Raw genomic sequence first — 495,217 nt, 5'->3', positions numbered from 1 at the left:
AGTCTGGAGGGATCTAAACAGCAAAACAACTCTGCGTTCCTCTCAAGTTCCTGGAAGTCCTCTTGCCCAATGTTTGTTTTCTTTACAGCTGCATTAAATGAGAGCTGACTTACAGCAACCCTCTGATACGTGACACCGGGCTGTGTGCTTTTCCTCAGTTGTTGCGAAACATAAAAGGGAGCGGGGGAAAGTCAGAGATGGGGGTCACTTGCATGTCTAAATCTGTGCCAAATATTAACACAGACCCTGGCGGGGGCTGATACTCTTCTTACTCCCTTCCTTGCCTCCCCCCTATTGAGAACAGCCAATAGGCCACTTTGCTCCTCTGCTAGGGGTCAAGCCTGTTATCATAAAATATTATTCCAGATGATCCTATAAATGTAAGTATGTGTGGGTTTCTGTGTGTGGATGAGTGTATCTTAAGGGTTAGTTGACAGGAAACCTGAAAGATTTTAAGGACTCTTCAGACTGCAGCATTTTATGGGAACATTAATATCTTTTTATCACAAAAACACCTTCACAATAATGCATTACTGTGGCTGATTGTTAACTTTGAGTAATTCTATAATTTTTCATCGGTTATCTTTAAATAATGTTACTTAATCAGCAGGAGAGCTATCATTTAGAACACTGATGTCATGTTGTGGTTTTGTTCCTAGGGATTTTTACAACATAAGAAGGAGTTAATCTCCTTCAATTACAGACAAACTACCAGTGGCGGGCCGTGTATTTTACGCCTAGGCCTTCAGTACTGCCCTACAGCAATTAAACCACCTTAGAATAACCTCAACATGACACTAGGACAGCAACTCAGAACATGATGCTAGCTAGTTTTGCTTCTCGGCCACCGTATACTAAATGGTCCGAAAAGTACCGACGTAGGTGGCTGAGCCAGCTAGAAGGCTCTGTCCTGTCAAAGAATATGCCCAAAAGGGAAAACTCGAAATTTGATAGGCTAAAGTATATGACAATCAACAACGTTGTCCCTATTTGCTTAAACAGCAGAGGGATCAAAATTCTAAAGGCCTCAGAGTAGATTTTTCACCCGGTGACAGCAAAGAGGGGAAATCTGATGAAAACTCTAATTTATGAAACGCACTGGAAGCCACACAAAACGAGGGAGAGAGTAGCAATTCAATTATGGTAATATACCCGTGGGAACGGACTTTGTAAAATACATATGCAATTAATAAATATGAATATTTTTGAAATATATATATAATTATATAAAATATGATTTTCTGATTCTGACAACCTCTTGGCCAGCAGAGAAGGCCTTGCTGGCCCTGACGGCCCACCTCTGCAAACTGCAGAGGTGGGCCGAGGTGGCTGAAACTGATCTACCTTATCGTTAATGTCTTTAAATGTGACTCTTTAAATGCAAACAAAATAGGTTAGAATTTCTCCACCAGAATTATATTCCTGGCCATGTAGAGAATTGTTTGAAATATAGCAATTAGACCATCGGGTAGGAGTGCTTCATAGGCATACTTGTCATTATAACCTGTTACGGAAATAAGAAATGTGCTGAAAATATATCTGAACAGTTAAATGAAAAAACAACAACAACAACATGAAAAACATTCCAATGTAGAGGGTTTTTGGTGTCCAGTCAGTCTGGTTATTTCAGGGGTTGCACTGGGGGAATTTGGTTTAACCAGTATTTCTAAAATCTTGCCTACAGGACTGCTAGCTAAATAATTTTTACTTCACAAACCTTCACACAATACGTGGCACAGTTAGCTCAGTTGGTAGGATGGGTGTACATATGTAGAGATTTATTCCTTGACACAGAAGGTCCAGGGTTCAAGTCTGACCTGTGACAGTTTCCTGCATACCTTCCCCCTCTCTCTCTCAGCATTCCTATCCATTAAAGGTGGAAATGCCCCAAAACATCATCTTAAATAAAAACATCACACAATATTATAAATGTTGACACCAAAGTGGCAAAAATACATTAACATATTTAAAAGTTTAATTAGAGCCTGCCACCACCCAATGCTCCATATTATGTACATACAGTTACAGACCACTTCTTCAAAGTACTGTATATTCACAGCACTTCAGTATTTTTTAGAGTAAAAACCAGCCTGAATGATTTATGAAACCCAAGCTGTGTCGTCATATACAGTAAGGCACATTCATAACAACACTGTTTGTCATTGTTGCCAAACCCAGGACATTGATCAGGTACTTCAGGTCTACCAATGTGGCCCTTTCATTTTGTACTCAAATATACAAAAGAACCTCAAACAAACAAAAGTCCTTTCAGTTTGCTTGGTATCTTCACGCATTCTTTCATGAAGACGAGACGTTTTAGAAAGGATAAAATAATTGGGAAGAAAATCCACTGCTCTTCCAAACAGACATTGCCAAAGCTCAGGGTTGACTACAAACTCCAAAATACTCAAACATGCTTTATGACGGAGAGAGCAGGACTCACCGCAACTACAAATACCAAACCCACATTTCAATAGCAGTTCCCAGTCAGCTGGTGGCCTGACTGACTGCATGCCTGGCATGGCTGCAGTTACACCAGTCCATACAAGGTCAATGAGGTTACTGGATGGCTGGAAACTCTACTGAACTCGTCTGTTTTTTCGACTAATTGTACAGCAACTATATCCAGATTCAAGATTCAATGATTTTGAGCCTTACCCTAGCATAATGATGGGCATTATTTGTAGCTTTAAATTGACAGGAAACTAAGGTGGCTTTCAAATTTTCACTTTGAATTTACATTTTGTATAGTTAGAGCATTCCAAAGCTATCTACTCATGTCACTTTACGCACAGCAACATAAGCACCAAGTCTGTTTCTCATTTCTGCTGGTTGTCTCGCAAGCTGGTTTCAGGCCATGTCATAACTGACTGACTGAGTCTATTTGTTTGCCTTCAGTCTTCATCTCCAACCACATTTTGGGGTTTTATTCGCCTTGCTCCATGTCAGTGGGCTTCTATGTTGTAATTGTCATCTTTGTTTAAATACAGGAAAGAACTAACCTGTGTACTCAGTCATTCACTGTAGTCATGGCTGATTCAACTGAGTTGTGTTTTCATCGTGATGAACAAATGACTGGGTGTACAGTGTACACCCAGTCATTAGCACCTTATGTCTTCCAGAGAGGACAAATTAGCTGTTAAAAAGCTAATGTCGTGGCCGGGCTGGCTCAGCGATAGAGCAGGCGCACACATACTGAGAGGTTTGTGCCTCGACGCATAGGTCCATGGTTCAAATCTGACCTGTGACAATTGTTTTTTTTTTAAATAGCTAATGTTATCTATGTATTAGCAAGCTAAGGCACTCGCAAGCATAATGCTGCATAGCTTTCTGATTTATCCACATTCCACTATAATACAAGTTGCATACTTTCAAAATAATTTAGCATACTTACAAAAATATAGTTAGCCTAAAACTTTGGACATTTGGCTTAGTAACAAAATGTTTGCTGCACTTGTAAAGTTAATAATAATAATATATTTTATTTACTTTTACTTTCTCGGCACTCAAGGACACCATACAGGGATACATAAGACATTTAAAAACAGCAAAAAATAAAAAATACAACAACAATAACAACAACAGAAAGAGGCAGAGCAATTGACATCAAGTGGAATAGGCAGTTTTAAAACAGAGGTGTTTTGAGTTGCAATTTGAAATGGGGGAATGAATCGATGTTTCTAAGTTGTGGTGGTAATGAATTCCAGAGACGGGGAGCAGAGCGGCTGAATGCTCTGTTCCCCATGGTGGTGAGACGGGCGGAGGGGACAGGCAGGTGTATGGAGGAAGAGGATCTGAAGGAGCGGGACGCTGGAGGAGATCAGACAAATATGGGGGAGGCAAGGTTGTGGATGGCCTTGAATGTAAACAGGAGGACTTTGAATTGGATACGGAACTGGACCGGAAGCCAGTGGAGCTGCTGGAAGACAGGAGTGATGTGGTGGATGGAGTGGGGTTCGAGTTATGACGCGGGCAGCTGAATTCTGGACCAGTTGAAGTTTATGGAGGGATTTGTGAGGGAGGCCGAAGAGGAGAGAGTTACAGTAATCCATATGGGAAGTGACGAGACTGTGGACAAGGATGTTGGCAGTGTGGGGGGTAAGGGAGGGGCGGAGGCGATTGATGTTTGGTAGGTGGAAGTGGGCAGACTGGGTAATGTTATTGAAAGGATAGTGTGCTGTTAAGGATGACACCTAGACTTTTAGTTAGTTAAGTTAGGCATTTACCTGCGAGTAAGCAGACTCTCAGTGTCAGATTGGGATGTAATTATACCTAAAAGGGAGGGGTGTGAGTGCCATATGAGTCTTCCCATACACACTTGTGTCTTTGTGTTTATTTATTGTTCATAGCGTGCAGTGTGTAGTATCAGTAGTCAGCACTCCATGTAACATGCCTGCAGCTGACTCACACTAAAAGCCTTGAAACCATGAAGCAAGGACACTAGTATGCTTCTGTGGGCATTCAATACATGATGTTGTTTTGGTCAAACATGTAATGCTATGAACCATATCATATACTGTAGCCTATAAAGTGAATTAGAATTTATTGTCTTTTATGTGTTGCTTCATTTGATTTAACTGAAGAAGCAATCTCCTATGCTGATAATAAGCCTTTATTAATTCATGATGTCCCCATTGTTAACCCTGCCTGCTAACCTCTAATTAGTCAGTTGTTTCTCTAACTTGTAACCTATTTGACTCTCTGAGCAAACCTGAGATATAGGGCAGTGATTCAGAGGTCTGGAATCAGGCTAACAATGTCCTGCGCTGTAGCTTGCCAGGTGGTGTATTATATAATGTCATCCAGGACTGTGAGTCATAGTTTCATCCATTGTGACAGCTACAAGGCCACAGAAGAAGACGTGCTATCACCTGACAAGAGAAGTCACAGTATACAGCAGTTGGGATAATAATACTGCTTTTATGAAACTTTGACACGGTTAGTGCATTGCTTTACATAGAAAATAGTATATATCGGCTGATTATGCAGAAATCCATATTATGGTATATGTCAGCCGATGAGTAACAATTGCAGTACAGTACAGTTTATGAGTTATTGGATTTTTTTTAAACTCTCAAATATTGATATTGGTGTCAGCCTTTAGTAAATCAAGTATTGATTGGTTCTAGTCAGCAGATGGCATTGGCTTGTTTGGAACTTTTTGTGTCACTCGATCGAGTAAAATTGTTTCCGCATTTACTAGCTGTGTGCACCATTTCTTTGTCAGCTTCATCATAGAATAGAATCTGGCAGTTTATTAAAATATGCACATGCAGCGCAATAAAAAGAAAAAAACAGATGAAAATGTGATCTCTTAGCTATTGTACCACCATATTAAGCATTATAATATCATGTTATATGGCTAACTCTAATACTCTCTCAAACCTCATGACCTATGACTAAATTTGGTCTTCTAATCCCAGTCCATTCACTGATGGACCGCATCTTTGAGTTTAGCCCTTTATAATAGGTTATGACCAACCTGAGAGCAAACTTTGTTTGAACCATAACAAAAAGCTTTGGGCATTAATAACTTTGTAATTTGAACAAACAAAAAAACAGACTGGACCAGACTGGAGGGTTAGAGAAGTCATGGTGGCTTCTCGTTTCTAGTGTTATTAGTCATAATGACAGGTTGGCAGAAAAGTTGGTCCTGACATGAAAATAAAACAGCTAAATACAGAGTAATAATAAGTGACATGCAGGATGTGTGTGCACTCATGCCAGGCGTTCACACCACCCTGTCAGTCCGTCTGCCTGTCTACTGCTTGTTAATCTCTATCTTTTCTCCCCACATACACATACAGTGTGCAAACAAAGACACACGATGCCATGCACAAATGCACTAACTGGCTAATGAGAAGTGAGTCATCAATGTGTGGTGTGGGATTCAAAGTGTAAACAAGATGGAGATGTGATGGATCTGTTGAGATATGGCCATTAGTGGGCTTCTCATCCTCCTGCACTGACACTGCCCTGTGGATGGATCTGGTAGGGCTTCTGTTAATCTCAATAGCTCGCCTGATCTCTATACCTTATCTGAACCCCCTGCTCTGCACACACACACACGCACAAACATGCACAAACACACATGCTAATTGCTGCTGGCCACAAAAGGACGTATCCAAGACGGGGGGGGGGGAGACCTGAGAACTGAGCAGTCGTAAATGATACTTCTGTGTGTGTGTGTGTGTGTGTGTGTGTGTGTGTGTGTGTGTGTGTGTGTGTGTGTGTGTGTGTGTGTGTGCGTGCGCGCATGCTAAGTGCTGCAGTGGAATGATGTCATCTCTGTAATGGCACACCAGTACAGAGCGGTTGAGCATTGTCCCGCAGCACCTCCATTCACAGGCTGTGATCAGCGTCATCACAGCAGATTATAGCTCAGACTCACAGCCTGTGGTATTGGAGTGACAGATCGCTTCACACTGTACAGACCTTTTGTAATCACACACACACACACACACACACACGCACGCCTTTCAATTCCTTCTCTTCCTTTTGAGATTCACAGTATGTGCATCCATATGGGCTCATCACAAGTACTAACGTGTGAGTATGTGATGCACACTGTCGGTGTAATAAGTGATAGGCAGAGGTGCAATAAAATGACTGAAATAGAGAGGAAGTGAGAAGAAATGGTTGGATTAGTAGAAAGAAGAGAAAGAGTCAGAGGTGCCAAAAGTGCTGTAGTAAAGTATATACAACAACTGAGCTTTGTCTCCTATGTCTGCATCAGAGCCCTTCAGTTGCTCCAAACAACAAAATACTAGAGCCAGGTAGCTCTTACAAGGACAACAGCATCACCTTGGTCTGTGGCATACTTCCCCTCCTTTTCTTTTATCTTCACTGACCTCTATGATTCTCTTACATTTACATGTGATCTCCCTTCATTGCTTCTCTAGCTGTCCATACCAAAAGTCTTTTTCATTCTTTTGATTGTTTCTGTGGATGTTTTTATAGGGCTTGTATACTATTTGCTAGGTTAATTATGTGTTCTTGTTGGTTCACTATGTTTTGTGTTCGGAAATTAAAACTATTCAGGTTAACTAACTTTCTGAACATTTCTGAACAATAGAGCTGATTTTGACAATTATTTTAAACGATAAATAGCCACATGTTGTAGCAAATTGAACAAATTGAGAATATTAATGTAGCAGGTTAAAGTCTCAGAAAGACGGACATGTATTTACAAAAAAGGTTTTACTTTTATAAATTATTTTCATAAAAGGAAGCAATATTTTAAGTGTAGGTGTTCTTTTATGTCTCTTTATGGAATGTAACACCAAAGACAGAAAAGGTTTTTCAAGCCTGTGTAAGTGGATGACGTCACTACTGCAATACAATACACTACTCTCCACATCTCACTCTCTTTGCTTTATCTTGTTTTGTTGAATCACTCGCTGATCTCTTTGGATTCCCAAACGGATATATGAAGGTGAAGTGGAAAAAAAAAAAAACTTTCACTTCGTAGACTTGTTTTGAGGAAAAATGTGAAGGGAAAAGTGTGAATGAAACTCGTAGGATGTGGATGAGGAAAAGACAATAAGATAATAAAAACAAGGAACAGCAGTAGAGGCTGATGGATCTTCCCGCTCTTTCTTGTTATCTACGTTAGTGAAGCATCGCCACGGATTGTAAATGATTTTGTTCTTTCTGTCTCAATCGATGGGGGCTTTGCCCATTGATGGGATTGAACTGGATAACCTCACGCACCAGCAGTGCAGGAGTGACCTGTTAAGAGGGGAAATGATTGATGCTTTTCATTTGTCACATTGATTTGTTTTGAACTTGTGAGGGGATTGAGTATGTGATGTAATCTTGAGTCATACATGATAAACCTATTTTGTTTTATTGTATCTGTTGATTTATTCAGTAATATAAGCAAATAGAAAATGAAAGCATGTATACGACACGATAAAATCTGATTAAAACCTCAATCTGTCATTTCCTCAGCTTCTGCTCCCCCTCCTGCACTTTTTTCTCACCTTCCCTTCATTCATTCTCACACTTCTTTCCTATATTATTCTCATATTTTTTTTCTCCTCTTATTTCTGTCAACCCCACTTTTCCTCAATAACAGCCCCACACAGAGAAAGAGAGGATGATGCTGGGCTGAGTGCAGGGAGGGAGATGAGGTGGAATAATCATGCAGGAAACCGAAAAGCTGCCTGTCTCACCTTCATCTCCACCTCCTTATCAAGCCAGTAGATGTAGAGTTCATCACACAAACACACCCCACACACCCACACAGGCTATGTTATTTCCCCATGTGAGGGGGCATCATGCTTAGCTTACTCTCAATCCCGTTGCCATATAAACCCACTAACCCCCATTGTGTTCCCATCCCCCACCACCCTCTGGGTTGAGAGCATTTCCTCCCACTGTAGCATGTGGCTGCATGTGACTGCATTACATGTGTGTGCACTAGGTCATAGGGCACAATATACTGCACTGTGCTCTACCCTGTTGCCTTTTTATGGTGGAGGATTCTTCATGAGAAGTCACTCTATGGAACAGCTGAAGATGAAGACAGTGAGAAATGTCTATGTATCATACTGTATCGGTGTGTGAACATGTCTTGCACCATCCACCACTGATCTACATGGAAACTCTACATGGAAACTATCTTGCAGATTGTGTGCTCATTACTCTAGATTATTAACTAACCCATGTTGTTCCTGTGAGTTTTTGTGTAGCTGAAACTTCTTTTCCTTGTTGGTTAGCCTCCGACTACAATGCCAGAATTGCTGTCCTCAATATGAGCGTCATTGTGAGCTTCATGACTTTCTGCAACCGAGACAGACAGAAGACTGCATATAGCATATTTAGACGGTGTTGACGTTGATTAGGTGTGATTTATGTGGTAGACACTAAGTGACACAATGGTTTATCTTTTGGTAATGATGTCCTTAAATGTGTAGAATTGTTGTGGGATTATGGCATTTAACAAATAATCTTATTTTTTAATTTCAGAATAACAATCCCAGTGAAAACTGCCACATTGCTGTCAACTGCAATGTCTTGCACCACTAGGGGTCGCCAAAGTTAGACATTTTTAAAACCTACGCACGAGGCAAGCCAATCGAGCTAAGCGGGCAAATGCTCAAGGGGTCCAAAAAACCTCAGGTTTACTGTGTGTAAAATTTCAAAATTGCATCCAAATTTGCACCACTAAAATATGATAGCAGCTGGGTCTTAGTAGCATTAGCAATCTTTTAGGAGGTCCCTGTGTCAAAATCTAAAATCTTAATTATATTCAGATTACAACAAAATAATGGACATACAGAAAAACTAGGGCTAGGTAGTATGAAGCAGTGGTTGGGCTAGTCTGCCGTGTGCACTGTACTTGGCCTCAGCAGGTGCCCGACAGCAAATTTTGCCCCAGGGCTCCCAAAACGGTTAATCCGGCCATGCACACATTATGTATTGTTTTCAAAATTAAGCATGTTAAACTGAACTGAATGTATCTGAATTGAAGTCAATTTGAGAATACAGATGTTTCATTCTGTATTTAAGACCTCGAAGGTTGTTATGACAAATTACTTAAAAAACAGTTACACTTAAACAAAATAACACAATCATATAAATCGCCTAATTTATCAAATGGTAGATATTTAAAGATGCTAAATATCAGTTAAATAAAATTGCTGTGGCATGCAAGTGACTGTATTCATTTCATGTTTTGTTGTTGATTTATTTTGAAAATTGATGTACTGGTGCACCATTATAATGATTCATAGATGGGTGTATTGGTGCACAGTCAGTGTAGACCCTCACCACCCCCATCTCTCACACACACACACACACACACACACACACACACACACACACACAGTCAAGGTCACTGTTTCACACATCCATATATCTTTCTCTGCACTGGCCTAAATGGAGAGTAGGACACACACAAAGACACAAAGAGAGAGTCGAAAGTATTGCTTTGGGCGTCTGTGCATGTGCACACATGTGTATGTGTGCATTCATTTGTGCCTGCATGTGTGTGCGTTGAGGTGAATTATGGCCTGCACTCACCATTAAAACCACCAGGGATAGCACATACATAGCTTCATTACTCCCTTTCTCCATCTTTACCTCACTCCCTTCAACTGTCCTGTTTTGTGTTAAGTAACAGTGGTGATGGTGTGCTGGCTGGCGTGACAAAGAGGAGCTAATCTACCGTAAAGAATGAGCCGATAGGGAAGAGAAAATTCTTTTGTGTCATTGTTTTTCCCCAAATGTTTCCAAAATGTCCAATAAGCAATGCTCCTACATGAAAAGGAATATGCACCCACATGGCTAAAGCTAACATACCACATGTGACCAGTGACCACTTCATAGACCAGACTCTGCCTGGCTCTAATCAGTCTGGTTAAATGTGGAAAAATTGTCTTTAATGACTCTAATTTGCATCCTGTGTCTTTTTTATCTTGCGTCCCTATGTCTCTTTGTCCTCATCATATGTTAGACTGCATGCACACACACGTGTTTACGTGTGCTATGCTTATGTGTTCTGGCTTTGATGTGTACATCTGTGTGTTTATATGTTTGTGTGTGCATGAGTCCATGTACAGTAAAACTTGCGGCTTGAGTCTCTGACTTTGTTTATTAAAACTGCAGAACCCCTTGCATGAGAGCAAACCGGCACATGGACACATGATGATCACCTCCATGCATTGTTGTTTCTGTGCGTATTTATACTTGTGAATAAATAAAGTTGTTTTTCATTAAGAGATGTTAACAAATTGTTAGCTGATTAAATGTTTGATTCTTTGTTTGTGCTTGTGTGTGCATGTGCGTGTAAGATCCAGACACAGAAAAGCCCATCACCATTAATCACGGGGAGATCATGGCAGGATTTAGGAAAGAGAAAAACAGCAGGAAGAAACCCGAGGGAGAGAAAGAAATGCTAGAAGGACAGTTATTACCGTGTGGTCGTTTACTGGCATATATCAACCAAGAGGAATGGATGGATCCTCACTGTGGAACAAAGGCGATCAGGTCCGGGGGAGGGGGAGGGCTGGACAAGAAGACCTCACCGATGATGGTGATATGGAGCTCCGTGAAATGATCTGCAGAATGTCCTGCTATGGAGACACAGGAGGTCATCCAAGTGCATGTGGGTTCAGTCACTTCAGTCGGTTAGATATTTTTACCATTTTAGAATTTGTTGACAGTGTTTGCTGGATGTTAAAAAATATGGTTTGGGCTCGAGTCGACACGTGCTCTTGATGGAAATGCTCAGTATGAGCATAAGTGTCCTGTATTCTTTGTTTTGTGTTCCACTTGGCTCAGCCTTTCTGTGTGTGTCTGCAAGTACAGCAGGGGTCAAAGGGGATGTTTTCCCATGTGATAAGCAGAGAAACGATGTGACACCCTCCTGTCAGCATGCACCAGTACACTTTTAAAGGCAACTCTATATTGGCATTTGTCTCATTTGTTGCCCTAAGGCTTGTATGCACCTATGTACCTAATGTTTTTCTATTATATTCCACAATTCCAGCAACAGCGACCAAGCACACACAGTGCAGCTCACAGGCCAATTTCCACATTGTGTAATCATAACAGTTTCAGTCTAAGCGTATGTTGCTCTTAAAATGCATAGTTTCCAAATTGAAATCCTATATATATATATATATAAATATATCTATATATATAAATATATATATATATATATATATATATATATATATATATATATATATATATAGATATATTTATATATATAAAAACAAGTTTTAGAGAGATGTCTAAAAGACCAAACAAATGGCTTGTGAATAAAAGATTCTCCAGGTGAATCAAAGACTACGTTCACACCGCAAGTCTTAATGCTTAATTCAGATTTTTTGCTAAAATCCGATTTTATGTTTGGCTTTCCCATTACCTTTTAAAATGTGGCCTATATTAGATTCCAGTGTGAACGGTTTGCGGTTTCGAACTGACGCGCATGCGCAAAAGAACAATAACAATGACATCAGACGCAGCACGCTGTTGCACTAAAGTTAGAGAGTTTATGGAGGAAGTAAGCATTTTCGCTTTTATTTCTAAATATTTGTGTAATGGCAGCTGTAACATTAATGAGCAGGTGCTGAGGAGGATTTTTTTTAAAACGGTGCGGTTACCAGTGTTGCCACAGTGACTTTGAAAAAGTAACTTAGTTACTTTACAGATTACTTGATTTTAAAAGTAATTTAGTTACTTTACAGATTACTTGATTTTAAAAGTAATGAAGTTAGATTACAAATTACTTTAATAGTTACATTCCGCAACTGCCGACAACACCCCCACAACCGGTTTACTGTGAGGCAGCTCGGCATTGCCACTAGTAGGGATCTTCTTTATTATGGCACAAAAGAGAGCGAGTCAACCATGTTTAAGGGCAGCATTTCCTCAACCACATACTGCCCTATCTACTTCAGCTCTCCCCCACTTACTGGTTTTGCACCGAAGTCCAGCTTTTGTTGTTTGGGTGGTGGGGGACCTCCTGCTCTCTGCTTCGCACCACCTGGTGGGACTTGCTCTGTAAGTTTGACCATGCAGTGCTGCGACTCCAAATGTTTCTTCAAATTTGTCGTAGTGTTTTTTATAGCTAGATAGCACTTTGTCGCCACCACCACCAGATTGTACAACAAACCTTAATATTGCCGTCTTTAGCTGACACAAACTCAAAATAGTGACTGTATTTCCAGCTAGAAAACGCGCATCTCTCTCCTCCCTCCATTGCTGTTTATATTTGTGTCGCTGCGTGGTACACATGAACTGTCCACATGCTGAAAACGTGACTTGTCGCATATGTGACTTCACTCCCCGAGACGCAAGAAGAAAGCAAAAATATATATTTTTACTAAGGAAAATGACAAAAATAGTAACGCACGGTGACTTGGATAAGTAACTTTAATCTGACTACTGGTTTGGAAATAGCAAAGCGTTAGATTACTCGTTACTGAAAAAAGTGGTCAGATTAGAGTAATGAGTAACCTTTTAAACCGTTACCGGCATCACTGGCGGTTACGGTATGATCTTTCTAGTTTTGATTCAATTTAAGTATCTCACCATACACTAATTAGGTCTAACACCTCACTCTCCCTCCATTGACTTGCTCCATCACTGTTCTCCATTTTGTAAGCCTAGTCAAGTTTGTAATTTTACTGTCTGTGTCTAGGGCTAACTCCTGCCGGAGCATACGTAATTGTGACAAATGTTGATGTAGACTGACATAAAAGTCGCATCAAATCCGCCTTGGTTGTTCACACTGCGGCCACATTGAAATATATATATATATATATATATACACACACACACACGCACACACACACACACACACTACCGGTCAAAAGTTTTAGAACACCCCAATTTTAAAAGTTCAAGTCCAATGAATAGCTTGAAATGGTATAAAAGGTAATTGGTGAACTGCCTGAGGTTAAAAAAAAAAAGTAAGGTTACCCAAAACTGAAAAATAATGTACATTTCAGTATTTTACAAAAAGGCCTTTTTCAGGGAACAAGAAATGGGTTAACAATGTAAAGCTGTTCTGCAGCAATGGAGGTTGATCAAGCTTTGAAAGTTGGTGCTACCAATTCCCACAGGTGTTCCAACTTGTCTGGATTACTTACAACCCCCTCTGTTTGTATAAAAGTATTGTTGGAACACACTGTGGTACCATACCCTCGTGAGCATTATTTGAACAGTATTGTACTGCAGAAAGTAGTGTGTTGCTATAAAAATGGTGGGAAAAAGGCAATTAACAATGGAAGAGAGACAGACCATCATAACACCTAAGAATGTTGGTCTTTCCTACAGAGAAATTGCAAAGAAAGTCAAGATGTCAGTGAGTACAGTATTCTTCACCATCAAAAGGCCCTTAGAAACTGGGGAAACTGACAGGAAGAGGACTGGCAGACCCAAAGCCACAACAGAATCAGAAGACAAGTTTCTGAGAGTCAACAGCTTGCGTGATAGGCGGCTCACAGGACAACAGCTTCAAGCAAAGTTTAATAGTGGTCGTAATAAGCAAGTCTCAGTTTCAACTGTAAAGAGAAGACTTCCAGCTGCAGGTTTGATAGGTCGAGTTGCAGCAAGAAAGCCATTGCTAAGACGTCGGAATAAGAAAAAGAGGCTTGCCAGGGCCAAGAAACATCGTCAATGGATTACTGAAGACTGGAAGAAGGTGTTATGGACTGATGAATCAAAATTTGAAATCTTCGGTTCATCACGCAGGATTTTTGTACGCCGTCAAGTAGGCGAAAGGATGGTTCCTCAGTGTGTGACATCAACTGTCAAACATGGAGGAGGAAGCGTGATGGTCTGGGGCTGTTTTGCTGGATCCATGGTCAGTGATTTGTACAGAGTGAAAGGCACCCTGAACCAAAACGGCTACCACAGCATTTTGCAGCGCCATGCAGTACCCTCTGGTATGTGCCTAGTTGGTCAGGGGTTCATCCTACAGCAAGATAATGACCCAAAACATAAGTCCAAGCTATGCCAGAACTACCTCAGCAAAAAAAGAACAAGATGGTAAGCTTAAAAACATGGAGTGGCCAGCAGTCACCAGACTTAAAACCCATTGAGCTGGTTTGGGATGAACTGGACAGAAAAGTGAAAGCAAAGCAACCTACAAGTGCCACACATTTATGGAACTTCTGCAACAGAGTTGGGAAGAACTTTCTGAAGAATATTTGATTTCCATTGTAGAAAGAATGCCACCAGTGTGTTCAGCTGTTATATCTGCCAAAGGGGGCTACTTTGATGAGTCAAAAATGTAGAATACATTTTGGTTTATAAATTGATTCCATGATTTCTTTTTTAACTTAAATTGTTCATTTGTTCTATTTTTTCATTTCAGAGTACAATAAGACATTGAACTGCATGAATTTAAAAAAAAAAAACTGGAAAAATTGGGGTGTTCTAAAACTTTTGACCGGGATGGACCGGGATGGACCGGGATGGACCGGGATGGACCGGGATGGCACGGTTCCGGCGCGTTGCCCTCTCTACTGGACCCAATTCAGTACACAGATCCAAGAGCACAGGTTTAGGGAATTTAAATCGGCATATTAGCCAGTCATCGTCATGGTCCCTGAAGTCTCTTTTTCTCCTGATTCTTCAATTGGGGGTTAGTCCTCCTGCAGGGCCAGCAGTGCCATCATGTAGCATTACGCACGGGGGTCACCGCAGTATTTATATGTTTACAACAATTAGAGTGATTGATAACACCTTGCCAAAATCCCAGCATTAACTAGTGGTATCCCCCATCCTGAGATACAATTTGAAGATGAAAGTGTAATAGACAAACACACTTTTCTTCATGCAGGTTTTGTCACAGACAGTATGAAAGTTCAGACCGATAACAAGGACATTAAGTGTAACAATTGCGCAAGAGCTTAACGGCTGTATTTCCAGACTTTGACATTTGATAATATATGCACAGTATTAAAGACAGATATTTAGTTATTTAGGCTACACTGTGTTCTGCCGTTATCTAATGCTAGGGTATTTAATGTTATCCTGTATTCCATGCAGTTAGGCCATCTCCTCCTCCTGTGCTCCTAGCGGACAATGTGACGATGAGACAGCGCTGATTAAATATTAAGTAGGAATTTTTATTTAAGATTTGAGTTGGAGGTGTTTATGGAACAATTATCAGACAGTACAAGTGCAAATAACACTGCTGGATTTAATCTTCATGATAATGTGGATGATATGGAGTGAAAAAATGTGCGTGAGACATCAATACTTGAAAATATTAAGAATAATCGTTATTCCCACATTTAATTTCTGCAGTCTGACTTCAGTTCACCACCTCACCATCTGCATCGCCAATTCCCATTGTCTCCTAAATGTGCGTACACAGGGTCAAAGTTTGCGTGGAGGACCGCACATTTTCCTTTCAGGTTTGTTTTTTATAAATCACAACCTTTGTGTGGGAAGTGGCGTACGCACATTTTCAGCCCTGTTTTGTGCGTACGTCACGTTTATAAATGAGACCCCCCAAAAAAAATCTGATTTGGGCCACTTTTGCCTGCAGTCTGAATGTAGCCAAAGGCAACTGGGCAGCAAATTCAGTTGTTGTTTAACTCTTTCAAGCAAAAAGCAGCAGTTTAAAACTAAAATAGCAAATCCAGTAGCCTTTGACCACTACATCTATACAAAATTAACATTTGTTTAGTTGAAATTTGCTTTACTTCCTCATTGTTAAGCGTCCCATAGACCCCACTGCTTACACCCCAGAGAAGCCTATCTCCCTCTGATGAGCAATCTGTTTTTTTGTGTTTGAGACGCCAAACAAAAGTAAAGCGTAATTCTTCTTTCATAAACTTCTGAAACATGTCATCATTTGAAATTCATGTCTATATGAAATTATTTCTCATTAAAGTAGGAAGAGTACTAACGTATCAAGGGGCCAGTTGTTCAAAGGTAAATTGATCGGATTTTGGTTATCGGATTGGATCAAATCTTGAAAATGGGTTGTTCAAAAGGGAAAGAAGGAATCTGAAATCAGATTAGATCACGGAATCCAATCCTAGTTTTAATCTGGATCAAACCTTCAGTTTGTGTTGTTCAAAACTTGTCAGTAGTATTTGGATAACTTTGATCCAAAAAAACAGGATTATCCTGATCCCAAGGATTTCAAGGTGGTTTCCAGGAAGAAAATGTAGTAAAACTTTAAAATTGGTCAAATAATACATTTGTATCATTTAGTGTATACTTTTATTTATATTTTGCACTTGACTTGTGTAACCGTTGTAACAGTGATAAAGTAGATGAAGTAGACATAGGCTACCAATTAAGCTATTCAGTAAAGTAAAAATAAAATTAAAATTAAAATGATCTTGTCCCCATGTCTAAACGAGAAACTGAAAGAGCAGAAGCACAGATCGTCCTGGCAGAGGAACAAATCAAGCTGACCAAACTGCAGCAAACCAAAGCCAAACTTCAGCTCCGCCTCCTAAAAGCAGGGCTTGGAAATGCTGGTCTCTCCTCCTCAGATGAAGAAGAACCCTGAACATTCTTTATTTTGTTAACTATTGGACATTTAGCCTTTTCTTTTGTTTTTTTAAGACGTTTTCAAAATATCCACAATGTATTTGTTAATGTATATTTATTTTTATTTGTTGTGGCTCAGATGAGGGTTAATAAAAGAAATTATGAATGGAAGTGGATGTTTATATTATTTTTGTGTTTTGTCTCAAAATAAGTGACCCCATGTTGGCTGTCCTACCTGTTCTTTGCATAGCTGGTAGCCCACATTGTGATATGTTGTCCCATTTAGAGCACTGGTAATCCGGATTTGATAATCTTGAAAACTGTGTATCTGGATCAGGGTGATCTAGTCCAATGTTGCTTTGAAAAACCGGCATAAAAGTAAGACAGATTACCTGATCCTGAATAGCAAAAAATGGGATTTCCAAATCCGGATCATTTTGATCCAGATTAAATGTTTTGAACAACTGGCCCAAGGTGATAAAACAATATTAAGTAGGATTATGAAAGCTAACAAACCATTTCTTATTTTGAGTGTATCTGCACTATTGGTTGTGCAAAATAAATGAGCAAAAGTCATTCAAGTAAAAGGAGAAGGTTAGTTATTGTCTTGCATGTACAAAAAGACATTCAAATGCACTTAAAGCCTAAAAAAGAACAGAATCTGTAAAAGAGCACCGATGGCCTTCACCAACCCGGTGTGTGCTTGTTGAGAAAAGGCCATTGTGAGAGCGCCGAACACAGACCTTGATGCTCACTTTTCAAACTGAATTTTTTTTTTCAGGCCTAACAACATGAAGAGGGAGCAAACTCACTCGGCATTAGCATTTCAGCATCTGTAAATGCTTCACAAAGAGATTAATACCTATGATTAATACTGAATGTGTGAAACTGCCATGTTGTCCTTGGTGAAAAATGCTGTGAGGACCAATGCAGGCGAGGAACGCAGTGAAACACACACAGACAGGTCAGCACCCACACACCCGCATATCTATTCATAGAAACAGACATAAGCTCCATCAAGATAGGGCTGAGTAGCCTACATTTTGATTAGCATACAAAATGAGATGGACATGCCTCACTGGGATCTGTCAGGGTGATGTCAATCTCAGAGGGAAACAAAGACCAGTTCCTATCTGGCCCTATATCAAAATTGTACTCCTCACAAAGAGGGTTTTAATGAATATCTTAAAATAAATAGTTCTACATTTTGGAAAATATGCTCATTTGCTTTCTTGCCAAGAGTTAGATGAGAAGATTGGTACCACTCTCTCTACTTGTAGAATAAATGTGAGCCAGTTAGCTTAGTTTAGCATTAACATTCACAGGGTGAAACAGCTGGCCTGGCTCTGTAAAAAAAATAAAAATAAATAAAAGGTCTGTCACACAACCACCTGGTTAAACTAACTGGCTACTAACTACCTTCTTCTAGGTTAATACTCCACTCAGGATTTTTCCTGTGAAAAAGAATCCCTTCCATAGTTAAATGAAAAAAAAAAGTTTAATGGTTTGATAAATTATTACTTGTTGATATGCATTAGAGAGTACTTTTATAATAGAATAAAATGTCTTTATATGTTTATCTCATAGTGTCTTGTGCTGTACTGTGCACCTGCATGCCCATATGTTCAAGTGTTTGTGTATCTTCTTCATGCCTGAATAAGGCACTTCAAAAGCTCATCTGTGCGTAACATTAACGTGTGCGTGTGAGATATTTTATTTTCCATGGACACAATGAGAGATGAGTGATAAGACAGCGACTGTCTGCCTGGCATGTCTGCTTTATTTGAATGTCTGTGTACAGTGTCAGTTCACTCTGCGTCCTAACAGTCAGCAGGAGACTCTGGCTTTCTGCCCACCTCTGACTAAACAGTGTGGAAAGACACTTCAATCTCATGATATGAATGTGGACAGCCTGACATTTACAACAACATCAAAATACTGCTAAGGGAAATGATTGCATGGATACAATGTACTGACTGTACAAGATTAAGTGATTCCTATTTTTTTTGTGCCTTTTCCTCCCTAATAAAACTGACAGTCAGCACTGATCAAGTGAAAAAAGTGCGTGTTGTCAAGTTAGAGAAGTTACTGTAGCATCTTTTTATCTCCACAAAATACGCACTGTTCTGCCCTGTCCTTCCTGTATGAGACAGCGCTCATTATTACTGACTTCCCTTGAAGTACCTAATTCATCTTACATTTTCTGACTAAGCACAAAACCTGAATATGTAATATTGCACAAGCAACAGTACTGAAAAGTCAGGAGTTAGATTTTTCGTGCAAGAGCACACAAACCACTCTGTCAGAAATGAGCAAGCTGCTGAATGACTCACTGCTCATTTCTGTCATGTTCTAACGTCAACCTGCTGGCTCATTAAAACTTTACTCAGGTGGTTACTTACTTACTTACTCAAAAAGACTAAATGTTAAAAAGAGAGAGATAAGAAAAGATCTGGGGTAAAACAGAATGACCTCTGTCCCATCAGGAGTGAAACAGCCTTATGAGTTAACGGACAAAACAGGAACCATAAGTGAGCACTTTAAAAAGAAATGTCACGTATGCCTATATGAAAGGGAAAACTCACCATATCAAAGTAACTGTTTCCATTTCTAAACAGCAGCTTTTCAATGGGTAGAATCTGTATGTATTGCCATGGAGATCTTGAAAATAAGTGGACTTTGAAGTTCAGATGTGTCAAACTGCCATTTCCTTTCCAAGGTGATACTCAACATATCAAATGCTTAAGAATTAAGTATACTGTTTGTCATATTTTGAAATTAAAGTCTTAATGCCTGTTGAAAATGTGCCTGTTTGGAACGGGCCGATTGCTTGGCCTGTGGTATTGCTGCTTGTAGAATTCATCAAAACCACTTACAGAAGGAACCCAAACCCCTTCAAATGCAACTCCCCTGTATACTACTAACTTAGTGATTTACCTGACAGAGAATGTTGCAGATTTAGAATGTAATCACAAAATATCACAATGTAAATGTGGAGTAATCAGACATTAGTGAGGGTGAGTCTGATGAAAAGTGTTGTGTCTGCCCGGTTCAGCTCTGAGATTTTCTAGCATTGCACAGCGCTGTGAAGGAATAATCTCCAAGATAACTTTATATTCTGCCTCTGGTTAAAAGTGGGGAATGTAGGCTACAACTCACAGCAACTTAATACTATATGGTGTCTCGCTTTTTTAGTGTTGGCAAATGGCTTTTTGCTGAGTTTCCTTGTAGCAAAAAAATAGACACGGAAAAGCGTAGCGCCTTTTTTTTGCCAACCTTATTCCACACAACAGTCGCGCTGTTCCTTTCAGCTGTCCACTCGTGCTCCAGGAAAGTGAAGAAAAGTTAGTTTGGTATATCCAGCAATCATGTAGCTAACATTGGAAGCAGGAAAAGAGTCAAAGGCGGTAACAACCCCTCCCCCACCCCCCCGATATATATTTAACGTTATCTTTTGCATTTCTAATCCAAACAACGTCAAACTTGGCACTGCACTTACTCGTGCCCGTAGCAAGACACCTGTCAAGTTTGAATCGGACTAACAGTTTGAGAGATATGCGCATAACACCCAGACAGACAGACGTTCCTGCAATTTATAGATAAATATATATATATATATATATATATATATATGGGAGGATTCTACAGTGTTGTGAAGATAAATCACAATAACAATTTTAGACTGACCTGACAGCAAAGATATATACAGGTAATTCAATTTCCAAGCAAAAATGCCAAAATTCAAGTTTTACAAGTTTCAGCTTCCCATATGCTAGGATTTGCTACTGTTTTCGGGAAAATAAATATCTCTGGACTGACAACAGCAACAACAACGTATGATATTTTAAAGACCTAATAATGAATCACCTAATCAAGAAAATAATTAGTAGATTAATGGATAATGTAAATAATATACAATTGCTTCTCTAGTACAAACAGATATATGGAGGGGGGTTTTGGGAGGGATGAAGGATAAAAAAAACACAAAACAAAAACAAGTCAAAGGAAAGGAAGCATACAGAGGGGCAGATGGAGAGAAGAAGAGATATCGCTCGTCAGGGGTCAAACCAGGACTGAATGGCGATCGAGGGACAGTAAAGAAGACCCTGCCCCGTGATTTGAGTGCTCTCTGTCAGTCTAAGCTCCTGGCCAGAGATGGAGCTGGTTGCCACGGAGACACACCACCTTCAAGCAGGACGTGGCTCTCACAAATCAACGCATTCGTTCCTGTGACGTGAGCAGCACCGATAACAGTGACATGAGTGTACTATGGGCTTGTGTGCATGGGACTGTGTATCTCCTGGTGAGAGGAGCTTCATCTTTAGACCCGCCTCATGCTTTTCTCTCCATGACAACGCTCTTAATCTAGCTCCACAGGTTATCTCAGAAATATAGACCCTGACTATAATATAGTCTGTTTAGCATGTTAGTGCCAGCTGTCCTGGCAGTATGTTTCCCCCTCCCTTAGTGACAATGAAATCACTGAGACCATCTTCCTCCTCCCATTGGCTGGTAAGCTCCATGGTGATGCCCTGTGATTGGGCATGCCCAGCACGCACTCTCGGCCAATCAGGTTCACTGTATCCAAGAGACTGAAGCATGTAAGGCTATTTAAATCCAACCAGAGACTCACAAGATTGTTCAGATGTATATTTCACAGTGCAAAAAGCTAAAAAGCTAGGGGGAAAAGGTTTACGAGTGGACGAATGTGCAAATCCAGACCGACCTGATTGGTGTTTACAGTGGTTGGCCCATCTACACTGGTTAAAGAGACCCAGAGCGAAGCGTGAGTTGAATGAATGAACTTCTGCATCATGTACTCTTCCTGAACCTTGAGTTTATCTATAAGAATCAATCAAATTCTACTTCTTCTCTGCACTGATGCTTGAGTTGCAGTTCATAAAGCCTGACGAGAGCGGGGATGGCACGGTTAAAACCAAATGGACAGAGGAAGTAAAAGCTGGAGGTCTTTTCTCCTGTACAGCTGTGTGTCAGGGGGGGCAGCCAGTTATTGGTCTTTCATGGTGCACCCGGAGCAGGACTGTTGCATCAAAGACCAACTTGCAGTGGACCACAATTAGAGTGTGAAACTCTTGCTGACGAACACAGCGTAAGTCTGCGGCCATTTTGTGTCCACTCATTTTTGAAACGTCATACTTTCTGTGACGACAAAATGGTGGGCAAATCCGACTGTCGGACTGGCAAAGCAAAATCATTTTTCAAACAAAATTTTTGCTGAAAGTTAATATTTCATTTCATTTTGTAGTAGATTATAATTTTGTGTATACTGTTAATATAAGAGAGTGTAATTTATTAAAAACTTTTCTCCGTAGCTTTTGTTAAATTACATTTCTCTTAGGTAAATAATTATGTAACTCATAGTACAGCTGAAATGAAGGCTACTTGTCTTTCACACACGGTAGATTGCTTTTATTTACCTTACAATCATTTTCCCATACATGTCGTTCTGTGTCACAGAGAATGGATCTATCAATAGAACAAGCTATCTGGCTTACAGGATTAGAGAATGACTTGTGTGTCTTTCACATGAATAAGAGGAGAGGTGAAAGTAGGTTACAGCTACGACCGCTGCTCCCAACTACAGTAAGACCATGATAACAACAGAACTACACTGGACTGTATCTGAAGGGTGTCGGAAGTGTTAGAAAAAGAAACGTATTTTGTGAACTTTTAAAACCTCCAAAATATTCAAGATATACAGTATTTGCTTCATAGCTCAAGCTCAAGCAATCTTAATTTGCTTGAAGTTTGTAATCTTTGTGCTTCGATGTGTGGAAGATTTTTTTAGAGAGCAAAACAGATGACACATGACCGTTACATTCGCTTTGAAGTTGCTACTGAATTTTTGTTTAACGCTTAACTGATATTGTCAACTTATCAAATGATAAAGCCAATTTTTTTTATTGTTTTTATTTGAGTGGAGCTGTTTCATATATGCTTTATCAAATTATGACTATAGTGTTTATTACATATATCCATTTGCTAGTCTATAATATAACACTGCTGTCGTGGTTACTGTAACCAGTGAAAGTTTGTCTTAGAAACATTTAAAATGTGTGATAGCATATTGCTGAAATAAGAAATAAAACATATTCCCCGTTTCTCAGAACTTTTTCTTTCTTTCCAACAAGATTATGTTAGAGAATGTGTTATATATATTTTACCATCTTTTCTTGAAATGACAAGAAAGTTTCTCAGTATAGCAAGATAAATGCTTCACATAAAAGGAAACATACCCAGTCAAAGCTTAAGTAAAGACACTGGGGTCTACATACATGATACAGTCTATAGTGTGCCTCACTGATCAGTATTTGTTGTATTGATGGCTTTTTGTACATTTTCACGAGTTTTTTTGATGCGTGTAGGAGGCACATTATGATGCACAATTCAAAATTTTTGTCACTTCAGTTAAGTGGAAATAACCAATTGTACTTTTTCCAACATTATTTGAGTTTTTCAGTGTAGTCATGGACTTTCTGTTTTTTATTGCCCATTTTTTTATTAATCCAGAATAAATTGAAGAGTCTTTTCATTAAGACGGTCAATTTATGTTTTATGGGAAACTTGGAAGTAAAGCTTACCATTGCAGTTAAATGTGTACATCATTTTTTAATCACATCAATTTTATTTTTTGTTTGTTTGACTTGGATGATTTTACTGCATGCATATTTATTTCATTTAAGGACCACAATGTAGACTTCATTATGTCATCGTGGGCATATTTAGATTGTGGCCTTTAGCTTATCAAGTCAAGGACCTCCACAACATACTTTACATACACCTGTCAAATCATAAGTTTCCTCTAAGTTAGTTGTCCGTCAAAACATGGTCTATATTTATCAGGACTATTAGTCCGCGTTTTGAAATCAACACATTTCCTATTAAAGAAATCATTAAACTTACAATCTTTCGAGCGGAGCGTACGTCTGCATCAACCTGCACAACGACTAATCGCGTCACCGAGTCGCGCGAGCCTGCCAATAAGTCTAGCTCGTGCACGTGTCTTCCTCGGGCTGCCTTGCTGAAACTAAATGGAAGACTTGACAGTTTTCAACCAGTTTTAGGTGTTGTGATTGTTTTGTTTTGTGTTGTCTCTGGGATGATAACTGTCCCGACTATCACACCCACAGAGGATTTCACAGGGGTTAATGGTAAGTTTTCTAGCTTTCTTTACTAACGTTTTCCGTTTAACGTTAACTTTAGTGGCTATAACGTTAGACTTTCATTCAAACAACGGTTTCTTCAAACGCTTACTGTTCACCACCACTTTATCTGGTCATGTAAAAGTTGGGTACACTAGCTACTACAGAAGAGACATTTTCAACTGTTCTGACGGGGAATAATTAACAATGTAGCTAGCTCGGTTTCTTGAATGCTAAGGTTATTTTGCTTCTGGGTTTGTTGTCCAAGCTACCACAGCAGCATTTGGTCACCCTGGAGACGCAGCGTGAACGCGCAGGGGGGGACTTCTCATTCACTCAGACATAAAGCCATCAAATCCAAAAACGACCAAGTCCACCAGATTTAATGAGTAGAGGTTGTACGTTGGACTTATTCTTTGCGTAAACAAACTGATAACATTATTACTTGAATTTGATTGCATTTTTAACCACAGTTGCATCAGAAATCAGACATATGCTGGACAATTTTTGCACTCTAATCTAACCACAAAACCATTTTTTGTTCTTTGCAGTCCTAGAAAATTATATTTGGACTGTCACACAGGCGGAACTATTATAGGTACACTGAGGTACTTGTGTTTGAGTACTTACATTTTTACTAATTTATACATTTACTTCACCGAATTTTAGAGGGAAATGTTGTACCCACTACATCCATCTGACAGTGATAGTTACTAGTTACTTTGCAGAGTAGGATTTACATAAAACACGTTTTGATGTCCAATAGTATGCATTGTTATAGGTTAAACTACTCAACAATATAGAACGTAGTTAAAATAGGCTCCTCCTCTATTAACTATGACATTAAAATGCTGTTTACATGTTCATGCCGAGGCAACTATTTTGATAATTGATTAACCATTTTATTTTTAGTTTAGTTTTAGTCATATTAATTGATAATGAAAATAATTTGCAGCTCTAAATGCAGTCATGTATTATATATTATAAAACACTGGTATGGGCTATTCTGCTGCATAATGAGTACTTTTGATACTTTGTTGATAATACACTTTCATACTTTTACTTAAGTACGATTGAATGCAGGACTTTCTTTTTAACATAGCCATTTTACATTGTAGCATCGCAACTTGTACTTACGAATGATCTGGATACTTCTTTGATCACAGCTTGCCGTGCTTTAAATGTAATTTATTGCCACGTCAGACGCATTTTACACCTTCTGTTCATTTTCTATTCTGGCATTATCCTATTTTTTTTAATGTTTCCAAATGTTTCCCATCAGCGAGACACCCTGTAACAACTTGCATAATGAAATAAAACCACTGAAGTCATTTGCAGTCTGTCTTTGCAAATGTCTCATAGGCCTAAATTTAGCCTCTATGGAGAGAAAACATGAGATTTGCAGCCCATTCATTCCACGGCGCAACCCTGCGAGGAAAACAAGTGCAGAAATAATCAGTGAAGCCAGACAGTCCCTTCGAGTCCAGTCTACCCAGCGACCGTTTACTCCCAGAGATGGACACAGGCAACTTTTTGGAAAGAGCTCTGTTCGTGCAGACCGTGACAACAGACCTCCATCTACCTTTAGGTTAGTCAAAAACTCTACTTAAATCTCCTTCATGTTTTCAAGTTCTGATATCAACTGTGGGTCACATGCAACTTGTAGAAGTAATGAGCCATTTTTTTTTTCACTTTTCAGTCTTAATGCTCAAAATTTTGATGCTCCTGACTCCAGGCCAGGTTCAGGGACTCGCCTCTCCCCTCTGGACCATGTAAGTTCACTCACACGCTCAAAAAAACGGCGCACACACACACACACACACAGAGTAGTTAAAATAGTATTTGCAGTGGCGGGCCATGTATTTTACACTTAGGCTTTTAGTACTGTCCTACAGCAATTAAACCACCTTAGAATAACATCAACATGACACTAGGACATTATTGTGTGGAATAAAGTGATTTAACACAAGGTTCAAAACCTAGAGAGTGTCAATGCACTATTGCAGAGACATAAATACATGCTGACTGAAGCCATCACTTTTACGCAGTATGGCAGGATGCTGCATCACATATAGTCCAAATTAATGCAATTACCAAAGAAACAAACCCACAACAACAGGTCATATTTACTGAGAAGCAATCATAAACACAAATAGCACAATTACGAATCAACAGGCCTCCCCACAAATTCCAGCTAAGCTGCTGGGGCTCAACAACACACATGCTACCACGCACACACAGAGGTACAGCGGCCACTGACACTGCTCAAATATTTAATACCTGCAGCAACAACCTAGCTAAAGCAAGCAGTAATAGCTAGCAAAATCATGTAACTAAAATGCAAAAACATCCATTGAACTTACCAAAAGCTGCTCATCATTTTCTTTCATTAACTTTACATCTAAAACTCTAAACAAAACTTGAACTAACGTCACTGCTACGGTTATGTGATGCTAGCTAGTTTTGCTTTTCGGCCACCGTATACTAACCATTGACATATATAAAACTAACTGGTATACAAAAATAAAAAAATACCGACGTAGGTGGTTTAGCCAACTAGAAGGCTCTGTCCTGTCAAAGAATATGCCCAACAGGGCACCTCGAAATTTGAGTGGCTAAAGTATATGACAACAGCAAAGGGATCCAAATTCTGAAGGCCTCAGAGTAGATTTTTCACCCGGAGACAGCAAAGAGGGGGAATCTGATTGGATATAAGCTCTAATTTATGAAATCCACTGAAAGCCGCAAAACCGAGGGAGAGAGTAGCAATTCAATTACGGTAATAGACTCGTGGGAACGGACTTCGTAAAAAATATACAGTCGTGACAAAATTAGGACACCCATGCTAAAGTTGACTAAAAAGAGGAATACAAAAATAATCTTTTGGAAATTGATCTTAATGCCTTAATTAAAAAAATGAGGAAAAATCCAATCTTTAAGGACACCAATTTTGTTTGTGAATGAATAATGTATCATAAATAAATAAATGTTCTTTAAAGTACAGGGGCAAAAGTCAGTACACCCCTATGTTAAATTCCCATAGAGGCAGGCAGATTTTTATTTTTAAAGGCCAGTTTCATGGATCCAGGATACTATGCATCCTGATAAAGTTCCCTTGGCCTTTGGAATTAAAATAGCCCCACATCATCACATACCCTTCACCATAACTAGAGATTGGCATGGTTTTATTTCAGTTAGCCTAATAGCAGGTATGATTTGCATTGAGAGATGATTTTATGGAAAGTACCCCATGCCAATCTCTAGGTATGGTGAAGGGTCTGTGATGATGTGGAGGGGCTATTTTAATTCCAAAGGCCAAGGGAACTTTATCAGGATGCATAGTATCCTGGATCCATGAAATAACTGGCCTTTAAAAATAAAAATCTGCCTGCCTCTATGGGAATTTAACATAGGGGTGTACTGACTTATGCCCCCTGTATTTTAAGAAAGAAAATTTATTTATTTACAATACATTATTCATTCACAAACTAAATTGGTGTCCTTACAGGTTGGATTTTTCCTCATTTTTTTAATTAAGGCATTAAGATCAATTTGCAAAAGATTATTTTTTGTATTCCTCTTTTTAGTCAACTTTAGCATGGGTGTCCTAATTTTTTCACATGACTGTATATATTTTAGAAATTAATATATAGGCTATATATATATATATATATTATTTATTAAATTAATATTATTATTAAATTAATATTTAATATTTATTTAAATTATTAAAATATAATTTTCTGATTTTGACAATCTCTTAGCCAGCAGAGAAGGCTTTGCTGGCCCTGATGGCCCACCTGTGGATTTGTTGTAAACTCAGGGACATATTTGCATCTGAATATTATAAGTATTACCATGCACGCCAACATGAAAGCTTGTCCGGTTTTAATGAATGGGATTATAATGTTAATATATGAAATAAAAAAATGGAAATTGGTAACCAAAATAACAGGATCTCTTTGTGGACATAAGTAATTTCATTAGTCAATTCAAGTTCTAGCTCATTGTTCACACCATCATATTCCACCAATATGTTTTTGTGGTACCAGAAGCCAAAATTTCCAGTCCCCTGTGATGCTGAGGATCCATTCAAGGCCTTACCCAAACCCCCCACTGACCCACTGGAAGTTAAGAGGAGACTGCCAGGAGGGCGGGCACGTCTCCTCCGGTCTGGATCTCTCACCACGTTGTCTCCTGTAGAGGGACACATACATGGTAAGGAAGGAAAAAATACTGGATCAAGTGAGAAAAGATGGTATATAAAAGTAAAGTAATTATTTATTATAATTTAGGCAATCATCAATGTTGTGCTTACAATAAAATCATAATAGAATGTATACAATGGTGCATTTCTTAAACAGGTAAAAAATGAAAAAAGAAAACACCCAATTTATTTCACCTATTGCGTGATCCCTGTATATCTTCTGTGCCGACACTAGAGCAAGAGCAGTTTTCTTAAATGGAAATGAATGGAGCCATTCACATGCTGACATTATACCTGATTTACATTCTCTGTGGGCTGGGGAAAAAACATGATTTACTGCTGCTGTTTTGAGTGGGAAATGAGTGTGTTTTTTTTTTCTCTTCTCTCTCTCTCTTTTTTTTTTTTTTTTTTTTTTTATCTATCTATCTATCTATCTATCTATCTATCTATCTATCTATCTATCTCTTTTTTATCTATCTATCTATCTATCTATCTATCTATCTATCTCTCTCTCTCTCCCTCAAACCTTGTCTCACTATTTGTAGCAATAAAAAATATGATGTTCAAAAGCATTAACTGAATTTGGAAATCTTTGACCTGAATACATATGTGCATATACTTGCTAGAAGTAGAAATGTTACTGCACCATATAGCAGCACTCTGTAACTAACTTTTTGCCACATCCTTTGTATGTGTTTAGTGAAAGAGCAATTCAATCCAGGCCTGGGACAAAAGCCGCTGTCAGCTAAACGACTCCCCAGCACTGACCACACTGAGGTTCGCAGTGGTCCCCTTAAAACTGGCCGATACAGAACAGCAAGTGAAAGGTATGCTTTTTATCCCTCTGTTTGACTTGCAAGATCTGTCCTTCTCTCTTGTCTGCCCCCAACCCTCTCCTGCTCCCCCTTTTTGACCAACGTGACAGTATGACAATGACTTAAAGATTTATAGGCACACAAAGGTTGCAGTGGTAGCCATTACAAGATAGAGTTGATTGTGCCTACCATTATTATCTTTTATCAAATCATGATCCTCCTCCTCGCTTTCTTGCCTCTCTCTTTGTATTGCCCTAGTTTGTTAAATTCACAGAGTTTCTAATATCTTTTTGTGTTCCTGTTTTAGTCCATAACTTATCCAGACCCCCAAATTTGTAACAGGAAATACCTTAGTAAGGCTGATATTATTATAAGTGCTTGTTTTATGCGCTATGTCTAACCCATGATCCAAATGTTAACAAAAATTAAAACCCAGGCCTGACAACTGCTATTGCTCTCTAATTGATTGGCATGTGTTGTATATTGTACAGGGACTTGAGATCAGACAAAATTAAATCCAGGGTAAATTACTAGTGTTTTCAGCTACTTTCATTCAGCTACTATCCGTGACAACTGAAGTCAGTTAGACCAGCAGTGGTGTCACTAACTAATAGATAGACAAATTCTTCAACTTATGTCACTCCACCCCATTTTAAACCCTCATATACTGTACTTTACTGTACACTATTTCTTGGTCACAGTGAATTACAGCTTAATTCCCAATAGAACTGCATATATCTGTCATTACTATCATGTGTCAGCTTTTACAACTTAACACTGCAGAAAGGCTAAAAGCTCTGCTTTTTTCTGCCGAGTTCATCAGCTGTGTGTCAGCACGAGGGGCATAATTCTGAGCGTGAGGTTGGGGGCTGTCGTTACAATCCATCTGCCTATCGATTGGGTGGGGCAGCTGGGGCTGTAGAGTGGGGACCGACCATAAAACACTTTTACAGGAAATCTGGGCTATCGCCCGCAGCACAACCTCCTCACCTCCTCCCTTACAAGCCAAGTTAGTATGCAATGTTTGTGTAACTTGTTGCTGACAAAGAGAAGTCCCATGGGATGAGACTGTGATTGATCTAAGATTCAAGAGGATAGGATTAAAGACTTCTTGATTGATGTTAGGTCAGAGTTTTTAAAGCTATGTCCTTCAGTGTTGCAATGAACTACATAAAAGGTGCATTAGACGGAGACAAACAAAGTGAAAATCACAGAGATAGTCAAGCCAGGAGTATACTGACTGCAAGTGGAAATAGACACAGCATGACATATTAATATGAGTTAGATGAGATATAAAGATAGGGGAGATTAGACATCCACTAGGTTCTTTTTCTCCAATAAGCCAGAGCTTTATAGCTCCAAATGGCTCTCTATTAGATTTGGGTGCCCATCTGGGCAAGGCTGGCAGCAGCGTGTGTTGTGACTGCAGTGCACTGGCCAGGCCTAAGACAGGGATGAGGTCATGTCTCAGAGAATGCAGTATCACACAAAGAGGCCTTATTATCAGGCTCTTAATCCTATCATACAGAGCCAAAGCCCCCTCTCTTACATTCACAACATGCCTTCTTATGCCCTGTGTGCCAGTTTTTACCAAACACTAAAATCTCCATCAAAGTGAAAGTGCACTCTTTAGTCACACCCGCATACTGTATATTAATGCTAATGTTATCAAGCAACGTCATTTGGTGATGCTCCAGTGGAATGAAAAGGAGACATATTTACAATAGCTAAAGACATTTTCTGTCTCATACCTGTCAGCAAGACCGTGAAATAAGGCTCACTTAAGTATATAAGCTCAACAAGCTGAGAGTCAGCCTTTACTACTGTACTAATGTGACTGCAGAAGCTTCAGATTCCTGATAACATAATAATATGTCTTTGATAGGAATGATTACACCTTTTTATATTATGTTGTGTTTCTGTAAAGTGATTCACTCTTTTGTGTGGGATTTATTATGGAAACCTTGCAGTGATTTGGATGACTCGCCATGCTGCCTGTGTTTATCTCTATTTATTAAGTTATTTTATCAGTTGGTCACATAGTAAGTAGTGATAAGACACACTGCCTTCACAATTTATTGTAGCATGGAGTCATTCTCTTTGTGTGTGAGTGGAGTGCAGACTTGACGGTGACATGCAGAGGGCAAGCCACAACACATAGCATAGCATGACAAGAGGGGTGTGTTTTTGGGATCACTTTACAGTTACTGCACAGAGGCGGTAAGTCTGTGGAGACAGCTCATAGTGACAAAGCATGAACAGCTTTAACCAGACTGCCCACAAAACTAAGCTCTTAGTTCCTGTCTGTTGGGGATTGCAGCGATGCACAACGGCACACTCTCCTGCACGGGCAAAAAGATTCACACACACAAACTTACAAGCAGTAACGCACAAACAGATGGACAGACACACACACATGTATGTGTACTGTATGTGTGCAAATGTACATAGACACACACACACACACACACACACACACACACACTACAAATAGCAGCATATGCACACAAGTCTCAACCTCTGCTGCAACAAGGACACCTAGTGGAACTTGATGAAAATACACCTGTAGCAGAGTTGACGGAATATAAAGTCAGCAACTTTTCATGGAGATGTATTCTTTGACACTATTCATCCTTTAAATATTTTTTTTTCTATTAGTTTAATGTCTAAATGAGCCAAAACTTCCAATGTCAATTAAATGAAACTTAACAAGTCAGTAGTCACAAATGTCTCATCTCCAAAATTTGATGTAACTAGACTTTTTGTATTTTTGTGTTTTGTTTGTGTGCCAACAGTAGACTAATGCAGCCTGGTGTTGACTCAGGCGTTAGACTCACAGAGGAAAGAGCAGAACGGAAAACAGGTTTGTCCAGATATACGAAATTAACCTCTTTTAAACTTTTTTTCATATTTAACATGGATTGTACATTTTGTACAGCATGTAAAATAGCAATGTAGTGGCAACTTTTCCTAACATACTACTCAACTATTCAGTGATTTTATTTTAAAGGTAACATATTTGTTCATCATATTTGTTCATCAAACATCTTTTGAAATCAACCCAAGTATGCCTAAATATAATATAAATATAATACGACTTGAGACCAGATATGTTGTTTCACTAGCAACAAAGACACACCCCTATTTAAGTGTCAAACTTTGATTGGGGTGTTGTTGCTAAGGGCCTAATTTCCACCATAAGAGGCAGCCAGCCAATAGCTGAGAGATCTGTTGGTTTGGGCAACCGCAGTTTCCTGCATCACACCAAGCAAGGGGGTATGCAAATGTTCAGCAAAAAAGGTGCATGGTGTGTGAGAGACTGCAGACATTTGCGTGCACAAACACGCATGCACATGTGTTTCCATCACAAATGCACACAATCAAATGCCCACACACAGTCTATTTTAGCACAGAAACAGAAATCAGAGGAAGCGTAACTGTGGATGGTGACCTTTCATCTTCACACATTAAACTTCCTGCTGTTTTATTTTAAGACAGTGAACTTGTGAACCATGCTTGCTGCTGATGTTCACTGTCTGTGTTTCGATGTGGTAATTGGCTAACTGCAATTCTCTCCGCACATTTCAGAGCTTGGGAATGGAGACAACACCAAGAGCACAAAGGAGGATGCAGAGTCATTGGTGTGGAATAACATGATTGCTCCTCTTCTCCAACAACTAGAGAGCATGGCTGCAGGTAGTGTGGGTAATGCAATAAGGAAACACTAACAAAGTGCAAACATGGGACATGCATTAGTCTTAATCAGATCAATTCATTCTACTATAAGAATATAGTTTCTGTCACCAAATTCACTCACAATATCACTTTTCAATATTAAGTTTTTTCCTTTTGGGTTGAAGAATGTCTCTAAAGCTAATCTAAAATGTAACGCAGGTGCAGTGATTCTGGTCTTTTTTTCTCTCAGTAATGATTTATTTCCTTATTACATTTAATTTTCAACCAGCAGGTTTTTAGCAGATAGTCATCCATTAAGTCTTGCAAAATGAAAAAGCACTGTCATTTCAACCACTGAAGAAAGGCAAACAAAATAGTGTTATGTTTGGCATCAATGCAGAATTTTCTTAGCCTGAAACTGCAGTCTGGCAGCCATGAAATGAAATATATAGATGTAAATATTTTAACACTCTACAAATTTAATGGAAAATTCATTTGAAAGATAAATATGAAATATTTATTGTACCAAGTGCCTTCCGGCTCATGCATAAAACACCTTTCAGATTCAGTGGGACATCGCAGTGAAGTGTGGAGTGTGAGACTGCAGCCAACCTTTTTTAGAAATGGCCAAACCCTTTTATTTATGCAGGGAAAACATTTATTTTACCTCAAAAACAAGGAAAGACTCCACCCTTTCTCTTCCTCTGCGCCAAGATTGTAGCTGCCTGTTGCAGAATTGTTCCCCTGCATTTAACCATTGAAACTCAAAGCTGCTTCTAAGAGAAGGAAAGGGAATGTTATTGTACTGCTGATCAATGCATTATTGATGTAGAGGATGTGACCTCAAGTTCTAAATGCAAATAATAAATGTACACCATGAAGTAGAGCCCAGGCATATTGCACATACACACCACAATATACACAAAACATAACTAATCTGTATTTATATGGATACACACTTGCCAACACACACAAGTGGGTGTTTTGATTTTGGGATGTTTGCTTTCTCTGTGGTTATTTGACATGCTGCCCCAGAATTTGACATAATTTCTTTTGCAATATCTGTTTTCCTGTGATGCCAGGCAGCTCTGAGGGCTCACTGGACAGTCTGTGTGATTTGTGTGACGGTCTCTATGGCACCTTAGCAGAAGCAGACATGCTCGGCCGACGCTGTAAGAGGAGGTCAGGGATACTTCGAACACTGTTCCGCCTCATTGACCTCAACTCTGCCCAGCTCAACCTGCACATCGCCAAGCTCTGCCTTGCTGTGAGTCGTGTGTGTCTATGCGGGTGTGTGGATGTCAGCATGTCTGCCACTAAGTCATTATCACAAGGGCATCCAGGGCACCTGGGCATTTAACTGTATTAAAAAAGTTTTTTGCATTTTTCTCTCCAGCTGTGTGTCAGTGGAAACAACCTGCTTAACATCTGTAAACTCATCTTCCAAATTAGCCACAGTGAAAGCAACGACATCCTCTTTCAGAACAACTCTATCATAGGTGAACACTATTCTAAAAATGTTTATGTTTATGTCTGGTGTATGAGCTGCTCCAAGAGCATAATGTTCTCTGCTGCCCTGGAGTGATTTTTAATCTGTCTGGAAACACTCAGTTTGCACAATTTGGATGTTAACGCTCAATTTTTCTTGTGTCTAGGCCCTGTTCTGGGTGTTTTAAGCAACGAGGATGTGTCCTCATCTGGGGAAGCTCTGCTCTACTGTGTTGGGACTTTGAAATTTCTCTCAGGAAACAGTGCACTCCTCAGACTTCTGCTGGACAAGAACTGTGTTGGTGTGGCTCAGAAACTCATTCAGAGACTCTGCACGGCAGAAGACACCAACTTCACTATAGCAGGGCACATCCTTGTTCAGGTGTGTCAGAAATTTTTAAATGTTTTGAATAAATCATTATATATTTGATGTACACCAATCATTTTAAACCAATAGCTTTTGTATCACAACTCAGGTGGAAACTTGAAGCATCCACTCCTGCTTACAAAACAATACACGTACTTTCTCAACAGTTTTGCTATGTCAGTTAAACATTTTTACTAAGTCAATATAAAGTAACACAATGTTAAATATTCTCCTATGTGTTTGTTGGCTGATATACCAGACATAAACAAAAATGTTTTTGTTAATGTCTGGTATAGAAGCTGCTCCCAGAGCATAATGTTCTCTGCTCAGTCTAAAACACACCCTGCTTTACTCTTCTGAAAATGATTGCTGCTAACCGCATAAGTTGGCCCTAGCAAACATCTTGAGCCAGCGCTTCATTTGACATCCAACACAAATTATTATGCTGTTCGAGGAGGGAAATCAGTAGACGATGACTTTCCAGAATTTCCAATGCTGCCATGTGTTGGAAATTACTGTTTCCTTCTTGTGATAGAATGATTTATGTCCATTCTGAATAGTTTCCTGTCGCTCTGCTGTATGGCGTCCTGTACAGGCCAGCAGCCAGCTGTGGTCATGAGCATATGACCAACATTGTGTGCAAGCCATAATGGCAGAACACTGACATGCAATACTGGCCTAAATATAAAGTCCCTAATTAAGCTTAGCGTTTGTTCATGCAGGACACGGAAGTCATACACCCGCTGATTGAATTATCATTCCTATCAGACACACACCAATCAAAGCCATTCTCACATCAAGGCAACCCTTTTATTTTTATTTTTTTTAAGATTATTTTTTGGGCATTTTTAGGCCTTTATTGACAGGACAGCTGAAGACATGAAAAGAAAGAGAGAGGGGGGAATGACATGCAGCAAAGGGCCGCAAGTCTGAGTCGAACCCCGGGCCGCTGCGTCGAGGAGCAAACCTCTATATATATGGGCGCCCGCTCTACCAACTGAGCTAACCGGGCACCCAAGGTGGTCCTTTTAAATGTGACTCCATCCTCACTGATCCCTGCTACACTGACGCTGCTTCACTCACTGCTGCTGCTGGCAACGTTTTGCCTCCACCCCCCCCCCCCAGCTTCCACCTTCCTAGTTCAGAGTCCTAACATGACTCAAAGTTTAAAATGGTTTTCAGTGTCTTTCTTTTGGCTCACTCTTTTTTTTACCCAGGGGGGTTTCTGCATGGTGCTCCCTGTTTCAGCTTAGCATGCTGCTTGGCACCAAGCATAACTGTTTTTCCAATTGTTGCTATAAATGGTTAAATATATAACAAGAATGTTCCTGACTGAAGATACAGTAGGTACATTTGTATAATTTTTTTCTTGCTAAACAATCTCTCTTTCTCTCTGTCTGACCTCTGGCCTCTGCAGCTGACAGCGACTTTGAGGAACCTTGCAGATCACCCAGATTCCCGTCCACTCTTCATCTCCTTCTCTATGCTGTCAGAACTCTGTCTGGTGCTTCGTCATCACTGCAAAGACCCAGACATCTGCACCAACATTTCCAGAATATACAGGTATTGCACACACACTTCTATAAGAATAATTTCTTCCTTATTTCTTCCTACTCCTCTCCCCAGCTTTCTAACATAAACCATCATAACCTGTCGTGAGCTAAATGCAAACAGGACATGATTCAGCTCTCACACTCTGTTCTCTGTTTTCCATTCTAACTGCAGCAGTCACTCTCCTTCTCAATTCCCTAATTTTTTTTTTCCTCTAACATGGAGTCTGTGTTTGTAGTTGGGTCTCACAAAACAAAGAGTCTCCAGAGACACATAGCATTTGTCAAAGGGAATGTGATTATACATCTGTTTTTGTCTATATAGCCTTGCAAAAATATTCAAGGTAGTGACACAACTGATTTCTGTTTTATCAGTTGCTGTATTGAGTAGTTCTTAGCCTTATCAGTATAGAGATATGACTGCACAAATGAGTTTACATGTGAAGGCCTACATGGGAGAAAGATTCAATGTAAAAACCAGACACAGTGCTTGGGGCACCAAAGTCACCGGAGTCTGGAATCTTCTCGGTGACCCCACTCTGACAGCAGGCCACTTACTACAGGCTCAGTAACATCTGATCTCAATACCTCCACCAAACAATGACTCGAATGATGCTCTGAGGCCCTATCTTCAGTTTTTTGCTCCAGGTCTCTCATCAGCACAAAATAAAACATTTAGCGCTTTAGTGTGTAATAAAAGTGTTTTTCCAATACATCCCAAGATGAATGAAAACATGAAAAGGTAGATCCCAGCCCCGAGCTGCTTATTTATTAGCAGTGTTGATTTTATATCTCCATATTTAGTCAACATAGCAGAGCAGTCAGTGAGTGGAATAGTCGGTGTCAGTGGTATTTGTTGTCCCGTCTCTCCTTCAGTAAACTCTCCTCTTACTCGGAGTGCCGCCTCGCTCTGGCCCAGACCCCCGACTGCTACCAACTATTTTTAGAACTGCTGAGCAAACATCACCAAAAACAGGTGAGTCCACAAGCCTTGTGTGTGTGTGTGTGCGTGTGTGTGTGTGTGTGTGTGTGTGTGTGTGTGTGTGTGTGTGTGTGTGTGTGTGTGTGTGTGTGTGCGCGCACTTGAGTCTGTGTGTATTAGAGAGAAGGGAAGACAAGCTTTTGAAGTGTTCATGATGTAATCCTCTCAGCATGTTTACCCTCATAGCAAGTTGTTTATGTAACTCAAGTCCAAGCACATTTGCAGGACATTGTGTTCATCTGTACATAGCGTTCGTCTCTCTTCCTTGTGTGTGTTTGGACATTTCAATCATCCCAGGAGGGGCTGAGTGAATCAAGGAAAGGGGCAGAGGTAGGGAGGGAGGGAGGGAGGGAGGGAGGGAGGAGGAAAAGGAAAAAGAATTAATGAGGTGAGCTTGAGTAGATACTACAGTAGAGGTGATACAGAGGTGAAAGGGAGTGATAGACAAGAGGAGTAGGAGATAAAGAAAAGGGTGGTACTTTGGCAATCAGACATGACTGACATGTGTTTTTAATCTCACTGGGAATAAACACACCCACACCTACAAATACACACAGACACACACTGGACAGTAATACATGTAATGAGCTCCTAGTGCTGGGACAGCCCGTCCTGTCTTCATACCAATGTCACTCCATGTTTCTAGGAGAAAATAGTGTGTTCTTAGCACACCTGCTCTTCATGGTATTTACTAAGTAGAGTCGGGATACAAGGGTGACGCACAGGTTGTAATTTGTCACCTTTTTTCATGGTAAGAGTGTGATAACTCATTAAAAAAATAGGGCGTAGTTATACTCAAACGTGTCTCAGCTATGAACTCTCCAGGGGAAATGAATGACACTAACAACAGAGCTACTTGACAGGACAGGCTCATGGACTGTGCTGCAGGTGAAGTGGCTGTTGATCTTGAATTTGTAAATAAAATTTCATAGGATCTGATGTTGACTGTTTTTAATTTTCTCGTCAGAAACAATATCTTTCTCTTCGGGGAGATCTTTTTTTTCATTCAAATATACTGTAAATATACTATATGTATATTTACTACATAATCATTAAGTAAAACATTCTAAACATATGCTGTATCATTGTAAATTGAATATCTTTGGGTTTTGGTCTGTTGATCAGACAAAACAAGACATTTGTAGTGTCGTCAACTGTGGGAAATTGTACTGGGCATTATTTGCTATTTTCTGACATCTAACAGATCAAATAATATATTGATTAATTTAAGAAAATAATCTGCAGATTAATAGATAGTTTCCTTCCTAAAATCTACAGTACAGGCCAAAAGTTTGGACACACCTTCTCATTCAATGTGTTTCTTTATTTTCATGACTATTTACATTGTAGATTCTCACTGAAGGTATCACAACTATGAATGAACACATATGGAATTATGTACTTAACAAAAAAGTGTGAAATAACTGAAAACATGTCTTATATTTTAGATTCCTCAAAGTAGCCACCCTTTGCTTTTTTTTGATAGCGCTGCAAACCCTTGGTGTTCTCTCAATGAGCTTCATGAGGTAGTTACCTGAAATGGTTTTCACTTCACAGGTGTGCTTTGTCAGGGTTAATTAGTGGAATTTTTTTTCCCTTATTAATAAAAAAGCAAAGGGTGGCTACTTTGAAGAATCTAAAATATAAGACATATTTTCAGTTATTTCACTCTTTCTTTGTTAAGTACATAATTCCATATGTGTTCATTCATAGTTTTGATGCCTTCAGTGAGAATCTACAATCTACAATTCTCAGTCATGAAAATAAAAAGGAAACACATTGAATGAGAAGGTGTGTCCAAACTTTTGGCCTGTACTGTACATTAATGTGATAAATATGAACTCAGGAACTACTACAAACATACATGTCCTATACTATCTGTATACTATGTATCTCTAGCACTGAATACATTAAAATGCTGTAAGAGAAAAAGTGGATCAGTTAATGTTTGAAGCCATTAAGTAACTTTTCCCAACACAGTCTTGCCTTTCAGACACATTTGCAATAGAGTGAAACATGCAGATTGACTACTACAGTGCTCTCCTCCGCTCTCCCACAGGACCTTGTCGTGCGCCTTCTTTTCACCCTTGGGAACCTCACAGCCAAAAGCGAAGAGGCTCGGCGGCAGCTCTTTCAGTGCGAGGCCTGCATGGACACACTCCTGCAGCTGTACGACACCTACCAGCGCAGAGACAACTCACCACACACACCCCCACAGAAAGGCCCGCTTTCCCCCAGCGAGCCTCAGGCCCCTCCGGGGAGCGTGCAGGAGGATGAGGACGTGCTGGTGAAGCTGGTCAGGGTGCTGGCGAACATGTGCATCCATCCAACTGTAGGTCCAGCTCTGGCAAACAACACAATCTGCATTCAGCTGCTGATGGAGACAATTGGTGAGCAGAAGGAAATCACTCTGTGTTTTAACAAAATCACTTAAGTTAAAACATATATAAGATACAGTCAGTAGAAGGTTTACGGCTGTAGCATTTCTAGATTTGTCCTTTTTGCCCATGTTGCATCTCCGTCATACAAAGGGAGCAGTGTGTAAAAATCTGGAGTTCTGGTAAGTTTAAAAATAGCTGTTTTGTGCATTGTAAGTACAGTATCTGCTAAGCACCCCAACCACTTCCCTTGTGCTGGGAACAAGACATGACTTTGGTCGAAAACACTCCTCGTTTGTCTGTTCATTCCTCGCTCGCTTTCCTCTCTGTACTTTCTGTTCAATACGCAGCACATCCTCTTTTGGTTTACCTGTTGTTTTTTTAAGTCTGACAGAGCGAAGCTTCACTGCATGAGCAGGATGTTCTGTCACGTCTCACAGCCCACTTGGTTTGTGTGTGTGAAATTCTCCCATGTGGTTAGATTGTTTCAGGACAGGTTGAACTGATACACAGATGGGTGTGAAACTCTCGATTTCTCTGCTGCCTGCCTCCTACACACTTGAAATAAAAAATAATGAAAATGAAATAAACACAGCGACGGTCGAAATAGTGAAAAAATGTCAGATTTCTAAATATAAAGGGGTGTGTGATTGATGCCAGAGAGTTAGATGGTAAGTAAATTAAGTATCTGAAGACAGAAACATAAAATGAACGAATGAAGGAGAATATGGGGAGTTGGTGTGACAGCTGGAAACAGAAAACAAATCTAAGTAGAGGATGAAAGAGCAGGCAGTGCTGCTTTACATTACAGAGCTTTGAGGAGGGGCACAACAAAGCAGCATTTCCAGTCAGAAACAGAAACAAAATTCAGTGTGACACCGCCGCCAGTTGACACCGACCGCAATATCCGCGATTTATGACCGAGCACCCGACATCTGCTGCTATATCAGGAGCAGAAACTGTTTCCAAGCCACTCACGGTGTCATGGCTGGTTGCATTGGGTCACGTTGACCTTTGTATGCCAGCTCATGAGCAAACCGACTATATCAAGCCGAAACCACAGACAACAGCTACTTTTATGATAATGTCACAGTGCCACACCAGTGTGGCTGAGCTGTAATATGCAAAAAGAGTGTTGGCTGTATTTCTGCAGGTATTTATCATATTTAAATTATTCTATAATGGTTCTATTTATCTGTAAATGACTAATTAACTAGTAATCTATTTCCATTTGCATTGCATTTGACAAACCAACATCTTCATGCTGGGTGCAACCCAGTTTACACAATCCATGTTGCAGTTGCTTTATTGATTAATAATCTACCTTTACTTTATATTCTCAACATAAAAGGAAACACCTGAATTCACTTGGTTAGTCATTAAAAGGGAAAGATCAGTTAGTTTTGAGTTCTTGGTGAATGTTCTTTACAAGGCAATGAAAATTTGCAATTATAATTTCTCACATTATGTTGAGACTAGTGGGCAGTAATATGTCAGGAGCATGAAAGCCTGTTCCTGTTAACCGTGCAGTGCGGATGCTCCCTCTGTTGGTTGCATCTTATAAAGGAGGGTTTTTAAAGAAAAATCAGAAACATCTACAAGATCTGTATTAGAAATTATGTTAATTCAAGGTTACTCTTTTTTCTTTTCCGTGTGTGTGTGTGTGTGTGTGTGTGTGTGTGTGTGTGTGTGTGTGTGTGTGTGTGTGTGTGTGTGTGACAGAGCTGAGGTCTGTGCAGGAAAGCGAGGAACTGTTGGTGAATGTGGCTGCCACCATCAACAACCTGTCTTTCTACCAGGAGGAAAGCTCTGTACTCAGACGCAGTCAACTCACCATTGCAAAGTGTAAGACTGAAAGACTGACAGATCTTAATGTCGAAATATAATACAAACAAAGGGAGTGGAGCTATTTGTTTATTTTGCTGAGTTTTATACCCCCATTTTCCTGCTTTTGTTCAATGTCCCTTCCCCTTTTACTCCCCCATTTCTCGCTTTTTCCTTTTTACTTCAGTGATGTTGAAGTTGGTGCTCAGCTCGAGTAGGGACGCCATGCTTGAAGCCACCCGTGTATATGGAAATTTGTCACAGTCCAAGCATGTGCGGGACTTTATTATGCAAAACAAAGGTATGTGATGGACACAAACGCCAACAGAAAGGTTAGCAAATGATCTGTCTTTAAAGCCTATCAATACGCAGAAATAAATACATAAAAAGGCTTATGTAAATATGCATAAATCGAATCTTCCTAGCACAGAACTTTACAGAATACTGAGTACCTTGACACAGAATGCCAAGTACTGTAAGCATCTCTGCATTCTGTTGTGTCATGTTTAGGCTGGACCTATCTGCAAGGCCAGCTACAGTCAGCATAAACATGCCTGCTGAATCTGGTGATAGCAGCCGTCTTATCTTTGACCTGCTTTCTCTTCGTGCACTCCCACACATCATCATCTTTCTCCGCTCCCTCTTCCTCAGTGCACCAGTTTGTAGTGACGCTGCTCGACTCAAAAAGCACTGAGATGTGTTTTTCAGCCTGCGGGGTCCTCACCAACCTGGCTCTGGACCCTGCCAACAGGGACAGTCTTTCAGTGGAGGGGGCTGCTTCCAAGTAAGGACTAATGACTTAGAGATTATATGTGTGTCTATGTGTATACAGTACATGCTCATATTCACATTTTATTTGACAGACCGTTGACAGACTTTTCACTAAATATAGTAAAGCTAATGAAAAAAGCAGATCTACTGTGCCTGGATAAATTCAATTGAAATCAAAATATGATGATGACTTAAAATAGACAATATAGTTAAGAGCATCTTGGGGCTTATAACCAGCAGCATATGACCATAAAAAATCAATACATAACCGATACAACCCGGTGACAGTTAACTTGGTTTAGCTTAGCTTGGTTTAGTTTATTTAATCTCAGCTAAAAGACTGGAAACCAGAGGAAACAGCTAACCTGGCTCTGTCTAAAGGTTTCATTTTGACAAACATAAGCACAGCTCCACTGACATGAACAAGGTGCTACTAATCATTTCAAACTTAATTTTATTTATTTAGAGTAGGTATACCAGTAAGTATAACTACAAATCAAGTTATAATTCCTGATTTGTCAATTTAGATTTGTACATTTTTAACACATGGCAACTTAAAGTGGAACAAATTCTGTGAAATGATCTTCTAGTGCAGGCCTCTCATGTATTGTTTGAACATTTGAGTTCTTACTTCCCCTTTACACACACACACACACACACACACACACACACACACACACACACACACACACACACACACACACACACGTCCTGTTTCAGATGTCCAGTGAAGTGGAGCTAATGCCCACAAAACCTGACGGTCATGTGAATCCCTCTCCCTCAAGTCACGATGTGTGTGTGTGTGTGTGTGTGTGTGTGTGTGTGTGTGTGTGTGTGTGTGTGTGTGTGTGTGTGTGTGTGTGTGTGTGTGTGTGTGTGTGTGTGTGTGTGTGTGTGTGTGTGTGTGTCAGGCTTGTGGACTGTCTGAGAGACTTCGGACCAGGTGATTGGCAGCTGGCAGGCCAAGTTTGTCAGGCGCTGTGGAACATGATCGTCTGTGGCTCAGAGAAGCTGCTGGACACACAGGAGAGAGAGTCACTGCTGGAGTTCCTCACTACATGCTTAGGTTAGTTCACAGTGTTTGTTATTATTATAAATCCTTACATAACAAGGGAGGTAGACATGCTGGAGAGAACATGCTCTTGTTCACATCAGTGGCCCTCAGGGGGAAGGGAGAGACACACATTCCCATTTTCACGAACATAATACACCTCCATGGTTACATCTGAACACAAAACCTGTCACTGAAAAGTATTCAAAATAAACCTGAAACCCCTAACTATGCTCTCTCATCCTCTGTCCACTCTTTTCAATATGTTCCCTAGATGAACAGGAGGCTTTGAAGTGGATAGAAAATGAAGATATAAGGGATTTCCACAGGGCATGCTGGGAGTTAGAGTTCCTACCTGTAGCTCAAAAACTGATGAAGACGCTCCGGCCTCCGGACCTAACAGCCTGACAGAGTTTGAGTTTCATGTTGTCATAGAAATCTTAGTATTGTTTTAAACTTTTAAATACTTAACCCAGAGTCCACATTCTAACTATTAAACACTTCCCTCCAGTGGGTTTTAGAGGTGACTGTGAAGGTTTGTAGTGAGAAGCAGGTGAGGTCAGCTTGAAGTCATGTCAGTTACAGTGAATTCCATCGCTGGTTTTAAAAAACATCTTTAAAAATGTTTCAAACCGGGTGCCCAGATAGCTCTGTTGGTAGAGCAGGCGCCCATATATAGAGGTTTAGTCCTCAGTGCAGCGGGCCTGGGTTTGACTCCGACCTGTGGCCCTTTGCTGCATGTCATTCCCCCTCTCTCCCCTTTCATGTCTTCTGCTGTCCTATCAAAATAAAGGCTGAAAATGCCCCAAAAAAATCTTAATCTTAAAAAAAATAAATTAAACTACAAACCTTTTACAGCCAGCTTTTAGGCCTACAGATGGTCAGTGTGCCATATTCAAAACAATAGATTTTAGGTGGCTGATGAAGGAAATTATGCAAAAGATAAGAAGCAGGGCGACTCTGTTAAAATGTGTGTAGATGTTTAAATTACCAGAATACTTTCTCAATTCTGTATACTTTATACACAAGGTCTTCATTTATTTATTTTCTTAGCCTTTTCAATTTTTTAAATTAAAAAATTTAATTTTAAAAAGTTGTAGCCTTTTTTGCACTTCAATTTTCATAAAGCAGAAGCCTTGATTTTCGGTTATCTTCACACGTACAGGGATAATTTAACTCAAGCTCTTTGCACATTTATACAACAGACGTGAACCGTTTTGTAAGCTCACTGTGTTGTAAAGGTTCTTTTATGATAATGTAGTCATGAAAACCGATAACTGACCTGGAATTTACCATAGGTAAATCTTTTATTTTCTGTGGATTGTGTGACATTGTAACATGTACATAATAAAGCACAAGAAAGTGGAAAAACAGGTTTGCTTCTCAAAGCCTTTATTATTACACAGATATGGGGCCAGGCAGTGCTTGCAAGTTACACCAAGTAGCCTAAAGTACAGGATTTCAAAATCACATAATTATTACATCAAAACAAATCAGAAATGGCACTTAATGTGAAAATCCCCGTTTTCACACAATAGCGACCTTAAAACAACCACAAGACAAGCAGATGTTTAAAAAAAAAAAAAAAAACACCATTCATTAGCCAGAGCTAATAACAAACATTGTTCTCTACATTGAATTTCTCAGGTTGATATGAAAGACAGTTGGCTGGCTGATATCAAGGCTGCTCAATGTTCCATATGTTGTCTGGGGAAGCCACCGAAATGTGAAGGCAGTTTAGTCAGTGGGCATAATACTGAGTTTCTCCTGGTGATTGTGAATTGACAGACAGGCCTTGATGGGAAACACCCTGAACTTCAGACAACCTCATAGGGAAAGTGAAGGATTTTTCCCAGTGAGGTGTGACGTAGAGGTTAACTCTAGAGGTAAGAGCAACTTTGTCCTTGACCGCACCACAAGAACAGGGACCTTTACCCTGTTTCCAGGGAGTCATACAGTTCTCCAGTGTGCACAGTAAAATGACATTCACATGAAAGTCCCTGGATTGTACTGATGGCAAACTGAGTTCAGCTTACTGTTGATGAAGTCAGCTTTATTAGCAAAGAGCTGAGTGTACTTCGAAACATAAGGTGATAGAATGAAACTCCATGAGTCATCTCACCATGGGCTATTTCATTTACCAATACTTCCCACACAGTGGAAGGGAGCGGATGTTGACACCGATTGTGCTATGACTGTTTGATTACAGAATTGCGTAGGCCTCTCCACATCTAATATGTCGTTGACGAAGCAGTGAAATCTGATTTGTTTAGGAGAAAACTACAAATGATACACAACAATTCAATTTCAGAGTTTATTTTTTTCCATATTTTTCATATGTTTTCATATAAAAAAAGTGTCAGTAACTGACATCAGTCAGAAGTTTGAAAAAAAAAAAGCTCCACTTCCTCTCAAAACACTTCCAAATGTACCATTCCTTTATCATCATCACCCTCCTCCTTCTCAACATCACTCATTCATCGGTCTGATTCTCTCATTCCACCCTCAGAAGAATGCAGTACTTTACTGGTTTTAGTAAACAAAAAAACAGCAGAGGTTTCTCACCTCTGTTCAAAATTTATAATAAAAAAAAAAAGCTGCTTTTGCACTTGTTAGACTTCCCCAGCAGGGAAATAAGCACAGCTACAACCTTATGCATTCAACAGCTAATCGACCGCAGTCGGCCATGTGTGAGCCTACCGGGTTCCCGACAAATGGGAACAGCCCGGAAAGAGTCTCTGCTCACCAAAGAGCACTTATATGTTTTATAGAGAAAAACAGAAGAGGTATTCATTTACTGGTAAATTCACAATCCAAAGCTTCAAAAGTGTGTTAGGGTGACCAGGCAGCAGAGATAAGCGGAAGACAGATAAGGTGTGGTTAGGGCAACCGGAAGCAAATCCCTCCTGGAAAACCTGGTTTCTAACTTTCTTTTTGTTAGCTTTTCTTTTTTTTTTTTTTCCCAAAAAAAAAAAAAACGACAACAACAACAAATGATACACAGTTACTCACAATAACAGAGCTACAGCAGAAGCAAGAAGTCTTTCCTTCAAAGTGCCTCGCTTTTTCCTTTCTTTTTTGACACATGAAATTCAAAGACAAACTTTTTTTTTTTTCTCTGTCATTTTTGTGAAACACACACGCACACAAACATCAACTCCTCAATCACCATGAACACAGAACTCATCCACACATGTACAGTCAAACTCAAAAAAAAAAAAAAAAAGGGCTCAGACAGTGTTCTTTGAGTTTCTTTCCAAACCGCTCTGGTTTTCACACACTCCTTGGATTAGCTTACATTGACATTTGAGATTGGGGTAGAGGACAAGAGGGAAGGGGGGGTAATGCAATGGATGTCTAATGGATAGGGGCTTAGGGAACATAATGGGGTTAGGGGGTGATTTGGGGATCAATATGACCCCGCTGAATACAACATGGGAGCAGCAGCAGCATCAGCACGTATGCACACTGTGCTGGATAGTTCAGGCACACGTAAAAAAAACAAAAGGAACGCCCAAAAGTTAATGCTCTCCAGTTACCACTAACGGCAACCACATCGATAACAACATCCACTTCCCTTAATACAAAATGAAATAAAAAGTTATTAAAGATACTTAACAACACAACAGTGACAACAGAATCAAAGTGCAGGCTGGTTCTGGCTGCACAGCTTTCTGGGGATTTTTTGTGGGTCTTCACTCTACCAGGAGACAGAAGAGATTGGCAACAAAATGGGTTGCATGCTGGAATACTGAAACATTGTCCTGGATGCCTCCGGTGTCAGTGGTCAGGCACAAACTCCCCAGCAGAGCAGGCGTTTGCTCCAGGCTGCCCTCTCATGGTCAGTTTTGCCACTGCAGGCAACACAAACCGTTTATGTATCCACTTGTAGCTTGAGATGACTTCAACAGTTCCTTTTTTTTTTTTTCTTCCTTGCTTTCATTTGTTCTGTTCCTCTTCTCAAAATCCATCCAATAAGCACTGTCACAACCCAGGGCTTCTCACTTCGCTTCCACATTTTTGTTGAATTCACCCCCCCCCCTTTGATTTTCTTTTTTTTTTTTTCTTAAAGTGTCCCATAATGAGCAATGACAGACAGTAAAAAGACAACGATAAAAACGCCAAAAGCACTTCATGTCATATAGCGGGTAATCGCTCTCAGAGCGTATAACAGTTCCGCCTGCATTCGCGCTTCCATAAGAAGCAGATTAACGTGGACCTGCAGGAGAAAAGAGATTTCAAGTTATTAAATGTAAAATGTACGTTCAATTAAAATAGCTGCTACAGAGGAGGCCAGGGTGGATCAGGATCTTACCTTCTCGGAGTGCTGAAACTGCCTCCAGAAGCTCTCATACATTCGTTTGGTGGTCTTCTCAGGACTACACACCATAGTCTTAATATAGATCTTAAAGCTACGGTCCAGAAGCTGGTTTATCTCGCCATAATCATAGTCGTCATACCTGAGGAACACAGAGAAACAGTGTTGGCAACAGTGCTGCAAACATGACAAAATAAAGGTTGCATCGTAAACGTTTTCTAAGCTTGCCGAGTATCCAGCGACTGACCTGATGCCGAACATGCAGTGGATGTAGTTCCAGATGGCCCTGCGCAGCATACTGGTGTCAACATCCTTGTGTGTTGCCATGGTGTTGTAGGTCAGATTGTAGGCCATCTGGAACTTCTCGTCCAGCATCTGACCAACATCAGGGTACAGTCTGTTGACCAGGGAGAAACCGTGGTCCTCCCAGCTGTAGTCCTGGACCAAAGAGAAATTAGAAGTAAAGAACGGTCGTATGGACCATCTTTTTAGTGTACCGCCCTCCCATCTACAGACTGGATTTGATCTCTACCTGCACTCTGAATGTGGGCACATGCTCCCCCCTTCTGGAAAAGTCCTTGTAGCCATAGCTGGGGTCCTCAAAGTGTCGGGAGATGTCTCTGGAGGGGACACACTCCTCGTCCTCCGCTGTGGCCACCAGCATGCTCTCCGTCTTCTCCCTCTCAAAGCGAGTTGCCATCTCCTCCTGGCTGGCCTCCTCGTCGTCGCGGCACTCCTGCAGCTGCTTCATGCGCTCCATCAGCACCTCCACCTCACCACACATCTCCTTTGGAAACAAAGAGCAAGGGAGCACGCCTACGGTTAGGAAGGAGTCCTACAAGAAGCATCTTCACTCAGCACGCACTTCACAGCCAGGATGTACAGGGCAGGGATTACACCTGCCGCCTTGACTTGACTTTCCCCACACCAGTAGGAAAACCTGAAACACGCTCTAGCTCACTGAACAAACGCCATCCTTGACCGCTCACCTGGTTGCCAAGCGGATCGTCGTGGTGATTAGCATGTCCGTTGCCATTGGCAATGTCACAGACGCAGTACTGGCTGAGGGAGGGGGGTCTGAAAGTGTGTCCGCCGTCGCAGTGGATCTCGGGCGTGATGCCGCAGCCGAAGGTGAACGAGGCGAGGGAGTGGTAGTGTGTGAGGAGGACCACGGCGTGGATCAGCTCTGCGAGGGACCAGCTGTGCTCCTCTGCCTTCAGAAGGCACTGGGAAAAAAAATTAAAAAGGAAAAATAAAGTGAGTCTCGGTAACCGGAGCCAAATAATGACTTCAATATCACTGACCTTTTCGGAAGTGGGAAAATATGTTTTCACCCTTCCTAACCAATTTATTGTCTCTTCGTTTTCCAGCCTCGCCCCCCTCCACCCCCACAATCCCTCTGTCGCTACACCTCTACTGCGATGACTCCCAAATCCTTCCAAGTTATACAACTGCAGCTATACTCTAGCCTCCACCCATGATCTCAGCCGGTGACGCAAGACTTTTCATGTCCACGTCCACCCTCCAGACCGTGCCCGTCCTCTCACCTCGATGTGTTCCTTGGTGAGAAGCCAAGGTCGGTGGGCCAGGATTTTGTTGAGCTCCCCGAGCTGCTGCAACTTCTGCGGCGCTTCATCCAGGCCGTTCAGCCACTTGGGATCACCCCCGACCTGGAGGAAGTCGTTCACGTGGAGGTTGACCAAGTAGGAACACTGGTGTCTAGCTGCTGCCTGCAGGATCAGAGGAGGAGAGGTTAACCACAATACATTGAACAGCTTGACACATTAACGGTTGAACGAGGCGTGGATTAGATATCAGAGGATAAACAGGAGTGTACCATGATGCCGATGTAGTGTCGGTAGTGCAAAGACAGAGGTCCATCCATCTGCAGCAGGTAGTGCTGCGTCCGGAGAAAACTCCCCAGGTACTGCGGGTGGAAGCCCATCACCAGAGAAATGTTGTCAAGGCGACCGAGGGCTGCAAACGCATCCTCAAATATCGACTGTGTCCTGGCGTCCACTTTACTGATTTGAAGAATCTGAACAGGAAAAAAAAAAAAAAAAGTAGTCATAAAGTCATAAGTTACCTAAATAGGTTCATGTTTGCAAGTGAGTTAAGTCTCTGGAGAAATCTCTGGTGGTCTTTTACCTCTTTTTCAGGGATAAATCTGCTTGGTCCGTTTCCTAAGGGTCTTGGGATCCTTACTCCCAAGTCCTGTACGACAAAAAATAAAAAAGCAGAAGAGAAAAACATGCACTTTAAATACGACAGGAAAGCAGAGGGGAAGCTCCATGCAAAGTTTGTCTGCCATCATCACTTCTTATTTCCACGGTCACGGTATTCCTTCACCAGTGTGAGAAATCAGATTTGACTTTGTTAGTCGGACACCAGTGGACGTGTCTGATCTCTCTGGTTTACTGAGAAAATTACAATAGAAATGCGATTTAAGGTTTTCTCCATTGTGGAAGCAACATGCAACTCATAGCAGTCACAATAAACTGAAAAGCAGGATTAAACTCTGACGTTTCATAATTCATGAGAAATCCAAACAAACACACACTTTGCCTTCATACAAAATCAAAAACACAATAGAAACCTTTGCTTGCATAGCCTCTATCATGTCCTGTAACTTTCCGCTGCTTGTCGAGACATGTCTGCTAGCGGACACCGTCCCGCAGCGCACAATGAAGATAAAAGTGGATGAATGAATGACCAACGAAATGTAGCCTATACACTATCCAGAAATGACACTGGATTCAAAACATGTATTTAAACGTGTCATTTATGAGTCTACATATTTGACATTTAAAATCAACGAAGAAAATAAACTCAGAAATACATTTCTTGACCAATGACCACACACACACACTTTACTCGTAAACAAGCCTGCACAAAAGACTGCACTGCAGCTTGTTTGTTCAAAGGAATAACGTCGGCTAAAAACATCAATAATGTAACACACTTTTCTAAATCCCAAAGTCAGGTTGCAGCTTTAAAATCGGTGCGTTATGAAATAGTGTTATTTTTTTTCCTGAAGCCCTTTCCTTTCTCTTACCTTTTTGCTTAGCCGTTCACAATGGGTACATATCTTTAACTGGTCTGTCACTGCAAAATAATTATTTTCCACGTTTTCTGCCGGGGCGACCGCGTGCCTCATCGCGTGTCCTCGCTGCACTTTTGATTATTTGAAGGGAATAAAAAAAATCTTTAAAAAAGTATTCTGAATGGCTGTTTCCTTCTCTCTTTGTTCCTTGAGGCACTGGGTAAAGTGCTCGGCAGTCAGCTGTTGCAGCCCTACAGCAGAATACCGTCCTCTCTCGCTCATACATTCGGTAAATAAGTCGAGGCTCGTGTGATCGACGTGCTCAGCGGCCAATCAGGCGGCGAAAACAGCCTCCTAGCCGCCAATGGCGCCGGGAGGAGTACGTGTGGGCGGTGCTAAGCGTGAGGAGAAAGACGGGTGGTGGTGGGGGGGTCCTAAACGTGAGCAGAGAAAACAATCCCCCCTCTAAGAACATCATCACTTCTTTCTCCTTCTTTTGTTCCCTGCTGCCATGATCATGATTTAATTTACTGTAATGCATTGCAATCTGTATGCTAAATATGGGCAGCAATCACTTCAAGGTGATTGCTTTATTGATTTCCTCCTCCAATCACAATCAATTCTTAAATCAATTATCATGGTATGGAGAAACCAAGCTGCAGGATTACTATAACTAGTTTTCTGTGAAACTGCCAAATCTTGCTGAAAAAAAAGAGGCATGTTTGGTATGTGTGTGTTCATCTGTGTAATCTGCATTCAATGAAAACAACAACAACCACCCAAAACCAGCTCTAGCATGCAGCAGCAAGTTCCCCTATTGGCCTCTTGCTGCACTGGGGGCATCTGTGCTTGTTGAGCAGAAGAAGGTAAAGGTCTGCTGTGGAAAGATCAGCATCAGCACACAGCGAGATGAATAGCTGCAGGACCTGCTGCAACAACAACAGCCCTTCAGTTAGTGGCTTTGCACCGCAGCCTATCAGACCTCAGATAATGTGATCCACCTATCAGCCCCAGCTGAAGGAGTCCTTTAGAAGCTAAGAGGAAGCAGAGTCAAGGAAAGCCATTCTTATGGCTTTGTTTATCCCAGCTTAGCAATAACATGTTCATTGGAACAGTGCATAACTGGTTTATCACAGCGCAGTGGTTAAAAAGTCAATCATTCTTTAGAATGATTTCAGATGAGATGTACTGAAAACAACACTGTGTACCTCACATTTTATATTATAGTATAAAAGCCACCTTTTTCCACACAGACAGGTCTGTTGTCAAAATAACTTGTACCAGAAGTGGTATAATTGTCTTTGAAATTCCTGGTAAAAAACAGATAAACATTTGTAATTTAATGTAACAGCACGTGAGTCAAGTGTTTTTTCCTCTGAGGATTGCCAGCAACCACATTACAAAAGCATCCCCATATTGGCCAGAGTGTGCACACACACCACGTTTCTGTATGAGATTTCAAAGTAACATGTTTCCTAAGCAAAACAAAAACCTTATTTTTTAGTGATTTCACAAAGATACATTTTATGGGAAGAAAACTCCACAATAGTTTTGATTATTTGGAAAAGCTGTACATTTTGTGAGATACTATGTTTCAGTTCATCCTTACTGCAACAACTCAGTCTACGTAAAAGGTTTAGATGAACGGCGAAGGGTACTCAAGAGAAAAAAAGAAGTTACATTTGGCAACAATGAGGAGATGGTGAGTGGAAGCCAAGTAAAAAGGCAAATCTGCCCCTGTGCACTCCAATCGAAAGCCTGCCCGGCAAGTTTGGCGACCGACTGCAAGTCCCCAGGACTGATAGATAGCACAGTATTCAGCAGGTTTATTTTGTGGATCAAGCCAACAGCCCCCCAACAGCGCCCCCCTCCCCCTCCCTGGTCCCTCTCCTGATGCCACAGGGTGGGGTGCAGGGCAGCGGTAAACACGTTCCCAGGGCTGGAGTCAGCACTCCCAGGGCTGCTGGGAGCCCCATGGCTCAGCAAAGCTACAGAAGAGGCTGGTCAGCGTTAGGGCTTACGACACACCAAACCTTTTCACATAAAAGCGCTTAGGCTTGGGGGGGGCTGGCCTCGCGGACAGGGCCAAACACTATTGTCAGAGTGCACGCACTGACTACTCAGTAGGCTTTACTGTACTCACATCAGGAGTATCTCTGTGTGTGCAGTGATCCAGGCATATCTGCTCCTTCCTACATCAAGGCTGTGATTACACCTTCAGTTCACAGTCTTTGGTCCAAATTATAAAAAGTTGCATGATTGTAGTTGGTACTCTGAGCTGAATTATGCAAAAGCAAACCAGAGCTTGTAAACAAGTTACATGGAATTATAGAAGTTTGTTTGGAACTTTTTATCAAAACACTAAACATCCATATAATATTATATATGGTCTGAAGGATTCGGAAAGCTCCAGAAAAAGCTTGTAAATGACCCTTTAGTGTTTTTGTCCAACTATACATACAATTCCAATCCCTGTAGTCTATATCCTTGACGTTCTTCTTACGGGACTGCTCGGTTGCAGACGAAAAATCCACCGGATTTCACTCACAGGCCGGATAGCCGTTGGCTTGGGCTTCCTATGTGTTGTCATTTTAAACTCCAGTCGATTTATGAGGACTATGGTTAACTGCGCTTCAGATCTCTGCAGGGTAAATGCTAGCTAGCTAGACTATCTGTCCAATCTCAGTTTTCTGTTGCACGACTAAAACAACTTTTAAAACGTACACGTTCCACCAAAACAAGTTCCTTCCGAGCAGATTTTGCAGCAGCACCGCAGCTTTTTTCCGGTGCTTAGCACCGCACAAGACGATTGTGATTGGTTTAAAGAAATGCCAATAAACCAGAGCACGTTTTCCTCCCATCCCGGAATGCTATATGCTATACTATGTATATCTTTAGATAAAGGTGTTGGATTGCACACTTGGACTAGGTCTCTGTTGATGACACAATTAAGGTAAACATGACAAAATATTTAACCTCAGATTTCAATACGTTATGCCTTGCTTATAAGACTTTGTGGTGTCTTCTGGAGCTGGTTCAGAACACGGTGTGACATATAAAAACCACACTGCAGGTGTCTCGCAGGAGTCTGAAGACCTACATCTTTTATGTCACACAATGTTGTTCTTAAAAGGCTAAATAGCTGTAACTAAGTAAGTAGGGGATAAACCAGTGACTGTGACAGAGTGATGTGTGTGTGATGGGTGTTTGGAGTACAGGGGTTAGGACAACATTGGGAAGAGAAGTTATGATGGAGGTTAGGCTTTTGGAAACAGGAATCATCTCAGATTTGTATGAACAGTGTACCTATTTTCAGATCTGTTGGAGGAAAGGCCTGAACAATGGACACATTTCCACTAGTCTTACACTAATACGAATTATAAAACATTATTCCCATTAAGAGTAATATTGGTCAAACAGATCAAACGTTTTTTATTTTTCTACATAGACACTTACATGCCCATTACAAGAAGCTGGTTTCTGCTCATTCATGGCTACTTAAAACACCATTTTCAACCAATTTAAGCTTCTTAAAAGTGTAACTATGAAAGAAGAAATAACACAATCTTCCCTTTACAAAATCAAAGTTGATTTAATAAGAAATAACCCACAGTTCCTTAACTGTGTGACTCTTCTCTGCTTGTGCTACTTTAACGATACATTTTAGCATTCACCACTATCCCATAATTCCTTCTTGTGGCCATAGAGGCTGGTGTTCAGAAAAGGTTACATACTGTATAGATTCCCTTTAGTGCATGAACCAGTGGCCATAGAAACATAATGCCTACTTTGCACATGAGAGCATCAGCTTATACACATTTTATGGAGGAAGAAGCAGGAGCTGACATTTTAGAAACCGTGTATGCGGCTATATTTTGGTGAAAAATGTCAGTTTATTGTGCTGCATGAGTGGTTTAAGAGGTTTCTGTAGACATTTTGACTCTTATTGGAATTTAGGAATCCTTTTTGTCCATCTTACATCCAAGCTTAGCAACGTCTCTGTGTGCTTCATGAATGTGCAAACTACAAACAACAGCCTTCAAACCTACAGAGAGAGCGTTTCACACATTCAAAAAATAGCATCAGTCAACAAAGCGTGAAATATATACCAGAGAAAAGAGTGAACCCATGTTCAATAAGTGACAATGAGGAATTTCAGGTTTAGTGAAGTACACCAGTAAACAGACAGTTGGCATGTTGTTATAACATTTTACAGAGAATTAGAGATTTGAGGATTAGTGTAGAAAGTGGTACGAAAAGGGATCTAAATCTGGAACAACCAATTAATACTTTTTAAAGCAAAGTAGCCATTTCATTAAGATCCAACAATCTACGGTTAAGAATTAGTTAACTAAACTTTTTATAAGTAAGAAAGTATGGCAGCTACTTTCTGAAATGCTCACAAAAGCAGTTGTTTTTCCTTTTATGAGTGTTGAGCAGAATTAACAACAGGCTTAAAGCAATAAAGAGGATGATAAAACTTAATAAGATTAAAAAAAAACAGAGAGAGGAAGCCATGCCAGACGTAAACTCTGCACATGTGTCTCAGTGCTGCGGCTGCTGTGTTTTCTCATGCAGTTAGACGCGAGGGAACCGCAAAAACTGTGGGGATGTTCAACAAGTGGCAGGAGTCCACCAGACCAGTACAAACCTAACCTATCAGTGCACAGAGGAGAGGAAGCAGAAAACTCTCGAACACTGACATAAGCCTAGCAACAGGCTTCCACCAATCACAGGGCAGAACAACAGTTAGAGGAACCAATCTTCTCTGGTCTCTCTCTCTCTGCCTCTCGAGTTTCTCTGAAAAAAAAAAAAAAAAAAAAAAAAAGGAAAACTGAAAAAAAAGTTTTGCCGAGGTATAAAGTTCACTGAACAAACTACTCTGGTTTGTTTCATAGAAAGTAGTTTAGTTTACTGATTATTTGCCCAGTTTTAATTTTTGTCTGAGTTGTTTTTTTTAAAGTGGCAAAACAAATGTCTCCTAACTTCACAGCAAACACAAAACCACATGGTTCAACTTGGCCCAGAGGCTCACAACAGCAGCGCTCATCTGTGGAAAACAACTAGAGACTTTTTCTCCATGTAAACAGATACACTCTGAAACATGCAGTGACTGTTTTTAACAGTAAAGGAGTAAATCAATAAATTTGAATACTACAGATACAAGGATAGTTTTAAATGTGTGCACAAAGAGTGAAAACTGCAGACTACAGGGTATCCCCCACCCCACTCTTCAAACACAGCTCATTGTTGAGCCTGTTCACCTATCACAGAGCATTTAACTGAGCAGACTGGAGGGTTAACCCTTACCTGTCCAGCAGCCTGCAACCTGCAGACTTCTCTCATCTCACAGAGCAGTAACCAGCCTTTAAAAAAATGGTGCTAAGTTGTCAAAACCTGTTGCTCATAAGCTTCATTGTGAGGGTTTCATGTGGTGACATTTTAACCTTCATTTTCATTTGATGTCAAGACTTATGAGCCAAAGTTGAATCAATGTGGGAATTAACTTGACCAGAGTTGCCTTTTGGCCCATTTTGAGCAACTCTTGGTCCCTTTTCTTCTCCTTTTTTTCCCCCCAGTCGCCTCTTTTATGATCTGTGTGTTTTCTGGCAGGCTATCAGAGTGGAGCGGTCTCACCAAGCGCCAGCTTTCCTGAGAGGAGAGGTGTGCCCCCCCCCCCCAGACCAGCGGGTCCTGGACCAGCGCACACCAACACTGGGAGGAAGCAGCGTTCTTTGGATTCCATGAAACGCAAAAGGAACTGTGGAGACCTCAGGACGCACATGGAAAAAAGAAAAGAAAAAAAACTATAGATTGAGGTATCTGGGACCAAAGATAACCTTGCTTTTATGAATTTACACTGCCAGGCGTAAAACCTGCATATACATAAATCTCTAAGTCAATCTATATGCACAGTGGGCTACAATACAGGAGAAAAGGCGTAGGCCTGTAACCCATGTGCACGTGAGGAAGAGTGAGTTCCCGGGGATGTTATTCTAACAGGGAGAGGGCAGCTGTCACAATACAACAGGCTTCAAAAGAAAAAGAGCCCACAGAAAAACGGAAAATAACAAAGCCTTCATCTGCTATCTTTAGATTGATATGACAGCCACCACAAATCAATGAAAAACTACATTTTTCTTCGCCTGTATTCTTTTCTCTATATATTCTCTCTATTTATCTAATAACAACCCCTGCTGTCCTTTGACTCCCCCTCTTCATAAAGATTCCTGACGGGAAACACAGGCGATAACACTGCGGGGTGAGTCCAGAGGTGCTGCCAAAAGACAAAACTCAGAGTCTTGCAAAGTATCGTAGCAAATGTTTTTATATACTGAAGACATGCAGAGTGAAATCATAGGGAAAGCTACCATTATCCAAAAACATGGCACTAACAAAGCTGACCTTAAACCAGCATTGGGACTCTAAGAGCCCCAAAGAAAACAGTCCCTCTGGTTAGACGCTGCTGTGTGCCTCCTGGCATGCACAGCTGTTTTTTTCTCTCTCTCTGACAAGACCTCAGCTCTGCTGACTGAGCAAAAAATGACTCATCTCACTGGGAAGCTGGCCAAAAAGTTGTTGATCATCACCCTGTAATTCTTAATGGGCACTGTAAACCCAGCACAAAAGAACCAAGCCTTCAGCTGTCTCAGTGAGAATACAGAACTGAGGTGATTCATTCCCAAAAATACCAATAAACAAGTTCACAACAGCAGACAGTGCTCCAGCTAGTAATCAAAGGCAATAAAAGCTCGATGTACCATTGAGTCTTAGTTTCAGCATTTGAAGACAGCGAGTCAATGAACACTTTTTATTCACCAGAAGAAGAATAAGCTTTGACAGACCTGAGAGCAGCGATCCAGTGGGAGCTATACCAGATTAGACAGCAGACAAAAAACCCTGATAGAGTGTGATGGAATACATCACGGAGGCTACAGCAAAGACTAAAAACTTTGCACTCTGTTTGAGAATGCTGGTTTCACTTCTCTTTTTCCACTATGCTCAATCTGTAACCTTGGATGTATTTTGATTGAAAAGTTGAGAGTGGAGGTGATCCTGCTGTACTTCAGGAGGAGAGGAAGTGATATGGCCTAATCGCTGCCCTCAGAACCATTTTGGCCGTGTCCTATTACTTCATTAATAGGCAATGAGTCCCCTTACTGAATGGCAGCACAAAATAGTCACGGCGACTGCCCCATTAATGTTTAATCATTTATGAAATGTCTGTTTGATTAGGTGGAAACTTAATCACCTTGGTCGCTGTCCTCTTCACCCATCACTGACTCAGCCTTTTCGATCATTTTAGAGATCATTTTAAGACTTTGAAGACATCGGACAGGGGAGACAGAAGAAGAATGTCAGAATGAAGGTGGGAATCCTAATATAAATTCACACAAGTAAAAAATTGAATTAATTTAAAATTTCCACTGCCTTTGTAAATATTTAAATATCACTAATTACCATTTCTCCATAGTGACTTAAATCTCCCCACATTCAACATATTAAGATAAAGGGTTTAAGTCGGTTTTCTTAAGTTGGCAGCATTGCACTTATGTAGTTAACGATGTGGTAATGGTGTCAGATATCATACTCAAAATTCAAAGTCATTTTTCTTTAAACAATGGCTCCTTGACTTTAGACAGCAGTAGACAAAAGCAGACTTCTCTTTTCTAGTTGACAACTACTGCTTTATCGGATTTAAAATCAGCTGTAGCTAGCTAATTAAGCTAAAGTTAGCTCCATGAGTTGGTTTAAAATGCAGTCTCTGGCGGTCTTTTTAATGCTTCAAACTGACTCGTTCTACAATGAGAATACTAAAGTAAACAGCTCTTAAATATGCACTTGATGGCTACATACATAAATAAAAGGCTTATAGACTGAGGCTAAAGCTTCATGTCCCTGGTAAACAAAATCAACATCCTTACCAGTTGATCCATGTAGAAGACATGGATATAAAAGGAGCAACATTGTTCTTTTATTGCAGAGTCGTGCACTAGTAAGCACTAGTAGTATCATTTGGGATGAGGAAAAATGTAAGATTTGACTGTTATTTTGTTCTTACATAACCCTGTCTGAATGCTAAGCTTACACACCCTGACAAGCAGGACAGAGGTTGTGAGTTATGCTTTACTGTTCTTATTTATTTTTAACTTAACAGGGGAAAAACCAAGTGTGTTTGACAAACCGAATACTGCTATCTTGATAACAAGTTTGACTGGAGTTGCTGGAGTGTAAACATCCCCAAATCCAATTAAGAGCAGGACAAACCTGCTAACGCTACTGTAACCTCTGATATAGCATCAAGGACCCGCTTTTAGTAGGGAAATACAACAGTGGATGTGCTATAATGAACAGGTTCTTGTTTTACGCCACCCGTGAACCCAGAGTATGAAATGCTCCTTTGCTTTTGAGGTAAACTAGATAGACATACTAACGATTGCATCTTACAGTAGATCAGATAAACACACAGATTAATCAATTCCTTACACTTTTATTCTTGTTGTTTTTAAGAAAACGTAAGAAAAAGGACACTGACTTCCAAACTCTCTAAATGCAAAGTTTTGAGGCAACATGGTTTTCCCTCTATGCTCCACCTGTTTAATATTTTTCTTACTCTCCTGGGTGAACTCTGAATCTACCAGGCCAGTAAAAGGTCAATGGGAGGCGTCCGAATAACCATACAGTATATGTACCTTCTAATAAACTGAAGTAAACAGATCTGTGAGCTATGGACTACCACAAGTTTAACTTCGAAAAAGAGGTCTAAGATGACATACAGAAAATATACAGTGAAGCCAGCATACTCATACACAAGAAGGACAAGTACAACACACACAAACAGGACATGTACATGCATGTTGTCCTCCTGGGACTATACCCAGTAAGTTCCTCAAACAAAAGCACATGACATGAGATCATGAGTTTGCACTGTCTAAGAAAACACTGGAAAAATTTTGAAAATGCTTACTGAGTCACATTATCTTATGGGCCTAAAATATGTCAATACATCCTACCGGTTACGCAAACAGTGCTTGCAAACAGTCACTCACGTGTCTCACAGTAAATTCAAGTCAAATGAAATTATAATAACTATAAACAACAACAAAATCATTCTAATAACTAAATCACCTGTTGTAGACATTTTACGGAGAAAATAGCCATTTTTTATTAGCACGATATACAGTCTACATTTACAAATATTGTATATTGTACACGTTTGCTTGTTTCATGCTTCCATGCCGCCTTTGCTTGATGTAAACAAAAGCTACAGGGTGAGAATTTGTTTCCCTCTAATGCAATTGTTATCTAAAACTCTATTTAAAGAAACATTTTCTCACAATATCTGTGCTTTTGGGGTGTTTATTTGAACAATTGATGTAGCTTCAACTTTTTTAACTTTCCCTTTAAAAAAAAAAAAAAAAAGTACTAGGTTAATGTGTAGGGCTTGTGTGCATGTCTTCATCTTTATAAAACTCTCCATGGACCTCATAACCCTGACAGCAGTGTGTGTGTGTGTGTGTGTGTGTGTGTGTGTGTGTGTGTGTGTGTGTGTGTGTGTGTGTGTGTGTGTGTGTGTGTGTGTGTGTGGTCCTCCAGGTAGTGTTGGACATATTTGCGCTGTGGTTAATCAATTACAGGCCTGTGGGACCAAGAAAAGAACAAACCCGACGGCCAAAACTCTTCTGAATTGGACTCAAGTCCGGTTCAAATATCTCACTAACTTTGAAGTGTCAGATTAAATTAGGAGATCAGTCCAGTGTAGCATTCATTGATTATATTACTGTGGGGACCAATAACATCAGTTTCTCAATTCATGCAGCAAGTAAATGCTTGTTAAAAAAATCTGAAAGTTGTTACTTTTATGTTGTTGTTTTCAAAGTTGAATTCCTCATACATTTTGGTACTTAGTGTTACAAACAGATTACCTGTTGGGAGCTGATGTGCAATAAATGGTCTTACATAACTTATATGCAGACACCTTTGTATTAAATGGCAATGTTCCTATTGGTGTCATGTCTGATAAAAAGTAATTAATCTATGGGGAAGTTGATAAGTAGTTATAATATGCAGTTGGGCTAACCCAGCTAAATTGGCAATGTGGCTTGACTGAGTCATTTGCGTCGGAAAGATGTGAGTGTCCACATTATTTTTTTAAAAGAGGAAGCAAAAGGACAAGAGCATCATGACTAAGTTAACACCTAAGAGTGAAGAAAAGTAAAGCGATCCAACAGGTTTGTGATAAAAGATAAGGCCTTTTAGACTACACAGAGATGGAAAACACTATCAAAAACTGTAGAGCTTTAATGCTGCTGATTTTGTTTTAATAATCAAACGTCAAATTGTATACTTTTTGACTAAATAAATGGGAAAATGTGTCAAACATAAAAATGCATATATTTTTAACTTAATAGCAAAGAAGACATTTGTAGGGATCATATTTGACACTGTAACCATACTCCTATAGATCACCAATCTAGCCAAATTTTTAGAAGTGACATCCCTCATCAGTGATTATGTCACACATAATGGATGTGGGGGTTACAGAGGGCATTCACAATGAATGAAAAGATGGAGAGTGGAAAGAGTGATGAGAGAAGAGTGATAAAAGGTAAGAGGACAGAGGGGGAGAGGATTATTTGACCAGTGTGCAGAGAGAAAGCGCCTCGTACCTTATCATGGATAAGCAAACACCCCACACCATCTAGAGTGACATCATTGTCCCTGAGAATCAATAACCAGCCACTTCCTGTGCGGCAGGAAAATCGATGACTCTGTACACTAGATTACCTATCTGTGCCCACTCACCTGAGAAGACACACACACACTACACACAAACTAAGGCACACACTGTAATGCAGAGCACATACACAGGGAGCATTAACAGAAACAAACCCACTGTCAGAGTTATCACCAAGGGGAACAGTATTTGTGCAGCTTCAGTGCAGAGTCAGCCCATTATGGGATTAGTGGCAGCCAGAGCGCGGTGTAGGCATACTGTTGAAGTCTGAAGGGGATAATGGCTCTGCCAAATCAGATTTCTGTCAGGTTTTCCACACAAACACACACCTAAATATCAAAGCAGCATGGCTCAGCCACAGTCCGCAAATCTCCCAGATCCCCCTGCTTTCCTCCGGAGCATTTGTCAACCTCTATTCTCAATCTACAGTATATTAATATGCAATAAAGGCTGAGTTTAGCATTCAAAAGGTAAGAAAAATAATAATAAGTAGGGCCCAACAACATTGGGAAGCACACATGCATTTAGCATTGCTCAAAGAGCTCCTGTTGTCACTCGTTAACGAGCGTCTGTGTGGTATGAGCTTTAAGCACCATTGCCAAAACTGTAGCTGCTCACAAGATTCTTTCAACTAAGCAAGAAATGCGTGACTCTGGGCTTGTTTTCCTCACTAAATGTCTAGGAGGAAAAGTTCAGTGTCATGACTACCCCTCTCAGATTGCTGCTGTTCTCCTGCAAAGGCAAGCAGTGGAAGAGCAGGCAGCTAACTGACAGGACTGGATGGGGGATAATGAGTAACTGAGCTAAGTACAGTCCACATCACCTGAGTGAGAGAGAGACTGAGCATGCAACAGGAAAGAGAGAATAGGAGACAGATGGAAATGGAAACAAGAGGGTGAGAAAAGTATCAAACAACACTTTCAAATCGCACAAACTAAATACAGCCTGAGAAAGTAAAAAAAAAAAAAAAAAAAAGACTTGATCTCAAACGCAGCAAAGAGAAAATAACTAAGCACAGTGTGTTAACTTCCTGAGGGGACAAAGATAAAGATGTATTTGCTGAGTGGGTGTATTTTTTTTTTTCGACACAGATCGGATCGGGTTTCATTGTCAAATCAAGTACTGTATAATTCTCTTGTTGGGTTAGCCACAGCAGATCTTTCAGTATTGGTTTTGGGCGTGTAAACCGAAACATGAACAGTGAGCTAATGTAACCAACGTCCTCTCGTTTTCAGTGTGCGCTCACCTACGGCGCCATCTGTCTGCCGTCTGTCTCTCTGTTCACGTCCTGCAGAGACTCCAAATGCCACAGAGAAAGCCCTATGTTATACCAGCATGGCCAAGATGGGATTATGAGTAAAGATGGTCACTAATCAGTTTACAGATATTTACTTTGAATGAAGGGACTACTGTTTTTTTTTTTTATGACTGGCTGCAACACAAACACACCTCCTTGCTCATAAATTAGCAACTGCTTTCATGCTACATCACATAAACTGCAGCTTCCTAAATTACCAGATTTTTCTTTTACTGGTCACATGAATGATGTAGAAATTGAAACATCTCTGAATAAAAATATGACGCACCATCCGTTTGTTTTTCCTTTGACACTTTCAGACTTGACCTTACCCCACCTTCTACACACTAGTTTTCCGAAGTGTTCATGAAGGCTAACGATGAAATCCATAACAATAGTGTGCATGTGTGTGCGTGTGTGCGCACACGTCTGGAGAGGAAATCTTTTCTCTTGATACACCGGAGCAAAGTTTTGGCCAATAGCCTTATAAATCACTGACCCTCCACTAACCCAACTGTAAGGCCGAGTCAGCTCGCACCGTGCAGAGGACTGTCCTGCTGGGTGAGGGTGCGTTCTCGATGGGACTCCCACAGGAAAGCTTAACACATCCTCCCCCACACACACACACACACACACACACACACACACACACACACACACACACACACACACACACACACACACACACACACACACACACACACACACACACACACACACACACACACACACACACACACACACACACACACACACACACACACACACACACAACTGTGCCATAAGGAAAGGCTGTTGTCCAGTCACTGGGCAACTGGGGCAGCAGATGGTCATCTTCCCTTCCACTAACACCAGTCAGGAGGGTGGGGAGGGGGGTGAGGCTCAGCAGAGTGGTCTCCGTCTCCGAGTGAACACCTTTCACCAAGTACATGGGAATGACTCAGCCATAACCCATAGCAAATGAGCAGGACATTTATTATCTGCAAATCTGCACAGAGTAACAGCAAAGAAATGGAAGGTTTACTAGACCCAGAGTGAAACCCAAAAGACGGTATTTCTTTCAGTCGTGCTTGAAATGAAGGCCACAGGCTGAAAAAGTCAACCAAACAAACTTGGGTAAACCAAAACCATGGCAAGAGTGAGCTTCAGTGCAGAAAAGGCAGACAAAAGTAGGGGAAAGGTCAATTTTTTGAAAGTTTGATTGAATAGAATGCGTTTTTGTGTGTATGCAGAAGTATGTGTATGCAGAAGTAAGTGTGTGTGTGTGTGTGTGTGTGTGTGTGTGTGAGACTCTTGCCTCTGTCAATGGAGGAAAAAACAGCCCTGCATTTTCTCCCTTTTCTAATTTCTGTAGCGTGTCAGGAGGCATGTTTTGGGGTAGCTAAACCCATAACAAGACTCACATAAATAAAGGATTGTCTGCTGCGGACTGGCAGATGCGGAAGAGACATGTGAGTGTCCTCATGTAAAAAGATGTAAAGCACAGATAAAACAACTTTGAATGAAAGAAGCCTCTGTGTGCGCGGCCTTTTTCAAGAATACATGTTTGTATGAAACAGTTACATTGCAGTGGATGCACAAGAGAAGGAAGAGTCAGAGAGAGAAAGAGAGGGAGAGCAGGAGAGAGGTCAAAGAAAACCAAGGGGAAGAGAAAGTGACAGAGCAAACAGGGAAAGTGGAACAAGATAGAAAAAGAGCAAAGAGAAAAAGAGAAAGGGGACTGTTGGTTTAAGTGGGTAAAATATTGTACATGAATGTTTACATGCATGGATTATATATGCAACATCCTGTTTACCTGACACAGTAGTTTCTGTCATGCGGTTTACTTCTGTCCTGTCAATCAATTTTTCTCTCTTTTTTCTTTTAAAGATTTTTTGGGGCTTTTCCGCCTTTAATTTTGACAGGACAGCTAGGTGATAAAGGGGAGAGAGAGGGGAAAGACAGGTCAGATTCGAACCCTGGACCTCTGCATCGAGGCATAAACCTCTCAGTTTGCCTGCTCTACCCACTGAGCCAACCCGGCCACAATTTTTGCCTTTCTCCACTGCTATTCTTCAGCCACCCAGCTTCCCCTGTTCCTCCACTCCTTTGTTAATTTCTTTCCCTGTTGCTTTCCATCACCTTGAAGCTATTCCCTCCGATCGTTGTTTTGTCAATGGGACAGTTAAGAACAGTGGCCAAAGCAGGATTCACAGCACGCCTGAGGTTAACGCAGGGCTGGACTGGCCATCTGGCATACCGGGCATTTTCCCGGTGGGCCGACGCACTTTTGGGCCGAATCGCCGACGCACTATTGGGCCGAACTGCCGATATAATAGGCCTTTTTTAAATTTGTGTGATCTATAAAATCAGTGTTGATACAAGCATCAGTGTTCCTTGAATGGCTTAATTAGCTTCTCTTGTATTGGTGCTCTTTTCCAGGGCATATACTGTACTACTCTCAGCTTTATTGTTTTTTTTGGGAAGGGTTATGGACACTTATGTCCAAAGCGACAAAATATGAATCTTACAATAGTTAAAATTAACAGTAAAGAGTTTTTAAAGTTGCTAAGCCAATATTAATCAAAATAGTAATAGCAATAATGGCAATACAATATCAAATATCAATAATAAAAACTTGTAAAAATACCATAAATATACAAATCATAACTAAGAATTAATTAATTATTTAAGTGTAAGATCAACAGATAAGTCTTGAGACCTCTCGAAGGATCCAAAACGATCACATGAACGCTGAACACTAGGCAACTCATATCATAGAATGCACGCATATTTTAAGAGGACTGTCTGCAGGGAATGTGTCTGACCAATCACGGTGGGTGTGGGCCGCCTGGGCCAAAAATGCCAGGGCTGATTTTTGTCCCAGTCCAGCCCTGGGCTAACGCATGTTGTCTCAGTGAGAGCAGCTCGGGCCTGTGTGTTTGTGTGAGAATGTATGCAAGTAGAAACTGTTTAAAAAGGTGAGCAGTGACTGTAATAAGTGCCTGACATGACATGTCTCCATTTGCAAGTGATCGTCTGTGGCTTTAAATGACACAAAAACAAATGCAAACGTTTTTTTATTGCTTCAAAGTGCCTGGGATAAAACCAAACCTTCAAGTTTTTTTTCTTTCTAAGAACACACTGGTGGATTCCTGAAAAGCCGCAGGCCAATCTGCACTTCAGTACTCAACTATTTCAACAGCGTTTTTAAAAACAACATTGGGTGCCAAGTGCCTGTAGAAGTTGTTGTTTTCATAGATTTAACTATAACACTATAGAGAGTTATTGGAAATACTGTAAGTCACAAACTATATTCCTTTTTTCCCCTCCTCAACCCCCTCCCTCTTTAAGTACAGCCCCCACCCCCCATTCCCCCTGCTAGTTATTCCCTTCGCACAAACACAGCTCTGAATAACATGTCTTAAAAAAAAAAAAAAAAAAAAAAAAAAAAAAAAAAAAAGAGAGAGAGAGAGAGAGAGAGAGAGAGAGAGAGAGAGAGAGAGAGAGAGGTCAACCTATATAGTAAGCCATGTTTCTTTGCCTTTGGGCTCCCAGCAGACTCTGCTTCAGTTTGATAAATAGCAGGCCCCCTCAAAGCAACAGATGCTACAGCTTAAACCCCAGCAAATTCATCAGCTCTGTGAAGAAAAAAAAAAGAAAAGAAAAAAAAAACAGAAAGCCCTGAGCCAAGGCCCTCCACGACTGTTCCACATACTGGCAGCCTGCCTGAAGAGAAACACTATGAGTATGAACAGCACACATGGAAAACAGGGCCCCCTCCATACCACTCTGCAGCCCCCTGCTGAAAGACAACCCAGTTATAGTAGGCCCCTAACATGCAAGTCCCCAGACTTCGCAGGGGAGGCACTTCAAAAACAGTGACTCCTTGCCCAGATCAGTAAGGTTGCTGCACTCCCTGCTTTTTGGTTTCAAGGCTTTTTGCACCATTTTCTTTTGCTCATGTCTGTGGTTTGACACCGAAATCATTGCTACTTTTCTTTATCGGCTCGTCCTAGTTACAATCATTCCCCATGATGTCAAGGCATCTCCCCCACATTGACACTCCTACAGCTGAACTGATTATACAGCAGGGAAACAATTGTGGAAGGACGAGGCAAATGCGTTTTCCACGTCGTTTTCGGTGAAAGCTGAAAAACACTGGCTTCTTGAAAAGTGCTCTTCTCTCTGAAGACAGATTGTGTTTTCTCTTCAAAGCCAGACAGAGGCCTTTCTTTGGGGGATTGTTTAGGGTTTTGTGGGCTGCGTAGGAGAACGTTTGCTCTAAAGTGGGGTTGTGCAAGTTGTTTTGTTTGAAAGAAAACAAACAAGTAGTGGTTGAGATATTTAGGGTCAAAGTTTGGGTTGCGAGGTGCAAATGGGGTGTTTGATTAGGAGCGTTGATGCAATCAGCACTTTTTTTGTGCGATATTTGAGGAAAGCTTCTGGTTGCAGGGACCTACAGTATCATCTACAAATCTGTCTGAAAGTCACACTGTCTGTGGGACTCGACTGACACAGCCATGGAAAGAATGTTATTTAAAACTTACAGGTATATTAAAATACCTGCAGCGTCCAATGGTGGCATAGTTTGTCTGCATCTTACAGGGCACATGACAGTTGTGTTTCTGTTTTTGTCTACTGGTTGCTTTCCCAGGATCTGCTTTTAGAAATGCTCCGGAATTCTTCCTTTTTTGTTTTCGCCTCTGTCTGGTTTTTATGCATTGGATTGCGTGCGTGCATGTGTGTGTTAAAGTGCATATTTCCCAAAGTATTTCACAAAAGCTCAGGAGTGGATTCTACCACAGGGCGAGATAGGGAACAGGTCGGTTTCTATGGCAGCTACATACAGACATGGAAACAGTCTCATGACATCAGACAGGCCAGAGATGCTTCCAGAGGGTCAAGATACAGTGACACTGACCAGAGCTTTAAAAATGTGAGCCCGATCCTGTTTGTCCATACACTACACCTCAAAAAACGTCCACCCTCAGATACTGTTACAGTGACATTTATCATCGATCTGATGTCCAGCCCTCAGGTAAAACCACTGCAGTGTTGGATGTACTACTCCTTAAATCGGCAATTAAAAGGGAGTATACTGTCATATAAATAAGAGGTAAGCTAATGCTGATATTACACAGTGGCCACATGCTCGGTTCACATTGACTATGTACTTTTGAATAAACAGTAATCAGGGGATCACAGCAATGCATTTTATTTTCTACAATATGATTTTAGACTTTGTTTTCTGTGTGTTCAGTCTCATTTAATCCATTTCCTCCAGAAAGCCTGCAAGTTACACAGAATAACTTATCTTTTGCAGGAGCAGCAGTTTTTAAATGTTGCTTGACACCATGATCTTTGCCACTTTTCTTTATCATATTGTTTCAGTTACAAACATTCCCCTTGTAATGTCAAGGATACTCCTACAGCTGAAATGATTATACAGCATGGAAACCTATCTTTATCGTGTTATTTCTGAATCCTATTATTAACGTGTTTTCCAAATACCTAACTTATCAAGGTGATTCTTTGAAATTGCCCATGTCAAGGAAAAGCATGTAGTTTGTATGATTAATCATTTAATGATCACAATGTAACCAATAACATTTTTTAAAGTTTGCATCCCTAAACCTTACTCTTAAACGATGCAGTTCATAACATTATTGGATCACATCCAGTGAACAGGAATTATCTCTTTTTCCAGGTTACAAAACAGCTAAATAAGCTGTAACTTGTGTAATACCAGCACAAAAAGCAGCAAATACTGTAAGCTCTGCAAGGGCCAAAACAACAGCACCCAGACAGGAAGCAGAAACATTCCTCTGTGTTGCAAGAACATTGCAGTTTCATCAATAATGGAGAAGTTCTAACCACATAAACAAGAGCCAAGATTTCCTTTTTGTTTGCTTTTTTGTGTTGCCATGTCTGTGAGAATCTGAGCCAGCAGCGTTGACCTTGTAACCTCTCGGCAGGTATCGGTGACGCAGGACAAAGTCTGGTCAGGTGGGACTTAAAAAGATAAAAATTCAAAGTAACCCGAGTCAGACTAGTTTGTGACAAGATTTTCACAAGAGGTGACATCACTGTGTGGGAAAATTACTTTGTGTCTTTTCTTATCGGTCTCTGACCTCAGAGGTGTGAGGCGATGTTTGCGCACACAGAGCGAGGGTCACATCAAAACACAGCAGAGAAGCCCTGTGTCCCATTTTCCATGTGCACCCCCATTAACACCTGCAGGTGTTTCATGCAGAACTGTGTACAGAGACACACGCCAACATACACATTCATACACAGTCGATTTCATAAAAGTTGGAAGACACGAAGGAAGCCTGACCAAGATTGTGGCAGCACAGGAAGGAAGTGGAACACACCCCTGGATCTGAACAGAAAGCAGCAAGGAAAAGAGGGCTCGGACAGGACACACACACTACGAGAGTTAGAGCTCCATGGTCATGAGCTTGAACAATGACTGACATCAATTTTAGAAGTGCCTTGACAGAGGCAGCTGCGTTCTTCATTAGCTTTCCGATTCATCATTCCTGTTGGCTTGTCATTTAAGATTAGCAAGGCAAAAATAATATCAGCCAAGTCTGAAAAATTAGTTGATCTAGTAATTGAGGGTGAGATGAGAGAAAGTTTTAGCAAGACCTGACACCTCGCATGCTTTTGGGCCGTTCATCAACAATAAGTATTAACAAAGTATGGTATTTTATAGTCTTTTTCTAGAAATTATGTTTGCAAATGCAGGGGTGGTATCATATTCAAGTATTAGAAAATTATGTATTTACAACATCAGACATTTTCTTTAAATGGAGTGAATACTGGTGTAACACTGGCTGCTCAGAGTGTGTTGCATTATGGTACAGCACAAATAGTCTGGAAGATGAATAAATGCAATAGATGACTATTTTAGAATAAATGAAAATCTGACAAAAGTGTATTTATGTTTTTGTGTTTTATGTACTGTATGAAAAACACACCCCCACGCAAAAAAAAACACACACAGACACGAAAATGAGCAGAGTCAGAGAAGGGTTGCCAGCGTTCTAGGTGGGGTACCGTTTCCCACAGGCATGTTAATGGACATGTCACCATGCTCCCACTATTCCTCCACTGTCAAAACATGGTGTCCCCTCAGGACAAGGCCCTGGTCTGTGTGTATGTGTGTGACATTTAACTGTCCCATTGTGCTACACAGTCGGTAATGATGGGCTAGTTTCATCCAGCACAAACAATGAACAGTGAACAGCTAACACTAAAGGAAGACCAAATCATAATGAGGGCATTTGTATTGCGAGACAACTGTAAAACGTTTCCACTGAGGTCGGTTTACTTCTAAATAACTTTAATTACATCATCAAATTGTGACAGCAGGAGCCTCCTAGCTTCTAATTAATGAGATTGATTTAAATCAGTTTGCGAAAACCACTTTGAGAACACAGAAGACAAAAACAAGCAGCCACTGCACTGCCAAAAAGATAAGAGGTCTTTAAAATGACATGCATGCGTGCGCGTGTGTGTGTGTGTGTGTGTGTGTGTGTGTGTGTGTGTGTGTGTGTGTGTGTGTCTCTAACATTTTCATGATCTTTGCCTTTTCATGATCTTTGCTTTTGCTGGGCCCCTTTTCTAGAGCAGCTGCATGGGCTATCTGCCAAAAATAACCACTCCCACTATATCCTCTGTAGTTCTGTCTTTTCATTGTCTATTCAGCATCTCCAAATGTGCATGTTTGTTTTTTTTCCTCTCTAATTCCCAGCATTATCTCACCTTAGTCATCTCCCAAACTCCCTGTCTGCCCATTCTTCATCTTTGCCTCAGACGGTCTCTTCCTCTCTACCTCTTCGCTTCCATGGAGACTACAGAGAGCGGAGCCACTGAAATTGATAAGGAAAAAACCTACAACAAAGCTGACCCATCAGCTTATATAAAGTCGAGAAGTGCTTCTCCTGGGCGGTTCCAGTCTTAGTTTTGGTTTCTGGTCCTTCCATTTTCCTTTTCTCCATGTTTTTTGGCTGTTCCCATTGTGATATCAGTGTCCAGTGTGTTTTTATAACTCTAGATTCTTAACTGTACATGTGTGTAATTTTCTGCTCCTGATGTGTTAAGAAGAAATCCAAAAACATAAACTAGAGGACGTATCAGTTTGGGCCTGTGCAGAATGTCACACCGGCGCGTCAGAGTACAGAAATAAACCCCCTGCAGCAGTCACTCTTACCTCAGGGTTACATAGCACTGAGGGGCTGAGGTGCTGGTGGGGGGAGGCTCACATGACTCAGCAGGTTGCACCTTGGGTCGTTTACCCTGGGAATACAGCTTATCCAATGTCTGCTGGCATCTGTACCTTTAGAGAGGTGAAGTCCCTCCCCTTCCGGTGGACCACTATAGGACCTTATTTCCAAGGGGATAAGCGAGCATCCGGAAAGCGTACCTCCTATGGGGAGACTCTTAGGCTAACAAGCCATCACCTGCCGTTAGCATTCCATTGACTGCCATTCATTTTGGCGTCACTTTGACAGCGAATAACTTTACATCTGAAGCTTTTAAAAGACTCTATTTGTCCATTGTTTATTTCTAAAGAAACACGTCTCACGTTATGGCCCCGTAGCAGACGTTTTTGTAAAAATAGACGATTGTGTCATAACCACGCAACTTGCTGTCACACAGTAAAGAAATTACCGTATAGTCAGGAGAAGCTCACAACATTACTAATGTTAACTAGCATTTTAGTTAGCAATAATTAGCCTGTGCCTAGGTTATCTCCTTACATATACCTAGGCTCTCCGTCTCTGCAAGATTGGGAATGATTGAGATTTTTCTTGGCACAGCTACCAGAAGACTTTTCAGACAGGTTGCTCACGTCACATCTACGTCGTCAAGCTCAGTTTGAGGCTGCGCAGTACGCTCAGCCATCACCAGAAAAGTGCTTCCAATTCACTTCACTGGTCTCCGTCGAAGTCTAAGACGTCACTGTGTCCATTATTTTACTGTCTTTGCTTATTTCAGCAAAAGAAATATGTAATGTAGTAAAGCCATGAACTACACGTTTGTCAATTTAAAAAAATATTTTTCAAGTCAAAACAAGTCTCAGTTTGTCATAAAACTGTCGAAGTATTAGAAGAAGACTGTGAAAATACGTAATTAGAAAAACTACTCACCCCAAAGTCCCATAAGTGACGTCTTGCTGAAGTTACGATGCCTGTGTGTTTCGTACCGGGAAGTAACATGCATGTTCATTCTTTCACTTCCCGGCTGATAAAAAGATGCTTAATAATAAAACACATCAGGTAAGATAACGGTACATGTGTTGTGGCACATAGCTAAGCTAGTTAGCTAGCGAGCAAGCATAGCAGCAAGCAAGGTGACTTATATTGTGCGAGACAAGAGATGCAGTTCACTGAGTGATTTCCCACAAAACTAAGTGGTACTACGACAAACTGACTTTTTTCACTTGCAAAATTATCTTTTAAATTGACCAACATATGAGTAATTCATGGCTCAATTTAAACTGGATCAAAAAATTATTTGTCTCTTCCTGTTAACTACCATACATATAGTTTATTAAATAAGGTCCCATGGGGCCCACCAGAACGGGGACAGTCTCATTGCCAAGATTTTGCAAAATGTCAGAAACAACCACAAGACATATTTAGCAAAAGCCAATTTTTTTTAAATATCTTAAAAATCTTCAAATATGTTTTATGCAAGCTTAAATCACAATACAGAATTATTTAACATTTGCTTTAATTGAGTTTTTCAGGATATATAGTCTTCAGCCCCTATTAACAAGGGAGGAAAAAAAAAAAAAATGATATTTGTAGGTGAGCAGTGTCAACTCTCTGGTGGAGCAGGTCAAGGTTGGCTTTCATGCTGTAAAATAGCTCCCAGCAAGCGTGTATTTAAGTGTTCATGCATGTGTCTTTGTGCGTGGGTGTTCATCCAAACTCCAGCCATATCAGCCATTCAGGGTGAGAGAGGAAGAACTTGTTGGCCTTCGCCCCTCTCCCATGCCCAGTTTCCTGCTCCACCCCCCCGGCCGGCCCGAGGATTAGCTGGTGGTCACCCCACTCTGCCCATTCTCTCTCCTCTGTGTTTCTCTCCCTGTCCCTCACAGCTCTGTCACCTCAGCGTTTGGGCTGTTTAGACAGGAAAGCCCTCCACCAGCTGCCTGCAACAACAGGCCGACCTTAGTCACTGTCAGTGAGTGAGTCAGTGAGTGAGTGAGTGTCTCAAAGTGTATATATCTAAAAGAAAATAAAGTATCTGTGGGGGAGAGGAAGAGCTGGGTGTGAAAAAGATGAAGAGTGAAAGTAATACAGTAAGAACATAAGACTGTCTGAAATTAAATATTAAAATATCCAAGATCCGAGAGGGAGAAACTGAGACCTATGGAGAGAGAATTATTGTACATATCCCTGTAGATTTACATAAGCATGACATATTTTGCCATCATATTTTTAGTGTTCATAGAAGTAAAAAACGGTGATGAAATAACTAACTAAAACTAAATAACATCATACAGCTGTTTTCACAGGCAAACGAGTAAGGCCTCAGGATGCTTCAGAAAAAATGTGTGTTTGACTGTCTGAAACCAGACAGTTTTTGGAGAGAGAGAGAGAGAGATCAGGGAGGCAGTGTGAAACAACCAGAAGAGGCTAAGGTTGGCAGACTTTTTGCCCGTTATTAAAGTATTGCCATTCAGAAGGGGTATAAAAACTTCTGCACTTCGGACATGATTGGAAGACACAAAGGACCAAGTTTTTTTTTTAAGCATACGTGAAGTCTGCACTCTACGTGGCTAGTAAATTTAATTTGGCATAAATCGGTGGAATGCCCCTTTAACATTAAGGAGCATTGTTCGGACAAACCAGAGTAGATGCTCCAAGGCTTGTGTAACTATATACTGAGGCACTGACATTGGTGTATGTACTGTTGATCTGTGAATCAAGTTTTGGCATTCAGCTCAATGCCTAACATGTAAATGTAGGCTACAGTAGATATCGCCCACAGATGTTGAAACCTTGGAGAAATTTCCCCCTGTGGGCTTAGAAGACCTCTTACCCACTCTTTGTACTTCCTGTGTAGGGTAGCACACTCTGAGCCTCACTTCCTGTGAAAGACACAAAAACTTTCTCTTGCAGCTTTTTAGCATCAATCTTCCTCTTTTCATCAATGTACCTTCTTATTCCCTCCTTGTCATATCTGTTTGTGTGGTTTTCTAACCACTTGTTCACAGACCTGTTTTCTCCCCCTGTCTTGTCCTGTGTGAAGCAGTGAGTAGTTTGGCACCAAACTGGTTTGTGCAAATCTGCCCAAACACAGCACCTCAACTCATCAACCACCACCACCCTTCATGCAGAGCAAAACCTCTCTGTTATTACAAGTGGCTTTGTGTGCGAGGCCACAGCCACATACCCTACAATGACAGATAAACTAGTTTGGACCAGTAAGGACAGTGGGCTCCAGCCAATAGACACCACACAGGCACAGGCCTCATACAGTACACACAAATCCCCTCACACATGCACACAAACACCCAAATATAATGCCTATCACGCACCTCACGTTGTACACACTGAGGCATGATTGCTGTTGCTGTGATTTAAATAGCTATTTTTCCATCGCGGAGTCAGTTGCACGTTCACAGACACACATATGGGAGCGATTTGGCGGTACAACATTTTACACAAGTTTGCTGCTTCAGGAATGGCCTTCCAGTTAACCTCTACAAGTGTACAGCAAAGTGTCCATTTGTGTCTGTGGCAGCGATGTATGCACTATTCTGTTAACTGCTGTTATCTCTGAGTAAACGGACCAAGAGGCAGTAAGAACATCCAGTACAGGGAAGAGGAATGTTCATGTACTTTCTGTACCCACATAAAAACTGAGACTGTATGTGCATGCAGATGATTGATGTTTTATGAATAAGCATCTGAAGGTACATGGTGACTGTATAACTAGCTTTATGGAAGACAGAGATAAGCTCCTAAATCCTGATTTGAGGGTGATCCCTCGCACACGAGGAAACAATACATCTATTGGCTCTTGTTGTTTGAATTTGTTGCCAATAGAATGTGTCCAGACAGGAAAATAAGACCCATTGAGCTATATGATATCTTGACCCACATGCCTGAAAATATAACTCTCAGCAAAACAGTCTTCAGCTGTCTGCTGCAGGGGGTGACGAGCAGTCAAATGAAGCTAAGTCCGATTTGCTTACATTCTGTACAGTATGTATCATTTATCCATCCATGCAGTTGGCATGAATCAACATTGGAAATACACTGAGAAACGGTTGGTCAGATTATTATTGTAAGAGGGTCGCACTGCAAGTGGAAATAGTTTTATGGATTGATCTGATGAGAAGATAGATTACCTAAACATCTTAAAATTGGCTTCCACAGTACACCCCACTACTAAATGTATCCTTACTTTTTAAAGATTATTTTTTCCCTGTATTAGACAGTGTGACAGTGGATAGACAGGAAAGCGGGAGAGAGATGGGGGATGACACGCAGCCAAGGGCAGCGGGTTGGATTTGAACCAGCCCCGCTGCAAAGGACTCCGCCTACATGGGGCGCACGCTCTTACTGGGTGAGCTAGAGGCCACCCCTCCTTACTTTTTAGGTATCATAACAGACATACAGTATACATTTAAGGGAATAGTTCGTTATTTATTTCAGGGGCCACCGGAGAAGTTTTGGGATCTTTAGTCAAAATAGACCTGACCCTCCCTTCACCAGCAATACAGTTTAGATGACCCTCCAAAATGATGTGGAAAAAAAGGGATGACCCTCCCCAACAATTTATTGATGCCTTCTGTACTGGTTTGCGCTTGGCAAAGATGTACAGATGCCCATTGTTTTTTACAGCCATGACATACATGACTAAACCTCTGCTTTCTCATCTTACACATCACACTCCTCTGTTATGGTGTGGTGGCCATTTCAGCAGATTTACTCACTAACGTTGTTGTGGAAAAACAATAAGCATGGAAACTAAATGCACACTTCCTGCATTACTTCAAATACTAAAGGTACTCCTCTCGTAAACTAGTATTCACATGAAATAAAATAATAAAACATTGAGACCATACAACAAAGCACACTGGGTAATAACAAATTTAACACTGGGTTGCTATGGACTCGTCACTAGGCTTCCTCATGTATATTTTAGCATAGGTAAAGTTGCCAAAGCTGAACATTATCCAAAACTCCATTCCTCAGACGAGCTTGCATGCTACCACTCCTTCCTTCTCAAATGCCTTGAAAAGGTCTGTCTGTCTGTCTGTCTGTCTGTCTGTCTGTCTGTCTGTCTATTTGAGTCGGGTATGGCTGCAGCCTGCAAACCTCATGTCTCATGCCCTCCCGGCTTGGTGCTGTCCGCGAGCTTCGACTTTTCAAAATAAAAGCTTGTGTGTGGTCCGCTATCTTTGCGTACGTTGTTTTGGATGTTTTTGAACTAAACAGTACAGCAATCATGCTAATGAATAAAATTATTTTTTCAAATGATCTTAGTTACAACATGATGGAGCTAGCAAAGCAGTTTTGTGTTTATATGTGCGAGCGGGATTTATTCAGTTTGGGAAATCCCACGGTCTCTAAAGCTACAGCTCAAATTGTCTGGCTGACTAAACAAGGAGGGACCCATCTGCTAGCGATAGGGGCAGAGACTGAGAGAGCTTCATGGAGCTACATAGATAAATATGCACCAAACAAGCCACTTTGAAATTTTGCTGTCCGCCCCCCTAGACTAAAAAAAAAAAATTGGATGACCCTCCCATCAACAAAGAATAAAAAGACATGGTCATGGCAGCATTACAAGTAATCAGTGTTGTACTCAACCCTGCTTAAAGCCCAGAAAACGCACTCTTGCTTTGTTTGTGCAGAGAGCAGGTGATCAAGGAGAGCTCTGTTCTGGCAGCCTGGACATCAACAAGAGAGTAGTGATAGAAATACATCAACCTGAAGGGTAAAGACAAAGAAATGTGATATAAGGAAAGGGGTGTGGTGGGATAAAAGGGAGGTCTGGTGATGCAACAATATGCATGTTATTAGTGATGACACATACGTGAATGTACTCAAGTAACCCTAACCTTTTCCTCAGGCTTGCCCAGGGCGCGCGCACACACACACACACACACACACACACACACGAGTGAGAGAGACTATTTTCCCATGGTGATATCACCCTAATTCGAGCCATTGAGTACAAAAAAAATAAATTCAATTATTACTTCTTTTAACTTTTCACTTTGTTCTTACAGAAGGAACACAAACTGTGGTGTCAGTGACATAAAACAAGATATTTTTATACGAAGCATTTACATGTGGCCTTGGGATGGGTTTGTAAGCAGTACACTTTTTCCAAAACTAGATTGTTAAATTCTCAGAACACATGTGAGCCAATTAATATCACTGCCCTGGAGTAGGGGGATCCATTTCGCACCATTTCCTTTAACAAGAAATCGGCCCTTCGGACCTGTCACCTCCAGAAAATGTACAGAACATTATGTACATGTAAACTGAGACAAAGATTGTAAGCTCCTCCTACATCCTTGGCATCTGTGATAAAAAAAAAAAAAAAAAAAAAAAAACACAGACACAGAGCCACCTAGTGAAACAGTCTGGTTTGCTCTAACTTCAGAGAGCGATACCCTCCCCACTGTCTCTGCGTTGCACACAGTAGGTCACATGTGATGAATGACATGTATGCTTCACCCATGAGACAGCACTCATGTATGTCAAATATGAAAAACACAATTGACTTAGCTGCTGTTGATAAACTTGCTCTATTTGGAGCATGCAAGGGCAGGCCTAACTACAGAAACATGTTGATGTGATTACCAGAGATAAAGATGTTGATTTGCCTCTATCACAAACAAATGTTTTAACTTTCTGGGAAGGGCTGATAGCTCATAAATGGTGCTGACTAAATTAGGTTTGCCTGGTTGTGATTTTCAGGGGGCTACACACACACACACAAAAACACACACACAGAAAAGCAAACAAACATCCTAGTTTCCTAGAAGGTTCTGAACAAGATCCAATGGAAGTTTTCCAGAAAGTACATGTAACTCCCCTTCCTCCCAAATCTATTCCCTTCTGTTTTTGCATTATCGCAATCACACCCCAACCCCAATGTGCTCTTCCTCCAACCAGCCCCCCTTTCTTTTTGGCTGCACATAAACAGATTCTAGAGGTGTGACTCCTCTCAGCCAATAGTAGTCCTCTCAAGCAGTGCATCTAGGCCAATCACAGTGGCCGGTGGGAGCAGCTGTCATTCCTTCGGTTAACGGCAGTTGTTGTTTTGCTGCTCTCTCTGTGCGTTTTCTGCATTTAGAGTGATGGATGGAGGGAATAAAGAGGAGGTCATGTCAGGCATTAATAGGCTTTGAGTGTTTACGCACAATTAGATGGGGGACACACACACACACACACACACACACACACACACACACACACACACACACACACACACACACACACACACCCCCACACACACACACACACACACACACACACACACACACACACACACACACACACACACACACACACACACACACACACACACACACACACACACACACACACACACACACACACACACACACACACACACAAACACACACACACACACACACACACACACACACACACACACACACACACACACACACACACACACACACACAAGTCAGCAACAAACCGATAATTCTGTACTTCCCAAATAAACACCAGCACAAAATAGATGTTAAAAATAAATAGATTTTTATATAGAATATTTGCAAACACTTTCAGTATATCAGAATTACAAGTAGTTTAAGAAACTGCAATTTGAGTTTTCAAACAGCACAGGAGATTTAAAAATACAAAAACTTCATGTTTTATGCAGTATGTCACAAACAAAATGAAGGAAAACATTCATGACTTGTTTTTTTACTCTTCCTCCTTCTCTTATTTATGCAATAGAGTTGTGTTGCATAATGAAGCAAGTTATCTGCAAGTCCTGAAACGTCTCAAAGAAAAGTCTTGAGCAAACACGGCCTTATCAAGAGAAGTGTAACCGCTCAGAACTCCTGCCATATCGGCAGGTGATAAAAAGTGTGACTGGTTAACCAAAAGTATCATTGTGAGGTGACTGCAAAGGACCAAATCTAATCACTTGTTAAAACGAGCTTGTGAGCTTTATTTGGAATGGACGCTCCACTATCTTTTTTTCCCCTTTTTCTCACTTGTATGAGGAGGGAAAACTATTGAGAGTGATGACAGCATGTTTAAACAAACGTCCCGGCTGGATGGTCACCGTCACACACCTACGTTCAGAAACAAGCAGCGACACGTGGTATTTCACAGAGGTTCCTTGGTTCAACAACTGATCTTTTTCCCCCTCTTCATCCATATATAACTGCGCCTTCTGTGTGAGGAAAGACAGGCCAAGTCACTGTTACAACGCGCCACAGAAAACAAGTTTTGAACCACAGAAGACGAACAAAAGATTATCTATACACAGTATATATAAATATTTGAGACAAAAAATGTGTTAATGCTATACAGGCTGATATTTATTATATGGATCAGTTTAATTTGGTTATGCAAGAATTGAGACCAGGATATATGCTGAGTGGGACGTTTTACAGTCGAAAAATAACTAAACAAGTGACAAAACCTGTCACTGTTCACTAAGTTCTTGCTACATTTATTATAGCTAGGTGGATCTGAAATAGTTGGCAATAGTTCAGTCAAGAACACTCTCGTCATAGATTTAACCGTTTATTGCAACAAATGAAAATACAGTTATGCTTGGTGCTGATGGCTCCGCTCTTCCTAATGCTCACTGGACCAGCCAAGCAGCATGCTAAGCTGAAACAGGGAGCACCATGCAGAAACAACCCTGAGTAAAAAAAAAGAGTGAGCCTAAAGAAAGACACTGAAAACCATTTTATACTTTGAGTCATGTTAGGACTCTGAACTAGGAAGGTGGAGGCTGGAGGGGGGTGGAGGCAAAACAATGCCAGCAGCAGTGAGTGAAGCAGCATCAGTGTAGCAGGGATCAGTGAGGAGGGAGTCACATTTAAAAAGGACCGCCTTGATGTGAGAATGGCTGGGATTGGTGTGTGTCTGATAGGAGTGATAATTCAAATCAGCAGGCGTATGACTTCCATGTCCTGCATGAACTAACACTAAGCTTAATTTATCAAAATTAGAAAAAAGTGGCACACCGTCAAAACAATTCAATGTCTGTGCAGCTCCATACGCCTTTTCAGCAGAAGCCTTCCTAATGGCATGAGAAGTGTTTAACAACAAAATCAGAAACGGTACCTATCAATAAACATTACAACTGTGCATGAGTGGACAAGAAAATACGTTGCATTTGCAGCACTGCATGCTCCATCAAATCAGAAGCAGACAACACACACAAGCTGGCAGGCAGTTAAACAAACAGAATGGCACGGATGTCGGTGCAAGGCAACCTGCAAAGAAAAATAAGCAAAGCGTCCAAAGATAAGCGAATACACAGAACTGACAAAGAAAATGAGAGCTGGGCAATGCAGCTACTGAGGGAGGAACGCTGTTTTTGTGTTGACATTATTGATTACTTGCACAGTACACTAAACAATGTGTATGGGAAGAATAGGGTCATCTACACACTAACCTATCTACACCTACCTATCTGTCTACTCTAAATCTACTTATTTATGAAGGCTGATTTAGACAGACTGCATCAGAGATCAGCTGCAGCATTTAATCTCAATAAATCAGATAAATAAAAGACTAACGTGACAATGCCTTGCTAACTGACTAGACATAAAGAAAATGTGTTACATGAGTGACCTAACATCATTTGGTTGCTTTCACTCCTGACATCACATCATGCCCTGTGCTGTGTAAAATGAATTACAAGGGGTCCTTACAGAGTTCCCTCCTTCTTTCCTGAAGAAAAGTGACGAGAATTGAGCCAATGGGCCACTGACAATCCCTTGAAACAAGCCAATAAAACAACTGCGAGCATGTTGCTGATTAATGTCCTGAGGGGAGCTCTCGTCCGAATAAGCTCATTTGGGTCATGAGGGGATCTGTTCTTACAGCAGATATGGACTCCTTCTCTCCATTCCTGAGATTAAAGTTTGATGTTGGGGAAAGCTGATATAAGTTCAGGGCTTAGAGATATTTACCAGGATGTTATCCTCAGCAGTAAAAAAGGAGGGAGTGAGAAAAAAATAAAAAATAAATAAAAAATAAAAACTGAGTGACTCAAGGGTTTGTGTATATTTTGTGTTGGTTGGTTGGTTGCCAACCTTTAGATGACCTGGTTTTTCTACTGTAAGGGCCTCCGAGTGTTTACTGCAACATGAATAGAAATCGACAGAGGAACGAACAAGGTTATCTGCCAGCATAGACTATTCAGGAACCAGATGGAGAAGTTGTTTTTGTCTCGCTCACAATCGATCTCCCTATGGCCTCAAGACACTTCTGTTCTCTCAAGAGTTGAGCTCAGTTTGGCCTCTACTATTCTTGTACTTCTAAGCTCCCTAAAAGTCAGTCAAAATCTGGGCTTTTCTTCCCTACATTCCCCTCTACTAGAGCCTGATGTGTAAGCTATTGCTGTGTCAGGATTCTTTTTCGCAGCCCGACATACATCTTCTTTTTGCAACTTTCTTTGCAAGTTTCCCTCCACCTCATTCCTTTCCCCAGTTTACGTTTTCTTCTCAGCATTCTTTTTGTTATACCTCACTGTACCCGCTCATTCACCCCTAGTCCAACCTCTCATTTTCTCTATCCTGCTCATTAAACAATGGATTGCATTGTTTCCAAATATTTCTACTTGTTAAGAACTCTCTCTAATGTGCTCTTTGGCCTCAGAGAATATACTTGGTACTTTCAAAGAGGGGCTCATTCTTACTTTCTAATCACCATGGCATTGGCAGAAACCTACTGCACGCTTACACACCCTTGTTAAAAATGCTCTGGTGAGGGCTTTGTGCATGGTTATGCATTATCTGATGTATTAGAACCTGCAAGGCCACACAAATGAATAATGATAAAGAACCTCTATATTTTTGTTAGCTGGGCCTCCAAATAAATAGACTTACACAGACCCTTATAAGTGAAATATTAATCTTCAGAAAAGTCCACAATGTCCATTTTCCCTGTTGACCTTCGAGTCCAGGAGTTAATTGTAATCATCCTATAATTGGGCTGTATGAAAACACTGATATGAACTTCATCTTCACTAAACAAAAACAGTAAACAAATAGAACAGAAAAACTAGCCCTGATTTCCATAAATAAGACTAAATGCATAAAACATTATATAGCGCATAACATGTATTAACATTATAGATCAATAAAAGGAAATAGCATTAAATAAATCATGTCAAAAACAGAATGAAGAAGAATAGAAGCCAGACAAAATATTATTATTAAAAACAGCCACTAACTAAAAGCAAAGTTAACACATTTTTCCGAATGCATGAAAATATTCATGAAGGCCTGATGAAAAGTCTTAGGGGTTAAAAGGAGCTTATTCACACCATATGGTTCATGGTTTAAGGAAACCGACTGCAAAATACAAAACAAAAAAAAGTCTGCAAAACAAAGCTTTATTAGTCTAGCCAGCTAATTTTCCAGATTTTCTGAGTCATCCAGAGGGAGAGAAACAACCTGACTTTTGCAATGTTCTTCAGGCGGTAAAATGTATTTATAAGTTGCATTTCATGTGTGTGATTTAAAAGTTAAAATCTCAATCAAACATCCACATTTCTTCACTGAGAATGAACAATTTGTGAAAATGCAGTTACATATAACCTATAAAGCCTGCTTCTTTATGCCGATTACTTAAACTAACTTATCTCAGCTCAGCAGGAAGAATGAGGCATCCACTTCATTTCATTTAACTGAAATCTATGTTGTATGTCAAGGTGGCTAAAGCCAACATCTGGAATAATTCAAAAGGAGGGGATAACCTCAATTATTGGTGCACACAACACCAGTATTTTCCTACAAGGCTCATGGGTCAGAAAGGCTCAGCTTACAAAGGCCACAGTTACATGATGCGTTCAGGGACTAGCTTCCAGCTTATATCCAACCTGATTTCAAAAGTGTGGAGTTGTTAGGTAATGCGCTATCAGAACATTCCAGTGTGCTTAGTGTAGGGTATGTGTGTGCGCAAGCATGTGTGTGTATCGGGGGACTGATGAACCCTCAAGATGTGATGGATGACATCATGATGTAATGGTATCTCTTTGAATTACTATGTTGGGACATGTAGTACAAGCGTGTAAGCGTTAAGAGGGTAAACAACTTTGCACTTGACCTTTAAAACCGTTAAAGCAAAAAAAAGGGAACAAAAGCGCACACACACACACACACACACACACACACACACACACACACACACACACACACACACACACACACACACACACACACACACACACACAACACACACACACACACACACACACACACACACACACACACACACAACACAACACACACACACACACACACACACACACACACACACACACACACACACACACACACACACACACACACACACACACACACACACACACACACACACACACACACACCTCTATTTTTGGTCTCTGCCTACTTCTGAGGGAAATATCTGGCTCCCTAGCTGCTAAATACAACACTATATTCGCAAGCAAGTCGCTAACATTATCTGCTGTTTGGTGCTGAGCAGGTAGTGTACAGTGGGAGAACGGTGAGAGCGAACCAAAACAATAAAGTTGTGGGTCGGGCAGCTAAACAATGAGCTGAATGTACTGTAAAAGCTCCGTAAAGCCAGAGGGAGCTGCAGATTCAGGTGATAATTCACTGTAGCTTTCATCAATACAAGTGATACATTGTAATTACAAGAGTATTAATTATAGCAGCTTTAAGTGACTTGTTTTTGCCTATTTAACTTTTAAAGGAACGCGCCGACTTATTGGGAATTTAGCTTATTCACCGTAACCCCCAGAGTAAGACAAGTCGATACATACCCTTCTCATCTCCGTGCGTGCTATAAAGCTGTCTGACGGCTCCAGCGGCATCAGCCCATAACAGAACAGGCAGGTGAATGGTTCCAGTAATCCTACTGCTCCGAATAAGTGACAAAATAACGCCAACACGTTCCTATTTACAGGTTGTGATTTGTAGAGTCACAGCGTGTACAAAAAACAACGTAACATGAGACACAGCCATCTTCTAACCGTAAACAAACCGGGAACTATATTCTCAGACAGGCTTGCTGTGTAGACTATGTAAGAAAGTGCTACGAGTCTTAAATTGCTCATTCGATGTAGATATAAATGCATTCAAATTAACGCTAAGAGTTGGAACCTCACAATCATTGTTTAATTTTAATCCTACACTATATACACGTTTTCATAAAAATGTACAGTATGCGTGTGATAAGACACCAAATAACCTCCAACATGAAAGTGCGTGTCCAGATTTAGGGTAGACACACTGGTCAATGTGAGGGAGTGTTTTCCTACCCTAAGTAAACACTAAAGTACTTTTTACAAACATTGCATGTCAATCACACACATCGACACACCCTCCCTCCGTGTCTCTACCCCACACAAACACTCAAACTTTGGCCTGGTTTTGGAGCAAAAGAGCTAAGGTCAGAGGTGAACGACTGTGGGAACGTGGAGGTCCCGTAGCGTGAAACTGTCACCGTCCTGACAAACTGGCCTGTAACATAAACAAGCACACACTCAGCTCGGGACAATACCCCCGAGAAGAGAGCACAATGCCACTCCACCACTCCACACTGGCCCTGGAACATACACGCTGAAACAACATCATAGCCGGGCCTCGGCTAAGCCAACATGGCACTGGGTGAACTGAAGCAACACTATTCGGTGAGCAGCACCACACAATGCCTGCAAATGGGAAACAATCCATCATGTGCTGACCACAGCTAAATTCATGTCTCAAAGTGTGAGGTCTTTACAAGATTGGATGAGGTTGACAAGCCCTTGTGAGCACTGTGTGTGTACTGTTGCAGGTCCAGTTTTCCTTCAAGACTGAAGGCCGTTAGGGGCCTTTAAACTCACAGAGAAGCCTACACATTTAGGTATACTGGAATGGCACAGGAAAAAAGCATTGGCGTAAAAATTAAATAAGTCTTGATTTTTACATTTTGCCACATTATTTCTGCCGTACACATTCATTATGGCAGAACTCTCAAAACCTTAAACCTGTGTTGTTTAGGTGTACAACAATCTAATCCGTTAACATTTTTTTTCAATAAATCAATACACCATTTGGTCTTCAAGGTGAGGCCTTCAAATTGTTTTGTCCAATCAATGGTCCAAAACCAAAAGTTAAGTCGATAAAGAATTGCAGCTTATAAACTAAATTTCAGTGGTTACACAATATTTCCTGATCAGAACAGGGCCGAGTGTCCCTAATATTTTGTTTGTGTATTCCAACTGGTTATGCCTGGTGTTGAGCCTGTGTGGTTTGTATTCTAATAGGGGCTACCTCAGACAGAGGCCTGGACCGCAGCCACTGGGCTATTCATGCTTTGTGACCTGATTCGCAGATGCCTCTAAATCCTGCATGCTCACTGCTATAAATCTCTCAAGACTTGTAAACACACACAACACACATTCACACTCAAAAGGCAGAAAGACCAACAAACACAGACAATAGCACATAGAAACACACACACACACACACACACACACACACACACACACACACACACACACACACACACACACACACACACACACACACACACACACACACAACAAAACACAAACACACACACACACACACACACACACACACACACACACACACACACACACACACACACACACACACACACACACACACACACACACACGATGAATGCCCAGTGACTAGGGCAGACGGAAACAATTAAAATCATGTGCAGCATTGCATGCATTCAGCCCAATACATGGAAAATTCCCATCCAGCATCTTGAGGACAGGGAAAAGCAGACTACAGACTGGTACAGAGCGCCATCCGGTGGCCACATAGGTGAACTGAAGCTGCTTCAGTCCCTGTATGCTGTGTGAATGATGAAATTCAATTGGCGATTCTTTTTCATCAAGTAAAAAGCCGAGCATTAAAGAGTAAGAGAGTGGAGGATAAAAGGCATATATTGATTTTTTCGAATACTGCTTCCACTGGACAATAAGCTTCATCATTCATTTATGAATTTGATCAAATTAATCCTGAACAGATGGCATGCAATTCGATAGATGAAAGTGTACAAGACCACGGGCCAAGTGTATGAGGCAAGCGGGATGATATGCAGCCACTTCTATAATCAACAAGATTTATTTTGTTGGATTGTGTGTGTGTGTGTGTGTGTGTGTGTGTGTGTGTGTGTGTGTGTGTGTGTGTGTGTGTGTGTGTGTGTGTGTGTGTGTGTACTCCCTCATGATATCATAAAGCCTACAGAAATATGCAAAGGCTTTGGTTTGGTTTCAGACATAGGAGGGGCACAATAAAGTCAGCTTCTCTCTACCAAAATATATTTACACATGTATAAGTAATATTGCACTAACTCCACAAAACCCTACTGTTTAGTTTACTTGATAGAGACTTCATATTTTATAATAAATAATCTTATAATTTAATATTGTGTTGGGTGAGGGGTTTTCAGACATTTCACAGGTCCATCTGAAGGATTATACTGGTACCTTGAAGCTTATTTCTGTGAGCGCATAATGATAATTGAAGCCAATCAACTCCTCTCTTCTCTCAACTACATTATGGAAGATGGATGGTAAGGACAATGTTCTCAAAGATTTAACAAATCAAACTGAAAATATAAAAGGTTTCATTCCAAGCCCAATAGAAACTACAGCTTTCAAAATATACATGGCATTTGGAACCCATGCTCGTGTGAATATTAAATTAGATAAAAAGGCTCCATTCCATTAGTGTCCAAGTAAACCATGTCAGTAAGCCAACATGCACACTACCAGTCATCATCACTACTACTACTACTACTACTACTACGCTTTTCATGCTATAAGAAGTCTTAATGTCTGTTGCGGGAGGGAACAAAAAAAAAACGTTAAAGTTGCCCCCGTGGATAAACCTGTTTAGGCTAGGTGTTACACTTCATGTGTGCTACAGTTACACATGCTTCAGTTTCTACTGGGCTGGCAATATTAAACCAACAAAAAGAAGAGTTGAACACAATATTGTTAGAGACGTGCTGGGTAAAGAAATGATAAGAGCCAACGAAGCAAGCACAAGCCTTAACTTAAATAATTAGTAGTAATTAGAATTTTAATTCCATATGCAAGTTTTTAAATATCACATTATGGCAATGAAAGAGAGAATGAGGCTTGTTCGTTCCACAGCACCATGTGATCACCCTATCTCTATCCTTGAATCTCTTGATAGGAGCAACACAGCAAATCCTGCTCTACCTGAGGTTGAAACATGCATGCAGAGCAGACACATGGCTATTATTATTTTCACGCACTGAACCTGGCCTGGGAACGCCTCGGCATCCCCCAGTCAGAGCTGGTTTACTGTATGTGGCTCGGGAAAGGGAAGTTTGGGGTCCCCTGCCAGAGCTGCTGCCCCGCGTCGTCGGATAAATGGACAAAGATGGATGGACCAAACCGATAGCCTGGGCCTACAACTCTTCTATTCATGTTCATTTTCTGTGTGCATTTCTCTCCTTCAAAAATAGTTTGTTATTCCTTTCCCACCTCCTGATGCAGCACTTTGTTACTGTTGTCCACAGCCTTTCCTGCTCTCTCCTCCCCCTCATCCTCCTTCCACAGTCTAGGGGTATGTGGGTGAGACAAAACTACATGATCTATTCAACCGCTGTTACTCCACTCCCCCCCCCCACCATCTGTTGTTCCACCTTCAGTGCGTAGATATGTTTTGCAACATTTTCCCTTTCTTTGGACAGAGCAGCTCCCCCAACCCTTAATGGTGTCAACCAACCCACCCGATCATTGCACCTCATGCCACTGGTACCATGACGACTGCTTAGGTTCTGCTAAAGCCCAGACCCACTAGGCCATCCCTCCCTCAGTGCCCGGATAATACAGCTTTTACATGTTTTTAGTGGAACAGCCGTTCCATTGAATACGGAGGATTCTTTACAGGGAACAAATTAGCAGATTCTTCGTTTTCTTTTTACAGGAAAATGTTTACGATTTTTTTGCATAGGTTATAATGGCTAAAAACAGAAAATTGTGCTTTTTTATCATTTACTCAACAGGATTGACAGTGACCTAGTTGCACACTTCCCTCATGCCCCCTCCTCGCTAGTCTTCCCGGGTCTACAGCAGCCAGCAGCATGCAGCACTGGCTGGAAGGTGGGGGTCTGTCTGTGTTGTAGGATCAAAGTGGGGGCTTGAGTGTTGGGCATGCTTTCCCAGCATGTTAGAAATGGTCTCTAATACCCTGGCTAAACAGGCATTTGGTGCTGGAAAGAGAGTTTGTATAAATCCTCAGTTTCTTTCACAGTTTATTTTCCCATGCAGTAAACGGGACACACTTAATAAATGAAGGCTTATCTATAGATTGTATTCATTATTGGGTGGTTTTAAATTTGTACATTGAGAAAGCCGCTCACTGTGTTTTTAGTCACAGACATTTGTGCCATAAGGATATGGTTCAACACAGTTCCCAAGATAAAAATGCCTGCGGCCAAGAGTCCCACACCCAAAGATATTCAGTTCTCCTCACAGTGGAGAAGCTGGAGAAAATGGCTGAAATGATTAACCAATTATCACAACTGTTGTTGATAGATTTTCTGATGATCGAATCATTAATTATTCGATTATTTCAGCTCTAAAATTGCCCCAAAACTTTGAAAAGCAACAGAAAAGAAGCTAAAATGTATCAAAGAAGAGGAGCTACATCATTGTGCCACTATCATCTCCAGTATCAGCCTCACCAGGGCCAAAACAATCATATTACAAGAGGCTTGAAGGAGTGTAGAAAAGCCTTAAGTGGCCACAATATGATTGCAACATAAAGCTTCATGTAGTTTAGCTAGATTAAACATCCCACAGATTGTACACAGTGCACACCCACCCACCCCAGCTCCTATCAACACTGTCCCATCACTCTGTCCAGCTGGCTGGCAGCTGTAATTCCACAGCTTTATTTCTCCAACACATCCTCCATATCCATGTAGCACTGTACAGTTACTGTGCCAAAGGTCATTGCCTGCTGCTGCTGCTTTCTCTCCCCCCTCAACATGCAATTTGTCTGACCTGGTTTGAAGCTGAGATCGCCCATAATCCAGCAGATCTGTCCAGACCACAAGTCTCTATATCCATGGTTCCTCACTCTATTTATAGAGGAAGCAGAAGTAGCTGAGAGAGGACTGGAGGCATGCACACAAACACGCTGACATATACCGTACAGTTACAAAGACACAAGCAGGTACATTTACCCGCACACATTCATGCACAAAAGCATTTAAAAAAAAAAGGTGATGTAAGCAAAAAAACTTTAATAACTCCGAACTAATGTTGCGGTCTACAAGTGGACTTTGATTCTGCCTTCTCTGAAGAGCAATGTTGCATCTGTCAACACACTCCTGTCTGTCAAGGTTGACAAGTTTATTTATATAGTCTTACCAGCATGGCACCTTTGAGACAGAAAATAAGCGTTCCAAGACCAAACCGGATCTACAATCAATAACCAATAATGCAACAATATCTCAAAGGATTAAACCACTGCACAAGCAACCACGCAACACCAACCTCAAAACAAAATAATAATGGATGACATTTGAGGGCCAATGCAAACGAGGACTTTTTACCCTAAGTGTCCATTCATATATTTCAGTTGACATAGATTTAAAAAGCAGTGCACACCCTTTACAACCTGTATAACAGAGACCTTATGCACCTCCCATGAATAAATCCTGAAAAGGCAATGTGATCTATATCTGGTGTCATCACCTGGAGACACTCCCAAGCTTTCCATGTGGAGACAGAAATGGGTTTGGGTTATTCTGGGAGGATGCCAGATCCAGGAAGCCATTTCACTTAATTAATCACACATATGTGTTTATTACAGGGGCTGCAGAGTCATCCTTAATGTCCATAATTAGCCAAGTAAGTAAGTGTAAAAAATTAGGAGCAGCATAAAACATCCACAGCCCTTTGCCTTCCTCAGAGAAAAACAAGTTAGCTTAAAAAGGTGCTCTAAGTGATGTTGGGAGATGTTATTCTTGTTGACGTTCAAAGTATTTTCAAACAAAACGAGACTGGCTAGCCCCTCCCTCCTCCTCCTCATCCCGTCCCCTCCCCCTCCCTTCCGTGCTTCAGCAAACTAACCCCCCCAACCCCCACCCCAAATCCTTCTTGTCTGTTATTGGCTGAACGCTGGAACACGGTTTTTATGCTTTTGTGGTCCAGGTTGGCCACTTTGTTTTTGTTGGCATTTGTGGAGCCTGGGCTGTCTACAGAGACCGCGTTTTTTTTTTTTTTATACACAGTGTGTTCAGGGGACCGGCAGCTCACGGATAGTGAGGAGAGGTTTGCTGTATGTGACAAAAAATGTTGTAGCCTAAAAAAAAATGCTTAGAGTACCTTTAAGTTTCTTAACTACAAAAAGTTTCTCTCATTTTTTTTTAAAAGCAGTCAAAACTGCACAATCTGGATCAAAAAATATTCTGTCTGCTGCACACTGAAAAAGATATTTAATCCATTTCCCAAGTTGCAATTCCACTTCATAAACCAAAACGAGATGGTTGCTCATTTTGTAGAATGAGAGGCTGGAAAAATAAAAATGCAGTATTATGTATGAAAATACAAAATTTTCTTAGAAAATAACATTAACTAATAGATAGTCTATATCCTCAATGTTCCACTTCTGGGATTGCTCAGGTGCCGCAGGAAATTCCGCCGAATGCATGCATTTTTGCCGATGTCCGTTTTCTTACACTTTCTTTGTATTGGAATTTTAAAGCAACACTATGTAACTTTTCCCACTTCGGTCCCCCTAGAGGTTGTCTCATTGGAACTACAGCTGCAGCTAAAAGTTACAAAGTGTTGCTTTAAACTATAACTAGACTATGGTTAACGGAGCCTCAGATCGCTGCATGGTAAATAGAGACAGCTAGCTAGACTATCTGTCCAATCGCAGTTCTCTGGCAGGACAATAACAACTTTTGAATGTACACATTCCACCAAAACAAGTTCCTTTCTGAGGCTATTTTGCAGCGGCTCCATGCAGAGCTTAGCGCCGCCCGTGACTATTGTGATTGGTTTAAAGAAATGCCAATAAACCAGAGCACCTTTTTCTCCCATCCTGGAATGCTGTGTGGACTAGCCAGACCCTCATCCGCAGCATGTGGAGGATGGTCTGGCAAAGAGAGACTACCTAATAGATAACTAAACCTGATAATTAAACATATTGAACAAATCACTTACCATCTCTGTTTACATTTAGAAAAACAGAGTCACAATTTGGAAAATGGGTTTAAAAAAATTTTAAAAAAAAATAAAATCTTTACTGCACAGCAAACCAAATATTTATTTTAATCCTCATGGACAAAGAGTTTTTGAGGATTCAGGAAATGCCTTGAAATATGCAGTTAATGTTAAAAAATAAAATAAAAAAATCCATTTGACATTTACTGTACATTCTTTACTACATCATTTCATCCCTGTAGGCTGTAGATGTGGACAAAATCTCTGGAATCTGAGCAGCAACAGCCTGCATCACAAGAAAATGTTAATCTTTTGAGAGTAACTCTTAATTCAAGTTAGGGTAGAGGGCTAACACAATGGACTTATTACATAACACAAAGAAATCCCTCTCTGTCTCTGTCCAGCCTCCCAAGACTGTGCTCCTTTCATCCAGTGAGGGAACATGGTGGGGAAAAAGAGAGAGAGAGAGAGAGAGAGAGAGAGAGAGAGAGAGAGAGAGAGAGAGAGAGAGAGAGAGAGAGAGAGAGAGAACTATGGAGTCTGCCCACCTCTTTATCTCTCGGTTTGCGTGCATGTGTGTGCATTTGCAGAGTTTTCCCTACCATTATAAGGCTTAGGCGCAGCACCCAAACAGTTTTTGGTAGAACCTAAGCAAAATGAATGTAAATCTTGTGAGCATCAAAACTAACTAAATGACTTAATTAAATGAATCCGATTGAATGATTGTAGTGGTCCCCAATGGACTTCTTTAGCTTAAGTTTTGTCTTTAATTATCTGCTCCAGCTTTTCCAAAGTTTTAGACGTCAATATTGTAATATGTTTTTTTTTTTTTTTTTTTGGAAGGACCGCTTTACTCCCCACAAAATACATGCACTTATGTCTTTCACAAACCTAGGGAAAACCATTATGGGAGCCCAACCCCTCCCTCCAGACATAGAACCTTATTTTCAGCCGTGACCCCATAACCTCAGAAATACTGGGGCAACATAACACAGTTAAACATTCAAGCCCACTCCTTTAACTGTGACCACAGCTTGACCTGCATATTCAGGGTGCCTTGAAAAACAAGGCTCGACTCAGATTGCATTTAAAAATGAAAAAAAAGAAAGACAAATGAGGTAACTGCTAGGGACATAAAGGGTTCTGTGGCCTGAGAGATGCACATAAATCCCCAGTTAAACCAGAATGTGTGTTTTCTAAAAGGATTAAACAAACAAATTAAGAAACATGTTCATTTGTGAGCTTTAGAGGTGTTGGTAGGTTGACAGCTGGTAACTGGTAGTTCTAGGGAAGAAGCGTTTTTCCCAGAATGTCAAAGTATAGCTTTAAGTGTGTGTGCCAATAGGCATTAGCATTTTTTATTTTTTTTTTATGTACTAGCACATACTATTAAAAGGCTTTTTATTTTCAACCATCTACTGTATATAAGTGTCTGGGATTAGATTGTTTCATGCCACACAATGGACGAGGTTATTCATCCTTTTTAAAAATTATTGGATTTACTTTCACGTAAAATAAAGTGTACAAAAAATATACTGTGGGAGCAAAAGACTGTTCAAGGGAAACATTTTGCAAGCCCTGAGGGTACTGAGAGACGTTATTCTCACCAAGCAGGAGGCCTTCCTCTTCTAGAGGAGGGGGTGGCAATGAGGAAAGCACTGTCTGTGCTTTCCAAGATTTTGTCTTAAATCAGCGGATCGGTTGGAATTAGAGTTCTGTCTGAGCCCAAGCCCCCCTCCCTTACCCCCTTCCATCCCTGACGTGAGAAAGGTGTGTGTATGTACAGTATGTGTGTGTTGATCAGAGGGGGTCTTCAACCGTGGTACCAGAACGAAAGGAGCTGCCACACTGGGCTCATAAACACACCCTTTGGCAAGTCCACTGCAAATTCAGCTTAGCATAATTCAAAAATACCAGGCAGTGTGTACTGTGGTATACTGCTAAACCTGCAAAGAAGCTTTCTCCCTCTCTCATCTCTCTCTGCCCCTCTCCTCCATCTTCCAAAAACACTTCACACAAACAGGAATTTATGAAACTGCTAAACAGTCCATTTCCTCAGAATAATAAGGCAGGTCATCAAAAGTTGTTGAGCTCAGTTGTTTTGTTTATTAGGAGGACTCATTAAGTTAACAGGCCACAGCTAACACCACACTAAAAAAAACAATATTTTGTTCACTGCAAATAAATTAGGACAACTTGAACTGACAAAATATAATTAATCCAAAATACCTAAACACCGAGATTAATCCTCAAAATATATTAACCATAAAATTGATCTAAAAAAAAAAAAAAAAAATGAATTGACAATAACATGAATACAGAATCAAATTGAGCTACATGCTGTGACCTGAATCCAAATTATACCGCACCACATCTGCAATAACAACAAAAACTGCATGGCATACTGATAGTGCTGACATTGATTTTAGCTAATATAAGAAGATGATGTTTAGGTCAGCAGATGGTTGTGACAGACCACTGGTCGGTGTTATGTCTTCCCTTTAGCCAGCCCCATTCCTTGTGATATTCCTATGGTGATGTTACTAAATGGTTTATACAAATTCTTGACTTGCTCTTCTCTGTGCATGTATGCATGTGCTTGAAGGGCTGGATTGGTGAATACTTGGCTCTTGTTATGTTTAAGTGTTAATGAGTTCATGGGGTTTCATTGTGCCATTAAATGTAATCCACTTGATTAAACATGCATTGGATCTTGATGACATTCTGACTCAACCACAATGTTTGCAATGTTTATGAAGAGGTGAAGAGAGGAGCAGATGGCAGTAGAACAATACCATAAGCATTAGTATGGGAGGACATATGACAGCACGCAGCTCAACGCAGCATAGAACAAGAAGCTCACGGAGGTCTCATAAGCTGTATGAATGTCCTACCTGGACTCCCTGTAAAAGCCGAACACATCGCTCCTTCACGTCGTCATAGGGACACCGTTTGGACAGCATGAGGAGGTGAGCCAGGATGTCATTTAGGTCACTCTTGGGAGGGCTTCCTGAGGCTGGGGGTGACAGGGCCAATGATGGTATGGGCCTGATGGCCTCCACTTGCCTCATGACGTCCTGGCAGATGTTCTCCATGGCTTTAGCTCTGGAGATAGCATCCCGGCTGCCCAGCCGGTCCCATCTTCCCAGAGACTCCTGGTCCTGCACTTCCATCTTTTGATGTAGGACTAACGTTTGTGCTGTCTTACAACAGGCTATGCAACAAATAACACATGAAACAGTCTATGTTTTACATCACAGCATAAAAAACAAGCTTTAACAATGTTTTTAATGTTATTCTAATGGGGAACTGGGTAAATATTTCTTGAAATCACATGTGAAACGGTTTACAGATAAAAACGACAGGAGGGTCTGTTTTTAAGTAATCCAGCAAATTAAACACCCAATAAATCAATGTGTTTCATCACAAGGATGCAAAAGGTAATATAAAAATTCAATATTGCTTCAAAGATTTATTGATTTGAAACACTGCCCACAATGGCCTAACGTTAACACACGGATATCACATTGATATTAAAGGCATAGGTATAAATGGTATGGAGAAAAAATGATATGCTGTAAAAATATGCTGTATATTGTCACAGGGTATTGAATATCGACCGACCCTATAACCTATACTAAATTTAAAAAAAGTAAGGGATTTTTATCAATTGTTAGGAGTTTATGTAAAGACTAAAACAAATATCAGCCGATATATCGGTTATTGGATTTCTAAACTCTCAAATATCAATCTCAGTATTGGCCTCAAAAAGCCAGTATCCATCGGGCTGTGGCAGGCATACAGGGATTTAAACACAGATCATGCTGTTAACAATACTGATTATTGGTCCGTTACAAACTTCCAAGAAAAAAACCTGGTTAACGTACTGAGAATAGTAGCCTACTGATGTCTCAAACCACCATAATCTGCCAAATGAAGTGCCATAGCTTTTGCAAACGATAACGAACCCACGTTGGTTTATGGTTAATTACTTTATAATCTAAATTTTAGACATATCATGACTGAAATGTACACCCAAGTGGTCAGTATATGAGTCCCTCAATCTTCTTTCGTGTCAAGGCTTTCAAGCTGCCCGTTAACAAAGACACCAGTAAAGTACAACAGAACCACGGTCAAAACAACATTCTTACACACAAACCTATCACTGTGGACCAAAAACAAAGAGTGTCATTCTGAAATACTCACTTTATCCACATTCTTTGGTGCAGGTATTCTGCCACGGAAAGCCTTACCACAGCACTGACCAGTAACGTCAGTCCCAGAGTAGAAAAGATAGGAGGCAACAATTTGATGGTAAACATTTGATTGGCAGAAGGAGCCGGCCAATGAGAGGAGTCCCTGGGCATTCTCGGGCGGTGCCGTGTAGATTCTGACCAATTTTAGTTGTCATGCTCGCGGGGGAAGGTTTTATGGGAGTTGAATTCTCTTCGTTCGTTGTGTGCTCTTGGAGGGTAGCTCTTAAGAACTACAACTCCCATGATGCACTCCGTGAGCAAGCACCCCCCCCCTTCTTCTCTTGTTTATCAGAAATAGCTAAGACTGGCCGAGGAGAGAGGAAGATGTACATTTCCATTTGATTCGCTTTAAACCTCATTTGTATTAACTACATTGCCAATATCAGTTAAACGATATAGCACACTATCAACTATCAATGTCAACATGTCAAATTGAAAGAAGTTAAAATCGGATTCTGGCGTGCTATGTAATGCAAGTCTGTTTTGGGGACAAGGTGTTTTTGCTAAATGAGAAAAAAAACTACATCTGCAGAAGAAACACAAATACCAATGCAGGTTTTACAGAAAATAGCCTGTTTACTTTCTTTCAGTGCAGCACACCTGCCACACTGTAGGTATGTTGCCTTTAGCTGCAGCAGGCTATTTGCATACTGCTGTGCAAATGTTTACAGGCTGATTGATTGATTTACTGGCTAAAGACACTTTACTAACCCCTAAGTGATCAAAAAAATGGCATCATCTGTGTTTTGTTGTTGTTGAAAGTGGGCATATCACAGCATAATATATACTCCAACTTCCCATGTTGCAGAACAAGTGGTTCTTTCTTTAATCACATCAAGTCACGTCAAGGCTAGCTACTACTGATGTTTTATATATATATATATATATATGGAGATGTGTGTGGTTAATTCAAGAAAAGTGGTCACAGGGTGTATAATTCTTTTGTAATCTGGATGTTATTAATTTACAATATTTCAACATTTTAATTTTATCTTGCTAAAATGTGTGTGTAGGCCTAGATTGTTTTTGGCTACTATTCTGATCAATTTCGCTTTTTCCTTCTATCTAAAGTATATAAAAGCATATATATTGAGCATACATTATTAATACATTGGTAAGTCTGGAACAATATGGAGGGGGAGGAGGAAACAGTGCGCAGGCGGAACCACTGTGATGAGAGCGGCGATGGCGAAGAGGAGGGAAATTTAAAAAGGCCGGACTGGTAACAGGCTTGAAGAAATCAGTTAGCTGTGCTGACGTTATCTTAAAACACAAGCAGCCTCAGAATATTACATACAAACATATGATTCGTTTCGAAACGAGTATCAACCTCAGCATCACAAATGGAGACTTATTACGATCAGGTAATGTTCGCAAATCAGCCGTTAGTTACGAATGTACAACACGTAGCTAAGCTTTAGCAATGTTTACTTTCGCTAAATTGTCGTTAGCTGCTAACTAGCTAGGTTATCTGCAGCTGCTTTTCTACTGGTTTTGTTACGCCCGTTTATCTACAGTAACTTACGCGAGGACGGTTGCAAAAGGCGTTACTACTTTATGCTAAGATAACTAATTACGTCAACGTTATTTGTAACGTTAAACAAAACGGGTTGTTTTCGATTGCGTAACGTTAGCCATTTTTAAATTACTAAAGCTTTAAGGAGCAAAACGGTGGGCTTGTTTGGAAAACAGCCTTTTTGATGCAGAAAGCTGGTGTAACGTTACAGTAGTTGATCGTCAGATATTTTACCAATAGCAATGTTGATCAGTTACCGTTAGTAATTTAGCGTTAAGTCTTTTACACAGGAAACCTACTGAACTTGTCTGCTAACGTTACCAGCTCCACAAATGTAGCTAAGAATTGTAAATTGAATATATTTATTATATTGGTATTGGGCTAGTCAAACAAAACAACCCAACCAAGACCTCACCATGGGCTGTGGGGACGTTTTTCTTATTAATATATTTTTTTAACTGTATCGACTAAACAATTAATCGATAATACTCATGAGTTGCAACCTTACAGTGTCTAAAAACAAAATTCAATTAAAGCAACCATCTCTTTTTGTCGGTAGACTTTAGACTCACCCTCCAAAAACAGCTACATTGGGAGCTATTACCAGCCTCCAGACCGGATAGCAATAGCAAGACAGCTGGAGTTCTCTGCTCACTCATACATCAGCATGGAGCCGCGGATGACCAGCCCTCGGGCGTCTCAAACCAAACTTAATATTGACAGCACAGGTATGCACCCATGATGTCCAGCTTCTTGTCTTACATAATGTTTTTTATGGCCACCTTCTGCTGGAATTATTAGGTATGCCTTTCTGTTCTTTTAACTCCTCTTCAGCTGTTGTTGATGCACTGAAGACCCTCCAGGAGAAAATCAGACGATTGGAGCTGGAAAGGAAGCAAGCAGAGAAGAGCTATAGTCAGTTTTCCCATGATGCTCAGAGGCATCAACAGGTCACCGCATCTTACACGGTGCCCAGTCAACCAGCTGCCAGCCTGCCTGAGACAGATAAGCCTAGCAGGAAAGGTATGTGATGAAGTGTCCAAAGGGAGAAGCCAATGCAAAAGTCTTTTCTGTAGATGTCTTTTTGATTGTTGTATCTGTGTTTATGATAACAGAGCTGGACTCAAAGCTGCAGTCTGCAGAGTCTCGCTGTAAGGTTCTTGAGAAGCAGCTGGACTACATGAGGAAGATGGTTGAAAATGCTAAGAAGGAGAGGAAAGCCCTCATGGAGAATCAGGTAGTCCAAAAGGCTACAAACTGAAAGAAACTAAATTCATTTAGACTATAGGCCTAATATGATATAGAGAAATTATTTTCTGGGAAACATTCCATTACTTCCTAGTTTTGGAGGTACTGTAAGTGGCATACATGCATGTTACTAAACTGCAATATAATCTCTGTTTACCTCCCCACTAGGCTTCACTACAGAAACAGCAGCCAAGTAGCTCTAACACCCAACCTCAGCAGGAGAAGCTGGAGAAACTTGAATCAGAGTGTCTCAAATTGAGTAGGACTCAAACTCTGGCAGAGGTAATTTACTATAAATTAATTTAACTTAAGTCTAAACACTAATCATCTTCACAAGCTGAATGATAAGATTATTTCAAATGCAATTTTGCTTTCAGACAAAACTTGCCATTCTGGAGCAAAAACTACTGAAAGAAGAGCATGAGCGTAAACTTGTGCAGGAGAAAGCAGAAGAGGTCAGTCCATACACACTTCACTGTTTTGGATCAGCTCAACAATGACACAATAATCCATATTTTCACTTTGTATTTAATCAAAATAAAAAATAGGTTACATAAAACTCAATGTCTAATTATGGTAAAATGCCAAAAAAGACAGACTTTAACCATGCTATTATTGCCATGTCCACAGCTGCAGAAGGAGTTGGAAATCAACTTTCAATTGTCGGGGCCAACTACTGAAGAAACAAAGCCAAAGAAGAAAACTAAAAAGACCACCAAGGTGTTTTTCTTACTGATTAAGCTAATTAACTGCCTGTGGTTAGTGGATGAGTGATGATGAGTTGATAACTGCATCTTCTACCTCAGAAAACCTCCAGACAGAATGAGGTGGCATCACCAAGCGGCCCAAGGCACACAAAAATGCCCTTTGTTGCAGGAACGGTAAGTCAGCACTAACTCTCAAAACATGTATTATTAACTCTTTCCCCTTTTGTTGATTCCTTTTGATTTTCCCTACCTGTCACAGTCGACAAGCCCGAGCCATTCGGTCCACGCTAACATACAAGGTATACTTCACATGATGAAGCACCATCAGCCCCAGCTGTGTGAACGAGTGAGCGCTCTGCACAGGTCTGGTTGTGCAGCCAAGAAAAGCCTCCAAAAGGACTTTTCTCCATCTTCCACCACTTTTCACAACCCTGACAGGGAGCCCGACCGAGCAGATCAGTCACTGGGCTCGCTGTCGGACCTGCTCTTGGCTCTGCAGGATGAGCTAGGACAAATGAGCTTGTGAGTAAGCTTTTTCTATTGTTTTGTATGACTTTTGTTTTACACATTTAGTAATCTGTGTGTGTGTGTGTATTTTTTTTCAGTGAACATCAAGAGTTGGCGCATCAGATAGATGCAACCCAACATCTCGAGCAGAGGCGGGATCTGCAGAGAGAACTGAAGAGGTTGGTCGCCAGGATGGAGGAGAAGGGAGCTCAGATCACTAAGCTCCGCAAACACCAGCAGACGGTATGTGAACCATCGCTCAGTACAATGCAGAGGCAGGCTTTGTAGATGTGTGAAAGTGTTGTATGTCAACAGAAATGTAAGTATGTCCAGTGTCTGTTTGTAGTGTCAGTTAATCTCCATCCCTAATTGTATAGGTAGGTGTCTTATGTTTTCTGTCTTCGGCTCTTGCACAGGTCCATAAATGGACCCAGAGTCAGCCGTGTGCTGAGGAACACACAGCCAAGAAGTTGAGCGGGATCGAGCCACCTGTTCCCTCTCTTGTTAAGGCTAAGAAGAAAGGAAAGAAAGGTGGGATTACTCACAACAACCTGCAGCTTCTTAGAGAGACCCAGAAATTCAGAAACAGCCTAAAACAGGACGACCTCTCCTGGGAAACATGAGGTACTCTGAAAGACCTTTCTGTGTGCAGGCTTTGATGCTACAGCTGGTTGAACCACAAGACTCCTCTTGCTTCCTGGCAGCCTGTTTTTTCCTTCTCTTCAAATGGCCTCTGGGACATTTTCAGTAACAATTATAAAGAGGGAATAAAGTGTTTTTGTGTTTCACACAGGACTTGATTATGTGTTACTCATAAAACCTCTTAAGCAATGGGTGATTGACTTTAAATCTTGCACATAGAGGGTTATTATAGGTAGAGGGTGTATAGTGTATGAATCGTGACCTTAACCTGTCTCGTCTGAAATTTAAGCTGGAGTAATCTATTTTTAATATTTTTTTATTTTTAATAAAGCTTATTTTCATTACATATTGTAAATACATTTTTTTCTTCACATTTTACTTCTGCCAACACAAATGTTTTTCTCTGTCATTGACTCCATACTGAGAACCACTAGGTGGCAGTGCTCATCCTATGTCTATTTTACAAATGTGAAGGCTTTTACCCCACACACCATACAGTTGCATGTATAATAATAGGACATAACTTTATAATGTTGCATGCAGCATCAAGCTCCTACTGTCTGTCTGTATTAGAGATGGTCCAAATGCTTTGTGAACTCTGTTACAGCAGCTGGCTGGACAGCTGAGTAAATGTAGCCCTGACCACAGGACAAACGGATGTGGTTTTCATCGCTGTGCATAAGTAGGAGGAACGGCTTTTTGCCAAAGCACTTTGCTATTTTACACTGCCAAAAGACCTCAATTCTCTTTAAATTCAACTATGATAGCTATTACTCTTCTTCATTTTAGGCGGGTCAGATGACAGGACACATTTCTCGCATGGATGAGGCTTTTTATTTTTTTTGCTCTTTTTTTTATTCCAGTCAGCCACCTTTTTATGGGATGAATAACCATATGTGAAACTGCCTCATAACATTCTTGCATTATCGGGTCTCAGTTAACATTTTTATTGTCTCATTAGGTCACATTTTTGATGCACAAGAAGCATTTTTGACCTTAAAAGCTAATCTCAGTCACTCCCTATAGCACCAACTCTACAGTGATTGTTTGCACAGAAATGGTTGCGATTAAAAACTAAAATTAAAACTGCAACATCCCAAACTGCCCTGTTCTGGGTCATGGGAGTCGAAAACAGCTGATTGTTATCCGCCCTCTGCATTCAGCCTTTCCAGTCTATTATCTAGCTAAAATTGCTTGGTCCTGGTATTCTTGGCATGACTCTGAGTTCACGACATGGTTGAATGGATTGAGGTGGCATATGAGAGAGAGAGAGAGAGAGAAACTAAACCTATTGCATTGTTTCTATGTGCTCCCATATTAGATTACGGAGCATGACTGGACACGGCAATCAGGTTAACTGAGGCAAGTCAAGACTCCTCCATGCCCACATACAACATCTCTCCTGACCCTGCAGCTCTGATACCTTGTGACAGCACACCCACCTTTTTGCCTGGTGTTGAATAGCAGCGGTGTGTTCGGAGAACAGTGTACGTAGGAGGGGTGGGGAAATGTGAGTCTGTGTAAAGGGTTTTGTTGTGGATGTGTGAAAGGATTGCCTATAAAGAGCTATCATCATATAACTATAACGATATGTCGACACATTCATTTGCCCACAGTAATTCTTTGAGGTGTTTACATGAAGAAAAATAGAAAAGTAACATTCTCAGTGTGAATACAAGTTTATTGGTTATTAAAATGTTGGCTGACTGAAGGATTTTCCACCTTAGTGAAAGACCCCATAAGAGATGTTCTTGATAGAGCAGCACAAGCTTTTCTCTCTCTGTCCATTAACAGCAGATACTGTGAACTAGGGTTGCAGATTGTTTTTAATGAACACATGAGAGAAATAATGGTGTGGTTGTCCAAAAAAGCATTCTCTCCGGAAACTCTCTTTGGTTCTAGGAAACTGGGCCACTGGAAGCTTAGCACAAACATACTGTATTGTACTGAACTATACGGACCTATTAGTTTGTGTATGGCCAAAGGGAGGCACTCATGTCACCATCTTCCCTCTATATTTTCAGGTAGAGCAGCACAACCTTTTTGGGCTTGTGACCCCTTAAAATGAAGCAATGTCTACTTGTCACCCTTCATCACAAGTTATGGCGTTGTGTGAGGGATTTGTAGAGCCCTAAAGCGGTGAAAGGCATATTTATTATATATTTGCATATCTAACAAATACAGTTTTTCTGTCTTATCCCTTCAGTCATCTAGTGACCCCTCAGATTTATTTTGGGGGCCCATGGAGTGTCACAAACCCACGGTTGCGAACCACTACACTAGATCATCAGATGGAGATGGTGGGTATTGATGGATTTGGGGTGGATACAGCATGTACATCAGAAATATATGTCAAAAACAATCTGATGGGCACCTGGGTAGCTCACCTGGTAGAGCACATGCCCATATATAGAGGTTTACTCCTCGACACAGTGGCCGCAGGTTTGACTCCAACCTGCGGCCCTTTGCTGCACGTCATTCCCTCTCTCTGTCCCCTTTCATGTCTAAGCGGTGCTATAAAAATAAAAGCCTAAAATGCCCAAAAATAATCTTATAAAGAAAAAGAATCAGATAATACCTGTAAATTATATTTGCGTTTCCAATAGACCTCAAGCATATTGAACAAACACACTCAGGCAGAGGAGCAGGTGAAGCAGAAAATGGGGTGAAACCATATAAAATAGAATGAGTGTAGAACAGAAATTGAACTATTTGCCATGGTCATTTGACTAGTTTAAATGAAAATGGCACTTATCACTGTGTATTGACCCTAGAAAACAAATGAGTTCACCTGCTGGTTGAGGTTAGGCACTGACCTGGAGTGGTTAGGGTTAGGATAGCCCACTGGTCAGGGGATAGGACCTGAACATGTGAGCATGGACGCCTGGCCAATCCTAGCGCTTGAGTGCTATGCAGGGCTTGTCTTGCCAAGTAAAGCAGTGGGATTCATAATAACGAGGCAACAGTACATATAAAGATGCCCGGCACTCTGACCATCCTGCTTTGTTGATTTGAATGGGAATGTCTGTTCTCTCATTTCATTTATATGGGTGAAACAAAGTCCCTTAGCCAGCTCAAGATATTAAAAGAATAAATGGTCAGTTTATAAATAGTTTGACATTTTGGTAAATAGGCTCATTTGCTTTCTTGCCAGAGTTAAATGAGATACCACTCTGTATGCTAAATATGAAGCTACCAGCAGCCATTTAACTTAGCCTAGCATAACGAATGGAAACACCTAGCTGGCGGTGTATATATCTATGGCTGGCGGTAAGCCTGGTCCTGTCCAAAAGTAACTAAATACACCTAGAAATGTATTTACTGCCAAATCCAGATTACATGGCTAAATGCTGAATTTGGAGAAAATGTTTAGATACTGTAAATATGATTTGATGAAATGGTTTTGTTCAGCTCTGCTTTTCTTCTGTAACAAGAGAACTTGTAGCGTTAGCCACACACACACACACACACACACACACACACACACACACACACACACACACACACACACACGGCAAGACAAAGCAAAGCCTGAACTTGATACCTTTTGTTGTCTAGGCAACTAGCTGTTCAATTGTAACCATGGCAATGGAGCCCGAGAGCTGAGATCTGGCTGTGTGTATCATCGTCCCACTTGTGATTTGTCATGTAAATTACCAGCTCCAAGAAACGTCAGCACTGCTGCCCAATGAAAGGTAAATACAGTGATTTGTTTAACAATATTCAAACTTTATTGGCTTTACACCGTGAAACTAAAGGCAACACTAGAAAACAAGGCACAAAATAAAAAGGTTTGAGAGAGAAAAATAAGCACAAAACATTTCAGGAGGCTTTGTGGCACCTGCAAGTGTCTAAGTACGTACGTACGTGTACGTGTGTGTGTGTGTGTGTGTGTGTGTGTGTGTGTGTGTGTGTGTGTGTGTGTGTCAGAGCTGAGGTCTGTGCTGGAAAGCGAGGAACTGTTGGTGAATGTGGCTGCCACCATCAACAACCTGTCTTTCTACCAGGAGGAAAGCTCTGTACTCAGACAACTCACCATCGCAAGTGTGTCAAAGTGGGGTGGCAGCAAAGCCAGAAAAAAAATATCGTACCTACGAGCCTGATGGCCTCTAACACAAAAGGTTAAAAAAATATGGCACTACAACATAGAAATAATGCTGGGGAAAAGGAGGGAATCAAAAAGGTTTTTACTCTTGGAAATGAACACTGCAAGGCTGAAAACTAACAAGAGTCCTCCATGCAAATTTAAAATCCTATTGGACAGAAAACAAGTCATTCAATGCAACACTGCAAAATTACAACCAAAGTGGACTTAAAGTCATCCAATAACTGTTTACATTATGGAGGAAATGTTGCAGTAAAGAACACTAGGGATATGTGGCTGTGGTTACAACATAACTGGTAAGTTATTCTATTACAATGTGATGGTGAGAAGTTGTCCAGGCTACATCCAGTTGAAAACTGTGCCATTCATTTGCTGGTTATAGCCATTTCACCAGCATTTAAACCACTATAATTCTATTGTGTGATTGGTTGAAATGTAGGCACTTAAATGCTAATGAAATGTACAACATAGCATCTAACAAACACAATTTTCAAACAAAAGCAGGTTAATATTTGCCTGGACAGCTTGTCACTAGCAAATGCTCTGTGGGTTTGATCAAGAAGTTAAGGCTGAGAATGACAAAAAAAAAAGACATTAAAAGTAGAATACCATACAGAAAACCACTTTGCAGGGGTCTGAAAGTGCTGAGTCACATTGAAATTGAATAGGTGTGGCATATCGTTGCATAAACTACAACTATATATGGATTAACTGAATAAGGCACTTTTCCTTAAGAGGTGCACGGACTGAGTAAGTAACTTGTAGGAGAAGCTGCAGAGAGGCAACACAATGGGCATCTATTGGTATCAACACCACGATGTCAACACGGGATGCTGTGTTCTTAAGGAATGCAGCTAACATGACGAAAGCAGAGAGCACTCTGACTGGATTCAATGGTTACACAGCATGCCACTCAACAGCTGTGAATAAAACTCAAATATTTCTCAAAATTTGGGCGAAGGCTCTCCGCATGCAGAGAATGCACAAATGAATGCAGCTAAGGCAAAACTCTGGAGCCTTCTCGCCATAGTTGGGTCTTTGGGTTGTAGCCTAATGCCACCAGGTGACTAGGTTAAAAGGCGTGTTTATGGTAAGCAGCAGGAAATGTGTAATCCTAAATTATGAAAGCCAAAGCAAAAAGAAGAAAAAACCTCTGCACTCATGAATTTCTTACTGTTCGTGGTCATAAAAACAAGATTATTCATCCATTATCTAGTAAATATTCAAGACTGAGTATTTATACAAGCATCAGATTATTATTTTTTTTGGCTGAACCATGAAAACATTTACAAAGACAAAAGTTACAAAACAAAGCTTGTCAATGCAATGCTCAATTTCCATGCCAAAACTGAGGACTTTGGCTCAATGCACACAGTTTCAAGGCATTCTTTCAACTGGCATATGGGCTAATTACAAATAATCAAGTGGTTTTTAAGTGTCTAAATCCTTAGCATATGCAATGGGAGGAAAAATCACAACTCCAAGCATCCAGCATGCAATAAGAAAAAAAAGGCATTTAACAAAACATCGTTGACACCGAACAAGCCGCTACAAGCAAAACGTACTGATAAACACTCCTTCATTTAGCCTTTCGTCAAGTCAAAACCTAGAAGATGAAGAAAACCGGATATGGCTATGTACAGGAAGGACAAAATGGAAAAAGAAATAACATCACACAGTTAGCAGCAAGCTAATTAGAGAACTTGACGTGAGCTCTAGCACAGCCGCTTCGTTGTTGCAGTTCCACACTTCATTCACAATCCTCTCATTTACACGTCAGTCAGAAATCAGAGGAGCAATGCTCATTTGACCAAACCAGCACTCAAACAGTCCTAACATTTTTAACTCAATGCACTCTCCCCAATACTCAGTTTTTAAATTAAGCCCAATATTTTGCCATTTTTTTTTAAAGTTACATTCCCTGATTTATAGCACCTAAAAGCAGTCCAAAATGTCCTGCCAGCTCATTGTTTTTATAATTCAACACAATTTACAACTGAGTTCTGAAACATAAATAGTGAGGTGAGAGGAAATTTTGGGGGTTGTGTTGGGCGCTACAAAAGGGAGAGCCACTTTAAATTATTCCTTTTATACAAAGTTACCAGTGAGAAGACCTCTACTTATAGGGAAAACTTCAATATTGACTGATCAAGGCCCAACTATCTACTGTATTTTTCACAATAAAAGGCTATTCAGTCCAGCTGGGATACTACGGTTCTCACCAATATCAGCACTGCGATACCGTTACTTTCTTACAAACAAACTAATGATAACACTTGGGCCTCAACTAGGAAGAAAAAGACTCATCCTCTTCCGTTTCACCATTCTCTCTTTAAGTCAAACTGGACATTAAAGGCACTTCACTGCTATCACTGTCCACATCAAGAAAGTGCATGTCATTTTCTTTTCTATCCCCCCACATTCTCTATATTATACATTATTAAAACAATTGAATTATTAATATTTTTGAAATATTCTACAATCTTTCATTTTCACCCACAGGCCTTTTTTTGACTTCCTCAGATAAATGGGTGGCAAATGGCCAGCTGATCAAATGAACTTGATACTGTATTTTATTTATTGCATTTAGCTGCTCTAATAGGAGTTTATTTTTTACAACTAGTATCGATTAAAGGATTTCCCCAGGGAAGTCAACAGCAGAAATCGCACCGCACTGCCAAGGGAGACACCAAAAATGGCTTCTTTTTTTTTCAAGTCTGACATCAGATGATTGGGCATTGCTTTTATTCCCTCGTAAGTAACCCCACCACTTTTACATAATCTATGAACACATATACATGGTACAGCTGCATGGGGGAAGAGGGAACCTGCCCACGATTGAACAGGCTAAAAGCAATACTGAATCATCAGCCATCATGTTTAAGAATAGCTTTGAACTCAAACAGTGTTTCCAAATCAAAACAATGATGTAAATGCTACCAGTTTGCAGCTGTACTACTCCCAAGTAACAACAGGAACGCTACTTTGTGTACATGACTAATTCCTAAACTCTCATGTGGTGTATTTAATTGAGCAAGCCACGAGGAGAGGGGCTGTAAATAACACGTTCCACCTCAATTCGCAGCGTTTTTTTGCAAAATGACTATGATGGAGGTGGGAGTAGCTTCCAGATGATTTAATACATATGCTCAAGGCTTAAAATGCCATATTACAGGAGATCTGCTTAGTTGTTCTAGTGGAATTATCATGCACAACAGGCGTGTGTGCCTAATACAGACTTCAACTGCAGGGCTAATGCAGGTCTAAACCACAAGTGGCACAAACATCAAAGATCTAGAAAACCTGCATGAAAACAGTGTTTGAGTCCGTCGTGATGAGTGTGTGCCGAGTGGGGAGTCCTCTCTGGAAGGTTCTAGTTGGTGGGGATAGGTTGAGTGATGTGGATCAAAAAGTTTGGCTGCTTCAAAGGGTGTGGTAGTTGCGGTCCTTGGACTTGCAGAACTTGTAGAGGAAGAAGATCACGGCCTGCAGGCCCAAGACCAGCACTATTCCACCAATGAAGCTTGCAGCGTCGAAGGTGTTCTTCTGAGGGGCAGGAGAAGGGGAAGTTGGTGTGGTACTTGTGCTGTTTCCAGCTGTGACAAAAGGCAGAGGAAAAGGAAAATGGAGATACATTATTCTTGTTTATGTACATGGCAGGGCAGATTAAAAATGTTCTTGCTCCATCACAATGTCAGGTTTACAGTACCTGAAGTAGAGGATGGAGCCGTAGAGACGGAGCTGTTTCCACTAGGAGTGGGGACAGCGGTGGGAATAATAGTTGAATTGCCTGTAGTAGGGTCACAGTAGGAACACGTCGATTAGCCTTTACACTGGTTAACTTGTAATCCCTATGTTGTGTTCACACCGTCTGCACAAATTTGTTTCATGTCGCATTACTTGCACAAGTTTTATTGCTTGAGTTAAAATATTTTAACTCACGCGGATTGAGAATGACCAAAATTTTGCATGTTCGTGTAGCGCCATTTGCATAATTTGCTTCGCCCACCTTAAATTTGCTTCATCTTCATCTATTCGTGCTTTTGCATTGTATTTGTATGTTATTGCAGCACACAATTCGCACAAAACGCGGACTGCGTGAACACACTTTCAAGATTTCAGTCCTGGTTGATTTGCAGACCCCTGCACTTAATCATGGCATCAGTGGCCACAAGTGTGGTTTAATACTAAAGCAAACATTCCTTGAGCAGATACTTTGTCAGGAATACAGATACTGGTGTGTCAGTTTACAGTACAGCCAAAGAAACAGGTTTTAATAAAGAAGTCGGTTTGAGGTGTGCAGCCTGTTGCCTGTCTTCATCTAAAAGCTCACTGTGGCTGCTCCCTCTTGTTTCATTAGTCCCTTGCCAAAAGAAAAAAAAATATCCACCTGCTTTACAATAAAAGCCTCCCTGTGTTTGAGGTATTTTAATGTGAAGCAGCAGCAGCAGTAGAAAGTGTTGGGTTTGCATTAACAGTAACTGAACAGTAAACAGTGAGGCTGTTTCAGTGAGTTGAAATTAAAACATTAACGCTGGATTACATGCTGCATCGGTTCCTGTGAATCCCTCGGAGACTCCGCTACTAACAATGAAAACTATATGGAGAGGTAATTACTGAATGGCTCCTGCTGAAAAACAAATACTGTAGTGTCAAAAACAGGGTTTGATATCATGAAATTCTTAAAGATTACAACTTTAAAAAGGTCCAGTGTGTAACGTTTGTATTTGTTCATTATTAAAATCTGTATTGCCCTTCACAAACTTGTCCTTTTTCATGAATATTTACCACCACCATCAATTCCAAGTATTCCTATTTGCTTGAAATTTTACATTTGCGCTCGCATGAACTGGGGTAGACGCTCCATATTCATGCACCATCTTGAAATCCGTTAGCCGGTAAGGGACATACAGGCTATACTGCTCTGCCTTTCGCGTTTTCGACTCACAGCTGCTGCTAATGGGTATCGTCGCTTCCTGGCCTGAGCAAGTTTGAAGAAGGAAACATGGAGGACCACACATATTCAAAATCCAGATTTCAGGAACAGGAGTCTTCTTCTTTGCCCAGAATAAGAAAACCAATATTGAAAAGAGCAAGAGACTGGTGTCATCAGAAAAAAAAAAAGAATGAACATTGGAGCTGCTTTGGACGCACACACCAAATCCCAACTAGTTAATTATCCTCCGGACCGCTGCAGCCTCCTTTTCTTTCTCTCTCCTTTCCGTCGGGTTGCGTGCGTGCCGGCTCGTGGTGTGAAGCGCGCGTCCGCGCTACTCTCCGTCATGCACTCCAACAACCACGGCTGATAGACGGCCTTTTGTACACCTTAGCTTTTTGAAGCGTGAAGGCTACCCTAGCTGCAGTACGTACTTTGAACTGCGTGGCGAGAGAGAGTTGATTGCGATATGTGATCTCGCTAGATGGGAGAAATTCCTACACATTGGACCTTTAAGAGATCTCATTGAAACTATTAACTGTTGTCCGCAAGGCCAGATGAAAACTCAAAAACGAAGAAATATCAGAATCCATGTCATTTCTTGCTTAACAACATATATAGCGTTGTCAGTATTAACAAGATAACCATATAATCACCTAGATAGATGTGTTTTGAAAAGCAAACTATATCATTGCTTAGAGTGTGTGTTGAAACCCCCCCCCCAAAAAATAACATATCTTGCTTATATATTAAATCTGTCTTTTGCTTACATACTGATCTGTTTTTGCATTTTAGGACAGAAAGAGCTTTCTTTAAGAAACTGTAAGGTGTAGGAAAGTACCTAGACAGATAAGAAGGGCACAGGCAGGAGCTGCGGCCTTGATGGGTGCATGCATCTGTGTGTGTGCGTCCTGAAGGCACATGTGTGGCCATACACAGCACACGAGCTGTAGAGTTCATTAAGTTCATTACTGTGCGTTTTTTGTGAAGTGTTTCCTATATTACCTTACTAGGACAAGGAAGTACATAAAGTACATCCCTTTGGATAACTTTGGGAGGAGTAAAATGTTTTTTGTGTATAAATATGAGTGTTTTTGCTAAAAAGGTCTCTTCTCTCTTAGTTTTTACCCAGACGCTCTCTTCGTTGCGTTGTGGGGAAGATTTATTTACCCTCTTCGACATCGAAGAAGGAGATTACCTGCTCGTTTATGAGTGTGGGAGAGACAGGGCCAGGAGGAAAAGAGAAGCAGCCTTAAATACCTCTGTTAGAGCGGAGGTTTTATCTTTATTCTTAGTTTTAGTTTTATTTTGTAGAGGACCACTTGCTTTTAATTTCTGCTTTTGTCACAAAATAATAAAAATCACCTGAGTCTGATTTTAGACTAGGGGAGCCAATCTTTGCCAGTTCTTTATTTTCTCTGGGATCGTACCGCCCGCTGTCAAGCGGGTGGGGTTTCCTACACGGGGTTAAGCGACTCCTCTTTACCCCCCGTCGCATAGAGTTGCCTCCGGCGGGATCGACATTGGACACGCAGACCTCCTGTTATCTCCTAGTGGGAGTGCATTTCCCTATCCGCGCGGCCTGGTCAGAGCCTCTGAGCATCCCCCTCTCTCAGTCCGGCGACCAAGAAGGGCAAGGCGGGCGTCCTTGAGAAGGAAGGGACCTCCGTGACCCTGGGAGGACGGCTGACAGACCGCAAGTACTAAAGAAAAATCATTGGTTTTAAAGATCCCCTCGGGCAGTGCTTGTCATATACAGGGGGATAAGAGCCCGTGTTTCTGGGGACGTCTGGTGTAGTGTGTATCTAACCTCTTGTCTCGCCTTCGGGTTCCCTGATCCGGGCGAGGGCTTCTCAGACGGAGGGGCGTGTGTGTCTCTATAAACTAAATTAATCAGGGAAGCGCCAAAAGCAACTCCTTTTTAGTATAGGTCAAAACATCCGCCCCGCTGACGGGCAACTGGCGTTCGTCCGTACGGCAAAAGAGGGCACTAGTAGGACCGGGGGTTTGCTGAGGGGAAGGCAATAAAAAGGGGTTGGCTCGGCCGCAGCGAGCGACGCGACGCCTCAGCGAACTGCCACACCGGTCGACATAACAAGACCACTTCAAACCTTATATGCTGGACAACACAGACTAAGCAGTAGCTGAGGTTTTTCAGGACTGGTTACCTGGGGTGGGTTGAAGGCTGCTGCCGTTAGTGGAGGTGCTGGGGACAACAGTGGTAGGGGAGACTGTAGAGGGAAGGGGTGGAGCTGTGGGAACGACAGGGAACGAACATCAAGACAGGGCGAAAGGGGGAAAGCAGAAGAGAGACAACGCAAACAACAATGGCCACACACAACACTCTCTCATCATATCTCTTGGGCAGGTGAGATTGAGGTTTTATACCTAGCCAAGTCTTTTGGACGGAAACAAAGGCGACAGAGACAAAGTGCTGAGACTGATCATTAACTGACACCTCAGCTAGAGCATAGCTAAACCCAAACAGAATCTGCAGATTATTTCATGTGTTTCTTTGTATACAAATATGGAGTCTAATGGTCTAAAAGAACATGTCAATATAAAATGTTAATTCCCGGCCTGATATTTAGAACCACTAGGCTGTTTGACTTACCTGTGCAGCTTGCATTGGTGCAGGTCTCATTTTCTGCCAGAGAGTAGTTGCGACAGCCAAAAGTTGCTGAAAGAGACAGGAGCATCATTCATTAAATGCCTGGTTTGTCCTTTATATGAATGAAGTTTGACCAAGCAGTCAGAGTAGATTTTAGTGTCTTATGTTGGCAAGAGCAAAAAGCACTTCAATCCTGAGCATGTTATTTTTGAGGTGAGAATGGCAATAATTATTTATCGCTCACTGAAGTCTCATAACAGCCTCATTATCCAGCTCACAAAGAAGAATAATCACCAATGTTACTGCATGTTTCCAGAACATAATGGCCTACAGTCTCTCAAGTTTTTTTTTTTTTTTCCATAGAGCACACGCTGAATCTGATGATCTATCTCACACTTGTTCTGCGCATACAAATAGTTAAGCAACATGATCTGCAGTGGGGGAATTCTCTTATCTCGTCTTTTACACAGCAAGGTCAGAGCATTTGCTCACACAGGCCCACATCCTGCTGTCCCCATCATACCACTTGATTATTTCACGTTGGGTATGTCTGAAACCTGTTCTGTATGCATTCGTTTTTCATTTTTACCACACCAGCAGTCTATCTGGCAATATAAGATTATGACTCAGCGCATCATTTATTTATAACTAAAATAGTCACCAATAAGAAAAAAAAAGTAACTTAAAATCAGTATTTAGATCACGTACTAAAGTAAAAATAGCAATACAACAATGTAAAAATACTCCATTACAAGTAAAAGCATGCATTACCAGCAAAATATACTTAAAGCATCAAAAGTAAAAGTATTTAATATGCAACAGAAGAGCCCATGTCAGATTTATATTACTATAGGAATCTAATTAAATATGTTTTTTATAAAGTGTTTATCTGCCAAGTAACTAATAAATAAAAATGTCAAATAAATGTATTTTCTGTCTGTAATATATATATATATATATATATATATGTACTTTATAATAATTGTTTTTGCGTACAAAACGTAAGTAAAAAAAAAACATTTTTTTGGGCATTTTAGAACTTTATTTGGGTAGGACAGCTTAGCCTTGAAAGGGGAATGACGTGCAGCAAAGGGCCGCAGGTCGGAGTCGAACCCGCGGCCGCTGCATCGAGAAGTGAACCTCTATATATGGGCGCCTGCTCTACCAGGTGAGCTAACCAGGCACCCAACTTAAGTAAGTAAATTTTTTTAAAGTTTCATTCCATCACTGTTTAAGACTGAAGACATTTGTATTTGTTTTTGTTTGCTGACTCATAGTTTGATCATCTAGGTGTATTCGCTTATATTGGAAAATCAGATTACTAATTAACCAGGACAGAAAGGGACTCTGACCTGCCATGAAGTCTTGCCTGTCCAAAATACTTTACAAGAAGTCAAGATAGAAATGTAGCATTGATTTAGTGATTTACCTAAGAAACTAAATTTTACTAATTTACAGACATGATTAACTAAAGCAATATCAAATTCCATAAATTAAACAACCATCACAGACATTTCTATCAATTTATGCTAGTTTCCTTTAATGGTACAACTCGGCCGGTGCCACAGTGAGGAAACCATGAGTCACGACGGACGACACCTTGTGACTATAGATTCTTTTCACACCCAGTTCTACTTTATGGTGTTCACTTTACTGCTACTGTACAAGCTAAACACGTCAGAAACTATTTTGAGAAATTAGTTTTTTCAAGCAAAATGCCCCAGAAAAATGTGGTTCTAGCTTCTCAATGTTATGAGTAGATGCTTTTCTTTGTCCTACATGATACTAAATTAAATATGTTTTGGGCTGTTTTGAATTTTTTTTGTATCTGACAGTCCCCTTGTGATTTGTCTGTTTGAAATTGGAATATGTATTTTCACTGTTATAAACTAAAAACCATAATTTAAAAACCTTACTTATGGGCACCTGGGTAGCTCACCTGGTAGAGCAGGTGCCCATATATAGAGGTTTACTCCTCGACGCAGTGGCCGCCGGTTCGACTCTGTCACGCCCCCTTTCGTGTCTTCTATAAATAAAGGCTTAAAAATGCCCAACAACTTACTTATTCCATTAGATACTAGCTGCTAAACAATGCTTTGATTTTTAGGATCCAACCTACTGGACATGGATACAGTAACAGTGTACAATTATCCAGCATGGCCGCACTTTGCCTTCACTTGTCCCAGTCCTCTCTGAAATGCCATTTTAAAACTAATTGTCTCAAGTGATACAGAAGTTGAAAACATGTTTCCCATAAAGCTTTAATAATGGTTTAATATAGGGATGGGGGAGGCTATTAAAAAGGCATTTAACCTTGTCTTTGTGTTGATATATAAACAAATGCTCTTGAATTTCTTTATATGAGCATATGGGGGCATTATTGTCCTGAAATACAGGAACATCATAAAGGGAACTGTGTCTACTCAATGTTTTACACCTGGTGCTGTAAAACGCCTTCCTACACCTTCCTAGCTTGTAATACTATAATCCACAGCAACCAAACCTAACGACTCCCAACAGATGGCTGCCCATAAATTACAGATAAAGCAACAGCTTTAACAGTAAGGCTGCAGCCATTGTTGAAAGCATCTTTTGGCTTTCTCCAAATAGGGTCAAAAATGACTCACCACCCTGTCTTACATACTCCACAGCTCACAAGGCTACATTTTGTATCAGGTTATGGATCCCTGTACACTGGCCTTGGAGACAAGCAACTACCAAATGGCCCTTCCTGTTGTAATTATTAGTTTGTGCGTCGATCTCTTGAAGATAATAGCAGGGCCGGCATGTGTGCGCGCGTGGGAAGTGTGTGGTAGAGCGAGTGCGAGAGGGACAGCGATTAGCTTCAGAGCGAATACTGACAGAGTCATAGTGGGAGAAACAAAGTGTCAAGTAATTTCATGTTGGCTGCATTATTTTTGTATGTGTGATCTGACACTGTGATCCATGTATGTCAAAGCATGGGGAAGGAATTTGATTTTTGTTCACTCTCCATTAGGAGAGGTCTGAGGGCTGTTATCTCGCAGGCAGCTGTGAAAGGTAGGACTGACTCTCACCCCTTTTTCAAAATGGTGACATCATCATCACCACGAGGTACATCCACAGCTTACTCAAGCTAGAGTTGCGAGTGAAAGCCTCACATCTTACCACAGAAAACTCTTGGTTAGAAGCACTCGACAAGCTTTGTCACAGACTACGGCCTGTACTTAGAGGCGCTACCGAGCTTGCGTGTACACGTGTAAAGTTTTTAAGCGTTTAAACACTGGGCTGCAGGGAAATGCGGCTCTGACGCCAAAGGCTTGTTTACACAAATTCCCTTAACCAAAGATAAATCTAGCAATGAGAATGTGGTAGGTTTTAGCCTGCTGCAGTAGTGTGGTTATGCTGTGGGTCAGCAAAGCCATCTTGACTGGCCAGAGCTGACTTTCTGTTTTTTTTGCTGAGTTCATATGAAATGCATAATCCATTTTTGGGATTTATCTATAAAGATTTGACTTGCTTGTATCCTGTGTAGTAGGCTGGTGTGAGTGGACAATGACTACAGACTCAATATAAGGAGCAGATCTCGATGTCTGTGGGTGGTGGGTTTGTTATTTCCTCATGAGTCATGTGTATGTAGTAATACAACAAGCTTAACTAGCCTGTCTCCCTTGGCTCTGAGAAGACGTACATAACTGTCATCTCACCTGTCCTGTTTAAACCACTTAAGGAATCATTAAGAAATGTATCATTAGGAGGAACATTTAACAGAGACAAAGCAGAAAGAGGGTGTGGATCACCAAATCTCTATACACTCTTTTCTGGAAAGAATCAAAGCTCCTCATTGGGAAAGTTGTTAAACAGGTTAACTCCCATGACACCTAAAATACCTTGTGCTTGTCCTACTTACGTTAACTATTGTAGGAGCTTGGCTTAATGGTTTTGTAATACACTAGAATATATAATGTATACAAAAGTCTGTATTAAAACTATATATTTTTGTTCTCGCTTAAAATTGTAGGCAGGCTACTTAGTAGGCCAAACCTCCGGGACCTCTTGACCTCGGACCCTTACTGTCATCAGGTCATCTGCTAGCTGCTATCATCCTCGTCTTTCCTGCCGCCACGGCATCACTATTTTATGAATAAAACATGGCGGAGAAACGTAAAAGTGCTGATAACTCCTCTGTATACAAAAAGAAAGTAAGGCTCTATTTTGAGAGTTACCTCAACTTTGGTTTTGGGTGGGGGCGCTCAGCTTTTCTTAGACATGAGTAGGGGGGGCGCCAAGGAAAAACGGTTGGGAACCACTGTGCTAGACCAACTAATAATACAGTTGAGATTACACAAGTTATCTTCCATTCTTTGCGCCTAATGACAACTGAAATGTACGACGAGATCATGGTACACCCTGTTCTGAAAGCATAAATTATGAGAACAAAAAGGCGCATGAAACTGATCTTTTATCCTATCTGCACACTCTTTCCTCTAACTCGTGCCGTTATCCTCTCCTTCCTTCTGTTCCCCAGCGTGAGGATATTGCAGATTTCCTGCCACACATCCCCTCGCTTCCTCTCCTGTTCATCTTCTTCACAATCACTAGAGACCTGCGTGTGTCTGTCTGACTACACACACAGAACTCCCGCCAACATTGGAGTACGGCCCTCGAGGGCGATATGGTCAATAATGAGAAATACTCAAGAGGAATTTTTTTCACCCACAAGGTTCAGGTTTTAGCCAGAGGTCTACTGTAGCATTTACCTTACAATAAACTTAGCCAGAATTGTGCTTTCAAGCCAGTAAGCACAAGGGTTTATCACATAATCGTATTCATATCTGCGGAATGAAAAAGTGCGAGAAACCTACAATTTTAAAATACTTTTGACACTTTACCGATAAAACCTGCAACCTCATTTCCTGACACTGATAACAACAAGCTCCTCTTCTCTCCTACTTAAACCACAAACCGTACAGGGAGCACATAGCGAGCGGAAAGCCGTTGGTTGACTCAGGAAACAATCTCTCATGCAGTTTTGTTATGGCAACTCCTTTTTACTGAGTGATGCATATTTCTAAAATGCAACCAGTGGACTTCCTAATTAGGTTGAATAATACCACTGCAGCATTTTTTTCCGCATCCTCCACTCTACAGTGCAGAAGTCAGAGAGTTCTCATACTCGGAGCCCTCATGTTTAGACAGACATTACCATTAACATAATGAAATTACAGGATGGCAAAAAAGAGATGTAGTCAAAGGGCAGCAAAACCACAATCAGTAAACGTCAGTCAATAAAATGTCCAAAAGACAATGTCCTCTCAATTCTCTATGATGAATTTATTGTGGTAAAAAAATAGGGAGTCTATGCAATCACCAAGATAGAGCAGTGTGCCAGATCCATAGCCTTTCCTGGTGTTGCCAGATGATTACGATACAGCTCAGGCTTTAGGGAAATTGGAATGACATCACCTAAAAGTCAGCATCCACTGCCATACATTCTCTCCATACCATAGGAATCATGTGTCCAATCAGTTCAGCTGTCTGGACAATTTATGACACACAAAGACGAACCTGTGCCTCTGGATCCACAACCTGCCACACATTTAGGACAGATACTCACATTCTGTGCAGTTAACCCACAGGCAGCCGCTAGTGGTTTCACATGAAGCACAGGACAGAGAGGAACAATTATCTGCAAAGAAGTCATAAATCAGATTTAGTTGTGGTAGTTTTCAAGAAAGGTAACGTCCTGCAAGTGATAGAAAATGAAACGGGTCTAACTTACAATTACAATGTCAAATATTTTAGCACAAACAAAGCAGGGTATTACAATGTTATGAATTGTATTACAATGTTATGAATTGTATTACAATGTTATGAATTGTATTACAATGTTATGAATTGTATTACAATGTTATGAATTGTATTACAATGTTATGAATTGTAAAATGTGACACAGCGAGGCAAAGTGTAAGTGGTTACATAACAAGCTGATCTGGTTCCTGATCAACTGGATGTACAATTAGAATTACACCAGGCTCCATGATTCAGCCTTTTGCCCTCTGATAATCGACATTATGAGAGGTATATTGCAGTTACACCATTTAAATTTAATTTCAGGTCACATATCTTTCCAGCAGGCTAAAGCGTTAGCTGGTCCTGACAACTTCAGCGTGGAAATAAAACCGACAAGTTGTCAAAAGGATATTTTGTATATATATTTTTGTAAATAAAAAAGGGATGAGTGACAACTGTCAAACTAAGAAGCTATGTGTCTAATGGACGCTGTATTGACCAAAAATGGAGGCATAGAGGTAGACTAAAATCAGTTTACTGGTAGATGTCTTCACCGAGCTAAGGAGGGACAAGGCTGGTTGTAGCTAGCCGCTAGCTCAGCAGTGAGAGGTTGCAAACTTACCTGAGTCTGTTGCGGCAGATGCGCCAATCAGAGCCAGAACTACAGTGAAAAACACCACCTTCAAGTACATGACTGCGGCCAACTTATTGCTCTTTCTGTTCCGACAGGGAAAACGTATCTGCTGAGAAACGTCGAGAATAAGACTTCAGAGATTTCACAGCTTCCTCCCCGTTTTGCGTCTGGTCGCTGCTATGCTGCTGTTGTTGCTCGCTAGCTCGCTACTTCCTACTAGACAGGTCATGTGGCACTTTTTACTGGGAGGAGAAGTGTACGCGAACTGTTACCACGTCAAAGGCAAGGAGAGGCGTTCCTTCATGTTATCATTAAACAAACTGCGAGGTGTCGCTTCTGTTTGGCTAAGGGAGATGTCGCTCAAAAATACCTGATAAAAAATACACCTGTGACGCAAAACATTGAATATTATTACGCTAAAAATAACCTCTCACAGTCACATCCATGGCATGGTTGACTAAATATAGGGCCCTGGGGCACAAATGCACCGTGGCCCCCTGGCACCTACTGCCCACCACCCAAAGTACACTTTTAGGGAACATTTTTAGGGAATACAATTTACACAGTATCAAGTGAAATAATGTCAGGAGTGTCCTATGTTAGCCTGCTTAGCACACCTGAATAGTCTCCAATTGGTTTTTATAGAATAAATGAAGTGAAACAAAATAGCAATTCAATCTGATATCCTATCTCTAGAGCCCCTTTGCCACTGGACAAAAAAACCCGCTAACATCTTGCTTTTGTCTGCAGTGGAAAGGTTCAAATCTGTAAAATCTCTGCAAAAAAACAAGAACAAACTCTGCAGTATCACAGGTATTTAACAATAAAAGGAAGAAGCCTGAAGAGGATTTGAAGATTGCTCCATTGACTTTTGACTTTTGATATTTCAATGTTTTTTGTAGCTAAATGTATGCAGAAGTTAGAGGCAACCAAAGAAAGTTGAAGAATAAAGAATCGGATAACAATACTGTAAATGCTGCTGAATCAGCATTCACACAAAAATATATGTTGAAGAAAAGGAAATGTAAATTGTATGTTACATGTATTCCAGGTTTATTTGATTATATGAAAAACATTGGGGGAAAAATGTAAACACTAAGCTTAAAACTTAAAAACTCCACAATCCTTAACTTTACATTCATACTTGGGTCTTTCATTGCAAGTCAGAGCTCCTTCTAATCTCTTGAGGACGTCGACACCCTCAACCACACGGCTAGAAGGGGGGAAAAAAAGACATTAGGCTTGAGCAAAACTGTATAAGAGATCTGAGAAATTAAATAGGTGTGATACAAACCCAAAGGCAACATAGGTCCTGTCCATCCAGGGTGTGGGCTGCAGGGTGATGTAGAACTGCGATCCGTTGCTGTGGGGACCCTTATTGCCCATTCCTAGAGTGCCCCGTCTAATGTGGGACACGGCAAAGCTCTCATCTAAAACACATGTTCAGGTGTTTTTACAGACAGTACAATTACATCTACAAATATACAAGCATGCACAGTGGGTTCTCATTGTAATACTGTAGATGTCTTGCACTGTTTATATGTTTTTTTTACCTTCAAAAGTTGGTCCATAGATGGACTCCCCTCCATCACCTCTTCTCTCTGGAGAAATATCTGCAAATTTGATTGATATAGCTACTGTTACTACTGTGTTTTTATAATCCAAACAATGGTTGAGCTGTAATGAGTAATGCAGATAGGAAGTTAGAGGAGCTCAATGCATATTTCACTTATTTTAAATAAAATCAGATATGTTGTAACTAGTTTCAAATTCCAGCGCTGATATCATTTATTGATATATTCCCAAGTGCAATGTATGCATCCCAGATGTATATCAAATTAACTGCACTGATGCTAAAGTTGGATGGGAGATTATGTAATTCTACTCTAATTGTATTTAATTTATATGTGAAAACCAACTAAATATGATCAACATTGCTACAGGACTTGTGTGAACCATACTGTACCTCCTCCTTGCACCCAGCCATTGGGCACCACACGATGAAACACAGAGCCCTTGTAGGAAAGTGGGAAGCCACTCTGTGACAGACCACGTTCTCCTGTGCACAGAGCCTTGAAGTTCTCTGATGTCTTTGGACAAACATCTGAGAACAGCTGAGGGGAGGGAGGACAATGTGGATTTTAACATGGAGCTACTCTGTAATGGCCATCTAGTTTCTTATATCAGCAATTTTAACAATATCTAGCTAAAATTTGACTATAAGCTTACATGGAGTTGAGATAACAAAGATGGCATCTGCAAGCAATGTGAAACTACATGGATTTGTGCCTTACCTCAAACAATAACCTCCCTACTGCCTCTCCTGCTATCTCAATATCCATGAAGACAAACTGATGCTATAATGAAAGGACACAGATATGTATTCTTTTAATTCAGATTTTTCATGGTCAAACAAATATAATAAATATTTCATAAAATACATTTTTACAGAGCAATATTCATCTAGAAAAGCCACTGATGATGACTGTAAGTATGACTGGAGCCTGATAGTTTGAAAACCTTCCTATCATGTACAGATGTCAATGACCTGCTTCCTGATACACACCACAAACAGAAAATAACTTTCCATCTACATTTTTTTGTATACCTATATTTGTTACTTATGTGACTGTGGTGTTGACTTGCCCCAGTGTTCCGCAGGTGTTTGGTGTAGTAGTCCTCAGTGAGAGCCATATAGAAAGCCTGTGGCCGAGTGAAAGAGAAACTCCACTGATTCTTAGCCCAGCTGGCGAGATCCTTCTCATTACCAAGGAGAAGGCTGTTCAGAAAGCACATCAGGCTGCTGGAGTACTGCCACGCTTCACCACGCAGCTCCTTTAATCACAAGTGTTGAACAACAGATGTGTTGTGATTGAGCCTTTCAGAATAACCATAACGTCAAACTACAGCAGTGTAGGTGTGTTAAGCTGTATAGTAGAGCATCGCAAACCTCAGCTCGTACAATCTAGAGCATTGGTGAAAAGTAACAAGAATATTTCCTCAAGGACTGTACAATTTTGATGTACTTGTACTTTCCAATACTGTACTGTATTTCAGAGGCAAGCATTGTTTGTCACTCTTTACTCTGCTTTGTTCATTTGCAAGCTTAGAAGTTACTTTGCAGATCATAATACATACAAGAGCTATGATCATTTATAAAATACAATTCCCAGCATTATACAGTTTAGGATAAATGAGCTGCAATTCAACCAGTTACAGCATTTTAATGTCTACACAGTCATTCACCACTAATGATAATAATATAATGTATTAATAATAATAATAATAATATAACAACAACAACAACAACAACCAAGTAGTAGTAATGTAACACTGGCATGGGCCAAAATTCTTGTACTTGATACTTTAAGGCTTTATTTTACTTCTAATACTACTTTTACTTAAAGCCTCTACACCTCCATGGTACACACAGTTGTTTGTTTTTTAACTTATTTGGCCTGATTAAGCCTGTCTGTTTAATTGACATATGTGTAACTTCCCTAATAGTGTTGTTGAACTAAGTTGTTAGGGTGGGACAACACAACTTACATCTTTATCATTCTTATAAGTAACGTTACATAATGAGTGGTGGTATCGTGTGTTTCCCAGCATAGGTCAGAACTTTAACCTGAGCAGTGGTCTATTCAGCAAATTGTTGTGAAGGCCTTTAAATCTGACTGCCTGAGTTGTACTTCAAATAGTTTTTTTTTTTTTTTTTTTTTTTTTTTTTTTTTTTTACTGACATTGCTACTTTCACCTAAGTAAAATATCTGAATACTTCTTCCACCACTGATGTAGCTAGCTCAGCACTCCTAACAACTCTCTATCCCTGAATGGACAGCAGTTTTGCTCTTTATGAATAATTTGCTTGAGAGTTGGACTTCAAACATATACAGTATAATCAGACGACTTACCATTTTCTTGTGGCACAGATATGTGTGCCAGTCAAATTCGAGTAGTGGTTGAATTTTTGGATCCAGAAATGCGTCAGGAAACTTCTGTTTCAATCCCTGTTGTGCATAACGTTAGCTAGTCAAACGATGCAAGTATTTGTTAACGTTCAGCTGAAAACATATGAATTATGCTACATAAGACTGCAAACAAACGTTAAGAAATTAACCTCGGCAATACTTTTGGCAACATGGAAATTACGGTCATTAATTAAACCGACAATTTCTATGTGTATTTTTGAGTCCATGGTTGAAAATAAAAACGTCAAGAAAAAAAAATAGTCGTCAGTCTGTAAACACGAGCCTCGTCTCCATAGCAACAAGCATTTAGAGGCGCTTTAATATGACGTTCGTGGTAAAAAAAATCAGGCGTTGATCGATTTTGTGAGACTGCTCTTCTTTCCACCTTGTCTTTTAATAATCATGTTAATTGAAACCATAAGTGCTATATTTACCACATAGAAAGTCTAGTGATTACGTATATTCAATTAAAACGTCAAATTTACCTTCTTTTTCCACGTTGTGAGGACTACTACAGCAACAAGGCAGCGTAGTACAGAGATGTTCAACGAATTGGGACGCGGCTCAACGGCGCCACTATTTGAAAACTCCGCGTTGTTCTTCTGTTTTGTGTTGTTTATATTTCACGTTTTCTACAAACTTCCTTTTTGTTAAATCAGTTAAAAGCATTTTGGGGACGTTATGGGTGTTCACGATTTGTGGTCCATCGTCGAGCCGGTTTGTGAGTCGGTGCCGCTGTACAGTTTGAGCGGAAAGACGCTGGCAGTGGATCTGAGTTTATGGGTGTGCGAGGCCCAGCATGTCCAAGCAATGATTGGGAGAGTTACCAAGCCCCACCTGAGGTATGTGTCACGTATTGTTCTTTAATTAATTCCTCATAATGTCAGCTTCGATTCTAATATTTAAAACCGTATTGTATTTTTGTGTCCAGGAATTTATTTTTTAGAGTGTCATCCCTCACGCTTATGGGGGTAAAGCTTGTCTTCGTAATGGAGGGAGAAGCCCCTCAACTTAAAGCAGAAACCATGAGCAAGAGGACAGAAACGAGATATGGAGGATTCAAAAAGGCTTCTGGCCCCAAGTCTACAACAAACACCAGCAGAGGGCGCTTTAAAGCTGTACTTAGAGAGGTTTGTTGGTCCTCCACTCTCCTGCATCGCTAATCATAGTCTTTCATAATAAATTAATTTTGTATTTTCCTTCTCTTACCTCTGTAGTGTGCAGACATGTTGGACTCTCTGGGTGTGCCCTGGGTGACAGCTGCCGGGGAGGCTGAGGCCATGTGTGCCTACCTGGACTCACAGGGCCTGGTAGATGGCTGCATCACTAATGATGGAGACGCCTTCTTGTATGGTGCCCGGACTGTCTACAGGAACTTCAATATGAACAGTAAAGTATGTTTGTGAAAGTGCATTTCAATCATTCACAGTGTACAACATTTTGAGAAGGTTGAACTCCAATCACTGGACTGAGGTTTGATAGAACGTGCTTCACTGTTCATTCGAAAGGCTTCTTCATTTCAAACTGTTCTGGTGATTAGTACTTAATTTATGCCTGCGATCAAAACTCAGTCAAATGATTTAGACTTTCTCCAGACCACCAAAGTAACACTTGGGCACATGTCAGAGTTCTCTGTTTGTTTTCAAAAGAAAATACAATATTCCAGGGTTTTCCCTACTATTCTAAGGCTCCCAGCCGTTTTGGGCACCACCTTGACCCGAATGAATGTAAAGTCACTGTCAGCATCAAAACTAACTAAATGGCTTTTCTTAGATCAAATGATTGTAGTTGGTCCCCAGTGGACTTCTTTAGCAGTTTTATTTTTAAGCTTTTGAAGTGTTATTTATTATCTGCTCCAGCTTTTACAACGTTTTAGACACAGATATGGTAATAATAATGGTCCAAAATGATGTGAAATTGCATTTATTTATTTATTGAAAAACATCATATTTTCCCCCACCATGCTAAATACGTGTACCTTAGTCTTCCACAAACCTAGGGAAAAACACTCAATGTTTTTGCTCCTAATAGTATCACTAAAACTCAAGTAAGCAATAGGGGTGCAGTAGTTATACATACTGTTATATACTGTTTTTACTTTTTTACTTTAAATACTTCATTTATTTTAAGGAGAACACTTTTAGTTTAGCCTGGTCATAGTTTTAGACTAAATTTTCATTTATAGAGCAAAATCATTAATCATTCATCATTAGTAGTAATTAATGCAGTTCAATTTTGTATTGTAGTATTTATCAAGTAAATGCAAACCGGAAATGTTAGTGGAACGTTGCTTTCTCATCCTTTTGGCTGTTGTCAAAACCAAAAAAGGAAACTTTAAGGCACATGTTATGGTTACTTCTAAGGAACATTTAACATTTATTTAGTCAATTACACAATCAAAAATCATACATTCAATTCTGCCTATTATTCTACCGATGCCTTGATTGTTAAAAAAAAAAAAAAAAACATCAAATCTGCATAATGTTGTTTCTCACTTTTCCCTCCAGGACCCTCAGGTGGACTGTTACAGGACCTCCAGGGTACAAACCGAGTTACAACTCTCCAGAGAGAATCTAGTTGGTCTGGCCATCCTCCTTGGCTGTGATTATATTCCTAAGGTAGGGAGGGCATCTGACATTTTTATCCTCAAAATCATTAATATGAATGACTTAATGTTAACTGTACATTGTAATATTTCCATAAGGGCATACCAGGTGTTGGTAAAGAACAAGCACTAAGGCTTATCCAGATGCTGAAGGGACAAACTCTTTTGCAGAGGTATGAAACTCTCTCTCTGTGGATTATGTTCTTGCCTTTTTAATTGCAGATAAGCAGTATTTTTCTTTCTGTATACTTCTTCCTCGCACAAAGAGCGTTTATAATGTTGTGTTTGTGCACTTGTGACCTTTCTCTGGTCACCTCAGGTTCATCCAGTGGAAGGAGGAGAATGCAGATGTGTCTAAGGGAGTTATAAAGAAGGTTTCTCACTGCAACGTATGTCGACATCCTGGTGAGTGGTACCCTGCTTTGAACTTTGACCCCTGATCCTGAGAGGACATGGCTGATTTAAAGCCATTTAGTCAGTTTTAAAGTCATGTTAAAACATACACATATGCTTTACACCCAAAAGTGTTTGTGATTTTCAAGTTGTTTGTCTTGACTTCTCCTGTTTTATCAAATATTGATTTTGATTCCTCTCCTTCCTTTTTCAGGCTCAGCAAAAGCACATGAACGTGGCGGCTGTGTGCTTTGCAACAGTAAACATTTCTGTCAACCCCAGGACTTTGACTACCAGTGTCCCTGTGACTGGCACCGCTATGAACAGACCCACCAGGCCTTGTCTTTTGAGGCAAATATCAGAAAGTGTGTGACTTTCTGTAAAATAATAAACAAAACAAAAAAAACTAAATGTAGTAAATGCAGAAGATGAAAAAGTGGAATGGCAAGCAGGAAAATGAAGGCAACATATTAAAAAGGAGATCAAGACTAGTTGATACTATACTTTTATCAATGATCATCCTCACTCAGTCTGAGGAGGTGAAATAGCTGATAATGCTACTTAAGCACTTGAATTATTACTTGATTAATTGATTAGATAATTATCATAGCTTTTGCTATTTTTTTATTTATTAATCAAAAACTCAAATGTGAATATTTTCTGTTTTGTATGATGGTAAACCTGATATCTTTCAGTTTTCGACTATTGGTCGGACAAAACGAGAGTTAAAGACACGAGACAAAGAACTCGTAATGGGTGTAATGATTTTAAAGGATGGTTTGCTTTTCATTTCTTTTTTTTTAGGAAAACACTGGCAAGTCAACAGTTCCCCTTTACAGAGGTACATCTCTTTTCATCTGCTTTGATTTATATTGTTTTTAATAAGTGGTATAATAATCTACAGTATCTGTTTGGGTTTTTATACTTCAATTGTATTTTGCAGATCATTCATGAGTTCCTGATTTCCAAGGATAAACCAGTGTCACATTTCAAGAGGAGACAGCCAAATATGCTGTTGATGCAGGTAATGGGGTTATTTTAATTACTTGTTCAGTTAATTATCTCTTTAAATTCATTTCATGTTAAAATGGGTTTTTTCCAGAAATTTGCCTATGACAAGATGGAATGGCCAAAGCACTACACCAGTGAAAAGGTTTTAGTCTTGATGACCTACACGGAGTTGATGAACAGAAAATATGGAAGAGAAATGTCCTCCCAAATCAAGCCCCTCAGGTAGTTCTAAAAGTTAAATAAACCCCACCCAAAAAATAAGTCTCTTTAGTGGCATTGTTGTTATAAATAATAATAATAAATAATTTCAGTACATGCATAATGAACAACACTTTTTTTCTTACAAAAGAATATTGAAACCAAGGGTGAGGAATGCTGTTGCTTGCTTTGAGATCATCTGGAGAACACCAGGTCAGTGTAAATCTCATTTTCTCATGTTAGAAGTTCAGAGGGGGGGGAAAAAAAGCGATATTTAAGAAAACCTCCTCTGTGTTGAATGAAGTGACTGCTGCATTAAGTAGAGGTTGGGGTGCGGGGTGCTCGTCACCGGGTTGTCTGTTGGTGACTTGCTGTGAGGTGGGTTCAGAGGTGACAGATCAGTCACAACAGCCACCAGGCGCTAAAACTGGCTTCCTCCCCAGGCTGGGAAATCTGTCATATCAAAGTCCACGTCACTAACAACTGAAACTCTCAATCAACTAATCCAGAATGTGGTTTCTCCAATGTCATTCATAAGAAGTATTTGTTATACATCAAAATTATTACATAATGAATTTTTAAAATGGTATATACCATAGAGATGACTGAATATTCTAAAGTAACAGTACCTGAAACCACTGATTACAAATGTATACTTACAAAATGGAAACATATTGTCTCTTGCAGTTTGATGAGTGTTACTGTGAACTGCAGTCCCCTGGTTAAATATTCCTGATCATCCTTTCTTATGTCCAAACATGCAGATATTCCTGAATGTGGATGTTGGGTGGAAATTGAGGTTTATTTGTGATACATGTAGATTTGCAAAAGCTACAGTAAATTTATCTCACTACACTCATAAATTAGGGTTGGGCATCGTTTGGATTTTAACAATTCTGATTCCAATTGCGATTCTTCCTTTCCATTCCAGTTCTTATCGATTCTTGATTCTAATTATTTGAGGGGTGGAGTTGAAACGGGTCACATGCTTATTTCACAAATAAGAGGAACGTTTTATTTTGATTCAATGCTGGGTTGCAGTTTTACCGGGCTTTTTCAACGTAAAAAATAAAGCCACACCCTAGTGCCGCTTACTGTGCTCCATGGCTGCAACACCAATAAAGAAACGATTCCACTGGAATCGTAATTTTTTTAATTTTCCAAGTAGGAATCGGTTCTCAATACCCAATCCTATCATACGTACACCTAGCCTGAATGCCAGCCGAACTTAGACCCGCCCACAAGATTCAATTTGACGTCGGGAAGTTCGACTAGAATCTAAGTATGACGACGTCAGGCTAACATACACCTGTATCTATTCCAAAATCCCTCAAAGTGTTTGAACGGTTATAATTGCATGTAAAAAGGCTAAAATGATTTAATTTATTTATTTTTGAGTTATGTATAAAATGTGCTGTATTTGCATATACTATTTTAAAACTGTTAATACTGTAGGTCAATCGATTAGTTGATAGACTAGTTAATAGAACTATTTTGATAGTTGATTAATCATTCAAGTCATTTTTCAAGCAAAAATGGCAAATGTTTTACCTTATCTAACATTATAGTTAATCAAATGTGTTGGGGATTTTGTTCTGTTGGTTTTATGAAGCAAGAAGTTTGATGATTTCATTTTTGGCTCTAGGAAATTTGTATGACATTTTTTCTTTTTTTTTTTTTTTTTTTTTTTCTTTAGTTTTCCGATGTTTATAGACCAAAACTATTAATTGAAAATATAATAGGCAGAATAATCGATAATAACAGAGTTATTTGCAGCCCTAATAAAACGTGGTGCACCACAAGTCGCAATTCTCGTCCCTGGTTTAACCTTTTTCTTTTCTTCAGTAAAGAACTACATTTTTAATCTTAAAAATATAAGGTAAACGAGAAACTTATCAAGGCCAATTTGGACCTGACCTTAATGTTTTTTTTCTGCAGAACATTACGTGTTTCCTGAGGATCGGCCTGCAGAGGATCAACATGAGGTGAGGACGGTGGAGGAGGAGTCCCTCTTCCGTGTGGCCTACCCAGAGGTGGTGAAGAGCTACCTGAGAGACAAAGCTCTGGCCGAAGAGAAAAAGACTAAGAGTAAGACAATAATATTCACTTAATTAAATACATATTGGTACATTTAAGTACCATAAAGTACCATATTATGTTTTTTTCTGTGAAGAGTTTTGTCAAATAAACCAGTTAATATAGCTACATTTTTCACAACAAAAAATGGGAGCCCCAGACTTGACAAGCTCACAGTCAGTGTGAATATTACACAGATGAGCAGTTCAAAAACTACATAAAAATGAATATATTAATAATACATTCTGATAGCAGGAGCCTTATCTCAAACCTTTCAAAAATCAAACGGCACCTAAAACAACTTGGGGGGGATTCACAGCAACTGCAACAACAGAGACTTGGCTCACAGAACATCCTGATTTGGTTAAGATTTGGTTTTTTTTATCAATAGGACTAAACCAAAGGGTGGGGGTTGCATTATATATTTGGAAAAGACATTGTGAAATGGTAAATAAAATGTATTTTGTTTTAGATACAATCATGGAATGCATCACAGTACAAATTGAAAGGGAGAAATAGAAAAAGAGGGTAGGGACCAGAAAAGTTCTTTTTAATTTCTTCCTACTCCTTTTTCGAACATGGGAATCCTTATTTGAATAATTTACAATAATGTTGGAAGATTGTGCTGAAATGTTCTTATTTATGTTATTTGTTTTAATTTATTTTTACATTTTCAAAATAAACTAAACTGGGAAATAAAAGCTTCCCACACTGTTCCAACAACGCTGTCCTGATCAAAGGCACCTGGAGCTTTGACTTGTTTTTCAAGGCTGTCTATTGCAGCAGCTCTGACACCTGGAAATGTAGAGTTTGGCAGCTCGACTGGTTCACACCAAAGGCTTTGATGCAGCCAAGAGGTGTCTGTCACTTCATGCAGGTTGTACTTTGTCCCCCGCCCCGGTCATAACCGCTGTAGAGCTTCACTTCCTTATGTGTAGGGAAACTAGCTACTGAGATTGAAATCGTTTTACAGTCAGTAGATACCAGAGTGAATATGTTTACAGTAGCCATTAACTCATGAAATCCTTGTTTGAGTTTTTGAACACTGACATCCGCTCTCAATCTTCTTTACAGAGAAAAAGCCAAAGAGTAAAAAGGACAAGCCATCAGACATCTCCGATGGTATGTCGGACCTCTTGGCTCAGATGACCCTTCAGAGTGCCTCTAACACTCAACCACAAACGCTGCTCGCTTCCATTTCAAACTCGGATGAACCAGAAGTGGTGGTTTTGGACACTCCAGTGAACCATAAACCGCATCGAAAGTCAAAGAAAGACCACAGCAGTCTTGGCGATTGCCCCAATACTCCTCTGTCTCATGCAGAATCAGAGACTGCTGCTTCACCGTCTGTCTCTGCTGTTATCGACGCTCTACACCTGAGTGATATTGACTGGGATGCTTTGTCCTTCACATCCTCTCCGATTCCACAATCGGCTACAAACCACACCACTGAGCCACCCGAGCAGAGCACAACCACAGACACTGATGTCAGGGAAACGGAGGGCGAAAACACCACACAGAAAACCTCTGGTGACGTCAAAGAAGCTGACTCCATACCTGCTCCACAGTTATGCTACACAGAGTGCCCTCTAAGGGACAGGCTGCTCATGAGGAACACAGCTAAAACTATAAACCAGAAAGAGGTAAACGACGACATGGTCTCAAAACCACTAAACTATGAGTTGACCTCTTTCAAAAACATTTCTTCTCATAACTCAAAACCAAGTGGACACATCCCCAGTAAAGGTAGCAGTGGCAGTAAATGGTCAGGAATGGAATCTGCTGTTAACAAAAAAGAACCACTCACTGAGAAAAGGCTGTGTGCCACAAATAAGGCAGAAACTGCAGCTCAAAGTAAGACAAAGGACAAATGTAATGTAAAGCCTCCTCAGAAATACAAATTTGTCCGAAAAGCCATTTCGTCATCAGCTGTCCCACCACAGAGATGCCACTCTGACCCAGGTCAAAGTGACAAGGACAGGAACGGCCCGCCGACCACCAAGAAGAGCGTGTGTATGAGCATGTGTTCATCCAGTGAGGAAAGTGATGCAGAGAACCAGCAGTCTGGACCTCAAAGAAGGGCTAAGATCAAGCCTGTGAACAATATCAAGGCCAGCTTCCTCTCAGACTTCCCCCTGAACCCAAAAACATCCAAACCAACAACAAAAACCGCTCCGACCGTTCATCTATTACGACCAATTTCTCAGAGCTACAGTGCAGACATCGAGGTAAACAGCATACATGTATTAACTAAAAGCAAATGCCAGGACGTCTCACCAGCTCATGTGGAGACTCCAGCATCACCTGTCGTGTTAGATAGTGATGATTCAGTTATTTGTAGTGAGAGTCCATTGCCACTGGCAGAGAGACTGAGACTGAAGTTCCTGAACTGAGCATCAAGATTACAGGATGATGGGCAAGAGCATGTAAGCTGTTTTATGTTGAATGTGAAAGTTAATTCTTGACCTTTTTTAGAAATGGTTGACCACAAAAACAAATCTTATCTCAAGGTCCACTTACTAGCTTTTTACAGAAGAGCAGCAACAATTAGTCGATCTGTCAACTGAAGAAAAAAAATCAGCTACTCTTGATAATCCAAGAATCCTTTTAATTTTTCAAGCAAATAAGTCAAAATTTTGATGGTTATAGCTTCTTAAAAATGAGAATGTGATGCTTCTCCTTGTCTTAACATTATAATAGCTTGAATATTTTTGTGTTTGAGACGGTTTATGATGACATTTAATGAAATTGTAAAGAATTATCAATAAAATCATGTAAAACACAGCCTGTTATTGTGATCCTTAATAGAATGGTTTCTGTAAAACAGTGGGAAAGTTTAAACACAGTTAAGTATTACATGCTGACTATTAGTGAGATGTGGTTTGAAAGCTCCAGGAAAAAGCTAATTGGACCTTGAGTCAAACCTTTTTTTTTACATTTTCTTTTTGCAATATATGTTGTCAGATTGAAAAGCTTGACTGATTCATGGCAATAAACAAAATGTTAAATTGATTAAATACATTTATTTTTGTAATTAATGTTTTGTTGCACCAAAGTTTGCCTGTTACTCTGAGTCTGAAAGGAACTGTTTATGTAAATCAGAGGAAAAGGTTGTGGATTAGCAGTTTTCTCGATGTAATACCATTTAACAGCACCACATGTGCTTATTTTCTCCCACTGCTGTTTGACAAGCTACATGTCACTTCACATAGAAGGCACTGCCGCTGAGGGGGACACAGAGGACGCTGAGCCATTGGTTTTACAACTTGCCAGTGTTGGTCCCCTTGATCATGAGTGAGGCCTTACACACCTTTTCAGACATGAAAGGTCTGGCAGGAGCTTGGTGACAGCTGCATCCTCTGCCCAAATAACAACTCAGTCCTAGTACTGGGTCTTAAATTTTATTCTTTTTCCTAAAGCAAGTGCTGAAAATGTAATGGTTTGTCAAGATAATTCAGCTGTTTTTTGGGTGTAAATCAACTTGTAAATATATTTAAGCCATTTAATTTTCTTGTGAAGAACATTTGCACTTGATGGAAACGGGAAAAACTGCATTAGAAACAAGTAGCATTACTCAAGGTGGCAAGTAGCAAAAGCTAAAACAAGATTTTAAGGTGAATTAATCATAATATAGTAATATATAATATAAAGGGTAATATTATGTTGGCCTTTAGTCAATGGTTGTTGCTCATTCTGAACCTTTAGATACTTTGCTCTCTATAAGTAAAAATAGTATTGATTTATGTTTTTTTTGAGTATATATCTTGTAGACTGAAGACACACGCAGGCCTGAGTTGCCAGAGAGGTGTGAAGATCTCAGGTGAAACAGCATCCTCTCATTCCTTCATTAGACGGATCACATCAAACTGATAATTGTCGTCGTGCAGACTTTAAAGAGTAATTTCCCACAGAAGGAATCTAATTATTTTTCTTTCTATCACATTATCCGTCTATTTAGCCTTATTCACACCACAGTGATAACGAACGACGTCCTTCGGGAAGGTCGCATTTTGGCACTTGAGGTTTTCTTTGAACTTTGTCGCCTGAGCTGTGAACCCATAAACCTCTGGAGATCTGCATCTATATAAAAACGCTTTTGGCAAAATCACCTTTTCAGAATCTGACTGTCATTCACCCCTGATGTCATCCTCGCTGCGTGAACGTCTGGACGTCTCGGGATATTTCTAACATGGACCTGGAGGTTGTTACAGCTAAAATACTGTCTGAGTGGAAGAGCCATGAGAGTACGTTTGGAGAAGATCAGGACTCGCTCCTGTCTACGTCACCGGAGTCCTCGATTGACTCCATGTGCTCTTCCCCGGAGATGTGCTACTCCAGCGGGCATCAGGAGATGAAGGACTTCTCTTTCGCTTTCGCGGGACGCAGGGCGACTCCAGCAGCACAGAGGCTGAGCAAGCCCAAGATGTCTACCAGAAGACGCATGAAGGCCAGCGAGAGGGAGAAGATGCGGATGAGGAGTCTTGCAGAGGCTCTGCACCAGCTCCGCGACTACCTGCCGCCGGACTACAGCAAGAGAGGCCAGCCCCTGACCAAGATACAAACCCTCAAATACACAATTGAATACATCAACAAGCTTTCAGACACCCTGAGCCGCGCGTAACGGACGCAAATGTACTTTTTACGCATCAGGTTTACGCTCATCTGGACATTTAATGGAGTTAGTTTTATATATGGGATGCGTTATACAACATCTTTAAGATAACTTAATCATTCGATTTCATTTAATATTTCTTTTGTTTGCCCTTCTCCTGGTGTAAATATTTTTAGCGGGCACTTGGCAATTATTTTGTATATGAGTTTGATGGAGTTATGAATTCAGTGTTTGGAACTAGAGTTTGCTGTTTGTTATGTTTCCCTCATGATACCTTAATGAGTATGAAATGCAGCTTTACTGATGAAGAATCTCTCATATATTCCATGTTTGTGTGTTAACAGAGAACTTAATGCCTTATCATGCTTGTTGTATGTTGCTGTATGTAGAGTTTAAGTAGCTGTATATTTTAAAGTGTTGTATCTGAAAGCTATTAAATAATTAGTCATTTTCATTCTATTACTATCATGGTCCTGTTGCTTTTTGTAACTGTCGAGTTGTCTATCTAATTATTCGTATATTTTTCCCCAACTGTAAAATATATCGGGCTTGTTTATCATGTTTACACTGTTAATCCATTATACACCGTGTGTCTTTATCAGGTTATATACACATGTTTTCTACTTAAACATCTACAATAAATTAGTGATGTGTTGAACTTGTGGCCCAGTTAATTAATGAACCGTCTTCAGGATGAGTGGTACAATTAGAACGCACGTCAGCAGATTCCTCCAATCAGAATACCGAGATAAAGAACGCAGACTGAATGGCTTTTATGTGTAGCCAATCAGACACCAGCATACTTTCTGGTGGGCGTAACCAAAGATCCTCTAAACCATCTCTGGCGTAACTCAGAAATTTCAAAAACCTGGGCTGTCTAGTCTGACGAAGCCGCCATTTCAAAGCGCAAAGGAGCCACAGAAGCTGTAGGGAATTTTGTAATTTATATTTTTCAAATATATATATTTATTTTTAGGAAAACTATAATACTTCTATCTCGCTAATCTACCTCGCCTGCATCACCAACTGAAGTAAGTCCCTTCTCTAACGTTGTATTTTCACCGGAGCACCAAAGCAGGAACGCCCCTTTTATACATGACTAGTTCACATTTAAATAAACACTTGTTATTAGCCTTATTTATTTCGTAATTTCAATTAGGAAAGTTCCTGTTCAAACGTTGAATGACTAACGTTACTTGAATACTATTTATAACAACTGTTTTGGACACAATAATGTGTGTGTTAACTCGGCTCTGCGATGTTTTCTCCAGGAATTAGACAGAGGCCCTCTAGCCCTTTGCATTTAGCCAGCTATGCACAACATTAGCTCCTGTATGCTAAACATTAAGGAGTATTATTAGAGACTTAAAGTGTATTTGTTGCACAGGGCCCCTCTGATGGTGCTATCTTAATATTTAAGAGCTCACACAGCTCCAACCGCCTCTCAGGATCAGGATAGAAATGTTTCCATCACGCTCGACGAGCCTGTGGCTCTGCAGGCTTATTTACTTTAAAATAACACTGTGTTATGTAATTGACCGTTCTCCATGGCAGGCTTACTGTCTTTAAAGTTTTACGTATTATTGGCATATGCATTAGAACTAGTGTATTGCAAGCAATAACACTGCTCCACAAGTTTATAGATATCTGTGAAAATTTTATATATATAGATATATATATATATATATATATATATATATATATATATTTAGTTAGTTAGTTAGTTGGATATATAGAGAGTGTACCCTCATTGGTATAATGGGATGAACAAAATATCAGAAACTGCAGAGATTAGTAGCTGCATACATTTAAACTGTGTATAAAGGTGCTGAAACTCATAGTTTACCTTATCTTTGAAGGATGGTAAATGATCCCAATTCTTAAAATGTTAGTGTTTTCAGAGTTGCATAGACCTTTTTTGTTTGCTGAAAAGACCATAATGAAGAAATAATTTTCTGAGGACTAAATAAACAGCTCATGGTGACCTCATCCTTCCTTTGCCATGTATTTTTATCATCTGTAATATTGTTTATAATATGTGTTTCCTATGCTATATGTTTATTGTATCCTTTACAGAGCTTAGAATGTCGCTTCTTTTAAGAAGGTATTTGGCCAATGTGTGCACCTCCTTAAGCTCATGGGATTTGCTCGATCTTAAGCCAAAGTATCAGACACATTGGAAGAAAAAGAAGTTACAGGAGCCTTTTTCAGGTCTTCGTCTTCTGGGGCAGTTGGTCCTTCAGGCCAAATTTTTTGAAAGTCACTACAAAAATTCCCACACTCCACTGTCATGCAGCATCCCAAATGCTGCATTTTACAGTACTGATCCGGGCTTTGTGACTATTAATAATTTCCCCGCTATCAGCTTTGACTTGCAGTTGTCCTTGCTTAACTTGCAAACTTGTCACCTGCTTTAGTGTGAGGCATGCACAATATGTCACACCCAGTGATGATGAAGCAATGCAGGGAACGCTACACTGAGGTTTCATGTTTCCAAGATCTGCTGAGTGACATTTTAACAGCCTTGTGTGTGTCCCATTGTAGAAACGCATACCTAAATGGAGTCTATTGCTGGAGAATCTACTCATCATTTTCTTTTCTTCATATCTTCGAATCTACACTTTATTTCTGCATTAAACTGTTTTTATTATTTATTTTTTCCTTTCTACATAGGTTGAATGATTTATTTTTCATGTGGAAGGAAAATGCATTTTCACATGTAGAAATCTTTTTAATGTCAAGCCAGGTGTTGCAAATGTCTTTTTATGGTTTGTGTGTATGAAACATGATAATGTTATTTTTATTAAATAATAATGTTAGAATAAGGTATTGTACTGTATATTAATATTGAGCTGCATCATTTCAGATGGATGCAGACACAGAAGAAAAGGTGACAAGAACGTCAAAGATTTCCAAGGATGAATCTCAAAAACCCTTAATAGACAACAAATCTAGGTCAGTCTGAAGGTTGTATACTGTATTTATGGTTACTGGTTTTAAACTGCATGTGAATGAGAAGCAAGGATTCTTTTTTACATGAGTGCCTCTGAAACAGCAGTCAACAAACAGTGAAAACTGGAGTTGCCCATGTTGGGTCTTTTTCCTGTCTCATCTTACCAATATCTATTTATACGAAGCAGTCGTGGAGAGGTTGGATTAGTAAACACAAGGATACTATATACAGTTCACTGTTGGGTTGAGTGAAGCTTATAATATGTGCCAGTGTTAGCCAGCTGGCTAATTTTCAACTGTACTGAACTTGGACTAGTGGCATAGAGCCAGTTTTCCACTTCTTCATCTTTTTTTTTTAATCTCCTCAGGGGTCGTGGGTTTAAAAGCCGTGGTCGAGGGGGTCGGATGAGTCGAGGTGGCATGCGTGGTGGGCGGGGCATGATGAAAGGGTTTGGTCCACCTGGATATGGGAGGGGTCAAGCGAAAGATGGAATCCTGAATGGATTTGCGCCCATGAGGTATGGACATTTTTAATATACATGGTATTAAGTATAAATAACAACGTTTCTGCTTTTATTAATTGGTTAGTATGCAGACAAATAGTGTGATTATTAATTATTAGATAAACAACCACCTTTGATGTGTGTTTTATTTAAGATTAAAATGCTTAACTTTTATGGGTAAATTGCACTTCCTGCCCTTCCCTTGCAGAGCAATGAGGAGGATGCGACCTTACCCAGACCTAAGAGGTCATCGAGGTAGGGGTGGACCAATGGGCATGGGCCCTCCTCCTCCCCCACCACCTCCCATGCACCTCAGAGGCCCCTTTCCACCCATGCCCAGGTAACCACCACACACAATCATATGCACAGCCATGGGAGCCAAATGGACTGGATACAGGTTTTTGTTTTGTTTTTTATCTAAAATTTAAGAACAATCCTCCTTAAGGCTGTTTTATGCTTCTGCGTCGAATCGACGGCGTACCCCCGCAGACCCCTCTGCGTCACCACGAACCCCTCTCCGAGCCCTCCGCCGTAGCTCGACGTGCACCTCCAAAAATGTCTAACTTTGCTTCGAGGCGACACACACCGCAAGGACTGTGATTGGTCAACTCGTCCTGTGTGTTGATAGTCGCTGTTTCAAGCAGCCTACTGTGGGGAGTAGCAACATGCTAGTTCACTGACATAAGCTTTGCAAATAAACTCGAGACATATTTCGGTTACAATGACGGGGTTATCCATTTGTAAAGTGTCTATATGTCAGTAACATTTGAAATTAGCACTTTGCCAGCAAGCAGTACCTTGTGGGCAGTTGTGCTAAAGTTTGCTTGCTAACATAACCTAAACTCGCTGGCAGACACCTAGCTAATAACCTCAGACTTATTTTCTGGTTATAGTAACTAGGTCTATGGATTTTACTGTGTCTATTTCTTGATACGAGAGTCTTTGGGGTTTGCCATTCTGAGTACCGTTTCGGTGGTGAGCGACACAGACACAGGTGACACCCCCTAGACACCCCGTAGGAGCGAAGGCGTAGCTACGGCGTGGAGTTGAAGCAGAAGCATAAAACAGCCTTTAGTTTAAAAGCTTTTGTTTGTCCTTAAAAGTAGATTGCTTTTCTGCACAGTACAGACTACCATACATTTGAGCCATACCTTTTTTATGAAGCAATGTCTTGCTTACATTTGCATCGACACTGACTGAAAATGTAGATAAGTGTATCGCTGTGACGCTTCTCCCTGTCTGTAGGCACGGCCCCCCTCCACCCCCTCCTCTAGGTCATCCTGGTTTCAGAGGGTGTCCACCACACCCTCGAGGCCGTGGCATGCTACCCCCTGGACCTCCACGCCACTTCCACCCCCGCAGTCCAAGAGGGTAAGTGCTGTTTGAATATTAATATCACGCTTAAGCTTTGCAAGTAACAATTCTCGGCGCTTCCTTGCATGCTTTTAAGATTCCTAAATAGATTTAAAATATATCCGGTGAGCATTTGAGACGTGCTTACACCAGTTATATTCCTTTAATTCTGTGATGCAGTAAACTGCGAGCCAAAAGACTGAGGGTTGTGACACAATGCACAGTCCTTTCTGTCCCTTATCTCTTATCTATAGCTCAATTTCTTTCACTTTAACAGTTTTCTGTCAAATAGAATAAATAATATAGCTTGTGGCTTACTAGAACAAATAGTGAGTCAAAAAATGTGAACTTAGTTTGTAAATAAAAACAATACTCACTGCAACTATTTGAAGCCAGACTCTTAAACAGTGCATGGAATATTAAAAAAACAAGACATTACACTGTATTTTGCCTTTTTATAGGTACACCGTAACTAAAATGGGATCACATCCCTGACTGGAATAGTTTAGATGGCTACTCTTATCAGAGTGTGCCCCCTATTGGCCATAGCCAAGAATCCAATGTGTGATTTTATCCTTTTACACAGCTACCACAATGGACCAGTCTCTCCTCCGCCTCACCCCCCACCTGGCAGAGGCCAGAGGTGGCCAGGCCCCCCTGGTGGCCGACGCTTTTAACACAGCCTGCCCTAAAAACAATAACCAAACACTTGTTAATGTAGAAGGGGCCTAAAGTGGTGGAGTAAAAGAAAAACCCCTTAATCATGTGTTACACAAAGTCTCTTAACATCTTCATGACATACTCTGTGGCCAAATGTCTGCTTATTGATATTGTCTACTGGCAAAGAAGTAATGTGGAAATTACTAATAACAACATAAAATGCCTCACAACTTTAACAATGTAAAGGCATTCTGTTATCTATGTTACAAAAATACTGTTGGTACTGTAGGAACTATTTGACATTGTTGAGAAAAAACTCTTTGAAATAGCTGTTCTCAAACGGAGGAAAATTATTGTCAAAGTTCATTAAATGTTCTGTGGTTCTTGTTACAGTCACCCTGTGAGCCTTAGGAATTGTTTCTGATCCCTGATAAAGAATAAAAAATGGGTGACACTGTATATTTGAAGGTGGGGAAAGATGGCTGAAAAATAATGAAAGAGTGCACAGTAGCTGTTGAGCACCACTGTTCGTTAACTAGCTTAGTACACCTTGGACCTCTCTAACCTTTCCTTTTGTTACATGGAAATAGTTATGTATTATAACCAAGCAGTGCAGTAAATATTGTTTAACACTTACACATTTTCAAGTGAAAAGACAATATTGTCAAGTATTGAAGTTTGAGTATTTAACTTGATATTGTTAATGTGCAACTATTTTAAGTTACCAGTATTGCTGTTTGGAACATTCATGTTTGTCTTCAGCAATCTATCTTGTAATGACAAAATGGAGAAGGCATTATAAATGAATAGTATATTGAAATATATATTTAGTAGATTTTCTAAAGCAAATTTCATTAGTATTTGCTCCAGTTAAGAACAACTCTTTACTGTGTTTAGTTTTTTTTTAAAGTGTTGTAAATACTGTAATTAACCTAACTTTTGTGAACATGTAAATGTGTTTGATGGAAACCGTCAAGACATATGACATAGTCGTGGATAAAAAAATAAAATAAAAAATAAACTTAACTTCTCTTTTTTTGTGTATTCACAAACAAGTCTGAGAGTTTCCAACATATCTGTAATATATATGGAAGAGAATGAATTGTGTCAAAACTAGTACTGTACACAGTGGCACAGTTACAGTGTTTCATATTTGAAAGTGAACATTTGATCCATGTAAAGACCACTGCAAAAATGCACATAATTATTATATATGTTTTGAATGAGTCTGAAGGACCAAGAGCCCTTAATGAACGAATATTCAGCTAGCTGACCACTGAAACTTACTGCAGATAAGAAAAGGCTTGGAAAAGTAATCCATGAATTGCACTTTTAGTAACTTGAAAGATGAACTTCACTCAATCCGCTTCACTCATTACCATTTATGGTACCGTGTCAATTTGACTGGAGGACTAAGAACCGCTCCACTTGAAAAGCATTTAAATGCTTTTGACTGAATGTCAAGTCACAGTTCAAATTCAGTGGTAGCATGTCTAAAAGGAGGACATCATCTGCAAAGGATAAACACTCTGATATGACCAATATTTCATGTTTTCACACTGCTATACTAAGATATTGTCAGAAATTTCAATCTGACTTCAACAAAAGGAATTTGAAGAATCTCACTGTTTTATGTATGTTTTTCTACTTTTATAATTCTTATAATTTAATATTCTATATTATTTCTCCCATACTCCTGTACATTTTTAAACTTAAATCTAAAAATAAAAGTTGCTATGCATGCATGTATGTATGTATGTATGTGCATATGAAGTTGCTGTGCCTTTTTATAGCAAAGAGGAGTAACAGATTATCAAATGAATGATTTACTCCAGAATCTGATTTACAGACACCATCTCATGGGACATGAATAAAGTGGACACCAATTAAAAACATTTTAGCTCTTCATTTTGTGAATGCATGTAGCTTTTTTCCATAATGTGGTGCTAATTTAGGCCTACAGACTTTATAAAGATGTAACAAAACCCTGCTGTAATGCTTATGCACAGTCCTAAGAAAAGGCATTTATTGTTAATACTGTTATGTTGTATTTACTGCTGGCACGAACAAGGATTTGGCATTATTTCTGGATGAAAGAGCATTTTGTTCTCAGGGCCACTCACGAGGTATTCATCACAGCTAATCTGTTTCATAAATTAGCCACATTAGTCTCCTCCTACTCTGTCCTTTTCCCTCTCTTTAGCACTTTCAGTACATTCTGCTGTCCCTCAGTCTCTGCAGTCCCTTCTTGTTTCTCCCGTTGGTTGATTATAACAGACTGACTGTTGTTGTCTCCTGAAGGGGGGCACACAGTACAGTTAACATCCCGGGCCCCAGGAACCCAGGCCCTCCCTTACATCTCTCCCCTCCTTCATCAGCAGCGTAAAACTGGAGGTCTGGCACTTCACTTGAAAAGGTGAGCTTCCTCTTGTATCTTAATCCCTAAACCCCTCCCTCTCTGGAGATTCTCTCTTTCAGGATGGAAGTTGGAAGGACTATGGAATCTTAGCAAACTCGGTAAGACACAGAGGACTACTGGTTAACAGGTTATAGTACTTCATCTTTTACATCTGCACTGTGAAATCTTAACAAGAACAGACCATAAGCACACATTGTGGTGATGCAAGGATTATGCAGGGAAAGACCTGTCTATAAATCAGTATTATTGCACTAATAACTGGAATGATGACATTTTGACATGTCAGTTGGGAAAGCACAGGTGTAAATAATAAAAAGAATGGTGGCTGAATTCCATTTAGCTGTTCCAGTTCCAGGGCCCCGATATTGTGCTTTCTGGCTCACTATCACGGCTTACTTAATTGTTGCATAGACTTATGAAGTCTAGTTGTATCTTACACAATAGTCATGTATGAATCTCAGATGAACTTAAAAAAATAAGAGTAAATAAACAAATGTGAATAAGCTTTATAATAACTTTGTCTAGTGGACAGAACATCTTTAGGATTTAGGTGTTCAGGCATATTTGCGTAAGTGTGGACCACAAAAGGAAGGCCGGTTTCTGCATTAAAGTTTCAAACCTGCAGTATCCAAACTAAACCAGGTGGAAATGTACTCCAAGTCAGGTTTGGAATATTGGTACAGTCGTTGCTTTCACAGTATGGTGTTATAAATACCTACGTCACCCTGGTAGGTACATGGTCAAGTACAGAGCAAAATTGATAATAATTATTGAAGAAAAAGTTTATTATATGATTTTTGAGTTACATCTCTCCAGAAAGCTTAGGTACTTTCCCCATTTTCTAGTGTAGACATTCAATCTGGCAAACTGTTTATATGATTTTTTTTTTCTTCAAATGCCTCCCCCTAGCCATCTCACAAGGCCACTCCTGGATTGACCTTGAATCTGCCTGGCTATCATTAAACTAGTCTGGACCCAGCTTCTTATGTGTTCATCCATCCCGCTTACGATTGACCCATCTCCCAGAACAAGTCTTGGGCCGAATGGAACCTGGGTCCCTGCAATCTGAAATAGGTTATCATGTATCCCGGTCCAAAATTCCTGGACCTTATCACAGGACCATAAGGCATGAAGTAATTGGCCGTCCTCTGTCTTACATTTCCAACAATTTGGTGTGTATTTCAAACAAAGTTTAACCCTTGTGTTGTCTTTTTTTCGACGCCTTTTTTTTTTTTTTTTACAGTTTGTTTTTGCTTTTTCCAACGTTTTAAATTGTTACATTTTTCTTATACACATTTTCAGCACTTATTTCTACGTCCCATATTTTCTGATATAAAACCAAAATTGAAAACTGGTCAATTGACCCGAAGTCAACACAAGGGCTAAACAATCTGGAGGGAGTCCAATAGAAGCATAATCTTGAGCTGAATGAGGCGCACCCTCCCATCGCGTGACATAGTTTTAATATTCCTACAGATTCTGTCCCACTCCTTATCCAGTGTAATACTCAGATCCCTTCCCATGTCTTCTTGAGGGCTGACCAGGCTCCATCCCCCAGGTTCTACATGAGCATAGAATAATACCCAGAAGCCTCATGACCGTTTCCATATTTCAACGACACCTTATCTAAACATTCTGGTGCTTTTGCGGCTGAAGAACTGGATCCAAAAATCCCCACCAACAAATGGCAAAGTTGCAAATATCTAAAAATTGAGACCTAGGGATTCCAAATTGCTGTACCACATCGTCAAAGGATTTCAATATGCCACTGAGGTAAAGATCCCCCAGTGTTACAATTCCCTTTTCCAACCAGTCTCTCCAAAACAGGGGAGATCCAACGATAGATGATTTTGGATTTCGCCAAATACTTGATGAAGTATTTAGATATGGATTCAGTTCAAACATGACTGCTCACTTTAATACAGGAGGAGATGGGGGGCAGTCCTCAGCAGTCTTTAAATAGAGCAATGGAGCAAAGTGTCTATGATAAATACTAGGGGTGGGTGGAAAAATTCGATACAGCATAGTATCCCGATATTTTCCATGGCAATACTATATCGATACACAGATGCTAAGTATTGATCCATTATTATATATGTGTTGGTCAGTTTTTCTGCTTGACAATCCCATTTTGTAGCAATAAAATTGAAGTGGGATGAACAAACAAATTCTTTATAGATAAAACATGTTGAAAAAAGTTTCCTTTTGGGGACATAATTTGAAATTGGGAAAAAGTTAATAAATTATTGCAGAATATTGTGGATGTGACATAAGTATCGTGATGATATCGTATTGTGAGGACTCTGGTGATTCCCACCCCTAATAAATACGGGGACTTTTACCAGAAAGTCTCCTTAAAATGACAGGAAGTATTAGCCTTCAATCACAGAATAAGTACGCCTGTTAAGCAGACGATGAATATTAAATTCAGTGATTTTTCTGTCTATGTTTTGCCCTACAGATTTTTGTACACTAATAATTCAATAAATGCCAAAAAACAAAAAAGTCTTGTGTGCTGGTCTTGTGTTCTACAGACTATACGTGTTCATCATACAGAATACCAAAACAATGTCACTGCAGATAGTAAAACAAACCTTGTCATATTAATGTATAATTAGAATCACAATTCTGTTTAACTAACTGCACAAAAATGATGACTTAGTCATTAAAATCTGAATAATATTTAATTCCACACTGTTTTGCCACAGAAAAGACAATGAAAACACACACTGATAGTAAATGAAGACTGTTACACATGGACATAATAAATGCAAGTTGTACAGCTGGCCCTTTTTTCTGTGGTGTGTTCAGCTCCATCGATGATAATGTTGAAATCTATGTGATGAGCAGTTCACGAGTCCATGACAAACATATGTTACTATTGCGGTTTTTCCATGTCTTCCCATTCACCAAACATATTCTCTAAGAAAACGCATCCAATAAGCATCTGTCGCTCATCAATGACTTCACTGGCTGGACTTGTCATCAATGGGGTGGTCCTCCCACATGGGTTCAAGGATGTGATCTGGAACCTTCTCCATGGCGGTCTGATAACATGAACAAATGAAAAAAAATAATATATATTTATATTGAGTTAGGTGGAATTGTTGCTGGTGTAGGACTGGCTCTGCAGTAACTAACCTTTGTCACCTCCATGGCTACCCCTTCAGGGAGGTTCCTCTGGATGTATTCAAGGTAAACCTGCGCTGTGCAACCTGTTATATGAGACAGCTACAAAACCAGAGAAGAGACATCTTAGGCTCCTAACTGAATCATCACAAACCATTGTGAGGCTTAAATAACAACAACTTGAATTGTTCAGGCTCATTACCTCGATGCACCGGTAGTGTGTCCTCATCTCATACTGGACCCTGTGATTTTTAAAGATGTGAACTGACTTCAGGAGTGTAAACCTCTCCATGTCCTTGGGAAGTTCATGACTGTGGCAGAGGAAAAAATATCAAAATAATGTTCGAGAAAGATTTGCTATAATGTATGGCTAACATTGCTACGGTCTTGTCTGGCAGCTTAGTACTCACACTTTGTTGATGTTGATGCCCAGCTCTTTAGCTGCCATGGTGGCAAAGAACTCATAGCTGTCCAACACGGCCCTGTCATGGCCTTTGACCAACAGTGACACCTTTTGAAACAGTGTGTCGGGCTCTTCTGTTACAGTGATCTGCAAGGAAACAAATGTAAACAGGAAACAAGATACATGCACATGAGTGGACAACTCACTTTTTTGTGTTATTGTAATATTGAGCTGTTAAAAAAAATAAAAATAAAAAAAATAAAAAAGCTCAGATGAATAAATTGTACTGATAACTTACTGATGAAGGTGTTGATAAAAACAATGTTGCTGTGTGGAAGGAAGTGCTGGACGCCAATGGGAGATGGGACCTGCAGGGACAGAACAGTGAATAAATAAATGATTCTGTAACTTTACTGTACAGGACTTGGCTTCACACTCAATCCTGTGTTAGTCCATTTAATATATCTGTTGGAAATTTAAACTTGGTGCATGCTGCATTGAGTAAATTGTTGACTAAAGCAGGACCATAACAAAAGCTCACAACACTCTTTTTACCTTCCTTTAGTTTCAGAGCAGATTTTAGGATCAGTATAGCCACATACACTCTGCTAATCAAAAGGTTAGACAGATACCTATGTTGCATCCTTTAGCACTTTTGAATGCCAAACTGGAATAATCTCCTTCATTACATACCATTCTTATTACTACTATTATATTATAATTACATATTTTGTCTTTATTTATTTTTCATTTTTAAAAGCCCTTATGAGTTTGATTTTCTTTAACTTTTACCAATAAAAGATGGACAGAGATGAAATCGATGTATGCTCTTTGTATATAAATTTACTTATTTACTTACTAATGATAAACAACATGTGCAATGCTGCTTACACAATTTGACAACCTAATTGATAATAAGTAGATTTAATTATCAAAAGGTTGTGATGAATCTGCTGCTACGTGCACTGGTGTTTACCGTTATTAATAAAATACTTAAAACGAGCGGAGAAAGAAAACTGTAGCCTACCTGATTATATTACATTTCCTGTGACTTGAACAGGCGCCCAAAGCTCTCGGTGTCTGTAAATAAACTTACATTAGTAGACATTTAGAGATGACATTTACTGTATAACCACCATGCAACAACCTGCTGTCAGTCACCAAATTGTGAGATTTCCTGATTACTTCTCAAATGTCACGTTAGTTAATTGTTCGCGGATGTCGTACAAATAAAAAAAAACATGTTAGTTACTGTACCAAATGTGAGACTCCACTGATTTTCCTTGCCAGAGAAAATAATTCTCGTCTGAGAGCCATGGGAGCAGCCATGTTTTTGGAGAGGGAAGGTGGTCTTTTATATATGTCAATGAAGGTGGTAGGACAAAAGTCAAATTAACTCGTCAGTGCTGCCCTCGTGTGTACTGGAGTGTAAACTGCTACTGTGGCAACTGGATGCTTTGGAAACCTAACGTTACAGTCTATGGTGGGAAACTGGGAACCAGATTACACAGCTGGATGAGCGAGGAGGACCACCTTCATTACTAAACAGATTTTTAAATATATCTATATTGGATATCGATATTGTAGGCTTTTATACAATTCAGGGCAAATAATTGTTTGAAGCTGGATAATGACATTTTCATATATGAAAGACTGAAATGAGTACCGGCCCATTTCAGGCACTTCTGATTTTTGTTCACATGAGTAGGCCTACCCTTCTTCTATTTGTTATAACTATTACCATTATTATTAATAGGATGATATTTATACCAACATAGGCTATATCATGAGACAACAAAAGTCCTCCAATCCATATTGGGAAAAAACAAGCAATTCTATGTAAAAATCTAATATTCAGCACCTCCATATCGAATGAAATGATAATTTGTGTCATAACCACATTTTCAGACACTGCAACATTCGACTGTGAGATTAGTAGTCAAATCAGGCTCCGCTTACTGCTTGCTTCAGACAGCACATATGAAAAATTTGAATGATACAGAGAAGATTAGCATGGTCCCTAGGACAATTCAGGCATTGGTTAAAACACTAAAAACTATTGATGTTGAAAAAAAAGTTATAGAAAGAAGAAAACAGGTAACTAAGCTATCCAATGCAAACATCAAAGCAAATAAATATTAGAAAAAGGAGAGACCAAAAAAAGTATGCTATTCTTTAGGGAGATATACAGTTTTTCATAGCCTTGCAAGTTACATTACGAATACATTGAAGTCAGTTTTGTTGCTCTAAGAATGTGTTGGTGGGGATATGGTACTTCCCAAAAATCAAAAGCAGGTTAACAATGTATAACATATACACATATCACAGTCTTTAAAAGTGTCATTCCCCATTCCAAACGGCACAAATGCAGTTATGCTTCTTCTATTAAAGAAAGTCCATCATGAGATACTGGCTCACTATTTTGAGAGGTTATCTAATTATTTTTCAGATACTAACTCATTATTTTGAGATACTAACTTACTATTTTGAGATACTAACTCATTATTTTTGAGATATTATTTTTAAGAAACGTACTCATTGTATTGACTTACGGGATCTTTTTTTGTATCACATTTGCTGATATGGGCTTAGCTTTTCCTCATTTGCGAGAAGATGAAATTATAGATAAAACACTTCAGTTATTGAACTGTGATAATTTAATTGGTCTTCACGTGCCTGTCACGTGACACTGTATCGGGCCCTGCCAGTGTACGGCAGCAAGCTGCAGGCAGAGGATCAAGCAGCAGCAGTACAGCGCAGAGGTAAGCACTTCACTGGCCATAGATGCTTCTCCGGCTTTGTTGACGACAGGTCTGATATTATTTTCCCACTTTATCCACTACGCCGCTGACCCATGAACATTATGAACAGCTACGTGCTAATATGATGGAAATAAACGTTAGAATAAACAAGGGGCTAATGTGCTAGCCATAGCCTGTTAGCGACGAGTGCCAGCGGCGAATGTACGAAGCCAGTCTCCGCTGATGATGGCTCAGGTTCAGCTAGCTGGTCTGTTAGCCGTTTAACCATCACGGGCTGCTCTTTGTGGAGGGAACAACATAGGCAGCCAACGTTAGCATCTCTGTTAGCTAGATTAGCTAGCTTTACTGCACCCCGCTGCTGACATGTTTTGATCCGTGGAGCCCACCCAGCTCTCTGTCTCGATCCAACATCCAGGATCCAGCTAGCTGTAGCACGGTGATGGGTGTTTGGCTATTTTACCATCATTTGACGGGCTTCAGCAGTATTTGAGTGTCAGTTAGTCACGTTAGTATCACTGGGTCTTTCTTTACATTAACGGTACAACAAACTGGCATATTATACTGTATTTTTTTTGTTGCTGGAGGTAACGTTAGGTTGAATGGGATGCTCTTATGCCGTCATCTGTCTATAATTTAGTCTTTGTGGAATTGATGTGGACACTATTTTTTCTCATTATGATAATTGACTTAATCCAAATGTAGATTATATTCTTGTACACCAGTTGTGCATCGGATGTCATTTTATTGTCCGATGACAGTCAACAGCATCCGTTAGTGCCCACTGGTCTTGTCTGTCTGTCTGTCTGTCTGTCTGTCGGACCTCGTTGGATTTCTTTTATAATTGTCACTGTCTAATTTTGTTTTCTACCTGGTAATTTATCACATTGGTTCTCAAAACATTTTTCTATAATCTAGGCTACTCCCTTTGAAATAATTTTTCAGCCATGTACCACTTTACCAGGGCAAAACATTTTTGGTAGAAAAAATAAAGCCTATATAAAGACATTACAGCACTGCACCATCAGTATCTGATTTATTAAACAATAACCTTGTAACTGAAAAAAAACATTTAAATGCTATTTCAAATGTTTAGAATCATTCACCAAATTAATGCATTATTATAGTATCATTATTTTAGGAATTATGCATGACTGATATTTTTAAATTAACTAAACAAATATCTCTCGTACCCTCTGCAGTACTCTAAAGTACCCATAGCAGTATGCGTACCCCTATTTGAGAAACACTTTATGACATTGTTTAGTTGTTTTCCTCTTTTACTGTTTATATAACAGTTTCGCTGTGAGAGGCTGCTTTGGTACATCAGTGTAGTAAAGCCTAATAAAACGGGAGCTAAAATTATACATGGTTCGTCTAAATAATTTAGCAGTTAGTTAAATATCCTTCCGCTGAGCAGGATAGTCCTCGAACTAAAGTGATTGCTCAGTTAGAGATAATAAGTAACAGTAAGTGTGGGGTAATTTTAGGCTTGCACATTAATATTTAAATTTCCGGCTGTGGGCGGCAGGTGAGTGCTTCCAGCACTTTTACACTGGTTGTACCCTGACACTGTCCTCGTGTCCGCTTCATAAAACGATTCAAACAAACAAATGAAAACCCATTGCACAGCTCCTCTTCAGTACATCATGCTTTATTCACCAAATGTTCTTGACTGCCTTGCCTTCATCATCATCATCATCATCATCATCATCATCATGTTTGATGTGTAAGGCATGGTGTACTGGAGAAAATATGTTTTCATTTTACGGACTTGCACTCAAACTCACACTGGTCTGCACCTCGCTGTTTGTGCGTTCTCAAAGTTAGAAATCCCCCCATACAGCTTTGTGTCTCTGACTTTACTGTAACTGTGAGATAAATATTTTTTGCATCTATCAAGATGCTTTTCACATTAGACACAGATGCAACTGGGAGAGAAATGCACATTTCCCCACTCTGACCTCTTCCCAGCACCAGTAATGAAAGTAGTAATGTCCTCTACACTTCCACTCTAGATTTAATAATCAATAAATAAATGCTTTGGGAAATGAGAAATCCATCACTCGTCTACCCTATGCATCATTTGGGGTTTCGTTTTTTTTGCAAATATATATTAATCGGTAGCGACAATTTATGTATGATAATGACATCCTCTTATTGTATTATACAGCCAGTCCTCAATGGGATCCCTAAGGCTGGTTGAAAAGGCAGATTGGCTGACGTGATGACGTTACCGGGAGAAGCAGCTCTCCTGCAGGCTGACAGCTGATGGAGTCCCTGCTCCTCCTCTCACACACACACGGCCGGGGTCGTATGAGGAGGACACGGAGCCCTGAAATGACACACTGAACTGGACAGAAATGTTACAAACCTCAACTGGAAGCACTGGGACGTGTTGAGTGGAATGGATGCATCGCCTATTGACAAGTTTACAAGATATAGCTTTCTTTTTTTTTTTGGATCAGCAGACCGGAGTCTAGAATCATCTGCCACAGTGGATTTCTAAATAATCTTCCGGTACTCTCATCTGTTGCCTTGTCATTGAAACATCATCAACAAGGCAGGTCACTGATCAAATGCATCACAATGACTTTAATGAGTGCCTTTTGTTATGTATGTAGCCCATTCGGCTCTTCAATCCAGCATCGCTAAAGTCCGCAGTTTTGTGACCCCATTTGTACTTTTGGGGAAGTGTTCACTGATCACCTTTTAATAATCAGTATTGCAAATCACAGAGATAGCCTAGGGAAAGGGCAAATACTATGCACCGTTGTCGCGGTCTCACATCCGACACCGAACCAGTAACCTCAGTGGAGGAGAGGCGCTCATAACAGTACCAACCCCTCCGAAGAACCCCCTACCTCCCTCTGGGTATTTTTTTTTTATCCACGGGGGTGTAGAGAGCTGCAGAGATGTTCGCCGCCGTAGAGCATGGCCCGGTCCTCTGCAGCGACTCCAACATCCTGTGTCTGTCCTGGAAGGGCCGGGTGCCCAAGAGCGAGAAGGAGAAGCCGGTGTGCAGAAAGCGCTACTACGAGGAGGGCTGGCTCGCTACCGGGAACGGTCGAGGAGTTGTCGGGGTCACGTTCACGTCCAGCCACTGCAGACGGGACCGGCCCACCCCACAGAGAGTAAACTTCAACCTCAGAGGACACAACAGCGAGGTAAGAGGAGTTTCGTGGATAAAACGCACATTGGGTAATTCCTACTCAATTAAAAATACTAATATTTGTGTTGATAAGTTAAAGAACAAACGACTAATCTGAGTAAAAATCATTGTAGAAGTTGCAATGTGGCATCCTGACTATTTATTGTTTATTTATTATTGGTGGAATGAGAATCAGGACGGCTGAAACCCTGCGCATCTTCCGCCGAAGGCTAAAAACACATCTATTCTGACTGCACCTCGGATAAAAAATTTTTAAATCTTATATATACCGGGTACCACTCATCTCCACTAAAAATAGGAAAATAAGGCTACAATTTGAACGAGCTCACCAAAATTGGACAGTTGAAGATTTCTGTTGAGACATTCAGATGGTAGAGTCAGAATTTGGCGTAAACAGAATGAGAACATGGATCCGTTATGCCTTGTTACCACTGGGCAGGCTGGTGGTGGTGGTGGTGGTGTAATGGTGTGATGGGGGAAGTTTTCTTGGCACACTTTAGGCCCCTTAGTACCAATTGGGCATCGTTTAAATGCCACAGCCTACCTGAGCATTGTTTCTGACCATGTCCATCCCTTTATGACCACCATGTACCCATCCTCTGATGGCTACTTCCAGCAGGTTAATGCACCATGTCACAAAGCTCGAATCATTTCAAATTGGTTTCTTGAACATGACAATGAGTTCACCGTACTAAAAGGCCCCCACAGTCACCAGATCTCAACCCAATAGAGCATCTTTGGGATGTGGTGGAACGGGAGCTTCGTGCCCTGGATGTGCATCCCACAAATCTCCATCAACTGCGAGATGCTATCCTATCAATATGGGCCAACATTTCTAAAGAATGCTTTTCTTTAAAAGCATTCTTTAAAAAATATATATATATATATATATATATATATATATATATATATATATATATATATATTATATATTGTTTACAAGAAACCTTTTTTCAAAATCATCACATTGAATATTCTCCCAAGTGTGTTATAAGTGTAGGCTACTCTATTAATCATGACTCTCCAAAAGTAGTTTAGAAATATGAATTAAGAAAAAGCAGATTTTTTTATACATTTGTTCGATTAAAGAAATAACAGTATATTTAAAAGCTTATTAATAATACAGAGGTAGAGGACTTGGTATTAATAACTAGATTATTGTTTCCCTTCAAACTGGCTGCTCAAACCTCAATTCCATACACCTGCGATGCAGGGGAATGCAAATGACTGCAAAATATTATCTTTTCATAAGTAGCACTCTGGGCTCCCATAAATATGATTTAAGAGTAGAGCAGATTTCATGTGACTTTTTTCTTTACCCAGCTGCAGGGTCAGGTGCAGAACGATGTCCTTGAAGCTGCTAGTCTTACTTATTTAGGGCAGGTTGCAAGTATATAGTTTAGCACAAAGAGGGTTCACTTTAGTTGAAGGGTGTCTGACCTTGTGCCATGGCACGCTCAGAGTTTTAGGCCTAAGTCTTTCTACAGCATGTGATTTCACTTTTTTTTTAACTAGAACGGTGGTGTAATCGGTGAAATCAACTTTTGTAGTGTTTGGATGGAAGTAAGACCTCCATACTCTCATGGTTTGACACCCCTGCATAAGAGCTCCCTGCTGCTCCTAGTCAAAACATTTCCGTGCTCCACCCTGTGGCATTGCTCTTATCTCTCACCATAGTTCTACCCTCCAAGGTTTCCCACCAGTAGTGTACTCGGGCCATTTATTTTTTCATTGGAAAGATCATGCTAGAGTATAATGATTTTTTATAAAATTTTTTTTTTTTTTTATTGTTTTATTTTTTTTTAAAAATTTTTTTAAAGGAAATTCGGGGGGGGGAGGGGGGGGGGGGGGGGGGGGGGGGGGTTTTTTTTTTGGTGGGGGGGGGTGGTGGGGGGGGGGGGGGGGGGGGGGGGGGTAAGGGGGGGGGGGGGGGGAGGGGGTTATCCTACAGAGAGTGACTGAAGAGCAACAGAAATGTCATTTAACTCTGCCCACTTGAATTCGGTCCAAATACTGACATTTCCCTTTTATTGTTTTGGTGCATGCGGTATGGAGGAGGACAAACCTACATAACTCCAACCCACTTTTTTCATTTGTGAATTTGACTTCATCCATCCGTTGGGCAGATAACAATTCATTATGACACATACATTTTATGTATTAAAGTTACCAGTATCATGGAAGTTGTATGATATTGGTGTTTGTTGCATTTTAACTAAATCCCAATTTGGTGTTGCAAATGCAACAGCTGTCCATCACAATTAAAACACATAGCACAGCTGCTCTTTAATACACCATGCTTTATTCATCAAATGTTTTTGACTGTCTTGCCTTCATTATTATCATCATCTCGTTTGATAGGTAAAGCATGGTGTACTGGAGGAGAGATGTTTTAATTTTATGGACTTGCATTGAAGCTCACACTGGTCTGCACCTTGCTGTTGGTGCGTTCTCAAAGTCAGAAATGGCACCATTCAGCTGCTTCCCTAAATCACCCCATACAGCTGTGTCTCTGACTTTACTATAATGGTGTTGAGATAAATAATGCAAATCTCCCCACTGCCCTCTGACCTCATCCCAGCACCAGTAATGAAAGTAGTAATGTCCTTTCCACGTCCACTCTAGATTTCATATAAAGCAATAAATAAATGCTTTGGGAAATACGGAATCCATCACTCGTCCACCCTATGCATAATTTTGGGTTTCTGACAGTGGTGGAAATCACACTGCCTAATGAATTGTCAAGTTATGACCGATCTGTTCACTCGCCCACATCATTTTATATCCCAGAGGAGAGAAAGCACTATACAGTCCAAAACCAAGGAAAATGACCCCCAGATCTTGGTATATAGTGTCCACTGTCCAGTCCTCTCTAGGTATTAAAATATGTTTTTAGCAAAACCTCTCCTCAAGCCAAGATTATTTCATTTTTTAAATGTAGTTTTTAAAGAGCTACGTCGATGCATTTGGGTAACCTTTCCTTGTCTTCGAAAGCTGCATGCTCAGCAGTCACGTCCCCTGACAACCCTGTCCTTTAAACGTCAGCACTGTCATTGAACACTTCTAGTCGTTGGTGACGAGTGTCCTTTCACGTAAATTAGCCCAAGTCATGTTATGAATGACTACACAAACAAAAATGCAACATGAACTCATCCTGTAGGAGTCCAGTCCTGCCAAGATCAATACTCATGCCAGCATCCTTAAGTTTGGCCATTATTCCTGTTGATGTATCAGACCCGAGTGTCCTGTGATCATTCTAATGTAAGCGAGCGTCGGAATGGATGTGTCTTTTGGACTCTGCCCAATACAGGCAATGTAGTAAAGTACTGGGCAGATCTTAAGCTGTCAGACATCTGTTAAGAAGAGGACAGACGGGTAGAGGACTGTATTCCTGTAGAGTGTTGCACTGCCTCTCTCTCTCTGGATAAAGGGTTTGATTTACACTTGAGTACACCGATGATTAAAAAAAAAAAAAAAAGATACTTTGGATAAAAGCATCTTGTGTTGTGGTGAAGCTCAGCTGTTGTTCTGCTGGAGCACTTATTTTGTAGGCTCTCATGAGCTCTTTCAGATAATGAAAATGTTTTGCAGGTCCAAGGTCTGTAGTACATCTCTGATGAAGGTTAGTTCTCCTATGTGTCTATTCCCCTTCAGCCAGGGTGAAAGATGATAACAAGGTAACCGCTTCAAAGGGAGCAAGGTGTGTGGGGCCATGCACCTTTTTGTTCTCTCCCACAGCCATCTTTTCACAGTGGGTGTCAGTAGAAAACTACTTTGTATTCAATGTTTTGTGTTTTTCATGGAGCTTGGTTGTGTAGCAGAAATGCTCAGACCCATATTAGACTGTCAAGTCAGAATGATATTGTTGTTATACTCCATATCAACTAGAAGTACACTGTCAGAAATCTCTAAACAAAATTGTGATGTGTTTTTGTGTGCATGCTTAGTACTATTATACTCCTTGTCCACCCTTAGTTCTCTTTCCTTATTATTATAGATGTGAGCCTATTAGATTTTGTATTGTTACTTGAGTTAAGAAATATTGGTCTTATCTATGGCTGTAACTAATGATTATTTTCATTTCTTCGATTTATTGCTTAGTCATTTGTTTAATCTTTGGAATGCTCGTCACAATGTCTCAGAACCCAATTCTTCAAATTGCTTTTTTTTGACCAGCAGTCCAAAACCCCCCCAATATTTAGTTTACAATAATGTAAAACAGAGAAAAGCAAATTGGTACATTGGAGTAGTTTGTGACTACCAGTGAATGTTTGGCATTTTTATTTGAAATAGTTGCTGATTAGTTTTCTGTTTATCAATTAATCGACTAATCATTTCAGCATTTCAGCACTAGTCTTGTCAATGATTTATTTACCATGGCAAATTTTTTGGTTTTTGTTTCAAAATGATTTGGTTGATTGGATTGATGTGAACTCTCTTTTGTTCTATAGGAGTTTTTCACATTATAGCTATCGCACAACTTTGTTTTACATCACAAAACAACAGTTAAAGTCTGTTTGAGTAAACTTTCTTTTTAGACTAAAAATAAATCAACCAGACAAAAACGTTGTATTGAAAGAAAATGTGGCCCTGATTGTCTTAATACTATTTTTTTTATATAATTTTCTAAACAGAGCTACTGACCTTTTAGCAGCAGGCGTGTCAGTTACACTACACTTAAAATAAAATTGAAAATAGATGAAAACTAAAAGTTTTGCGTCTTTTAATGTCACTATTCTGATGCTGCAGCGTAATTCCTCTGGGACAGGCATCGGAATAGATCAACGCCTCTTGACAATCCAGTGCTTTTTATTCCATTACAGTGCACTCAAATGCTTAACAGACTGAGCAGATAGTCACTAGGAGTCCATTCATTCTCCATGAGAGATGAACATCCGAGACAGGCTTGAAATGTTGGCCCCAAAACAGGGTTTGGGTAAATTGTCTGTCAGAATCTCATCAACTTCTAGCTTTGCTATTTGTCTTACGGTATAATTGTACATACATGCTTTACTACAGGTCCTTTCACAAATGCACTCTGAAACCTGATATTATCTAGACATTACCCGGCAGAGCTGTATGTGAGAACACAAATGTCCGAAACAGTTGGATTGGACCTCAAACAGAGTTTACCCGGCCAGCTCCCTAGTACAAAGACCGTGTAATCTCCAGTTGAGCCCATTTGTGAATAGAGGTTCTCATTGTGGGGAGTATTCACGGCGAGCAAGTGGGCGTGCTGACGTTTCTATTATGCGGCTCGTGAAACCGGAATTTACACAAAGACGGCAACGAAAATGTCTAACAGGAAAGCCAACGAGGTTCGGGAACTTCTGTCAGTAAGGACCAATGTTGAAATCTTCAAACGGATTCAAGGAACGACAAGAGACTCTGTTCTTTATGATCAAAATACAAACTGCGGTAATCCATGTCATGTCCTGTCTCCTGTATGCTTTACCCAGGCACCACACCTCGTCTAAACCAAACGGAGTATTTCCAGTAAGTGAGAACGTGTCTGACACATCTCCTGTTGTGTGCTACATGTGTGAAAGGGAAACTCCGGACAATATCCGCACCTGATTCTCCTGACGTTGTCCAGAGTGAAAATATCCGCTGCTCCAATACTGTTCCATTGTAGATTCAGTGTGCTGTAGTCCGGTGGTTTCATTCTATTAGTTTTAATAGTTTTGTTATTCTTTAACTCATTATTTAAGTTTTTATAATTATAAAATCTTAATATATTGGTGGTTATTTTGAAGATTTAAAGCCTCCTTAGTGCTGCAACATCATGGCCCATTAGGTGTATCTTTGTTACAGTAGGTAGTAGTTGTTTTCGGTTAGAAAGTAAAGTGCAACTCCAATTTCTTCAGCATGTACGCTGGGAGAGAAAGTAGAACATTAAGAGATGATCTCGAGGCAGGATGTTGCTCAAAATATGCATCCTTTTAATGTCCTTGGCACAATGTAATTGTGTTTATGTAGTGTTGTGACTAAAACCCCTTTTTAGTGATGGATTTAAAGTTTTGTGTGACTGCTGAAACAGTTGTACATACATGGTAGTTAAAAACACGTGTTCATACACACCTCGCTACCACTCCCATGAGTCTTATGGGTATAATATTGCCCAAAGACAGGAGTCCCACCTGTTGGTTTTCCCTTTGAGGCCAGATCCAGGCTCTTTACTCAGACAAAAAAGGACTAATTGTCTAAGGCGCTAATCCAAAAGAGACCGTTCATCAGCTCATGTATACCTCAGCTCATGTTTTGTTGTGCTGTTGTCCTCTGAAAATGTTTGACTTTCATACTTCATGGGGTCTGTACTCTCTTTTCCTAATACTGCTCATCATGATAGATCAGAGGGAATTAACCACTGTCTTAGCTGAACCCCACCACTAGGTTTTCCTCTCTGCCTTTCATTTTTCACTTGTGATGTTTTCATGCATTTTAAAGTTGTTTCCTGGCAAGCCTCATAAATAAATCAGTGATATCTCTGGTAGATGGCCTGTGCAAGAACCAGCACTGACCTGGGACCTTTGCAGTTCTTCTAAATGGCAGAAGAGAGGAGGAAAAGCATACTAGATGACTTCTGTGGTGCAGTACAACTAACTTGTCTGTTCAGACTTAAAGGAACACGCCTACTTATTGGGAATTTAGCTTATTCACCGTAACCCCAGAGTAAGACAAGTCAATACATACCCTTCTCATCTCCGTGCGTGCTGTAACGCTGTCTGACGGCTCCAGCATTAGCTTAGCCTAGCACAGATCCTGCAGGTAACTGGTTCCAACTAGCCTACTGCTCCGAATTGTGACAAAAGTGACAAAATAACGCCAACATGTTCCGGTTTACATGTTGTGATTTGTAGAGTCACAGCGTGTACAAAAAACAACGTAACATGAGACACAGCCATCTTCTATCCGTAAACAAACCAGGAACTATATTCTCAGACAGGCTTGCTGCGAGCATATCACTCCGCCCAAGTACTATATTCTTCCGTCTAAGAATATAGTTCCCGGTTTGTTTACGGTTAGAAGATGGCTGTGTCTCATGTTACGTTGTTTTTTGTACACGCTGTGACTCAACAAATTACAAATTATTAACAAATTATTTTGTCACTTATTCGGAGCAGTAGGATTACTGGAACCATTCACCTGCCTGTTCGGTTATGGGCTGATGCCGCTGGAGCCGTCAGACAGCTTTATAGCACGCACGGAGATGAGAAGGGTATGTATCGACTTGTCTTACTCTGGGGATTACGGTGAATAAGCTAAATTCCCAATAAGTCGGTGTGTTCCTTTAATGGGGACCATAATAATGGATTGCAAGACGGGCAGAATGCCGCATAAATGTCCCTGCTATACAAGCTGAGGAAAGTCAGAGTAAAGTCATCACTTTTATGGACTGGGCTGCATTTCTGCCTCCGATTTTTCCTTAGTGTCACTCACCTCGGCCCATCACCACCTCTGTACTGACACTTTTCCGTGTACCTTGGTCTTGTTATATTATCTAATTAGTTCCTATTTCTGCACCACAGCTCTCCATCCTCCTACCCTGTCCTGGTCACTGTCATGCCTTTACACATCTTCCTTCAGAGCACTATCTTCTGCTCTTTCCTTGTCTGGCCTTTTGACATTAAAAGCCCTGCTCGGGATTGAAGAGTACACGACCCATTCACTGCATTAAAATGGTCTCACCAAATGTGCTTATTGGAAATGGCCTTAGTGTGCTAATCCATCTTTGGAGAGGACATGTTGCATAATACTCAGGCTTGGCTGCTTCCTCAGATCCAGGTGTACTTGTATGCTCACTAGAAATCTTCCAAGAGGGATAGTGTGGTCTGTACACTGCAGGTGCTCTTTGCTATGAGCGTTGTTTGTAGTCAGGGATCAGATGGACATATCTGCAAACTTGAGTTCACTTTGTTTTAGAGTTGTGAAAATGTAAGCATCAGACTGCTCTTCTTATGTCCTTTTGTTTGCTACTTTGTTTTTTGTTTATGTTTCAGATAGGTTCCGTATTTGCCTAACACAAACTGACACATTTCTCTACTTGTCAGTTTGATTCAGCTCAACCCATTGCTTTGACATTTTTATAAATGAATACAGTCCAGAAAAACATCTCACGAATGAAAAAAACTATTAAATACAACATGGTGAACTGTAGAAAAGTTATTGTCTTGTGATGCTACGGATTTATTTATACATGTCATGTCTTATCGCACAATGTCCTATTGCATTTCATATCACAACATAAATTTAATATAAAGAGCCAATTAAGTATCAGTAACATCTTTGTGGCTACCATGTGAGCAGGGACATACAGTAAACTGAATATAATTATCATTTTATTAATCTTTTTGACATTAAGTCTGATGTAAAGTTAGTCATATCAGCCATGTACTCAACAACTGTCAAAGACCAGTGTAGGGAGGAAGTATGACCAAATGATCTGCATACATAAAATAATAAATTACAAGATTTTTTAAAAACGCTGTTGTTCAAACATTTAACTGCACAAACAAGTCAGTGTGTCTACCTTACCAACACCCAGAGTACACAGTTTGCCTGCAGCTACTTTCCTCCACCCAGTAATAAGCAATGTAAATGCTATTATCAGATATTGATATCGAAGGTTTTATCACTCGTAAACATTGCAGATTCTACGTCCCCTGAAGGTCCCGTCCCATTAACCTTTCTGTCACTCTGCAAATCACTCTGGCCCTACTTCGCCCATTCTGTCTTACTTGCTTTTATATCAACGCAGCGCTTCTCTTTAATTGAGTTTTGCGTCTGATTTAATATCCTGTCAGACCCAGAATCGGAGGAGAGGGTAAAGGCGGTTGTGGAGGGGAAGGGTAGAGTCTTTCTTTCTCGCATGCTCAAACTATCAGCTTTGACTCTCTGCCAGGTGGTCTTGACTTTCAAATGATTCTTTTTTTATAACTGCCATTACATGTTCTAATTTATATTGTTTTTTATTCTGTTTTACTGATTGATAAGTTTGTTTGATGTGTCTATTATTGCCGTGCTGCAATCCAAATTTCCCATGTGGGACAAAAAAGACTGAACTGAACTAGTTTTTTTGTATTTGTGTAACTATGGGCCCTATTTTAACGATCTGAAACGTAAGTATCAAACGTGAAACGCAAGTAGCTTTGGGGGCGGATCTCTCAAATCTAAAATGGGTTGGTCTGAAGTAGCTAGGTGTGGTTTCGGGCATAACGTGCAATAAACCAATCGGAGCGTCATCTCACATTCCCTTTAAGAGCAGGTGCGCTTGTTCCATGGCGGAATTCTATTATAACGGTGGATTTGCCTGCGCACGCCTGCGGAAGCTGTCCAGGATGCGGCAAAGTAATAAATGCCCATATTGACCGGGTGGCGATGTTGCTGCGGCCTCTCGGGCGCATCTCCTCAATTCTGGAGAGGATTGCTGTAGCCATGGAGCGTGGGCCTCCAAACGCACCACCTGCACCTGTTGGGCCCCTTCCTCCTCCCCCCACTCCATGTCCGTCTACCCGGTCCACCAGGAACGCATCGCGCATTGCCACTCCCGGACCAGATCCCGACGGAGTGTCCAATTCCGCTGTAGTTCAACATCGCGTCTCCTTAAGTCCTCTAATATTTCCTCATCTATGTCAACACATCCATGCTTCATGGAAATGTTGTGTAAAACACAACAAGCCACAAAGAATGCTGCGACTTTTTGAGGACTGTACTGTAAAGTGCCTCCTGATCTATCCAAACACCTGAAGCGCATTTTCAGTAATATTTTTCCTTGTAATTATGTATGGTTTGCAAAAATGGGAACTGCTGCGTCCGTGTAGATGAGAGAAGCAAGGTGTATGCGCGTTGTGCACACGCTACATTATGGCCAAGCATCCGCCCCTAAAATAGCATCTGAATAACGCGCTACTGACTTCAGACTAGCGCCACTGACTTTAGACCAGGTTTTTCCTGGTCAGTGGCGGAATTGTTTTCTGAAACTGCAAAATGGCACCAGGGAACATTTGCGCCTGAACACAGCTACTCTTTTCGCTGAACCGCCCCCGGGAGCGCAAATTCATTCCCTAATTTATCGACGCGCGTCTGTGGAGGGAAAAGTCTGCTGTGCGTTGGGTGCAAAATAGGAATGATACATGCGTCGGTGTACAAAGGCAATTGCGCAGAGTGCAAGATAGGGCCCATTGACTTTTTCTATCTTATTTAGGATATAAACCCTTGAAAAATGCATGTGTAGCTAACTTACATCTTGCAGTGTGTAGTGTCATTTAGGTATGTGCATGTATAGATGTGAGCAAAAAAAACAACACAATGGATTTGTAAAAATGTGACAAAACAATCTTCAGCTATACTTGAACTTGAAGACATTGAGGTCCTATTCTACCACTCCAGCCTACTCATTTGTAACCTTTTTGCAAAAAAGAAAGGAAAAGAAGGTGCCAGAGACCAGTGTTGCCATGGACCCATGTGCTCCAGACTGCACCACTGTGACACTGCACTGTCACAGTGTCCTCTCACTTCTGCTGACTCCAATGCAACCCAAAGCTGTCCCTTGATTTGATTTGGTCTCCTCAGTTAAGTTGCTAGGGTCAGCTCAGCTCCCAGTCTCTAAGTCCCAGCAAGAGGCCAGGGCTGCAATGGCAACAGCAAGGCACTGCAGGAATAAAGACAGTGCCAACTTTCCAAAGAGAAGTTGTCAATGGCCGTGCACTGGCCAAAGGGATTGTAAACCTGTAGTCTCTTCTTCTCTTGCTAAGTATTGGTTTGCCTGGCTTGACAACATCTGGCTTTAGGCTTTTTCAGTCGTGCTGCATGTTTTAAATGTCAAATTGTGTTATATTTTGTTCTAAAGTACTTTGAATGGGTATTTGAGCTCATGGGCACTAATTACCTTGTGCATAGTGATTCTTTAAGTCTGCATATGTTTGCGTTTGTGCTTGTGCCTTTTCTACCCATGATTCCTTAGGCCCCTCGCTGTCCAGTGGCTTCCCACTCTTATTCTGTCTGTCTCCATGTGACGTCTGAGCTCCCACATCGCTGCGTAACAGAGAGGTGCTCAGCTGTCCCCCTCGCAAGATGCCTGACCAGCTCACACTAATCTACACACTTAGCTAAATTTACACAGACATACACAGATTTTCTCACCTCCACAAGGCTGCAAATGCAAAACACAGTATGTGTAAACCTTATGCTAATTTCTTCTTTTTTGTTTTTAGAGAAGTAAAGTCTCATGTCTACACTGGCTGGAGCTGAATTAGGTTGTACAATACCATCCGGAAAATTCATTTTGCACACCAGAGGTTGCAGACAGTGCACAAGTGGAGTAACAAGACAGATTTGTATTCCCCCAATGAAATCCTTGAGCATGGAAATTTGTTATCTTTGACAATACTACTGCCGAAGCTTGTCAGCTTTACGTCCACTGAGCCTTGCTGCATCGGGTGACTGCTGTTGCTGAATGATCGATGGCAGGCCTTTTTTAATGGTCAGTGAATATGGTCAACTCAGTCAGAATGACATAGAGAACTTAGCTGCAGACCTGCAACAGGCCAGGTCTCATTGTGTCCTCTTTCCTGTGGTTTGGCAGCTGAGACACACCTATAGAGCAACATTAGGATTTATACCACTGGGAGTGGGAGTTAAAACATGGTAAATCTGGCTCACAGGACACCTTATTGCTGAGGGAGCAGAGCCAGGAGAGTGATGACTCCTACTGTTCACTCATTACACTGGAGGGCTGCACATGGTGGATTCATATAAACATGTTTTTGTGAGTTACTTTAAGTTCGCCTAGGGTAACCCTGTGTTTTATCACTTCAGACATTTAACAATACACAGAAAGTGACTAATAGGGAATTGTTGGGAAACCCTGCAGAATAAATGTAATTTGTAACTGGAGTTACATCGACTTTCGACAATTGCATAGAAACATCTACTGGAAAATGTTAAAATTTTCTTTATTTATAGGAGCATTACTCATGGACACTAAAAATTGCCTAGTATATAACTTACCGTAGAACTTGGACAAACGCTCCATAATCTGTTGATTGTTTTACAGCTGCTTAGAGTTTTGACTGCGAAGCGAAAGAATGATGTTATCAATCAATCAAGCACCTGCTAAGCTTAACTTGTTATTAATATAGTTACAGATGATGGTTTCAACAATCGCCTCCCTCATTAAACACTTGGCCTTCACTGGGTTATGTGTCTTCAGTGTTCATTGTCCCTGAAGCTTAAGCAGCTTAATGTTGAAGATGTTGTAGAGTATACAGCCGAAGAATTTTTGTATCTATATGACGGGAGAATGATTGCTTACTTTGGTTTTCTTTAACTTGTCTGTAACTTTCTCTTCTCAGAGGAATATACAATTGTTGTATGAACACATCGTTATTTACACCTGTTCCACTGCACCATGGATATTGGATTGGATTGTGTATTTGGTGTACGGGGTGAGGAGGGGGATGTTGTTGTTTTGGGGTGGAAAAGAACAAGACTGGCTGGGTTATCCAACTCTCAGCCACTGATCTATTGGATGTGCACTCAGAGAGTAAGCCCCACTAAAACCTGCCCTGTGTTGTGTGTTTGAACGTGTACAGCCCACGTGCTTCACTCAGCGAGAGCAGAGCTGCTCCCTGCTTAGGATTATTCCTCTGGGAATAGGCTGAGTCATGCTACAGAAGACCAGACAGATAGACGCGCAGTGAGAGGAGGAGGCTGGATGGAAATTGTAATGGGTGCCTTCGAGATGGGTGACACTGACAAAGAAAGAGATTATGAACATTTTGATCGATACTGCTCTCTGCCAGTGATCAACCCCTTATTCCTCTGCAACTCATTCCTTAGGCTTATGATGTAGGCTTATGATGATCCATGTAATAACCTGTGCATTGAAACATACGCAACATCGGCTATCCATTATTGACACTATAAAATCCCAAACAAGGAGGAACACTCATGTTTGAAGAGAAGTGTGGCATGGTTAGACAACAGTCTGATAGGAGATTCAATAATTGAATCTCATTGTCTGTAATATTCAGGATATAAGCAGCTCCTTTTGCGACTTTTTCAAAATGAGGTTAACCCACTTTGTGATATATTTTCATCTGGTTCGCTGCTAAATTTAGCTCATTGAAATGTGGGAACTTGGATTTTACTTTCTGGGTTTTAGCTGACGCCCCAATTTAGAGTGACTTGCAGTGAGTGTACAGACGAGAGCTCAGCGTTTTGATCAAGGACAGTCTGACAATGCATTGTGTTGTTGATCATGTTGTGTTGTCATCTCACATTATCTGTTGTAGTTAAGGGGGCAAAGCCGTTTCACAGAAAGGCCACTGCTAAATCCTTTGCTTGCCATACTACACACACAACACAATCTGGAATTAGCTAATTTGCATAGCTCTCTGAAAATGCTTATCTTACTAGAGAACACTGACATGGGCACAGACAATGGCCATCATAAGGACACAGGACAGTCTTTCTAATAATAGTTTTTGTCCCTTTCCTCCCCTCTTTTTCTGTGTCTTCAAGGTGGTCTTGGTGCGGTGGAATGAGCCCTTCCAGAAACTTGCTACCTGTGATACAGATGGAGGGATCTTTGTTTGGATCCAGTATGAGGGCCGCTGGTCCGTTGAGCTGGTCAATGACCGTGGAGCGCAGGTAAAATACATTACACAGAAATGGGACATAATTTAAATCCATAATTAAAACGCATATATACTTCGCACTGAGACAGAATATGGAAAGCATGTACAGAAATAAAATTAGTATTCATGAAAATGTAATGGCGTGCATATAGCAAGTATAAGCACAATATAAAATAGTAATGGGAGAAAAAGTAGGGATAAACACATTAACCAGTACGGAGAGTTAAGATAACACTTGCTTGCACATGCCCACCATGTTGTGACTGACTGAGCCATTTGCCTCCAACATTTTCCAACTGAAAAAAAAAAAAAAAACTCCCTGTCCTAGCACTTGCTGATTTTAATAATCACTGCCAAGCAATGTACGATGGGTAGGCCCGCCTGATCCATCAATCACTGTCATCTGCTATGATGAGTCTGACACATCCTGATGGCATTTTATCTTTTGTGATCAATTTAGTTAGTAGATGACAGTATAAACAATAGTCTCTCCCTTTTTAAATACATGGCCTATACAGTTTTTAATTGCGCCTCTGCTCTTTTCCCCCGGAGGTTAAGGTTTTATTTCATACAAGTGTATTAATTTATACTGATAATATATTATACCCTTTCGGTATTAACAGTCTGCAGGAGGGCTTTAATATTTTTATTTTTAAAACCATATTCTGTTGTATTCTGACAGTGCTGGTCATACTGGGAAAGACTAGTGACACATGAAAATGCCTCGCTAGTGGCTCCTAGAGGCCGTGCTCCTCTTATCATCAACCTGCTAGGGACTGCAGATGAAAATTAGCCTGCTTGGTTAAATCTGGTACATTTACATTTTTGGACTTTTTGCTCATGTTGATTAATGTGCGTTGTCCCTTTTTAAATAAAGAAATCTAAATCTCAAAGTGTTTTGAAATTCTTATCTTTGCCATTATTAGAGTCCAGCTAGTGAGAGTACTTGGGCACCTAAAACACTTGAACATTGATAATAAAGACCAGACCACCTCATTCTTGCTGGACAGATATTGCATTTTACATTGTTTACTTTCTAGAAAAAATGCCCATTATAATTCAATAGAGCACAGGAAGGCATCCTCAAATTCCTTGTTTTATCTGACCAACAGTCCAAAAATAATCAATTTACTATCATAAGACAAAGAAAGGCAGCCAATCAGTAATAATTTCACTATTGAAATTAGAGAATGTTGAATGAAAAATAGTAGGGCTGGTCCGAATACCATTTTTTGAGCTTCGAAGCTTCAGTAGTAATGAGCATCAAATATTCGAAGCTTCGGAGAGAGGGGGCTGAACATATTATTATCTCTAATAAAGGCAGGAATCTCTATGTGTCTGTCTGTTTGTTTGCATGTTGATTATTTTGAGAACCTTTCATCCAAACGACTTCACAAGGGAGTGCAGTGTCGTATTTGGTGCAATATAGATAGACAGGCCAGACGCGTTCAGAATTAATAAACTTTTAACCTCTCAAGGATCACTCTCCCGTCAACAAGACACTTTGTGACTGGGGCGTCGCTGTAACCTCGATAAAACTTCCACTCATGAGCGTTTTTATAACTTTAAAGCATTAAATCTTCAAAATATACAGCCATGTACACAACTGTTACAAAGTAAAATAAAATAAAACAACTCAGCCGTAATCTGCGCAGCCGAGAGTGCATCCATACCTGTTGTCCTGTCAGCAACAAAGTGGTATTTTGACCAAAACTTAATTTTCATAAATCCCCAAGAGTACAAGGAAATGTAATATCCAAGCTTTATATTCCAAAACGATCTCTTCGCCTCACAATGTTGAAGTTTCTGGCCGAATCACAACGGAAAAACGGGAAACAGTTTTCCATTTCCGCACTTTTTATCGCCGCTAGCCTCTCTGCCCAGCTTGCTAAATGCTCAAAGTGGGCGTCATCGTGCACCGACAGTCTCTTCTTCTTCTTCTTCTTTGTAGTTTATTGGCGGTTGGCAAACCAACTTAAATGTGCATTACCGCCACCAACTGGACTGGAGTGTGAATGAGAGATAAATGCAGAAAATAAATAAACCAAAATAAAAAACGAATATTCGAATGTCAAATTTTAAAATCGAATACCAACCCACCGAACGAATATTCGGGTCCAGCCCTAAAAATAGCTTAGAAAATGAATTGATAATCAAAGTAATGGCCAATTCCTTTTCTGCTGATCAACATATTAGTAAATCCAGTAATTCTTTCAGTTCTTCATTAGAAAATAACCGTTAAAATGACATCAGAGCAGCTGATGGTGTACACAACAGTAGCTGTATAAAAAGTTGGATTTGTTGGATAACTACTAGCTGTTTTTTTATAATCAAGCTAGCATCTTGTTCTCATCATTTCATCCTTAACTAATGTGTCTGGTGCCCTGTAGGTGAGTGACTTCACCTGGTCCCATGATGGCACCCAGGCTCTTATTTCCTACCGTGATGGCTTTGTACTGGTGGGATCAGTCAGCGGACAGAGACACTGGTCCTCCGAGATCAACCTGGAAAGCCAGATTACCTGTGGTATCTGGACCCCCGATGACCAGCAGGTAACACAAACATCCCACAGAATTGTGACGGGTACGACGCTTCCACCTACAGTAGCACTATGCCAGTCATTGAATGCTAATAGACGTAGTTTTAGGTTGTCATTTGCCACTTTTAGTATGTGGACTTGTCATTCAGATCGCAGAGACAAGCCCTGAGGGAGGTTATCTGTGAGTGACAGCAATCGTCCTCCGTCGTGTGTGTGTGTGTGTGTGTGTGTGTGTGTGTGTGTGTGTGTGTGTGTGTGTGTGTGTGTGTGTGTGTGTGTGTGTGTGTGTGTGTGTGTGTGTGTGTGTGTGTGTGTGTGTGTGTGTGTGTGTGTGTGTGTGTGTGTGTTGTGATTTTTTTTTTTGCCTTTATGCTGTTAAATTGTCAGCTCAGGTTGGACATCATCAAACTTTCAGTTTGAATGTGTCTCTGTCTTTGTTCATCACCTTCATCCCATTTATGTCTATTTCTAAGTTGTTTTGTTCGTGATATGCATTTCTCTTGGCTTTCTTTTCTGTGTATCTGTCACCTCCTTGTCTATTTTTAAGTGTGCCTCCCTTTCCATCTTTTTTCTTTGTCTTTGTGTCCAAGTTAAATGTCTGTGATTTTTTTTTTCTTTGTCTCCCTAATAACTATTCACTATTTCTCTCTAGGTGTTGTTTGGTACTGCAGATGGACAGGTGATAGTGATGGACTGCCATGGGCGCATGCTGGCCCACATTCTGCTGCATGAGTCGGATGGCATCGTCAGCATGTCCTGGAACTACCCCAGTTTCCTGGTGGAGGACAGCAGTGAGAGCGACACAGACTCGGACGACTACTCCCCACTGCAAGGTGAACTGCTCAGGGTTTGATTTGAATAAATGGAAAAATGAATGACATGAAAACATGTCCATTGTAGACATGATGTAAGAGTATAATCTGATGTAGAATTGGAGAGTAATACAGGTTTATCTAGTAAGGAGTTGTGCCTATAGGGAGTGTAGTGCAGGGGTAGAGTAGTCCATCTGTTTCTTACGTAGACACCTCTGTGTAGAAGAAAGCAGATGTGGGACCGTCTCTTAGCTTCAAACTGCTCCCACCTTTTACCTCTACCCTTTACTGCTCCATCAGTTCTTCCGCATGCTCTTAGTCCAAGGGGAAAGATTTCCACCTGGGGGCACCAGGTGGTGACACAAGTTATCGCTGGTAGGTCTGCACTACATTGTCATTAGTAGCTCAGTCCCCCTGGTATTCTGATGACTATTTTAGAATCGGGTACAGGTGGACATAAACTGCTTGGGTTCTCTGTCTAGTCATTAGATTAATATGAAAATCATATTATCTATGAATGATAAAAAATAAATCATGAAAAGCTGTGGTGATCAAAACAGTGTGGTTGTATTGCTTTTCTTTTCATGCCATTTTGCCTGTAAAAATATGTTTTATTTTGTTTGGAGTATACTTGTGGGCTGAAGTGCAAAATGTATTACCATTATTGAAGCTTATAGTTGGAAGGATAAGTCATTTGTGATGCTGATCTCACAGGGGATTCGAGCCATTTAATGAAGCTTCAGAAGTGAAAAAGTGACTATTCAACTATTTTCCACTTCTCTGCCAGTTGTGAAGACGGGAGGGAGAGGCACAATAAAACAAAAGAGTGTGACCAAACGGAAGGTGGGTGGGGGGTCTGCGGTGAAAGATGGAGGGCAGGAGATGGAGGAGGGGCATAGTGAAACAGCTCTCCTTACATTGGGCTGACGTTGCCACTGGACCTCCTGTTTGCTCTCAATGCTGCAGTAGTTGTTGTCATAACAGCAGCAGATGTCACAGTGTAAGGGTGTGCATCACTAGATTCTTCATGTGCAACACACTTACAGTATACTCAAGTGGACAATTAGATTAGAAGAAAACCTGGAAAAGCAAGTGCATTGTCTTGATTGACACAAAATAAGCATCTCTTTGAAAAAGATTAAACACTTACACTCCACTTGTAGATTCTCCTCCAACTACATTATTTTCAGATTATCATGATTCAAATATTGTTGTTAATTCTCCAATGATGCTTCCTATGCTGACAGCCTACAGATATATACAATGGTAGTAATTTAAGAACAGTCACCATTGAGCCTGAGAGCGCATCAGCTCACTGCCCAATGCAAATACCTAGATGGCCAATGTGTAATGTATCCTGTGCACTTGGACATAAGCAGTCACATAAAAGAAGAGTTGCATGTGTTTAGCTTTCCCCACCTTTTGGTTACTCTCACTATGTACACCAGTCCATGTAATAGCCTCATTTTTATTGGTTCCTGTGTCTTTTTGCCTTCTTTTTCTCCTGAGCTTAATTAGTCCCTGTTGCTAAGGCTGTACTGGTAAGGGTCTGTCCTCCTCCTGCTGTGCCCCCCCCCCCTTCACTGTGGGCCAAGTGGTAAAGCTGAAAAGTGCTTGCCTTAGCTGGAACACTGATTATGCTCTAACTCACTAATTAAACCAGTCAATAGTAATTGATTGGCCCCGATATAAATGATCTCACAAGTCGACAACCCTACTGAGACACCAGGCCGCCTCTTCCTCCGCCTGCCAGATCTCTCTATTATGATATATGATGATGACCCATTATCACTGCACTGTACTTCACAACACAAAACACTACATTTACAGCAGCATCATATATCTCATTTAATGCAAAACCCATTGCGAACTGATTACTAACCAGACATCAGAAGTACATCAGTAGTATCTACAGTATATTGGGCTGAAAGTCAAAAGCAGAGGTGTATATTTCATTTGTGTTGGTATTTGGGTCACTGCAGGACTATGTTAGAGGACAGACTCGAGGATGTTTTAATGGGAAAACCTATGGGTGTTTTTTTTAAGGTGTTTTATTTATAGCAGTATGAATGAGAATGCCACTTGTTTGCAGCTATAAATGCAGCAGTGAGATGTGCTGGGCATATGTTTGAGAAATTGTGTATTCTCATGAATAGGACACAATAGAAACTTACTGAAAACGAAATACAGCTGTCAAGGATGTAGAACTTTCCTCGCGTCTCTCATAACAACCCCCAACTACCTCTACACTAAACACAGACAGCCTCACAAATTAACACACACACACACACAAACACAAACACACACAGTATTTTTACGGCTCACTCTAAAGATGCATATTAATTATCTCATCCTCTGTAAAATGTCAGAAAAATGCTCATCATTGTCTTGTCCACCTAATGCTCCAAACCATAAGACAAGACACATTTGACAAAGAAAAGGAGAACATTTCTCATAATTGAGAAGCTGGAACTGGGCCATGTTTGGCAAATCAATTCATTGACTTATCTATTCAGCCCTTCCCTTATTTCATGTCAGGCTAGATTGGGACTATAATAAGTAATGTTACTTTTGCCGCATGAAGTTAAACTACCCGATAACGTTGATGTAGAATTATTGCATTTTATTTAGTGTACATATGTGTGCAATTTTAGCACTATTCCTCCCTTGATAGATGTTGAACGACATCCATTATACTTAAATTTAAAAACATGCAAGTTATAGTTTTATTTATTTGCAGTTGATACTGTGTCTCACACCTCATTGTGTTGCTTTCACAGTGCCTGTTTAAGATGTTTGTGTTGTCGTTTGTCTCTTTCCAGTGCACAGCCAGAAACCACTGCTGACAGTCAGCTTCACCTCTGGAGACATCAGCCTGATGAACAACTATGATGACCTCTCTCCCACCCTCATCCGCACCGGTCTGAAAGGTGTGTGGATTGTTCTAGCAACTTCATCTGTTACTTTGTTTCATTGCTTCTCTCACTAATATCCTCAAATTATGTCTCAAAGATTTTTGTGTTTCCTATCTTTTTATCAAAATTGGCTGTAAATGTTAATGTGCATAACATTATGGTTACTTTTTCTCCTTTGACTTGTGCTGTAGATGTGGTGGTCCTGTGGTGCTCGCAGGGGGACCTCCTTGCAGTGGCAGGGATGGAGAGGACCCTCCTCTCCCCCGACCCCTCCTGTCCTCCCCCCACCAGGAGCACCCTTGTTAAGTTCTACAACGTTCAGGGTGAACACATCTACACACTGGACACACCAGCACAGGTGATCAACTTTAACAGGGCCAAACCTGGCTAATGAGTAATCTGAGTCACAGTACTCAGAATTTTATGTGTTATTTCTAGGGTTGCAAAATTCTGGGAATTTCAAAGTTGGAATCTTTCCATGGGAATTAACGGGAATATACGGAAATTAATGGGAATAAACTGGATGCTTTTTAATATTGCTTGTTATAATACTGTTAGTCTATAACAGGGAACTTAAATGTAGTTGGAAAAAAAAAAAAACATCTTGCAGTATAATCTTGGTTAAAACGAGCATGGGCTTAAAATACAGGAGTTTTTTTTCCTTTTTGGGGGCGGGGCACGATACATAACCCATTGCTATTAACCTATGTGTGTTAATTGTATAGCCCACTTGTTCTTGATAGGCTGGAAACAATAGACAGCATTGATGGTTAGCTTAGCACGCATATCTTATTTTTTTATCGTATTCGCTTGCATACCTGTCCGCTTATTGTTATTCAATTAAAGGGATCTATTAAAGTTCTGCTGATGAATAACTCAACATTTGCTTAAATGGGACTTTTGGGGAGGGGGAGGAGGCATAGGGTATATGTTTATTTTATTCCACATTCATGTTTTTTTGTTGTTTAATGAAAGAATATCAAAGTTCTACTGACGAATAACTCAACATTTGTATTCACTGTATATGCCTGTCTGCTTATTACAAAACAATATATTTATGTTTGTATAAGATGGAGTTTGTATGAATTACCCAACATTTCCAGTTAATTCTTGTAAATTCCCATAATTTCCCATTAATTTCCATTAATTCCCATGAAAGTTTCCAAATTGGAAAGTTTCCAAAATTCCCCAGCTTAACTTTCCGCCCCTTTGTAACCCCAGTTATGTCCTTCCCCATGATTTGACTCTACTTAAATATGTATTGGAAGGCCTAAGATGTTACTAGCTGGAGAAAATCCTGGGAAAAATACTTAAATTAGGCTCTTTGTGAAGTAATAAACTTATATGAGTTAAAAAAAAGTGTAGCTACTAATATAAAATTTTGTTTAAAGTTAGAAACATTACTGCTGTAAACAACACTGCGCTCTATCATCTGTAAGTGTATTTAAACTTACAGATGCTTACTTCTAATGCAGAAGACTGCCGTTTTCAGAACTCTCGAAGAAATATACTTTAACAAGGATGTTATGTTCAAGAAAGACTTTTATCTCAGACAACCTTAACCCATCTTTCATGCAGGAGTCTGGACATTAACATTTTAAAAGGATGTAGTGCAGTATGTACTTCATGCGACAAAACAAGCTTACCCTCTCTAAAATGTATCTCCTGCAGCGCCCCATCACTACGCTGTGTTGGGGTCACCGGGACTCTCGTCTGTTCTTGGCATGTGGCCCGGCGCTTTACGTAGTGCGAGTGGAGCACCGCATTGCCAACCTGCAGCTACTCTGCCAGCAGGGGATCGCCACAGCAGTGAAGGAGGAAAAAGATGTTGCCAAGCTCACCATGCCTTCCCGACTCTGTTCTTACGTCACTACTGCTTTCATTCCCACCATCAAGGTAACGCAGCCATAAAGATAAATGCGAAGATCTTCCTGGAAATTTACTTGATGCATAGTATTGCTGTCGAAGATGTCAACTTCTGAGACAGCAAGTCATAATTTGACTGAGATGAACCTCCTCTACAAATAACCCCAGGCAAAGTGTAGCTAAGCATACCAAACTTTAATGGCATTACACTTTAAATAAAATTGTTTTGGTAGGAGTTTTTAAAACAACACTACAACCCCATGTTTTCTCTTTCAGCCCCCCATCCCTGATCCCAACAACATGCGTGATTTTGTGAGCTACCCAACAGCTGGAAACGAGCGTCTGCACTGTACCATGAAGCGTACAGAGGATAACCCTGAGGTGGGGGGGCCCTGCTACACTCTGTACCTGGAGTACCTAGGAGGTCTGGTGCCTATCCTCAAAGGCCGACGGATAAGTAAACTGCGTCCAGAGTTTGTCATTATGGACCCCAAGACAGATGGGAAAACAGGTAAAACGGAACTTCCTGCATATTGCCAACCTAACAAAACAAATAACAAGTTTCCTGATTTATAGTGTATGATCGAAACAGTAAGACCTGAAACATTTAAGTCAGGTGTTTAACATAAAACATTTTTATATACAGTAGGTATAAGTATAAGAAGAGTATGTGGGAATGATGGATAGTACATCCAGTGTAAGATTTCTTTCCATTTAAATAGTTCACTTCAGTTCACAACAGTAAAGTATATTACAATTTGTTACTCCCATGTCCTTCAGTAAGCTGTTACTGCCCTCCGTGAAACTGACCTGGATTCTAATGGCTGTTCATGAACCATATTTCCTTTGTTTTTTATAATACCAATTATAAGTGTGTTTTTGTTTAAGTTTTTTTTGTAATCAGTAGTTTCGTTTTTTTTGAAAAAGAAGAAAAGACAAAACATCAAATAGCTTTCAACATAAGGCTGTAAGAAAACGGAAACAAGATATCCAGAATGGAAGTTGCACATAATGTGTTTTAATCATAACATACATATATGTTGTACAGTTTGTAAACATTCAAACTGAATTGCTAAATGTATTCCTCCCAGACATATTTGCCTGCTCCAGTACTTTTCCAGTTATTTGAGTTTTTGAGTTGGCACTCAGAGTGAGTATGTTTTAGTCACATAGGGCAGACTGGACCCATGTTAATTAAAAGCTGCTTAATGGGGGCTCTGATGGCCCCTGGGTTTCTCATAAATCAACCTGCACCCTCCCCACACAGTGATAAATGAAGCCAGCCATGAAATGGTTCCAGCCCATTCACACTTTAATGTCCATCAAATAAATTAGCTTGACCTAAACTGGAGCAGCAGTGGTTCACAGACTCCATATGAATGAGGAAAAATATCTGACACACACACACACACACACACACACACACACACACACACACACACACACAGACAGTACAGTTTTAACTGGCATTTGTGGATGTAGCTACGTATTTTGGTACTTGACAAAGGTTTGCCAAAGTAGTCCTGAGCCCATGTGGTGATATCACTTATAGATGAATGACGATTCTTGATGCAGTGCCGCCTGAGGGATCGGAGATCACGGTTGTTCAGCTTAGGCTTGCGCCCTTGTCCTTTACGCACTCAAATTCCTCCACATTCCTTGAATCTTTTAATTATGTTATGCACTGTTGAAGGTGAAATAAGCAAATGTCTTCCTATCTTTCTTTGAGGAACATTGTTTTTAAACATTTCAATAATTTTCTCACGTATTTGTTGGCAAACTGGCGATCCTCAGCCCATCTTTGCTCCTAAAGGACTAGACCTTTCTTGGATGCTGCTTTTGTACCAAATCATAATTACAATCACCTGTTGACATCACCTGTTTCAAATCACATCATTATTTAACCAATATACCTGATTTCTAGCCCTAAATTGCTCCTGTCCCAACATTTTTTGTAATGTGTTGCAGGTCTGAATGACAGGAAAGGATGTATATTTACAAATGAAATTAAGTTGACCAGACAAAACATGAAATATTTTGTGTTCACATTGTCTGCAATGAAACACAAGTCAAAGTACATTTAGAAATCACTACTTTCTTTTTTTATTTGTGTTTTCCATACTTTCCCAACTTTTTCTGATTTGGGGTTGTATATGAAGGTGCCGCCTGCCTCCAGGTTGTTGAAAGTAGGTTTCCTGCAATGCCAACTTTATTGTACTAATTGCCAAAGACATCTCTTTTTGCCATTTTGTAGAGCATATTGTATTTGTACTCCTTTCTTTCCTCCCTGATTTAGTCCACACGGTAATACCGTTGAAAACAGCAAGATTATGAGCATTTTAGCCAGAATAAAATTATGATTTTTTTTATTTTAGCATCAAGGTGGTAGAGGTGTGCTGCATCATTGTAAATGAGAGAACAGAAAATGCCACATATTGTTGTATTTAGCAAAGTTTATCTTGAGATCTACACATTTACTCAAAATTGACATTTTGGGTGAAAAAAAACATTCTTTCTGTCCTCTATCTTGTTTTCTCTCCGCAGATGAGATATACGGCAACAGTCTGATATCTGCCATGATTGACAGCTGTAACTGCTCAGACTCCAGTGACATTGAGCTGAGTGATGACTGGGTTGGCAAGAAATCTCCAAAGATATCCAGGGGTAGCAAATCCCCCAAACTGCCCAGGTAACCAGACACCTGACCTGTGTGTACTGTAGCATGCCAGCGATAGTTAGACAGCAGAGAACCAAAGGATGCATTCAGATGTCTTAGATTGCTGTCACTCCATCTTCCAACAGCATGAAAACCTAACAATTAACCTTTCGATAAATGTGTATTAATAGTTTTGATTAATATGTGTGCCAAATACACTTTTATAAGATTTGTTTGTAAATCTTAACCTTCCTTCCTACACTTTACATAAACTTCTAATGAAATGTTCTACACTTGTTTGTTTTCATGGTTAACTGCATGCCTAAACCTTTTTTTATTTGCTACTTTCTCTGTAGAGACTTAGTTTGTCCCTTTACCAACAGGATCAACATTGATCCCAGAAAATCGCCCAAACTTTCTCGCGCTACACAAGAGATCTCCAGGTCACCACGGTTACCAATACGGAAACCCTCAATTGGGTCACCCAGTCTAACACGGAGGGAATTTCCTCTAGATGACATCACTCAGGTAACAGTCAAATTATTTGAGCTGAATTTGTTGTGCATAATAATAATAATAATAATAATAATAATAATAATAATAATAATAATAATTAATAATAAATACATTATACACACTTAGCAATGTTGGTTGGGAAGCCTGTGAGGGATCCATGCCCTTGCTGCTACACTGCTGTCACCTATGGATTGGTCAGGTTGCTTGTGTTTCCAGGGGTGGGAGCAGTGTTTTGTTTGATGATAAGCTCACTTCACTCATTTCACTTTTAGAAATTAAAAAAAATAAAATATTCTGTTCTGAAAATATGAAATATGATTCTCTTTGTTCCTGCCTTGCAGCAAAATTACCTAGCTCAGGTCACATCCAATATTTGGGGAACAAAGTTCAAGATTGTGGGGCTCGCCACATTCTTGCCAACTAATCTTGGTGCAGGTAACGAATAAACAACTTTGCTAGTAGCATTTAGCAGTGAATGAATTAATCAATAAAGTAAATTTAATTAGTCACAAGTTTTTTTTTTCTCATTCTTACACGGTTCCTCTGCCCTCAGTCATCTATAAGACAAGCCTCCTCCATCTGCAGCCCAGGCAGATGACCATCTACTTGCCAGAGGTGCGTAAAATCTCCATGGACTACATCAATCTGCCCGTCTTCAGCCCCAACGTCTTCAGTGAGGATGAAGATGACCTGCCTGTCACAGGCCCTGCTGGTGGCACCGATGACAACCCGCCCTGCACTGTCAACATCCCTATCGCCCCCATCCATAGTCCCGCCCAGGCTATGTCTCCTGCCCAAAGCATTGGTATGGTCCAGTCACTCCTAGCCAATCAAAATGTTCAGCTGGATGTCCTAACGAATCCCACAGCAACCACTGCTGGGGCCACTGCTGGTGGGTCAGACCAAAGCCAGGACACCATGCTGACAGCCCAGTACAACGTTCCCACCAGGTACTCCAGTCCTGGTCAGGTCATCTTTGGGGGACTAGAAATGAATCGCCTAATGGTGGGACCTCCACCTTCTCATCACCCTTCACAACAACCGCAACAACAACAACAACCACCAAGCCACTATCAACAGCAGCAGCAGCAGCAACACCAACAACAACAACAACTGCAACACCACCACCAACAAATTCAACAGCAGCAGCACCAACAACAACAAATACAACACCACCAACAGCTTCAGCAGCAACAGCAACTCCAACTCCAACAGCAGCACCAACTCCAACAGCAGCAGCAGCAGATGCTCCAGCACCAACACTTACAGCAGCAGCAGCAGCTTCAGCAACAGCACATTCAGCAGCAGCTTCAACACATGCAGCAGCAGCATCAACATCAGCTCCAGCAGCACATACAACAACAGCAACAACTACAACAGCATCATCAACAAATTCAACAGCAACTGCAGCAACAAATGCATCATCAACAGCAAACACAGCAGCCGCATCCGCTGCAACAACAGCAGCAACACCATCAACTTCAGCTCCAAATTCAAATCCCTGTTCCCTCTATGTCATCAGGACAGCCTTCAGGTGCAGCTGTACACCAGCTCCAGCCGGGGGCGCTGCAGATACAGATCCCTCATTCACCTGCCGATTTAGTGGTTGAGAGAGCAGTGGGGGGTGAACACGAGCACCTACTGAAAATCAAAACCACTCGGTCAACTCCACAGCTGGCTGAGGGTGATACAGTGGTGTTTAGTGCCCCTCTAGAGCTCAGCAAGATGAACCCCCCGCCCCCCTACCCTGGCACAGTGGCTGCCGCTGTGGCTGCTGCAGCTGCTGCTGCAGCTGCTGCTTCTGCTGCCTCCGCACAAGCCTCCAATGCGGCATCTGGAACAGGAGGGGGCATCAGTGGGACTCCTCCCCCTAGCGACCTTTGTCTGAAGAAGGGAGAGTTCTCACTTTATCCTTCAGGTCAGCAACAAGCGCAGTACCCCACACCACTGGGATATGAGAGGATAACAACATTTGACAGCAGTGGGAATGTGGAGGAAGTATGTCGTCCTCGAACGCGCCTTGTCTGCAACCAGAATGTCCACACACTCCAGGGACCTGGCAGCTCTGCCACTCTCAGGGTCACCTCCACATCATCATCCTCCTCCTCAGCTGACAAGAAGATCCAGTTGCCCTACACCTCTGCCACACTCAACAGACTCACTGCACCTCGCTATTCCATACCCAGCGGAGACCCGCCCCCATACCCTGACCCAGCCAATCAGAACAGTGCTGTTGGGAGGAACCCTGGACAGAGGCTTGACAGCAGTCTGATCCATGCCACTCTCAGGAGGAACAGCCGAGAGGCCGCTCTCAAAGTTTCCCAGATGCTGGAGCCTCCCAGACCACTGCCTCCTAAGGCTAAAAATAGCGGTGCACTAGCAGCCTCGTTCCAGCAAAGGGTGCCAACAGCCTTATATACCTGCAGTCAGTGTAGCAGTGGATCCAGTGTTGGAAGCACTGCTCCAGGGAGCACTAATGGAATAGCAGGAGGAACTATTATCAGACAGGATTTCCCTGCAGGGAATGGGGCACCACACAGCACAGTTATCGTTCACTCCAACAGCACTACTCCTCTGGCCTCCCAGTCCTCTTACAGCCTGCTGAGCTCTCTTGAAGGATCTGGGACTGCATCAGCAGGAGGAGGAAGTAACAGAGACAGGACTGATTATGTTAATTCAGCATTTACTGAGGATGAAACACTGAACCAGTCACTGAGGCATCTGGCGCTAGGAGGAAATGATGCATCAGGGCTGGTTGTCAAACGTCCACCTCCCTATCAGTGGGACCCAGCTGCCACAGAGGAGGTGTGGGTTCCTCAGGAACAGACAGCAACGCTTAATCCCACTGGTCCCCCTGGACCCCATAAACCACCCCCACTTATTCTTAGCCCAGCTCAGCACTTGGATGTGTCCAGGCTCCCTTTTGTCCTTTCTCCAAAGTCCCCCACCAGCCCCAGTGCTGCATCATTTCAAGCTGCTGCAGCAGCTGCAGGCTACCAAATCTCTCTCCAGTACCCTCCAACAACTGCCTATTCTGGAGCCCAGCTTCAGCCCATCCCAGGGTCACCACGCCCCTGCTCCTCCCCAAAGGAGATGGTGGCACCAGTACCCTTCTCACAGCAGGATGCAACCCTTGTCTTACCGCCTGGTTACCCTGCAAACCTGGCAAACCTAGCCTGCTGCCCTCTCCCACCCATGTATCCAGGAGGAAGTGCTTGTGCCGGGCTCCCCATTCCCCCCATTGCCCTTCACACTCCTTGGGGTACATATAATTCTTGTCCGCCTATGCCTAGTCCTGCAGTGCCACTACCACCCAAAGCCTCCCACATGGCAGTAGACAAAAATGTTCTCTCGCCTCCTCCTCCTCCTCCTCCACCACCCCCTCCACCACCACCAGCAGAGATGCAGAGCCATGGAGGATTACAAGAGACCATGGCAGAGTCTGGGGAAAGTTTTCAGGAGGTTCTCTCCTTGACTGAGAGCCCTGTACCACAGCGGTCTGAGAAGTTCAGCAAGAAGAACCGCAAGCGGGTGGATGGGCGCGCCGAGGAGGCTAACGTGCCACCGTTGGCTGAAGGGAGCAAGTCGAAAAAGGAGGGCAGGGCTTTGGGTGACTTTAACTCACTCATCTCCAGTCCGCGGCTGGGAGGAAGGGATAAGAAGAAGCTGAAGGGACAGAAAGAGCAGCAGTTGAAGGCTAAGAAGCTGAGTAAGGCCACTGCCAATAGTGAGTTCCAAGATAGTTCAGAAAGTGAGCCAGAATTGTTCATCAGTGGGGATGAGCTTCTCAATCAGTGCCAGAGCGGTAAGAAGGGCTGGAAGAGTAAGAGGAACTTAAGAGCTGCCAGTGAACTGGATGAGATAAAGTGTCGAAAAGCCAATGAGAAGGAGGATCGAGGGCTGGGCAGCCAGGGGTTTGTGTATGTCATGGCCAACAAGCAACCACTGTGGAATGAAGCTACGCAGGTCTACCAGCTGGACTTTGGTGGGCGTGTCACACAGGAGTCTGCCAAGAACTTTCAAATTGAATTGGAGGGCAGACAGGTAAGAGAGCTCTTGTTCAAGAAATATTACTCACTGCATGTTATCTGTACACTGAAAAGATCATTACAAGTATAAGCGTTTTTACCTTCAGGGATAGATGCTAATAATTTTTCGCACAGGTCACCAAGCCCCTAAATTTTTGGTGGCCTGAATGTAAACCTCTCTAGTTCAGTCTATCTTTTTCGCCCCCCTTCCCCTTCAGGCCTCTGCATCATACAAGCTGTTCCTTCCTTTCTTCACTTTTCTGTATTTTTTTGTTAACACTGAAATAACAATCATCTTTAAGGTTATTAAACTTCCACAGAAAGGGGGTAGATTTTTCTTTTTAAGTATCTCACACCCAGTGTGGGAAAGATTGAGTGATGAGAGAGAGGAGTCTTGACACAAGCACTATTTTGTTTTGACATGGTAAAAGGTTATATATTTAATCTGCAACTGTGTATTCAAACTCAAAATTAAAGTAACGTGCCGTTTGGTTTTGGCCAGGCAAAGCAGCCTAAATGGTTTTTTTTCATAATCGGTCCACTCTCTGCGGTCACATTACTACCTCTCTCACCAAAGTGAGGGAGCGGTACTGCAGCGTGTGGCAAGCTGACATTAGCGTTGATGTAAAAATGTATCCGTGAATGCACAGGCAATTAAGTGATACCCCAGCAGTTGTGGTCTTAAAATAAAACCAGAAGTTCTCCTTGTCTGAGACCGAGAAAACACAGTTTTAGTACAAATGCAGTCGATTGAGTCGACCTGTAGCTCACCCGGTGGAGTGTGCGCCTCATGTTGGCTGGGTCCTTGGCGGCAGCCGCAGGTTCGGGTCCGACCCCCAGTCCCTTGCTGCGTGTCCTCCCCCCTCTTCCCCTTTCCTGTTTTCAAGCTGTTCTGTCAATAAAAGCCCCCCAAAATGCGGTCGATTTCGTGACAAGACTGAATAATACAACACTGACGGGGTCTACCAACATGGCTCCGCATACCGGAAGTACTGGCAGGCGGGGTTAAGACGGTAAACAAAGACGGGGTAAGAGAGGGAGGGCTAACGTTAGGCTAAAGCTAACTCTTTACGGGCCATCACTATGCAGCATTTTCCTCGGCAATGTCTCTGGTGAACCAAACAACATCGTGATTTTTCCCAAAACAACATGGCTACAACTGCGGCGTTCCCAATAGCGCCATTAAGATTAAAGGGATGCTATATCCTCCAGTGTCATTCTTGGTGGCCACAAGGACCACAGGGCAATGCTTGATGTCAAACACTGAGCTTCTACAATCTGTATTAACTTTTTGTTTGTTTTTTCTACACAGGTGATGCAGTTTGGCAGGATTGATGGCAATGCCTACATCCTGGACTTCCAGTATCCCTTCTCTGCTGTGCAGGCCTTTGCAGTGGCTTTAGCCAATGTTACTCAACGCCTCAAATGAGATGTCCCCTCCTTTCTTACCCTGAGTTATATCTGGGATTAAAATGCAATCTGTTGAAGGGGCACCGTTGTTTCATTTGAGATTAATAAACTTAGATTTTAGAAAGAAGACTTAAATTAGCCCTGGTCATAGAGAGAGATACAATCATGCTGCACTACACAATGCTGCCACTAGAGTTGGTGTAATAAGCATTGGCTGCATTTGCCAAGGATGCCCTCAGATTTGCTCCGTTTGGCAGTCAGTGGCACCTTGTAATGCATGTAGGGCCAAAGAGCTGAGCTTTGGTAATCATCATGCAAATAAATGCTGCTGTAGCTAGAAGAAGCTTATAGACATGATAACCAATCGTTAAACTGAGAGAGGAACTGTCACGGTGCAGTTTTCAAAAGAAGCAGCAGTAATACTTGAAAACCACACTCTGGAGATCACAGTTGTTTTTTCCCAGAGCACACAGGTACTACTGGGCACTGAAATCCATTGCTGTACAAACTTCAGTGAAACAGTTACCACTTTATTATACTGCTTTTGCTTTTAGGATTTTATTAAATGACTAAACATGGTGGAGGGTAGGAGGGTCTTTTGTTTTTGCTCTCTGCCATTCCTTTTGTTACTTTCTCAACCTATCATGGCTGGAATTGAGGCTTAGATATATGCATCATTTAGGTGAACAACTAAAAGGTCACACTTGTCCCTGTAGTAAAAGGAAGGTCAAGGAGTAAATCTAGATGAGGTGAACTGCAGTCTTTTCCACATAGTTTCCTGGGACTTTGAAGGAAGAAGAAATGTTACTCTGCTACATGGATTAATTTATATGTACATTTTGTTCTTTATCTATTCAGATATGAATTTTAACATTAATGTCATTGTTTGTGATATACAATCTTCATACCCTGTCAACATGGTTTCAACTTTCCTGCTTTAATTGGGAGAAGTGGTGGCTGAATTTGAATATTGCTGTGTAGTCTGGAGTAATTCAGTTGGGAGGTTTAAACTGAATAGCTTTGACTGATATATCCTGTACTTAGTGAAATATCTTTGGTGACATGGGCGCAAAAGAAGTCTCCAAGGCCTGGATTGAACAATTTAACCTCTGGCATGAAGTGATTTGTCACCTGCTGTCACTTCTGTGAAGTGAGTGTAGTTTGATGGGGCTGTCCCTGCTCTTTAAGACCACACTAAACATGTAAGCAAGGTACAGGAAATATTTTTGTATATTTCACCTATGCCATTTCATGCTCTTTTCAGAAGTCATGTAAATACATATCAGTCATATGTAAATGTTGTTAAGAAACTTGGGTGATTTTGACAGATGTACGTATGTTTACACCTGTCTCCACTGTGTTTTTAAATGTAATTTCAGGTGTGGAGCGACTGTACTGTTTTAAACAACAACAAAAGTTAACAATTAAGCTGAAATCATTGTCACTGAAACTTTGAAGTCAGAACTCCAATGAATAATGAAGCTATTGAAATCTGTTTATCTAGCAAGCTGACACTGAAATCTGAAAAGCTGTTTTTTTGTTTTTTCAGGCAGTAAACCTTGTGTGGGCAGGAGTAAATTAATAATTAAGGTTTTATCTGTTTAAGACCGTAGCCAAAAATCAATACAAAGGGCAGTAATATTAGGTAGGTGTGATTAGGGTCACCTCTAACCTTTGTGCCAAAATATGCATTTGCTAACATTTGTAGTTGAAAAAAAAATGGGCCTAGAGAGAAGTGTAACTTAATTCTTGATGTTAAAAAACAAAACAAAGCTTTCACTTTGGTCCTGCTCTAGTGGTCCACTTTCTTTCTCTGAATTGATAAGATTATTAAATTCTTTAGTGTGATCTTTCCATATCGCAACAAGATGCATGTCTGTCAGATGGGGGTTGTTGGGATGGGGATTGAAAAAGAATGTAAAAGAAAAGTCTCTTTTGATGCTAAAGAATGAACTGAACATAAGCATGTCATAAAGAAAATATCCATCTTTTTGTTTTAGTTGTGCAATATTTTCTTAGGTGATAAAAAATCCTTTGTCATCACTTTTGACCACAGTTTGGTACCATTTATTTTAGTTCAGCATCTCAGTTTGCTGGTCTGTACATTTTATTTATGAAATTATTTCCTGAAGGAGATATAGTATCTATACATACTGTATATTGTGGAGTTTTCTGAACATTTCTTTGTGTTGATAAAAATGTGTTTCAAGTGTAGCCCAAATTGTGAGATGGGGTTAGGGGGGAGGGGGTTGGGAACATGCAGATTTTCTGTGTTTTGTGAAGTTGTCATTGGATGGAAAAGATGTGAATGAGTAAGTGCCCAGTTTAGTGTAGTTGGTAGACTAGTTATGTAGAGTGTAACTGTCAAGTCAAGGTGTGTCTGTATTCAACTGTGCAGTCTACCAATCCCATCAGTGTTAAATCTCGTATCTTTTAAACGTGTGGTCATGGCTTCTTACACACACACACACACACACACACACACACACACACACACACACACACACACACACACACACATCATCCACATAAGTTCACAAGTGTAAGCCACTGAGTTCATGTTCAGAATTGCCTATGGAGTTTAGTTAAGGATTCACTTTAAACTGATTTCATGGGATGACCTGTTGTAGATATTGTAGGATTTGGCTTTTCTTTAGAAAAGGTATGTGCTTTGTATTTGTAGATGTAGACTTAAATGACAAAAACACTTGAAAAGAATTAGAGTCTGATTTGGTGACTGAACGTTTATAGTGAATGGATAGTAAGGCATGCCATGTAAATTATTTTATAATTGTATATGTCACGCATCTTTTGAATAAAACGTCATTGTTTCCGAAAAATGTTGTCTTGTCTCCTAAATATATCCAGTATTCAATTCAGAGATGGCATCAAACCTAGCCACCTACTGGACTAGAGTTTACACAAACATAACCGCAAACATAACTTGTCATAGCAGGAAACACACATGGGTAGAACTAATACTTCAAACAATGGCCCAATTCAATTGTCCCAGTAAGGCAGGCATGTGAATGAACATGCACAATACCAGGACCCTGAAACTCTGTAATGACTTAGGCCTACTATCTCAATTATGAGATTCTTTCTCATGATTTAAAAATGGTATATTGCCAATACCGGGGTCATACTTGTGAGAAGGTTTCTTAGAGTAGGCCTATCACAATATTGACTTACTTTAGTCACATTTACACTCATTTATAAGAAAAAATACCATAATTATTAGGTATTCTCCACACCACTAAACTTGTATTCGGGTTAAGGTATTTAGAAAAAGCTTTATATGTGCTTACATTTTAATGTAAAGGTAGTCACTGATGGGTTTTTATAAGCAAAATACAGTTTGTGAGTGGAAGACTAATGTAATATATAGCCGCACATCCACGGTGATGTCTGTGGTATCCCTGCTGTCTCTGTCCGTGGTGCTGAACTCTGATTACGTGCCCCTCCTCCCGTGTGTTGCCTATGTGCTTCCGCCCCCTCTTCGTTTTTTTTTTCTTTCTTTGAACCTACACAAACAAAACAGCTTCGGCTGCATTTTCAATTAAACGACGTAACAATACAGATAGATCATTGTGCTGTATTCTATAGGCCGCGGACTGTTTCCCCATCGCCATTTTCAGCCGCCAGACGGCCCGGTGTAATAATGGACACCGACTACTCGTCCGGCTTGGAAAACCCTCTCTACAGCGAGCTGAAATACTTCTGTAGGAAGATAAAGGAGGCCTACAACGAGCTGAAGGAGGACCTGACACCTTACCGGGATGATCGCTTTTACAGGTGGGTCTCCCTGTTTATCTACTAACACAATGGCAGATTATGCGTTACAATATTATGGCTATTTTGGCGTTGTAGCCTATGCTGTGAATTATAATTTAGCAATCTGCACCTTGAGGCAGAACAGTTGTTATATATTATGAGCCTGTTGTGTTATGATGGTAGATGCAAACGAAAGGTATTATAACTTATGTGGAATTATACTCGTTTATATGTTGTTGCTTTATATTTTAGATTATGCCAGACTAAAAGGGGTAGAGCAGTCCTAAAATAGATTCATTTAAGAAAATATCAGTGGAAAGGGGAAAAAAATTGTTAATATTTTGCATTTTAAATATTATCAGTAAATGCATTTATATACACAATTTTAGTAATCTCACAATTTAATAAATAAACGAGGTAGGGGCCTCTTGATTCCTATGAAAGGCAACAAGTGCTGTCTTGTGAAACCATTGGCTAACTACATCTGCATTAAATGGTGGTGAATCACCATATGCCTACTTTAAAATGTCAATGTCGTCGTTCAAATTTAATGAAATTAACTAAAATCGTTTTTATAGCTCATTCGACTATTTTTTTTTTATCTCATTACAAATTAAAAGTTGACGTATGACGTAGTAGTGTTACGCATGCTAACCTTCTTGTAGAGGACGTTCAGCCGTTCAGATCTATAGTTCAGATAGCGGTTACCATCGAAGATTTTAAACAGTACGCCTATTTGCAAAATAAAATAAGTCTCAGCCACAAATTACATTTGAAACACGACAGCTTCATAGACTTAACAAACACGTAACGTCGTTATATAAAAAGGGGGACTTATTTAGGAGGGAAGCCCCGTTGGCGTCACGTGACCAAAGTCCCTCCCATTCGATGACGTTGCACCCCAGTTGCCGCAGACTGATGTTGATACACGGATGTGGATTCACTGCAACATTTTAACGTTTTTTCTCGGCACCGAGACTGCGAACCGAAAGAAATGGAGCTGTAAGTGTAATGTTTGGTCAGCGGATACGCCAGAGATATGTCACCGATGTTTAAATGTGTGAGGGACAGTGTTAGAACCACTGTTTAGCTCTTTTCTGCCATCTGTTACTGCTAGCATAAACTAGCATGAAGCTAGCAGTGTTGACATTAGTAGGCTAACAACATTAACCACAAAAACTTTACTCACATTCGTTTGTTTCGCTCACTTCGCACACTTGTGTGTGTCTGTGTCTGTGTCTGTGTCTGTGTGTGTGTGTGTGTGTGTGTGTGTGTGTGTGTTTGTTTGTTAACTAACGAATGTCTCCCTGTGACAGGTTGGCCCCTATGCGGCTCTACACACTGTCCAAAAGACATTTTGTCTTGGTCTTCGTGTTTTTCCTGATCTGTTTTGGCCTCACAGTCTTCATTGGGATTGCAGGTATGGCTGATAAACATTTCTGCGACACCGGCCAAGCTGGGTGTTGGTCACAAGTCATTTTAACACAGACTTTAGGTTTTAAGATAAAGAGAAAGTGAGTAAGTCATTCTGCTGACTCCATCACTTACTGTTATCAAGCACTGATAAAGAATGTTAGCTGTTTTTTTGCTACTATGCTGCTCCTTTCTGGATAGGAGTAGTTCAGTTTGTGAACAATTTATTCATTGTGTTTTCTTAATTTCTGTAGGTCCTAAGATTATTGCTGAACAGGAGCACAATGGTGATCAGTTACTTCTCAAAAACCTGTCAGTTAAGGTAAGCAGTGAACGTCAGTGATATTTAATGTCAGGGATATATGTAATGAATGCAAACCCTAAACATTTGAAAAAATGATGGGTGGGTATTGTTAAAATTGTTTTGATACCGATACCGTAAAGTCAATACTGGTTCCTGAACTATACTTTTTCAATATCAATTTTATAAAAATCCATTTTAACAAAAATAAATTACAACTTTACACATTACTGTCCTTTTTTTTCCCCCATCTCCCTACACCTATACACTGTAGTCAAGCCTCTCAAAATACACACACACGCACACGTGAACCCCGTGTTTGTGCGTAACATTGTATTTTTCTTGCATGCCTCTACGATGTGTGTTGTTAGACACGCTTATTGACTCACTGACGCTGATGAGATTTACTCCTTAGGTATCGGAATTTGGTATTGAATGACAAGGCACTTTTCAATACTCTAGAGGCAATTCGGTTGGTGCCTACAAGTATCAAAGTTCGTTACCCAGCCCTAGCAAAAATACAAGCACATTCATGATAATATTTGGTGTGATATTTGCATATTTTCCACTGTCTGTAATGCTTAAGTACGTTTTTGTTGAACTTGCTTTGAACAGATTGGTGACGGTTACTGTGAGGGACAGCTGTGTCCTTTCTGTACACAGACCTTTTAACTGGAGAGTTCTGCTTTCTGACAATTCAGAATTGTGTGTGTGTGTTTTACTATTTTATTTATTTGCTAAAATGTAATATAATTGTAATGTTAATATTTTGTTAGTATCACATTGTTCTTTACCCTGTGATTCCAACCCTTCCCTTCCACTCTTTTTTTACTGCACCGTCTTGTGTCAGGAGAATATCGTTGGGTTTTGTGTTATGATCTATTAGAGATGCCTTCTTACTGGAAAATCATCTTGTATGTTTAATGTGCATCCATTAATAAGTGTCTCATATAATGATTAGTAAATTAATTGTGTCATTCATTGTATGTTTTTCAGACTGGGCCCTTCAATCTAGTGTCTCCTCCTCTCACCACCTACAACCAGCAGCTATGGCTCACCTGTGTGATGCAGGCTGAACACAGCAATAGTAAGAGCACAGAATGAGCTACAGATAACAACTGTTTACTATGACAGTTGAATGTTGAGGGTGTATGACCCTAACCTGACAATTTTGCAAACCTGCTTTTTAATAACATGTTTTTACTGCTTTTTGTGTCAGTGGGAGACTTCCAGCAGCCTTTCGAAATCAATGTTGAACTAAAGGGAGTGATGCAGGACGCCAGCGTGATGCACATCAACAACATACACCAGAAATCACGAACACTACACTGCGGGGCTGTAAGTGTGAATCAGCAAACCCAGCCACCTTCCTCACTCATCGTATGCTGGATTGTCATTAATCATTTAGTCAGGCAGCATCAACCAGCACAGCGGTGTGAGTTTATGAAATGTCATTTAAGATATGAAATGAGGTTGCAGTATAGCGAGTGCAGAATTGAATTTGATCATTATCTATAGTAACATCCTCAGAGCAGTTTATTTATGCACAGTGCAGTTGGATTGTTTAATGAACCGACAGTGACGCAATTTTTCCTCTTGCAGAAATGTGATGAGATCATTGTGCTCCACCTTGGCTATCTAAACTACACCCAGTACCAGGTCATGGTCAGCTTCAAAGGCCTCGAAAATATCACATATGAAATCAAGATCAAGTTTGTGGTAAGTGACAAACACTGGCAGGATTTTTCTCCCAGCTCATAAAACCAACTCTGTCATTTGGTCTTTTCATTGCTACATTGGATGTATTTTATTTTTTATTTTTTTTCAAAAAAGCTTGAGCTCGCAGGTGAGCACAGCCTTTTTACTCTATTTGTTTCTTTCCATTTTGTTGTCGTTTTTAGTGGAAAACCTACAACCCCACCTTCTCGCAAGTGGAGATCTGGTTTCGTTTTGTCTTTGTGGTGTTGACCTTTATGGTGACGGTAAGAGCACAGATAACTTTTTACATTCCTTTATCTTCATTAATATCACATAACCAGTATTCCAATCTGACCAAAACCTGACAGTGAACAAAAGATAACTAGTGTAAATCATTGACTTAAAATCAATGTTTACCAAATGCAGTATTAACGTTTGTTTTTCTCTGCATGTCCAAGTGTATGTTTGCACACTCACTGAGGAAGTTTTCTATGAGGGATTGGGGCATCGAACAGAAGTGGATGTCTATCCTGCTCCCTTTGCTGCTACTCTACAATGGTGAGCTTCAGCAGTCCTATTTTACCCCTAAAACACAACGTGTACAATCTGGCATCCCCATTATAGCACCTTTTTTAACTATAACAGCTGCACCTTTTTATGTTCATAGCCAAAGAACTGTGGTTTTATGTGTCAACTGCAACTGTTCCTGTCCATTGTAAAAGAAGTTCAACTTGAAGGTCAGGTGTGTTGCTTATTGTGTTTTGTCTTTTGCTGTTCAGATCCATTTTTCCCACTGTCATTCCTGGTGAACAGCTGGTTTCCAGGCACCTTGGACACTTTCTTCCAGGCTCTGTTCCTCTGCGCCCTGCTGCTCTTCTGGCTCTGTGTTTATCATGGCATCAGGGTTCAGGTGGGTTCTTTACTACACCTACACTTTAATGGTCCTTCTTTAATTTGTAGCGTATTACGAATCTTGTTTCTTGTGTTTTGATGTTGTTTCTATAGGGTGAGAGGAAATGTCTGACGTTCTACCTGCCTAAGCTGATCATTGTAGGTCTTCTGTGGCTTTCAGCAGTTACACTGGGCATATGGCAAACGTAAGTCTGACCCCACTGGCCACTAGCAGCCTGATTCAAATTTTGAATTACAAAAGGACTGAAAATATCTACTCTCCGTTTCTGAATTCACAGGGTTAATGAACTCCAAGACCCTACATATCAGTATAAAGTCGACATAGTGAACTTTCAGGTGAGACTGTTATTTTTATGGTACAGGTTGTGTGGTAAAGGTGGTTGGACGGTATTGTTATATTTAGTATGTCAGTGTTTGTTTTCATTTGCACAGCAGTTTAATGAAGGCCTATGTTGTTTTTCCAGGGCATGAAGGTCTTCTTCCTGATTGTAGTTGCCCTCTACATCCTCTACCTGATCTTCCTGGTGGTCAGAGCTTGTTCTGAGCTCAAGAACATGCCTTACTCAGGTATCGCAGCATACCACACCTCTCTGCATTTGATTCAAGTCAAATGCTTTTACTAATATCGATGTGCTGTGTGTTTTCAATCACTAGATCTCCGGCTCCGATTTTTGACAGCGTTGACGTTTGTGGTCCTTGTTATAAGGTGTGTTCTTAACGAAAATCCAAAACTTAAAAAACTTTGTGTGTGTTTGTTTTATTTAATTTATTTAAGAGTTTGATAAGGCCCTTTGTGGTTAATTTGATCATGTCGTTCTTGTTGCTCTTTCTTCTCTAGCATGGTCATTCTCTACCTGAGGTTTGGTGCCAAGGCTCTCCAAGACAATTTTGTCGCTGAACTGTCTACTCATTACCAAAACTATATCCTTTGAAACAATATTTCTTTTTGACCATGATTTCACTTAAATATATACCATGTGAGATGGCATGTGTATGTCTTAAATAGTGAGAAATGACTCCTTAACTCTAGACATACCAGCTGAATTTTTATCCTTCTATGGCCTACTCAACTTTTACTTGTACACATTGGCATTTGTGTATTCCCCCTCCAAAAATGCACTTTATGGTAGGTGATACACTACAGTTTCAATTCAGTAGATAATTAAGATGATGAATTAAGGTATTAACCCGACTGGCTTTGTTTTATTTCTCAGACTCCCAGTTGAAGGATAATCCTGCTTTTTCCATGCTGAATGACTCCGATGATGAAGTAATATACGGGTAAGCGTTTGTTTACATAATTGCTTTTGTAAATTCTTACTCGTTGGTTTGGGAGGTAGTGTTCAGTGTGAACTTGCATAACTAACGAGCTTATGTTTTCTTTGTCTTTGTAAAGGAGTGATTATGAAGACATGCCTTTACAAAACGGACGCGCTATCAAAGCAACCACGAAGTACCAGGATGAGAGTGACAGCGACTGATGAGATCTCTGACTGGCTTGTTGGTCCTCTTTTTGTGTCCTGGTTGAAAACTATGAGAATACAATACAGCAAACTATCATGTGTATGTTTAAATAAGGAGTACCTGCATTGGCAGTAGGAAATGATATACTGTAAGTGTATATAATTATATTTTTTAAAAAAAAAGTTCAATGTCTACTGAATGTACTGTACTTTTACTGAAAGTTGGGGGATGTTGCCACTCAAACTTTTTTCTTCATTCTTTATGCTTTCAGTCTCATTGAAAACAAAAGACACAAAACTCTGATGTAAAACAATAGAATTTTTACCTGTTTGTAAACTATTTTCCTCACAACCAGTATTTCTTCACAACGTGATAGTTAGAAATGATCGGGAAAAGTGCTAATATTAATTGGGGATTTTTGTTGTGTGAAGTCAATTTTTTATTTTTAATGCTTTGTGTTGAACCACTGAAAATACAGAGAGCCTTAGCTGGAGTAGGTACCACTTCTTTCTTACCACTCCTCTTTCCAAGTCTTTCCTTGAAATGCAGCTTTGTAATTGCTCTTGTTTAAGAATTTAATTTATTTTGCTGAAAACACATTTGATACTGTATTATCTGACTACATGGATGAATGGCTTTTGATGAATTGTGTGGATTTTACACAACTTTATGTAAATATTCTACTGATTTATCATGTAACACATTTCTTATCTTCGCATATACAGTAGTTATACCATTGGCCAAATAAATTTTGCCTTATGTAGAACATGTTATTTTAAGTAATTGTTTTTTTTCTTCTGTAACTTTCCTATATTGCTTACAATGTGTGACTTGCTGTCCATTCCATTATTTTATAAAACGGGAGTTACGGACAAAAACGGAAAAAACTAATGTGTTTCCATTCTCTACAAATATCCCAATATGTATTCTAATCAAGATGGTGCCTTGTCTTTAAATTTCTTCTTAATGGGCTGCAGTCTCAAATGTATAAGTGCTTTGACATAAATTTACATTTTTGATTATTTCAGTGTGAATGTAGTTTACAATGGTTTAAGGTGTTTAAATGAGATTGATTTTTGTCGCTTCATGCAATTAAAGCTGTACATGTAGCACTCTGTCATGTCACATGTAAATAAAGCAAAGTATATAAAGCACAGTATTGTTTTAATTAATTGCACTTACTATAAAAACAATATGTATTCAAATATAGACACCATGACCAAACATAACATGCTGGTTCTGGAAAATACACAAAATCCAAAATATTGCAAACACTTCAGGTACATTGTAGTTGGTTCAGAGGGCCAGTCCAAAAACATTGACGATACAGTACATGGACTTGTTCTCCCATCTCACGGCACAGCTTCCTGTTGGGTGTAATAATACACAATAAATGTAGTATCACATCTGCGTTAAAATATTTAAAGTCGGTAACAAAATATTACCAGTTTCTGAAAGCTGACCATTCAAAAGCTCAAGAGCACACTGATAGTTGCTGACAGAAGAGAAAACATTGTATTAAATGAATGAGATTACTACTGTATTTTACCATCACTTGAGTTGTCCCAGAAGCATGTGCTGGCTGTTTGCAGACCTGCTCCATTTTTCTGCATGATGATACACGTTACTGTGGGAAAACACACTATCTTTTAATACCAACTTCATAGCCTATATGAACCCTGAAGATATTATTGTTATACTGCAGCAGCGCATGTACCAATATATTTGAAAGGCTTTCCCAGCTTGCTGAGTTGACTGAGGCACTGCTCCACTACACTGGTGCTCCACTGGTTAACTCTGCTGTGCTGGTAGGCATTTCCTCCTATGGCTGCTTCTACTGACTACAGAGACAATTGAAACAAAGTGGTATTAAACATAAACTGGTCAACACACATGTCATTCATTTAATAGCCTTACAATGATACTGTAAATACAGGTAGCATATATTACAAACCATTGACTTTGTAATCCGCATCATATAATACAACTTAACTAGCTAGCAAAATATTACATTAAATTGCTCTAAATAAGCGTTAACCAATATTGTATAAAATTCTACAAGTACACGGACAGTGCCTAGCAACCGTTACAGTGTCCTTAGCAACCAACAGGTCACCCAACATAAAGTTGCAAGCTAGCGGTAGCAATGAGCTGATAAAATCTAAACTTTGTGGATAAACCGAAAGGCATCATATCTTTTTGCTTACCTCTTTTATGATTTTGCTCACTTCTTCAACGACAAACGCAGTCTGGTGAGATACAAACAGTTCAGTTTAAGCTAGCCAGTCGACAACAAACATTAACGTTATAATACATCCATGGTCGACACGGCTGCTGGTCTTCTCGTTAACGTGAACTTATTTCCTAGCTAGCCAAACGATTATAAACCTTCAAAGGAATTCTTAGGTAGCTAATATCTGAGCGTTGTTTCTAGGTGACAAAAAAACAGCAATAACTAGTTTTCAAATATGAAACCTACCTCCTCTTCTGTCTGATACTCGTCCATTGCTACTGCCTCCCATAGATCTTAGCCTCCGATGGGAAAGTTACCCTGGAATAAGACTTCCGGTCGTTTTTCTTCAGAATAAGTGAACCGACACTTTTTTTTATTCTTCTTTGTTGTTGCAGAAACACGAAATAGTGATCTTCGGCAATGTGAAGTCATACAGCAGCCTTTTGTAAAACAGAGAAAACGTGAAATGTAGATTTAGATTTTTACCTATGATTTTTACTTGATAAATTATCAATAGATTAAGGTAAACCACTGGATCAGTGTTACACATGACTTGTAACGTTATGCTGGAAAATGGCGGCACCCCAGCCAAAAACCTGTCATCTAGGTTAACATATACATCCATGGGTTAACTGCATGTCACATTGATTGCACTACTGTACTGTAGCCACTCTAAAAACAAAACACACACAAAAACATTAATATTTGAGTTGCCAGTAAATGTCTTGATAAGAAATTTCCTAAAAATATATTACAAAAAAACGTAAGACACCGCCCCCTGCTGGTCATTTACCGAAAACATCAAAGTGAGGAATATTTTTCACTCGCTCGCTGGCCAAGGTTAGGTAATCGCTTGTTCTCGCCGTCTAGAGGACAATTTCAGGTATGTTAATGCTCTAAAAAAACTTCCTTTAACATGATTCTCACAGTTGTCTCTGGCATTAAATGTAATGTTCAGGACAGGATAACATTATAGCGTTTGCTAGTCGAGTTAATATGTTAATATTATGACGCTAACTGCTAGCTATTAGCTTCACTCGGCTGGCTTATATGCTAACGTTAGCTAAAGTTGCATGGGACAACGTTAACAGAAGGTGTGAGATGTGTATTATGAGTAGATATTTACACTCGTTATGCTAAAGTTAAGCGTTTATGCAAACTAACTAGCTAAATCAATTGCCATCTTAACCCTGAAGGAAGCGCCCACTTGTAAAGTGTCAGAATTGTCTCAGCGAACTTGGACCATGTAACGCATTTACTCCTAACATTGCCCTCTACCTTATGCTATTGCTACTAACTAGCTAACGCAAAATATTTGCTAACATAAGAAAACTTTCCTGTATTAACGTTAACGAGGTTCTCCTGAAATAACGTTACAGTGCGCATTTTAATTGTGCAGTTTAGAAGTTCGCTTTCATGTTGAAGTTCGCGTTAAAAGTCCAAATCAAAATCGGTTGTAATTTGCGTAGTTTGGCATTACATGTCTCATAATTTAAACTTGTTTTAAATCCAGAAACAATTAACTTATTAATGAATACCATTTGTGCCACCAGCTTCCAAATTGAGACTTCGATTACTGACAGTACAACTTTTATTTTGACAACAGAAAAACCGGAAGTTGAAATGGTTCTGTTGCTAGCTTGATACACTATGTCTGGTGTCCACATATCGATGGTTTCATTGTAACGTTACTAACACTGTGATATTTTGATGGATTTTACACATTTTATTAGATTCCCATGTGCTCTAAGTTGCCAATATTGAAATATGTACTTGAGTACAATGCAAAGTGTATGGCGTACTATGGGCGTACATGAGCCGCAGAAGTTTTAGACTGAGTACTTTCCGTCACCAGAGGGAGACAAAGCTTAATGTATCTTTGTGAAAGGGATAACTTTAGCTCTCGAAGGTAAACTTCTGTATTATGTTCATTTTCATCCACACACACTATCCCGTAATTAGACATATTTATACTAAATCTCAATTATATATTTAATTGAATAAACCAAAAAGTCTGGCTCCATTAAAGCCATAAAGAGGATTTTAAGGTACTCTTTCGTAGTGATAGCTTATTGGGCAGTAGCACGTCACGTGATCAGAAATAGCTTTAACCCGCATTCACTAAAATACCGTTTTGTAACAAAAGTCTGCGATGCAATATGTATTTCCTTTAGGTGCAGCCGATTATTCATTGTTTGCAATTTGTTGGTATATTTTTGTAGTTGTTGACATTATCATGTTGAACCGTGAGTGAGAGTAGCGCTGCGGCGAACTACTCCTTTACAGCCGATGCTTTTACGGTATCGCTTCTCGGCCTTTTGGCTAAGATCAAGTGTAGTATCTGTTCTTATCAGTTTAATATCTGATACGTCCCCTACCCGGGGACCATATATTAAATTGATTTTTGGAACTGGGAGATGGAATAGGGGCTTGCTCCGTCCACTCCACGCATCGACCTGGTATTGCAGTACCTCCAGGAACGGTGCACTCCTCCTCTATATGTTTAAAATTAAAAGACAATGTCAATATTTAAGATGAGGTAAATTATAGTGAAGTATTGACTTTTTTTCAGCAAAATGTCCCTCAACGTTGTTTATTATTTGAGGTTAAGTTGTCGAGTTGTTTAAAGAGTATAAACAGGCTTATAGAATACATTTATATATATATATAATTTTTTGATAAGTAGGCCTATGATTGTATAGAATAACTGTATCTTTCTTGTGAGTAATGCATACAATGTGTGTAATCAATCCTTTGGTAAATAATTTTATTATAATAATGGCAGGAGGGGCAATGTTAGTGTTCTAAAACTGGAAAGTGGCATCTGTTTAACCGGGTAAAGTGCAGTGAATGTGCTTGTGTAATTAGGAAAATGATGTGGGGAGACTTTATTTGTTTTATCAGGAACAATCGCTGCTGGATTAATAGAAATATTGTTCACACTTAAAAAAAAAGGTATTAACTGATAAAGATGTCATGGCATTAGCTGTGTTTGAAATCATTCCCTCACTCACTATTCACACTATTTTTGTAAAAATGCTGATTATGCTGATTTGACACAGATCACGACAAGCTTTTATCATCTTTTGAAGTTTAATGTGCTGGCTATGATCAATTATTATAGTCATTAAATCAACAAATAATATAATACACCTAGTTGAGCTTACCAAAATAGCTATACAGTTTCATTAAACAAATAAACAAATACAGAGGGCTATCACTTAGCAATATATCATAAGCTAATCGTTTGTAACGTTAGTGCCTTTACGACTATCAAAGTTAACGTTATTTAACTTACTCACACTCTGGCTAGCTAGCTAACGTTAACTTTGCTGTTCAATTCAAGACACAAGAATTGTTTTCAACAGTAGGGCATGCGGTCACCCTCTTCAGTAGTTTGCGCAGTCGTGAAAAGCTAGAGTCCTAGAAATGTGGTCCTTGGATTGCATTCTTGAAAGTGCAGCCTCCAGTACTGCAGCTTCATGCTACTTGCTTCGGACAAAATCAATGACGTCATTGGTCTAAAACGATACTGCCCTTTACCCAAAACTTCCAGGATTATTGGTACACGCTCCGAAGCCTCAGCACACCACGTACCACGTAACATCACAAGTGATGAAACATGTATTTTGTATTTTTTTACTGGCATGAGTCCGTGCAGAATAGTAACTGCAGTATCTATAGTCCTTGATTTGAGAATGCATATGACTGATAAAAAAGGACAAGGACATTTTAAAACGTGCCGAGTTCACTGTCCTTTCCACGTGTAAAAAAAACTAAAAACATCAATTTATTCTTAAATCCTCATACTGATTGGATTGAATCTGTTGTTAGGCGTTATTGCCATAGTTCTGCTCATTCCCCAAAAGTTTACTGTGGTTTCACAGCCTGAGAGCACTGTGTGTGTGTGTGTGTGTGTGTGTGTGTGTGTGTGTGTGTGTGTGTGTGTGTGTGTGTGTGTGTGTGTGTATATTATATATATATATATATATATATATATATATATATATATATATATATATATATATATATATATATGTGTATGTATGTATGTTTTTTGTTTGCTATTATCCATACACAGAGAAGTTTACAGTGTTTATAGATATTCAATCCGTTGCCAATTTATTAAGCCTAGCTTAAACTAATGCAGTCTAGTACAACAGTCCTATAATAAATCCTTCCTTCCTGAAGGTTATCATGTTCAGTTTGTTGTTGAATCTGAGGTGTTTATTCAACTGCATGATCATTTTGGAGGCTGCAGTTGGGTGCTGCTGTTTAATTAGATTGCGTTTGTATTTACAAAACAACCAGGGTTGTTCTCACTCCAGACCAATAGGTGGCAGTAGCAGACCAATAGGTGGCAGTAGCAGTCCTGTCCGTAGCCTACCAGTAGTAAACAAAGAAACTGGAAGTGGTTGTAATGTGAGAAACAAATGTGTGATTTGTGTTTTTATTCTTTCCCACGAATTTCAAATGTGGATCAAAGCACTTTTGATTGCAGTTTTATTTAGCTTTGTCTCATTTGAACATGCTGTTGGACTGTTACTCATTTGTGGGAGGTAAAATAGATATAACTGGTGAGCTTAGGTTGGCTTTTGATATGGAAATACAGCACTGCATGATGGGCAATATAGCCATTATAGATCAAGTAAAATGTAAGTAATCTTTGTCAGCCTTAGAACAAAAGTGTTTCTTCTATATTAAACTCCTGTAGATTATCAAACCCTTTATAGACTCTGATTTTGGTCATTTTTGGATGGTCAGCTCCATCAGTCAGCATGGGCTGTGTGTGAAAGACTCCCCTGCCCCCGAGTTGTACAACTCATACTTACCTGGCAGGGGAGATACCATGATCAACAAGGTGGTTCACCCAGGGTGAGGCTTAGCCATTGCACTCCCGGCTTGAGCTGACCTCTGCGAATTCCCCAAATGTGGGAATCTCGACTGCATAATTTATGGTAGTGGGGGACTGCGTTCGCGCTCTCCCCTGATAATATGTGAAATGAAAATACAAATTACTTTTGGTCAGTGAGATTTCTGCTAAAGCGATGATTGCAGTTGGTCCCCAATGGACTTCTTATTTAGCAGGCTTTGTCTTTAAGCTTTTTAAGTGTTACATATATATTATCCGCTCTAGCTTTTCCAACATTTTAGACAGATACAGTAGTAATAATAATGGTCCAAAATGATGTGAAATTGCATTTTCTTTATTGAAAAACATAACATTTTCTTGAGGGAGGACCCCTTAACCCCCCACCAAATACATGCACCTAAATATTTCACAAACCTAGGGAAAACACTGTAACCCTCAGACATATTTAAAGTTAATTCAGATTCAGTGAATCATACTGCTGTAAATGTGAAATCACAGTCACCACGGCTGTTGTTAATAGGACAGCCATGGACGTAAACTGTAAGCTAAGTCAGTGAAGAATCAGACAGTTCACTTTATTTTTCTGATGAACCATGTCTTGAACTAATCTGAAGGTGGACAATTTGCTGAAAAAAATCTGCGAGTGAATGCATTGTGTAGTACGAGATAACATTAGGAAAGTCCGTTCTGGCTCAAATGTTCAGTATAGGGTTGAATCATGCGGTCAGCTCTGTTCTACACTAGAGGCTACTGAAGCTCTTTAGTGGTTGTTGTGTAGCCTAGTTTGTCGCCAGACCGTAAAAAAACAAACACATTATATTCTCCCACAGAGAACTCAGTTCGGATGTCTCAGTTGCATGTTTAACATTTGCAAAAGTTTCCGATATTTGTTCTCGGTCTTTTTATGCTGCAACTTTGTTTGGCTGTAAGTTAGATCCATGTTTCTGATGATTTATATTGTCAAAACATTGCAAACCGTGTTCATCTAAAGACAAACTCTTAAACTGCCCTAAGTCCAAGAAGCAAGACTTCTTTGAAACAGTTGAGTATCATTTCTGCGTGACGGTGAATGAGTTCTGGTCCATTAACTCGCCAACTCTCTCCTGGAGGGTCTGAACCACCTCTGCCAGGATGAAGAGGTGTGTGTCGTCAAGGTCCTTGAGGATGAACTTCTTTCCCAGGGCCATTTTTTCATCCAAGTAGAGGAGGAACTGTTTCATGGCAGGATCACTGGTCCAGTGAGCAGAGGGGAGCAAGGGGAAACAACTTTAAGTTCTGCACAAATGTAAGGAATAACGTACTTAAATAGTGCATTTCATCATACGATTTTTGCGTGTAACGGCATCAGAAGCATATCATTTTCATCAGATTTCCAGTTTTCCTTACCATTCAACAAGAACACCTTTGTGTACGTTGACCATGTTGACAGGTGCAGAGAAATCAGCAGTCAATCAAATGGAAATGCTCAAAACCTGCAGCACAATAAATGATATGTTAACGTTACTTTCCTGACCGTAAACATGAGAAGCTAACGGAGCCATAGGTAAAGCCAGGACAGTAAATTCCAGTCAAGAAACATAAGCCAAAAATCACAAAGTCGGCCTGTTTTTGGTCTCGGTCTCTTTTTAATGAGACAGTTTTCTTTATATAACGTTAACTCAGAAAAAAAACAAAAATAATGGCGGTGTTTAGGAACACATCTGCTAGCGTTAGCTTTTGATTTGACTCTGGTTAGCTTGTTAGCCCAAACGTTAGTTCAAAACTACATTACCCCGGGGATATTCATATTCTGCGATTTTTAAATATAAAACAACACGCTACCATTCAAGTTTTAGATACCTAGTACATTCAAAATGAGTTAAGAAGGACGAGAGACGGACTTTCACCAAATTGATAGCTTGCTGCGGCTGTTTCCTAAACAGTTTCAAAGCATTGAGGTGGGGTGACGTTCTCTTAATACATCCATGGGTGACGTACGGTCTGCACCGAGGGACAATCTTCTGCAATCCAAACATGCGCATGTGCCATAAAACTAGTATATTAGAGTATCGTCAGAGACGGTTTAGAAACAGGATCTATCGTAAGTTATTTGTATGGTTCCCACTTGCTTGGAGAAAGCTTTGTGCTTTCATTTTAGTGCCATTTATCATAGTTACACTTTATTTATCAATGATGAAACAGGTTTATTTTGTGGTGGGTAATATGGATAAAATGTCTATCACAATTATGTAATAATTACATATCTTTGTATCGTTATATAACATTATAGAGTACATTTTCATGAGCATCCATTGTAAAGCTGTTGATAAATAAAATAACCAATTTGGGAATGCCTGCTTTTGGTCAACCCAGTGCATTAAATAATTGGCAAACAAAGGCATCATCACATTGATGCAAAAATTATATAAAAGTCCAATATTGCCATAAAGCAGTAATGCTAAATGATTTACATGTCCAACAACAGTCTAATACATACAGGGTGTAATAGTACACAATAATATAAGTGTATTATTAATTTTGTTAAAAAAAAAATGAGAGAGATGGATATGCATTGCAAAGTGGCTTTGAGATGAAAATGATGCAGCGCATAGACAAGTCCGACTCCAACTTCATACATTTATTCATTGTCAGCATTGCTAGTGGCAATTTGGACTAAAAACCCATGGATATTTAAAACCAATTGCTTGATTAGTCCCATACAAATAAATCAAGCAACCTAAACTAATATTAATACAGGTCCATTTGAGGTAAAGTTCAGGAAGGAATACGTTTTGGCAGACAATATGACTGTGATACGGTAGTTAGAATAAAATACATACATTTAAAAAATAACATTTTAAACCACTCTGGTCAAAAATACTTGAGTGGCAAAGACATGTCAGTGCATCTGTAAGTAAATATTGTATGAGCAATATGTGTCATATGTTAAACTGGTAAATCAAAGATGAAATGGAAAAAGTGACAGAAAATTAAAATCTAGAAAAACAATTCAATTATTTGAAAGTCAGAGTAGTAATTATGTTCTTTAAAAATGTGAATGATCTTTAAAAATCTGACTCACTAGAGATAGACCAATCTAGGAGGATGGCTAGGAGAACAAAACATGTTCACCATGTTCTTTTTCATCACAACGTACAGCTCTTCACAGAAATCCACCATTGAGTAAAATACAATTAATTTTCCTAATTATACTGTGATCAAATTAGTGGTGGTGTTTTTTGTGGTCACATTTTTTTATTTTCTGAAAGGAGCAAAGACATTTATGTTAATGTAAACAAGGAGAGGCAGTTATGTTTCCATTTGGTTTGGGGGGAGGGGGGAATCAGTGCTCTCCCCCATTTCAAGGGTTTTATCAGTGTGTTTGTGTTCATATATTTCAGTCAGTGGCTGATATAGCTCTGCAGTGCTTCTAGGATGAACTGCAGGCTGCGCTTGTACAGAAATGAGTCCTTCTTCTCCGGTTTGCAGATGTTAAGATGATCTACGTCTACCTCGATGAGCTCCCCGATGCCGAGATCTGAAACCAAACCAGAGCAGGCTCAAGGTAACAGCTAAAAGGACAATATTACTGTCATATCTATCTCAGATCTATGCTTTGCTAATACATTCATATTTGCTATACATCATACATGTGTCTTATTTACAATGTGCATTAATGTTACATACTTGCTGACTGTGTTGGTACCACTAGTATCTTGATCATGGGACCAATGTTTGTCGGCAGCGTCTCTGCAAAGCTCAGCACCTTGATTTCCTTTTCTTTGGCCATGTTCAGGAAGTTCTCATTCAGGTTGCGCAGTGCTGGTGAGTCTTAAAAACACATGGACAACGTCTCACAATAGATATTGAACAATTTCTAACAGTCTTTGACCTCAGAATTAATTTTATTCACTTACCTTTACAAAGTTCTCTGACTTCTACAGAGGGAAAGAGGAGATATCTGACATTGACTGAGTACTCTGCCATAAAGGTGCCATGGTGTGGAACACTATAGAACATAATGCCCTTGGTATTCTTTAACAGTCCATGCATATCTGGGTCCTCTGAGGCATCCAGCAGCATTTTCTTCACAAGCAATCCTGATGGAAAAATCAAACACAAGAGGATACAAACAGACAGTGAGCACAACTTTTTTGAGGTATGAAATAAGACTGAGCCATTTGTTTTTCATGTTGCGTTCAAGGGATTGGAGTACAAATCTAACATGCTTGTGGAAAGAAAGTTCTGACAGAATACCTCCCATGCTGTGGGCTACCCAGACCACAGGCCTCTCTCCAACTCCTGCCAGCTTTAACTTCTTTAGCAGCTCTCGACTTCTGTAGGCCAAGGACTTCCTGAAGGGACCAAAGCAAAGAATGAATCAACAGTTCATTTATTGAGAGTATGTTGGAATTGTGCATAATGAATACTGCAACATTTGAGATAATAAAACATTTAACTTGACTAAGAATTGTAGCCTAATTAGCTTTAAATAGTCATGATGTTGGATGAGCTGTGCAAAATATGAAGGTTATTACTACTGGTAAGGAACCAAAGTCACTTGCACAATCCTATAATATTTTATACCGAATCACCAGTGGACACATGAAGAAACACCCGATTCCTCACCTCTGATTCTCAGCGGGACATTTGGCCATCCAGTCACTGAGATGACTGTCATACTCCACCGATAGTACTCTCAGATTTGGACAATCAGCAGCCAACCATGACTGTCAATAAAAGGAAGACACAATAACAGAGAAGAACAACAGTTAAAGAGTATTAATATCCTCAACATTATTCAAAATCTTTGTGAGATCTCACATTTTATTGAGCAAAAACTATTGAGTCTCCCCTACAGCCAGACAGACCAATCCATAGTTGTTCCAAAGATTTCATTTAATTGTACATATAGGGGAAAAAACATGAAAAGACACTTCATGGTGATCCGTTATACTCCACATTAATTAGAGGAATTAGGTGGATTCATCACCTTTGGCCAGCACTCTGTGTAGTCGTCCCTGCTTTCTGCTTCCTTCTCTTCCTCTAACATATTGCGGTCCTTCTGCCTCCATGTCTTAAAAGCTGCCCCGAGAATCCCATGAATAAAGAGCACGTCTGCTTTGATTGGCTGGCTGGAAATTAACACATAGTCAAAGGTAAGTGTTGGTGTACATATGAAATGAGACTAATACTTTATAAAGAATAATGTAACAGTAAAATTAATCGTTTTCCTACTTGCAACGTGTTTGTGGGTGGAGGATATAGACACCGTCTTGGTATTTCTCTTTTACCGTCTCCCTATCCAGGTTGGCCAGAGCGCGGGCTGCATGAGATGCCTGCATAACATGAGGAGACTGCATCATCTCAGCCAGGACAGAAACCCAGCCTGAAGGTGTTACATAGTTAATGAAGAAAGAAAGAAAAATATTGGATGTATTATAAATCGGTTCTGTTTTGAATTAATACAATTGGGACAGAAAGTATTAAAAACAGAGAAAAAACAAACAACTGTGAACGAGTATGAATACTGTAAAGCATGTTTTGGTTGACTAACAGTTGATAGCTGTGTGGACAACATTAAAACTGTTGAGATTTGGATTACAAGTCTTTGTAATAGTGACGATGTAATCTGTAGATGAAATAACATTTTATCCACACATACATTACATCATTGTCATTAAACCCAGTCAAGATTACACATAACCAGAACCCTCTATGGAATATTGAGATGAGTTGCAGACTTACCAGACTGGGTTATGGCCTGGTGAACACCTTCATTGAGTGCCAAATTTCCTATGATACGAACAATGTTCCTCTGAATCTTCAGGGAGTCTCTACGAAGCTGATAAACCCTTTGGAGGAGCTGAAGACCCCCGTTGGCAACTATGTGGTCACAGTGGCTCTGGACCTGCAGACAGGATGTGTTTCAGTAAGTTCAGAACATTTATTCACCTTAACAATCAAAATCAACCACAGTCTCTGCAGGAGTTATTCCACTGAGATGGTTGTTCAGGTATATACCAAATTAACTGTTGAGGTAAAAGTTGTTTCTGTTCAGAAAACTATGAAATTCAACTCAGTTCAGTGTGCAGTAGACACAGTTAAAGCACTGTTCTATAAATACTTGCATGCTGCCAAGAGGGCCTCCAACCATGAAACCATGAAGAATCCACTGAATTAACTGAACTAAACAAAAGGTGGTTTGTGTTTTTATTGAGCTTGTTATTTTTTCAATGTTGGGGGAAGATGCACAATATGTGCTGTTAAATGCACTTCTGTGTTGTGTTTAACAGATAATTGGAGTTAGATCATGTTTAGATGCGCCATCATTACCTTTGAGTGCTGTACCAATGCCTGTAGGCAGAAAGATTCCACCTTCTCAGAGGGAACAGAGGTGAGGCTCTGGGCGTAAGGCAGCCCATTACCTCCAAAACACCACAGACCACCCTAAGACATAGGAAGGTGTATGCATTAGTAAAAGGATTTAAATATTTGAATTTTCAACCCTTTTTTCCCCCAAAAGACAATGTAGAAGTGCATGTGTGAGTCCATGTTTCTGTCTCAATTACCCGTTGTGCTGCCAATGACTGAGTGCTCTCTCTGAGGGCCAGTGAGGTGAAGTACTGAACACATTTGTCCACCTCAGACTGAGGCAGAGATGCCAGCAGCTGCCTCAGTCCATCCTCTGCTGACAAACCCTGTGAAGAAGTCAACACACCTAGTTATCCTCTTATATACCTGTGAGATTTAATTTAAAGCTAAGATAAAGGATCAATAGTGATGAATAGCTTATGCAGAAAATATAAATATAAAAATGTATATCCCATTAGGTTTAGTATAGAAACAAAGTCTGTGGATAAGTGTGCTTTGCAAGTAATAGAGATATTGAGGCATTCTACATAATAGACAGATCAACAGAGAAACTTACATCCTCAAGGTCACGCAGTGCAGGTGAGCGCAAGAAGAATCTAAGGTCTACCTGAGGAGTCCGGGCCAGGCCCACTGCTGTTCCTTGGTCTATAACCTGGGCTGCTGTCTGGTACTGGTAGTCTGAGTTATTGAAAACAGGTATGAACTAATCACACTTTACTTGTTGTATACTGTAAGCCTGAAGTGATGCGCAACAATTTCTATGTATTTTACCGTGCCAGTGGTGATTTTCTGCAAGTTCTTCAACAGCCTGTAGTCTGATAGCTTTGTTGGCTGACCGTGTCCTCTTTAGTAAGACCCATAATGCCACCTCATGTGGGTCTGCATCTACATGGCTGAAGTGCTCTAAGACATACAAATAGAGAGCGTACGGGCAGGCTGAACATTTCAGAGAACAAAGTGGATACATTCCTAAAAGGCACTGTGAAATTGCATTCCAACTGTATCGTGACTAACTACTAGTATCTCTACAGCACCAGATCATTACAACAGCCAGGAAGTTACAAACCTTGTTGTCTGAAACCTTGTGTCATCAACTTGGCAGCTATTTATTTTTAAAAAGTAAAAAGTTAATTTATTAGATGTCTTACATGTCTCATAGTTCAATAATGTTAAAAAAGCTGTGTATTTACAATTAGTGATTAATACAGAGCTAATATAAGGTGGACAACGTATTCATGTATAATACAGACAATTGCCAATATGCACATTAGCGCACAAACTATGAGGCATTCAAAACAGGACGTGCACGTACAAGGCAGGTGTTTCCTTTTGCCGTAATGTGCACACCCCACATAAAAATGAGTGGGCAACTGTAGTTTTCTGAGAATAAATATTTGTGCTTCTATTAGCAGCAACTTCTGCTTTCCAATCTTAGAAACATGAGGGCCAGTACTACGGTCATACACTGTGCACTTTTAGTGTGATTTTCAGGTGAACTGGTACAGTATAATGATAACCTTTGGTTTCTTACCGTCTAGTGTTTGCAGGAAAACCCTAGATGATATTTCCAGAAACCGCCTTGCTGCTTTATGAAGTTCCCTCCTTGCTTTGTGTGTGAGCCCTAGACACATAGTGTAAAAAAAAAAAAAAAAAAAGTCAACCAAGGTAACCGAAGCCATTTAGTAATGGTTGCTAGTAGGCATCTCAGTATATAGGTTGGTAGTTGATCGTTTCCATTAAATAAGAGAAACTTGACCAGTGGAAGTGAGATCACTCAACAGACTGACCCGATTATTCAAGCAGGAAAGATAGTAGAGAGAGGAAGGAAGGACAGACAGTTATGATAACAGACATCACTGGGCACCTGGACATGGCAAACTTAGTAGGACTTTGTGCTCATTCAAAAAAAAGAAGCAAAAAAAGCCACTCAGCACATGATGTCACCCAGCTGGTCTGGGAAGTCCAAAAACAAAACATCTAAACTAAAACAAAATCTCAAAATGGTCTTTAATTCTTTTCAGTTTTGTAAGGTGATTAAAAAAGGGACACATTATATTTTCCCAGTTTAGCAATAAAGTCTAGATTGATGACATCCAGTACCTGCAGTAAGGTTTTCCTTTTCATCTGAGGGAGTGGCTCTCAGATAGATGTAAGACTTGTATTTCTCCTGAAGAATGGCACTAGTGTCAATGGTCACAGCCTTGTTCAAGGCCACCACTTCATATGTGATCAAAATACAGCCTCTGTAGAAAGGGAATGGATAAGATGAGTCTTCTTTGTTTTTTTTACCATTGAAGACAAGGATTAAAATCTGTATGCAAATATTGTAACAAACTTACCCCGAGACAACGGCACCAGTTACTTTAGCAACCTTCCCTAAATGTCAGCAGAAAAGTAATCTATATTTAGATAAAATTGGATTACGTTAAGGGTTTTAAGCTGTAACTTTACTCACAGAAGCATTAAGGTTGAATCCATGTAATTAGCTAGATATCGGAGATTGCAGACAATAAGCAGTATACACGTATTCCAGTTATGTCTGATAACTTACTTAAATCCTTCCACTGAAGCACTTTCCTGACTCCAGGCGGCCCAGCTGTGCTCAGTCTCCGACAGCGGATCAAACGTAGAGCTGCACCAGACATCCTCCGCCTGCATGTCACCCGGTATGTTTAGGATATGTTAATCAGTCCACCACAGAGAATAAAACAATTTATTTCAAGTACACTAGAAACTTACATATCATAGGGCCAGACGTGAAACCAATTATACTTTTGCTAAAACTAATTTAACATAACGCACGTAGCAATATAAATAGCGGTCTAGTAGTTAATGTTACGTTACCTGATGCAAAATGACCCTGGTAATCCAGCTACAAGGCTCTAATTACCAAACAAGCAGCAGTATCAACATTAAACCAATGCGTGAACAATCTAACGTTATAATAAACTAACTAATGTAAGAAATAAAACCATTCCCAAGTCCTCTTACTAACTAATGTTCAGTTGGATTAAACTGCCACCTCAACGGTAGCTAAGTCATTCAGCTTGATGTCACACCAAAGCAAGCTGTGTGACACTCATAACGCCAACACAAACGCTGAAGTTAAACTGTAACAACGGGTCAAGCTAAGTTACCCGTTAGCTAACACTAACTAACTAAGATTAGCTTTTGGCTAACGTTTCACTTTTAGGGCTTTCCGCCAGCTTACTAACAGTTAACTACCCAGCTAGCCGATTAAGGTAACCATTTTTGTGCGGTTTCATTTTCATTATTAAACAGACATTACCTTATTTATAGAGGACTACCGTGATGTTCTTGACTGCAGCGCCGACCGACCGGTGTTCATAAACACTTGTCTCACAAATAACACGTCATCAAACGCGAGCAGATTTTTAAATAGTGACCGAAAGATACTGAACGTATGCAGTAATAATTTGTGTGTTGCGTTATTATTTAGATTTACTCAGCATGCAATAACATATCTGTGAGGATTTGTTTTTGCTGTTAGGAGGGCAGGCCATCTTTTCGTCCTGTACCAAACTTTATTGTGGCGTACCATTTCCCCCATCAGGAAATAGTAGTCAGACTGGACATCAAAATAATCAGTCAAATATCTGTCAATAAAAACACCTGCAGTCCATTACAACAATCATAAAACAAATACAAACTATTGTAAAGATTATAATGTTCAGAGAAAGATGTTAATGCCAGATGCTAGTTTATGGTGTTTTTTTTTAATAAGGTAGTTCCTTTATTGTCCCCACAAATGGACAACATCACAATGTAATATTGTACATTGACACCACAATCTCAAAATACGATCACAATTTTGTCTAGCACAGTCACCTAAAACTGAACTGGTTGACTTGGGTTGCAATATTTTACAGGTGTGCATGTTATTATGTCCATATCTTGTGTTGCCCTGCCCAGCAAACACCCTACAGACCACAGTTGTTATGCTTTTGATTCTAGCTTTTATTGCATTCATTTATGAGCAAAGTTCAGTAAATTACACTCAAATATAAAATACAAAAACTTCTGACACCTAATGCCCAACTTTCTGTGTATCTTTCTCTCAAGCTCACACATACTGTACTTGCAAACTCAGGCACACTAAATTAATTTGAATGCCACACCCCCCCACATACCACAGCTCTGTAAAAAAACGTGTGAGACAGCAATTAAAACATCAAATGAGTTAAAGGCTGTCCCCACCAGGTTTTGCATAGAAACACAATTTATTAAATACAAGTTAACTCACACACACACACACACACACACACACACACACACACACACACACACACACACACACACACACATATTTGCCTTCCTTTGGGGTACACATACACAACTATGCTCTCTTTTGCATAGTGATTATGATCAACAGGGACAAAGGAGAAATGCCCATGTCATCAGTATGTATTTGTAGATTTTTGCCTTGTCTAAACTAAACAAAGATTCCTTGCAAGCATACATTAGTGTCAATCACCACTAATTACAGACTGCTAATTTTCAAGACAAATCATTTATGTTCATAAGCAGCCACTGCCACATTGCTGAGCGTGTGAACAGACTGTTTTAAAATAGTTTTCCTCAATATTCATTAAAGGATGAAAGGCAAGTATGCTTATGTGAGCACTAGATATATATTAACAAACCAAAAGACATACAAAACTGATGGTTGTAGGACACACAATTGACCTTGATGTCTTTGCTGGCTCCACTCTGCTCCACCTGGTCACATAAAGCAGTACAGATTTAGTCCAATATCATTTGTAAATCCATTTATAACTCTATCTCATCTAGTAAGTGTCAGCATGGTGCTCTGCTCAGGTGCAGGTTTCCTGATAAGCTCTAATAATGCTCTCATAAGCTGGAGGTGGGGTCTGTGTAGCATGGAAACCCCTCAGGCCATTGTTCCCCCAAAACGACTCCGGTCTGGGTGGGGTGGCAGCTGGCTGGGCTGTTTGAGCAGATCCAGTTGACGTGGTCAGAGTTGGTGTACGGGGCAGCGTTGTCTGGCTCCCCTCCTCTGCCTCCCTTGCGATTTGGCTGCACTGGAGGAGAGGGTGGAAGGTGGAAGCCCTGAAGCTGGATTTGTGCCCCAGTGGGTCGAGGTGATCTGGGGAGGAAGTCTGGCGGTGGAAGCTGAAAGCAGCACTGACCAAACTGTTGTTGCTGCGCCGGTCATAGCTGCTGTTGCGGTTAAAGCCTGGGCGGTTGCGGGAAGACGTGCGTGATTGGCGAGGAGGGCGGCGGGTGATGCTGGCAGAGCCTGCTCTGCGTCGGGACATCCAGGTCAAAATCACGTAAACCAAGGCCCCCAAGACCAGGCCCACCGCCATGGACACACAGAAAGCAATGATCAAAGGGACTGTGAAGAGAGAAACGGATCCAAAAGGATATTTCATCATCTGTGCTTCAATGTTTTTTTGATGGATCCTAAACAAACACCCTCCATATATTTGGTTTCTACTTGCCAATTCACTTATTTACTCTTCAGGTTCACTGTGAGGGACAATAGTTTAATGATAGTTATGTACAGTACATGTAGTACAATCTAAATGCACTTTAAAAGCAGTCTTTTTTTATTATTCTCTGTGAGAATGGAATGAATTATTAATTAATTTAATTAGAATATATACGTTTATCAAGATAACAAAAAAATATCTGTTTGTCACAAATGGAGGATTGCTAACAGTGTCCTGCAAGATAATGCCCCTTTGACAAAATAATAAAAAGCTTTTCCTCTTTCATGTTTACCAGAGCAATTTCATTTCCACAAAAAAGGCACTGACTTTTTGCTCATTGCTTCTTTGCCTTGGAAGCAGCAGTAGTGCCCATATAAGCGTGCTTGAGAGAAGAAAGAGAATGCAGTGGCTAAGACAATTCACGTTGGCCTGCTGCCAGGTAAAACAACAATCAATTTCCTTTCAATACAGTTCAGCATTAAAAAGACTGAACCCACTTTGCTACTAGACCATTTTTCCACGGCAGTTTTTTTTCTCTAACTTTGGGGAAAGGAGACACTGGTCAAAAGTCATCTGGAAATCACATTTGGGAAAACTGAGGAAAGAAACACTACGAAAACATGTCCGGACCTTATAGATTTGGAGTGAGATGCGAAAGGTTTCTTTCTAATTTGTTAGATGAAATAATCTACAAAATGAATCAAGCCCACATATTGAATCTATCCCAGAGGTGATCAAAGCTTGAATTCCTGAGGGAACAGCAGTGCCAATCAGAGAGACCACATGAAAAAGACCAGCTAAAAGAGAAGGGAAGTTTAAAAAAAAACAACTCACCAGCATCAAAAGATTGAAGTATTTCCAGAAAGAGATTTGTGTTGTTCTCTGCCATGACTTTTTGGAGAAGAAGAGAGACTGATACTCAATTCAGTCTGTCTTTTACTCTCTCTTCTTCTCCTTTCTTTTCTTCTTCTGTCAATTCTTCCCTGTCTCTCTTTTCTTCTGATGGGTTTTCCTGTCTTTCTGTCTCCCCTCTTTCCTGTTTCTCACTTTCTCCCCCTCTCGTCCCTTGCTCACTTTCTCTGTCAGTATGTCTGTCTCCCTCAGAGGGAGACTCAGCCCAGAGGCACACAGGACTGGCGGCTAACTCTGGCAGTCGTCTTGTTTATGGAAGCGGAAAACTACACTGTCACGTTTCCTGCTTTCCTGCTTGAAATTAGCAACAGGAGTGGCTTATCTATCTGGGACAGAGATCCTGGAGGTGGGGAGACGGGGTGTTGCTATAATCACTTCCTCTCCCATCATTTCCTTCAGGTTGATTAATGTAAAATGGTATCACCCCAGCGCCGTAAGACTCAGTACTTCAGCTTTCACCATAGGAAAGTCCACCACATTCACCAATATGTTGGTTTCTTTCAGAAATTATAAATATTTCAATATCTCTCATATTTTTTCTTACACCACAGAGACCACAGGCGACAGTTTTGCCGTAAGCCGCACTGGCAGTTACAGGCCTGAAATGTGTGTTGAAGACAAAACCACAGCTGGAATGGATGGTGGCAATACTGTAAGTGCTTTTAATACTTGGTTGTAATGATGCAAAAACTTAAAACATACTGTAAACTGTATGATATCTGCCTTTTCTAATTTCCAGTGTATTTGTTAGTAAGCTCAGTCTTTCCACAGTGTCTGCCAGGTCAGTGGTGCCTACATTGGACGTCTGGTCTTTTTTCAGTTGGAGAGAACCAGTAAAAACATTGTAAGTTTGATAAGATAGAAAACAACACGTCTACTCTTTCAATACACCAACCTTTTTTTCTTACTTTCACAAAACAGGATACAGTGAATGAAAATGAAGCTATTCATGTTACTCGTGCTTGATCCCACAGTCAGCATTGTTTTATTCCCCTCCAAGCCAAATCTGCAAGGTCATCATTACAGTCAAAGGGAAGGATGCTAGTAGCAGTATTGGTATGCATCTAATGTAGACCAGCCTCATTTTCCCCATCAGCTTTGCAGAGTTAATAAATAAGCATCCTTTACCTTAAATTCAACCTCAACATGAATCAAGTCAAGCTGTTAATCCTGTCCAGTAAGATGAAAAATGCTTAGATTTTTACACAAAATCACTGTGTATTATACTAAGAAGTTGACAACCTTCAGCCTTCACAAATAGAGAGAGAGAGAGAGAGAGAGAGAGAGAGAGAATAGCACGACCAAAGTCTGAACTTCCTTTAATTGTTGGCTCTTCTGTAAAACCTGTCCAAAATAACCAGCAAACACCCCTGTGAAATAGTATGCGTGGCCATTGTGTTCTGTTATAGAGTAATGGGAGCATAATGGGCTCAAAGGTGGAGACATTCTTTGAGTTTTACAGCTTAAGTTCATGGCCTTTTTAAAATGTCATTGGGCAGAGCAGGGGGGGGGTGCCGCCGTCCTTAATATCTTAATAAGGAAATAAGCTTTCTGTAAGGAATTCAAGGATGTAGGCAGCACAGAAGGATATATTTAGGAGTTTCTAAATTTGTAGATTTGATTAATCAATATTTTATGATAATCTCTTAAACAGTAGCTTTTATTAATATGCCATTCCGGGACAGCACTTATATAACACTTCTAAGTGATATGTTATAGAGTGTTTGTTTATTTTCTACAATTAATACCACCCTGGTCATTCATATTTGGATGTAAAGAGGCTATCCCAACCACCAGGGAGTGGTAGTCTCCATTATGTGTTCCTTCTGTTCCCTCCTTGACCAGTAGATGGAGTAGTACTCCAGGATACTTCATCTCCTGAAAGTATCAGGGACTAAAGACGTAGACTAGCCGGTTTTATATAGTCCAAATGAAAAATCATCCAGGTTAGCTAATCAAACTGTTCTTTTCCACAGAAATAATGTAGGAGCTAAGGTAACATCTCATACACTCATCCCACATTTTTGACCTAATATACATTGTGCATTGAGGAATGGCCTGCTATGACACAAGACAGTGATTCAACATCTAGTTTTTGCAAGATTTGCAATTTTTCTCATAGAAAACAATGGAAAGGAAATTGGAAAGTTATACAAGCGCTATACACATCAGTGTAACTAATTTAACATTGTAAATTTAAAGAATGGATCCCTTTGTTTGAGGGGAAAATCAACATTATTATTATTATTATTTAAACAGATAGTTTTGCATTACGTAAAATAGAGTAACAGAACAGTATTTCTTTATTGCATTATGTTGATTTTGACATGCAGGCTTGACAACAAACTTTCTAATGAGATTTTAGAAAACTGCTGACAATGCATGAAAGAGATTACCACACTGGCGGTCTTGGTCCCAGCTCTCTGCCTGTGCAATGATTAGATAAGAAAACGGATATTAACCGGGAAGGCTCTGGCTATACTATAGGAAGATTTCCTATTGAACCCTGTCTCTGCTCTCTGCTCCCCTCTGCTGCAGCAGAGTCTGCTCTCTCTTTTGCTGAATCTCTTTGGTCCTGAGAGGCTCTGGACGGTAGAGGTCACCCCCAGCCGAGCTGCGTAAAAATGTGGGAATCAGCAGTCCGTCCCTGCCGCAGAGGAGCCGGCCAATCCAACCAAATCCCACAATTTATCACATTGGCAAGTCAAACAGCTGATTCTGACAACGTAACTATAAAATGGTTAGAGTTTTATATATATTTATTAGGATGAAGTGCTCATTTAGTTGTTACTGATTGGGTTGAGGTTAAATAACCAAGATAATTGATTTCCCCCTGGACAGTTGCTATTGGGTAGGCATTTAATTTAGATGGGTTATATTTATTTCTATCCTGTACATGGCATATTCTGGCCATAACATGTTGTCATTTTATATTGACAACAGATAAACTTGAGTATAGAATTTATTATTTAGCTTTGTCAATAATACCCTATAAACAAAGTTTGCTGCTTTTGCGAATGAGAGTTTTTCACATTCAACAATTCCTCAATCTAAATAATCATCTCCCCCCCCCCAATCATGTTTACTCAGTCACTGTAGACAGACGGTACACAGCAGAGCTTAAAAGGGGAGCCTAGACAATATAGAGATCAAGAAATCTGGATTCACAAACAAATTGGGTAGAGATGATCTGTTGTCCTGCAGATTCACGTCCATAAAACCAGCCTCATTCACCTGCTCCTAATGCCACCAGTTTATTAATAAAAGCCCATTCAGTAAATTAATTCTAGAAGCAGATTGCACTACACTGTCATCAAAGCAGATTGAATTCACCATGCACTACATTTGTGCATTTCATTCATTTGCCACAATTGAGCTGAGGATCTGCAATCAATAATAATTGATATTCTTTTACATTATTTTATCCCAGTCCTCTATCTCTCACTTTGTTGAATGAGGCTGTGGCCAGAGCAGTGTAGCTCCCCTTTCAGCTCCTCTAAGAGCTCTCCTGAGATGATGATGAAAGGACTTGTCTAATGGGATTACACATCGTGATAAGTGCTCAGAGCCTAGTGGTTCATCACACCTCCCCCCTGCATTTCAAAGAGTGGCATTGATCTGCTGTGCTGTATATCGGATATAGAGTTTTGGAGAGGTGTTTATTGGCAGGTGTGTGTTTTGATCGATTGTTTACTCCTATAACTGATTTTCTTCCCACCTGCTAAATTTGCTTGCGTCTTCATATTTTTATTTTAAAGGAAAAATCCACTCTTGTACAAAAATTGTCATTAGTTTTAGAGAAGTTGTTTCCCAGGTTTTGATTTGTCGATTGGAATAAATCCCCCTTAAACCCGAGCAGCAGTAGGACAGACAGAAATGATGAGGTCATGAGATAAATCCTGGAGCGGCTCAATAAGCAGTAAATAATGAAGAAACCCATAACAAAAGCACACATGGTTACTTCTTTAAAATACAAGGACATTTTCTGAGTTACAGCTGGAAGCCCTACATCCACATTTTATAAATTCTGTATACTTAATTACTTTATCATCATCACTTTAGTACATTAATTATGTCATGATTGGGGTCGAGACCCTAAATTCCTCATAACTGTATAGTTTCAAAAATTCAAATAATAAAAAAGGAATATAGAATAGAACAGAAAAAGTGGAAGAAAGGAAGAAAAAGCATCTTAAAGAAGCCCAGTAAACATTCACATTAACCCATCAAGATAGATATACTTTGTGTATTTTTATACATACTGTACATATTTATGCACACATGCATAGTACCTAAATGACCATACATATTTATACATGTATGTACATATATACTGTATACATCCACCAATTTACATCTACCTGTACACATTAATTGCCTCCATGATTCAAATTTACATAGCACAGCCATTTAGGGAAAAGTTTATTTTTTATTTTTTAATGGTTTATATCTTTGCATGAACTTGAAGTTAATTGTATGTGATTTTTTTCCTATCCTTTTTAATAGTCTCTACCTGGTTGTTCTCCACTATTTCTTTCCATTTGTCTATACTCAGGCCTCTCTTGTGCCTCCAACTTCTTGTCATGACTTTTCAAGCAGTTATTCTCAATATTCTAAGTAATAAAAGCTCACCCATGTGGCTGGGTTGGCTCAGTGGTAGAGCAGGAGCACATATACTGAGATGTTTATACCTCGATGCAGAGGTCCAGGGTTTGAATCTGACCTGTGACAGTTTCCTGCATGTCTTCCCTCTCTTTCTCACCTAGCTGTCCTGTCAAAAATGGCAGAAAAGCCCCAAAAATAATCTTTAAAAAGAACTCACCCATTTTTTCAGGTGGCATTACACCTAATAAAATGATTGAGGTGAGATAAGATTTTCATGTTTTGCTTCAACTACCCAGTAAAATAAAACAAATTTTTGATGTAATACTTCTAATAGCCCACAAAATCAGTCAATAATTAATTTGCAACAACCCTAGAAAGTGTCCCATGATATCATCAATTCAAGTCCTGATGCTCTGATTTAGTCGCAGGAAAGATACAATGTCAATTCTGTTTTAGGGTGGATTTTTCCTTCAACAGTTTTTTTTCAAGTAAGAAATGTGTTGTTGCCATCAGAAGCGAGGTTTTCTGCAGCAAATTCGGTCCTCTCTTCTTCCCTTGTTGTGTCTTTTACTTGCTGATGAACACTTTCTCTCCCACACTCACAAACATAACACACATCTCTTACAGTGGCACCAGTTGGCATGCGAAGAAACCTGGCATGCTATTGGTCATGATGTCTCCGTGAGAAGGAAGAGCCATCCCTTATGATTGGACAGCAGGTGGCAGTGCATGCAGACAAGGAAGCTGTCTTGTCTGTAGAAGTAAAAGGCTCAGGCATACTGTATGTGATTGCTGGCATACACATACAGTATACACTTACATCATCGTCAGGGGAGGAGCTTCTCTGAGTGTGAGGATTGCACTCTGCTACTGCAACAGGGATGACTTGAAAATAGAAACACAGCAACGTGGACACGATTCAGCCTTGATTACCTGCAGTCAGTGTGAAAACACAATATATACTACTATATATATATATATAATCTGAGTCCTGATCACAGCACGAGAGCCATGCCAGGGTGACGCACAGGAGTTGGGATCTGACTTTGGTGACCTCGGGACAGCAGCATGGCATCACCCAGGCACTATGGACACTCTGCTCGGGATATTGCCAATGTGATGCAGAAGCTGCAAGGTAGGTGCAAAATGCTTACTCACTCACACTGCTCCACCTCGGTTTGCAGCGCTTTTAGAGGTGACCTAATGCTTAGCATGACACAGCAAAACAGTATGAGCTAGAGACACTTTCTGTTACTCAAAAAATGCCTTACATCTTATCCCTTCTGCTCATGACCCTGTAAGTCTTATCTGAGGAGTGTTGTTCAAGTTCATATGGCTTATAAATGTGTGTTAAGGGATGGGCATACCTGAATTGGATATGCAATATCATAGCATGCAGTTTTCAAGTACATTGGACATTTTTAGGTTATAATCAGTTATGTTTTGTCTAACATTCCGTTGCTATCAGTTTTTCCTCATGATTGAGAATAGAGATGGAGATGCATGCAGGTGTTAGTCTGCATAGAACTATACAGTATTGCAGATTTAATGCTATAAGGCTTTTTATTTTTTTGGTGGAAAGAAACAACCAGAGCAGAGATTGTACTATTGCATTGTTCTTGTATGTATTGTATGTACTGTCTGTGTTTATGTGTGCACATGCTGGCTGCATGTTTGCTGTGTGTGTGTGTGTGTGTCTGTGTGTACATGCTTGCACGTGCGTGCATACTGTGCAGTATGTGCATGCGTTTGTCAGTATGTGTTTCTGTATGTTGATAGACTGGAAAGCAGAAAATAGGAAAGCTAATCCCCAGAGAAGCGGACAGGATGAAGTCTATTCTTTGTTGTAGACAGTTACATCCTCAGCCTACTGTACATATAGCTTACTGTGGCTTACTGTGGCAGCCATATGTTTATTCTTTTTAACCTTTGGCACATTTAAAATGAGAAATTCTGCCTTTCTTATCTCACCTCAGGTCTTACTTTTCTTTCATTTGTATACTGTATTTGCAGTAGATATCAACAACATTTATTCAGTCCTTTCCCCTTCCTAGAAGTCAAATAATATGGGTGTACCTTTTTTGTACTGTAACTATTTCACAAGCGTCCAGTGTAAAACAGTGTATCTCAGTGTGGCACACAACCCTCTGACTGACACTCGCAAAGTAGCAAGAAAATCAGGTGACACCAGAGCTGAGATCCAATATGGCTGCTCCCTGTGTGGCTTCTGAGGTGGCAGTTTCTGTGAAAGCTGAGAGAACAGCATCACCAGACACGTGGCTCCTCTGCATCACTGTGTGCAGGTGTGGGTGCACACTTTGAATCCTGATTGTACGCCGATTGATCTAATTTAAGATGTCTCTGCAGTGCAAGGACAGATTGATGTATTAATCCATATGTGGACAGAATCAGACAATTTATCACATTGCAGTGGTGGAAAGTGTTTCCATTATTTATGTATAAGGATACATTACAATCATCCCTGTTTTGGGAAGCTGCAACATATTTTATATACACTTTTATATACACAATAATTGTTTGCATTTCCAGATATCTTTGCAAACTAATTACAAGGTATAACTATAGAGAATATGTAGCCATAAGGGAGTCCACTGCTTTAGATACATTCAGGACGCTCATTTAACACTACAAGGCAGTAAATGACATGAGCTGTAAAAATGGCAGCTTTGTCCCAAGTGTGGTTTGTTCCAAAAATACTCTTCTGCCTGGGTCCTGCTGTTGGGGGTGTGTCCACATTATCTAATTACACCAAGCAGTCCCTTTAACAACAGTTGCTTTATTGTTGATGTCTTGTGGCATTTCAGATAAAACAAGTCTTATGCCGTGGTCATCCTCACAGAAGGTTGGACTGGGGGTCTGTGGGAACTATACTACCTTAACATTTTCCCTAATCACAGAGACACATAGACCGTGTTAATGGCTACTGAATTACATGGGGTATCTTTTTCTTGTAGCCTTGAGTAGAAATGAACTACAAGTCTGAAATGCTGCCTTTGGTGTGAATGGATTTGCTTGGACATCAGCTATGTTTTTTTTTTTCTTCTTTTTTCACAAATCACTCTTTATGCTATATGTTCTCCTCTGAGTACATGGTCATATTAGCTTATTTACAGGGGGCACGTGGAAACTAATTTGACGTGACATTTTCTTTGATGTGTTCTGGTTGGCATCCATCTCCTGAGAGACGAGAGCTGAACCTGTGATGATATCATCAAGACATTTTGTAAGAATCAAAGGCAAACACTTATGTTGTTATTAGTCTGAACATGAAACAGCTCACAGCATAAATAGAACATACTATGACATAAGCATGTGTTACTTATCTTTGGTATATTATGTTGTGTTTCTATAGGTACAGGTCACAAGCTTGGTCCCAAATGACAGCTCTTAATAAAATCAATGTCGCCTTTGTTCAAGGTGGCTTGCTTTTCATTTCTCAAGGTTTACGGTAATTGTGTCTCTCCAGCATGATTAAGTGTTCAGAAATTTTAGTTATGTTCACATGTTATTGGGGAAAACTTGTTATTGGGGAAAGCATTCTAATTTGTTATCACCTGAGAGTTAAATATGAAAATCTGAAACCATTTGGGTGTCTTTTAAAGCCTGATTAGATTAACATTTTCTTTTAAGACAAGACAATGTTCTCAAATTAGCCACATTCCACAAATCACCAGATACCATGAAATTAACTATACTCCCTTCAGGCTCAATTTGGAAGCTGTTAGTAACCACTCAACACTGCAACATCAAAACAATCAAAAACTTTTGCCCCAGTTTTGGGTCTGTGTTTTTCTCCTTTCAACCATCTTTTTTGGTGTACTCTCTGTCGCAGTGAAAAAACAGCAATTAGTGACACCATATGGCAGAGAATGGCGAGTCCGCTTTGAACACCTCCCAGCCTGAACTCCTCCATATGCTGTGGAATTTGCCTGTTTGTTGTCTCTCATTAAGGAGAAAAGCGATGCACTGATTTTCCTATTTCAATTTCTCACCTGTTTTCTTCGGCATGGGTGGCAGAGGCATGCATTCCCGCCCAAGCTTCTGGGTTTTACCGTCTGCTAGCCTATCAAGCAAACAAGTTTGCTAAGTCTCATTGTGTTGGGAGCACCTGGTTGAGTTTTCTGTGCGTAGGCTGTGTGTAATCCTGGACTGGCAATTTGCCTATGATCAGATAATACAGGAGATTGCCGCAGACTGAGTTTCTCAATCAGTTCAGGCTTTGCGTGTTGTATTATGTTTAACATGGTGACTACATTTAAGGAATTTCTGCAGTATGGCCCAATTTTTGTAAGCACCTAGTGTCATTTTAGTCAAGGAGGATGTTGAGCAGAAGGAAAGGTGAAGAAGAGGGTAAAGGGCAAAGGCAACAGAGTTTAGTACGTCTGGAAGACATGAGTGCCACACTGAGTGTATTAGATGGAAGAAATAGGGATGAGAGAGGCAGCGGAAAAAGCAAGAAAATGAGACTGGACACGGGGGGGAGAGAGAGCCCACACACCAGTTTTTAAGCTCTTGATTGCTGGTGGGACTGGCACAGATCCTCAGGTTGGCACAGGGCCAGGGTGACATCCTGTTGCCAGGGGCGACATTATGGTTCAGCCACAGCCAAGGAAGGACCAAGCAGACGGTCACCTTGAGCCATGCCAGCCTCCTGTTTAGTTCTGACACCACCATTTATCGTCTGCGGCTCGATACCACGGCTTCACACAAACACTCGCACAGACATCGAAACAAACATCCCCCCCCCCCCCATATCATACCACTTGGAATCAGCAGTTTAGCTGAGTGGTTAAACAGACACAGAACAAGTCTTTATATATATATATATATATATATATATATATATATATATATATATATATATATATATATTTATTTATTTTTTTTTTTATTTATTTATTATTTTTTTTTTGTATATATGTATTTTTATTGGAAGAATGAATCTTTAAGGCCACCAACATGAAGCCATTACTCTGTTGTAGCCTCAGAACTGTGGCAGGAGGGCCAGTGTGGGATAGAATGGGATAGTTGTTATATATTCTGCTGCTTCTTTTCCTTGTCCTTCCAGATTGTGTTTATGACTTGTTGCCATAGCGGCAGTCGCATGACAGCCAGCACAGTTTTTTTTGCCCTGTGGGCTTATTGGCCATGTCTTGTTCAGCTTCTGCTTTTGTAACAGGACATTATGTTGGTAAAATTGTGTGTGTGTGTGTGTGTGTGTGTGTGTGTGTGTGTGTGCGCGCGCGTGCGTGCGTGCGTGCGTGTATGTGTGTCTGTATACTAAGAAGTATTTAGTCCATGCCCGTTTCTCAGTGACAGCTTCTATTGCAGATCAGATTATAATCTATTTTAACCTGACAGTCAGTGAGGGTTTGAGTGACAGATCACAAGATTAGGTCACTGGGGGTCCCACCTATACAATATGGAGGATGGGCCTTCTTTAATTTACTCTAAACATTCTTTCAAAGATCACACCTTCATGAAGGTCAAAGTGTATTCCAACATAAGTGTCTCTTTTTGTATTTAGTTCAAACCAGGAGGGAAGAAATTGGAAGTATTCTAAGTACTCTGGAAGTATTGACAGAATTTGGCTGTTCAAGGTGCTGCTGACCCATGGGCCTGTACATTCAATGTGAATTAAAGTTACAGCTTTAAGCCACACATTACTGTAACATCTCTGATTCTGTCTGTCAGATTGAGGCATCAGATAGTTTTGATGAACGTACAGAACAATGTCCTCACAGATAAAATCCTGACACCTCAGTTTGTGACCTCAAGACACATTCAACCTCTGTCTGTAATACTTTGAGTTTCATGCATGCTCTTATCTTTCACCCACAGACACCTCTGTCCCTTTTTTTCACCTGTCACAATGTGATTGGATAGTGGAAAATTCTGCCTCTGGCTGGCGGTCCATTTAGCACTCGGAAGGTTTTTATAAAAGAGGTCAGATTGTGATGCCCTGACCTCTGAGAGGTCAGCTGGTCAGATAATGTGATTATTTCATCTTACCTGAGTTAGTAGTGAAATAAGTAATTCACAGCTTTTATTTTAATCAGCTTGGAGCACCAGATGGGTTGGGTTTATCACATCAGTAGATATTTAAAAAAAAATCTGTCTCTCACAGAAAAGACCATTGACATTCAAAATACACCTAAACTAGCCTGACCCTTTCATCACTCATTTGATTATCCTGTTTATACAGTAAAAGCCAACTTACATATGTCTGCAAAATGAGGCACTTTCTCAGCTTTTTACTTATGTAGTCATTGTTTACTCCTCCTGAATTCAATTACCATGTTCCCATGTTCCTGGTGGGAAGTTGAGATCCCTTTTCATTTACTTTCAATGGAAAACAAAGCAATGGAGGTGCTGTATCTGTGTAATGTATGTAATATATATGTAATATTGTTTCCTGTTGGTATGCTGACATCTGTCCCCTCGAGCCCTTTCTCGCTCTAAGGGTTCCTGCTGCAGACAAACACAACCTGCCACCTGACACAACAAACCCTGTTTTCCTGCTTTTAATAATTCAAGAATGTTTAGTGAGAAAAGTGAGCATTCAGGCCATTTTTAGGGAATTTGAAGGAAATGAATAATGCCTCAACAGAATGGGATTACTAACTGGACAGTTGGTTGTTGTTAGAGTAAAACAAAAGGCATACATCTGCTGGTTGCAATAAGAATTGGTTCAGGTTCACTTTCAATAAGACCCCAGCTGGATGAGAATAAATACACTCAAGTGGTTGTGTGTGCGACAGGATTTTGTAGATGATTGTGGCTCTGTTCCAGTCAGTATTTTTATTTCACAGCAAAGATGGGAGTTATAACTGAATTTACTGCTCTGGCCACAGTGATTTATTTAGTGTGCTGACGCCAGTCCTTTTACTTTACTTGTCCCTGTAATGTGTGGCAGGCCACTGAACCTGGATTAAAGAGCTTAGACTGTCTGACCAACACACAGACACACACACACACACACACACACACACACACACACACACACACACACACACACACACACACACACACACACACACATACACACATTAATAGAGAGAGCAGAAGAGAAACATCAAGCTGAAAATATTTTTTCAAAGCCAAATTGAGTCTTTATACGTAATGCTCTTAGTGCCACTAAGTGGCACTTTGATATGACCCCTGGTGCCTCCAGTGGAATAGATGCTTTGTATCGGCTGCATGTTCAGTCTGTTTGTGTATGGTGTTAAAATGTGGTTTTGTTCAAATGTGGTTTTGTTCAGCTGAATGTACTGTATTCACCTGATAAAAGAGCCACTGAAAAGTAGGAAGAAAATTGCAGCTCAAATCCAGTAAGGCACAAATGTAACACTGTTTTGCTACATAATATCATCTGACTTTCTGCAGCATTCCTGTCAGAAATTAGTAAAAATAAAAATTAAATTAAATTTTTTTTTTTTTTACCGTAGGTGTATTTCTTTCAATTTTTTAACATTCTAAATACCTTTTCCTTTTTCCCTTTAAATTATTGGCATGCTTATCTGTTTCATTGCTGTGTGTGTGTGTGTGTGTGTGTGTGTGTGTGTGTGTGTGTGTGTGTGTGTGTGTGTGTGTGTGTGTGTGTGTGTGTGTGTGTGTCAGTATCGCAGGTGCTGAAATTACTGTATCAGTGGCCTAGCTTTAATGAACACTGTGATGTTTGGACATTTTTGTTACTGACAAAGTGCCTTCTCTGCACATCTGGTGCTGAAAAGGGAGTGATGGTGCTTGAAAGAGGAAAGGGGTTGTTTTGATAATCATTTTGACTTGTTCCCCCCTTCTTACTCTCTTTAATGTGGTGTCATTAGCTACTGAAATGTAATTAGCAATGCTAATGGGCTGGCATTTGGACTTCCGTCTCAGCACTTATGTTGGGACTGGTAAAAATGTGCTGTAAATGAAGTGGGATGGCGAATAGAAAAGGCTGAATGGGCATGTGAGGGTTGAGTGGATGTGCTGAGGGTGTGATAGAGGGTGTTATTGAGTGTTAGGGCGAAAGTACTCTGGCGGAAGTGCAGAGAAGGGTTTTTTAAATTAGGAATTGTTGGGGTGAAAGAGGAGAGCTGGAATTAGGAAGTGGATAAAGAAGCTGTTGGGAAGAGTAGAAGGGCAGAAAAGCCCCCAAAACCTGTAAAATCACTTTGTGTGTCAATGCAGTGGATTACGAATGTGTGTGTGCATGTGTTGGGTGCTTGTGAATGTGTTTGCGTGTGAGTATGGAGAAATTTAAGGGTACCTTTCTAGTACACAACAAAGCCATCCATTTAGTGCACAATAGCTTTAATGTTATATTGCAGAAGAAAATGCATCATCGCTAAAGAAATCTAAAAGGCTTCCGTATAGCCACATGGTATCAACAGTGACATTGTGACTCGATCTATTCATACTTTCATGGTACCGTTCTTTGAATTGAAATGCCTACCAGCATGAATAATATTAAGATAATATAATTGAATGAATGCATTACTAAATTAATACTTGACAGCAGAGTGTGTAACCTTGTGCAGTACATGTGGAGTGCCTGTCCATGTCTGACCGACCATAATCACGGCTGGTGAGTTGTGGAGTCATTAATAGATTACCAGAGATCAGAGATGTTCAAGTGCAGAGCAGGGTCATCTGGGACGCTGCATTTTAAAAGCTGAGCTTGTGCTGAGCTTGTTCATTTTTAGTGTGTTGTCTTCTCTTCTCTTTGTACTGTACTTCTTCAGACCAGACTTTCAAAGAGAACTTCACATACTTGAAGCTTTACTTATCCACTAGGTGGGGCTGTGTCTCTATACAGTTCAAATAAGAGCTAAATAAGGCTAAATAAAAAGTCTTGGCTGCTCAGGAAGAAAACCCAAATATCCTTGGGGTGAATAGATTATGATATGAGCAGAAGCAGCATTATTCAACCCTCCAGGAGGCCGTTTGTTTTTCCTTTAATGGCTGAAAAGAGACTGTTCCTCCTCTCCTCAGGAAGCCTCACACCCCGCAGACATACCTGTGTGAGCGCCGGGCGCTGACCCAGGTCCAACCTCCACAAGTAGGGCTGCCAGGGGCGCCACTAGGGATCCAGACCAGCTGAGGTTCAGTCTGTTTTAACCCTTCAACCAACCCCCCCACCTTTCTCTCTTGGAACACTCCTGAGGTCTGATGCCTCAAGGAGTCTGTGGGTTTATTCTCGCACATACAGTAGACAAGAAGATGAGTCTGTCTTCATTCAGCTAATTTTATTGTGTTTGTGTGTGTGTGTGTGTGTGTGTGTGTGTGTGTGTGCGCACCTGCTCGCACTGCATTTCTTTCAACTCCCATGGTGAAACCTAATAAGTCCCATGAATCCTTACCATCTTGTTTTGATTTTGTCCTGGGGTTGTTTTTCTAAAAAGCTTAGCTCTCCAGGGAAGTTCAGCTCTTTCACTTTCTGCCGGACAGCTGCTAACTGGAAGAATTCTCAAAAACATACCGACAAAAACAGAAATGTTGTGTTTTAATAGACTATTTGGAGTTCCAGTATGTCAATAATTAGTCTTCATTTTCTGTTTCTTCCTTGTAGATCTACTGTATTAAACAAAATTATTGTCAGGCTAAAAGGAGTCTCATCGGTGGGTTCAGCACCTTGGATAGTTCCGTTACACTTCTAAATTGAACTGTAGCTCTTCAGGAATGATTTATCAGACACCAAAACACCTTTAACATGGTAGAGAGACTGGTATAAATAGAAACAAATTGTGCATGGGCTTATTAGTCAATATATTCTTTTCCATAATTTACATCATTGATATTGTGTGGGCTACACAAACAGCAGTACGTAAAAGAACAACAGATTTTTGTATTTTTGTCTGGCTGTAGTTTGGGTCTTGCAGTAATATTATTGAGTACAGATTGTGAGTGTGTGCAATTTGAATGTTTCATTGGATTCTGCTTTCCACTGGCGTAAAAATTATTTGTAATTTTTTTAGAGTGCTTAAGTAAAGGCACTGTATATGTAAATAACAAAAACAGGACATCATGAATATTTCTTTGAACTCTTACTCTTAGTATCTGTACGTACACACACACACACACACACTCAGGTACATACACAATAATCATACAGACATGTAAAACGGACCCTCGTTTCAAAGGCAGGTTTGTGGAATAGGCTCACAATGGCACTATGACGGCCAGTTTCACGGCTGTTAAAGGGAGGAGTGTCAGCAGTGTGATTATCAGCAGACAGATAGCGGATGACAGCTGCCATTATTATTGATGACTTTCATAATTAAAATCCCTTATGGGGAGAACCCAAAGAACAAAAGGGAAAATCATACAAATGATGAATGGTCCTTTCATCTGTAAGGCTGATATAAGACCCACCAGGCTATTCTGCACAATTATTGCTTTCCTGAAAACTCTCTGAAAATGGTTTCAAAGAACAGCCCAGTGTTTTTAATATTGCCAGAGTTTCTCTGTGTGTGTGTGTGTGTGTGTGTGTGTGTGTGTGTGTGTGTGTGTGTGTGTGTGTGTGTGTGTGTGTGTGTGTGTGTGTGTGTGTGTGTGTGTGTGTGTGTGTGTGTGTGTGTGTGTGTTAGAGAATAGGGATGGACGAAATAAGAGTTAAAATAGACCGAATAAGAGAGAGCATAGGTTAGACAGAAAGAGAGACAGAGATAGAAATCAGACAGTGAAAAGGAGAAGAGGTCAATGTACTGCAACACTAGTATTTTCTGCTAAAATTTTACTGTAGCAATGGAGGGGGTTGGGGTAATTTTGGCTCCATAACACGGGCGTGCTTCTGATCCAGTTCCTAGTATCAGTTTTAGTAACCCTTGCGGTTGGAGAGTGTCTCTTTAGATGCTGAATTCAGAGCAGTTGGATGAACAATACTACCATTGTCTGCAGTGTTGTTTGTTTTTCGTCTTGTTTAATGCTGAAGTTTTACAAGCAGTAGCACAATTTCCACTGCAATACACATTCAGTCAGAGTGAATAAAGGTTAAAACACTCTTAACATTGTTGTTCCTATTGTATTCACCTCTCTTGTGTTGAATACAGTACTCCCTCCCTGGGAGAAAACAAACAGACAGAACTACTGAATGTGCCTGTGGTTCAGATGAAAGCGGATCCCTTTTGAAGACGGTACAGTAGCAGATCAGACAGGACGACTGCCAGCGATAGTCTGCTCCCCTGCAGGCTCTATAGAGTAGAAAGCTGCAAGCCTCAGAGCACTGCATGGTATCTGTGTGGATGAGAGAGAGAGCAGGGGTATTAGAGTGCCAGTAACACATAGGGAATTCCTGCACGTCTGTCCCGATGCTGTGTTAGATAGTGTGTGTGTGTGTGTGTGTGTGTGTGTGTGTGTGTGTGTGTGTGTGTGTGGAGATGCTCGCAGAGTAGAGCTCACACTTCCACCCCTCCTAACCTGCTAAACGATCCCCTTCAACCCACCCACCACCCTCCTCACCACTCAGTTCTCCCTTTCCACATCAGTATGGGGCTGCTGTGACATCACTCATTCCCACGCACTCCGATTGGCTGGCCAGTGGAGGGAAGAGGATTGTTCCCGCAGCCTACAGTGAGAAATTAAGAGAGAGAGGGAGAAAGAACGTGGGAGGGAAAGACAGAGGTAGAGAGTGTGTGAGAGGGAACCAGAGAGAGAGAGAGGGAGAAAGGGACTAAGCAAGAAAGATTGATGCTGAGGCAAGCCGACACTGCACTGCTCTCACTCACTCACACACAAACACACCAACACACACACACACACACACACACACAAACAGTATCGCACGTACACTCACATCACACTCCAAAGCTGCTTAACAGGCAGGAAAAACACAGAGTCTGACTGAGTCGGCAGCCTGCTACTGCAGGACAGGACAGAGGACAGCAAGACGAGGAGAACAGGAAGGTGAAACATTCCTCCCTGCTTTGCTTCAGAGCAACAGTTTCACCGTTGTCATCTCGGGAGGTCCAGTGCTCCAGGGAGCTCTTTGAAGACACCTCCCCAAAAAAAATTGAGGCAGCAAGGGCAGGAGCAAGGGCAAGTGTAGCCTCTCCTGGAGGTTGCTGTGAATGTCCTCTCAACGTCCTCATGAAAACAGGCGGGAATCAAGGTGTAGTCTGGGGTACAAGATGGCACGACGAGCAGGGGGCGAAGGCTCCCCGAAAAAGAACACATCCCTCAACCTGGTGACGGGGTTCTTCCACTACCTCCGCGGTAAGTGGGACAGCGTGTGCATGAATGTGTGTTTCCTTCTGAGATGGATAGTGTGAGAAAAAGAAGGCAAGTACAAAGTGTGTGTATATTTTGCATGTGTGGTAGTGTGTGTGTGTGTGTGTGTGTGTGTGTGTGTGTGTGTGTGTGTGTGTGTGTGTGTGTGTGAGAGAGATTTAGTGTGGCACTGCAGTATGGACTGTATGTGCCTACTGTATGTGAGTCTGTGCATTTGCAGTGTAATTTTTTTTGTAAGTGTTCCCTACAGGGGAGATTTTTTGGGCTGTGGCCATGGTGTGTGTTAAGAGAAATGTGCAGAAAGGGGGCGTTTCCACTTTGGCAGCGTGTGTGTGTCTGTCTGTGTGTGTGGAGGTCGCTGAGCTCTGAGCCTACAGCAGGTAAAAGCAAGCTTACCCAGCAGACAAGTACCAGCTCACTGCATGTGTTACAGCACAGCGGGCAGACTGTCAAAAATGTTTGATTTCTTATCTCTCTGTTTGACCCTGTGGCAGTTCGCCTGTCTGCTCATCTGTATTTGGATACCATGCATTCAGCATTCTGTCTCACTGTCTGATAGATTATATTGCAAGATTACATTGCCATAATGTTTCTTTGGATTTGTGTCCTGTCACATTAGCTGTCTATCCTATGGGGAAATAAGCGAAACAGAGAATGGGTCAGAACCACAATTACAATAAGTCTATAGACACAGCCTCTGAGACAGCAAACTAGATTTTAATGATATCTCATTAAGGTCATCTTCACTGTGGGGGGTCAAAGTGGGAACTCAGGGGCTGTTGATGAGACTAATGAAGATGATACAGGCCAACACTAGGCGAGAAGGTAATCAAGTGTGTTAAAAAATGCTGCTGCGAGGCTTGGTTGCTGAGGACGGCTGTTTCCCTTTGTGATATTGAAAGAATGTGAATGTGTGTGCATGTGTGATTGTGTGTGCACCGAGTTCAAAGTCACCTCGTCCCTGAGACTGAGAGGCTGGCACCACGCTCGTGCAGACATGTTCTCCGTCACATATGTTCCTGCTCCAGGATGTGGGGGCAAAATCTTTCTTATTCTCATCCAATATTACATTCCATCAATATTTGATTACTCTTGGACCCAATCAAAAGATTAATTCATAGAATGGGGACCTGCTCAGTGGCACGTATGACTTTGCGTGAATGTATCTGCATTATGTATGAACAACTCCCCCCTCCCACCTCTCTGATGCACATACACCCCTTACTGTTCACATCTGCCCACAGTACCTAGTGACACACTAACCAACTTGAGTGTAATCAAACCGTCAGCATATTTCATTAGGTAGAGGAAAGCACTGTGTCAGACGTCCTCTCTCACTGATAACATGCTTATCTCAAGGATATTGCTCTGTGGCGTAGACGGGACAGAAAAAAATACCATCGTCACACGTGCCAGTCACTGTACATGATTAGATCCTTAGAGTCCCAGGCAGACTATACATCTGGTTTGTGTACATTATACAGGGATTCATGCAACAGCTGCACATGAATTTGTCAATTACAGATGTAACTGTCGCAGAATTCCCTATTGTTATTGCATTGGCTGCAAGCATTAATGAATTATGCTGTCAAAGGGGAATCACGAAGGAAAGATTACAGCAGTAATGTAGTTGATTCTAAAAAGCCTGCAGAACATAATCAATTCTCAAAGCTATCTCTATACTATGTTTGCCTGTGTGTGTGTGCGCTTGTGTGTGTGTGTGTGTGTGTGTGTGCATGCGTGTGTGTACCATATGTTTGCCTGTGCCCACGTGAGAGACCAGGCTTGATTTATGTCTCGTTCCTCATTTAAGTTAAGTGGCTTTTTAGGGGACATCGTCAGCAGACATCTTTGCTATTGATTGTGCCTTTGCTAAATGGGCTTTATCGCTGTAGCCATCACAAACAATGCCCTTTCTTATATGTAGGTAAATCAGAACATTTGGTGTAATGTTGGCTCTATGTGTGTGTGTGTGTGTGTGTGTGTGTGTATTCTAGCAACAGATTGCATGCTTGAACTGTGGTCAGAAATGAATAAAGCCCTCTTATAGATCAAGGCAGAGGTACATGTCATCATATAAGAAGAACCACTGCCCTTCTATCATCTAAAGGGCATTTTTGAGAGCAGGATTTTTTCTGTCCACACTAAGAGGAGTCCAGCTAGTGAAAATGTCATCCTTAAATGTCAAATGCCTTCTCTTACCACATCAGTGTAAGGTATGATGTGGTGTGACTGCGTTCAGACACATTAGACCGACAGTAATAATATCAAAGTTAATTAGAGTTGCCATACAGCTCTGCAAACCTCAACCAATTCTCAAAACAATGGACAATGAGAAGATTGTGTTTTAATCCCCTCTTTGTTTATGATTGCATGTGACTGATAGTGACGCTCTGGGCTCTGATTTACAGATGAGCAGGAGGCTGTGCAGAAAAGGACGTTCACAAAATGGATCAATTCCCACTTGGCAAAGGTAAGAGAGTCTGGTTGATTCCCACTGCTGCTGCCAGCATTGTGTGTCCTTTTACACACACACACACACACTGGTGGTGGTGAGTCTGGGTTGAAAACTTACCCATCTCATTGCTTTTCCGCTTCCAATCACTTTGCTCTTCTATTGTCCATCCTCTGTGCTCTCTGTGACATTTGCTCCATTTCCAAAAAACACACCATATGGGACTGACTGTGCCAGCTAAGACCTTGCACGCACTCGCTCATGCACGCACACACATGCACACACACACAGGCATTCTTACTTGCATGCCTTTCATATTCTTTTTTATTCCTCCAATCTCATATAGCTTGTAGCAAGGATTTACTCTCACTCTAATTATCACTTTTACATCACAGCATTTAATACACTGTATATCTTTTTTCCTGCAAGCTACTGTCAGTAATTTAAGTCTCAGTAACCTGTAAGCTCTCTGTCTCAATATGGGCCAATTTAGATTGTTCAGGATAAGAATTTTTAGTTAAAGACTGCCCTTCCTTTGCTTCTTCAATGAGCTTGGACACCAGTATATCTGTCACTTATACTAAACAATTACACTTGATGCAGCTGCATGCTGAGGGGACATCATATGCATGTAATTATTGTATTATACTGCATTAGGCTCCTCAATTTAACCCATTACTGCTTGAATAGTGTGTCAGGAATGGGTGGACAAGGCAAATATGGCACAGCGCAACACAATTAAGTGTTATTTTAATCTGCAACGCTCCTTTCAAGGTTTCCTATTTGATTACGACAGCTGTGGAGGCCTTGAACTGCGGTGACGTGGAGCAGAAAATTCATTTGAAAAGCACTCTGGAGGGAATAAACCTTGACGTAATATTAAATATCATGTCTCAGGACCGTGCCAGCAGAAAATTACATACAGCCCAATACTTAAATGCCTTGAATTTTTAATACTGTTTAGATAAGCACATAGTTTATTTATTAAGTCATTTTGACGCAATAGAGTAGAGCCTCAGTCCTATTGCTATTTCATGGTCACCGAAAATGTTTGAGTGATAAGAGAAAGACGATGAGGATTCAGAGGGATACCAAGGAAAAGGAATCCTCAAAACGTCTGGATTAAAAACTGTAAAGGAATAGTTCAACATTTTAGGAAAAGCACTTATTCACTGTCTTGCCAAGAGTTTAATGAAACGATTATTACTACTCTCTCACATCTTCACGTAAATATGTAGATGGATCTAGCAGCTTAGCTTAGCAGCTAGCTACGCTGAAAATTAAGGCTGAAAATAGCCCTCTAATGCTTACTAATTAACACATTACATCTCAAAAACCGAAGTGTAAAAACGACAGTTTGCTGTTTTACCGGAGGTTGTGTGCGAAACGTGAGCAGTGACTTCCTGGAGTCTCCTTTGGTTGCTTAGTAGCTGCTCCAAACCGAGAAATAGTCCGGCACATAACCCGCCGTAAAACCACAAATTTTACATTTTTGTACTGATGAAACAAACAAGATACAACATGCTAATTATTGAGCTTTAGAAGTGCTGGCAGGCAGATTGTGTTACCTTCAGACTGAGCCAGGCTAGGTCTCTCCCACTGTTTCTAGTGTTTGTGCTCAGCTAAGCTCACCATCTACTTGTTACAGCTTAATATTTACCATACAGACGTGAGAGTGGCATCGATCTTCTCATCTACCTCTCAGCAAGAAAGCAAAACAACATACTACAGAATGTCTAACTATTCTTTTAACTTAACTTAAAGTGCAATAACATAGTGTCATTCTGATAGACCAATAGTACTAAAGCCCAATTCTTTAGAAAAAAAAGCAATAAACAAAGACAAAGATCTGGGAAATTTAATTTGAATTCCATTTAAATTCACTTTAATTAGTCAATTCAGCTAATCAATAGATTAGTGATACTATCACACAGGTCCATCAGAGGAGATAACAGTATTTGTTCCCCACGCTTCTGTCCCTGCCTTGTTGATCAAATTAGTTGCTCTCCTCCTCCTCTACTATCATGAAACTACTTACCCTTTCACCTGATGCCTGATGTTGCCATAGGGACACTGATGGGCCTATATCTGTCTTCAAAAATGCCTTGGTCGTCATGGCAGCTTGGTAAATGTTCGGAGAAGGTTGTGATGAGTAGGGGGTAAAAGTCAATTCAGCAGGTGCGGAGCACATGTTGTAATAAGAAGGTTAATTTTTTAAAGAGGTCATTCTGTAAACTAGTAGAACTAAAATGGCATCTTATGGGCTTGTCTCACGTCTATAAATACTCAAAGAACCATTTACAGAAACAAAATGTTTGAGAGAGACAGACAGAAGGATAGAGAGAGGGAAAAAGCTTTAACAGTTGCTTTAGCTTTGGTCTCAGAAGGATAGATCATGCCCTTGGCTGTGCAGATGATTAGGCCACTCCAGTTATCACAGGTCTTTAATTCAGCACCTAAAGGTATGTGATTAATCGTTAGGTGAGTTGAGACGTGGTATGAAGGCTTCCTTTTACTATCGCTCCCCTCCCCCTTACTTTTCCACTCCACAGGTATAACAAAAGAAGTCTTATGAGCTCTGACAAAGAGTTTCTATGAGAAGACGTACTGAAGCTGGTAATTTATACGGAAGATTAATGACTCTCATTACTCAGAGTAGTTCACCAGATTAAGTCACCAGTTATAGACCAAAGGTATAAACTGTAAGAGAGCAGCAGGGCAGTACTTTTTACAGGTTGTTTCTTTCATTTAAATAGAGGGTGATGTTTTTTAGACCTCGCTATTACATATATATTATATAAGAGGATATTGTTTGAATTTTGCTCAGAATGGTAGAATTTTGATTCTCATGTAAGTATCAGGCTTGTTGTTGCACAGATGCACCCTGCACTACAGTGGAGTGACAAGGGGGGAGAATTCAGTGAGCGGCTCCCAAGTTTCCATTTTGACAAATCCTTTCTGAGGAGGTTAAAGCTTAATTACCAAGTGACCGGTGTGAGCGGCTGGGGTCTCATCGTCATCAGGCATTTTCCAGGCAAACAGTTTTAGTACAGTAATCAGTGAACCAAGTGTTCTTAGAGATTACAGCAGCGGTAAAGTAAAGCGCCCCACTCCTCTTCCCTGCTCCCCCTTCTTTCTTTAGTGGGGGAAGAGGTGGATTGAGTGGATGACATACTCCATGCACACTAAATTCAAACCCGGCACATCATGGTGCATGGTATGTGTATTTTATTGACAATTACAGTCCAGTTATCCTTTTTTGCATTTCCATTTTGCATTTCCATGTTATGACTTTCTTTGTAACAGCCAGAAGTATTTTAAAGAGACATTCATCCTGTGCTATAAGTTCATGCGTGAATTTTCCAAAGTATAATGCAACTTACTGTGATTCTAAAAGTTATTCACGTTGTTGCTTTTAAGCACATATAATGCCCTTTCAGAAGCTCGCAAATAACTTCAACTTTAAAAGATTTGGACAGTAGGTATCTGATGTCAATTGTTCCTTCAAACTGGATGCATTGCCATTTAAAATGAAACCCCTCAGTCTTCTCTTTGTTTCTGCCCCACCCTCTCTCTTTTATGCTGTTGATCTTTTGGAATCCCCTGAATCAAGTGTACCAGGGGAATAACATGAGAGCACAGACAGACCCACATCCTGAAACTCCTCTTCTCATAATCAATTATGGCCCAGACACTCATATGTAATTAGCTCATTAAGACCTTGATTTATTTTTTTAGCTCATGTGGCTGAGCATAAGAAATGGATATTACTTTCTTATTTTGTAATTAGTCAGAAACTTCCTCATTAGCTTTGGGATTATAATGAACAAATAGGTAAATTTAACTTCAATTAGCTCATGGTATAATCTACCCCTTTGAAGGGGTCTTTGTAAGTGTTTCTTCTGTCAGTTTATGATAGGGGCACAAGTGTTGTCTGAATATTCTAATATCCAAAGCCATGAAATGACATTTGAAGGGGAATTAGCGAGAAGAGCTACTGTATTTGCTAATTAATTTTGAAAGACGGGAGGGTGGTGTCCCTTCTCTTTTTGCCTTCTATAATTTTTCTCACTGCCACTCTTTCTACTCAATTATACCCCTCTTGCGTATCCACGATGTTGGGGGTTGTATATTTTTCTCTCTCTCAACACACTCCACTTGCACGTGCTAACATAGACACACTTGTGCTCACATCTCTGCTTCTGCCATTTCTCTCTTTCTCCTTCACTCTCTTTGCCACTAATCTCCCTGTGAATGGCTCGCTCGTCTGAATGCTTTCCCCCCTCTAAACCTCTCCTCAGCCCCAGCATGTGACTGTACTTTAAGAGAAATCCTTGATGTGGTGCCGGCAAAAAACAGAGATATGTGGATTTCCCAGAGTCTAGAAGTCTGTGTCAGGTCAGGAAGGAAGTCAATGAAGAGGATACAGTTTGAAATCATCAGCATATTTTAGGATTTGAAGACCCCATTCAGATCCTGCTGAGCCTCTGCTTATGGCTGACTCTAGCTGTCAGTAATACTTGGCACAGCCAAACTCTTTTGGGGGCTTCAAGTACATATTCTTTTTTTTTACGAGGATTTCCTTCATCCACGTTTCACAAGTTGAAGTTAAAGTATTACAGTATAATATATTTATTGTATTTTCGTTTATTTATGTGGCTATGCCACTAAGAGTAGGATAATATTGAGAAAAACCCCTTCTTGCCTCATAGTTTCATGTACATTGCAAGAGCTATTAAGGCTTAAATCCCAGGTTTTTGCATTCCAAGAAAACAGAGCAACCATTGTATGAGTTTATAGCATGCAACGTTCATTTAAACAGTGAATTTATGTATCTAATTATGCCAGGGCACCTACTGTATTTAGAAATGTCTCTTGCACACCAAAAAAATTGTTCATAGATAAATTGGGAAATTTTACTCATTCTCATTCCGTTTTCAATGTCAAAAGCCAAATCTTTGCATTCCAGCAGGCATTACATCATTTCTATGTGTGCTTGTTTTAACAGAAATCAAAATCAGTTTACAATAAAGTCTCTTGGGTATACTTGTTCTCTCTGTAGCGTGTTCCGCCTCTGGTGGTGACAGACCTCTTTGAGGACATCAAGGATGGCGTGATGCTGCTGGCCCTGCTGGAAATCCTCTCTGGACAAAAACTGGTAAGTCTCATGGTCATTTCTACAGCATGTGATTTGAACACAGACTTCAAACACTTCATATCCTCTGATCTTTCTGGATTAAATGTTAACTTAAATTGATATAACAAGGATCAGGCTGGTCAAATAACAGAGAGATTCAGTCATTTTTTAATTGTTGTTTATTTTTGGTTGTTTTTTCTTTACATAATAACGGTCAGTGTTTTTGACAAATCTCAAAAGAGCGTAATGCAGTCCATGTGAACTGAGCCCCAATTACATGGAAATGCTCATTGATCGGCTTTTATTAGGATGTTTGAATTGAACAGAAAAGCCCAGATTAACAAGGACAGATCATAGTTCACAAACACAGACAAAGACATTCCCACATACACAGTTTGAGGATTTTACTTGGCCAATATTGCCTTAGGTCTAAGCTGTCTATGTCCTATTGATCTGGCTGTTTATTATAAAACACAGCTCTGATTGGACCTCTTGTTCTTTCTCACTTTATCAGCAAACACAAATACAATTAAAAAGAATAAATGAGAAAATAAGTGTGCGCTCCTCCGCCGTCATTCCCACGCTTGTGCTATATACCTTTTCTTCTTTTCAATTGCACTGTTTTATTTTATCTATTTATTTCCCTCTCTATTTCTCTATTTCTTTTTTTTTCCATCTCTATTGTTCTCCTTTTTCCTTCCAGCCATGTGAGCCAGGCAAGAAGCTAAAGAGGATCCACTGGGTCACCAACATCGGTACAGCTCTCAACTTCCTTGAGGGTAGGAAGGTAAAAGTTCAGGGCCTTCTTTTTATGTTTTTCTCTGTTTTGCCCCTCCTGCTCTTCTCCCTGCTCAGCTGTTGCCTTGTGGGTGCAAACATTGAATCCTGACCTTGTGTGACCTGTATCCCCTTCGTCCTCTCCTCTTACTCTCTCCACCTTCCCACATCCCTCATTTATCCCCAAACCAGTATGCTCTGTCTTAACATGCCTGCAAAGATTTTGTTGGGTAAATAAATAGAGAAAATAAAATTCAAATACAGGCTTTATTATATTCTGCTGAAATTGGTATTGATTTATTTGTTTGGCTGCCCTATAAATTATCAGAAAAAGTGTATATATTATTATATATTATTGAACTATGACTTTACCAATTCTATCAATAAAACTGATCCACCATACTTGCTCGTCATACCACATCACTTGCACTTTATGATATTAGTACTCCAGTTTTCCTTCCTTTTCGCAGCTTCATTGACAGAATTACATCCAAAAATGCTGAAATGGATATACAAATCTAACTGCATCAACTGCCCCTTCGTGAGATTAGTAAAGCATTCTCAAAGCTTCAATCAGCTCGTCCATGGATATACATAAATAAAGCCATAAGTATGAGCTGGTGTCTGCAGGGACATTGATTTGTCTTCCTCAAGTGTGACAGGGTTAAAACCGTAAATCCTACACCAGTAATCTGCAGTCTGGAGATGAGACGTCAGTGGGCACTTTGCTGTGTCTATGACAAGTCTATGTGTGTAGAAAACTAAATGTAAATATACTCTGTGTGTAAATCGGATGTATGTCTAGACCATATTTACATCTTGCTTTAATGCCTGATGCATGTTCCTCTCTTGTGTCTGTATCATAGAAAACATTGTTGAATGTACAGTGGCATTATGATGTTTACCATTTCATCAATTATACTGGTAAACTGTTGAAAACCTTTAATACAGTATATGTATTTAACCGGGAGTTTCAAATCCATAGCTGTAATTTCAACTAGGTAAGCAACTAACAATTATTTACTTTGTCGATGAATCTGTGGATTTGTTTTGTTTTTTAAATGAATCTATTAAACCTTAAAATCTAAGGAGATAGGGAAAAAAATCCCATCACCGTCTTTAAATCACTTGCGTTGTCTGACTAATGCCCCCCAACCCAAAGATATTAACTTTATAATGATATAAAACCAAGAAAACCAGCAAATGTGCACTTTTGAGAAGCTCGAACCAGCAAATGGTTTACATTTTAGCTTTATAAATGACTTAAACAATTGATTATCAAAACTGTTTATGAATAATAATAATAATAATAATGATAATAATAATAATAATACAGTAGTTCCAATGCCACTACTACTGTATGGTGGTTACATGTGTTTTTTTATGCTGGTGTCTGTGGTCAAAACACAAAACACTTCCATTAACCATTCCAGCTTCACACCACTGCGTTGAGTTGTCAGGATGACCTGCTGTGTTTTCTAATATGAAACTGTGTATTGCATGTATTCTTATCAGCCACTATCCAACACTTACCCCACCCTGCCCTAGCCTGCCCCCAATCTCTTCCTCCATGCTTGTTCACATATACGGAGTGGCTTGTATTACCATATGATGACCTATAACAGTAATATTACCCTCTGTGTGATCATATAGAATACTTCATCATATCAGTAGATACAGCCCTCTCTTTCTCCCTTTTCTTGCCCCTCTCTCTCTCCCTGTATCACTCTCTCTCTGTCCATCTCTGCTGGATATAATCCCTGTTGCCTGTGTGTGGTGATAGATCTCTCCTCTCAGCCAACCACTCAAATTCTCTCACCTCAGTGATGCTACGGTATCTGCTATCTCACAGTCAATGAGGCGTCCTCCCCTTAATCACTTTCTCTCTCTTCCTCATTTCTTATCTGCCTTCCAGTCTGCCTACAGAGGATCTCCGGTCAGTATTCATAACGTTACTGCACTGGTTTGTTCAGGACATGCAATAGATAGGGTCAGCATTATCTGCTTCCAGTAGTGCAGAGAATTATGCTCATACTGTATATTGTTCATTTTGTGTAGACATATGTACGAGACCAGGGCTACCAGATTGAGGGAAATTGTGTGAATTTAATCCATATGAATGAGATTATAAACAAATGTAAGCAGATAAACTGGAATTGATTGCAATCTGGAATTATTAGGTCCTGTTATGAGATATTAAAATACGGAATATTATGTTTTGACACAGATCAAGCTTGTGAACATCAACTCCACAGACATTGTTGATGGACGGCCATCAATTGTATTGGGGTTGATGTGGACCATCATCCTCTATTTCCAGGTAACATTGCCTTTAGTTAATTTACATAAATGCAATGTGCATATTTCAGGATATTTTAAAATGAAAGAAACAAAGCAAAACAAGGAGAGACAAAACACGGAGAAGAAAGTTAGTGCTAAATAAGTTTCAGTGTTGTGGATGTCTAAATCAATCATGTCATCAAATCACCACAGGACTTCAAATTGATAACAACATGGCTGCCAATATGGTCCTACATATTAGTAGCACACCATTAAACCAATAAATCCAATAAGAAATATGCAAAAATCAGTTTCATGTTGTAAACTGGCAGTACTTAGTAGGAAAGCAGGATGCTTAAAATATTTATTTTATAATATATAAATATTTATTAAGCAATTTGAACAAATTAAATTTAAGAAATTTAAGATGGGAAAATCAATCTTCCAAAGCATCTCCACTGAAAACGCGCAGTTGCTACCTCAGGCATTTCAGACATGAACAGATCAACAAGAACTTGATCACAACGCTACAGTCTCTTAGCAACATCAGCACATAGAGATGTCTGCTATTCCAGCAAACATAAGGATATTAAATAAAGGAAATGTACAACAGTGGAAAATGTACTTATTATTCACTTACTGACATTTTGATGTATTTCATTTCACACTGATGTTTATGGATTTTCTGAGTTGTGAGCAGCCTCAGTTTGCTGGCAGTAGAGAGGAGAAACTGAGAACTAGATTATGTGTGCATAGCAATAAATCTTCAACCTGACCAGCTAAAATATTTTGTAATTGTTGTCCAAAGTCATACACATGTTTTTTTATTTTGTTTTCACACATGAAAGGTTCTGGGTTGGTAAATATGTCATATTTTTCAACTAAATTGCTATTCTGTACAATCATAGTTACATATTATATTCAACATTATATGGATCACCAAAAAACTAAATAAAAATAGAAGAGCATTCAGAGAGTGCAGACCTCTAAAATGTAAATTCTGTAATTTGCCTTAAGTAAAGTCAGATCTCCTCAAATCTATTAAGTTGCCCTTAAACAAGATTTCAACTCAAGTCTTCCAGTGTTAAGCTGCTCATTGGAACAACTCTTTGATAAATAAAGCTTAATCATGAGCAGTGGGAAACTGGTCTTTCAAGCAAATACATAATGATGACAAATATCTATGTATTCATAAGAGCTGTGTATCACTGAGGGATGTCAGCTGCATACAATGATAAAGCTTTTCAAAAAATTATTATTGAGTAAATGGTAAATATGTCAGTATGGTGGCCTGATTTATTTCCTGGTTTCCTGCTCTTTTCAGATTGAGGAGCTGACTTGTAGCCTACCAGCACTTCAGGCTTTGTCCAGCAGCACTTCTTCACTGGACAGCTCCACCAGCAGCACTGAAACCACCAGCCCACCTGTCAAAAGAAAACCCCTCCCACCTATGCAGGGCGGAGCCAGAAAGGCACTTCTAAGATGGGTCCAGCAGACAGCCACCAAGTATGTAGTCTCCTTTACAAATTGTATTGCTCTTCAAAGCCAAACGCAAAATGCCCCACACCATTAACAGTGAAAAAAAATTTCTTTCTGCTTTTGCTCTGTTCTTTGTAGACGTCTGGGCATTGAGGTGAAGGACTTTGGCCCCAGTTGGCGCACAGGGTTAGCATTCTTTGCAGTTATCCATGCCCTTCGGCCCAATCTTGTTGACATGGAGCATGTATGGGGGAGGCCCAACCAAGAAAATCTGCAGGAAGCCTTCTTATTGGCTGAGACAGAGCTGGGTGTTCCACAACTTCTCGACCCAGAGGGTAAATTACATTTTGTACTTTTTTGTGACTTTGTCATTATATTGATGAAAACTAAACAGAGCAACTAACCACATATCTACAACATTATGGGATCAAATTAATTCTACAGTCATTTGCCTCTGTATTACCTTTTCTTTTTCTCTTGGCTATATTATCTTTAATAGAAAACAATGTGCACTTTGTGTTACTCACTCAATTAATAAGAAATGACTTGTCTTACATATCATTTAAATCTGTAGCTTTTCATCATATAGAACAGTGTTTTCTCAAGAATACTGAAATACAATAGTGGGCATCTATCACAGCATCAGATGTGCACCTCAGTGTCACTTCCAAACACCAGCTGTGCCCCTTCATGCCTGCCCTTCAGAATGAACTCTAACAAATCAAGCTTGACATCAATATAATTGAGTTCCATTAGGCCATGAGATTCAGCATCCAAACAAAACTTGGACACTAATCTGAAGTGCTGAAGGTTGTTTTCATTTAAGGTGGTTGTCCGTTTCTGAATAGATGTCAGTCAAACATTCTTTTCAATTCCAGTTATTTTTCTGTTTGAGAGAAACTGTGGAAGAATGATCAGCTTGCCTCGACTTGATATAACTTACTTAATTATATTAATGTGGTTACCTCCTTAGATGTTGATGTAGACAAGCCAGATGAGAAATCCATTATGACATACGTAGCCCAGTTCCTGAAGCATCATCCTGAGCGAAAGCAGAGCGACTCAGACGGACAGCCAGAAGAAGAGGTAACCAGCTCAGATTTATTTCAGCCTGGATACGTCATTCATTGTCTTCTCTTATTCTGCATCCTGTGTGTTTTGTCTTTCTCTTTAGATGTCACAGTTAGTGTGTCAAACTTCAGCCATGGAATATACATAGATGGCATGTTTAGTTAGTGTTGTGTGCACAGCTGGGTCCTTCTAAACACTGTTTAAACTTGAATGCTTGTTTTAATCTATGCAAGGGCAAGGTGGGTGAGGCTTTTTTCATGGCCAAGTTCGGTACAAGTCAGAGCAATTACAGGAAGTGAATTACCATAATTTATGATTACTTAATTCTTTCTAAAATTTTCTGATGCAGTAACCACCACCAATCTGCTATACAAAGTAGATTAAAACAAACAGTAATTTTACTTGTTATGTTACTCAGGTCTGGCAGTGTGTTGCCTATTTTATGTCTTTTCTTGTTGCACATTTCTCTCCTTGTCTTTGTCTCTCTGGTGTTTTTGTGTTGTGACTGCTTTCCTGTGGTTGTTGTGCTGGCCTCTGTCCTACAGCAATGTCTTGCTCCTCGGGATATAGAGGAAATGTTGGAGGTAGGTTATAGAGTAACTTAAAGGTCCCAGGGGCAGGTTTTCCATCATTTTTCGCAGCTCAATGCAATTAGCACCCATGCACATTCATAGTTTCCATATTAATATGATTAATGCTTATTTTTCAGGCTCTACTATTGGATTAAAGTATCACTGTCTACTGTACAGTGTATGGGTGAGATTAAACATTGTTTTATCATGTCAAAATAGAGCCTATGTGCTAATATTGGCTCTTTATCTTACCTGATGTCATATTCCTGCCGCAGGGTTTCTGAGCCATGATAACAAAAGAGAAGTCCAGTATAATAAGACGTGCTATTACCATTTATTAACGTTACCTCCCGCTATGGCTTCTGGTTCCATTAGCATGACAATGAAAGCCTCTGGCATTGGCAGTGTGCATTGATACAGCGTATTTGATGGAAAGCTTGTGAATAGAGGTTGCCTGTTTTTAAGGTTAACAGTGGCAGGAACATTGATGTGCTTTAAAGCCACGCTAACCATTTGCTTTCAGTGTTGCACTGTGTTTTGTTGTCTTACAACACTGACTAGGCTTTTGGTGGTTGTTGTGTTCTTTGTTGACAGTTCTTGCTTACACGCTAATGTTTGTCCTGAACATTCTCTTTTATTGAATGAAGGTCAATTGGCCCTTGTGTTTTCACAAAAAACAACAAAAGTGTTGTTTTATAAAAATAAATAGCAACTGAAACACTGGTTGTAAAAAGATTTGCAGAAGTTGAGTACAATGTAACAGATAAAAGTCTGCTTCCATTTGGAATAAGCTTAATTTATTTTAACGCTGTCCTAAAGAATAAAGTTTGATATTCTTACAGGAGCTAATGTGAAGTGATTAAACTGAATAGACTGAGAATGAACAGCTCTCAAACTGAATAGACAATCTCACAAGCTTTTGAGCAGCATAGTATTATCGTCATGGTTACTCAAAATCCAATGAAATGTTAGTAGGGGGTCTCAGACAAAGTACCCTGTTTAAGTTGAGTGTTTTTGGCAGCTGTGGGTTTTTTGACGTTTTGTCCTACAGGGAGACACAGAGGATTAGGAGAACACATGTTTAACAGTACATGCCTCTCTTTCACCCTCTTCCTTTCATCAATCCCTCAAACATTTATTTGGTTAATCTCCTTTTCTCTCCATCTTTCTGTTTTACCCTATCACTTACATTCTTCCATCCTCTCTTTTTTTAATTTGTTTTTCATTTCCCCGTTGCTCTTTCCAATTTCCACAACCATATTTCCACCCGTTGTTCACCCCACCACCTCTCACCCATCCCGGCCTCCTAGAGAGAGCAGCGAAAGAGCCTGAGGGAGCTCAAAATGTGGCTCAACCAGCTGGAGAGAGATGCAATACAGGCTCAGGAGACTGAGGGCAATCTCACTCAACAGTACCAGGTTAGTGTGTGTGTGTGTGTGTGTGTGTGTGTGTGTGTGTGTGTGTGTGTGTGTGTGTGTGTGGTGGGGGGGCAGTTTAAACTGGGCACACTGGGCACAGGCGCTCCTATTATTAGCTTAATCAGTGGCATTACACTGTGGGGATAAGACGGCAGCCGTCATATTTTCAGTCAATCTGGCTTATTCCACCAAGCCTCAGGATACTTTCCATATTCAGCAGCATGTGGGATACCCCCATTTTATTTGCACATTATTCAGAGAGTCTGAGAATGAAAAGCCAGAAAGAGGATTCATCATTCAGAGACAGTAGGCCACAGATTTTAATGAGGTTCTGATTGGATACCAATGGGAAGAAGGTGTGACCCATGAGAGAGAGCACATCTGTGCACGTCTGTATACTGTAACTTGAATATTTTTGAGTTATGAACAGATTTCATTTCTTCTTTCTTTTTAGTTGTTCAAGAGTCTGCATGTCCAGTTGGAAATGAGGAGGAAGCAGGTGGATGTAGCTTTGCAGTCCACTCAGAAGGATGGGATGCTGACTGTGGATCAGGCTCTGGTCAAACAGGCCTGGGAAAGAGTCTCTAATATGGTGAGAGAAGCAGGCAGGACATTCAACCTCTTCAAATGTTTCCAGACAGATTTGAACCAAGGATGTCATGGTTGCATGTGTTTTTTAGAGTTCCAGGGTAACAATAACCAATCTGCTCATAGTGTTTCTCTGTCTCCTCAACTGTGTTTCTTATTTCAGCTCTTGAACTGGCATCTGCAGCTGGACAGGTCTCTGCCGGCTCCTCTGGATATGGTGGGGGCGTGGCTGCATGAGGCTGAAGGAGCCCTGCGACAAGAGATCATCGTCCATCAGGCACACGATGTGACAGCTACCACTGTGCACAGGGCTCTGGAGCAGCACAAGGTTAGCATGGAGCCGTAGACAGGAGAGGCAAAATGCTGAAACAAAGGACAACTTGGCGCTGGACAAAGCGGTGGCTTTGTTCAGTTTATATTTTAGTCAAAAGTAAATTCAGTATTAGGAGCAGTACATTGCTCCTAATACTGAATGCACAGTTTTTTTCTATTTGTTATCAAATGCTCTGATCAGAAACCTATTTTTCTTCAGTCTTTACATGTATTTCTTTGTTTTTATGTGTTCATGTGCTGTATGTATTTACATGTACACTGTGCAGGATGTGTTGAAGAGCCTGGAAAGTCACCAGCAGGTATTTCAGAGGATCCATAAAGACAGAAGTGTTGATGGAGTCCCTGTTCCCCCAGACCAGCTCCAAGACATGGCTGAGAGGTAATAAAGATACCTGCCAATCTCTCTTGGAAGTCTGATATTAACGAGCTCACTTGGCATGATTTCACATTTTGCTTTTCGGAGGAGAAACAGAATGTGAGGGTCAAGCTGTAGGTCTGATATCGTTTGTAAACTTTGTCTTTTTTAGGATGAACTTTGTCTCTACATCTTCTAGCATCCACTTGTGTAGAATGGAATTCCAGGAGAACAAACACCACATGCAGGGCTTCCTCACTCTAGCCGAGTCCAAGCTCAAATCCTGGATCATAAAATACAGCCGACAAGAGTCCGTGGAACTGATGCTCCACAACTATGTTGTAAGCTCAGGCTTTGTTTCACTCTGTAAATGATGTGCTGAAATGTTAATTGAATCTTTAGGGTTCCTATGCAGATCTTGAAACTTAAGAAAAGTATTTTACTCTATTGTTTAATTTTAGGATATTATTGGATAAAAGTCCTAAGGATTTAACAAATAATTCCTGCTACATAGTGTATGACTACTACATTTAATGCTGTATAGCCATTATTATGTTACTGTAAGCATTGTCTCCTAACGTGGTAATAGTTTCCCATTTAATTCTGTCTTCATCAGGCATTTGTGGAGAAGCAACATTTCTTTGAAAATTTCGAGGCATTGTTCCAGTCTCTGAAACTGTCTGCTGAGGCCTATGTCAATGCTGACAGCTCAGGTGAAAAATTTAAATGTATACATATATCAAATGTATGATTTGATATGTAATCTACACAATAACCTCCCTGGATCAGGTACATGATGTATGTTTTTATGTACATATGTTTTTCCTTTGGATGATGCTTTTAACTAAAATTGAGTGGCCCTAAATATCTCAACATTGTACACATATCTTAACTTTATCCTCCCTTGTCAACAGCTCAATAACCAGTGAGGCTTTCTATTCTAGCAGCTCAGTCTGCCCCTGTCTGGTTTTACAGCTTGGTAGAAGGGAAGAGTCTGCAGGCTACAGCTAAATGAGGTTCCTCCACTCCCAGCTCTCAGTGGGGAATACGACCCCATTTGCTAGTTAGGGGCTGCTCCACTTCTGCAGGTCTCTGGGCGCAAACTGAGCTAGCTTGTTGGTTTCATTAAGTTTCAGGGTTGTGCTCCTTTAGGGTATGCAGAGCGGAAAAGTGAAGTATGGTGAGAAATCAGGACATCTGAGGCTTGATTGGTCGACCCCACAAATGAAGTCATCGTCCTCAATGTGCCTTGCATGTAGTTAACACCCTCGGCTCTGATTGGCTGGATGAGAGATCATTCGGATCTTTTTAAAGGGCCATTTTGAGGTTATAACAAACTGAGGCAGGAGAGGATGATAAGGGGATTGATATGTAATGATCTGCTATTTAAAGGCATGTGATTAATGTGTATTTGAAACTGGATAATTTAATTTGGTGGAGTCATTTATCTGCCCCACACTGGCTGAGAATAGTTTGTGGTACAGGAGTTTTGAGACCTGAGCATTTGTACCAATGAAATGGAACACAAGCAAAGATAATACATCTCCCTGTAGTGAGAGTTTTTGAGGTCAGAGGATTGTCTGCAAAGGCATGTAGCTCCATCAGTCTTTATGTGCTCTTTGTCTGGTCTTTCTATAAATATGGGTACCATATGTCCTGTGCCTCAAAGCAAGGCTATGTAACTTTTCCTGAACAGCGTCAAGTGACAATTATATAATAGTATATGTAAATGCTAAAATGTAAAACTAGACTAGACTAGAGTACACAAGTCATCAAACTGATGTAATAATAACAGATACATGAAAATACCTATCTAAACATTAGCTTACATTAGCCACCATGTGCCCCCTGTGATACCAGACCAAGTAAGGCTGTGGCTGCAAAACCAAAGTGTATCAAATTGAGCAAGATTGTGTTGTTTGATAGTGCATAGTCTCACTTAAACTCCAGACAAAATCCATATAAATTGACAAGCAATTTAATCAATGTTTTAATATTGAAGATAAGTATGTTTATGAAGTCTCCTGTTTATACTGTTTTAGTGTGACTAGTATTGTTAGCAGCAACTGCAGCAACAGATATAATAATAGTAGCAGCAGTTTTAGCAGAAGTACTGGTAGTAGAAGTATTACTATTGCTGACATTGTTGATTTATTTCTGCTCCAGTGGACGAGGGTGAGATGGGAGTGCGCAGGTTCATGCGGGAGGTGGTGACACAGTGGAGGAGTTTATCCATGGAAATGCGCAGTGTGAGGAGCATGCTGGAGGAGGTGCTGTCCAACTGGGAGAGGTATAGCTCTACTGTGGCCTGCTTACAGGCCTGGCTGGAGGATGCAGAGGAAGCCCTGAGCCGGCCAGAAAACACAAAACGGGTATGAGAGTAACTTTTAATATCGTAAGAAACCCCACCATACACTCAAAGTTTCTTTTTTCTGTGCACAGATTAAAAGTTCCTTCATACATGTATTTATTTGATGGATTCAATGCCTCACAGTAGTAGCAATCAAAACCACGTCAGCCCAATTTCAAGCATTTGGTCTTCTAAGTGGAATCCTATTAGCAGTCTCCACTCGAGTATCAAATGATCTCCTTGACTTACAACAAGCCACTAAGGATATTCCGGTTGTCGCATTGCCATGGTTACCTCAGATTCACATCCCCACCAAGGATTAGACAGCTAATTACCCCAGATTTTTTATTGTCCTTTCTTTGTTTCTTTCTATGAATCCCTTTCTTTGTCTCTTTTTTCATTAGCTTTCTTTGTTTCTTTCTTTGACACTCATTCTTTGTGTTGTTCTTTGTTTCTCTTAATTTCCTTGTGTCTTTGTCTCTTTCTGTCTTTTTAATGAGTCTCTTTCTCATCCAGGAGTTTTTCAGGAATCTCAGCCACTGGATAGATCAGCATGCAGCCATGAATGACTCTGGGAATTTTCTCATTGAAACGTGTGATGAGACTGTGTCGCTTGATCTCAAGCAGCAGCTACTTCTTCTGAATGGACGATGGAGAGACCTCTTCCTCCAAGTCAAACAAGTAACAAACAAAATCATCCTAAAAATACAACTAAAATACAGTCAGATAATTTAATTAAATTCTATTTCTTAGTCAATGTATTGTTTTTAGCTGATTACTTTATTTTGAATGTTACTATTGGTACTATCTGACCCAGAACTGAGGAAGGTACATCTCTTGATAAAAATCAATCCTAATGTTTGCACTATCTTTCCTCCGTTGCAGTATGCCCATGTAGATGAGCTGGAGAAGTGGAGAAAAGACCATCTAAAGGCTGTGTCAGCCCTCAAGGAGCTGCTGGACACAGCAGAGGCCACGCTCAGTGTTCCAGTCCAGGTGTCTTTCCTCAACGTTAGAGCCTTTCTGCAGGATGTGGAGGTGAGAAAAGCAAACTGACAGTTTTTCTATCATAAATAGCACTAGAATAAATCTAAAATAATCCAAGCACTTATTACCAGAGATTCTCTTTATTTCAGCTGATACTATTACATTTTCTACAAGTGTGTTTTAGGTTGGTACCATCACAACATCAGCCCAAATTATTGTTTGTTAACAGTGATTATTGTGTACCATCTAAGTCTAGTCAGCCATTTAGTTTTCATCATCTTTCCCAGTTACGTTTAGTGAACTTGAGCTCTTAAACTTTAAAAGAAAAGTTATTTAAAGCTTTATGTCACTGCTGTTTTGAAAACAGATCTGCAGAAAACCTTGTTACACGTTTTTCTATTGCCAAACTCAGTTTAGATCAAACTGCATTCAACTTAAGGACATCTAAAATGACCCTTTGCCTCTACCTCTCATCTCAGAATACCAAGCAAAAGGTTGTTGCCATGGAGACACAATACAAGTTGGCTGCCCGCAGTGCTCAGCTCCTTGCCAAGGATGCGCCACAGGATGAGGCTGCCAGGGTCATGGCAACTATGGCAACAGCCAAAAGTCAGCTGAGTAAGGTAGGTATCATTTAAGTCAGAAACATGAGAAGTAGTACAAAATCTTCCTGAAGTCTTTCTTTGAAATCAACACAGTTATCTTATCCTCTTTGGGACTTTTTTAATATCTTCATCGCAAATTGTTTGACTTTCTGTGTCACTATTCAATGGCCCAGTTTGTTATTTGTTTCCAGGTGAGAGAGCGGTGTCCCTCCCTTGTGAGGGAGTGTCATGTCCTTCTGCCACTGTTGGAGGAGATGGAGAAACACATCACTGCTTTTTACCAAGCCCTGGAGCGGGCCAGTCGCATCACTTCTGCTGCCAGAGACCAAGACACACAGACCCAGGCCCAGCAAAAACAAAAGTGGCAGGTTAGATATGATGACAATGAACAGATTAAACTTAAATGAACCTAAACCATGTGGAAGCCTGACTGGTTAAAGAAAAAAAAAAAAGTGTTTTGTACAGCAAGGATCTTATTTTAGTAGTTTTAGTCATCATTCTGGACACAATCAGTTTTACAGTGCAATTGACATATACCATGGATATTTCATGTACATTCACATACATTTTTACTATCCAGTTAGTGGTTTAGATTAAAACCACCAGTTAGATTAAAGTCTTTCTGATCACTTATGTGACTTGTGACTGAAGTCGAGGGGTAATATGTTATTATATTCAAAACGAATGATGGCAAAATCTATAAAAATAAAAACCTACATTCAAATATAACTATATCTGCTCTCTTGTGTGTCTATTTGATCTCTACCATTGATATTATATTTATATTTTTACTATAACCGTTCTGTCGGTGGGGAAGGGAATTACTGATATATAAGAAACATTATGATATATTTGAATGTATCATTAACAACACACTTTCATATTTGTCATTTCCACAATTTCCTCAGGATTTGTTAAACCAGCAGCAAAGCTGTAAACGCTGTCTGTCAGTGATTGAGAGGAATCACAACACACTGCAGAGGGCGCTCTCCACCAGTAAGGTGCTCCGAAACTTCGACCTGTCCCTGCTGCAAAAGAGAGTGGCTGAAATACAGGGTTCAACGCAGGTTAGTGTTAAACAAACACATAACAGAATGCCACACAAACACTGCATTGCCCTCAACGCTTATTATATTAATGAGATTACAAGAACATCAAAACACCCAGGAGGCAACAGTGCAGATTAGACTTAGTCGTGTGTCTCATTATTCATTTGCTTGACATAAGACAGATAATGTAATTACACTACATTACCGAAGAGACCACGCAATCACCATTTCCTACCATCCTCTCAGGCTTTGCTGAAGGAGGTTGGGGAATGGAGAAGGCAGGAAGAGGCCAACAACTGCCTGAGGAGGAGGTTTGAGGAATCAAGACAAGAGTTGGAGAGGGTGCTGAAGAAAGCTCAGGGCTGCTTGAGAGAGACTGGAGACGCTGAGGAATTACTGAAGAAACACAGTGTAAGATCAAACCTGTAACCTTCTGATGTAAACAGAGGACGTACATGAAGGGTACGGCTAATCTGTAGAAAAGAATACTGGCTGCTAAAACTTCTCTTGACTACAAAGACAAACAGATATACTGCATAAGTATCAGTAGCAAAACAGAACTCAAAATAAACTTGTATGTTTTTCTGCACAGGATTTTTTGGGCCAACTGGACCAGCGGTTGCTGAGCGTGTTCTTGAAGGCATGTGATGAGCTGACTGACATCCTACCACAGGAGGAGCAACAGGGGCTGCAAGAAACTGTCCGCAGGCTGCACAAACACTGGAAGGTCAGGGGTCACAATGCTTTAACACTCTCACTAATTACCGTACATCTCTGGAGGCACATAGACGATACTTCATTAACTAAACCAGGAAGACCTTTGGCTTTGATATAGTTCCCTCCAGTCTGTTTCCAATTAACCTGTACTAGTTAGATTAAAATGCAACCCTCTCAGTGTTTACTCGCGGTCTCTCTGGAGGATATTTTGTCTCTGACAGTTTCGGGGATGATACAATATGAGACTGAAACTCGTGTATATTATACAGTCTATCTTATCTACCATGTCTCTTATGCTCTGTGTCTTCCCTTCTCTTTTCCACAGGACATCCAGGGCGAGGTACCGTCTCACCTGCTCCGTCTGAAAGTGGAGGTGGAGCGGAGTCGAGTGGCTGTGATCATACAAGACTGCAGAGCAGAGCTGGACAGAGAAATGCAAGCCCTGTCTGGCACATGTACCAGTGAGAGAGTGATCAAAGAGCACAGAGTGAGCCTCGAATTTAGTAGAAATGTATAGCATTTTAAACCAGGAGAGAGAGAAGGAGAAAGATAAAATCACTAAATGTAATCTTTGTCATCATTCTGGAGCATCCTAAGTTCACCATTTCCTTTTCTCTTATCTCCAGACTTTTTTCAGGGAACGCAAACCTCTGACTTTGTGTGAGAAGAGGATTAGAAACATGGAGGATCTGTGTCATAATTTGCCTGACAATGACGCGGCTCATCGAACGCTAGACTCCACCAGGATTGCTGTAGAGGAGGTTACAGAGCAAATCAAGAGCACCCACCTCCAACTGGAGCATCACTCTGACAAATGGAAAGAGTGGAACGAGAGGTAAAGCTCGAAAAAACTCAAATTCCTTACAGCATATCCAACATCTTGAAGTCTGACATTTTCATCCCTGAAGAGACTTCAGAGTAGTTGTTCCTTTCTCTAGGTTCTGTGAGCTTTCTGATTGGCTCTCCTCTCAGAAGAGGCAGGTGAGGCTTTTGCGAGAGACAGAAAGAAATTCCAGCCATCAGGAGCAAGTTGATGTTGCTGTTCAGGTGGGCTAGCACTTTATATTTGCTGCTTTAGGCACAGAGATTAGGTTATAATTCAACTCATCCTCTGTAAACATGCATTCCCTTTTTCATGCTATCACTCTTTCCAGGCACTGCAGGAAGCAGTAGATGCCCGAGAGGAGAGCCTGTTGTGGCTTAAGAGCCGTCTTATTGGGCTGTCTGAGGTTAGCTCTGAACTGGAGGTCCAGAGACAGAGAACAGCCCTAGCCAAACTCTCAACTGACCTGCGGGCACTCTTTTCTTCACTCTGTCAGGTATTCTAAGACATTCTTAATTAAAAAAAAAAAGTCTTTCTCCTGTGTTTTCTTAACATAATCGTTTTGTTTGATGCTTTGCCTCCCTCATTCACAGTGGGGTGAGGAGGGCTCTTCTATGTTCCAGTACAAGGAGCTGAGGGAGGAGGTGTGTGGTGCTCTGGAGGAGGTTCTGAGAGTGCAAAGGGAGGCTGAGGAGCAGACCAGCAGGATCCTGGATGCTGAGTGCCTGGAGGAGGCCAAACAACTTTATCTTATTCACCAGGTGTGTGTAGTGCAGAGACAGGAGAGTGGTGATGTCAACTGTGTTCAGATTTTGATTTACAGAAGCTTACACCAAAAGGATACATCTGATAACACGGAAATTATTTGATTAATACAGGCAGGCACAGACATTATACTGCGTTCAAATCAAATCATCTCTAGCCTCTTCAATTCCAGTATTCAAATGTCTTTTAAATGAATTTTATGTCCCTGTGGAAAAATACATTTTAGTTCAGATTATGTCTGGTTTAAGTGATATAGAGAAAAATAAAGACATTGATGCTTCTCACAACTTAAAGAGTAACTTAACAGCCCCTGAAAGACTTATTTTGCTGACCTCCATTGGTTTAACTTCTTACCTTACTCCAGTGATGTTCATTAGGACTCTAGGACCCTGTGACATCATGGTATGGTGTGCGTAATATTCTGGATTAGACAGGGCTGGACTGGGACAAAAAATTGGCCCTGGCATTTTTGGCCCAGGCGGCAGACAGTCCTCTTAAAATATGCGTGCATTCTATGATATGAGTTGCCTAGTGTTGAGCGTTCATGTGATCGTTTTGGATCCTTCAAGAGAGGTCTCAAGACTTATCTGTTGATCTTACACTTAAATAATTAATTAATTCTTAGAGTTATGATTTGTATATTTATGGTATTTTTATTTTTTATTATTGATATTTGATTTTATATTGCCATTATTGTTATTATTACTATTTGCTTAATATTGGCTTAGCAACTTTAAAAACAGTTTACTGTTAATTTCAACTATTGTAAGATTCATATTTTCAATAACAATAACCATAACCCTTCCCAAAAGCTACACTAAAGCTGAGAGTAGTACAGTATATGCCCTGGAAAAGAGCACCAATACAAGAGAAGCTAATTAAGCCATTCAAGGAACACTGATGCTTGTATCAACACTGATGTTATAGATCACACAGACTTTTCAGCTACCAAACAGGCCAACCGTGAGCATTTTCAATGTAAGCTTAAGCAGTTAGGTTACCTGACAGCCACTAACTTTAATGTTACAGCCAAACTGCTTGTGGTCGTTATGACACACACACACACACACACACACACACACACACACACACACACACACACACACACACACACACACACACACACACACACACACACACACACACACACACACACACACACACAGCCTCCCTCCTTTAGAGTCCCTTTTAATTTGCCTACTCCTTACCACATCGTCATCTACTCTCTCTTCCATCTTTTCCTCACTCGCTCCCATGGCCCTGTCATGGTCACTTTCGTCCTCCTTGGCTTCTTCCCTGTCATGATGCTGTTTCTGCTTCTCTGTATAGCCAAACACCTCTCCTCCTCGGCTTCAGGTAATGCTGATGTTGAAGCAGCTACTACAGCCCAAACATGTCAGAAATTTTGGCACATTTTGAGGAATCCGCCTGTAGATTCTTAATTTTTTTCTCCTGTAATTTCTCTGCACCTCCCTTGCACTTTGGTGGTCGTTTGTCCATTTTAATGTGGAAAAATGCCCGGTATGCCAGATGGCGAGTCCAGCCCTGGGATTAGAGGTGAAACAGGCTTGAAAATGTCATCCAGGGAGGGAAGGAAAACACTGCTTTTCAGGATTGTGTTCCACTTATGTTGTAATTTTTCTGCAGAAAGCAAATATGTCATCTGATTTTCTTGTCTATGTGTTTGTTACAGCACCACCTAAAGCGCCTGCATGCTAACCGGAGAGAGGCGGAGCTTCTGGTGGCCCACTGCCGCCAGCTGCAGAAAGGGGAGGGGCTCAGTCAGTCTCTACGGGAGCTGGAGGGAGCTTTCAGAGATGTTGACCACAAATCTGGGGCAAAGGAACACAACCTGCAGGTAGACCGAGCCTGTTTTTTTCTCATGTGTCAGTCAGTGTGCTAATGTTTGCATGTGTGTGTCCACACGGACCCCTGCAGTGATCATTGATTGGTCTATGTTGAACCCAGATATTGATTGTTATGTGGTATGTTAATTTTGTTTGCGTCTGTTGTCTTGGTATGTGTACTGTTATTTTAGACAGACCCTATTACACCAGTAGTAAATAATAAAATAAAGAGCGACTGATGCTAGAGGATGCTGATGCAGTGATATAAGGTGCATTTTGTTGTTCCTTGTTACAATTTACAGTAGTGGGGTAATCTAGAGTTAAATTAAAGCACTACAATACCCATCAACTCTTTGTGTACATGTAGTATTTTCCGTATAAAACTTTGACATTATTCTGCTGTTTCTTCGTCATCTCAAGGCAACTCTGAGCTCCTGGCAGAACTTTGAAGCAGAAAGAGAAACGGTTTGGAGGTTTATCAGTAATACCAACAATGAGCTGCACAAAGAACTCATTTTTAACAGCCTGGACAGCCTGAAAACTGAACTGGAGCAAAACAAGGTGTGTGTGTGTGTGTGTGTGTGTGTGTGTGTGTGTGTGTGTGTGTGTGTGTGTGTGTTGTATTTGCTCATACAATATATTTTGTTTTTTTCTTGCCTGTAGGAGCTCCTCACAAAGGTTGAGGAGTGTTCTGTGCGAGCAGATCTCCTCCTGGAGAAGGCAGCAGATATTCAGCTTGGTCCGAAAAATCTGACTCTTCTTCTACAGCAGGCCCAGTCCACCAGAGAAGCAGTCACACAACTTCAAGATCACCTCAACAAGAAGTATGTCCCATCCTCATCTCAAGTATACTGTAACTTCCTCAACCTTAAGTCATATTTTCAACGTTGATGAGGAAAAATAAAGTAAAGCGGCAATTTTAACCATTGCTAAATGGTAAACTTGTGTGCTTGTTTGTTCTCATTCCTACAGTACATCTAGATATGCACACAGTATATTTTACAAAATGGTTTCTTGTCTAATCTTGTGTTTTCCAGTTTTGTCCACCTGGAGATGATGTGTATGTGGTGGGAGCGCTTTAGCAGTGAATCAGAGGCCTTCTCTCTGTGGATCAATGAGAAAGAGAAGGAGCTGGAGGCTGTCAACTCCGCCTCCTCCTTAGATCCTCTGGACAAACACATCAGCACAGTGGATGTATGTCATGTATCACATTCTTTCTTAAAAATGTAATTCTTTATCTTGTTTTTTATCCTTAATACTGACTGCATACAGCATAGCTAAAAAAAAAAATTCACATCTTCTTTAATCATCTTCTGATATTCACAAATATATATACATTATCCACACATTTTTTTTCAGTAGCTCCCAGTAAAATTAGTCAAAATTTCTGTCTAGCCCGTAGCAGTGCCTGTACAGTATTAGTGTGGCCTGAGGGTTATTAAGATTAAGATGAAATAAGATTTTTTTTTTTAAATGTATGTAACCCCGAGGAGAAATTGGGTCAGTGCTGCAGCAAAGACGAGGATACAGGAAATAAATTGATAACATTGAAGAAAATATAATCTTGGCTTGCCATACCTCAGCCTTGTCAATCTTATGGAGGTCTAGAGCAAAAGAATGTCAAAAAACATTTGGGATAACAGGACTTAAGAAGTCCTGCGGCAGCCGTTTGATTAGTTGTGAGTTTGAAAACTGTTGCCTCCAGAAACAGTACAGTCAGTTTTATTTTTGACACAACATGTATCTATGATAGACTTAGGAATTAATATAGATAAAACACAACACTGTCTGTATCAAGCCAATAAACAGATAATTGGCAAAGTGTTATCAAGTCTTTTTCTCCTGCTGTTTTTCAGTTTGTCTTGTTTATTGTATTTTTCCCAACTCATGCCTTTTCCTGATTAGCATTCCTCTGCTGTTGCATGCCCTACAGGCTGTGGCAGAAGGTTTAGAGGAGAGAAGGGCAGCTCTGGCCCACATGGAGGCAGACTGTGAGGCCCTGTCGAGTTGTGTGACCCCTGGAGAGACTGGACGTATTCGGTCACGACTTGCACAGATGAGGCACTACTGGGAAGAGTTGAAGGGAAGAGCAGAGCAGCTGGGAGGACAGCTCAACCAGAGCGCCTCTTACTGGCAGAGATACAACGATAACCTTGAACAGGTATACAGCAACACATAATGGAATAGTTGGTGCAGAAATTGTAATTAAGACATTGTGTTAAATGCATGCAAGTGTTAAATACATTTTTGAATAAGTAAGGTTTTTGTCATTATCAGGTCAAGAAAGCAATGAGTGAACTTAAAGAGAAGTTTGACTGTCCAGTCACATACTGGTCATCATCATGTGAGACCTACAAAAGCCTGCAGGATCATGTGGTAATAAAAAACACAAAGAATGCCTTAATGTGACATCACTATAGCTATATGGAATCATTTGTTTGAAATTTAACGTTGACTGAATCCTCAGGAATCTGGAGGGTGTACCTCCAGTAAGTGTTATTTTTTTATATTGTAGTTTTGTTTTTCATACCTGAACCGTAATTTATTTTTAAATCAACCTTTTTCCTTTCAGGTTAGGCTGTAATTTCCTCTATGACACTGTATTCTGTAATTTAGCACATTGTTAGTAGGATTTATGAGAGAGTTGCAGAGCTGATCATAAGTACATTTCTGTTTCCTCTAGGAGGTCTGCCAGGCTGTTGAGCAGCTGAACCCCAGGCTGATGGCTTTGTGTGCGGCCATGAAGAGGCTTAGAGAGGGCAGCCAGCTGGAGGAAGAGGTGGCTAACCTCCACAAGCAACAGAGAGAGTTTATGGAAAAGGCAACAGAAAAGCAATCCACATTAGAGAGCCTTCTTGCACTGTGGCAAAGGTACACAGTAAACAGTTATGTGTGCCTGTTTGTGAATTGTTTTTGAAAATTTGGGCACCAGCAAAAGAAACTAGTGAAAAAAATAATACTTTAACATCATGCTTCTTGCACACCTTGTTTTTTCATTACTGTAAATACCCACATATGAGCATTCCTTTTTAGCTTTTAAGCTACTGTGATGCCTTGCTGGGCTGACTCTGTGTGTGTTTGTGTCCCTACAACACCTAGAAGATGTGTGTTTGTATATGTCAGGGATTGTCACATTGCATAAACAAATGTTTTTAGCATAAACTGCTCAAAAATAATTTTGATTACATTATTTATGTCAGCTTTGGTCCGTGGTCACAAAAATCTCTTATCGTGATTGTATAAACATGGCTATTTCCCCTTTTTATTGTGCACGTGCTCTTTATGTTGAATCCTCATCTCTATGCCAGTTTCCTCTTTTATTCCCTGAATCATTCCCTCATTTTAGTGTGATGTAGAGGAACAAGATTTTGTCTTTGACTTAATCTGTCTGTGCCCCAGTCAGCCATCGTCATTCAGTTATAATAATATGCTTTTCTTGTCTATGTCTTTGATCACATAATAGACCTGGACAATAGACTGGAGCCATTGTTTCTCACTCTTCTGTATTGGTCTCATGGTAGCTGTAGCCAGTGTATTTACTGAGGGATTACTTACAGCACTGGGGGCTCTTTCAATATGTGTTGTAAAAAGTATTTCAGTGATCAGTCTGGTTGTCAGTGATGGGTGTGGGTGGGTGTGTTTCATTGCATGTGTATACTTTCAGATCACAAGTTGCTGCTAATTTATTTTTTTGATTTTATTTGAATACATTTTTCTTATTGCCACCTTTGTATCCACAGATTTGAAAAGGAGAGTTCATCCATTAAAGGCTGGCTGAATAGGTGTGAGTCTGTTTGCTGTCCAGACACAGACCTGCTTTCTGCAGACAAAGTAAAGCTTAGGAATGAGCTACTAAACGTACAGGTAAGTAATTTTACTATTCTTCACTTGGTTTACATTTGCATTTCGATTTCTTTTCTTTTTTCTTCCCTTTTCAGTTTTATTTTTACCTCACCTATTACACAATGTGTGTTTTCTGCAATTTTTGTGTTGCATCATTTTTAAATACATATTCACCCATTCAGGAAATGCAGGGGGAGATGGCATCCTATGAGGTTCTTCTGCAGGGTCTTGTCAATCTTGCACTCTGTCTGTACCCCACGACGCCTGAAGTTCGTATCGAAGAGCTCAGCAATGATCTCGCACAACTACAGGGAAGATGCACTTCTCTGAAGAACAGCACATCACACAGGCAATTCTCTTGTTTTACATATCATACAGATTATTAACTGTTTATCTTTCCATGAATGGACTCCAGACATTGTGTGGTTCAGCTTTTGTTCTCAAGTTGTTTGTTTTGTTTAAATATACACCTGTCGAGACAATAATCACTGTCATATTCTTAATCCAAACTGCCTTCCACCGCTCTTTTAGGCTTGAGCTGCTGGAGTCACAGTTGTCACAGCTGGAGCAGTTTGATCAGGCACTGCTGACTCTGACCCAAAGGAGTGAACACTTCCTGTCTGGCTTGAGAAGTTCTTCCCAGGTTGATATTGCTGATCTTGAGGGTGCAATTAGTAGGATGAAGGTGAGAAATCAGTACTTTGCTGTCAACAATGATGTTCTTTATAGCTTTTGTATATTGGAGTAGTTACGGTAATCAAGTTTGTATTGATCGCTGTAGGAGCGAATTTTGTTGTCTAAATTGAACCATCTTGTTGCAGGAGCATGAGGTGCAACTGCAGGCACATGCATCGCTAAAAGACACACTTAAGCAAAGAGAGTCCTCCCTGCTTCGCTGCTCCACCGCAGAGGCCCAACAGCAGCTCCAGGGCTGGAAGGAGGATTGCCTACAGCCCCTTAATGAATCCCAGCGTCTCCTGCTCCTCCGTAAAGACTGCCTGACTGAGTTAAAGACTTTTCTTGAGAAGCATGGAGTGGCAGCTATGGCTGTGCGCTGCCTTCACGAGGCGGTGGAGGGCAGTGGGAGCTGGGACCGCTCCAAAGTTGAAGAGCTGCACCGTGGAATAGGGGAAGAGGCTAAAGACGTGGCCAGGCTTGAGGCTGAGGCAGTCGGGTTAGACGGGCAGCTAAGCAAGGCACACCTTAACCTGATTGGTGCAGAGTGGCGAGGCTCCAAAGACGTGAGTCATCCTCAGGGAAGAACATCTTGCAGGGGACAAGCAGTGGCCCTAACGATGGCTCTAGAGGAGGTGCAGAGAGGTTTGGGATGGAGGCAAAGTGAAGCAGACTCTTTAGGGGCATTATGGAGCTCCTTCAGGGAGAGGAAGGAGGAAGTGATGAAGAATTTGAAGAAACTGGAGGATGAAGCGAGGCAACAGGGGGCTAGAGAGAGCTCTGTACAGGCCTTTCAAACCAGGTATGTAAATGTAATCAACACACTTCAGGCCTCTAGATATATTATGAAATTATATTTAACATCAGCATAGTTTTTACCAGCTGATACTGTTTACAGGGTTATTGTTTTCTTGTACCTGCTGTTTGTTGTTCTTAAGATATATTGTTGAATATACTTTGTCACTTTCAAATGCATCCTCTGAGCTTTTCATTTAGACACCTACTGTAAGTCAAACTCCAAGAATATACTGTATATGAATAAAGCCCAAGTATAGATCCAAACAGAAAAATGTGATATCATATGTTGGAATCAGGCTAGTAATCCCCATTGTTTTCTTTCTTCTGCATGTATTTCTCCCAGGCTGCGTTTTTTCGTCCAGCTGGAGGATGAGCTCCAGTCCCTGCAGCATTCCCAGCGGTGGTTAGAGGAGAAGGGAAGCCAGCTGGCCCAGAGAGACAGTGAGCTAGCTGGGGAGGCTCTCAGAGAGGTAGCACTGGTGAAGACAGCCTGGGAGAACGTCAGGACTCTGATCAACATTGGGTAAGGAGGCTGGACGACATAGAGGGATTTTGACTTATTCATCTCATAGACATCTCATCACATTTGTTTTTAGTCCTACTGTGCAGAGGCAGGAAGATGAATGCTTTTTATTATTATTTTAATATAGAAACACAACAGTTAAACAGCAATTGAAGAGTCTGTTTTTCAATCATTTAATATCCATTGCCAGGCCTATCTCAACAGCGCCATGGAGTAAGGTCGGGCTACACCACACATACATTATAGGATAGGACAAAAAGATGTAACATGTATTATGACATGTATCAGGCTTTATCCTGAAAATGTACTTCTGTTGATCCGATTATATACCAAGTAATAGTCTTGACCTTTTTCTTCTCTTTTCTCAATACAGCCAGGAACAGAGTGGAGTTGTGGTAGATCTTCTCCGCCAGTTCAACCACCTGAAGTCAATCCTCACCACTGTTGTAGAGAATGCTCAGGCTGTTGCTCACACTCTGCCCGACCACAACCATAATGCTCAGGAAGCCAAAAGGACCTACACACGAGTCAGTTCCTTTTGTTTTTCTCTGAAAATTATTAATGGTTGACTTTTCTGCTTTTTGTTTTCAAATGATGCATATGATAAACAACATTTCTAGCTATGATTGATACATCAAAACACATGTGTGTCATAGTCCACTGAGCTATTTCAGGACAGAACATCCAATTGTCCAAATTATATTAAAGTGCTCTTATTGTGCTTTTTGGCTTTTCCCCTTTCCTTTATTGTGTTATATATCTTTTTGTGCACATTTTAGGTTTACATTTTCATTTTTAGGTGGAAAAAGCCCAAAGTCCACCCCAAAGGGACTTACCATCTTCCAGAGAAATCACTGTTCGCAAACTGCTCCAAACTGCTCTATTGTAGTCCAGCCTGTACTTCTGTGACGAACGTGCGTCACTTTGTAACATACGTTATAATGCTCACCTAGCTGCTAGCATGGCACTCCCTCATACTCTGCAACTGACAAGCTAGCTGTACTTACTGCACATGTGCGACTCCCAACAAAGATGGTACAGAAGTGAGATGTCTCACTCTGTAGCTAAAACAAAGAGCTCAACACACAGGGTGAAAAGAGGAGCTGCAGCAATGTGCAGTACAACAAACATATGGTGTTTTCTGAAAATTAAACCACATAAACCTATTCTGGTACAACCTCTGAATACAATTATGAACCTGAAAATGAGCATAATATGAGCACTTTAATATATTTCCTAATAAACCCAAGTTAAAGATTCATAGCTTTCACTGGGCGACTGGGCCATTTTCCTTTCTTAAAGTCACTGTAATGTAATTCTGCAGTTATTGATTTACAAGTATTAGACTGCAATGTGCATTATTTTCTTGCATATCAGTCAATAAACTAATCTCTAAGATATAGGATTGCATTTCAACAATAAACCCCCTCTGTCCTTCCTGTTTGTACAGTATCTCTCCCCCTAGTGGTGGTCTGTTGTCATTCCTTCTGCATTCTTCTCTGTCCCTCCAGCATGACACGGCCCAAGCCGAGCTGAGAGACAAACAAGAAGACATGGACCAGCTCATCAGCACAGTGGAGGACCTGCAGAGAGAACTGGAGAAGGTTCCCAACTCTGATGCGAGCTCCATCCAGAGAGACATGGAGACATTAAGAAACCAGTGGCTAGAGGTGAGTGGTAATTCATAACACATGTGCCATGCACTTGTTTTGGTAAAGAGGCCCTGACAGCTGAAATCACTGAGTTTGTTTTTATTTAGACAAATACATGATACAGTCACATCCTTGAACTACCTGGTCAGACATGGTGAAATTATACTTAATAATACTGAGTTTTGTAACATTAATGACTTGTCCTCATCCTGACAGCTGAAACGACTATATAGAGTATGAAGAGATTTTTTTGTGTTGTTTATGTGACTATGGGAAAAAAAATCAATTATGATTTCCACATTAAAGCTATGCCAAACACTTGGGCTGTTCCTCTTTTAATGATATTTCTGTTTTTCCCTTTTTCCATTTTCTCCTCTTGAGGGATTTAGTTGGCTGCTCAGCTGTCACAAATGAGACAGAAATATAAACAAGTCTAGACACGTTATCTGCCTTTCTCTTTCTCTCTCTCTCTGTCTCTGTTTCTCTCTCTCTCTCTCACACACACACACACACGCTTCTCATCCCCACATCTGTCAATCCAATTAAGCCTTGTTTTCCATCTCCTAGTAAAGCATACCGTCCCTTGTTACAGAGAGAGAAAACTAAACTCAAAGAGGGAAATTTCCTACCTCTCCTGTTGACTGAGATGTATTCTGTTCTATATTCAGATATACTGCTGGTCTCTGTTCCTTTAGGTCTCAGAGAGAATACAAACCAACATAGAAAGACTGGGCTACTGTGTAGCACTTTGGGACGACCTCAAGTCCATGGAGCAGGACATTAACCAGTGGGCTGCCAACTCCATCGCTGATCTCACCGACAGTGTTACCAATCTCAGTGATAAAGAGCAGACAGAGGCCCAGCTTGCCACCTTTCAGGTCAGAGCTGCTGGACAGTCTGCATAAAAGAGTGTATGAATGATGTAATATTCAGAGTGAGTTCATAGTGGGTGTGATTTAATTGAAATGTCCTTCACTTGGAACAGGCTGAGGTTGAGAAGAGGGAGCAGAGACTGGATGCCCTGCAGGAGAGAGTGACTGAGCTGAAGGAGCGAGCCAAACTGCAGGAAACCCCTTTACAAATGCAGGTGAATATGGTGGGGGAGGAAATATGGTATGGTTTTGCTGAAATTATTACAGCAAAAGAATATTTTTCCATTGTCCTTTATGCCAGGGATTTTAAATACTATTACAAAAAATAAAACCACAAAGACCTACATACATGTACTTAAAAGGTTGTTCATATGTATTATTTGTGTTTGTATAATGTTGTTTCATTTCTTTATTGAACCAGGTCCTGGAGTCAGACCTGAGGAAGAAAATGGCCCATGCGCAGGAGGTGTACAACCAGGCCAAACACACTCTGACCTACTTCAGTTTCCAGAAGCAGCGATTGGAGGACCTCATGTCCCAGATGGCCGAGCGGCTGGTGGCAGTTGAGGGTTCCTTATCTGACCTCACTGAAGCTTCTTCTCCTGAAGACATTGGTACAGTTAAGGTATGATACCTTTAATGTCATACAAAAACCCAATAATTCAAGACCTAAAATTATTATAGTGCATAGAAAAATAATACTTGCACAGAAAGTTTCTATCTAGTTCTATATTTCAATTGTTATCCCTGTTGCTTCATATTACTACCAACCATGCACTCTGTGAGGACACATAATAATACAAAATTTGATCGGTGATGCCTTAATTATTTAAATGACTGCCCTCATGAACATAACTAGGCAAGGCAACTAAAACAACTTTAAAAAGTTCATTTCTAAGCACTCACCTTGGGTATAGTCCTCTTCTTATAAAGTCATACTGAAGAAAATTTTTGCGTGACACCCTATTGTTCCCTGAAGGTGAACTTCTGTCCTCATTTGTGACCCTGTTTAGGAGGTCAGAGTTCAGACTGAGCTACATAGCAGCATCCTATAAGCTGGCAGTAATTATAGCTGTAGGACACATTTGCAAGGTGGAGACAGTACTTGTCACTGTCTCTAATCTCTCCACCACCCTGTAGACCTAATTATGAATATACATGAATTTGTATTATTTTATTTCTCACTACTTTTCATTTACAGGACCTGCAGAGCATTGTGCAGCAACAGCGGGCAGACATGGACTTGGCTAGAGATGCTCTGAGTGCCCTGTGCAGGTCTCATCCCTCTCAGGAGCTGTCATGCCTCTCCTCTGACCTCACCTCTATTGCCAAGCGAACAGAGGCTGTTGCCCAGCGCTGTGCCAAGACCAGAGGCAGCCTGCAGGATGTGCTACAGCTCCACTTCAACGGTAAAACGTGAATGTGTAGTTTGGATTTTGTGGAGTTAGATTTTAATCTGGATAGTTTCTGTTTGACAGTTAATTAAATGATCTCCTAGAGTTCTGTACCTCCGTCAAATACATCAAGTAATTTATGTTACAGTAACAGCCACTATAACTTCTTACCTTATAAGGAGAAGTATACATTTTAATGGCACTTAAATCATCATAATCACCCAATCAAACTGTGCAGCTACATGACGCAATGTCATTTGTTCATGTAAGTGGTGCAACAGATTTAGTGTTGATAATCCTACATTTTTCCCCAGAGCACACTTTATCCGCCCACTACAGCCCACACTCCATTGACACACACTGTCTGGTACACTGGTGTGCTCTCATTGCTCAGACACACACCTGTGCCTCGGAGAGTAATGGTGCTCTTGCCACATCTGCTCTCATGGGAGTCATTTTGGGCTTGTTGCCAAGGCAACCCAGCGCTGCACAGCGTGGACACGCCCACACTTCCCATCTGCCTCAACACATCGCCTCTTCTCACTCTCCTCCTTCACTTTTAAATCTTCTCTGCCTTTACTTTACCACACATCAGTTTTCCTCAAGTTTCACCATATATTTATTTTGCTATAAACTTACCTGTTTTTTTCTGTTCCTCGAAGCAGAGCTCGTCCAAGACTTCCACTCCTGGCTTACAGATCTGAAGTTGGAGCTGAAAGAATGTTCTAACCAATCAGGAGATGCTGACATCCTTAAAGCCAAGCTACAAAGGCTAAAGGTACTGTTATATTTCATACTTTTATATTGTATTTCTCATGGTGCAGTGGTCAGGGAATTGTGGTAAATATAAATATTCAGGTCTCTCAGTTTTCAGTAACTTCACTTGTTGATACCTGCATGCTATCACACTTTGACACACCAAAATGATTTTATATTTTAATGATATGGATTAAAGCAAGAAATAATTATATCATGGTACAAATTCAATTTATATATTCCACGTAATCTTCTAGAAAAAGGTCATCATGATGAAATGCTGTACGTCATCATTTTATGCTTTATTGGACCAAACTGAATCTGGGCTTGTATTTAACAAACATCTCAGAATCACTTTTATTCAGCTTCTTAGGAAGGTATAAAGAGTGTGATAAGTCTAGATCAGAGGCTTGTGGCTCTTTAAATTTGCAGAGATATCTCACTTTTTATCAGCAACATGTTCCTCCTACATCCACAGGTGTCAGTCGAGCGGACATCAAAGGGTGAGGAGCGTCTCTCTCAGGTTTTTGAGGAAGCCAAGAGGCTCCAGCTCCACCTGCCTAAAGCTGGAGCAGCACAGGTCCAAGAGCATCTCTCCTCCTGTCAGAGACAGTGGAGGAACTACCTCGACAGCTGCTCTCAGAGCCAACGAGACTTGGAAGAGAGTATTGACCTTCTGAAAAAGTAAGTCCTCACTCTTGTTGTGTCATGTGTTTATGCAAAGGAATTTAAATTAAATGGAAATATGCCTCCGCTCTCTCCAGCTTTAATGACTGTGTGGAGAATATAAGAGATTGGCTGAAGCAGATGGATCTCAGCCTCAAGAGAGAGCCTGTTCTTGGGGCAGAGTGCCAGCAGGGAGCCCCAGACACCACAGAAGAGCTGGAGAGAATGGAAAACCTCCATAAGGAACTGCTTGCAAGAAGGTGTGTATACAGTATGTGGGTGTGTGAGGCCATATGTTATAGATGCCATAGTGTGGGCTGTTAAATATTCTTAAGAATAACATATTGTCTCTTGCAAGGGACTCCATCGAGCGTCTCTGCCAGGAGGCTCAGTCTCTGTCTGAAAATGGCCGGGGGTCAGGAGGAGAGGTCAGAGTGACAGGCCAGCTCCAGACGGAGCACCAGGCCCTGCTGAAGGCAGCCAGGGAGAAGCTGCGAGGCTGCCAAGAGAGCCAGGCCTTTGGAGAGACCCTCCAAGGGGTTTGGGCCTGGCTGGAGGAGATCCAGGAGAGACTGGGGACAGTAGACAGCACCATGGGGACCAAAGAACAGTTAGAGCAGAGGCTGGAGACTGTGCAGGTGAAAAGGGGTTTTAGCCAGTAGACTATACATATCTGTAATTTCCATGAAATATTATATACGATGAAATGCATAAAGTTGTTGGAATCTTTAAGAATGTACACATTTATATTGTTATTTATCTAATCAATCTACTATAGAGCCTTTTTTTTGACATACTTCTATTACATTCTACAGTTGTTCTGGTAAACACAAGAGGGGGCTGTTTGCTTGAGAAAGTATTCATCCAAAATTCTGATGTCTAAATCCGGTTCGCTCTGACCCTGCTCTGTTTGCACAGGACATCCTGCTTTTGAAGGGGGAGGGGGAAGTCAAGCTGAATATGGCGTTGGGTAAGGGTGAGTTGGCCCTGCGCAGCTATGGAGCCGCCGGACAGGAAGTGGTCCGCTCTCAGCTACAGGAAGTGGAGGATGCATGGGCCACACTGCTTGTGACTGCCATGAGCTGCCACAGGTAGACTGCTCACCTTGTTCCATCACCTGGAATATAATTTGATGGCTTAGTCTCCATGTGTGCAATTAAAGCCATTTTCACACCGTCATTCTAAAGAAGTGGTCCTGCCTTTAACTTAATATTCTCGTAATTGTAGAATCGATTTACAGAAACTGGACAAACAGAACTGAGAACTGTTAACACATTTTCGTTAAACCATTCTTGACTTTTGCTTTTTTAATGTGCCATTTAGCCCTGTACATTTTTGAAGCCATTTACCTGTGTCTCTTGTGAATAGGTTATTTTCATCATGATAGATTGATGTCTCAATGCCATTAATTACCATTAGGTTAAATACATAATGAGAAGTATTTGTCTCATTTTGTAACTCTGATTGATGTATCTATTTATTTAGTGTACTGTTTGTGTGTGTGTGTGTGTGTGTGTGTGTGTGTGTGTGTGTGTGTGTGTGTGTGTGTGTGTGTGTGTGTGTGTGTGTGTGTGTGTGTGTGTGTGTTGAGCAATTATGGCCCCTCCTAGAAAAAATTGATCTCATTAGGGACTAAATGGTGGATGGCAAACAGTGGGTCACACATGGGGTGTGTTTGTGTTTTAAGAGGAAAGGGATAACAGGAGGCGAGGGGTAGCAGGTGAAATAGAGGTGTGTGAGAGTGTGCGGAAATTGTCGTTATTTGTACATGCAGGGGTAACAGATGGCCAGGAAAATTATGGGTGTGTATCCGTGCCCGTGTGTATTTGAGCCAGGGGATAAAGGGGATAAAGGCACTAAGCCAGTATTACAGACAATTTAGATTTCTTGGCCATATCATGGGTATGAAATATATATACTGTACCTGTAAATGGCAGTGAAAAGGTACACAGTTTTGTCTTGCATTATATGAAATTGTATGTGCCATAATGATCTAAATTTAAAATAACCAGATTACATAATCTGTATAAAATTCTTGTTGGATTACTCATAAAAGGAAATGTTATTATTACTTTTTGCTTACACTTTACACGTTAGTATACATGTGCATATATTGTATGCTTGATATCACTTACAGATCAAAGTATTCAAACTAGAAAAAGTTCCTTTAGTGTTTTACAGTTTCAAATTGAGGATTTGTATTTTTTTTATCAGGTTTAAAAAACCCTGCCCACATGTGGGATACTCTACATATTTATTCAGTTTTCTCTATTTATCCAAAATATATAATTCCAATATATGGCCAGTCATAAACTAACACAGATCTACTGTCTTCCTACTAGTCGACTAGAGTGGACCGTGTCACAGTGGGGAGGATACCTGGAGAGTGCTGCCCAGCTGCGGTGCTGGATGGAGGCTGTAGAGAGGGAAGTGTGTGCCCCTCTCACCCCCCAGCCAGGGCCCAGAGAAAAGGCCTCCCAGCTAGAGAGACTCAGAGCCCTGCTGGCTGATCTTGAAGACCACCAGGTGGCTCTGTCCAGTCTGGAAGAAAAAGCCAGAGAACTGTTCAAGAAGACTGGTGATGCCAGCTTTAATCATTGTGCCCGCACCCAGCTGCAGGTGCAGTTTGAAGACCTCACAGCCTTGGTGGAGGTACAACTTTATCTTTCAGTATATTTAGTGAAAAACCTTGAAACTCCTGAGCTTACCAAACTATTTTATTAAAGGTCCCATGGCATGAAAGTTTCACTTTATGAGGTTGTTTAACATTAATATGAGTTCCCCCAGCCTGCCTATGGTCCCCCAGTGGCTAGAAATGGCGATAGGTGTAAACCGAGCCCTGGGTATCCTGCTCTGCCTTTGAGAAAATGAAAGCTCAGATGGGCCGATCTGGAATCTTGCTCCTTATGAGGTCATAAGGAGCAAGGTTACCTCCCCTTTCTCTGCTTTGCCCGCCCAGAGAATTTGGCCCACCCATGAGAGAGAGAGACATCATGGCTTTCAAACGAGCAAAGTGGCAGTTGGTCAAGGCCACACCCCCACCCTCCACCTTGCCCCCCCTCTCTCCTCCTCAATAGCTACAGACGCAGAAATGGCACATACTAAGGAAAGGTCATTGTGGGACTGGCTCTAGTGGCTGTAATTCTGCACCAAGGCTGAATTTCGGGAAAGAGACTTCAGATACAGTATTAGGAGACCACTAAGGTCTATATAAAAGCATCCAAAGAGCACCATGTCATGGGACCTTTAATATTATGAACTACTGACGTGTGTTTATATTTAAGTGTCATTGTTGACAGTTTTTGTCCATTGTCTTTGTCTGTAGGAGAGAGTACATCTAGCACAGGCCGTGGTGTTGGAACACCAAGAATACCTGGAAGCTGTTAGGGATCTCACTGATTGGCTGATGACTGCTGGAGAGGAGCTACATCATTGGTCTGATACATCAGGAGACTCTGCCTCAATCAAAAAGAAACTGTCAGAAGTGAGGGTAAGGCAGGGTGTCAACATACAAAGAAATCCCCTTGTTGATGCCGGCTGACACTCCTTTTGTTTTCTTTGTATGCACTTTTGTCAAGAAACAAATTCCAAATGTGACAAATCCCCAAAAAAATTCTGATCAATACGTTGACAGATAATAGTGTACCACATCTGACAGGTGACAAGCCTATTGTGCTGTAGAGGTCTGCTGTTTTTTTATTACTTTGATATTATTGTCAAAGCAAAGCTAATTGTTTTATTTGAACTTAATCTATTTAAAATCAAATGTGCATCTCCATGTTAACAAAGTTTGGACCATTTGAGACAACCGTCTCTTCACAAGGTCTATTTAGCAGCTTTTCTGGAGTTTTCAATATTTCACATAATCTTTACCAGCAGATGGCGTTTGTCCAGTTGTCATGGAATTCCAATTTACATTTTTTTGTGAGCATTTCAAGGACTGAGACTCTGCTGAACTTGAAAGTTAATTTATGATTATTATGATTGATTCCTAATGTATTCTACTTTGGACCTTATGTGTAAAAATGTGATAATTGTAACATTTTTAAGCAGTCACTAATTATTTTTTTTTAACATTCTTTATTTAAAATTATGCATATAAAAACAGAGCAAAACAATACTTTAAGGGCAAAATACAAAAGAAAAAACAACAACAAAAAAACAAACAAAGAACGATTAGTGTCTCGGCAAACATACAAACCTAGTCAATATCTACTACACAATTTGACATCCCACAAAATGAAACCCCGAAGGGGGGAGAAAGTACATTCGACAGGAGACCCCCACAAAAAAAATAAAAACACAAACAGGCACAACTTCTCACAACAACCTATTACCAGTTCATCTGTCAGGCCATCCAAAGTGGGAAATGGCGGGGGCCCACAAAACCAAAAACAAGTCCATTTTCACATGAAGTTTAAGCAGTCACTAATTACATGTCCATTGAAATAGTATTACCTCTATATGCATCAGTATTCCACACCATAAGTGTACATGAGAATAATAATCCAACCCAGTGTCAGGGTACAATATCTATTCTTATTTTGAGGTACTTATCTCTGTTTCTCTGAATCAACACCACTGTCAGTTTAAGTTCTAGGCATGCCTCAAGGACATGTTGTGTGTTGGTGAAACTACACCCAGTTTATATGTTGCTAAGGTAACTGATTGCTGAATTATCTGAACCCATCTAATCGTAATGGACTCCTGCTATGAAGAAGGGCAAACTATGTGGGGAATTGGAATTGGTTCTCAGTTTGTTCCCATATCACAGCCAAATATCTCAATTTCTCTTGGCACATTTTACTGCCACTAAGTTGGTCTATTACCGTGTAAAAAAGGCAAAAGGGCGGAGCAGTGCAATTAATGCCGAAGCTTTTCCCTGTTCAGTAATTCTGCAATTACAGAGGAGAGAAATATGTGAGGAGATATTGATTTGCATTTAAATTTCACACTTGGGCCCTAATTATCACATTATAAATGTGTGTTTGTAGAGCCATGGTGTGAAGCATTTCAGTAGAAGAGAAAATATAATTTGTTGTATACACAAGCTAGTTGCACCATTTTCCTTTCCCATTTATGATCTCAAGGTTAATGTTCACATCCTTCTACTCACACAAAAATGATTAGCTGCCGTTTTCTTTTCTTTTTTCTTTCCCTCAATCAGCTCAATGCTATCACATCATCTCAAGTGTTAGCTTTTTTCACACCCTCTGCCTTTCAAGTGCTACCTTTCCCACACAGAATGAGAGATGGAGGCTGAGAGTGATGGAGGCGAAGGATGAAATTAGTAATAGTGAGAGAATACTGAGATCGCAAAATACAGGACATCAGAACTAATGTTTCAAAGATAGAATCAAAGAGATTAAGACAGAAAGTGATGGAGCAGTAGCCTGATGAAGTCTATGTACTGTAGGCAGCTTTAAATAGAATCGAAGGTTGCCGTTTCCGTAGCCACAGTTTCCGTAGCAACTTTGTCTCCTATTTACCCCCCATCTTTTCAGGAGCGTGTGGAGTGTCGGCTACTAGAGGGCCGAGATCGCCTCAGCCGGGTGCGTCGGAGCGCAGCGTCAACGGCGGAGCACACGGCAGCGGGTGGCTGCGAGGCCATGGACCGACAGCTGGGGGCGCTGTCCCAGGCTCTGGAGCAATGGGAGGGGGCTGCCCTGAGGGCCAGGGACGGCCTGGAGGGGGCCCTGGCTGCTGCTGCAGCTTCAGAAGAGGAATATGACCGTCTGACTGCCCAGCTGGAGGACGAGTTAAAAGAGCTGGATGGACGGCTAAGGGGGTGGAGCCAGGAGCTGATTAAAGCTGAAGGGCGGAGCAACGGCGAGGAAACAGTGGAGGGATGGCAGCTGGCTAAGGTATAGTAGCATCAGATTTAAATAAATAGCAGCTTAACGTCCAAATTATTGACTGTTCATCTGCTCACAATAGTTAAAAAATAAAATGACAAAAACTCTTCTGTTTGACGGAGATTTGGGTTGGCGAACTGTGATGTATAAAAAGCTGACAGTGGCTACTGTGCAGCACCATACTATGTTAATTTGAGAGAAGGTGATTAGCATTGTTTAATGAACACACACACACACACACACACACACACACACACACACACACACACACACACACACACACACACACACCCTGTGCAGACATACATCCTCTGCATTCAGCTATTCTTTCTCTGTTGGTAATTATCCATTCTATTTGTAAATCCTAAAAACAGATTAGTTTGTAAATCAGCTTTACTGGGATGACGAATGAGTGACAGCTACAGTCCCATCAGTTTCCCTTGTTTTCTTCTCATTCTGTCTTCTGTCCCCTCTACCCCTCCTCCTTTTGTTATTTTTTGCCATTATTTTCTACTATCTCTCCCTCCCAAACATTCTCCCTTTCAATTCCTTCCCCTTTCTGTAGTTTGACTTGTTTGAACCGAAGTGTACAGTGATTTCTTTCCAGACTTCAGGCTTTTTTGCTCTTGCTCTTCACCTCCCATGATGCTCTCTTAGCCTCTGGTATCCAAAAAAGTAATTGTCCTTCCAGTGCTCCGACACATACTCTGGGACAAAATAAATTATCTGTTTTTACAGAGATGTTTTACAGAGAAGTAAAACATGCTATACTGAGATGCTACATGAGACGGGTGCCTTTTTGAAGCATGAGACCACCTTCATGGCCTCCAAGCTTTCAAAGTGCTAAGTTGAATCTTTCAGACCTTTCAGTTTGAGCTCTGCAAATCTGGATAAAGCAAAAAAGTATTTCACTTTTGTTTATTGCAATAGTTACTTGTCTTAGATTGTTCAGCATTGGCTTTTAGAATAATGGTAGGTTGGAGGTCTTATGTTGCTCCTGATGTGTATCTAAATTCAAAGGCTTTTGAAAATTAGAAACTATTTTCTGTGTGTGTGTGTGTGTGTGTGTGTGTGTGTGCGTGTGCGTGTGCGTGCGTGTGTGTGCGTGGCAGAATTTGGACAACTATAGCGAAAACTACCACAGAGGAAGTTTTGAGTACTTTGCCAGGTGATAATATGTCTGCAGCCAGATAGCAAAATCACGTAGCATCACCACCGTGCAAGATGCAGATACAAAACTTTACAGGTTTGTAGTTGATTTAAGTCAAAGCCAAGTTCAAAGATGGGTATGGTCCGAAAAAGGGTACTGGCCCTATTTGGCATAGCGGCTGGTGTGATCCCGCTACGTTTCCAGGACCACATTTGTACATGATGACACACAGACTCACACGGTACAAACAATACCAGTATCGCTATCACAGAAACCTAAATTGCGATTGGCAGTCTATTCTTCTCTGTTTTTAGGTACAGCAGGCAGAGAGCAGCATTCAGTGCTACCAGTGAGCCATCAATAACTTTTGTAGGCGGGCTATCTATTAGCTTGTTATCATTAATTAATATATTCCCCTTCTCTAGAATAAAAATTACTATTGTGAGCATTTTAAAGGGAGAACAATGCTTAAAAACATCTAAATCACAAAAATTGCACTTATGTCCCTCCATCTCTGCGGTCAAAGAGCTTCCAGAAAATGTTTCACCAATTCCTCACTTACAGGGAAGTTGGAGGGCAGCTTTGAGCAATGTTGGATCATAAAGGGGTTGGCTCCACTAACCTCCACAGAATGTTTACAGTATGACAATTACTCTGTATTGTCAAGGCAATGCCAGCATCTAAACCCTCATACTCCTCCTCTGGTGTCTTCAGCCATGCCTTTCTCTGGTTTTGCTCAATTTGGGGCTGTCAAAGAACAGAGGAGGAGTCTTCCCCCTCCTCCGCTTCTCTCTCTCCTCCTCCAGCCTGTTTCCTGTGTCCAGCCTTGTTTTCGTTGCGTGCTCGTTTGTGTGCGTTTGAACCAATCCTGCATCTGTGAGGGCTGACAGCTGAATTCCACCGGGAGAGAGCGTGAGAGAGGCAGAACGAGAAAAAAATGTATGAGAGGGAATAAGTGCAATGAGTGGGAGGAGGGAGAGAGAAAGAGGAGAGAGGAGGGAAGAGAAAGTATTAGAACGATAGGAGGAGGGAAGGAGAACAGGGAGAAGAGACCAACGGTTCCAGGAGAACAGGGAGGGAGGGTTGTTTATTGGTCATACGTCAGAAAGAGAACGAGCGAGTCAGAGACAGAGAGAGAGAGAGAGCTTGTACATATTTCATGGGACAGGATTTTATGACTGTGAGGCACGCTGAGGAGAGCGGGAGAACGTTATCCGCAGCTCCTTCCTGCAACACTCCGCGAAGAACAGAAATGCTATTGTACAGGCAGCACTGTGAGTATGTGTTGGGGCGTGTGTGTGTGTGTGTTTGTGTGTTGTTGTGTTTGTGTGTGTGTGTGTGTTGTTGTGTGTGTGTGTGTGTGTGTGTGTGTGTGTGTGTGTGTGTGTGTGTGTGTGTGTGTGTGTGTGTGTGTGTGTGTGTGTGTGTGTGTGTGTGTGTGTGTGTGAGAAGAGCTAAAAAGACGAAGCCAGGGTGTGAATAGGAATGCGAGCACACTTAATGAAGGGTGTCATGCAGATCCGTTGGTTGCTTGTCTCTCCTTGACACACACACACACACACACACACACACACACACTGAGCCAGCTGGTGTCTGTTTTGTGTTGTTTAGGATATACTGGAGGGCTTGCAGAGCGCCGAGCCGATGGCAGAGAAGTTGAAAGGCCAACTGAACGACCTGGTGCGATACTCCAGAGACCTGGGCTCACAATCAGACCGGGTCACCGCGCTTATCAAACAGCACAACAGGTGAGAGGAGTCTTTCTGCTTAAGTAAACAGTGAGAAGTGGAAAATACTTTGGTGTTTGTTTTCATTATGTGGATTTGAAATGAAACTGAGATTTGTTGGCTAAGGCTGGTAACTTCATATTGTGATGGACCTTTAGCAGATTCATATCATGATATGATCTTACTATGTTTTTATTGAATAATTCAGATCAAGCTTTAATTAAAACCACTTGATCTAAACAAAATTAGTTAATACATGTTTTTATTTTAGTTTTACACAAAGACACGTTTTCTCTTTCACTTGAATGGGAAAATGGGAAAGTGTGTCCAAACTTTTGACTGGTACTGTAATGCATAACAGTAGAACATCACTGCATTTGTATAGTTTCTTGAATGAATGTTATTTATATGGTTTTGGCATATATTTGCCTTATCCTAATATCTTGGAATATATCTTTAATAACATTGTGGTAAAGATTTCAACCATTTTGCTGAGCCCTGTTATAAACCCAATGGGGAAACTGCCTTGTACATAATGAGAAAGAAACATGCAAAAAAAACAACCATGCATAACACACTCATTCATTCCAAAGCACAACACTACTTTAGAACTACAATAGGAAAACGGCAGCAGAGTTCTCCCCTCAAAACACCTCCTATGTCTGAGTGTGCACTGTTTTACAAGCTTATTTGTATTACAAGAGTGTGTGTGTGTGTGTGTGGGGGTGTGCATCATCTTGTGACATGTGTCAGCCAGACAAAGGCTAAAGGTGACAGAAAGCACCAGAACCACCAGTTGCTATGCGACATGTAACCACCCTACCTTCACCTTTGCTTGTTCACTGTCTCTGGTTTAATTTTATGCAGGACTTACATTTGGATGTTTTTTTTCCCATGCTGATACATTGCATGCCTTGGTCTATTTACTGAGCTCTAATTGCCTGCTTTTAAGCCAACAAGTGAGCCTGTGTTCATTAAGCGCTTGTTTGTGAACACACCCTGCAATAATACCTATTCAAAAGAACAGCAGTGCATGCAAAAGAACATGCGGGCATACAATCATACATACTCAACACATGAATACACAAGTATGAACGTATATAGTAGCTCAAATTATCTACTTAATTTCAATGGACGTCATATTAACTTTTTGAGATAATGCAGGGTAGTGTGACAAAGCACTGTGACTCACATTTATTGGCAGACAACCTGAGTGAGGTCAACTTGTTGGAGATGTTATTGTGGGTAATTGGCTTTGGCTGCTGATTGGCAAAAACAGCACCCTTCCTCATATCATTCAGTGTGCTTTTTAGTCTGTAATAGACTTGGCTTGTGTGCTCTTTGCACCTGTCCTGCATTAAGCACTGTGGAAAGAGGAGCAAGGAGAGAGAGAGAGAATGTGAAAAAAAGAGTCAGAGGAGAAAGAGGAGGAAAAGGCAGTTACTCCCTGTCCTCTTCAAAGCACATGCCAGATTGTCTGTCACAGCAGAAAAAAGTGCTTCTTCCGCTCCCATGCCATCCCCTTTTCATGCTCTTATCGCATCATTAAAACTCAGGGGTGTGTGTGTGTGTGTGTGTGTGTGTCTGTGTGTGTTAGAATGTGTGTGCGATAGCAGGTTGTGTGTGCTTTTGCCATGTTTTTTCATGCCTCCCTTTGGACAGGTGAAACAGCTGCGCACCTTGTTTCCCTGCTGTAATCGTTTCCATCACTTCTTCCCGTCTCCCCCCTTTAACCCCTTTAAGCATTGGATATATAACATTTTTGCCATTGAACTTAATTCCGGATTTGGTACAATCGTCCAATATCAACGTACTTGTCTGCCAATAGGGCTGCATTACTGATTCTTGACCTGTGCCTGTACCGGACATTCCTTCTGCCAGAAATCTTAGCTGTCACTTAAAGAGGAACGTCAACATTTAAATTTTCTGTTTTATTCAACAATCTGTTGAAATCCTTTTTAAACTGGATACTAAATGTTATTCACTTTGCTTTAAATACCTATTATTATCAGCTGTATTGTTGATGTGCTTTGTGGTTCCAGCTAAAGATCCTGAAGAACAGAAATAATTTTAAGCATGTGATAAATGTGATAAACCCCCTTTATAATAGGTATAATAATAAGTATTAATTAATTAATTAATTAATTAATTTCCCTTCACTGTAACATCTCCCTCATATACTGTACCCCTGTCATATCCTATCCATCTCACCCTTTTTCTTACAGCATCAACCTGTCAGCCCTCATTCTCTCCATCTTGTCACCCCTGTGAACTCTTGCCCCACTCATATGTTGCCTCTCAACCCCCTCCTACACAGTACCCCTTTACCACCATCCCCCACTCTCCCTCTTTGCCCCAACGCTCATTCCTTCCACTTCACCCACTTTACCATTTCTCCACCTGCCCATTTCTCACTCCTGCTCATCTCTTAGGCTTCCCTTTCTCTTTCTCCTTCTCTATAATTTGAGGACAGCATGTACAGTATCTGAGCATCTGCACATGTATCCTCTTTGTTTTGATGAGCACATGGGCAGTAGACAGCACTTCCCCTAGTTGTAACTCCTTTCTTTCTTTGTTCATTTTTCAAGATGGATTTCAACCTGTAAACAACATGTTCAATCAGTCCTCTCTCTTGTCTCCCAGTCTGAGTCTTCGTGCATCCAGGGAGTGTCAAAATAAGGAGCGCTTGTTGGAACAGAGATTCCGTGCAGCATTGAGAGACTTCCAGCAATGGTTGGTCAACGCCAAAATCGGCACAGCCAAATGCTTTGATGTGCCACAGAGTGTCGCCGAGGCCTCCACTGCTTTGCAGAGGATTCAAGTAAGAGATATATTTTTCTCCGCTCTTATTTAGAGTGGACATTTGTTAAATTCTTACTGTGTTCTTAAAACATAAAATTGTGGTCATGTGACACCATGGTGTGTTTGCACTGCACATTGCAGATATCGCTTGGAAATTAGCCTGTTCAGATATTACTGCTTTTAACAAGTTTTGATTCTCTTTATTGCTGCTGGAAATATAAAGTGTATCACATCCTGTGCAACAGAGAAGTTTCTACAAGACAGGCCTACCAGACACAGAACAGCAAATATACAGATTGAATCACATTTTGTTTTGTTATTCAGGGGCACAAAGTAGTAGAATTAATATTTATTTGAATGTCACTGAATATTACTTCCGATCCAGCATTTTGAGAAAGACCTACATTTTTAATAACTTGCTTTGGTTGCAGGATATGTAATAATATTTATTCACTGTCATGTCTGACTGCCACCCAGAACGGTCATATTCTTACACTATTGCCCATTAACTAGCTCCAGTGAGACTGTGATGATTTCAGAGGATGTAACTGTTGATAGTGGAGTTAGAGATGGGTAGTTTATTCATGTACATAAACCAGAATTATTCAGCCTGTTGAGGGAATGAAATCAACAATCTCCTTGTCATTAACCAACTTTGGGCTGTCACTGCTACTTGAGAAGCTCAAATCCTCATATGTTTGGGTACTCTAAATCCACTGTTACAAACACTACAAACTAATGCTAGCTTTTAATTTCTGTGCATGGACTGGGCAGGCTAAGCAAAGATTGCTACCACAACGAAAATTGCTGAATATGAAATGATGTAATAGTTAAAGAATCAATCCACTTTCATTGGGAGATTGCTCAAGGGGATTGCTGTATTGACATACCCACTGTTGAGTGTCCTCTGGTGGGCTTGTTGGAGTAGCGGGACCTGCCGTAGGCTGCGTAAGCTGAAAGTTGGTACATAGCCAAGAGGGATAAGAGAAAGCTCCACTGCAGGGTCTCTGTGCCATTCTCTTCAAAATATCAGTGTCTCTTTTTCTGAGAAGTCTCTGTGTCTTTCTCTGAGAAGCTGGCAGGTGAACAGTCTGGCAGCCTCTTTAGAGCACCCCAGGGCCCTGGCCAAGAGTCAGGTGTCAATTAAGGTAGTCCCCACATCCTTGCACCAGACGCTTAATTACCTCTCAGACACCTGACCATGTCCACTACAGGAATATCATTATTGCTTTGAGCTGAGCTTAAATAGTAAGACAATAATTCTGCACTTATAAAGTGTCAAAAGAACATAAGGTTACCTGAAGAGATCATTTTCTAAAAGCATGTCAAAGAAGGGAAGTCCTGTGCAGAAGTCTTTGTATGTGCTCCTTCAGAAGTTTCTAGTGTAGCCTTGAGGATGAGAGGGAATGTCATAGAGTATATGGCAGTGAAAGGGGAGAAGAATACAGAGGCGGAGCATCTTTTATTTATTATTGACTTGGTGAGGAATGTGGAACAATGTTTCCACATGGCTGACCTCTAGGAGGGCCAGCGTGGGAGGGGCGGGGGCATCCATTGTGTCACGCTTAATTGGTGGTATATAGTTACATTAGCAGGAGGAGAATGAAAGTAAGTGTGAGAAAAAAACTGAAAAAACAGAGAAGAGAGAGAAAATAAAGAGACACAGAGATGAAGGAAGACACAGACTTCCTATGCTTGTGTGTGGCTGTACTGTGTGTGTGTGTGTGTGTGTGTGTGTGTGTGTGTGTGTGTGTGTGTGTGTGTGTGTGTGTGTGTGTGTGTGTGTGTGTGTGTGTGTGTGTGTGTGGAGGCTGAAGCTGTAGTGTGTGTAAGTGATGTGCTGACTGCACAGATGGTGGAGTGGTCCCTGCTGTGCTACTGTCATCGACTCAGCTCCGGGTGTGTGTGTGTGTGTGTACATTTTCTATGGGTGGGTACAGAGGAGCTATGTAAAAACCAACACATTTCAGGCTCACTGTACTGTCCTTATCTGTGATTGCCTGTCTGGGTTAAGCCCCTCCTTCGGCCCAGTGCCCACGCAAATGGAATTAGTAATTCCTCGGTCTAATTACTGCTTTTGACAGTGTAAAGTGAGATCCTAGGACACTGAAAAAATCATTTGGCCTCGTAGAGAATGGCCATATTGATTTCAGTTACCCATCAGCCATTGCATCAGAAGTAAAAGATACAAAAGAATTGTGGATTGCCATTAGTCCATTTCTCTTTTTTCCTTCTTTCATTTTCACAACCTCCTTCCTTTGTGTGTGTGTTTGTGTTAAATAATCACAGTTCCTTTGTCTTCGTCTGTGTATCCCCACAGGAGTTCTTGAGTGACAGGGAGCATGGCCAGGCCAGGCTGAGTACAGTAGGAGCCAGTGGGGAGCTGCTGATGGCTGTGGTATCTAAAGACAGAGTGGAGGGAATCAAGGCCAAGGTGGCAAACGCCAGAGAAGACTGGAAGAGCCTGATGAATAACCTGCAGATGAGGGAAGATGCACTCAAGGTTGGTTAAAATTTACTTTTGTTTGGATGCTGCTTTTCTGGCTCTGAAAAAGAAAATCTGAATCTCATAGGGATATCCGGTTAAATAGAGCTTGAGAACTGTCAAGTTTGGATGTTTAAATGAATGCAGACTTAGTATTTGTATACAGTATTTCTATGTTTGTGTCTGTTTCCCTGTGGCCTACCTCTTCATTAACACTGTTTATGTACTGATGTTTTACTGTATATACACATAGAGATATTGATATGCATCTTAGATATGATGCTAGACTTTAATGAATAAATAATTACATTTTACTTCATCTAATAAACTGAGTTGTATCAGTTTGTGCAAAATCAGTTTATATCAGAACTTATCTAGTTGTATTTTAAAGTTATCCGTCACATTTCCAGAACCTGCAGTCCCAGATGACAGAGTTTGAGGCCAGTGCTGAGCCTCTGCAGGACTGGCTGAACAGCACAGAGGTCAGAGTTCAGGAGAGCAGTGCTCGGCTATATGACCTTCCAGCCAAGAAACAGGAGCTCAGCAAATTACAGGTATTGTGGAGGCCAAATGCATGCTGCTGACACAGTTACACCACCCTACTCCGACTGGGGTTCTTCAACCAGCCGATTTCTGATTCTCACATTATTCATTAACAGCTCTCTTAAAATTACGTTACTTCTTTAATATTGTGGTTATTTATGGGTCTGTTTCCTAGTATTAACAGCATTTTATAGCTACTGCTTAAGCAATATGTTTCCATAATGTAATCCATTTTCTGTTTAATTGTAATATTTCATACTGAGAGTGTGCCTTTTACAATTCTCTTCTCAGCTGCTATCACTGACACTCTCTCATTTCCTCTCTTCACTTAAGTAAACCTTGTTATTATACCATAAATTGAATATTAAGTCAATATTCCAAGGATACTAAATAGTTGTAGCTCTCTAGCAGATATGCATCCCTAAAGTACAATCCCAAATCAGATGAGAAAAGAGAAGGACCTAATTACATTTGTCGAGCACCACTGGATCAAAATAGAGCCGCGTCTTGACACAATAGTCAGAGGAAAAGTCCAGAAATCTAATTAATTCTCTTTCTGTCACAGCTAAAGCGCTACGTGGCTAAAAGGCCCTTTTCAGGATGTGATAACAGCCTCTGCCATGTCTGACAGAGACAAAAAAGGAAGAGAGGCACGGAGCGTTAAAAAGATAAAACTGACAATAGAGAAAAAATATATCAAGCCCATCTCAAAGCTCTGCCGTTATCGTTGTTGCTATTTTTGTATTTACTCTGTCGCCCACTACCACTTCTCCTCATTGCCTTTTGTCTGGCCCTGCCAGCAATTACATTTCTTCCCCCAGCACCTGAAGTACAATACAAAACATGCAGGCTTCAGTGTCTGGACCTGTGTTGGCAATATCCCCCCCCCCTGCAGTATTTTATCAGGCATGTCTCCTATCACTGCTCTGAGCTGTGGTGTCTAACCGAATAACCGCATTTCTATTTAAAAATGAACATCAAGAGAAATACTGCTGATGCTGCTTTTTTATGATGTTCTCTCCCCCTGTCTTTATCCATGTATTTTGATGTGCTGTCTGTTCTTGTGACATGTTAACCCAACCTTTTGTCCCTCTTCTGTGCCTCTCACATCTCCCTTCTCTGTCATCGCTTTCATCTTTTTTGTCGTTTCATTTTCCCCTTGACTCAAAATGTTGTTGTGCTTACACACAACCATCCTCTCCAATGTGCTCCATTTCTTCTCTCTCCCAACTGCGCTTACCCACATCCTACTGCTTTTTCATCTTTATTTCTCCATTTTCCATCTCCTCATCCTGCTTCATACTGGCCCAGTGTGTACTAGAGGAGATGGCCAGTCGGGAGGCGGAGCTGGGCAGGCTCAGGGAAAGAGCTCATTGTCTCTGGGAGGGACAAGCTGCCGGCAAGGGCTTCGTCCACCGTGTATCCCAGCTGTCAGCACAGTACCTAGCCCTCAGCAACTTAACCAAGGTAACACCCTGTCCCCCTCCTATCTTGTCCCTTTCCTGAATCTGTGCTTCTGTCTAAGAAAAGCTGCAGCATGCTGAAATGTACCTTGCTTAATTCATGTACTTGGTGAGCTAAAACCCATGGAGCCTTCTGTCCAGCCACTTACTGTTGTTATCAGTTATTTACTGTGTCATGCATTATTCCCCAGTCGCACATCAGTCACGGTTTCTGTAATCAGCTTGCCTTGGGTAAAATATTGTGCCCAAGAAAGTCTCAGTATGCACAGTAATTTACCTGAACACAATATTCTATCTTTCACCTCCAAAAGGTCCTCACAGCTGCAGCCTCATCAACATAAAAAAGGCAGAGGCTTACCACTGAAGCACTTCTAAAATGCCAGAGCTGAAATGCGTCAGTGCTTAAGAATCTGACCTTTTTTGAAGCTCTCATTAGATTGGTCCCACTCTTATGATTAATTTGATACAGCGTAGAACAAAACATTACACTGACCGTAAAGCACCATTCTTTTACCTCAGGACAATGAGAGTGCCCCAACAATGATGAATGAGATGTATTTACTTTTCCGGCTAGCTAGTGGAGCGCTATTTTTAGGTCCTCTTCCCTGCCAGGCATGGAAACAGAAATGAAATAATTTAAAATTGTCACTTGTAGATTGTTATAGTCTGCCTTTCTCCACCCTACAGTTACACAGATGTTAAAGATTTACAAGTAATGACTGCAAACAAAATACATTGTGTTGGTGCTGTCTTGTGGTGGTTGGAAAAGTCTCTGGATATGTCTGTGAGGACAAAAAATACAGTAATTTCAAATGCAAACAGAAATATATAAAGACACTGTTGAACCAATTGTGTTCTTAGTTTTCAACACAGTGCTAATCTGTTTCTCAGAACCATTGTAAGACATGTGATTTTAGTGCTGTGCTCTGATCTCTAAAGGACAAGGCTTCCAGGATTGAACGTATTGTAGGAGAGCACAGCCTCTTCTCTCAGGGCCTGAAAGAGCTCCAGGATTGGGTGTGTGAAGCCCAGAGGGTCCTCAACACCTGCATCTCCACCACCTCTGACAAGAGCGTGTTAGAGGACCGGATGTTACAGCTGGAAGTAAGGAGGGACAAGACGGGTGTGGGATCCCTTAAAGGAATACACCACAGTTTTCAGAGATTGGATTATTGGTTAATTTTAGATTCAAAAACTTCAGTGTGTCATGTGGACATTTTCATTGATTAAAGTGAGAAAATCTCACTTTTAGCAGCTTAACCTAAAAGGTAAATAGCCAAGTCTGGCAGTTTTATGTCCAATTTTACCCCTATATCAATCAAGCAATCCTACTTTTATATTATATATTATATTTTATTCATACATAAAAATGTAGCACAAAGTGCTTCATGCAACCCCCCCCACACAGACACATACACACACACAGACACACACACAAAGATATACACATAACTCAATTCCCCCCTCCTGGCCCCATTCACCCACCTACCCAACCACCCCTAAATTGCCAGAAATTATGTCATTCAAAACAGGAAAAAGCTGTATACTATATATATATATATATATATATATATATATATATATATATATATATATATATATATATATATATATATATATATATATATATATATATATAAACTATATACAAATTAAGTTAATAGGGAAATGCGGCACTACACAAGGGATGCTGTAGTTGACTACGCAAGCTATACTCAATTAAAGTAATTTTAAAATGATTAAAATGTCAGCATTCTTGCTTTGGATAATATTGCTCAACATAGTACAATAATGGTTGATTTGTGTTTCTGTGTAGTGTAACCATAGTTCAGCCATACCAGTTTAGGAGTTTTCCCTTGACACCAAAGTTGTACTGCAGCAGTATCTTGACACAGAGGAATAATTCAGTTTCAGTTTTTGGGACGGTGAACAGACAAATTATCTCCTAGGACCCATGCTGGGAATATATCCGGAAAACATGTTGCATTCCTTTAGTAGTGTGGAAACCAAAATTAAGATATTTATTTTAGACTTCAGATAGTTATTTTCTGTCTGTTCGTTCACCTCTGTCTGTAGGCCTTACTGGCTGCTCGTCAGGAGAGGGAGATCCAGCTAAAGATGCTTCTGACGCGGGGAGAAGCAGTCCAGAGGAACACTTCGGCTGAGGGGGTCCCAGTGATTCGCAAACAGATCCAGGACCTCAAAGACTCATGGGACTACTTGCTTTCTGCCTCCATTCAGTGTAAAAGGTTGTGATCATAAACAAATGAATGTGTCAGTCAGTTGATAAATGGGACTGGGAGCTGTCTAGTTTCACTTGATTGATTTCAGTTGGTTAAAAGGTTACTGGTGCAATTAGATCTAAATGAATGCGTACGTTGTCTGTGTGTGTTTTTGTGTTGCGTTATGTTTGTTCCCTGTGTGTTAACATTATTATGTTGATATAACAGCCAGCTGGAGGGCGCTTTGTCGCAATGGACCAGCTACCAGGAGGACGTGGGTCAGTTTGTGCTGTGGATGGACCGTGTTGAGGAGACACTTTGCTGCTCAGACAGACAGTACTCTGAGATGAGAGACAAGACCGCCAACCTGGGAAAGACCAAGGTATCACAGCTCGCTAATCATGGCTAGCTTTAAAATGCCATACTATATTTTGTAAACTTGTTTTTTGCATTGAGATTAAACCCTACAAAACATCCATTACATCTACAACTGTTTTTTTCTATTGCTAGAAGAATGGTAACACTTTTTTACAGAGCAGCTGCCATGTTTTTCCAATTTTTCTTTTTCTCCACAATGTAAAAATTACTTTTTTCAGTGAATGCTCTACTCTAAAATCATGCAGTTAAACACATTCATACCCAAGAGCCTCCTGGTGGATTTAGATGTACTACACTGAGTGTGTGTATGTGTTCTTATTTCATTCCAGCTTCTCTATGAAGAAGTACTGAGTCACAGCAGTCCTCTGGAGACCATTGCCACAAAGGGTTCCAATATGGCTGAACATTACACTACCCAGCAGGAGGTGCAGCAGCTGCAGTGTAGATACAACACCCTCAAAGAAAAGGCCAAGGTACTTAGGGTACACACAACAATATGGTTTAATGTTTCCTTCTGCATGTGTTTGAATAATAAATGACTTTTGAGAATATTTCTCTGAACACCCACTTTATGTTGTTTCATAAATCACTATTTTATTCTAATTATTATTATATAATATACACTCACCTAAAGGAATATTAAGAACACCCTACTAATACTGTGTTTGACCCCGTGTCGCCTTCAGAACTGCCTTAATTCTTCGTGGCATTGATTCAACAAGTTGCTGGAAGCATTCTTTAGAAATGTTGGCCCATATTGATAGGATAGCATCTTGCAGTTGATGGAGATTTGTGGGATGCACATCCAGGGCACGAAGCTCCCGTTCCACCACATCCCAAGGATGTTCTATTGGTTGAGATCTGGTGACTGTGGGGGCCATTTTAGTACGGTTAACTCATTGTCATGTTCAAGAAACCAATTTGAAATGATTCGAGCTTTGTGACATGGTGCATTATCCTGCTGGAAGTAGCCATCAGAGGATGGGTACATGGTGGTCATAAAGGGATTGACATGGTCAGAAACAATGCTCAGGTAGGCTGTGGCATTTAAACGATGCCCAATTGGTACTAAGAGGCCGAAAGTGTGCCAAGAAAACATTCCCTACACCATTACACCACCACCAGCCTGCTCAGTGGTAACAAGGCATGACGGATCCATGTTCTCATTCTGTTTACGCCAAATTCTGACTCTACCATCAGAATGTCTCAACAGAAATCGAGACTCCTCAGACCAGGCAACATTTTTCCAGTCAACTGTCCAACTTTGGTGAGCTCGTGCAAATTGTAGCCTCATTTTCCTACTTTTAGTGGAGATGAGTGGTACCCGGTGGGGTCTTCTGCTGGTGTAGCCCATCCGCCTCAAGTTGTTCATGTTGTGGCTTCACAAATGCTTTGCTGCATACCTCGGTTGTAACGATTTGTTATTTGAGTCAAAGTTGATCTTCTATCAGCTTGAATCACTCGGCCCATTCTCCTCTGACCTCTAGCATCAACAAGGCATTTTCGCCCACAGGACTGCCGCATACTGGATGTTTTTACTTTTTCAAACCATTCTTTGTAATCCCTAGAAATGGTTGTGCATGAAAATCCCAGTAACTGAGCAGATTGTGAAATACTCAAACCAGCCCGTCTGGCACCAACAACCATGCCACGCTAAAAGTAGCTTAGATCACCTTTAGTTCCCATTCTGATATTCAGTTTGGAGTTCAGGAGATTGTCTAGACCCGGACCACACCCCTAAATGCATTGAAGCAGCTGCCATGTGATTGGTTGATTAGATAATTGCATTAACGAGAAATCTTACAGGTGTTCCTAATAATCCTTTAGGTAAGTGTATATACATATTATCTATAATTATTATTCTATTGGACAGTATGACCTGTATGTTGAGCATTTTAGTAACTTCTCTAATAATCATTTTGAATTCATGTCTTTGTTTCACTTTCTTGTTTACAAATTTAAAGACAAATTATTTATAGCTTCAGAGTACATCACATACATTTTTGCTTACTGCTCAGATATACATATATATGTCCAAACTATTGTTTTGCAGAATGCAGTCAGTAAGGCCAAAGGGCTGGTGCTGGTCCATCAGGAATATCAAAGGGGGTTACATGTATTCGAGGACTGGCTGGAGCAGGAACAGGCCACTCTGGCCTCATTGTCCCATCCAGAGGGAAGCGTGGATACACTAGAGAATACACTGCAACAGCTACAGGTATTAATACTGTGGAGTTTTGTGCATAATATAATTGTCATGAACAGGGAGTGTACAAATGTAAGGGAAAGCTTCCTTGTATCAGTGTGCACACAAGGCATTAGACACCCTGGACTTTTGGTAACTAAACCACTATGAACTCTTCAATCACACTGTTTCTTTGTTCTTCCATTTTTATTTCCCTTATAGCTCCTACAGGAGCACTGCTCAAATGGCCAGGCTTTGCTTTCCTCTGTACTGACCAGCAGAGAGAGAGTAATCCCCTGGGGTATACCTCAGATCGAGGACCGAGCACTGGACACCGCTCAGCGGGAGTGGGGGGTCTACCAGGGCCGCCTGGAGGAGACACAGACTCAGCTGAGCTCCACACTGACCAGACTGAAGCAGATGGGCCAAAGGTTCCTGAGCCTGGCCCATTGGCTGGAGGAGATGGAGAAGGTCGCAAACATCAGACGTCATCGGCGGTCAGACAGAGGCACCAAGGAGACTCAGCTGAAGAAACTCAAGGTCAGGGAGAAAAGGGAAAGAGCTTTCAAATTTAATAAAATATGTGCTCTTTTTTGTGTGCAAGTGATAATGGTTGGAATCTCAATTAAAATGTGTGTTATAAATACAGTAACAGTGCAATGCACTGTTACTGTATTTATAACACACATTTTAATTCTAATTCTGAAGTATTATTTCTTTCCTCATTAATATTATCCTCTCCTGAAATATTTTCTGCACACCTTTTTCTCTTTCATTGGTATGCACTTACAGTAATAAATAGCATTAGTCAGCAATAACACCTGGTTTTACTGTAGACCACACATTTACTTTAATTTAATATTTTGGACAACAAGCAGCTCACCTTTATTCAATACTAATTTTAGGCCCTAAGTAGCTGCTAATTTACTTACTCAAAACACAGCCACAACAATATCCAAGCATATAATAAGATTTTGCCTTCCGAAATAAAAGTTATGCGGCATCCCAGGGTCTTGCACTTTAATGCATCACTTTTCCTACTTATGCATACACCACACACAACATGCGTTTGAAAGAAAATAGCAGGGGACAGAATATTTCCCTACAGGGTCACCTATCTTTGGAGCACGCTTCCTGCCAGTGTCAGGATGTCAGACAGCCTGAGTAGTTTTTCTTCCTTGTATTTAGAAGTTTTCCTTTTACCCCTGTTTGCCCTTTTATTTCATAACAAAAACATAATTTACAATTAAATCATAAATATTTTGACTGGATTCCACTAGCATGATGCTAATTATACATTTTCTATGCCCCTTTTGAACAGGGGTGTCTTGAGGCAGTGACTTCACGGCAGGGAGAAGTTGATGGCCTCTCATCTCTGGCCCAGCAGGTTCTGGAGGAAACCTACATCAGTAGTCGTGTCAGCGGTACTGCCACCCAGCTCACTGCCCGCTACCATTCCCTGCTGCTAAACATACAGGTTAGGCACTGTCTGCTGTTAAAGTGCCCATATTATGAAAAAAACACTTTTTTTCTGGGATTTGGGTGTTATTTTGTGTATCTGGTGCTTCCACATGCATACAAACTTTGAAGAACAAACATCCATGCTGTTTGGAGTGAGATACGGGTTTCTGAATGTAACCTGCTTTCAGTCTCTGGGTGAGCTGTTCAAAATCTGCAGGGCTTTCTACGTCACTAGCCGAAACGAAGGGGCTAACCGCGTAGCATGCTAGCGCTAGCATGCTAGCTCGTTCTCAATGGCAAAACACGGCTACAACACACACTAGTTCCCCATAATCTACAAAAGACCTACTTACATGTCCCTGTTCTGCAGATATTCAATGCAAAGTTGGAAGTGCGCCCTCGTTTAGAAGAAGTCTCGCGGATAATACTGCTTTGTAACTGGCCGAAGTTGTTTAAACATCTAGCTAGCTGACATGATCCTTACCTAGCTACTGCGACTGCCAACAAAGATGTTACAGCAGTGAGATGTCTCACCCAACTTTTGTATTCATGAAACAGCTAAATTTCAAAGTGGCTTGTTTGGTGCATATTTTTCCATGTAGCTCTTAGTCTCGGCCCTCCTTCGCTACCAGATGGATCTGACTAAGGCATGGATACCCGACCCGAGGCCGACGGGTCCCGACGGTATCCGACGGGTCCCGACGGTATCCGACGGGCCGGGCCGGGTTCGGACAGATATTTAGAAATTATGGTCGGGGTCGGGTCGGGCTGGGTCACATCAGCGCGATAAGGCATTTGTTGTAAAATGGTGCTGCGGCTCCTGAGAGCTCAGTGTGTGTGTGTGTGTGTGTGTGTGTGTGTGTGTGTGTGTGTGTGTGTGTGTGCTCATCTGTTGACATTTCCGAATGCCTTCCAACAGTTGCTTAACAAAAGCAGGCTTTCCACACAAACAAACGTAGCCTACATGTGTCATTAGTATGAGGAAAAAAAACGAGATTTTAACTGTGTCGGGCTCGGGTCGGGCTCGGACACAAATTTCTTATTACCTGTCGAGCTCGGGCCGGGTTAGGTCACGGCTCTGTCGGACACGGGCCGGCCTCGGACAGAAAAATTCGGCCCGATCCGGACTCTAGCTCTGACCCATGAGTTTGCTGTGGGGCAGGGGGAGCTGCCCCCCTGGTGGCTGAAACGGATAATTGCATTGTTTAAAAAATGAGTGGAATAAATACGTCTGGCATGACCAGATATTTTATAAATATCTTAAATAACACAAAGCAACTAAATGGTGGTAGGTAATACATCTGATTTCATATACTGCTTTAGTAAAAAAAAAATTTCCTGGCTGACGATGGGAGCAGAAGGACGTAAAAAACGAAAATTACTGTTGCACTATGTCTGGACATCTTACCGTGCCAAGGTTGCAATAAAGGTTTCCTAAATGCCACATTTGAAGTCAGATTACTAATTGATTGCGGGTTTTGTGTAGATTTGGATTTACGTTTATTCCGCTTTGTTTAAACGGCGAAGTGGAGGAAACCTAGTGACGAGTCCATAGCAACCAGTTTGTGTGTTGAATGTTACCCAGAGTGCCTTGCTGAATGGCCTCAATATTTTTATTGTTTTATTTCATGTGAATACTAGTTTACTAGAGGAGTAACTTAGTATTTGAAGTAATGCAGTAATGCAGGAAGTGTGCATTTAGTTTCCATGCTTATTGTGTTTCCACAACTATGTTAGTGTGTAAATCTACTGTAATGGCCACCACACAATAACAGAGGAGTGTGATGCGTCAGATGAGAAAGCAGAGGTTTACTCACATATGTCATGGCTGTAAAAAAACAATGGAAATCTGTATATATATTTGCCAAGTGCAAACCAGTGCAGAAGATATTGATAAATTGTTGGGGGAGGGTCATGCCTTTTTTTCAGATTGTTTTGGAGGGTCATAGAAAGATTTTTACTGGCGAGGGGAGGGTCATGTCAATTTTAGCTAAAGGTCCCAAAACTCCTCCAGTGCCCCCTTAAATAAATAACGAACAATTCCTAAATAGAATTATGAACCTGAAAATGAGCATAATATAGGCACTTTAAATGATTTATATAATTACTTACTGTGAAACTGAGTTTCACAGATACTTTCACTATTTTGTCAGAAAAACAAGCATTAGTTCTTCAAAAAAAATCCGTGAAAGCACTTTGGGCCCTATCTTGCACCCAGCGCAATTGCCTTTGTACACCAACGCATGTATCATTCCTATTTTGCACCCGACGCACAGCAGACTTTTCCATCCACAGACGCACGTCGATAAATTAGGGAATGAATTTGCGCTCCCGGGGGCGGTTCAGCGAAAAGAGTAGCTGTGTTCAGGCGCAAATGTTCCCTGGTTCTATTTTGCAGTTTCAGAAAACAATTCCGCCACTGACCAGGAAAAACCTGGTCTAAAGTCAGTGGCGCTAGTCTAAAGTCAGTAGCGCGTTATTCAGATGCTATTTTAGGGGTGCATCCTTGGCCATAATGTAGCGTGAAAAAGAAAAATATTACTGAAAATGCGCTTTAGGTGTTTGGATAGATCAGGAGGCACTTTATAGTATACAGTCCTCAAAAAGTTGCAGCATTCTTTGTGGCTTGTTGTGTTTTACACAACATTTCCATGAATCATGGATGTGTTGATGACATAAATGAGGAAATATTAGAGGACTTAAGGAGATGTGATGTTGAACTACGGCGGGATTGGACACTCGATGCGCTCCTGGTGGAGCGGGTGGACGGAGATGGAGAGGGGGGAGGAGGAAGGGGCACAACAGGAGCAGGTGGTGCGTTTGGAGGCCCACGCTCCATGGCTGCAGCAATCCTCTCCAGACTTGAGGAGATGCGCCCGAGAGGCCGCAGCAACATCGCCACCCGGCCAAGACGGGCATTTATTACTTTGCCGCATCCTGGACAGCTCCCGCTGGCGTGCGCCAGGGCAAATCCGCCGTTATAATAGCAATCCGCCATGGAACAAGCGCGCCTGCTCTTAAAGGGAATGTGAGATGACGCTCTGATTGCTTATTTTCACGTTACACCCAAACCACACCTAGCTACTTCAGACCAACCCATTTTAGATTTGCGTCGGGCGCAAGACTCATTTATCCCGCCGGTATAATAGCAACAGCGCCCAAGATCCACCCACAAAGCTACTTGCGTTTCACGTTTGATACTTGTGTTTCAGATCGTTAAAATAGGGCCCTTAATCATTAAGATAGTACAGGCTAAAAAGTAATTTGCCTTACAGCGTGTTAAAAATGATTCCCATATATTTTTTTTTATTTTGGTGAGATGTTAAGTCCATACTCCATATTTTCCGAGATCATTTGGCTAGTTAACAGTGTTTCCTAAGAATGTTTATTTAGAAGTTTGAGCTTCTGTAGATAACAGTGTTCTCATTATCTGTTCAGTCATTTCTTCTATGCTAACAACCCAGTTCTTCTTTAGATATTCTAAAACTACTAAAACTTAGAAAAATTAAGTTATATGACCTGCATTCTTGAAGAAGTACAGCATGTAGAAGTCACTGGGACCTCTTATACCTAACGCTTATAGTATCCATTCTGAACAATGTTATTTTGTTTTACTATGACTGTATATTAGGGTTAAAAAAATGCCCCTAGTGGTCAGGAAGTCTGGACACATACAATACCTAATTTCTTGTCCAGCAGAATATTTTCCTGGAAGATACCAATCTGTTCTTATGAGTTAAGATAAGTAAAACAAAACATAAAGCCTTAATCAGCTGGGTATAGGTTTAATTCCTTTTGTGTTATACTGTCTCCATGATAAAGATAAAATGTGTAGCTGTGTGTATTGCCATTGGGGTCTCTGCCCACAGTGGGCTTCTCACACATGGTTATCTCTCACCATGGAAGTTGCTCCAGTGAGAGTTTGTACTTTGTTTCTGTAACACCCCATTGAAGTAGCTTTGAGAGTTATGCTCTGTATACTCAGATCCAGCCTCTCTATTTGTCTGCTCCTCTGGGGGGGGGACTAAAGGAAAATCAATGGGGCTCCTCTGGTCTGGGGCTAAATCTGTAATTAAACGCTACAGAAGGCAATCTCACACTCCGCACCAGGAGTGAAAAAGCTTTGCCTGCACTGCATTGATTTTTACACCTTCAGTAACACATAGGAGTGTTTGTGTGAGTGTCTCCCCCTCATTCCCTCACGTTGTTCCTCTGTCTCTGTTATACCCACACCCCTTCCTTCCTCTCTCAAAATTGACTCAAGCATGAATCTATTTACAGTCATGCCAGTACATATGTATGCAGACACATCACTTCCCTATCATACCAAGGATGCCTGTAATTATACTCTGTGAAGTGGAGGCCACATGGGCTTGAGGTGGGAAGCTGTTACCTCTGTCTAGTCAGAAAAGGTGTGCACTCAGCACTATCTGCTAATTGGAGCTTCTCGTTGTTGCAAGTTGAGTGAATAATGTGTCAAACCTGCAAGAAACCCTCTCCATCCTCATGGTGCTATTGACTTAAAATCTCAGTCAAGTGGATAATGTGTGAAAAACATAAAAACCCTCTTCACCTTCTAGTAAAGCTATTGATATTCTGCAGATGAATGAGGAGGGGAGAAACTGATATTTTCTGTTTTGATGGTTGATAAGAGAGCTTTTGGTCCTTGGTGGCCAAGGTAAGACAGCTGAGGCACATCTCACAGCTTCAAAGAAAGCAGTACATGTTTCCTGAATTTTCCTCCCCCCAAATACAGTCTGAAGAGTCTTGCCAACAATTCTAACCTCTGAAACAAAACGGCAGCAGTAGTTGAAGTGAGGGTTATTCACCTTCACCTGTTAAATATAAACATACAATTAAATATAATGTCAATATGGTCGGGTAGCTTAAATATCTAGTTAATTGCTAAGTGAGAATACAAAAATCTCAATATATATTGACTTTCTATTAAATATCAGATATACTGTAGATGGTCAGTCTTGTGGTCTATGGACACATATGGAACACCTTAAATTTGGTGTTCTTTACATATTTTATTTACAGTCAGTCATTCAACAACAACAAAAACCTGTAAAAAACCTAAAGTGAGTATATTTGTTAAACTTTGCTTCTGACCTCTCATCCATTCATTTTTCAGGACACCATCAAGCAGCTTAAGGAGGAGCTAAAGAGCATCGAAGAGTCTGAGAACCTTTGCATGTCCTTCACTGACTGGCTCAGCTCCACTCAGAAAAGCTTCACAGCGTTAACTGACACTTCTGAACCCCTGGACCGGGTCGCCATGGAGAAGAAGATGAAAAAACTAGAGGTATTGATTTACCTCAATCTGTACTGTACTTGTGGCTTAAATGGTTTCACAGTCACAGTTCTGAACCTCCATTTATCAGTGAGGCATTTGGATGCAAGGTGCAGTGCAGAGCTTACACCTCCCTAAGCAGGTTGCAATACATCAGCACAGAAATTGAGTATTACCATAGAAAACTGATGAGTAAGCAAGATCCCTGTTCGTAGTGGAGAATTTGAGCACAAACTCATATGAGTCTAATATCCAAGCCACCAAAAATGTCCTTGTGCAATCTCATACAGTACCTGTTAGTAACATGAATTGTGAAGATTTCTTTTGGCAGCAACAATATGCTTGGCCAGTAAAATATGCATGAAGCTTTCAAAACATTCAGTGTACTTACAGTATATATTTGGATAGAGCTTTAAAAAAAAACTCACTGTCGTGGCATAATTGTAGCAGTTTTAGCTTTTTGTCAAATGGGCCTTGGAGAAAAGTAGCCTTGCTCAAAAATGCACAGAGTGCAATAAAAAGAAAACCACCACTATGGCTTGCTTGGCATAGTTCATATCGAGTGTGTAGTGTAAAGGATTGGATGAGTATGTGTGTATCGATCGGCTCATTATGAAGACAAAGCGGGTGCGGCTTTAGAGGAAGTGTGGTAGCAGGGAGAGACCTCCCACTGTGAAGTAGAGGATGAAGAAGCGCCGGTGTCAGGAGCCTGCTGGCACAGACACTGTAATTGATGCAGTGCCCTTACCGCTTCACACACACACACACACACACACACACACAAAAAAACACACACACACACACACACACACACACACAGACTTCTCTTCTCCTCTATCACTCGCTTCATATCACAAAACCAATCCAAAGTACTAACTAACAAGCTGCAGCAAACTCAAACCCATAAATCCTCTGTGATTTCACACATTCTTTCCACTGCCTTTCTTTATGTATCACTACATCTCATCTCTCTTTGTCTTCCTCACACACATATCCAGAAACGCATTTACAGACACACACATAGACATTTACAATACATCATCTGGTGTGGGCTTTGCAGTAATCCCTGTCTGGGATCAATGCTCTGTCTCTGCATAGGGACTGAAGACATGCTGTCACCACATGTCCTTCCAGCACTGCAGATAATGCGCAAGTGCTCTCCCATAGTGAGAGTTAGAGGGCTTTTCAGTGAGAGATGCGATGATTATGCATTGACACAAAGACCAGTAGTCAATAGCTTTGTCAAGGGCCATTAGTTGGATTTCGACTTCATTTGATCCTAGTTGAGTTGAGTTGTAACTGTAAAATTATGGTCATTAAGAGCTCTAAAAATGAAAGTATACTGTACCATGGTAAGAGATACACATGTTTTTTCAGAAAGGCATCGTTAGACCCCTTGAATTGGACAATGTAGATAGTTTTGTGTATTTAAATAACTAAAATCCTCACATTTTACATTTGACTCTGTCCCTATCCAGTGTATATTTTTATTTCTTTAAATAAAAAAGATAGTAGTTGTATATTTTTTGTTTTATACAGTAGTTTTCCCCTAGAGTGCTCCAAAAGCACCCTTCAATCACTGGCTCCTACAAATATTATATACAGTGCAAAAAGGAAAAAGGCTTTCTCCTTCTCCCAATTAACACCCCCTCCCCTCCCCCCCGCCACCTTCCCCTTCCATAATTTTGATTTCACTTGCATTTCATAAATGTTTAAAGTTCTTTTTCCTGTTGCTTTATGATGTACACAGTCAGGGTTTCTCTCCAAAATGTAAAAGTAAGCAGGTCCATGTTTAAATTTCTTATTTGGCATTACAAATAGCTACAAATAGCACTTGAACAAAAAATTATTATTTTACAGTTTTGGCTCACCCGTTTATGCCTGTGGGAATACAACGTGACGCTTTGGCACTGCAGTTTGCTGCAGTCCATACATTTAAAGCAGAGATACAACAACAGCAGAGCTAACTGCTGCTCACAGGTTCACCTTAGTAATGTCTTACTTGTGTTAGTCATCGACTGTAACTGATGAACATGGTTGTCAGCAACACATTAGACGTGTTACAGTTAATATAATAAGAAAATGGAGCCTGAGAACTGAGGCAGAATAAGAAAATCATCATTTACACTAAAGGCACAAGACACTTGACATGGATAATTGGGGCTGACATGGTACAAGACAGTTTACATCATAAAGGGCACACTGTGTTCAGGACCTAATATATAATGTTCACCAGACTGTAATGTCTACTACTGTACTGTATCAGTACTACTACTCAGTAGGAGCCTAAGCAGGTTTCTAGCCTTCTATCAGTGGCTAATTTCATCCAAAGACCAAACTGTATAAAACCACTGAATTATTATTTTGTCTTTGCTTGAACAATTCAAACTGAATTGAAATGTGAGCATTTTTTCATGTAAAAATAAAGATCATTCAGAGGTTTGAATGGTTCCTCAAATAGTCTTGGATCTAAAATACACAATTTGAACCAAATCAGATCCTGCAGAACAAAATCTTGTAAGTTTAATTCAACATGTGGACAACCAGTAGTGTTGCTAAGAAGGATACTCATTGTCAGGTGGGAGATGAGAGAAGATGTTTCGATATGAAGTGAAGATAATGAGTCACACAGAACTAAATCTACTGCAAATGGCAATTACCGCAGACTTCCTTGTTTTAGCTCACATGTTAACCACACAGAATTATATGGAAATGAGATGTATTGAGTGTCTCCTATTAAGGCCTAAGGCAGGGACATCGGCATTCTGACTGGAATGATGAACATGACATAAGCTCCATATTACAGCAAGCAGCAAACATGGATGTGTGTGTACAGACACAGCTCTTGTTATATTATATTATTAGCTGCAGTAGCTGGAGGTCTGGGGTTGTTGCAATGTGAAGCTACTCTGTACTTAAGCAATAATAGACTGATGATGAAAGCTAGATGGCGTCCCATCGAGTGAAGGTTTGTGTGTGTGTGTGTGGTGTGTTGTGGTTGCCCTGGAAACCCCCGCAGCTATTGTTGCCCGTTAAGGGTCCTTATAATTGGGTCCTCCTTTCATATTATTCACTGTGGTTTCTCCACAACATGACCTCCAAGTCTTCTCTACATCTCACCATGCAGGTGTCAGCTTACCTGGTGGGTTCAAAGCCTTTCAAACACACTGCCAGGCTGGTCTGGGTGACTGGGGCAGCACTGGAGGTGAAAGACAAAGAAATCAGTGATCGTGTGTTTGAATGTTAACCTCAAAGTCATGGAAACTATGATAGTATGATTCCCTTATCCTAGAGCATATACTGTATGCTACATTTTTGGTACACTAGAACAGAGAAGCTGTATTTATTCTTTAACTCAGCAGTATGTAAAGTGCCCCGGTTAAAGGTTTTTTTGTATAAAGTAATGGTAATAACACTATAGCAGCAGCCATGCTGAGTTGTATTTCTGCTCTCTCTTTCACCCAGAGTCTCCAGTCTGAGCTCCAACATGGTCACAGTTTCCTGAAATCACTGAGGGAGCGAGCAGAGCAGGCAGCAGGCTTCCTGGATGAGGCCGGAGCAGAGAGTTTAGGAGGGGAGGTAGAGGCTCGTCTTGCCCAGCTGGAGGAGCTCGCAGGTGGGCTGAGGCAGGAGCACAGCTTTCTACAGCGGGCGTTACTGCTAGCGAAGGAGTTCCAGGACAGATATAAGGCTCAGGGCCAGTGGCTGGTGGAGACCAGGGCTTTGCTCAGCTCCCCTGTGGAGCCCAAGGCTGAACTGTACCAACGGAGAGCACTGCTGGCTAAGTATAAGGTATAGCAGCAACTATGTCATTTCTCAATCAAACTGTATATAAATTGAAATCATGAGTATTATATGTACATTTGCACTGGTGGGTACAAATGGCAGCAAGACCTTGAATATTTTTAGCTATATGGACTGTGTCCTTGCATGTCTTAGCCTATTAACTCCAAAATTGAATATACTTTCCATAACTGCTGACCATTTTCCTGACTATACCATTGTTTTGTATAGTTATGTGCTTTGGAAAATGATTGACAGTATAATAGATTCTATTGGTCGTAATTTAGCTAAGAAAAGCAAATTAAACACTCCTGTAATCATTTAATATTGAGCAATGATCTAATGCAACAATAGTAAGTCCACCGAACATATTCACATTTACTAAGGATGGTCTTTACTCTATATTAGACGATATTAAAGATACATGTTGTCTTTCTGTGTCCCCAGGCTCTGTTGCAGATGGTTCAGTCCCATGATGGATCCATCAGGTCAGTGGTGGAGAAAGGAGACGCTCTGCTAGCCTCTGTCCACTACCCCTCCATCAGAGACAAAATTAACAGAATGCAAAAGGACTACACCGAACTCTGTCGTACTGCCATGGTGAGAACCTGTACTCAGCCGACATAGTAATGATATACAGAGAGGAAAAAGGAAATGCTCTTTATATGCAGGATACTTCGCAGATGAATTGAAGCAAACACAGATAAAGTGCATGTAACTCTGTTTCAGGAAGGTGGTTGTAATGGTTTGTTGCATATACTGTTTGTAATCAGTATAATGTGTGTGTGTGTGTGTGTGTGTGTGTGTGTGTGTGTGTGTGTGTGTGTGTGTGTGTGTGTGTGTGTGTTGTGTGTTTGTGTGTGTGTGTGTGTGTGTGTGTGTGTGTGTGTGTGCTCACATTTCGGAAATGATGTGGTCCAGGCCCATGTGGAGAATCTAGAAGGCCAGGTAAAGGAACAGGAAGGTTATCACAACGAGCTCCAGGAAGTTGAGCGCTGGCTGCTCCAGATGTCCAGCAGGATGGTGACTCCTGATCCCAGTGTGGGTGGCAGCCTGGAGGCAGCCACTCAACAGCTGTCCAGGCACAAGGTGACCAATTACATCTCTTAATTTGTTTGCTTTTGTTTGCAGAGTTTGTAGCATATGATAGAACTCGAGCAATGAGCCTTGATTAGAGAGCAAAAGTTCTCACTTACGCCTACTAGGAAACTTTAGCTACTTAGTATTTGCTGAACTGTCAGATTTAAAGTCTTATCTAACTGTTGGTGTTATTGTAATAAATCAACACTTCTTAGATCTAGTAAAACCTACCTTTGTTTAGGAGTGTGTGTATGTTTCCGTAACTGCATGTTGTAACAAAATTGCTGAAGATTGAACTTCTTTTTGAGATTCAACAGCTTTTGTTTTGCTTAATCAACATTAATATATGACCTTAAAGGTCCCATGACATGAAAATTTCACTTTATGAGGTTTTTTTTAACATTAATATGAGTTCCCCTAGCCTGCCTATGGTCCCCCAGTGGCTAGAAATGGCGATAGGTGTAAACCGAGCCCTGGGTATCCTGCTCTGCCTTTGAGAAAATGAAAGCTCAGATGGGCCGATCTGGAATCTTCTCTTTATGAGGTCATAAGGAGCAAGGTTACCTCCCCTTTCTCTGCTTTGCCCGCCCAGAGAATTTGGCCCACCCATGAGAGAGAGACATCATGGCTTTCAAACGAGCAAAGTGGCAGTTGGTCAAGGCCACACACCCCACTCTCCATCTTGCCACCCCTCTCTCCTCCTCAATAGCTACAGACACAGAAATGGTACATCCTAAGGAAAGCTCATTGTGGGACTGGCTCTAGTGGCTGTAATTCTGCACCAAGGCTGAATTTCGGGAAAGAGACTTCAGATACAGTATTAGGGGACCACTGAGGCCTATATAAAAGAATCCAAAGAGCACCATGTCATGGGACCTTTAAATAATACAATATGGTTGAAAGTTATTAATCATCGTTATTAGGGCTGCTGCTTACTTAAATCATGTTTTTCCATTAACTACTTGCTGTTAATGTGTGCGTACCTGATGACCAGAGTTGTAGCATAGGTTTCTAAGTTTTACATGACTGTACGCAACATGGACTAAAATGAATTACTTAATATAGTAAAAGTGTGACACAATACATTTGTAGAAAAGGTTTGTTGGGTATCCATCCATCCATCCATCTTCTTCCGCTTATCCGGTGTCGGGTCGCGGGGGGAGCAGCTCCAGCAGGGGACCCCAAACTTCCCTTTCCCGAGCCACATTAACCAGCTCTGACTGGGGGATCCCAAGGCGTTCCCAGGCCAGGTTGGAGATATAATCCCTCTACCTAGTCCTGGGTCTTCCCCGAGGCCTCCTCCCAGCTGGACGTGCCTGGAACACCTCCCTAGGGAGGTGCCCAGGGGGCATCCTTACCAGATGCCCGAAAGAGCAGCTTTGCCTTCTGGCTCAGCTCTCTTTTCGTCACAACGGTGCGATAGATTGAATGTAATACCGCACCCGCTGCGCCGATTCTCCGACCAATCTCCCGCTCCATTGTCCCCTCACTCGCGAACAAAACCCCAAGGTACTTGAACTCCTTCACTTGAGGTAAGGACTCATTCCCTACCTGGAGAAGGCATTCCATCGTTTTCCTGCTGAGAACCATGGCCTCAGATTTAGAGGTGCTGATCCTCATCCCAGCCGCTTCACACTCTGCTGCGAACCGATCCAGTGAGTGCTGAAGGTCGCAGGCCGCTGATGCCGTCAAGACCATGCCATTCCGTCGAGGCCCCTGACCTTCACTTCACTGCCACTGTGTGGGGTAACATAACAGATTTTGTAAGCAAAGTTTGATTTCAGTTGGTTCTTGTATGAGAAGCCCCATTTCATTTCTTCTGCTTTTGCGGACATCAATTTATTTGGACTGTATTGTATTAATTAATGATTAATAATGTAAATTATTTGAAAAATGTAAAAATCTTGATGATTCAGTTACAGCAAAAAAAAGAATTTTCTCAGTAGTTTCAGTCCAGATCTGTAAGAGACTTTGTTTTTAGATAACCAAAGGGGCTGAGTCCTAAATTACAAAGGTACTGTGCTTTGCAAATTCTGTTCTTCTTTCACTCATCTTTCAAAGTCATCCATCCATCAAAGCCTGTCTAAGACCATGAGACCTTCTCTGTGTGGTATTAGTCTGCTCTGACCTCCTGTGTCATTGACGAGTGGACAGACTCATTCTGTAATACGTCTCCACTGGAGACTCTTTCTAACATGATCCTACTTTGTTACTTTTTCCTCCACAGGCCATCATGGAGGAAGTAGCGGGCTTTGAAGATCGCTTGGCAGGCCTGAAGGAGCGAGGAGACCACCTGGTACAAGGCTGCAGTGACCGTGTGCAGAGCAGGCTGAGACAGCAGGTCCAGGCTCACCAGCAAGGCACCAGAGACAGCTACTCTGCCATCTGTAGCACAGCACAGAGAGTGAGTGAGGAGGAGGAGATGGAAAGCGGGAGGGAGGCGACGCAGAAGAGGAGGACGAGGGAGGGATGGGAAGCTGAGATGTATTCTGTATTTAAGTAGTAAAATGGTTCTTACGCATTTATAATGTAAGACATTGGTGCATTGGATGCATGAACATTTTCACATGCATCCATGGACGTGACCACACATGCATGCACAGACACACACGTTCTGCATATCAGTGCAGTAATATTCCAACAGCCTAGGCATTCACTTAATCCTAACCCATTCTGACACTTAAGCCTATCTCTCAAGACAGCCCTTCACTGCCAGTGTAGAGGGCACGACCAATTAAAGCTGCCAAAGTGGAGCTCAACAACCGCCATACGCAGACAGACCCCACCAGCCAAAATCACTAACTCAATCTACCCATATTAATCTCTGCATATCCCCTGTCAACTCTACTTTTTCATGCCTGAGCCAAAAATGGTCACACACCACTATTCAGTAGATCTGGCGAGCCCTCTAATCCAGGCCCACTCTGTCATTTTGGCAACCTCTACTCTGTCATCATAGCTCACCTCCCAAGACACCACCTCCACCAACACTCGCACATCCAATCTGGCATTGTGTGATCCAGTCACACTTTACCACTACACTGCTGGCTTCTCTACAACTGCGCCTCCAGTGTTACGATGGCTGCCAACTGTGTCCCAGCACAACACAGCTCTAATATCCTGCCTGCCACTTGCCACCATGCCAACCTTCTAGCCTTTGCCAAATACACTTGGCAGTTTGCCAATACATGCCCCCCTTCTTTTCCTGTTTCGGGCTCTCATATTAACACTGTCAATCAGACCTTGCTGTTTCGCTCTCCCCTGGAAGGCATGGACGCCTCCACATTCAACACCTGTCAAATACAACACTGCGTAACTGCCTACTTGTTCGGGGTTTATCCGTTAATGTTTCTCAATGATTGGCCATACTATACTGTCTTCAAAGTCGTCTAGTAGTCTTTACCTACAGCTTCACTTTATATTTGTGTTATTGCATGTGTGTGTTTTGCTGTTTTTAGAAAACATTTAGTCTTCCCTTTAGTTTCTAGTTTTGGCTTGATTTTCTGAAGGGTTTTACTATATGGAAGTTTGACTTCAGTCCAGACATATAGCACTGAAATATATCTGTCCGTGTCTTACAGGTGTATCAGAGTCTTGACCATGAATTACAGAGACATGTGAGTCTTCAAGATACACTGCTGCAGTGTCAGACATGGTTGACCTCTGTCTCAGAGGAACCTGAGCCTCCTCCACATCCTCCTCTCAGCCTGGAGGAGGCACTACAGCAGGTCAGTAAGCCAGTTCCCCCCGAAATTATGAACGCTCAGTTAATAGTAATAATATACATGGCTGTCATGTGGCAATCTCTCGGACAGTTAGCTTGATTGCATGTGTTTAGATGGGGGCCAAAATGTGGGCAAAATACATGTAGTTGCAGATTGTCCTAAAGGGATAACATGTTCAATCAATAAAACCATAGGATCAGGAACAGACTCTTTTTTTGACAGGTGAAGCAGGAGCGGGCTCACCAGGAACAGGCCAGCACTTACCTCCAGCTTGTGTGCTCAACATGTGACCTGTCTGAGCTGAGGGTCAGGGGGACCGCAGCAGCTATCCAGCAGGTCAAGCTGCAGGTCAGTCAGCTTTAACAAACCTGTGAATTAAAAACATTGAATATATTGTTTGACAAACTACTTGGTCATTGATTCATTGTGTTTTGTGTCCAGATTGAGGAGCGAATGCTGCTTTGTGAGGAGGTAGCAGACAGCTGGAGGGACATTGAGGAGCAGAAGGCAGATTTGGAGGTCCAGCTGAGAGAGACAGAGCAGCAACTTCAGAACCTCATCAGGAGACCTGCAGAGCTGGAGCCCAAGATTGCACAGAACCAGCTGGACAAGGCACAGGTCTGTGTTTGGTTTGTATGCTGATGATCAATGATTTTTTTGTTTTACAAGTTTATTCTACAACAACACTGTATGGTTGTAAAATGTGTATATGTCATTGTGTAGGCAAACTTCTAGACGAATAAAGTAATTGAACTCAAGTTCAGTGTGACTCTGAAAATCCCATTATCTTTCCTACAGGAATTCCTTCAGCAGATTAGGGACAGACAGTCTGTGGTAAACCATTTGAATGAGGCCGTTGGTAGGCTGACAGATGGACAGGTCTCTCCTGCCCTGGAGGAGATAAGGAGACTGAGGAAAAGCTGGATGGACCTGGGCCAGCGTGCAGAAGAACTGGAGTCTCAACGGGGGGAGGACATGCAGCGAAGTGGCGAGTACCAGGAGAGTGTTGTAGCTGTGGAGGAACTCTTCCACCAAGTATCAAGGGAATGGGACTACCTCGCCAGGTATCAAGCTGTTCTGTGGATGTTGTGATGTTTCATTTTTGTGTAGAATTTTAAACACCTTGTACATTATTTTAGCATATATTTATTTATTGACAAGGCTATATATACACACAGTATTTACTATATATACACAGATAATTCCTTTTGTGTTACAATCATTGCTATCTCTTTATCTCAGCCAATACAACTACTGTATCTTTATAGTTATACTACTATACTGTATAGACTGTTCCTCAACCCATCTCTGTGTACCTAGGGCTGACACAGAGAGTACAAGTGAGCATCTGGAGGCTCTGAGGAAGCTCTCCAGTGACCTAGAAGAGCAGAGAACAACTCTAGAAGACCTCAGAGACCAGAGGCAAGCTATCCTGCCTCGACTTAGCCTGCTAGACAAGGAGCTGATCAAGCAACAGGTGGAGCTCCATTCTCGTAGTTCTTCAGCTGCTTCTTACGATGGAAACTTATGATAATATAGAATATAAGTAGTGGGTCCAGTTTTATATGGTGTTCTGCCTTTCACTAGGTTGGTCATTTGGAGCAGCGCTGGACTCAGCTTGAAACCCTGATTCAACAGAAGATCCAGGATTCTGCACAGACACTAGAGGATCTTGCCCGGGTTGAAACCCAACTGAGGGATGCCCGGGAGTGGGTGGAGGAGCAGCGGCCTGCTTTTACCTCTGTGCTAAAAACCAGCCCACCCCCCGATCTGGCCCAGAGTTTCCTGTTTGATCACTTGAGTGTGTGCGTAGAACTGGAGGCCCGTCAGCAGCTGCTGGGCCAGGCAGTGAGCGAGGCCCAGGCTGTGGCTTCCAGACTGGGGCTGAGTGAGAAAAGATTCCTACAGGAGCTTGTTGAACAAGCCCAGACTGAGGTGGAGGCTCTGGGGGCTCGTGTGGCCCAAAGGAGGAAGTACCTTAGTAAGGTAAACAGCTGGATTTTTGTATTGGAAGCAAGTAGAAATTTTAATTATTTCCTAAAGGACCTAACTTTTTTCTAATCTGTTAGTCTGGTGAAAACAATAAACCAGGTGGTCCAAGAAACAAACAAACTGTAAAATGACCTCATGTTGTTACTGATTAGACTTTGTGTTGTCATATGCTACATCTTTTTCAAGCTGGTAAAACTTTTTAAATAATTCAATCTTTAATTCTTCCTGTCTAGGCCTTCACAGAGAGGACACAGTTTCTTCAAGGCCTGGGGAGAGCACTGTCTTGGGTACAGCAACAGGAGAGGAGGGCTTTGATAGATGACCACATAGCACTTCTCCCTGAGGACCTAGCCAAACAGGTTGCTGCTTGTCGGGGCGTCCAAAGTGGTTTACGAGCATACCAGAGAGAGCTGGCATCCCTCTGGGTACAAGGGCGAGAGCTAGAAAGAGATGCCACTGACAAAGAGAGAGCAGAAACCCTGGCGAGACTTGAGAAGCTGCAGGCAGTGTTTGAAACTGCCCTCCAGAGGACCACCAAGCGTCTCACAGACTTAGAGAAAGCCTTAACCTCCAGGAAATACTTCCAGGTTGACCTGGATAAGACTTGCCACTGGTTGAGACGAGCAGATGCCATCACCTTCCCTGAAATCAATTTAAGCAACATTGACGAAAGCTCAGAGTTGCAAACACAACTGTCTAACTTTCAGAATGTACTAGAACAAGCTTCAGAGTATGAGAACCTGCTTCTTATTGTCCAAAGAATAGGCCAGGAGATCCTCCCTACTCTGAACGAGATTGATCATTGCTACCTAGATGAGAGGCTGAATGCCCTGCCTCAGCAGTATAATGCCATCCTAGCTCTAGCCAAAGAGAAGAAAGACAGAGTCCAACAAATAATCTTAGAGCGAAAAGAGTTCAGCACTTTCTTTGATATCACTCGTAATGCACTGGAGGAGCTTCAGGAGCAGTTTGACAATCTGGAGAAGCAGACTATCAGTATTAGAGAAGAGGAACTTGTCTTTCGTCTAATCAATGAATACAGAAATATCAATGAAAGTTTATTCCATATTAGCCCCGCTGTGAGAGAACTTCATGGCAAAAATGAGGGGTTTCTCAGTCAGGGTCAGCAATACAGAGTTGAAGAGACACTGCAACTAGTCAGTCTGCACAAAACACTGAAAAGGATGAATGATCAGAAAATTCAACACTTAGATGATTGCTTGAAACCACTAGTTGAACACAACAGAATATCCATCAAGTTGGACTTAGAGTTTAAGTCTGTGAAAGAGGAGCTTGTCAGACTTAAGTCAGACACAGAACTAGGTGCCATGGATAAAATTACAAGTCTTTATTCGCTGCTTGAACGTCTGGATTGTGTGAGCTCTCAGGCTGAAGAATGTAAACAACAAACTAAAGGCCTTGGTCTGAAGTTAGATCCCGCTGCCTTTCAGGAAACTACACTGCAGCTTGAATCATTGCAGTCTTTACAGTGTGAAGTGAAATTTTTTGTTGATGAAAGTGAAACGAAGGTCACAAAGAGTGAAGATTTCACAAAAGAGACTGAGAAAATGTTGGAATGGCTGAGGACTATCAAGGGCAAATTGGAGGAGCCTTTGACTCTTTCAGAGGTCAGAATTGAGAGGGTTTATGAGGAAGTACGCAAACTGAAGATCGTAGAAGAGGAAGTTAAAAGTAGATATAAGATGGCAGATGCCTTAGGTAGCAGAGAGAAGCAAAAGAATCGTAGTAGGAAAAAAACGGTTCCTGCCCACATAGAAGAGAAGCTACAGGAGCTGGGAAAGCTGGGAGCTGAGGTTCAACAAGGAATTAGCAAAAAACAGGTATGTACTGTATATATATTATTCAGAAATTATAATCATAGGGACATTTTCTATCTCTTAAGTTTTTACGAAGTGATACAAATCTGATAAATTACTGCACCAGCCAAGTTCATATCCAGAACTCATCAGGAATCCGATCCATCATTTATTTTCTATTTCCTGTTCGCCTATACTATCAATATTAATAGGCTAAGGGAAGCTGACATATTTAAGACTTCAGGAGAGTTCAAGAGATTCCATGAAGTGTACTTAAGTTAATGTTAATGTATAACTGTTGTGGGGATTTAATGTGTTTGAATCTCAAAGATTCCATTATGTTGAATAATAAGTAAAAGTTATAATGGCATAGCAGAGCATTTTATAATCAGCAACGTTTTACAGAGATAACGTGTAAATATCATTCACTCCATTTCTCGCTGATGAGAGTTTTCTTGTTTTAGACCTATTTAAAAACTTGAATTCCATATTACTATAGTTAAAACTAAAAGTTAAGTAAAGCTGTGGAACAGAACATTTTTACAGATCTGCAGACATATTGTACTTTTTGCTGACAAGACCATGTTTGTTGTAATGCTTTATGGATGCATTTCTAACTTAATTTGTGTGACAAAAATCATATAAAAAGAAGCAAAAACTAAAAGTAAATGAAATCCCCTTCTGCATATTCTAGCTGGCTGTGGATCAAGCCTTTTCCCTGGTCCAGAGGCACCACTTAGCTCTGCAGTCCATGCAGAAATGTCTGGACTTTGCTGCAGCTTTCCTCCAGAGGTCCAGCTCGGGGGTGGATCTTGAGATCCAGACAGATTGTGTGTGGGACCTGGAAGACATTTCAGCCCAGGAAAGGAACTTCACAGCTGGTTTAGAGGAGCTGAGGACTTTGGACCCTCTGCTGGAGGATTTTATAGAAGCAAGAGCAATGGGTGAACTGAGAGAAAAAGTTGAGGCAATGCTGCTAAGAAATACAGAAGGCAAACAGCACCTGGTAGCTTACAGAGAGGTGCTACAGAGGTGTGTATTAGTGTTAATGGGCAGTCACGTAATATATGTACAAACAGCTGGCATGTGCAGTCCATATGATACATAATTGAATAATAAATCTCCCTCAATAGTAGTTTGTAATTGGCATAATTTTCTCAGTTGTGCAGCTCTATGGACCTCCTTCCAACATGAGAAAGAGACACTAGTTGAACAGATGAATGACGCAGAAGGCAAGATGGCCATGTTCACTACAGCTAAAGCCATAAGTATCCAGCAGGCAGAGGAAAAGTGTCAGAGATACAAGGTGGGAAACTTAATTCCACTCATAAAACAGAAATACTGTAGTAAAGATTATCTGATGTTTATAGAAACTTGGCAGCAGATGCACATTAATATTTAAACAGTGCACATATTTGTGCAATTTTTCCTTGTTCACTTGTGTGTCTGTAAAGTTGTTTCTTCTAGGATATAATGTTAGTTTCCCATAGTAGACATGCTTCAAAAGACTGCATTTATGAAATGACTTGTGTTTATGTGTTGTCATCTTTTGGCTGTAGTCTCTGGTGGCTCATGTCGACCTGCTGGAGCTGCCTCTAAATGCTTTGAAAGAGAATGCAACAGCGTTAGAACAGATCATCTCTGAGTCCAGCAAAGCTGTTACCAGCCACTCTGTGTCGTCACTGTGGCAACGGTGGACCAGACTGCGCAGTGTGGCTCGAGCCCAGGAGAGGGCACTGGAGGACACTGCGAGGGAGTGGAGGAACTTCACGGACAAGGTAAGAGAAGATACTGTACATTTGTTGGTAGTACAAACTGTACGTTGCTCCCTGTGTGGGTCTATGCTCTGCATGCTTGACTGCATACTGTATGTGTGATGAATGTGCTTCAATAATGCACATTTTCAGTGTAAAACTAACCATCAGCGGACCTACAGTACACAGAAGATGTTTATACTCAAATGGCATTTCAGTTGCCAAACACACAAGTCAGAAAATTATTCTTGCTTCTACAGATTTAGGTCAAACGCAGCAACAACTGAATACCAGTTGGTGTGCTGTGATGTAACTCCAGGCTTTAGGCCAGTTCTTACCTCTTGCCAAAACACTGTGTCATGAAGCGGTTTCCCGCTTTTCGACCTATTTCAAGTGTGAACGCTTTCAGCTCTCAAGAATTCCTACAAAGCACTGCTCCTGAAAAGGGAAATTAGGTCAAACTGTAGGGAACGTTGGTCACTTCCTTATACAGTATGTGGCCCGTTTCCTGTTGTCCACCGGTTCTCTATGGTTTCTTTGTTCAACTGGACATGATGTCATTCTCTGCACTTGAATCTCTAGACTCTTGTTTCTGCCTTTGACTGCCAAAGGGAATACTATACTGTAGATACAACTTTGAAAGATTATTTGTGAAATGAATTAATGTCACAGATGGGGTCACATGTAATTTTTTTGTTTCTAAGATTGTTTTATTTGAAGGTGAGGCCTTAAGAGGTTGAATTATTCAGTATTTCCAGTATTCAGTATCCGAAAAGAAATAATTTCTTCTTTTATCCCTTTAATCATCTTGTGGATCTTTTAGAATTCTGTGTCCCAGCCCAAAATGCTCTCCATGCCCTTTGACTTTTGACATAATAATAATAATATAATATAATAATAATTCATGAAATCTATTCTTTCAAATTAGCCCTCTAGTCCTCAGAAACAAAATGCCTGTGAACACAATATGGTAGATCACTTTAATAGATGTCTTTGACATTGACAAAATTAAAGGTGCTCTGTGGCATTTTCTAGTAAACATACAAAAGGTAAGTTTATTTTCAGTGTGTCTCACCAAACACATTTAGTATAGCATTTAGGTCTACAGATAACTAACATGTTGAATGTTTCCTTCCTCATAAAGCATTTCCAAAGCTGATTTTTTTTTGTACTTTAAATTCAATAGCGTTTACATTCATGTTTACTAGCTTGTAAACAGCTAACAGTAAATTATTAACCCTAAATCTGCTGCATCAACTGAAGCTGAATCTTTGCACATAAACTTCCCTCAGATGGAGAAGGTGCGCTCTGTGTCCCAAGACCTCCACAGTCGTGTCCCAGACAGCACAGTTGAGAAGGCTGCCACTAGGGCGGCGCTTCAGAGCCTCCTGGAGTACCATGACTCCTTCAGCCTGGAGGTGGAGCGGGAGCAGTCCATCCTCGCCCTGCTGGGGCAACACACTTGCAGCCTCAGAGGAGAGGAGGTGGAGGCAATGGAGAAAAGGTCAGAGAATGGACATGAAGAGACTCCTTGCCTACAAATGATCAGAAGCATGCAGGAGCAATATGAGAGGTGAGTGATCCATTGCTTAGGCTGCTCCATGACTTTGTAGAATCTAAGAATCTCTATTATTAGCATTTTTACAGTAAATATCAGAGAATGCTCCAAACATGTATGATTAACTTTGAAATAAATATATAGTTTTATTTGTACTCTATTTTTCATGCAAGTTACATATTTTGTAAGAGCAAGGACCAACAAATAAAATGAATATTCCATTTAGATTGATTTTTTTTTTTTTTTACTGCTGTGTCTTGTCCAGCCTGGTGTTGCGGGTACGAGCCAGCAGGGCTCAGGTACAGCAGGAGTTGAGGGAGAGAGAGGAGGTTGAGAAGGAGCTGGGCTTGGTCAAGGGCTGGATCCAAGATACTCGTGGCCTACTGCTGAGTCCCACTGCAGACCTGGATTCACTGCTGCAAGAACTAGAGGTAGGCCACCATATGTACACAAACACACAAACACACACACACACACACACACACACACACACACACACACACACACACACACACACACACACACACACACACACACACACACACACCTTACAATTAAAGACAAACTGACATGTCCTTGTCAACTAGGTACAGAACTTCTCTGGCATCTTTAGACATAAATACATTATCATGTCATAACAGAAAAGACTATGATTTGCAGTCTGTCATGTGATGTTATTTGTGTTGTAGACTGCACATGGTGAGGTCATCAGCAGACGTCAGAGTGTTGAGCGCATGACAGAGTTGCAGCAGTCCAAGTACCAGGACCTCCAGGCTGGTCTGCCCTCTGAGCTCAGTATGCAGCTGGCTGAGGTGGCTCTGGCTCTGGGCTCAGCTGAAGACCAGGTGACCTCTCTCGGCTACAGTTTATCATTTTGTTAAATGTTGTAGTTTCATTAACTTATTAGGACTGTCAAATGGGTGTTTATTGTGTTGATGACACTATTGCATGCATTTATGTTTTTACTGAACACAAAATTTAAACAGTGACCGTATGACCGTATGTACCATTGTATAGCTGGCACTCACTTGTAATAGTTCTACTGTGCGGTCTGGTGTATGACTGTATTTCTTTGCTGCAGGACTCTTAGTGTGTCCAGAGAATGCATGCTGAAATATCCATAACTATTTAGCACTGTTAAAAGGCTCGTTAGTTTTTGACAGTATAGTGAAATGTGTGTATTTCTGCCATCTGCTTTAGGTCCAGGCGAGAGAAAGGGAGGTTCAGCAGACCAGAGATGTGAAAGAGGACTTTAGCGTCAGACTCCAGGACATTGAGGCGAAGCTGAAGACCATCGCTCTGAAACTGGAAGACAAGGGTGCCGACCTGGAGGAGGCCAAAGAAGAGACCAAAGTAATCAACCAGACAGATTGACTAATTAACAAGCAATTAACCCCTGTTAAATTGGCTATTCATTTTGCAGATGTTGAGGTTAATGAGTGTTTGAGAGTTGGAATGGCATGAACTGAATTCTGCCTTTAATCGTGACCTACTTCTGAGAAGAGTATCCCAGATGGGAATGTGAACCCCTTCCCTCCTGTTCTCCTTTTTGTTGCCCCAACTTTTTTTCTTCTCTCACTCCTCTGCCCATCTGTATACCTAAGAGCCTTGGAGTGTGTGTTGTTAAAGGAATAGTTTGTCATTTCTTGAACTATTCCGCCTACCAGCACCTCTGAAGCTCACTAATTAATCACTGCTCTCTTGTAAAACTACAACTTGTCATTTATACACTTTGTTTTTTTTGTACAAATTAAACAAACAAGATATAATGTGTTAAATTAGGAAGCTTTGCTGCTGGTGTTGGTAGGCAGATTTTGTTACCTTTGGAAAAAGCCCGGCTAGCTGTTTCCCCCTGTTTCCGGTCTTTATGCTAAGGTCACCTGCTGCTGGCTGTAGATTCATATTTATCGTACAAACATAACAGTGGTATCAATCTCCTTATCTAACTCTTGGCAAGAAAGCGAATGTGCATATATACTAGAATGTGATTTTTCTTTTTGTTCAAACAGACCAAGATAGCCACCTGAGATATATACACTTAAAATTCCCTTGTTTTTTTATCTTTCTCTGCTTGACTTCACCTCCTTTCTCCTCCCTTATTGTCTCACCTTCTTACTCTCCTCTCTTTCAGGCTCTTGGTGAAGAGTGTGAATGCTGTGGTCGCTCTTTGGCAGAGTTAGGAGTAGCAGTGCAGGAGTTTGGGGAGCAGAACCCTCTGCTGTGTAAGCAGCTGGGCGATGCTGTGGCCAAACTGACAGAGGTGCAGCGGTACACCAAGCAGCAGGTCCAGGACAGAGCCAACAGACTGAAGAAGGTGAGATGTCCAGTCAGTTCAGCATGTCATGTAGTCCTCCCTAAAGACAAAGACAAGTTCCCAATATTGTTTGCATGAACGAACACCAAATATGTCAGAATTCAGTGGCCAATATCAGGTGATTCTGTTTGAGAATGCATTTTATTTCATAAATGTATTATGTCTTGGTCTTTCTCTTGTGAGCAGGCAGAGAAACAGGTAGAGGAATATCGGGGTATGAAGGCGTTCATTTTGGGCTGGACAGAGAAGGCAGAAGCTCTGGTCACTGGTAGTATCATCTGGGGCTCTGCATCCCAGCTGCAGGAGCAAATTCGAGCACATCAGGTGAGTCGTAATGAGTCACACAGCAGGGAGTGGGAATGACTTTAGGATGTCTGAAAATTGTTCCCAGATAAAATTGGGTTCTGATACATTTTATATTTATTTTCCCACAAAAATAAATATTAATATTTCCTACATTAACCTTCTAAATCTTAAGGCACCCCACAAATTAACAGCTAATTAGATTCACACACTTCACAAATGTCATGTGCTGTACAGTGTGTTGGCTGGCCTTAATTAGTATAATTGCACCACAAAAAAGGCTCCTCTTTTTGATTTGTAATTTATGTTCCTATGGTGACAGGCATTGTTGCGGGAGTGTCGGGGTCTCCATGGTGACTTGGAGGCCATGGGGGAGAGGGAGGGGCAGCTGGGGGAGGTGTTGCAGACGGAGGGGTGGATCCAGCAGGTGAAACACCTCAGCAGACGCGCAGAGGAGCTGCAGCAAACTGCCAAGACTCGCCTCCAGGGTCTGCAGGATGCAGCAAAGGTAACGACTTTCACTTCCAGGCAAGCATTACAGGAATCAGACGTCAAAAATATTTCACCTCTTAATTGTTTTATGGCACTCTGGTAAAACTATCTTCATTAAGAAATGTAGCTAATTTAATTTCTTTACTACAAACATTTTGGTGCACATCCCTTTAGAGTGAGTCAAATACACCAGAACTCCAACCCAACAGTGCCCCCTTATGGTCATTCATCGAGTATTACACCATCATAATGGAATGCACTATTTTACCCTGTGCAGCAGTAATCTGGTAAACTAATCTGTTTGCCAAACAGCTGGTACCCAGATGACAGTCTGTTGCTGATTGTTGCTAATAACATTGTGTGTTTTGAAATGTGTTTACAATTCCTCAAGTGAGTTTGGATGATTTTTGGGTCTAGAGTGTAGACATAGTACAACCTTTATTTGTAGCGACTGGTAATTCAATTTCCTTTCACATGAAATACATCTTGTTCAATTAGAAATTGCAAATGAAGAGTTTTGTTTTAAAGAGATGCCTACCTTGACTGGTGTCATTTGAATATCTATTACTGCAAGCAGGTCCACATCTGCAATAATCCAAATCCAAAAATCCATTTTTACTGTCTGTGTATAGAATCGACAATATATGTATATGATACAAACAGTATTAGCTGCTCCTATACTTGTTTTATTTGTCTGTATCTCTCCTTAGGACATGTTGCGTTTGGAGGCAGAGGTGAAGATCCTCCATGCTGCTGTAGACCAGATCCAGATCACACTTGCCTCCCCAGACCTCAACAGGCTCAGCCTCAGAGAGCAGCTCACACAGAGACAGGTGAATACACATTTAAAATGCTTTGTTTATCATCACAATTTAAACATAGAGAGAATACTGCACATACACACAGTGCATGCCGACAGATGCAATATGACATCCCCAAACAGTCTGCATCTGTCTACGTGCAGACTAACTTAAAATGAACTAGTCTCAACACAGCATTGCTTTATGATACACCCAATAATTCCTCCTTACTCTCTAACGACCATTCATTCCTTCTTAAGCGTCTGTTGGTGGAAATGGAGGGCTTCAAGCAGCAGGTAGCGGCAGTTCAGCAGTGTCAGAGCGCCCTCCGGCTACCAGAGGAGGTAGTGGCTAGCCTTCCTATCTGCCGCACAGCTCAGACTCTGCAGCAAGAAGCCAGCCAACTGCAGCACACCACCATCCAGCAGTGCAACATCCTGCAGGTAGAGGGCAGTCCTCATATTGCAAATGCTGGAGAAGTGTTTGTTTGTATAACATTTTGTTTATTGGGCCCAAAAAAAAAAACTACCAAATGATCCTGTCAAATTCTAAACTGTAGAACTTGTATAGTTGTTAGAAGAGTTATACAGTTGACTACATTGACTTGTCACTTGCTGCTTTGAATTCTGCTGCAGTGTCCCAACAGGCCTTCTCAGGAATGTCTGTGTTTTTGTTGAGCCCCCATCAGACCAGTATTATCCTCCAATCCTTTGGTTCTGGACTAATTTTTTCATTGTAGTGAAGATTAGCCCTTAGAGGAAGAAGCAAGTAACCTTCTGTGACTATCTAGAGGTCAAACAACTCAAGCATCTTAGCCCTTTTAACCAAACACGCCAAGATTTAAACAATGAATCTGTCTGTCTAATCAAAATAACCACATTATTACGAATGTTATCATGAAAAATTTGCTTAAACTGACTTTAGAAGCTCACAATGAACAGAAGAGGTGTATACCTCATTGCTCCAATATCAGCAGATCTCAGATGACTTGTTTTAGAATTTTGTATATTTTGTATACTGCATGTTTATTCCGTTCTAAATGTCACGCTGGGATATGCATGGTAACACACTCAGTGACAGATACTGTGAATATAGGAATCAATATCATGGAAGCATTGTGACATAGAGAGTGGAAGAATTTAATTCATTCAGAAGACATTTATAGGTGATACTCACCTTTGACCTCCCTGGAGGGCGAGGCAAGAGAGATGATCATTTATGTTTTTTCTCTCCCAGGAGGCTGTGGTGCAGTATGAGCAGTATGAACAGGAAGTGAAGAACCTCCAGAGATTAATAGAAGAGGCTCACCGCATCATTCAGGACCGGCCCGTCTCCACCAATAACATACAGGAACTTCAAGCTCAAATACACCACCATGAGGTCAGAGAAGACACACACTTTGTCTCTTATATGCTTATTAAAATATAAGTATGTGGACACCCCAGCATATGTAATTTTCTTAACATATTCCAAAACTATCAACATTAATTTGCTGCTGTAACAGCCTCACTCTTCTGAGATGGCTTTTTCAATAAGATTTTGGAACCTGCCTGCAGGGATTTTCTAGCATTCAGCCATGAATAGTATTAGTAAATTTGGGCACTGGTGCTGGCCGATAAGCATAGGCTCACATTCCGTGTTGCAGATCATCCCAAATGTGTTGAATGGGGTTGAGGTCAGGGCTCTCTTGTAATGTTGAAGCAGGAAAGGGCCTTCCCTAAACTGTTGCCACAAAGTTAGAAGCATACTATTGTTTTAAATATCATTGTATGCTGTAGCTTGAAGATTTCCTTTAATGGAAGCTAAGGCGTACCATTAAAAACAGCCCCATAGTGCAATTTAAGATAAGTCTTTATTTTATATTTTTAGTCTTTATATTTGCTGAAATAGTCTTATTTACGTAATGCACAGCTTATTGTTACAAGGACCTAAAGAGCTTTTAGAGTTTGACTGTAGATGAGCATCACATTATAAATCTTCAAAAATCTAACCAACCATGATAACAGAATGAGGTCCTACAACACTCTAGCTGCCACTTGCCTCAAAGGGCACTTTATTTAACATATAAAGATGATAATATGCTGATGTCTACAAATGACTTTTTGAATGAGGCCAACATCAACATCAAAGAGCGAAGATTGAGTCATTATATATTTCCTGTACTTTGTAAGTCTGTAACATCATAAAAAGAGAAGTTGAGGCAGCAGGAAATATACTGTATGTCTTAGAATAGTTGTGGGCAACTCTTACGACTGAATCAGAATTTAGTCATTGAGCCAGTATTGTATCTGAAGGCATCAAAATTATTAGTTCAACATCACTTTTCTGCAATTTATATATATTTGCTGTACTTGCTCTATGTGGGATTTTTTCCTAATGTTTTAATTTGAAATGCAAGCAACTAATTTAGCATTGTGTTATCAGAGCAATGCTTCCACATACAGCAATTCTGGGTAAATATTGTGTTGTGCCTCTACAAGCCCAACTCACGCACATTCCTCCTTTATCTGATGTAACATGGAAATATAATCTGTATAGATTCCTTTTGCATGCAGTGTAGAGGGTTTTTACCTGTGTTAGTTAAGGCCTGTACTTTTGTAACAGTTTTACTTTGCTGAGTAAGTGTATTTGATCTCCAATGCGGAGAGAGAGAGCGATCGAGGAGGGGGTGGCAGACTGAGAAAGGCATAGCCCTGCAGAGAAACGGATCAAATATCTCCAACACATTTCTTACTACATTGTAACTTTCCCTGCGTGGTCCTGGCAGATTTAATCTACTTCCAATACTCGACAGGGAATATATAACCCCGGGTGTTGGAAGATATTTTCTTGTTACTGCAATCTCTCCAGTGCTGCAGAGTGACTTGTATTGGCACTGTGTTTACGTCTGAGTTTGATCTTTAAGCTGAGCAGATAGCTGCAACTCCACTGGCCCAGTTAGTCACATGACCTGATTATCAGTGCATTGGCCATCTGTGGGACAGAGGGGGTGGAAGGAGGAGGAGGAGGAGGAGGAGGAGCTGGACCCAGCCTGCCGGCTCATACCCTAGCTGTAATTTGACACCATATCTGTCGTTCTTCCTCCCTAAACACTCCCTCTCTCCTTACGACTCTCTTTTGTTGAAAGGAATTTGTCCTGAGGATTGGTCGAGGAGGGAAGCAGCAGGCAGAGGAAGGGGGGGTGCAGGCAGTGAGATCACTTCCTGTTTTTCCTTGCCATTTGTGTATGTGTACGAGAGGGAGTGTCTGAGGGATTTTGAACTATTTCTGCGAGGGTCTCTCTCTCAACCAAACATCCTGTCTGTTGGCTTCACCGATGCTCTGAGTCACCCGCCTCTGTGCTGTTCTGATTGGTTCAGAGATATAGAAGAGAGAGAGAGAGTGAGAGTGAGGCAGTGCTATTCTCTTTCTAGCCTTACACACTGTGACGCTAAAAGCGAGAGACCGGGGAGAGAAGAGAATGCATCCACTCCACTTACTCCTCTCACACCGGCACCACATTCAACGCTGAACTCACTCAACTACCCCCTTATTTCAGGATCCTATTTAACCAGGAACTATTGATCTTCCATTGTGGACTGAACCACACTCCTGACCCTGGGGGTGGTGGTGTTTTCTGTTTGGGGGGGGAATGTTTTGACAGGAGCTAGCCCAGAAGATCCGTGGCTACCAGGAGCAGATCGCCTCGCTCCACTCCAAGTGTAAGATGCTGACAGTAAAAGCCAAACATGCCACCATGCTGCTGACGGTCAACGAGGTGGAGGGCCTTTCGGACGGCATGGACGAGCTGAGTGATGAGGAGCTGCCTAGTTCTGTGACAACCACCAACGGTGCCGCAAACAAGCAGCTTCCAGCACACCCCTCTGTCGTCATGGTGAGTTGCAAAGCCTTTTTTGGACACACACACAATCACCCAGACACTCACACATGTACATACTGCATTGCTGTATGACTGTCTGGCCCATGTTTGCATGTGTAGCTTCTATCCCTTCTCCCTTTCTGTCCAGATCACTGGTTCTCAACGTGGAAAACAGGGAACCACAGGGGTCCTGTTGGGATTTCTAGAGGGTGTTTACAGTTCATTTCACAATCATGTAATTACCTTAAAGTTATCCGAAATTAGAGGGTGTCTGCGGATGACCGTTATGATTACAGGTTTAACTCTAGTATACTCTTATTTTCCCAGTAACAGTGTACAAGTTATATCTGTGCAATTCAATTCCAAGTTAACAAAATGTGGACCCCCTTGGGATGACATTTAATCTTAAATTAGGCTGCAGCGCCTCCTGTGCATCTATATAAAAGAACTCCAGATTCAGAATAGGCTTATTTTCTCTATTATTACCCTGTTCCTCTTCTTCTATTGCTTTCTGTGTTTTGTATTGCACAAAATAACCAAAGCTTTTCCCCCTTACACCTTAAGTGTTACCGTCTGTCTCCTCTTGTGTATTACTGCACCAATATTGTGCTGTGTCACTTCACTTTGCTTTATATTAGCCTGATTCTGTCTGCCTGCTACTACAGTATGTCATCCTCAGCCTGCTCGTTCATTCTTATGTGTTCGCACATAAGAAACCGCCTCGCTAGTACCCAATCTTCCTCTGTGTGTTTCGTTCTGATTCAGATTTCTTCGCCTCCTTGCTCTGTTACTGCTGTTTGTGGTGTTTGGTCTCAGCAGGCCAGGAAACAGGATGTGTGTGTGTGTGTGTGAGCAGAGCATGATAAGTTTGTGTGTATGGACTAAATGGGTTGCTAGGACTGCTGATATCCTTGATTTGTTATGGTTCAACATATTTAGTACTGTGTCATTGTTACCACTACTGCTCAGGTTCTAACTAATCTCACTATGTAAAACCACTGAGATTCCCTTGCATGCTGATGCTCTTTGTTGCATTGCATTGCATCATAAAGCCCGGGAAAAAGTCCTCCTAATATAACAAGGTTCCGAGTCGGCCAAGTTCTGCATTAACTGCCAAAAAGCAGCCCAGTAGGGCTTGGCTCACATTTCTGCTCTGCCTCTCCACTGAAGCATGCAGACACACAGACAACTGTGCTACTTCTAGGACTGCTGTTTCTGCTGCTGTTGCTGTATTCAATAGTCCAGTCTCAGTTAACTATGCAATGCTTTAGCTATGCTTTGTTTAAGTTTGGGCCTTGATCTTCCTCTGGATTTCTCAGGAATTCTTGCTCTCTTGCTGTTTATATAGTGTTGTTTGACTTTGACGTAACTGTAATGTCATGTTTAATTGTGCTTATGCATCATACTGCATGAGTAGTTCTTTTGTAGTTCTTAAATATATTGAAATAATCCTGGTAAAAATAGCTTTAATATCTAAGAAAACATTAAAACGTACAAGTTGTGATATGGATATTGTCCGTGTGCCACCTACAAGGGAAGTGTGTCTGTAATGGAAAGGAAATCACTATGGTTCTGAAACTCCACAGTATGTATGAGTATGTGCTCAGCGTTAGCAGTGTCAGTGTGTGCTTATGTGTGTACTTACTGGATGTGTGATTTTCAACTTCCTGGTAATGGCCATTCCTTTCCCCTGATGTATCCTGTAAAAAAACTGAATGGCTCATTCATTGCCAGTAGAATCCAGTGTTTGTCCATTAGCTAGCAAAGAGCAATGCTACAGTAAATTATGTCTCTTAAATGCTGTGCTATGGCAAAAGCGTTGCAGTGTTTGATGTTTGTAGCAGTAATCTGATCTTACTGGTCTCCTCTCAGTGTTACTTGATTACTCACTGTCTAATTAATCAGCAATGTGCTCATTGCAATCTGCCTAACCTGCACTCCTTCATTAATTTTTATGCTCTCTCTTCTTCTCTCTCTTCATTTTTTCTCTCTCTGTCTACTCACTCCTTTGATCTGGGCATTTTCTTTTTGGTCTCCCTCCCGTTTCCTCCACCTGCTTCTTTTGATGTGCGTGTTTGATGTGCGGGGTGTATGTGTGGTCAGATGACTGCCGGTCGCTGCCACACACTCCTCTCCCCTGTGACGGAGGAGTCAGGGGAGGAGGGCACCAACAGCGAGGTCTCCTCTCCCCCTGCCTGCCGCTCCCCCTCCCCGGGGGCTAACGCTGATGCTCCTCTTAACCAGGTACTGCAAACCCCACCGTGGTTACCTCCAGAGCCCTCCAGCATTACCTGACCTGCCCAGCTTCCATACTACCACCGTCCGTTTTACATTTTACACCCCAAATTCTCAGTCTTACATCATAAGAAACCACCACCTTAACCTGTGCAGCAAAAAATCTCTATCTTAACGAGCACACCATCCCATCGCCACCACCTGATTCCTACCACCAAACAATTACCTCCCCATCATCACCACTGTCAAAACAATGGATGTTTGAAACAGCTGGAGTTTTGCTGTGCTGTCCCTGCTTTCCCTGTTTATCAGCATTATGTTTGCGGATTTATTTTTGCTGAAGAAAATTTGTTTGCTTCCTGCTTTTTTCTGCTGAGATGAGTAATGTGTCATTTTCAAATTTATGACTTACTGTAGAATGATGCAGCAGTGAGACAGAAGCACTTTGTTGTTCTGGGAGACACAGCTAAGGTCATAGTTGTTTTTTAGCTATTATTATAAAATGAAAATGCAGTTATGTCTGTCTTGTGATGTATCATGTGAGCCTGTTCAAAGAAGACAAACATATAAGGCAGTTGGAAAGTTAACAACGGAAAGTATCATGGGAGAGAGTTTAACTAACCTGAAATGGTTGCCCCTCTATTTACAATAAGAGAACTACAACAGATTGAAGACATTTTATTTCAACTGTCTGTATTAGTTTATATCTTAAAGTGTTACTATGTAGCACATGTGTTGTGTACTGTATGTACAGAAAATGTGGGCATATTTCCTCCAAATGTGACAGTTCAAATTCATTGTTGACAGTATGTTTGAGGACATACGGACATATCAGAACCAGCACACCCTCTTCAACGATATATTGTACATCACTCTCACACACTAGTTAGACCTGGACTCACTGTGCTGTTGTGCCACAGAATCGAGGTGCCTTAAGCCGAGCGCCCCTCCAGGAGCTGTACGACCCGTCTATGGAGACCAGTGCTGCTAACCTGGATGACCTGCAGAGATCCTGGGAAACACTCAAGAACGTGGTATGTCACATCGTCAGTTACAATAAACTTAATTAATTCACACATAAAAAAAACTATCTTCCTATATACTACAGATAAAAATGCCGTTGAACAAATCTATTTGGTATGACTTGGCCACTAAAAAACAGCTATAGAGATATATTTTAATTTAAGAAATCCTTCTGGCTTACTGTGAACTCTGCACAATTATGACAGTTATCATAAAATCAGAGAGCAGTGTATCTTTAGTAACTAATACAAAATTTAGGACTGAAATTTGAACTGCTATTTAATTAAAATCAAAATATACCTCCCACCCCCTCTGCTACAGCAAATCTTAAGACAAATGATGGAACAGTGGACTTTTCCCCCAACTTTTCCTCTCCAGTTGCCATCTTGAGTTTGCCATCATTAATTTCTTTCTTTTTCTCTCCACCCCTTCTCTGTCAATCTCACAGATCAGTGAGAAGCAGAAGAGTCTGTACGAGGCTCTGGAACGGCAGCAACACTATCAGGAGTCCCTCCAGTCCATTTCCACTAAGATGGAGTCCATCGAGGCAGCGCTCAATGAGGGCCTGGAGCCTAACAAGAGCCCAGAGAGCCAGATGGCTGCACACCAGGTGAGAGGGAGGGGGGACAGAGCGGTCTGGAGATATTGGGGAAGTCATAGAGAAAGAGAGAGGAGGAGTGAAGTGCAGTACAGAAAACATTGAAAGTAGTAGTACAGATAAGTTTAAATTTAAAGGCAGACAGAAGCCATTACTTGAGTAAAACACAAAGCTGACAAAAGACAAGCCTTCTCTGAGAAAACAGAAAATGATTAAGGAGTTCATTATCTTACTAGCCCGTCCAATAGTTGCACAGACTGCATGGCACTGTTCTACGTTGCTATGCCCACTTCACAGCGACGGCCGATCCAGCTCCTTTTTGTAATTCTACTGTCAGGCACTTTGGACAAACTTTCTTTTACTACGGTCTCACACCAGCTTCTTCCTTTCCTTCAACTTGTTCTTCTTCAAATTTCTCTTTTTTTCAGACAATTCACACTTCTTTTATCTCTGTCTGTCCAGGCTCTGATGGATGAGATCCTTATGCTGCAGGATGAGATTGGTGAGTTACAGACGTGTTTCTCCGAGGAGCTGGCAGACAGCGACAGCGATGGGGAACCTGGTGACCAACTGGCTCTCCAGTCCACTCTCACTGTGCTGGGAGAGAGGATGGCCACCATTCGAATGAAGGCTTCTGGGAAACGGCAGCTGCTGGAGGTGGGCAGATGAAATTAATTTACATTTCCCAAATTTGCATACTTTCATTCTTGTTTACACTGATCTTTAATATAGTGTCAGAACTGTCTCATCGGTGGAATCTAACCTGTCTGTCACATTGACCACTACAGGAGAAACTAAGTGAACAGCTAGAAGAGCAGCGTCAGGAACAGGCTCTGCAGCGTTACCACAGTGAGGCTGAGGAGCTTGACCATTGGTTGCTTAGCACTCGTGCAACTCTAAGCTCTGCCCTTCAGCCCAAAAATGAGGACTTGGACATGGAGGAGCAACTGATCGACTGTCAGGTGAGAAAAACCTTTCTGCTTTCATCTAGGGCTGGACTGACTGGTTGAATGAGCACTGAAAGATTCTGAGCTTGTTATTAGGATTCCCAAGGATGACAATGCTGCCCACAGTAGATGGTGTGCATCTTGCTGCTCTCTTAATATGTGCTGAACTTTTCCTCCACTGACGCAGTTGAGGAAAACTTTAGAATACCACTGCCCTAGGCACTGTATGAAAGTCTGTATGCTACTGTTTTATCAAGAGGGAGCTGTCAAAGGCTAAAGTGAAGTATCTGGCTGCATCACTGTTCCAGAAATAGTGCCTATCCTTGGCACAGTTCAGTTGATCCTTAAAAACCAAAAGAAATGTACAGATCCTAGGCTGAATATGGGACTATTTCAAAACAGAGCAGAATAGGAGCCCTCTATTGTCTAAGGTCACTTTATTGTCTAATGAAATGGCACATATTTTTAGACAATTATTTTAAGGACATTGTGATTAGCATCAGAGTCTGACCCTCTGATCAATTGATCTCAAATGTTCTTCCTCCAGCCTAAGTGTTGTTTCCCCACTCACCCTGTTTCTACGGTAACATAACCTTTATCTGTGGGGTAATTAGCATCCATGGCTAAATTGAAGCAGTGATCACTGATCCACAACCAAGTGTTTAACTTGTGCAGTGTGCTACTGCTTTTCATTGGCGTGCCTATCTTACCTTTTCTGACAGTTCTGTCACTGACAAAGGCATTTATGTGTATGTACCTTGACTGATGTTGCACCGATGTATTCATTTTAAATTGGTTAAGCTCTTACACTGCATTAAAAACAAATGTGCTGTTTTTGCAGCTTTTTGTGGAAGCATATAATTTGAACTCTTCAATACATAAACTGATGTAATTACATATTTATACATTCATCCTATCATTCACCATAATTGGCTTCTCAGCAGTAATAATGTTAGTTCTGTTGCTCAGGCAAAGGAAATCAGTGTTTAAAGTGGGTGGGTTTGTAGCAGCTGGGAGACAGTAAGCTGATTATAGCTCACATATGGCCCCTGTGGAGCTCAGGTCTAAAGGTCTGGCCCATGGGGATCCTCTTCTCCACAGGGTAAAAACTGTCTGCATTGTAGATTATTACAGTGTTGATCCAATGGAAAGGGCAAGATGTGAGAATGAGGATATGAGGTTAGAGAGATGAAGTGAGGAAAAGTGGCGAGAGAGGAAAAATTGCTGTGGAGCAACTCAGGCAAGAAGGTAGCAGTAAAAATCAAGGAGTGAAAAGAAGAGGATTTTTCAGGTTAATGCTTTAGGATAGTTACATATTTAATAGTTATTTTACACCTCAGATTTGTTTGGCTGATTTAACTTTGTCAGCTGTTGTGAATTAACACTCAACAACCACATTCTGTTCATTCAAACACTTACACACCACAAGAAAAGTACCACACTGTAAGTAGCTCAAAACCACTTAAGGTCTCACGGGTCAGTGCTTAATCAAAATACTTTGCTGAGTCTAAACTTTGTGCCACACATTTTATCGCCCTACATACCAAACTCCACCTTTTCTTGTAGCTGTTTTAGTCAAAGCAAAACATTAAAAGTTTTCCAAAAGCTATTTGATTCTACAGTAGACCAAAAGAGAGGAATTTGAGGTAGAATACCACTTTTTGTGGTAAGAAAAAATAGAGAAAAGTTCCACAGAAAAGAGTTATATGGCGACACTCTGCATTGTTCTGGAAAACAATTCTCTGTGGAGAATTATCTCCCCATCTCTGTCAAGGGCCCTTGTATTCTTGTGGGAAAGAGGGGGATTAAGGTTGTACCCCCCTGTTCTTCCATACTGTTGTACCACTTTCTACACACAGCCTGGAAATGTAAAAGAGGGTCTCTTTTTCTGTTGTTTCTCTTGTTAAGAAATGTAAGAGAGAATTGAGTGGGATATGTTGAAAAGGATTTAAAGGGAAACCGAGTAGGCTTGAAAATAATAATAATGAGAAAATAAGTTGATCTTAAAAGTGTGAGATAAGAAGAGACAGAAACACCCCTTCATTTGCTATGTATTGAGAACAGATTTATCACATGTGATGGAAGAGCCTGGGGACATGTAAACAGTGGCACTTTGCAGTACCTAAGATTACAGAAATATGTTTGTTTTATTTTTTTTTCTATATAATGGACCAGAATGGACACATTCATGGACCTGATTCCCAACCAAGATTTGGAATAACTTGAGAGGGTGGGGGTGGAGGAGTAGACATTTTTGTTCAAGACATGTAATTGTATTTCTTTGTATTTCGCGGTTATGTTGTGAAAACAATAAAAAGAATGTTGGTAAAAAAAACAAGAGACAGAAACAATGAGGGAAAGATGCTGCATGCTACGGAAAACTAAAAGTTCCAGTCATTATGTTTGATGGAAGCCTCTAAACCACTGGAATTACTGCACAATTTTACCTTATTGGGCATCTAAAAATAATATACATGAAAAACATCACATTTTGGTTTTACTGGTCGCACCTAGTGATAAGGGGTCACAAGTAAACATTGCTTTACTTCATTGGGTCACAAGCCAAAAAGGTTGAAAAGCTCTTTTATGTTAAGAAATATTTGTTTGCACAACACATTGTGTAATTACACATCTTAGTGCTGACATAATACATTTTGTTAGGCTCTCTGAATTATAGAGGCATACCAGTGGTAGATATATTTAGCACGGTATATGATGTAGGCATATTCCAAGTAACTACACAAGTACGATTTTAATTATTTTTCCACATTGGTGACTCTTTAGCCAAGTTACTGTAAACAGTAAGGAGTATGGTTACTTAACATTTTAGGTTGTAGTTCGTTATTATCAACTGTTATTCTTGCCTTTCCAGAACATGCTGTTTGAGATCGAGCAGAAGGTGTCGTATCTGTCAGAGCTGTCCGTCCACAGCGAAAGCTTGCTGTTGGAGGGTCGAGCCGAAACCAAGGGAGAGGCGGAGCAACTCACTTTCAAACTGCACTCCCTCAAAGACAGCCTGACGGAGCTGCAGCAGATGCTTCAGGACAAACAAATTGGCATACAGGTGAGATCAGAGGTCACGTGTGGTCTATGGTCCTCTCCTGTTACACGCTTTCAGTTCCCTTCCCCTCTGCATTCCCACCCATTTTTCCATTTTTTCCTTTCTCCCTACCTCTGTGTCACTTTAGTTGTACTGTGCTGCATTATGTGACACTGTGTAACAGTATCAATGGTAGTATTGTGCAAATACTAAAGGTTGTGTCATGCTCCTTCATAAAAGTCCACTGTTTTCCACTGTGGAAAAACAAGAGCCTGTCTGTCTCCCACTGGGCCTCAAACAACAAACAAAAGGATGCTACCTCATCACATGCTAACACTAAATGTACTGCATAAGGTGTGTTTCTGATGACATAACATTTTGGCTTTGTCCCCTTTGGAAAAACAACTAAATTTTCTTCCTAAATCTCTGACTTTTCACTGAAAATGATTCACCCTTGTAGCTGGCCTTTTAGTGAATACTGAAATTCATTCATTAACAAAGTCACTCTACAATACATATGAACTACAACAGCTTATTTGTCTGAGTATATTTGAAATGCTGACAGCAATATCAATTTGAATCTGATTTGATGTGTTTACATACAGTATATTTATATATACATTTGTTTTAATATAGGACTTTTTTAAATATAGGGCTTAATACAATACATTTTTAAATTATTGGTATTCTAGAAGAGTTGACATCTCAGCTAGAGATCAGTTAACTGAAATTGACTTAATGAAGTAGATGTTAAGTTTATATACTGTATGTACTGTATATGTACAGTATATAAACCTTCACTGCTATGGGAGCAGGTGCTGTATTTCAATTTCTGTTCTTCAAAAACTCACAAACCTTTTCAAACCTTTTCACCCCTTCCTTTTCTCTCATGTTAAAATATTCTGAGCATAAAATATAAAAGTGTTGAGGTCCCTCTGTCTTTTTCCCAGGGTTCATTGCAGGAGCAGGAGGACAGTGAGCCAGACTCATCTCTGTCCCAGAGTCCTAATGTCCAGGATTGGCTTTCCCTGGCCAGATCTACACGCACACAACAACACCACGACAACCTTCTTCGACAGAGGGTAAGTAGCTGAACTTTTGCATAGTTTTTATATTTAACAGGCCTGGGATAAGTCTTTTTTGACCACTCTAAGTTTGACTGCCTGGAGTGCCAAATGGCTGTCATGTTGGTGCAAATCAATTTTATTAGGTTAGTGCTATCGGGCTGAACAAGTCACATCTTGAAAAAGGGAATTGAATCCATTTCAGATAGGAAGTTGATCGTTTAGATAAATCTGATTTAACTCTTACATTTTATGGCCTAAATGCTGTATGTTGACCTCCTAGGAGCTGCAAGAGCAAGTAGCCGAACAGAGGAGGCTGCTCCAGTCTGTAGCCAGTGTTGGAGAGGAGTTACTCAGCCAACAGACCACACCCAATGGGGACAGGTACTTTTTCTCGTCTCTCTATTCTTTTCACACTTAATTAGTTATCCCATGCACAGAATGGACAAACATTTCTCTGTCACATGTTCATTCTGTAATGAGGAGCTTCTGTGATTTGAGTTTTGGTGTGATTGTATTCATTTTCATGTGTCTATTTGAAAAAAAGCTGTGTAAACATTTAATAACAATGGTAAAATAACACTCCAGGGACCAGATATATATGTCTATTTTGACGACTCACGCCTCTTCCCTCCACAGTGAGGTGTCCATCCCAGGAGGAGTGTTGCTGGAGTCTGAGACCTTGTCTCTTTTGGACCAGATTAGACAGCGCTGGGAAAACCTGAATAAAGATCAGAGCACGAAGCTGCAGCTCTCCCTCAGCTCCCTGGAACAGGACCAGCTTAGCCCGGTACACATGGCATAGATCATGGAGTGTGAAGTTTTTTTTTAATGAATGTTGTTTTGTGTTTACTTTGACCTATGTTTTGAGTTGTCTTAAGCTCATTACTTAAGACTGATTGCATTCTGTTGGTACTTTTCTTTTCTGTCATGTAATTTCACACCTTCCATTGTTACGTTTGCTGCCATTCTGACCTTCATATGTCTCTTTTGTCTCATTTGTCACACTTGTGCGCAGGTCCTCCACCGGTCCCGTCTGTCCAGCCCCAGTGTGGTGTTTAGAGGCGTGTCTGCCAGCCAGGACTCTTGCTCTCCCAGAGCTTTGTTTGAAGGCTGCAGTCAGACTCTGGAAAGAATTGCCCATGAGGTGAAGCACAGATTTTTCCCAGTGGGAATGGTTTCTGTGTCTTTAATAAAGAACAAAACCTTTGTTTCAGCTTTTAATGTACTGAGTAAATATTCTTTGTTCTTCCTCACAGACAGCGGGTGGTGACAGTAAAAAGGTAGCTTCTTTAGGAGAGACAACAGTCCAGCAGGAACTGTATGCTGCAGTTTCAGCAGCCTCCTCCTGGTTGGATGCTGCTGAGAATCAGCTGCTCTCTGGTCCTGTGCTGCTGTCTGAAGATACAGAGACACAACTTACAAATCTAGAGGTAATAAAGACACTATTGTATTGTATTGTATTGTAGCAACACTGCTAACAGATGTTGTTATAGCCACAATAAGTTGACTTAAATGGACAACACAAATAAAACTCAACTGGAATAAGTGTACTCCCTATGTTACTGACCTCAGCTCTTAATGTTCAGGGTCTGAATAAACAGCTGAAGGTGATGACCAGGGAGGTAAACCAGTGCAGAGAACTTCTAGTTGGAGGAGCGGGCCGACTGTGTGGAGGAGAGGAGCAAGCACTGATGGAGGACACACTAGAGGGCCTGCAGGAGAGGATGGGGCTGCTGGACTCCACCCTGGACCAACACTGTTACTCCATGAGGGACAGGCTGCAGGAACACTCAACCTTCCAGGTACAATGGCAAGAGTGTAAAACTACCATTCTGATTTTGATTTAAAATTGGAGTATGAAGTATCTTTTTAGGAAGCTTGCCTTACTTAGTGTGAACATTTTTTCTGATTGCCAGAATGAACTGAGGATGCTGTTCACAGCTCTGAGTGAAAATAAACACCTGTTGCTACAGAAGATGGCTGTAACTATGGATAGACCTGCATCCAAACAGATAGAGGTATGATACTTAACAAGGGCAGAAGGACAAAAGATACAAAATATAGAAATCCTACAGATTCAGTGAATTGGCAGAAGCTTCTGAGAAGACATTTTCATTAAATGAGTTGGATCTTTTGTAGACATTATCAGAGGTGGAGGACAGTCTGAGAGAGTTTGAGCAGAGAGTGACTGAGCTGAAGACCAGAGCAGAGGGACTCCAATCTGACCAGATCTCCAACCAGGAACTTCTCAAACTACAAGTAATATCAAATTCTCTCAATTTATTTTTATCTTACACTGTGTCCGAGCACTATAATATTTCATGACTGACATGTTGATGGTTTTGTGCAGGATGCATATGAGGAGCTGGTGCTGATGGTGGGCTCCAGGCGTAGCAGCCTGAACCATGGCTTGTCTCTCAAGGCTCAGTATGAAGCTGCACTTCATGACCTCACAGACCTGGTAGACACCGCCCAGGACAAGATGGCTGCCGATCAGAAGATGACTGTGGCTTCTGTCATAGAGGTCCAGATGTTACTGGACAAACACAAAGTAAGGAGGGTTATAAGAAAGGGTAGTGTTTCACTGAAATGCAGTATAATTTTTATTCATTTAGAAATTAACTTTCATCTATTTCTTCCTTAAATACAGGAGTTTTTCCAGGGTCTGGAATGCCATATGATCCTTACCCAGACATTCTACAGAAAAGTGTCTGGCCTGATTGCGCAGAGGGAAAACCAGGCCCTTGAGGAAACCATGGCCTTAGCCCACAGTGTGCTCAAACAGGCCCACAGGAGGGGTGTGGAGCTGGAGGGCATACTAGAGGTGGGAATGAGTGATTAATAGAATGATAATTAGGAACATGTAGAATACAGTAGCTTAGCCACTCTCTTCTTTCTCCCTTCTTTGACAGTCATGGAGCAGGCTTGTAGAAGACTACCAGGCTCTGTGTAGACAGCTGGAGGCTGTGGAGTGTAGCATCCCCACTGTAGGCCTGGTAGAAGAGACAGAGGAAAGACTTGTTGAAAGGATCGGCCTCTTCCAGGTAAGAAACTTTATAAAGACTGGACACATATAGATTCACAAATAAATGCATGCGGGACGTCCCCTATTCACATTGTGATGCATGCAGTATCACAATGTAATCTTACTTTCCCTAAAAGTTGTAGTCAAGCATGCTTGTTAGAATACTGAATTTGTAATTCATCAGTTCTCCATCTGTCCTTTAGCGTCTGAAGGCCAGCCTGACGGAGCATCAGCCCCAGCTCTACCAGGTCCTCGAGGAGGGCAAGAGACTTCTTCTGTCTGTTGGCTGTTCAGACTTGGAGAACCAACTCACCCAGCTGGGAGAACACTGGCTCTCCTCCACCACCAAGGTCAACAAGGAGCTGCACCGCCTCGATTCCACGCAAAAACACTGGAGCAGGTCAGGGTCTAACAATAGTCTGATTTTGTTTTGTTTGCCAGTGTGCCAAAAAATAAATCTCATATCAATTATGTAGCGGTGTGAGTCAGCCATACTGTTTGTGTTCTGAATACAGAAAGAAATATCCCTTTAATATTTTAGAAGCTGGCAGAACTAACGTATCATATTGTGTCCTGTATATACATTTCAGATACCAGAGTGAGTCAGCAGAGTTGAGCCACTGGTTACAGTCTGCTCTGGACCAGCTAGAGTTCTGGACGACCCAGTCAGTGACAGTGCCTCAGGAGCTAGAGACCGTCAGAGACCACCTCTATGCCTTCCTGGTTAGTTTGGTTATCACACGAGCAGCAAAAATATGCCAAACACCTAATAATAACATATATATTATTAATGAATACAAAATTAGATTCCAACTTTTCTCACTGTCATTTTTGTTTCTGATAGGAGTTTTCCAAAGAGGTGGATGCTAAGTCATCTTTGCGCTCATCTGTGCTGAGTACAGGCAACCAGCTTCTGCGATTGAAACGAGTAGATACAGCTGGTCTCAGGACGGCGTTGGGCCAAATCGATACTCAATGGGCTGAGCTGTTGACTCGTATTCCTGTAGTACAAGAGAAGCTACACCAGGTCTGAGAACAGCAGCTGTTACACTAGTGGTTGTCAATTCTCGCACAATTTCTCTTCTCAAGAGGTGTTGTCCTTGTTGATGATACTGTATTTTGGCTTTCTATAACATTGGAACCCCTCTGCTCTCATCCCTTAGTTGCAGATGGAGAAACTGGCATCCCGGCATGCCATCACAGAGCTGATGAGCTGGATTTCTCTCATGGAGAACATCATAAAGGAGGACCAGGACAAAATCATGGGAGCTGTAGGCTCAGAGGTGGTCCAGGACTTCTTACAGAAGTATAAGGTAGAAAACTGTTATCACCCAAAGAGTTCAATAGTTGTATCATTCTGATCAAGCTGCAAAAACATGTTATGTATGTATCTATTTTCCTCTTTCACATCATGTCTCATTTGTATTTTACAGGGTTTCCGCATAGATCTGACCTGTAAGCAGTTGACTGTGGACTTTGTAAACCAGTCAGTGCTGCAGATCAGCAGTCAGGATGTGGAGGGAAAGCGCAGTGACAAAACAGACTTTGCTGAGAAGCTGGGAGCTATGAACAGACGGTGGCAGATACTACAGGGGCTCATTGCTGAAAAGGTACTGTTTCAGTCACTGTGTAGTCAAGAATTAGACCTGAAGGTTTTCTTCTTATATTTTAGTACTGATAGTATATGTAGTCTATTGAAGAAATAAATTCCCCAGGCGTGTGCTATATTAATTGAGAAAGTGAATTCTCCTATCGCAGAGCAGTGGCAACTGTGGCTACTGTGACTACATGCACCTGGATGCGTTGTGCACGAGCGGCGACTTTGCTTAGCTTTTTTTAGTTAACAAAAAAACTCACAAAATGTAAAGAAAGGAAATATTCTTACACCTAAACAGAAAAATACAACCGTAAACCTTCTGAATTCAAGTCTCTCTGCCTGATAAAAAAAGTTTGTCTATTTCACTAAACCGAGACTAGATTAATTACCTGTTAACTCATCATAAAACACACTCCACAGTCCTATCCAAGTAAACACACGGTAATGCACATACAGCCCAGTAAGAGCTGTCATCTGCGACAGTATCCAGCGAAAACTGCCCACACTGACATTCATTGCAGTAGAATGATTCAGTTTCTGTTGGCATCAAAGGGGAATTTAAGCAAAGGCTCTCTCTCTGCAGCTCAGGTTCTGGAGGCTCCTCACTGCAGCCTTCATCTGCCACTCTCTGACTGAATATGGCTGAATATACATCAGTCAGTCAAAACATTGTAAAATGTACACTGTAAAAAGATCTTGTCCATAACATCCTCTCGCTGATGGAAACATAGCTAGTTTACAATACAAGAGAAGAGGACAAGGAAGTATGTGAACAGCAATGCGCGCCCAGCTACTAAATCTGATCTAGCACTCTATAGTTCTTCCATACACCAATGACGTCACTGGAGGACGGAAGTAGAGCAGATTTTGCAGCTGTGACTGGTTGAGACCCAGAAACATTGGAAAGAACTGCAGGCTTTTTTTCACACCATATCCCTAACCCAGATAGGTAGAGATAAGGTTGAAAATTGACAAATTATCCCTTTAAGTTTTTTCTGAATTCTGTTTGAATTTTAGATTCAGCTTTTGGAAGGACTTTTGGAAGGTTGGTTGGAGCATGAAAATGGAGTTCAGGCCTTGAAAACCTGGCTCACTCTACAGGAGGAGAAACTGAAGAAGAGACACAGGATAGAGGATGTAGCATCGGTGCAGAATGCACTTAAAGACTGTCAGGTACACATAGTGTATACTATACAGCACTGCTAAGCATGCCACACACAATTCAGTTTTTATTATGTTTATATTTATGACAATAGAAACAATGACTTGTTTGTTGCAGGAGTTGGAGGACTTAGTGAAGGAAAAAGAGAAGGATCTAGAGAAAGCAGAGGAACGAGGAAACACTCTTATCCAAGATAAGAAAGGAGCAGCCTGCTCTGTTGTCAAGGAGACCCTCAAAGGACTGAACCAATCCTGGGCTCATTTGGACCACATGGTGAGCTTCTTGGATCCTTTTATGGTCTACATTTTCCAATTGTGCTTTAAACCACTTACAAGTTTTGTCTCCCATCCTTCCTATCAGATAAGTCAGATGAAGGTAAGCCTGTGGTCGGTGCTGGAGCAGTGGACGCTGTACCGGCGAGCTTCAGAGGAAATTAATGGTTACCTGATGGAAGGGAGGTACTCTGTGTCCAGGCTGCGCCTCCTTAATGGGTCTCTAGAGGCAGTACAGCAGCAGGTGGAGAGTCTGGAGGTGAGGAATGCAGATGTGTGCAGAGTGGCACACCCCTGAAAAAAACTTAGGAAGGAACATCTACACATTGTTCAAAAGACAATCTTGAGGTAATAAATAGAATGTGTTGAGAAACAAAAAACATTGAAGATGAAATCAACTTTACTTTTGGTCTGTGTTTTTAAGAACCTGCAGGAGGAGATGGATAAACAGGAGAGCAGCCTGAGGAAGTTTGGCTCTGTAACACACCAGCTACTGACAGAGTGCCACCCATCTGTGGCTGAAACACTCAACACAGCCCTCCGGGATGTCAACATTAGGTAGGGATAACAAAAATCAGTCCCTGAGTGCCTTCAAATGAAATTGCAGCAACTTCTGAGGTGAGGTCAATGTGTAACAGTATGTTTCTCCTCCTCTGTTATAGGTGGAATAGTCTACTAGAGCAGATCTCAGAGCAGCTGAGGAGCAGTAAAGCCCTGCTGGGATTGTGGCAGCACTACAGCTCATTGTGTGGCCAGTGTGTGTCAGCAGTTCAGAAACAGGAAGAACGTGCTGATCGCCTGCTAAAGAGCGCCACCGACAGGGAGATCACAGAGGAGGAGAGCAGTGCCTGGATAATGGACTGCAATGTGGGTAGAGATGGGACAGTGTAACACAGAAATCCAATATATGACTATATGAAAGTTTTTTTCAGACAGATGTTGGAGCTTACCCTCAGCCTTCTTTATGGGATTTTGTGAATGAGCTCCGAAACGGCTTGTCAGCTCACTATGAGGATTCACAAAGCCTCTATCCCCACTGCAGAATACCAAATTGCACCCTGCCCTTTTGTCTGCTTGAATGTCGATTCACAGCACAATCTGACAAAAGCCCTTTGAAAAGGAGGCTGCAAATGGAAAGACAGGCCCCTGATTTACACTACAGGGGTCCCCCCGGTGTCGCGCTGGGCTTTTAGGGCCATGCTGGGTGATGTCTAGAGTCATACTGTCCTAATACTGTAAGCAGACCTATTTTGACTGAGGATCACTGATGCAAACTGTTGCTAGAAACTAAGTAGTTGAGAACTCTTACATGTTGTTGGTGCATGAGCTGTTCTTTCTGGAAAGCTATGTACAATAGAGCTTTACACAAAACCTTTAGCAAAAGGATCACATGGCTCTCTTTGGGTTGGAAAAATGTTTACCACTCTTTGGCAAATGGAGCCCTTTCAAAACCCACTATTAAATATAAAAACTTTTATCAGTTTCTCTTAAATTCTGAGATTTTGGATATGCCAAGGGTTACCTTGCTAAATTTTCTTTGTCTTTCATTGCCTTTAGCATTGAAAATGCAGTCCTGTCTTCCCTGTGCCATAAGTGTACATGTAAAAACCATGACTTTTTCTAACTTCTCAAAGCATTCAGTAATTCTGTTCCTAACCTCTGATGACATTACTTTTGCAGGCGTGCCTTGGCGACCAGACCTCAGTGCAGCAGTCCCTCCAGCAGCTGCAGGCTTTAGGGGACCAGCTGAAGAGCCAAGTTGCCGCCTCCTCCTTGGCAGCCCTACAGTCCGACCACCTGTCACTCACACATCGCCTAGCAACACTGGAGCACGGCCTACACAGGCAGCAGGAAGTACTGCAGGTAGGAAAGCAGGGATTGGTGGGCATGGGCTGAATGATATACACATCACTGTTTCCTATATAAAACCCCAATATATGAATACAGTAAGCCTTCACTTCTGTATATTCACTGTGTCTGTGTGACGATTTGTAGTCTGGATCTCAGGCCTGTGAGGGTTTCAGAGAGCAGTTGGACATACTGATCCGTAAGGCTGAAGAGGCTGAGGAGGTGCTGAAGGAGTCTGATCCAGTCGGCTCTCCAGAGCTCACTGTGGTCCAGACAAGTATGGAAAAACTGAAGGTATGAAAAACATTGCTGTCTCGGTTATTGTTGTATTATCTGTTTTTATGACGACCAAAAGCGTAATTATATTTATTAGATTTACTTTAATTTGATGGACAAAGCATGTTCGTTCCTTAGACTGTCCTACTGAAAACGTGTAATAATGTCTTTCCAGGTTCACCTGTTGAAGCTGAGCAGTCTGTCTCCAGACCTGGAACGTGTTAATGAGTTGGTGTACAGACTGCCAGTCAGTGACAGAGATGTTAAACGGCTGCAAAGTCTCAACAGAGCGTGGACCACTCACTCCGCTCACCTCACTGAGAGGTTCAGGTGCCTGAAACCTTAAAGTTTCACTTGTTTAAATAAATATAGGAAATAGCATTCATTCTCTTTTCTATTGTATAACTTCACAATGACATACTTTAAGAAAATGAAAGTGTAAAAAAACTATTAATTACATTAGTAGTGACAATGTGTAAAATTCTCAATATAAAGCAGCACTCATCTTCTTCTATGTTAATGTTGTTCATGTTCCAAACGACTTCCCTCTGTCCCTCTTTAGTAAACTGCAGGCAGTGTTGCTCCAGCAGCAGAGTTTCCTCCAGAAGTGTGAGGCGTGGATGGACTTTCTGTCTCAGACTGAACAGAAGCTGGCTGCTGAAATCTCAGGAAACTACCAGAGTCTGCTGGAGCAGCAGAGAGACCATGAGGTCAGAGAAGCATTAAAAGTGCATATGTACTAAGACAGCATTTTTTTTTTTTTATGTACAGTGTTGTTATTAATATATATATATTTGCTTATAGTTGTTCCAGGCAGAGATGTTCAGCAGGCAACAGATTCTCTACTCCATCATCAATGATGGCCATCATATGTTGGACCAGGGACAAGTGGATGACAGGTAAACAGACACACACAATCCTACAGTATATAACAATTTTACCTCTCTAATGAAAATTCAATTGTGAGCAGGATACATGCTATTCCCGCTCTTCTCCCCCTAACAGAGATGACTTCAGTGTAAAGCTGGCCTTGCTAAGCAATCAGTGGCAGGGTGTAGTGAGGCGGGCCCAGCAGCGAAGGGGCATAATTGATAGTTTGATCCGCCAGTGGCAGAACTACCGGGAGATGGCAGAGAAGCTGCTACAGTGGCTTCAAGAAGTGACCCGTGATCCAGATGTACATCAGCCAGGAGAACCAGTCGCCCTGCAGCAGGCCAGAAACCTGTTAGATCAGATACTGGTAGGTTTCAACACTATGGACGAGCTTTTAAGGTCCTTCACTCAGCACCTTCTTCAAATTTCTTATCTTCTTTGAAATTAGCTTATCTAAATATTTATGCTTTATTATCTCTGTAAGGCACAATTCTAATTCAAATGAATTTCAAGTGTAAATAGCAGGTGCATGAGGTTGGAGATGGGTTCAGTCACTGACACTCCCACTTCGCCCTAAACTAATTATCCTTTAAAAAGTTTGCATCATTTATGAGGACACTGGAAGAGGACTCTGAGCTCATTTAAATAATGCAGAGTTAAATCTTTTCAAAACCACTTGTTGTTGCTCTTCAAACATCATATTTTAATTTAACACTAAATTGCCGTAAGCAAATCTAAAGCTCCTACTAATAAATAATAAACACGCCCTTTTCCAACCTTAGACTCCCGTAGTAAACCTGTACCCCCTCTGCCCACTGTCCCTATCTCTGCTCCTCCAGCTGAGGGAGCGAGTGCTGCAGAGGCAGCAGGGAGGCTACATTCTGACGGTGGAGGCCGGCAGGAGCCTGCTGCAGTCAGCTGACGCCAGGGCCGAGTCCACCCTTCAGACAGAGCTGATGGACATTCAGGAGAGGTGGAGGCACGCCCACCACCGCCTGGACCAGCAGAGGAGGGAGCTGCATGGCTTGCTCAAGGTAAGACAAAAGTACACCTGGAATAATAGTGAACATGTATTCATAGTTCTTTTTTTGGTTTGTTCTTTTAGTCCTTTCTTATCCAAGCCGTAGTAAAAACATATGACAACATAACATAAAGGCAGTGTCTTTTTAATTTTACCCTCATCATTTCCTCTCATTGTTCTATGATTAGGTTCATGTACTCATTGGCATGCAACATTAGAAAAGTTGATTTTTTTTAACCTTATACATAGATGGCAGTTTTTAGAGTAAAGACTGATCAGTGCTGTATTTTGGGACATTCTGCACTATTGCAGGTATGTGAATCCTCATTTGAGCCCAGTCTGTGTTGAAGGCTAAGCTAGCTGTGTCTCTACAATTCTGCAGTGCGAAGGTGCTGTTAAGGGTGCCGAGCCCTTAATGAGCGTCCCCGATTGTACATGCAGGACACTGAAACCACATGAATTATGCAACGCTGCATCTTAAGTCCTGAAGAGAAGTACAGAGATGGAGCATACTAACTTCTGTCTTCAGATACATTTCTAAGCATCTACGCACACTCGCGCTGAAGCATTACAAAATGGCAAAAATGCACAAAGATAATGCCAGCTAGTCAGATAGTGCCAGCCCCCCCACACACACACACACACACACACACACACACACACACACACACACACGTATGAGTGTGGACGCTGTCCAGTGAGCTGTAATGATTTGAACCCTGCAAGGTAGATTTTGCAGACTGGCATAGTGCCCTGTTTTGAATGGGACTGAGTGATGCAGTTTAAAAGATGCATCTGGGAATTTCTTTTTGAACATGGTTCTCTCCTCTCTTCCTCCTAATCTTATTCTCCCATGATCTTAGTTACTCTCTCTTTCTCTCTTTCCTCCTTGGTTTGCGAGAGAGCGGCTACTGTAGCTATTCTAGTCCGATCCTGGCTGTTCTTTTACAATGACTCTTGCTTCAGGTATGCCACTTTGCTGCACTATTTCTTACCAAATATTACCCCGTTTTATCCTGAATTGGACCGTTACTCAGACTCTAAAAATAGCTGTAATCTGTGCCCTTTGGAGCAGAACCTCCTTTATGAAGCTGTGTTAATTCTCTTCTTTGGCTGTTGGATTGTTACTGTATCACTGTTTCTCATGGGGTTGCGTGCGAGGTTCGGGGCTGAGTGAACTGTCTACGGCATGACAATTGGTGTGTGCGTGTGTCTGTTTATTCTGCAGTTCACCTGTACTAATGCTGCAGGAAGAATATTTTGTGTGTGTTTATGCTCTAATTCTTACTGTGTGCGTCTTTGTGTGTACGTAGAACTGTGAGCGATGTGAGAAGGGCATAAATGCATCACTGGAGAAGCTAAGGGCCTTCAAGAGGAAGCTGTCCGTGCCACTGCCTGATCACCACGAGGAGCTGCACTCAGAGCAAATCAGATGCAAGGTGAGGAGAATCTAATACACACATTAAAAATGCTTTCTTCCTTCCAGGTTAATTTTTTTGCATCTATGTATTATACATGTACACATGCTCTGTCTCTCTTGGTCTGTCTCTCTTTTACACACACACATAGACTTCTCCTCCCTTTATCCCTTAATCTGGCTATGGGGACAAACAGATAAACAGACAGACCAGAAGCAAAAAAACAAAACAAACTATCGGTCAGCTGCTGTCTCATTGTGTGACCTTGTTTGTTCGGTTTTCAGACTGTTGGTATACATGTTGTTTATTCTCCTACAAGGGGAAAGCCTTTTAGTCTTTATCCAATTAAAAAAATAATACTTGTAGTCTTGAATATAATTTGTTTTCTGTATTTATTTTTCGAAAACTAGCCTGTCCTGATCAAGACGTTTTAATATGGCTCAGGCTGAAATGAAATTATTTTCCTTGTTTGTTCCCACAACAGTCTCACATCTAATTTTTGTGTGTTAAAATTCACATTCTGATCATTTGCAGATTGTTGTTAACCACTGGACACTGTATGCAGTCATGTTTCATGGATGACATGTCCTCAACTCCTCAGGGAGGAAAGGGCTAGAGTAGCAGCACATAGTTCGCATTAGCTGAGGAGAGAGAGGGGGTGGGGAGAGAGAGAAGGAGAGAGAGAGAGAGAGAGAGAGAGAGAGGGTGCATGCGCATGAGAGAGAGAGAGAGAGAGAGAGCATCTCTGCTTGCAGTGGGGGTGTTTTTGTATATGCGTGTGTGCTTCCTTTTGTGCCCGTCACATAATGGAGACATTCTCCAGGTCCACAAATGATTACACGGCAGCAAAACCGTCACAGTGACGGAGGAGGAGGAGAAGATGCAAGGTTTGATGTGTCTGTTACCTTATCTTGCCTTTAACCTTGACTGACAATCTTTTATTTCAATATATAAAATAATAATAATAATAAATGTAACATGTTACTGCTTTACGCTTTTTTCAGAAAATCTTAGTCATTGCATTTAGAAGAATGTGTCATGCAACATGTTTTGTTGTAATATTCATCAATCGTCATTGTCAGTTTACCGTTTGCTTTTGCTCATCACATTTCTGAGGGTGCAGCAGCTGCAGTTGAGCTTCAGTGGTTCTGCTCTGTGGTTTTCCTGCTCTGTTTGACTATGGCTGTCGGTTAGTAGGCTAGTCTAAGTGTATCTTTGCATTTAAGGTTAGGGTCACCTCTCTGTGTGTTGTAAATCATCTCTTATCATGTCATCTGGATACAGGAGTTGGAGAGCAGTGTGGAGGGCTGGACCGATGACCTCACTTCCTTGTTCCTGCTGAGGGACTCCTTGGAGGGTGTGGTCAGTGCAGATGACATCACAGTCCTACAGGAACGCCTCCAACTGCTACAGCGCCAGTGGGGGGAGGTCTGCCACCAGGTACATTCACACAGTACACTTGACCATGATTCTTTTTCTTGAGGGTTTTAAAAGGCTGATGTTATTTTATTTCCCAATAAGTACTCAAAGTGCTTTGTCTGTGTAATCTCAGCCAACAGTGTTATTGTGAGATGTGTGTTACTGTGAAGGAGTGTTTTGTTAAGATTGAGAGAGGTTTAAAAGAATTAACAGGACTGGGCATAGTCTAGTTGCTCCTTCAGTAGGTTTTTGTTTTTTAGCATTAGGTGTTCACTCAGACCCCTAATTATTTTTAGTTTATCTTCCACCAATTCTGTTCTTTCCCCAAATCTTTCCCATTACTTAACCCCCAAATTGTCACAAATTTTTTATATTTTGACTCTTTTCTCATCAACCCTTTCCATGTCTTTTCTCTCGTATCCTTCCTTCCCCCCTCTGTCCTCCCCTTTGTCCCCTCAGCTTTCCCTGCGCAGGCAGCAGGTGAGCGAGAAGTTGAATGAGTGGGCAGTGTTCAATGAGAAGAACAAGGAGCTATGTGAGTGGCTCACACAGATGGAGAGCAAGGTCTCTCAGAATGGAGACATCAGCATTGAGGAGATGATCGAAAAGCTGCGCAAGGTGATTTAACACACAGACGCACAACAAAAAACGTACCTGAAAAGCACATTTGTAGAAATTAATAAACACATTACATCTATGCATGCAGAAGTGCACTCGGTACAACCAGAGTCAAATTGTTTTGACATTTCCAGATCTTGGTCACTGCTAAGCACTGAGTGATTTACTTACATATTTTATTTACTGCCCAAATCATACCTAAAACTTTAATCAGTTTTATCAGGATGCTTTAATGCACATTTGCATGGACACACATCCACTGTACACCACACTCATGCCTCCATATGTTAACCTGCTTGGTGTCTGTCTCCCAGGACTACCAGGAGGAGATCAGTGTAGCTCAGGAGAACAAGCAACAGCTGCAGGTTATGGGCGAGCGCCTGGCCAGGTCCAGCCAAGACAGCAAGGCGGCCGAGATCCAACACAAACTCAGCAAAGTCAGCGAGCGCTGGCAACACCTGCTGGACCTCATCGCTGCCAGGTGGGTGTACAAGACTCTCAAGAGCAGGTGGAAAGTGTTTGATAGTAGAGTTTGAGTGGGTTCTGTGAAGATGGAGGGGAAACCCAAAAAAACTTTTATTAAAAATGAAGTCAAATATTATTTGTTTAGTTACAAAATATCTAGTTTTGCTCTATTTCGGGGTCTGATAAATGAAAAGAAATACATAAATAGTCCTCAGAGAATCATTATTTGGATGAAAATACAATGCTTACTCTTCATCCTTCACGCCCCCCGCTGCATTACTCCTCTTATTGGAGAAGAGTTTTAATTAGTGAAGGCATGCCTTGGCCTCAGTTCGTTACCATGGTATCCTTCGTGACACATGATGGGGAATTCATTTTCCCACAATGCTGCTGAGGCATTTTTCTGAGTTCCTTGCTGTTGGGCTTCCACTTAGTGGAGCTGCAAACCAAGCAGAGAGAGGTCACATTCTTCATCCCACCTCAACTCTCTCCTTTTGTCTTCATCTACCTTTTTGGCATTCTGGATGCTTCCACTTACCAGAGTTGGAACCAGTCTTGTACTGACTGAGTGTAGAGTAGTTGGCGACATAGTATTCTTTCTCATTTTTGTGTTGATTAACATGAAAAATATGGAAAACATAAACTCCTCTTTCTGTATGTTGTGAATGGAAAGTGACCTGACCCAAACTTTGACTCTATCTACCCCAGCTGCCCCTTCCCCCCGGCAGTCTTCCGGCTGTTGCCCTCTGGGACTTTAGTGGATGAGGGAAGAAAGGGGAGAACAGTGTCTGACCTCATGCAGACAGCTGCACTCACTTTGTCTCTTATATCCGTCCTTTACTAAAAACCAACAGGACAGACAGTTTTTAGCTGTCACAGAGTGCAGAATACTTTAAAATGTTGTGTTTTCTTTAGAATTTAGATTTTTTGGATTCATTTATTGTTTCTGGAGTTTTACATTTTCTAAGGAAACAAGAATCTATTATTCTTCTGCAGACATATTCTACTGGAAAACGTTACTTTTCGTTGTGCACTATCTATTGAGGACTATAAACTCACAGTTTATAGTCCCTTTGGTGTAAACTTGGTGTATGATACTCAGACACAGGCTAGCTCTGCGGCACATGCCTCTGACTATAAGTCTCTTTTTAGAAACAGCAGCACTTGTCACTCTCAGTCACTCACACTCACACCCTCCCTCCCCTACACACACACACACACACACACACACACACACACACACACACACCAACTCATGTCTGTTTGGGGTCCCCTTTTTTAACCTTGGAGAGCAACAGTTGATAAGTCACAGTTGTGCCACCCCACCACTACCTGCTTACCCTCCCCTTCTGCACAGACAGAGTTTAGAGAAAGTCCCATGTGGAGCACGTAGACGAAAGAGAAGAGTGTTTGGATCGACACCGTTACACTTCCTGACGTTGTCTTTGGGAATTCCCACCCCCATGGTTTTGGATTTAGGGACGGATAATATGGCTGGATGCCCGAGCGAGGATCTACCGGACTGTGACTGCGATGTCAACAGGCAGGACAAACTTGAGAATTGATGTTGAAACCATTTTTGAAGACTGCACTGTACACAACAACAGTCTACAAAAAAGAAGCCTTATGTTCTTTCCTCATGCAGAGCTAATTTTTCTCATGCACTTTACATTATGTTACATTGTGTTTTTAACCAGCTCCTGCTATGTAGGATAATCATTTCTAGAATTATTTATGTGGATTGCTACAGCATGAATATAAGAATGTTAGTTAGATAATGTTATAAGAACTAGTGTGTAAAACTAGTGTGTAAAAATAATTTCTGAAGTGTTGTTTTAACTAGTCTGGGTTTCCAGCATTGGACGTTACCACACACAACTGTACAATAAGACAATAGCAGGAGTCACACTGTCGCTGTTAGTGTGAGTGTAGCATAATTGTTTGATTGACAATGAATGACAACTAAACTAACCTGACCCAGTGAAGCTGTGCAACCTCATACAATAGGTTTAAACAAATTTAATTATTTGCAGTTTGTATTTCACCACAGACTGGTGTGTGCAGTGGATTATGTGTGATGCAATGCAGTATATTACCATGTAATGTAAACAGTCAAACTACTGTATCCTACAGTATGTGACATTGTAAGATGCCTCATAGCAGATTTAGGAATTTTGAGGATACCATGCAGCACATAATGCCACAGCACATTAGAGCTGCAGTGATAGTAGAGTAGATGTGCTAAACGTGTCTATTGTTTTTAGATTATGGTCTTTTTTATGTCATATTGAATAGCCAGCCACAGTTCTTTTGGTAAGACAGTGAGAGTTGCGTTGCTTTGTTGGGTGGAGAGTTGGGCGTTAAGCTGACTGGATGTTGGCTAATTTAAACATGTTTCACATATCATTGATTGCAGTAAGGGTAAGGGTTTGGAAATGTCAGGCGTTTGCCAAGCCAAAATGGTTCCCAGTTGTTGTGTAAGGTCAAGTAAGGATTCATCACTTCCCAACAAAAATATCTGTGCCGATCTGAAATAATACTCATAACTGATACTCATGTTACTCTTCTCCTCCGTTTAGCTGAACATGGCACTCTTTAACTCTTTGTTATTTTGTGTCTGCAGATGAAAGAGTGCTTTTTGTTGGAAATGTTTTTGTTTTCATTCTTACTTTCAGATTTTACATCAGATGCAAAACTGTGTTCAGTATGGTTGTGATTTAAGAAAAATGTCCTTTTCTGCATTATTTTTGGTTTGTTGTTGAGAAAGTTGTACAAGAATCTGTCAAGGAATTTCTCCCTTACCACACTTTCTTCCTTAGTGTTTACAGTTGTCCCATGTGTTGACTCTGACTCCCTCTCTGACTCTGGTTTCTCTACCAGGGTGAAGAAGTTGAGGGAGACCCTGGTGGCGGTGCAGCAATTAGACAAAAACATGAGCAGCCTGCGTTCATGGCTGGCTCACATCGAGACAGATTTGTCCAGGCCCATCGTCTACGAAACCTGCGACGACCTGGAGATTCAGAGGAAACTCAACCAGCAACAGGCAAGTGGGACAACACACAAACAGTCCTGCACTACAAAAATGTGAAGCAGAACAGCGTATTGATATATTAAAGGGCCTTGGTTTGCAGCGTTTGACCAATATGTGGTAATGACATCCTGTCTTGCACACATACTACAAGACATATGCACACTCAGATGTACAAGCACCTTCACAGACACAAACAAGCACGCATACTTTGTGAGTATGTACTTTTCTGTAAATACTAAATAACAGCAGAACAATATGACTCAAACTGAGTTGGTGGAAAATGAGTGACACTGAATCACAGGAGGAAATCACAGCATGACTAATGCATACATATCTGGCTGTTTGTTTAAAGCTAGCCTACAGTCAGTATCACTATGTCTCTTGCTGCCAAGATGCCGCTCTAAATGTGGACTGGATTCTAACACCCCACTGACCTCCTTCCTCTCCAGAGCTGCAGAGTTAGCTAACACATGCAATTACTGTACTTAAGCAGGCGGATTGTGTTCCTTCTGTACACTATTGTAGATTTAATTTATGGCATAAAAGACACATGGAACAAAGCCAGGAAGGCGGGTCAGCAGACATCAAGCTACATTTAACAACATTTAGAGAATGCTAAATGCTACACATACAACCTTTAAGTGCTGCAAAAATTAATTTTTTATGATGACTGACTTACAGGAGCTGCAGAGGGACATAGAGAAACACAGCACAGGTGTGGCGTCAGTGTTGAACCTGTGTGAAGTCCTGCTCCACGACTGTGACGCCTGCTCCACAGAGACAGAGTGTGACTCCATCCAGCAGGCCACCAGAGGACTGGACAGACGCTGGAGGAACATCTGTGCAATGTCCATGGAGAGGAGGCTCAAGTCAGTGCCTCTTTGATAAATTCAGTCTTGTATATACAGTATCTGCATTCATATGCATGCACCAGTGCTATCTTTTATGGTGTATGGTTAAAGACTTATCAAAGTTGCACTTTTACATTTAATCATACATAATTGAGATGCTTATATGAAATATTTGGCCAACTGTCCTAAATGAACAATATACTACTGCTAATCATACAATCATATGTTTATATTTAAGAAAATCAAGCCATGACATTACTGAACATTTTTTCTGTGCAGGATTGAAGAGACGTGGCGGTTGTGGCAGAGGTTTCTGGATGATTACTCCAGGTTTGAGGATTGGCTGAAGACCTCCGAAAGAACCGCAGCTCTGCCGAACTCCTCTGGAGTTCTGTATACTGTCGCTAAAGAAGAGCTTAAAAAGTTTGACGTGAGTACATTTAACTTGTATTATGAGAATGTGGAGTAAATGACTGAGCTGCAGTTGCACAGTGTTTGCATGTACTGTATACATAGCTGTATTTGTAGCAAACTTCATAAAATGAACACAGAGCCAAATGCATGTCTTGTTTTAAACATAACGTTTTTATAAGTTCATGCTTTGATGTTTTTAAAGTTTCCTGTCATACATTTGCATTTTTCCATGTAAGCAAAATACATTTCAAGACAGAGACTGTCACTGCAGGGTAGAGGAAATAAAGTGTTTCATATTCCTTAAATTCGTCTGCACTGGTCTGCTCAGCTGCCACAGTCCATCACTGTCCACGTGCACATTCCTGCTAGATGACTGTCTGGCCTGCGTCATTGGGATCTGCACTGTTTGTGCCTGATTGGAAAGTTAAATATAGATTAACTTTGCATATTTCAGGATTTTGAGCTTTAACATTTATTGACCTCTTATTAATTAGTGTACCATTTTTTTTTTTGGTTATAGTTTGTTTTTGTTTTTTGTTTTTTTCTCAGTGTAGAACAGAAACAAATGTGTTTACAGATTATATGGGACATCTGTCTTTGTTAATTGTTTGTTTTCTGTGTGCATGCACATAAAAATGTTTTAATAAAAATATAATATTGTATGTGTTTCCAAATAAATGTTGTCGCAGGCCTTCCAGCGTCAGGTGCAGGAGTGCCTGACCCAGCTGGAGCTCATCAACAAACAGTACCGTCGCCTGGCCCGGGAGAACCGCACTGACTCCTCCTGCCGACTCAGGGAAATGGTGCATGATGGGAACAGGCGATGGGATAACCTGCAGAAGAGAGTTGCCGCCATCCTACGCAGGCTCAAGGTAACATTGTCTTTGATTGTTGGTTCAACGACTGAAGTTTGCAAGAGTTAGTTACAGTATACAGCTGATTTACTCTTAATTAGTTCTAACAAACTCTTGTTCTATTATTTCATTTGGCCACAGGTAGTATTTATAAACTATGTCCATATTAAATATCCAATAATTGAATTGAATTGAATTGAATTGAATTGAATTGAAAAACTTTATTAATCCCGATAGGGAAACTGGTTTGCCACCAACTATACAGCCATCGAACACAATACACAACCAACAGACAAATAAATAAATAAATAATTCTGCATTAGGAGACTAATAGACCCTGATAAAAAGACACAATTATAAGAAAAATTCAGTTTCACAATACATAAATGTAAAAAACAAACACTATAAAAAACAAGAATAATATTCAACAGTTAACTGTGTTGGTTAAAATATCTAACCGCTGCGGGAACAAAAGACCTTCTCATGCGCTCACTAGAGCACAGAGGCATTACCAAACGCTCACTGAAAGAGCTTCTGAGTCCTTTGAACAGATTGTGTAGTGGATGGCCTTCAAAAAGCAGGACAATTTTTAGTTTTGAACTAATCCTCTTCTCTACAGTAACCTCCAGTACATCCGGGTTAAGACCAATAACTGAACCAGCTCTCTTGATTAGCTTATTTATCCTATTTTTGTCCTCAACAGATATACTGCCCCCCAGCACAGTACAGCATAAAAAAGAACACTAGCTAAAATCCCTTGATAAAAAACATTTAAGAGCTTTGTGCTGATGTTGAATGATCTAAATTTTCTCAAAAAGAACAATCTCGACTGAGCCTTCTTCATTAGGACATTCGTATTCTCCTTCCAGTTTAATTTCTCATCCAGATGTACACCTAAAAATGTATATGACTGTACAATTTCGATCAACTGACCATTAATTGTAACTGGAAGGACCTTCTATTTTTCTTTCTAAAATCAATAACAAGTTCTTTAGTCTTTCCCACGTTCAGTTTCATAAAGTTTGACTCACACCAGGTGTAAAAAGACTGCACCTCCCTTCTGTAGGCAAGATCATCACCCTGATTAAGTAGACCCACTAAAGCAGTGTCATCCGAGAATTTTTGTACCCAGCAAGATGGCTGACTATGCCTATAGTCAGCAGTATAAAGTGAAAATAAAAAGGGGGATAAAACTGTACCCTGAGGTGCTCCAGTATTCGTTAGAATGGTATCAGAATGTTTATTACCAATCCTAACAAACTGAGGTCGTGCTAAAAGGTACTCTAGAATCCATGCAATAGTTGTATTATGCAATTTAAAATCGATTAATTTACTAGCTAAAATATGTGGCTGTATAGTATTAAAAGCACTCTAAAAATCAAAAAACATGATCCTAACAGAACTGGCAGTAGTTTCAAGATGACTGTAAATATTGTGAACCATATATAATAGTGCATCATCTACCCCCACACCCTTCCTATATGCAAATTGAAAAGGATCCTGAAAGGCAGACACCTGCCTAGTCAGATGATCTAGTACAACCCTCTCGAAACACTTCATAATGTGCGAGGTCAGAGCTATAGGCCTCAGATTTGAAAGACTGTTGGACACCTTAGCTTTCTTGGGAATAGGGACAAGACAGGATGTTTTCCACATAACCGGGATTTTAGCAGAAGACAGAGACAAAGAAAACAGTGAGTGAAGAACGGAGCACAGCTGGTCAGCACACTTTTAGGGTACGTGGATGAACACCATCAGGGCCTGCTGCCTTATTTGGTTTAATATGCCTTAACTGCTGACGAACCTCTTCAATGTTTAAAATAATAGCTGGGCTACAGTCCTCAGAGCTGCTCTGCCTAAGATTAAAAAGAACATTCTCATGAAGTGAAGAGAAGTCTAATTCATCAAACCTTGCAAAAAAAGTATTGGCATCGTTAGCCTGTACACCCAAATAACATAAACTGTGTTTACTGGACCCATATCCAGTAATAGACTTCATACCATTCCATAGTCCTCTTGTGTTACTACAGGACATATTTCCTTCAACCTTTTCCTTATACTTTAATTTACCCTGTCTGATAATTACTTTCAGTTCTCTTTGAGCATTTTTAATTCTATCTTTATCACCACTATAAAAAGCAGCTTTCTTTTTATTTATAGCAGTCTTAACTTCTCTGGTTACCCATGGTTTGTTATTGGGAAAGATTTTGATTAATTTACAAGGAATTATAGACTCAACACAATAATTAATATAACAAGTCACTTTGTCAGAAATACTATACGGATCATTATCTCCATCAAAGAACACAGTCCAGTCTGTGCATTCAAAGCACCCCCTTAGTGTTTCACAGGCATCCTCTGACCAGATGCGCACAGTCTTTGACGTTATCGGCTGTTTCTCTATCACCGGAGTATATTTAGACATCAATATCAATATCTTCCTACTTCAGTCCATTCACTTTATTAAATTAATGAATTTCCTGAATTTATTGAGAAACAACTTGTTGTATATGTCTTTCTAAGTTAATATAGAAAGATAAAGAAAAACAATAAAGCATACACATCTCCTTCTATTCATTCAGCACTTCATCAGCCAGAGGGAGGAGTTTGAGACGGCACGAGACAGCATCCTGGTGTGGCTGACTGAGATGGATCTCCAGCTGACCAACATAGAGCACTTCTCTGAGTGTGACGTACAGGCCAAGATAAAACAGCTCAAGGTAAGACAGAAATATTAATTCGTAGATGACACAACAGGCCAACATGATACATAACACAACTGAGATGCAAAGATTTTTGTCTGTTTTGAGGCCTCACATTGAGCTAGGCGAAACTGATGGACATTTTCTGTAATTTAAACATTTTATTGGGTACATTATTAATTGAAATACTTTTTAAATGATCGTATCATTGTTAGATAATCAGAATTATTGTTAGATACAGTTCTCTGAATCTGCTGTGTGTGTTTCTTAGGCATTTCAGCAGGAGATCTATCTGAACACAGGGAAGATTGACCTAGTGTTCAGACAAGGTGAAGCTCTGATTGAGAAGAGTGAACCTCTGGACGCAGCCGTCATCGAGGAAGAGCTGGAGGAGCTGCAGAGATACTACCAGGAGGTCTTCGGACGAGTCGACAGATACTACAAGAAACTCACACGACTGCCTGTGAGTAAAGATACACAGAAGACACACATTAGGTAGCATACAAAAACACTCTATGTCATCTATGCCTGACCTTCTGCTAAAGATATGTTCACTCCATATGCGAGAATCTGTAAACACTACAGCTGTCCTCCTTTACCACCGATGACATGGTAAAAACGTTCTAACATAGTTTCACGCTGACAGCTGGTAAGGAACAGATCACACACTCATGTTATATTTGCATGTTAACAGTAAGTGCGGCACACACGCTCACCTCACAGTACCTCACTAACTGCACTCTCACACTTCTTAGTTACACATATTTTGAAATTCTATAACCTTTACACTGTCTGACCCTCCATTTTTCTATGTGTTATTTTGCATGTTCTCTCATTCTTGCATTATGCTGTCCCTGCTATCATCTTGCTTTCCTTCTTCCACTAACATTTTCCTGTCCTTCTCTCTCAGCTGGCCGATGATGACCTTGATTGTTCAGACAGAGAGCTGGACATGGAGGAAGGTGGCGAGCTCTCTGAGCTGCAGTGGGGCGACTCCTCTTTGCCCAGGACATCAAGCCGTCAAGCCTCGGGTACAACCGCCCTCATTAGGGCAGACCGCTCAGGACGTGACACCCCTGCCAGCGTGGACTCCATCCCGTTAGAGTGGGACCACGACTACGACCTGAGCAGAGGTCTGGACAGCCCTGGAGGACGAGGCCATGGGGAAAGGAGCCGAGGGCAAGAGGAGGAGGATGAGTATTTGAGGACGGCTGTCACAGTGCTGTCAGGTTGGTCCAACGTTACTACTGTATGATGGATGATTTGCTTAATTGATGTTTGCTGATTGCTTGTGGATGTAACCGTTAGATGTTTTTTTGTAATTTAAAGAGGTCTGAAATAAGACGTTTCCTGAAAAGAACTATATAACACTTATTACAAGGAAAACAGTGAGAGTGTTTTAACATATATTTTATGTTTATATAAGTTTCCAATAGTAAATGAATGATAAATTATTTGGTTTAAACTGAGCCTCTCTGTCAGGGAAATTCCTTTAGAAGCAAATTACATATTTTTTCAGGAAACTTTTATAGGTCATTATTAAGAAATTAACAGTTGTTAACAAATTAACAACAGCAGTCATGGGGTTAATTGATGTGTTTTGAAAAAAGGATTTAGGTTTAATCTAATTGATCAAGGAATAATGGTTAGAGAGGTTTTAGTGGTGAGGAAAAATTCATTGTACCCTCAAGTATGGAAAACAACATGACACTCAGTCTACCACTAGAAAAATATAAATCATAGAGCAATACATTATTACACAAACTTGTGTTCCCAGTATTTTATTTTATTATTTTTTATGTGTTTGTATTGTATTGTATTGTAACATTTTTCTGTGAAAGCTGTCTTAAAAACAAGGCACCTATTGTATCTTTTTAAAATAAGGGGAATCTCAACCAACAAGTATGCAAATGAGGTCCAGTCATTTCTTTAGATCTGGCACCAGTTAACGGTCTCAATGGCACACATTTAAAACACAAAAAGAGCTCTGAGGTGAACATCCAGATCAGCGCCAAATCATTATAGATTAGCACAGATACAGTATCTCACAAAAGTGAGTACACCCCTCACATTTTAGTAAATATTTCATTATATCTTTTAATGGGACAACACTGAAGAAATGACACTTTGCTACAATGTAAAGTATTAAGTGTACAGCTTGTATAACAGTGTAAATGTGCTGTCCCCTCAAAATAACTCAACATACAGCCATTAAAGTGATGGTTCGGAGTAATTTCACCCTACGGTCCTTTGCACCATGATCTCGAGCCAAACACCCCCCCAGAAGCTTTTTTCACCTGGGTCGAACATTGGGAGAGTTAGCGTAGCGTAGCGTTATCAGCTGAATAGCTTAGAGCAGAGGCTAATGGATCCGAAGTGTTTCTTAACATTAGTTTATGTAAAATAAGTTTATGTAAATAACACTTGCCTGCTGGCTTCTGCCCTCTGCTGCTACTGCTGCTGTTACTACCGGGCAGTAAGAGTGCTTAGGGACATCTACAAATTACAACACCGAAAAGAGATGCAACAAAAAATATTTATTAATTTAATGATTAAATAAGGTAATGTCTCCAAACTTACCTCAATTATTACTTGTCTCCTGCTAGTTATACTACAGCACTTACTTTAAAAAATAAGTTAAATTAAAAAATATTTTGTTGCATCTCTTTTCGGTGTTGTAATTTGTAGATGTCCCTAAGCACTCGTCTTACAGCAGCAACAACAGCAGCAGAGAGCAGAAGCCAGCAGGCAAGTGTTATTTACATAACCTTCTGGTGTACTTACAAACTTTACAATCCATCGTTTTATGAGTGCATAACCTATATATACTAGTGTAGACCTTTGGTATCATTTCGGGCATTATTAGTGGGGTAATGTTAAGAGACACTTCGGATCCATTAGCCTCTGCGCTAAGCTATTCAGCGGCTAACGCTACTCTACGCTAACTCTCCCAATGTTCGACCCAGGTGAAAAAAGCTTCTGGGGGGGTGTTTGGCTCGAGGTCATGGTGCAAAGGACCCTAGGGTGAAATTACTCCGAACCATCACTTTAATGTCTAAACCGCTGGCAACAAAAGTCAGTACACCCCTATGTTAAATTCCCATAGAGGCAGGCAGATTTTTATTTTTAAAGGCCAGTTATTTCATGGATCCAGGATAGTTTGCATCCTGATAAAGTTCCCTTGGCCTTTGGAATTAAAATAGCCCCACATCATCACATACCCTTCACCATACCTAGAGATTGCCATGGTTTTATGTCAATTAGCCTAATGGCTAGTTTGATTTGCATTGAGAGATGATTTTATGGAAAGTACCCCATGCCAATCTCTAGGTTTGGTGAAGGGCATGTGATGATGTGGGGGGCTATTTTAATTCCAAAGGCCAAGGGAACTTTATCAGGATGCATAGTATCCTGGATCCATGAAATAACTGGTCTTTAAAAATAAAAATCTGCCTGCCTCTATGGGAATTTAACATAGGGGTATACTGACTTTTGTTGCCAGTGGTTTAGAAATTAATGGCTGTATGTTGAGTTATTTTGAGGGGACAGCACATTTACACTGTTATACAAGCTGTAAACGTAATACTTTACATTGTAGCAAAGTGTCATTTCTTCAGTGTTGTCCCATTAAAAGATATAATGAAATATTTACTAAAATGTGAGGGGTGTACTCACTTTTGTGAGATACTGTATCACATTCAATCATGCCCACATTGTAAGTAGTATATGTGTTATGTATGTCTCTCTTCCCAGATGTAGTTATCCCAGAGAGCCCAGAGGCCTATATAACACTGACTGAGAACACATTGAAATCATCCTCTGGTAGGAAACAGCAGCCCCCCTGGTTTGATAAGGAATGCCACAGCATGAAAAATGAGAGCATGCCATATACTATAACACGCTTTTTTAATTTTTCTACCACACAGAGGCATCATTTAGGCTGCATGTCCCACCATCCAGAAACATCCTTGCTTAAAAGTGCAAAGATGACATCATTGCATGCTGACGTCCAGATCACTAAATTCTAATCTCAAACATTGCATTTTTACTTGTGTGTTGTTGTTTTTTGGTCATTTATTTCACAGCTAATATCGTTTTTAACATGTTAAAAACCTGACTTCTGTGTTTTTTTCTGCCACGTCTTGTCTTTATTTTGCATTTCAGACTAAAGCATGCCATCACATCATCAGTCTACACCAACAGCATGCTAATGAAGTATTTGTCATCGAAAGCTTTACCCTGCTAGTTTTCTTGACCCTGTCGTGGGCCTCTGTGCAGGTGAGCCGGACCAGCTGGAGGCCAGTCTCAGACAGCTGGATCAGGCTCTGGATGCAGGGCGATACCACCTCCAACAGAGAGAGGCCACCGCCAACAGCTCCAGCCCCGACATCGACTCCACATACATGGGCTACGTGAGTCCTGTTCATTTGTAGTGACATTTGATGTCTTACATTACGTTCTGACGTGCACATGGGATCAACATATAAACTTTTATTTCAAGCCAAAACATGAATTCCACTAACATCATCCCTCCAGATGCGTCTGATGGGAGAGTGTCGAGGCAGTATAGACGCAGTGAAGAGAGCAGAGGGAGAGCTGACAGAAGACGAGGATGACCTGCCGGGACTCACCAACCCCGCCAGCACAGACACTCAGAGTGCAGGTCAGTTACACACAACCACACACATATTATGATAGATGACCTCCTCTTGTAAATACTGTGTGAGTTAAATTGATCTGATCTGTTTTCCTCAAGGTGTGATCGAGCGGTGGGAGCTGATCCAGGCTCAGTCTCTGAGTGAAAAGCACAGGCACAAGCAGGACCTGCAGCAATGGCAGCAGCTGATCTCAGACCTGCAGACCATGAGAGCCTGGTTGGGTCAGTCTGAGGCTGAACTCAATCAGCTGCGAGGGCTCGATCTCAGCACCGACATACACACCATCCAGCAGAGAATCAAGAAGCTCAAGGTTTGTTTACTGTGTGTCTGTTTTAGTTGCTGTATCAGAGCAGCAAGAGTCGGTAATTGTTTAAAACAAAATGTAGATTAATTTGTCGGCCAAAATCTCATTGCAGCAAAGCAATCGAATTTCTAGGAAGCTGTCATGGATTCATTTTGGTTTTCTTGCATTTGGAAATTGGAACCATCAGTTTTGCAACATCAGTTTTTGTAACCTTTTCTTGTGTACATTTATCTGTTTCAGTGTCTACAGTATTTTTTCAGGAACTGTACATGAAGTACAGTTTGTCTGCATTAATTTGACCCCACTGGCCTTGCTTATGATGTCCTACTTCACATGCAGGGCGCTGACAATTTTGACCTTCCACTCACCCTTCCACACACACTCTCTATTCTATAAATACACCCCTCTGAAGCCTAATAGCTTACATCAAACAGCCTCATCCTGCTGCACTCTTTGTCTGTTGGCACCTCATGTATTCTCAGCTTCCTCTATCTAGTAGCCACCTACAGTCTGGCCCAGTTCATGGTTCAGTGTCATTATAAATGATTTCCCACATGAAGATGCTGTTTTTAATACTTTCCTAATTGACTGTTCACTTTAGGAGCTGCTGAAGGGGGTGGATGCCCACAAGTCAGAGGTCTTGTCCATCAATCTGAGCAGTGCAGACTTCCTCCAATCAGAGCCTGACTCTGAGGAGGCTTGGGAGTTGAGGGACAGGCTGAAAGAGATGAATGCATGCTGGGATTGGCTCAGTACCTCCCTGGAGGACTGGAGGGAAGAGCTACAAAGGGCGCTGATGCAGTGCCAGGTACGAAAAAACACATAAAAAGTAATAGGCATCCTTAGCATGGCTCTCTTATTTTATGTTGCAACTTCTTTTGTACATAGTATTGAAAATAAACTTGTATGTCAGGTGCTTAATATCTATAGAATTTTGCAGCAAAGCAAGTTTTAAAAGGTGGTACACAAACATCAAAACTAAATACATGCCATGTCTTGAAGTATAAAAGTCTTTCATCTCCTTGTATGAAAAGAGAATTAAGAGATTATTTTTATGGAACACTCTTTTATGACTTCTTATGACATACTGTACTGTGACTTTTTATGACATTTTTGTGTCATACTATACTATGACTTTTTAATGACATACTATTACTTTTTATGACTTTTTTATGACATACTATACTATGAATGTTTTATGACATACTATACTAGTATGACTTTTTATGACTTTTTTATGACATACTATACTATGACTTTTTATGACTTACTATACAATTACTTTTTATGACTTTTTTATGACATACTATACTATGAATTTTTATGACTTACTATACAATTACTTTTTATGACTTTTTCATGAGATACTATACAACGACTTTTTATGAAATTTTTATGACATATTATACTATGACTTTTTATGACTTTTCATGACATTTTTATGACATACAATACTATGACTTTTTGAGTCTTTTTTTACATACTATACTATGACTTTTTATGACTTTTACGACATAGTATACTATGACGTTTTATGACCTTCACGACATACTATACTTTTTTTTTACTTTTACTTTTTGACTTTTTTATGACATACTATACCATAAAAATGTTTATGACATACTATTCTATTACTTTTCATGACTTTTTTTTACATACTATACTATGACTTTTTTATGACTTTTACGACATACTATACTATTACTTTTTATGGCATACTATTCCACACCTTTTTTATGACATACTATTCTATTACTTTTTATGACGTTTTCGACATGCTACACTATGAATTTTTCATGACTTTTTTATGACATACTATACTATGACTTTTTATGGCATACTATACAACACCTTTTTTATGACCTTTCATGACATTCTATACTATGACTGGTTAGAACTCGAAGTTGCGATGAGGTCTTTAACTGTATGGAAAGGGTCTTAAAAAATGCCTTAAAAGGTATTAAATTTAACTTCAGGATCCCTGCTTATACTCTGCAATCACTATTAATCATGCCATCTTTCCTTTCAGGAGTTCCATGAGATGAGCCACGGTCTGCTGCTGTGGCTGGAGAACATCGACCGCAGGAGGAACGAGGTGGTGCCCATCCCTCCCAAACTGGATCGTGATACATTAAGAGCTCATCACAAAACACTGACGGTATGTCTCTCTAATACGAAGTTTGTGTACAGCAGACTTGTGTTTTTTATCTCTGCATCTCCTCTGTTATGGCTTTTATAATAATCACCATTAAGTAAGTGGATAATTCAACTCAGTAGTTCCTAAAGTGGGGTTTAGGTACCAAAGGGGTTTTGAGAGTAAAGTGAAATTGTGTTTTTCGTACTGTTTTCACCCCGTTACCTAAAGTATAGCCATATGATTATGTTCTAAGCCAGCTCTAACAACAGCAATCATATTAGATTTGGTTCTTTTCTTTTTCGTTTAGTGGTCCTCTGTGTTCTGTAAAACAGTTTAAGTCTGCTCTAAAGATAACAAATGTTTACACGCTATTAACTTTACAGGATTAGAAACAACTAGAACAAAGATAAACATAAAAAAAATATCTCTGATAATATACAAATAATCTTAAAAATGATGAATGTTATGTCATGTTAAAGCATGAAATTCAAGGTGTTTATTTTTAAAATACCACAAAGACTAGCCATTTTAAGATCAAGAGAAAAATACTACACAGTTCAAAGACAAATATGTTGTACACATTATATTGCTGACTCCTCTGTCTCTTTTATTTTCTTGCAGCAAATCAAGCGTGAGCTTCTGGACTCGCAGCAGAAGGTGTCGTCTCTTCAGGAGCTGTCGGCTCAGCTGCTTGTTAACACTAAACCTCAGACTCTGCTGCTGCAGTCGCAGGCCTCGGAGCGGATCCAGGCTCAGGGCAGCGCGTGTCTGGAGGCCCAGGAGAAGGTGCATGTGATCTTGAACAGGCTGAGGCTGCTCCTCAGAGAGGTCAGCTCAGACCTGGAGGGGTTGGAGAGGAGGCTGGAGACCACGGACACACCGCAGGTCAGAAAATGCTAAATATAGAGTGAATGAACGAGTGGCCCCTTAATGTTGACAACAAAATCTTCCTTGCCATTAATAGCAGTTTTATAATCTAAATATTATAGTGACTGTTGTTGTTTTGATTTATTTTTCAGGATTGCTTACCATTTCCTGTTAGCAAATCAGAAATCTGTGGATCAGCTGGTCCTGAGTCAGAGGTGACTGTCCAAAGTCGCAAACGATTGGTAATGTTTCCCCTCATAATGTCCAGTTAGGATAGCTTCCATGCTCAATAAGAGGCCCCAAATAACATTGCAGTCAACTTACCTTCTCCCTTTGGTTTCCAAGTAGACATCTCATAGATATGTGCCTACTACCCTTTTATTTATTTTTTATTGTTAATATAAATGTTTTCTGTTTTTCTATTGCTCTGCTAACATGTACATGAAAAGATTTGTTGCTGCCCCCCATCCCTCCCTTTTTTTTAGATGTTTTTTGCTGCCCACACCATGTTGATCTGCCAAAAATGTACAAGAAAACCTGGCTTTTCGTTTCCCATGAGAAAACTGTTCTGTAATGGCTTAGTTCAGATCTCATTTTGGATTTCATTTATTAAAGAAATTACATTCATTTTCTGTTTTATCCCTATGTAACTAATAGTTAAATATATTTAATTTGTCAGTTTCTTTTGACTTATGAGAATTTAGTCTTGAGAAGCCAGATTTCTTGGTTCTGAAAGTCAATCACCATCATTGATTATGTTGCTGCTCTTTGGTTGTTGATGATTCCTTCTCTAGCGATGTTATGGCTTGTTTTTTCTCTCATCTGAGGCTTTGTCTTTATTTGCCCTTGACTGAAACATTCTTTTCTTTCTTTTACCCCTCCCTGCTCATTACGTGGTACAGCCCCGAGGCAAAAGTAGTCAGGCCCACCCAGGACACCCTGAGAGCGGCCCGCGCCACAGGTACCTCTCTCCTGGACTCTAGAAACACGGGATGATAATGGAACCAAAGCTATGCCTGACTAGAAACGTGATTTTATTCAATCAACCCATGAGAAAATAAATTAATCACAATCAGCTATGTTTACTCATTGTAAAAGATATTCTTAGATGATTTTGATTTTTAGCTTCTTTAATTGATTGGTTTTAAGGCTTTAACCCTGTGTTCCATGATCCTCCTTTATTCTAGAGACCATGTTACAAGCTCTTAAACGAGTGGGGAATCGCCTACATCAGGCCGCTCCCTTTCTCTTTTAAATGTTTTATTTCACTGCTTCTCTTTGCCCTGCTGCTTTTTGAATGGCATCATGAAATATTGCATTGTTATACTTTTTGCTTCTCCTTTCTCAGAGTGGCTGTAGCACTCTCCTCGCCCACTAGATGGCATTATCTGAATCCCAGTGACCACTCAGCCCTCGTTCCCTTTCCCTTAGCTCTGTTTTTCTATCTTCCTGTTTCATTCTTTTCATAGTTGAAAGCAGGATATGATGCAATAACTCCTGCGTTTTATTCCTTCTACCTTAACTTCTACTTTCTTTCCTGTTTCCTTTCCAGACCTCTTAAATCACCCACCTCTGACTCTCTGTCTTTTCTGATTTAACTTTCTATGATTTCCATTAAATGCCAACAACAACAACACACAGGCCTGGTGAAGACTCAGCCTAAACTAGTCTTGCCGTGAGTTTTGTCATAAAAATGATGTCTTTGCTTTCCCCTGATAGCATCCTTTATATGAGAAGCAGGGACTCTCTATCACATATTAATGGGTTGTGGAAACTGAAATCCAGCAAAGCAGGAGGGTTTGCCATGAGCCACATATATAAACACATACACAGCGTGCACATGCTGCTCATGCATGCTCACAGCAGCCTTATGGTAGCATCCAGGAGGACTAAACAACTAAATGAAATCAGCAGGCTACAGAGCGAGAGGCTGGAGGAGTGTCAGGGTGTCTGACACTCCTTCAGCCTCCTCGAGGATGAGTCGCAGTAAGAACATGCTGTTCCTCCCCTTAAGTCTAACCGTGGAAATCTCCAGGGGCATTTGGCATCTGTCTGTCTGGAATGAGATGTGGCATTGAACTCTCACACATTCTGCTCTAAAGCCAGAACGTTTCCCCCCAGTGAGACACGGCCGGGTATCTACGAGGGCTTGTGGTTTTTCTAAGTGCGTTTGTGTTTTGTGCGTATGCAGGTCTGCTGTACATGTGTGTCTCTGTTCAACTTTGTGACTCTCAATCTGTCTAACTGTTGGATCTGGGTCTATTTGCTGCATTTTTGTATTCTTGCTTTCTTTCCTGTTGAGTGTTTTCTGAGTCTTCATTCTTTTGCCAGACATGGGTAAAATAGTATTTGCAAACATGTTTAAATTTAACCTACTTGAAATGTCAGAATTGCCAGATTTATTGACTACTTATTGATTAATCTGAGTATATTCTCAATTGTTTAGTCTATGAATTGTCAGAAAATAGTGAAAAATGCCCATCACAATTCTCTAGACAACCGTGATGTTTTAAAATACCTTGTTTTGTCCAACCAACAGTTCAATACCCAAAGATATTTCAAAAGCAGCAACTCTCACATTTGAGAAGCTGAAGTTTTTTGATGAAGAAAAAGAAGAAAAAAAAGATTATCAAAATAGCTGATCAATTTTCTGTCGATTGACTTTTTTATTGACTAATCCTTTCATCTTTAATCTGTAATCTAATCAAATTTGTCTTCATATGCTTCCCATTGATTGTATTAACTTTCTGGCACTTTGTGCACTTAAACTACATTCCAGGTACCACAGCAAACCAAAATGAACACTGAATGTTTCTGATTAAACAGTCTTAGCTTGAACATCATGCATTTTGGATTTAAGCCCCTGAGGTTTGAGCATTTTTCACACTATATAACTAACTTAAATTTGAACAATAAAAAAAAAAACTATCAAGGGGTTTTGACAAAACATGATTTGCAAATACCAATGAACTCAGGTCTTTTCTTTGCTGTGTTTAACTTCACTCCGTGTCTTCCTGCAGCCGGAGCAGATCTCCAGGCGCCGCTGGCTGCGTTTCCTCCCGTTCTGATCTTCTTGACAGCTACTCCTCGCCGACCTCCTCCTCCTCCTCTTCAAAAGGCCCGTCCTTCCTGCTGCGGGTCCTCAGGGCTGCGCTTCCCGTCCAGCTGCTGCTCCTGCTCCTCATTGGCCTGGCCTGCCTGGTGCCCATGACCGAGAAGGACTACAGCTGCCACCACGCCAACAACTTCGCCCGCTCCTTCCATCCAATGCTGCGCTACACCAACGGACCACCGCCCATATGAGAAGCCGCTGAATATCTACCTACTGCTTTGCCAAGGACTCCACTGAATGTTTCCTCTTCACCCCGGGCTCTAAAGCAACACACTGTTACCGTGCTCGGGAGCAAACGCGCATTATGAAGTGATTCAGAGGTGATATGAAGACTCCTCTGACGAACATTGCACACCCACTCTCCTGAAATCACCTCAACCCTTTAAACCCACTCTCCAGAATAAATGGACCATCATCAGGAGACCCCCCTCTCCCCCAATCTAAATATTCCATCTTGTTTTAACTTAAATGTGTATTATTTTTTAAGGTTCCTGAAGAAACCTGAGAATTCAATGAAAACAAAGCACTATTTATATACTGTATGTTGGGAGCCAAAGTCGACCGTGCTTTCTGTCCATGATATCCAGTGCTGCTACTATTTATTTAGCGTTCAATCAGTTAGATTGTTAGTATTGATGAAGCTAAAGCACCACCTTGAGTGTGGGATATTGTACCTGTAAATTGTACAGTAGGACTTGCAGTTTGAGTAGCAATCATTCACAGTCTCAGAAGCAAAAGACACATCTGAAGAATAACTCATAACATAACGACTGAAACAGCACAGAAATCAGCTCAACAGTTCTTTCTTTCTGAAGGATGAACATAATGTTTTCAGCTTAACACATTTAAGAAGAACATGCTTGAATTTGGAAAAAAAAGTCTTCATATGACGTTAAAGCTAAAACCTGAATCTATAGCACTGACATGAGCACTGTTGAAGGTACTGCACTGAAGCCGTCCAGCAAAGATGGCCGACTTCTTTCCCCAAAAGCCAAGGCTTGTATTCCTGTTTTTAATTTCAGTATTTAATCAACTGGGGAAATTATGAAAAAAGATTTGACCTCTCAACTGATTTGTATATTTTTGTTGAAATGCCTTTGAATACAGGCAGTTATTTTTTTAACTTTCTGTTTGAGCATGTAATTGAAAGTCCCCTGCTTTTAAGAAAGCCAAATAATCACTAGTAGTGTTTTAGTGGACGGCTGCAACATGAAATAGTGAGCTTTGTAATACCTGCGATAATTATTCTGCTGTGATGAGACATCGGAATTCCTGAGTTGTTAAAACAGAATCTGTAAAAAAAAAAAAAAAAAAAAAAAGATGGAATATGATTATTTATGTATGTACAGTTTGCTAATGCCGACTTCATGAAAAATACACTCTTTGCAAATAATAAAAAATGAAATATTTACATTTGTGTATTCTTGGTCCCGACTTTGGGATACAAACTTACGACAAACAGTGATGAACAAGATTTTCTCAATTAAAGCTTTTATTTTTATGCACAGTAAACAAATGACAGTCAGTTCAGGTTTGACTGGACTTTCAGCTCAAGTGGCCAAATCCTATTGTATCCTGTATGGAGGCTTTTCATACATTTTAATTGCCTATATTTTTTAAGTACAGAAACGATTAGTCAATTAATTGGTTAGTTAACCGACAGGAAAACAATCCACAAGTATTTGGACCAGCAGTTAGTCATTTTTCAAGTAAAAATGCCAAATAGTCCCTGGTTGCAACTTCTCAATTCTGACCTTTCAGACAGAATGAGAGACGAATGTTTGAGGCGAGTGCGAATTGAGCAACATATTCGCGCCATTCCCAGGGCTTATAGATCTGTTTCATGAACATACAGAAACGAGAATAAGTAAGTAAATAACAACAATCGAATATGTGCAAATACATTATGATAATTAGGTTTTTGGAGGTGTCTAAATCCAGCCAAACTCAACATGTAAACACTGAATTACTGGATGAACAATAACCGGTAGTAGCTTTGAAGTGGTTGAACAACTGCATCAAGACAAAAAAACTAATAAAAAAACAGACACACACACTTCAGAAAACTTGAGTTCAAGTAAGCATAAAGAACAAACCGACTACACACAAAAAGCTGCAAAATTCAGCAGATATATCCTCATATATTTCATCATTAAAATAATTTTCTTCCCAAATATATCAAGTTTACACTTGTGTGTGTGCAGAAAACACAATACCTGATGTTAAGTCCTTAATGTTGGAATTTAAACAAAATAAATTACACATTCATTTGAACCAGTTTTATCATAGTTTAGTGTGTAATCATCCATAATATGTCAGTAAGTAAAAAAAGTGCCTGTAGACCCTTAAACCCCGGAGGAAGTGCACTTTGGTCGAGGCGAATAAAAATAAAAATTAGCTGCTTGTCATTTCAAAGCTAAAAGAGTGCCAAAATATGACCTAACACCTGCCATTTTGTAAATACTATTTAATAATATGATGTACTGTAAAGCTGTTAGAGACTCAAAATCACATAGAAGACAGCATAGAAGAGTAACTGCATTAAAGCTCAGATTGTAGTAAATTGGAGTAGTGCAAAGAAAAACTCCCTAAATTCAATTAATTTATAAATTATTATCTCATGAAATCGATCAAAACAACCTTTGGATTTTATTCCCAAACCTTTCTCCTCCTGTACTACACACATCACCCATAAAAATGACTTTTGACCTTCACATGTTGCTTGCCGTGCTCGGTCTCATAGGATGCGGGTGCAGTCAGAGCGGGACCCTCCGTACTGCAGGACTGTGGGGGCTCTGCTCGGGCTCTCACGGCTCACTCGGGGTCCTGAACTGGATCCACCTGAAGAGGAGCCACCACCACTGCTGTTGCTGCTGTTGCTGATGGTGGAGGGAAGCTCTCCATCAGCCTGGGACCAGGGCTGATCTGGTCTGTCTGGCCGCTGGACGTGGTGAGCGTCCAGCATCTCCAGCAGCAGGTCGTACAGAGGCACTTTGTTCTTGCACTTAATGCTGTAGAGATGCTCCATGCCTTTGTTGCTGCAGGGAGATGAGGAATTGGAATGAGTTTATGTATCAGTCAGTTAATGAGGGCTGCTGATTTCTTTCTACATCCCTAAAGGCTCCGTTTGATTTTCTAGTTTTATGTGTTTAATATATTCTGGAAAACACACTTGTTCCCAAGCAATAGCTTGTATTGGGATTTTACTCATGGTCTGTTTTTTCAGTTTTTTTGCGCTTCAGTTGCTTTTTATTCATTGTTAATTTATTGTTCCGGTTTTTATTCACTACTTTCTTTGGAGAATTATCTTGCTACGTAATGTAGAAGGCTGGTGTTTCCTGTCCACAAATCAACTATGTGTTAGTCTGTCTCTCTGTACTTTCTGATCTTCCTACTTTGTCTGTATCATTCAGCCCCATTTGGCCATCTTACCAAAGAAAACTTTTTTGTTGGGGACTACTTTCTGCTGAGGAATAATACACATTTGGTGCTCTAGTCAGTATTTACAGCAGCAGAATTATGTATGTGGGATCATTCTGATGAAGAACAATGTCACCCATATAACAGCTGGATACACTGACAGACAATACTTTGTACTTAGTAGGATCAATTTATTGTTGCTTTTGGTCTTTAAGGTTTTATTCTTTAAACTCTGGTTAGACACTTAACTATACAAATTGTTTTATTGTGGTTTATATATTGTGATATACTTGATATACTCTACAGCAACAACTCATCAGTGAAGAGGAATACGTTTAAAATGTAATGCTTTTAAAGCATTTATCTTTTAAATTCAAAGAACTACTGTGGGTCACTGAAGCAGATTCTCAGCAGAACATTAATATTAATATTGTAAACAAAAGAAAAAAACGTTTCTAATTTAATTTCACCTCATGTGCCTGATGTGGGAGAGCAGGAGGAGCAGCTGTGCTTGCCGTCTCGACTGCTGCTGAACTGAGCATCCTGATTGGCTGATGTGATGTATGAGAGCGTCTGTGATGGTGTCCAGCATGTTCTGCACTGCCGCAGTGTCGTGGAGGGGCTCCATTGTACCGGTGCAGAAATAGAAGGCACCTGACAGAGGAAAAACATAAGCTTACTGGAAATTTGTCACGCCAATGGACCTTTCTGTTCTTAAACCGAGACTTCAGTAAAAGTAATTCACCTCATATAGACATTTTTACTTTTACTTGATAAAAGATCTGACTCAAACACACATATAAGAGCAGAGCATTGATTGCAGATGCAGTATTGCCCACACAGCAATCAAACATTAATTCGGCTCTAGCAGCTGTGCCAGTTTTGTCATCCCGCTGGTATTTGAATTCCTATATAGAATATCTCAATCTCCGGGACAAACACAGCCCTCTCTGCTGCCTCATGTTGTCATGGGAACAGTTATAAAGGCATATTGAGGGTACGGGCCTTTCCAGTACACTCTGTTCGCCTAATGTGCCCGTGAGTAGCGTTCAAAGCTACACATCCGTGGGTGTATTTTGATACTCTTGAGGACCAAAAATGGAAACCTGTGAGAAAGTGGTGTGCATACAAACAAAACTGTGTGGAATTGAAAAATTAAGCTAGAGAGCTTATGTTTTGATTAAAGAATTGTCTCTGCTTTCCACTATCATTGTTTCCAGGCATCACTTTACACTTAAAATGTTTCACAAGAAGGTCTCTCACACATGTTGCCTCACCAGAGTTGAGCAAGATAATAGCTTTGAGACAGACAAACTCCTCGGGCTTCAGTTTGAGCAAGCGGAAGCGGGAAGCAGTGGCTAGCAGCATGTCGAAGATCTCAGCCATGCCTTCGACACAATTGCCTTCGTTCCTAGAGAGCAGAATAAAAGAAAACGAGGAATTTTGTTTAGATATTTGAAGTTCTCTTTTCTTTTTTAAGATTATTTTTTGGGCATGTTTAGGCCTTTATTTCACAGGACAGCTGAAGACATGAAAGGGGAGAGAGATGGGAATGACATGCAGCAAAGGGCCGCAATTCGGAGTCGAACCCTGGCCCGCTGCGTCGAGGAGTAAACCTCTATATATGGGCGCCTGCTCTACCAACTCAGCTACCCGGGCACCCAAAGTTCTCTTTTCTTGTGTGTTTAAAATTCTGTAAGTCACACAAAGACTAAGTTCTGAGCTGCAGCGCACCATCAGTATTCAAAAAAACATCTGTGACCATTAAGCTATCCAAAGAGCGGCCAGATAAATAACTAATGGATTGAATCACTGCAACACTCCATTTGTCAGCACAGTTGAAAAGTGAAGGAAATATAGATAATATCCAGTGGTTGGAGTGCAAGATTAACTTGGACAGCACAGAGCCAAGGGAATTTGTCAACCCTGACCAACAGCGTTTTAGTCATCATGTCCAATTGCTGAGGACACTTATACAGAGACCAGCTTTTAGAGATAATACTATGTAATACACTTTTGAATCAAATGGGACCATCAGACACATCAGAGTGTAAAAGCTTTGTTTGTCTGTCTGCATGTCTCCCTCATGCCTCTGTCTCCACCTTCCTCTCTTTTTCTCTGAGGTAGATACTGAGGTCTGGCCAGCTTGTTTACTTTGAACACGGGGGAGTGTGGGGGGAGGGGGGGATGGAGGGAACAGGCTGTGCCTGCAAAGCAAAAATCCATGCCTCACGTCTCCCCGCATTTCTAGTTTTTGTCCTCTCTGTTCATCATTTTGCTCCCTCTCCTCCGCCTCCTTTCCCATCATCTCTCCCTCGATAGTTCTTCCTTTGTCATCACTCCTTGCATTGAGTCTTTGATTAAATCTCTGTCCTGGTTGTCAGCTCAGTACTGTAATGATTAGAGAGGCTGCTCTCCTCTCCATGGGGAACCTGTAATTATTATTTCACTCTATGATGGTGGCACAATGGCTGGCAAGGTGTGAAATGGAAAATCTACAATGCTGATGCATCACTCTTAAGATGTGTGTGAGAGTGAGAGATAGAAAAAAAGGTAAGAAAAGCACGGAAAGAGAGATGAAAAAATGTAATAAGGTGAATGTCACTGAGAAGTCAGGTGAGTATTCCGGGCTACCTGTCCAGTATGAGGTCCTGTGCAAAGATGAGTTTGCCGGGGCAGTGGATGGACCTCCAGCTGAGCCCGATCATCAGCACCTCCAGCCATGAGCTCTCCAGCAGCTGCGCCTGGTCATGGAGGCCCAGCTGCAGGAAACCTAAAACACAAACACACACACACACACATATGTTTTATCCTGATCACAGCAGTTATTTGGATTCAAGACCAAATCAACACTCCCAGAGTTAAATGTTTTCTGTGCACCTTCATCCCACTCATAAAAATAGAAATATGCATGCCCTTGTTTTCTGGCAGGGACTGGGTACTTAAATGAAACCATCTGCAATCTCTCTCCTCTTAAGCCTTATCACTGGCACTCAGCTGTCACAATTCATATGTAATTACAGTCAATTCCCTTCCATTGTCCCTCTCTCTCCCTCTGCTTGGGACCCCTCACAATTAAAACTGTGTGCCTTTGGGCTTTTAGTACCACACAAGGTTGTAATAGTGAGTGAGTGAGTGTGAGTGTGTGTGTGTGTGTGTGTGTGTGTGTGTGTGTGTGTGTGTGTGTGTGTGTGTGTGTGTGTGTGTGTGTGTGTGTGTGTGTGAGTGAGTGTGTGTGTGTGTGTGTGTAGTGAGTGTGTGAGTGTGTGTGTAAATAAAAAGGGTGATGTATCCTATACTGCATTTAGGCTCTATGGGGTGCCAGGGGACAATCCTCTCAAAAGTGATGACTGTAATAACCCTCACTGTAATGGCTCTGCATGCGTGTGTTTGTGTGTCCGCAATAAAGGTCGCCCATCACCTTGCTCTTGCCTACACAGTCAAATAGACAACCATTGAAAGCCATCACCTCTGTCACACAGTACTGTATCTGTATATTTAAAATGTTTAAGAAAGACACTGTTTCCAAGTTTAAAAAAATATATGTCCCAATTTGGACAAAACATGTCACGGTGCTCCAGCAGACCTGACTCACATGTTTTGCACCTGCCCTCACCAGGAAAGTATTTTTTAATATCTATCCAAAGCTACAGACATCAGCAAGAATGTTATTAAACTGGAAGTTATCCATCTGGCCTGATGATTTTAAAGAAAATCATAAAGTTTGCGCTGACAGGCTTTACACTTGGAATGCTACAATCCTACACTTTAATATATTTTATAACTGACCATTTGTGACGAAAATACATTCATTAACTTCCTATATATTTTTTGTTTTCAGTAACTTTAGCACTTTAATTGGCTATTTTTATTTATTTATTTCTATTCGCCTTGTCAATAGCAACAGACATCAATGTATCTGGAGGGTAGGAGTCAACACAACATTACAACAAGCCTGACTGACATCAAGAGGTTTTTATAGCTTTAACTGATCACATGTCATTTTGTTATTCACTATGTGATGCAACATTCAGTTTAAAGGCAGTTGTACAAGATCATCTTTTTGCTTAAAGGGTAATTTTGGTATTTTTCAACCTGGACCCTATTTTTCCATTAATTTGTGTCTAAAGTGACTAACGATAATGTAATCAAAAATCTTTGAATTTGTCCAGTATTGAGCGAGAACGCTGTAACCAGCAGCTGCGAAACGATGTTGCAATATTAATTCCCAATATAAAACAGTCCCGCCCCTCCTCTGAGAGACCTTGGGTTCCAGAAGTAAATTTCCCATTCATTTCTCCCATTGACGTCTGGAAAAATCTGTATATAAAGAGTTTTAGACCATGCCTTAGGCTAACCAGATGGTACGTGACTCATAAGCATACAACATACCATTTCAAGTGAAAAAACGAACAGAAAATCAAAAAAAAGTCGAAGGTACAAGACTGTGTACATATCCTCATTTCAGAGCGAAGGAACTACTCATCCCATAGACCACCGCGCACCACAGAATAAAGGAAGCTACGTTAGTTTAGCTAACAGCTAATTCGGCTAACCGCTAGCTGAGACAGCATGTAATAACTTTAAAAGACCATCATAATAAAACCTGAAAATAACTGTTAAAATATATAACAGCTGTTACATCAGCTGTAGTCTGCTTTCCCTGGTGTTTAGTTTGAGTTAACGTTATTTTAGACTGAATCAAGCTGTCAGCTAGCGGTTAGCCGAATTAGCTGTTAGCTAAACTAACGTTAGCTTCCCGGCGGAGGCTAATGGCAGAAGCGTGGAACAGATCGTGATTCGTGCAGTGTCGTAAATCCTCGTGACGGATCATGCAGGCAGCACAGATTGGGTACTGACCCCCCTCCTCATCAGCATGAGTTCCACCAATCAGAGGCATCACTGTGGAATTGTTCAGGATTGTGGGTAATGAAGTACTTATCCAAGACATCACGAATAAAAGACGTTTATCTCAAAACAAGGTTTGCTGCCCCATGATTTTTTTATGAGCATATACAATCGCTTAGTCACGTCGGCATGCTGGTTTTAAGTGTATCATTCATCGACGGTTACGATTTTATGGCTTATAATCCAATTTGTCAATGGAGAAATTGCATTGTATTTTTACTTCTAGAACCCACTGTGGGTGGGACTGTTGAGCTCTATGCGCACATACAATGTACTTTTACTAAAAGTGGCAGTTATCCTGCTATGCTTTCGGGTGTAACTTACTGATGCCAGGTCAACACAGTAACTTTAGCTACTAGCATTAACGTTAGCTTACCTCCGCTCTGTCTTCAGCTCTCCACTGTTGGAACAGCATTTTTCTTAAGGACATTTTTTTTTTTATATAGGACGTCTTCTCCTCTTTTGCTGGCAGTAGCCATCCCCGGTCAAACTCGTCACTTTTGACACAATGGTCTGCAAGGCGCAGTGTATGGACCTGTGAGTTAAGGATCCATTTGTAGCTGTATGCTAGCGCACAAGTAGCCTCAAATTCAGCCTGTCCGAATCCAAAGGTAATGTCTATGAAAGCTGCGCGAGGTTTAGCTCCACTTTTCGATAACACAATTCATAAATGCGCAATTGAATATCTTCTACAGTAGATAATACAAAGCTACGTTTTTGTACTCCAAAACAACAAACTCCCCTATATGCTCTCTCCCCAACATTTTGGACCACGATAAAAGGTGCACAATCAACTGTACAGGATATGTTTGATGTTAATGGCCCATGACCATCAACAGACTCCTTGCAAGTCTCAAGAGAGTCTTAACAACTCAAGTTTTTGTGAATTTTTGCTCCAAAACAGAATTAAGACCAGAATATAAATATGAAAGTCAAATCTCAACATCTGGTAAAGAAATTGTCACTGAGCAGCACTCTATTAACAGCTTCTAGATACTGTCTTTTACAGAAACTTTTTACTCGGGTCAGAAAAATCTTAGTTAATGCTCCTTCAAACGTACATGGTTGTTTTAACAAATTAACACATCCTGCTGTGGCAAATCTTTAAAAAGACATATCTTGAAAATGTGTCTGAAAAATACACTGCATTATACAGTTAATATATAAGAAGGTTTGTACTGCTGAAAAGAACTAAGAGTATTTACTGTTGGTGTGGCTACCTCGCCACTCTAAGAAGTACCTGGAAGCTTCTTGGCCCATGCAATCATATGGACCAGCTCCTTATCGGCCATGCTAGTGAGCAGGGTCATCATGGTGACCTCAGTATAGGGTCGGTTTAGCTTCTGACGGGAGCACAGTATTGGGGGCTCGGCACCCTGGAGAAGGAGGAGCACCTGGGGAAGCAGCAGAGAAACAAAAAAATTTAACCAGAAAAATAAAAGCTGTTGTGTTTCAAATTGATTTTAAGTAAGTACAAACATATTTTGACATCCACAAGCCACATTGCCATGAAATTTAGTATATTCATTTTCCTAATATTTCTTTAAGATCCAAATTTCCACCAGGCCAACAATTTGCACCCCAACAAGGTATGTCAAAAACAAATGTCTCCGCATGAATAAGCACCTGGTCAGGAGGCATGCCAGTCAGCAATAATTTTCCACCTCCACCACAAGCACTACTGCGTTTCCTCCCATCCTGAGGGGGCACTGTCCTTTGCGCCAGGTCCTTAGACGCTTTGTCTCTGTCATTGGTGCCAGTCCGTCGTTTGTCACGCCGCAAAACACGCCCGCGGTCCTTGCGCACACCTTAAGCACGCAGCAAGTGTTTAATACAAAATAACACACAGATAAACAGAAAAAGCCACAAACGTGTATGCACACAGTCGCAACAAACCCGTCAGGCTTTTTTTTCTTGATATCACTCACACATAACTTCATATCCTGTTTTTACCACAAAGTCCAGCAGTGCAAATTATATGGATGCCTGTGTGATTCAAGAAGTATGAAAACAAAACGGGGGTGTGTTTTAATCAGTAGTTGTACTCCTTAAGAGGAAATCACTTCAAGGCCATGTTAAAGTTAGTCTCAGGCTTATCTGCATCCACCAGCACTCTCATATTTGTGCCGATCCTTTCAGCAACAACCAATGGTTGATACATGGCAATTAGTTTTGAAATTTGTTAAGAAGTGGGTAATCAAATTAGTTTATTTTGCTGACATAAACACAATATACTGAAAAGCTAAATAGTGCAAAATAAAAAACTATTCATAAAAGACAGACATGCAGACAGTAAAAACACAGGATAACCAATACCAACTAAATTTAGTACATTGTAGCACAGAAACGAAAATGATGTAAAATAAAACAAAGAGAGATTGGGCTTGGAAGAGATGGGAAATCTGCCATATGCTGGCATTTTCTACCCACCTCCTTTCATCATGCCAACTTCGTAACACTTCCTAAGACGGCAAGCCTGGCAGCTCTTCCTCCGATTCCTGTCAATAGTACACTGATTGGTTGCTGGGCACATATAGTCATTGTGACCTGAAATAGAAGAAAATCTATTACTTCAAGCCCCCCACTCCAATGTTCAGTTCAGATGTATGTTATTTAATAACCAGGAACACTCTATTCCCATGTTAAATGTATCTCAGATGTAGAAAATGTAAAATGTGGCATCTTGGCTTTGTCATTGTCATAGACTATTGGTTTTCTTTATACCAGTCTTCCATTGCAAGACTTGTCAATATGATGACATGACAAATTGAATAAACACAACAGTAATATACCTGACCTTTGTTTTAAATGCAATGAGGCTAAAGGAACATTTATGCACTGTGTCTGGGAGTGTTACAAAATTAAAACATTCTGGAGACATTCTATGTTCATCTTGTCTGTGAACATTCTCCTTGACCCTAAGATGATTTTGCTGCACCTGTATCCAACAAATCTGAATCTGAAGCCCCAAGAATATAAATTTATTGATTTTGCTATACTACAGGCAAAAAGGACTATAGCTCTAATTTGGAAGAAAATGGAGGCACCTACAGATGGTGCTTGGATCAAGAATATGGCGAAATGTATGTCCATGGAGAGACTGACATACTCTATATTGAAAGGCAAATTGGGGATGTATGACAAAATTTCCTGACATTTGGAAGGGTTGTTGAAAATTGTATTTCCAATAAAAATGAATAAAAACATTGTTAAAAAAATAATAATAATGACATGATTAAGCCCCCTACAGCAGATTACGTTTTTATCTGCACACAGAGGCAGCAGTACATGAAGGGTGTACACCATGTCATATGAAAGACATGAGATGCAAACAGAGAGGAAAACGGTTCGAACTTGTGAGTGAAATAGAAACAAAGTCAAATCAAACTTGAAATTGAAATTCTACTCCCTTAACTTAAAATCTGTAATTAATTGATGACACATATTTTCCCTCTTTTTCCTTATCAAGCTCAAGTGTGACTGCTAATTTCTCTGTTGAGGTTACAGGCAGTTCACTTCCATACCATGAGCCTACTAGATCTGCCTGATTAAACCACACTACATTTTTTGAATTTGTTGACTGACAGCCAAACTTATTTTTTGGGGGCATGTTGCTCCATTTACAAAGTCGACTAGTGTACTGTTAATTGTGTTCATATGGTTATAAGTTTCATTGACAGATACAGTAAGAAACATTATTCAAGTCTAAGCATTTCTTAGACATAATCTCTCACAAAAGCTAATGTTTGAGAATTACATCCATTGGTCACAAATGGATGAAGAAGAGAGATTACCTACCCTGGATGCTCCTCTTAAAGAAGGCTTTGCAGCCCTCACAGGACCACACCCCGTAGTGGTACCCAGAGGCATAGTCACTGCACACGGCACAGAAACGCGTCTCTTTGACAATCTCAAACCCCCTGGCCCCGGCCCCGGCTCCAGCTCCTGACTCCCCCACACTGTATGACTCGTCACTGGTGTTGTACTGGTCCTCCATGGAGACTGACTGCTGACTGGATGGGACATTGGACCTGCCACAGGACGTGGATTTCAGCTCTGTTAAATGTTCTCACATACTGACTTAATGAATAAGTGTGTTCATAAAGTAGTAGTAGTAGTAGTAGTAGTAGTAGTAGTAGTAGTAGTAGTTGTTGTTTATTTCTAACATGTAACAATTTAAAAACAAGAAAGCAAATAACAAGAATAACAATAAAATTAACAGTAAACATATAACAAACCCTCAATATACAAGTTCTCATAAACAACATAAATAAATATTACATGTCCGAAAAAGAGTAGGAAGAAGTTTTTACTTAAGGATAATGATTATAATTTGTGGTGCAGAAGAATTGCTCTAATAAATATCTTTTATCATAAAACTTTGGAGCCGGCAACTACTTATTTACAATTTTTACATTCACCAGACTAACTTTAATTTGACAGTGGCAAAGACAAAAGCAGAGTACTATTTTCCACCTGAGCGAGGAAGCAATCTCTACGTGTACTTCTGTTGTTCTTACGTATTGTTCCTTTCTCAAGGTCTTTGACAAAGTACTTAATCTCTGGAATTAGAAACCAGGACAAAGCCTGATCCTTTCTATGGCGATAGTGGCCATGTTTTGTATAAAGTAAAAGATTTTTTTTTTTAAAACAATGCCGTTATATAATTATGTTTTGTTTATAACTACATAGTGAGGACTAAACAGAATGCCAATGAGTGAAATTAAATCTCGTTATGTGGCAAAATACCATACAACCACTTAAAGGGAAACACCAAGTCAGTAGAGAAAATACAGTAAAATTTGGAAAAAAATAAATAAATTATTATAAACAAAATACACAAAATGAAAATGTATTTCGTCATGGATATTATTCTTTAACTTTGTATTCAAATCATGACACAGTGTGCAAAAGAACCATACTTGAGAAACAAATCGGGTATATCAATGTTTTGTTTGCACTTCTCCTTTTAGTTAATTAATCACAAACAAAACTGACCAATCGGATTCAAGCAGAGGTAATGGCAAGAAATAAATATTTTTTTTCCAATTACACAACACAAACTTTTCTCCTCTCTGTTGGTAAAGAAAAATTGTATTCCCTCACCTGTAGACGGGTGTTGAGGAGGTTTCCAAATAGTGGTGGCTGGGTGGGTGCATAAAGCGGCTGAATCGGGGGCTGGAGGGATCAAAAACAAGCGGACTGGTAGGCCCACTACCCAGGGACTGGCTGCCATCTGAGGGTGGTCCGTGGGCGTCTAAAGGAGCAGAGTAGTAGCCAGTGGTAAAGTGGCTGTAAAGAGGAATCGGAGCAGGGGTGGAGGCAGCATAGTCGTATGTCCCTTCCAGGAAGTCCACAGTGGCTACCCCTCCAGACCCCCGACTCTCTTCGTGGTACATGTCACTGGAGAGGGCATGTGGTGGAGGTGAGGGACGTTGTGGGGAGAGGGTCTCCAGTTCTGAGAAGGCTGGGCTGATCCTGGGTCTGAGGACTGGTCCACAAGGCTGCCGGCTCTGTGCCGGGCTCTGTCTGAGCAACATCACAGCACAACAGCACTGATATGCAACATGATTTAGACTTCCTCTCCCATTTGCTGGGAGGGGGAGTGGAGGCGAGTACTGCTTTCTCTCTTTCTGTCTTCCGTGCCTTCTTTCCAATAAACAATGACAGACAACTTGAAGGGTCCACTATTCTTCTTCTCTTTTGCTCTATCTGCCTTGAGCTTCCGCCCACCAAGCTCCAAAAAATAAAGACATCCAAAGACTCCTCCCAACCTCTAGCAGGTTTTTTCTAATACATCTCCATTAATGTGTAGGAGGCTGGTGGGATAAAGAAAGAGGAAGATGGACAGGGAAATAGTGACTCCTGAATAACCTTCCTGTCCTCTCTCTCCCTCAAACCACTATTATGGACTCTCTTTCAACTTCACCTTTATCTTACACTGAAAAGCTTCCGCTGATTGCAGCTGGTACCCTGAGAAAAAACATCTGTAAACTATCAGTAAGCTGTTTAATTTATCTCACACTCAGCATGCTACCATCACGACATATGACCGGTCTATTTGTAGCCAGATTATTGAATACACCTGGGACTCTGCAGTAAATCAAATCACTGTTAAAATGAGAAACATTACAAGAATGGTTTAAAACGACGGGGGCTTAAAAAAAGGGAAAATCTACCATGATACACTACTCACCTCTCATGCGAGAATCATCCTGTGCAACATGGGGACTGTTTTAGTCTTCTCTCTCGCTCTCTGCTTGCCTCTCTCATCTCTAGGACTCTCAGAAATCTAGCTCATTGGACACAATGGTAACAGTGGAAAGGTTCAAAGAGAGGATAAACAAATTAAAGATGCGGCCAAATCAATAACCAAACCACGGTGTGTTTTAGTGCCAGGTCACCATAACACAGCAAACACAGCAGGAGGTCAAATCTCATTCCAACAGCCAATAATTACACAATGAATCCAAAATGATAGATGATTGATGGTTATTTTAATCAGATGCTGCATGACTTAAATATTTTAATAAACATTACCAAAATATTGACAGAAGTAAAACACATACTTTCCTAGTGCCACTTCATTGAAAGGAGGATGCCATATATTATAGGACCACAATATGGACTAGTTAATCATTACTGTAGGTTAGGTCAAGTCACAGATTAAATAGAAACTATATTTAAACAAATCAAAGGAACAGGGCAGAGTACTCAATGTTCATGTTTACTGCGCAAAAGTTCCAGGTTTGTTATCATCCCATTAGTCCTTGCATGTTTTGAGACCAGGAGTCAAGGTAAAAAAACAACTTTGTGAGCTGAAACACTAATAAACTAAATATGTTGGGATTATTTTTCTATCATTCATGGCAATTGTAAAATAAAACCAGTTACAACAGGAGTTCAATGTAGAAATAATTGAGTGCACACATTTGCAAGAGGTCATTTTCAAATGATCAATTTCAGATACAATTATACAAATGATGCTGATAAAAATCATCAAACAATTTGGGGCTTGAATTAGAATATACTTATTTATATGTGAAACTGTGAGCTGACACGCAGTCAATAATGCAAGAAATCCATGAAGATAAAGATGATCACAAGCAACAACCTCCCCCACTGAGGACAACCTGAACATTTGCACTTTATTTTCTCTTCTCTGTGCATCATCTTTCTTGAGTTAACAGTCCAATTTTCAGGACATGTCAGGTCAAGTGGAAAACAAGTAGCCATGATGATGATAGATATTTTTTTTATGATTTCCCCTGGAATAAAATGAAGACACTGTTACATTAAGAAAACGAAGGGTGACAAATGAAATAAGTACCTAAACGGCTCAAGAAGATAGGCTGCTTCTTTCCGTAATTGACTTAATTTTAATTACAGATAATGTTCACAAAGCATATCAGCAGCCTAAATGATGCCATATCATTTTGCCAACTTCTTCTGGAATTCTAATGTACATGTGGCAGCATTGCCTGCTGTTTTGTCGGCTGTTTTTCCAGAGGCCTGTACTACGAAGCAAGATTTGGCGTTAACGAGGTAACTTCAGGTTCAACCCAGGGTTTTCTGTATCACGATGGTGGATTAGTTGTTACCGGCTTCAATCGCCGCGGTAACTTATGCTTAACACCTAACCTGGTCGGGAGCAGGTTAAGTTGGGGATCAGAGAGCAACCGGTGTAAAAGCACCGCCTACTGACCAATCAATACTCGATTGATAACGGCGTCACTGTTCTTATAGAAGATCAGGCGGAGCTCGGAGCTCGGGGAGAGGGGTGCGCTCATAAAAGTTAAAACATTTAGAGACCGACAACCCCGTTAACATTCCCTGATGGGTATTTTTATGAAATATATAGATTTTAATGGGAGGGAATTACATATCGGCTATTTGTTGGCCTGTTGAGCCGTGTGTTACCAATGCGCACATCGGTTTGAATTATGGTTTTATATGTTTTATTTGCTCTCACGATCGCTTCCACTGCCAGGGTTGCAACTGAAATAATAGGCTAATGCAACGACAGTTTATGGAAAGCACAAGCGTAATTATGGTCAGATCTTGTGCCTGGCTGATGAGGAATTGATATTAATAAGCGTTATGATTTACGCATTTACAGCGTCGCCTATTTTTCTTGCCAGCTTTCCTTCCTGTTTTAGGAAGCAGCGACTGTATTGCGTTTTGCCTACAAAACCGTGTCTGTGTTCTTCATATTTATGTTGGCTCTTATCTAAAATATGCGGCTCTGGTAGATGTTTGTGATTGGTCGCGCTGTGCAAACACCGCCTCGTTTATGTGAACGCGCGGGCCTCTGGATTGGGAAACCCTGGGTTGATTGAACTAGTTGATAACCACCGTCGTGACACAGCTTATGCGGGACCGCGGTTGTTAGGGTTAGTGAAGCTGGGTAACTGAAGGAAATCCAGGGCTTGTTGATCTTGCTTCGTAGTATAGGCCTCAGGTCCACCCTGACACTAAGTAGATGAAAGGTCAGCAGTTGTAAAACACCAATAAAAAAAATGTCACACTACTGGTGAACATTTAAAATATCTACTGATGGATTATAATATGTACAAATGCATTTGCTCACAATTTTAGGTGAAATAGTTCACAATATTTGGAGGGTATGCATGTAAATAAGATACTGTTGCTGCACTTGACTGAGATTAAACCATCTGGATGCATACAATAGATAATGTTGATAAAGTCATTATTGCTCATCTCTCATGCTTGCAAAGTACAACAGTGGAAAAGAAGACCAGTCAATGCAATTCTTTATTAAATCAAACCCACTTATGAAAATTATATAATTTCCCCCAGCAGCACGGAGAAGAATCCAGTTCACATCACCTCTGGAGGTACTGACACGGACAATGAGAATTTAGATGACATAACAGTGTGCACAGAGTTATCCACTTTTATCTATGAAGATACAGAGGTCTGGGTTGTCATTTTAAACAAAACAAGTGCATGTCATCACTGTTACTGTTACACTGCATGAAATAACAGTCTATCATCTTTCAAACTGATCAAAACCGTTATCAAATGAATGTCATGAACTCTGTTTCGATGCATGCATATCAATGACACTGAGTGCAACAGTAAATCAACCCTAGCTGATTATTAAAATAAAAATAACTATATATAATCACATTTATCATCACTTTCCTCAACTGCATGCAAAAAAGAAAAGTATTTAAGATTTATTAAGCCCAATTCTTACCCAGTTGTTCACAGCCTCTACACTAACCTGTAAACATTATGACTTAATACATTGTGCACAACACATAAGCTATTTGCAATAAAAAGCAACCCTAATTTGTTACCTCAAAGATAAATTTGTCACTGTAAACATTGTGATGAAATCATTGGGAATCATTAGATCTAAGTGCTAACATTTTAAGGACGACATGGTACAAATGTGTTGTGAAAATAGCCAATATATATTTCTGCTACTGTGCATTTCTGTATCAAACATGAAGTACTAACTAACAATGAGAACGAAGATACCATTTAACAAACTCATGTAACTTAATGGTCTTATGGCTTAAAGTAACTCCTTCTTATGGTACTTCTTACTGTAACGTTCTTATGAATGCACATCTTGCCAGTGAGATCGTGGGGTCAGTCCTTCTGTTCTGACTTTGAGCTGTAGAACTGAATGACAGCGTATTTGCCGCTCGTCATCCAGTCTGGATCTTGGGAGCCAAGCTTCTCCCCTTGGCCCGGCTGCAGACCGACCTGAACGTTGGCCTTGAGAGTCCTCAAGCTACACAGTGGTGCAGGTCCAAAACCTCGCAGTGCAGTACTGAAGCCCACTGTGTAATCCCAGTCCCTGTCCCCCGTCAGCTTTCTGTAGTTGAGATCACCTTTAAACAGCAGCAGGTCTGCCCCCTGCAGGGTCGCATACAGGTCCGGAGCATCCATTGCCATGTCACAGAACTCATGGGGCTGTGTCCAGAAACGATGATCATGATAGAACCACACGCCCTCCTTCAGGTGGCTCTTCCACTGGACACCATTCTTTGACATCCACTTGTGATTGGCGGCCATGGTCTGCTGGATGGTCCACTGAAAATCGTTAGCTGTGACATCAGAGACAAACCATGGGATGGATTTGCCGTGAAAGTGGACCTCATGGGCAAGGCCAGAGGAAACCAGGAAATCTGCTAGGACCAAGTCAGTGAATAATTCAAAACCAGCATTGTCTAGAACAATGTCCACTCTGACTGCAGTGGTTTTCTCTGACTGTCCTGGCTTCTGGGCAGAAATAAGAGTTGACCATACCATGTTGGAGTCATTCACCAAGATGAAGGGTTGTAGGCTGTTGAGGGAATCTATTGGACTGGTCTTCTGTGAGTTGTCTTGGCCAGCAGAGATAGACAAATCACACTTGTTTCCCCATAGAGAAACCTAGGAAGAGTCAATTTAAAAACTTTAACCTGAACCTATTATAATGTGTTGACATATGACCCCCGAATAAGATTAATGACATAGAAAATAGATGGACAGATTATTTTGTAGGACTTTATTCATTCATCACATCGAAGACCATAAATGTTGAAATGCTCCGTAGAGTGGAGGGGAACTTAAGAGTCAGGTAATGAATAAGCCTATCTGTATTGTCAATACAAGCACCGTTTACATTACATATCACATTTCAACCATTGTTGATATAAAAATTGATCATTTATTTTCACTATTTAATTTCACTTAATTGATTGTCATGTATTAAGCTGGTATAGAAGATCCTTACCTGTAGCAGTTTGTTAAAATGCTCCAACAGCTGATTCTTGGAGAGATCCTCCATGTTCTTGTTGACGCCCTCCAAGTATGTACATAAGGCCATCATAGCCTGCTGAGACTCAAAAAAGCTCTGAGTCTTTCCCTCATTAAACACGTCATAGTCACTGATGGGAGGACTGAAATATAAAAGTACAAATAAAATCATGACTAGAGAACTAGAACCCAATATACAGTAGATAAACAAGAACAGCTGCATGTACTTCTAAGCCTGCAATATTCCAACACTTACCTTTTTTTAACATTAAGCAAACATTGTAATTTTTAAGGATGTAATATCCTTGAAGACTTCTTATAATAATGAGAAGGATAACACTCAATTTTGCAGTAACAATATACTAAATTATTTTAAAACAACAGAGTGAAAGCAGAACTGGACAGCTTAAGTTGCCATAGTTTTGCATTCCAATGTGACTAACATCATAATAAAAAAAGACTTGTCCTATGATTTTTCCTTTGCATCTAAACAAATATAGTGACATATCACATATGTGCAGCAATAGTTCCAATTAAAAGATGAAAATACTTCTCACTTGAGCCACAGGGCCTCCTGTACCCTGCGGTACATGTAGCACTCCACATAAAGCCAAGGAGACTTGAACCAGCTGACGGACTCCTCGTCTCCTTGCAGTTTCTGTTGTTTCTGCAGGTACTGGTTCCAGTACTCAGTGTCTTGTAGAGTGTCTCTTAGTGCTAGTACTGGCTTATCAGTTTGCAGCTCATTCCTCATCTTAGACAGCAGAGCTATTGTTTGCTTCTCTGCCTGAATACCCTCCTGCATGAAAACAAAGAGGAAACACGCAAGACCAAATTCAAGTTTTCAAATGGGCCTCATAATTCCGGATGTAGTTAAAGAAAACAAATCTCATTCAACTGATTAACAATTCTTACCTCTCCATATTCTTCAAAAAACTTATTTTTGTTGCGATGTATTGTGTCTATAACTTTGGTTAGGATGGTCGGCAATCTGTCTCTCACGGTCAAATAGGCAAATGACCTGCAGAGAAACGATACGTTAGCCATTGATGTTACACCAACACTTCTTGATACTATAGCAAGTGTATGCACTAGTAAGCTAATTAACCTAGCAAGATGCAAAGGTAACGTTAGCCATACTTTTCAGACATTTCGACTGCAGAAATGATACTTGCTGGTATAACGAACCGTAAACAAATAATTAAGTTTACCGAGTCAGCGTTATATGTTACATGTTGTTTACCATATCTATGCATGTGTACAACCTGCTGTGTAACGTTACACTTAGCTAGCTAGTTATTACCAACTTAATGAATTTCTGTTAACAACTAGTAGCTAATGCTACTGCTGGTTTGAACACGACAGTCCTAACTTAGCCGTTTTAATACAGCAGTGCAATTAGACAAATTATTTAACATGGTGACAAAGGTGCTAGATCAGCTGTCAACATACCCAACCACCTTAGCAGACAGTGAAGAAGGAACTCCGTGCACAGTTTGATCAGCCGCCATCATTTTAGCAGTGGTAGACGGTTCAAATTCAAACTTTATCGATACAATTTCCAGGACAGGAACAATGTTTAGGGGTCTGCTTAAGGCTTGAACGCGACGTAACGTTTATCTCTTTGTGGACGTTACGTGGCAAAGCAGATTGTATTAAGCTTTCCATCCTCTTTTTCTGGTAACAAATATTTAACATTTTAATATTTGTTTCCGGTTCCTTGTAGACTTGGGTTTTATTTAAGATACGATGCTACCATCTAGCGGTTAATCTGTAAATAAATCTGTACAAAGCTAGCAAGTTGTGTGTCCCATGATTATCAATCAATCAATCAATCAATCAATCAATCAATCAATCAATCAATCAATCAATCAATCAATCAAATTGTAGGCTATTTGTCACATCATGTGACAGATACAATTTACATGTTGCTGCATGGTGCATTGTTTAGTTTAATGTAACTCAATTTCTGTGCCACACATCAGCTTTCAGTGTTAGACTTCAAAATGAGTCTTTTAGGTCTGGACCAAAGAGCGGTACCCGCTGCCGCATTGCGCATGGCAGTCAGTCGTTGCGGCAGCACCCCGAGCATCCCTTGTTATCCAGAGCAACGGTTGTCATGGAGACTTTGATTCGCTCTATCAGAAAAAGTGCAGCCCCCATCCCAAGGCTTTTTGGCGGGAAAAGGAGGGGATAGAGTGGATTTTGGTAAGAGTAGCCATAGGCATTACAGTGAGTCTGTCATGCCTAGAGATTTAATAGGCTACTGGGCTAATATATAATAATATAGGCCTATAATTGAATGTAGGCTATGGACTATTGGTGTGCACATTTGTGAGTTTTAAAATAAATAGCCTAGGCCTAAATATCTTAATATTAATCTATCTATCTATCTATCTATCTATCTATCTATCTATCTATCTATCTATCTATCTATCTATCTATCTATCTATCTATCTATCTAACGAGATCTGTTTTGAAGAACGTTTTTTGTTGCTTATCAGTTTCCACTCCAGTATAAAGTCCTTAAATAAAAGGATAAAAAGTAAGCCCAGCCCACATTGATCCTCTTATATAAGATCACGTCAACAAAGTAATCACATGAGGTTTACGGTCCATTTGAGAGTTTGGAAACGGGAAGGTCTCTCCATTCTTGGTTCTCTTTTTGAAGAACATGACCAATTGATTAGCTGCCTGCACCCACGATTAGTAGGCTGGGAAAACACGCGTAGCAATTCATTCTGGCGGTGTTTTTTTTCCCTCTCAGATCAGCCCCGGTCACTATGGGAACACGGCGGGCCGTTGTCAGGATGTGGGGTCCTTGGGAGTGGGAGTCCAGCTGCGTCCACCTCCGGTGTTCATCCACCGCCGGCCTCCCATCCCCCCGCCGGGCCCCAGGCTGGCCGGATCTGTTTTTCCAAACCGAGAGAGGAGTGACTCACCACTCCGGTTTCAAAACAGGCCATGGACGTGGGGGTGGGGAGGGCGGCAGCTAACGTTAAAGGTCCTGTTTAAACAGGTGTTTCAGCTCACCACACAGTCGTCTCATGCAACAGTAGGCTTGTGGAGTAGGCTAGGCTATTTATTTTGAGCAACTAAGTTAGCCTATGTGTAAATTCTTTCCTGGCCAAATCTAATGCAATTCTTGCTATACCTTTTTAGGCTTTAAACAGTTACATGCAGACTGTGTTGTATTTTTTTAATATGTATTAGGCAGGAAAAAATCAATTTACTGGGAATCAGTGGCAGGGCAGTCATTTGAAAGTCCAGTCTCTTTTTTTTCTTCCACAGGAGAAGGATTAGGGCATCCATATGAACAGAGGCAGACAGGATTTCCTCATTTATCCTAAGTCCTAATGGTAGAGCATTATCATAAAAATCTATTGATTATAATTGATATTGATAAAAAAAAACAATGAGCCAGCTTGGTAACAGTTTATCTTCTTTCAATAAACCCCTGCTGTGGGACATTCAGCAAAGTAAACATTTTTGTACCCCGCAGGTCTATATTTTGTTTAGCTTATTCGTTTCAGTGAAATTGTGATGGGTCAGATCTAGGTCTGTTGTTTGTTGACAGGACAGAGACTTTAAGGTTCTAAGACCCTGTTTACATGTCTCATGTCTTCGGTTCCCTTAAAATCTCTCCACCTATTCTCTGCCTGTCGAGCAAGCCTTTTCAGAGAGCTACAGTGTGCTTAGTCTGGTCCTTCTGCGGACTCCCTGTCCAAAGGCTGAAATGCAACTCTGTAATGACAGTTCTGGGAAAGAAAAATGGTGTTTACACTGGGGCAACATCTGATGACAAAAAATTGATGTGACTCCAAAGTCCATTTGTGCAAAAGGTCCTCATACACTTCCTGTGCCAGTCAATGTGTGGTTTGTTTCAAATCTATTTCCAAGACCTCCACTGCCTACTACCTCTTCTGGCACTTCTTTCTATTCAAAGAAAAAAAGTTTGAGTTGCTCAATTTACAGGCTTTTGGCAGGCAACCCTTTGTTGGATCACAAAATAATGGCTGTAATGAAGACTCTAGCATGTACAACAAGCAGATGTAATTACTCTTTTCACAATCAAAAGCAACGACTCCCAAAAATTTTTTGGTTTTTTCAAGTTAACTCGCTTGTTAAGTGCTGTTGTGCTTGCTCTAATATCTCAGCTTTTGAGTAAAAGTATTTTTTTCACGAGTTTATAAATGTATCTGCCATTATTTGTACGCTTACACGTGCTTGAAACCTCACTTTCTTCACAAATTAAAGAAAGAAAACAGTTGACCAGACAACAGTTAATCTGACATTAAAACATAATCTTGTTACAGTGACATATATAAACTACAAACTAGTATTTACTGGTGGTCCACATTGACATATATATAAGGTGGTCCACTGTCAAACGAAGGTTGAATTCAATATCCTGTATACAGTTAATGAGAGTTTTAAATGGGCATCACATCCTGGTTCCCCAAGTAGGCCTATTGTAAAATAAAAGCCTTGTCAAGGATGAATCCAGTTCCACCAAAAAACTAAATAAATATGATCTTGATCAATTATCCTTTAAAATCTTAAATTTATATAAAGCACTTCATATTACATTTGAGAACAAAACATCAGAGAATAAATAATTAAACATAACGTTACTTAAAAAAAAGTTCACAGCCAAATTTACTGTAAGCTTGTTGAAATATGATTAGAGATATTATAGCCTACATTTGTGACCTCATATTTTGTATCAATAGTCTGTTACTTATTAGTTATGTAGCCTAGGATTCAAAAGGGGAAAAAATATTAAAATCTAGGCTATTTGACCAAATGGAACATATGGTCAAATAGCCTAAATTTTAATATTTTAATATCCGTATATATTGAAGGCTATCCTTGCTTTGATGTTGGCATTATATCCACTGACTATATTTAAAAAATAATATGCATCACATTAAATCATTGTGTAAGTTAGTTCCTTTTAACTTGTTGAAAAATATTGGCTTAGCTTCAACCGAAAATGCAGATGCAAATGTGGGAAAAGCTACGCTATTTCATTATTTCAGTGTGTCAACATGATACACTCACAGCCACACTTCGGTTTCAGATTTAACGTGTCGTTAACGGCAGATACAGAGCGATTAACTACCATACGGCGAGTCAGCGTAGCTGTTAATGTTCAAACTCACCGGCTGTCAAAAAAGCTGGATAGAGGGGGTTGATCTCGCGGATGTTACAGTGCGGGAAATTAACGTTAACTCAACCGCCCCTTGCTCAACGGATTTTACAACGGCTGTTTTTGGGCTGCTTTTTACCCACAGTCATGTGATTGTAACGTAAAACCCCTAACCGGAAAACAACGACGGACGACCCTCTCCGCCGCCGACAACGAATGCTGCGTTTGCAAGGAACAGTACAAGCTGCTGCGAGCCCAGAGAGGACGAACGAGTCCCCGGTAACAAACAAACAACGGCGACACGGCAAACTCCACGGATTTAAACGGCTTGCAGGTACGTTGTTTGTATCTAAATACTTAGGTAGTCATTCGTTTACTGGTGGCGTTACGTTACATGGTTACTTGTGTACGCTTCGGCTAACTGCAATTGTCACGGGGAAGTTAAAAGAAACGCATTCGTGACCAACCCCATCCCCCTTGCGTCTCTCGCTCGCTTTCCCTGCATGTGTGTGTGTGTGCGCGCGCGCTCGCGTGCGTGCATGTCCGTTTTCTCGCGCTAGCAATAGCAACCGAGAGAGACCAGAGGCAGGAGTCAGTCTAGGCTCGATCGTTTTGTATGCTCTCTGTTACGATGCGTTATGTGCTCTAGTTTGCTTTTCTCCTCGCATCATTGAACTGTTTTATTCCGCTAGCGTGTTTACCTTCCTCGCGTGCTTTCCTCACCGGCAGTTTTAACGGTGTATTTTCAGAATAACATAAAATCTCACTACGGAAGTAACTGTTCCACGTGTCTACATCACATCAAGGGCGGTGCTTTATTGTTGCAAACAAGTTGGTATTGATCTAGTTTTATACAGTCTATGGTATTGATTTACACATGGTACCGTGGCTAACTTAATGGATCATGTGCATACAAGTTGAATTCACATGATCAATAGTTGTGTCAATCGGGCACATATTCTTTAGATCTGTGGGAGCCACTAAAATACTCGTGTGTTCTGGAGTAACACTACAAAACGAAAGCTTTTTTGGGGCAATACCATAAAAGACAGTAGTAATATTGAAAATAAACTATTTATATAGCACTTTTCTTAACAATGTTATAAAGTGCTTTACAAAAGAATAACAGACAGGCAGATTAAATGAGAATACAGCCAAAGGACCTGAGCACAGAGGAAGTAAAGGCATTAAAATGAATAAAACCTCAAACAGTAAATATGTGCTGTGCCATCCCAAACAATTGTAAAACAATACTGACTTTACAGGGAAGAGACGCCTAGCCTACTGGCAAAAACCTTTAACAAGAAATGCAGTAAAGTTGATATTGTTATTGAAAATGCTAACATCTTTGCACCCTGACCTATCTGATGAAATGCATATGTGCAGGGGGCTTTTTCACTGTTTTTGTAACCAGCCAGGGATATGCAGTTATGTTTCTGATTATCTGAGGTAAATTGGTTGATGAGGTATCCATCATCTTTCCAGCCTTCGCAGCTTCATACCTGTAGGCTCTGTGGTGTGGAGAAAGTGTTTGGAGATTCATGAAGGGGGTAGAACCAGTTCTGCATCAGGAATGTGTGTCGACACCCATAACCCTGATCATGTGATGGCCTGAAGCCCTTGTAGTCTCCCAGTGACCTTTAGGGTCAACTACACCCATCTTATTGGTCAGCAGAACGTGCATAGCTCTGAAATGTCCCTTTTAAGATTGAGTTTGGACGGCTTGGGCTCTATCTGAACCAAGTCAATGCAAAAGGATGTTTCCCCGAAGTTTTCAAAGAGACAAAAGTTGTAGTGAAAATAAGCTACGTTATCTACTTGTTTTCTGTGTCCCTCACTGATAGTTAGGGGCCAGAACCCTCTGTAGCTCAATTTCGTTAGAACCAAAGTGGATCTCTATTAAAGCAGGGTGAACATTAGAGGGTATTTAACCTGTATAGCAACCAATTTGAACACACTGGTTGTCATTGATTAAAAAATATGTTCAAAGTTTATTTAGACACATTAATTACATTAATATTTTGCATCTCTGATGTCCTGTTAGAAATTTGAATGAAAAAATGACTTGTTTTTGCTCTTATGTACCATTGCAAAACGTGCAAATACCCACTTGTACAATACAATGAACAAATAAAACGGGGATGTTTTTGTTGAGCCACATCATTAATTGGCATAATTTTCTGACATTAGTGCTAGATTTATTGTCTCCAGTTTTGCAAAATGATTCTTCACTGTTGTGTTAAAAGTTGGCGTTTACAAGGCCGTTAGATCCCTCCTGTCAGCCTGAGTCCTGACACTTTGTGGTCACAATAAACTCTGGTCTCCTTCCAGACAGGAAACTCATTGGTGTGTGTGTGTGTGTGTGTGTGTGCGTGCCTTTTGTGCAGGTTGAAGAATGGAGTTGGCCAACCATGGTCTTATCCTGCTGCAGCAGCTTAACGCTCAGAGGGAGTTTGGCTTCCTGTGCGACTGCACTGTGGCCATAGGAGATGTCTTCTTCAAAGCCCACAAAGCGGTCCTTGCTGCCTTCTCCAACTACTTCAGAATGCTCTTCATTCATCAGGACAGGTACAGGAAGAATGTAGACTATTAATAGTGGCAGACAAGCTCAATACCAAGCTAAGATACTTTTTGTTGTCACATCTGAGAATTTACTGAACACCAAATTCCAGTTCCAAAACCTACAAATACCATGTCAAAATAACACTCACTTGTTCTCTTGTCAAACACTGAAGGTTTTTTTCACCATGGTTGAGCACTGGACTGTATCTAAATCTTTTTAGATGACCAGCAACTAATGTCATTGTTTGAGCAATGAAATGGATTGAGGTGACAAATTGGAGGGTCTGTAAGGGCATTAAAATCAAAACATGATATCTGTTGTGATTGGTTTATAGAAATGCAAACAAGCCAGAGTGCTTTTCCCCCTATCTTATAATAGTAGCCTGACCATACTCCAGTGCTGACGCAGCGCTTTGGAGATAGGTCTGGCAATGCAAGACTAGTGCTGCCATGATAATGTGTTATGGTGAGGTTCCCTCACCAAAGGCCATACAGACCCAAACCGATTTATTTACATGCAAGTTTTTTCAAAACGTTGGACATCGTATGCAAGTTAACTGTAATGTCTTTTGTGTTTCAGTGACTGTGTGCGCCTGAAGGCTGCTGACATACAGCCAGATATTTTCAGCTACCTCCTCAACCTGATGTACACGGGCAAGCTTGCACCCCAGTTAATAGACCCTGCACGGCTGGAGCAGGGGGTCAGATTCCTGCATGCCTATCCACTCTTGCAGGAGGCCAGCCAGTCTGTGTATTCACACTCTGAGCAGCACAGCATCAACCTTTCCACTTCCCTCTACGGCATCCAGATCTCTGACCAACAGGTAGGGCTGTCAGCTAGATTGTCCACTCGACGGCAGCTCTCCTCACCTTTTGACATGGAGCAGCCAAGCTCAGAAGGGAAGTATCCGTCCACGGCAGCTGCCACAGCTTCATACGCAAATTCCTTACTATCCAAGCTAACTTCCTCACCCCCAGACATGGAGGCCTCAACCAGCGGCACGAAGCCTACAGTTGAGGAGGGGGGAATGGACTTGCTAAGTGCAGATGGTTCCTCAGCCAGTGCCATCCTCCATGTAAAACCCAGCATCATGAAGAGGAATTCGTCCTTTAGGAAGCATTACTCCTGTCATCTGTGCAGGAGTCGATTCACCCAGAGAAGCCTGCTGAGAGAGCATCTCCTCCAACACACCCATGCTCTACAGCAGGCGCCAGCTGAGCCCAGCAATGCACTCTCACCTGTCATGACTAGAGAACATAGGATGCTAGAGTTAGAGGGGGTCCTGAAGGGATTCAAGGCAGGGTCAAGTGCCTTGGCTGCCACTACAGCAGTAGAGATAATCAGTGACAGCGAGCAAACACCTGTTTCAGGTACCAATTCGGACTCTCCCCGAGCAGAGGTGTCCACATCCAGCTGGGGAGTGGGAGGATTACATTCTCAGGCAGACACGCCACCTCCGTCAGACATTGCGGACATCGACAACCTGGAGAGTGCCGACTTGGACAGGGAAGTTAAGCGGCGGAAGTACGAGTGCTCCACCTGTGGCCGCAAGTTTATTCAAAAGAGCCACTGGCGTGAGCACATGTACATCCACACAGGCAAGCCCTTCAAATGCAGCGCTTGTGGCAAGAGCTTTTGCCGGGCCAACCAAGCAGCCCGCCATGTGTGCCTGAACCAGGGGGCCGACACCTACACCATGGTGGACCGACAGAGTATGGAACTGTGTGCTGCAGGCGACGACAGCAGCCAGATGGAGGCAATGTTCTTGGGCTCATCAAAGCCTTACAAGTGTAACATTTGTGCAACCACCTTCTCCAGTCCCAATGAGGTGATCAAACACTTGTGTTTTACTCAAGGGGGATTAGTGGGGCTGCAGGGAAACACGGGTGCAGGGATGCTGCACCAGCCTGAAGAGTTCTCCAAAGATGAAGGCTCTGATTTGTCCAACTCTGGCACCCCACTGGAACCCATTAAGACTGAGGAAATCCTCGTAGAGTAGTGCCAAAACTGTGTATTTGTCTTTTTTAACATGTATGTTTGCTTTCTAAATTATGGTTAATAGGTAAGCTAAAGGTGAAGTTCGTCAGGTTATGGATGTTTGAGGTTCTCAGTCTACTAAAACTGTTTTTTTTGGGGGGGGGGGGGTTTGGTACAGTATTTTGGACTTTTTTGGCCCGGAGTATGACAAAAAGTGAAATAAATTGAAAAGTAAATCACCTATATCTCTCTGAAATTCAGTCCAACATCATAAGAAAAGCAAATAACATTAGACTCAAGCCTAAGTTGAATACTGATGAGGGAGATAAAGTAACTATTATCTTATTTCATCTCATCATTTTATTGTTGGTGTACATTGGTATTATACTCTCACATGTCAGGCTTTACCACGTTGTTTTTTCTTAACCGCTAAAGTTGTGGTAAGGCTGCACAGGCATACTTTGAGTATAAGCGGAAAAGGAAGCTGAGACAGTTCCGGAGGGGACAGCATGTTGTGAGATGACTTTGCTGTGCTAGATTTGAGGAGGAGAAAGAGTTGCGAACTATTAACATTCCCTCTGGAACTGAACAGAAGAGTTGTTTTTTTCATGGTCATAAATGAGAGGCTGAGTCAGCAGATCAGGTATAAATTATAATACACAATATACACACAAATATATATTCAGACCTGAGACAATCTGTACTCATTTTCTTTTCTTTTTTGAGTAGATGCCAGATATGCAGGAAAGTACATTTGTCTTCCATTCATGTTTCGGTTGGCGTTTTGGCTCAGCAGAATGATTAACTTGAAATGTAAAGTAATGACCATTATTTAGTTGCGTTACTCTGTGTTTTGTTGACTGTGCTAAATGTGTTTATAGTTCCTATGTCATTACACCTAATTAAAGCACAATTGCTCCTCCATAATAAGCGTTTGGCCACTGAAAATTGGTCACAACAAGCAAGAGTGTTCATTGTGTTTACAGTTGAGCCACTTTTCTTTTTTTTAACTTTCTCATTTTTACTTGTGTTGTCTAAATCTTTGGTTACTGATTGAAGAAGCAACATGTTACATTCAGACAGACATACCTTGATGGGAGGCTGACCTGTACAATATTGTCTTTATATAATTTGCTCCAATCTACTTCTAAAAGCCCTCCATTTTAGTTTGACATGCTTTTTAAATTTTATATACAATGCTATATTTACAAAGATTACTTTATATTGCAAAGGTTTATGTATATTAGTAGACAAATAGTTTTCAAAATAGGATTACATTTGGTTAAGCAAAAGTATATATTAGGGATGGGCATGATACATGTATCTTTAATTTCTTCAAGAAATAGGTTAGAATTAAAAATATGATTTCCCCATGCCAAATTTGTGCTAATTGCTAGCCTTCTCATTCCATCTGTGAAAAAGGAACATTTTCATTTTCTCTGTATTGTTAAGACCTTCTGACCTTTATATTTGTTCTTTAAACAGAAAAATAAGTAGTTATTGCAACAGTAGTCATTTATAGAAAAACATTGTGGGAGAAAATATACAGGTGAACATGTGGAAATGTATATGATGCAGAGGTAGTAGAGTTTGAATACTTCACCTGTCAGTGTGGAGGTCATATGAACTCAGGCAGAGATGGGGGTGTGACACACGGAGAGTTAGCTTTAATAAGAAATATGAAATGACAGGGTGATATCTCTATATACTTGACTGTCTGGTGCATATGTGTTAAGGGAATATAAAATATGCTATTATAACTGACAAGAACATCAATTGTTTGTGGTAAGAGAAACACTTTCTATGAACTACTGATTACTGGAAATTAAAAAAAAAAACTGAAAAAAAAAAATCTTTACATGCATGTCGGCTTAATGTGAAGCAGTTTTATGATGTCAGGCTGAAACATGTCAAGTGTAACAGAAGCACAGGCAGCATATTACAGGGTGTTCAGGAACAAAATTCTCCATTAGGCCCTTTTAAGGTTTGTGCACATTTAAAAAAATCAGTGAGTGTCACTGTATTGAGTTTTATTTTTTTTTTAAATCAATGCAAAAAACAAAAATGATTAGTCTGACATTTTTCTTCCAAATTTCTCCCTGACGCAGCAGTGATAGCTAGACTACTAATATAATTTGCAATATTATTTTAAAGCGGAGTTGTTAACTAAGACACACAGAAGCTCATTCATGTGTATTGTAGAAAGTATTTTAACTGTAGTCTTTGTTGGATTTATTGACTTGTTTCCATCTTTTAATCATTTTTGTTTTGTGAAAATATAAAAAAAAATGCCCATCCTTAGTATGTTTATTATATGTGTAGTTGTTTTTTTTCTTCTTCTTTGAGACAATTTTACCCGGCTAATTACAGATTTATGACAGTAAAGATGAGGCCCAGCTCCAGTTCGGTTTACGTGGGATATTTGTACTGTAAATCCTACTGTATTAAGTATTGAAAAGCAGCTGCTGCTTTGATGCAATGAGCCCAGTGTTTAGCTAGAGGGAGCTGTTTTCTTATTTGTCTACTCAGGTCGAGTGAGGGGGAAGGCTGTCAAATTTGAAGTAATATCTTTATTAGTGTTTTTCTTATGCGGTTGCCAATTATATATGACCATATTGATATTTGCCATAAATCAATATTCCATGACATAAATACACCCACAAGTGTTTAATATTACCAAGGGGAAGAATTTGTGTTTGTGTCTTGATTTCAAGCTCTTTTTGTTGAGGCAACTGAAATGCTGTACTACTGACATTCATTTCTTAGAGCTCAGTTGATACACAGAAATATGCACAGTACATGCACAAAAGTCCAAATCCTTCCTCAGCTCAAGTTGTAATTGTTCGTATGCCACACCAGTCTTAGTAACTTAATGGTTTGTGTATGCGTGTGTTTAAACATCTCAGGAAGATGAGAAGTTTGACATCTTTTGTCTTTTCTGTCCACTGTTGTTAATCAAAAACAAAAATTAGATTTCAAACTAATGATCTTACTCCCCAGTGCCCATCTGACATCTACTGTGATCAATCTGTGTTCTCAGGAATGTGAGTAATTTTCTGTATAAACATCTTTGTTCTTTTCAATGAAGAATGAACAATAAAAACATGTCTTTTTATAGTTCTCGTCTTTACTTCAACAAAACAGGAGAGGTTATTCAAACATTTGATAAATGATTTATAGCACACTTTAATATAATCGTAAGCAGATAAAAGAACATTTGTAACAACAATTATAACTACTGCTATGAAGATTGTTTTACCTATATTGTCATTCTTTGTCTGTACAGCCCACACTTATGGGGGAGTTGTTGACAAATACATTAACACTTAACTCTGCTTACAACTATGTTTTACTACACGTTTTATGTCATATTCAATACCTCCCTGTGATCGTAGGCCTTTTAGAAATTTCTTCATCCAGCCGGGAATTACAGTATCTTTGTACAATAAATCCCTAATGATGAATCCATTAATGCAGTTACATAATGCTCGATACCTCTGCATCGCTTCAAGCTGGCGTTGTTCTGTTTGTATAGCATGAAGGCTAACACCTGGGCCTTTCCAAAGAGGCCTCCCGAGTTATCCTAGGTGTTTAGAAGCTTTGTAATCCGGCCTGGATCTGCAGTGTCTTCTCAGAGTCTGCACAATAATTCCTGAACAATATATCCACAAATGAACGGTTATTAAGTCATCTTTTCATATGAAAAGGTATCATTTTACTAATAACTTCAGCCATTTTGACTCCCACAATGCAGTGGGGTGAGTGTGTCGACCAATCAGTGCCTGTCTTTTCTGACTCTTCATCTTTGGTGTTGTTGCAGATGATGCCACATTCCTGACTGTTTCTTTGCTGCTACATAAACTAAACGTGGAATGAACGAGCCACAATAATGAAATAACAGTAAATCTAATTGTTCTCTGTGTAATTTCAATAAAGTTCTGTGAGATTTCATTTCCGTTTAGTTATTTTTTTCTTTATAGTCATATAACAATGTATACATTCATGTGACATCCCTGAAGCGCACATATCCTGATAACCCAGTTTGTCCTGAAAGAAAAACTTGACTGTGCATAACAGGGTTGATATTATACAAGCATTATAACTCCTCCTGTTGTCCTCGGATCAAACGTGACTCATTTTTAAAAGTTCTATGTTTGTTTTTTTCAACCAAATTGCCCAAAAATATAATTGATGGTTCCATAAAACGCTCTTCTAAGGTACAATTAATGATTAGTTCACTATTTTTATAGAATTTTGGGTGTCATATTTAATTTTATAGCATTTAAAAATAAATTGAAATGGTTTCAAAACAGTATCCTGGTTTAACTTTGACAGTCTGTGATTATCCATCAATATACGTTTAATCTTAACTATTAGTCAAAACAAAAAATGTATAAACTAATAATCATATAAATGAGGTGTATTGACCATGAGTTGAACAGAAATCACAAGTTCATTTTCAAGAGTTTGTAGTGGTAATGAAAACAAAAAAAAAAAAAAAAAAGAGCACCAAAAACATTTTAAAAATGTATTTTTAAAAAGTGTTAATTTTTTAAGTTAGATCCGGAAGGACAACACAAGGAAACCAGGCGAGGGCTAAATGTTTCTACACTGCTTATAAATGCTATATGGGGTGGGTAGGGGTTAAAGGGTCAGTGTTACATTTTATTTCTAATCTTTGCTCCAGAGGTAATTAATGTCTTTATAGTGATGTATTAAAAGATCCAGGGACGAATACAAAGCACACACCAATTTTCTCTACCTTTATTGAATGAAATATAGACAAGTTTCTCTATATCCTTACTATTAACAGCTTGGAAAATATAAAAGACCATTAAGATCATGCTACATGAATATGCTAAATGGCTGCAGGTTATTAGTTAATATTACAACAATATGATTTTTAAGTACATACAGTAGGTATACAATCTGTACAAATGTTAACAGGTTCACAGTAAGTGTGTTACAAAAAGCAGGGAGGACTGAAGTGGGCGGATGCCCCAACTAAATGCTTTACAATAGGCAACAATAGCAAAAGTCTTAAGCTCACTGTCTTTTTTTATCATTTATTTTTACATAAAGCAAGTATAGACGTGACACACCCTCTAGAGTCAAAGTAAAGGGAAGTAGTGACCTAAAAGTGGTCCGTACTTCCTGATCTTTCTCTCATTTGGTCATAAAGCTGAGTGAAATGTGAGCCTCTAAAGCTGCTGGAGTCAAATTGAAATCAATGGATTATAGAAGCACTCACAGTTAATTCTCAAGATGTCTGAATAATTGACAGTGCAACTTTGCCAAATTTGGTAGGACATGAACAAATACCAGTGTAACCCACATTTTTACTTTGGTGCTAAAATTGGACCCCAGGAATGTTTCAGATATTCCTCCACCTTAAAACATCTCCCACTTTGATAAATGAACTTGCAAAATAAGCCTTGACCTTGTGATTTAGGTTTGATGTGTAACTCAAAGCAGCTGAGTAGATGTATTTGTAATTTAATTGGATACAACTGATGTCTGATCCTGTGAGCAATGGAAAGACCATGACTCCCTGATTGATCCAAACTCGATTTGGTTTCTAAATTAAGAGTTAGATGAGATTTAAGTTACTTCTGGTACAATGCAGTCGGTGTTTGTGCCTTTCACCTAAATCCCCAACCAGTGCCAGTTTAATGAACCTGAGCCATCATGCTGAGTGAAGAACAAAGGGTAAACGTGCACTACTTTTGTAGGCCACAGAGGGCATCAACATAGGCATTACATACCATTTCTTTTCATCAAGAAATATAAATATATTGTAGTAAGGAAGGTGTTCAACCTAAAATTGCGACACAAATAATACAAACAGTACACAATAACGTAGAAGCATTGCTATTGAACACTGTGACACATTATGCTTTGTAAGTGTTTCTTACATGCAGGTGTCTACCCAGTCAAACTCTTCCAGTGCCAAAAATTTGCTTACGCATCCTTTGCACGTCACTGTTTACCAAATACCTCTACCACATGATGGTGTTATAATAGTACTTTATTGTTGCTGTTTTTTTTTTTTTTACATGAAACAATGTGTAACAATGACTTTTTCACAGTAAATCAGGCGGTTGTTTGTCTTATCTACATGGAGCTTATTAAGTATTTTGTTGGGGTGCAGAGTGAGAACACAATGTGACAAGAGAATGTGTCAAAAGCATTTCTGGTAGATATTATCATCCTCTCTCTGCCCTCTTGTTGTTTTTCTTCAGTCAGTGTTATCACTTACTGTCAGTGGAATCACACTTGTACCATGGTTTAGTTATAATTGCTACAGAGTCTTGAAATAATCATTGAATATGACTATTAAAAGCTGTGATACGCAGTCTCACATTTGTTTTGGTAGATTTCACTAGAAACTTTGTACATGTTTATCTGCATCAACCATTAAATTTACCTTCACAATGTTGCTCTAAAGAATACCTGATGTATCACAGCTTAATGTGGGAATTTTAAAAACAACAATGCAACAATGTAAAAATAAAGAATGAAAAAATAAAGACTTAGGGGTGAATAAAAAGAATACTCAAGATATAAATACAATATACAAGATAATAATCCTCCATCTCTTCACCTTCTGACACCATCTCACTCTCCCTACTGTACACATTCAAACACGCGCGCACACACACACCCACATATGAACAGATACGAATTTGACCAGGTTGCAGACTCTCGTCTTAAGCAGCAAGAGCAATGGAAAGTCACCGAGACACTGAACTTACATCACACTGATTACAAGCCAGATGGGATGCTTCTGAGGCACAGGACATGCTTTAGTGTGTGTGTGTGTGTGTGTGTGTATTTGTGTGAGAGAGCGAGTGAGCGGGTGAGGATATGGCGGTGGGACGTCACATTAGGGTGACAGGGCTGCAGAATGTGGTTGGAGTACAGGTGGAAGGGGAGGTGGAGGTCATTCAGTCTCTCTGGGCAGGATGGGCCCAGTCTCAGTGTGTTACCACAGAGCAGCCTCTCTCTCTCTCTCTCTCTCTCTCTCTCTCTCTCTCTCTCTCTCTCTCTCCCTCTATCTCTCCCTCATCACATACTTCCTGGTCCAACCAGTGCGTCTCCCAGGCATCAGTCTTGTATCTTCAGCTGTGGTGGAAAAGAACACAAACCAGATATGAGGAACAAGAAAAGACTGCAGCTTTTCTTCTCTGGAAAAAGAAACCATCTTAGATTGACATTACACTTGGAAACCACTTTGTCCCAAAAACAGAATATAATTAAATATTTGTATTTATTTTTAACGAAATATTGAGCTGCTCTCTGGTGCACTACGCAATTGGTTTATACTGTATATTGTCAATGTCAATAAATCCTTAGTCATAATATATAACGTGAAAAGTTGTTTATATCCTATACATATAAATGATGACTCCCTAATCATTTCAGTTCCCCTGCAATATTCCTTATTTTTCATTCCCACTTTTAGTTTTCTCTTTTACTGTTTCAAGGTTTTTTATGACTCAGCACACACACTGTGTGAGAGTGCTGCTGTAACCTATCAAGCTCTTTCCTGCTGCTCTCTCCCATTTCTATCCCTCTCCAGACTTTCCTCTGCTGCAGAAATGCACGACTGCATAATAAATATTAAAAAGGAACTACGCCCAGTTTCTCCCTCCTCCACATATAACATCAGACATCAGATAACATCAGTGTGTCACCGAAACATTGCGCATTAAAATTGCACTATCCTTTACATATTAAAGATATAATTCAGTCAAAATAAAAATAAAAAATAAACACAACTTGAACTCTTTGAGGCTTTGTAATTAAATCTAACATATGCATACTCCGACATGGTTTCTTGACTCCATACTGAGCCTGTGATAGAAGAAAAACAGGAGGAGGGAACGGAGGAATCATAATCAGTCTTTCAGCACAAGTTCATCTGCCCCTCACACACCGCTTCCCTTTAAGACCCCGGCCTACAAAGAAGGGGTCAACGGCGGCATTCCTGCTTTGATATCAAAGGTCCCCTGGTTACTCATACCCCGAACAAAAGCTTTTTCATCTGGTCAGTGGGCAAATCCCCTCCCCTACTCCCTAATAAAAGTAGGGCCCATTGATGTTTAAAAAAACACTATGAGTAGATAGGCCAACAAAGGAATTTTGAAAATAACTAACTTTTGTCGTTCTTTACTGTTCCATCACTCATTTTACAATACTGAAATACTAAAAAGCACTACTTTCATTTACTTACATTTTGGATTAGCTGCATTTTGATTTGTTACCATATGAAACAGTTGTCATAAACATTCAATATCAATGCTGTAAGATCAGTCTCACCTGCTCATGATGCCGCTGTGATCTCTGTGGACACAGGCTCGATCTCCTTCACAGCCTCCTCGATCACTTCGATCACCTGCGCCATCACTTCTGCGCACTTTCCCGACGGTGTCTCTGGTGTCTCTGCCTCTGTGACTTGGCTGGGAGAGGAAACCTCTGCTGAAGCAGTCCCTTGCGGTTCTTCTGACAGCATTGAGAGTTTGTTTTCAGATGCAGCGATCTCAGCTTTTACCTCAGTGTCTTCTGCCACAGGGCCGTTGCTGGCAAACTCTTCCACGGACTCTTCTTCCACTGATGGTTCCTCAAACACCTGTGCCGTCTGCAGGACCATTTGGACTGGCATGTGGATTTCAAGCACTTTCTCTTTGTTCTCTTCTGAAGGGTTCTCTGCCTTTGCTTCCTCCGATTGTGGTTCCACTTCCTCAGCTGCTTCTTTTACATCTGGTTTCTGAACCTCTGCGTCTTCTTTGCTCTGTTCTTCCTTGACCTGTTCAAGCTCCTCACCTATCTGACTCGCTGTCTTTATCTCCACCACTTCTTCCACTACGACAGTTTCTTCACTTACGTTTACCTCCACAGCTTTCTTCAACCCTTCTTCTGGTTTCTGCTGCTCTACAGAGGCATCAATGCTCTCTGTGACCTCGACTGGGATTGTGTCAATGACCTCCATGGCCACACAGAGCTGCTGAGGTGACTTTGGTGCTGCTTTTTCGCAGACAGCAACAGGGGTTTCAGTGATAACAGGGCCCTTTGTTGTGATTTCAATCTCTTTCTCTGTTGTTGCCACAGCCTGGACTGGTGTCGGGGTGGTGGGCTTTTTGGATTCAGGGGTGTCTTCTGAAACTTTATGCATGGCATCTTGAATGACAGTCTGGGCAATGACTATGCTCTGAGCCTCAATTTCACTGGTCTGTTGGACATCCTCCTTGATTTCTTCCATCTTCTCTTCAACGGTCTTCTCCTCCTTGGTTTCCTGCACCTGGACTGACTCTGACAGTGGTGCATTTTCTATGGTCGCCATGGGTGGTGTTGCCGCACTGACTGGGGCCACAAGGACAATTGTCTCAGTGATAACAGAAACCTCCTCGCTTGGTACAACAAGGATGGCTGGCTCAGTCTCCTCTGTGTTGGTGGGCTTTGTGGTTTCACATACGGTGGAGGCTCTCTCTTCGGTCACATACTGAGCTACCTCTTTTACAGTATTTTCTTCAGTGGCAGCAAGCTGCTCCACATCCATTTGCACTTCCTTGGTTTCTATAGTTGGCTCAGTGACTTCTATGCTCTGGGTGCAAACATCTGGTTCAGATGTTGTTGTAATGGGATCGACTATAACAGCATTAATACAGTTCTGGCTCATGGTGGTAAGCTGAATGATTTCCGCCTCTTCCTGAACAGTGCTGACAATTCCAGCCCTCTCAATCTCGGGTTCATGGTTCTCCTTGGCTGCTTGAATGTCTAATAATCCACCCTGTGAACTTTCAACAATAGGCTCAAACTTTGTGGTTTCTACTTGGTGCACTTGGGCGTTGAACACTGGATCTTCTGTAGCAATGGCCTCTGTACTTGCTGTATTCTCTTCCACTGACACCTCTGTGCTTACAGCATCATGGATCACAGCCACACATGCTACGATGGGCATTACAGGTTTCTCCAGAGCTACTTCAGCAATCTCCTTGGTGTCTAGGCCAGTGCAGATAGCCATGGCCTCGTCACGAGCGTGTGGCGTCAGGATAGTTATTGTCTTTGACTCTGCATTCTCAGTTGGTGGTTCACACTCGATTTTCTCAGAAACTACTTCTACTGGTACATCTTCAACAGTTACATCGGTCTGGGGTGGAATTTCACTAATTTGGGCCTCTACGCCCTCAATAACCTCCTCTGCGGTCTCTGGCTTGGGTCCCTGAGGAACTGGAACAGTATTTGCAGGTGGAGCTGGAGCGACAGGCTTCACCTCAGCCGTGGACAGTCTGCGCCCTGCGCTTTTGGTAGCTTTAAGGGACATATCCTTGTCTTCTGTTTCATCCTCTGCGATGTCAGTGTCAACAGACTTTGGCGTGGCCGCATTCTCAGCCTCCTCTGGAATGTCACTCAGCTGATCATGTTGATCATCACCATCTTCAACAGTGGCTGGGATCCAGGAAGGGGATCTATCTTCAGCGGATTCTTTAATCTGGACTTCAGCCGGTTCTGCTGGTGCTTCCTGTTCAGCTGTAACTTGGTCATCATACTCTGAGAGAGGAACCACAGCTGGGGTGTCAGAGTCCTCCTCACCTGAGCCTTGTTCAGTAGAGGCTTGTTTTTCAGTCTTCTTCTTTCTGCGTCCAGGGAAGAGCTTCCTCAATGAGAAGGACGACTCATCTTTTGGTGCTTCACTGTCTGACTGGGATTGTTCTGGAGTCTCCTCAGGCTTTTCCTCATTTTTGGCTTTATTCTTTGGCATAACCATGCGTTTCAGTGTGTCCCAGGTGGACTCTCTATCAGGGGGGGTGCTTAAAGGTTCAGTGGAGGAAACTAATTCTCCATCACTCTCTGTGTTTTGGGAGCTGACAATGGCAGCCTCAGTTTTGCCCTCCTGCTCCCCTTCTACTGCTGCTGCTGTTGACTCTTCTTCAACCTTGGTTTCCTCATCGTCAGAATCAGAGGTCCTCCTAGTCCTCTTTTTGGGTCCACCCATACACATGAGAGCCTCCCAGGAGACAGAGGTGTCCATTTTCTTTTTGGGCTCCTCAGTGCTGCTGACCAGTTTCTCAGTGTTTTCAGTCTTTGGCTCTTCCTCAGTTGGCTTATCCTCCTTATCCTCCTCCTCAACACTCTTATCTGCTAACGGGGCACTCTCAGAAGAGGACAGGGTGGCTGACTTTGCTGGTTTCTCACCTGTGGCTTCATCTTCGCTTTCAGAAGACCTTTTTACACGCTTCTTGGGTGTTACTAGTTTCTTGAAGGAGGACCAGGCAATGATACCCTCTTTTTTCTTCTCTCCATCAGAGGCAACTTCACCATCAGTCTCTTGGCTAGACTCATTCTGGGTCACCTCCACAACAATAACATGCTCTCCTGACTCCTCGGGAGATGAGGGCCCACTGTCAGTTTTTGGAGCCTCTGCTGACTCCGTGGAGGATTGAAGCTGCTCAGACGCCTGCTCCCCAGACTCAGTAAGCTTTGTCTCAGTGTCTTTCCTGGTCTTTTGTTTCTTAGTTGAGAGCTTCTTCAAGCCAGCTCCAGCGAAAAGCTTCTTCAGTGGGCTACCCTGGGGCTTAGCCTTCTCCTGTGATGACAGCAGCTCAGCCTCAGAGGTCACCTCTGCTGGAGCCTTGTCCTCTTCTGCACTAGATTCAGCCTTTTCCCCTTCTTCTTTGGTCTCCTCAGTAGTTGCTGCGACAGGGGTTTCAACAGTGACCTCTGGCTCTGGGGTAGTCTCTGATTTCACTTCCTCTGGAGTTGCTGGTGCCTCCTCCTTAGTTTCTTGCTCCCCCTCATCTTTCTCCTCCTTTTCTTCCACAACAGCAGCAGTTTCTTCTGTCTTATCCATTTCCTTCTCAACAGCTGCCTCTTTGTCTTCCTCATCTTTTGTCTTTTTGATGCTGGCTTTCTTTCTCAGGTTAGAGAAGAGTCCTCCACTGAAGAGCTTCCTGAAGGGAGACAGGGCGCTCTCTCCTTCCTTCTCAGCTCCTTCCTCCTTGACTGCTTCATCAATAGCTTCAGCTGCAGGGACTTCAGCCGGGGCATCAGTGGTTTCAGCTTGGTCTTCTTTACTGACTTCGGCCTCGGCAGTAGATTCCACTGCATCAGCCTCCTTTTCTTCAGTTGTACTTTTCTCCTCAACAGTGGCAGCAGCCTCTTCCTCCTTTGTAGGTTCATCAGTCCCGCTAACCTCCTCCTTCTCTCCTTTATCTTTGACTGTCAGGAGCTTCACAGGATCTTTCTCCTCACTTTTGTCCTTCTTCAGTGTGAACTTAAAGCCCACAAAGCGGAAGATCTTCTTGAAGCCCACTTCACTGGCATCATCAGGTTTCTCCTCCGCTGCTTTCTCCTCAATAGCAGAGATGTCATTGGCATCAGGAGACTCTTTCTCCACTTTCTCACTGTTCACTTGAGGAGCCACGTCACCCTGGATGGTGTCCATAGTGTCAGAAGCCTCCTCCTTCTGAGCTACACCATCTGGCTGGCCAACTGAAATGACAAGTAAAGAAAGAACTTTGATAAAGATCCTGTTTTACTACTTACTCTCACAGCTCCTACCATGCCAAAGAAAGATCCCTAACAATATTCACATAAAAATGCTTTGAACAGAGCTACAATTTGTAACTTGCAATTTAACATATTTGGGTAATGGTAAGAAGATTAATCTGTGTTCAATAAAAATCTCTGTCATTACTCTGAGGAGAAACTCCATTAAAAACAGAGGATGTCTCATGTCTCATTGCCATCTGGATTTAATCAGAGATGTTGTACAGAAAGTATTTGCAGAGATCCTGACCCCCTGGGCAGATTTGATCAAACATATGACTACTTAATTCCAATGAGAATACAAATTGGCCCAGCTAATCCTGTGCTATGTAAACATTAAAAAAAAGGCATTGAAACAAATAAAACGGTAATCTCCAAAGTGAGTTTCATAGAAAATGTTGCACAATGACAGTAATCATTTTGGCAATTTGTAGATTATTGTCCCAAAACATAATGTGAGCAGACCTATAAGACAACCCCGCAATGGTGCATTTTGTGAACCACTTCTACTTTCTTTTATTGGTTAAGATGGATCACTTATTCCATCATTGTGAGTTGTACAAATGTAAGACAAATGTATTATCAGCTGAGATAAGAGACAGATACACACATGCAACTAGGGCTGGATATGGCAAAAATGTGATCATGATATATTTTCCCATTTTGATCGATATTTATCACAACAGCACAACTGCCTGTTTGATGTGCATCCTGACTGAAGCCTGAAGAAACCAGAGGTTTAATTACTCTTAAGAATATAGTTTATTAAAATATGCAACACATACACACAATGTCTGCCTGCCATGTCTGTGTTTTGACAGAGGAAGGCGTAGGGGGATGACGACCTGCCAGTGTTGGAAGCTTTTCTTCTTTTTCTCTGCTTTTCTCCTCAGACCTCGCTACAGTCTGGGAAACCTAACATTTGATACCCCTGGACTCTCAAAACAAAGTCCCAGGACGTTTAACGCCTATCAGCTAACCTGATTACACACACTGGGAAAAACAAAGACGCACATGCACTCCCTAAAACCATGCACACTGTGGGAATTACCTCCTTCACAAAAATGCATAAGCACACTGTAAAAAAACAAAACAAGGTATTTGATCCCAATTGCCATTTTCATTGTGGTATCTGCTATGATAATTGGATTCAGTTTGGAAAGAAATCAGTGAAAGATGACTGTGTTCTTGTCTTACACAACAATGTAAAATTATGCATCCACATCTTTTCACATCCTTTCCCTAAATTATAGGCTTCACTCAGTAACACTGCAGTCCTAGAATATTTTAGCTTTTAAATAGAAAAACTATTGTTTCTACAAATGGGATAAAGCCTCACCATACACTGCAGTGTTTTACACTAAATTAGTACGATAAAATAAAGAAGTGCTTTCATACACTGTTATTAGTGGGGGCACATCCATATCTTATGTATAGATTTGACTTGAGAGGAATGTGAGCTATGCTGTTGACTCTGGGAAAATTATTTTAGGATGCTCTAAACATAATCTGAAATTAAATGCCAGGGGACTTCAAGAATGTTTATTTGTTTCTCGGTTAAACTGTCTCGACTGTGCCCATGTAGGATTCAAACCAAACAATACAGGCCTCCACTACTACCCCTCCTTAAAATAAGAAGTCCCAATCTCCTTGACCCAAATTCCACCACAGCAGGATAGATGGGGACCCACCCCCATCCCAAGGCACACACTCATGCAAACACAATAGCCTTCCCTCTCTGGCCCCTGAAAATAAAGGAAGGGGGTTGGTCAATTCTTTCTATAATCAAGACACATTGCAGCTTGGGAGGAAGTTTGCTGACTTTACTAAAATTGTGTAAACACGAATAAAGAAAGACCTGGGCGATTTATAAAATACAGCAGTGTCACATGGCAGTGGGCTCTCTCTCACATAGGTGTTATTTTCAGGGTACGTGTGGGGTGTGTGGCCATGATTTATTCCAAGATGGACTCACTCAGACTGCTGGACAAGGCCATGTGTATCTACATGGATAATAAAACAGGAACCATGTTGATTTAACAGACTACTGGCATCTCTCCCGTCTTTTTGATCTTTGTTTTCTGGCCCAACTTTTTTTTTTTTTTTACAGGCACACAACTGTTAACATCCCTAGATTGTATTTGGTTTGTGGCGGGGGTTAATGTATGGTGGAGGAGGGTGGGTGGGTGTTTTAAATAACGACTGTACCAGAAAGAATGTGAGTGTGAAGGGGAAGGCTACAGGGGCTGAGGATGGGACAGTAAAGAGATGAAGGGATGGCGTTAAGGGGTAGGGGGGCAGGGGTCTGCCCCAGGGCCGAAGCCCTAACTGACTTTAGAGGGTGTTACATATCTCTGACACACATTCATAGTTAAAATGCTTTTCTCTGCTGGAGAAAAGCTTTGTTTATGTGCGAGAGCATGTGGTAAGGCAATGCTCTCATATTAAATATCATCTCTGCAGCCAAAAAACAAACACTCTCCAGTGAGATCAGATAATGTTTCTGTTGTGGCTGTTTCAGCACTACTATGTGTTAGTGTGTTGTTTGGGGGGGGGGGGTAATAAATGGTAGCCATTTACAAACTTTGCCAAATGTATGCAAATCCTTGTAATTATCATAGTCTGGAGCAGAATCCCTTTAAACAAAAGAAGTCAGTTAAAAAAAAGAGGGCAAGGAGACACCCACACCCTCCCCCAACAGACCCTATAATAGCACCCCCTTTCTGTATCAAAGGTGTGGTCACAGTGTCTCTGAGGCATCAACAGCACTGACAACACCCACTGTTACACCATTTATCTTATAGTAGCAAGTCAAAGTCTGAATTAAATTAGCCCAAAGCCAAATATACACAACAATATTTATCTATTTATATGCTTATGTATCCTGTTTATGTGCAGAAACCAAAACCTGAGGTCACCACGAAGCAAAACATTCCAGACCTGCGCATTTGAACCATCACTCCCAGTTATGAACTGAAGAAGAATCAGTTTTGGCATGCAATTAATTTCATACGCCCCTTTTCTCCTGACTCCCTACCCTCTGTGGCTAAGCTGAAAAACCCCACTGGGAATTAGGATCCCACTCTAATCTAATGAAAAACTCCTCTGATGGGACACAGGGGGCTGGCTTGGATGGAGCTATGAGCTAAAAGCAGGCTTTGAAAGAAGTTTGGCGGTAGTAAAGAATGTATACTTCAGAGTTCAGCTTTGGCCAGAGACGGTACACTGTGAGAGGTATCTGTTAGTACAGTCCATAAACAGGTTTTCACTACAGGGCTACTGTAAAACAGCGATGAAAAGGGGGATGTTTTCTTGTACACATTCTGTAAAGCTACTGGTGATGCACAAGAATGATGAATGAACACTTGATACACATTAAATTTAAGCTCACAAACAGGGTTGAATGAAAGTGAATGAAATAAGAACAGTACAGCATTAAATCATTGTTTTACTTTCTACATGATGAGGCTCTACAGTGGCCAAAGCAAAACCATCACCCAACAACCAAAGCCAGGACATCTACAAACCACAATGCTAACTAACCACACCCTCAGGACAACAATGCCTTCGGCTATACTCACTCATGTAAGGAGAAACCACGGCTTTGGGTTTCATACACATCTTAAATAAATGACTAGTTTTAACTTAAATTATATTGGTACGTCACAGTAAAGCTGCCACACATGTTTAGCAAAGTTAAAGAGAACTCTAAATTGTTAAAAATGTAAATAATGAGACCTTTTTGAATCATTCTTCTTACCTGTTAGAGTTATTGTTCCAAGCATTGGTAAAAGTCCAACAATCTTTCTTTTTAAAAAAATTACAAAAATAAAAGAGAATTACAAAAATATATATTTCAAAAGTGAGTATCTCTCTTGTTTCCTTTCACTTCTGTGCACACTCAGTAAAATCTATAGGAATTTCTGCTTGGCTCCGTCTTCACTAGTGAACTCGGTGTGAGGGCAGAAGCTGTGTCTCTCTCTCTTCCAGCGCTTCTCAGCCAGTATGACCAGAAGAAAGGGCTCCACACACATTTCAACAGACTGACACACATGTCATGTTAGGACCACCCCTCCCTCTTCCTCCCACCTCCTTCTTCTCTCTTCAGCTGTTCTGAATGGGACCACTCACCCTCCCCTCAGAGTTCACTGTTCATCCGGGATGACTGGAGCTCATCATGGAATCTTTTAAGGATGCATTCGTCACCCATCCCTCCAAAAAAGTAATTGTACATGTTCAAACTCCATACAACAGCCCCCCCCCCCTTAATTTCTCAAACTGTTTCATACACACAAACTCATGCACATTGTTTCTTTGAAGCAGATTGGGGGATGGCTACAGTCTCCTTCTCTGGCCTTAATACCAATGCGTGTCCTCAAAAGGCTGTTTTTTTTGTTTAATTGAAAATCCGTCAACCACCCCACCTTCTCTCCCTACTCCCCACCCTTTTCAGGAGGCCACCGGAATGTTGACAAAGGCCAACCAGAGGGAATTTCAGGATTTTACTTTCTTTCTTACTTTTCTTTTCCAGCCTTTTTTGAGTCCCTGCTTTTTTAAAGTGAAATTGATGAAATAGTAAGTCATAGTTCACTGCACAGTCCCAAAACTCTCTAAACATATCCTTGATTGAGGTGAAGTTCATACCAAGTGCCTTAACCCAAACCTAACATGAACGGAGGTGCCATCGAGTTGCCGCCTGCCCCATGTGAATGTTAACAAGCCACTCTCAATTGCTCCAATACAGACACATTTAATTCAGCTTTTGTCGAGGGAGGGTGGAGAGACTAGAAGGAATGCAGATAAATCCTCAGGTAAATACCAGCATAATCAGATCTGTCACACTTCAGCATTGTCCCAGAGGAATGTGTGAATTCCATCCAGAAGGCTCCCAAATGGGTGATAACAGCGTTAATCAAGTACTGTCTGAAGCAGCCCCCACACACACACACACACACACACACATACACACACACAAACAAACACACTTTTAAATGTAGTATAGTAGTATAGAGAAATGTACTGATAACAAGCATAGCTGCAATAATCAAGTGTCCGCTCCAGGCGCTAGATTATTGAAGTTGTACAATATTTTTGTGTGCTTTTCTTAGTTCAAGATTTTCCTGAAACTCTTAAACTGAATATTTTCTCTATTTCTAAGGTGCAAACAGGCGACCGCTTAAAATCAAATCAAGACAAAAAAGAAAAGCTCTGGCCGAAACCAATTATTATTTTCTCTTTATCAGACACCACTTCCTGTGAGTTTCTTCAGAGCCATTGAATTTAGAGAGTTATCAATACAGAGATCTATGCCCATAAATGGAAGGCTTCATGGTTTTTAATATAAACAGATAAAATATAATATTTTCAGGAGAAAGTTCCTGAGAGGATAATAAAATGAATCTTTGTAACATTAGGGATAAACGCTTGCTTTTCTTTTGCAAAACTAGGCTCTCCATGGCTGACACTTCTGCTCTTTTCTCTGGTCTAAGTTAGGCCTGTCGCGATAGTCAATATATGGATTTATCGCACGATATATGGAAATGAGCTTGGTAGCTTTTGGTGACACAATATATTGCAATTGATAATTTGTATAATTGAAAATAAAGAGTATATTCATTTTGACACACACACACACACACACACACACACAGTCAGACAGAGCGGATAGCGACAGGTCAAGAGAAGACATGAACCCACTGCATCATAGGCCCTATAGTGTTTCATGACATCTACAGCCAGTTAGGAAGAATAAGTCCCAGTGGACTTGGTTTCAAAGCCGCAATCTTCAGCTCTGGTGTGGGAACATTTTGGCTTTAAGCCGAATGAGAGAGGAGAGCCAATTAACATGGACAAGCCGGTATGTCGACTTTGTTTAAAAACATTGGCAGCGAAAACAACACAACTAACCTAAAATCTCACCTAAAACATAACCATCCCACCCAGTTTTTTAACCTGGGAACAACCGCAGCTGGAGGTGGAGAGGGGTTTTCCAGACAGTTATGTTACAGATGCTTTTTCCCAGCAGTGCAAATATGAACGTGACAGCACGAAATGGCGCACGCTCACAGATTGCATAACTCGCTATATAGCGAAAGAGATGCAGCCATTAAACACGGTCGAAAAACCAGCATTTAAAAATATGCTGCAAACTTTTGACAAACCGTATGAATTGCCAAAGAAAACGTACATCTCCCAAACTGCCATTCCACCTTTGTACAACAAATAAAAGATGACATTCTAAAGGAGATAGATTTTACTCTGCCACTACAGCACTTCCTGTTAACAAAAGGTGTATTTATTATTTATTTAGGTTTTATTTATTTAGGATATATTTTTTGACATTCCGATTCCAATCTCTAAATATTCTTAAGAATTAAACGCTCTTTGATCTATGAAAGAGTACGCTTGCATTATTATGCTATAATATTGTCATATTGTCATTATGTAATTAGTGGCATAAAATGGTCTTAAAATGACAATATCGTTTATCGCAATTCATTTTGGGACAATATATCGCACAACAAAAAGAAGTTATCGTGACAGCCCTAGTCTAAGTAACTTAGTTAAGTGTTTTTAGTCTAAGCATATCATTTAATTCCCTACATGCATTAGTAAGTAGCAGCAAGTTAAGACTAGAATCCTATGGGTATATCATGGAAGACCCGCTCATTTGATCACAGTCATTTACTAAGAATTTCATTCTGACACACCAGTGAGGCTTTCTGTTACTGCAGTGACTCATCTGGTGGGTATTTCACTATCTGTACTATACTACATAATGACCACTATGACAGTACTGTATATTATGCTGAGTAGACAGTGAGTCAGACTGAAGGGAATTTAGAGTTTAATGAGAGAACCTCTTTTAGGTCGGCCCATATCTTCCTTTCCCCTCCCAACTTCCTTCATATGACTCACTCACATCAGTCACATTCCTGGACTTCCATACATACTGAAATATTTTAATTTAGGCACAGCTTCAGGCTACACTGAGCTGCATGGGTTCTTGGAGTTAGAGGACAAGGCTGGCACACACATATATATATATATATATATAGCCTTGTCCTCTAATACACACACACACACACACACACACACACACAAATATCTTTATTATCATCAAATCCTAAGAGAATAATAACCAGCTCTGACTTTATCCTGCTAACAAATGTTTCTATATGATGACTTGGCCTGAAGTAAAGAGGACTAAGTATAAAACACTAACGTAATTCTCTACATATTTTTGCTCTCGGTGCTCATTTGATTAACCACTTGAACCCTACAGACCTGCTGTGACCCGATCATTACAAACTAATCTGCAGCCAAACACTATTCAAACCCACAGAACTTTAATTTACTCTCACAGGAGACAAAGAAGACAAAAAAAAACAATCACATTTGAGAAATGTAACCTCTGATTTTGCTTTTAAAAAATCACTTAAACAATTATCAAATTAGCTGTTGACCAATTGCATTAGCCCTAAGGGTGAGAAATGTGAATAAAAGTATGTACAGGACATCTGGAACATAAATATATACCATATAAATCTGGTTTGAATTTTTCACTAAACATCATAACTTCAATTAAAAGCTAAAACTAGCTGATACATAAGTTGTATAGGATACTGTCAGACAGAGTGGAATAAGAGGATTTTAACAACCCTAAGCTACTAATGTAAAGGAGTATATTGAAGCTACTTGAGAGGAAGAAAAGGGGAAGACAGTTCATTATCGGGTCACTTTCAAATAAATTCTTTCAGTACATGCTTATTTAATTAAAATAGGTTTCCATCACAACACTAAATGAATGGATGTGTATTTTGTATATAAACCTCAGCTAAATCAGGACAACATACGGCCAAGTCTGGGGGGGTGACGCCCCACATATCTCGATAAATCAGAAAACATGCCTGAGTTGAGGAATGTTTAAAGGAGGGGTCTTCAATGGTCGGGTGGGTGGGTGGTTGGGGTGCTTGGTGGGCGGAGGCGCTTTTTGTAGCCCGTAAAGAGGTGAATGACATCATCGGACACAGAAGAAAACGCCTCCTACTCTTCCAAGAACTGAATAGGATGATGTTGAAATAATTGGAGGAAAGGGAAACGAGGGCCATGAGTGTGTGAAACTGCCTGAGATCAGAGTGTTTTCATTCAATACCTCTCCTTTCTTCTCCATTTTTTTATTACGTTTTGCTCCTTTCATACCGTCGTTTTTATCCCCCAAATCCACACTCCAGTCCTCTTTTAATCCTTCTCCCTCTCCACCACTTTCCCCAGTGTCTCTTCTATCCTCTTGAGCCCCCATCCCACCCCTCCTCTTGGTTTGTGTGTGGGCCGGAGGGACGGATAACAATGTCAGACAGGAAATGCAGTCATTCCTTGACATCACGGTTTCCTCTTCCTTTTGCCCGTTTCCTCGAGTTACACTTCATTCTGTACTCTGCACAGGCCGTCCAAACAACCTTTCCGCCTTTTCTTGGTGACATTATTTCTGTACATAACGTGATGCAGCGTGATGAGATTAACACTGCAGATGTGACGTCTCAAATTTGGGTATTTCATGACCGTCTTTTGTGTAGTTTTGCTGTGAAACAATGGAGGATCATGTTTACAGCTTTCAGCATTGAGAGAGAAGGTGTTGTTCCAAAAAAATCTTATCTTAGCTTGCATGCAACTGGAAACAATTACATTTGAGATCAAGTGTGTGTGCTTGTTGGTCTTCTTAACAGTCCAATTCAAGTCATACGACAAAAACTGTTATTTTAAATGTGGGTGAAGAATAGCATTTCTTCCAGAGGGGTATGTTTAGCCAGTTTTACCATCTGTTATACTTGAATTCCTGGAATATCTGCACCAGCAATTTGGCATTCCAGTTGTTGTTATGCATCATCTTGTTGTTTAAATACAGACTAAATTGTGAAAATGGGGAAGTGTAGATCTATAGAAGCCCATCCTGGAGCTTAAAAAAATCCTTGGAAATAGTCCACATGTACAAGCGAGTGTAACAGTAAAGAGATGAATGAAAAGGACTTCGCTTGTTAACTTGTTGGTTCAAATGCGTGTTTCAAATGAGTTTTTCTCTTCAAAGGTAGTCTAGATGGAAGCTTTTTATAAAATAGAAACAGGCTGGTTTGCTGTTGCTCAACCCGAAAAGTGTCTCATCTCGCTTCTGAATTAAAAAGGGTTCCCACTCTCTAACCAGCTGTATTTCATGAGAAGTTGCCCAGAAATGTTCTTCACAATTGCTCTTATCCTTAACACTCTTCCTAGCTGCTTATCCATCTTCTTTACCTAAGTATGGTTCTGCTTAACATTAAGGTTTGGCAGAGATCCATTAATGTGTGCTTCATCTACACTCAAAATGGTTCATCTTAACAAGTCATTTAATCTCAACTGAGTGTTTAAATAAAAATGTTCTCGTCACAGTCAGAGGACATAACTCAATAGAGTGAGTAAATCCACTTGTTTCCACACCAATTTAACTTGTTTTCAGACCTTTCTAAAAGACAACTGTGGGTAACTTAAAGCAGGGAGGGATGAGGAAGATCGCTGAAGTATCGAGTATCCAGCACCAAGAAGATTACACTTAATTCTTGCATCGGAGACAAGTGAAAAACCTCACCTCACGGACACATTCTTGGCAGTTACTAAAGATTTGTATCATTAATTGCAAGGTAAAACTGGCATATTATAGTATATGGCTACTTGCTGAATTGTATAACGGCCATAACGCTACTAAAGAAGAAGGAGGGGGGGGGTCAGTCACATTCCTGGTCCATTCTCTTAATCCTCCATATGCCTGGGGGAGGTTAGGGGTTGAGGAGGGAGATTAGGTTCCCTGATGCTGGGAAAGATGAGAGAGAAGCGCCTGCGGAGACAAAAGGGTCCTGGGGGGTCCGAGAGCCCTGGTGGGAGTCTACCATGAGTTTGACCTTATTACTGTAATTTTAGGCCCTCTGTACCTGGGACACTCCTTTTTTAATACTCCTAAGACTTTTGAGTTTAGTTATCTTAAATGATTTGCTTGCAACAGGGCTGCACTCCCTACAAAATATATTAGTATGCTGACGTTAGCATTTAGCTCAAAGCACTGCTGTGCCCAAGAGTAGCCTCACTTGTCTGCTAGCTTGTCTTGTTTCACCAGAACCAAGCAGTACAATTATGTTTGATGATATGGCTCAGTTCAGAATCGGTTACAACACTGACATGTATGTTATTACAATGTAACGGTTTAATAAATGAAGCTTCAACAATTAGCTTTAGAACAAAACACAAGGGAATTAATGGTAAAAAACCATGACAAACATGTATGGAGTCTGAGGATGAGGGGAGGTCAGTGTTTTGGCGAGTACAGTCAGCTGAGAAATTAGATTTTTTATTAGCTTGCCATTAACTAATTTCGTTATTGCTGATGCTGTGGTCTGTCAGAACTTACTCAAGCTAAAATGTTGAGGTTGCTTCTGTTATCAGAAACACTGAGCTGCACATTGTATTTCAGCAGGAAAAAAAGGCTTTCTGTTTCTGCAGTTGACAAATGACCGCTTTCTAATAGAGCTCTCTTATCCTCTCCCTTGCCCTGAAGTGTATCATCAAAGCACTTCATAACAAATGACTGAATAAAACATGCTGCACTGATGAACATTGACTGGACAATGATGGATCTTAAGGGGCTCAGGGCCTTTTTAGCTCTCCAATTGAAAACTATGCCTCCCTAACAGTTTCCTCTGGGATAACCTCCTTTCTCTGAGGGAAAGAAATTATTCTGACGTCCTGCAGCAAGTTGATGATCAGCATCTGCGCAAATAGAGAACAAACCAAGGACAAAATAATTCCTCCCAATAGTGAGTACAGTAGAAAAATCCACGCACGAAAATCTTAATAGGAAACATGTAATGAGTATTGTCAGTTGGAATGTAAAAGGGAATACAGGCAAAAATCCAAAAGGAACAATCCAGCGGCTGGTTCGTGTTACGATGAGTGCATAGCCTTATTGGCAGAGATCAGACAGAGCTTAAGTGAAGGGAGAGGTCCCTTTCACAGCCATGATGAACGTTTTGGCAACATGACTATGTATGTCCCCTAAGAGTCTGAGTGAGTCCATCCTGGAATTAAATCAGGGACAGACACACACGGACACACACACGGACACACGGACACACACAGCATTGTGCACCTCATAAAAGTTAACACCTGTAACCACAGAAGAAATAAAACCGTAGCAGAAAATGACAGAGAAACACCGCTTCCATCTTTTCCCTTTAGTAGGATGGAACAAAACAGACATGCAGGATTTGCCCTATAAATGATGTCCAGCGTTAGTACAAATAAACATCAACTGCAGGGAACCCCTCAAGCCTACCAGAAAACTTTATCTGTCCTCTCTTAGAGCCTGTAAGCCATCTGGGAGGGACCTTCAACGCTCTGGCCAGTGAATTACATCAGCTATGATGTCAGTCTTTGGGCTCCCACTGCGCCTCAGGTGCCACACCCCTGAAACTAGCAACCCAAGCACATATGCAGGCTTCAGTATGCACATCTACATGGACGCAACACAGCACACAACAAATCTTACTGTTACTAATGAGATTAACATGTGAAAACACAGACATGGTTTCTTTGATAACACATGATTTACTGCTGTACACAAAAATAAATATTGTCAGAGAGACTGGTTTTAGTCTGACAAAAGCTTAAGCGATATGTCTAATTTTGATTCAATTTGTAGTAATGATGCACTATGTAATATGACGCAATCAGTGCCTGCATCAGTCATGGATGACTGTGTGTTAATGTCTTTCTCTCTTTATCCCCATCTATTCTTCCTCCTGCTGGCTCTCGCTCTTTGCTTGCCTCTCCCTTCTCTTTAGCAAAGAAACATTTCCCCTCAATACTCTGCTTCTATGTAATATTTATTCTGTTTCTTTCTGTCTCTTAAGACTGTGTTCTTAAGCCTCAGCTCTCCTGCCTGGGCTTTCTCAGCCCATCTAGCACCCAAATAAGGTTAAAACAGACTTTAAGAATGATTTTTAAACCGTATCTGAGCCAATTTATCTATGTTTTATGCAAAACTGAGGGCCGACCAGGGTTTCGGCTTTTTAAGTCTTTTAATTCCTGTCTACAATTCCGATATAAAAAATAAGCACAAAACCAACAGGTATTGCTTTTTTTAAGAAAGTGAGTTAGGTTGCTCATGTTGTCTCAAGTTGCTACAATACTTTAACAAGACACTTGTCATGTTATCCAGGTTGGTGTGGGATGTGCTTGGGGTGTGGCGTTTTACCATCAGCCTGGTCCTTAAACTGTAAACACTCTGGTATACCTGATAGAGATCATGGCTGTGTATGCCTGGGCTTGCATGTGTGTGTGTGTGTGTGTGTGTGTTTGTTTTTGCTTATGAGTCAGTCTTTTGATCTGCAGCCTGTCCGTTGTTTTTTGCTGTTATCAGAGAGATTCTTCTCCTCTTCCTGTCTCCCACAATGCATTGCTGTCTTTATCAGGCTGCACAAGAGGTAGAGAAGTGCTGGGATGTAAAACCCCTGCACATCTTCTACTTCCCTATCTCCTCTCTGTTCCCCCATTGTGTATCTTTCTTCCTTTCACTCCTCTTCTCTCCTTTAATCTGTAGCCTTGAAGCGGTTTCACAAAATCAGTTGTTTTCTGTAGTTTGTTTCTAGTGAAGGGCAGGAAAAGCATATTGCTTCTTGTGTTCAAAAGGTTTTATTATAATAACCCTTTAAAGACAATACAACTTGGTTTCGTGTACATGAAAGCAAATGGTCTGCAGCTTCTATATGATCTAAGAATTCGTGACAAAGTGATTACCCTCTTCTGTTCAATATCTTGCCACATTACTAATTAACTTACAGTACATGTCTACAGAAGCAACAATTTCAACAACCTAATTATTCTGTTAGTCTACAGTGCCACATCAACTCATACACTCTGTATCTCTGCTCTGAAGAGGGTATTGGGTTACTCTATAAACGGACAGAATCGCTTCATTAAATAGCTTATTAAATAGGTTATTTGACAGAGTGGTATGTGACATATCTCTGTGTTTTAAGCAGTATTAGGTTACCCCTTCCCTTGGGCCATAACATATTATGAAGTGCGCAGGTTGCTTTGTGCGGGGCCCGGGTCATAGCCTTCTAAATATTAAGGGAGGGTGTACAGGACCCTGCAGCCCTCCAGCCCTCCCAGATTGAGGGAGACACGATAGAAATGGCAAAGAAAATAAACAAACGCAGCCCTGGAGATAGGAGGGTGCTGCAGGAGATGGACAGGGCAGGTTGGTGCACATGTTAATGGTAGAAATCAATTTTGACCAGTTTATTACTGGTTAATGATTATCTCAGATTACTGATTTAAAAATGTTCCTTAAGCCGCCTGCACATGATCAGAGTTAAACTGCAAGGTAGGGTGCAGAGCATAGTGCAGGCACTTTAGAGGCAAAGTGCAGCGCAGGTATACATCATTAAGTCAGGGGCAGATAATTTGAACTTTAAGAGCAGCACTCGGCAGCAATTTAGAGCGGTGCGCCACACCATGAGTAGCCCTTTCTTTGAGTTGTCTCCACAGCTCTCCCGAAAGGAAAACAATGACACAGCCAACGCAGAGCGGTTTTACGGCGGATCAAGTGTAGGTGGCTTTAGAGTATCGTCTACGACACCACAGATCAGTCTTTTAAATATTTTATGAGAACGTTTTCTCAAGTCTATTAAATTAGGCCTACTTCGGTGTTCATTAGCTACAAATTTAAAGTGATATTCCCTAGCCAATCACATGCAGGGTTGTGATTTGAGCTCAAATTCTTCCTGCATCTATCCTGAAGTGCAGCATCACACTAAGACCAAGTATACGTTTAGAAAATGGATGTATGTATGCGAGGTAACATTTACACGCAATGATGGGTTAAGGAATGTGTGAGGAAAACAGGGAGGGGGTGTTGGAGGTGCAGCTCCTGTGTGAAAAGCCCATATAGGTGTCCCCTATGTGTTGACAAAGGGATTAGTTAAGGATCAAGTAAATCTTGCAGTGCCATTAAGACATCTGCAGACAAGAACACACACAAGAACACACACTGCTGAAGAAACAGTACAAAATGTCAGACACAAACACAAAACCATTACCAGTACTTACCCCAGCGACCACAGGAGCATCACCCAAAGTCACACACTGTAAATAAACAGTATTGACGGAACAGACGCACACATATACACACACCTTCTGCCAGCGAGTTGTCCTCTGAGTGTCCATTCAGACTGGTCATGCTGGAGATTTGTCCATTCTTTTCCAAAGGCTGAAAAAGACACAGAAAGAAGAGAGACTCACACCAATCTTCTCATGAAACACTCAGCAATTAAGTAAATAAGGGCATTTTATTTAAAAAAAATGTAAACTATTTCTTTAAGGCAGACAATGACAGCCTTTACGAAAGCACCAAAACTACAAAAAAGGACAATCCATCCGACAGCAGCTTGTCACCATTCACCACCATACATACACTGTATAATAGTTTTCAAATAATGCCAACCACCAAATATATTCCTTTATCTCAACCGACCTATCATGTTTTATGATCAGTGAATCAGCCTGCAAGGATTAGATCCTTGAATGGTGCCACTATGATACACATCCTTAAATAATTTTATTAGCAGGCGGTAAAATTCATCATTAAAAGACAAAAACATCATGACACAACCAAAAATGGGTAAATTCACATCAGGTCACATTCACAGCAGTCAAATCTCTGGTAAGTTGGCAAACCATGCTGAAAAAGAGCTACACAAATCCAACAACAAACTGAGTAATAAACCAACATCATAGCAAAAAGTTATATTATAAGAATATTAATGATACAAGATCCTGACAGTTTTTTCTGGTAGTGACCAGCTCCGACTGACAGTCGTACAATAGTAGGCAGGCCAGAGCTTTGTCTGTCCCGGCCAGGAGAGAGGGAACCAGAGCCTCCCCACAGAGCTGCTAATCTAACTAATGGACAACTCAGGCTCCATTCCCATCAGCCCAAACTCCTCCAGGAAAGCCCTGAAAAATTACACCACAAAGGAGACACTATGTTTGGGACAGGTTGGGAGGGATGTACTACAAGATGCGAAAAAGGCACACTCTGTGAGGAGAGCAGATAACAGACATTAAATGTATAGTAATCCAAATTATTAATACTAATTTGCAAGTATGATCAAGGAAATTCACTGCTATATTATTTTTACCTGTTCGACCAGTGAATTATGGTCAGCCAATCCAATGTTTTGACAGGGGGCAGCTACATTTTAAGTCCCACAACCTTTATCAGTCCTTCCTCGGATGCACAGATGTCAGATTTTGTTTGCATTGACTGAAGCAAACAAAATACCAAACTGATCTGCAAAACCAGATGAAATGAGGTGGTTTGGATAATATTGTGGTCATAATTGGTTGTAGATGTAATCAGACATCTTAACAGAATGCAAGCTGCAATTTGCCACATGAGATTATTTCCCCTCCCTTTATTTCTGACACATTTTACTATAAAAACAAACACCATACTAATGCATGAGCATGCAAGAGCCCTGTAGGACTTGTAAATGTGTCTGCAACTTGAAAGTGACAGTTATTTATGAAATATGATGCTGCCATAATTTGCAATCTGCATGTAAGCATTAAAAACAAACCGCTTTGGTTAAACTGGCCCCTGATTTACATTAAATTAGCAATATAATTGAAGCCAGACAAGATCCTTACTGTATATTGGTAGCCTTTACACCCACACATGTACTCACTCACACATAAAAAAAACTCATGGGTTCAAATGCTTTCACACAGAGGACGATGGTGCTGTCAATTTTGTAACTTAAAACTGATCAGCTAATCAGAATCTCTGATCAGATTTGATGTTTGAACCATCAGCTGACCTCCAGACATGCAGCGACCCTGCCCTGCTCTAACCCAACTCATGACTGGCATTCCCAGCATTCCATGACAATAATGCTGCGAGGTGCTGCTGAAAATGCAAAAGGAGGAGAACTTACTGTTTAATGCAGCTTCAAAGTTTCCTAAACTTTTAACCGTGCAAGTACAGTGTCACTCACATTAATTTCCACAAGTCTGCTTTTTTTCCTGAATGACTCGGTAGTAGTTTAGCAACACGAGCAATCACAGAAGGATTATTCCCAAGTGAACATACGCACACACACGCAAACTCGCAGTAGGAGATAACAGGCTTAGCATCGTTCTGTGGGGTCGTAGTTTGTACGTGACAGTTAACCTTGCGACCTCTGACCCCTGAGGAGTGGACAGAGTCTCGGAGCAGACGAAAGGAGGATGACGCCGTTGGAGGGGGCGACTAGGAGAACAGAGAGATAAAGGCAGAGGAAAGGAGGAGTTCAAGGAGGTGAAAGCAGATATGTGAAGATAGAAAGAGAGAGGAGATGAGAAACAGAGCCATTATGAGGAGAAAAAAAAGGCAAAGAATGTAGTCCATTTTAATGGCATATTATGTTTAGTCCATCATCCTTTTGGGCTCTTTAGGTAAGGCTTATTGGTTTTGGTTCTTATTGATTTGTTAAAGAGGAAGGTTCAAAGTAATTCTCACCCAGAATTCACACCATTGCTGGATTCCCTGCTAGAGGAAGACTCAGGCCCCGTCCACACGTACCAAAACGATCTTTTTTTTTACCCGTCTTCCCTAGATTCGTTTCAAGAAAAGTTGCGTCCAAACGAATCCACTTGTAAATGACTCAATACGCTACTTCATATTCCAGGCCTATAGGCGGCGCTGTTTCTGCTACAGAAATTCACCAAAAACGGAGAAGAGCATAGTCATTTCCACTTCCTATCATAACATGACTAGCTAGATTATAACGTTCTCTTAATACATCCGTGGACTATAATCACTTTCACCACTGCTCATTTTATAAAGGCTGCCGCAAGAAAACGTGTCTTTGTTTACATTGTATAATGTGCTGTTGGATTGCCTTTTATTTTGCATGATTGCAGCGCGCTAGTAGCGAAGCAACGTTACGCGCTAACGTTAGCTAGCTCTAACATCGGCAGTCAAACAAACATCAATGATCCATGAATGACGTTGGCTACATAACGTTAGCAATATATCTTGTGTAGAATCCAGAGGGAAGGGTCAGGGGCACAGAGGTAGATACACTGTGTATTTAGATGAAGTGAGCTGGTTTGACCATGGAGATGGGACATGCTCGCTTAGCTTCAACGCGAGTTGTGTGCGTGTAGCGGCCGTGGGAGAGGGTGTAAAAGAGGGGTGTGGCGATGACATCATTGATACGGATCCGTATTCACCATCCATACGAAGCCAAACGAGAGCCGTTTTCGGATTTTTTCACCCTGAGACCAGGTTTCAAAAAAGTTCGTTTTCAGGCAGTGCGTTTGCAGGATTCGTCTGGACGGTCGGCCCAAACGATGCAAAACATGTGCGTTTGCACAAAAAAACGTTTCCGTGTGGACGGCCCCTCATTCTCTGCAGTTTACTGTAAAAGGTCCTCAAAAAATGCTTCAGGTAAAAAAGTTAAAAAAGAAAATAGAGAGAACATGCAAATAAGCTGTAGATTATGCATCAGAGACTCTTTCAAAGCACTTAAAAACATTTTGGGAATGAGAAGATTGTTGTTTCTGTGTGACAAATATGAAGCTACAGCCAGCAGCCAGTTAGCTTAGGTTAGCACAGTCACCGCTCCCAGCCAGGAAATAGTCTGACCCATAACCACTCGTAAAACTCCAACTTGTCGTTTTTATATTTCAGATGTTGTACAGACTAAACAAACAGGATTTGGGAAGTTTGTTGCTTTTGGAGAGAGCAAGGCTAGTTGTTTTCGGTAAATCAGTCTGTGGGGACTTGGCTTGGGAAACAGCAGGTCGCTGGTTATATGCATCCGTTATATGCATTCACCGGAAATATTTAATCTCATACAGATACGAGAATGACGTGGATTTGCGTCTTGCATGTATTGACTTTGCATGTACAGTAATTGCACTGCGCAATTCCCGCAAACACGGGCAGTGTGAACACAGCATAAGAGAGACAATTTATTTTGGGGTAGGGTGACAGTAGCTCTATAGGGAGTTGGTTTGGGAACTTGAGGGTCACAGGTTCAAGTCCCTATATGGACCAAAGTATGGTGGTAGACTGGTAGCCGGAGAGGTGCCAGGTCACCTCCTGGGCACTGCCAAAGTGCTCTTGGGCAAGGCACCGAACCCCCAACTGCTCGGAGCACCTGTCCATCGACAGCTGCAGCCCCCTCACATCTCTCCGTTAGTGCATGTATAGGTACTGAGCATGTGTGTTTCAGGCCTGTGTGTAATGTGTATACTAACAACAGAGTAAAAACATTGCAATTTTCCTTGCGGGACTAATAAAGTATAAATTATTATTATTATTATTATTATTATTATTCCAGATGCGAAAGGTATTTGCCAATACATATTTCACCCTGGTCTAACGGGAGGTTTCAGGAGCCTGTGTGACCATCATGGCTGTCTCCCTCTCTCTCCCTTCATGTCTCTTCACCCCTGCCAGCCCCCAATCTATTATCCCTGACCCCCACATTCAGTACATACCAAAAATCAAGGCCTGTCAAGACCCCCAAAGAGCACTCTCACCGTTTCCACAATCCTTTAACTCTGCTCAGGTGCTTTGACAGTGAGTACCTGTGCTTCTGTGTGTGTTTGTACAGTCCAGAGCAGTTGAAAGTGAAATAAAGAAACACTGAACAAGCCAAACAAGCAGGGACGTGCACAGTTAAGGCTATTGTTGCCCGGGCAACTGCCCGTTTGCCCTCATTGGCTTAGCTGCCCCTCTGGTGAAAGAGCCTAAATAAACTTTTCTCTCTTTTATTTTTTTGTTGTGGTGGCTGCATTATTACGATAATATGCCAATCATTACTAAAAGTTAAATCGCTACATCATCCAATTTTGCCCTCAGCGATGCCCTCTGCCCTCACGCGATTTCGTTTATATTCTCACACAAGGAGCAGCGCACCACGTGAAGCCCTTCTGCCTTCACTTGAGTTTTTAAAGGTATGAGGATTATGACAAAATGTCCTGTGAATAGTAACCAAAAAAATCCACTTGAGCTTTGAATAATGTGCAGCTTCAGCTTTTAATGTTTGCATCACGTCGCGCAGCCTTTTTTCCAGATTAGAGCAATGGCCCCTCCAAATGTCTGTGCACGTCCCTGCGAACAAGTCCTGAATCACTAAAGAATTACCACAAAGATTGTAAGACTCTGAAGTCATGCTCCCTAAAAAAATGTTTTGGCTAATTTGTAAGAGCCAAATTCACAGTAATCTCTCAAACATTTGGATGGGGCCAAATCTGACTACGTCAAGTCGAATTTACCAGATGTATTACAGATTTACAACGATATGGAAAGTAAGCATCTTCTCTTCTCCTTTTTTCTCGCTTTCATTCCAGTTGTCTCATCCATTTCTGCTCTATACACATAAGAGGTTTGTGCTTTTATTTATGGTTGCTTTCAGGAATCGAGGCATCCTATTACAATAAATCTGTCAACTCTTCACTCGCAAACTGTATGTGGAAAAACACTCAATGTGTTTGTGTCCAAAAGAGAGGATGCCAATTTTTCTATTAGTTAATCTTTAAATGGATGAAGGTCTTTCCAGTCTGGGGTTTGTCTGAAAGTTAAAAACTGTTCTGTAATTCATGATAAAATACAATTTACCTGTTCAAGATTGGATTACTCAAACTCATTAACAGGATGGTTTTAAGATACTTTTGAAAGTCACAAGAGGAAAAGTCAGGGGATAAAGTCATTAACATTCTGGAAACCATAAATACCTGCACAACATTTCACATTCCAACCGTTTGAGATATTTCACTAACATTGCCATCCTTCGAGCCACACGGCTGCACACCTTGAATATTTAAATCATCAGGCCTATGCATTGAAAGAACTCAGTCTCAGTTGTATAAAACACTTCTAACACAGTATTTACACAGCACAACTGCTCAAATGATGCTGTGTTATTTTAGTGTAATGGTAAGACAGAACTGTAGAAAGATAAAAAAAAAAGACGGAAGAGGCCGAGTAGAAAGAAAGAAATGCAAACCAAGAGACTTAGTGACCCTAAAGAGTCACACACCTGTTAGCTGCTATTTTAGGCTAATAGATAAAGCCAGGTTGTTGTCCTCTACCTACATCAGTGCATCACTAACCCCTTAACCCGAAGTCTCAATACCTCCCACAATTTGTCTGTTTTTCATCACCCCCCCATTCCTTCATCTGTGCGGCTGCTACACTTGAACAGCAAAGGGAGCCAAACAACAACAACAGCCTGCATGGTCACAGGAAAGACCCCCCAGGACACGATCATAATCAGGCCACACTGGCCAGTGTTTAACCCCAGGGGGCCTGCCTTTCAAACTGGGTTGAAATAACAAATCCACTCCCTTTGCTGACCCTCCTGACATGAATCTCTAAATATCTCTGAGCCCCGATAAACATCTGAGCTCCAGAGTCATATGTGAGAAAAGAAAATGACTAGTGAGAGAGGGTGTCTGGAACGCATACAAATGCTATAAACATGGCTTTAATTAGTGAGACATTAAAACCAGACTGTTGTTTCTAGCTTTATGCCTCAAATTACTTTGAGATTATTGCCATACTATATGTCTATATGTTCTAATTTTGGCACAGAAACAATATTCAGGGTCAACATGGAGCTTTCCAAATAGTTTTCTTTTTAAGATTATTTTTTGGGCATTTTTAGGCCTTTATTGACAGGACAGCTGAAGAAATGAAAGGGTAGAGAGAGGGGGAATGACATGCAGCAAAGGGCTGCAGGTCGTGGGGTCGAACCCAGGCCAGGTGCGTCGAGGAGTAATCCTCTATATATGGGCGCCTGCTCTACCAACTGAGCTATCTAGGCGCCCAAGCTTTCAAAATAGTTTGAAAAACAGTTTCCAAAGCCAGGTCTTTCTGAACAGTTGGTGTATGTGGTTGAGAAGAATTGGCAAAAAATTACATGAACTGAAGTTCAAAATAGAATAAATAAAGTGAAGAGAACGATAACTTGAGTATAAATGGATTCTGGCACATGATCTCAATCTATTATTTAAGTCCTATTATGTTGCATAACTTCCTGAAAATGTTGCAATATGATCATGTTATTTTGTTCATGTGCAGAAGAACAAAATTCTATTGTTATACCATAAAATAAATTACTTAGACGTAATTTATAATTTTTTCTTACATTTAAGTCAATAAACTAGCTAACTTGAAGTTTGTGTTGAAGGTCCAGGGTTGCTTCTATTTTCTCGGATTAATGTTATTACTGAATAGAAAACAGACGTGTCACAGAAACGCACTTAAAAACCTTCGGAGGTCTAAGCTATTTTTTCCAATGTTTGGTTCGCCTGGTCTCCTTGTGTAATAATGCTTGTATAACCTCAACCCTTTTATGCACAATCAAGTATAGACAATTTTTTTCAGGACAACCTGGGTTATCAGGATATGTGTGCTGCAGGGATGTCACATGAATGTATAAATTGTTATATTACTATAAAGACAAAAGAAAAGACTAAACGGAAATGGAATCTTACAGAAATGTATTGAAATCACACAGAGAACAATAATAACTAATAACTACTTTTGGCTTTTGAAAATTGTTATCCCAAGTCTTGGCAATCAGGGAAAAACTTAAAACTTCCCAGAAAAGTCCAAATGCTTTTATCCAAAAAAAGGTTAGTTGTGTCATCCTCTAATGCATTATCTGTCTGCTACTTGACATGAGTAGGCCAAATCCCACTCATTTCATCCTCCAGGGGTCCTTCTGGCCTCTTTGTGTCCGTTTTCCAATACACACACACTGAATACAAGGCCCACCTCGCTAGGGTTTTCTATTGGCTGACTAAGCACCCTTTCAGCTGACAAAACTGCATGCGATTGGTCGATACAGCCAACAGTCAGCAGCCATTTTGTTTCTGTCTGCGGCTAGCGGAGATTTATTTTATAAATCATATAAAATGATGAATAGCCGCTCAGTCGTGGATTTATCGCTCTGAAATTCCACGTGCAAAGTCTTCAAAAAGTCTGACATTCTAGACCATACTACTAAGCTTCTAGAAGGGCTACGAAGGCACCAAAGGACTTATTGTAAAGGTCCAGCTGTTAGCTACAAAGTTAGGCGAGAGGTTTGCGAGGCAAAAGAAAGATAACGCAAGTTGATTTTTGACACCAATTCCATGATGGATTAAAAAGCTTCTGGGTGGCCTACAATTTTAAGAGGACCTCGTTGAAACGGTGCATTTCTCGGCTTCTAAACAAAAAAAAAGTAAATCTCTACACTGTACTGATCTGGAGATATCAAATAAGACATCGTTTTGGCATTGCTAAACAAAAACAACCAATCTATTCACAAAAATGTGCACACTGTTAAAATTCAACAACATAAAGCTGGTTGTTTTTGGTCGTCTAGGTTTGTGGTGCTAAATATGTATGAAAATACAAAGATGGTGCAAACAATCAATGTAATCTTTATCACTTCTAGATATCATTGATAATTCTCTGTGGGTGTGTCACTACAAGCAACCCCTTTCACATTACATGTGGTGGTTTGATCCATTCTTAATATAAAATTATTGAATAGTGCAGCTTTAAACACTGGGGCAGATATTTACCTGTCAGCCAGACAAGAGGAATTTCAGAGGAAACCTTAGTCATGTCTTTTTATCAAAGTGTTTCTTTCATGTTGTTGGGTGCCGTTTGATTTTAACACAGTTAAAAAAAGAGACGTGTAAAGATGTGAAAGAAATCAGCTTTAAGTAGAAGTCTGTTTTTTTGCCATACACCAACTCATCAGTGTTGCTATCCACTTCTTACTACTTATTGTCTGCTTAGCAGGAACAGTATATGGGCTTTAGTCCTTTAATACAATTATCTAGTCTAAAAAATGTGAATGGCTTAAGCACAAACGCATGTTAAGTCATGGTGTCTTGTTGTCTCAGTAAACCATGCAGATGGATGCATTTGTGGAGGTGGTGGTATATGAAAAATCAGGACATATTTTATTGTGTTTCTATTTCAATAAAGCAGTGAGCAGTTTAAAACAATACCTCCATTGCCTCAAATGAGTAAGCAGTGACCACCTAAATCACTGTGCCGTTTGTTTCTAATTATCCTGAGATAGTAACGGACATCATAAGACACCACTTACAAAGTCCAAATGCAACAGCATATACAGTAAAGTATGCGGTTTGTGACGAAAGTGATTTCACTTCGTGAGATGAGTCACGACTCTTCCAATTACAGTTGGAATTTGTTTGTCAGACGAAGTGACATGTTTTGCATTTTTGGATATCTGCCACCTTTAGTTGGAGCCATAAACCTTAAAATGCTTATTCGTTTAAATAAACCCAGTTCCATGAAGGCAACTTTGTCCAAATACTCCAATATAAGTCCTGCACTCAAAATTGTACGGTATTTAAATATTATGAGCAAAGTGTACTTGTATTAAAAGTAAAAGTTCTCATTATGCAGCAGAATGGCCCCCGTCAGTATTAGATTACTCCATATTATATTTATCATATTATATAAGCAGCATTTCATGGTTGTATTTGGTTGAAGTGGAGCTAATTTCAACTATTTAATATACTGCTGGGCAGTTTAATTTACAGTATCACAAAACATTCTACGGCCTTATTATACATCATAATCTGCAAAGTAACTACTAACTATAGCTCTCAGACAAATGTAGTGGAGTAAGAAAGTACAATATGTTTCCTGACATGTGGTGGAGTAGATGTATAAAGCCATATAAAAAGGAAATACTCAAGTAAAACTCCTAAAATGGTATTTACAGTGGGGAGATAAAGTATTTGATAGACTGCCGATTTTGCAGGTTTTCCTACTTACAAAGCATGTAGAAGTCTGTAATTTTTATCATAGGTACCCTTCAACTGTGAGTGACGGAATCTAAAACAAATATCCAGAAAATCACATTGTATGATTTTTTAAGTAATTAATTAGCATTTTATTGCATGACATAAGTATTTGATACATCAGCAAAGCAGAACTTAATATTTGGTACAGAAACCTTTGTTTGCAATTACAGAGATCATACGTTTCCTGTAGTTCTTGACCAGGTTTGCACACACTGCAGCAGGGATTTTGGCCCACTCCTCCATACAGACCTTCTCCAGATCCTTCAGGTTTCGGGGCTGTCGGTGGGCAATACAGACTTTCAGCTCCCTCCAAAGATTTTCTGTTGGTTTCAGGTCTGGAGACTGGCTAGGCCACTCCAGGACCTTGAGATGCTTCTTACGGAGCCCCCACTTGCCCTTTTGCTGTTGTGTTTTTTCGGTGTTGTTGTCATGCTGGAAGACCCAGCCACGACCCATCTTCAATGCTCTTACTGAGGGAAGGAGGTTGTTGGCCAAGATCTCGCAATACATGGCCCATCCATCCTCCCTCAATACGGTGCAGTCGTCCTGTCCCCTTTGCAGAAAAGCATCCCCAAAGAATGATGTTTCCACCTCCATGCTTCACGGTTGGGATGGTGTTCTTGGGGTTGTACTCATCCTTCTTCTTCCAAACACGGCGAGTGGAGTTTAGACCAAAAAGCTCTATTTTTGTCTCATCAGACCACATTACCTTCCTCCATTCCCCCTCTGGATCATCCAGATGATCATTGGCAAACTTCAGATGGGCCTGGACATGCGCTGGCTTGAGCAGGGGGACCTTGCATGCACTGCAGGATTTTAATCCATGACGGCGTAGTGTGTTACTAATGGTTTTCTTTGAGACTGTGGTCCCAGCTCTCTTCAGGTCATTGACCAGGTCCTGCCGTGTAGTTCTGGGCTGATCACTCACCTTCCTCATGATCATTGATGCCCCACAAGGGGAGATCTTGCATGGTGCCCCAGACTGAGGGAGACTGACCGTCATCTTGAACTTCTTCAATTTTCTAATAATTGCGCCAACAGTTGTTGCCTTCTCACCAAGCTGCTTGCCTATTGTCCTGTAGCCCATCCCAGCCTTGTGCAGGTCTACAATTTTATCCCTGATGTCCTTACACAGCTCTCTGGTCTTGGCCATTGTGGAGCGGTTGGAGTCTGTTTGATTGAGTGTGTAGACAGGTGTCTTTTATACAGGTAACAAGTTCAAACAGGTGCAGTTAATACAGGTAATGAGTGGAGAACAGGAGGGCTTCTTAAAGAACAACTAACAGGTCTGTGAGAGCCGGCATTCTTACTGGTTGGTAGGTGATCAAATACTTATGTCATGCAATAAAATGCAAATTAATTATTTAAAAATCATACAATGTGATTTTCTGGAATTTTGTTTTAGATTCCGTCTCTCACAGTTGAAGTGTACCTATGATAAAAATTACAGATCTCTACATGCTTTGTAGGTAGGAAAACATGCAAAATCAGCAGTGTATCAAATACTTGTTCTCCCCACTGTAAGTACAGTATATGAGTACATACTTTCCACCACTATTGTCAATGGGATTTACTGTTATTTAAAAAGGGATTGTGATATGACTCGTGTGTTTGGTCATTACAGTAAATCTCAGGTCCCTCAGCTGTAGAGATTAGAGCGGCTAAACCGTCCTGCCTGAGTATGCTAACCAAGAAAGCAGCTGCAGTGAGGCTATGATTCACAGTTTGTCCTTCAAATGCTCCGACTCCCACCAGCACTATAGAAACACTGGTACACATCATCCACTGTGCTCTGTGGAGCAGTTAGTGCTGCATCAGGACCAGAGCTGATGAAAAATGGATGTGCATAAAAGAGCAACAGAAAGCAGTGAGAGAGGTGAACAAGTTCATGAAAGAGGGGATAAACATACCTCTTCAGGCTGAAAACACAGCAATGTAGGGAGAAGACTCTTTAGCTAACAATAGAGAAAACAATGGGATGGGTTGTTAGTGGGAATGTTTGTTTTCCTAACAAGTGACCTCTTATGGTCTGGAAAAATAATAAATGTTCATTCTCAACCGCGGAAGTAACACGTCGTAAAATCTCTCACTCTCCATTAGCACTTGTAATATTAAGTCTTATGGCCATATACAATTCAAGTGCAATTTAATACACTTCTTCTCAAGTCTTGCTTTTGGCTACATGCAAATCAAGGTAAGCTATACTCCAGTCCAGATGTTGGTGGTCATGTATGTGAATCAGTTTGGTAAATGCAAAAAAAAAAAGAACAAACTAAAAAGAAAAAAACAGAAGAACCATTTTGGTTAAGCAGATAAACCTGGTGCATTTCCACTCTTGTTTTCACAGAGTGCAGAGCAAAAAGCTAACAGGTGCATGGGAAGATAACAGGATGAATCATGGAGCTAAAATAGAAGAGGGAGAAATAAAGTAGAGGCAAGATGGGTGAGAGAATCCATAGAGGCTTGTGATGTAATGGAGGTAAGAGAGGTTATTTTGAGCACAGTGTCACAGTGAAGGATACAGCACAGACTTAAACAGAAAAGACATCCATTTTTAAATTCTGAACATCCAAAAATTACAAGACTCTTCATTCCTTATCGGTTCTATCTTAGGATTTGTATCTGAGGGCCTTCCAGCTTCCTTTGCGTTTGGATGACGACACAAAAACTCCCAAACTGGTGAAGCAATAAAGAAAGGCAGTATAATAAAAGACGCTGATGTGGCAGAGTCTTCCAATCGTAATGATTGATTGGGACAGAGTAGCTGTAACAGTCCCTGTGGGGCCAAGCCATGCTGGCCAGCCCTCACATATTCAATAACACATCATTACTACAGGACAATGCTTCTCAGGGAGGAGTCCCCTCCTCTCACCTCCACCATCAATACTGAGGAGGAGCACTGATACTGGATAGTCATGTGGAGCACAAAAGGTGAATCCAACTTTTAAATTGAATAAAAGGCCATTTTCCAATTTGTGTTACCACAATTACGAACAAAGCCTCAATATTATATAAGAAACACGTCAATATCGGAAATTAATCTCTGGCATCTCTTTCTTTCTGTGTCTTTTTTTTAAAACAATATTAAACCAAGAGTCTGTCCAGAAGGAAGGTAATAGGAAATACCGGAAAATAAACATAATTTTGTGAAGCAGAAATATGTCTCAGCTTTTTTGTCCTGTTAATCATCTCACACGACACAACACCTCAGATTTATGTTGCTGCCGTGACCCACAGCTTGGGACCCATTGCCCTTACTCACATGAATTACAATGTAATATGGTAATTTATAGTCTCACTGCATGCATACATACATACATACATACATACATACATACATACTGCAGAGTTATGGGAAAATCCTTGACTTTTGAGACATAAAAGTTGAAGTTAATACGATTTTAAACAGAATTTACTCTGGTACATTTGTACAAACTAACAGCAACAACCAGATTTTTTTAAGCAAAACGTCAACATTGTTATATAATACATGAGTTAATTAAATGCGGTTCTCTCATTACTAATATTTTGTGGAACAATGAAAAAAAACGTACTGCAGTTTAAACAATTTAATGGATAACTAAGCTGGAAAAATTAGATGGGAACGCTACACAGACACTGTAAAAACAAAAACAAGCTGTGTAGACAAAAAGAAATATTGTCTTTTGTAACATTATGTAACATTTTGATGTTGATGCCATTTGGGGATTTTATAATGTCCGGTGGATTCATTATTGAATCAAACTATTGGAGTGAAGTATAATTTGTAGGGGTGGAGAGAGGAGAGAAACAAAAGAGCTCTGGTTTTTCACATCCTCAAACACATGTCTGTTTTTTACTGGCAAGGAATCTGGGAGATGAAAGATAGGAAGCTGGCTCAGGGGCAGATTAATTAGCAAAAACCTACTTCCTGCTTGTCTGCAAAACAAGAAGGAGAAGAAAAGAATCATAAATCTGATTTCCTGTTAAAGTGCTCATATTATGCTTTGGGCTTTTCCCCTTTCCTTTATTGTGTTATATATCTTTTTGTGCACGTTATAGGTTTAAAAAGGGAAAAAGCCCAAAGTCCACCCCAAAGGGACTTACCATCTTCCAGAGAAAACACTGTTCGCAAACTTCTCCAAACTCTTTTGTAGTCCAGCCTTTACTTCCGTGATGAACGTGCGTCACTTTGTAACACATGATATAATGCTCGGCTAGCTGCTAGCATGGCACTCCCTCATGCTCTGCTTCTGATTAGCTAGCTGTACTTACTGAGCATGTGCGACTCCCAACAAAGATGGAACAGAAGTGAGATATCTCACTCTGTAGCTAAAACAGAGAGCTCAACACACAGGGTGAAAAGAGGAGCGGCAGCAATGTGCAGTACAACAAAAACATAGTGTTTTCCGAAAATTAAACCACATAAACCTATTCTGGTACAACCTCTGAATACAATTATGAACCTGAAAATGAGCATAATATGAGCACTTTAAGACAAAATAAACATCATGTAAAGTTCAATATTCCAGTTATCTACTACAGTTTACAGAGTGGTGGTATTGTATCTGCCGTAGACCATTTAACAGTCTACGTTAAATGGTCATTTTTTTGTTTGCAAAACTATTTGGGTTGGCCATATTCGGTTGAGCAGTAAGTTTGAGGTTTTGGAACATTTTTACCAATTTTGTGACTTCAGATGTATAAGTTATTACAAAGCTTTTACAGTCAATGATATATAAGAATAGCACGTTTAGACAAATTCCTGAGAGAACAAATGTATCATTACTGTTTATAAACAAAATTGCTCAGTCTCACAGTATACACACTGAAATTACAGTTGCGTGTGTAAAGAGACTTAATTTATTTTGGTAGGGAGAGTATATTTTGTCCTACATAAATTTCACTGTCATCTCTAACAACATTCGAATAACCTACGTCATTTGACTTTCTCCTCTAACAACGTTCGGGTAACCTACGTCATTTGACTTTTTTTCTCTAACTCGATTAACTGAATTACTTTGACCTCTCTGACAGAAACTCACTGAAGTCAATGTAAAGGCGTGCTGGTTGAGGAAGATAAACGTCTGGAGCAGTAAACTATCCCTTGGCTAAATAGTAAATCATTTTTTATTATTCTGTATTTTATATTCCTACACCTACCTCTACAGAAGGTAATGACTGTATGATACAGACCAACAGAAAAGTATTTTAGTATTGTGATTTGATCAGACATCATTTGAGAGTTTAGATCTCCTTCCATATAAACTGTTTTTTATTTGCCAACACTAAAACAAAAACATTTAGTTTTATTGCATTTTAGAAATCTCTCATACAACGACAGCTCAGGGCATGTCAATAAGCAACCTTTGAGGTTGTTGTTTGTTTTTCTTTACATACAATATTTTATCTTATTAGTGATGCTTACACACCCTGCCATTTCTTGCTTGATATTGAGTATGTCGGTGTATGTCAGTGAAAATGAAGTTTTGATTGGAAATAACTGATTTAAAGTAAACAAAGCAGTTAGCTAAGAGCATACCTGTCAAGTATCCCGTTTTGGCCCAGAGAGTCCCGTATTTTACCCTTCTTTCCCGCCGTCCTCCCATATTAGTATTTTCTTGTAAATCTCCCGTATTTTAACCTGCGTTATTAAAAAATAATAATACCCCGGGCCGAGCGGAGTAAAAAAAAACATTCCCAATCTGAGCTCTGTCACTAGCCTCGCGATAACTGCCACCTGCAGTAGCCTACTACAGGTACTGTAGGTGGCAGTTGTCGCGAGGTTAGTGTGTGAGGTCAGATGATGAGTGACAATGCAGGGAAAAAAGAAGAAAAAAAACAGAGATGGATGATGGACGCTACGACAGAGACGCTGCCAAAACTTATGAAGGCTTTACTATGCATTCCCCATAGCAATGCAAGTTGAGAAAGGGTGTTTAGCATGGTACGAAAGATTGTTACAGAGAATAGGATGACATTAGACAACAGAACTGTCTGCGCTCTACTCTCATGTAAAATGAACCACTCTGGCCTAGCCCACAAATACACTCCTTCCAAAACAGTCTTAAAGAATGCAAAGTCTGCAACGAATTTGTACAATAACTCACTAAAGAAAAGTTATGTGAAATTAAAAGAAAAACTGTAAAAGAAAAATTGTAAACGTTTTCAGCATTCTGCATCAAGTGGTGATTTTAGCTTTCTTGTACACCTGTCTTAAAATGTAAGGGATACTGGAGCTTGGTTGGGGTGGTGGGACTGCTCGAGGTGGGCACCGGAAAATTTCCCTTATTTTCAAATCCAAAACTTGACAGGTATGGCTAAGAGTGCTTATTTTCTTTCTGATTTGCGTTCAGATTTTGGGAAGATGAGTTACTTTCTATACCTCCACTTTCAACACACACTGCCCATTATTTTTATCTGAGCCCATTTTCACTCAACCTCTGTCATCAGTGTCCCTTTTACAGCAGGCAGGAGGGAGAACAATCAGCTGATTAATTTGCCTTTATATCCACCCTTTTTTTCCTCTTTTGGGGATCCACACCCAAAACACTGCTCCAACCTCTCTCCTGTTGGTTCCTTCCTCTTGTTTTGGGACAGTGCACACAGAGGCCCCCAGATTCTCTCTCTCTCACTCTCACTCTCATAATCAGAGCCACAGCATTGTCTGATCAGCTGCAGCTCATTATACAGGACGCACCACCCTTAATCAGCATATATTATGTTACATAACTTGATGTTGGATCATTGGAGTCACCTGCCGCTGCTGTTGTGATGTGGTGCAGATCTCGTGTTTCTTATTGTTTATTTGTGAGTCAGTGTGGTTGTGAGTGAAAACACTGACATTTACTGTAGTTTCAAAAAGTAAAAAGAGTAAAAAAAAAGCTTAACACCTGCGGAAAATCTAGTTTTTGCCATCTTCAGCTTTTTTAACTTCTCTCTTTGCTACAGTGTGATGTACGAGTGAAAGATTTCCACAACACCTGCAAGACCTACAACCTGTAATGAACCCAGCATGTCATGTCTGAAAGTGGTTTAGAGAGAAGAGATCTCAGAGATTCATTTGTGACATTGTCTGTTCGGGAAATAAAAGGCTAGTGTAGACAGACAGAAAGAGACACAGATTGAAAGAGATCATGGCAGCATATATGTTGTCATTGTGTTTACATACTGATAATTCCATTGTAACAATCTAATGAAAAACTGATTATTGAAACCCATTTAAGAACCTTAACCAGATTACACATTGGCATAAAAATAACTTATTGCATGATTTATCTTCTCAATTTGTATCTATGCAGTAGTACATAATAGCTAGAGGTGGGAAAAGCAACATTTTGGGAATGAAAGCAAAATGTCTTGAAAATATTTTCAAATATTTAGACCTAAGTAAGTTAAAATAACATATTTCGTAGCATAAGCCTGTCGCGATAGTCAATAAATCAATTAATCGCATGATAAATAAAATGAGCTTGATAATTTTTCTGGCCGCGATAATTTCCATTTGCATGCTTGTTTGTTTTCCTCTGTCGCCACAGTATCAGAAACAGGGCAGACAAACAGTGTTCCAAACAGTGTTCCAGCCAATAACCGACAAGAAGGAGTTGGTTGAGTCATGAATACGCATTGTGGAAGTAGCCTACATGCTAACGCTGCTGCAGTGATGGCTCAACCAGCTCCTTCTCGTCGGTTATTGGCTGGAACACTGTTTGTTATGGTTCGTGGGGCAGGTTGGCACAGTTTGTTATTGTTGTAGTTTGTGCAGCCTGGGTTGTCTTCAGAGACTGCGTTTTTTTACAGTGTGTTCAGGGGACAGGCAGCTAGCGTATAGTGAGGAGATGTTTGCTGTATGTGACGAAAAATGTTGTAGCCTAAAAAATGCATCACATCACATCACAGCACCTTTAAATCACCGGTTTCAGTTAACGGCACCCTACGGACTATAGTACCGTCTATTTGCTGGATGGTTTCAAGCTAACGGTCAGTAGCTAACATTAGCATATAAGCCTGTTGACAGCGACGTTATTGTTCATATTTTGGCACAATTTTTCTGACCGTAGTAGTGGTCATAGTGACTGAAAGTGTGATGTGAGATGCTAAAAATAAACTACACGCTGTTTTCAGGTAACGTTAACGTTTTGATTGTGTTTGGTTTTTATTCAAGTACATTTTTTGTTAACAGAGACTGAGAGTCTATTTTATTTATTGTTTTTGGTTGTTTTGTTCATGTATTGTGGATATTTAAAATATCTTCCAGTTCCAGTGTTAAATATTCTTTTAGAAATAAAAGTTTATTGATCTTTGAAAAGGTGTTATTATTATGCCATTATCATTATATTAGATGAAAATGGTCTCTCAACGACAATATTATCGTTTATCGCAATAATTTCTGGGACAATTTATCGTCCAGCAAAATTTGTTAGCACAGGCCTATGTAGCATTAATACAATGTTTTCTATACGGTAGGTTGCACAACCTTCAGTAAAGGAACTCTCTTATATATATATATATATATATATATATACACACACACACATATATATACATACACACACACACACACACACACACACACACATACATACATATATATAAAATCCCAGCACTTTGGCTATGATTAACTGTTTTTATTGATTTGTAAATAAAGTGAATGAAACTGGTATTAAATCTGGCAGCAGCCAAGGACAGCGCAGTCATTGACTAACAACCTGCTACACGGAGACACATTTTGTCAGCGGTAGAAGCGTGGGTCTAAGCACACAAACTGTATCTCCCCCGTCACAGCTAGAATCACAAAGCACAATAGACATACTCAAGTCGGACTAGCAGCTTTATCACACTTCATATCATACCTTCCAGTGTCAGTGGTAAGATATGAGCGCAAACACTGCCGCTGTGATGATGCCTGCGATAACAGCTCAAAGCTTAACAAAACATCCAACCGCCACACACATGAAGTCAATTCACTAGAAAACGACTACATGCACGCCGGCATGTACAAACAAGTCACACTGTTAAGAAAAAACATGGATGAACAAATGTAACTTTGATTCAAATCTTGACCAAATGTTACTCCCTATGTGCATTCGGTCTGATTTAACGTCTCCCTTAGTGTCATTTGACCTTCCAACCTTTTCCACCTTTTGTCTCTCTAAACCACGTAATCTGACCTGTTGTCCTCCAGCCCATAAAGAAGTCAATAAATCCAATAGGTCATATGAAGTGTGAATAGAGCAGGTGGCATACATAGTCATTAGCAGGCACTTTCCAAATATTCATTCACACAATGCTGAGCAAATTTACACCGAGGTAACAGTGCCGAGTCAGCAAGATCCCTTAGATGATGGCAGATGGACCCAAACATATTGCACAGCCAAGGAAATGAAAAGGGCATGTTAACTCTTACAAGTAAGAGTTTAGTTGTTATATTATTTAAATGTAGCATTCTATAAGTTTATAATCTCGTATTCTTCATCAATAAATTGTCAGTGCTCACAGCGTCCTGTACTGCTAATGGGACTGGTAAACAGGCTCAGGTCAGCTGTCTGAAACATTGTGTCAAGGAAAGGGTCTCCCTTTCAAATATGCTGCCAATGTATTTTAATTTATTAATCAAATCTATTATTCATCAATGGTTTATTGAACTCTGGGGTCAAGAGGTAAAAATGCTCAACTTGACCGAAATAGTGTTAGAGGATGGGAAAAATTAAAATCCTAATAATGATGAAATTACTATATTACATAGCTGAAAGCTCTAGAAAACCACGAAAGTAGACATTGTGATATGATTGTAATGTTTTTTTTTTTATGTAAAGCTACTATATTCTGTCTGAGGTTTTAAATTTTTATAAGTTTATTGTGACTTTTACATCACATTGATATGACCAAATTTATGTTTATTTTCACATATTACTTCTAACACTTTTTTTCTAGGATTTTGATCCTATTGTTTAGGTTTATTCTTCAAATAAAGCCACTTGACAGCCTCTTTGCTTTCCTGGCATTGCACATCTGTCATTACTTTGCTTTGTTTTTTAATCTGTCCAAATTTTGCTGTGATTGTTTACCTTGTTTGATACTTTAGATATATGCAAATAAAAATGTCCTTTAAGAATAATTTTTTTGATGAATTATAGAATTGCTTTATTTGATTTTGTGAGCAAAATAAATGTAAAAATCGTAGTTATTTTTGGGGGGGGGGACATGAATTCAATCACAAGTCACATGTGTATGTTGCAGTCTAAAACCATTCACTGCTCATGTGCTTCGCCGAAAAGCTCCAAAACTGTCTAAAGGAAAAATGTGATTGTGGTTGGGGGGCCTGTGTGGATGTACATCTCGACAGGGCTGAGCTGCTTTCGTTTTATTACTGCGGGGCTGCAGACAGCTCGACCCATTACTCAGCAAAAAACAGCGTCAGGCGCACATGGAGGCTGTGCGCTGCAGCACGTTGCTGATGCGCAAGTGGGACAATATGTAGAAGGAGGGGGTGACGACAGGTATGTTTGCTAACACACAGGTAAATAGACCTACACAAATAACTTAAGTAGCGTTACAGCAGTCCCCAATAAGCACAATAAACGCCACTAAATGAACATGCATTGCTTTCTCGGGTTGGCCCACTGCAGGGAGCTCTGGTACAAACAGTATCGGCTTACCTTGCTGTCAAGGACGGTGCTTCCCACCTGGAGCGCGTGCACCTCCGCACTCAGCTCCCCGGCGGAGGCTGAAGTTGAAGCGGAGGCATCCTCCTGGCTCTTCCCGTCCCGCTGCGCTGAGCTCTCTGCTCCCATGGCGAACAATCACAAAAGGTGAACTTCTGTCTCAAAAAAAAAAACAACCCTCGAAGATGGCACGACTGTGTTACTGCAAGCGAGTATCCAAAGCGTCCAAATTACGAGCTCTACAGCGCAGCTCCGCCCCGGGATCGCCTGGAGTGATGTGGAGTGCGAGGACCAGCTAACTCTGTTAAGACACCCCACCTCCTCCACCTCCTTCAGTATCACATGGGGCACGTCTTGCAGCATCAGAGACGGTGCTGATGGAGGACAGAGTGAGAAAAGAGGGCGGTGGTTGATACATTACATAAAATCTTTATAGCCTGAAGCATCGTTTATCCATCTTCAGCAGAAATGAGATCTATCCTGAGGGACTGGGAAATTAAACTAGAGCAGTTATAAATCACGGTCGCATGCATGTAGTAAGAAAGCCTGCAAGTTTTGGAGTGATGGATATCAAAACCTACACAAGCCCCAGAGGAGATACAGGGGACTTTAAAACCAGATTATTGGAGAGAAAAAAATCTTGCACATGCTGTAAGAAATGATTATGAGAGAATTACAAGCATTACTGTATGCTGATATGGTAGCGGGAGTACACAGGTGACAGATAAAAGTCCTGCACAGTTGTGCACATTTAAGTACACTTGTTTACATATGAGACTTTATACTTTTACTGTATTGCATTTAATATGGCATTGTTGAACTTTTTTCTTCACCACATATATCTTATGTGTGTATGTATTCTTAGCAGAATAAAGGTTTTATGAGCAAACCATACAATAAGCTATAAAATGTAATGCCTTGCAATGCATTGTTAGATTCACCTTGGAGTGAGTGGAGTCATCAGACCATCTTCATTGTAGATGCTACATTAGCATACAAGTAAAATTATTATCAAATATAAAACATTCTTAACAATAAGAACATTTTTAGAAGAGGAAAATTTCGTATTTCGTAATTCAACACATTTCAAATATTGTAAAGCTACTTTTATATTTATTATCCATCACTTCTACCATCCTCTTTCTCTCCCCCCCCCATCTTTCTCCTGTGGTTAACAAGGTCAAGAAACATCTCCTTTGACATGCAAATACACTTGGGTCAAGTTTAGCATGTTTGGCATTTTGGTGGTAATGTATTGAGACAGGTTTGTATCACAAAGAGATATGAAGCAGAATATTCTTGTGTGTAAAAACACAAACAAACACAACATTCCTGGGATTTTTCTTCATTCTACATTGATGCTATCTTTTATTTCAAGTTGCTCTAATCGGCCTAAATATATGCTCAAAAAGTAAAAATGTGTTTTTAATCTCAAATGTAATCTCTCTCTGACATACACACACATAGTGTATATACATTATTCTTGATGATATGCTGACTCAGTGATATATTGCCATGGTTCATAGTGTCTCTATTAGTGTGTACGTGCGTGCTGTGTGTGTTGCTCATGGGGTGATGATGTTCAAGTTGATATGTTAATTGCACATTGGGCCATGGACCATTTTGTGTGGAATTTTAAAATGCACAAATTACAACAGAGCTCAAAGCCAAGTTCATACAGGCCTCGACTGAGGCTCCCTGCAGCTACACTAATACCAAAACCCAAACACACAGTGCATTAACACAAACTAACACAAAAAAAAACACACACAGCTGATATAGAATCCTGGAAGTGAACACGTGGAAGTGGTGCACAGTAGCAACTTGACCTGAGTAACTAAAAAATACATTTGATTTATCCTGTTGGATAAAGATAGGCTGACTTGAGTCAGACTCAAAGCAGCATTTATTAATTTCCACGTGTGCACCATGCAGTCATGTGAGCCGATGTTTGTGTAGAAATGTTGATAAGTGCAGCTACAAAAATGATGACTTGAGACTTAACTCGGCCTTCTTTACACTTAAGATTTGACTGCCTTTACACTTAAGATTTGACTGTCTTTACACTTAAGATTTGACTGTCTTTACACTTAAGATTTGACTGCCCTTTACACTTAAGATTTGACTGCCTTTATACTTAAGATTTGACTGTCTTTACACTTAAGATTTGACTGCCTTGCCTTTACACTTAAGATTTGACTGCCTGGTAAAACGGCAACTGACTTGAGAGTTGTCTACGGCTACATTAGACTTCCCTCAATACTTCACTTGACTTGTCTTGAAAAAAAAATATTCATAAAAAAAAAAAAAAAAAAATCCATAAGACATTGTCACCGATTTCACACGTCAACATGTGTCGCGGTCTATTTTTTACGATTTTTTACAGTCACTGGTCGCGGTACAGGTGTTGGGGAGTGCTAACGTTATGTTATTGCATGTGTGAAAAACAGAGCCGGCCCGAGGCATAAGCGATCTAAGCGGCTGCTTGGGGCCCCCTGGCCACTAGGGGGCCCCCAACCGAGTGTTGTTTTTCCCTCTTAACATTCGCCGACGGTCCCATATGGGCTCCCGTAGTTCCGAATGGGCCCAGCCCTCCCCCCGCGCGTTTTCCATAGTGATACACAAACAACATGGCAGCGACACGGCAGCGACAGCGGCTAACATTAGTTATTTTCTTAACTACTCGTTTCATTACTTACTTAACCGTAATATCCGCCAAAATGACCGGGCGGGGGGGGGGAAAGCAAGCAGAGAAAGAAAAAGGCGGGGGGGGGGCGGAGAAAAAAAAAAAAAAAAAAAAAAAAAGAAAAAACGGCAGGGGGGGGGGGGGGGGGGGGGGGGGGTAGAAAAAAAAAAAAAAACCGGGCCCCTGGTGGAGGGGGGGTTTGGTGGTTTTTTTTTTTGCGGGATTAACGGGGGAGGGGGGGGCTGCGGGTATGCTACACTCATGAGACCATGGCATGTTAATGTACATTACTCAACAACAGGTGAAAATAGGGGAAGGTTTGCGACTAAAGTTAAAATGATTTGAACTTTTACTGAGGAACCCGAAGTGAATTACCTGTATGTGTGAAAACAGCTTTATCTCACGCATCCGTTTAGTGGTTGTTGAATATATAACATTATTATATAATTTGTTCAATATATAGCATAATATCATTTTTTCACTCTTTCACAGAGGGCCCCCCCCAATACAATGATAGGGAAAACACTCAAACCAATATTTACATAAAATTGGCATGAATAATCATAATGGTATACATGTCCCGTGTGTGTGCAGTGTTGGGAAGGATACTTTCAAAACGTATTTCGTTACAGAATACAGAATACATGCCCACAAATGTAATTTGTAACGTATTCCGTTACGTTACTCAATCTGAGTAACGTATTCTGAATACTTGGATTACTTCAGGATTACTTCCACATTGAATTGCGTTTTATAAGTGTAGGAATGCGGCCATCACATACAGCTTACTAAACAGGCCTATAATGGTGTGTTCTTTTTATTCCAACTAGCTGAATGTGTACCTGAACAAGCAGATAGATTATTGTATTGGCAGTCCCGAACTGCATACTACAAAAATCTAACCGCAGTCTTGCTACCACGAGCTAATTTTAGCTAACGTTAGCTAGCATGTAAAACGGGGCTAGTCAGTCTTTAAACGGCTCTGGAGCTAGTAAATCAGCACGTAGGAGAATGTAAAGTCGCACGTCAACGTTAAAATAGCAAGGTGACCAGTAAAACTACAGCAGACGACTTCCCTTGGCTAATTAAAAAAATAACTTACTTTAAGCTGCTTCTTCAGGTTGGAGGTGGAGTAATTTGGACGCTGAAAGGAGGTTGGTTGCTGGCAAGCAGAGGCTGCACTGCACAGTTATATTTCATTCTCCCTGTTCGTTCTTTAATGTGAAATGCTGTTTGAATTTCCAAGATAGAAACTTATTCCTGCCCTGGCTCTGTCGTGCCAGGTCCGACTCCATTGTGACTGATCACGCAAATAGCTAATTTTTTCCGATTTCATATTGGAGCTTCTGGAAAATGCATAGAGTTGCCTTAATTTATTCTGAGTGAATAAACTCGTGAAACAGAAAAGTATCGTCATGTAATCCATTGAGTTCAACAATGTAACTGTATTCTAAATACCAACTATTTAAATTGTAACTGTAACGGAATACAATTACTCATAATTTGTATTCTGAATACATAATGCCGTTACATGTATTCCGTTACTCCCCAACACTGTGTGTGTGTGTGTGTGGGTGAGAGATCTTGTCATTTGTCATCTGCAGATTAATTTTAAGTGGGGGGGGGGGATCGATTTAAATCATGAATCAGATTCTTTGTGAAAAAATCAGGGATTTTTTTGAGGCCATATCGCCCAGCCCTACTTCGTACTAACACAAAGTATGTCAGTATTATTTGGCCCTGAAGCCCAAGTAGTTGCGTGAAGTCACTACCTTAATAAATCAAAAAGCAAAAGGCTATGAATCTGAACAAATTTAGGTATTGCCCTTCTCCAGCTGACCATCCCCAAAATGCCCCAGAATACAGGAAATCACATATACCAAATTAAAATTTTTTCTGGGGGAGCACCCCCAGACCCTCCTTCACCGTTTGCATCCACTTTTGCACAAATAGAATAGGGGGGGAGGGTCCTTATGCATCTGTGCCCCGGGGGGACAGTAGTTCATAAACCGTCACTGTATTAATACATAACCTCACTGTATTAATTTATAATGTAACATTATAGCGTGACATTTGTGTCAATAATCGTCAAGCACAGGTGACTCCGCGTGGTGGGAGGGGGGGCCCCCAAATCAAATTCTGCTTAGGGCTCCCAAAAGGCTGGGGCTGGCGCTGGTGAAAAACGTTGTAAAGCTTGTTGTGGCTCCAGAGAGAAATGTACGAAATCTAATTAGTTGTAACGTCGGCTGGGTCTGAAGACTACAAGTTTGAAAATGTAAAAAAATATCAAGGGGCGTGGAATTAGAAAGAAGTGAGCTTACCAGACCTTTATAGCACGCTCCTTACCTCTGCTTGAGGCTAGTGGCTCGAGGCTATTCGTAGGCCGGCACATACGGGTACTTCGCTAAACGTCAAGGCCACGCCCCCTTTTGGGGAATAGAAAACAGATGATCCCATAGAAGTCAATGCAATTTCACATGTGTTTGGATCATAATTTTGACAGATGTGCATGGATTTATTTCTTTGTAAATAGATGTCTGTTTATTTTGTGACCTTGCCTGTGTCAAGACATTGTTTATTGTGTTAATAAAGTTGTACTCCCCATACAAACAATGTCTTGACAGCCTGAACTTGACCGTTCACGATACCTTAATAAATGAAGGTTGATCGCCGTCATGTTCCCTCAGTCTTCCCCCGTATCAGTGGGTCAATGAGCCAACACAGTGGCCGCATACTGCTTATGTGGAAATACATTTCTGACTTAATCACTATTGTTAGGCTGAGTGTTGTCTGTAGCCTAATTAATCAATCTGTTATTAATAACCAACTGTTCGATCTATAGGCTGAGAACTGATTTTAGCAGCCTCCCACTTAAGCTAACGTTAGCTATCCATCAGTAGTAGTAACCGTCACTAACATCATTTACCACACTGACTGAGAATATTAACGTATGTTATGAGCCTCATAAATCAGTGTGAAAGTCTAGATTACACAACAGCTTTTCGGTATTTTCCTGTTTCTCTCCAGATGTGAAATACGATATATCTGGTTGTGCTGCATTATTTTATTTGTCTGTCCATTGTGAGTCTGACAATGTTATAGGAGTGCCTGAATTAGACTTGTCTCAATTGACATAACTGAGGCAGGTATTTTAAAGCATAGCCTATTTGTATTACAGTAAATAAATAAATACAGAACTTTTAACCTATAAAATAATTTCATTTTAATTGCTAGAAAGTGTGGGTTATAGGCAGTACAGTTGAAGTAAAGGTAATACTGCCACATAGAGTTGTATTTAGTACTTTGTCTTTTAGCTGCAAACCAGCTCTGGCTCCTGCTGTTTACTTTATTCATTGTTAACTAGATTAGTATCATTGGCATGTGAAGATCTTTATTTGATAAAACCAAACATCATCAGCATCCTCAAAATATCCACAGACACATGATGAGGAATGTCTGACGCATTCAATGTACATCCAATATAAAGAACTCTCGGTTAAGCATTTTTTTCTGAGTTACCTTGTTAATGTTATACACGGTCCACTGATCTTTACATGTGCAGTTTAGTTCTCAGAGTCACTCCTTGGCTATATTACATGTGGTTTCCCTCTGTTAGTATTATAGAGGGGGTAAATCCAACTCTGATGAGGTCCTGGATTGTTTATTAAGTTTGCTTTCCCCAAAAATACTGCAAACTATTTTAGCATAATCAAATAATCTCAATTAACATGACAGGATAACAATATAAATGTTAAATATGTAGGCAGTTGTCCTAATAACACACAGACAGTATTACAATATTATTTGGGAAAAATGTAAAGCATAGTTGACAGCATTGATACTGTATTCTCCTATATTAACCCAAACTGTTAAACTGAGGCAGCAGAGTAGAGCACTGTGGTTAAACTGCTCTGCTCCCAGAGGTGCATGTGTTTAAACTGTGAATATGAAGCAGAATGTTGTTTACCACTGAATCTCCAAATTCTTATCAATACAATTTCCTATCACCTTTGTGGCACAAAATTATCTCAGTTAAGTGGCATATTGTCTGTTCAGTAAGACTACATGCTTCTCTTGTTGTAAAATTACAGAATTATTTCAGACATGTGTCTTGCAAGACACGAAACCAAGACAGATAACCTCATTAGAGTTGCACAGTGTGTGTAGATAGAAGTGTTAGTCAATGACCTTCAGCATGGCAGGCCCATCAGCAGAAATGTGGAGGATCTCGTTAAAGTGAAAGCTGTACCGGATATGTCATGGTTGCTACTCAATAAAACAGTAATGCAAGGGCACATTAGAGGCACAAAGCACGTGCAGACATGCACACACACACACACACACACACACACACACACACACACACACACACACACACACACACACACACACAAATACTCTCTTTTTCACACTTGCTGTATTGTCCTCATAATGAGGGAAATGGAAATCCACTCCAGGACTTTGTCCAAATACAACCAACCTATCGTATTCTGCTGACCACAGGCATTAAAATACAAACCACAAAATATCTGGTAGCAAAGATCATCAGTCTGCTTAAATGTGATGAGATGATAGAGAGTTTTGAGAAGGAACGACCATCCAAACCATAGATAGATATGACAATTGGCTGCATTAGCTGATGGTAAAACTGCAAGAATCTGTAAGTTTTTGGCACAAGAGATATCACTTCATCAGCTACAGCTTGCAAGTCCCCAAATGGAAAATAAGTATCTACGGAAAACATTCCCACAGGACTTCCAGTTGATACATGGACTGCATATTTTTTTTAAATGCAACAGTGAAATGATGGGAAGTGTCTTGTTTTTTAGGGACAGGGTGAGTTGAAGAATGTGGCCCTGAGGGTTGATGTCTGGCGTGGGCACAGAGCGAGAGCTCGCCCAGACACAGCAGGGGGTTGATACATTCATACTTTGCTAGAAGAAGCAAATTAAGGAGTTTGCTCCAAAACAGGATGGGTAAAAGATGACAGCTATGTTTGCATAATGATTGTTGGACTAAATATCACATATGATGTATAACAAACTTTTACTCAGAAAACTGCAATGTAAAGACAAAACCTGGTTTTCTGAAATGCTGAGTAACACACTTTTTCTTTTTTCCAAAAATGATATTACACACCTTTGAACTAGACTATAACATGTAAAGTAGTTTAACTATTACTGTATGCAATATATAAGTCATACTGAACAAATTGTTAACTTAACCAGGGAGGAATGTGGGTAGTATTCTTACAAAACTCAGATAAACTGAGCTTTAATAAAAATAGTAATGCTTCTCTCAATAAATGCAAAGCAATCTTAGCATTTATCCAGAGCATCATCTACTCACTCATGGCCAGTTTGGAGGCCCTTGTTGCCTCCAAGTTCCCATCAAGTACAGTGCCTAAAGCACACAGATGGTAGTTTCATTATATTTTGCAAAAAGACCCAGAAACCAACCAGTACTCCTATACTGGAATATGAGACCCACTTGATATTTTACTTTAGTGGTGCACATTTATAAACACATTTGCAAGTAAACAAATTAGAAGACCCAGGAGCAGCTGCCTGCTTTGCCCAGTTGGTAATCCAGCCTTGGATCATTTGAGCCATTTTTTGAGTTACACTCACACAGACCTTAAAGTGATCTGTCCTTGGTACTGAAATTAGCCAGTCTATTAAATATGAATGCTTAAACTGCTTAAAGTGCTCCAACAACTGGAAGCTTCAACAGATCAAGACAGAAGCTCAACACAAATAACTCCAACCTGACAAAATGGGGATTTTCCAGCACATTACAAAGCGATGACGAAGCCCCCTCCTCATCAACACCAGGTCTTCAAATCTGTCATCAGCTCAAAACAAGGGGCTTCAGTCTCACACACACACACTAAATATGCCGTTGGAGCACTACTGTATAAATGAGAGCATTCCTGCAGCCTCAGATGTAGTTAAATGCCAGAGAATAACAGACTTCGCAGGTGTGGAATGCCAGCTATGACAGGCATACACATGTATGTTGGCTCCATGTTGCAAACCGAAACACCTCATAATGACAGATGCAGCACCCTGGGGTGCTGCTGGGGCCCCCGACTGTTGGCTTTCAGGCACGCTTCCAACACCACTGGAGGAGTAAAGCTGCACTCAGGTAGAAAAAAAAACAGAAGAAAATGATGAAAGCATTCAAGTTTTAATATGTGAGCGGAGTGAGAAAGAGGAAGCTTTCTTTTGCCGTGACAAAAATAAGTTTGTTTTGCAGCATCACGGGATAACAGGAAGAGAGCACATGTGTCCAAACAACAGATGGATTGAGCCACATCAACTGCTGGGTGTGAAAACACAAAGGCACAGTTTTGGAGTAAATAAAAGGTTTATTTGAAAGGCACTCACGTTTGAGAACCAAATGTTTAACATACTGTTGTAAATGAGAACCACACCAATTTTCATTTCTTTGAGATGTGGTCAGGAAACAAAAACACTGGATGTTAATCACATTGCTAATTAAAACAAGATTACAAGTTGGCCAGCAGCTGACAATGTAAGTTTCAGCTGTGTGAATGCAAACCCCAACCTGAGCATGAAATGTAAAATAAAGTTCTATAGAGAAATTCAGACCACCTTCACCAACATTATAAAGTAATTGTAAATGTTTCTGAAACCTTCAGAGAAAATAGCAGAAGCGCTATTTCACACAGCAAATGCCATACATGGAATGAGCTGTTAAAGGCTATTAAAGTAAGATTCAAAAAACAAACAAACAGATGTGATACTTCTGAAGTGCAACATACAAAAAAGTCAAACTAAACTCATGTTAAAATGTATCAGGATGCATCACCTCTGCTACAACAATTTCAATTTGAGCTTTCTCAACATATAATAGTTAATACTTGAACAATATCTCAAAAGTGTCTTTAAACTGATGATTCTAACTTTTCACTCCAGCAGTTTGGACATTCAGCAGCATCCAGCAGGTTAGGACATTTAGAGCTTACATGAACACCATAATGGCTTTTTGTGCGTACAACAGCAATTCAGTTAAATACACAAGCTCTGCCCATTTCAGTTTAAAAGCTTAAGACATGTATAAAAAAAATGTAGCTCTGTTTTAAGACATGTGACTGACCTTTTCACACAAAAAAGGAAATTAAAAGTTGATGTAAACAACATAAAACTCAAGATGGTTTTAAAACTAACTCTTACATACTCAGAAAACATTATACAGAGAGGTCAAAAGCATAAACATACTGCTTATATGATATAGACGATATGGCTGTAGAAGGTCATCTTTGGCATATCGCACAGATGTGCAAATACAGCATTGAGCTAATTCTCCAGTAATCTTTTTTTTCCCCCAGAGCATGTTAATGTGAGGTGGAGAGAGTTTGGGCTCCTGGGAAGTAAGAAAGAATTTCCTGTCAAAGATGCAGGGGATGGATGCGTCTGATGGTGCACACGAGAAGTTGAGGATCCTGAGAACAGAACAGGAAGCCTGGGAAAAAAACAGAAACAGGATGATGATTTTAACTGTGTGTGTAAGTCAGAGTAGAGTGTAGCCTCACAGACTGGAGCCTTGGCACTGAGTGAATGATGTAGTAAACTAAAAACTCCAGGGAGGAAATAAAGTCTAGTTCTAGACAATAGCTGCTTGTAAAATATTTATAATGACACAATGGATGCTCCCCTCAGATGGCTGGAATGGTATACTTTATGTTGATGTGTATGAGAGGATACCTGTGAGAATAGCATTTATTGAAGCATGCTCAGAAGAGCCCAGTGATCTCCTCTGTGACCGGGTCCAGGTCAATGTCATAGAAACAGGGTCGGGTTGGCAGGCCAGGCATGGTGCTCATCTGAGGGAAACAACAAAAGCAGAGGGTCAGTATTTTATTGGCAGGCAGCGTAAGAGAAAAGGACTCATGATAGTCAAAATCCAGCGGTAATCCTTTTCCTTGTCAAACGGTTTCATGTTTGCAGGATTAGCTGAACATTTTGAGGACTAAAACGATCCCCTTAATGTCATTTGATTTTAAATATTTTCTTTTTCAGCTCAAATGCAATGCATCATAAGACACAAAACAGCACAACGCAAAAAAGAAAAGAAAATTCCGATCCTTCTTGTGCTGTTCCATTTTACAGTGCTACACAGTGCTACAGTCTCCTGGGAGGACACCGTGACTGATATTTGTTCACCACATGATTTTATATGTTGAATAAAAGGTGAAAAAAACTCTCTCACACTGTGTACTAGGATATTTACAAACAAAACAATGCAGCTACACTGGAATATGCTCCACAATAAATGTATTAAAAAATATAAACTGATACATCTGAAATAAATCATTGCACAAATGAGCAGTCTTCTTTATATCTCTACTGTAAAACAAAGACAACTTATATATTTAAAAAGGCAATTAAGCACTCTTGAAAGGTGTACAAATGTACTATTAAACTCACCACAAATGAACTGAAACCGGGCATTTCAGCATTGCTAAATTAATTTAATATTAGCAGCTGGTTCATATTTGTTGTGCGTCTTTAAACAGGAGTCTCATAAAAATGTCAGTGACATCAGAACCAAATAAGAAGACTACAATGTAGATAATTACTTAAACCTCATATTAAAGCCTTTGCCACAACACAGATGTTCTACAATCCGCTCAATAAGATCAACCCCTACAGGTTCAATTACTATAATCAAGACTCATTTAACTCTGGGCAGACAGATGATCAATGTGTGGACAACCTTCACTTTAGCAGTGATGAATTTACCCATAGACAACGGTGGCTTTGTTCTCACTGTCATCAAAGCACATATAACAAAAGGCCGCCTCACAGATATGAGACAAAAGGCTAGAGAGGCTATATACATAGTCATAGTGGCAATATGGACTACCGCTCTGATGGATCAATGGTTGTTACTGCCAGAAGAACGGGGTATGGAGAAACTCAATGAGTTTGGATTTGTAGCTGCCTTTTATATCCAAAATATTGAAAGAGCCAAAAAGATAAATTATAGAAATTTTACTACATGAAGGTCTGAGAACTGAAACGTTATTAAAGTGAGCGTGAGTGGGTTTTTTTTTTGGTTCTTTCAAATTCAGAGTTTTTGATCCTACACAGTTGTGACATTGTGGAAACTCCTAATAATTACAGTAGCTTTCCTAAACTGACGATAATCAAGTGTGTGAAGCTTTGATGATCATGTAATAATGATTATGTTTTGTGTTAAAAATAAAAAGTTTATCGTTATAAAAAACAAACAAAAAAACAGACCATAACATTTATTTACAACAAATTTAAAAGGCTGGGGTACTGTCTGTGTGTGTGTGTGTGTGTGTGTGTGTGTGTGTGTGTGTGTGTGTAAGATCATGCATTTAACAACCCTGTTACTTTGACCAGCTGAATTGTATTGGAGTTTTGAGACCAATTCAATAAGAACAGAAAAAAAGCAACTGACAGTGGAAATTCTTCCTAACAAAATTTGCGACGTGAACAGGAGGAGCATGTCAATGGAGTCTCAAGTACAGACCAGATAACAGCAGAATATGCTATGGTTAACAGTGTAATTGAAGGCTTTTTTATATGGTTTAGGTGCCAAAACTAATCTGAATCTAACATTTCAAGTCAATAAATGCGCAACTTCAGTGTTTGTTGTACGGCAGATAAAAAGAAGGAATTGTTTAGCACAGTACAATTCCCATCCAAGCTGAAAAGTAAATTATCTCTCTCATTAGACAGGGAGCGACATTCTTTGCGTGCCTCCTTCCTTCTGATCCAGGGCCAGTGTTATGGGCCCATTAGTGAAAATGAGACAGGGGGAAGTGACCAGCCAATTTCCTGTCTGAGGAAACGTGGCTCTGCATGTAAACGAAGAGGCAAAATGAGGAGTACATGCTTACATAATCCGACAGAGAGGAAGGCAACTGCTCACTCTCATTGTGGGCTGGTCTTAACAGTAACTGCTGTTACATGACCCTGCTCTGACCACGTCCATCAATATGACTCTGACTATGAGCAGACTTAAAGGAATTCAGTATCAATGCATCACATTTTATTTTAATGGATGCATTAAGAACAATGATGGCAAAGGGATTGCTTAATTCCTCATTTTAGTGTGACATCACAGTGTCCGAACACTATTGCATGGTGTCACTAATGAAATTGCTCAGAGGGAGAAGCTATTTCAGGGGCCCCTGGTTGCGGAATTAAAAGTCACTTTGATTTTTCCCATGGACGATGTTAGGTGACTCACAGTTGAAGCACAATCTGCGGCTCTACCTGTTGGATCATCAGTCCAAAAGACTAAACTGCGTTAGAAAATATCTGGTTCTTGATGGAAAGTCAAAGGTACAAGCATGTGTATATAAAGAGTAAAGGGAGAAGTTAGCTACGACTCCCAGGGTGCATTTAGGCAAGGACTATAACTCTCAGATCACAGGAAGATATGACTCAAAACTTCTAAACTCACTCAAAAAAATTAAATAAAACAGCTTTCAAGTAATCTGATTCTCAAAATTCTCTTAGCCTTTTGGTATAAAGCACCAGGCAGCACATTTAAATATGAAAAGATGGTGAAGACTAACTGTCAAGGTTTGGAAAGAAACAAAGGATGCGCTGTTCTGCTGGTCCTCCTCGCCAGCCTGAGAACAAGTTGGCACTCGCAAAAACACACAACACTCTGTGGCTAAAGTTGGAAACTCCACTCAGCCAAATAAGTCCCTCTATTATGCCCAAACACAATGCGTCTTTGTCAGGGGAAACTCTAGAGGAGACAATGTAGCTAGATTTCTACCCCCCACTGATTCTGTAGAAGAGCCTCGGTCAACAATAGCACAGTTGCTACAGAAAAGGACTGAGGAGATTGTGAAATTGTGCCATTTAAGATTAAATGCCCATTAGGTAAATGTTAAAATTACAGTGAGAGACTGTTATGCTGGACTGTGAGACAACTGTGAAAATGAATGGATAAAATGACCCAGTGACTAAAAAAGGTGGAGTTACATTGAAGAGTTCAAGGGTCTCGTTTAAACTCTCACCTGTGAGAGTGAATTTCTTCCCTAAGGCAGCACTTTGAACTCCGCAGTGACAAGATGTAACCATCAGACACTCTCAGAGTCTTGTTTAGGACTCAGTTCAAGTTTGACTAAATAAATCTTCAACACTCACACAGATAAATATATTGACACAACAGAGAGGGACAGAGCTTCAAATTTGGGCACTGTAACTCGTTTATCCATCTCTGTGTCAGCTTTACTGGAACTGAAGTAAAACTACTGTTGAAGTACAGGTCAGTTTCAAAAGTAAAAATATGGCTGGATTTACTGAGCTTGTTGGTCTTTGGCTCAATAACATGATCAAAGTTAGCCAACATAAATTACTTTTGTCTCATGTGTGCTTTCTCTTATAGATGCAATCACGGCCCTTTAAGAGATCTACAACTTGTTTAACATTAACCAGTTGTGACCATGTGGAATATCCAGCCATGGAGGGGGGGAAATTCTATAAATCGGAACAGTTTTGGGTTTAAAAGATGCAGTGGAGGCAGCGCTAACTGGATATGAATTCTAAAGAGGTCTATTGTTCTGCTAACGACCCCTCCCTCACATATCTGAAGCATGACATCAGCCCCTTCCTGATTCTTCACCCTGTAAAGACCCTTCACCCCCTCCTCTCACACTGCCTCAGGAGTTTTGTTGGTGAGATCTTTCTACCCCTTGGGAGTCATGTGTGACCTGAGAGTGACCTGAGAGTTTGTCAATGTTTGCCAGATTTCATCATTAAAAAAAAGCAAAACATACATAGCATATTATGAAACAGCAACGTAAAAAAAAAGAACAAAATACTACCTTTAATCAAATGTAATGAACTGATTATTGCTTCATTTGACAGTAGAGAGCATGTAGATGCTCAGTCCTGCCCCCTTTACATGCTAGCCTCTGTGCAACTTGCCTCGCTCAACACATTTTTCTTTCAACATCCTTTCTAGAAATCTGAACCATGATGCTGGGGTTTTCTGTCCAGCTTCTAGTGAGCATCTAGAACTACTGTAGAAGACAGTAAAATGTGAGAACCATGTCATTATAACCAAATAACCATTTTAAAAATCGTTGTCTGGCTGAGGCTTGAAAATATCTATGGATCAGTCAGGCAGACGGAGGCTAAGCCAAAGAGTTCAAAGTACAATTTGGAGACTTCCTTTTGCTTAGGAGTCACAGTTCAAGGGTTGTCAACGTTCCAGTGGCTCTGCGGGCCACAGCAGATCAAAGGCAAGGTTAGGAGACTGGACAGACGCCACACCAAGACACTGCCATGCCTTCCCAGCATGCCCGGTGCTTGACACCTCTGCCTCATCGTATCAAAGCCTTTCCCTCAGGGCACACTGGTGAAACCGCAGGAGGCAAAAACGCTTAGGAATCTGCTTCCTTCCTGCCCGGCCCATCATCAACCAAGAGGCTCCAGCTCACCTCTAACCAGCTCAGTATTATGGTTGTCGTTTAGAGACAAAATCAGGGGAAGGAAGAAGGAATAGGAGAAATGGATACAGCACCTGCATGATCCTATGTGGGGATTCATGAACATAAAGTTTGCCATAGCTCTTGAGAGATGCTTGAATTAAGATGCATACCAGACAGAAAAAGGAAAGTCTGTGACTCAACTTCACTGCAACAACCCACCACAACATCAACATAAAATATCACAGAGGTTGTGGTTCCCAGAAGTAATGATTGGGCTTTAAATAAGTTAAGTTAATTAGTATAGCCAAAATTAATTTCTATCCACGACCTTGAGAAATTAAAGTGAGCAGCTGGAGTCATCAGTGTTTGAGCTGGATATTAACAGTAACGAGGTAAAGGAAGGAAGCCAGGCTGTAAAAATTAGATTCAATGTGCTTTAAGTAGCCATTTATAACTGCTTTGTCACTTTGAGACCAGGCTACAGAGAAAACATAATGTTTCAACGCATACCCACATAAACACTGAAATACATCTGTACAGACAAACGCACAAGAAAACATACATGAGGCTGTGTGCACAGGGTCCAAATGTAAGCTCATGATAAACACTTTGCTAGGATTCCCTGTGTGGCAAAAATGTTTGGTTCTCAGCCAAAACACTTATTAGATTATTATTATTATTTTTTGGGCAATTTCAGCCTTTATTTTGATAGGACAGCTGAAGACATGAAAGGGGAGAGAGAGAGGGGAATGACATGCAGCAAAGGGCCTCAGGTCGGAGTCGAATCCAGGCCCGCTGCGTTGAGGAGTAAACCTCTATATATGGGCGCCTGCTCTACCAACTGAGCTATCCGGGCACCCGTAGAATCGTTTTTTAGAGATTTTTGCTTAAGTCAGTTGCCTGCTGTGGCCACAAACAATGCTATGAAAGCAGCAGAGGCACAATATATTTTAAGTTCCACAAGTTATTTCTGCTCCATCCACATACATACAAATCTTTGTTCTACAGCCCAATATGAAGGTGGTCCGGGTACACTTCAATGTATTGCACAGTACAGTATGTAGTATTTTACTATATGTAGTCTACAGCTCCCATAAAGTGTTTGTTTGGGACAATGACGTTAGATACACAGTAAAATTACAGTATATGCGTTTATCACATCTATTTGTGGATCCAGTCAATTTCAAAAAAGCTCTGTGACTGTGAGCTATAACACATAAAGACTGAAGTTAGCATTAGCCTTCTGCTCTGAACTGTTGCAGGCTACAGTTACGTACCGTTCCCACAAGTGGGAAGATGAAACCAGCCCCAATGCTAGCACGAACATCTCGGATTGGCAAAACGAATCCAGTGGGTACACCCTTCTTGTCAGGCATGTGGGACAGGGACAGGTGAGTCTTGGCCATGCAGATGGGTAATGAACCATAGCCCTGGTTTCAGGAAAAAGAAAACAAAAGCAGTGGTTAATATGTGTGTGGGTGTGTATTTGTGAAAGTTAGAGAGAAAGTGAGACACGGAGACACAGAGAAAGGAGATGAGCTGCATGAGTCCCGTCAGTGTGTGAGTCAGTTGTTATTGCAGCAGCAGTGATCTCACCTGTTGATTGTAGTAATCTATCTTGGCCTTGGCCTCTGGAGACAGCTCAATGTCATCAGCTCCATACACTTGTTGGGCGATTGTTCTGATCTTCTCCACTATCGGCATCTATGGGAAAGATAGTACACCAGAGACAGGTGGAAATATAGGAGCATTCCAGTCAAAGGGAAATAATCGAGGAAATTAGATTTAGTGAATACACATCCGTATGACGTCAGGGTTAATAAGAGCTACATAGAGCAAATTAAATAAAAAACTCATGTTTGACTTTTACTGTTTGACTCATACTAGACATTCCTTTATTCTCCTCTGCTCTCTGCAGTCAAAAACAAACCATTACTATTTGACTACCCTTGCACACAGGATGTACATATATAACCTTTTAAGTGAATTTGGAAATCTGCCTGAGATTTAGGCTTTTTTTTTGGTTGTTATCTCACTTGATGACATACCTGACAAGCCTCCTAAACTGTTGCTTATCAGGGAATTTTTTTTTTTTTAAATATACCAAATATATATACCATATACCAAATATGCCAAACTGTGGTTTAGTGAGTTTTCTCTTCCTCCTAAGACATGTTGAACTCCATTCCACCAGGCAAAAGACCCTTAATTTTATATTCTCAAAGCCCAGCCCCCACTCAAAATATGTTTTGCTTAGGATTCCTTCACTTTGGTGTTTGAGCTTCACTGTAGTGAAATATGTATGTGCAGAGTTTAACATAAGAAGTAGCGGACATCTTGTGTCCAGTAGTTACATTTTTGAAATACAAATATTTATATATTTATAGATTCAGGACTTTTCTTTGAGGAAAAATGAGTAGATGTACATTTTAACAGTGTAATTTAACTTTGCTGTGGAAAATTCTTATCAGACACAAATTATTATTATTATTTTCATGTCTTAAAAATTGTCTGGAGGGAATCTTAAATAAAATGCAGATTTTCCATCTAGAGTATCTGCTCTCACCTCTATGTTGTACAGGAACTTGAAGTGGCTGGGTCTGCTGGCAGCCTCATTCACAGCTTGGGCCAGCTCTAATGAACCCCGGCCGCCCTGGGCCCAGTGGTGACATGGCACAGCATCAGATGCTCCACACTCTTTTGCTATCTGACACACAAGGTCAATCTCCGCCTGGGTGTCTGTCCTAAAGGATCACCAAGGGAAACGTTAGCAGTGCTTGTTGAATGAGTACGTATTTAGAGACAAAACAGACTATCCCATTACTATGCTTAAGTCCATTAATGACTGTATGCATCTTACTTGAAGACATTGAGTGCCACCACAACTGGTACCCCGAACAGCTGTGCTATTTGGATCTGCTTCCTGAGATTGCTATGGCAACCCCCTGCAACAAGACTCAGATTCTAGAGGAGAAAGAGACAGGCACAAGGAACAAAGCAAAGTTTAGAAATGTATTATTGTTAACTCAACTCAAAACGGCTCCACTGCTTGCCGGTCGTTCGGGGCAAGGCTCGAAGCAACTTGGAAAAAACGTAATAGAATAAGACTGGTAGTATCCTACTGTGTGCAGTTATGGATTTATCATTCTCACATAGTATACTACTGAGTGCAGAAGTCCAGCTACTCCAGAGCACATTAATAGCATATTGTGCAGCAAACTCCAAGTTTGGCTGCAGTAATCCAATCTTTCACTCTGTGTGTGTGTGTAGCCCCAGGCCTAGAGCAGTAAGGCCATACAGGTCCCATAAATTCATTTCCATGGCTCTGTTTTCCCCAGTACTTCTGGTTCTCATTACAGGCTACACAATTAACTTATACTGCTTCATTATTTACTCAGCTGAACCTGCCTGAACGACCAGTGATTACACACACACACACACACACACACACACACACACACACACACACACACACACACACACACACACACACACACACACACACACACACACACACACACACACACACACACACACACACACACACACACACACACACACACACACACACACACACACACACACACACACACACACCTCTCTCTCTATATGTGCCAAATGATGGCTCTTTCTGGCTAATGTCACACAAACTAAAGGACAAACTCAGCATAAAGATTTATTGTGTTATATTGTGTGAACTGTGTTGCACCAATGTGCCCTGATCTCTCCCATCTTTACAGAAGGTCAGAGCTGTAAGGGGCCCCAAGGACATGTTGGGAATGTCGAGGGGAAGCCTATCAAGGCAGTTCAATCAAAAACACAACACAGAGGCACACCACCAAACAGCGTTATGTCAATGAGCACATGATGGTTTTATAATTGGAGCCTTGCATTGGTCAATGAGTTTAAATAGCTTTAATTTTCTTGGAAACATCCTGACCTTTACGACTAAATGTAATGGCACAGGCTCAGTCAATTTTCTTTTATTTTGAATGGAAGTGATTATTACCTAACCCTACCCCCAGACTCAAACAAAAAACAAAATTACAGGTTGTCATGTCTCCCTCTTGTTTATCTTTTAGTCAGAATGGCTATGCTTATTATGTTTTGTGTACATTTGTGTGTATTTATGCATATTAATATGGCTCATACCTCATCAATGTACTCTTTGGGAAGAGGTGCGCCTGCCGACACCTGAAAACACACAAAGATGACAAATAATCACAGACACTTTATTTTTGGACAGATTAATTTGACCACATGGAGAATATAGCCCATAAAAAGAGCATTAAAAGCTTCATGCAACCTTGTAATGTGTCTTAGTAGAGTGCAATGTATACATCTCGTTTATATATGGATATGCACAAAGATAGCTTTCAGTTATTGTATTCATTAAATTATTAACTAATCAAGTTTTACTGAGTTACAGTTCTTTAACAGCACAGCAGCTGTTTTCATGACCATTTAAAGCATGTCACTGTTTATGTGGGGTAATTGAGAATGTGTACATAACAGTGTCCCTAGTTAAGACGTGAAAACATCTATGCCACTGATTGTTTAATTCTACAACATCAGAGAAAATGTGTGGGTGAAAGCCAGGCTGTTTTGTTGATTATGTTATATCAACTTACATTTGGGCCACCGCCGTGCATCTTTAACGCTCTGACAGTTCCAACTAGCACCACCACATTTGGCCTCAGCCCTGAAGCCCGACATTTGATGTTGAAGAACTTCTCCATGCCGATGTCTGCACCAAAACCAGCTTCTGTCACTGTGAGGAAAGAGATTTCCATTTCAAAAATGTATATATTTAACAATCTATTGAGTGCATGTTAAGATTCTGGCCAGCATTCAAACACTGTATACGTGGACAGTGATCAAGCAGTTTTTTTTTAACCCGTATTTTCTCTCTCTTCAAGGTAAGACTTCGGAATTGCGAAATAAATTATCTGCATCGTACCACAACTGCAGCTGCAGCACTTGGAGAAATTAAAATAGGCAGTGAGGTTCATTGTGATAGCTGACATGGGCTGACCTAATCTTGAGCTAGTCCTCGGTCTACATTCATCATATTCTCTCTACCTCGGTTAACTCCAATACCTTTTCGAACCATATTTGTCATTGGAACAACTTTACATACACAGCCCTGAGGTGAGTCAGAAATCTTTAGCGAATCATGGGAATAAGAGGGGAGTCTGACTGGCCTTCTGTCTGAACAGCAACACTGTATTGAGTAATGGGTTCACTGTAAGGGCTCTCAAAGAGACAGGGCGCATCTGATATGGGCGGCCCTACACACAGGCCTCTTGAACAGGCTCCAAACACAGCAAATAGTCGACCAGGAATGACGGCCTTGTTAACATAAGGTTTTGTGTTACTTATTGTGTGTATGTGTGTGGGACTGCTTGCATATGTGTGGCACCATTGTACTGAAACACTTGCCGTTTGGCCAAAGCTAGAATTTTAGAGGAAGACTAAGGTTGATTTTCACACCTAGCTTTTGTGAGGTTTTTAAAAACTCCAGGTGTATTTTGCTTCATTTAGTGTAGCCTGGTGGGAAAACTATAATTTGAACCCTGGATTGGGGCACATAAACTGCACATACACCACCAAAAAGGTGAATTTGCTTCTTAATGTACTCTAGAGGGTTTGTTTGTAGTGAAGATGTAGTCTCGCATTGCCAGACCTAGGAGTAAGGTCTGGCTACACCGCTTATCTATTCTGGGATAGGGGAAATAGGCCGTGGCTTGTTTGTATTTCTTCAAACCAATCACAACTGTCCCCAGATGCAGTGACTGTGCCCTTGCAAAATAGATAGCAGAGATAACTGAAGGGGAGGGACATGTCATGTTTTAATCCAGCAATGTACATCCAAGGAGCCAGACTAGAGATGGCCCGATACCATTTTTTGCTTCCCGATACCGATTCTGATACCTGAACTTGTATATTGGCCGATATCGAGTACCGATCCGATACCAGTGGGTCATATTTTATTATGTTTTAACAACTGTATACTACTATCCCTGTATGGATGTGATATTATTTCTATCTTTGTTGTCTGTCTGGCTCAGGTTAAACTCTTTGTGAAACATGAACAAACACAAACAATGAATGCCACAGAACTTTCTTTCATTATCCAGTTTGACAGTCAGTTATAACGGAAAAAGAAAATAAACTACTTTAACGTAGATTTCCTTTAGGGCTTTATTACGAGGTATCGGATCGGTGCATAAACTCCAGTACTTCCCCGATACTAGCGTTTTAGGCAGTATCAGAGCCGATACTGAAATTGGCATCGGTATTGGAACATCTGTAAGCCAGACTAGTGTAGATGCAACATGACGCCACCATGTCATGTCTAGATGTCTAGTTGCTCCATGTGACTATAAACAACTCATGGTACATTACCAACAGCTGAACACCTTAACATTTCTTCTTATAATACTCTTTAAATGATGATTAACTAATGGCGGCCATGAGTGAAGTGTTAGTTTTAGCCCTTCTCTTTCAATGTACTCTGATTAAAACTAAAACATTAGTCAAGCCTTAAAAGTCAATTTCATAACTTAAAGCTATAGTGTGTCATTTCTGTCACCACAATGAGGAATTCTAAGTAATGACAACACCACTGTTGCATCTACATGAGAAGCCTTCAGTAACCACCCCTCCTCCACGCAGTTGCTAGTAGCCAAGGAGGACACAGAGGATTACAAAACATGACGGACGATTCAGAAAAGGCAATTATCTTCACAGAGTACAGTTACATTAAAACTAGGCATGTCAAGTGATAAAGGCTGGTTTGATTTAAAAGCCATGGTTTAGTGCAGATATGACCACCTACGTTTTTTAAATAAAAGATATATTAGTTCCAAAGTTATATCCCTAGAGCATCAGTTGCTCACTGCAACTGTGCAGCTGGCCAAAACTTTACTCACTCTGAACATCTTCCCTGACTGTAAGGTTTTCACCAGAGGTGTGCATTGTTAAACACTAGCCCAAACCAGTTGCATTCCCCTTTCTGTCTTTACAACATTTGTGTGGGCAACCTGTGTAGAGGACACAATGGCCATCAGCTAACCCTCTTTGTATTCAATTAAAATGATGATGATGATGATTAATAATAATGGAATGTGACTAGGAACCATGTCAGGAAAGAAATTCAATAAACGTGATAAATTATGTCTTTTGTGTTGTGTCTTTACGTGCTTGTGTGCAAAGGTTTTATCTTACGCAGTAAATGCTGCCTTATGGAGTGAGGTTAAGGAATGATTTGTTAAAATTACTTTAGGATGGGGAAAGTAAACTGTATTTATACTGCCCAATATCCCAAATCACAAATCTGCCTCGGGGGCTTTACAATCTGTACAGCATACGGCACCCTCATATTAGTCTATATCCCTGATGTTCCACTTACGGAATTGCTCCGCCGGATTTCACTCATTTAGGGCGGATATCCGTTGTCTTGGGCTTCCTTTGTGTTGGCATTTTAAACTCCGGTCGATTTATGAGGACTATGGTTAACTGCGCTTCAGATCTCTGCAGGGTAAATCCAGACAGCTAGCTAGACTATCTGTCCAATCTGAGTTTTCTATTGCACGATTAAAACAACATTTAAACGTACAAGTGGTCCACCAAAACAAGTTCCTTCCGAGCCTATTTTGCAGCGCCACCGCGGCTTTTCTCCGGTGCTTAGCACCGCCCCAGACAATTGTGATTGGTTTAAAGAAATGCCAATAAACCAGAACACGTTTTCCTCCCATCCCGGAATGCTATGTGGAGTAGCCAGACTCTCCTCCAGCGCGCTTTGGAGGAGGGTCTGGCAAACGAGACTACCCTCATATATACCCATACCTATATTATGTTGTCTATTCTAGACCCAAAAAAACAAGGGCATGTATGCATATGAGGTTTTCAGAACAGGAGTTATTCACTATAGCTCAAAGTGCTTGTGGCTGACACTTGATAAAGCACATCTCTCTGAGACTTGTGAATTGTTTCCATGAAGAAGTGCATCACTCTGCTCTGTGCAGTTCTCTGCATTATTAGTGAAAGTACGATTTATGTTACCAGAGATGCGTAAAGAGTAAAAAGACTGCAAAGAAGGGAGGAGAGAAGAGAGGCTGGAAGAGAGAAAGGAAGAAGAGGAGAATAGTGAAAGGAAGAAAAAGCACAATTTTATTTCTAGGACCTAGCAGTTTCTGGGAATATTAATGACAAATTGTGGTTTGGGGGGCCTTGGCTGCATCATCTCCACCTTAAAAGTCTCCATGAGCAACAAATAAAGCCTGAGGGATGAGCACAAGAATGCAACTACAGACCGCTGACAGAGCTTAGTGTTTCTTGTTAGCACCACATCAGAGCTTTGGCTCTGAACACTGAACCAGCCTGCCAATGAAAATCACATTCTTAGGTTCAGGACTTGTAGATATTTCCATAAATTGTATGATCTTCCACAAACAGTACTCATACAACACATGCACAACAAGGCAGAGCGAAGAATAACTGGAGGGAAAAGAATGGAGACAAAAACTGCGAGTATATAATGACAGCAGCAAGTACGACAAGCCTTCCACTACGACATTACACCTATCAGGAGATTAGCCCCAGAGGATGTCATGAGGAAACACTTGCAGGCTTCCTGTTCTGTGTGACAACCTTGAACGGGCCAGAGAGCAAGAGGGGAAGAAGAGGTCGAGGTTGTTGTGAGTGAAAAGAGAGCTGGATGGTGTTACTACCAGTCAAAGCATTGGTATATTAGCACCCATGCCAATACAAACAATAACAGAAAAGGCTGGAAAGTAGGCTAGATGAACACAACCATCTATTTCCTGTTAGAGCGGTTACAATTAAGGCTGTTTTATGCCTCTGCGTCGAATCGAGGGCGTACCCCCGCAGACCCCTCCGCGTCACCACGAACCCCTCTCCGAGCCCTCCGCCGTAGCTCGACGTGCAACTCCAAAAATGTCTAACTTTGCTTCGAGGCGACGCAGACCGCAAGGACTGTGATTGGTCAACTCGTCCTGTGTGTTGATAGTCGCTGTTTCAAGCAGCCTACTGTGGGGAGTAGCAACATGCTAGTTCACTGACATAAGCTTTGCAAATAAACTCAGACATATTTCAGTTACAATGACGGGGTTATCCGTTTGTAAAGTGTCTATATGTCAGTAACGTTTTGAAATTAGCACTTCGCCAGCACACAGTACTTTGTGGGCAGTTGTGCTGAAGTTTGCTTGCTAACATAACTGTCTCTCTCTCTTTCGTCGGAAATTGCAGAGTTTGTGGGAAATCTTACAGTAAGGGGGTTATCTTCCGTCAATACTCCAGACTGTTAATGATACAGGAATCCCTCACATCTGGCATGAGGAATTCACCCCCCTGCAGCCCCCTCTAATAGCAGTACTTCTACATTTTAAATCAAGATTCCAAAGTGACTTGAAAACCCCACAATAATACAGAGCACAATAAAGCATGGCCAAGAGTATGGTCATACACATCCCAAAAACCCACACTGAGTTCACAGAAAGTTCACGTACTTCCTTTGCCACATGAGGAGTTTGCAAAGATAATTAAACTGAACTGTATATTACTTGAGATTAAGTAGTAAGACACTGTGGTAACAATGTCAAAGACAAAGAATAATTCTAGTTTATTACAGTTAGTTTGGGCTTGGCCATTATATTTTTATTGTCCTATCCATTTCTATAACAACTTACAGCACAGAGTTTGTCTTCATCCAATTTAAAGATTTATTAATTTGAGAAAGTGTTCATGAGATTCATGATACTGGGTTATATAAAAAAGAAAGAAAACACTTGACATGTATGGTTTTAAACATGCATTAACTGAGTTTAGGGCCACCTGGGTGCTGCAGAAACAAGCTGTAAACCCAATGTTGACATATCACCATATCAAGTTGATATGGCAAACTTGTTAGCAAACAGATGCTTATTTAGACCTACAATAGACATGGAGCAACATTAGTATTCATTTGTGTTTCTGGCCTCATGGAATATGCAAGTCCAATATTTGCTCTCCTTTTAGTTCTGGTCTGGTCCCCACCAACTCCTGAGAAACAGTATCTGGGTCTCTAATGCAATTAAATACTCCACTTTGTTCACCAGCCAGTAGCTAACTTGGTTTGCTGTTTTTTTTGTTTATTTTATTTTTAAAGATTTTTTTAGGGCATATGAAAGGGGAGAGAGAGGGGGATGACATGCATGATATCGTCTCAGGTCGGACTTGAACCCTGGGCCTTCTGCATCGAGGTATACACCTCCACATGTGTGCCTGCTCTACCAACTGAGCTAACCCGGCCACTTTTTTCCTGTGAAAAAAGCTACTGCTGTGTCTGGAAACAAGGCTGATGAGACCGGTGGGAGTGAACCAGAAAAAATGAACTGCACAGTTGGGTGATCATTTTTTGTGGGTTTGTCACTATGAGTGATCCCTTTCACATTTGATCCATTGTTAATAATGAGCCAAAGTTATTGGTAAAGAAAAGACAACAGTCTGTTCCATTACAGTCTATCCTGTTTAACTTAGAGCGACATTTTGAGTGCACTTTTTGAGTGCACTTTCCGTTTCACCTCCAAATGTAGCGGTTTAGACAATCTAGCTAAATCCTGTCAGAGTTTTTTGGGACGTCATCATGTCTCAAGATTTTAGTCATTATTTTGGTTTGTATAATGTTTTCATAACCAATAAAATGATTACCAAAACAGAAAATAAGACCAAAGCTGTAATAAACTTGATGATCAATCAAAGAGCTTACTTGTCGTTCCAGACTGTATTTACAGGAATATTAATTTTTTTATCTTTACTGTTGCATTATTATTTTTTTCAGTGGTGCTAGTTAAAAAGGCAGAGTTTGTAGCGTCAGAGAAAAGAGCCTGAGAGGGAGGGAGTGGGAGAGAGGGGGGGTACATGCATCCCAGCTGCAGAGGGAGGTCGCGTTCCTGGCATACCTAAGAGTCAGGTAACAAACACACAGACAGGGAAGGGAGTGAACGAGATGGACAGATGGAAAACAAGTGGGGTCAAGAGGTGGAAGTATGAAATGCATACAAGCCTCCTTGCTTCTCTGCTCCAGTGTTGTGAAACCCAACTCTCTCATGCTGCCTACACATTTGCCCAGCTAACAGATGACCGCTTGTGTAAATGTTGTGTATGCCCAAAGAGTCAACCTTCTCCTTTTACTGCTCTCACACAGAAAACTCTTTTACATACACATAAATATAAGCTTTGATGATTTGCATGTACAGTACAGGCCAAAAGTCTGGACACACTTTTCTCATTTATGAGTTTCCTTTTTATTTTCATGACTATTTACATTGTAGATTCTCACTGAAGGCATCAAAACTATGAATGAACACATATGGAATTATGTACTTAACAAAAAAGTGTGAAATAACATGTCTTATATTTTAGATTGTTCAAAGTAGCCACCCTTTGCTTTTTTATTAATAAGGGGAAAAATTCCACTAATTAACCCTGACAAAGCACACCTGTGAAGTGAAAACCATTTCAGGTGACTACCTCATGAAGCTCATTGAGAGAACACCAAGGGTTTGCAGCGCTGTCAAAAAAAGCAAAGGGTGGCTACTTTGAAGAATCTAAAATATAAGACGTTTACTATTATTTCTCACTTTTTTGTTAAGTACATAAATCCATATGTGTTCATTCATAGTTGTGATGCCTTCAGTGAGAATCTACAATGTAAATAGTCATGAAAATAAAGAAACACATTGAATGAGAAGGTGTGTCCAAACTTTTGGCCTGTACTGTACATTAAATTCACCTGAACAGCTCAAAACACACACGCAAAGACACGTACATTCCAAACATATATCTGCAGCCAAAGTAAATGAGGACAGAAAGCCAGCAGTGGGATAGATAGACAGATAAAAATGGAAATATTCAAGTATGCTTTGACGTTGAAAGGATTAGTGTGGTTTACTCTAAAGCATTCCAGCGGCTCTTAAGATTATCAGTCAGCTTCCTTCCTCTCTCCTGTGTTCTTTTTTTTTTTTTTTTACGCAATCTTTCCACCCGTTTCCTAGAAAGTTACGCAGCAGCAGCAGCAGCAAGACACCTGAGCAGCACACCAGTCAACCAGAGGCAGTTAGACCAGAGCCAGAACCAGAAATAAGATGAACATAGACCAAAGGTTGCAACAGCAGGGGAACAAGCTGCAGTTCATGACTGCAGTAAATTATAAATTATAGTTTAATCTGCTCTGCTAAGGAAGCTTACGCTTTAAAACATCTTGTTGTCCGTCGTCCCCAAAGGTTTTGTGGTTGTGTATCAGCTTTAGCGCGCGCGCGTGCGCGCGTGTGTGTGTGTGTGTGTGTGTGTGTGTGTGTGTGTAAGAGATCTGTATGCGCAGACTGTGTGTTCTTACCCACAAAGCCGTCACGTCCAACCAACTTTAAAGCCAGCTTGTCAGCCAGCACCGAGGAGTTGCCATGGGCGATGTTGGCAAAGGGCCCAGCATGGACAAACACTGGCGTACCCTGCAACAATTAGATGGGCACACAAACATGCAGGAGGAGTTGAGAAATCAGTGTAACCCACAGCAACTCACCCGACCAAGTTTAAATAAGGACTTACTGGTTCTTTCATACTAAATTCAACATCTTTCACTAAACATAAATAAATATTGAAGTGTGAATGCACTTTGGCTGGCACTGTGATTGTCTAAACAGTAGGCACAAGTTAAGAGGTACTCAACTGGCATGGCAGCCTGACTGTGGGCCAGGCTTCCTTCCCCTGCTGATTTGGATTACTCCCTAAAGGCTGGACACACACACACACACAAACTAAAAGAGCACTTCAAGTTTAAGTTACTGCTTATGGCAGACACTTAGGCCAGTACTCACTTTCAGTGAGGCAGTGCAAAGTGCAATACATGTGCTGAACATGTCATATGCTCAGTATGTACAGATCAAAGAAATGTGAAAGGTATCATCTTTAAAAGTAGAGCTTTGACTGTGGACTTCCCAGTTTAAATGTTTACTTCCTCATAGATGTAAGAAATCAGAACTTTTGAAATAACTACCATATACAACTTTCATTCAAAAGGTATTTTGCGGTGTGCATCCAATTCAGACAAGGCATCAAAGTATACAGTTGCAGAGGAAAGGTCTACTGCTCAAGATCACAATCTTTTCGTTGCACTCATAAAAACTTAAAAAAAAAAAAAAAGTAAATTACTGAGAAAACCGTTCAAGAAGAAAACTGGGGTAAGCAAACTGACCTATTGTTATACTGTATGTGAATTCCTTGAGAGGGAGGAAAAAGGAAGGATGGGAAGGACTTGCATGATTTTCTAAGCTTTTGTTTGCATACCTCTCCCTCTGCCTGCATAAACAGCCTCCCCTCAGAGGAGTAAATCAGCCATTTAACAAGGCTCTGACAAACGCTGCCACTTGTCTATAAAAACTAGTAGTACAGGTCATAGCAGCATCTAACTGCATTAAAAGGACAATTCCGGCATAAAATGAACCTAGGGGTTAATAACATATGTGTACCGAGTCAAACGTTCTCTGGAATATGTTTTCATGCTGATCAAATGAGTCTCTAGCTTTTAACATGCTACCGCAAAACTGGTAGTTAGCTGCTAACTCTAGCTTTCTACCACTAACAAGGCTCAAAATAGCACCACACTTCAACGGTAGCATAATGAGGGTCCCAACATGCAAACATACAAAAGACATTGCAACTTTTATCATCCTCATAAACACTGGTGATACGCTGTTGAGGATGGTCTATAAATGTGAGCAAATCGCTCTTTAAATTTCATGACATTTTGAATTTAAAAAAAGAAAAATACAAGTGGTTATGAGCAAGGGCGGAAAGTGTGAATACCTCAAATTCTGTTTTTAGCGTGGATCACAATATATTGCTTAGTGCCACACATGTATATATTGTTATAGGTTATATCTCTGTCTATCTCTATTATACTATAGATTAGTAAACAAAGATTAACCAATTCCTGAATCTAATATTTTCATCCCTCTGTATGAAGCTAGCTTGATGTAAACAATGCAAGATGCATGCTACGTTACAGTGAAATAACTTGTGTAACATGTTTAAGTACACAGTGGAAATACACACAATGTTGTGAATGGAAGTGTACAGACAGTTCATTAAAAAGATAGATTATAAAGACAGTAGCGTTCGTGTTTACATTCGGCCGCCATCTTGGAAAACAGTCATGAGCAGTTGAACCACGAATGCCATGCAACCACTAACCAGTAACATAGCTCAAACACAGCGTTCGTGATTTCACTGCCTCTGCTGACATTTTTAAAAAGCAGCTAAAGACGCATCTTTTTAGTCAGGCGTTCGTTTAACAACATTGTTGAATGTATTGATGTGTAATCTGTGCTATTGGGTTTTACTGTGACTTACTGTGCTTTTTATGATTATACATTTTTTTAATAATGTATTTATTTATTTGGCCTGTGAAGCACTTTGTGACTCAGTCTAAGTGTTACATAAATAAACTTTATTTACTTACTTTATCCATTCAATAACATGTTCCTTTTTTATTCCAATAAAAATTGAACATACGTCATAAATTACGTGGATTTCCATGCATATTTGCAACTCCTGAACTTTAACTGGACCCAGTTCACACTTTCCACATCCGTACATGAGGGAAAGAGATTCAGGCAATAAATAAGCCACAACCTGGTGATGAAAGTGGAAATAAAGGACACGTTGAATGTGTCACCTCTTCAACTGGTGGACAAGAGGATTATGAGGAGTAGGGAAAACGAACAAAAACAGGAAGATGGAGATCATGTCATTGTTTCCTCTTCTCGTGCATCTCTTGTCTCTGTCCACTACACCAGCTGCAGACCGGCTACTACACCAATAACATTTTCCCAGATCCTTCAAATCCCATTTTCAGATAGCACAAGGATTCAAACAAGACAGTTCTGACCGTCTAAACTATGGTCTACTGCCTCTCCCCAGGAAAGATGCATGCAGACGGTTCGGTGAAACGCCACGTAGACAGGATGTTTGAGAAACACAGAGAATGACTGAAGTCTGCTTAATAGACACGTACACAGGGAGTGAGACGTGGGTTCAAAAACTATCCCTTTTCCTCTTGTGCTATGTCTCCTCCAAACCCCATCTGAAACAACAGAACTGTGTGTATACACACACACACACACACACACACACACACACACACACACACACACACACACACACACACACACACACGCGCGCTTCCCTATGCCAACTATTCTCATGTGTGTCTGTATTCAACACAAACAATCACAAGCGAAGAGGGCATAAAGGGCACAGGCGGTCAAGCTGGATGGAAAATTCTCATGGAGCTCTGAGGCCCGGTCGGTGCCGATACCAGTTCCCTGACCAGAATCACAGGAAACCCACACAGGAAACGGTTTCACACAACAGGACCGCAATGCTTCCTCCAAAAAAACAGAAAGTAACTAAATCTCTGCTGCATGCAACACTCCACCCCCTCTACACCCTTGAAAACACCCAGTCTGTGTTTATTTTCCCCACCCAATAGCCATGTAACCAAGCTTTCTGTTCAAAACCAACAAAGAACAAACAAACGAAAAATAGCCCTACAACAAAAACACAAAGCCGTTGAAGCATGACTGCTAATATTGTTAACTTTAATAACTTAAAATCAACCCCAAAAAAAAATACACTTAGCTTGTGCAGAAAACCTTTGCTGTAACTAGCCATATCTCAAAAGTGATGAGACCATGTCTAACATTTACACTAGTTTAACAGATAAATACCAAGTCAATTTGACCAAGAATGGTGAATAAAATATAAACAATTCTGATTACACCTACATACTAATATAGGGATGTAAATGACAAATATTTGTATTATCAATTTGTATACCAATTCTTTTAAATTTTAAGTCTTGTTTTGTCCAACCATATAAAAGCCAAATATATTCCGTTTAAAACCAGATAAGATGTGGCTGGGTTAGCTCAGTTGGTAGAGGCGCACATATATCGAGGTGTATGCCTCGACGCAGAAGGTCCAGGGTTTGAGTCCGACCTGGACGATTTTGTCTTTCCCCTCTCTCTCCCCTTTCATATCTAGCTGTCCTTTCCATTAAAGGCTGTAATGCCCAAAAACAAAAAACAGAGAAGTTTAAACAGATTGCAAATATTCACATGAATGATTAGTAGATTAAAACAAGTTGATAATTAAGCTCATCGTCAAAAACAATGTGACATATGAACTACCATGGAATAAATTCCTGTATACAGCTGGATACAAAAATAGTGTTGGAAAATATCCAGTTAATGATAAATGCTAATTAACACATTTGGAACCTGATGGATGGTGTCGATGAACAGGTACTTGAGTTCATCTAATAGGGGTGTGGGGGTAGGTCTTAAAGAAAAGGTTGGGAACCACTGCTTAAGTGGAAAAGTTAGTTATTGGGCCGGTCTTTTATAAACTTGGTGCTTCTTTCAAGTGGGCTTTTGCTGTACCAGAGAGGCCAAAGATCAGTGCTAGATGTCTGGATTGTTATCGGTTCATTCAATCCTTTAAACCGCTAAACTCCCCTCCTCTCCATTTCTCCATCCATCACCTTGAGGGTTGGGCTTTTTCCTGGGTCACTGATGGTATAGATATATACTGTATGTGTGTGTGTTAGTGAAAATGCAAGAATTGTTTATGTGCCTGTGTGATCACAACGGTAATGTTGTAAAAGCTAAATGAAAGCCAGATGTTGTGAGAGTTATGGTATAAATCGTCAGATTAAGGATTTGAGGACAGTATGAATCTGGATCAGACAGCCTCTGAGAGCACCACCTGTCCTCTACACACTGCTAAACTGTTATTAAGATAAAGGAGCCATGGGAGTAAAAGGTCAATCTATCATCCTTTCTTAAAAGCTCTCAGCGGAGCACTCTCTTTCTTTTCTCTGACAGCAGAGGTAGAGGTAGGTCTAGTGCACACTTAACATCCCTGTGGACTACCAGCCTATTTATTCTACAATATATTCTCCAGAAGAGACTCAGTTGAGCAGCATAATGACTATTTAAGTGGGGTTATGTGTATGTCTCACCTCTAGGGTCTGCATCAACGTGGGCTTGATGGCATCTTTCATTAACACCGCCAGTGCCCCACTCACACCCTGACAGGGAGGAATAAATAAATAAATACAAGATCAGGTTATTAGGACTCAGACAAAAATGTAGCCACACTAACACAAACAGCTGATATTTATGTGAAGAATGGTTAAATGGTTCTACTACAGAGGATACATTGCACTACAGTCCATTTGTAGGTCTCTGTGCTTGCTTCCCATGTAGTATACACGCAGTCGCATACCATATTCCCACTGGGGCTGGCTCTGAGGTGTGGTGATGTTTTGGCATCTAGCCCAATCAGAACGACTAATGTAACTAATAGGGGGTCCTCCTCTACACCTCTGAAACAACACAGGCCCGCAGTCTTCTGTGGGAAACCAGAAACAGCTGACCCCACAGATGGATCCGGTGAGAGGTGCGAAAACTCTTAACATCTTAAATCGCAGGTTACACCTAGATTAGAAATGTTGTTTTCAAGAGGGGAAGTGGTATGTTAGCGTGTCTGCTCCAAGTGGGAATTTGGATATTTCTTAGCTGCAAGTTTGACAGACGATTATGATGATGATGGATTATGTTTCACATGTTTTGTACATGTGTCTCGAAAATCTCCCACGAGGGCCCAATGCTACAGGTTTACCTACCAAAAATGTAGGACACACCTAACCATCACACTTCTTTCTGCATGGGAATGACAGAAAACATCTCTTCATTTATCTGAACTGCAGCTGACTCAATACTTTTCATTGCAGAAATTCTGAGATGTTGTGATGAAAACTGAAAATTCCCACACTCTCTGAATGACAAGACCACATAGTAACACACACCAGGTCCTCTGCGGTGACAGGCTGTCCAGAGCGGCTGGTCCCCACCACCATGCGCGCCAGTCTGTTTTTCATGTCCACCAGGCTGTCTGCCAGGGCCAGGATGGCCATGATCTCGCTGGCCACTGCAATGTCGAACCCAGTCTGGAGAGTGAGAAAAGGAAAATCATACACAATGTAAACCACAGGGGCAACAAATTGCAGTATTTGTTCACCGGCCTGCAGAGTATTGTGAAAGCAATAGGTTTAAAACTTTCACACCAAAACAAATTTGACTTTATATTTCAATAGGGACTGCTTAGTAAAGAATAATACTATCCCTGACTGACTGTCAAGACCATAGTGCTGTAGCAACTGCAAACACACTGTGGGAAGAAAACTGGCAACGTTCCACAGTGATTAGAAGACAAGAAATTATCAAAACGGACGCCAGTCACCAGCTTTATCACATGGGCAAGAGAATAGGAGTCTTATGATGATCATGACCTAGTAATGGAGTGATGGCTTTGGGAAATACGTTACAGGATTGTGAGTTTCTGTATTGATTTATGTCAAACAAATAAAAAAAACAGAACACAAGGAAGAATGAGGGATTTACACATGGAAAACCAAAGCAGTCTTCATTCCACGTCACAAGAAAAAAGAAACCTAACTTAAACCACATTAATCCACCAAGAAACACACCATTTTTACTCCCACTCCCAGTGATAATACCCTGAGGGGCTATAGTGTATCGAGCACTGGAGGAAGGTGGAGGACAGAGGAATGAAAAGGGAAACGGAATGGATGAGCTGATGGCGGTAAATGTAAACATATGCTGAACTAGCTGTGTGTGTGTGTGTGTGTGTGTGTGTGTGTGTGTGTGTGTGTGTGTGTGTGTGTGTGTGTGTGTGTGTGTGTGTGTGTGTGTGTGTGTATGGGTGGGTCACTTTTCTCCTTCTTTAAACATTTGCTTTCACTTAAGCCTGCTTGCTTCCCATTGAGGTGAAGTGTTTATTTACAGGATTTCATTTAGCTGTCATTACTACAGACATATGGGTGAAATACATCTGGGCTTTATCATGAGAGAGAGACAGGACAGAGAAATGGAAAGGAGTGTGTGTGTGTGTGTGTGTGTGTGTGTGTGTGTGTGTGTGTGTGTGTGTGTGTGTGTGTGTGTGTGTGTGTGTGTGTGTGTGTGTGTGTGTGTGTGTGTGTAGGCATGGGAAAGTTTTATACACTAGTTGGTCACACTTTACTTAACTTTTCTACATAAGACTGACATGACACTGTCATGAACGTGTCATAAAACATTATAAACAAGTTATAAACGTTTATGACACAACTCTTTTTTTAGTAAGTGTCATTCGGTTTTGTCATGACACGTTATGGTTAGGGTTAGGGTTCATGTGTCATGACAGTGTCATGTCACTCTTACCCACTAGTTTTACCGTTTAAGTACACGGGCATCTCATGCTACCCTAGACACATGTTATCACACCCACCAGCAAGGCCTCTGCAGTGATATCACTGTTTGTCATACTAGGTAGGTGTATGAGAAAATATTTGCAATGAACTGGAATGTAACATATTAGTTAGTGGATAACAGTATCCAAAACAGATACTGCAGAAGCGTGCATATTCTGGTTATCGTAAAAATACACAAAACAAAGCCGGTGGGTAAAAAAAACATTTTCAAAAGAACGTCATAAATTCAGGGGAATGAAGATTGTGAAGGCATGAATGCTGCATACCTCTCTGATCTGTCCTTTTTCAGTGCTCGCCTGTCCTACTGTGATCTTCCTCAAGAAACGGTCATTTGTGTCAACAACTGGAAAACAAAAGACAATCTAATTTCTTGTAACATTTATTATGAAATATACTACTTTGGCAAAACATCAATGAGACAAGAACTTGACAGACTGTAAAAACCCATGTCCACACATGTTAAATAGACAAAAATGTACATCCGCAGGCTTGCACACAACGACACACACACACACACAAACCCAATAACTGACTAGAAGAGAGATTCTTATCGCTTAATGTGAGTAGGCGATGACACACTGAAAGTGCTTATGCTACCAGGATTTGCTACCTAAAAGTTTCTTCACTGAGCACTTTGCCTATTCTCTAATAATGTGGTTAGAAATCTGTGGCTATACTGTTGTTACAATGAGCGAGGAAACCACATTAGTCAAACATTATCCTCATGCTGGTTGGATATAATGAAAGGGAACGTGAAAAACATGGTTTGTTTCATGAACACATAGACACACAGTCACACCCACATAACATTAGGTAGTAAATCTGTTTTTAATCTCCAGGGTTCGTCTTTTAAGAGTGCCCTCTGGAGCCACTGGAGTAAATACCACATCAGTCATATCAGCACCCGGCTGGTTGTTCTCACGGACAACTTTAAACCAAACACAGCTTCCACTGAGGTAACTATTCCCACTCCTACCATACCCACATTTAATTCTCTGTGACTGATGACTGCAACGCTTTTAGTTGTGTTGAATCTATATGAACACAAAGGCCATAAAAGAGTTTTCATATCCACTTTTCATTGACAAGAACACACCAACATACGGTGCAGTGAATATTAAATTCAGATTGTGCTTTATCAAATATTTTATTTTAATTCAATATTGCACGTCACATTCTTCAGAGTTTATGGACCATTGGATGTTTGTCAAAACTTCTTTCATGTAATTAGATTTGCGTGATAGTCATACTCATACTGGGTGTTGTGTAGCAAGCATTACAATTTCATTCTCAAGGAAAATGTGTCAATGTGAAAACATAAAATAGAATATAAGTTAAAGTAAAGTGTAACCAACTAGTGTATAAAACTTTCCCATGCCTGCGCGCGCACACACACACACACACACACACACACACACACACACACACACACCCACACACACACACACACACACACACACACACACACACACACACACACACACACACACACACACACACACACACACACACACTTCATAATAATATGCTACACTACATAATTTTACTAAATATTTGATCATGTTGCTTGGAATGCCTAATATTGTCACTGCATACCAACAACTAGGTAGAAACTTTTTGCTGTAGTTCAAATGTGAAAAGTTGCAGTTGAAGCTTTAAATACATCTCTAGTTTGATGTGGAAGAAGCAAAAGAATGACAACCTGCTGCATCGACAAGAAATACAAACCCTACTGAATATTTCACAGACATACATTGTCCTTCTTTAGTTTTGGCTATAGGGAAAAATGCCCTTCAGTATTAAAAGGTTGCAAACAGAAATCATTTACAGAGTGAATTTCTATACTTCTATAGATACCTCTCTGCCAGGTGATCTTGGAGGGGTCCAGGTCAAGACGAACAAAGGTGCTGACTTCCTGCGGTGTGAGAGATGCAGGATCTATTTTATTGATCCCTAAACGCTGGAATCGAAGAGAGAAAGAAGATTAGAGGATCATCTGTAAGTGTTTTTGGAGATGTGGTGCTTAGGTGCTATTTTTTGCACTGTGGTTCGACACATGCCCACATTTCGGTCCCAGCTGCGGCACTACTGCTAGATAAAGCAATGTATTTGATATTTTAGGATAATCTATTTCTATATTTTATTTTAGACCAACGTAGTGGGACTTTTCTTGCTATGTTCACATCAGCTGGACACAGCATCATCCCAGCATGTAAAAACAAATCCAGACTAAATGACTATGAGGCGATCAACTCACGGTCAGGTTCAAAAGGTTCACTGGGAGTGCTCCGTTTAAAAACACACATGATGACTATTTATCTCTCACTCTGTCCATTACGACTAATGCATATTTTATATTGCTTTAAACCTCTCATCCCAGAGACTTTCATACAACAGGACAGACAAACATTCAGTTGACTTATGTTCAAACTTTGCATGTGCCATATGTATTTTATCTGCCAAGACTTGATATAAAGCATTCTTCATCAACACTACAAGAAACAGCCTTACTCTCAGACATATAAATAGATAGGAGCTTCATGAGACATAAACAAATATTTGGAGATAAAGACATGCTGAAGGGAAAGATATGATTTTAAAGCTAGGCTCACTGAGGTCCCCTAGTGGACAAAAACATAAACTTTTTTATTTTTTATACAAGAGCTCAACACAGCAATGCTTTTGGCTAGTAATGATTGTTGACACAAGTGATTCTGGCACTGCAGTGTTTGGACTTACACGTAGCCTGGAGATTTGGATGGGTGAAAATCTTCGGACTCCATTCACTGAAGGGACCAGTCTATTGAACAGGGCCTTGGAGGTATAAGACAAATGTAAAAGTGTATATGCATATAAAGTTACTTTAAATTGCAATAATTATGTTTTCTTGAATAGAATGCATCACAATCACACCATGGTTCTAACTGCTAAATGTTATTGGAGCATAAAAAGCATCTTTTTGCATATATTCAACACAGGTTTGAGGCTTCCGTGTAAATATTCAGTGACATCACTAGATAACAAGATTGCAATATGTACATACATTACCATAATTTCCTTTCTTAAATCAAAGAGAATAACATCTTAATAGCAAATCACTAACATTTAAATTTTGTGACAAATCAGGATTGTCATTGTGTCATTGTCACTGTCAAAACAACAGTTTCACATTTTTGGGGGTGTAAGAATGAGTTATTACTGGGTGACATCATCACGCGGTCACCTTGTCTGATTGAGTCGCCTCGTGGAGCATTCTGGCATCGATGGCTGCTGCCACCAGGTTGTTGGCTGCTGTAATGGCATGAATGTCACCAGTGGGGAAAAAAGGAAAAAAAAAAAAAAAAAAAAAAAAAAAGAGGAAAAACAAACAATATTAAAACAACAAAATATGAAAGCGGTGAAATAAAGAAAATCCAATTACTATTCCTGTAGTGTAGTGGTACACATTGTGAGTTCAGATGGTCCCAGTGGAAATAAAATCTCTACCAAGAAGGGTTAAAAGGTAATCACAAAATTTGGTATCACATGTGGCTTCAAAGAAACAAAGTAACCTTCTCATGGTTTAGACTTTGTGTCCTAGATCTTTAAAAATATTGGAGAGGTAAATAGCTGGTGTTTTGGTATGAGAAAAGGAGGCTGCTTTGTTGAAGGCTATGTGTCTGGAGCTTAAAAATCAGTCTCCTTCCCTCTCTGCTCTCCCTCCCTGCCTTTATGGACAGTGATTTAGTCACAGGCAATATTATGCCACAGCTCCAGGGGTTGTGTGTGTATGTGTAAACTAGTGCGAGTCTCTGCGTGTCTTCGGTCTTTGAAGCCTGCGTCAGTCCTGCTAGGGAGCAATGAGAGTGTCTGTGTGTTTTACCTCCTCCATAGGGATGACCTGGGCATATCCCCCTCCTGCAGCTCCCCCTAGGCACAAAGAAGAGGTAGCACAGTCAGAGGCAGACCAACAGGACAGGGACAAACAAAAGGAGGAATGCTGAGTGGTGGACTCTGAGTGAACTACTCCACCCCTGCACAAAATGTAGCAGGGTATGAAACACTAGCCTCACACTGACAAAGATAGCTTATCACACAGTTAGTTGAGACATTCCTAACTGCTAGTTTGGGCGCCTGTCTCTGGACTTCAAAATTCCACTCAATGTATTCAAATCGGAAGAAAAACAAAATTAAGAGTTGTATTCCAAAATAATCTTTTTAACATGAAAATACATCTCCTTAAAAAAACATGTAGGTTGTTGTTTAATGTAATAGCTTTCTTACAAAAAACAAACAAAAAAACCCAGAGAAGACAGAGAGAGAAAACGATTAGTCTTGGAATTATTATCTTTAAAATAAACTACTGTATCACATTAACATGAGGTCAAGAGAAAGGTAAAGAGCACAGAGAAGGGGAAACAGCATTAGCATAAGGATTCATAGTATATATTCAATGCTGACCTTTAACCCCAAAGGTGGGTCCCTGGGAAGGCTGTCGGAGACAGGCGAAGGAGTTGAGCTTAAGGTGGGCAGACAGGGCCTGGACTAGGCCGATGGTCACCGTGCTTTTACCTTCACCCAGTGGGGTGGGAGTTATACTAGACATACAGAAAATAAAGAAAAAAATGTTACTTCATATTTTTTGGTTAAAATAATGTGACTTAATCTATGTGCATTATCGTTAGAATCACATACAGTATGCAGCCAAATAATTGATACATTGCTTTAAGGACCTCATATTATGCTCATAATTGTATTTAGAGGTTCTACCAGAATAGGTATACATGGTTTAATTTAAAAAAAAAAAAAAAAAAAAAAGCCATATTTTTGTCGTAGTGCACATTGCTGCGGCTCCTCTTTTCACCCTGTGTGTTGAGCTCTCCGTTTTAGCCACTGAGTGAGGCATCACCCTTCTATTGCATCTTTGTTGGGAGCCGCACATGCACAGTACCTAGGTAAGGAAGACTAGCCAGTAAGAAGCAGAGTAGGGCGGGCCCTGACAAGCAAGCTAACGTGATCCAAAACAAACCCGCTTCAGCCGATAACCATGGCTTCGGTTCAGCCGTACATGTTGGAACCTGAGTCTGAGTCTCCGTAAATCAAACGTACCCAGCAACCAGTACATATTTCCCATCCGGCTGTTTGTGGAGGCGGTCCAACAAGGAGAGTCGGACCTTAGCTTTGCTCCTGCCATAGGCTTCAAGCTCCTCTGGCAGCAAACCAATCTCCTCAGCCAGCTGGTCCACTGGCTTGGGTGTCTGAGCTCTGGAAATCTCTATGTCACTGGCAAACGTAGAAGGCATGATTAATCATTCAGATACATTTCATTTTAAAGCACCACCCATATGGACAAATGTCTCTAAGGTGCAATTTAGAGAATAGTATGACATGACAAAAGGACGTCCAGTTAGATGTAGTTAAATTCCTCACAGAAAGTAATCTATACCTTGGTACAGGGGTCAGGGGCTGCAGTTTGAGGCTGTGCAGATGCCAGGGTCGGTACTGCTGCTCCTGGAGCCACCGACTGCAACTACCCACCACATTCTAGTAGACAAAGAGGAGAGACCAAGAGGTAGGTAGGTATGAAGGTAAAGAACAAAAATGACAAATGGGGCGAGACTGGAGACAGAAACAAAGAGGCACACCTGTGATCTGTAAGCTGCTGTGAGATATCCTAACCCAGACTTTGAGGACATCTCAACGGCATGTTCATCTAAAACAAGAAAAGAAAAATAGTATGATAAATGCACATGTTGAGAAATAAAACATGCATATCCAAATGTTAACAAGTGTTACAAAGATACAAAAACAGAAGCCACATGCCGTGTCCCACCATACGGTATATGAGTGTAACCTCACAACTGCAACACTTGCTAAGTCTGTCTACATGATAAACTGCAAACGTATACTTCATTCTATAATGCTGGAAAAAGCCTAATACACAAATTTTAAATTTAACTACACTAGTATGTCTACGAAGACTCAGATGCATTCTCAAGCTTTTTAGTCAGCTATAATCCCATTAAATGCATTCTGAAAGATCAACAGCAAACAGGATTATGTGCAGCAGCAAGGTTTAAATTCCAAGTCACATGCAACACCCAAGGGTGCGGTGCCAGGAGGTTAAGAGTCATTTATTTTCTCCTATAGATCAAGCCGTACAGGGTGATTGTGACTATCACAATATATTCAACAATACCTGTCTCCAGTGTGGGCTCACAGCGGATGACAGCAGCCCCTGGTCTAACCCAGGTGGGGGGAAGATCCATGTTCCCTGCCCCTAACAGGACCACAGCATCAGCCTGCATCGCCTAGGAAACAAGGAACAAAGAAATCAAATATGAAGAATTTCAAAGAGAGGAAATAAAAAAATAAAATAAAGACAAGCGCTTAAAGCAAAAAGAATTGAAGCATGAAGCAAAATCCAGAAGAGTCCAGAGTCCCAGATGATTGATTGATTGATTGATTTATTTGAGTTACCTCTGTTGCAACTGATCACATTTTATGACACAGCATTTGAAAAAGCAGAGACTGACTCCATGTGGTTGGCCACTAAAACTGCACAAAATGTAGCTGGCACAACTGAATAATGACAACAGACAGGCTTTTCATTTATAAAGCCATGGCCTTAGCAGTACATCTTTTCATACAAATGATACTCAAAACAAACAAAATGTCAAGCTGACCACAAACAAGGCCCTAGTGAAACTGGTGATTTTAAAAAAAGGAAAAAAAAGAATCACATAAACAACACCACACCTGTCTCCGTAGGCTTTTTGAGCTCCACTGACCCTTGAGAGCTACCATTCCACTTCTTTCAATCAGGCACTGCAGGGACACCCCAAGGGGTCCTTCTCCTCCAACAAGCAACACAGTTTTCCCTTCCAAAGCAGAATCTGCAGAAGTAATAAATGCAACATAAGGCCATTCAGTTAAGTATTCATTATACATATTAAAATGCTGACCACCTGGACATGGATGGAAATTAGTTTGCACACCAATCTAAAATGTAGTTGTTAAATAGCTTTGTGCAACACTGTGGTCATAATTACAGATAGGGTATGCTGATATGTGGGCCATTTTCAAATCTAATGGCCATACACTTTTTATTTTGGAATTTACCACCCCATATACTACTGCAACTGGACACAAATTCTTTACTAATAATAACAGTGACCCTATGTACATGTGAACTTTGACCCCCTAACCTCTGAACCCCAGGGTGTGTCTTAAATTGGTCCTGAACTCAATACTTAGTATGGTGAGTCAGCCTTTTTTGTGTTTCCCAATTCAGATCCCCACATAATTCCCAAAGATTCCCAGTGAGTATCTTAGCATCGTGGCATTTTTTACTTCTCTGCATTTGCAAGACTCTTCACACACACAATTGCCCCAATTCTTTACCATATGCTCATTTTGATAAGGTTTTTAAGCACATATGTATTCATTCTGATAAAAAGTATAAAGTCTTAGGAAAAATAGTGTGCTTGCTTTGTTGAATTCCCAAATTTGAAATTGACAAAGGTTTCCCAAAGCTGCAGTTTGCTTGACATTGATTAATAGTATCACTTTCTGTTCTGCAACATCTAGTAGCGTTCAAAATATAGAATTGGTAAACAGGAATGTTGTCATGCCATGTGAAAAAAGCACTCCTGTATTAAATATATCTAATTTAGACATTTCTCCAGCATGAATGTACTACCGACACAGCTGCATCTAGTAACATTGGTAACGAGTAATATCTGGTGTGCCACAATAATACTGATTGTCAGTGCTTGCTACAACTGTAGCTTACCGTAATCAAACTCTCTCGCTCTTTAACTTAACCAGCTACACCTTGCATGCTTTCACGTCTCAAAAAAATGAAAATTTATAAAAAAGATCCTTCAAAAGGAAATGTAAGTGCCATTACAGCTACATATATCAGAGTTTATACCATGTTTCTCCAGCAGATCCAGCACAGCGCTGGCTATGGGTGGCACAAAGCCTTTGCTTAGGTGTCCTCGTACCAGACGGCCCATATTCAAATCGGATATCCTATAACAAGACAAGAAGGGACAAAAATTATGATACATTTCATTTTCAATATAAATCAAATAAATTATTCTTCTACCTGGCCACGACATTACGTTTATTTTGTAAAGTGCTATGAATGACAGTATCAAGTACCTTTAGAAAATGTAAAAATTGCATATACACATGAGACATGTCATTTAGTGAGTTACTGGTAAAGCCACAGAAATAAAATTTATTTCTATGGGTAAAGTTTAACACTGGTGAGTCAAATTTTATGTTAATAGTATAGTTGCTTTATTATTGAAGAGATCTAGGATTACAGGTCAACATTTTTTATTTTAAAGCAAAAGCACCATATATCTCATGACAACCTCAACTATTTTTTTTAAATGAACTTTCTTTACAAAAGGTGTCCTCGGTTGAACCAGCTCTCTTTAATTTGTGATTATTATGAAGGGTGCCTTGCAAATGTTTTCATTCACTTGTCTGCTGAAGTCACACACTCTGCATTTAGACGTCTTAATTCTGTGCAGCCCTTTCTGATTTGGTGTACCATGTGAGTAAATGCATTTATCTCTGTTGGGAAAGAGAAACACGCACAGCAGATACCTGCCAGACTGCTGCATAAAAATGTCTACTGCTGACAAAAAAAAAAAAATTTTAGGGAAACAAATTATTAAAGAGGAACAACTAGAGAGACAACCAATTGTAAATATACACAGTAAAAGATTTTTTACCAGCATGTGCCATTTGAAAGAGATATACTCTTCACTGTTATGTCTCTATATGTGAGATTAGAAAACTCAGCCGTTTTAAATGCAATGATCCTATTTGGCTAGAGCAGGTTTTTACCCGTCTACATCCTTCTCAGGTTTGATTGTGTTCAACACTCGACTGGTGATGTAGGCAGGGGGGAGGTGGAGGTAGACTCCGTGCACCCTGGGGTCTTCATTCAGCTTCAACACCTCCTCTACAATCTACACACATTCACACAAAGACAAAACACAGACAAACAGAAGGTATAGTTGCAATAGGAACAGTAGGAAATATAACCTGTGAAACTGTTAATATCACAGTGTCTGTATATTGTCTACAGAAAACCTTGGCCTACACACCTTAAAAGGTAAAGTGTCTCTGATCTTGTATTAATTAAGAACAAGGTAAAGAGGGAAACAGCAAACAGCAGGAAGTGTAAGGTAAATCATCCACGGTCAGCTGATATGCCTTTTTATATGGCTCAAGAGTCAAAATCAATCTGGGCAAAGAGAGCAACAGCTGAGAGGCTGCTTCCCATTCCCACTCACACAATGTTGGAAAATACCATGAAATAAAAAAGAAATACAAACAGGACCCAAAGGAGTGACTAAGGAAATTAGGGATTAGTCATGTAACAGTGGATATATGATGACTTACAGTCAAGAAAAGTTTTAATTAATTACTTGCTAAATAATGTCAAGGTGGGAAGAGTTTTCCTAGTTTTAGGTACAAATTTGTGAGTCAGCTTCACTTACTTCATCTTCACTGCATTCCTTTGCCAGACAAATCTGGGTGATGTTTAAGCCAATCTTTGGACATACAGACAATGAGAGTGTTAACTGCTTGAATAATTGTGTAGATTTGTGAAAAAGACAAAATGTATCAAATTCAGAGGATCAGGAGGAAAGGAATTTACCCTTCCTGCCATTTTCTTATTGATCTCCAACAATTGGTCATCTTCACCTGCCTTTGAGAAAAAATAAGCACACAGACCTGGCCTTAATCTAAGGTTTGACAGTATTTAAGGCAACAATAGAAATTACAAATCCTACATAGCTCTTCTGTTTTTGCTTAAAATACCTGTATAATGACTAACAATGGTTGGACTACTGGATTTCTTCCCTGCAGTGCCAACATTGCCTCCTTGGTGCTTTGAACCACTTCCCTGTGAGAGAAAGTAGGAAAGTAAAACTGGTTAGCTATTTCCAATAAGCCATTTAGGGCTACACACAGTTTTTTTTTTTTTATAAATTAAAACACATACATCAGGTCAAAGGCACCCATTCTGTAAGATTTCGAAAAGGTACCCTCACCAGAAAAGTGGATACCATTTAGAACTGCTTATTCTGTGTTTGTTGGCTAACTGGGGGGGAGGGGTGAAACTTGAAATGCCTCTAGCCATCTCCACAGCGCTGTAGAGTAAGTAAATGCCTCAAACTCTCCCACTTGACCTATTCAAATAAAACATCGGAACAAGTGATTAGGCTGCTTCAGTTAAAGGAATACCACATACCATGGAAAATAAAGGGCGGGCGGGGGGGGGGGGGGATTCATGTCTGTATAATTTTTTTTGTGCACTTTTTAAAATCGATTCTTCAATTTGGTCTAATTTTTCATTTATGATTTATATAAAAACAGCTTTAAACCCATTTGGGTTTTTGGTGTTTAAATACTTTTAAAAGCTACTATAATGAACATTACCAATGGATTGCATGGCTACTTGTATGTGAAAAGAGTTGCTCCTAGTGATGAACCCCCAGAGGGTTATCGCTCACCTCTGTAGTTCCCCTCAGCTCTGTGAAGCTTTATAGCTTCTTTTAACACTTTCGTTTAGGTTTTCTGGCCCACAACATTATTGTTTTGCATCACTCTCTCATCACAATGTTTTCATCTGAACCGGGCAGCTCAGAAAACCAACTTTCCAGCACTAAACGGGAGTCAGATAAACTTAGCGACTAGCCGATGAACATAGTGGAGCATTTAGAGCCAGGTATTTCCTTCAGGAGTTAAAAAGTGCTAATATGTCAGTGTTGGACTAACAGCTTCTTTCCGCTGGCCACGCAGCCTGATTATTGCAGGTTTAAACAATGTGTTCAAATTCACTTAACTGTAGAGGAAACAGTAATTCATCCCACGAGATTGTTATATAATTTGATAGAAATCTTGATGTATCAGTAAACAAATTGGTACACCACGATGCTTGAAGCAGCTTCAACCACATCGCTTGTTGAGCACAGTGACACACGCACGCACACACACACACACGCACGCGCACACACACACACACGCACACGCGCACACACACACACACGCACGCACACACACACACACACACACACACACACACACACACACACACACACACTTTAGCATCATGGTTTTTTTCCCTTCATTTTAGCATCAGGTTTTTTTTCCTATGTTTTTTTCTTCTTCGTTTTAGCATCATGTGTTTGGCAACAATGAGAGAAGTTACATCAGCAGGCGTCCCTCTAAGGAAATCGAGGGCACGTGCGGAACTAGCTGCTATTCATGAGTAAAAACGCCATCAAGACCGGAAATACGTAAAGGTTACTGTTCATCACACGATTGTGTTTTATTTTCAGTTAAATGTAATACAATTATGACAATAAGTCAGTCATGTGCGGTCACAGACACACTTACCTCAAAGAACTGTCGCAGTCAAACCCATCACCATTTTGAGACTGTTTTCCAAAGCTGACGGCTAATTTGTTGCTGGTACCGCCGCTGCTAGCGCTTGCTGTCCGGAGGATCAAACGGTTGTTGGCAGGACCAACCGGTAGGCATCTCCGTGTCAAGCCGCTGACCCTGCTGCCTGGACAGGCTGAATGTATCCGAAGGCTGCCACAAGCACTACGCATTATAGACAACTTCATGGCTTACTAACTAAGTAACTTCACGTTACTTTTAGTTTTGTAATTGTGGCGTATACGGTTTTCTTCTCTTTGTTGGTCTTACGGTGGTTAGCGAGGGATTCAACCTCCAGGAGGAACAAAAAGAAAGTTGAGGGGGCGAGTCAACACAGGGTCCTGATGGAGGTATACTCTTCAGGGGCAGTCGGAAATGTGAAGACATCGGCATACACGAACAATGCACAAATGTGACTCTTTATTATAACACAAGCTGTAACACATTTGGGGCGCGGAAATGTGAAAGTCACGTTCTCTATTGCGTTGCCAATCGTTAAAATGGACCGTTACTCAATATTTCGATCATGTAATAATTACAATATAAATTACATAATGTAATGCGTAGCCTACCCATTTGTCTTTCCTGTCCAAACGTTACTACTAAATCTCGGCTGGTTGCCTTGTTAAAAGACCGCAAGAAAATATAGCCAACATTTTGGCATAGGGTGTATTTTGTTATTAACCAGGCACACTGGAATAGTTACTTCGAATTTCCGAGGTACACTTGAATGCAGCAGCCCCAGAAGAAGGGAGGTTAGGAGCACGCGCATTCACGTGCTATATTGACACAGAAAGATGGGAGGATGTCAGTTCAGGCCAAGTAGTTCACAAACTATGACCTGTACTCAAAAGATGATGGGTGCATATAATAGAGAGAATCTGTGCATGTGCATGAGAAATAACACACCTTTTATCTCAGCTCAGCTGGAACCACCGAAAAACTCTTGGAAACAGTGCAGCTAAAATACCCAAAAAGGGAGGAATTAAATAAATAAAGAAAACAATAGAAACCATTGAACCCAGTCATTATAAAGAACTGAATGACATGCACCGCTATGTATAGCACTGCCACAAGGTAAAACTATGAGACCACAATGAATACAACAAATATTAACCATTATCTTAAACCATACGTACAGACTACATTTGAATACAGCAATACAACAAGTTTACAAATGACATATGACAGAAGAGAGGTGCATTGAATGTAGTAACATTAAGTATAGGCTCTACAGGTGGAATACTGCAGACACTCAACTGACCACCAGTAGCCGAAATGAAAAGGAGTAAGAATTAGCCTACCTAAAATGGGGTGAATAACCATAAAATCACATTAGTATGTGACTTAATGTACTTACAGTTCAATGGATGCACACAACATTAAAAAACTAAGGCAATAAATCAGTCACATTGGAATCAATAGAAGGTGATTGACCAGGCACCCTCTAATAATGACTTTACTGCAACATGTTTTTAAAAAGTTCATCAAATATTTAAATGTTAAAACAAGGCATCCCCAAGAATTAAAGACTTGCTACATTTATATGAAAAGACAACAAAAGTTATTCCCCACTGTATACTCATACTTATATATAGCCTACTGATTTTGCTGCGGCTACAGGGCTAATACACAACATCCTGCTGCAAGTATCCTAATGAACCATCATTTGAAAGGTGCCTCTCTGTTTGGCCCCTGACTTGCCACCTACAACCATTTTGTTAAATGATGGAAAATACAAATTTATGCTAACATCTAAGCAAATGTCAGTTAATTTCAAATCTCCCTTAATTGGACAATGGGGTTGGTAAAACCTCATAAGTGTGTGTGTGTGTGTGTGTGTGTGTGTGTGTGTGTGTGTGTGTGTGTGTGTGTGTGTGTGTGTGTGTGCGTGCGTGCACGAACAAGTGAGTGCTTGTAATTTGGGCGTGGATGGGAAAATGTTGACATTAAATCACATGTGCTTGGCTCTATGCTCTATACCAGCCCCATCAGGACCGTCTGCTAACTCACAAAGAAATCCTTCCGCGGTGATTGGTGATTAACAGGTGTCGACTCGCCAGAGTCATACATCTTTAGAGATTCCCGTCAAAAACACCTGTCCTGCCCCCCCATTAACATTTATTCAGCTTGCTACAAGTGGACATTGGCACTCACTTCATGCTTTATACACACCAGCTGCTAACATCTCGTCCTATCCGGGGATGCAGCGTCACTGGGCCAAACCTACCGGACTTCATTCCTGAAGTCACATCAGAACAGTCGCATGGCGTGGCGCAATCCAACAAAAGCACAGTTGAATACCTGTTTGGCTCCAAAGATAGCTGCATTACGCATGTAGGGCCCTACATTTGTTCCTGCTCAAAGCCGGAGCAGTCGACTTCATAACAGTAGGATGGTGCTGTGGCACCATGGTCACCTTACGTTAAAGGACAACGTTTGATATCTGTGGAAATCAGAACACAACAGGTAAGAAGCTTTCGTTAGATCTTCTAATCCTGCATGAAATTGAGAGAGTGGATTGTGGCCGATATTGTTGGAAATTATTAATATAGGACCGTAGGTTACCCGGTGTGTGTTGTGGTCTATCATAAAATGTGCCTGGGATTTATGTGGTAATAAATGCTCAGTATTGTATTATATATGAAAACTTTATTTAGTGAGGAAATCCTATTGAGATCAATATCTCATTTACAAGTGAGACCTGATGAAGCTGTATCTGAAAAAACAACATACATTTGTGCCTTCTTCTAAAAAATAAATGCACATACTGCAGATTTTATATAGTTTACCATTTGTAACATAAATGTACCATATACAGTCTTAACTGTATGTACCCACAACATAGCCTTGCCATTTACTTTGATAATATTTTAACCATGAGTAGTGTTCCCCAGGAGCATTGTAATAGTCTACAATAAATAATATTATTCCTAGCTGAAAGAGTTACTGAACTATGGGAACTTTTGATCTAATAGCCTTTTGAAATGCCCTCTAATGCTGTCACCAGCCTCATTATTTCACATTGGAAATACATATATTTTTAGTTTGAGGTAATTTAGTTTTTCATTTTAAATTGCTCAAACTGGAGATCCAAGATGTTCCTGTATCTACTTAGTCTGATACTCCAGTTAGATTCAAAGTCAAAATGAGTTTCTGGATAAAGACGTCAGACACATCACAAGTTACAAGAACTAGTTTGGTGAGGAGCAACACCTTTTGATTATTCTCTGGAGAACCTGTTAAGCCAGTGCTGGGTGGGTGACAACTGAAGGAAGAAGAAAAAGGCGTTTAAACATGCATGCCAGCTTAAATGAGACACTGGTTGTGTTTGAACTTGTGTTTTCTGTTTGGACCTTGAATATAATCTGTGTCCCATTTTTACATGATGTTCAGCCATCTATGGTGAAAAAAGTTCAATTCCATGTGCTGTGAATCTTAAGATTTGTTGTTTTTGTTTGCCCTTTCAGTTCATTCAGCGATCTTTACTGAGTCATCTTTACCAATGTGTGTTAAAAGAGGAAAGACAACCAGACAGAGGAAATCTTCTTGACATCGGTAACCTTGACTTGTTCTCAAGACCAACCATGAGGGACAGACTGAGCAACCTGCAGGAAGTTTCCAACAGCCATGTGGAGCAGATGGAGTATGCAGAGTCCACTGTCTCCGACACCTTCAGCAACATTGACCTGGAGATGGAGTTGCCCCATGAGGCAGTGGTGTTCGAGGACAACAGCCCAGCTCTGGAGGATGTCTTTTCCCAGTCGCAGGATATCCACAGAGAGATCCAGCTCATCCGTGTGGAGATTAAAAGGCTTCGTGAGCAGAACTCTCGCATGATGGGTGTCACCACCATGAGCACTATCAAAAGGGACTCCAACGCTATTGGTGCTGATATAAAGGCTCGGGCTGAGGGTGTGCTGGCACGACTGCGGGACATGGACGGCGAAGCTCACAAGCTAGAAGAAGAATATGGCTCCAATTGTGCCGTCACACGTATTGCCAGAACCCAATATGCTTGCCTCAGCAATGGTTTCCGCGATACCATGTTTGACTATAACGAGGCTGAGATGAGCCATCGGGAGAACTGTAAAGCCCAGATCCAGAGGCAAATGGAGATAGTGGGACGTGAGGTGACCGGAGAGGAGGTGGAGGAGATGATTGAGAAAGGTCAGTGGAACATCTTTAACGACAACATAATGGCTGAAGGTAAAACGGCTCGATCAGCTCTGTCCCAGATTGAGAAACGTCACCAAGAGTTGGTTGATCTGGAGACCCGTATCAACGGCATCCATGAGATTTTCCTGGATATTGCCCTGCTGGTGGAGGAGCAAGGCCCCATGCTGAACACCATCCAAACCAACGTGCAGAAAACCGATGAAGGCATACAGGAGGCCCTCGTCAAACTTAACAGAGCCAAACGTCACGACAAGAACAACCCCTTTAAAAAGATGTTCTGCAGCTGTTTCCCATGTGTAGACTAATGACTGTACAGTACAGAGATTGGCAGCGGGATAGCAAAATATGCGTTGTGCTGTCTCCAGACAAAGACAAGGACATTTTAAAACCGTTATTGTATGTTTCATTAGTGCAACATTCTTATTGTCACAAAGTCTTTATCAACATGGCCTGTGGAGCTATAGATAATTATACAATTTCCAGGATGTAAAACAAAGGTTTGAAGAGGAAGTTAAAACTGTTTTGTCTAGATTGAGAGACAAAAATGCTTGGGTAAAATATTTTACAATTGATGTCTGTTATATTTGTATGAAAGGTTTGAAACTGGAATCTCAAATCTGAATTAATTCCCCCATGACTCAGGTGTAATGCAGAACTGAAGCAAATGGTATTTATTGGTGTTCATGTTTTGTCATTGAAAAACCTAAACAAAAAATGCAATTTTCAGGCATGCTGTCGGCCACGATGGTTCCTGATGTAGTAAACAGCCCTAATAGTGAAGCCCAAAGAAACATTATGATATTCACGTTGTTCTCATATTTGCCATCTCTTTTGAGGACCCCAGTAACTGAGGAGTGATGGGAGTTTAAATAGGATTTATTGACAGTCTTAATGTTATGCAGGGATCACACAAATCGTGTTTTGTGATGTACCCTAATCTGTTACTTTTCACTGCTATTTTTATGAATATATGGACGATAATACCTTTCTTCTGTGGTGTCATGTATGTTACATAAACAGTTATATTAAAATCAGCGCGAGTCTGTCTTCATTCTTGTTTGTTCATGAAATTTACATCATATGAACATAAAGACCTGTTGAGATGTAGCGTTTAGTATACATTAACACATTTTCTTAATTCAAGTTTTCAATCACTCAGACACACAAGGGGCGCTGCTAAAGATGTTGGGTCGCAACAGCTCAATATTGACACAATACCTATAATCCCTGCAAGGGGTGGATTAGGGCTGTCATGGGCCCCTAGGCTACTCTTTGTGTGTGCCCTCCTCTCACTCATCATGCTTTACCAGAAGGTATTTAATGCCATGCTTGCGTGCTAGGAATATTAAATAGCCCACACACACATAGTTGGGATACACTGGCATAGCCTTTACACTGAGATAGCTTTTACTATAAGCAGCAATGCTACAGGAAAAAGGCATTCACATTGCATCTGCAAGCTGGTAACAGCATTTAGTATTCTAAACCAACAGGTACAACATCTACAAAAGCACATGACCCCCTGCTTTGTTGTCAATTTAGGGACTTTCTTTAGTAGATCTTGGTTTCTTTCAGCCATTGTGGTTTTCATTTTTGCGCTCCGCTGTCATATTTCATTTTTTGCCACCTTGCTGTCCAGTAGCAGTGATGTATTGTTTAAAAACCAAATGAACCTTATGAATCTTATGGTCACTTCTAACCAATTATCTGCTTCATATTTTTTGTTTCTTATGGGCCAATAGGGGTCAAGGTCTTTTTTTCCTTCTGAAGTAAATGTATATAATTGGAAATAGTCTGGCCAATCCGGGGCCCTTGGATATGTGGGGCCCCTAGGTAAACCTGTGCATTAATCCACCCCTGTTCCAGGTTCTCTGTCCAGTCCTGGGCCTTCTGAATCATCCAGAGTTATCACTTAACAAATATATGGCAGCTTGTGCTGCATTAATGCTGTGGTGCACTGTTAGGTATTTAAGTCAGATTTCACTTGTCCTGGATGCATTATTTGACAGGAATGTTGTCTTACTTAATCAACACTGCTTTCTAAAGTCTTCAGGAAGCAGCCAAAAAAATGCATCTTTCTTTAAGGAGTGTTGCAGTAGTGGGAAGGCCCATCATATGTCTGTCACCTGAAAGGGGCGGCAGTGACACACGTGCTAAACAACACTAAGCAGACTTCCTTCAACAGAATAAAAAGATGCGTTTCACATCCACCTTGGACCAAATAAATCAGTGTGAGACACATTGAAGGGATTTACTTGCTTTCTAATTTAGTGGGAGCCAGTCACAAGAGGTAAGACACTTTGAATTGATAGTTGAATTATATTTTCTTATGGAATATGTGTAGCAGAAGCACCTGGAGACAAGTGGATAATTGGACTTAATTAGTGCAGAAAGGCAGGCCATCAAGAAGAATTTTTTTTTTTTCATACATTGAGATAGCTTCTAAAATAGTTTAATGATTTTGTTTCACAAATATGGTATAAGGAAATGGATATTCTGTGTACAGACTGAGACTGAATGAAAGAATCCGTGGCAGAAATTTAGGCAAGCACCACCATTTTTTAAGTTTTGTGCAGCATGTGGTTGACAAAATGAATGTACTGAAGAACTACTTAAACATATATTGTGCAACACAATTTTCTGCCCTAACTCTACTTTCAAAGGTAATGTCTTCCTTGTTCCTGGTTTGAAAGAAAATGCTTTGAGCTGTGACTGCTCTCATTGTTGTTCACCACAGAAAGAACACCTACTGCAGATAAACTGACCAGTCATTGTTGCAGTAGTTGTATAATAATGACATGTTAGCTTTGGATGGGTTGTGTAGTTTGCCTGGGTAAATTACCTATGACCCTGTACGTGCTGTTATCACGGTACTCAATGTGTAATGTCAATCTTTTTTAATTTTTTATAGGGAACCCTAGATTTCTTCTTTTTGGAAAAACATTCATTTCACATTTATCATTTTACATAGTATTAGTATTACTGCAAGTAGATTCACATAGTATTGTGCACACAAAAGGTGCAGTACATTAGGTAACCATTTTACATTCTGGCTCTTCCAAAGGTTTTCTTTTTAACATTAGCTTATTTACAATGGAACATGGGAAGTTTTCACTTTAGATGAAAAATTAATAAGAATGTGTGTATACAATAAATAATATAAATCTGTATAAATTCGTACTCATTTATTCTATTAAGTCAACTAAAGTCTGAACTTGTAGGTTTAATGTGTAATGTACTAAAAAACCTTTTGGACCTTGAAGGGAAAATGACAACCTTTTTATAATATATTAGGAAAACACTGCATTTCATCACTATGAGGAGGGTTATACCATTAAAAAGGGACCTACAATCCAACTTGTAGAACACACGTGATACTAATTTTGCATTATAAATTGTATCTATTTGAATGTCTTAAAAACCTGGAATTGTTTCAACACTACATCAGACCAAAAGCTAGACTAGATATGAGCACAATAACCAACACATTGTTTTGCACTGGTCTCTCAGGCAGAATGCGGGACATGCTGGAGAGGCTGCAGACCATTAAGGAGGAGCAGGACTGCGAGCCAGAGTTTTTTGGAGCAGACTATGATGTAGACAAGGAGCCCCAACAGGCAGTGGTGTTTGAGGACTCCTCACCTATTGACAACATCCTGAGGGAGGCCCACTCCATACGCATGGAGATCTCCTTGCTCCACTTACAGGTGAAGCGTCTGAGCACACATAACGAACGCTTTAGCACCTCTGTGCGGCGTCTCACCCTACTCAAAAAGGACTCTGACTCCATCGCCAGGGGGATCCAGCAACGTGGGGAGGCTCTGCACGTCCGTCTTCAGGGCCTGGGTAAAGAGAGCAGCAGGTTAGAGGTAAAAGAAGGTCCCAACTCGGCTGTTAGTCGCATTGCCCGAACTCAGTGTGACACACTGACCCGTGCCTTCCATGCTGCCATGAGTGACTACAATGAGGCAGAGGAGATGCAGAGAAATTCATGTCGGAGGAGGATCCAGAGACAGGCCTCCATAATGGGTACTGAAATCACCGATGTCCAGCTGGATTTGATGGTGGACAAAGGTGGTGAGGGATGGGCTGAGCTGTCCCAGAGCCTGCAGACCCCAGGTGGAAGCTCGTCCCGCTGGGCGATGTGTGAGATCAAGGGCAGACACAAGGAGCTGGTGGAGCTGGAGGTCAGGCTGAAGCAGGTCCATGAACTGTTCCTGCACATGGCCGTGATGGTGGAGGAGCAGGGATCCATGCTTGATAACATTGAGTCTAATGTGTGTGGCACTCAGGAATGTGTTGAGAAAATCAATGTTGACATCAAGAAGGCCCTACAGTACAAGAGGAAGAATCCTTTTCAGCAATGTTGTCCCTGTCTACCCTGTTGGAGACACAACCAAACTTTTTAGGGCTTACTTTGACTTAATGCAATTTTATGTATGATTTTAAAAAATGAAATAAACATTTACCTGTGTAAAAACCGTTATGGACAGCTACAAAGAAATGTTATGCAATGTGTTGAATTCACAGTAAATGCCACCTTTACAAGCACCCTCATGAGCAGAAGTAAGTAAGTAAGTAAGTAAGTAAAGTTTATTTCTATAGCACATTTAAAAACAGCTCGCGCTGACCAAAGTGCTGTACATAGCGCATTAGCCGCAGGGTGATAAAATAAAAATAAAACACACGTACAAATCAGTGATTTAGGCTAAAAAGTACATTGAAAGACCAACACTTAATTACAAACATAGCAGGATAAGACAATTAAGATGCTGGGAAGGCCAATGTAAAAAGATGAGTTTTGAGCCTGGCTTTGAATATTACAATTGAAGGGGCACTTCCGATGTCAGGTGGCAGTCGATTCCACAGCTGAGGGCCAGCAACAGAAAAGGCTCTGTCACCTTTTTGCTTAAGCCGGGACCGTGGGACATGGAGGAGGCCTTGGCTAGAGGATCTGAGGGACCTGGGGGCTACGTGAAGATGAATGATATCAGCTATGTAGCTGGGGGCCAGGGTGTGAAGAGTTTTAAAAACCATCAACAGTATTTTAAATTGTATCCTAGACTGGACTGGAAGCCAGTGCAAGGAGGCTAGGACAGGTGTAATGTGTTCACGCTTTTTTGTATTCGTGAGCAGCCTAGCCGCTGCAGAAAGTGTAAGAGAAACGGCTTTGCCCTGAAGAGTATAGCACTGTATTTCTCTATATACATGTAAGAAGCTTCTTCAAGCGTTTACTGTGATTTACACACATTGCATAACATTTATTTTTAGCTGTCCATAATGTTTATGCCACAAGGTTTGGAGTTATCAGCTGTCTAAAATGTAATCTAAAGTAAAATATAATTTTATTATTTGGATCAAAAATAATCCAATTGTGGATGTGTGCAAGAGAGAAGTTTACAGTTGAACGTGCAATATGTAATTTTCTGCTGCTAGGGGTAAAGTCTATGATGTAAACATGGACTTTTGATGACGTCATGAAGTTGCGTGGGACCATGGGAGTTGTCTTCTATCTTATATAATAAAGTACATCATCCATATAAATATGTGAATCTTTACTTACAGGATACGCTTACAATGCCAGTTGCAATACAGGAATCACTGACTCAGCAGCATAATATCTCCCCACAATGATTACTAAGTGTGTTATTCAAAGTGTCCTATCTTCACTTTTGTTTTAATCCAAAACCATGTATCGACAATAATCATGATTTGATTATTGCAGTATTTATTGTTCGGTATTTATAACACAGTTGTGCTTTTGATCAAGTTTGGGTCAGAGGAAATTTTTTTTTTTATAACCGGAACAATGTGCATGTTACTGCAAGTTACTGTAGTTTAGATATAGCATTCACCCAAGATGATAAGGCAAACACAAATTATGGTTTTGCGGGCTCTGCAAAGTCACTCGCTAGCAGAGTTTTCAATTGCAAATATATTCTACACACACCATTAATTGTTGTGATAGACCCCATGTAGCTGTCTAGTATCAGTGAGGTGCTTAATAGTATAAAAAAAGCTGCCATTACATAATGTCAGGGCTTTTTTATTTATTTAATTTCAGACATTTTGCCTTGGCTGTGGAACTGGTTTTCAAGGGACCAGGTCTTGAATTGCTGAAAGAATTCATTGGCTTCGTCAGAAGCTTCTTGGTTTGGGTTCCAAGCCACCTTTGGCTTCAAGGACACAGCCGGCTCTAAGGGAAGACCTTTGGTTTGATACACAGGCTTCTCCCTGCGCCTCCTGGGGGGCAATTGATGGGTGACATAATCAGTTGTGTAGCTGGTGACTTTTTCAAAAGGTTGTGATTCTTGCACCTTTGGGACTGGTTTAGAGATAGCTGCAACTTGAACAGAAGTTTTCTGGGAGCTGCACTTGTTTGCTTTCCACGCTCGGAAATCATCTGAAAACAAGAGACAGTGAGAGTGGATTTGAAACAGGAAGTGTATATTTGTTGTTTATTATTTCTGCGATGTACGACTATACTAACCTTCAAATTGTTTACTTTGGTGAACTGATGTGTTGTCCTCCAACTGGGATGCCATTTGGTTTGCGACAAAGTGTGTAGGATTGTATAGAGGGTTGCTGCTCCGGTGGCCTACGGGTGGCAAAGATGGCTGTGGGGCCTTTGGGATCCTTTTTTGGACCAAATAGTATGATCTGAAACACATGTTAATGATGTGAGATTTTTTTACTTTACAACTTTTTTCCTTTCAAAACACTTCCAACATCGAAAATTAGATTTCATTTATTTAAATGACAATATTCGAGATTACACCTTTAAAGTGCTCATATTATGCTCATCTTCAGGTTCATAATTGTATTTAGAGGTTGTACCAGAATAGGTTTACATGGTTTAATTTTCAGAAAACACCATATTTTTGTATTGCACATTGCTGCAGCTCATCTTTTCACCCTGTGTGTTGAGCTCTCTGTTTTAGCTACCAAGTCAGGCATCACACTTCTATTCCATCTTTGTTGGGAGGTGCACATGCGCAGTAGCTAGGTAAGGAAGACTAGCCAGTCAGAAGCAGAGTATGAGGGCGTGCCATGCTAGCACATTGGCGAGCATTATGAAATGTGTTACAAAGTGACGCACGTTTGTCACCGAAGTAAAGACTGGACTACAACAGAGCTGTTTGGAGCAGTTTGTGAACAGTGTTTTCTGTTGGAGATGGTAATTCCCTTTGGGGTGGACTTTGGGCTTTTTTACTTTGTAAACCTATAACATGCACAAAAAAGATATATAACGTTTATAACATAAAGGTAAGGGAAAAGCCAAAAAGCACAATATGAGCACTTTAAGTTATGGTATTTCACTAAAATGTATGTAGAGAGATAAGACAAACACTTTAGATCATACCTCACATCTGCACTTGTCCCTTTCAGTGCATGGTAAGGGCCTTTCTGTGATGGGGCTGAGACGATAGCCTTGTAGCAGAGTGGGGAAAGGAACATCTCCTGGTACTCTGTGGTCATGGAGGCCCGTTTCTGGACTGTCTGAGAGCCAGAGTGCTTCCTGAACACGAAGGCAAGGCCAGTTTACAGTTTCAACAATTGTGCTTTAGTTAACCCACATCAGACATTTAATGGCATTAAGACAAGGTATAAAAGAAACCAGTCAAAAAAGCTAAAATGTAACAAAACCCTCACAGATATTGACAGAAAGCATTTAAAATGTTTTTAAGCATATCTAATTTTAGAATCTGCATAAAACCCCTACAGGAGTAAGCCCAGTCACACATTTTTGTATGCGTATCCCAACATTTTTTAGATAATTCCATTGAAAATGATATATTAAGAAGAAAACAAATGAGAAATACAATTATTATTAAACCTTGAAACCTAAGTTTCTGATCCACACAGTGCCTGAGTAGGGATTGCATTATTGCAAAGTGCTGGCACGCACGACTAATTATGATTAAATAATAATTTTCAAAGACGGTTGCTGTAGCGTCACCATCAGGACTATTAGCCCACAAATTTAAGGAAGTTTAGCATTGGACTGGAACTATGTGCAAAGTTTGGTGATGTTTCATGCTAGGGAAGGCAGACCCCCGTGATAGGAAGAAGAACATAATAATAATAGCCTATTTAAAGAGAAATAGAAAAGGAACATTTGAAAAAAAGAAATACAAGCAGGTCACTAGCTAACGTTAACGTTAGAATTTTGTGTTTTCTTCATGAAAGCCCAACCTAATAGCAATATCTCCATAAATAAAGCATTGTAAATAGATCACCTCACCTCACATATGTGGCTTGTTGATTGCCGTTTTGCTGCGTATCTTGCAGCCTCATGGTTTTGAGGTGAATTGCTCGTCAGGCGGTGTGGATGGGCAATGTGTTAAACGCAGACTAGTGTATGGGGCGAACGAGAGTAGCACGCAGCAGCCGAAAGCTTCTAAAAATAAACACCAGTGCACTCGGATGCACAGCTGGTTGTCAAGGACGCTGCTCGTGATGATGCGCTTTTTGGCGCGTAATGAGGATTCCAACCCGCATGTAGTAAAGTAGTCGGTCACCCTGTGCAAGATTATGTTGATTTTACCATAGAGACTTTTTTTTTTGATACGCTGAATATGCAAAGTGCAGTTGGATCGTACATTTTGCAACGTACACACTACGGGGAGTAAGATACATTCTGACCTCGTGAAGTGGTTCAGGATTATAGGGCTTGGAAAAAGATGAACGGCATAATGCACTTTGATCAGTGCTGGAGTTGGGCCTCTGAATGAATGTCATATCAATCCAGGTATTAGTATTATAAGTGTATGTAACGCATAGGCCATATTCTGGTAAATATAGGCTACCATATGAAAACTCAGAGTCCTATCTTCAGTCTATCCTCTCCCTTCATAATTAAAGAAGTGCACAAGTGCATACTCCCAACTCAACTTAACATTTTGAGCTTGGTCAGTGCCCCTGGCGTCTCACTGCTTAACGAAGAAAGTTAAGTATAGAAAGTCAAATATAATATAATAGTCAAATTGATTGTATTCCAATCGCCCTTCAAAACGAAAACAATTTTTTCAAATTGCACAAACAAACCGACCCAATACAAATGCAATGGTCATCTACGCATACATGCAGACTAACAATTACCGAAAAATGGGTAACCTTTGTCATGGTTGTCAGTGGTTTTGATCTAAATCAGTAGCGCGCTGAATGGTGACGTCATTGTATGCGCCATAATGAGAAACATCCGAAATTCCCACTTGCTAGGAACGCAGCACGGTTGACGTACTGGATGTGGGCGGAGCTGGACCGAAGCACGGTGACGCACTGAATGTGAGCAGATTGCCAGTACCTTCTCCGATTTTCTCCGAGTAGCTAGCTAGTTGGTGAAGCACACAAGCCCAAATTATGCTAAAAAATGTCTCTGTGAAGTGCCTCTCTGTAACGTTAGCTGTTAATAGTTGTCAACAAGCGTGACATTTGCAAGTTCGCTCAGGTCTGCCACTCCACAAGTTAACGTTAACTGCTAGCTGCTAATAACACTGCGCTATAGTAACATAGTTCTACTCATGATGCATCGTTGATGTGGTACTATGTAACAATGGTGTGCATTGCCATCCCCGTAGTCATTTGAAGATTTAACACGAAACTCATTCAGCCGCAACCTTTGTTGACGGCGATGTGGTTTTCTATAAGAAATACAGCAAAAAGCGCTGTATACACCAGGATGGCCGAGTGGTTAAGGCGTTGGACTTAAGATCCAATGGACATATGTCCGCGTGGGTTCGAACCCCACTCCTGGTATAAACTTTTAGTGTTGTTTATGTCATCAGGAAATTACCTACTAGGAACCTTTCCGAAGAAGACGAGTCCTGAGTGGCGTCATAAGCAGTAGCCTACATGCCAATTAATGTCGAGGACAGGAAATAAGGAAATTGCAACGCGACTTGCATCGAAGGCACTATATTGCAGATCTGAGGTAGTAATTGTAGATAGGAGAAAAGTAACCTACATTAGTTTCCAAAAGTAGTGGTAACGTGACAAAAGTGAAAATATTAATGAAAAAGACAGCTCCTCTGTTGTGATATTGTAAGTATTCATTATTTACTGTGATACAACGAATTCACCTAAACTGCACTTCTTTATAACACTTCTCAGTTTTTCTTAGCTCTTAGTCTATTTTCATTTACTGTAAATACAACGTTTTGTACAATTAATTTGAGTTTTCAACGTTAATTGGTCAAGATTGGCAAGAAGGTAGTAGCCTAGCCTATTGATGGTAAAAACAAAATTGCTGAATAATCTGAGAGGTAGATAGGCTATTTAGTGTAATACAAAATTGACTGTTTAGATATATTTTAAAGTACAAGCCCACTTCCTGATTGGCTCATACAGTCAAAGTATGAATATATGTCGTTTTACGCTGTATTTGTTTAGTAAAGTCCTCCGGGTAAATATGGTCTTTCGTTTAGGAGTAGTTGCACCTTTGGGGCAGAAGAGGGCACTCTAAGTCACCCTTGTAGTCTATGGGCTGTAGTCCAAAGCTGGCTCATTGAAGGCCTACACACTCTAACCACTATAATTTCACAGCAGGGCGATGCCTTGGACTCATGGATACCCAGTCATCTGCATCTTCCACAGGAAAAGCTTCACAGCTGTAACTCTTCTAAAGTGGTATTCAAAAGTTGTTTTGCAGCGGTCACGCGCATCCAAGAAGTGTAGTTCTCGACCTGTTGCTATTCAAAATAGGTCTTTTGCACTGGGGTGTTCACAAACACATTAAATGTAAACATGTATTACATGTGTAGCAGGTCTGTGACTAACTGCAGTAGATAATTATGTGCATATAGGGCAGTTGTCTACTGGTGTCTTTATACCTCAGATTTCCTTATTTTACTCAATCTATGTCAACATGTCAGTGAACAATCTGTGAGCATTCCTGTCCCCCTTTCTCCCTCCATACTCGCCACTAAATAAATATGCTGTCACTTGATAGGTGTTTGAGAGCACTAATTTGTAAACTTGAGCTTCTTCTTTGAACTGTGCGAGGAAGCATCCACAAAAGAGCTCTGACAACTGAGAAGAGGGAGGGGGATGGATAAGGGCTTACAATGGACGATCAACATCTCTGCATCCCCAAAGCCTCTTTCCAATGGGCCTTAATCTATTATTCAGTCTCTTCAGTTACTGGAAAAGTTGTTGCTTTTCAGGCCAACACATCACTCGGTATAATAAAATGAAACTTGAGACAAGAGGTGGCGAAAAGGGTTTATGGTCATGATAATTGCTGTTATTATTACTGTATTATGGTAATTTATATTGTAACTGCTATTTTTTATTATTATTTTACAATGTTACTTCCCTCTGTGTATTGTATAATAACATTTTAACTATCAAGTGGTCTGCTCTGTTTTGTTTTTGTTTGCGTGTCATATTTAAAGTTGCTATATAAATAAAGTTTATTATTATTGAGTGAAATGTTTTACGAAATGTATACATTCATTCTAAAATAATGGAAATGAAATGAATTTTTTATGATGTGAAAATTTGTGGTACAAGCCGTGAAGTATGTATGTATTATAGTTTCATCTAAAATTTAGTTAATTCATTTTTATTTTTTGTACTCCAAAAACATGGCAAAGGATAGACTTTAGTACTAGTTTTGCAATGAAACTAGAAGACATACAGTACATGCATATTTCATGGCTTACTGCACCTTGAGGTTTCCCAAATTCATCAAATCATTTGCGGGGGTATGTTATAGACAGTGTGCCCTAACAAAATGATAAATAGCTGCAACGTTTGCCACATGGGAAATATTGTAATATATATATTAATATTTACATGGACTGTATCTGATCATATTTACTAGTTACTTTGCAGAATAATCATTTACATAAAACACATGATCAGTTATAGATTCAACTGCCTAACAGTGTAGAAAGTAGTTACCTGTTACAGCATTTGAATGCTGCTTATACATATATCAGTAATAATAGTCCAATAAAATATTATATAGTGAAATATTGATATAGTACATTTTTGATGTTTTAATAAAATATTACTGGTAATAGCCAAATCCTTTACTTATACTTAAGTAAGATTTTGAATGTAGGACTTTTACTCCTATTAGAATTTTTTTTGTATTGTAATATTGCTACTTTTACCTTGGTAAAAAACCTGAACAGTTATTTTCACCAAATGCAATAGTTCATCATTCAAGTGAATAAAACGAATATGTTGGATCAAAAGGCTGTGTGTAAATAGCCAATAGTAGTTCCTTTACGTGGAAAAGTTTCGAATAACCTTATAACATTCCAGTTATTATTCCACAGTTAGAGTTTCTTGTAAAGTTTTGTTTCCCTGTGGGAATCACTGGTTTCGTTGATGTTACGTCACGTGACGCCCACCGCGCCATGTTTCCATCTCCGCGTCAGGAAAACTTTTACAGCCAGAGGGAAAAACTCAAGACCACTGTCAAACTACCCATAGTGAGCACTGTGATTCCGGTCAAACCTTTCAAAATAAATTTGATTGGCGATACACTTAAGGAGTACCTTCCTAAAACGATGACGGGGACGGGGAGTAGCAAATGACAAAATTACTGATGCTGTTTCACTCATAGTTCATGTCACATAAATCATTTAAACGTCATTCATGTAAT

General features: G+C 40.6%; 24 protein-coding genes, 3 long non-coding RNA genes, 3 other non-coding genes and 1 pseudogene across 66 annotated transcripts; 16 read left to right on the top strand and 15 right to left on the bottom strand.

Moving 5' to 3' along the window:
• Positions 1-21,573: 21,573 nt before the first annotated feature.
• On the top strand, positions 21,574-43,965 carry armc2 (armadillo repeat containing 2). 5 transcript variants are annotated; one of them, XM_039782898.1, is made up of 19 exons: positions 21,574-21,763; positions 21,874-22,087; positions 25,503-25,728; positions 25,840-25,912; positions 28,193-28,358; positions 29,048-29,174; positions 31,958-32,025; positions 32,751-32,858; positions 33,920-34,104; positions 34,234-34,336; positions 34,493-34,707; positions 36,110-36,255; positions 37,119-37,218; positions 39,284-39,614; positions 41,325-41,447; positions 41,614-41,727; positions 42,078-42,210; positions 43,109-43,263; positions 43,523-43,964. In XM_039782898.1, exons 3-19 carry the CDS (start codon positions 25,520-25,522, stop codon positions 43,654-43,656), a joined length of 2,490 nt encoding a protein of 829 aa, XP_039638832.1. In that variant the 5' UTR covers positions 21,574-21,763; positions 21,874-22,087; positions 25,503-25,519; the 3' UTR covers positions 43,657-43,964. The 5 variants fall into 5 exon arrangements, with proteins under 5 accessions (XP_039638832.1, XP_039638830.1, XP_039638831.1 ...); XM_039782896.1 differs by lacking the exons at positions 21,574-21,763; positions 21,874-22,087 and adding an exon at positions 23,657-24,149 and having other exon boundaries at positions 31,961-32,025; positions 43,523-43,965; XM_039782897.1 differs by lacking the exons at positions 21,574-21,763; positions 21,874-22,087 and adding an exon at positions 23,657-24,149 and having other exon boundaries at positions 33,983-34,104.
• A 3,169-nt stretch (positions 43,966-47,134) lies between these two features.
• sesn1 (sestrin 1) lies at positions 47,135-95,364 on the bottom strand. Of its 2 annotated transcripts, XM_039782901.1 has the most exons (10): positions 95,270-95,364; positions 93,958-94,277; positions 49,715-49,780; positions 49,404-49,604; positions 49,114-49,296; positions 48,556-48,792; positions 48,099-48,353; positions 47,814-48,004; positions 47,564-47,708; positions 47,135-47,467 (listed from the first exon to the last, which is right to left on the bottom strand). In XM_039782901.1, exons 2-10 carry the CDS (start codon positions 94,234-94,236, stop codon positions 47,381-47,383), a joined length of 1,644 nt encoding a protein of 547 aa, XP_039638835.1. In that variant the 5' UTR covers positions 94,237-94,277; positions 95,270-95,364; the 3' UTR covers positions 47,135-47,380. The 2 variants fall into 2 exon arrangements, with proteins under 2 accessions (XP_039638835.1, XP_039638836.1); XM_039782902.1 differs by lacking the exons at positions 93,958-94,277; positions 95,270-95,364 and adding an exon at positions 50,622-50,882.
• Positions 95,365-96,452: 1,088 nt separating this feature from the next.
• Positions 96,453-101,525, top strand: cep57l1 (centrosomal protein 57, like 1). 2 transcript variants are annotated; one of them, XM_039782904.1, is made up of 12 exons: positions 96,453-96,683; positions 97,395-97,563; positions 97,670-97,858; positions 97,951-98,072; positions 98,252-98,365; positions 98,461-98,538; positions 98,714-98,803; positions 98,890-98,964; positions 99,050-99,312; positions 99,396-99,540; positions 99,714-99,828; positions 101,261-101,525. In XM_039782904.1, the coding sequence occupies exons 1-12, from the start codon at positions 96,663-96,665 to the stop codon at positions 101,272-101,274; spliced, it is 1,395 nt and encodes a 464-aa protein (XP_039638838.1). In that variant the 5' UTR covers positions 96,453-96,662; the 3' UTR covers positions 101,275-101,525. The 2 variants fall into 2 exon arrangements, with proteins under 2 accessions (XP_039638838.1, XP_039638837.1); XM_039782903.1 differs by lacking the exon at positions 101,261-101,525 and having other exon boundaries at positions 99,714-100,285.
• Positions 101,526-103,647: 2,122 nt separating this feature from the next.
• cd164 (CD164 molecule, sialomucin) lies at positions 103,648-118,241 on the bottom strand. 2 transcript variants are annotated; one of them, XM_039781536.1, is made up of 6 exons: positions 117,986-118,239; positions 117,188-117,259; positions 111,595-111,660; positions 111,149-111,232; positions 107,754-107,834; positions 103,648-107,640 (listed from the first exon to the last, which is right to left on the bottom strand). In XM_039781536.1, the coding sequence occupies exons 1-6, from the start codon at positions 118,053-118,055 to the stop codon at positions 107,468-107,470; spliced, it is 546 nt and encodes a 181-aa protein (XP_039637470.1). In that variant the 5' UTR covers positions 118,056-118,239; the 3' UTR covers positions 103,648-107,467. The 2 variants fall into 2 exon arrangements, with proteins under 2 accessions (XP_039637470.1, XP_039637471.1); XM_039781537.1 differs by lacking the exon at positions 111,149-111,232 and having other exon boundaries at positions 117,986-118,241.
• Positions 118,242-119,031: 790 nt separating this feature from the next.
• ppil6 (peptidylprolyl isomerase (cyclophilin)-like 6) lies at positions 119,032-122,558 on the bottom strand. Of its 2 annotated transcripts, none has more exons than XM_039781535.1 (8): positions 122,454-122,558; positions 121,912-122,007; positions 120,644-120,832; positions 120,292-120,354; positions 119,964-120,111; positions 119,551-119,610; positions 119,292-119,427; positions 119,032-119,210 (listed from the first exon to the last, which is right to left on the bottom strand). In XM_039781535.1, the coding sequence occupies exons 2-8, from the start codon at positions 121,912-121,914 to the stop codon at positions 119,099-119,101; spliced, it is 711 nt and encodes a 236-aa protein (XP_039637469.1). In that variant the 5' UTR covers positions 121,915-122,007; positions 122,454-122,558; the 3' UTR covers positions 119,032-119,098. The 2 variants fall into 2 exon arrangements, with proteins under 2 accessions (XP_039637469.1, XP_039637468.1); XM_039781534.1 differs by lacking the exon at positions 122,454-122,558 and adding an exon at positions 122,118-122,307.
• Positions 122,559-122,618: 60 nt separating this feature from the next.
• On the top strand, positions 122,619-131,035 carry LOC120546554 (flap endonuclease GEN homolog 1). Its single transcript, XM_039781533.1, has 13 exons — positions 122,619-122,810; positions 122,900-123,098; positions 123,186-123,362; positions 124,476-124,586; positions 124,673-124,746; positions 124,893-124,978; positions 125,181-125,331; positions 125,771-125,807; positions 125,910-125,990; positions 126,069-126,199; positions 126,327-126,388; positions 128,114-128,263; positions 129,326-131,035. Exons 1-13 carry the CDS (start codon positions 122,650-122,652, stop codon positions 130,642-130,644), a joined length of 2,739 nt encoding a protein of 912 aa, XP_039637467.1. The 5' UTR covers positions 122,619-122,649; the 3' UTR covers positions 130,645-131,035.
• Positions 131,036-132,394: 1,359 nt separating this feature from the next.
• msgn1 (mesogenin 1) lies at positions 132,395-133,067 on the top strand. Its single transcript, XM_039782627.1, has one exon. The coding sequence runs from the start codon at positions 132,441-132,443 to the stop codon at positions 132,870-132,872; it is 432 nt and encodes a 143-aa protein (XP_039638561.1). The 5' UTR covers positions 132,395-132,440; the 3' UTR covers positions 132,873-133,067.
• A 624-nt stretch (positions 133,068-133,691) lies between these two features.
• si:ch211-51e12.7 (uncharacterized protein LOC336335 homolog) lies at positions 133,692-140,224 on the top strand. Its single transcript, XM_039782576.1, has 6 exons — positions 133,692-133,894; positions 135,730-135,818; positions 136,184-136,333; positions 136,527-136,658; positions 137,564-137,689; positions 138,258-140,224. Exons 2-6 carry the CDS (start codon positions 135,730-135,732, stop codon positions 138,346-138,348), a joined length of 588 nt encoding a protein of 195 aa, XP_039638510.1. The 5' UTR covers positions 133,692-133,894; the 3' UTR covers positions 138,349-140,224.
• Positions 140,225-143,415: 3,191 nt separating this feature from the next.
• Positions 143,416-145,670, bottom strand: mrps10 (mitochondrial ribosomal protein S10). The gene is made up of 7 exons (XM_039780900.1): positions 145,540-145,670; positions 145,310-145,362; positions 144,581-144,650; positions 144,290-144,429; positions 144,082-144,190; positions 143,892-143,981; positions 143,416-143,797 (listed from the first exon to the last, which is right to left on the bottom strand). Exons 1-7 carry the CDS (start codon positions 145,609-145,611, stop codon positions 143,717-143,719), a joined length of 615 nt encoding a protein of 204 aa, XP_039636834.1. The 5' UTR covers positions 145,612-145,670; the 3' UTR covers positions 143,416-143,716.
• Positions 145,671-146,244: 574 nt separating this feature from the next.
• LOC120547348 lies at positions 146,245-146,343 on the top strand (annotated as a pseudogene).
• A 610-nt stretch (positions 146,344-146,953) lies between these two features.
• On the top strand, positions 146,954-183,435 carry tulp4a (TUB like protein 4a). 3 transcript variants are annotated; one of them, XM_039781667.1, is made up of 14 exons: positions 146,954-147,044; positions 149,215-150,208; positions 163,738-163,866; positions 166,244-166,405; positions 167,045-167,225; positions 170,027-170,134; positions 170,311-170,477; positions 171,791-172,015; positions 172,262-172,496; positions 174,530-174,674; positions 175,025-175,169; positions 175,499-175,592; positions 175,711-179,201; positions 180,498-183,435. In XM_039781667.1, the coding sequence occupies exons 2-14, from the start codon at positions 149,957-149,959 to the stop codon at positions 180,612-180,614; spliced, it is 5,451 nt and encodes a 1,816-aa protein (XP_039637601.1). In that variant the 5' UTR covers positions 146,954-147,044; positions 149,215-149,956; the 3' UTR covers positions 180,615-183,435. The 3 variants fall into 3 exon arrangements, with proteins under 3 accessions (XP_039637601.1, XP_039637599.1, XP_039637600.1); XM_039781665.1 differs by having other exon boundaries at positions 174,998-175,169; XM_039781666.1 differs by having other exon boundaries at positions 147,031-147,093; positions 174,998-175,169.
• A 666-nt stretch (positions 183,436-184,101) lies between these two features.
• On the top strand, positions 184,102-191,311 carry tmem181 (transmembrane protein 181). Of its 2 annotated transcripts, none has more exons than XM_039782586.1 (17): positions 184,102-184,390; positions 185,686-185,789; positions 186,037-186,104; positions 187,080-187,170; positions 187,303-187,421; positions 187,686-187,802; positions 187,985-188,065; positions 188,240-188,339; positions 188,561-188,691; positions 188,787-188,878; positions 188,972-189,029; positions 189,158-189,260; positions 189,348-189,399; positions 189,532-189,614; positions 189,730-189,819; positions 189,908-189,974; positions 190,090-191,311. In XM_039782586.1, the coding sequence occupies exons 1-17, from the start codon at positions 184,257-184,259 to the stop codon at positions 190,172-190,174; spliced, it is 1,575 nt and encodes a 524-aa protein (XP_039638520.1). In that variant the 5' UTR covers positions 184,102-184,256; the 3' UTR covers positions 190,175-191,311. The 2 variants fall into 2 exon arrangements, with proteins under 2 accessions (XP_039638520.1, XP_039638521.1); XM_039782587.1 differs by lacking the exon at positions 184,102-184,390 and adding an exon at positions 185,236-185,371.
• dynlt1b (dynein light chain Tctex-type 1b) lies at positions 191,305-192,745 on the bottom strand. The gene is made up of 5 exons (XM_039782588.1): positions 192,637-192,745; positions 192,365-192,406; positions 191,875-191,998; positions 191,707-191,784; positions 191,305-191,524 (listed from the first exon to the last, which is right to left on the bottom strand). The coding sequence occupies exons 1-5, from the start codon at positions 192,661-192,663 to the stop codon at positions 191,454-191,456; spliced, it is 342 nt and encodes a 113-aa protein (XP_039638522.1). The 5' UTR covers positions 192,664-192,745; the 3' UTR covers positions 191,305-191,453.
• Positions 192,746-194,692: 1,947 nt separating this feature from the next.
• Positions 194,693-194,883, top strand: LOC120547366. Its single transcript, XR_005637068.1, has one exon. It is a non-coding gene; the product is annotated as a U2 spliceosomal RNA (small nuclear RNA).
• A 2,331-nt stretch (positions 194,884-197,214) lies between these two features.
• On the top strand, positions 197,215-197,380 carry LOC120547346. The gene has a single exon (XR_005637050.1). It is a non-coding gene; the product is annotated as a U1 spliceosomal RNA (small nuclear RNA).
• A 201-nt stretch (positions 197,381-197,581) lies between these two features.
• Positions 197,582-199,273, bottom strand: gtf2h5 (general transcription factor IIH, polypeptide 5). 4 transcript variants are annotated; one of them, XM_039782889.1, is made up of 3 exons: positions 199,144-199,273; positions 198,650-198,735; positions 197,582-198,493 (listed from the first exon to the last, which is right to left on the bottom strand). In XM_039782889.1, exons 2-3 carry the CDS (start codon positions 198,682-198,684, stop codon positions 198,313-198,315), a joined length of 216 nt encoding a protein of 71 aa, XP_039638823.1. In that variant the 5' UTR covers positions 198,685-198,735; positions 199,144-199,273; the 3' UTR covers positions 197,582-198,312. The 4 variants fall into 4 exon arrangements, with proteins under 4 accessions (XP_039638823.1, XP_039638826.1, XP_039638822.1 ...); XM_039782892.1 differs by having other exon boundaries at positions 199,150-199,265; XM_039782888.1 differs by having other exon boundaries at positions 199,103-199,234.
• Positions 199,274-199,859: 586 nt separating this feature from the next.
• On the bottom strand, positions 199,860-207,003 carry serac1 (serine active site containing 1). Of its 6 annotated transcripts, none has more exons than XM_039780935.1 (18): positions 206,907-207,003; positions 206,169-206,269; positions 205,957-205,993; positions 205,718-205,860; positions 205,149-205,238; positions 204,684-204,719; positions 204,389-204,520; positions 204,174-204,295; positions 203,815-203,943; positions 203,579-203,692; positions 202,991-203,153; positions 202,481-202,631; positions 202,236-202,377; positions 201,872-201,972; positions 201,500-201,597; positions 201,160-201,342; positions 200,930-201,073; positions 199,860-200,780 (listed from the first exon to the last, which is right to left on the bottom strand). In XM_039780935.1, exons 2-18 carry the CDS (start codon positions 206,260-206,262, stop codon positions 200,644-200,646), a joined length of 2,016 nt encoding a protein of 671 aa, XP_039636869.1. In that variant the 5' UTR covers positions 206,263-206,269; positions 206,907-207,003; the 3' UTR covers positions 199,860-200,643. The 6 variants fall into 6 exon arrangements, with proteins under 6 accessions (XP_039636869.1, XP_039636872.1, XP_039636870.1 ...); XM_039780938.1 differs by having other exon boundaries at positions 204,225-204,295; XM_039780936.1 differs by lacking the exon at positions 206,907-207,003 and adding an exon at positions 206,462-206,841.
• LOC120546177 lies at positions 204,232-210,850 on the top strand. The gene is made up of 3 exons (XR_005636825.1): positions 204,232-204,313; positions 210,558-210,658; positions 210,778-210,850. It is a non-coding gene; the product is annotated as an uncharacterized LOC120546177 (long non-coding RNA).
• On the bottom strand, positions 207,335-210,265 carry myct1a (myc target 1a). Its single transcript, XM_039780945.1, has 2 exons — positions 209,929-210,265; positions 207,335-208,997 (listed from the first exon to the last, which is right to left on the bottom strand). The coding sequence occupies exons 1-2, from the start codon at positions 209,981-209,983 to the stop codon at positions 208,453-208,455; spliced, it is 600 nt and encodes a 199-aa protein (XP_039636879.1). The 5' UTR covers positions 209,984-210,265; the 3' UTR covers positions 207,335-208,452.
• Positions 210,851-215,408: 4,558 nt separating the features above from the next.
• syne1a (spectrin repeat containing, nuclear envelope 1a) lies at positions 215,409-357,829 on the top strand. Of its 13 annotated transcripts, none has more exons than XR_005636822.1 (149): positions 226,248-226,830; positions 229,257-229,318; positions 234,363-234,458; positions 235,141-235,224; positions 237,130-237,150; positions 237,442-237,534; positions 238,819-239,000; positions 239,112-239,308; positions 239,947-240,059; positions 240,590-240,628; positions 241,927-242,034; positions 242,489-242,626; positions 242,786-242,950; positions 243,222-243,334; positions 243,483-243,651; positions 243,927-244,023; positions 245,477-245,682; positions 246,177-246,341; positions 246,546-246,698; positions 247,127-247,270; positions 247,444-247,620; positions 248,161-248,319; positions 248,548-248,712; positions 248,894-249,028; positions 249,344-249,505; positions 249,645-249,853; positions 249,957-250,065; positions 250,173-250,337; positions 250,435-250,602; positions 252,300-252,464; positions 252,874-253,014; positions 253,117-253,277; positions 253,491-253,647; positions 254,387-254,614; positions 254,731-254,829; positions 255,137-255,324; positions 256,194-256,317; positions 256,479-256,645; positions 256,828-256,981; positions 257,118-257,773; positions 258,113-258,292; positions 258,666-258,819; positions 259,804-259,962; positions 260,640-260,822; positions 260,930-261,031; positions 261,238-261,441; positions 262,018-262,225; positions 262,876-262,988; positions 263,445-263,650; positions 263,731-263,892; positions 263,991-264,270; positions 264,551-264,723; positions 265,975-266,284; positions 266,958-267,122; positions 269,137-269,496; positions 272,249-272,385; positions 275,008-275,185; positions 277,487-277,669; positions 278,062-278,205; positions 279,506-279,661; positions 280,597-280,761; positions 281,734-281,906; positions 282,108-282,261; positions 282,587-282,730; positions 284,311-284,475; positions 284,665-284,982; positions 285,764-285,919; positions 291,041-291,211; positions 294,665-294,991; positions 295,430-295,582; positions 295,904-296,071; positions 298,290-298,466; positions 299,644-299,790; positions 300,010-300,135; positions 300,229-300,405; positions 300,586-300,851; positions 301,108-301,264; positions 301,375-301,773; positions 302,013-303,620; positions 304,291-304,628; positions 304,758-304,902; positions 305,156-305,374; positions 306,643-306,923; positions 307,174-307,339; positions 307,598-307,753; positions 308,109-308,261; positions 309,040-309,222; positions 309,409-309,546; positions 309,848-310,033; positions 310,728-310,850; positions 311,078-311,260; positions 312,054-312,197; positions 314,461-314,691; positions 316,780-316,920; positions 317,832-317,945; positions 318,383-318,544; positions 318,995-319,189; positions 319,321-319,494; positions 322,352-322,543; positions 323,470-323,601; positions 323,867-323,967; positions 324,223-324,373; positions 324,602-324,730; positions 324,843-325,016; positions 325,173-325,388; positions 325,503-325,604; positions 325,726-325,845; positions 325,937-326,137; positions 326,237-326,410; positions 326,499-326,630; positions 326,815-327,011; positions 327,202-327,334; positions 327,456-327,638; positions 327,775-327,924; positions 328,045-328,221; positions 329,226-329,381; positions 329,488-329,643; positions 329,731-329,901; positions 330,067-330,200; positions 330,305-330,509; positions 331,323-331,505; positions 331,638-331,784; positions 331,942-332,096; positions 332,329-332,476; positions 332,571-332,665; positions 332,772-333,006; positions 333,422-333,673; positions 334,974-335,099; positions 336,363-336,518; positions 336,957-337,115; positions 337,430-337,596; positions 340,461-340,623; positions 341,293-341,480; positions 341,742-341,892; positions 342,566-342,748; positions 345,313-345,450; positions 345,704-345,895; positions 346,343-346,661; positions 349,186-349,254; positions 349,711-349,844; positions 349,969-350,095; positions 350,189-350,400; positions 350,996-351,202; positions 352,424-352,552; positions 353,153-353,416; positions 353,551-353,613; positions 354,301-354,359; positions 354,951-355,073; positions 356,419-356,557. XR_005636822.1 is itself a non-coding variant. In XM_039780927.1 (148 exons), exons 1-148 carry the CDS (start codon positions 215,680-215,682, stop codon positions 356,699-356,701), a joined length of 26,658 nt encoding a protein of 8,885 aa, XP_039636861.1. In that variant the 5' UTR covers positions 215,409-215,679; the 3' UTR covers positions 356,702-357,829. The 13 variants fall into 13 exon arrangements, 11 of the variants coding, with proteins under 11 accessions (XP_039636861.1, XP_039636855.1, XP_039636856.1 ...); XR_005636821.1 differs by having other exon boundaries at positions 353,551-353,640; XM_039780927.1 differs by lacking the exons at positions 226,248-226,830; positions 354,951-355,073 and adding an exon at positions 215,409-215,746 and having other exon boundaries at positions 353,551-353,640; positions 356,419-357,829.
• On the bottom strand, positions 217,037-218,764 carry LOC120546175. The gene is made up of 2 exons (XR_005636823.1): positions 218,625-218,764; positions 217,037-217,829 (listed from the first exon to the last, which is right to left on the bottom strand). It is a non-coding gene; the product is annotated as an uncharacterized LOC120546175 (long non-coding RNA).
• Positions 357,830-357,984: 155 nt separating the features above from the next.
• On the bottom strand, positions 357,985-370,647 carry esr1 (estrogen receptor 1). The gene is made up of 9 exons (XM_039780941.1): positions 369,945-370,647; positions 368,637-368,869; positions 367,269-367,385; positions 366,465-366,646; positions 366,079-366,232; positions 362,565-362,703; positions 361,208-361,341; positions 360,401-360,584; positions 357,985-359,548 (listed from the first exon to the last, which is right to left on the bottom strand). The coding sequence occupies exons 1-9, from the start codon at positions 370,376-370,378 to the stop codon at positions 359,248-359,250; spliced, it is 1,878 nt and encodes a 625-aa protein (XP_039636875.1). The 5' UTR covers positions 370,379-370,647; the 3' UTR covers positions 357,985-359,247.
• Positions 370,648-373,595: 2,948 nt separating this feature from the next.
• Positions 373,596-377,755, bottom strand: armt1 (acidic residue methyltransferase 1). Its single transcript, XM_039780944.1, has 5 exons — positions 377,070-377,755; positions 376,533-376,638; positions 376,175-376,416; positions 375,595-375,760; positions 373,596-375,251 (listed from the first exon to the last, which is right to left on the bottom strand). Exons 1-5 carry the CDS (start codon positions 377,129-377,131, stop codon positions 374,463-374,465), a joined length of 1,365 nt encoding a protein of 454 aa, XP_039636878.1. The 5' UTR covers positions 377,132-377,755; the 3' UTR covers positions 373,596-374,462.
• A 1,047-nt stretch (positions 377,756-378,802) lies between these two features.
• On the bottom strand, positions 378,803-380,916 carry LOC120546176. Its single transcript, XR_005636824.1, has 2 exons — positions 380,783-380,916; positions 378,803-379,553 (listed from the first exon to the last, which is right to left on the bottom strand). It is a non-coding gene; the product is annotated as an uncharacterized LOC120546176 (long non-coding RNA).
• On the top strand, positions 380,859-388,426 carry zbtb2b (zinc finger and BTB domain containing 2b). The gene is made up of 3 exons (XM_039780942.1): positions 380,859-381,103; positions 383,157-383,337; positions 383,912-388,426. Exons 2-3 carry the CDS (start codon positions 383,165-383,167, stop codon positions 385,329-385,331), a joined length of 1,593 nt encoding a protein of 530 aa, XP_039636876.1. The 5' UTR covers positions 380,859-381,103; positions 383,157-383,164; the 3' UTR covers positions 385,332-388,426.
• Positions 388,427-390,057: 1,631 nt separating this feature from the next.
• On the bottom strand, positions 390,058-432,703 carry akap12b (A kinase (PRKA) anchor protein 12b). Of its 2 annotated transcripts, XM_039780932.1 has the most exons (4): positions 432,418-432,703; positions 412,079-412,154; positions 393,632-397,801; positions 390,058-392,434 (listed from the first exon to the last, which is right to left on the bottom strand). In XM_039780932.1, the coding sequence occupies exons 1-3, from the start codon at positions 432,550-432,552 to the stop codon at positions 393,636-393,638; spliced, it is 4,377 nt and encodes a 1,458-aa protein (XP_039636866.1). In that variant the 5' UTR covers positions 432,553-432,703; the 3' UTR covers positions 390,058-392,434; positions 393,632-393,635. The 2 variants fall into 2 exon arrangements, with proteins under 2 accessions (XP_039636866.1, XP_039636867.1); XM_039780933.1 differs by lacking the exons at positions 412,079-412,154; positions 432,418-432,703 and adding an exon at positions 401,619-401,878.
• Positions 432,704-441,459: 8,756 nt separating this feature from the next.
• On the bottom strand, positions 441,460-478,813 carry mthfd1l (methylenetetrahydrofolate dehydrogenase (NADP+ dependent) 1 like). Of its 3 annotated transcripts, XM_039782177.1 has the most exons (28): positions 478,375-478,813; positions 476,794-476,878; positions 476,630-476,680; positions 476,469-476,522; positions 475,810-475,934; positions 474,878-474,978; positions 473,701-473,837; positions 473,141-473,252; positions 472,587-472,654; positions 472,388-472,485; positions 472,051-472,224; positions 471,403-471,539; positions 470,820-470,871; positions 470,186-470,288; positions 469,702-469,776; positions 468,820-468,922; positions 467,229-467,305; positions 465,499-465,639; positions 464,650-464,718; positions 459,964-460,075; positions 452,195-452,334; positions 451,716-451,757; positions 450,424-450,527; positions 450,130-450,307; positions 449,160-449,267; positions 448,841-448,993; positions 442,840-442,958; positions 441,460-442,597 (listed from the first exon to the last, which is right to left on the bottom strand). In XM_039782177.1, the coding sequence occupies exons 1-27, from the start codon at positions 478,605-478,607 to the stop codon at positions 442,869-442,871; spliced, it is 2,922 nt and encodes a 973-aa protein (XP_039638111.1). In that variant the 5' UTR covers positions 478,608-478,813; the 3' UTR covers positions 441,460-442,597; positions 442,840-442,868. The 3 variants fall into 3 exon arrangements, with proteins under 3 accessions (XP_039638111.1, XP_039638109.1, XP_039638110.1); XM_039782175.1 differs by lacking the exons at positions 467,229-467,305; positions 468,820-468,922; positions 469,702-469,776; ... (12 more) ...; positions 476,794-476,878; positions 478,375-478,813 and adding an exon at positions 465,316-465,352 and having other exon boundaries at positions 465,499-465,586; XM_039782176.1 differs by lacking the exons at positions 465,499-465,639; positions 467,229-467,305; positions 468,820-468,922; ... (13 more) ...; positions 476,794-476,878; positions 478,375-478,813 and adding an exon at positions 460,294-460,358.
• A 1,671-nt stretch (positions 478,814-480,484) lies between these two features.
• On the top strand, positions 480,485-483,632 carry LOC120546146 (syntaxin-11-like). Its single transcript, XM_039780893.1, has 2 exons — positions 480,485-480,888; positions 481,890-483,632. Exon 2 carries the CDS (start codon positions 482,007-482,009, stop codon positions 482,901-482,903), a length of 897 nt encoding a protein of 298 aa, XP_039636827.1. The 5' UTR covers positions 480,485-480,888; positions 481,890-482,006; the 3' UTR covers positions 482,904-483,632.
• Positions 483,633-484,716: 1,084 nt separating this feature from the next.
• Positions 484,717-487,084, top strand: LOC120547337 (syntaxin-11-like). 3 transcript variants are annotated; one of them, XM_039782906.1, is made up of 2 exons: positions 484,717-484,888; positions 486,109-487,084. In XM_039782906.1, the coding sequence occupies exon 2, from the start codon at positions 486,114-486,116 to the stop codon at positions 487,005-487,007; it is 894 nt and encodes a 297-aa protein (XP_039638840.1). In that variant the 5' UTR covers positions 484,717-484,888; positions 486,109-486,113; the 3' UTR covers positions 487,008-487,084. The 3 variants fall into 3 exon arrangements, with proteins under 3 accessions (XP_039638840.1, XP_039638841.1, XP_039638842.1); XM_039782907.1 differs by lacking the exon at positions 484,717-484,888 and adding an exon at positions 485,016-485,142; XM_039782908.1 differs by lacking the exon at positions 484,717-484,888 and adding an exon at positions 485,149-485,261.
• Positions 487,085-488,633: 1,549 nt separating this feature from the next.
• Positions 488,634-491,741, bottom strand: LOC120547338. The gene is made up of 4 exons (XM_039782910.1): positions 490,844-491,741; positions 489,962-490,117; positions 489,089-489,258; positions 488,634-489,001 (listed from the first exon to the last, which is right to left on the bottom strand). Exons 1-4 carry the CDS (start codon positions 490,894-490,896, stop codon positions 488,649-488,651), a joined length of 732 nt encoding a protein of 243 aa, XP_039638844.1. The 5' UTR covers positions 490,897-491,741; the 3' UTR covers positions 488,634-488,648.
• Positions 491,742-492,274: 533 nt separating this feature from the next.
• On the top strand, positions 492,275-492,357 carry trnal-uaa. Its single transcript has one exon. It is a non-coding gene; the product is annotated as a tRNA-Leu (tRNA).
• Positions 492,358-495,217: the final 2,860 nt, after the last annotated feature.

This window comes from Perca fluviatilis, chromosome 18, assembly GCF_010015445.1.
Source record: "Perca fluviatilis chromosome 18, GENO_Pfluv_1.0, whole genome shotgun sequence".
In the NCBI taxonomy this organism is placed as follows: domain Eukaryota; kingdom Metazoa; phylum Chordata; class Actinopteri; order Perciformes; family Percidae; genus Perca; species Perca fluviatilis.
Note: the sequence above shows the minus strand (reverse complement) of the source record. Positions and strands in the feature narration are given on the sequence as shown.

Coding starts and splice junctions, on each gene's coding strand:
- armc2 (XM_039782895.1), top strand. CDS start 24,098: ATGATAACTGTCCCGACTATCACACCCACAGAGGATTTCACAGGGGTT. Junction 32,026..32,750: donor AAGAGCAGAACGGAAAACAG/GTTTGTCCAGAT, acceptor CGCACATTTCAG/AGCTTGGGAATGGAGACAAC. Junction 34,337..34,492: donor TCAGAACAACTCTATCATAG/GTGAACACTATT, acceptor TCTTGTGTCTAG/GCCCTGTTCTGGGTGTTTTA.
- sesn1 (XM_039782901.1), bottom strand. CDS start 94,236: ATGGAAGTGCAGGACCAGGAGTCTCTGGGAAGATGGGACCGGCTGGGC. Junction 49,781..93,957: donor GGCTTTTACAGGGAGTCCAG/GTAGGACATTCA, acceptor TTTGTCGTACAG/GACTTGGGAGTAAGGATCCC. Junction 49,605..49,714: donor GATTTATCCCTGAAAAAGAG/GTAAAAGACCAC, acceptor TTTCCTGTTCAG/ATTCTTCAAATCAGTAAAGT.
- cep57l1 (XM_039782903.1), top strand. CDS start 96,663: ATGGAGACTTATTACGATCAG. Junction 98,366..98,460: donor GGACTCAAACTCTGGCAGAG/GTAATTTACTAT, acceptor TTTTGCTTTCAG/ACAAAACTTGCCATTCTGGA. Junction 98,804..98,889: donor AAACTAAAAAGACCACCAAG/GTGTTTTTCTTA, acceptor CTTCTACCTCAG/AAAACCTCCAGACAGAATGA.
- cd164 (XM_039781536.1), bottom strand. CDS start 118,055: ATGTACTTGAAGGTGGTGTTTTTCACTGTAGTTCTGGCTCTGATTGGC. Junction 111,661..117,187: donor GTGGGTTAACTGCACAGAAT/GTGAGTATCTGT, acceptor TGTCTCTTTCAG/CAACTTTTGGCTGTCGCAAC. Junction 107,835..111,148: donor CAGCCTTCAACCCACCCCAG/GTAACCAGTCCT, acceptor ACCCTACTACAG/GCAATTCAACTATTATTCCC.
- ppil6 (XM_039781534.1), bottom strand. CDS start 122,195: ATGGACTCAAAAATACACATAGAAATTGTCGGTTTAATTAATGACCGT. Junction 120,355..120,643: donor AACACCTGCGGAACACTGGG/GCAAGTCAACAC, acceptor CTTTCATTATAG/CATCAGTTTGTCTTCATGGA. Junction 119,211..119,291: donor AGGACCTATGTTGCCTTTGG/GTTTGTATCACA, acceptor CCCCCCTTCTAG/CCGTGTGGTTGAGGGTGTCG.
- LOC120546554 (XM_039781533.1), top strand. CDS start 122,650: ATGGGTGTTCACGATTTGTGGTCCATCGTCGAGCCGGTTTGTGAGTCG. Junction 122,811..122,899: donor GTTACCAAGCCCCACCTGAG/GTATGTGTCACG, acceptor TTTTGTGTCCAG/GAATTTATTTTTTAGAGTGT. Junction 125,808..125,909: donor AACAGTTCCCCTTTACAGAG/GTACATCTCTTT, acceptor TGTATTTTGCAG/ATCATTCATGAGTTCCTGAT.
- msgn1 (XM_039782627.1), top strand. CDS start 132,441: ATGGACCTGGAGGTTGTTACAGCTAAAATACTGTCTGAGTGGAAGAGC.
- si:ch211-51e12.7 (XM_039782576.1), top strand. CDS start 135,730: ATGGATGCAGACACAGAAGAAAAGGTGACAAGAACGTCAAAGATTTCC. Junction 135,819..136,183: donor TTAATAGACAACAAATCTAG/GTCAGTCTGAAG, acceptor TAATCTCCTCAG/GGGTCGTGGGTTTAAAAGCC. Junction 137,690..138,257: donor CACCCCCGCAGTCCAAGAGG/GTAAGTGCTGTT, acceptor CCTTTTACACAG/CTACCACAATGGACCAGTCT.
- mrps10 (XM_039780900.1), bottom strand. CDS start 145,611: ATGGCTGCTCCCATGGCTCTCAGACGAGAATTATTTTCTCTGGCAAGG. Junction 144,430..144,580: donor TTTTATCAACACCTTCATCA/GTAAGTTATCAG, acceptor GTTTCCTTGCAG/ATCACTGTAACAGAAGAGCC. Junction 143,798..143,891: donor TAGCCATGGAGGTGACAAAG/GTTAGTTACTGC, acceptor TCATGTTATCAG/ACCGCCATGGAGAAGGTTCC.
- tulp4a (XM_039781665.1), top strand. CDS start 149,957: ATGTTCGCCGCCGTAGAGCATGGCCCGGTCCTCTGCAGCGACTCCAAC. Junction 172,016..172,261: donor CTTTCATTCCCACCATCAAG/GTAACGCAGCCA, acceptor TTTCTCTTTCAG/CCCCCCATCCCTGATCCCAA. Junction 174,675..174,997: donor AAATCCCCCAAACTGCCCAG/GTAACCAGACAC, acceptor CTTTCTCTGTAG/AGACTTAGTTTGTCCCTTTA.
- tmem181 (XM_039782586.1), top strand. CDS start 184,257: ATGGACACCGACTACTCGTCCGGCTTGGAAAACCCTCTCTACAGCGAG. Junction 184,391..185,685: donor CGGGATGATCGCTTTTACAG/GTGGGTCTCCCT, acceptor TCCCTGTGACAG/GTTGGCCCCTATGCGGCTCT. Junction 187,803..187,984: donor AAATCAAGATCAAGTTTGTG/GTAAGTGACAAA, acceptor TGTCGTTTTTAG/TGGAAAACCTACAACCCCAC.
- dynlt1b (XM_039782588.1), bottom strand. CDS start 192,663: ATGGACGAGTATCAGACAGAAGAGGAG. Junction 191,785..191,874: donor AAAGCCTTTCAAATATATTG/GTACATGCGCTG, acceptor GTTTTCCCACAG/TAACGTGTATCATCATGCAG. Junction 191,525..191,706: donor CTGGGACAACTCAAGTGATG/GTAAAATACAGT, acceptor TACACCCAACAG/GAAGCTGTGCCGTGAGATGG.
- gtf2h5 (XM_039782889.1), bottom strand. CDS start 198,684: ATGGTCAACGTACACAAAGGTGTTCTTGTTGAATG. Junction 198,494..198,649: donor AAAGGTGTTCTTGTTGAATG/GTAAGGAAAACT, acceptor TCACTGGACCAG/TGATCCTGCCATGAAACAGT.
- serac1 (XM_039780935.1), bottom strand. CDS start 206,262: ATGTCTGGTGCAGCTCTACGTTTGATCCGCTGTCGGAGACTGAGCACA. Junction 205,994..206,168: donor GCTTCAGTGGAAGGATTTAA/GTAAGTTATCAG, acceptor GCTGACATTTAG/GGAAGGTTGCTAAAGTAACT. Junction 204,521..204,683: donor ACAAGGTTTCAGACAACAAG/GTTTGTAACTTC, acceptor TGTATGTCTTAG/AGCACTTCAGCCATGTAGAT.
- myct1a (XM_039780945.1), bottom strand. CDS start 209,983: ATGGCAGAGAACAACACAAATCTCTTTCTGGAAATACTTCAATCTTTT. Junction 208,998..209,928: donor ACTTCAATCTTTTGATGCTG/GTGAGTTGTTTT, acceptor CTCTCTTCACAG/TCCCTTTGATCATTGCTTTC.
- syne1a (XM_039780920.1), top strand. CDS start 226,686: ATGTCCTCTCAACGTCCTCATGAAAACAGGCGGGAATCAAGGTGTAGT. Junction 246,699..247,126: donor CCTTTCTGCAGGATGTGGAG/GTGAGAAAAGCA, acceptor CTCTCATCTCAG/AATACCAAGCAAAAGGTTGT. Junction 267,123..269,136: donor AGAAACTGTCAGAAGTGAGG/GTAAGGCAGGGT, acceptor CCATCTTTTCAG/GAGCGTGTGGAGTGTCGGCT.
- esr1 (XM_039780941.1), bottom strand. CDS start 370,378: ATGTTGCTCAGACAGAGCCCGGCACAGAGCCGGCAGCCTTGTGGACCA. Junction 362,704..366,078: donor ATGGGCCAAGAAGCTTCCAG/GTACTTCTTAGA, acceptor TTTGTGTTTTAG/GTTTCCTGCAGCTGGGCCTC. Junction 361,342..362,564: donor CAGGACCTCATACTGGACAG/GTAGCCCGGAAT, acceptor TCTGCTCTCTAG/GAACGAAGGCAATTGTGTCG.
- armt1 (XM_039780944.1), bottom strand. CDS start 377,131: ATGATGGCGGCTGATCAAACTGTGCACGGAGTTCCTTCTTCACTGTCT. Junction 376,639..377,069: donor CTGTCTGCTAAGGTGGTTGG/GTATGTTGACAG, acceptor GTTTCTCTGCAG/GTCATTTGCCTATTTGACCG. Junction 376,417..376,532: donor TTTTTGAAGAATATGGAGAG/GTAAGAATTGTT, acceptor GTTTTCATGCAG/GAGGGTATTCAGGCAGAGAA.
- zbtb2b (XM_039780942.1), top strand. CDS start 383,165: ATGGAGTTGGCCAACCATGGTCTTATCCTGCTGCAGCAGCTTAACGCT. Junction 383,338..383,911: donor CTCTTCATTCATCAGGACAG/GTACAGGAAGAA, acceptor TTTGTGTTTCAG/TGACTGTGTGCGCCTGAAGG.
- akap12b (XM_039780932.1), bottom strand. CDS start 432,552: ATGGGAGCAGAGAGCTCAGCGCAGCGGGACGGGAAGAGCCAGGAGGAT. Junction 412,155..432,417: donor GCACCGTCCTTGACAGCAAG/GTAAGCCGATAC, acceptor TGTCTTTTTCAG/CCTTTGGAAAAGAATGGACA. Junction 397,802..412,078: donor GGACAACTCGCTGGCAGAAG/GTGTGTGTATAT, acceptor TTGTCATTTCAG/TTGGCCAGCCAGATGGTGTA.
- mthfd1l (XM_039782177.1), bottom strand. CDS start 478,607: ATGAAGTTGTCTATAATGCGTAGTGCTTGTGGCAGCCTTCGGATACAT. Junction 472,225..472,387: donor CCCCTGACCCCTGTACCAAG/GTATAGATTACT, acceptor TACGTTTGCCAG/TGACATAGAGATTTCCAGAG. Junction 460,076..464,649: donor CGTTGATGCAGACCCTAGAG/GTGAGACATACA, acceptor TAATTGTTGCAG/GGTACGCCAGTGTTTGTCCA.
- LOC120546146 (XM_039780893.1), top strand. CDS start 482,007: ATGAGGGACAGACTGAGCAACCTGCAGGAAGTTTCCAACAGCCATGTG.
- LOC120547337 (XM_039782906.1), top strand. CDS start 486,114: ATGCGGGACATGCTGGAGAGGCTGCAGACCATTAAGGAGGAGCAGGAC.
- LOC120547338 (XM_039782910.1), bottom strand. CDS start 490,896: ATGAGGCTGCAAGATACGCAGCAAAACGGCAATCAACAAGCCACATAT. Junction 489,259..489,961: donor GGGACAAGTGCAGATGTGAG/GTATGATCTAAA, acceptor CATGTGTTTCAG/ATCATACTATTTGGTCCAAA. Junction 489,002..489,088: donor CCAAAGTAAACAATTTGAAG/GTTAGTATAGTC, acceptor TCTTGTTTTCAG/ATGATTTCCGAGCGTGGAAA.